The 528,311-nt window shown below is 38.3% G+C and overlaps 22 protein-coding genes, 3 long non-coding RNA genes and 4 pseudogenes across 35 annotated transcripts; 16 read left to right on the top strand and 13 right to left on the bottom strand.

Moving 5' to 3' along the window:
* Positions 1 to 6,762: 6,762 nt before the first annotated feature.
* On the bottom strand, positions 6,763 to 55,962 carry aacs (acetoacetyl-CoA synthetase). The gene is made up of 18 exons (XM_042487708.2): positions 55,628 to 55,962; positions 53,926 to 54,029; positions 52,016 to 52,136; positions 50,000 to 50,113; positions 42,588 to 42,685; positions 41,011 to 41,125; positions 40,075 to 40,156; positions 39,814 to 39,967; positions 36,069 to 36,149; positions 34,151 to 34,275; positions 23,667 to 23,731; positions 20,609 to 20,731; positions 14,482 to 14,595; positions 13,492 to 13,617; positions 12,291 to 12,360; positions 11,744 to 11,802; positions 11,115 to 11,317; positions 6,763 to 10,991 (listed from the first exon to the last, which is right to left on the bottom strand). Exons 1-18 carry the CDS (start codon positions 55,764 to 55,766, stop codon positions 10,854 to 10,856), a joined length of 2,031 nt encoding a protein of 676 aa, XP_042343642.1. The 5' UTR covers positions 55,767 to 55,962; the 3' UTR covers positions 6,763 to 10,853.
* A 1,009-nt stretch (positions 55,963 to 56,971) lies between these two features.
* LOC148189716 (uncharacterized) lies at positions 56,972 to 90,427 on the bottom strand. Its single transcript, XR_015776389.1, has 7 exons — positions 89,345 to 90,427; positions 88,082 to 88,208; positions 84,347 to 84,488; positions 76,927 to 77,024; positions 73,453 to 73,555; positions 62,750 to 62,880; positions 56,972 to 57,027 (listed from the first exon to the last, which is right to left on the bottom strand). It is a non-coding gene; the product is annotated as an uncharacterized LOC148189716 (long non-coding RNA).
* On the top strand, positions 57,053 to 60,911 carry LOC148189717 (uncharacterized). Its single transcript, XR_015776390.1, has 3 exons — positions 57,053 to 58,414; positions 58,507 to 59,664; positions 60,084 to 60,911. It is a non-coding gene; the product is annotated as an uncharacterized LOC148189717 (long non-coding RNA).
* On the top strand, positions 61,928 to 95,965 carry gak (cyclin G associated kinase). 2 transcript variants are annotated; one of them, XM_042487698.2, is made up of 30 exons: positions 61,928 to 62,281; positions 68,641 to 68,702; positions 70,330 to 70,389; positions 72,434 to 72,548; positions 73,070 to 73,212; positions 73,467 to 73,592; positions 74,580 to 74,669; positions 74,966 to 75,101; positions 75,723 to 75,835; positions 78,416 to 78,494; positions 80,326 to 80,443; positions 81,440 to 81,448; positions 83,355 to 83,404; positions 83,666 to 83,814; positions 84,075 to 84,197; positions 84,368 to 84,501; positions 84,643 to 84,837; positions 84,955 to 85,072; positions 85,169 to 85,248; positions 85,427 to 85,620; positions 85,832 to 85,993; positions 86,251 to 86,417; positions 86,906 to 87,158; positions 87,244 to 87,417; positions 90,558 to 90,695; positions 90,832 to 90,918; positions 91,257 to 91,538; positions 91,817 to 91,965; positions 92,870 to 93,046; positions 93,711 to 95,965. In XM_042487698.2, the coding sequence occupies exons 1-30, from the start codon at positions 62,140 to 62,142 to the stop codon at positions 93,810 to 93,812; spliced, it is 3,927 nt and encodes a 1,308-aa protein (XP_042343632.2). In that variant the 5' UTR covers positions 61,928 to 62,139; the 3' UTR covers positions 93,813 to 95,965. The 2 variants fall into 2 exon arrangements, with proteins under 2 accessions (XP_042343632.2, XP_042343633.2); XM_042487699.2 differs by lacking the exon at positions 81,440 to 81,448.
* Positions 95,966 to 96,789: 824 nt separating this feature from the next.
* LOC121945024 (uncharacterized) lies at positions 96,790 to 109,272 on the bottom strand. Its single transcript, XM_042489022.2, has 12 exons — positions 109,113 to 109,272; positions 106,324 to 106,875; positions 101,998 to 102,045; positions 100,881 to 100,925; positions 100,325 to 100,690; positions 99,925 to 99,957; positions 99,639 to 99,704; positions 99,164 to 99,271; positions 98,427 to 98,531; positions 97,996 to 98,109; positions 97,798 to 97,898; positions 96,790 to 97,650 (listed from the first exon to the last, which is right to left on the bottom strand). The coding sequence occupies exons 1-11, from the start codon at positions 109,155 to 109,157 to the stop codon at positions 97,836 to 97,838; spliced, it is 1,545 nt and encodes a 514-aa protein (XP_042344956.2). The 5' UTR covers positions 109,158 to 109,272; the 3' UTR covers positions 96,790 to 97,650; positions 97,798 to 97,835.
* Positions 109,273 to 122,259: 12,987 nt separating this feature from the next.
* Positions 122,260 to 128,424, bottom strand: LOC121944972 (uncharacterized). Its single transcript, XM_042488955.2, has 4 exons — positions 128,209 to 128,424; positions 124,837 to 124,915; positions 123,432 to 123,711; positions 122,260 to 123,275 (listed from the first exon to the last, which is right to left on the bottom strand). The coding sequence occupies exons 2-4, from the start codon at positions 124,863 to 124,865 to the stop codon at positions 123,147 to 123,149; spliced, it is 438 nt and encodes a 145-aa protein (XP_042344889.1). The 5' UTR covers positions 124,866 to 124,915; positions 128,209 to 128,424; the 3' UTR covers positions 122,260 to 123,146.
* A 1,807-nt stretch (positions 128,425 to 130,231) lies between these two features.
* Positions 130,232 to 141,241, bottom strand: erap1b (endoplasmic reticulum aminopeptidase 1b). Its single transcript, XM_042487954.2, has 19 exons — positions 141,103 to 141,241; positions 139,535 to 140,043; positions 138,959 to 139,097; positions 138,650 to 138,784; positions 138,332 to 138,452; positions 137,562 to 137,716; positions 137,199 to 137,312; positions 136,641 to 136,772; positions 136,264 to 136,395; positions 135,838 to 135,921; positions 135,466 to 135,623; positions 135,056 to 135,135; positions 134,729 to 134,912; positions 134,411 to 134,567; positions 133,499 to 133,683; positions 133,166 to 133,327; positions 132,941 to 133,081; positions 131,998 to 132,079; positions 130,232 to 131,626 (listed from the first exon to the last, which is right to left on the bottom strand). The coding sequence occupies exons 2-19, from the start codon at positions 140,017 to 140,019 to the stop codon at positions 131,456 to 131,458; spliced, it is 2,817 nt and encodes a 938-aa protein (XP_042343888.2). The 5' UTR covers positions 140,020 to 140,043; positions 141,103 to 141,241; the 3' UTR covers positions 130,232 to 131,455.
* Positions 141,174 to 155,135, top strand: naaladl1 (N-acetylated alpha-linked acidic dipeptidase like 1). 3 transcript variants are annotated; one of them, XM_088076521.1, is made up of 20 exons: positions 141,174 to 141,246; positions 144,081 to 144,225; positions 145,214 to 145,386; positions 146,206 to 146,327; positions 147,223 to 147,342; positions 148,563 to 148,755; positions 148,940 to 149,033; positions 149,129 to 149,233; positions 150,094 to 150,179; positions 150,265 to 150,384; positions 150,476 to 150,561; positions 150,855 to 150,918; positions 151,498 to 151,565; positions 151,680 to 151,771; positions 152,440 to 152,533; positions 152,745 to 152,826; positions 153,068 to 153,241; positions 153,547 to 153,634; positions 153,739 to 153,831; positions 154,550 to 155,135. In XM_088076521.1, exons 3-20 carry the CDS (start codon positions 145,236 to 145,238, stop codon positions 154,725 to 154,727), a joined length of 2,010 nt encoding a protein of 669 aa, XP_087932647.1. In that variant the 5' UTR covers positions 141,174 to 141,246; positions 144,081 to 144,225; positions 145,214 to 145,235; the 3' UTR covers positions 154,728 to 155,135. The 3 variants fall into 3 exon arrangements, with proteins under 3 accessions (XP_087932647.1, XP_087932646.1, XP_042343889.2); XM_088076520.1 differs by lacking the exon at positions 141,174 to 141,246 and adding an exon at positions 142,192 to 142,311; XM_042487955.2 differs by lacking the exon at positions 141,174 to 141,246 and having other exon boundaries at positions 143,825 to 144,225.
* Positions 155,136 to 156,215: 1,080 nt separating this feature from the next.
* On the bottom strand, positions 156,216 to 157,830 carry LOC121944279 (uncharacterized). The gene is made up of 2 exons (XM_042488019.2): positions 157,528 to 157,830; positions 156,216 to 157,409 (listed from the first exon to the last, which is right to left on the bottom strand). The coding sequence occupies exons 1-2, from the start codon at positions 157,697 to 157,699 to the stop codon at positions 156,592 to 156,594; spliced, it is 990 nt and encodes a 329-aa protein (XP_042343953.2). The 5' UTR covers positions 157,700 to 157,830; the 3' UTR covers positions 156,216 to 156,591.
* A 572-nt stretch (positions 157,831 to 158,402) lies between these two features.
* cenatac (centrosomal AT-AC splicing factor) lies at positions 158,403 to 164,625 on the top strand. Its single transcript, XM_042488018.2, has 11 exons — positions 158,403 to 158,680; positions 159,273 to 159,439; positions 159,603 to 159,701; positions 159,784 to 159,850; positions 160,112 to 160,174; positions 160,555 to 160,622; positions 160,731 to 160,845; positions 160,959 to 160,989; positions 161,357 to 161,458; positions 161,843 to 161,975; positions 163,713 to 164,625. Exons 1-11 carry the CDS (start codon positions 158,564 to 158,566, stop codon positions 163,831 to 163,833), a joined length of 1,083 nt encoding a protein of 360 aa, XP_042343952.1. The 5' UTR covers positions 158,403 to 158,563; the 3' UTR covers positions 163,834 to 164,625.
* On the bottom strand, positions 161,876 to 180,413 carry LOC148189718 (uncharacterized). The gene is made up of 3 exons (XR_015776392.1): positions 180,311 to 180,413; positions 175,973 to 176,118; positions 161,876 to 162,008 (listed from the first exon to the last, which is right to left on the bottom strand). It is a non-coding gene; the product is annotated as an uncharacterized LOC148189718 (long non-coding RNA).
* atosb (atos homolog b) lies at positions 167,321 to 201,304 on the top strand. 3 transcript variants are annotated; one of them, XM_042488010.2, is made up of 11 exons: positions 167,321 to 167,677; positions 181,528 to 181,718; positions 189,456 to 189,642; positions 190,474 to 190,683; positions 192,191 to 193,547; positions 195,257 to 195,315; positions 196,117 to 196,216; positions 197,114 to 197,272; positions 198,191 to 198,259; positions 199,355 to 199,560; positions 199,808 to 201,304. In XM_042488010.2, the coding sequence occupies exons 5-11, from the start codon at positions 192,360 to 192,362 to the stop codon at positions 199,959 to 199,961; spliced, it is 1,935 nt and encodes a 644-aa protein (XP_042343944.1). In that variant the 5' UTR covers positions 167,321 to 167,677; positions 181,528 to 181,718; positions 189,456 to 189,642; positions 190,474 to 190,683; positions 192,191 to 192,359; the 3' UTR covers positions 199,962 to 201,304. The 3 variants fall into 3 exon arrangements, with proteins under 3 accessions (XP_042343944.1, XP_042343945.1, XP_087932648.1); XM_088076522.1 differs by lacking the exon at positions 167,321 to 167,677 and adding an exon at positions 181,123 to 181,236; XM_042488011.2 differs by lacking the exon at positions 181,528 to 181,718.
* A 3,272-nt stretch (positions 201,305 to 204,576) lies between these two features.
* Positions 204,577 to 207,898, top strand: LOC148189719 (uncharacterized). Its single transcript, XM_088076527.1, has 2 exons — positions 204,577 to 205,329; positions 206,858 to 207,898. The coding sequence occupies exon 2, from the start codon at positions 206,900 to 206,902 to the stop codon at positions 207,809 to 207,811; it is 912 nt and encodes a 303-aa protein (XP_087932653.1). The 5' UTR covers positions 204,577 to 205,329; positions 206,858 to 206,899; the 3' UTR covers positions 207,812 to 207,898.
* A 1,262-nt stretch (positions 207,899 to 209,160) lies between these two features.
* Positions 209,161 to 214,317, top strand: LOC121944274 (uncharacterized). The gene is made up of 2 exons (XM_042488013.2): positions 209,161 to 209,475; positions 210,388 to 214,317. The coding sequence occupies exons 1-2, from the start codon at positions 209,304 to 209,306 to the stop codon at positions 211,539 to 211,541; spliced, it is 1,326 nt and encodes a 441-aa protein (XP_042343947.2). The 5' UTR covers positions 209,161 to 209,303; the 3' UTR covers positions 211,542 to 214,317.
* A 956-nt stretch (positions 214,318 to 215,273) lies between these two features.
* LOC121944276 (uncharacterized) lies at positions 215,274 to 219,184 on the top strand. The gene is made up of 2 exons (XM_042488015.2): positions 215,274 to 215,550; positions 216,578 to 219,184. Exons 1-2 carry the CDS (start codon positions 215,379 to 215,381, stop codon positions 217,657 to 217,659), a joined length of 1,254 nt encoding a protein of 417 aa, XP_042343949.1. The 5' UTR covers positions 215,274 to 215,378; the 3' UTR covers positions 217,660 to 219,184.
* Positions 219,185 to 220,969: 1,785 nt separating this feature from the next.
* Positions 220,970 to 223,395, bottom strand: LOC121944275 (uncharacterized). The gene is made up of 2 exons (XM_042488014.2): positions 223,092 to 223,395; positions 220,970 to 222,341 (listed from the first exon to the last, which is right to left on the bottom strand). Exons 1-2 carry the CDS (start codon positions 223,261 to 223,263, stop codon positions 221,248 to 221,250), a joined length of 1,266 nt encoding a protein of 421 aa, XP_042343948.2. The 5' UTR covers positions 223,264 to 223,395; the 3' UTR covers positions 220,970 to 221,247.
* Positions 223,396 to 224,062: 667 nt separating this feature from the next.
* Positions 224,063 to 225,950, bottom strand: LOC121944272 (nuclear factor 7, brain-like; annotated as a pseudogene).
* Positions 225,951 to 226,326: 376 nt separating this feature from the next.
* On the top strand, positions 226,327 to 227,328 carry LOC121963936 (UDP-glucuronosyltransferase 2A3-like; annotated as a pseudogene).
* A 648-nt stretch (positions 227,329 to 227,976) lies between these two features.
* Positions 227,977 to 230,832, bottom strand: LOC148189720 (nuclear factor 7, ovary-like). The gene has a single exon (XM_088076523.1). It carries the CDS (start codon positions 230,380 to 230,382, stop codon positions 228,955 to 228,957), a length of 1,428 nt encoding a protein of 475 aa, XP_087932649.1. The 5' UTR covers positions 230,383 to 230,832; the 3' UTR covers positions 227,977 to 228,954.
* Positions 230,833 to 233,375: 2,543 nt separating this feature from the next.
* LOC148189721 (E3 ubiquitin-protein ligase TRIM35-like) lies at positions 233,376 to 235,861 on the bottom strand. Its single transcript, XM_088076525.1, has one exon. The coding sequence runs from the start codon at positions 235,744 to 235,746 to the stop codon at positions 234,436 to 234,438; it is 1,311 nt and encodes a 436-aa protein (XP_087932651.1). The 5' UTR covers positions 235,747 to 235,861; the 3' UTR covers positions 233,376 to 234,435.
* Positions 235,862 to 237,111: 1,250 nt separating this feature from the next.
* LOC121944702 (uncharacterized) lies at positions 237,112 to 239,755 on the top strand. Its single transcript, XM_042488591.2, has 3 exons — positions 237,112 to 237,425; positions 237,581 to 237,643; positions 238,432 to 239,755. The coding sequence occupies exons 1-3, from the start codon at positions 237,254 to 237,256 to the stop codon at positions 239,313 to 239,315; spliced, it is 1,119 nt and encodes a 372-aa protein (XP_042344525.2). The 5' UTR covers positions 237,112 to 237,253; the 3' UTR covers positions 239,316 to 239,755.
* A 4,548-nt stretch (positions 239,756 to 244,303) lies between these two features.
* On the bottom strand, positions 244,304 to 247,133 carry LOC121944277 (uncharacterized). Its single transcript, XM_042488017.2, has 2 exons — positions 246,823 to 247,133; positions 244,304 to 246,200 (listed from the first exon to the last, which is right to left on the bottom strand). The coding sequence occupies exons 1-2, from the start codon at positions 246,992 to 246,994 to the stop codon at positions 245,167 to 245,169; spliced, it is 1,206 nt and encodes a 401-aa protein (XP_042343951.1). The 5' UTR covers positions 246,995 to 247,133; the 3' UTR covers positions 244,304 to 245,166.
* A 2,194-nt stretch (positions 247,134 to 249,327) lies between these two features.
* LOC121964950 (uncharacterized) lies at positions 249,328 to 253,204 on the top strand. The gene is made up of 2 exons (XM_042515122.2): positions 249,328 to 249,652; positions 251,135 to 253,204. The coding sequence occupies exons 1-2, from the start codon at positions 249,481 to 249,483 to the stop codon at positions 252,316 to 252,318; spliced, it is 1,356 nt and encodes a 451-aa protein (XP_042371056.1). The 5' UTR covers positions 249,328 to 249,480; the 3' UTR covers positions 252,319 to 253,204.
* A 212-nt stretch (positions 253,205 to 253,416) lies between these two features.
* LOC121944701 (uncharacterized) lies at positions 253,417 to 260,168 on the top strand (annotated as a pseudogene). Its single transcript, XR_015776391.1, has 3 exons — positions 253,417 to 253,740; positions 254,524 to 255,201; positions 258,496 to 260,168. The product of XR_015776391.1 is annotated as an uncharacterized LOC121944701 (transcript).
* Positions 260,169 to 261,358: 1,190 nt separating this feature from the next.
* On the top strand, positions 261,359 to 265,314 carry LOC121944270 (uncharacterized). The gene is made up of 2 exons (XM_042488012.2): positions 261,359 to 261,710; positions 263,020 to 265,314. Exons 1-2 carry the CDS (start codon positions 261,539 to 261,541, stop codon positions 264,213 to 264,215), a joined length of 1,368 nt encoding a protein of 455 aa, XP_042343946.1. The 5' UTR covers positions 261,359 to 261,538; the 3' UTR covers positions 264,216 to 265,314.
* Positions 265,315 to 266,079: 765 nt separating this feature from the next.
* LOC121944268 (uncharacterized) lies at positions 266,080 to 461,602 on the top strand. Of its 5 annotated transcripts, XM_088076515.1 has the most exons (6): positions 266,080 to 266,365; positions 267,782 to 267,987; positions 277,251 to 277,330; positions 277,444 to 277,544; positions 409,742 to 409,793; positions 461,518 to 461,602. In XM_088076515.1, the coding sequence occupies exons 1-3, from the start codon at positions 266,194 to 266,196 to the stop codon at positions 277,257 to 277,259; spliced, it is 387 nt and encodes a 128-aa protein (XP_087932641.1). In that variant the 5' UTR covers positions 266,080 to 266,193; the 3' UTR covers positions 277,260 to 277,330; positions 277,444 to 277,544; positions 409,742 to 409,793; positions 461,518 to 461,602. The 5 variants fall into 5 exon arrangements, with proteins under 5 accessions (XP_087932641.1, XP_087932644.1, XP_087932643.1 ...); XM_088076518.1 differs by lacking the exon at positions 409,742 to 409,793; XM_088076517.1 differs by lacking the exons at positions 409,742 to 409,793; positions 461,518 to 461,602 and adding an exon at positions 362,467 to 364,123.
* On the top strand, positions 272,738 to 274,609 carry LOC121944280 (uncharacterized; annotated as a pseudogene).
* On the top strand, positions 356,406 to 358,639 carry gas1a (growth arrest-specific 1a). The gene has a single exon (XM_042488391.2). It carries the CDS (start codon positions 357,021 to 357,023, stop codon positions 357,798 to 357,800), a length of 780 nt encoding a protein of 259 aa, XP_042344325.1. The 5' UTR covers positions 356,406 to 357,020; the 3' UTR covers positions 357,801 to 358,639.
* Positions 461,603 to 461,636: 34 nt separating the features above from the next.
* tars1 (threonyl-tRNA synthetase 1) lies at positions 461,637 to 485,738 on the bottom strand. The gene is made up of 19 exons (XM_042488336.2): positions 485,572 to 485,738; positions 484,688 to 484,765; positions 483,855 to 484,045; positions 482,044 to 482,167; positions 480,093 to 480,217; positions 479,189 to 479,306; positions 479,033 to 479,097; positions 477,633 to 477,711; positions 477,254 to 477,400; positions 476,353 to 476,451; positions 471,547 to 471,713; positions 470,544 to 470,706; positions 467,574 to 467,711; positions 465,087 to 465,164; positions 464,900 to 465,000; positions 464,329 to 464,433; positions 464,030 to 464,102; positions 462,829 to 462,943; positions 461,637 to 462,718 (listed from the first exon to the last, which is right to left on the bottom strand). Exons 1-19 carry the CDS (start codon positions 485,629 to 485,631, stop codon positions 462,570 to 462,572), a joined length of 2,175 nt encoding a protein of 724 aa, XP_042344270.1. The 5' UTR covers positions 485,632 to 485,738; the 3' UTR covers positions 461,637 to 462,569.
* Between the last annotated feature and the right edge of the window lie 42,573 nt (positions 485,739 to 528,311).

Below are 528,311 nucleotides of genomic sequence, written 5' to 3' on the forward strand. Positions count from 1 at the left end.
ACCAACTTATTATTGATTTTTCCTTTTTTTCATTTTAATTTGGAGGTAACAATGCACGCAAGTCCCATAACAGAAATTTGATTGACAAAGCTCATCCATTCAGTCCCATAAACATTATGCACGTGGAGTCCGTTCATATATTGATTTTGAATAAATCAGAATAACCAAAAATAGATAAATTTAAAATGTACATCAAGTAAATGATACATATACCTATATATTCAGGATAAAACCCCAAATAAAAACAATGGTGTGCTATGTACAGTTCAACACATATAAAAACAATCACAACTAACTGAACAAGAGAGAAAATAAAAACCCCACCCCCCTCCCCTCCCCTGGGGCCTGACGTCTTCTTTTGAGGTATAAAGTTACGTTTGATTATTAAAGTTATAAATTTGCTTCTTCTTCTTTGTCTTTAAATAGCAGCAGCTTCAAATAACACACATGGACATCATGTATATTACTTGAACCCTTTGCCACTAAGTGTTTCCGACTCCGTCTGCTGTCATGTACGGAGGTTAAAGTTATTGATTCGTTGCACGTCTCAAGAATGTTCCGCCTGTCACGCTGATCTAGAGTGACGGTCGAACACAGCAGGTATCACTCTATCAATATTTGGCATTTTCTGTCTGTCATGATTTTCATCTGCATCTTCCTCCCTTCGTCTTTGTAACCTTTTTCTGTATCCTTTATGTTTCACATTGACATTCTGAAGAAATGGATGTGACAACAGTGATGTGTAAAGAGGGTCAAACCACACTGTATGTGGACTCTGACCCCTTCAATGAAGCTTCATGTCCAGCTCTCTCTCTTTCAGTCATACACACTGTGCTATATACACTCACGTCTGGGAGCTCTGTGGTACAAGATATGTCTTGTGTAGTTGGCTTTTGAACAGTTTGGGGTCAGAGAGGTCATCAAACCCTGACAAAGGGTGACCTCAGAAAATGTTGAATCATGAACCACAGGTCGCAAGAGTAAAGTACATGTGCAATTAAACAACTTTGACAACCAGAGATTTTTTTCATGTACAGAGCAGAAATCTTCATCTTATCAATTCATATCTGTGGATAATTCACTTTTTAAATGGGCATTGAGAGCATAAAATCCAGCTCTGCATTATGGAGAAAAATTCAACTTTATCTCAGAAACTCTTATCAAAGATGTCCAATATATATACTGCATATATATATATATATATATATATATATATATATATATATATATATATATATATATATATATATATATATATATATATATATATATATATATATATATATATATACATACACAATATATTTATATTTATATATTTAAGATTTAAGATTTTTCTTTTGGCTTTTACCTTAATCAGGCCTGGATGAAACAGATATTTCAGAATTGATTGGTCATCAAATAAGATAGCTTAGTCTGATTAAGCGTTTTTTGTTTGTTTTTTGTTGCACTCACAAACATGGGACTAAATATGGCTTATACATTAGACCTCTTTATGAGAAGCTTAACAAGACATGGCACAAAATTTGCACACACAAAAAATAGTAAGAGTTAGAAAATCACCTGAAACTAACAATAAAAAAAAACAAAAACAAAACATGAAAAGACCAAGAAAGTACTGACAAAAAACTATATATTTCATAAATAGCATTATATTTTTCTGCAACACTATATTAAATATAAAACTGTTGTTTTCGAAAGAACACAAACCAATTTGCTCAGGTTTGAAAGGGTAAAATAGTTTGTGAGAGGCATCTGAATGCAGCACAAGAAAACTGATATCAATCCAGGTTTCAAAGTGTTAAACATGGACTCTGCCAAAAGACCCCCCTGATAATATCTGTCAAAATGAAAACATAAACTCATTTATACTGCACAACTTTAATGTTTTGTAAAGTCACAATTGCCATTCCAGAGGACATGTAAACATTGTTTCCCTCTGCGGCGATAGAGGAATCTGAAAATGTACGGGAGCAATTTGCACATCTGCTCAACACAATTTGGGCCACTCTGCAGAGGCGCGACTCAGAGTCGAGTTTCTATTCCATTTAGCTGCTTTGCATGTCAAACTCAATTGAATGACCACATAAAACCAATTTAAATTCATTTGCCTGAGTGGGATATGAAAGAATTACTATTAGAGATAGAGGAGTGGGGGAAAGAGGGCGTTATCTCAAACAAATGTTGACAGTGAATATAAAATAAAAAGCCACCGTCAGTGTGTCCCTGTGACGATCAAATTGAAAAGGAAATACAAAGCACTTTGGCTGTTAAAGCTGATTTATTTTCATCTCTGCATATCTACTGAACAGTTATATATGCATCACTCTCTGTGGTTGTAATTACTCCCTCCGGTTAATGTTTTGAATAAATTATATATGATATCAAAAATAATCAGTCGTAAATAATCAGCACATATTTCTAAAGATTATTTACATTAGTGACTGTTTGGTCTAATCAACATCATTTCTGATGAGAAAAGTTTTGTAATGTAGCCTACATTATAGACTACAGTCTATGATAAAGTAAAGTCATTTACAGCATTCTTTCTTCTTTAAAAGGACAAAACACAAACAGTGAGATCATTTTTGAGATCATCTATAAAGACTTAGAGTCATGCCATCAGTGTGAGGCCCTGCGTATTTATCCACTGAATGCAAATGTCAAACAGGCTAACAAGCTCAGAATGACAATGTTAACATGGTTTATGTTTACTGTCGTAGTTTATATGTCAGCATGCTAAAATTTGCTTAGTAGTAATTGAGTGCTACAGTAATGAGTCCTCAAACAGGAAATGAATTAGCATTATAGCGCTCCTGGGTCCCTTATCTCAGAGTTAAGTCTAGTTTTTTTACTGGTCTTTGGTTAGATGCCTTCACAGGAGACTTTGACATTTAGTTCTGTCATAGAATACCCAGTAAATCCCTTTCATGTGAATTTTGAAGCCTTTACTTGCCTTATAAAAAATGGTTTTCTAACAACTGACTGATGAGATGAATGTCATCACACCAAATATAGCTTTAAAGCCTCGGTGTGGTGCCATCGGTCAAGTCATGTGACCGTAGAGTAGTTACTTTACAGTCTAACATTAGCTTTTTACTTTTGGCAATTGCATTTACACTTCAAAAATCATAAAGGTGACATTCAAAATCCAAATGAAAAATCACATTGATGTTTGTTAAGGGAACCAGGACAATGCTAACATCCAGATTGACTTTCAAAAAACATCACTTTAAAAAGACATGAACAACATTACTTTGTGGGTATCTGGACATGAAACAAAGTATTGCACAAAGGTGCATGGTGCTAAATAAAAACTTGGCTGATCACCAAGTTATTACATTTCCTCCCGAGGAAGACATGAATCTTTACAACAACTCATCCAATAGTTTTTTTTAATTCCCTAAGAGAGAATCCCTAAAGCCAGAATCGTAATGCAGCCCATTATGTTTCATTTTTTTTGTTGCCATCTTAAATGGGAATAGAATAATAGTTCAGGATTTGGCACCAGTAATGGGTTGGATGGGTCCTCCCAGTGCTGTGAGCTCAGATCCAACACACTGAGACATTAAGAGGAATCCTTCCCTCTGACTGCTGACCTCCACCTGCACAGCTGAATCCTGCTGCATTACAGTAAAAATATGCAGAATAAATAAAGATCTCCCATTCCTCAACTCCCTGAGGCGATCCTGTTTCCTTTAACCAGACTAAAACAGAGACTCCTTCCATTCCCGAGATTTAAATATGACAGCGAGTGGGGGGGACGCTCTTCATTTTCACTTCAAGATCCCTCTGCTACATTGATCTGCTGCATTCCTGTCAGCAAGACATCGGCACTGAAGAAGTAAAGCACATGGAAGCTCTTTATTGATGTTGTGATCAGCCTTTCAGGGGAGAGTCTCTTTGGGAACCAATTTAGATTTAACAAGTCTCCGACGGGGGTGACAGCGAGGGGTTGGGCTGCAGTGAACGAACTGCCACCTGAGGATAATTGGGGACATGGAGGATAGGTTACAATAGGACGCACATCTGGGAAAATGGAAGGTTTCCAACTTGTGAGAAAGGAGCAACTATATCCATCTAAGCTTCAAGAGAGGCATGGCAACTTCTATACACTCTACTTTATTCTAGGAAAAGAATTCAACTCATGTTTTCGGATCTTTATCCAGTAACTGTTAAGGAACCCATGATGTTTGTTTCAGGAACTCAATGAAATGTTTGTGAACCAAGAAAATGTCATTTCCTGGAAAGGAAAGAGGGACGTCTGAAGCTCAGCCTGCTGTAGATGAGTAGATGAAAATAAAAGGATGCATGGATTTGAACATAATGTGCCATTAAAGTGAGTATTCAATGTTTTAAAACATCTATTATTTAACATGAATATATTATTCAAGTATTTAACAAGGTGTGTCAAATAGTTAATTGTTTTTTTTGTTGTTGTTGTTTGTTTTTGGTTGCTGATTGGTTGCTGACTTTCAACCACTCCCCTCTTTGAGTTGCTTCTAATTTCTAAATTGTTCGCCTGACGAAGGTCTAGTTCCGAAATGTTGCAAATAAAAAGTAGTATTGCATGTTAGACAGTGTGTGGAAGTCCTTTTGCTGTCACAGTATGAAATTGAAAATACAGAGGACAAATCTGTGGTTTGCAGAAATGTACAATGTCAACACCTATTTGGCTGATTGGGTCGAAATTGTCCAGACCTATTTCATAAAACACCAGTACCAACTTTTAAATTGTAGGGCATGCTGCCTGTTTGCTTCTCTTTTATTTATATCATTGTAGACTTAACATCTTTTGAGCTTTTAGTTTCATTATCAACCTTGAAAAGAGCAATTTGACAAAAGGTTCTTCATTCAACTGGTGACCAAAGTCAGTGGAAAACACTGTAATCACACAACTAAAATCCATATAAAGAGCAAGGTGGTGAAGATTTTCAGTCATCCACGTAATTCTAAGAGCTATATAAGGTTAAATGATAACAACAATAACTGACAGTCATGAAAATAATCATTAACTGTAACCCTGAGTGCCTTCTTTTATAGGATAACACACCTTGGATTTAAACACTTCTTTGAAAACACAAAAGAGACACTATGTTTTCTAGTTTTTGCATAATCTTTTCTTAGTAACATGTTCGTACTTGCACTGTGTTTTTGATTGCATTGTGATGATTGCATTTCTAGTCTGACCAGTTACGCAATAAATCCACCTGTAGGGAGACGGAGTCAATCACGTTCCAATAAAGTTCCTTTATAAGTTTAATTTCCCTCAATATGGATAAAAAAAACATTACGCAAGCACCACAGGTCAGTTTGTAACACAATTACTGAGATTAAACAGTCGATGATTAGTCTGTGCAGTTTCAATTTACTTTTCGAATTGATTGCACTGAGAGTGAATTAACCGTCACCCCCCTGTAAGTACAGAGTGTACAATCAAGTCGTTAACAAAGTCATTTTCTGGTTTGTGATGTGCTGTTATGAGACCACTGGGATGAATCATACAACAACAGACAGCCTCTCTGGGGGACCGCATGGTACTTACCATTCATGTTCATCAGATGGTTATTATTTGCGAACTTGGTAAACACTTCAGCGTTTCATTTGACAACATTCCTACATTCAACCCACACCGTTCATTTCTGCAGCTTCTCTCTCTTCACCCTCGAATCTCCTCTACAAACTGACAGGACGCCAACAAAACATTTTCTCATGTCTGAATGACTGAAGGTGGGAATAAATAAAATACTAAAACACTAGATTAGTGAGAGTTTTTACACTGAGGGACTGGACTCTAACCAAGTCTCACTTTTTCCTATTTTTAATATTTTTCTCCTTTCGGTTACATTTTGAAGTTCGGTTGACTGGCAGGTCTAAGCGTTCACACTTATAAAGGTTACGAGGAGTTTTTAAAGTGCCAAGTTTTTTTCTTATGTAGACGTCTGTCAAAATGACTGGCTGCGAGACACACACACACACACACACACACACACACACACACACACACACACACACACATTTGTGTTATTACACCTTCCTGTCAGTTGTTTATTCTAAGGCAGAGGTTCAGATGCTGAGGTGGTCAAGACATCACAAGCTGCTAGGTGTAGCACCAATGCTAATTTAGAGATATTATGTCATTGGCTAAGATGGTGTTTAAATCAAAATGTGAAGATACACAACACAGACAAAGACACAAGGACTGAATGTCAGGCACAATATTCTTCTTGAGGAAAGTTACTGCACTGTTGTCGACAACTTTCAAGGAGAGTTTTGTGTCAGAACTCAGAGGTAAACCTTTCAGGAAAGCTGTCAAACATTAAATTTTCACTTTGTCTCTGGTGTTCATCTTACATATGTGCTGTATCCTCGAAGAATGGGATAATGGGCCTCCCAGATGATCTTAAGAAAACAATGTGGATGCTTATGGTGTAAATCTGCAATGAGTATTAAAAGCTAAAGTTTTGGAACACAGAGTTGTTTGTTTGAGCTTTTGCTCCCAGACTGGCTTTACTTTATTGGGTAGCTGACAGTCGTCAACTAAGAAACGCACCCACGCTCACAACAAAATCTCCCTGGATACACAACTTAAGCAGTTTCTTATGCAAATATTCCCCTGAAAAACTCTGACTGAACATAGCCAACATGTGCAAATAAGATTAGTTCACATCCATCCGTGGCTCTCAACTAAAACTAGACAGTGACCATTATCTTCATGCTGTGATGTAAAAGAGCAAATAATCAACTGTAGAAACACACACATCTGATTCAATAAACTTTCTTGAGACACCAAAACACATAAAAATTACATTGTGGATTCACTCAAGGCAGATATGAAAGAACCAAATCGGCCAACTTATATTTACATGTGACACACCCAGAATTTTGTTTGCAAACTCTTGGCCTATTATAAGAAACGTTTGGTGCAGACGAAAAACTGCCTGACCTGCATGCATACAACAGAATGGAACAGCAGTTCTGCCACGTTTCACCAGATTTGATTATGAACGATGTCACACACAGTGTACAGTACTAAAGTGCAAAGTGTACAGTTATCTAATCACGATGCCTGGCCTGTTCACACCTCGTATTAACGTGCTTTGGAGCTATGAAAAAACAAGTTGACAGCACAGACACATCGTCTTTCATGCCTGTCTATTAATGCTTACATCACTTTTGTCACTTTCAAAAGGCCCCGTGCACAGTTATTACATCCACACCATGGATGTATTCTGAGACCTGGATACAGTATTAGAGGTTGGGCTGTGTTTATTCCTGTGAAACTTGCTCAATGGCTCATGAAGCCTAAAAAGCTCTATATGAAATTACTGTGATGATCAGTGCTGATTCAGCACCATTTGGCCCACACAGCGGGCGCACTGGGGACTGAGCTGCGACTTCTGGTTTAGAGCTACGCTAACTTGAATGGGGATAAAATTATTTCATTATGCAGTCAGCAAGACTTTCTAAATGTCTTTCTAAACATCTACGGAAAAGGTATTTTTTGGGCAATGGCATCATGTGAGAGACATGGGAGTTTAAATTCCGCTGTTTGGCCACTACGACAGTTTGCATCACAGCGTGAAGCACTTGCTGGGGCCCTGGTCCATACTTTGCTAGCTGCTGCTGGTCATGTTAGCGGTTATTTCAGTACAGCTGGAGGAATCGCTTTTGGCAGACTTCAACACATCTCCTTTCACAGGGCAAAACGGGAAAAGGTCACACAATAATTCATCCAACTCGTAAAATGGTCAAGTTATAGAGCAATTGCACCGAAACCACCACCACGTCCTGTATTGATTAAGTAGTCCTTGTGGATAGAGCATCAGGACACTTTAGAGTTTTCACAACAAACGATTCATTATGTGGTCAGACCACCTCGGCAAGTGGTTTAAGTGTTTGGATTCCAATCTGTTGCTGGTCATTTACAGTTGCGTGTAGAGCTGTCCACTTGTGATCGGATCACTTAGAGAAGCATGTTATTATCAGGTAAAAACGGGGCTTACAAGAGAGCCTGTGCATCTTTGAAGGTTTAAAAGCTACCCTGTGGAGTTTCCTTCTAAAAAAATTAAGTTATGTTTACATTTGTGTTTCTCACTAAGCTTCATGGAATCTTTAGGGCTAAAAAAAACCGCATAAAAATACACATAACAAAAGCTAATTTATTTTTACTTGAAACTAGTATTTTTTACATCCATGTTTGCTAGCTTGCAGTTTTCTTTGTCCCTGTGTTTTGCTGGTGCACTGCTACTTTTCTTGGCACATAACTGCCACCTGTTAATCAGTGGAATAGTGTGATAATAAAGGCAGGAATATGAATCTCGTCACCCGCATGCTTGTGCGTGTGCACAAGATATAAACAAAATGGGGACCCATGTTGCGCCACAAGTGGTCAAAAACTCCACAGAGTACCTTTAAAGAGAACATTTTTAAAATATAAGCAGTGAATATGACACTAAAGATGAACTTTTCCCAGTTAATTTGTTTACATTCGTACCTTCAAACATGTTTAAAATGACCCTGACACAAGTGACAAAGACTGAAACAAAAGCTAACAAAAAGAATTCTTAAAAACCACAGAAAGTTCAGTAAGAAAACCACTGTACTAGTATGAAACACATCCTCTGGCTTATTTTTTCTCCAAAGATTCAATGCCTCTCTGACACTGAAATCTGTGGTTGTTGCACAATTCACATTTTGGTTAGTTTCTCTGTGGTGCTGCTAGTGACCACAACCACTGCAGTTCATCTTTAATAGCATTAACTGGCCTTAAGGCTTTGCCACACAGCATGAGGAAATTTTGAATAATTCAGCTTTCCCACATACAAAGCAAAAACAGACTGTGCTGCAGCTATTTGAAGAGACATAATTTTCTTAGTCATGACACATGAACACAGACATGGAACGAACAAATACAGGCTTTTGTGGTGAAATGAACCCCTGTTTCACTTGACCTCGACTGACTTAGCTGGATAAATGAGGGCCGATGAAAAACTTTGTAGAGGGCATTAATTCTTGCGTTGAATCGGGCAGAATGAAATAAAGTCAATGGTTATTAGGATTTGAGCATGTAATACACAAGAGATCAATAACTTTTTAGGCTGAAAAAAGTTCAGTAAGTTTTGCATTATCTTGAATTTCTGCTTCATTTATCCAAACTCCTGACATGTTACGACCTTCCATCTCTGAGACTCACTTTGATATACAGGTTTGGGTCACTAATTTTTAAATGCATATTTCGAACGTTAATGTAATTTTACAGTCCAAAAAATACATACTCAAATATATACATTTGATAAAGCAACATCCACCACATACTGTAACAATGATACAATGATATGAGCCAGAGCTGAGGTGTTAATCCCAGATGTTTGTGCGTGTTTATCTACACACTTCCACGATCTTAGAGCCGACGCTGGGGTTAAACCATGTACACACAGATATGGTTCTTCACTGGTTGATAGCGATCAGACTGTGACACCAAAGCAAAGCGCTTGTGGCTGAATTACACTTCTCCATTATTAGTGGCTTCAGAGCGTGAGCTTATTCACATGCGCTGCAGTGAACATCATCTTATAGCCAAAGCTGAATCCTGTACGACATTCACTTGCACACCATGATAAACTGAGAGCAGCTGCTCATCACGTGAATGAAAGCAAGCCGATGGAACAACTCTTTTCTGCCTGGACACTTATTATATTATATTTACATATTATTTGTACAACTTTTGTGTTATTTTGACATTTTTTCCTTTTTTATGCCCTGAACAAAGGTGCCTTTAGCCCTATTCGAACAGGACTTGTACTTACAGGGGACCTCATGTGATTTAGAAATTAACCCTTTCGTCTGTGTTTCTTGCGCCGCATTTGCACACGATAAGCAAAGTCTGTATTTAACTCAAACTGACTGACATTATCTCCCGAATATGATGCACAGTCATTTGTAACTCAATTTTACACAATAACAAAACACTAAACGGTACCTCTTACAGATATGTGCAGTGTTAACTTCCTTTTTTCCTGTTTTACAGGGTTCCCACAGTCATGAAAGTCCTGCAAAAGTCATGGCATTGCACAATCACATTTTACAGGCCTTCAAAAATCATGGGATTAGTAAAAATCATTTAAAGTTTCGGAATGGAAATTTGTTGTGTATAATGAAATTGTTAGTTATCTTCCTAGACAACCTTCATGTAACTTAACGGCAAATTTGTTTTCTGTAAAAATTTTGTCCCTGAAAATTCATGGGAACCCTGTTTTCAGTGGGGCTTAATCAAGCTGCCACATATAATCTTCATAGTCACACGTAGTCATCCACTGCATAATTTTTTTGAGATTTCTGTCCTCTGATGGATTTGACCTTGCTCTTTTAGCAAATGGGTCTCCATGCAGTGTCATGAGATAGGCCTCCTGCACCTAAAATGCTGTGAAAACTGTAATTGCCAACACAGCCTCCTTAATTCTCAACCAGGAAGAGCATACAAAATCAAAAGACCTAAATTTGACTCCATATCGCAGAAATGCTGTTTTGCACGGGACTAATAATTTCATGTGACCTCTTACCTCTGTGTTTGGCGAAATATGGCAAGTAATTTTGCTGTAGTTTTTACCTCACAAATTACAGACATGGCAGATTCACACAGAACTGAGATCACAATCGACCTCTGCAGTTTTTCCGAATGACTAGAGGCCCCCTGCTAATAATAGTCCTATGCAAATATGGCTTTGGTAAACTACCACTGCAATGCATTTGCACGTCTCCCTATTCCTGTAAATTTGAATAAAGTTAATTTAAAAACTAAGCTGAATTCTTCTGAGGTGGTCCTCACTCTCCAGCTCAGTGAAGTCTCAGCTCTAATAGTTTTGCAGTTCAGGAATGTTCTTGTAGAGGTCCAGTGAATCAGGGTTGGAAAAAGCTCCTCTTTGCGCCACCTCCCGGCCCGCAATCACCTGCTTCACAGCCACCTCCACCTTCTTACCGCTGATGGTGTACTGCAGAGGGATGAAGAAAAGTGCTGTCACTCAACCCAGAAGTGACTTTTACAGTTGTAACCACTGTGACAGGATAATCTGACAGGTTTGTTCATATCTGAGTGATATTCATATTTCTCTTACAGGAATGTCTCTGGTCTCCAGCAGCAGAGCGGGGACGTGTCGGGCAGACAGAGCTTTTCTGATGGCTCCTTTAATCTTCGCCACCAGCTCTGGACAGAAGGGCTTACCAGGTGCCATCTTTAAGAACAAAATAACTCGCTCCTCTCCATCGGCGTTGTACTGAGGAACGCAAAGACTGTCTGTCACTTCCTCAAACGCCTCCACTGCAGAGAGAAGAGAAAAAGGTCAGAGTAGAGGACACGGAGGCAAAACAAAAATGAGGAGAGCAGATGAGAGGTGAAGAGAGAAGAGGAGGTGAGAGGTGAAAAGAGTCAGGGAGCAAAGAACAGAGAAAAGGAAAAAATGGATTGTTGCAAAAGTTTGAGCAAGAACAGAGAAAAATGTTTCACCTTTCACAACTTCCAAATAAGCACAGAAACTACATTCCTGTTGCCAATACTAAGAAGAAAGTGTGCTTTTTCCGCATTCTGTTGGCTTAACAAATAATTGACGATTGACAAAACATTTTTTTAACCGTCTTAAAAGAGGACCACGACTCGATTTAAGATCACAAAAATGCTTTGCCGTTATCTTTCATCATTTCATCCTTTCTTACACCTACACTTCCACCTGTAACTTTCAACACTCACCAATGTTGTAGATCTCCGAGCTGCCAAATCGGACTCCGTTGGGGTTCAATGTACCGTCACTGCAGAACAAACACAAGTTCAAGATCCAAAACTCTGGTGTCTGTCATTGAGAATCCATCTTGTCACACAGAAAAAGAAAACTACCACCATACAAAACAATTTCTGTTCATGTAAGCTCATGATTTTTCTCTCTTTATACAATATGGCAACTATATGTTTCTCTAATATTTGCTTCCATACAAGTATATTCCATAGTTTCAGTTTATCTCCATTTATCCTGGAAGAACTGAATCCTCTTCTGCTGTTTTTTGACATAAAGCAATCTTATATTGTGTCATAAAGCAGCTTAAAAGCCAGTACATGCTACAGAGCTTTCTGAACAATACAGTGTAGTGCTGTGCCACAGCTTATGCACAAATAGGCCACTTTAAACTGTCCACTTGCACAGTTGTACCATAAGTAAATGAATCATCTAAATTTAAAGTAAAAAAACTGTTTATTTCAACATTCAGTAGCTCTTCCCTGTGTAGAACAGTTAATGTCTGACCTTCTGCCCAGCATGACAATGCCTCCTGTCTTTGGGTTGATTTTACAGTAGTCTCCGTGGGCCCACACCCCTGGAGAAAACAAGAATGTGGTAAAAGGAAAAAACACATTTAAAACAGACGCAAAACCATAAAACCACAATAAACGCAATATAAAAAATTAATCAAAGTATGTTAAATGCATGCATGCAAAGTGTTACGTGTATATGTTTACTACATCTAAGTTAGTATTGATATATAATGTTTCTGTCAGCTAATACAGCTGTTATCAGGCCATTAAATGGTCAGTGGTTATAAGCGTGACAGACATGGGTTTGAAGGTCCTAGCAACACCTACTATAAAGTTCAAACGGCTTTTATCAGGCCCTGAAATAGCAGTTTATGTTTACTGTTGTTATGACGGCAGCAAAATCAGAACTGTCACCAAGGAAAGAAGAGTTTTTGCACCCATGTGAAACAAAATGTCAGCTTTGACTTATTTCAACCAGAGACTTCTAAAACTGGCTTATAATGATGTTTTCCTAAAACTAACAGCAGCATTCATGTAAACACGCTGGGTGGATCGCAAAATTTTTTGCCGCCACTGGATATCAAGCAAAAGCCAAAGATTGTGTCATAGTAAGTTGCTGTGAGCTTTAAATTCACCACTTCTAAGCAGAAATGAGAATATAATGCTATTGCAGAGCCAGAGGTGCAGAGTCTCTTCCTCCTCTGCATCATGCACGCAGCTAATTCTAACAGAGTAGAAAAAAGGAGGTAGAAAAGAAAGTTAGGAGCGTTCACTCCATAGCAAAATCTGGGGATGGTTTGGTCCCCAGACTTTGCCATGGAGTAAACACTGAACACTGTACACTGCACAGCACACTGACTTTCCAAAGAAACTGCTCAACTTAACGCAATTTCAGTTGACTGGTTTCCGAATGATGATTCGAATCGTTGATTTTCAAGAGGCAGCCCTATCTACAACAGTGTTTGTGACTAAACCTAATGAAAGTAAAAGTAAAAGTTAAATACTGTGACAGAAAATTGTAACTGTTTCATAAAGTTGACAATGCTAGCAGACATTTAATAAGCTGATAACAGTCTTTGAACCTAACTGTAGGTGTGGCAGGCCTCTTCAAACCCATATCTATGAGGCTCAAAACCATAGATAACAGCCAGCTAACGGGCTGAAAACATCCAAATTGGTGTTCCTGTGCTTACCAGGATATGTAGAAAAGTACGCTTTGTGATATTTGCTCCCATTCTCGTCATTCCAGAAGTGTGTTGGCTGGCAGGGGATTGGTTTCAAGCACACAAGCTCTCCGCTCTCTCCCCATACAGGCTTACCTGTCCACACACACACATATTTCACACGGAAAAAAAAGGTAGACGCTCTGAATATACTTTGCCAAAATACACACATACACAAACACACTCACACACATATATAAATCATTTTCAGATAAAAAAAAAATCACCTGGTGATGTATCCCACACTCAGAGAACCTGATACACTTTAGTGTGTGGTTTCACACAGACCTCACCTCCTCCCTCAGGACGGTGTTATAGGCTTAGAGACCGACTAATATAATCCCAAGCTCTTCCTACAAAACTGCCTTTAAATTATCCCTCAATCCACTCTCCTTTGAGGTGGTGGAGATATGCCAGCACAGCCTGCAGCAGGGATCGGGAGCTGGGGAACAAGGGACTTAAATCAATGAAAAAAACATAGAGGGCTTTGAAGACTCCCAGCAAGATAAAAATCTCTCCCTTTTGTTTGGATTGTTAATTTTTTAAAAAAGCGTTTCCCTGACGTTTTTACCTGTATTTACCCAGGGAACGTCCACCATTTACCCTCTTGATTTTTCAGCAATGGCTAGCTTGAAATTCATGCCAATGCATACAGGTACATCAGCATATGGAAGCAACCAAGTATGACTGCAGTCTTGTTCTGTTAAGCAGCTCCAGAGGCAGATGGGAAATTTGCTCAAGGGCATCTCAGCAGTCGACTGATTAATATTCCTCATTAATATTTTTCTTTTTCCTCCTAAGATTCAAACCAGCAACTTCTTTACAACTTCTGCATGATCCCTGGACTCTGTTGTCAACATAGATTTCTCAGTAAATCCCTTGATAGAGTTTTGGCTGAATGTTGACAAAGGCAGTGGTGCTCCATTTGTGAGCAGTTCAGCCACACACACTCACTCTTACCGTCAAGGCTCCAGGCTTCCACAGCGATGCCGAGGTTCCTTGTTTGGATCTCGCCCCGATACACTGGAACTGTTGGGTTCTGACCCATGAAACATGACACGATGTCAGTGCCGCCTAGGAAGCGAGATGAAAGAAAAATAGACACAGAGGGAGAGATTTAGTTGGTTTATGGTTTGAAATTAAATATGTATACTTCAATAGTATTGAAGTATATATAATATATATACTTCAATAGAAATCTCTGCACCTTTATGAAGCTTCTCGTCTCAGTTAGGTAATCTTTGGGATTTAAAAGTGGTGATGGGGAGGATGGTTTACTGCTCTCACTAACACCTTTTCCAGCAGTAGCTGTTTTCAAAAAGGGTCCAGTCCAATAAAAAAACAACAACTGTACACAAAACTGAAACACAAAGTTACCATTTGGCCACAGACTGTATAAAAGAAATGGACCACCGTGACATCACCCAGTTTTGATGCCAGGAGTTTGACATTTTGGCCGCCACCAAGGGGACTGAACCCCTGCAATTAATGGACAACCTGTCCTATAGGGATGACAAACAATGACTATTGCTGCAAAATTCATTAATGTATTGTTTATTTTCCAATAAATGATTATACATGATTATGAGTCAATAAAACTTCTAAAAATACTACAAAATGTCCACCATAACTTCCTAGAGGGAACTTATATAGCTTGTTTCATTCAACTGTATACATTGTGCTGTATATATTGTACTGTATATATTGGTGTTAGAACTGATATGAGTGATATTTAGAGCCAGAAGTTAACATATTTGGACAAGAGGGTGGATCTGTGGAGGAACGAGGGGTAGATCTGACTGATTGGCTGACTTGATGCCTCACAGCCTGTCATTCATTATCCATGCCCTTAATTATTCAGAACTTTAAGCCTTAAAATGTAAACGGGTGAGTTACATACAAATTCACACCTGCACAGTTTTTTATGAACAGGGAAATTGGTGATGGAGACAAAATCCATTTTTGTAGTAGTCTGATTAACAGTCTAAAACTTTACATATATACAAAATACCATAATATACTACAACAGCTAAGAGTAGCAAATCACATTTTAGACATTTTAGAGGCTGTAATTACCAAATATTTGGCAAATTAGCTCGGTAAATGATTTATATAGCATCAAAATTGGGAGTAACTCATTGTTTTCCCAGTAATACAGTCATAATGTGTTAGTTGTGGGGGTTTTCTTCACCTAGTAACAAAAAAAGTTAAATACTGCAGCTTAAAGTTAAAGTATAAAAAAGAATAATAAAGCTAAACGTTATAACAAACAAGTTCCAAATAATCAGTCTCAAATGGTAAACTTACATTTTATAGCTTGTTTACTAACCAGCAAGATAAGGTATCTAACTAAGTATAGCATCATAGTGACAACCAACCTGAGAAATTACTAAACTTAGTTTTGGTATCAATCTTGCATTACGACAACACAAACTGGCAGTGTTAGTGCCCTGCTCCACCTCCATTGACCTATATAGAAGTTCTACACTGTTGCAGCATGAATCCACACACACACACACACACACACACACACACACACACACACACACACACACACACACACACACACACACACGCACGCACACCTCCTCTGCCGCACCATCCATTTGTCTCTTTCCACCTTCCAATCATTTACTATTTCTGACACCTTCTATTCATCTCTCTTCCCATTGTTTCATCTCTACCTCCCTGTTTCGTTCCCTCTCTCTATCACAGACTCCATCCATCCATCTTGTTCGCTGTCTCTCGACTGCTCTCTGCCCTTCTACAGCTCCTTCCTTCCTTTCCTCTTGCTTTTCTTTCTGTTCTTCACACTCGTTCACTCTCTTTGTCTCTCTCTCTTTCTGCCAGGCTCTTTATTGAGCTTTAATTGGCTCCCAGGAGGAAGTAGAAACTTTGTCTTCTGATTAAACACACACACTTATAGTGGGAAGACACGCAATTATTTTATTATTACACTCGTTTTAATGGGTGGGTACACACACAAAAACACACACGCACACACAAGTATATTTTAAGCCAAAAGCCAATGCGGCTTTCTTAGGATGCCTTCCATCATCAGCCATTTAGTGTGTGTGTGTGTTTGTGTGTGTGTGTGTGTATTATGAGTGTATACACAAGAGGGTAACTTGTCACACTGATGTGATGTTTCCAACAGCAGTGACTATTCTGAACAGTGAAGAAAAAGATTTTTTGAACTTCCCAGTTTGTGTGTGTATATTTGTGTGTGTACGTGTGTGTGTACGTGTGTGTGTGTGTGTGTGTGTGTGTGTGTGTGTGCGCACGGCTGCTTTCATTTGTGTAGGTGTGAGTGCTTTGAACATCCTCTAGCACAGTTTGGGGTCAGACAAAGCCACCAACTGAGACACAAAAACATCCAGCTAACCTACGCATGCAGTCATATATTTAAAAATGAATTATGAAAAGAATGCACATCAGTAAAGTCAGAGTAGGCGCATGTGCATGTGCAAACACAATAAACTCAACTTCACAGAGTAAGGGGAAAAAAAACAAAAAGATGAAAGAGAAAAAAAGAGGAGAGGAGAGGGGAAGAGAAGAGAAGAGAAGAGAAGAGAAGAGAAGAGAAGAGAAGGAGCAAAAAGAAAAGAAAAGAAGTGACATATGGGCAGTCAGACGGTGGTATATAAGGATGGAGGAAATCCAGCAGTGAAAGTGTTAAAATCCGCCAATGGGGCTCAGCAGGGGTCTGTAATCCCTGCTGACAGAATAACACACACACACACACACACACACACACACACACACACACACACACACACACACACACACACACACGCACACACACACATACACATATATACACACACACACACACACACACCCTGAAATATATGTATAACAATATTCACATTAACTCACACACATCAGAAACGTTTTTTACACACACACACACGCAGTGACACAGGGTGAAACCTACAAAGGGGCCCATCACATATGTCACTGTGACCACCAGTCAGCCCCATACGCTGTGGTAAATCCCATGAACACACACACACACACACACACACACACACACACACACACACACACATGGTGAGTGTTGACCTCAGGGGTCAAGGTTAGGTCTGTTGGCAGCCAACAGGGTTGGAGCCTGCTGTTGCCCTTGGCGACAAGGAGGAAAAGTGATGGGGCAGGACCTTCTGCCCACACACATCTTGTCACTATATTCCAAAAAATAATAATCTTAAAAGATAATTACAATTTATTACAACTTGGGTGAATCTTATAGTTATGGATGTCCCCTTTATAAATTATGATAACACTGTACTCATCAAAGCAACTGCTGAGATTTAGAAACACAAAACATTGCTGCAACAAAGTCTTATGGAGCACTTGGGATGAGCAATTTAGAAAAAATATCTGATTTTGATTATTTAAGGGGATGGTCCCTTTTTAATTACCAACTCAGCCTTACAGTGTAGTAAGGCGTGTTAAGGCGATCGCGGACTGTAAACAAGCGGTTAGGCCAAAATACTAACATCAGTATAATTGGAGTTTAAATAGAATGACCAAAATAATTTATTTCCCAGACAACTGTTTGTGCTCACAACTACAGAAAGACGTTTGGTAAGTACAGTTGTCAAACTGTAAATTGTGATCAGTGTTGACAGCAGAGAGTTTGAGTGAAACTTTTAGAGTTCACCTTTGTTTTCTCTTTCACACAATTTTGGCAAATCTCGGCATATGCATGGTCAGACTGTTCTTGTTTCTTGTTTTCTTGACTTCTTGTTTTTGTTGTCACCATGTTCCCAAATCTCGGCAAACTTAGTAAAATGTTATGATGATAAATAGGAGTGATGGCCAACACTTTAAAAATAAGATCCAAGTTGTACTAAAAGAATACTTCACTCCCAAAATGAAAATTTGTATTTCAGCTACTCACTCTGTGTTTTGTTGAAATTGTGAAAAAAACCTTCGCTTGCCTCGCATACCTCCAGAGATCAAAGAATTCATAAATGCAGAAAATCCACGATAAATTTAAGTGTCCCTAGTAAACTCTCACATAATTTGTGCAGTATAATCCAAGTCTCACTAATCCAGTTGTATGCTCAATACTTCCCAAGCACATGCATTTTTGCTAAAATCTTACCATTTATAATTGAACTAAAGTAAAACTTCGACCTCTTCAAAGTCAGATTCAATTTTAACAAACAAAAAATCAGTAATTTTACCTTGCTGAACACAGGAGCTGCTGGTCTATCACTGCCTCGATCAGTTAATTATTTTTGTTTTATTACATGACTTCTGTGTTTTAAAGAGTTAGTTTGAATTCAGCAAAGCCACACAATAACAAAAACTATCAATCGAGGCAGTGATAGACCAGCAGCCGCTGTGCTAATGAGGTAAAATTATTGTTTTTGTCATAGGAGTCTGGCTTTGAAGAGATCACGGCTATGTCATATCAGATCTCCATTACAATGTGCTGTCTGTTCAGGAGGTACTGAGCATATGACTGTATAAATGAGACTTGGATTATACTACATGAGTTGTGAAAAAGTTTTTAAATGCATGTTAATAAAGAGTTTTGCTGTCGTTAGATGTGGACATATTGGACTTCAATTTATCAAGAATTTTCTGAGCTTTTGGAGTCTTTGTTTATCATGAAGGCAAGAAATTCAAGGTAACACAGTGACTGACAAATAGTTGTTTTGGTTGTGAAGTATTCCATTCGGGGTGTGGGGTTCAGGATTTAGGATTGTGCAGCCTTGTACCAATCTCATTTTTATTATACTAAATTTATATTTTGCGCATATTTGTGAATGTTGGGGCGTGGGAGAGGGGCAAACTGGTTTTAGGATGTGGTAATGAATGTGCCCTGGTAATTTTGTTGCTGCAATTTTGTACAAATTTGTGATTTAGCATGATTAGGTGGGGTGGGATATGGGGATGATAATGTCTGTTATTTGTCTCTATTTACATCAAAATCTGAAATGCATTTATTTGTTCCACCTACCTGCCCAGTGACTACGGGCAGAAAATAGCAATTTTGCTTAAACCTGGTACAATGCAGCTCTTCTTGTTTTATATAAGGTTAATGTTTCATTGTGCACTGTCCCCGTCTAAATAAAATCACATTGCATAAAAACAGCTTTTCCTTTAACCAGCCTCCTATTAGATTCAGGACCCGTGGCTGTGGCCATTGAGGTGTGCGTCTGTCTCTGTATGTATATATAATTACGTTATGCAACACTGTACCTCTCAGTAACGATGATTGTCTGAAATCTCTGTTTACCCCTCAATACAGAATGAAAAATTGAGAGTTAAGTATGTAGAATTGAAAAGGTTAGACACAGCCTTGGTCATTACTATTGACGTAAACACTTGACTTCTACAGTGGCTGCGATTGTAAAAAAAACAAACAAATGTAGTAATACAAAATTTGTGCAGAGACACATGCAGGCATGGGTGATTATACAACAGCAAAAATAACTTAAAGAAAAAATACATAGATGTAAATCAATGAGTCACTCAGCTGTTTCTGTCCTTCTCTTCTTCTCTCTCTGGGTGACATTTCAGTCGCCACTTGTGTATCTAATCCGTCTGCCTGCAGGTCATTGTGTGCATGTGTGTAAGTGTTTTTGTGTATGTATGCATCTGTGGCTATATGCTACACCCATCAGGGTTGTCACTCAGTCTGTGCGTGTGTGACGATCAAAGCTGCTCCTCAACGTGTGTGTCCGTAATATGTCAGTCACCCAGGCTGTGCTAAATGTTAAACGTTTCAGGACTCACAGAGAGAGACAGATAGCATTCTATTGTCCTGTCAGCGTAACAATGGGCTGAGAGGGCTTGCATTTGTGTGTGTGAGTGTGTGCACAGGCGTTGTGGGTGGTGAGGAGAATGCACAGTTCTATACAATTTTTTTCCCCCTTTGTGTGTGTCAGTCCTTTTGTGTCACAGATGCTTTGTTGATTCATTTTGCATTTTTATGTGAAGCTGCCAATGTTAATGTATAACACGGCAAAAGTATTTGGAAAAGCTTCTGGTACTTATGGCCTTAGATGGAGCGAAAGTATCAGAAAAATGAGCGAATGTGTCCCAGACAGAGTGTGTATCAGTCAGTCACCTGAGATGGAGCCCAGCAACACGTTGCTCTTGATGCAGCGGTAGACGTAGTCGTAGCTCTGAGGTTTGAGAGGAGATCCAGTGGACAGGATGGTGTGGAGAGACTGGAGGTTGTGTGTTTCCGCTGAGGCAGAAAGAGACACGAGACAAAATGACTTAACTAGAATTACAGCCTTTCAGTTGTACAGAAGATCTACAATGTCAGCACAGTTTCAAGGTGGGCACCCAGGATTAGTGTAACAAATTCAGTATCTGACCACATGTCTCCTCTTCTGTTCCTGAAATACGATGTTGAGTGAAGGCAAGGGAAACATTTTTGCAAATATTATAATGTCATAGCGTTTCATCATTTTATCTTTTTAGACATTTCTGTGAACCTTTGTCATAATAAGCATGCGAATTATTCTTGGGATGTGGCCAAAAACATGTTTTGTGAGGTCACAGTGACCATGACCTTTCACCTTCAACCACCAAATCGAATTAGTTCATTCTTAATGGACCTGTGATCAACAAAATCTAATCAGTTCATTCTTGACTCAAAGTGGATGTTAGTTCTTGAGATATTGCGTTCACAAGAATAAGACAGAAGTCACATGACCTTGACTTTTGACTTATGGCCACCAAAATCCAATCATTCCATGGCTGAGTCCATGTTAATGATTGTGCCAAATTTGAAGAAATTCTCTCAAAGTGTTCTTGAGATATCACGTTTTTGAGAATGGAATTAACAGATGGACATCCTGAAAATAAAACAGAAAACAAGAAAACAAGAAACAAAAATTCTATACATTTCAGCTGTTTTTAAAATGATCTAGTTATTGAAAAATCTGATCAATGATTTCAGGTGCCTCTCATGATATATTTAGTATACGTTTAAACTTATGCTTAAATATCAGGGAAATCAGTCATTAGGAATATCCCTACTGTATATCATTGGGTTTGAAAATGTACATTTTGAGTACTGACCAAAATTTATTTTAGTATCAATGAAAGATAATGGACAAGTATCAACAATTGGCATTGAATGTTGGTCATTTTTTTACTGTTTTTTTTTTTTTTTTACTAAATTAAAAATCCACAAACACTAACACACACACACACACACACAGAATTTAAACATGAGCCAGCACCTGTTCACAGCTGTGGCTCCATGCACCCCAACATGTTGTGTTATTGCGATCTGCCACCCTGATGTGACACCAAATGTGAGCTTGCTTGTACCACACGCATGCACGTATACACACACACCTTTAGCCTCTATCCCCAGGGTCCATGCATGCACGCGCTTTGTCTCACACACACACACACACAATCCACAATCCAATAACAACCTGCAAACTAATGAGTTTCCAATAACTGACCTTCAACCCCTCCTCCCCAAACACACACTCGCACACACACACACACACACACACACACACACACACACACACACACACACACACACACACACACACACACACACAGTGGGAATTCTTGCTACCCCCCACCATGTCTCCAGGTGTCTGGTCCAAATGTCAGCCCAGGGAAAAGGGCCCGTCCACTGGGGCAGCCAGCAAAGAGGCTCCCCCTACCCTTCCCAGCCCTTTGGAGGCATGCCTGCACACATAAACACACATATGCAAACACACACAGACACACACCTCTCCCTCTGCAATGCCCTCTTTCTCTAATAAGCATCCAAACACACACACACACACACACACACACACACACACACACACACACACACACACACACACACACACACACACACACACAGTGCCAAATGGATCAAGTGGCGGGCTGACTGAACAGGGGTGGAGCAGAGAGAGTCAGACTGACAGAGAAACATTTTGTTTTCCATGCCTTCCTGTTTACCCACAAAATTGGGAACGTGCGTAGCTAATTTACAAGTTGCAGACAGAAAGATACACAAAGCAAACCCCATGAATAAAGATTTGTGGTGATTATAACAGCGCACTGGGAACTGAGACACACGGCAAGTGTTTATGCAATAAACATCGGTGATAAGTGCTAATTTAATTGAGGAGAGGAGAGGAGAGGAGAGGAGAGGAGAGGAGAGGAGGGGAGAGGAGAGGAGAAATTAGGTAAAACACAAAGTGTAAAAAGTAAGAAAAGCAAGAAAAGGTAACGAAAAGTAGGATACAGCTAAGCCCTTTGCATTAGTTATAAGTGGTAATTTACATGAAGATGAGGAGAAAAAGTTTTGAGTTTAGATGAGGGAGTGAAGAGGAGGACACGAAGAAAATGGGGAACAAAAGAGCAAAAGCTTTCATATATAATTACATAAACCAAATGCCAGCTTATGTAATTCAATTTTACTTTGTTTTTTACCAACCAAAAGAACTGCACCGCCATTAGTGTGAACCAAGCATGAAAGTTGAAATACCATCAAAATAATCGCCCCTCAATGGATTAAATTAACACCAAATTGCCAGTTGGAGCCTCCCAATTTAAAAAAAGAAAAAGGGCATTTGTTTGTTCTTTCACAACCCCGTATGTACCTTTGCAAAAGAGCACAGCAGAGCAGCAATCATTTTCACATGCACTTCTAAACTGGATTTTCCTTGTCACAGAAAAAAGCAAAGTGAGAGCGGCACATATGCAGGTGAGCAGGAAGGCTAATAGGCACAAGCACAACTCTGATTATGTGTATAGACCTGGCTCCCTCTCTGGAGAGCTGTGACACAAAAAGCAATTAGTTGGTCCTATCCATGACTCATGTGAATTATCACAACAGCACTTTTATCCATTCAATTTGGTGTCAAAAACCAGAACACAGGGCAAACTGTTGATTTATGCAGTAAATGGCATTTAGAGTCAAACAGCACAACTATTACAATGATTATTGTGTCCATCTGCTCTTATTGTTCCAGCATTCCCACAGAGTAGATGTGTGTTTGTGTTCTGTGTGTGTGTGTGTGTGTGTGTGTGTGTGTAGGTGAAGGCATTTCTCTCTGGGTTTCTGCTTGTTATTTGTGTGCGTCCATGTGTGTCTCTGGATGTCTGTGTGCACGCTCATGTAGTACACGTTTGTGTCTGTGGCAACAACTCACCGGGTTTCAGGTTCCTCTCCTGCAGCACAGATAGCCACTTGGCCCCGGTACCAAAGATGGTGATGCTGAAATGATAAACAGAGACAAGAAGAAAAAGACGGAAATTAGTTTTTTTTTAACAAACTAATATGAAGGAGCAGTGAAGCATTGTTTTCCAGCATTAAAAAAAAAAACATTATTCAACCTCATTAGAAGTCCATTATTTTTGGGAAAAAAAGAATTTGCGTCAGCGTTGCCAACAATGGCAGCCGTTGCAAAAGCCCTCCTACATACTACATGTATTGTTTATGCATTGTGACAGCAGAAACTTTTTAACAACAGAACCAAATTAGCAAACATGATGAATCATCCTCTGGGGTGGTGCAGACACTGCCAGATTTCATAGCAATCTGGCCGATCATTTTTGAGAAATCTTGCTCAAGAAGACCAAAGTGTTGGGCAGCTAATTGGATTGACAGACAGGCTGACATCATGATCTTTAATCGTCATTTGTGCTGGGAATTCTAGATCGTGTCCACCAAAATTAAACAAGTAACAAGTAACAAGGCTCTTCTCCAACATATTTTGCTTTAGTCCCCAAATGTTTCTGACTGTCTTCATCAGGATGGTGATAATTATTACAGCATACTGGAGAAGGGTTGGATGACTTGCTGATGGCCTTGTGTTATCATGGCTCGAACTTGAACCATTGTTTGCCAAATGAGCACAACAAAATGCATTTTCTGCTTGCCAAAAAAAAAAGTGTGCGAATACATCACGTAGACTGATGAGCATATACAGTATGTGTTGTAGTATAATGTCATGAGGGGGCAACAAGCTTACTCATAACTTTGCACAAGTAAAGTGACTTGCACCAAACACTGGGGCTTGTGGCTTGGTTACTCAACCGGTCTTACTTCAAGTTGTGAAGAAAACTTTATTTTTCTTGCATGTCCAAGAATCTAAAACACTGAACATTATTAATGGCTTGAACTAAAGGGGGACCACATCAAACGACAGCAAAATTAAATCATAACAAATATTTACAAACTCTCACACAATTTGTGCAGTATAATCCAAGTGTCATTTATCCTGTTGTATGTTCAGTTCTTCCCAGACAGCCCTTCTAAAAAAAAAAAGACGGTAATTTTACCTCTCTGAACATGGGAGTTGCTGGCCTACTGTTGCTGTATCGATCAGTTAGCTTGTTTGTGTTACTGTGTGACTTTAGTGTTTTAAAGGGTTTGTTCAAATTCATCAAAGCCACACAGTAAGACAAGTATACTACAGATTGAGGCATTTGTAGACCAGCAGCTCCCGTGTTCAGCGAGTTAAAATGACTGTTTTTGTCAATGGAGTCTGGTTTTGAAGATGGCATAAATAAGTTTTGCTTTCCATTTAGTTCCCTGTTGAAAAGGGCTCTCTGTATGGGAAGTATTGAGCATTCGACTGGATAAATGAGACTTGTGAATGGATGCTTTTATATAGTTTTGCCATTGTTAAACACGGAACCCTATGACTTTAATCCATCCATCTGCTTTTGGATTCTTCATTAACTGAAAGTATGCAAGAAAACAAAGTTTTCTTCACCCATTCAGTATAACACAAGGTGAATAATTGATATTCCAGATGATAATTTGGGGGTCACCTTTAAACAAAACATGCAGGGAGCTGCATTAGCAACTTTGTGGTTTTGTTGGTTGTTGAATGTGGAATAGTCTTCCTCCAACAATCAGACTTCCCTGTCCACTGAGACATTTAAGACGTATCTTATGACACTGCCCAATTCTACTTGGATTTTATTTTGTTTTTTTGTGCGCTGCTATTTTTGTGGTATGATTGTGTGATGATATTGTATGCTCTTATTGACTTAAATTACTTTCTCCTTTTCATGGCTGTTTTTATTTGTTCATTTTCTGTTTAATTTAATGATCGCACCGCTGCTATATTTTGCTTCTTGTGAAGCACTTTGATGAACGTTTGTTGTTTTTAAATGTGCTCTATAAATAAATATGACAACTTGGCAGAGTAATAGTAAGAGTGTTAAACAGGCATTATATAACCATAAATATCACTGGGTGTTACTATTCAGTTGCTGAATGAGGCACTGATGGTGAAACATGAATGAATGACCTTACTTCAGTGTTCAGCCCTGAATCTATGCATGGCAAGGCATAATATCAATGTCTCTGTGCTAAATATAAAAATATAATACAAAAAAAACAGTTACTGAACAGCCTTTGCCCTTAATCCCATCTGCTCCAGTGGAGCTGCTCAGTAGCTTGGTTGTACTTGGGAGCTCCCAGGAGAGGAGTGTGTGTCACTGTGTAAATGTAAAGCAAGGTGATGCTGAACAGAGCTTGTGTGCTCAGTCAACCCTTCATGGACAGATAAGGAAAAATAAGAACAAACTGATTGGGAATTGACTTTCAACGGAGCAAACAAACAAAAAGGAGTCAAACACAATAATGGTCAGTCTAGCGTAACAGGACAAAATGTCTCCTTTGTAAATGTTCCACAAGGAAATAGTTCAGAGGAGAATGTATTGACAGGATGTTTGCACACAACAACCCTGGAATGAAATGATTTGGGAAAGTGGCTTTCTTCAGTGTGAATTGAAGTCATCCTGACAGCTGACAACAGTTGGACAACATGTGGAAAAGCAAGAAAGTGACAAAACGTCACTTCTGTGCTCCCCTGCAGTTTTAATTCTAAAACAAAGGGCCTTTTAAAGTCTGCCTGTGTGGATGGGTGTGTCTGTGTCTCAGTCTGTGTCGTCCTGTCTTTTCAAGCTATTTTTGTTGACATCAAATCAATCAAATTGCCTTCTATCACTACGGTAACCATGTCTGTCAATCAAAAAAAAAAAAAAAAAGATCAAAAAAGAAAGTCTCTTGGACACAAAGCAACCGTCTGATGCTGGTTTGGTCAATAACCAGGAATTGGTTTGCAGTGAAAGATGTGATTTGCTCTCAGATGCTGGAATTGATTGGTGGTAATAAGGGCTGTTGATAGGGTGAGGTGGGGAGTGCAGGTTTAGAGGGGGTGAGAGGGCAAAGGTCCTAAGAAGTAATATCTCAGATGGAATGAAGCTATTGATACGTGCACTGGCCTAATGCATCTGTACACTTACACAGACCTCTTGTCCTCTGCATCCCTCACCCTTTGTCCCCTTCTTATAGAATATGTCATTTTAAGTTAGATGTTTCGACACCATGTCGTCCTTCCCAATTCTAGAAATGTTCGGACACTCCTCAAACAACTAATACATAGCAGAAGAAAACAACAATAATCTGTAAGAAAATAAATTTCCTTAATTTTCCCTTTTTTGTGGATCTGGCCACAAGACTTCATTAACATCTCTCTGTCCTATAATGGCCTTCATTCTTGTCCAAATGTTTACCTGTAGTCGATTTATGGTGCTCAAGCACAGATTTGTAATTGAACTCATTATCAAAAAGTGCTTTCATGTTTCAATGTAGAAAGGCACTTTGCAAAACAGTGTAACAATGTAGAGACCAGGGTTCACAGTTTTGCTAGAAGTGTGTCATTGTATTGAAAAGTGAGTGTAAAGCGGCGAGCTGTGGTCACAGCTTTGCAAAATGTACGTCACAAAATTAGAAACAGAGATTGTGCTTTTAGTTTGGCACACCTGGTACATGCATCGGCTACAAGTGCTAATGGTTTCAGAGGATCACTGTTAGGATGTATGCATTCAGAAAAAAACTGTAAGAGTCTTGATTTCTAATTCTGAAAGTCATTCTTTCCATTTCTAAACTTTTACTCTTAGCTCCCGATTTTAAAATTAAGATTCGGCTTCTTCTTCTGTAGTGGGAAAACATTAGAAAAATGAATTTTGAGAAAAATAAATTTGATTGTAATGTGTATAGTATACAGTACACACCCATAGTTAAGTGTGTTTAACTACAGAATGTGCAGATCTTGTATGGCTGGAAAGATATGGACTATATCTGTTCTCAGCATTCACTTACACCCAACAGAAAAGGCAGATGACACAAAGAAACTGGACCACAAAGAGCCCATTTGTCATTTGCGCGCGCACGCGCGCACACACACACACACACACACACACACACACACACACACACACACACACACACACACACACACACACACACACACACACACACATTCAAACACACACAGAGTCACTCTCCATTCTATCCATCATCTCTGACCCCCCATCCGCTTCTGGATTTGCTCAAAACTGGCTGTGATGGAAAGGGTCACTCTCTCCTGATTGGAGGCAGGTGGCCAGGTGTGGCTACTAATTGGGTGTTTAGGATGGAGGGTGGAGGGGTAGCTGTGAGTCTCCATTTGCGAGAGTGTGTGTGTCTGCATGTATAAATGTTCCCATGTGTCTGGTTCAAAGCAGACATGTTTCTGGAGGCTGCTGAGCCAATAAGACACACTTGAAGCCAATCAGACACAAGAGTGCCACCGAGCAGCTATAATGTTAATGTGTCTCTATGCGTGTCCTCATGTAGCAATTGAAGCCCCACTTGTCAGAGCATGTTTTCTAAACTGCTCTCGCACTTATCCTCCACTACAGGAAAAATTGTAATATAAAAATGTACCATTGTTCTCTTCTCAGGTGTTGGGGGTTACAAGAAACAGTTTGAAACCACTGTTTGATGGTGTAATTGTTGCAGATATTAAAAGTATGAAGCACATAATTTTTTGAATTAATAAATATACCAAAAATGCGGGTCCTTTTGGTTTTTGTCATGTATAAAGAGGAGCTGCTCGATTTGACAAACAGCCTACATATCATGCCAACAACATTTTCAGTGCTATTGTTTATAGAACCAAATTAATTTCCTATAAACCCTGTTGTTTCATCACACAAACAGGATGCTGGTACTCAGCCCCCCCTCTCTCTGTGGAATGCAATTGTTATCTCTCATGCGTTACTGAAAAGGCCAACATGTTCAAAATGATTTTTCCATCAGCCCTTCACTCTTTCTGGCATCTAGTATGGGAAGCTCTTTCTATTTTGTTCTATAAAGCATTCTCCTTTTGTGCTGCAATCTAACCCGGTGGCAGACAATCAGAAAAGCTCAGCGGAGGCCAAAATGGCTGCAGTTATGTTTTTTTTTTTTTTTTTTAACAGTAAATTTAAACGCTGCCTGTAGCACTTAAAAAAGTAAGGATCTGTGTTGGGAATAAATAATCTTTGTAGAAGTTCTGATGAGGACTTGAGTCTTCAGATTGCATATAGAGGCAGCTTGAAGACAAGAGGATATTTTAAATGATTATGCCCACGTGTCTAAAACTGTAACTGAGCTGGCAAGATGCAATCTGCCTAACTGCGTCTGTAGTTCTCTCCTTCAAAGAGGGTCACTGAGAGTTTTGCATTGGCAAGAGACAACATTTCTATAGTTGGTACAAAAGTACAGGAGGGATCTTTACTGACATCTCTGCTCAACAGATAATGGACAAAAGATGGAAAAGACAATAAGATCCTCAAAGAAAACAGAAAAGCTTCCAAAGTCCGGTTCCTACATGGAGCCTGTCACATGTATGAATGCTGTAACCTTTAGTTTGCTTTATCCATGAATGCTGCTGCCTTGCCTATAGTTTAGTGATACTGAAATCAGTATTTCTGACAAAAACATCAATCAATGAGGAAAAAAGATAATGACTGCACACTGACTGCATGCCACACAAGTTTATCCCAGATGTTTCGATCCTACCTTTGTCATGTTTTAATAGCCTTGCACCTTTGTGATGTGCTTATAATTACCCTCTTTCAAAAACATTAAGTATGACACATTCATGTTACACATTTTGTGACTGATTTTCTTCTGTTTTAGTGGTACCGAAATAAAATGAAAATGCAATAAAATTGTACATAAAGAGCTTCTACAGTGGCTCACATTCTTTAGTCTCTCTCAAGCAGCATGTTTAGAAGCACAGAAAACTACTGGACAACCAAAAGTAAACCTAATGTCTTCTGAGACTCTCCCCCTGCCTCAGCCTCCCCTCGCTTTTTCCTTTTCTCAAAAGCAGCAAATCTGCCATAATCCATTATAGCAAAGAGAAAGTTTGTTGTGTAAAATTACAGCACCACTCCTTTCCCATAATTGAAAATGCAATCTTTCAAAAAATATCTACAAAGTTATTTAAAACTGGAAATGTCAATTTTTCAACGTGATGCGGCATAGGAATTCAACAGCCAAAGTAGATATTACATTTCCACAGCTAACCAACAAAAGTCAAGGCTACGGGGGAAGCCTCAATGTTAGTTTAAGACTCTCCAAGGCTTTGACAGATTTAGCCCCAATTAAAATGTCCAACCTCAATTCAGAAGAGGAGGGTGTTAAAAAACCTCATGTCAGCCTCTCCCAGAGGGTTTTTCTACATAACGCGAGGATCTGGAAAATGTGTCTGAGGTGGCAACATCAGCACTTAATTGGTTCAAAAATCTTCTCACAGTTTAAGAGGTTCTGTCTCTTCATCTGTCATACTGGCAGCCCTCAAATGAATTCCTCTATGTGAATAATTTTGCTAACAGTATTCTAACCTTGTCCACTCACATTTTTCTAATTTAAATTCTATTTGGTCAAACAAGCAGTTGGGCTGAAAGACATTTAAGAAATCAAAAAGCTCCAAAAAACCAACAACCCTGTTAATGCTAACCAACCACACGGCATTAGAAACTGCATAATCGCTCTACACGCTATTTCACCAGGGCACCAACCATCAATTAAAGATTCGAAAAAATGTGATAACTGAAATAACTGGTGAAGTTGTGAAAGCAGCTCATTAGTTTCAGGACCAACAAACACATCCTGTTTCCACTACTCCCAGTCTGTGTCAAAATTCTGCCCATTACTTCCTGCCTTGCTGAAGGCAATCTGCCATCTCTGCTGCACTGAAGATGCATCTGTGGTATCACTGCCTTAAAGGGCCTTACTTTTGCTGCAGTCAAAGTACAATAACTTAACCACAGGTTGACTGATTGACTCTGGGGGAAAGGTTGCTAACGTCACATGAGGTTCAGATTTTTAGTGGAGTTTAGGGGTGATGAATCTCCTTTACCTCTTCAAAATGATATTTGTGAATTGTCAAATTTCTTTGCAGATGACACCCATTTGTTTTGTTATGGCGAAAAAAAAGACAATGTCATCACAGCAGTCCGTTTCTCCGGTTTAGAATTCCCTCAGTATTCATTGTTCACTCAAAGTGGCTCGCCCTTAATTATATATAACTTTAAGCCTTAATAAATTGTAAATGGTTATATAAAAATGTGTCCCCTGTACAGTTTTCATGAACAGGGAAATTAGCTATAGAGACCAAAACTGTTTTATGTGTCAGGCTAGAAACATGTTTATTTCAGCTGTAGAATCGGTCATTTTAACATGGGTATCTATAGGGATCAACTCAGTTTTGCAGACAGCCTCAAGCAGCAGTTCAAAGAATTGCAGTTTTTGGCTGTTCATTTTTTAACCCCGGATGTTGCCGCTTTGCGCAGACAACAGCTTAAAATTGAGTGCACGAAAAGTATCTAGATTTCTAAAACAGTGCTTACAACTGCCAGTGCACAGATTAGAATCTAAATCCCACATCAGCTTGGAATTGTCTACACGAGGATCAGCGTCATATCCCGCCATCTACAAGCCCACATTCAACCATCAAATACTGTTGATGCTAATGCATAGAAACATGACTGCTGATCAGTGGTTCTTAAAAGTAAACCATGACAACCTAGCGTCCCCACATTATGTATGTATACGTGTACAGCAACTGCCAAAATGACTGTGACAATCAGGGTGGGATATCAGCTGAGAATGGAAGTTTGAGTCATGGACCTTATTTATTCATTCCAGTTTTGTTATGGCAAACTTCTACATTATGATCAGGACTCATAAAGAGAATATGGAGTGTAGTGACTGTGCAAGAGCTGTCACTGGCTTTATGTCCAGACTTTGCTAATTTACACCATCCATACATGCAGGTGGTAAAAATGTGCACGAGATGACTGGAGAAGGCAGCATGTTCGTGCAATGTCGCCAATGAGAGTACTTTAAACTATACATGTGGGTGCAATAACAAACCATAAATGTCTTTGGACATCTCCTATAGGCTATAAAATGACTAAAGTATTGCAGTTTTAAATGAAGCAAAGAACTCATTATATTATATATGACACATTTTCTCAAAACTTTTTGTATATTATCATGGACGAACTGTGTCTAATAGCAACCACTTTTAGCTTTCCATTGACTTCATTTGCAGTTGTGCCACCTCTTAAATCCTCCAATATGTTTTGTCTGACCAGCTAGATGCTTTTTCTCCCTGCTACTTTTTGATAAAGGAATGTGTGTACAGTAAATAAGTGTATATTTTGCATGAAATCTTCAGGAATAACAATGTACCAAATGAATGAGTGAATGTTTACAAAGGCTCAATAGATTACGATACATGGGCTCAATTTAAAAGGAAAAATTAAAGGGAAAATAATTGACTTTCTCTGGCTAGCACTCACACAGATGTACACAGGAGTAAACAATGGAACACACTAAATTTGAACCAATTAATTGCCTGCCTGCACACATACACTCACACACTATTGTCCTTTGACTAGCTCCGTTTTTTTCTTTGCTGTCTCCAAAAAACAAAAGAGGATCAATTCTGGGTTTCTGCTGTTTATGGTGCTGATAGTGGTGGTGGTGGTGGAAGAGAGTATCAGGACATTTACCAAGAGGATCTACTGTAAATATCCTCAGCGCCAGTTTGGATGTGAACCTACAGTGTGTGAAAATATTTCTTCAATGATGAAAAGTAGAGTGGGTGGGTGTGGGTTGATACAGTATCTACTAATTATATCAGGGGACCAAACTCCTCCAAATATTTTCACAACATTGAAACCATTGTCATCCCCATAATTATATATTATATATTAAATATTTATATTTAAAATTGTTTTACAGGAAAAATATATAATATTCCTTGTTCATCGCCTCCCCATGTTTTTTTTTTTTAAATAAATCAGATAAATAAATCACTTTCAAAATGATGAGTGAGGCAGCTCATTTGTGGTAATCAATAAGATAGTTTGACCAGTGTTTTGTATGTTTGAACTGTGAGACTAATTTCGTTTAAAGTTATGCGAAACTTCATCTAGAATCTTTGTATTTCACCAAATGTCAATACATTTACTGCATACAGTTAGGGCTGGGTATCGGCCAGAAACCCAGTACCAAGTAGTAATGAAACTTCTCCAGTCAAACAATACCTGCATTTTTGTACCCCAAGCTAGAAAATAAACCTGTTGTTTTAATTAGTTGTGCTTGCAGCCAATCACCAAAATTCTTTGATTTACTTATGATTTACCCACCACCACAGCAGCTACAACATATTCAGTCTTTGATGTGGTGAAATTGAGAGCGGTGTATTTGATGAAAATGGCAGCTTAGCGTGCAGATATGCCACCAAAACATTCTTAAGTATGGCTACTGTTTGCCTGCGAGGTCTGATAAAAATAAATGTATAAAATACATAAAGATTATTTTGAATAAAGTACTCCAATGGTATCAGTATTCTTTTAAGTGCACTGTCATTGTACCCTTGTAAACGTACCCAGCCCTCCATAAAGTGCATTAAAACTTCTATCACGATGCTTGGCATGACAACTTTTGTCAATTTTGAAAATGCCTCTTCCTATATTCCATTGTGTATTTTTAACTTTACATCAAATAACAGCCTTTTGTGGCATGAAAATAAGGCAAAATTACTACCTCCATTCCCATTTTTTCCTCTATGTCCCTCTTTTAGTCTCCTCTACCACCAAGACATCCTTTTTCCCCTCCCTCCTCTCATATAAATAAGAATTAATCAATTAATAAGTAAATAATTAATGTTTATTGTATGATCAGTTGCTGAGGGTCTCTGTCCTGGATGCACATAATGACCAGCAGAAATCTTTATTCATGGGTCTGCTCTTGTGTGCGTGTGTCTGCGAATTGTCAGTTAGGCAAACACATTATCAATTCTGTGGTTGAAAACAAAACTCTCCAAGGAAAACCCTTTGCTCGTGCTTGGTTTCTCACTCTCTGTCTGTTTATCTGAATTCCTCTTTCTGCTTTTATTGTCAGGTTTTGTCTGAACTCACTAAGTATTATATCAAAAGAAACTTTTCTATGTCAGTTGCACGATTTGCGTTGAAAATGCAACATGGGTTGAGGCAACAGTAGGAATATTTAAAATAAAATAATCTAGTGAAATTGTGTGTTTTTAGGATGTTTTATAGACAATCGTTGTCACCTTAATATTAATTATAAATTGTGCCTTCATAACAAAAACACATTTTCAAAGGGCAAAACCTAATTTGGGAGTTCAAAATAAAAATCATCTTCCAACAGAGAGCAATAAACAACATAACAATTCAGTCATTGTCGCTCCAGTTCGTCAGCCTCTCCTGTTTGTGTGTGTAAATGTGTGTGTGTGTGTGTGTGTGTGTGTGTGTGAGACAAACTCACCCCAGCTGGTCTGTCAGGTTCCACAGTACATTGGGTGTGGGCATTAGTGGTGAACCGTCATATAAAACCACTGAGGCTCCCACTGCCAGAGCAGACACCAGCCAGTTCCACATCATCCAGCCAGTCTAAGGTCAGCGTGCACACGCGCGCGCACGCGCGCGCGCACACACACACACACACACACACACACACACACACACACACACACACACACACACACAAACTCAGTGGTCAGTTTATCTGGTATAAACACTCCTTTTTCTTCATCGTGGATAAATGGGTTATCAAAATAGACTCCTGCAGACTGTGAGTTACATACCTGTGGTTCACATTATTGTGTCTCTCTTTTTTAGTGCATGCTGTGATACTGATTTGGCCTAATCCCCAACACATATCTATATTAATAGTAATGTTAGCATTATAGATAATTGCCTGCGAAGCTAGTACAGGATACACTGTCTATATGCCGTATGAGGTACTTAAATTCCAGTTAGCAGTGATATGATTAGACTGTTAATCAGTTAGAAAGAGATAATTACTGAGGTCATTTATCAAGCAAAAATTGCCAAATACTTGCTGGACCCAGCTTCTGAAATGTGAGGATTGGCAGCTTTTTTCTATTTTATTTCATTTCATTCAATTTAATGCACATTGGACAGTTTGTCAAACACAAAAAATACATTTCTTCAACATTGAGAGTTATGAAAACCTGTCATGGGCATACTTCAAAATTTCCTGGCATTTGCAGAAAAGTCTACTTATCAATTTACCCAAACACAACAAAAAGGTTAGCTGATAGTTGTTGCAGGGGAAATTCAATTGTTGACTTTGGATTTGATGTGACAAAATAAAAAAAGACCTGCAACTCTACTTGGACTTCCACTCCACACCTGGACTTGACACTTCTGACTTCAAAATACTTGATTCTGTCCTCTCAAACCTAAAGATTTTAAAGTCTAATATTAACTCTATTCATTCCAAAAACCTGCCAATTAATTCCCCACATCTACTCAGTTTGAACCGATCTGACAGCATCCAGTCAAGTTGCAGGAGAGAGTCATACAGAACTCAAATTATTTTACAGAGCACCAGTTGGAAAGAAATACACCAAAGATAAGTTAGTGCTTGTACAAAAACTAAACATTGGTTTACCATATGAAGTTTTGCAAAGAACAGTGAGCTGGGGCTAATATTAGTGTACTTAGCAATTTCACGCTTGGCTATCATAATTATTCTGTTGTTAAAATGGCTTTCCATTTGGTAAAGAGCTCATTATGACTTGTTTGGGGGTTTAGGACTTAGGACATGTCAGTCTTGACTAAGGACTTGAGTGCTAAGATTTGAGACTTAATTGTGACTTGCAAAACAATGACTTGGTCAGATACAGGTTGACTAAACAGATGTAAGCATGCCAATTATGTTTTTCAGTTGGGAGTCACTTATTTGCAATAATCTCAAAACTTTCTTGTATGATACCAATGCTTGAGAGAATCAGTTTCTAAATCAAGAAAATGTGCTCCGCTCTATTTGTTCCCAGCGGCATGCATGTGTCAGAAAACCCTAATCATGTGTAAACACCCCAAATACACACTACACCACAGAAATTGCTGCTTTAATTAACATAAAATAATGTTCCTCACTGTTTATTTTCAAAAAAAGTGAGAATCTTCTAGGAACAACTAAAAATTATGCACAGCTCTGACCTTCAGCACTCAGCGCGGCTCATTAGATGAGATCTGTTTGTGTGTGCAGGTGCATGCGTGTCTCTGTGAGCCAGCTCATGATTAAACATATCCCACAATACCTCACATTCTACCTCTGCTGGTAACTAAGGTGAGAAAACAGCACGTTCCCCAGATCTAAAACATTTTGGAACAATGAGCACGTCAGTTTTATTGTGAAAAGGTTGTGGACCTACCGTGGTGTAGTAAATGATGACGTCACTGCTGGTCATATTGCCATGGAGAATGTGTTCTTTCAAGTGTTGGATGAGTGTGCCCTTCAGAGACAAAAAGACAAGACAAGAGAGAGAAACAATGATTTCTTTGTTTAAAGGTTTTTGTTCATACTTTAATTCATGACACTGACATTTGTTGATTTTTACCTCTGTCTGAATGCTGTTTGTCAACAAAGGTAGTGATACTGATATGGTAAAGACAAATTTGACACAAACAATGTGAATGGCACCTTCATATAACAAGCTGTAATTAATGGAGCTGTTCAACCAAAAATCAAAAACACACATTTCTCTTAATGGGGGTTGTTTTATTTTACCAAAATACAAAACTGTATCATGTCAGTGTACAGTAATATACAGAGCAACGCAAGAATGGAATTTGGAAAGAAAAAAACTTTCCCTTTAAAATACTCTCTCTCTAAATTATCACAATATAGTTTTAGGCAAAAGTTCACAAACCCCAGATGAATACACACGGCACACACAAGCACTTCTTTTGATAAACAGGGCCTTTTGTTGTTGAGTGTGAATTCTCCCACAGTCACCAACCATAACGTTTGGAAAGATTATTATCGCTGGTGGCGAGTATGAACTGTGTGTGACTGTGTGTGTTTTTTAGTTTGTAGCCTATGAGTACATTCCTCTTCCAATAAACAGGTGCTCTGTGTGTGTGTGTGTGTGTGTGTGTGTGTGTGTGTGTGTGCGCCTATAATCTTTGGCAGGACTCAGCTGCCATACCCGTCCTTTGGTGCATGCCATCTTGCCACTGACAGCATGTTAACAGAGCCGTAACAAAGCAGAAAGCGCAACAGTGCCGGGGCTAATTGGTAGAGCCAGAGAGGACTGCCGGCGTCGCAATTCGAAATGTTTTCACCAACACATTACTGTCCAATTATCGGCAGCATGGGGAGAAGGAGGGGGCACAAAAGAACAAGACAGAGAGGAAGACAATAATGGAGATGAAGAAAAGGGAGCTTGAAGAAAGAAGAAGGGAAAAAAACCCTAATGAGAGACTCAGAAAGGGAGTAGTAGATGGAAAAAATTATTTTAAAATGCATGCAAGTTAGGACAGAGAAGCGGATGTGAAAGAAGGCGGGAGGGAGAAGCGAGAAACAGAAAAAATAGAGAAAATAATAGATGTGTTTCAGAGAAGAAGAGAGACAGAAAGAACATTTTGTGAAAATGTGTGAATGCATTTGTTTGAGTGCGTTAGCCCGTTTTGAATGTTGAATGTTTCAGCCTTCAAAGTGCAGTGGTTCTTTTGAAATCACACATTGACACTCTCCCTCACTCAGATGTGGTATGTATCAGGAAAAGAAAAATGTCATTCACACACTCTCCTAGGAGGATACTGCCTTTCAAAGAACTGCTGATGGAGGTTTGCTGCCATCTTGTGGCCGAAAATGTAACATTAACCCAAATGACAAGGATATACAGTTACTACTGCTGTGAGGCTGGCAAAAAGTGAGTGAAATTTAGACAAGGGCGTCCCTTTAAAATAAGCATTCTTATGCAGTGTAACAGGAGGATCAGTATGAGGTCAGAGGAGATAACTATGGCGCGTCAAAAGGGCATCGCCTTGGCTTCTATTAAGGGTGTAGATTTCTATGTGAAATAGGTGGTCTGGAGGTCCTTGCCCAGGACATTTTGGGCACCAGAAACTTAATTTCCTGCATCCTGGTGAATTTTAACTTGCAATTTATGGTAGAATTGTGATTGTGCTGTCGCACTATATTTCCACCATTGTTGCTCAACTATCCATTGTCTTTGTATATCTATTCTGTGACCTTTTCTGTATATTTTTCTATGTTTAATACACAAAAATGTTGGTGTTGTAAAAAAGAAATATACTATATATATAGTCTATAGCATATTTCTTTTTTTAAATTGTGAAAATTCAGGCACTAGGTGACAATTTAAAGTTTAAAGATATAATAATGCAGTGAGCCTTTCTGGCATTCTGTATTGCTTTCATATATTTATTCTCTTGCAGATAAACTTTTCTCATTTAATGTGCTGCTGAGTGCTCTCCCTGCTGAGTCAAAACACACAGAGAAATGATTTAGTTTTCAGTCCTCTTTTGTGTCTTTTGTTCAGGGAACCTTCTGAAATGTGCATGTGGCACCTATTCCCTTCAACAGCACATTAATAGATTTTAATTGGTCATAGAGAGAGAATGGAAAAGCTGAACAAGAAGAGACTGCATCAAGAATTTCTTTAAGTTATTGCTCAGCCCATGAACTTTTCTGGGTCATTTCAGAATCAGAGGGCACGGGGGATTTATTTATTTATTTTAGCTTAGGTTACCTTTTTTGGAAATGCACATTTGTTTGTTCTATATTTGCAGTGCATTGCATGTTTACCCATGAAAAAAAATTGTCTCAAATAGTTCTCATTAGTTGGTTACCATATCTTGGTGCATAATTTTAAATAAATTATGCTTTAAAAAAGTGATGTGGACAAAATCAGCCACTTCAAAAAGTGTTGGGGACACATCCCCAGCGTCCCTAATGTAAACAACACCTCTGATTGTAGGTATTATTTGATTAAAAGGTTAAATTGTCTTTTAAAGAACTGTAAAAAAAAAAAGTATGATAGATTTGGATAAAGGCACGAAAGAGGACTCTACACCACATCATCAGGCACAGTTATTATGTTCCATTATTAAATAGTTATTTTACTCTAAATCTGTTGAGTGTGTGTGTCATTACTAGGTATTTTTGACAACTCTAACATTAAGATTGTGGGAGCTTCAATTAGTCCTTTAATAATAATAGATTTTATTTGTAATGCACTTTACATTTGGAACAAATCTCCAAGTACTACAAGGTAAAAGCATCAGCCTAAAAACAGACAAAAAAACAACCAGCATAAAAGCATATTTAAAAGTCATTAAAAAATATTAGAATTTAGAGGTCATATTTTCATGATCAAAAGCCTCAGAAAAGCTAAATGGACCTTGTGCTGAGGGTTTTCTTCAACTGCTATTACCAAAATCAAAAATTATCTTTGAAGTTAAAGTCTTTGGGTGTTCAGAAAAAGAAATTAACCATCTGTACTACCATAACAGTTGAGCAAACTCTGCTGATCAATATTCTGCGACATGATCAAAATCTTCAGTACAGATAATAAATAGATCTTGAAGTGAGACTTTTTTTCTCAACTTTAAAATTTACGTTTCATGATTTTCAATTGCTTTTTTTCCTCTTCTTATTCTCATCTTTCTTCCTCATAAAAATGGTGTGCACAATTTAGTAAACTCTACATGTGGGGCAACCCTGGAGAGCTCTGCAAACAGATGCGACCTGTGTGTGCTAATATGTGTGTGTGTGTGTGTGTGTGTGTGTGTGTGTGTGTGTGCGTGCGTGCGTGTGTGCGTGCATGTGAGAGACAGCTGCAGTACATCTGAGCCTTGTGAAGCAGTAACTAAAAAATGAGCAACAAAAATAGCAACAAAAGTATCTTGTTTTGAATTGTTACTGTGCTCCTTATTCCAAATATTTTACACAATGTATACAATTATATATAAAACAAGCAAAAACAAGACTACAGGACGACCCACGAGTCAGCCAGTGAGACGCAACATTCCTCCCATTATCTATAAAATGATCAGCAGCGTGCTTGTGCTCGCTCCACAAACAAACAGAGCGAGAGAGTGGTCCATATTAATGATTTTGGGCTAAAAGGAAGCTGATGTTTTCCTTACCCCAGCGGAGTGGACCATACATTTAGGAGCTCCTGTGGTGCCAGAAGAGTACATGATGAACAGAGGGTGATTGAACGGAAGCTGCTCAAACTCCAGCTGAGGAAACTGGTCGGCCTCACCACGACCAGATGCCAAAAACTCATCTATAAATACACTGCAGAGATTAAAAAAACAGAGAGAATGCTTTCTGTCATTCAAAAAGCATCTATTTCAGTTTCTCAGCTTTAACACTTGAGTGCATTTTTATACACAGACACACACCTGTTGGGGATCTTGGAGAGGTCAGTCTCCTGTTTGGAGCGGGCGTAGGGAATCACCACTACTTTCTTCAGGTCAGGCAGACCTACAGAGACACAGAGAGAGTCTGAGGCTGTGTTTGTGTCTTCACACTACAGCCTTCAGAAAGCAAAGCGAGCTCCCAGAGGAATCATAGTTATTTCCATGAACATGTAACACATATAGATTCTTTATGGAAGAAGGCTTTTTTAGTGAAAGATGCTCAGTCATTCTCTCCGGACACTCCTGTGGCAGCATATGAAGAAATCCTACTACATACTTTATATTGATGCACCATCTTTTATGTACGGAAGCATAATGCATTCACTAATGCATTTGCTCTTTTTTTGTGAATTTAAAAAGATTGTCAACTCAGAATTCTGAGATAAGTTTTAATGAAATTTGCTGTTATTCTTCTAAATTAACATCATTATTTTAGAATTCAGAGAAACCTTTTTATGGAAAAAAAAATTTGCATATAACAAAATAGTTATCTCAAAATGATGTTAAAAGATATCATGATCTTTTTTCAGTTAATGAGATTACTATACCAGAGTTCTGAGAGAAGTTTTTAATGAAAAAAAAGCCTGTCCTTAGTTTTCTGAATGGGTTTTCATCATTTTGAGATAATAATCTTCTTAATTCAGAAAATAGAAGCAGAATTATTTTCACAAGTGAATGCATTGCATCTGGGTTATGCATTTATTCTACAGACGGTTTAATTTATGAACACTCTATTGTTCTTTCCCTTTAGTGGCTCTTTCTAGATGTTAGCAAAAAATCAACTGTCAACTGTTATTTAAAGAAGACATATGTATTTGTTATTATCTGTCATGAATTCATGGTGATCCTGGAGTAAGGACAGCCGCTTTAAAAAAAAATGTCCAAATGTATGGTAAGAAACATTATGTGGATGCCAACCTTTGACAACACTGGTCAGCTTTTCCATGTGGTCGTGTGTTTTGCCATTGTAAACCACAGCTGCAACAGAGAAGATCAGTTTGGGCTGGATTTGAGAAAACCTGTCGAGGACACCCTGAGACAAAATAAAAAAGAGAGACGGAGGGTTAAAACAGAAAAGAGAACACCGGAGTAGGTAGACAGGAAAGGCACAGCAAAATTAAAATCCATCACTTACAGAGCAGTAAGAGCAGTAAGTGTATGGTCTAGTCTCACTCTCTTTGAGTACAGATAACAACATCACAAAACAGGAGCATATTAATGAAGGCGAAGAATAAAGGATCAATGGCAGAGAAAGTTGTGATTTACATGGAGGAGATGATTACATCTACTTAAAACTGTAAGTAATTATAGTCAAATAAGTTCCTTATGAGGGTGGAAACACAAGTTTCTAGTGCGTGTAGTTCTCTGATCTGCCAGACGGGGCAGCAGCACACGAGAATCAAGAAGCAGAGACCAAGATGATAAAAAAAAGGCCATTGAGGAAAGAGTTGCTACAGGATAAAGTTAATTACACCCACGCCTACAAACAGTATTTTGCCTGCCAGACATAATTTTCCTTTGCGTCTTGATGTTTGCATATGTGAGTCTGTTTTGAATTAAACAATTTACCCAGTACAGCTTAATGCTGTAGTTGGTGGTATGAGCTCTGCCAGTATTAAGAGATAAAGATTGCCACTCTGACAACGGCACTCCCATTGTTTACTTTTGTAGCACTGCAGGTACTTTAGAGTACACCAAAAAAAGACACATGCTCTGGGACTCTAAACCAGCTAACTGAAAAGGTTTGCTTTAATTTATGTGTACTTGGAAAATAATCTTGAGGTTAAAGGAGTACTTAACCCCCACAATGACCATTTGTTTATCAATCACCTTGTTTTATGTCAAATTCATGAAGAAAACCAAAAACTGAGAAATTTCTTGATGAACTGAGGTCATAAGGGTCTGCACTGAACAGCAAAACTTTATCAAAACATCTGTTTACAAACTCTCACACAACTCGTGCAGTATAATCTAAATCTCATGTATCCACTTTAATGTTCATTACTTCCCCAGACACATGCATTCTACTGAGCAGAGTTCAGACGTGTGTGCTTGTCCAGGCATGCAAGTTGTTTGTGTATGATACTGTTTATGCAGAAGTGTTTGATACAGTTAATTTTTTGGTGATAATGCATGTGTTTGGGAAGTGCCGAGAATACGACTGTTTAAGTAAGACTTGGATTATACTGCACAAATTTTCTCAGTTTTTGGATTCTTAATTTACTTTGGAGGCATGCAAGAAAAACAAAGTTTTCCTCTGAAATTCAAGGTAACACACTGTGAGTTATTGATATACAAATGGTTATTTTGCAACTGAAGTATTCCTTAAAGGCTCTCAGATCCCTGTTGTATGGGAACTGTTTCTATTATAAAGTCTAGTTTGAATGACTATATCCAAAAAGAAAATGTTGATGATACGTCAGCTAATATGGGAAAAATACTTCAAAATATAAATAAAGAAAAACAGACAACATGCATTATAATATGGTCCTTACGTTGACTCCAAAGTCGACAGACGTGGAGCTCCAAATGGCTCCAATGCTGGCTGCTGCTAACATGGCCTCCACTGCATGGATACCATTAGGCAGGTAGCCTAAAGGGGGAGAGAGAGGGGACGAAAAGAGGAGGAAAACGTTAAGTTTCGTTAATAACAAATCAAGTTACAATTCTGATGGCATCACGAATCTAGACTTTTGAGATAAAATATAAAATAAAAACATACAATTTATTCCGTATGTGTAGAAATAAATACATCACAGTATAAGGAAGATCGAGAAATCAGGAATTATTCTACTGTTTGTTAGATTTAAAAGGTCCCATATTGTAAAAAGTCTGATTACCAAGTCTACTTCAATATAAAGATTTATAAAAACACTGAAAGTATCAAAACACTCAACCCAAAATACAAGTATGAACCTGAAAATGTGCATAATATGGGACCTTAAAGTCATCTAAGTCAGTGGTTCCTAACTGGTGGGTCACGGTCCAAAAGTGGGTTTCAGGTCTGAATAGACTGCAAGTGACTCGTGTGCATGCCAAGTTTTGAGGGGGAAAAAAAACGCATTATATTTTAAAGTACATTGAATTTTTGGCACAAAGCTTTTACTTTGAAGTGCAGTTTCTGTTTATTGCAATATATGTTTTATTTTTTTGTGCTCTAACCCAACGTGTTGTTTACATTTTGTGAAATAAAATTGAATATTTGGTCATTTACAATGTGTGGACCTTGAACCAATGACTCAGGTGAAATATGACCGGACCAGATGGGAACCACCGATCTAAGTTATTGGATATCTAGCAGCAGTAAGATGACAGCAACTGGATTTGTCATGTAGTCTGTCTTATACCACACAGTGGGTCACCTCACTGAGAGAACAGTGGAAGAAGAAAAAGAGAAAGGAGGAAAGAGAGAGAGACAGAAAGATGGAGAAAAACAATCTGAATTAAAGGAGGAGAGAGGAATAATGAGAATGTAAAACAGCGAGGGAGGGAGATGCGATGAATATCAACCAGGCGGGTGGGAATATTTCATTCTCAACAAGCAGGGCTGAGATCATAACTGCTGTCTTGCTGTGATATACTCCAGGATCAATACCAGGAAATGAGGCCCAAGGACACCACAGGTTTTTTCACAGGGCAGAATCAATCAGAGGTAAAGAGAAAGAGTGATATTGACAACCACATATGGAAAATGAAGATACAGAAACGGATGCACAGTATTGAAATCTGATAATGCATTTCATCTTAATTTCAGCCAGTAATAATAAAAACTGTCATGTCTCTGGATTTACTTACTAAACCCACAACCTGCCTGGTGTCAAATTTAAATTAAACTGAATTGCATTCAAGTGTGATTCATAAAAAAATAATTTTGACAAAAAAGGTTAATTATGGTGTGTGCCTGGGCATCTGTGTACAGCCTGTGACTACTAGTACTTTCCCCTTAGGTCTTAGTCAGGCCTGATACCTCGGACATCAACAACTACCCTTTTTATTTTCTTTTTTTTAAATTTTTAAATAAACATATATATTGTTTATTTATTTACTTTTCAATTCAATTAATTTTCTCATTATTTCTGCTTATTCATAATGCTAGGCACTACCTTTACTAATGTTCTATCTGGGACTGTTATATTTTATTTAATTTTCTGTTATTTTCCCAGTTTTACTGTAGATTTCTACTATTTCAGAATTCCATCAGTCACTTGCTACCCATGAAAAAGGCCTGTGGGATGGGATGAGGTTAGACTGCATAAGGTTTATGGTTAGGGTTAAGATTCTGATAAGTCTGATAGTGTTTGTAAAAAAGAAAAAAGAAAAAAAATGTCTGTGTCTATTTGCTCTATGTACCATCCGCTTGTTTCAATAAAACACTGTAGCATAGTCCATTATAGCTAAAAATATATGGCATGATGTAAAAAAACTTTGGATTGGCCAGGCTCAACACAGGAGCCCTGATGCTATAAACAGGGGGCTGTTTAGTTGATAACGTGTATCTAATCTAACATGATAAAACAATAATACAGCTGGTCGTTCCACCCGAGCACTATGACTGGTCAAAGGCACATGGTAAGCACACTGTCACTTCCTATGAATCATGACTAATCAGTGTTTTATTGGTTGCTATGCTGACTCCTGTCGTAACCAGGAAGCTGATCCTGGCTAAAATGACATCTTGGGCTGACAGATCACCATCCCGTTACTCTGGCTCTGCAGACACTCTCATAAATTATCATACTCTCTCATTGGACCGGGACAAATAGCGTCATGGATCATAATCTTGCTACAACACCTTGCTCGACTGCCTCTGTGGCTGCTGTTATGAATGACTATCTTGCTGTGCTGTAACAACTTCCACGTCAAAGCAGCACACTGCTGTTCACATCTGATTAATCATGCACACTGCTGTAAAACTTCAGGTTTCGGGTTTGATTACAATCACTGAGTGGAAGTCAACTTGCCCTTCAGGACAGTTATGGATACTTTGGCGTGACATCACTTCACCGTTTCACAATAAAAGGCATCATCACACTAGCATTTGCCTTTTGTTTTCTTATCCTATCTATTCATAAAAAACATTAATTTCAAGGACTCAAAAAAAACAAGATGATCCAATTAAAGTGTCTGCTTTAGCCCTGTGAGTAGAGCTGTTATTGGATAAATGGTTAAAGAAACAAGAATGTGACTGAATAAGCCGAGAAAAAACTTCTGTGACGTGAATCCTTCCTGTGAACATGCCCTGGAGGAAGACTCTTAACCTCTGTGAATTACTCTGTGGTAAACGTTGATTTAACCAGGCAGTTTAAATTATTACAACATTAATTAAATTGTACCACAAAGACTTTTTAAAGATGCCCTGCAGAGTTTTATCATAAACACACAAAATTGTGTTTATATTCAGTGTCACACACCAAAACACATTGCGTTTATCCTTGAGTGCCTTTCTTGCCCCATAAAACATTAAACTCTGTTTTTTAAATGAAAATTATGCATTGTGTACATTTATGTTTACTTCACCCTTTTGGGTATATTTACTACATTTCTTAACACACTGAGTGTTTTGTATGTAATGTTTGTGCTCCATACCATGTGATACGGTCTTGAGTTAAAAAAAAAATAAATGAAAAGTGAAATGAGTCCAAGGCATGATACCAATGAAACAGGACTCAATCCCAGAGGCCTAAAACTCTGCATGAATCTGAGTCCCAAGTAAAAAAAATCAGCTAAAACTAATTCCAGCATTGAAGGGGAAAATTTTGTTGATTGAGTCATGTAGTTGGATGGGAATAGACCGTTTCCCTGGAATTGCTTAGGGTCTATGTTTACCGCCTGTCAGCTATAGTCATTCACACACTCCAACAGAAAATACAATAAGCATAGTATGTCTATGAGTTCAAGTTTGAAAATATTCATACTGTGAGAATTGATGTAAGTAGTGTCTTTGCCAAAGTTAAACCATGCTGAGCCCACAGGTGCAATGTTACAGAGCTAAACAGACTCCTACAGACAATCACAGCAGCCTAAGTGGTATTTCATTCTTGATCCTAGTCAAAGTTCAGCTCTGAGAGGTTCCAGTATGCAGTGATATAATGTTTGTTGATATAAAGTATTCTGAAAAACTTTGGGTGGAGTCAGATGACGTTCTGTCTTTTAAATGTCAGTGAAGTACATCCTGTCCTGAAAGCAACTGTGACAAATACTGATCGAGGAAATAATGACCTGAATGACATTGGTTTCCTGCCAGCATGGCCAAATTTGGATCAACATATAAAGGGGTATTCTATTTACACTTTTGGCTGTGCCCAGTCAAACCGTGCCGTGCTGATTTGCGTTTCCTTTGTCAGTTTTAAACATGCCGAATCGTGTGAGTCATAATAAACAGGCCACAATGTGAGACATATTCTATGGAATGTATTTGACTAATATCCCCTCATAAAACAAATAGTTGCAGTCCTTGATTATGTTTGTTAAAACCATTGCAAAATACTCTGCAAACACAGCGTTGTGACCGCAACAACAATTCCAGAATTACAGCACCAATCAGTCACCTATTGTCATATGTGATGTGTAGCTAAAGAGGGCAACCATCAACTGAAGCCTGAATCATTTATTATCCACCAGGTGGAGAACAGATGAAAGTTTATAATGCTGTCAATAAATGGATGCACACATAAAAAAAACAAAAATAACTCCACAAAGATGCAGCAAGAAACAAAGAGAGCCAACTTGGATTAATGTTTGAAAAGCCAGGGAACCCACTATGTCCTTTTGCTTTGTTGGAGAAATGCCTGTCGTTGTGACACCCAATTCACCTGCCTTTCATCACCATCGAAAGCGAACAAACAGCGATCTGTGGTAAGTTAAGGATGAAACTGGCTGGCTTGCATGTCTTTGTAGCCTACTATGCTCTCTTTTCTTAAACTATGTTGTCAGTTGTTTCTGATACCATTTTTTTATGCAGTGTAGCCTCATGGCGTTTCCTGTTCTAAAACCAATATTAACCATGACCTGTCAAATCTCAATGCTTAACTCTACATCAATGGAGAGTTTAAAAAAAAAAAGTACACTAAAGCAAAATGGGTCCTGCTAATTAACGGTCTTCTTTAATTTCAACTCATGTTGTTTAACTGTACAAACTGTACTTTTTGTTGAAATTCCAGTGTTGTCATTTCTATAATTTAAACCATTTTTATTTGTTTGTCAAGTACTATTTTACATTAAAATGCTTCTACAGTTTTGTTTTACAGTACTGACTCATTCTTATTGCTCAACAGTAAAACCGTGGTTGCACAGTGTGTGTTTTTTTATGACACATAATTTAAAAAATATGTGTTCCCCAATGGAAGAACAGTGGGTGTGGAGGCTTGATACAAAACGAATAACAGAGTAAAGGGTGCTGAAGATAATGAAGACCAAGGAGAAGAGCAATGGATCTAAAAAGTGCACAAAAGGGAGAATACATGCATGTGTATGTATATGCATGAGTGTGTAAGTGTGTGCAGGGTTGGCTCTTTTCCTGCTATAAAGCCTGGTTGGCTTCATCAGCTAAGTGCTAATATATCTCCTGGATTGCAGATACTGACAAGACATTCTGGTTACAACCTGGGGACAAGGACATCTCCATCTCTAACACACGCCAGCGAGCACACACATCAGAAACGCAAACACAGATTCTTGTTTAGATATGGGAAAGTAATGGGGAAGAGGGAGAAAGGAGGCATGGAGTAGCTGGTGTCTCTCTATCTGTGTTTCTGTGGCTTCTCCTCCCTTTCTGTCCATCCCACCAGTCTTTCTAATGAGATTCCCATAGAGCTTAAGTAATTTAGCTAATGGAATTCGCTACTGCAATATCCATCTTTCCTCTGAGCCCACACACACACGCATGCACACGCACGTATGCACACACACACACACACACACACACACACACACACACACACACACACACACACACACACACACACACACACACACACACACACACAGAAATTTTACACACTGTGATCATTCCTGGACCAAGCAGCTCCATATGAGCTTATGAACAGCAAACTTTAGTCCCATTGCTGCTTCAGAATAAGAGCAGGAAACTTTTTGAACATATAAGGACCAGAAAATGTAGGTGCCTCGATTTTTTGCTGGTAATGTCAGGATTAAGTACAAGTGTTTGCTTCAGTGGGTCAAATTTCTGGGTCAAACCTCTTGTGGTTACAGACAAGCATTGCAAGTCTAGTTGTCCTTTTCCCCATTAATTCTCTCAGCAGCATTTGAGATTGTTTTTTTTTAATCCACAAGCCTTTTCTTCAACCTCTGAACTACTGTGCCTTTTCTCTGTCATCTTTATCTACACAAAAAATAATAATAAAAAGGCTTGAGCAACTTGAGCAGAAACAGAAGCTGTTTCAAGGAGTGAAAGTTTCAGACATCTGATGCTACCATTTGACAACGCGCTGTGAAACTGAAGCCCCTGATACTGACACAGCACAAACAGCTCAATAAACAATGCAGCGTCGTGGCTGGAAATGTGGCACCGAACAGAGAATGAAAGAGAGACAGTGATGGACGAGACTCAGTGCAATTAGGCATTTGTATACTCTTCTGCTGTATCTCAGAGCTGTTTTAACAAGCACAATGTTGTTTTACATGAACAACCTATGACCCAAGGCTTTCTGAACTATTTTAATACTTCCCGATGACAAACTTTTTTTTTCTAAAAATCAAGTTTAAACCTTTTAATAACCAGGTTGTTATTATACGATACTTCTTTGGTTCTTGTTAGTGACAAATTTTGAAGAAAGAACTGTCTGCAGTCCATCACGCAGGGTAAATGCAGTATAAATTTATGAAATATTGTGAATGGTAATCAGACTAGATCACACTCATTTTCATGCAGAATTTATCAAACAGCAAACTGTGGAGGCTTCTGACACCCATGATTTTGACTTAGCCACAAGGGTTGGAGTCTTTATAATAGTCTACTGAAATGAATTGTTCTTGTATTAGCTAACAATTCTATGTATGGGTGTGTATTTTGAAATACGAAAACCTCTATATACAAACAAACACCTTTTTCTTTCTTCAAGGTTCAGTTCGAAAGTTTGACCTGCTTTTATTTGACAACCATAAAGTAACCAAACCCCTGATAGCTGAGCAGTTCTAACAGCTCAGTAATATGCATTACCACAAACAGCAATGTGGCAACAAGCTACAACAGTGAAAGAAATCAGCTCTTAAAAAGCCTTTGACATTAGGATTGCTTTCAAAAATTTACTGATCACAACTGAAAAAACACACATGGTGCTTCTCAGTGGCACTTGACACTGTTAAAACATACAGGTATAAATGTGTAGATGAATGTAGTGTTCAGTGGGGTGCTGCAGAGAAATATGCATCCTCAGCCATTCCTGCTTGTACAAATATGAACTTTGAAAAAAATAAGTGGTGACTTCAGAAAGAGCTGCAGCTTGTGCCAAGGCAGCCAGCCCTCCTTACTAGTGAGAACAAACACACCCACAGAGCTACAGCAAAACAGTCCATGTTCAAGTCCTGCTGCAACATGTTTCAAATAAAGAAGATTGGAGGACAAAAACAGAAATGATTCAGGAGGAGAGCTAGAAATCTTATCTAATTTACCACTTAATATGGATGGTAATCAACCCTCACTTGGCTGATAGAAAAGTTCTGTAAAACACTGTTGCCACTGTTGACGCTGCAAACAGCAGCTCTGAAGCTCGCTCTGTTGGTTGGTCGGTCAACAAAAATTTCCGCACTTATTGCCAGCAACAGTTTTTGCCCTTGGAGGCTGAAATTTAGCATGGAGATTGTAGCTATTTGACATCCAAGCTTATTTTCCAAATTCTCTCGTCTTGTTTTCGCCGGCGAGACATAAAGTACTAAATCTGAGACTCACCTACAACCCTGTCTCCAGTCTGGACGCCCATTTTCCTCATGGCTGCAGCAAACAACGCCACATCCCGCCTCAGCTCCCCAAACGTCACCTTCACAATCTCATCATTTGCTTCCGCTGAGACACACAAAGAGAAAGTGAGACACAAAAACAGATTATTAAGATTATTATGTACTTTTCAGAAAAATTCTTCTGAAAGCTACAAACACTATCATACATTTTGACTGGTTTAGACTAGGGTTGTGCAAAATATTACTGTTATATCAATATAATTATATAAGACTTGATATGACACTTAGTTTTTGGATATTGGTTGGTAAGTGTTGTCTTCTCCTTGTTTTAAAGGCTACATTAAAGTAAAGTGATGTCATTTTATGAACTTACCAAACTATTCTGGCTGCTCTTTTTTTGTCTTTACCTGCTTAGTCATTACATCCACATTACTGATGATTATTTATCAAAATTCTAATTTTCTAAAAGTTATGTGAAAGCACAGACAGTGAACCCTACGATATCATTGCAATGACAATATCCAAGTATTTGCACAAATATATCATGATATTAGATTTTCTCCAAATCACACAGCTCTAATTAAGACATTTTAGGCTTTGTGTACCACTTAATAAAAATGCCAATCAAACTCCTGAAATTCAAATCCAAAGCACAGGAAAAGAAAACCAGGGAGTGGAGATGGAGATAAAAATAGAGAATGATGGTGAGGTAGTACAGAGTCATAGATAGGAACAATCTTTTTTTTCTCTCTAAGTAATAGTTTACTGTCATCCACAGAGGCTCCACAGCACCATGACCAGTGGGCCTTCTCATAATTACATTACAGCTCCTGCGCAAGGTTGTGTGCAAACTGTGCATTTGTATGTGCGTACATGAGTGTGTGAAAGCCCACTCTCCCTCATGTACACACAGATAAGGCAATAAAGAGGGGTCTATCCATTAGTTTGTGATAGTCCTCAGAGATAGAGGAGAGAGCAGCAGCTCATCTATTAACAAAGTGACGTATGCAGCCTTGAGCTCACTGCTACATTGATTCTTTGCTCAAGTGAAACCGCAGTTCTGTTCTTTCACATCTTCCTAACGTTCCTCCTACTTAATTTATTTGCAATGACAAATTGTGAGGTTGGAAGAATAAAACAGAAAATGAGCTGTGTATGTAGTTTGCCAGCAATTGAAGGCGCAGCACTGTTTAACACTGTCACCTTAGAATTAAATGGTTCTATCTGATATTTTTGTCAAAATTGAGTTATTCATATGTTCATGTTCATATGTACGCGCACGTATAAGTGTAAATTTGTTTGTTAATATAACAGGGTTATTTGTTAATATAACAGGTGTGTGTCTCCCCTCACTGGGATTTTAATTCCTTTATTGGAATCTGACTTTTCTTCATTATTGGAACTTGATCTGTTTTTTTAGATGTCTTTTTGTATGTATTGGAGATTACTCCCTTGACCTTAATTTATTACAACTTTGAACTTAGGTGATGTAGACTGGTGATGGATTTTAATATAAAGTTTGATATAAATATAAAGAATCTTGATATAATGTTTTTATCAATTGAGATATATTTGATGTTTTGTAATATCGCCTTAACATCACAGTTTTTCTTTCACTGTTTTATTTCTATGTAATTTTCTTTAATACATGATTGTCAATTATATTACTACCCTGACTGGCTGAGATGGTTAAACACACCTGCCAACACAGAGCTCATCAGCCTATGGGTGCGCATTATGTATAAATATAAGTGTGGTTTCATCTTTCTAAACATTTGACCTGACAAAGATCCAAGCAGGTTTAAAACGTTGTCTGAAATAATCTGGTGTGGCATGGAGTAAGCGTGCAGGCGTTATCTTTTTTCCTCATGTATGCTGTTTTTTGATAGCCTTGTACCTGCGTGATCTGCGTGTAACTACCCTCTTTCACCTCAGAATGCAGAAATTTTGAGTTGGTTATCGTGTTGTATATCGGACCGTTTTTATCAGCTACACTTTATATACTTACTTGCAGCATAGAGAGCTACTTTGTCCTGGTCTGCATGTTTGAGCAAGTTCTCAGCGTAGTTGAGCCGGGCTCCTTTAAACCACTCTGGAACATCCGAGATCCGTTTGGTTACATCCACAACCTGGTATACACCCAGAGAACACACACCGAGAAACCACACAGGAGAAACACAACATTTTTATTGACTTAATCCAAGCCTTTTAAAGCTTTGGTGTTCTCGCTTACATAGTACTGTGAGATAAAAGCACTCCAATCAGAGAGCCGCTGCATTACACACTAATCAAGCCTAATCAGTGCCTCTGCCACTGCAACAGGAGAGTGTTTGACTGCACTTGAAACAAAACCAGAAATCCAATTTGTCATAAAAAAAAAATCCATGGCAACACTAGCATTTAATAGCTTGACAACACTATTATGAAGTGACTGATGGACTAATGTATTAGCTACCTGTCTTCTGTCCAAGAACAGGTTGAGTGGGTTACTAAATGTATGTTTAAAAAAACAATATGTGACGTGTTACGTGGAATGTGTTATATATGTGTACAAACAGGGTGTGTCAACAACATGACACAACGACACCATTTATTATCTCACACACCCACCTGAGTGTCTGTATCCTGGAACTAAGCAACATTGATAAGAGGCTAGCCAGAAAAATAAATCATTAACATAAGAATTCAGAACATTTAAAATCAGTAAACTCATTTTTTTATACTTGCCTTTTAATGTCACCTTATAAAACAGGTGCAACTCTAACATGAACAAATGGTCGCCAGTGCTATAATAAGCCAAACAGTGTTTGGGCATCAGAGAGGCGTGGGAAGAAAAATCACAAACTATCAGCAAAAAGAAATATTGCAGATTTGCATCAGCTAGCAGCCAGTGTATTCAAATTTATTTTTGTCCAAAAATTAAAGCAGTTCTTGAATTAACTGTGTAACTGCTCATAAGGGATGAATCATATTATCCCTTATCCCCTATCCCATATTATATACATATCAGATTACTACCTTACTCCCTGAAAAATAATGACTAAGAGAGAGCAAATCAGCACAGCAATGAAGTTATTTAGTAATATTTACATTACAGCAGGCCGCATTCACTAACATGTATCTTAAATCTCTGCACACATTTGAATGAAAAAATAGAGGTTGTCTGATTTTAAATTAAACACCCAGAATATTGCTGGCTGGAAAGTCACAGGTGCAGGGCATTATGGGACATAACAATAACATAGGCTTGATGCACAGAGTGATTCACAGAAACACTGCCAGCTCTCGAGAACAAGTTGTTCCAGATGGTTCAGGGGTGGGTATGTAGCAACACAAATATGTGTGCTGCAAATCATGTAAATGATGATGAAATGGAATGACAAATGTTTAAAAATAAACAAATAAACTCTGTTGGAATATGTGATACTGTTTTGCCCTTTTATGGCCTGAGACAAGCCACAATCCATAATAACAACTTGTGCATTTCAGTAATCTCATGAGCAATTTTTTTTTCAATGCAAGCATTTTGGAGAAAAAATCGATGTATCCCACAATTTGTTGGTACAAAGAGATTTGATCTCAAATTATGTGCTTCATAAATGCGGCCCAGTAATTGCATGTTATGGCCACATCTCTGTTCACAACACAGAGAATCATTTTACAGTGTTAAATAAGGGGGCATGTTTGAGGAATGACAGTAAAGGAGGAACCAGAGTTGAAAGTTATGATCATGGAAAAAAAAGAAAACTCCATCATGGGAAAATGCAGGTCATTCACTGGATCTTTATAATGAGTTGTTCTACTCTGTTGTACTTTCTGTATTTGTGACAGTGAAATCGTTAAAGTGGCTGTTCAGTTTCAGGTTGGCATCAGAGCCATTCTTCTTCAGGATACAATGTACCAGCAGGGTCGACTCACCTCTTCATATGGTTTGGAGCTGACTACTCCACAGAAGCGCCACACCTCTGCCCAGAAATCTGGGTAGTTGTCCACCGACCACTGGTACAGGTCATTGTAGTTGACTAGAGGACAGAGAATCAGTGATTACTACAGATACATAATGACTTACTGGTGAGACCATCAGCTCAAACATATATTACAAAGGCATAACAGCTGGCTAAACATGAGAAAATATAGGCCTAATACCTCTGAAGCAAAACAAGCTGGGATTTATCTTGCAAACCCCTTTGGGTATCCCGATTACCAGACTTATCTCTGAGTTGCTGAGTTGATTTTCCTACATGGGATGCTGTTCATGTGAATTTTCCCAGTGGAAAAGTTGTAATTCCAAGTATTCCAACGTCACATGTATACAGCATTTATATCTTACGACATCACAAGTTTGAGACTTATACTTAATACTGATAGAGATTTCCTGGGCCATTGAAATAATATACTGGAATACTTAGGCAATGTTTCTGTTAAATTCATATAGTATGAATCATTATGCGTGGTGAAAAGAGTGAGAGAAACTGTTTTTTGAAGAGAGAGGAGAAGAATTTTGATTCAGTGAGTACTAGGTTTCGACAGATTATTGGCCTGGTCGATTATCGGGAATATATTTGGCATTTTGAAGATTATCTGTATCGGTATTTGATTTTAATGATCGCAAATAAAATTAATTTAAGAAAAATTGTGCATAACACAGTCAACCAACACTAGGAAAGGAACTTTTACTTTGTAAAACCTCAGGAAGGTGTTTTTATTCATTCATTTTTTTAAACTGAAATGTTTTACTGAACTTTATAAATAAAAAAAGTTGCTGGGAACTTGCAGTAAATGATGTTGAAAGTTTCAATTTTGATTAAACATTTGCTGAAGTTTTGTGTTGGAGTTTGTTATATTCCAAATTCTAAATTTAGACAGAACTATTTTTATTGTAAATAAATGTTGGTTTAAAATATTGGTCATCGGTCTCATTAAGTACTAACTCTTGGTATCAGCATCGGCTCTGAAAAAGTCAGTACCCAAAGAATTAAACACAAACGCTGTTTTAAAAAAAAAATAACAGATGTTCAACTCATTTATTGCCATCATCATTATTTTTTATTTAACACATCTGCCATACATACACTCAAATCTCAACCCAATTACGTAACTCCCCCTCACTCTCTCTGTCTCTCTCTGTCTCTCCATTCAATACTCGGTGGACCCGGTTTTTCAGCATTCCTCCTAAACCCTGCTGTGTTAAATTTACACGCTATCAAAGACACAATTGAAATAGGCCGCCCTCTGTCTTCAAGTGAGGAACTGTGATGAATCCAAACATGAGAGCCAAGCACAGCTGCTGTGTTGTAAACAGCTAATTATTATCAAAAAGGGGGTGCTGAGTTAGTTATTTGCAATTGTATTACCAGCAGAGATGTGCTTATGCTGATTCACTCTCTTCTGCACCCTCTTTAAATTTGCTAAGAGCTTGCACACCAAAGCTAGCTTGAAAATACAGCACTGCAAAGCATCTTCGGAAAGGTAAGGGTAACTGTAAGGTATTGATTATACAACATATACCGACATAAAGCAGGAGGTAGACATTGTTTCTATTCAGCTCTCTGTTCACTGCAGCACACCTCCTTGTATTTGTCTGCCTCCCTGTCTGTCTCCCTCCCTCCTCTTGACTCACCCAGATTAAGTCCATAGTCCCCGTTGACCTGTATCCTAAACTTGTCCATCTGTGTATTCCTCTTGGAGTCCGGGTACCACAACACCTTGCTCTCCATATCCATAATTTTCTCGCTCTTTCCTTCCGTGTCTTTGGACATCTTGGTGGCGTCCCTTTGTGAGCTGACGAACACAGGTTAGCGCGAGCCCCCTTGCTGAAGCTAACTGTCCCCGAGAGGTGAGTGCTCGTGGTAAATTAGATCACCGGCCGGCTAGCTGCTTATTCTGAAAGGCTCGAGGATTACAGCTCGCGACAGCTAGCAAGGCTCACTGTCAAAGGCAAGCGTGGAGCTGGCGAGGAAAACTGACAAGCCACGCCCCGGCGTCATGACGTAGCACAGCGAGCTGGCTTCAAGAACGCTCTTTGTCCAATACTGTTATACAATATCCTTCAGTTTAAATTAGTCCTCTCCGGGACATAAGTGATTAAATACAAAAAGACATATTGTTTATGCTCTTAACATAGATGTTTTTTTTAAATTATTATTTAAGAGTATTTTAACAATATCATATTAATACTGTAGACGTGTACATTCATTCTAAGCCTTTAAAAATATACATTTTAACCCATGACCTTTGTGGGGGACAGTGGGACTTGCTTCTTCCCATTTTCAACCATTTTTCATACCTCAGGAAAAAGGAAAAACTTCAGAGCCAGAGAGCAGAGCAGGGTTTTAATGTTCAGAGGAGGGCATATCAACTGAGGAGGAGCCTGAGGGAGACGTTATTGACACGCAGCACCCGTAAACTAGGATTCTTTAATTTGAGCTGTTTGACACATTCAAGGAAGTTTGTTTTTTACATTTGCACACATGCATAAACACACACACACACACACACACACACACAAACAGCATGCAGAATAGCTTTAATGTTACATTTCTTGAAGGGGAATTTAATTTTATAATGTAAACATGCTGAAGGTAACTGCTATTAAATATACATTTATTTTTAGAAGAGATTAACCTGATGTCCACTATAGGAGAAATGTTATAAAACATTCACAGATTACATTTTTGAGAGAAAAATCTTTATGATTTGTTACTTACACCTCAATTAGCCTACTTAAATTATGTATTTTTTAAGAAGTTTTTTTTTTTTTTTTTTTTATACCTTAAAATGAGCCATTTATTTTAAGGTTGGCGTTTATTTAATCATTCAACCTTTATTTGAATCTCGAGAAATCATTGAGGGCATTTCAGTGATTTTCAATTATTTCGAGAGCACAGACAACACAAAGAAAGACCAAACAACAACAGTTATATTCAAAAGAAGAATAATTGGTAATTATAGTTTTAAACTGATCCATAGTAACAATTGTGTTGAGTTTGAATGTACTTTGTAAGATGTTCCAGGTGGATTCTGCAGAAAAACAAAAGGCAGTTTTTACAAATTCAGTATTTTTATCGGGTAACATTGAACATTAAGCAATCACTTGAACATGTAGAATAATTACTATGTGACCAGTTTTGTAAAGTGCTGAGGTATGGTGGCATGTTTTTTGATCCCCAGCTCCTCCAGTCAACATATTGACATATCCTAGGGCATGGTCAGCCTTTTGTTTTTCTTAATTTAGCATCTAGACATCATGTTGGAAAATCTGCTTGCTGTGTTGGCTTTAGCGCTATGGCATATGTTGTATGCTGTGACATGTCTGACCTGTTTCTCTTCTTTTGTTTTGTCACATGAGTTAACTTCCTTGTAAAGATTATCTAATCTAAAATCAAGTATGCACACTATTCCGCTGCTAAAATATCCCTCCTGAATGGATGCAAAAGAACAGTAACACTACACTGGTCGTACTGGGAGGATAAGTGATGTTTTCATGTGAGCATTCATGCTGGCACTCTGAAATCTGAGATTATCTACTTGTCAAATGAAATGCATTTATTTATGTAGGCATTTTGAGGAATTTATCCGTTTAACCCGCGCATAAAGACTGTGGTTGCATGCCGTAGAAGTCTTGAACATCTCCCACACGTGAACGCGCGGAAGAATTGCATCGAGGAGTCTGTCGTGCACGCGGGAACCTTGCCTGTCAAAATAAAGGATTCTGATTGGTCCTCAGCGCACTGGTTCCACATCAGCCGACGGATCGGTCTATGGAGGGGGTGTATCATGGCCGTTGGACTGGCGTGTCCTTTCACCAGTGGCAAGCTGAGTTTTACTGCTTCCCCATGAGACATTAGCCAATCAGAGAGCGAGAAGGTGAGAGCCTTTAGAGGTGTGCCCAATCAGTGAGAGAGGAAGAAGGACCCTCCTCACTGTCCGGTGGTGCCATCTCAACTTTGATTCAGTGATGGAAATTTTCTGTTAGTTTAGCAATGTCTTCTAGACCAGTCTAGTTTGCATTGATGTAAACCTCTAACTTAGGTTATTTACCCTATTAATGGTAATACATAATAATGACCAATAACTGTCTTAATGCACATATAACACTTAAAAATCCCCTTTAAATATTGTGAAAAACTTAATTTTCATGATGGATCAACTACAAATGTTTGCTCATAAATATGGTAATTATGAACACAAATGTTTAAGTTGATAACCCATACAAGTTTTTCTGAAAGAAATCCTAAAGTGTTATGTACAAAATCTGTTGCTATTGTGTTGCCTGAATTACTACTTTAGTCTCTCTCTCTTTTTCTCTGTCTTTCTCTGATAAACACTCCAACAAGCATGAAGTTGGTTGGAACCACACTGGCAGCAAGCAAAACCAAACTAACAATCAAACAAAAGCATTAACAAGGTGGAGGTGACTCACTTATATATATAAATATAAGTATGTAATATAGATATAGTCTGTAGTTTGATGTTTTGATTTTTCTTTCTCTCTCTCAGACACCATATCAATCCCACTGTTGTTCACCATCATCAACCAAGTGCAGCCAGAAAGTCATCCATCAACATTAATTTACCTAAAAGCCATCTGTGCATGCATGGGCTTTCAAAAACCACACTGAAACTAACAACATCCTGCTTTGTGTCTGAATTTATCGTCTTTTGACTTTTTTCACTGCTGTGTGTGGCACAGCAGCTCACTATAAAGACAGAGACGCACAGGGCTAACCAAAGTGTTGTAATATGTTTGATAATATTTTGTAATGTGGTATCAGCGTCCTTAAAGGCTGCCTTGAACACAAAGTCCAGATTGCAAAAAGGAAGGCCTCGGTATCTCACACCTGAACTCTGAAATCCAAGCAAATATGTTGGTCAGACAAACTGCAAAATTGTGCTGTGTCTTCTGAGTTTTGCTGAGTTATTATACAGTATATCAGCCGCTTAACTCCGTAAATTTTGACTATGCGGTATCAAAGAGGCTGTGGTAAGACCTTGATAAAAGCATTAACCAAAACACAGGAAATGATGTAGGATGTGATGATAACGGGTGAGATTATTCCCATTATGTTGTTGCTATCAAATGCACAAATGAGCTGAACTTGCAATGGTTAAAATATTATAAGGAATATTTTGAAAGCTTCAAACCTTCATTGATTGGGGAAGCAGCTATTGATCATGGGCTCCCTGTTTATCACAAAGCCACCACTGTTAATGTTGTGATATTTACCAAAGTTGGACTACATGATGCACCTTTAACCCTTTGAAACCTCAGCAAATGGGCTCAGTTTCTTTCAAAAAATGGGGAAAAGGCGATGAGCAACTCAACAAGAAATGACTGAAAATAAGCAAGAAATTAATAAACAGTTGAAAGAGAATTATCTGAATATGAGCAAAAAAGAAGAAAGAAAAGAAGCAAGTCTAAAAAAGAAAGAAAAGAAAAATCACCTCAGAGAAATGTGTTTTTTTAACTTTAAATATATAACTATGATCATTATTGCTTTGATGACATTTTTCCCTAGCCTTAAAAAAATCTAAATCTACTAATTTCTTGCAATGTGCAATTTGCTTAGGTTTCAGACATGTATGCCGAAACCAATGCACGGTGCCTGGACTTTTTCTGGTTGACTTACCGAGGTCAACTGTGCACAGGTATCACAGGTGAGTCCTTTACAAGCTCATTTTAAAAGAAAAAAATCCCCAATAAACTAAAATTGATTTGAATGTTAAGTCTTCTCTATTTGCATAACTCACACATCTGTATTTTATTTATTACATCTGAAGTTGCAGTTGCTGTTTGTTTGTTTTCATATATGCCTCCACTATCTGTAATTTTATTACTTTAGCACTTTTAGTGCTTACCAAATTTTTTATACTTTTTCTATTCTTTCGTTTTTGTACTTGCGTGTCCTGTACAAATAGCAGAATGACAGTAAGGCAGGCTTTTTTTTAAATTGTAAAAGTATTGGTCATTGCCAGTGTGCTTTATTTGAAAAGATTGCAAACCTTGTCCTTTAGATAACATTATATAATGCTATCAATTTTCCACAACATGACTGTATCCTTCCTTCATATTCCAGTCAAAAGGGACAAACCTTTTTGTGGCTGATTTCACTGATTCTGACTGACACTGAAGTTGACCTGAAATAGACCCTGGCATCACTCCACATGTGTCTGTTTTATCTGTTTATCCAGACTCTGCCTCCACATAAGCTCATATCTCCTGCAGTCTAGCCAAAATTCACATTTTGTAACAAGCCACATATGTCATTTTGTTTCTCCTGGAATTATTTCCCAATGACTGCTCTTTGGATCCTGTGATGTAAAAGCTGTAACTGCCTGTCATTCCTGCATTATATTTTGTAACAGGTTGCATTTTGCAGCATTACTGAGTCATTGCAATGAGGTTTTTTTTTAACATGAAGGACACTTCATCTCTTGATTGATTTTAACACTGACTAAATCTGCTTCAGTGGCAGGTTGATAAGTCCATCGAGTTTATCATGCTTTTTCTTTTCTGTTCTTTTTTAAGCTGTTATGTGAGTTCATATTGGCAAAAATATCAAGCCCCTACTTTTCCAATAATAAAGCTGGAGTGACTAGTTGAATATCGTGGATCGAGCAGTGATTTGATGGAAAAGATCAAATCCTAAAGGCTGATTCTTTCCTTTTTAGTTAGTATGTGTTATCTTGGGTTTGGAGACTGGTATTGAACGTGAGATTTATGTCATTTCTATCCTTTTCTTACATCATATATTGCCTGCAAATAACGACTACTGTCTTTTCTCCTTCTGTGTAAATGGTATCCTTGAGTTACGCCTCCTTGATTTTAATTCTGTCTACTTATTTTTGTTTTGTTTTTCTATATAAATAAATTAACTTTTTGTGTGTTTACATGTCCATCAGACTGTTTGCATGTTCTACTTAACCTTATTTAGAAAACAATGTAAAATGTAGTAACATGATATTTGTGGGCCCCTTCATATAAACAAGTTGACAAGGTTTTGCAAAGACCTCACACTGATGCAAGCTTGGGCTTTATGACTATAATCCGATTATTATTTATTTGTTTGTTAACATGTCTGCACAGCTGCACTATTCTAAAATCACTGTGAGTGAAGTAGGACCCTAAATCAAACACATACATTTGACACATACTGTATGCGTCCAGTAGATGGCATACTAATACACAACATTGTGTACTACATGACTATTATCACATTATCACTTCGTTACATGTATAAATCTGTAGATACGACATTAGATTACAGCTCTTTTATTATAATGAAGAATGTATGTTCTATAGTTTGACACTACAGCATTGGTTGAATTCGGGATGTCTATCTGTGATTAGTTTTCGAGTTATTCAGTAAATGTAAAGTAAATATGACCTTAATAAAGCAACGTGCATCTGCAGAACACTGTAATGCCCAACAAGACAAAAAAAAGAAAAATTTTATTTTTGTAAAATATGGCCGTTGTCCAAATTTGTTCAGGATTTGTCGGCCTAAACAATATTTTAAGACTTGACTAACTTTTAACTGCATTTTAGAGCCAGTAGGCCTCGCTATTATGTTTTCCATTCATTAATTTTCCTGCGAAGAAAATATTTAAAATATTTTTTTAAGGATTTAATCATTCTCCCCCCTTGAAAGAAAAAAAATAATAAATTTGCCTCAGTTTATTGACATTCCAGCTCTTTGTTTCTGTGCACACATATTGAACAATATGTCCCAGTAACAAGCCATCTATTAAAAACAAACATTTATACTTTTTCATTCTGTTTAGCCACGTGTTGACTTTACAGCGTGGATGCGAACACGTCTCTTCTCTGGAAAAGACGAGCATCCTTTTTTTGTTTCGTAACTTTTTCTCCACGACATGTGACTTCATCGTTTCCCGACGTCATCACCTTTCACGGAAGTCAGCACTGGCGATGGTGGCGGCCTCGTCAGCCTAGCAGCAGGAAGAGGATGTTTGCCTCCAGTGAGAGAATAAAATCGCCTGATTATAAGCCGTTATAACAGAACAAACCGCCGGGGAGTTTTTCTGCAGAGTCTGCCGGGATTTAGACCGCATATTCCGTCACCTGGAGCCGCCTCTGTGAGCCTGAAGCAGGGCGCTGGATAAAAAAAAATGTCCCTGTTCCAGTCGGCTCTGGATTTCCTCGCCGGGCCCGGCTCGTCCGGAGCCGCCAGCCGGGACCAGAATGATTTCGTCGGACAAGTCGTGGAGCTCGGCGACATGAAACTGAGGATCAAGAGGGTGATCGCGGAGGGTGAGATGGTTTACCACTAAGACAAATGTTGATAACGTCTTGTGCGGCTAGGTAGCTGAAGTAGCTAACAGGTTAGCATGAGTGACAGACTTCAGCGTTAGTCAATGACAATAGCGAGTGTACCTGCAATGCTATGAGTCACCAAGTAAACACCAGTTGAACACCTGGTTTATGTTTGTGTAACAAATCCATGTCCACATTGTGATATGTGAAGGTAGAGAACTTTAACTTGCAGCTTTCACTTACCATTTACTCTCTCTAAGTCGTGATTAAAAACCTGCAGCCACCGCAGAGCTGCATTTCACTTTTCAACCAACTATCAGCCCATAGTTTGCTACATGCCTTATACGTTATCATCTACCCTGGCAGCAAGACAAGTATACAGAGTAAAAATATCAGTGATATTGTCACCAAACCTCTCACTCACCTGCGTGAATTAAAGACTCTTATTACATTTTAATTACTAACCTGCAGCTTTGCTGGGTTCTTTCTCGTGACATCAACAGAGAGGTTGGTTTGGTGCCAGCACTCCTTCTGCCCTGATCCCTCTGTTTTATGTTTGATCCAGTTTCTGGTTGTTTCTGGCTGTGGCTGCAAACCTATCAAATGAACAACAAGAGATGAAATGTGTTCATTTAACTTGGTATATGCATCAGCAAAGTAATTTTTTGTCTACATGACAGTTTTGAAGCTAGTTTGCCAGTAAATTGCAATTAAGTTTCAAGTTAATTTTATTTATACAGCACTTTAAGAAGCAAAGAAAGTGCTCAACAAAGACCAGTGTTGAGGACTAAGTAGTTACATGTAATTGTGTGTAAATGTACTTAAATGATGAGATAAAGGTAATCAGTTACAGTTATTGAGGGGGGATAAAAAGTAATTAAATTACATTTACTATTCAAAATGTTGGAGATTACAAAGGGCTTATATGAAAAAGAAATATTTACAGTAAAAAGTTTATATTATAGTAAAGAGAGATGTCTGGTTTTCGCCCTGTTTAAAACATTTGTTAGACAAGTAGTCCAAAAATACTCAAACAAAATACATACATACAATACATACAAGCAGAGAGACATACAAGTGAATAGATGAGTTAAACAAGATTAAAATAAACCAAGTTTAAACAAAATTAAACTGAGGGGAAATGAGATTACGTTCAGTCACATTTAAAAGCCAGAGAATAAAAATGGTTTTTGGGATGCTTCTTAAAAGCATAAACAGATTCAGCCTGTTTAATGAACTCTGGCAGACTATTCCAGAGCTGAGGAGCCACTGTAGGAAAAAGCCCCAACCTGTGGAGCGCTGTGTTATATATGTAGGCCCAAGACCAGGGAGCAATTTATAGACAATTAGAAGGATATGAAGTGTATCCTGAAATAAAAGGGGTGCCAGTGAAAGGAGGAAAGGACAGTGATGTAGAGTGGTTTCTTGAGAAAAGTTCAAGCAGCACGCACATCCAAAAGTAATAAAGACTATGTGCTTGACAAAGCAAAAACAGATATTAATAAACTGGATAATCACACTAGTAAATGCTCCCATAAATGTTTATTCGTGTCAACGTTTACTTGTGTGGAGGTTATCGAATAAACGTTCATAGGAGCTTTTACTATTGTGCGGACTTTATCTATTTTATGAGAGTCGTTTCTTGAACCTTGTTAATAACCAGGCAGTTTTGACCTAGTTGTAAACGGGAGATGGTAGCCTGAGAAATGTCTCGGCAGAGGGAGCTGCAGTAATCCAGCCTGGATGATATTAGTGCATACATTACAATTTCTAGATCAGTAGTGATAGGAAATGCTGAATTTGGAGATGGTTCTGAGTTGGAACAATCTGGACTATTGCTGATATTTAGTTTTCTTTATAAAGTTAAAGATTTATTATCTTATAAGATATTGACCACAAAAATACCATTTGGTTGTGTCCCATATCTTATGTTGCAAAATTCTAAGGAGCCACGATTTCAGCAACGTTTGTTTATTACAGTGTGTCTCATTTTGACTCTGAAATAGCAGCCTGCATTTGTTTATATGCTGTGACTCTAGTCTGGTTACAGGACATGTGCAAACCCAAATATCAGGTGTCGTCTCTGTGGCACGGGACAGAGATTCTCGCCCTCGTCACAAAGTGGCAAGACCATCTTACGAAACTATCATGCATGTTTAGTTACTTGCAATAGCAGCTGGTAGGGCAGACAGCAAATGCTTAATTTAGAGCTTTATTTTGGCTTTAGACTGTTCAAAAAATACTGTTTAAAACAAATTCAAACATCTGTTGAAAGTGGTTTAACTATAAATATATTTAACAACAAAAAGTGGTTGAATCTGTTGTTTAACATTAGCGGTTAGATCAGTTGGGCTGGTTACGTCATCGTTCAGTGTCAACAGAATTTTCGGCATGGTCAGACCAGTAGGTCAGAGGTGAACTCATCCATGGTTGCTTCCGTGGTTCAACAGGCAAACCTGCGCCGCTTTCTATAGAATGTATTATCAGGAAATTCCTACAACACAAACCAGTAAATAATAGAAAAAAGTCGTTTTAAATGTAAAATCCCTGTCTTACTTGTGATTTTTACAACTCTAACACAAAATTAGCATTTGTTACGCTCATTTAAGATTAGTCCTCTCAACTAATGGGTTTTCAGCTTATATATTTGGGAGAAAAACTGACGGTAGCCCGATTTAAATTGAAGAAATTAAACTCATTGAAAAAGTGTAAGCCATGTCTGTGCACCTTACTTGGAACTTGCTGCGTAATTCTGACACATTGTTTCATAACCTTTTGTGCAAGGAAGCAGTTTTTTGATAGTATTTCATTTGTAATTCAGAGTGACCACTTCCGTGTTAACTTTTCGTAACTCTCTGACTCATTCTGAAGTATTCAGACCCAGCTGCATTTAGTTATGTAAAACTACGGAAGAAGGACATTGTTTTCTACACATAAGTAAAAAAAAACATAACAGCTGATTGAAAAACTACCCGCAGTAATGCTGCACAAAATCGGCTGTCTTTTCGATCTAAATTAATCAATTGTGAAGTTTAAAATGCCAGAAAACAGTGTAAATGCCCATTGCCTCACATTATATAACTTACATGGATATTGAACAGTCAAATGTTCACAACTGAGAAGCACCAGTTAATGGTTTCCCAGTTTGCTTTCTAAATGATGACCCAACCAATAATTACAACCAACTGTTTCAGCACTTAATCCACTCGGCTCAACAGTACAATATTAGTGTTATTACTGTGCATCCTAAGCAATGAAGAGAGTATAAATGAGACACACAAGACTAAAATTCAAGCAGATGGAAAAACCCAGGCTCATTTTACACCAAACCATTGCCCTTTTCAAACTCCCATCCTAATGTCTGAAAGGTGTCTTTGTTGTGTTTCCTCACTCAGATTTTTGGCGAGAGAATACAAAGGATGGTTGTAACCACATGGTTCTATTTTTTTAAGGGCAATGACTACTTTGTCTGTGTGCCGAAACAGCCACTTGGGCAGATAGGCTACACTCAATCAAGGTTTAAACCACTTTCAAGAATGTATTTGGGTAGCCACATAATGCTGTTGGGTATATTTAGGAAACCACTTTGCATTGTTGCTGATGAAAACAGTCATCACACAAGTGGTGGTTGTCATCATGGAAGCGTTGAGCTCAGCTGCACAAACTACAGTCTCTGTATCCTTCAGCTTTGTGAAGCAGAGATGAATATCTTCAAACAGGTTTTTTGGGAACCGTGAAACCTGCCTTCCTTTTGGCTTTTGTTTTCTCCTCTGAGCCGGTGAAACTATAAGAGAGGTCTCTTTATTCAGAGAGAGAGTGGACAAGCTGTGCTTCATTCCTTATGTTTTCCTCTAACTATCAAACACAACCATGAGGATTGTACCCTAGCAAGGTTTAATAAGTTAGGATAGGATTTTTACCTCCATTTTCAGTGTTTGGCATGAATTGGATTTGTAATTGGAGCAAAGGAAATGGAGCCTTTCAGTTTCAGTCCCTCCCTTTGCCAGCACAAGACGGAGGAAGACATGTGATCCCCTGCGGGGACGGCTGTGCGTTCTCACAGCAAAGTCACTGACATGGCACATAAATGTTTCCTCAATGGACAATAAATGTTGTTCTTGTTCGATAGCCAGCTGTTGTGTCAAGCGGTAAATTGTGCGTGGAGTGCAGGGGATTGGCTTAAAAAGTGGTAAAACCAGTGCTGTCCCTTCATGCTAAAGACATTGGGGTGTGTGACCATCAGGTTGCTGGTCTGAATCCCAGATGAGGTTAAAAAATCAGGACTGGCAAAAATAAAGCTAATTTACACACCTTTCTTGTGTAAATAAAGCTTTAAAGATTACAATCTTAAGAGCTCATTCATATTTTCACAGAGCAAAGCAGGGCTGGTAGTTGATTTACTCATCACTATGGCAACCCCCCCAAGGCTTTGTTTGGACTTGCCAAATACATAACCATACACAGAAATTCAACAAAAAAGCCAGTGTAGCTTTTAAATCTCAAAAATAGAGCTATTATGAGAAATAAAGCACTGTGCACAAGTCTTAGGCCACCTCAGCAAAGCTATAATGATCATACATTTTTATTGCTCAGTAGTCTTTACTAAAATACAACCAGAATATACAGTGTTTAAAACGCAAATATTTCAGACTAAAACAACTTCAACAGGCTAAAGTTGCAAGTATTTAGTGTGACCTCCCTTTCCACATAGCATGTCCTGAACTCTCTTGGGCAGACAAAATGAGATTTGCAAGACTAATCTTCTGGTATATTAACACCAGGCTGCATTCAAGACATATCCAACACTCAGCATCGATTGTTTGAGCTACCTTTTGTATGATTCCATGTTTCACACTAAATATTGATTTCAGTCTGAAGAAGCCATTTTGTTCTGACTTTTTTGGTGACTTTGAACCTACTTAAGAGGCTGAGAAATAATTATATATGTATACACATCACAACTTTGCTAAAACAAAGCATCTCTGGTGACCTAAGACTTTTGCACAGTACTGTAAATTTTGACATACTGATGCATAAAAAATGTTTGTATTTATAGTTAATGTTTTAATTTTGCTGCAGTGTACAGACTGTTTGTTAACTGAATACAATCAATGGCCCATTTTAACTGACTTAAACTGGTTAGCTCCATCCGTTACATTGTGATCAGAGCGATGTGGTGCCATTATATAAAAACGTCCAATTGAGAACATTCTGTCCAGCTCTGTGTTTTTCTGTAAAAAGTCAGAGAACGCCATGGCAGGAAAAAAAAAAATTCTCCCATCTTCCTAATACCTGATTAGTACTGCAGCATTACACACATTATCACCACCAGCGGAGGTTTCAGACACACCTTCAGTGAAAAGGTGTAAGTTCAGCAGGAGCTTAGCGGTGGCCCAGATGTTAGAGAAGTGACCTTGTGACGGAGATGTTGCTTGTGTTGTTTTTTGAGCAATGCACTTAGGCTGCATTTTCTCCTGTGTGGCTGCTGCTCAGTGGTCAAAGGATTTCAACTGTGGTTACACTTGGCAGCCCTCAGGCGTAATTGTTTATGAGTGTGTGAAGCAGGGCGTTGCTGGAAATTTCAGTGCTCTCTGTGTAGTCAGAAGGTAAAACTAATGAATTCCATATCGTGTGAGATATGCGGTGTACTAGTGGTATTTTCACCCTAAAATAGAATTAGTATAGTTAAGATCATCTCTTCATTTTTGGCCCCTTTATTTTGTTGTTGTTTTTTTAATAACTGCCCTAGGTGATGTCATGCAGCAGTAACATATACATAAAATACCAGTGTTTTTATTTCGTAGTACCTATAGTTGCAACGGTATACTGGTTTCAAGGTATACTTTGGTACGAGAGTTGACGGTTATATTGTGTACATTTGCTTATCTATGGAACTGACGGAGCGGAGAATTTCACCTGCATTTTAGTCGTTTTCAAAAAGGAAACTTTAAACACTTTTTCAAAAAAATTTTCAAGTTTGAATTGTAGAAATAAAACATTTGCTTAACAATAAAAAAACCCTTCTGTTTTCATTCCTTAAAGATTAATTTTAACTGATAATTATCAGAATAATTTTGGTATACTGTGACACCATAATATTTTCTAATGGTTATCATACCGTGAAAATCTCATACAATTGCAACCCTTTAGTACCCTAGCACCACGCAGCCAGTTATCACATTAACACATTCAAGTACACAAATCATACCAGAACAAACCCCACAGAAAATTTGTCATTATTCAAGACAGTGGCTACAGATCAAGATCAAGAGTTAAAGAGTGTATGTACTAATCATGTAACTGTAATTACCAGTAAACAATGTAAATGACATCTTTGTCTCTCTGTTTTTTCCCAGGTGGATTTGCCTTTGTTTATGAAGCCCAAGACATGAGCACTGGCAAAGACTATGCTCTCAAGGTAAGCTTGTTGCTACTTGAGCCTCTCCTACATTTTGGTTATACTTACTCAACACAGCACATTCTTGCATACATTTATACACTTAGCAATTCAGTCACTATGTTTCACTGTGTTTTAGCTTGTGGCCTTCCTCAGGGTCATCCTGGTGACCCTAATGAAGGCCACAAGCCGAAACATGGACCTTTACCACCTCTTTAAGACTCTTCATTCTCCATGCACCTTGGAAGTTGGTGAAGTTGTGCCAGAAACCTCCACGCTGCTTCTACAACATCCACAAAATAGTCATTTTTTTGCCCTTACACCAAAAAAGACAAGACTTTTTTTATTCCTTTAACCACTTTCTTAAAAGGTTTGCTGGTTTGCTGCTGTTTGCGATATTTTCACATATCCAAAAATCAGTTGATATCCAAGTCTTTGGTAATGTTAAAAAGTAGGTGTGTTTCTTCTTCTGACCAGAAATGTTGGCTTTTTGTTGGGCATACATTTCTACCACAGCCTTGCAGACTATTGGCAAGTTAGTTTGTGTACAGTGTCTCCAATGACGACACACAGAGCTGACCATTAACAAGCAAGACAAAATGTGTCACAAACTGTTTTAAAAACCCCAGCTGAGACACATCTTCTGAATGCACTGTGTACTTGCCCAAATAATGCTATTATAACCCGAATAGTACTGGCATATCCCACATGTATAATTAAAAAAAATGCTGAAGTTGGCCAAGGGCCTAATCTGCAAAATCTCACTTTAACAGCTTTAACATCCAAGTGGACGTGACCCTTCAGTTATTCATTGCACAGACATTTAGACTCTATTCTATGCTAACCGCATACCATGAAACTGTTATCTACTGAGTATTTCTACTGAATCTACTCCTCCTGCTATGCATTGCTCAGGGAACATTCCTTGTGCAAGTTGTTTGTTGGAGAACGACATGGCTCAAAGAATTATGGCACAGTCTTGATTAAATGGGGACCATCTGCTCTATACTTAATAATTCTGCCCATGTTGTGTGTGTACTCATGCATTTCTCAACTAAATTAAACATTGCAGATAGTGAAATTTCTTTAGTATTTAGTATGAAGACTTGGAGCAAAAAGATTTGTTTTTTTCTTTTCTTTGTAATACTGCCGACCTATGTCGGGCTAAGATGCTTTGTTTTGTTTAAAACTTAAGCAATTTTAACTTTAAACACTAATAATGCAGGACAAATATATGATAAATGCAGATGGGAAGAAATGTGAAAGCATGCTGCTCCACAATAGCTGCCTCAATGGAATGAAAATGGTTTTGGAAAAACATGAAAGTGTTAAATATTGTTTAGATTTTGCTTGCTTGCAAACATCCCCTGTAGTGTTCTGTCTGGGTCTAAATCCAGACTGAATTGTTAAAGTGGTCATTCCACTCCAGTCACCATAATCAGCAGGAGCAGTAAATGCGATAATCTCTTATCCTGTTTGACTTGGCAAAATCAGTTTTCCCTCACCTTCAAAGTAAACACTGTGTAGACTGTTTGTTTGTAGAATATGTTCGCTCAGTGCTTTCAGGTATGTCTCATAAAAAGATAATGTTTCACTCTATCAGAGAACAACAACAAACTGATGGTCTGTGTGTTTGCTTTTGTTTCAGAGGCTGCTGTCCAATGAAGAGGAGAAGAACAAGGAAATCATACAGGAAGTCTGCTTCATGGTATGCTTTATCATTTCCAGACCGTGATGAAAAGACACTTGTTTTTTTTCTCATGATCACTATAGAGCATTTCTGTTTTCGCACACAGCAGAGGGTAACGTGACAAAGTCAAGTTAAACTTTAGCCCATGACTTCACAAGATCGAGGAATTAATCTCCAGCATAGTATACTGTCATTACTAGATTACTTGTAGTTTACTGGCAACACCACACAATGCCAGAATGCGCAGTATAGTATTTTATATTTACAATGTTTCAACTTTATAATAGTTTTGTGGTTTTACAAACACAGTTATGTGTTATGTCCTTAAAAGCTTGTCATTTTGTGAAGCTTTCCTGAAACACTCGCGTGTCTTTTGCAGGACAGGAAATTATTAATTCTGAAGGGTTATACTCACAGATTTGTTATTTAGGGGTTTGCAGGAGGAGTAAGATCATTTAAAGGGGACTTATGCTTACTTTCTGTCATGTATATAAAGTTACAGTGTCCGATGTTCCTATCATTTCTGGCCAAAAAATCAAATAATAAGGTAAATGTATGTAAAAGTAATCCATGTGAGCAGAAAACTCTAAATGGCACACTGTTGCGGGTGTGTACATTACATTGCTCAGGGAAATGTCAGGGAAACGTATTAACTTGGTTTCCAATGTTTGTAATTTCTCCCTGATTTTAGATCATATTCCTGGTGGAACATGATCAACTGTTTGTAAAATCTATTATGGATTTTTTTCACAGAGAGAAAGTGCCACCATAGACTCTCATTCCCAGGCTGCAAGTACACTGCTACATGTAGCAACATGCTAACATCAGGGTAACATGTAATCTTAGTTGCTGATGTTGCTCATTTCTCCCTGATTTCAGATCATATTCCTGCTGAAAAGTGCAGTTGTGTTGAGAAGCTTTTATCTGTCATTTTTGATGGTAGAAAGTGCCACTATTCTCTGTAACAGTCAGTCTTGGGCTGCATTGACGTTACAGAGAGACAGAGGTGCAGAGGACCTGTAAACACTGACCAATCGGAGTAGACTGGACTTTTAGGAATGGATCAAGAGATAGATGCTTAAAAGAAGTGTCAGAGAAAGGGTTACATTCAGCACAGATAGTATGAGTAATACCTTGTTTTTGACCATCAAAGCATGTCAACATGTTATAGTAGAAACCCAAACACAAGCATGAACCTCCAAATAAGCATAATAGGTCCCCTTTAAAAGCTTCACATTTCTGAATCTTTCCTAAAGCATCTTTCCTGTTTGGGAAGAGGCGATGAGCAGGACAGAAAATTAATAATTCTGAAGGGGTTTCATTTACAGATTTGTTATTCAGTAGTTGCCAGGAGGAATGAGATCGTCTAAAGATACCTTTGTGCATTTAAATGTCAAATCGCTGAAGCATCCACTGCATTTTAATGTCTCTGGAGATAATTTATTTTACTGAGGTACAGATTTTTATGACAGTGACTCAGTAAGTGAAGGGAACTAACAAACCTTTTGGCCAGCAGCTAAAAACGCTGGGACATCTCTTGACCTGTTGGGCAATAGTTGTTTCATGCTGTGTAGCACATTGGGGAGGTTTTCGGTAAATGAAGCAGTGTGTTCCTGGTACCATTGCAACATTGTGTTTTAAGAGCTTGCATATATGCATAATGTTTAATGCCTCGAATGCTGATGAGTCAGAAAAAGAAAGTCTAAAGTCATCAGTGAATTCTTCCTATCAGTCAACCAAAACCTTCTCCTGCTTTCACTGTCTGACCACCAATCTAAAGTAACGTAGAATACAAGTGCTTCTTTGAGGCTTCGCTTGGCTGTGCATCAAAGTGGATGGCAGGGGAGGTCACTTTAAATCATTGAGGATCAGTAGCCATAATGGCTGATTAAGCTGAATGTTTAATCATTCACTGATTTTTATCGTACAAAAAAAGGGTGGTCGGCAGATTCAACCTATTCTGTCACCAGAAGATGATAAGTGATTTCTGTTTGAAATTCTTATCCTGCTTGACACCACAGTCGTGTTTACACTATCCTTCCTTGACCTTCTTGCTCTATAGAAAAAGCTGTCGGGTCATCCCAACATGGTTCAGTTCTGCTCTGCTGCCTCCATCAGTAAGGAGGAGTCAGACACCGGGCAGGCCGAGTTCCTCATCCTCACTGAGTTGTGTAAAGGTAACTACACACATTCATTTTTTCCTCACTATTTCCTACTTTGTCTTCTACTTCTGTCTTTGTTTACTTCTTCTCTTCTGATTCTGTAGTAATGTATCCATCAAATCAAACTGCAGCAAATCTGAGAAGACAGAACCATTCCCTAGTAACTGAAAGACACTCATGATGAAACGGTTTCCCGTCTGCGGTCTTTCTACTTCCTGCTCAGCTTCCTTTCTGTTTAATCTGACTGTTCATTTACAACAGACTTTGTACTCATTATGCAGCTTTTTTTTTTGCTTTGTAAGCAACCTTAACCTTAAAATTAAGTAGTAACACTAATCAGCAATGCATTACCTTTTCATCATGTGACTGTTTTATTGCAGACTTTTATCTGCAGTGTCTCATGTTATCCAAAAAATAATTAAACAACGTACAAACTATACACAAAAAGGCGTGTGGGGGGTGCCAGTTGTTACTTTCACTCTGACCAATTGCTTTTATTCATTCATTGTCGCTGTTTTATATCTCTCGTGCCTCAGGTCAGCTGGTGGACTTCATAAAGCGTGTGGAGCAGAGGGCTCTCCTGTCATGTGACACTGTGCTGAAAATCTTTTACCAGTCGTGCCGCGCCGTGCAGCACATGCACAAACAGAAACCTCCAATCATACACAGAGACCTCAAGGTTTGTTGTTCTTTGGTAGTTGGATGAGTGAATGATGTATCAGAGAGCAGATGAATGGTGAATATCCATAATATAATGTATTATTTAAACGAAACACCTTAGTTGGATCACACTTTCTATCATATGAATAAGACACTGCAATTTAAAGCATTCTATCAATGGTACTATAATTCAGGGGCTATTGTGATCAGTAACAGTTGATTAAATGTGTATTGATTGACATCCTGATTTGCTACTTACCTGATTTGTTGCAGATTGAGAACCTCTTGATTAGTAACCAGGGCACCATCAAGCTGTGTGACTTTGGCAGCGCCACCACAGTGTCTCATTACCCCGACTACAGCTGGTCAGCACAGAAGAGGTCCATGGTGGAGGATGAGGTACGTACACACACACACACACACACACACACACACACACACACACACACACACACACACAAGATTAGTTAAGGTCAGTCTCAACAGGGTCATTTTTATACAACACTTTTGAGTCTTAAAAAATGTCTTTAAGGTTTTTTTGTTTTTACATGCAAAGACAAAAAATATGAATTGTTGTGGAATAGTGTGCAAAAATGTCAAAGATTTATAATTTTTCTTTTTTATGGTCTTGTTTTTAACAAGATTGTGTTATACCAGATGTCTTTAATGCATGCTTTGAGCTCTGCTGTATTTCAGACAAAATATTTAGTAGTTCCATCAGCATTACACACTACAGTACATTTTATTTGAGGCAATACTGCCTTTAACTTGCCACAGAAAATAGGTAAAGACACATCTCATTTTGTTGGAGCGCATATTATAGCCTGAAATTTCTTTCTCAATTGAAAAAACACATTCAGACGTTACAGTGTGTCAGTGATAATACTGATGACATGCTGTAAGACAGAAACCAGAAACCTTTGATTGAATTAACAGCTCGATGTCCAGGAAGCATTGATCAATCAGGTTAATTATATAAATACCATAACCATGCAGACACACACTAACACACGGGAGCTTGTCACAGATGACCTCAATAGGCAGGACCCCTGAGATCCTGGTTTCTAAATGTAATAATCTGCCATGTGTGTCTGGCACCTGTTCTCAGGCTTGTAGCACAGAAGAGATGCTTGAGGGGAAGAGCTTTATATCATGAAAAATCTGAGGTTGAGAGGTGTTTAATTTAGATTTCAATCCTTTTTTTTTTTGGGAAACATGCTTAGCACTCAGTCTGGGAACACAGTGTGAAAAACAGTCAATCCCAAGGTTGTCAAAATGAGACTAAAGCTGGATACATGCTCTGTGCTTATCTACTGCAATACCCCACAGTGGTCCAGCAGCTGTATTTGTGTGTTTAATTTGGGGTTTTTTTCTGTGTGTGTGTAGATCACAAGGAACACCACTCCAGCGTACCGAACACCAGAGATGATCGATCTCTACTCCAACTTCCCCATCAATGAGAAACAGGACATCTGGGTCAGAGCTTTTACCTTTTTATGCCCCCTAATGTTACAGTTAATCCAAGATGATTAAAGATCAAAACATCACATTTTCTGATTGGTAGATGTTAGGAGTCCTGAGTGTAAAAAAAATCATCTTAGCAGGGTTATTAACATACATTAGTTGTTTGGACACAACAGGTTGTCTTCAGACAGCAGTTGTGTCAATGTCTTTTGTTGTGACTATTTCACAATGTGTGTTCTTTTCTGTTCATTAAGAATAGTGGCCTGAGAGTTTATAGTTGTCCCTGTTATTTCTGCCCTCCTATGCAGGCTCTAGGATGCATCCTCTACCTGCTGTGTTTTAAGCAGCACCCATTCGAGGAGGGGGCCAAGCTGCAAATTGTCAACGGAAAATACTCCATCCCTCAAAACGATGTCAAATATACTGTGTATCACAACCTCATACGTATGTGCCTTTATTCTGTCTGCTAGCTTCTGCCTGTCTGTCCATTTTTAATCCATCCCTCTATTTCCCTCTATGCTTGCTGCCCACTAAAGTTGTGACCGCAGATCAGATTTACTGGCACATTTACCAGCCAGAAATAGTGTAGGAGTGCACCTCTAAACATAAAGACGCAGAACAGAAAAATGTCATAACATGTGGAATACTGGCAGTACAACCTTTACCTTAAAGCAAATCTAATTAGGTTAAACAGCTCCGCCTGGTGGAGAAAGTAAATCTGCCCACTTCCTTCCAACAGTTGCACAAAAATATTAATAACAATTAACTTCAAAAGAGTATAGGAAAAAAAGTACACTTTTTATAATTTCGGTTATTCACTTTGATTGCTGTGCATGTGATTTATGCCAAATTTTTGCTAATTAACCATATACATCCTTGATTTTTTTATAATTTGGTAAATGAAAAACTGTCATGTTCAACAATTGCTTACTTCATGCATCTCCATGTTTTCTTTATTAACGACAGCTTAAAAAAAATTGTCATTTTTTCCCTCTACACCCCTCTCCTCCTCCTCCTCCTCCTCCTCCTCTTCCTCTTCCTCTTCTTCTTCATCCTGCTGTCCAGGTTCCATGTTGAAAGTGAACCCAGAGGAGCGTCTGTCTATTACAGAGTTGGTCAACCAGCTCCAGGAGATAGCAGCGGCACGCAACGTCAACCCCAAGTCTCCCATTACAGAGGTTGGTGTGTGCATGATTTTGTTTAGTGCTGTTGTAAAAGACTCTGTGGCACTAAATTTAAAGTTTAACTTAGGTATTTTTCAACCTGGGCACCATTTTCTCATGTTTTTGTGTCTAAGTGACCAATGGGAACAACAATTTGTGGACTTGCACACCTTTAATTTATATTCACTAAAAGTCTTTATTTTTGCCTATGACAGGCTCAGATTGTTATTCCAAGTATTCCAAGTATAAGTAGACAAAATTATGGAAAGAATACTAAGGATGTTTGAATAATCAGTAATTTTATCAATGTAAAACACACTTCATTCAAAGTTGACAGTAACAAAATAAAAACTTTCAAAAGCCATCTTGGTTACTATTTCTATTGTTCCAACAATCACTAGCTCAAATAAACCCTTAATTCGCTCAATTAGAAAAAAAAACGTTATACATATGTTTGCGCTACACAAGCCAAAAGGATCTTACCCCTTTAAAATAAAGTCTGTAGAGTCTTTTTGATTATTTTTTAAGCACTTATAGTAACAATCTGAGCCTGTCAGTGGCAAAAACAAGCACTTACAGCAGGTGAACATGCCCCGAGTGTTTGCATTGCAGTCTGTTTCATGGCTGCCAGCTGCAGCCCTCTCCCTTAATACTAGACTAATTTCAGAAATTATTGTTCCCATTGGTCTCTAACACACAAAAACATAGGAAAATATTGTAAACAATTACCACCACTGAAATGGACCCAAAATCTGACTGTGACTGAGAAATTAGTCCATTTTTTTGTGCAACGAACAAGTGAGAATGCATTTGAAGCCGTTATCCTTATCGTTTACTATCTATAGTGGCTTTAGCTCAATGTGTCAGTGACAACTTTCAGTGAGTGCATTTTTGGAGTAAACAACTTGATGGGCTGACACACATGGGCACATCCTTAGTGTCTGCCAGCCTGTGAAGAGGCTATTGACAGGTCAACCACACGGCTTCCTCCACTGTGTGTGTGTTTGTTTGTGTGTGTGTGTGTGTGTGTGTGTGTGTGTGAGTGAGTGTAAAAACATGCAAGCGCAGTGGTTCGCTCAGAAAATGGCTGATGTGGTTGAACTCACCCAGTCTCACATGCAACCAACACACACACACACAGTTGCAGGCTCAAAGGGGTCTGTATTCTCTTAACCAGGCTCCTCTCCTGCCAGCTGGCGTGGTTCTAGTGAGTCCAAAGAGACAGGGAGACATAGAGGTGGAAAAAGGGTGAACCAGACATTAAAAAACAAGCTTGAAGTGAATCAACACTTCAGTAGAAAAGCAGTGTTTTGGGTGACAGAGTGACTGTAAAAACAGATAATGTTTTTTCGTCTACCACCCACAGTAGCTAATCAGATTTAAGATTTTAGGTGAGGTTTTTAGATAGAAAAGTATTTTATCCTGCATTGTGGCTGGCCCTGACCAGCTAAGCAGCCACAGCCTCTTATGATTTTCAGCACAAATCCTGGTACTTATCACCAAATCCACAGCCACAGTTGTGATTTAATGGCATGAAAAGCTGATTTGAGTGTCAAAAATCTCCAGATTTACACTGATTCTTCTTTCTTCCAACAACTTTTCTGGTTTGCAATGTACAGTTATATAGCTGAACCAGTCTATGTATACTGAATTATATTATATTGTATCACAATTCAAAAGAATTAATATTTAATATTTTCTTTCTCTATTTTTGGGAATTATACATAGGTTACCACTTTTGGAAAATCAATTTTCTGGTGCAAATTTTAAGATTATATCATTGCTTTGAACAAACTGGTTAACTGAAGCAACAAGTTCTTCTTTATCCCAATTTTTTAACCAAACTGCATCTTGATAAGGACGGTAAATATGTGCAGAGTGAGGGCAGATTTGGTGATCGCTGATCTGATTAGGGTTAAGAGGGGTTTCCCTGCTGGACATAAGGAGATTATAATCCTTTCCTCCTCCTCTCTGTGCTGCTTCGCGGCACAGACATATGGAGAGGCAGACTGTGAGATGCAGAGAGGAGGGAGAGCAGAAAACTTGTGAAGAAAGGGAGCAGAGATGGAAGTGAAATACTGAGAGGGAAATACGGTAGACATCTCGGAGGGGAAGCGAGTCGCAGAGGCTGTCTGGCTGCGTTTAACGCAGACACTCACATCCGAAAATAACTTTATCTAGCACGTCTGACACAAACTATTTTTTCAATTGCAACGTGTTATGATTGTGCTACTTTTTGGGATTCTTTTTGACTGGTGACTTTTTATCCAGGGACAGAGACAAGACCTGTTGCTTAACAATCAGAATTTTGGTGCTATTTTTCTCTTCCTCTCTTTGAGGTCGTCCGAACATAATTTTCTATCAAGGCATATGTTTATTCCTTACTGGGATGTAATATGGTATTTCTATTTTTTAAGATTACTTTTTTTGCATTTTTAAGACAGATCTGTTTTGATAATTTTAGGTAAAATCTTAGGTCCTTTTTTCTTTTCTTTCTTTCGCCAACTTTATCCTTACTTTGTTGAGCTACCTGTAACAATGTTGAGTGCGTACCACTGTTGGCGTCCAGTGTATGACGGCTATGAATGTCTGCAGCTGCTGGAGCAGAACGGAGGTTTTGGCAACAACGTAGCCCAGCCGCCCATGCAGATCCACAACGTCCACAACAATGCAGGTAAAGGTTTGTTTGGATAACATCATTATGCTTGCTATGTGTTTTGAACAGAGAGTTTGCAGGTGTGTGTTTGTTTTTTTGTCCCCTGGGAAGAAGTTAAAGCCTCTTTGAAAACAGAGCAGTAGTTGTCATGTCATTGCACTGTTCCAAAAAAGAAATTTAACAACATATTACCTCATAAGCCATCTCTGGCATATCCATAAATTTGTTTTGCTGCATTCAAACAAACTAGAAAAGTAATTGCATACAACTACCGTTGCTTACAAAGAGCTGTAGAGTTGATTTGTTGGGCTAAAGTGTGCCTTTTAGGTGTGATTGTGACAGACAATTTCATTAAGCTGCTCTTTTTTAGTTCAACCTCTAATTTCTAATCAGCCAGGAACACATGTTCTCACACACACGTATCCACACCCTCATGACCCCACCCATATCACTGAGAGTCATGTAGGGTAGTAAGTGGTCTGGTTAGTTCACTATGGTCACTGTTACTATAAAAAGTCTGCCTTGTAAGAACAAGGGTCATGTCTGACAGTCAGTAGATCTGTTCCACATCCTCATTTTCTTCAGAAATTATCATGATAGCCTTGATGATGAGTTATAAACTTATAAATACAGTAGAAATTTGCATGATAAGATATCTTGGCCTAAATCTCATTTCTCAGTCATTATGAAACAGTAAGAGAACATTATAGTCTTGTTCCACTCACTGCGTCAATGTCTAAGCCAGCAGAGCCAGTAAACCAGTATTATTGTGACTCTGTAACCCACTAACCTTGACAGATCTTGACTGTTAACCTGAGGCCAACAGGCTCACATGCAGCTTGTGTAATTTATTCAGCAGGATGACATTTTAATATGTCACAGGACTGATTACCTACCAAAGTGTGGGTTAGAGAAAACAAACTTTACAGACACAGACCACATATTGGCATCTGGCACAATGACTGTTGGTGTTTTCACACTGTTCAGTATGTCTGAAGCAGACTGACGCCGCACACTATGCAATTTTATTTTTCTTGATTTTTTTGTTTTGTTTTTATTAAAATATTTGACTTAGGAATAAGAGCATGATCTGAAGAAACTTCATAAGAAAATCATATTTGTAAATCATCTGTACCTTTTCTCTAAACTAGCATAATAGGCTTTTCCATACACACACACACACACACACACACACACACACACACAAACACAAACACACGTGCAGGTTGTGTACTGTCCATTAAGAGGATTTCTGCACAGCCAGTGAACCATCTGTCGAAAGGCAGAAGATGTTTGCTTTTTCTCTTGAGGAGTGGCTACAGTCCCTCTGACCATTCACACTATCAGACCTGATGAAGTTAAGTCAGTCTGAGTCATCTGCCTGTTGTATCTCGACATCTGGCAGCTCCACCAAAGCTGAAAGCAGCTGGTTTTAATCCACTGCATTTACTGCAAAGTGCAACAAACAATCCATTTTTACTCTATTTGCTGAACCAGTCCTTAATGTCATGAAGTGTGTGTGAGTGTTTGTAATGTCCTGCACATTGCAGCTAAGAGCAGATCGCCTTTTTTTGACACTATTTACCCTCATCCACAGTCAGAATATGGATTTTACTTTTCTATTTTAGTTGTCATTTATTGTAGCTTGGCTGATGTGTTTACGTCCATTTATTCAATGATAATTAGAAATTGCAAATATTACACATTTTGCACAGTTTCATGCAAGGATTGCAAAAATGTTGTTGTTGTCATTGTAGGTTAAACTGTGACCCTGATCTCTCTAGCTAAACCCAATGTCAGTGCTATCCATCATATTGAGCATTTTCTCTTTCCCCCATCATGCCTTTAGGCATATATGACCCTGATCAGGCGGGCAGTGGCCTCTTCGATATCTTAAGAGGAGGGACAGAGCGCTTCCTGACCAACATTAAGGACACATCCTCCAAGGTTATCCAGTCAGTAGCCAGGTGAGGTGCTCCAACTCTGTTATCATTGTTGTATTTACTGATATTCTATTGGCAGTTGAATGCTTTTCAGTTAATCTTTGTTTGCACACATTGTGTTGTATTCATTTCACCTGACAGTCAGTTCTTTGCTCACTTGGCATAACATGGACATGGGTTGCTGAACTAATCTTATGATTCACATTATTTTTAGTTTGTCAACCTGCGGAGTGGCCTGAACATTCAGTTAAACTTAACATATTTTTTCACGGACCACTGCAACTTCACATATGCGTACTTACTCAAGTGAGACAATTCTAACACCATGTTTGCTTTGGTAATCTTGTATTGCAGTTTTTGAAGGGGAATAACTGTAGAATTTAAATTCATTGTACTCAAAGTGTGCATTCATGGTCTGGAATATTATAATCAACACACACAAAACGGCATAGCAGTTTTGTAAACAATACTATTTGTTAATTATCGGCCACCATGTTTCATCACAGTTGCATCAGCCTGGAGTAAACGTAGATGATTGTACACCTGCAAACTGCCAATGCAAGCTTTCATACTCATACTTACCCTGACCCCAGATTTACTTTTTTAAAAGGAACATTTTGCTGCTTGGCTGTCTGAAATGTGCTTCTGTACTCTCTTACTCTGTAAAAAACTTATTTCAAGTCATCTCTCTTTTTAGTTATTTTACCAACTGGTATAAGAGTAAGTCAGTGGACAGTGGGAGTAATCTGGTCTGCTACACTTGACTTGACAGGAGAAATTATTAACAATTGTTGATGTTAAAGACAGGTGGCCTCTGTGACTGATATGTAAAAAAAAAAAAGGTTGAGAATAAGCAAAGTGTTCCTTTAAGCCACTCTACCAATTTCCGTTCAAGTTTGTTGTTTCATTTGGTTCTTCTATCATCGGTTTGTTCCATTTGTTTAGTCGTTTTGTTTATTTTTTGTTGTTTCTTTTCTCTGTCCCAATCCCTCATGGTCCCACTATGTGTCCATCACCTAGCAACCCAAGGTAAATATGGGTCAGTGAAGTGCGTCAGCTCATGCGTTGCTCTGTGTGCTCCTGTAGTCTGTGTTTGATTTAGAGAAAGAGAAACCCTACTAAGCCCTTTGCTGTGCCATGTCCGCCATCACAGCTTGCTGATCCTAACATCACACGTTCAGTAATTCACTTGAATGAATGCAGAGCGTCATGTGAATGTAAAGATGTGTATCATTTAAAGACTGGATGGAAGGGTCCGATGATTGGAAGATGATATTAGTGAATGAAAAAACAAGAGAAACATATGCATGGTAGAGGAAATTAACAGGACAGTCAATAACAAGTTACATATTAAAGAGCGGGTGGTTAAGAGATGATGGCCTTTGTCTGAAAGGTACATTTTTATCTTAAATTTTGGATCTCAATATTGTAAGTGTTGTCTTTTCCTGTCTTTACCTGAACGTACTGGACTGTTATATTGTCTGCCTTTACCCACTTAGTCATTATATTACTGATGATTATAAATAAAAAATATCATTGTGTCATTTTTTTGTGAAAGCACCAACAGTCAAGTCATCAATATTGTCACAAAGTCAATATTGGGGTATTTGGTCCAAAATATTGTGATTTTTGATTTTCTCCATATCGCCCAGGCCTACTTTTGGCCATGTTAACCATTTATCCATTAATTTTAGCAAGGAATTTGATCTATTTATCAATATTTTTATATATATATTTCAACCATTTCTTCACATTTAACACACATTTAGTTTTAGGTCTTTGCACACTTTTATTTTCCCCTCAAATAAATTGAGCTTCAATCTTTCCACAAACCCCAACTTCAGTAGTGCCCCAGTTTGGGAATCTCCAACCTTTATGAATGAATGAATGAGTGTATGGTAGTTAATTTTTTTCTAATTTGGCTCCACTGCTTACTTAATCACCATTCCAGCTAAATCTGTGCCTTAACCAGCATCACCTGTCTGTCCTGACATCACACAGATAAAATTGAGTGTCATCAACATAGATAGATTAATTTCTTTGCTTGGCCTAAAGTTGGTGTGTGTGTACTCAATTTTAATATGCAGTTGGAATCATATTACATTGTTTTTTCTGTTGTCATTGTTCCAATATGATTTATTTTGCTGTCAGATCTAATGTAGTCTACTCTGTATGTCAGTTCAGTAAGGGATAATGTATCAGGAGTGGCTCATTGATGCAAAATAAACCCTGACAGGATCACAACGCCAAGGGGTCTATCTCACAGTAATGACCAGTTCTCTGCACATTATTCCTTTTATTGCACGGCTACCTATTACAGAAATCAACTTGAGACAAAATGCTGGTTTAAAAATGCTATTATTGCTTCTGCTAAGCATCTATGATTAGAACTGCATTCAAAATGTTGGTCAATCATTCAGAAATAATAGTAAAATGTTGACCGATCAGAATCGAGAATTCAATAAAGCTGTGCAATAACTGTCAAGGAACTATTGGCAGTAATGATCCTCTTGAGTGTATTCTCATGCAACAACAAGCATCTCCCAGATGCATGTGCTGCATCAAAACTTAAGGAAAGATAAATGCATTTGGTTTTTTTTGTTGCATGATAAAGGGACAGCCTTTATGAAAACCTGCTGACAATCTGTGTTGTGTGGTAGCTTTGGCAGAGATGCCCATACAGGCATCAATTCAGAGCATCTCTATCCTGCTCCATCGTGGTTTCAGAACCAGTCATATCATTTTATCATAAGACAAAGCTTTCTGGTTTCTGAACCTGTTTGCATTACCGAGCTGTTTGTTAATGGCTATATCTGTGCAGTCTCCCAGATATTAGTCAAACTCTTTCATTTCTTGTAGTGATTTGCATTTTTCCTCCTTCCCAAATGTTGTAAACCTACTCCTCTTATGAGTGCATTTGTGATTTTTCTAACAGCTATGCCAAAGGAGACCTAGATATTTCATACATCACCTCCAGAATAGCAGGTATGCATCAAACTTACCTATACATTGTCTTAGCTCTCTGGTACTGCATAATTTTGTCATTATTCTGTATTACACATGATCAAAACAAGGTTAGGGTAATCCATTCAGACATGGCTTAAATGAAAGTGATGTGACCTAATATCTTTAATATTATTTAACATTTAGAGAAATGGATTAACTGTTGACGTCATTGTTACACATATTTTTCTTTTTGTGTGTGTGTGTGTGTGTGTGTGTGTGTGCGTGTGTGTATGTGTATAGTTATGTCCTTCCCAGCAGAGGGGGTGGAGTCAGCAATAAAGAACAACATTGAGGATGTCCGTCTGTTCTTGGACTCGCGTCATGCTGGTCACTATGCTGTTTACAACCTCTCCAGACGATCATACAGGCCTTCTCGATTCCACAACAGGGTATGAAGTGTGTGTTTGTGTGTGCGTTCACCTTTTTGATGGGTAGATGTGTTCTTCAATATATGTTTGTCATTGCTGTGAGTGGATTGTCTGTTTACTCTTAGCAGTCACAGTGTCCAAACATCTTCTCTCTTTTTGGCACTATAATACATCTGTTTATCGCCCCTGTATTTGTTATTGTTTACACCGGGTCATCTTTTCACTTTTCTGCAGCCATATGAGATATCCTGTTGTATTTAGGTGTGTGTCTTTGTGCGTAGGTTTCAGAGTGTAACTGGCAAGTGCGGCGTGCTCCCAACCTCCGCAGTCTCTACAGTGTGTGTAAGAACATGCATCTATGGCTGAAACAAGATCAAAGGAACATCTGTATAGTACACTGTCTGGTAAGTTAACTCTATGCCTAGTGGATGACTAACATGACTGATCATTTAGTCCGTCATGCATGCGCAGACAGAAAAAGATTGCGTCTCACATGGATGATAAGGAGAAAAATAAGGAGGAGGATAACGCTTGCAGTATGTGTAATTGTTACCTTCATCTTGTGCTTCTGTAGGACGGCAGGGCAGCATCTGCAGTGGCAGTTTGCTCCTTCCTGTGTTTCTGTCGCCTTTTCACCACAGCTGAGGCGGCTGTCTACATGTTCTCAATGAAACGCTGCCCGCCCGGCATAGCACCTTCACACAAGAGGTATAAAAAAACACACTGGTTGGAATTTTTTTCATTTGGATTTCACTCAAGATTCATGATTTATTTTTACCTCCTCCTACACCAGAAATTCTCTCTTCAGCAAAAGCTAAGAGTACATGATCTTGTTTTTGATTGTTGCAGGTATATTGAGTATATGTGCGACATGATGGCAGAGGAGCCCATCGTCCCCCACAGCAAGCCCATAACAATTCGCTCCATCGTCATGACACCCGTGCCGCTGTTCAACAAGCAGCGGAATGGGTGCAGGCCATTCTGCGAAGTTTATGTTGGAGATGAAAGAGTCCTCACGACATCGCAGGAGTACGACAAGATGAAGTAAGTTCATATCCACAAAGAAACACCTTTCAGCATTCCTGTGTGGGATGAAATTAGTAAGACAAATTTTGCCATTTCAATTATTCATTCTCTCTTTCACTCTTTTGTTCTTTCCAGGGACTTTAAGATGGAGGATGGCAGAGCAGAGATTCCCCTCAATGTGACAGTCCAAGGAGATGTACTGGTGGTAATCTACCATGCAAGATCGACACTAGGAGGACGTCTGCAGGCCAAGGTACACGCACACCCACAAGCTTAAGTGCAACAAAAATAACTTAGTACATTCTGGACAAAAAAGAAAGCTAATTTTAAACTCTATAATGTGTTTCAGATGGCATCCATGAAAATGTTCCAGATCCAGTTCCACACAGGCTTTGTCCCCAGAAATGCGACGACTGTCAAGTTTGCCAAGTATGTACACAATTTGGAGAAATGCAATACTTTGACCAAACAAGATCACTGTCCCTCGAAGCTCCACATTTCTATTTTCTTTACAATATTATCACCTATAACATATTATTTTCTAATCATCTCTTGCAATGTGCTTTCTCCACGACTCTCCCTTTCCCATCTACCTGTTGCTTATCAGGTATGACTTGGATGCCTGTGACATCCAGGAGAAATACCCAGACTTGTTCCAGGTCAACTTGGACATCGAAGTGGAACCCAGAGACAGACCCAGCACCAAGACTCCTCCGTGGGAGGGCTTTCAAACCAAGGGCCTCAACCCCAAAATCCTTTTCTCCTCTCGTGATGAACAGCAGGAAATCCTCAGCAAATTTGGTAGGTCGCAGTGCTTTGCAAAAGCTGTGGGGTTATGAGTGAAACAGTTTGGTTTGCAGTGTGTCTCCATCCATCTATTTCTCTGCTCACTTACATATCACACAGCTTTCTTCTTTTCCACCCAAAAGCCCATGGGAGGCATGTTTTTCTGCTGTTTCTTTCTAATTTACTCATGCATTTAAACTAATACATTAAACCGTATTCACTACAGGTAAGCCAGAGCTTCCTCGTCAGCCGGGCTCCTCAGCATTTTATGATTCTGAGTCGCCACAGCCGGCTCAGACCCCAGAAGGCTCTAATGCAACAGAACCAGAGTCTCCTGTGAGCACCGACAGCAATGCCAACAACTTCTTCCAGACACTAGATTGGGAAGGTACTGTACTTGTTTTCTGTGATAATGTCTCATTTAAATCATCTTCATTTTTCCCTGTACAGCCTTAATATTACTGTTGTTGTCCATCATTAAAAAGAAGAGAGTGCTTCCCATTTTTATGCCTTAGTTTTCCCAGACACAACATAAACCGTAAAGCATCCTCAGCCCCTCGCATTTTCCCGTCTCACTCTATGACTCATTCCAGAGAAACATAAAGTGCCTTTGAATTTCCACTGAGCAGCGCCTTGTATTTGCAGATGTTAGCAGCCCTCAGGATGCCTCAGAAAGTCAAGGAGGGGGATCCATGAATGACCAGGAGGACGTGAGCGATCAATCAGAAGGAGAGTCCTACTCCTATTCTGCCCCCAGTGGGGAGCCACTGTCACGTGACCCCAGCGAACCACTGTTTGATGCCGATTTCCAGGTGGGAAAGTCTTGGATGGTTAATTATATCAATATCAATAGTTCCTTTAACCCTGTGAAACCTAGATGGGCATCATTTGTTCTAATGCCTCTCACAAGTATTTAAACCATTGAAACCTGAGCAAATACGTTTAATTCTCTCCAAAAACGTGGAAAAAATGCAATAAGCAAATTTCAAGAAACTGGTAAAGGTTGAACAGAAAATAACTTGAAAATTAATTTTTAAAAAAGTATTAGAATTACATATTCAAAATATATTACAGAATAAGTCATTTCTTGTTTGTTTTTAGTTTTTTTTATATTTGTGTGTGTGTGAGAGAGAGAGAGTGTGGTTCTACTTTGTTGCTAATTTTTGGGTCATTGTTTGCTTGCTTCTAACATGCTTCCCAAGTTTTTGAAAGACATTAGGCCCATTTTGTCAAGTTTCTAAGCCTTAATGTCCGCCAGTGTTAATTTCTGAGTTTCCTCAATGTCCCTTTCTTTTTGTAGACCTCCCCTCCTGCTGCCCAGGAATCTCCTGTGGGTGACACAGCTGACCTCTTGGGGTTGAATTCTGACCCTTCCATGTCCTCAACGTCCTCTGTGGCTCCTCATCAAGGAGCCCAGGGAGGAATGAAAGCTGCATCCAGCAACAGCGACCTCCTCAACGACCTGTTTGCACCCCCTGCTGGTCAGACCGCAGCAGTGCAGGAAGACTTGTTCTTCAGTGGGCCAGCCGGTGGGGCCACACCAGACTCAAAATGTAAGGGCTGAATACAAACTGACTGCACTGTTGTAAAAAAACCCCTCTCCAGGTAAACTTAAAGCATTTTTCTCTCTTTCTGCAGCCATGGGCGACCTGTTTGATCCGTTCGGGATGGGCTCTGGCTCTGGTGTCAGCTCCACCGTTGGTTCGTCTCGGCAGGCCTCTGGTCCCGATCTGTTTGGAGACTTGTTGGGTTCTGAAAGTTCATCTCACAGTAACCCTGCTCCTGCTTCTAACACAAGCCTCTTCAACCTCAGTAAGTTCATCAGCGAGTGTGATATCACTCAGTGTTATGTCCCAACTGTCATATATCTCAGTGTGATTCGAGGAGATGCAATGTGCTCTGACTCAGCAGCAGCAAACCTCCCTACAGTATCATAAAGTCTTTTCAATTTTGCAGGACAAACCATTTTCCTCTTTTCTGCTAACACTGATGTGGGTACCACATTCTTACCTCTCCTTCTTCTTTTTGTGATCACATTTTTCTTATTTTAGTTTCAAGATATGCACATATAATTACAGCAAGGATAGGTGTGACACATAGTATTGCAGTGAAAAATTAAAAACTAAAAATAAATCCCACCGACCCCACTGCCCACTTATCCACCTCATTAGATCTCTTCATAACAGGAGAATATGTGTCTGGGGGGAAAAAGAAAACTATAAACATGTTGCAGGAGTGTCCTGGATTATATCTATTTGTGCCGCACTACATATTTAATTACAGATAAATACAAAAATAAAATAAAATTACAGAAATTCTTGTGTTTTACTTAGAGCACTCGTCCAACATAATAGTTCTATCTTGAGCACCATGCATCCCAGCTACTGAAAGTTCCATATTTACAACATCGATATAAACATTTAACCTTAACTCTCCTTGTTTAAATTGGTTTTAAATGGGGCACCCAGTAGCTCACCTGTTAGAGCAGGCAAACCATGTAGTTAGGCCTGTGTCTTTGCCACCATGGCTGCAGGTTCGATCCCAACCACGGCCTTTTGTTGCATGTCATCCCCTCTCTCTCCATATTTCAAGCTTAAGTTGCCCTGTCAAATACAGGCAAAAAAAGGTTTAATAATTGGTTTTGATTATTAGCCCAAATTTATGACTTACATGCATTGTCCTCCATCACCCACTGATTGTAAGTACTTAACATTAGATGGCATTTAAACAGACAGGGTTACTTTACATAGTCTTTGTTATCTGGCTTCATCACAAGTTGACCTTTGGTGTATATATTGAAAGCCTTTAAAAATGACCCAGATCAATAGTTGTTTATTTTCATTTAAAAAATGTTAATCTTTTTCTGTTAGACTGTGTCTGTGTTCTGCACACATCATTGCAAGATATATGAGACTGTTCACTGGTATTCTCTGATTTTGGAGAAAACCCTATATGTTAACTTTTACTGCCAAACCTTTGGGAGCTAAATTACCACATTATACATCTACTTTATTGGCATATTACTGCAGTAACTACATAAGGTCGTCAGAAAGAATTCTCCTCTTGTTCCCTACATCCTAAACAGAGTTGGCTAAATCTACCTTTTCCTTCCACGCCCTGAAAGCTTGGAATGAGCTGCAAGGCATGATAAACCCAAAACCTTTACCCTCTCTTGACCTGCAGAGAAATACACCAAAACCAGTATTTAGGCTACAGAACAGCTGTCGTTTTTTTGGTTTTTTTGCCTTGATTTTTTTAAGCCCCTTCTGTAGGTTTTGTCTCTTCTGTTGTGGTTTGAGGTTGTTTTTTATTATATCATCTGTCCCTACTTGTACTTGTATTTGAAAGCTTTTAATTCTGCAGCCTTCCTTAACCAGGGCTCTCTGTCAGAAGTGATACTGTATTTCAAAAGAACTTTTCTGTTTAAATGAAGGATAAATTGTCATGTGCTTCTTTACAACAGTTCAACGAGCGTCATTTACTAGTAAACACTAATGCGTGACAACAGATTACATTTTGTTTGTTCTGCTCGATTTTTTTTTTTTTTTTTTTGCTCCGCCGACACAAATAGTTCCGCAACCGGTGGAAGTGACAGCTGTTGCCTAGCAACACAAAAAGTAGCCTGCTACACTGCGTTAACTAGGTCTTAGCGCAGGGCAACTGTTTAGTTTTATGTACAATTATCTGTGTGTTTCTAGTTTAATAAGATTGTGTTAACCGTAGCAGACTGTTTCCTTACCGGCTCATAACTGCAGTCTCCGCCGCCGTCAGCTGCTTCACTCGGCCGAGGAAACTCTGGCTCCCGTCGCCAGTGAAGGAGAGGACGGGTCAACCTTTCCTTGCTGGGCGAGCGACAGTCAGACTTCCCGTGCCGGTTTTAAAAGGGTCCTCGTCTCTGCGCCACATCTTTATAACGTAGTTGTGAACAGTCTTAAAGCACCAGGCGCGGGTTAGCCAGCTAGCTAAACTGAGGCAGCTAAGCTAAAACAACAGCACGGCAAACGGCTCCGCACGTGCACAGAAAAGCCCTCAGCGGCTTGTTGATGAACACCGCTGCCACCAGTGTAACATAAAGTCCCGGGTTCACCTCACTGAATAACTAATAAAACAATAAACGGGACGGAAGACGATGTGACAGCTCCACACTACAGTCTACAGTAACCTAAAAAACCATCAACCATGAATGTAGACCCAATTAACGATTTGGAACAGCTGTGAAGCGGAGTGATACATGAAGAGTTAAGACCATCAAATTGCTTGGTCGGAACTAACTGTTGTATAATAAAATAGTTGTTTGTATTTTGGTGCAAGCTTCTGTTCACATCATTGTAACTTTTATGAAACTGTTTAATGGTATTCACAGTTTTAAAGGTGATTTTTAAAAAAAAATAAATGTTATTGCTACAGCTATACTGGGTAAATTACCACATTACATACCTATTTCATTGGCATATTACTGTAGGTGTAACAGTAGGTCATCACCAAAAAATTCTACTCAAAGTCCCAAAAACCTGAACAGAGCTGGGTAAATCTGCCTTGTTCTTCCATGCCCTGAAAGCTTGGAATGAGCTGCAAGGCATGATAAACCTGGACCCTTTACCCTCTTGTGACCTGCGGAAAACACTTAGAAACCAGTTGTCACAGATCAGCGTATTGCTTTTTTGCCATGAATCTCTTGGATGTGCCTTGGATTTTCAGCATGTTTTGTGTCAGCTGTTGTGTTTTGATGGGTTTTTTTGTGATCTGATCTGTCACTGTTTTAACTTGTATTTGAAACTTTTTAATTCTGCAGCCCATCTTGACCAGGACTCCCTGACAGAATACATATTGTATCACAATAGGACATTTCCAGTTAAATAAAGGATAAACTGTCATTTGCTTCAAGCAATGGAAGATGGCAACTTGCTAAAGGAACTTAATTGGCAATACTCTGTTATTTTGTGTCTTAACAGATAAGCTAGTGAATGATGTCCCTAAAATGACATCATCAGCCAGCCAACCAGACCTGCTGGGTGGATGGGACAGCTGGGCGGCTGCCACCACTGCTAGCATGAGCGCCACAACCAGCAAACCAAGTTATACCAACACAGGTGGGTGGAGGAACATTGAATAGGCATTTGTGGCTAACTGAAAAGTTACTGAATATGAAATGAGTTTTGCAGATGGTCTTGAAAACTATGAAACAAACAAAAAAATCCAACTCTAACATTGTTCCTGTGTCTGTAGCTTCTAGTGTGTCATCTATGTCGAAGGCCAAGTCTCAGACCTTTGATCCCTTTGCCGACCTCGGAAACCTCGGCTCCAATTTACCAGGTAAGAGGCCTGGTCACATTTACAGTTCTGTAATGGTGATACTTTGCTGCCGTGAGCAGTGATCCTGAAAGCGGAAATTCCCTTACGAGAGGACTTCTTAAATGAGTGGAATTTGTATTTATAAATGTGGAAATAGAGTACTCATAGCAGCAGGCAGCCCTGCAGAAGCGCGACAGCAACAACGCTACCAATGTGAAAACCATGAGCGTGCAACACCCTGCAGTTCAGCGAGGTTGCCTTCATGCGCTGCTCATGCGCACAGTGTGTTTCTGGCCTTATGATCTTACAAACATATAAAATCATCTCAACTCACTATCATTTCTTCATGTTTCTTGCAGGTTCCTCCAGCAGTAATTTTTCCGGGCCTTCTTTTAGCGCAAAGGCGCCTTCCTCCTCCTCTTCCTCTTCTGCCAAGCCTCAAGCCCAGCCCTGGCAGGCGGGAAGACCAGCCTCCGCCCAGAACAAACCTTGGATGTCTGGATCAGGACAAGGGTCTGCGCCCAAAGCGCCCTCTGGACCTCAGGCTGCAGGCACACAGCCCACCAAACCCAACTACAACCTCAACTTCTCCAGTGTCATTGGTGGGAGGGAGGAAAGAGGAGTCCGTGGACCTGGATTTGGTAAGAGACATTGAGGAGAGGGGAAGGGTTTTGTTTAAGGAGTTTATAATTGTCACTCAAATATTACTCAAAAATGGTTTTCTCAGCTCATATAAATCAATAAATGTGATTAGCTCTGGAATTTACCAGCCACTGAAAATGGACGTTGAAAATTAAAAAGTTACCAGGAACTTCTAATGTTATGTATTGATCTGTTTAACAATGTCTGCTTGCATCTTTTTACTTCCACACAATTTTTATATCAGACCTTCATTTCTCTGTGCTGTGTTACGCTGCAGGCCCCAAGCCGAAGGTAAAGGAGGATGATTTCGAGGACCTGCTGTCAACTCAGGGTTTTTCCTCTCGGCCTGATAAGAAAGGACCAAGGACTATCGCTGAAATGAGGAGACAGGAGATCACAAAAGACATTGATCCGCTTAAATTACAGGTAACAAACTAAATACATATGTTAAAGACATGACACACTGAAAAATACACATCAAAACACATTCTTCAGTTGATGAAATGTGAATGTGATGCATTTTTTGTGGCTGGAGGGTTGCTGGTATTGTCTGTCTGGTATTAGAAACACTGAGGTGCCCTTGAGCCAGTGATTGTACTGGGCAGCTTCCAGATGTTGGTGTGTTAAGTGTTCCATAAAAAAAAGAAAACACAGCTTGTGGCAAAACTTCCTTGAATAAATAATGTATTATGCAGGAATCCCTGCAGTGCTTGTACATACACTGCAAGATAGTGTAGTATTGTAGGGACATTGCATTTGTTGCTATGGAAAAGACAATACTTAAGAAAACTGACTTAGCAACAACAGCCCTGAACTACCTGTCCAAATGGGAAAAAAGTCAACTCTATGTGGCTTTTCAGCCCCATCCTCTTATTTAGTGTTTGCCAGAGAACGTGGAAGTCAACCCCAGATTCACTCTTTTTTTGGAACAAACTTTGTCTTCTTGGCATTTAGCATTTTTTCTGCACCGTATAAGAAGTTAAAGTATGCCTTCCTCTTAAATACATACTGCCTACAGCCTGCTGCCTGGTGGCTACCTTTTTAGAAAGTCCTGAACTCACCTGCACACTGTAATTGGCTATATACCCCAAAACGTCCTGACCACAACAAAATACAGGCAGAGGGCAGAGTCTCTGCAGATAAGTACACCTCTACACACTTCAGGTGGGTCGTAGTTGATAATTTAGAGGGATTTCTTTTGTATTAAGTCAGGCACCTTTAGGCAGGTGATACTCAGATTTACCTAACAAGGTAGCCTCCAGAGCTGATCTGTGTTTTGTGTGTTGTTATGCTGAACGTATTAAAGGTTTGTTTCATTGTCTTGCTGTAGATCTTGGACTGGATTGAGGGGAAGGAGCGAAACATCCGAGCGCTGCTGTCGACTCTGCACACTGTGCTATGGGAGGGTGAGACCCGCTGGAAGCCTGTGGGCATGGCCGACCTGGTGACACCTGACCAGGTGAAGAAGTACTACAGGAAGGCCGTGCTGATTGTCCATCCAGATAAGGTACAGTATAACCAAAAAAACTATTCCAATAGATGACAAGTAAACACTGAATTCTGTAAATCAGTCATGTCCAAAGACCGGTCCCGAGGGCTAGCTGTGGCCCTCACACTAATTTTAAACAGCCCTGGACTTGTCTTTCAAAATATACTGTATGATTATGCAAGATGGCTTTGCATTTATTTTCATTCACCTCACGATGGCAGGACAATCATAGTTTGTAGACATGCACCAAGTAGGAAGTATGCAGGCGGATCAGATATGTTTTTTTCATAGACAAATGGTAAATAAACAAACAGTTACCTAACACCAGATATTTCCTGTTAGGTACCAAATATGGCCACAACAAAGAAGCATAAAGTCAACAGCGAGGGCTGCTGCTCCCAGGAGCAGTTGAAAGTTTAATACTTTTTCACTTTTAGATAAATTGGTTGCATATGTGTCATTTGTATTTGATTTTTTAATAACCCCCATAATGCAAGAAGTGTTTGGCCCACAGGTATTTTCACAAAAACTAATCTGGCCGCCATTCAAAAAAGTTTGGACACCCCTGCTGTAAATCATTAAAGTTATTTCCAGCAGGATTTAGGAATATTTCAGTTCTCTTATTTATTTATTTTAATTCTTAATTAATCAGCAGATCTATGTTCCCTCTCTCTCTCTGCAGGCAACAGGCCAGTCTTATGAAGATTATGCTAAGATGATCTTCATGGAATTGAACGACGCCTGGTCAGAGTTCGAGAACCAGGGATCCAAAGCACTCTTCTAAAACACCTGGTCTACATCCCAGCTAGACCAGACTGGACTGGACTGGATTCAGCCTAACTCAGCAGGGGTTAGACTGGGCCAGATTGGACAGGACTGAGCCCACATTGGGCCTTAGGGGGCGCAGAGCCTCTGAGAGGTGTCCTCTCTATCATTCCCTTCACTCCCTTCTTCCTTCTTTACTTTCCTCTGTTTCTACAGTCAAAGGAAAAAAGACCTTTTCGCCTCATGTCCGGCTGTAGTGAAAATTCATAAACAGCTGGTAAAATAAACATTGTGATCGTTGTTAAACTCACTGCCTACCTGTACGACTGCCTGAGTGGTGCTGCAAACATCTGGAGGGAAGGATGGGTGACAATCACATGAAGAAGAAATGAATACTACATAAAAATACAAGGACTTTTGAGATTATGATGACAGTTGTATCCAGATTTAAAATAAATGAATGACCCCACACTAATAAAACGCTGGTTGAATATGGCTGTGGCTGGTTAAGTTGGTAAGCACTTTTGCAAACAGTCATCCCACTGACTGGTAGAAACAAAAATAAACATTTTTCAGCATGCCATTCGACGTGGAAGTGTTTTTAAGCTTAGCGAATGTCGCTTAAGAATTTTGGAGCAAACCAGCCACAGAAACCATCAGACGAAAAGAATCTGGCCTCTGATGCAGAAGCAGGATTTTGTAATTTCTGTTGATGCCCATTAATACTTTGAAGTGCACCTTTTGGGGTCGACGGCTGCTTGTTGTTGAGCAATTTCCTCTCCAGAAAGACAAGACTATTGCCTGCTGAACACTACTAGTGCTGCTTCTACCATTACAGTTACACGCACACTCCTCAGATTGGTGTTAAAATCTGCATCCAAAACTTCTGACAAACTTGTTTTGGAGCCCCATATAAACTGAAGCGGGCAGTTTAATGTTGTTTTTTTGAAGTGCTCTTTTAATTCCACCCACTCAGGCTATACTGTGTAGCTGACTGCATGCTCTCCCACACTGAACCTCTCAACAGCGGGAGGTAGGTGTGTTCGAATTCAAAACCAGGGTAGTCCAAACGGGCGGTGGCTCTTTTATTGAAGTGCGCTTTTTCTTGTAGCAGAAATGGAGCCTGATGAGCAGTCACACTGCTCATCTCCATCATCACTGTCATTATTAACGCCTCTCTTTGTCTCTGCAACCTCTACACACCTCCGGCGCTGAGTTCAGTGGACATTTTTTGTCAGTGCATTGGAGGAGATCAAAAAGTGAAGCAATGAAAAGAGAATATGTTGATTTGATCTTGGTTTTTGACTTGTATTTTTGGGGTTCCTTTCAGCGCTTTTGTCGGTTGATCATCACTTCAGTGTAAATATAAAAATCATCCATCAAGTGGCTTTGATAAGATTACAGCCTGGGCAACAGATGTGTTATTGACTGCGTGAATGGTTGTGTGAATGTGTGTGTGTGTTATTTTCATAATGAAATTTTTTTGGACATCATGCTTTCTTGTCCGCAATCACAATCTTCGTAATTTAATGTTTTCCAGTCTCTCTTGTTTAGTGGATCCAAAATATTTCCATCTTTTGCTTGCTTTTTTTTCCTTTATGTTTTATTTCACATTTTACCTCATGGACCAATCAAATCACCTGTTTTTTTATTTATTATTATGGTTTTTGGGGGGGGGGGTTATTTCACCTTTTTCATGCATATTAATGGCACAAGTGGAAAAAAAGTGAGATAATATATAAGTGGAATGTGCTGAGTGCAAGTGGGACAGTTGTTGGTTGATGAGCCTCTCTGTTGCTGCTCTCATTCCAAAGCATCTATTATTAATACGAATGTGCTTTTACAAATATATATATCCTCTCTGTTGTTAAGCGGTATGTGTTTATCATTTGTCTGTTCAGTCTTTGTTGTTACTTTTTCTCCCCCTCTTGCTTCTGTTTTGCATTTGACATTTTGTTTAAATTCCAACATGAGGGGCCAGTAAACCTAGGTAAGAAAAAATAAAACAAACTGATGCTTGAAATTCTCTTTGAGTATCATCATAGTAAAAATAAGGAGGATTGTTAAACCACACATTGGCAGTGTTTACTGTACCAAATTACATCATACTAATATGAATGTAGATTTCAATGCAAAAGCAAATGATTAAAAAAACTTTTGATTTGAGGCAAATATTGTGGTGTTTTATTGTCTTTACATCCACAACCTGAGGGCACTCAGACAAACCTCCACTAAGGCCAGTGGTCCAGTCTTCTATGAAATAAATCTGCAAACACAACCGCTATATAAGCAGATAGATGTTTTTGTCATTCAGACTCCATACCAGACAGGCACACAGCTGAATAAAATTTTGCTGCATCTGGTTCAAGACACTAAACAGTTTGAAAAAATCACCTATGTATATACATATGTAAAAGGTAGTTTTATACAAAGATAAATTAACAAAAATAAGACATTTGAGCAAATACATGTGTAGGCTATTCCACAGGATAACTGGTGCCCATGAGTGTTGATCCTACAGTGTATGGTATAGTATACCTCGCACTGGCTGTTTTGTCACCATCAAACTTTACTACCATCTACTGGATTTTATGATATATGACATTTATTCTACTTTGGCAAAATAACCTATTTTGCAGTGTTAACTTAAATGAATAATTTGTGTATCCACTCTGATTTGGATCCTCTCCAGCATTAAAGGTTTTTTTCTTTCCCCGCGCGACAACCTTCCACAAAGCTTAATTAAAGTCAGGCCTGTAGTTTTTCTATATTCCTGCTGACAAACCGACAAACCAAACTAAATGCATAACCACCTTGGTACTTTGCTAAGATTATCACAGGCATGTAGGTTTAAAAATTGGAGAAGAAACTCCAATTAATCTGGATAACAGGCTACTATTTAAATGGTGCGCTACTCCAAAAGCAATACATGTCCGACTGTTTCTGCTTGCTGTGTCTTATGCGCTTGTGTCGAAAGTAAGACAAGTACTCCTGCATTAACAATGAGTTACAGCTTTATTTCAAAAAAGATGGATCAAGTCAGCTCATCACTTGCCCAACAGTGATCCCCATCACCAGATCACATTACACTTCCCCTCCAGAGCACAGGCTTTGAACACAAAACTGTAGCACATGATATGGTCTATACAAAAGGAAATAAAAAAAAGTGAAGACAAAGGAGAAAATGACCTCTCAGCTCATCCCCTCAAACTGTCATTTTTCAAGCAGCCATTAAACCTAAAGCTCTGTGATTACGTGTCACACTAGCTTTAAGCGCTGGCACTTATGAGGCAGAGAGGCGAACTGCAGGACATAGACAGGGACAGAAAGAGGCTAGGGGGAAGTTTGTAGATGCATCTGAGTGTAAGAACATTTGAAATGTGAAACAAAAAAGAACAAGTTGTCCCTCCCACCCTTATGAACAACATCAAGTCCACAATCATTGACGCTACAGTTTTCACGTGCAGTGAGTGTATGCAGTGTAGAAGCAGATGTGCTGGAGAGATGCTAAGAAATCAGGCGCTGCCATTTATTTTTTTTAAAAAATGTCCATCTCTCGTGCACTTCTGTGTCCACCGTTGTGCAAATACACTGTACGCGTTTACGGGGAGAAATACAGATTAAAAACGAGTTACAATATGTTTCCATTTCTGCACACGTATGACAAAAGGTCTGTTCTGCTGCCGTGACTGCAGCGGGCTTTGGCATGTTGGCATCTGGTTTGGTGTTTTGACAGGAACCAGGGCCGGAAAGGCACTTCAAAGTGTGGATGTCCCTTCGATTTCCTGGCATAAGCCCTAAAATATGAACATGATCAGCTGTAAAACTTTGAGTCCTCCAAACAGCCAAAGGGGAATCTGAAAGAAAGGAGACACAGGTAAAGTTGTGTCTACTGGAAGATCTGCATGTCATTTTAAAAAGGTTAAAGGACTAAGAAATAAAAATACTACAATAAAATCCAATCTATGTGCTAAAGGACTGATTCAATATTGTGAGAAACTTACAGACAAAAAAAAGGTCTTCCAGGCTGTGTGATGTGAATTTAGCTTTCGATGGAGACCTCTGGAACAATGTGTCCATTCAGTGCTGGTTCCACTGGCATCTCCTGAGCAGAAAATACATTAAACAGGTTAGTGCACTGAATCCTAAATATCGTTAAACATCTGATGAATGGGAGTAATAAATTAAGAAGTGATTCTTACCATTGCGCTGAGCTGCACAGTCTCCACAGCGAGCTGCATCTGACATGGCATGTCACAAATTTCTTTCTTAGGCTCTGACAGCACATCCAAACATTTCTGCTCAAGAGTGGCATCCTGGGAAGGCAAGGAGAGACTGAGAAGACCGCTCCATGTACCCTTTAGATAATAAGTAACATAGGACGACTTTTTATTTTTTAACTGAATGCTTGCTACTGGGGATGCATGACATTTAATTTTTTGCCAACATAACTCGTTTGGCCGATAACCGATTAGATATCCACTTTCCTCACTTAATTTTGTGATGAAGTCTCTTCTGTACTGGAGTTATCATATTATGCATACTCTTATCATGATGGCCACCAGCAATGTGTGTTTTTAAATTGCATGCAGCATACATCACATACAGTGATAAAAGGCTGACAGTAACTTACAATGACCATCTCCTCTACAGGGGCAGCAACGGGCTCCGGCTCAGCGGCCGTCACATGCGCAGATTCTGACTGGGTGGTGAGGGTGTCAGTCACTTCCAGGATTTCCTAAAAATAGCAATAAATAGAGAGGTGCCTGTTAAAAAAGATGAGCATTGAAGTTGTATGATGAACTACATGCAATAAACATGGCAAAGACATTTTCCTATTTCTTTTCTTTTTATTAAACGTTGCAATAATTCAGCAAGATGTCAAAATGAGAAGTAGTTACAATGGAGTATTGACAGCGAGCTGTTTTGCCGTTTTAACTGGAATTATATTTATCAAAGGCAAGATGCCAATTTTCTTGTGACTTATTCATCCAATGTTACATTGAAATTGTGAAGGAAACTTTACGTACGTGAACAAAATACAAACAATGCCTTGATATTTTGTTTTAAAGGGTGAGTTCAAATTTGAGTTGAGCATGAGTTGAGAGTTTGTAAACAGATTTCATATAGTTTTGCTGCTAAATGCAGACCCCCTATGATTTAAAGTCAAAGAATTTTCCGTTTTTGGATTATTCATTCACTGTGGAATCATGCGAGAAAAAACGTTTTCACAAAATCAATGTAACACAGGTAACACATAAGTGATATACACATGGTCATTTCAGGGGTGAAGTATTCCTTTAAAAAGATGTCGCTTAATGATAACAACTGTAGTGTGTAGTGATACATTTCTCTTTGTGCAATTCTCACCGGCTGGACAGCAGCAGACTCTGCAATGGCGACCTCGACAGCTGAGACGGATTCTGTGACAACAAAGTCATCAACCAGGCTGTCGGCAATTTCCTGGGTGTCTGCAGTCTGGAGAGACATAAGGAGCAGTGTAAGAACATCGAGATTTTACACAAACCAGCACTTTTAAGTGACAGACTAGAGTGAATGAGGAGAATTAATCAGCAAGCATCCCAGAAGAAAGTGTCACTGAAGCCTCTGAACTAGATTATTCTTCTAAATGGCTTTCAGCAGTGTGTGTCTGCATCGGTGCACATCACATATTTTTGACAGTAATGTTAAATTTTGAGTCGAAAATGTAGAAATAATGACATAATACAGTTTGATGATTTTTAATAGCGTAACTCAAACATCATTAACTTACATCAGGGTGATCTATATCTAGAATGCAAAATGGTCATAATGTAGATTAAAATTGTCTCAGTTAAGGTTTTACCTCTTTTACATCAACCTCTTTGACTTCGGCCTCTTCAACTGGAGCCTCAGGGATGGCGACTGGCACCTGGTGGGTCAACACATACCGCAATGTCAATTTTCAGCACATGTGGAAATATGGCCAAAAGTAAATTCATACTTCAGAAGCATTATCATTTATAGAAAACAAAATCTGTCGATTAAAAGCTGCAAAACAAAGAATCTAGTAAGAGTCTCCTTCCAAGAAAGCCAACTAAAGCATTGTGCATTTCTTGGTAGGGGGGAAAAAAAAAAAAAAAAAAACTTACCACTGGGATTTCCACAGATTGGGCAGGAACATCCTGACATGTGTAAAAGAATAAAGAATAACTCATTAGTCTTTGCTGACAAGTTACATTTTTAAAGAAATTATATGAAGAACCATGCCAGAGAACAGATGTGGCCATTAACATTCTACTTTTAACCACCAGTGAAAAAGAAATAACTTGACATTCAGTAAAACATTTACAGTAATACTACAGCAAACTGATGGGAACTTCCACACAAACCATAAGAGTTCAAACCACATGCTGCACACAAGCACCACACAATCACAATATAAAAATGCAAAACTACAAAAAAGGTCAAAGAAGCACTTCTGTATCGTTTTGTGTTCTTGGAAGATTAGGAGAAGAACTCAAGAGCAGTGTATTTTTATCAGTGTGGCACCTCTGTGACTGCAGCAGGCTCAGCGGGAACTTCAGGTGCATCTTCAGCCAACACTTCTATTTCAGCTTCCTCTTCTGTCTCGACTGGGGCTGCGGGACTGACGACAGCTTCAGCCACCTGTTCTGTCTCAGGTACCTCTGCAACCTCAACCGATTCCACCACCATTTCTGTAACCACTTCCTGTGCAGCAGGTTCTGCTTCAGCAGGAACTTGGTCACTTGTAGGTGCCTCTACCACCGGTGCTTCAGCGGCTTCGGTTACGGTCTCTGGTACGGTGACATTGTCTGTGACGGCCACTTCCACCTCAGCCTCAACAACTGCTTCGATGGTCTTCACTTCAGTCTCTGGTTCGCAGACGTCATGCGTCTGCACATGCAAAAATCCACACGGCACACATTAAGAAACCATGCAACATGCAAACTAATGGCAAAACCACAACTAAATGACTCAACCTAGTTTTCTTCGTATTATGACTTACCATGCATGATCAAGACTACAGAGTTTAATGAATAACTAGAATGTCATGCATTGCTGTCATATAGAAGATCAGTCTTACCTGTTCAGTCTCTGTGGGTGTGATTACAGTCTGCTCTGTCTGAACCTGGAGATTAGAGAAATAAACACTTTAGCAAATTGATACATTGATCCGTAGATGGATGACAGATGGACAGAGACGCAACAAGACAATAGCTTTTTACCTGTTAGACTTTAAAACATTTGGCTCTTGGAAAAAGTTCTGCCCTGAATACAATCTATGACCTAAAGTCGATTAGATCGGATTGTACCTTGCAGTGTTTTTGAAGAACGGTTGCCTATTTGCAACTTTCACACAAATTGCAGCACTTATCACATCAAAGTCCTATTAACTGCAATTTTAGCTTGTTTTGCTTCTTTCGGTTAGTAATGAACATCAATACAGTGATTTGTGAGGAGATATTTGCAGATCAATAAAAGTCCTTAAAAGTTTTCTTTAAAAAAAAAAAAAAAAAAAAGAAGAAGAAGAAAAAGAATCAATGAAATTGAATCTGAATCTGAGTGTTTTCTTTCCCCTGAAAATGTTTGGAATAGGTGAGCCAGACTGATTGGAGTACTGTGTTGTATAAGAAAATGAGACCTGAGTCAAAGTGTGGTTGTTATTTGTAATGTGTGAAGCTTAAGTCACAGAAACTGGTTGTCTATTGTCCAGTTACTGCATCCAGGAACTTGTAAAAAAATGAGTGGAAACTCTGAGTTACTCTGATGCATGTTGCATTTCAAACAAAAGTTTGGTTGTTTCAATCATATTGCGCAAAAAAAAAAAAAAAAAAATAGTGCTACCTTAAAGACACTTGTATTTGTTGAACTCAATGAATGCACTGTATTATGCTTTGCATAGGGTCTGCATGCTTAGCTCAAATAGCCACTAATCAATTGGATCAGGTTTTTTTGTCCAGGAAAACTTGATGTTAAATGGCCCGGACATTTAAAGATGTCTTTGTAATAGGCATTCAAACAAAATCAAAACATCTCACTTAAAATGCATGATGTTGAGTTATGCTCCACTCACTTGTCCACACTTGTGTAATCTGCCTCTGGCTTGTAACAAAAATATACTGCTGAGCTAGTTGAGGGTTTGGGGGACAGAAAAGGGGGCTAGGAGTGTGTGTGAGAATGAAATGCAGGGTTGTTCTTACCTCAGGCTCAACAGGAGCTGCAACTGGAGCCTCAGCTGGGGGTTCAACCTATGAAGGAAAGGAGAGTTTATTCATGAGTCAAAAAGTCAAAGATGTACATATGAGGAAAGAGCAGAGATGGCAAAAGAACTTACTAGGAAAGGCACCACATTACCAAGCATCTACAGGCAATTAAAAATCTTTGGCTCACATTTCATGCTGCAATTATCCCATTTTTGTTTTGTATTTCTCTCTAACAGTTAAAGGTCAAGCTTTAGGAGAGGCGCACACAAACACCGGCCCCAATAATGAGCCTGGAGGAAAATCTCCTACGTAACCGTCGGCCAAATGGTAGCTGTGAAAGCCTCGAGGCATTAAACAGAAAACCCAGTGAGTCTTACGAGGTTGACTGTCTCCACTAAAAAAAAAAAAAAAAAAAAGAAAAGTTTCCAAAATGAGAGTTTTCAATTCATGAATTTGCACCAGTGCATAAAAAGTTTTCTTGGAGTGTGCTCTGTGTGTAGCTGCAGCTCAGGAGGAGAGGTGGAGGAACATTAAACAGCCTACAGTAACATTACAACCAATTACATAATGGGAAGCTGGTACACCCATTTCTTGCCCCCTTCTGTACAACTCAACTTCAAAAAGTTCAGTTATTAACATTATTTAACTACCTGCATGTAATCCAAAAACTAACAACTTCAAAACTCCAATATCTCAAAACATGAGACAATGTTCAGGCGCTGGCAGTACTTTTGGGACATCTTATTGCTATTTAACCACAAATGCTAATTTTTGACACACATGGCTTGATAATGACAGAAATCGCCTATATTTTCTGTTTTCTATGCCAGGGCGACTTTGGTAGCCTTGCCCCTGATTTACTGGAACAGTTGGCAGTGACCTAAATGGCCACTGGCAGCACCTACTGTGCATTCAAGTGTACTGAACCATAGTGGCACTAACAGGGAATTGCACATAAATAATGTAAATCTTCATAGTCCACCAATAAATTATTTAGACCCATCTTGTACCAGCTGGTCCTCAATGTAGGACAAATCTGGTGCATTCAGGTTGCTACTTCTGGTAAAGAAGAGTTACACTGAGCTTTAAGTCCATCTATCTACAGTAGTTAAGTGAAAACTCTCACAGAAGGCTGTTAAAATGCACAGAGTTGCACTCCAGTGACATGACCATCTCCACCTCTTTCTGTGCCCTGTGCAAGTGGGAGGTAAGGAATCCTGTTCTCCGGGATTTTAACAACTGCTCAACAAAGGCCAAGTGGGCAAAAATACTCATATAGCTGAGAAGGGTAAATATATACTCCAGCTATAGCCTTGGAGGGACAGTATAGGGGAGAGAAAAGGGGAGGGAAGGAAAGAGGGAGGGGTGGACTATAGGCCTTCCTTTGCTTGACAGGAAAACATATACATGTAGTGCGCACACCCCCTCAGTTTTCCCCAGCATCAGAACACTTTGTACCAAACTGATCCTGCCATGCCAATCTTACTAGGAGACAAATCCAGCACACCAGAGCTGATCTGAGATCAGCAACTATTTATACAGATCACCCAGAGGACAGTGTACCTGAAGCACAATAATCTTTGTGTTTCTACCAATTTTCTGCTCACTCATTTGGGCCTTTTCAGTTTTCAGTGAGGAGTTTTGTAAAACAATTGTACAATTTTGCAAGCATCTGTCCATAACTTACAAGATAATTACAAATGAACCCAAAAACACAAGTCAGGAGCCTTTTAAAATTATTATTAGTAAAAGGAGGATTGTCAAATACATGAAAAGTAAAAATTAACCAAAAAGGGAGTGTTTCAACTGTGCAAAAGTGTATGGAACAGCTACAAAAGCTCTATAGAGCCTCACAAAACAAACTCATAAAAAGTTGCCAGGAAATGTGGGAAGGATTCCATGTGCAGCTATACATGGAGGGCTGTACACCAGGAGGAGGAGGAGGAGGAGGAGGAGGAGGAGGAGGGTTCGGGGGTTCCCACGTGCTTTGCCCACAAGGTGATCATTTTTCTAACATCTAACATCTTTGTCACCTATTACTCTCTCTGGCCATTACGTCAAAAGAAATAAATTGCCAATTATTTGTTAACATGCCGTAATGAGCATTTTCATTGTCAGCAAACTCAATGTACCCCAAGTCATCCATCACTAGACATTTGCCACAGACTTTAAAAAGGTTGTGACAGCTGTCTGTAAGCTCCTCTTCAACACACCAAATACCAAAGGCTAAACGACACATTTCAACAAGCAGATGCACCCCACATCCAAACATAGAACTCAATATCCCAGCACTCCCAACAAACACCCAGTGATAAAAGGGGGGACACATGGCTGATCGAGTGCACGTGCCGATGTGATGGGCCCCATAGGTCCCATTGCAGGGGGGACGGAGGGAAAAGCAGGACAAAAAGAGAAGTGAAAGAGGGAGGGCAGAGGAGGGTGAAAGGAGAGACAGAGAGGAACAAGTGGTGGGAGGGAAGGAAGGGTGATGAGGGGAGGGTATTTACAAGGGACAGAGGGGTGAGGGACTGCAGGGGGGAGGAGGAGTAGGGCCGCAGGAGCAGTAAAGGAGCAAACTGGTACAAAATGTTCAGCCTCAGTCATGTACACCCATCAGCCCAGGCCACAAAAAAAATTCAACATACGACAGGTTTGTGTGGGAAAACTCACCTGGGTCTCTGTGGTGACAACCAAGAGCGGAGGGGCCTCCTCTTTTTGCTTCCAAAGCCAGCTGAACACAAGCCCCATTTATGCCTTCTCTGACTCTAGCGTCTACTGAACAGCTGACGACTAAATTTCTGGCCTGACACGACGTTTCTGAGTGGACACTTTCTTGCAGGACTGTGGCAAAAAGTTTTTTAAGGTGTCTTTAAGCAAAACTTCAAAGTCAAAATCATGAAAACTTCATAAAACAATTCAAGTAAAGCTCTATGCAGGTAATTAACTGCTACTGTATGCGTTTGCAGTTGCAACCAGCACGACTAATTTTCAATATTTCAAAAGCGCATGAGCGTGTGCACACGTTTGTGAAAGTCTGAATTGAATCTGGCACATCTGCAAGCAGTGAAGGAGCAGAGAAGAGGCCAGAGGGGAGGCTAAAGAGATGGTGAGTGAGGTGGGGGGAGGGGGGTGGATACTGCCACAGCTATACAACAATATGGGCAGTCCATCTGTTAGAAATGTTAGTGGTGCTGCACAGCTCAGTGGTCAGTGTAAAGTATAACATGTATGAGTTAAAGGCGACAGTCCAAACCTCAGACTAAACATATGTAAACTGGACAGGATCACCAAAGTATGGGTGAAACACTCGTGATTGTAGCAAATGGCCACTAATAACTCCCTTTACATCCATTGTGGGCAGTGTCAGACACCAACATATAGCGAGCACATGTATGTGCACCGTATGTGGTCATGGCTGAGTTCCTGTGAGCAAAATCTGTGACTTTAGTGTGTATGTGCACTGAGGTCAGGCACATGTATGTGCAGTGCGCAGCTTGTGTGTGCCTGTGGCCTGCAGTCTTTAGGCTGTAACAGAACATTGTGTTCTCAAAACGAACTCATGTTGGCTGCATGAGCAACAAAGACTGAATCATTGTTCATGCAAATGAAAATTTATAGATTTAAAAAGGGTAAATGTTGAAAGATTTGGTGATTTTTTTCTTTTGTACACAGTCTTTACAGTAAAACTGAAGCATAGATGTGGGTTGGTGCAAAAGCTACAACTGTGCAAAATAGCCAAACGCAATGAAAGTCCATTTATCCAATCAGCCAATTTATAAAGAAAAATAAAAATAAAAAAAACACCACGTGCTTGGTGACAGGAATCGGCCCAGTCTCCCAGTGATGGAGCCTACAATCTCTCCCACTCTTCACGTCTTTGCTAAATGGAACATGTTGTTCCCTCTGCCTCATACCCCCCACCAGCTCCACCTCCCAGCTCCCATAAGAACCCCATAACAGCACATATTATTTCAGCAAATAGCATCTAAACTGGTCGTCCACAACTCAAAACTACACACAGAAACAGCCTATGAAAAGCAGACCTCTAAAGCGTGTGTTTAAAACTGGAATTATGCTGTAAAAAGGCCTTTGAGGAGCCATCACACCACCAGATCTACAGAGGAACCTCAAAACATTCCTTTAATGATCACTTCTTAAATAGAAAATCAACATATGAGGCTTATATTTTGGTTAAGCAACTTAGAAACTCATAAGGGATCAGTTCTTATGAGGGTGCTTCAGGTTGATTTAGGATGTTTTATATTGGCTTTGCAAGAAAAACTTCATTCTACAGTTACATGTATGAAACAAGCCAGCTCTTACCTCCGTTACAGGTTCTGTTTCAGGAATGACTGGTTCAGCCTCCTGTTCAGTAGTCTCGACGACTGGTTCTTCAGGGGCTGGGACTTCAACCTCAGCTTCTGCTGGAGTCTGTTCCAACACCACAGCCTCAGGCTCTGGTGCCGCTAACTCGACTGGGACGGGCTCGACGACAGGTTCTTGCAGAACAACAGGTTCAGGTTCTTGCACAACAACAGGTTCTAGTTCTTGCACAACAACAGGTTCTGGTTCTTGCACAACAACAGGTTCTGGCTCTTGCACAACAACAGGTTCTGGCTCTTGCACAACAACAGGTTCTGGTTCTTGCACAACAACAGGTTCTGGTTCTTGCACAACAACAGGTTCTGGTTCTACTACAGGGGTCGGCACAATGGGGACAGCAACAGGAACAGGCGCTTCGATCTTAGCTGGAGCTGGAGCTTTAGCAGCTTTCTTTGGTGCTCCCACAGGGGGCGCACACACTGCAATCCCAGGACTCGCTTTCACTGGGGGGTTGGCTGCATGCTGCTCTTCGAGGGCTCTCCTCTGGGCCTGCTGCAATGCAAAAAGATGGCATAACACGAAGATTAATGATTGTTTTCAACTATTTAGAGTTCTTTTTATGAATTCAAATGGTATTTAACTTGTTAAATGTTAGAATTCATTTACTTTGGGGTAACAAATTGATGTTTTCTCTCAACACAACTGAGATTTGAAAGCTGAAAAGAGATGACAATTTGCAGTGGCTTCATAAAGGTAGAGAAATGGAGGCAAATTGGAAGTTTTGTGGGTCTGAATGCAACTGAGGCCCCTGTCCTGTTCAGATACGGATATTGTTGTCACTCTGAGGTTCATTCTAGCACATTTTTGTCTGTAGGAATACCAGGCATGCCATCCAACGTGTTTTTTCAACTCCGGACAAAACCCCCTCAGGCTTTAATAGAGATTTTTGGAGCGCGGACCACTGAAGGGAGGGGCTGGGTAACTGGGAGTGAGCCCAGCAAATCTAGTTAGATAATGGGAGCTAATTAGTTGAATCAGAGCGTTCCTGACAGGTCTGGTGAAGCGGGAACGGAAACCGTGCGAGTCAGCAGCACTGATGGGTGCCCCGCAGGCCAGACAGTGGACCTAATCACATCATAATCAGGTTATAATCACTCCCCGAAAATGCTTTTGTTAGGCTGACGGCCAGTTAGTGCATATGTCTATGCCTGTGAAGTTAGCCACCGTCAAAAACAACCCCTCCCTTATCGATGCCCACAAATACCTTGGTCCACACCTCACTACCACTGTGACAGTGAAACTTTAATTTGACAAAGTTATTAATTGTGCTCTTCAGGCTGTATGAAGGAGGTCCAGCTACATGAGAATAGAAGTGGGGTTCAAGAGGCTGCTTTCCTTCCTGTGCTCTGATATCTCAGAAGGAATTGGCGATAACACTGAGCTGTAATGGCCATTTTTATCTGAGTGTCACTGGCAGACTCTCAGGATGAGATTGTGCAGACTCCAATTTGGCAAAACTAAGGCAAGACATTCCTCTTGACAACACACTACCAAATACAGTTGTGTGGTGCACAGAGTCAGGGACTAGCCAGAGAGAGGCTTAAGGAGGGGGGAGGGGAGGGGACGAGGAAGAATGCCACAAACTCCACCTAGAGTCTTCAGTGCTGGAGGGCTCAGCTTGCAACTGGTCATGTTTTAAGCTGAAAATTGATAATAAATCACAGGTTGGAGCAATTATTATGATTGGAAATAATAGAGAACAGTGGTGATGGAGTAACCTTTGCCCTCTGAGAAAGTGGAGCCTCTGTGTTATTTTCATTATGCACCCCCTCCCCTTTCTACCACACCCACCCCTCTTTGAGCACTGAATGTTCAGAAGTAAAAGTTCTTCCAGTTATCTAAGCGGAGTGGGGAGGAGGTTAGGAGTCAGATTAGTCAATTATCATACCATTGGCCCTACTTCTTCAGCATTTTGGATTATTGTTATTTTATTGGATACAGCAGTGTATCATTAGTAAAGACACAGAGTACTGTATGTACTATGCAGTTTGCGCATGCAAGATGGGGAACTACTTTTTTGCTTTTGCATTTTTTTAAAATAACAAAACAGATATTGCATGTGGCATATTTTTTAATTTAATGACAATTAAAATATAGGCTATATTAAAGTGGAATCTCATTTCACTATTGTATCCATCGTGCGCTAAAAACGCACGTGGCGCACGGGAATTAAGCCAAGATATTTTTCTTTGTCTCATACCTAATGGCAGAACCACAAGCATCTGAAGTGCAATATTACTTTTTATTGTGTGATTGGTCTGTTTTAAAAACATTAAGTCTATTTTGGTGCATCTTCGGAACATTTTGGTGAGATTTTACGCACGGGGCTTGGAGCGCTCTTTCGAGTAAAGTGCGTCGCAAAACACCAAAGTAAACAGTTATTTTTTGTCTTTCATCTGTTGAAATTGCGATTCAAGCGTTCGTTTGCGGGCTTAATTTGATTGCAGGTGCCAAACACGTGGTTTTTGCGTGCGCAATCAGCAATCACTGTCACTGTCAGTTATTACTGCTAATTGCAAACAACGGTTTTTCATTGAGGAAAAAACGACGCACGTAGTTAAAACCCATCACAAACTGTTCAAAATGTAATTTTAATCGACATTTTCCAAAAGAAGAATGTCTCCATAGATTAAATTGAGTTCCTATTACAATCAATTCCAAGACTTTCTGATATTATTATGATGCGAGTAAAAACCTGGTGGAAACAAAATGCGCCTGCCACCACTTACCACCCTCCTCATGCGACGCTTGTTCTTCTTCCTCCTGCTGGGCATTTTGGCGTGTGTGGTGATGGATAGCGAGTGAGACTGAAGAAGTGAAACGAGCAAAGAGGCCGCGTGAACAAAGTTGATCTTTATAGAGCCCCCGGTCCCTCTGTTACCTTTGCATCGAACCTATGGGAGCACTGGGATGAAAGATGGGGGGCGTGGAGAGGCAAAAACAGCGACACACACACACCCTACGCACGTGCAGGACAGCTCAGTGAGATGATTGAATCAGAGTTAAACTACCTAACTGGCTGGACGTTATGCAACCGCTCCATCACAGAGGAGGGGAAGAGAGTGGCTTGCAGAGTGCCACACCCCCTTTGCCGGATCAGTTAGAAATACCTTTGGACTCGAGCACATGGCAAAAACGATGGACATGCTTCTAAAATATTTTTGCTCTATCCATCCTTCTCTACTTTTCTCATCTTTATGATTTTTAGTTTTGCAGCATACAACGCGTAAAGCATGCTATCATTCAATTAAAACCTTATTATTGCAGGGAAAAAAAACAAAAGGGGAAAACACACAACCAGCTTCATGCACAAGAATGTGTGCTTTTGTCAACTTTTGTGCATTTATTAAAATCATGAAGCCAGAGAATAGTTTTCATTGTATGTGTCTCCTCAAGGGAAAGAGAAAGAAAGCTTGTATACATGTGTAAACGCCCACCGCCCCCCTGCACCGCATAAGTTGTGAGCACCCATTGTGTCCAGCTCTTTGGGTACAGCTCGTGCATAATTACAGAAAAGAAGTAATATATGCGTCATTTATAGTCCTGATTGTGTAAAGGAAACACTGAGCCTCCATAAACATGTTTCCATGCTCCACAGTGAAGGGAGGAAGGGATTTCTGTGTGATGCTGTTCTATACGAATTGAGTTGACGCTATACAACGTGGCAGCCTTGCCTGAAGACTCTCAGCTTAATTCACGCCTCAGCAGTTTGTGAGTGCAGATAGATTACATACATGCAGTGCTCCTACATGTCACAAGCATGTGCATGTTGAACCAGTGATCTTTCTATTATAGTCCCTCAAGAAAAATTTGGCAGAACATAAAGCTGCTGCAGGAACTGTGTTGCTGTGACCTTTCAGTTACTACAAAATAATCAGACAGCAAATCTAGAGTGAAATGATGTTGAATTATTAAGAGGTGCGTTACAGCCAGCACCATAGAACCAGCTGAAGGGGATTTTGGAGATGTGCTTTTGTTTGGGGATGCTGATTTTGGTTTGAGTTGGCAAACAGTTTTGTGATTCATCTTTTTTACCAGTAGTTGGATTAAGAATTTTTCCTCATGTATGTGGGTATTTTTTTTTTTTTTAGCTTTTCTATACATTTTGGCCTTTTTTATCACATTAATTGCCTTTTGGATCACTGGAAACTTAACTTTTGTAAAGCTACATCTACAATGAAGATTTTCAAAAACTCCCTTTTTAGTGCTGATGTATAGCAGGGGAAAACAGAGGTTTTGGACATCTGAGTGTGCACCATTATCTCCATTTGAAAGTTAACACAAACCATATTGTGAACAAAATATTGCTGGCTCTAACTTTGTTAACAGGATTTTTTACATGATTTTTGACAGTGCTTCAATTGTATTTTGTTTGTTTGTTTTTCATTTTTTTGCCTGTATTGTAACATACTGTAAAGCCACCATGCTGCCATTCGATGTCTTATTCACAAGAACAAGAAAAACTAAATCAAGGCACCCATAGACTGTATATAAATATGAATAAATAATAAAATATAAATACTTATTTACAGTTTATAAGGGCACCAGACCTTAATCATTTGAGTAACAATGAATTGGCCTGTATATTGTGTATGTGATCCAGCCACATGCACATTGCTGTATGTCTGAAGTTATAGACAATGTTTCCCAAACCTCTAAAGGAGAAGCCCTTGTCCTGCACGTTTGGGATCTCTCCAACACAGGCGATTTAAATTATCAGCTTAGCAAGCAGCCTCAGGAACTCCTGACAAGCTGATCATTGTGTGTGCGAGTAAGTGTCCTTGCAAGCTATTTAAGGTTTATTTGCATGTCAAGTCTCATGTGCATCTGTGTTGAAGGAGGCTTCAGAATGACATTCAGTCAGTATCACTGTTACACACAGACACCACATATTTTAAATATCTCAGTCTATTTGATTTACAGTCCGTATTTTGCAGTCTGCAGGCTTACCGCTGCTTAGCAGTTGTTCTAGGTATAAATGGTAAATAACTGACTGTAATCAGTCAGTGTTTTGTGATGTAAAACACTAATCTTGTTAACATTCAATTTGCTTTAAGTATAAGCCATCAGGAGTGTGATGTTTAAACACGAATTCTTCTCACGACTTTTCTTTGATATGATTTGTTTTGTTCTCTGTCTTCCTTTTAAAATGCAGTTCACTGAGCAGATTAAGTTGCAGCATCAACAAATTAACTCAATCAAACAGCAAGGAAGTTTGTGTTGACTTTGGTGTCCACTGTGGACGAAACAGTAGTGTTTCTCGCCCGGAATAAAACTGTATTTCTTCACGTAGCAAAACCCTAATCTGGCTAGCACCATGGATGTACAAAGAGAACTGGGTACAGCATTCGAGGCAAGGCCCCCGTTGCTCGGTGGTGCTTGAAGCCAAAAAAGCTTGATTAAAGCAGTAGGCCTATGACGGGCATCACCAACTGACGGACCGAAATTTCGTCCTATCCTGACCCATGGCCAAGTTATAATAAAATTTAAGAATGAGAACAATATTTTTTAAGGAGTGGTGCTGGGCAATTAATCGAAAAATAATGGAAACCGACAGTCAGAACCCCTAACCGACATAATCTTGCCCATGTTGGGTATTTCGGGTATTTAAATATTCTGTTAACCCTTTCCTCATCGGGGCTGCCAACTCCAGTCAGTGAACTATGAGGGCAAAAACTAAACCAAAAAAAAGCAAAATAATCATTCATTATTTGTAATCGAGATAAAAATGTTCAGTTAAGCATGATTGTGATTTTAGGTATGAGGTTCGGACCTTTGCTGGGAGGGAATTTTAGCAACTGGACCCCTTTGAATTTTAATTGAATACCCCTGGTCTATGATATTGTCTGGATCGTTTGCATTGTTGGAACCACAGAGCAAGTCCACTGCAGACATTTGGCAGCTGAGCAGCTAGTTTCATGTTTAGCCTTTTGCTAACTTGAATAGGGATGAAAATAATTAATCATGCAGCTCCTCTTGACTTTCAAAGTACGTAATTTCACAGGGGGTGTGATGCTAAAAAAATCTACTGATTTACAGATGTGTTTTTCACACAAATCATTGGAAAAATGGCATCATGTGATTTTTGACAGACCCAAAATTTATGGAAATGCTTGGCCACAACAAACTTCATTGGGACCTCTCTAGCATGTGTATTTGTTTTGGTCACAAGTGAAATAGAAATGCTTGTTTTTAATAGCATTTTTCATCTTTACACAGCTGTTTGCAGGGTTAGGATTAAAACAAACTGCTGTCACTTGCCTGTTGCATGTTGCTCATCATGGTTATAATCACAGAAAGCTAGCTTTGCTTTGCCTTGACAAATGCAGCTAAAATAAGCTAAATGAATTCAACTAACTTTAACCAAACCATCATCAAGCTTTGTTTTAGCCATAAATGTAAATTCACATATTTATGTACAACCATGTCTCACAATGTATTTTATAAATAAAATAATGTTAAACATAAAATAAAACATACTTGACAAATGTAGCTAACGTTAGCCACATATGACCACTAAACCGTTAGCTAGCTTTGTTTTAACCACAAACATGAATGTATATTGATGTAAAACCATGTCTCACAATGTGGGTTATTTAAAAATCTAAATAAATTAGACATATTACCTGTTGAGGAGGAAGACGGCCAATTTAGGATCAAATCCTGCAAATCTCTCATCCTTTTTATTTTGGTTTCCCAGATGGTTATTTTCTTTTTCTCTTCGCTAACTTCCCCAGTAGCCTATCTACGGAGCCTCGGAAGTGACATGGATGTGTTTTTTGTTGGGTCTTTTTGGGCACGCACATTTTGGTAAGACACACATGCGATTCATTCGTATTTTGTGCATTCATTTGGTTTTTTTTCACATTTTGATGCATGCATCAGTATTAACCAGTTTCAACCAGTTAAAAATACTTTGTAGCTGCTTTAAGTATCTAAAAAAAGTGTCCCCTTGGGCTCTAAGAAGTTCAAGTGTTGCTATTTGTGGATACATTTTTTTTTAAACAGTTATTTAGAATTAAAATTAGAATTAAAAAACCTATCACACCAGTTTTCTCTCTCTTGGTTATGAACTCATTGCACTAAATATGGACGTAGTAGAGAGATATTCAAACTACCTGTTACATAATCATATTACATTGTGTGCATTGTCACCCCTTCACCCATCCATGTCTCACCAGCGTGAGATTTCTTGAATGGCTATAAGTCATTTTCTTTAATTGATCATGTCAATGCAAAAGTGCTTGTGACACCGAGATGCATGTCCCATTTATCCCATTAATGACTGTGAGTTAGAAAACACAATCAGGAAATTTTCAGCACAGTATTACTTATTCTGCCAAGAGATGAGGAAAAACTGTTTTGTTTTTAGCCTAACCACTGTCTTATATATATATATATATATATATATATATGTATATGTGTGTGTGTGTGTGTGTGTGTGTGTGTGTATATATATATATATATATAATATTATAGGCTACTTAGTATGTTTTCTATATGGCTTCCTTCAGCTGAAGCTTAAAGAATTTGCCTGTATATTTAAAGAGTTGAAACATGCCTGAGGTGTTGCGTTCAGGGACAACTTCAAGACCTTGTTTTTCTGTTCAGCAGTCTTTCTTTACCTTCAGCATGTGTTTACTCGTGTCACATAAGAATTTGCTGAATTGAGGAGTTCAGCAGGTTTGTCAGGACATTTCGCTGAAGGGTTAACAGTGCTGCTTATTCAAACAAGTAAAGCAAAAGAAGAAGACAAATTTACTCTCAGGGGGCATAAAGTTGAAGTTGAAAGCTAAAGTGTTGCTTACTTATCTTTGGGGCATGCTGGAGATTGTAGTGAAGTTCGGGAAAGAGTTAATCACATCGCAATCAGCTCTATCCCTAAATATAAAGCAGTGTTATCACTATAGGACAAAGCAAAACTGAGCTAATTGTGTTTAGAGATGTGCCCCACTGGTGCCAGAATTAAAGACAGTCAACAATCTGATGTTATCTTCTGAGAGATGATTGACAAACTTCCTCTCCCGCTCTCATTTGTTGTTTCATTTCCAGATGTTGTTTGTTATAAAGGATTTGTGGGGAAATTCAACAAAAGAATTCACTAAAATCTTTGACACCTTTATTAGCAAAAACCCAGTGTGTTTTCTTCCAGGGAAAATACCTAAAAGAAAGAACAACAAATAACAAATAATAAACAAATAATAAGAAACTGGTAAAGACAACTTAAATAATCATAAATGGAAAGATCATGTGAATGAAATACATGAAATGGAAAAGATCAATATGAGAAGTAAGAACCAAATAAGTAGATTTGAAGAAAGATAGGATAAAGTGATTATATATGTCGAGAAAGCACTTTTTTTTCTTCTGTCTCATCTGCTAATTTAGTAATCCTACAACATGAAATTACTATCACTATACTATACTAATACTATATATACTATTACTATTATTTATCAGCCTATGAATTTCGAATGGTTTGTGAACTATGAATGATTTATGAATTTATGAACACTCCTGAATGGTTTATTATTATACGTATTTTTTCCTTGTCTCTGTCATTATATATATATATATTTATATGTATATATATATATATATATATATATATATATCTTTGTTAATAATTTTTATGTATTATTGGTTTTGTTAATTTCACTTAAAGAATATGCATAATATTGGCTGTCACAAATTCTGACCCTGGCCCTTGCAAATAAGCATAGCCAGTCACTCAGACAGTCCCAGTGAATGGGTTTTAGAAAAAAACAGGATTTTTTATGCAGCCTGACAAATGTTGGAGAGCTTCAGGAGCTGGATGAATCGCTGCACAGCATGAGCTGTTCCCTTGTGAGTGTGAAGAATGCACTCAGAAGTGAATCATTAAAACAACAGCTGATTTTTTAAAGGTGCAGTTTTGTTTCATGGACATCAGGGTTTTTTTGTATAGAACTACTGAAAAAAAGGATAACCCTGCTTCTAATGCAGTGTGAAACAAGATAGTTTATCTAAAATGTGTGTGTCCACTGGGGCCTTTTGTGAATCCAGGCAGAGTAATAATAGTAATGACAAGTTTCTCTTGAGGACTGCAAGCAACACAACAAGTGCTCCAAAAGGTTGGCCATCAGCCGGTCAGAGGAGAATCATTGTCTGTAAATAGATGCATGATGTTTACCTGTGCCGAACTGGGTCATCACACACAAAGACACATCAGGCACACGCTGGAATGTTGTTCGTCAACAAACACCCCTCCCTCGGTCAGCGCCATGGTTACCAACCCTGCCCCCTCCCATCAATGCAAGCGCACACACACAAAGTAAAAAAGGTACAGCCTATTTCAGGTTTAAAGCTTTTCTCAGTGATGCATTTTTTAGACACTACCAGTCAGATTATACAGAAATATTTGCACATTTAATATAATACTTTGAAAATGCAGCACAGTTGTATTTAATACACACTGTGGACAAGAGGGTCCAATGTGTTTTTAGTCAGCAGTAATGCAGATGGTCACTTTTATATGGTTTTCTTGCTAAATTTTTTTTCAAGGTAAATTGTATGTGTTTTTTGTAATTCTCAAATGTTATTTTTGAAAGAGGACTACTTTCAAAGTTAAGCAAATAACACCAGTAAGCCAGTAAGCAAACGTAATTTTCATAGAAATTTTCACAGGAGTTACTTTAGGAGGAAGAAGAGACATGAACTTCATTACTTCTAGTGTTTGTGAAATTTTTAATATGCCATAGATATGTAGGCAGGATTGAAATTAAATCTTTTACTCAGGAGCCTTTTTAAAAGAGAAAAGAGTTTCACTTTTTTAGCAAACTCAGTAGTACTTCATAAGAAGGGCTCCCGAGGTCTCTGACCCACAGACCCTTCCCTGTAAAACGATCTCTGTTGACCTCAACCCCCACTCCGTCCCGTGGAGTCACCCACTCGCCTGTTTTCTTTTGACCTCTGACATTCTTGAATCCTGCCAACAGCAGCCCACCCACTAATTGGTATACACAGATAACTGCATTTGTGTGCTCATTGTTGTAGACAGACATGTATGCACTAGATGTACAAACATAGTGTTTAAGTGCTACTTTTTGTTTTTACATAAAGGCAAATGTCATCATGATCATTAAAACATTCACAGCATGTCCTTGCTGTAAAGTCTTTGTATAAATCTATATTTGTCTAAATTTAAAGTTGTAAGCTTTTAGTCAGTCAATTCATGTGCGAAGAAAAAATAAAGTCTGCACACTATATTATTCTCTGAGGAATATCTTATTAAATTTCCACAGAGGTGACGTTTCAAGCTACATGCTTGTCATCGGCTTGTTTTTTCTTCTCTTGTATTATCTCTCATACAAAGCGTTGTGTTTTTGTCGTCTGGAGGTGTGCTTTAAACTTTTTGAACAAATTTATGTCACATCAAATCATATAAGGCGGGTGGGAAGATGGATTGGTCCAGCAAGCACAGAACTTTGACCCAGGAGACCGGCGTTTGTGTCCGCTGTGAAACTTAATGTTAGCATTGAGTTATTTTTTTTTATGTCGGTTATTAGTCACGTGGGTTGAATGTCCATCATAATCTTTTCTTAACCCTTTCAAGTAGTTTAGTCAACTAAACCTAACCGCTGACCCCTTGTTGGTTCACAAGACTAATGCCGGGGCTTCTGCCCAAGCATCAAAATTTGACCTGCTTAACCATATATGAAGTTTCACCTGGTGTACCAGAGCTGCTTTTAAAACTAAAGCATTAACAACTACTCTAATTAGCCAAAATAATGATAACAGTGTTGTAATCAAAACAATTCAGTTAAGTTCTTCAAACAAAAGCAACATTAAAAAAAAGTTTAACTATTAAATATGAAATAATGATTATCTGACAATAACTATTACCATACTAATCAGTGTGACTCATGGCTTATCTTACCACTATGAGATGACAAAATATGCACATAAATGTGCATATGTGCATCTCTTTTTTCCCCTAATTAACACAAAACGTTACTTTAGTGTGAGTTGGCCATGCTAATTTTCTTCCATTGGTGATCAGATATTAAAAGAAACATATTAAAAACAAAATATTACGGTTGACCACTTTTTGATGTAAAATATTTGGTAAAAGTGAGGTTAAAATCACTGGTCAATCATGAATGTGGCTCCTCACACAAAAATAGATAAAAAACAAACAACCAAAAAACAGATAAACTGAAATGAAGTTAAAGAAAACCTTGTGCCGATCACTTCCCATCACTGAGCGTGTTGTAATGTGGCATCAGTGTGGATTATTTTTCCTGACACAGTCATGGTTTTGCCAAACAGACAGACTGAAAGACCGCACTTGCACAGAGAGTTTGTTAGTGAAGAGTAACAGTGATGAAGTTGTGATGAAGGCCAGACAAAGATAGCAGTGCAAGGAAAGACTCAGTCATCACTGCGTGTAATGCCAGGGGCTCTCCAGTGTGTATTCATATCACAGAGTTGTGGGGGGAGGGGATAAAGAGAATAGCAGGAAGGTAAGGAGAGAGCTGGGTCATCCTGGTAATAAAAGCAACTGTGCTCAGCTATCATTCAACAGACAACAGACTTACATACACAAACACATGGTGAACTTTTAGCATCTCTCTTGCTGCAACACTCTTTTCTTTGGCCGATATGCTGACATGCACAGACACAAAAACATCCCATCCATTCCTTTTTTTATTATCTGTGCTTCTCTCTGCCCGTGCAGCCCTCGGGGGGGGGGTTCTCCCTCTAAATCTATTCCAGGATGTCTCCTCTAGAGCAGCAGTGTTCAAACTCACCAGAAGTCACTCGGACAATGTGCTGCATTTTCTTAAAGTCACATGCAAAAATAACTTTTAATCCTTAAGCACTCTGTCTCTAGCTCTCAGTTAGTTTTTCTGTCTGCCAGCAGAATTTATTAAAGATCAATGACCAGATTTCTTTGTAGTACAGTGGACAGACTGATCTCTTTAACTGCCCACATGTGGGTCATTAAAGTACATGCGCATGGAGAAACCATGCATAATTTAAATCCACAAAATATTGTTTTAGTCCAGATAACAAAGACTGACCCCCACAAATCCTGCTTAACAACAGAGAAAATATAGCAAAAAATGGACAGAACATGTACATATCCCTTTAATGAAGTGTATGGATGAAGTCAAGAATCCATTGTCTTTTAAGTGCTCAACTCAATAGTGCAGTGAGAATGCAAAACAGCATACTTGGAGAAAGCAGATCAAATTTCAGCGAAGTTTTGAATATCATGCTTTAAAATTTTGTCTACGACTTTTTTTCTGTATAAGTATACAAATCAAGACAGAAAGGGTAAAAATGTAACGGCTCTACCGGCACAACCATGATAGGAATGGAGGAAAAACCATTCCAAGGTCTTAAATTTTATAATCCAAACCTTTTTTTTAAATGTAAGCAAGAGAAATGTAAATGTAATTTAAATAACTCCACAAACATGGACAAAAACGTTCATACATATACACAATCACTATACTATAGACATACACAAACATCGACATACATAAAAAACAGAGCGATATAATGATAATAATTTTGAGATATCTTTGTGTTTTCACTTCCAAGCTGCCCTCTCTCTGGAACGTAAATACAAAGTGATTTAAAGGTATTTAAAGCAAATAATCAGTCCATTAACCACTTAAAGCTTCAGGGTATATTATGTTAACAAGTGATTATTAGTGAGGTAGTTCAAAGTCAGGCAAGCTGAGTGAAATATTACTGAAGGGAAGAAATTCTAATGCTTCGTGCAGCTTCAGGGGAAGGATAGATGAACAGGTGTCAGGAGAGGGTAGGTGAAAATATAAGAAAAGCCATAAAGTGTGTTAACTTTATGAAAGAGAGAGATGGACAGGGAGAGTAGGATACAGAGGGAGAGAACAGAGTGAGAAGGATTAGAGGTATAAGTGTAGACAGATCCAGATAGAAAATTAGAAACAGAGGTCAGAGGTGAGGACATGTTGTAACAGTAGAGGAGGAGAAGTTCTCGGTAGCACCTTTCACATTTTCTGGTGTGAAAGGAGCCACACAGACACTTCAAGATCCCCCCTGCATGCATTCATCCTGCTGCCTTTATTACTGCTTTTAAAATATAGATTTTTGATTCTACAAGTGAAAATTCTGTTTTCATAATGCATCAACTTTCTGAGTCGTATTTTCCCACTGATAACCTCTTGTGCAATTCCAAAACCAATACTTTTATTGGTACGGAGTCAAATCTCCATATATGGGCTGGCTGGCCTGAACACATGCGCCATACTATTGAAATCACAAAACTGTCAAATGAGTTATAATAGCAGTAAAATACAAAGAATTAAATTGTGGAAAGTAAAATCATCCCTGTCATATAGATGTTTGCATAGTAGAAATATGTTTTACTTTCAACACATGACAATGTGTCTGGTGAGCTTTTGACAAATGTTAATCCTGGACTGTTGAATGTTCTTTTTTTTGCTTAAAATCTACTGTAAAGCTGCTCTGAAAAATTGCAAGAACTAGAAATAATAGAGATTGAAATGCACACTCGGCATTAGTCTCTACAATCGCACTGCCCTCTAGTGTTTAATCTACATGATACAACACTACCCTGTATTTCTACAGTCCTACACTGCAACAAATATCTGTAAAATGCAGCCAAATTCTAACAGTAATGTACAGCTTTTTCAAAATCTAGTCCATAACTGCTAAAGTTAATGCTTTATGGAGCAGATATTACAATGTAAACGTCAAATTCTACCGTACACACTGTAATACATTTAACAGTAATATGATGTTGAAGTAATTTGCTGTATTGATGCTAAAATAACAGAAGGATGCTGGCAGCTACAGCTGCCAGTAGTTCTCCATGATTTTACAGTGTGATTTATGTGACTATGCTAGCAAGCCTTCCTCCACACAAACAGACCTGTGGTCAGGTGTGCTTATTCATATGAAAAAGAGCAAGAGGAAGGTAGAGAAAAAGCCTCAAAAAACAGTATGAAATTTTCAACTCATGGATCATTGGTTTCTGCTGTTGAAGCTGCCAACATTGTCTCCCCTTGAATAATATTGTTTGTATTGTATTCTCAGTCACTTGCAGGAAACACTCATATAAATAACATGTTGTGGTGATTAGAGCCACAGCACTCAACTCTCTCACATGTCACATCAGTTAAAATCAAAAATTAAAATTACACCCCAACTCTAAAACAAGCACAGGAAGAAAGATATTCTGGAATTTAAGTTTATGCACACATCCACACAGGCACACATGTATACATACACCCCCTGCACCGTGTAAAGTGATAGCATAGCATGGTAAAGATATGTATAAGAGGAGAGGACCCTCCCTTATAGAGGCTGGAAGACGACACCACATTCAGTGGCTCTAAAACAGAAAGAAAGAGACAGAGAGTTTGGATCCCTTGACATATATAGGATTACAGGTCATGTGTGTACGTCTGGGATGCACGTTGGGCCATGTGCGACTGTATGTCAGCCTGTCCACACGTGTTAGTCATTGTAGACATGCCACTATGCACTGGGTTTCAGTGAACCACTGCTGTGCTTCAGCTCTGTTAGAGAAAAAGATTAGGTGAAAGGTTATGAGTGGTTGTCCAGAGTGACACACTTACAGCCAAAACAGAGTTAATGCCGACCCAGAATGTGTTTGCAATAACCCATCATTCCCGTGGCATTAATGATGTCTTTGAATATTAAATTGGGTGAGAAAAATAGTCAATTCTCAAGTATCTCTGATTTATGACTCTCCACCAACTAGTTACTGGGCCATTCTTTGTAACGTTTAGTTGAAAAAGTGAGACATACCTGATTGTGAGTGTGTAATGATGGGAAAAAATGTGCACTAAAATGTGCAGTGGACATCCTTGCACTCATCATGCCAATGGCACGCTGTCTCATACTTAAGACACCTGTGGCATTGTGTGTGATCAAGCTGCACATTTTGATGGGCCTTTTTTTGTGTGACCATCTCAAGGCACATCTGTGTGGTAATCAAGCCATTTAATCAGCATTGATATGTCACACCTGTGAGGTGGATTGATTATCTTAGGAAAGGAGAAGTGCTCACTAACATATATTTGAATTGATTTAGGACCAACATTTGACAGAAATATATCTGTGCATCAAAAAGTCTTACGTCTTTAACTTAAACCACAGAAAAATCGGAGAAAAAGTGCTTTGTTTAAATTTTTGCTCAGTGTAGAAATTAGGATCTTGCCAAACAGTTTAATTACAGTTCTGTATTTATTTTGCTTGTATTTCAATACATTTATGGTATAAGATTTAAATGTATATACATGAACGTGGATTTCTTTATTCAGCCTTAATTTGTCTTGATATTATGTCTTTTGAGTCACAGAATTTGCCATTTTACTGAGAGATCTGTTTGGTAGACCAGCTTGTCTATTTCTAATTCACATTTTGTCCTGAGATTTAGACAAATGTAACCTGCTATTTGCTGGCGTAAACATTTTAAACAGTTTCTAATCAATACTTTATGCTTTTATGTCATTTGGTAATATAGACATCACCTCTAACCTAAAAAATACTGCTTGCAGCCCTCAGGAAAATACTCTTAGCATGACTTCAAAGGTACAACATGACTATATCAAAATCTAAAGCCAAAGTCAATCAAATTTGAAGTTGTTCCTGTGGACCATCCAGTTTTTCGGAAAGTTGTTGCAACTTGATTTGAATGTGACATGAATACATCATTCAGTCCCTGGAAACAATTACCATGAGTAAAAACATGTTTTTCATACATCCTATGTGTCTGTGCTTTTCAGGTCAGTATGATATATTATATTATACACCAAACACAACATAAACTACAAGACACTCAGAGAGCCCATATTTCCCTTCTAAACTTTTAGTTTTAATGAAAGTAAACATTCACTCAGCATCTGGAATTACAGTAAAATAGACATATTAATACACCGTTTTTATGATTTTTGGCAAATCCTGTATGAATATTTGTGTTTTGTACGGGGATGAAGTTTGTCACCAAATGAAGTGAGTCATTTTGGCCACTTCATTTTGGCCTTTTCAGTTAATCACGTTTTTGTACCACCTAATGTCAAAATGCAATATGCATAATCTCAATTTGAATAAAATTAATCATGCATTTAGGAATTATACAAAGTTAAGTCAAATAAGCAGCAAGACAAACATGTAATTTACCATATTTTGTGAAGTACTGAGAAATTGTGAGAAAATGTCTAATTAAAATCCTGTACAGGCACTAGTACACATTAGAAAAAGTAATCCAGGGGAGGAAAATACGGTTGAGGAGACATTAGACAAAACAAAGCTTTATGAAAGGCCACACAGTGGCACAATTGGCTTTACATTCGCACCTGAATTTACACTTATTTCATTAATACTTTTGCAATGTTTTTTTGTGATCCAGCTTATGAAACATCAGACAGACATGCAAACAATTAGGATCAAAGCAAAACCTCAACAAAAAGATGTGCATGGATCCCATTTTAACAATCAACATACAGAGACACATAAAATCTATTTCAGGTCATGAGTGCTTCAGTGGCTTGGAGAATGAGCGTCATGGTGTCACACATTGTGCCATTTTTGCAGTTTTTATCCCGTCTGTGCCATCATCACATTCATTACCACAATAAAAAAATATCATGGAAACATTAGAAACTCCAGTGTCAGCTCACTTTAGTCCATGAGGCAGTTCAGTGATCAACACTGTCCTTAAGGTCAACACAGGTCCTGGCTTATTGCTGAGACTGTGTTTGTGGTTGAACCATATCTGTGTGAGGTGGAGGTGTGATGGGATACACAGGTGTGACAGGAACACTGTACTCTGTGTAATCAGGGGGGAGATCTTCAGGCTTAAATCCTAGCTGAAAAACACAGAAAGAAACACAAAGTTAGAATCTAAGTACTCAGAAATACACATTGATATAATACAATACTGTTCAGTGAATTTAGGGTTTCAGGGACAGGAAGTGCTGAAGGTAAAATCAAAATAGGACACATTATTTTTGTTTTAGAATCACCTCGTTATATGAAGGTGGGGGCCCACAGTAGACAGCATTGCTATATCGTGGTGGTGCGTGGATCTCTTGGCTGTATCGAGGCACCCTGGGGTGGTCTTCGCCATCCTGTGACAAGCTTCCATGAAAGGGGATAAAATATATCGGAGGAGGACGTCCCTCCTGCTCACTGCGTCGCAACACCTCCCTTTCTATCTGCTCCTCTCTATAGCGACTGCACACCCTGCAGAGGGTCGTGCAGAACATGATGGAGAGCCCGAAGCCCAGGATGCCAAGGAAGATCCTTGGAGAGGAAGAGGAGCATGAGGAGATGGGTGCAAAACAGGGGAAGATTGGTGAGTGGGAAGGTGAAGGAGTTAAAGGAAAGAGAGGGAAGGAGATTAAAGTGGAGGGAGACAAAAAAAAAAACACAAAACTTAAAAACAAGCAATAAATAGAACTAAAATCCAACAAATACCAGTGCAGTTAACACATGCACATGGTGAAATATAGGGCATTTTCAGACACTATATCAGCTTTTGGTGTTGACAGTACTTTTTGAACAGCACTACCATCCAAATTCAAGTAAATTTATTCAATTGAAGTTTAAGTTTTACAGTTTATTAGAGATATAATACAGATTTATACCTCTCTTACCTGTAATTGACCCCGTACCTATGTAACATCACTATGTCATGTAACATATTGTTCATTTCTCTGTCTCATTCCGTTTTTCTAACTTTTTGTCCCAAGAAAGGAATATATTATATTATAATATATTTAGGCTCATCTGACATAAACACGAGATATGTCCTTATTTTGTGTAAATACTGTGTCTTATTTCTATATTTTGGTACAATCATCAATTGCGCAAATTTACTTTATGGTAAAGAGCAGGGCAAGCACTTAACCCTTTGACACCTTGATCAACATCACTTTTCTTGTGCTGCATTCTGACACCTTTTACAATATTTTAAACCTCTGAAACCTGAGAAAATTACTAGGATTTCTTTTGAAAACATGAGAAAAAAATGCAAATTGCAAATCAATTAATGGGAGGGATTACAAGATACTAATCAGTTTATTTTTTCACTTATTATCAGTTCACTTTCTTGCAACTTTCTGCCACATTCTTGCTATTTTTTTGGCTACTTATTTAGAAGTTAATTGCCTTCGTCCCAAGTTTTTGAACGAAATCAAGCCGATTTAATTAGGTTTCAAAGGGTTCTTTTCGGGTTTGAATGAGGTCAAGAAAAAATTTTAAATAAAAATTGAAGGAGCTACATTTTTAAATTATACGTATTATAGCCTATATATTATCATATATTTTAAGTGTTGGTTCTTTTGAACCAGCCCATGAGGAAGTAAGGTCATCAAAACAAAACAGTTATTTAAAAGAAATATATAGATGAAAAGAAATGTGTCTTACTCTAGAATGGGAATGGACTGAAATGGCATCCTCAGAGCTCTGTGGATAAACTCCTGAGTCAGAAAAATACAGTATAAACCTGAAAGGGAAACACAAAAAACATCGCTGTTTATTATGTAATATTATTATATTATATATTATATTATATTCTTCAGTTGTGTTTTAACGTGTAAGGTGAAGTTGAATGATTCCGGGTAGTGACGTTTACATTGTGCGACCATGATGTAGTTTGTTTATAACCTTACAATAGCTTTATACTTCTGATGATTTTATTTTCACTTTAAAACACACAAAAGTGTTGGTCATCTGTAGAGATTATCATTCTGAACAAAATGTGTAAATCTCATAAACTTGTGTTTGTCACAGAGCTTAGTTTTGACGATAATCGAAAATCCCATTTAAAAATCCTCATGAGGGTGCCAGTGTGACGCTTACTTTCTGGTTGGCCTACAAATATGTCACTCCTTCACCACTCTAAAGGTGAATTTATATGTAGTTCACCTATTTAAATGTTATTAAGGCCTAAAGTTATGTTTCACAGAATATAGACACAGCCATAGCTTATGTTATTTCATTGTGTTTTCAGTTCACGACAGTTAATGTTACATTTTGGTCACCAAAAAGAAGTTGTTTTCAGCGTTTGGTTGAACTCTAAGGAGCTTTTCCAGCAGGTAAGTTTTGTCAAAATGGTTAAGCCTATTTTTCGCTAGCAAAATTTAGCAATAGCACAGTTAACCACAGACTGTGAACACATTGTGTTAATGAAGCTAGCAGCTAGTGTTAGGGTTAGCGCCACCATCACATTCAAATATGGTCACTTCTCATCAGTACTGGCTCCAAAAATCCAAATTAAATACATTAAACATTAAACATCCACATTAAATAGTGAACTTTATAGGGAATAACCATACGAGATTTCGGAAACTATAATTTTCTTCCTCCAGAAATACACAACCGCATTTCATAGTTATACGGGAGTAAAATGTAGGGAACATCACATGTACACTCAAATTTGCTGGGCATTGCAGGTATTTTAGTGTACTATATAGTAGATGAAATTAACCGCTGAGAATCTGAACACTGTTACAAAATGGCGTACACACTATATATTGCATTATTTCCGTAATAGGGAATGGTTTCGAACACAGCTCAAGATGCCAGATTTGAGGCTACTAAACAGGAGTCCACAAACGTTTTTATACAGTCTACAACAGTTGCTCAACTTTATAGACTTTAACAATGCTTGCCTTGTAAGACTACTTTAAGGTGTGCCCATGTTGATGCCCCGCAAAAGTTTCCACTTGTTCTTTTTCCTTACCTGGCTCAACAGGGAAATATACTTTGAACTTAAGACCCATAAATGTTTTGTCCAAGACACCATGATCCAAGAATATTTTATTGCCTGTCTGTACTTGTGTGGTGAAGAGATAATACACTTAAAGATGTACATCTCCCACTGTTTTGTCCTGCAGTAACCTCATTAGGTCTACCTGCGCAGGATGGTGTTATTACGCGAAGATCTAATGATTACATTTGTTCCACTGTGTTTGGAAACCTTTCAGGACATTAACAGAAATATTGAGGCGACAGTGTAAAACCAGGTCAGGCTTTGATGTCAAAGTATGACACAGAGTAAGGTGTGGTCGAAATTTAATTGAGCTTTTCTGGATCTTTCGTGAAGTACAAGGCAGCATCTCTGCATTATTATTTATTTATTTATTTTACAGATAAACTGTGTTGAAAAGATTCTTCTGCCTCTTAAGATACAAAGACCATTTAAAAACCCAGTGGATAGGCCCTTATTATGGAAGGCATTTTAAGATGTCACAGTAATGCAGGTGTAAATAATAAACTTAATGATGGCCAACTTCCATGTGGCACTTAAATGGAGCATCGTTAGTGTTATCAGTAACACCTGGGTTTTTACCACAATGACAAGTTGAGATGCCTGCTGTGAGAGACCTATTACCTGAACAAATGCACTGTCACAAACAGGAAAATGGGCTGTTTTGATGAAAATGTGATGTCCTAGAGAATTGGTAGCAATGGATTACTTGCATTACAATTAGATTACAAAATATAAGTAAAATAAGTAATTCTAAAAAAATTGTAGATCACAGTTACATTGCCAAGGATTACTTGATTACATTTTTGATTGCGTCTCCTAAATGTGGAAATTCTAAAACTATTAAAGTTTTTTTTTATGATAATCAATGTTTTATTTACTCATGAAAAGCAAAACTGATATGCAGGGTTCCTGAAACAAGTGCTTCACTTTGTGGTGCTTAATTTGATTTGACAATAAATCTTGAATATTCAAAATGCATTTTATTTGCACAGAAAATATTTTGAGATGTTTAAAGAGAAAATATAGACAATATTTGTGGAACTTCAATTTTTGTGGCTGGTCCATTGTTCTTGTAGCTATAGGGTGAAATATTTCCAGTGTTTGATTTTAAAGTAATCCAGTATTCTGATTAAATTTCATTTAATCCAATGAATTGTGTCAATAATGACCAACTGACTACATTTTCTAAGTAATCCGACCCAATCCTGGTCCTGGAGATGCATTGTTTTCACAGGATAGCTTCAAAATATTACTGATGAGGTCAACAAACAGGCATATTGCCCCCTTACACGGTCACATGCTATGAGTCAGCAGATAGATTACAGTACACTGGAAAACACCCTTGAATCACAAGTAAACCACTGATAATGTCAATTATCAGTAATATTCAACAGCTTCAGATTCATACCCCAAAAACTATCCCAGACACAGCGAATACATTCCCCTGCTTCACTAACCAACATGTAACCAAGTCACTGTTATAAGTTATAATTGCTTCTAAACTGTTGCTTAATTTCCTGTTTGTGAGATAAAAATTATAAGGAACTGTGTTGCTCGGAGATAAATGTTTATCATAGTGTCTTATCAGAGTTAAATCAGTATTTGCTTATATCATCTTTGCAAGGAAGGCGACAACTTTTCATCAAAATTTGCTAAATTTTCACCTTTCACCACCTGAACTCTTGTGTGGCTCAAGTCAACATGATGTTGAATCTGTATGCTTTGTTTATACTTTGAGGTGGTCCTCACATTACTATGTTTTATATGTCGAATAGATTATTTAAAAAAAATCAACCAAATGAAAGACGAGAATCAGGTAGGGGAGGTCAAAATTCAAATCACATGATCGGTGAGCACACTGCTACAGGGGCACATCTGTAAATACTGACTAAACAAATAAACGTCTCCGAATGTTCTTCCTCTGAGATAATGAGATTAAGTTTGAACAGTTTTTGATCATTTAGCAGTGCTGAACATTTTGAAAACAATAAATAGAATCAGAAAGACAAACTTCAGTCTCTTACCTTCAGTCCAGACTCTGCTCTCCTCAGGTGTATGACTGGGAGGGAAAACTCAGTGGAGCAGAGTGCAGTTTCTATTGTGGGTGCACTGATGAGGGGGAGGTGTGTGTGTGTGTGTGTGTGTGTGTGTGTGTCTGCTGGAGTGAGTTCAAAGCCCAGTATGCACATCAGCCCCTGAAACACCCTCAGAAATTGAAGCAGTCGTTATTATATCAACAGTGTGTGTGTTCAGCTTTAACACAAGTGTTATGTGTATAAGTAAATGCTAATATACAGTATGTGAATGTATGTGTGTGTGTGTGTGTGTGTGTGTGTGTTATTGGTTGGGAGGTGTGTTTTATTAGTTTGTGCTCAAGGTCCATCAGAAGAATTTATGGCGGCATTAGAGGATTTAAAGTAACAGTTACCTGAGAAACAAGAGCAGATGAGGAAGAGCAGTAAAATAAACGTTAACATAGAGATTAATTCTCTCTGCAGTAGAATAAACACTTATCATTTACTCCCCTATATTTTGAGGTTCCTTTTGTTTACACAAGCGTATAGTGTCAATACTGGTACTCCAGAGTCAAAGCAACAGGTGGAATATTGTTGTTTCATCTTTTATCTCAGATAGCAGCCAAAGCACTCCTCCCAAAATCCCGAGGAAATAGCAGGCAGAGCTTGAGGTGTGTGTTTGTGTGTGTGTGTAAGCTGGAAAATATTGTTACAAAATAGTATTGCTATATTTTGCATGGCAATATGGTATTAATGCACATATGCCAAGTATCAATTTAAAAAAATAACTAAAATATTAATATTGCAAATCCAAATTTACCTCATAGAATAATAAAATTATGTTTTATTCAAATATTTTTATTGATTTCACACTATTAAAATCATAAAAGTGCCCAATCATAACATTGTATATTGTAGTAACATAAGTAGATAGTTGCTTGATATTTCAGATGATGCTAATATGTGCTTAAGTGCACACAGAAAATAAATACAAACATAAAAGCACAAATACTGACAGTGGTCATTAGGGGATGTTCGTAAGGTGGAATTCTGTCTCAAAACAGGACAAGAAAAAAGGAAAAACAATTTTTCTTTCATTCTACTAGACACATTGCTGCAATAAAAAATATTCAAGTGAAATAGACAGACTAAAAACTTTATTTCATTAGATAAAAACAGATGCTGACAAAGTTTAAAATATAATAAATAGCAACATATGTTATCATAATATCCAGCATATCACGCATATAAAATTGCAATAAAAAATGTATCATGACCCAAGCATCGTGGTTAAATTGTATCCGAGTCAAAGCATTAATTCGTTATTTTTTCTCTGACTAAATACAGCATTTTTTTTTCTTTCTTTTAATGTATTGTTCTTCAAAGGGGCTCATTTCCAGTGATTTGCACTTCTGTTGGTACAGTTGGAAAAGACTGAGACAAAAGGAGTTCTCAAAACTCAAATATCCTGATTTTAGACCCCAGTAATCTTACATTTACCATAATGTAACTCACCTCCCACATTGTAGAATCTCTGCTTGTTTGTCAAGCACACTTTCTGTTAATCTTTTGTAATATTCAAACACAAGTCGAGATAACCCCCTGACGACATCACTATGATATCATAAGAGGCGATTTGCAGAGACTTGGCAAATCTTGTCCATCACAATAAGGTACTTAATGCAATTGTTCTCACTGGCCCAATAGTACTCCCTTGACAAAGGCATCTTAATGCATAAAAAATTGGAGAGTTTTCCTTTAAAGACAAATTCTCCTTGAGCTGCTGGGCCACCAGCTCACATTGGGTTTTATCCTGTGTGAATGTGTGTTTTGTATGGCTGAAATGAAAAACAGGTGAACCAAGCGATTGTTAAATCACCCAACAGACCTGAAAATGTGATTTTTACTGCTGGCAATGTGTTTGACATGCTGATCAGAGGGAAAAGGTACAAAGGTTACATCCATATAACCTCCCAGGGTTTCACATGCAGACTTAACTATTACTTTGATAAAAGTAAGAGAACACAATACAATAAGTCAAATGTAACTTTATTGACCCAATATTTAACTCAAACAACACACATTGTCCAGACAAAATAACAGAATTGCTATAATTTGTGTTCTATAGAAAATTGTACAGTAGCATAAAAATAAGGCTACACTGACATGACTTTTTGTAACATTTACTATAGTGCATTTTCTTTTGTCATCTGAGAAATTCATTAAAGTTAATAGTGCTACCAAAAGGTCCAGTGGAGTCAGAATTAATTTTCATGTTCCCAATATTGGAGACTCAAGCAAACAGTGCAAAATCATCTGCATCTTACAGCAGTGTGTTCTTGAATTTTAAACATAAAAATATTAATTTGGGGTCCACAACCTTTAGATTCTGCAAATATCTAAAAAGAGCATTAAGGCAACTTTTGTTACAATTTTTTGAGAATTTATTAGGGTGTAGCCACAGCATTTTTGCTGAAAACCGGAGGCATCCTTCTTTCTCTAGGGGCCATTTCCATTTTTTTTTAATTGGATTTTTTTTTTTTGTTTGTTTTTTTGAGTGGTTTGGTACTGAAATAATATTTTCTGTTTGTACAACACTGTACAATATGCCTTCTGCATTGATAATGCAACAAGGTTAAACATTAAGTTAAAAAAAGAGAGAGACTTCACACAGGAAACAGAATTAATGTTGAAGCATCTCAACATTTCAGGTAAAAACTTGCCCATCCCAGCATCATACAAAACACACACACACACCCCAACAAACATACAAGTACAAACACACACAGACAACTCTGAGTATTAACTGCGCTCATTTCAAAGTGATGTTACCTCCTCAAACATTTACCATATACAGGTTCTTTTAAGAAATTCAAAATTATTTAGATCTCTTGAACCTGAGACACACCCCCAATAAACAATAAAGGCATTTAACTGTTTTGAAGGTCACAAGTAAGTCCTAAGTGTCGACACATTAGTGCCGAGTCAGGTCCAGTCAGGTCGGGTCAGTCAGGTATGGATTAATTAGTGGTACGTACTGGGAAGACACAGCATCCAAACATTTTTGTTTGTTTTGTTTTCTATATTTACATATGGGAGAGTAAGTCAGGAGTCACTGTTGTTGAAATCAAAGTTTTACATCAAAATGGTCATTAAAGTCTGCTTCTAAGAGATACTTTGAGCTTTGTTGCTTCCATACCTCTTGCAGTTTCTGTCTTCATTATTATCCAAACAAGACGTTTTTGTTTTCCTGAGTCTATAAATCTTCGCGCACACCTCTGTGGCTGCGTTTGTTGAGCCAGGCCTGCAGCAGAGGAAGGTTGGTGTCCATCCAGCGGATGTTATCCTCGATGGTCTCGCAGGTCTGCCGGATACACCTCATCTCTGAGCCCGTCTCCTCAGTCAAGGAACCAAAGAAGCTTTGTATCTGAACACATACAGGGAAGGTAGACTTAAAAAAAACATATCAAACATTTTACTTCCACAAATTCATCTAATAAACAAGCTGACCAAAAGAGCAAATTTAATTTCATTAGACAAATTCAGATAAACAATATGTTTTTATCTATTTATAATCCTGCCTTGTTGTTGAAAGCAGTAACCAGTGATTAACAGACAGTGATTAACTATTTTATTAAACATATGTATATATACATATATGAGGTAAAGAATTACAGCAAAAAAGGGAAAGATAGGAGACATAAGACACGTGGGACACAGTCAGGTTCTTGGGGCAACAGCATGCACTTTCTGTAGACAGACATACGTCATCGAAGCCCAAAAGTACAGACAACTTACCTCATCCAACATCTCCCTGGTCGAATACTGGTTGGTCACCCCAGTCACCAAATAAGATATGGTGCTAGAGCCCAGGTCAAACCTATGGCATCGAACCAAACACAAAGTTCAAAGTTCAGAATACATGACTGCTAACATTTTGTGGGAAAACAAGCATTCTCAGGCTGAACAGATTTACAGTACTAACAAAAGTCAGCATAATAATATAATAAAAATAATAAAATTTAGATGCAGTTGATATTAATATCTTAAGGACTTGAAACAGTTCACCCCAAATTCAGAAATACATATTTTTCCTCTAACCTGTAGTGCTGTTTATCATATGTAATAACCCAAATAGTTTCAGATGGACATCCCTGAAGCAAAATCAGATAAGGGTTCATGACCTAATGTTTAGCAATTTGACACAAAAAGGTTGAGAACCACTGATCTATATTGTTTTGGTGAGAGTTGCTGAGTGGTGAAGATATCAACCAAAGAGATATCTGCCTTCTCTTCCATATATTGAAACTAGATGGCATTTTCTTTCTACCAAACTACATCCGCCAAGTGTATCACTGTGCAGAACGAAGCGAGCATCTTTTGCTTGAATGGTGTCCTTCTCGGTTGAGCTGTAAAATTAGCTAGCTCACCTAGCAGTGGATGTATGCTGCAGTGATACGCTATACATCTTGAGAAGTCAGGTTGTGATTTCTACAGAGACATTGCTGTTGAGTTTTTCAAATGTCATTTTTTGGCACTCTGAGCACCACAAGCTGAGTGCCATCTACTGACTGACAAACAGCACTACAGGTTAGAGGAAAAATATGTACTACTGGAATAAACTATCCCTAAAGCTTGATTTAAGAAGTTTTTGACCAACATTCTTTGATAACACATAGTTGCAAAACTTGGGTAGATATGGCAGAAGATTATATAGGATATGCTTAAAGTGGAGACTGACTTTTTGATCAGGGTGTGCCAGTTGGCTCGGAGGAAGTCCCAGGCCAGTTTGTAGCCACGGGGGTTCCTGCTGACAGAGACGATCACATCCGGGAGGTCCTGAGTCTTCATCACCTCTCCGATGAGGCTCTGCTCCATTATCCTGGAGACAGAGATAAAGATAAAGAAAGAGCATGAAAAGAAAGAGAAACAAAAAGCTTGCGGAAGTGTGATATAATGTACTCACCACTGGAGCTTGTCCTGCAGTGGGGTGACAGTCATCGCAGTCTTCATGCGGCTCTTTACAGACATTTGCAGCGAACTACGATACTTCTCAAAGAGGAAGTCCCACCCCTCTGGTGTTCGAGCTCCAATGACAAACACAGCCATAGTGATATCAACAGGGAGGCTAAAGACAGAGAGGGGTTCAAGTTCAGTGAAAACTTTATGAAAACAATTAATTTCTACATACAAATAATGAAAGTACAGGTCCGGCTACAAGTCATAGTTGGGAGGAAGAGACAGAATCAAATATCTAACGGACACTGTTGGTGTGCTGTCTGACTGTATGACCACTGACCTCATGGTGCCGTCAGAGTCCTTCCACCTCTTAAAGAGCTCAGTGGCTTTGGTCACACAGGGCTCGTAGTTTCTGACGCAGCTGAACAGCAGCAGGTAGCTCCTCAGCACTCGCTCAGACACTGATCCAGAGTCAGTCCACTTCTGCCGATCAATCAGCCCCCGGAACAAATCCACAATGTAACCCTGAGAAACACATACTGTCAGTATATAAAGCACCTTTTTATCAGTCTATTTCTGATATTCATCATTTATGAATCTAAAATGTGCATTAACCTTCCAAAGCGGAATAAATTTGGTTGTTTTTGATTATGGGTTAGACCTATAAAGACCTGACTTTAGTAAAATAATTGCCAGTTTCAGCCCAACATCAATAATAACCATTTTATATTTAAAAAGGTAAACTATAATTATTCACAAAAGAAAATAACCTAAGTTTGAGCAGTATGTTTCCTGAACTGCCTGAGAGGAATTTTGCTTTGTTTGAACAGCCAGAAGTTAAAAGCAGCACTCTGCTTGTGCACAGTTCATTGCTTTTCAGGCTCTCTAGTGCTTATGCAGAGAACCATGACTCTGTGTGTATATTTCTGTTGCTATAGAGAAGCACTAGTAGTTTAAAAGTTAGTTGTTTAGATTTTGCACCTCCAGTAGCACTGTGGAGCATTATTTTCAGAATGGGGTTTGTCTCGTTCACAAGGACGTACATGCATTTGTCTTACTACCTTGCTCTAAGGGGGTGTTTATGTTGAATTTTGGATTAATCGCATTGAAAGGCAAGTTTGAGTGTCCAAAACCCTTTAAAGCAGCGTGACAACCTCCATTACGAGTCGCTACAAATTCAAGACAAGTTTTTTTGCATTTTATTGGAATACATGGATTATTGTTTTCGTTGTGCCATGCTGCTTTCACTAACCTTCATCTGGTTCTCCAGAGCAGCCATGTCTCTTTTCTCCATCAGTTTGTAGAGAGGTACGAGCTCTCCGAAGCCCTGAGTCACAGCCATGATCTCAGTCTCTTTGGACAGGTACAGAGACAGCTCCAGAGCTGTGTCCAGCCTCACCATCTTTGTACTGTAACACACGATACAAATCTTCTCTATCAAAACATGGTAAATAAACTATATTTTCTTTCTGGAAAATGTCAGTGTGATTTAAATCTAATTCCTAAAAAATTACTGTTATTATGTGATGCAGGATAAACAGCAGGTTCATCTGTTGTTATCCAAACAGACCTGACCAGCTGGAAGACGTTGTGGATGAGGCTGGCGCGGTCGTTCCCGCTCAAAGCCGTGTGGTTGTGTTGCAGCAGTTTGATGATGGAGTTCCACCCCTCGCCTGCATAGTGGACCATGTAATAGCCGCTCATGTCCACATTGAACTTCACCCAGTCCACCTCCTTCGGCAGGTACAGGACATCTGCATGGTGGAGTTAATACAAGAAAGAAATAAACTTTGAATTGAAGAGGACTTGGAGAATTAATTTTTAATGTGCAATATGTTGATAGAAATATAGCAATACAAAAATCAGCCTCGTCACTCTAACTGAGCTACACACTAACCAGTCTTTGTCTTCAGCAGGAAGCGGTGGACGGTGTTGGAGGCGCTAGTCATGTAGGTCAGTGGGATCTGCCACAGGAATCTAACAACACACAATGATCATTTAAAAAATTTAAATTTCACACACTTCGCACTGCATACTTTAAATGCTGCTACACTAGCTCATTATAAAACTGCAGTCAGGAGTTGTAAGAGATACGGATGACAAAATAAGGCAATTAATCGATGGATTTTTGCATTTGAGTTGCTACAACAGCGTGTGCAGTTTTTGAAAATTATTTTTTTGTCACACTCTGGTGGTAGTACAGAGAATGACAGTAATGCTCCAAAAAACACTCAAATAGCAGGGGGACTTCTGCATGACTGAGACTGCTCACGTATACGTCATAACACTCTTAATGTAATATTTTACCCTTCGGTGAGGGACTGGTCGTCTGCCTTCAGGAAACGCTCCTGACTGAGCCTGACCTCCCGACCTTTGACCTCCACAGTGACCAGCGGGAAGCCCTCCTGCAGCGTCCAGGTGTCCATGATGGCTCTGACGTCCAGCTCATCACCGGAGTACCATTTCTGCATATTCACACACACATTATACATTTAGATACACATAAATGATTAAACATCATAACCAAAGACAGATTTGTGGCACAGCTACACAAGAGTACTAAAGAAACATTTTGGAGATACACAAATAAAGAATTTGTGTGAAAAGTTTCATATAAGTAAAATAGTAAAAGAAGAAAGAGAGAATATGATTTCTGCCATAAAAATGACCAAAACATACAGAGGTTCCAGTCTGAAGGTTGCTATTGGAGCAGAATTCTTGGTGTTTCATCCGGCCTTTGTCCAGATCATCTGAGTTGCAGATCTGATAGGAGGACGCACAAAACTTTAGCAGAGAATCATAACAGCAACAACACTGGCAGTATCACTGATACTTCACCATGACATAGGCAAAAACAGTTTTTGTGCTGAGCTGAGAAACAGGTACCAACACATGTGTTACATCTTGCAGTGGGTTAACCATCAATTAGAAGTATCCTGGGCTTATCTAATTAATTAAATCAAACTAATTTTGGTTTAGAAATCCCAAATTTCTAGCATGATTTTCTAATCTCTGGTGGTCCACCTCACAAAAATAGATCAGTAGTAAAATATAAGCATTATAATTTTGATGTTTCTCTTAACCATCTACCCACACATCACTCACATTGGTCAGGCTGTCCCACAGGTGGCTGTTGACGGTGTTTTGGTAGCTGTAGCGCTTGAGATATCGGATGATGCCGATCTCAAAGGCTTCAGGAGTCAGGAAGTCCCGCAGCATATTCAGAATACACGCTCCCTAAAAACAGGAACACAAGCATGCTGAAAATCTACAATCTGTATAAATTCTGTCGTGTGGTTAAGTACGTTTAGAGGTTCTTTAACTTGTATTTTGATGTTTTGTTTCGACTCCACAGTTTGATTAAAGTTTGGGAGAAACATATTCATGCAAATTATCATACATGCCCAAAAATTGTTTACACGGTTCCAATATTCAAGTGCATTGACAACAAGTTGGTGGTCCTGCGACAGAATGAGGCTGACCTTATCATATGAAACGTCGTCGAACATCTCCTGGATCTGCGTGGGGTTTTCCACGGGGGTGGAGACCGGGTGGGAGGAGCTGAGAGAGTCCACTTCCATGGCCTCAAAACATTTCCCCAAAAAGAAGTCATCCTGGGATAAAAAAAGGGGAGAGAAAATATCACAGTGGGGGGAGGATATGAATGAGAGAGAGACAAAAGTTCAGATAACACTTGAGACAAAATTTAGTTTTAAAAATCTAGAAGGTTTTACAGTAACACACACACACTGCAATGTTAAAATACTCAACAAATACTGTAATCAATCAGGAGTTAATCAGTAAATATACCCTACTCTACTTTCATACTACACTGAACCATTAATACCTTTCTTGCCATGTCAAAGAATAATTTCTTAATTTAACATGGAGAGGCAAAAACAGAGAGAAAGCACGTATAAGAAAGACACATTGTACCGTATGGCAAACAGACAAATTTGAGGACTGAGCTGATTTGTATGTTCAGACCACTCGTTCCCATGTTCTAAGTTTCAAGTTAGTTCCTTCTGCTCGTTTCTTACCACTTGCAGCTCTGGGTAGGTGATGTCAACAGAAATAAACTCCATGAACTTGGCGAAGCCCTCATTGAGCCAAAGGTCATTCCACCACTCCATCGTCACCAGGTTCCCAAACCACTGGACAGGAAGAAGAACATGTGAGAACATCTTAGCGTACAAGAACAGAATTTAGCATACCAATTAATCCTTAAGTTAAGATCTGCAAGTTATATGCTAACTTTTAGTCTCAGCACGAGAAAGCTGCTTCCATCTTCAATCATCTCCTCATAAAAGCAAAACAATTTTTTGTAACTTTCTAAGCTTGGCAATGTTTTGCAGGATAATGAAGTGATATTTTTTTTTAAAGAGATGATGCAGGTGAGCTACCTGGTGTGCCAGCTCATGGGCGATGACCTTGGTGATGCCCAGTTTGTCTGATACTGAGGACTTTTCAGGGTCGAAGAGAAGACCCGTCTCTCTGTACGTGGTCAACCCCCAGTTCTCCATCGCACCTGACTGGAAGTCTGGGATAGCAGCCAGGTCTGCAGGGAACAACATGAAGAACATAAACATAAACATACATAAGGTACTGTAACGTCACCTGCTGTTGCCTCTTTAATTTTGCTCTGAAACATGTCATACAAACACATAATACTTATTTTTTAGATATTTTTTAGTACATATTGCTGTTTTAATGTCTTTAAAAATATCTTAATGAAATGTACTTCACTATAACTTCTCTGTTCATTCAGGAGTGAACAAATCTATTATCTAGTCAGTGCACAGCCCACTGGCATCTTTAAATGCCTAAATTTGAATATTTTAATTTATATACCTCACACCAAGACATGAGCTCATGGATGTCTACACAAGGGACAAACAAATGCTGTGCAAACCACAACATTTCTAGACAAATGAAAAATTAAAAACAGACACAGATCTTGTTACAATGGTTAACAGAAGTAAAGGGGAGGTCATTTATGCCAATTCCACCATATGGAAAGTTCTTTCTTATGTTTATTACAACACAAAGCTCTGACTACCTCAGTCCCTTCTTTGGAAGTCCAAACAGCAAACTCAGTTTTTACAAAATAAATACAGTAGAGCCGAAAATACTGCAATGGCTTTGTAATATAATAACATGTATTTCCACTGACCCTGTTTGGGAAGCGGGTAAGGAATATCAAAGTAGTCATCATAGAAGTCCAACAGCTTGACGGCAGCATCCAACGCAAACGCTGTCTGGTCGATCTTCTCTGGTACAGCATAGACTGAAATCTGATGGTAAACACATAGAGAGCAAAATCCTCTGCATTACAGCAGGTTTAATCAATGGTTGTTCTATGACAATTTAAATGTATACTGTATATACTGTTGAACATGTTTCTCAAAAATATTGTACATGTAAAAAGTACTCTATTAACAGTTTCTGAGTGAGAAATCGTGGCATGGCTGCCGTTTGTTGTCCTCCTAACCTTGACACCATGCTGGGTGGTCTTGCTCACAGACAGGAAGTCCGACACAATGTAAGCCACCAGGTAAGTGCTCATTTTCACAGTCGTGTCAAAGTGATCCTCAAGCAAACCGCCCGGCAACTCAACTGTCTTTACCTGAGAAACACAGTTGAGTAGTGACAGAAAACAAGGAAAGAAAGGAGAAGACAAAAGGTCAATTACAGACAGAGTGCAATTGATTTGTAATTTTTTTTTATATTTTAATAATTGTAACACTTCTCACTGTGTGTCATTATTAAGGTGAAGGAAGAACTATGTGTTCATGTGTACCTTGGGCATGTTGGATATGGCTATGTGGCGCGGCTCGCGTATAATCTGTATGGTGAATTTGGCTTTGAAGGCGGGCTCGTCGAAACAGGGAAAGGCTGCGCGAGCAAAGGTGGCTTCAAACTGCGTGGATGCCAGAACCCTAATGATGTAAATAAATAACAAATACAAAAAGTTATATAATGTTTAACATAACATGCAAGATCAAAAAATAAGTAAAGCCATTGTATGTAGCATTTTCAAAATCAATTTATTAATGCCAAATTTGTTGTAACTCTGGTATTTCCACAAACAAATCAGAACTGATTTGTCACATTACTGATATCCTCTATGTGATACTTCTGTCATACAGCTGTTGGTGGTGTTTCTCAAAATTAAGACTACATTTCCCACCAACCCTTCCAGTTGCATATTTGTCTGGACAAACAGCATCATCACACGTAACATTCAATAAAAAGCAGTTCAAAAAGTCTTGATTTATAACATTTCGATTTTAATGTTTAACTGATCCGGTGATGTTAAAATGCTACATACAGTTTCTAAAACAGAAACAGAAAAATATGTTATTCAAGCTCTTACCGAACTTCCCCAGTGCTGGTGCGGTAGCTGCTTTTGTAGAAACCATGGTAGCTGTCTGAAAAGTTGGCAGCAAACTCCAGCTGAACTTCATACTTTCTCCCTTTGGTTAGCACTGAGTCTGACAGCAGGGCGAGCTGATGGAAACGAGGATACTCCAACACCTGGAGAGGCCTCACACCTTCAGGTGCAAAGAGCAGCACATTGGATATCTGCAGCTGCTTGGAGTGGAGAACAATGGTGCTGGTGTCTTCGTGCACGTCCAGCAGGATGCGAACAACTCCGGTGAAGTCGAGCGTGGTCAGGTTGGGGTGGATGGTCAGGTCATAGTGGAGGGGAAAGATTGTTTTAGGAAGTCTCATGCGGTCCCATGGGAATGGCTTGCCGTTGGTGGCTACAGGGGCATCCTTGGCTTGGCCTTGATTTGGCAACTGTGCTCCAGATAGAAAGGGAACGATCAGCAGCAGCAGGAGAGGTGCAGTTAACATGCTGAAAGGTGAAAATCCTCTCACCTGTAATACAAATATACAAATGCATGATTAAGTTAATGAATACTCTTGATTTATTTTACATTTTCAAACTATATTGAAAAAAGTTATTAACTTATTTTCTAAGGATCTGCTGATACAGATAATTATTTGAGAATGAGCATAACTTTATTGTCTACAGACAGATTTACACTCACATTTCTTCTTTTTTGTTTGATATACAGTATACCCTGCAAGATGTGTTGAAAATAAATGAAAACAATTGGTAAAAAAAAGAAAAGAAATAAAAATATCTATTTAAAGCTTAGATTTGGTCATGTTTTGTGATAGACACATCTATCACACATTCTGTGTTCAAGGGCTGTCAGAAATGTGAAAATCCAATGATAATTTCTGTTTTTACAGTTTCTTGCTGTGATAAATGCTGTCATTTTAGCAATTTCTTTCAAAAAACAAAAACAAAAAAACATACCTTTTAAGCCTGCCAGTGAGTTTTGGGGTTTAAATATTTATTTATTCATTCATTTATTTAAATACAACATTATAAAATCAAATGCCATTCCCCTGATATCAATCTGTATTCATTTAATATTACCATTACCTTTTTTGTGCATATTTATGTGTGAAGCACTTTGAGCTTATTTTGTATGAAACGTGCTATATAATTAAAATTGACTTGACGTGACTGAGCCAAATACCGTGAGTATCTCCCTCGTGCTTAAAAAAATACTTGACATGCCTCCCCCATTATTTAGGCTACCACCCCATCTCCTCTCACAAATAACAAACCGTCCCTTAGGTGTCACAAACATCATTTATCTAAAAACTCGGTGATAAGTGCACAGTTAATCAAAGTATTTCTGCTGAAACATACAGTAAATAAGACAACGACAGCGCACAAACACGACAGGTGAACTGGAAGTGCAACACTTTCGATTTCACATAAAATTTCCATTCATTTAGCGTAGCAGAACAAAACCCTATAAAAAAAGCCCTCTTATTTCACCCAAACTGGTGTCTTATATTGTCTATCATCATACATTCTTAACACGAATGACTTCCTTAATGTTTAAGTCAACTTACCGCGTCGTCTTCGGCACGCAGTGTTAGCAGAAATAATTCAAGAATGAAAGTGAAACAGACGAAAGAGGAGTTGCATGCTGGGAGAAACCAGAGGAAACGTCCCGCTCTGTTACATATCAGCTGAAGTCATTTAATCATCTGCAGGTGAGTTGACATGACTGCAAATTCAAGAAAATATGTTGTTTTTTTGTTAGTTCAAGACTTATTTTCATGTCTGCAGCTCAGCTGACAGTCCAGGAAGTGTATGTTATAAAGACATCCGGTTCACTTTTCGCCAAAAAGCAACACATTTTTTAAAGTTAAATAACTGTGTCACTCTATCATGATTATAGAAGAGAACCAAATCAAGAGCAGTCACATCTTACAGTATGCAATACAGGGAAACATGTACTGTAGACAGGAAGTTACGTGTAGTTATGGTGAGCAATAATATATTTCTCCACTAGGATGTGCCATTGCTTTGATTAGTGATTTCTGCTCCCGTTGGATTCTTGTAATTTCCTGTCTGATGATAATTATCCATCCAAGTATAGAAACATTTTAAAAATGAATTTGAAATTAAAAGTTACGCTTACTTAGTTACATGCCAATTTTGGCAAGATGTTTACAGTTGGGTGAATACTGGGACTTAAAATCCCTCTCAAGTTTCTATCTATATGAATGGTCTTCCAAAGAAAATCTCAAAAATGATATAATAATTTTTATGGGGAAATGTCAGAATCATAAGTGCAAATGAAAACTAACAGCAAGCAGTAAGTTGTTTTAAGCATAAACTGTAGAGAGAAGAACTAGACTGCATACAGTTTTTTTTAAATAAAAAAAAAACATCAGTTAAGTAGAGAAGTACATTTTAACTGACTAAAATTAATTTATGACAATTTCTGTCTGTTGTCCTCCCCACTTTAACTCCATGCTTTGTGGTCTTGCTCACATGCAGGACGTCAGTGAATGTAAACTTAAAAAGGTAGCTCATTTCTGTAAATGTGGTAAAAATTTAAATTCACTTTCACCTCTTCCTGTCACCTCTTATTTTGAAAGTCCGTTTTTCCTATTTGTTCTTTCTGGGCCTTTATTTTGAAGCCGTATGGGCGGAAACAGATTACTACGGCACAAACGTTTGAGAAAAATGGAGGAAAACACCGAAATGTTTGTTCTCAAGTTTGAAACTGTTTGTTGCTGAAATAAGTATCAGACTGGAGTGGGGACGAGGTATGGTTTGGTTTAAAATGTTATCGTTGTGTTTTGGTGTGTGTGTGTGTGTGTGTGTGTGTGTGTGTGTGTTTTTAACTGACATTGTGGTAAAGTATTGAAAATTGAGTTTTTTCGCTGCGTTTTTCCTAAAAAAGCGGTTGAGCCTGCTTTCTGAAATGGGGCCACTTTGACCTCACAAAACACGTTTTTATGGCCATAACTGAAGAATTCATTCACTAATTTTGACAAAATTTCACGCAAATTATAGCACGATAAAATGATACAATTTTACATCCAAAAGGTCAAAGGTCAATTTAACTGCTCTACAAAAACACTGTAAACAAAACACCACACATACTAAGTCGGACAGACATGCATGTAAACTCTAACTGCTGTTTAAGTTTTCATAGAGACATAAAACCGCAAAGCAGTAATTATAAACTATATACAGTTTTTATTGCTGAAAAACATGAGCAAACAAACACACTGCTGGTTTGCAGTTTTTTTTCCCATATTTTCCTTTCGCTCAGCATAACCCTTGCACAACAACAGCACCACACATTACAGAAAAAAAACGGTTGTAATTACAATAAATACAAATAGGGAAGACAAATAACCAGTGAAAGCCAATCTATTTATCAATTTATTAGGATCCTCATGAGCTAATGCAGTCACATTAGCTAGTCTTTATGGGGTCCAACACAGAAATAACACAATACACAATACAAAAACGCTTACGAGCTTCATATACAGTTTGAAACACCTGTGCCTATTAAAGCGCCATCCTCAAACAAAGACTGCATAACAATGCAATAATACAAACAGTGGTGTCAGTAGATGGCCAGGGAAAAAAGGTGGAAAGGAAAATAAAGTAAAATTAATTTGGATTGATTTTGAAGTTAATTTTTCACGGCACTATCATCACACAGATTGAATGTGTTGAACCCAAAAAAGTCATATGCCACCTTAACAAAGATTGTGTTCATGTGGCATTGGCATACAGAATGAAAGACCTGTACTATTTCAACTCACAAGATCCATGAACACTTTCAGCCTCTCAAATGATCTTAATTTATTATAAATGGACACGGACAAGACAATCTTAGTTTTGTAGTGTTCTTGGCTGAAAAAGTTGAAACAGACCATGTTATTTGGTATTTTTCTCTATGTGCTGACAGAGTGTAATGCACGTTAAATCTTTTTATTGTTGCCTTCATCGTGTCAACTTGCCCCAGCTGTAAGTAAAAGGACATTGACAGTCATTTTAGCTGTTTGAAGTATTATGATGCCAAGAAAAGGACATCTTAAATTGGCAATATATTGCTTTTTCAGCAATTGATTCAGTTTAAATGAATCCATTTAGCTTCTTTCTTCCCGTAGTTAACCCTTTGTAAAGTGTTAACACTGAAAATAAATTGATTTACACCCCCTCACACACACATACACAGAGGGATAAAGTCCATCCCATCTGCAAACATTAATGAGTAAACTTTACAATGAGCATGTCTCTCTCTAATGGGAGGTCACTTCAGCAGCTACTACTGCAACAGCACTACTGTGCAGTCATCATTTGGGAGTCAGATGCAAAAGATTTTCTCTTGCATAAGCCTGGATTTATAAGCAACACCACAACGTTTCTGACACCTTGAAGACAGCTCACTGTCTGAAACAACATTCAGGTCCAAAGACACCGAGAACAATTTTATTTGAAGACGTAACTCCGGGGAGGAGAATGATAAAGCAGGTGTTGATTGGTACTGTGTGTGGTGCTGTCGTACTGACCGTAGGTATCCTAATCGGCCACTACGGCATCACCAAGAGCAGCAGCTCGGCACCGTCCTGGGTGAAGGATGTGGCGAAGGATGTGGACGAGAGCTTCATTGAGAAGTTCTTGTCTGAGGTGGACAACATTCAGATTCAAGAAAACCTCCGGTGAGTTGATCACATTCAGATTGTGTTGGTTTATTGTGCTTTTTGTGGAAAAAAACAAAAAAGTCACAAAATAAAAGTAAGAAAAAGAGTGGATTGTAAAATACGCCAGTATGATATTTGTTTTAAAAAAATTGAAAAATCATACAAAACTTGAATATTTAAAAAATAAAATAAGAAAAAATAAATAAATAAATAACTAAGATGATTTAATGCAACTGTATATTTTAAAGTTTAGATTAGTGTTAAATTTATACTAATTTTTTTAATCTCATGGCCCATAGTGAAGACCTGAACCCAAGTGATTTCTAAACAGCGTCATACTGTCTTAGAAAAGATGGCCAAGCAAAAAAGAAGCCTTTAAAGAATGTATGATTGTAGGTATATCAAATCCTATAAAAACTTTCAACCAATATCAGGAAAACTCATCTCTGATGCAGTATTCACAGGAAATAATCTGCTCAAAGTTTGTCATAGTTGCTAATCTAACACAAACTTTCTGCAGTTGGGCATTTCGGTTAATTATGTTTGTAAGTTTATCAGTTGTTCTCTGATGTTATTGTTATGAAGTTAATATTATATGATATATTCCTAAAATATGTCTTCTGTTTACTCAGTGATCTTAAAGAAGTCCCTGAAGGAAAAAAAAGTTGGGAACCACTGTACGTGGTCCAGTAAAATACTAGGTTTTAACCTAGTCATTATGATAGTTAAGCAACTTTTGTTTTGTGTCTCAGTGTAAAAAAACAAAAACTCATATAGATTGTTATGAGTTCATGGGGTTCATTTAGCGTCATGCAGTTGTTCCTAATTCAGCACCATTGTATATTCCTAAAAGTTTCTTGAAAAAGCTCCAACGTGTCACTTGATCCCTTTGTGGTTTTCCCAACGAGCCACGTTAAATTCCTCACAGCACTTCTAGGTTTTACACAGTGAATTATCCAAAACGTTACAGGATCAAACGGTTCTTAATCCTCATCTCTCTCTGCAGGGAGCTGACCAAAGTGCCTCATATGGCCACCACAAAAGGAGATGAGCAGACTGTGCAGTATATGCTAAAGAGATGGCAGGACCCCGAGACCGGGCTAGACCAGGCCTGGAGAGAAGAGTACATGGTCTATTTGTCCTTCCCCGACCCCAAGAACCCCAACAAGGTCACTGTAGGTGAGTCAACAGGTTGCTGAATGTGTGTCCTTCTTCACTCTATGTGATTTTAAATGCTGAAATTCACAGATGCTAATCAAATGATCCTTTGCAGGCTGTGTTGTGCTGTATGTGGGTATATGAAAATTTACGAAAATATGCTAAAAACTCTTAAAATGGCACTAAATCGTACTCAATTCAAAGAGGCTTGATTGGCATGACCGTACTGAAACAGCTTACATTTTGTTAAGAGACGAGGACACACATCTTTTTTTAGTGAAAATAACTTAAGAGAAAAATAAACAATCATAGACCAGGTTTTTAACCATTTGAAATGGCATAATGTCTGAATAAAATGTGAAATATGAAATGTGCCAGTGACTGAATATTTTTGGAGGTTTGTGCATGTGCAGCCTGATTTAGCAGAGTCTCTTCTATTGTTGGTTACCCGACAGTCTCTTAGGGTGGTGCTTAACACAGTATTTACAATTATGCCATTGTTTTTCACCACATCTATTGTACATCTGTCCATCCAGGAAGAGGGATCCCTCCTCAGTCGCTCCTCCTGAGGTTTCTACCATTTTTTCCCCTGTTTTTTGGGGGAGTTTTTCCTTAGTCAATTTAAGTGTCTAAGGACAGATGGATGTCGTATGCTGTAAAGCCTTCTGAGGCTAATTGTGATTTATGATAATTGGCTTTATAAATGAAAGTGACTTGACTTAATGAAAATCCACCACAGTGAACTAGTTTTTCGTTGCGATTGTCCCATTCCTTGCTGTATGATTTACTGCAGTCAAAGGTGTCAATAGCAGACCGGTCACTGTGAGTTTTTCATTTCAGTGAGCCCGTCTGATACTGTGCTGCACACTGCCAGAGAAAAAGAGAAGATTTATACTTTAGACCAAAATGATCCTGAGGTGGTTCAGCCGTATGCTGCATACTCTCCTGCTGGACATCCAAAGGTAAAAAGCTGCATCCCACACATAGGAAATTCTGTGTAAGAAAGGAGCCTAAAAGGTCATGAGCTGTAATTTGTGTGAGACAGATGTGAGATGTGACAATCAATCAATGATGATAAATCAGCTGTTTTGGATTACTGAAGGATCTGAGATCTTTAAGAGATCTCAACTACATATGTCCGAGGACACATAAGAGACATTTATCCTGCTTTAAACAACGGTCAATAGGTTGTGCAACAATAGCAGACGTGGAGCTAAGGTTAAGGTTAAATTTATATAGGTCTATACAAGGTGTAAACCTTAAAAAAATAGGAAAAAACATGAACAATAGAGAACAATACTTTTGAATGATCATTTTCATTTGTTTGAGTCTAAGTCAGATTTAACTGGTGGATTACTTGTTCCATAAAACTGCATTTCTTAACCGATACAACATCCTCAAGGCTAAAACATTTTGTTGGTCTTATCAAGCACTGATAGTTTGTTACACGTTATGGTGTCGATTGAGTTCATAAACCAACAACAGCCCATGTGTTCAGAGTGACAAGGGCAGGAGGAGGCCATATAATGAGGCTTGTAATAAAAGAGGAGCCTGTGATAAGGAGTAAAATAAAGTCCTTTGTTTGTCGGCATTATGTCTTATTATATTATCTATAAAACCAAAGCACAAGTGTTGAGTAAAATAATTCTCAGGCAGTTGCATGATGTTTTAGATTGGATTTGTGAGAAGATTGAGGAAATCTAAATAAATAGATTGTATATAATGTGTATATTATAAAATAAATATTGTCCTGTCCCTGTGTAGTTTATCTTTCCACTGTGAGGACTTTTTAAATGAAAAGATGCCTTATTTTGGCATTACTTCACCACCAGTTGTTGATTTTTCTGATGGTTTTAGGGGAAACTGGTGTACGCCAACCAGGGGAAACCAAGTGACTACGCGCTGCTGAACCAGACGCTGGACCTTAGAGGAACCATCGCTATCACCAGATATGGTGGAGCAGGAAGAGCTGCTAAAGTGAGTGACTTATTAGCCTGTTTGGTTGGTTATGCCTTATACAAGCAGAAACAGTATATCCAGGAGAAAAGAAAATTCTGTGCCAAAAGTAGCAGTGCGTTAACTTTTACTGGTCTGGCACGTGCCATCATTACAGTCAACACCTCTGATCTGTAAATGACACATTTAATTGAGATAGTAAAGGGTGTTTAGGACAGAAATTCACAGTCTAACCAACTTAAATAAAAGATTTTTTTACAGCAACTGTGAGAACTAATATCAACTGAAAACACAACACAAAAAACCTTTGTGTGCTTTAATGTGCTAAACACTATGTGCTACACAACAGGCCTGAAAATCCAAAAACTGTATCCATTTTTTCAGCAAGATTTAAAAAGAGTATCTGTATTTAATGCTACCCTTGATAAAAAACAAAGAAGCTCAATAAATAAATACAGATACCGCCGTCTCAATATCATGAAATTATGCAAACAAAATGGCTTTTATTCTAAAGACAGTGCACAACCAGGTGTGTTAGATATTCTGCACTTTATAATGTGGTAGTTTCTTAATAAATCACCTGTTAAAAGAGTCACACTCAGTGACATTTTATAGTGCACTAATCACCAATCAGCATTATAGTTAGTAACATATACCGCCACAGTTTTAATAATTTTTCTGTATATTAGCTACAGAAACAGCAAAAAACCTGATGAGTCACAGCCCTGTCGCCAGAGGAAAATGTTGGTGATGTACCTTTCTGCAAAGTATGAATACATCACGTTTGCATGTTTCATATGTATCATATCAACGTTTAGATGCCTGCCAAGCTGCAGACCTGTTTGAGACCAATAAACAATGAAATTGGTTGTGATTTAGTCAGTCAGCGCTGTTCCAGCCGCTTCTTATCAAATGTGGGTGTTTGGTCGTGACCCCTCGCTGTGTTTCCAGGAGCTTTTTGTGTGTGTGTGTGTGTGTGTGTGTGTGTGTGCGTGTGTGACATCGCTTGCTGCCTTTCCTGCTGGGATTTTGTGCCTGTGGGATATTTTCCTAGCCACTTGTTCACCACCAATGTAATTGAACCATTGAGTCATTATAAAGTTTCATCTTATTTGCTAAATAATAATGTCCAAATTTAATGAGTCTGCGGTTTGCTGAAATGTGGTTATTGGGTTGTGAGTCAGCACTGACTGAATTAAATTCAGTGGATGATCAAATATTATGTGTGTCTTTTTATCCAGGCCATCAATGCAGCACCCTATGGTGTTCTTGGTGTGCTTGTGTACACTGACCCTTTTGACATCAACGACGGTCTCATGTCAGACGTCAATGAGACGTATCCTCACTCCTGGTACATGCCACCCTCTGGTGTGGAGAGAGGTTCCTTTGTAACTGACTATGGAGACATGCTCACTCCCTACCTGGCTGCCAAAGGTAAAGAGTAACGTTAAAATGGTACACAATGCAGTATTGTTTGTCTTTTATAGTGCGTTTAATGCCATTGCACTTTTACAACAGCTACATACAGCTTCAAACAGGCATACAAATATTTTAAAAATCAGGCAATTTTGATATTTAACGTTTCTATATATTCTTCACATTATGAATTATTTTGCAGAGGAGACCTACAGAATTCCTCTTGAGGACGTCACAGGGATCCCTCCCATTCCAATTCAACCCATCGGATTTGAGGATGCATACACGCTGATCTGGTTTGTGATGAGACAGATCTGCTTGTGGAATTATCACAGCCCAAAATGGTTGGTTATGAACTTATTCTGGCTCATTTTTCCACTTGTCATTTCAGTGAGCTGGGTGGAAATGCAGCTCCAGAGACATGGAGGGGAGCATTCAACTGTACCTACAACTTCGGCGGTCCAGGGTTTAAACCAACATCCGTTTTCAACAACTGGTAGCCAACTGCACATTCAAGCAATAGCTGCATTTAAAGATGATCTAGGGGGACTTTTATTGAGCAGTGCATCTGTTTAAACGTGTTGTACAGGGTTCCCGTGGATCCTTAAGAAGTTTTGAAAGGCTTTGAATTCATTAATCTAAAAAATAAGGCCTTAATTGGCATTAAAATGTCCTATATTAATTTGTCAGATGTCTTAAAAATGTAAAAAGATAGGATTTGATTCTTTTTTTCTGACATGTTTTGAAATCTCAAAATAATTGATGATTTACAACATCACTCAGATAAGGAACTAGCAACACATCTACCACATCTAGTCAAATGACAAGTTAAAGAGTTGTTTTTTTTCAAGGCAATCCAAATTGATACTTTCATAATAATATATGTTATCCAGAAGGTTTTAATAAGGGTTTTTTCAACATTTTAAGGAGATCATCTGACTTTTTAACCTGACCAATTAAATTGTCTTTTATGTCACAATAAACATTTGGACAAAATTGTTCCTAACCCCAAGTAACTAATGTGGATTCATGTTGGGTTATTTTCCCTTAAATTTGGATATTGTAAAATTGATCTTAACTTTAATTACAAGTGGCATTAAAAGTCATTTAAAAAATCTTTAATTTAACTTGTCTTAGGCGGTAGGAACCCTGTTGTAAACATATAAACAAACAATAGAACCATATGTTGATTGATTTATAATTTTTCAGTGACATACAAGACTTTTTCAGCTCCTGGAGTATGTAAAATAGTAAAATCTATATTTTTTGTCTAAATATAATTTCCTGTTGGAGATGGAACAGCAGCGGGATATCTATTTGTCGCTTCATACTTCAGAATATGAACCTTTTTTCCAGTGATGTGAAACTGGACATATTCAACTATGCGGAGGTGAAGAACTCCTCCAACGTGATGGGAGTTATCAGAGGGAGCGTCGAGCCAGGTGAGACTGGGGACCAGTCAGCCATCGTCTCTTTTCATCTTGTAATTACTTTGAGTTTGTGCTCTATGTGTTTTTATGTCCACAGACAGGTATGTGATCTACGGGAACCACAGGGACAGCTGGGTTCATGGTGCCATCGACCCGAGCAGCGGGACGGCGGTGATGCTGGAATTGACCAGAGTGCTGGGCAAGAGGGTCAAGGAGGGTGAGGAGAGTCTACAGCGAAGGAATGACGGTCTAACTGTTTTGTTTATAGTGTTGGATAAAGAGTTAATCTCTGCTCCTCTCTGTGGCAGGCACATGGAGGCCTCGCAGGTCCATTATCTTTGGGAGCTGGGGGGCGGAGGAGTTCGGCCTTATTGGGTCTGCAGAATATGCCGAGGTGACTTTAATCTTTTAGATTCGACATGTGCATGTAACTAAATATTTTTTGTTTAAAAGGAAAAGTGTAGAAGAAGGAATGAGTCTTTTTTTACAAATCAAAAGATGTATTCATTAGCAAAAAAATATCCCACTGCTCAGTTCAGTACACTCAGGACTTTTACTTGTCACGCAGATTTTACTATTTATTCCATACTTTATCACTACAGGCATTATTTTCATGGTCTCATAATTTAAGTATTGCTTGTGTATGTACAGTAACAAATATGACCTTGATCTTGTCTTTTTCTTTAGCAATACTTCGCCAAGCTCAGCGAACGAACCGTTGCTTACATCAATGTGGACATAGCTGTTTTTGGTAAGAAGCTCCGCCTGCATCAGTCAGAAATGATCTAATGCCATGTCAATTTTTCACTCATGATAAAAACATGATAGTAGCAGAGGACTTTTATTTTGACAAAATTATATACATTTAAGCCATAATTTTTTGCAGAAAAGGTATGAATTGGTGCATAAAAAATTCACCAAAATTAAGGAATATTAAGTTTTTGATGCTCACAAAGCCCTGTTTTATATGTCTCCATCTCCCAATATTGAAACAAACCCTATGCCTTTGGTTCACATGGACAGTTGCAGTCTTTGTAGTTGGACAAATTATCACCAACTGCTTAAAAAAACAAATGTGATCGTACATTTTTGCGTGATTGATGATTGATTTATTAGGCTGCAGATGGGCTGCAGATGCAAGTAGACATTTTATTGAAACTATCTTGTTGACAGTCTTTAATAATTCTGTGGTTGAAGAATATTTACGGCACGAATTCTTACAGTGGCTGCAACTGTAAATTGTGTTCAGAGACTACATGTTTTGTGCCTTGAAATGTACAAGTTAGTAGTGATGCTACTTCAAAACACTCATTCATGTCTCACTACGCAGCCAACGCCACTCTCAGGGCTTCTGGGATGCCATCGCTACAAAACGTCATCTTCAAAGCTGCAAAACAGGTGAGCTCTTTAAAAAATTAACACCTGTCAGTTTTTCTCTCCAGCATTTTTTTGCAAAACTATTGTCCACGCACTGCCAGGAACCTGTCACATCAGACTGTGTCTGTTCTCCAGGTCGATGCACCTGGACTGGACTCCACATCTGTGTACGATAACTGGATCCAATATGCCAACAGGACAAGCCCGACCCATGGAAACATTCCCAAGTAATGAACTATGGTTACACTTGTATAATTATCCAAATCTTAGTATAATTTTTTAAAAATTCCAACCCCTCCTCTGAAACTTTGCAAAACTACAGTATGTGTGGAAGGCGTTTAGCTCATTGTTGATCTAGAGGCCTTCCATTATCTGTAGTGGATAGGTTTTTTAAGGACAGGCTTTTGATTGGATATTTGAAACAATAGAGTTATGAGAAATGTGAACCCACTTCAACAAGTAAAAGGCTCTTCAGCAAAGAGCCTAATCAGAGTCAGTGAGGCCCCTGGCTGGTCAACAAAAGAATGGTATGACTGCATGGATGAGAGAGTGGATCTAACAGTACGCAGCTGAAAAAGAGCATGCATTCTCAACAACTACAGCATACATGGGATGTAATGGGGTGTAATATTCAATATTTGGTGCATTTCATCTGTATTATGTGACTGCTTGAATTATTTAACAGGCAAAACCTCGTTACTTAACCCATGGTGTTTTGTTTTTTTAATAAATCCATAAATCTTTGCAGTGAAAATGCAGTCGTACCTTCCATTCAGTGCTCTATAATCTGTATGTTGATGTGATTGCATCTTTAACACATCGAGGTTATCGTCCTCATGGAAATTTCAGGCTTTTAATAAAAAATGCACCTTGTTTTCTTGTCTGCCTCTGACAGGATGGGATACCTGACAGGAGCGGGAAGTGATTACGCTGCCTTTGTGCATTACCTGGGAATCACTTCCATGGACATTTCATACACATACGATCGGGTATATTCCTCCTCTCTGCTAACCATGTCTTAAAATTGTGGCATTTTGCTATCTTGCTGTGCTGATAACTTTTAAGCTGTCTCATTTTACTTCTTTTTTTAAATTAGCCGAGAAAACAAAATAATTTTGGTGTGCCCATATATGAGGAGCACTTCAAATAGGACTTAACTTATTTGTGAACTCTGATCACATGGACATTTTTTCTTTACAGAGTAAAACAAGTGCACGGATTTACCCTGCATACCACACAGCATATGATACCTTTGACTATGCTTCAAGGTTCATTGATCCTGGTGAGCAGTGATGTCTCTCATGTTAGCACATTTTGGATTTTCTTGTACTGTACCTCCTGTACAGTCAGTGGAAGAAATCTTAAGATTTTTCTGACATGGTACTGCAAATTCTGCTTTATTTTATGTTAAATTTTTTGCAAATGTAATTTAAAACTTGCATTTTTTTTAAAAGCATCTTTTATTTCTCAGCCAAACCAAAACCTCTTGTGTGTAACATCATTCTACTACTACGTCTTCATAGGGTTTGTCAGTCATCAGGCCATTGCCAGAACAGCAGGAAATGTCCTGATCCGACTGGCTGACAGCCTGCTGTTGCCATTAAACTGCAGTGACTATGCTGAGACTCTGGAGGACTACCTCGACATGGCAGTGAACCAATTTCAGCATCAACTGCAGAGCAGGAAAATCTCCATGGGTAAGCAGGACAGTTAGAGATGTTTCAGCAATGCAGCATGAGTAGATGCAATATGGCAAGATAAAACTGTTTCTGTTTCAAATGGAGCAGTGAGCACTTTTTGTTTGGCCAATGCAGTTTGAATAATCACTACATTACACTTAATTATTGGACCAAAGATTGCCAAAAATCTCTGACTGGAACTTGCATTAATCAAACTGCTCTCTGTAGCAACAAACATACACTTAAAAGTTAAAAAAAAAAAACCCCACAGAGAATCAGAGAGGATCAACTTTTTGCTGCACAGCTGATCTGTTTTGTTTCAGAACCACTAAAACAAGCAGTGGCCAGCTTCCGCAGTGCCGCTACTCATTTGGACCAGGTGATTCGCACCTCAGACCTGGCAAATGAAACGTAAGAGCACAGACATACATATAAAGACATATTATTATCTCCCCTGAAGTCCACATAAAAATGAATGCCAGTCTCTCTGTCTCTCTTTGTCTGTGTTCTCTTAGACCGCTGAAGGTCAGAAGGATCAACGACCAGCTTATGCTGCTGGACCGAGCTTTTTTGGACCCTCTGGCCTTTCCAGATAAATATGCATTCAGGTAAGATGATGATGATGTTTCAGTTTAATAGCACTGGTTACTATACTCGTTTCTGGAGCTGTATGCATACTATAAAGAAGCTGCCATCTGCCGCTATGCTTGATGGCCACAAGGTATTACGAAGAGAATAGGAGGAAAGAGGGTCCAGTAAAGGCCCACTGCTAATTTTTGATTCGTTGAAAATGTACCAGAAGCACTCCCTTCCTTGAACATTTTTAACGATCTTTTCTTGTTAATTGCTGGGTCATTTCTTCTTATTGCCTTCCTTCCATGCTTTTGAAATAACTCAGGACAATTTTCATAGGTTTTAAAGGGTTAATGTACTTCAGTAAGCCCATTTCTGGTTCTGTAGCACTACCTCAAGGTTGACATAGGTGGTTTGGAGTGAGATGTCTCAGCTGTTGCATAGATCTGCTAAATTTTAGCATGCATTTCATCATCGTGAGCTCAAACCTAGTTAGCAGAGCTGATACTTAAAAGGCATTTATTCTCTACAATAAACTGTTTTATTTATCAGACATGCAGCTTGTTGAGGTTCCCCAGAGTTCAGTTTCTGTCTCTCTTCCTCTCCATGCCTCCCTCTAACACTCCTCTCCTTGTGCCCTGTTAGGAATCATGACACTGATTATCTGCATCATTGTGACTTAGCACATCTCTGTTTATTGTTCAGCTGCCTGTCATTGTTATATCAATTTTTATTTCCCTGTATATCACACAGGCACGTTATCTGGACTTCAAGTAGTGCTCACATACCGACCTTCCCGGGTCTGGCTGATGCCTTTGCCAGCGCTGAGTCATCAGAAGAGTCCAGCGCCTGGGACAGAGTGCACTATCACCTGTCCGTCCTGAGTCAGGCCATCGAGGGAGCTGCGCACACGCTGGCTGAAGTCATATAGACGAAGAAAGAGAGGAAGGTGGGAGGAACTGCACTCGCTCAGGGATATTTTTTTTCTTTAAGTAGGGAGCCTTCAGCCAATAAGCACATAGTTTTACTATGATGATACTAAAGGAGGAAACCACCTAAATTAAGTATTCCAATGTGTTATTTCCATTAGTTTAAGCACTCTAGTTTTTGGATTTGGTTGAGTTGTTCATGTTTACTAAAATTTTTGGACTGTCTTAGACCATAGGAATAACATATGAATTTTGAAAATGGGTGTTGTTACCCTTTAAGCAAGAGGATTTAGGAATCAGTGAACAAAGCTCATCACCAAACAACATGAATGGGATCCTCTGTCTTGTTGCAGGGTTGAAATTTTAAATATGACAAATGTTTTTTATTAAAGCACTTAATTAAAGATGAACCACTCTTAATTTTTTTTTAAATAGTACACCAACTTTTAGAATTTGCTTACACTTACAAAGATTAAAAGTGTATGTTTTCTTCTGCAGATTGCTAATACCAGTCCTTCCGCATTCAGTGCAAGATAACTAGTACATTACGAGCAATAGTGAAGAAAAGGCACACACAATTGACACAGCTGTCACTAATGACAAAAGAGACAGACATCAACCTCAGTAAAGCAAAGTATAGTACATTATCCTATCTTGCAATGTGCAAAGATAATATAAAACAAAACAAAAAATCAATGACCAGCTGTTTGATCTCAGTGGTTTTAAACTTGTATCTTATCAGTCGTAATTTTTTAAACAGAAATATGAGTAATGCAGTCATACGAAGGTTAAAAGCTGGTTAATTTAACAAAACTTGCTGGCGCTGTTGATGATGTGTGGAAACCCTAAGCGGTCATTCATTAATACATTTTACCCCCTTTGTTTTCCCAAGATAATGGGATAATTTTTTGGAGATAAAGAAATTGTGTTTTCCATAGATAACGACATAATTAATTTGAGATCTCAAGAGAACAAACTGAACATGATAAGCCTGAGATTTCCATCACGTGTGACATGTCATGCCATGCTGACTGATGGATGTCCTGGACACTAATGTAAAGAAGCCGTTTGTTTTGTTCTTTGATGATTTCTATTCTAAAGTATTTTTTTAAACGAATTAATGAGTAAAAAGTTGCATCATGAATGTTAACTTTCCAACAGCTGTCTGTCGAGCAAACATAATAGCCCGGGACCTCACGATGCCTATCAGTCTGCTCCTCGCATTCACTTTGTCAAAAATGAACACAAACAGCCGCCAAGTCCCCGGTGGTGCAAGAATATGGCTATTGTTGTCGCCGCAGTTTTAAAATAAATCGTTCCCACAAGTATCACATTTTAAAGACGTTTTTGAGAAGTGAAGTGAGTTTTCCTTCTCTTTTGTTTTGGTTCTGTATTTAGAACTGGTCCTGCATCTCCTTGCTGGTCTACTTTCTGATCTTGTCTCTAAGCTAGAAGGGAACGCAAAAAAAAAAAAACAAACTTAAAAACTGTTTGTTTTTTTCATTTTTATTTGAAGGGTTCACAATTTCTTCTCTGTGTGGAATTATATACGATCTCAGCTCCCTGGACAATAAATACTGCACGTAAATGAAAAAGTTTAAGTACATGTATTTTAATTCCTTGACTGAATACATATTTGTCCAAAAAGAGACCGCTGCACTGATCACACTACTTAATGATATCAAATCATACTTTAACGTAACCATTCTTCACGATGACTACCTTTAATTTTTATGTGAGTCACACCCATCTGCAGCCTTGATGAACAGCTTTATACTTAATGATACGTCTAGTGTTATATATAATAAAAAAAATAAAAAGGAAACACAGTAAACATAAATGTGAGTGACATAAGGGGGAAAAAAATTAGTGTATTCTTCTTATGTGGGCTGCCAGTTCATCGCTACGTCTGAAATCTTTCCCACAGGTTTCGCAAGTAAACGGCTTCTCACCTGTGTGGCCTCTCATGTGGACCGTCAACTGACTCTTATATCTAAAATAATTTCCACATGTTTTGCAAGAATATGGCTTTTCACCCGTGTGGATTCTTAGATGAACACTCAGTCTTGCTTTCTGATTGAATCTTTTTCCACACAAGTTGCAAGAATATGGCTTCTCACCAGTGTGTATCATCAGGTGTCTCTGAAAATCTGACCTATACTTGAAAGTTTTCTCACACCTGTCACATTTGAAAACTTTTTTGCCTGTGTGAGTGTCGCGGAAAGTCCCGGATCCTGATTCTCCACGCTTGTTTCCATTCTGATGTTGAGATACGATATAGTTGTGAAAGAGAAGCTGGTTTACTTCTTTTGGTTCTGCTACTTCAGAATTTTCAGAGTCGGAGTCGTCTTTTTGCCAACTGATACACATGCTGCCGGGAAGTTCTGTCTCTGTTGCGTTTACACTTTTGTCAGTAGCAATATAAATAGTCTGATCTTCACTGTGGTCACTTTCCCCATAAGTAGTTGCCAATGTACTGCTATCAGTCTCCTCCTGCTTCAGGTCAAGCTGCTCTCCCCCCTGATTGATGCAGAGTTCCTCCTGCTCTTCTTTAATCTGTGGAGGATCTGGGTCCTCCTGGTCCAGACTGGAGTCTCTCTGCTGAATACAGAGCTGCTGATGGGCGGGAGCCTCCTCCTCCTCCTCCTCCTCCTCCTCCTTACAGACATGTTGCTGTGGAGGCTCTGGAGGGACAGAGAGCATAACGAAATGAATACAACTGTGATGGTAAACAAGAAGTGCAGATGAGTATCAGTATAAATAAAAAAAACAGTTTTATCAAAGTAATTAGGCTTTACACACCGATCCTGAGTAACTTTATCTCCGGTTTGGAAACGTTTTCCAGCAGTTTGCGCTGACGGTCGATCTCTTCTTCGTACTCGACGATAGTTTGTTTAAAAACTCCGAATATTTCTTCAGCAGCAGCAGTTAGTCGCTCGTTTACAAAGTTTCTCAAATATTCAACTGAAGACATAGTTGCTCGATTACAAAGTTGCCTGCAGAACGACTACAATGTCGTCTAAACGCCAGTTCAACACGTGTATGCAGCTAAACGCTACCAGCGCCTGTGTTTGTTTACTTCCGCTGTGTCACACTCTTGAGTTCCGATAGCGGAAGTGCTGGAGTTTTTATTCCCGCACTCAACAGATGACAAATATCTAATGGCAAATTAGTTTAAAAAGTAGTACCACTAACGTAATTTAAACTATTGAGATAAGCACATATATTATTCTCTGATTTTATTTGGGTCAGAAACAATATTTACAGTCAGTAACAGTTCAACAACTTCCAGAATAAGTAATTTGCTCACTGATTTAGCTATATTTTATATTCATAAAATGAAATATTTTGAAAAAATTGCCCTCATATATCAGTTTTAAAGAACAACATATCTAGATACAGATCTTAAAACGATATCTAAAATATGTAATTTAAGGCCAACCAAAACTATTAATTAATTTAAATCTTCCAACTTTATAATTAGTTACGTCAACCCCTGTGTGAATTTGTGAAGGTATATATATATATATATATATATATATATATATATATATATATATATATATATATATATATATATATATATATATATTGTCTGTCTGGTTTGGTTGAATGTACGGTTTCAAAACTGTTAATAACAAGTAAAAAAAAAAAAAGAAGAAGCTTCCGGGGGGAAACATATCAAGACGGCATTACTTCCTGTAGCTGATGTTTGGTTTGTGTTTATTGGAAAACATGAGGGAAAAGAAGACCAAAAAATGAATAGAAATGTTTTGTTTTAGCTCCTGACTGTGTTAATTCACCTGTAGCATATTTAGTGTTTTTATACACGGTCTAAATGGGTGCATTTTACTGTGCTATATGTAGACAAACGACATTTAATGGAAAGGGACACATCTTCGGAAAAAACCACCAAAGCAGACTGAGAGTGGTTCTTCTTAAATTCTTAGAAAAGGTAAGTAGTTTGGTGTCATCGGTCTTTTGCTGACAACATTTTGAGTATTTTGTGCCTACATTTGCTTCCATGGCCATATATAAGTATATATTTATGTTTGAACTGTTGTCATGCTAGCCCAGGTGCTAACGTTAGCAGCAAACCGTCATCACAATCGAAAGGACCATGTTGTCATAATTATCTGGGACTCTAATTTAAGCCATTGGCTTTTCTTTTTAGTAGCTTTTACTACTCAACAACACATAATGTTTAACCCCTTGAAACCTGGAGCGGTATTGCCTGTCTTTGTGCTGCTTTCCCAAGTATTTAAACCTTTGAATCTTGAGCAGACTGTTGCAGACAGTGAGCATCTCCATAAGACGTTTCACAAATGGCAATGTTACGTAGTTTTAGAAAAATTATTTTTAATAAGTTAGGGAAAAATATTACGGAAAAAAATATTGATCACAATTACACATGAAAAATTATGTTACAGAAATATAATGGTTTTTAATCAATCTTTCCAAGCCTTATTTGCTTTATTTATGCATTTTGTTGTTGTAGTTGTGTAACTTTTATGTGTCCTATGTTTGTTTTATCCACTGTCTAATAGGTGAAGGAAGCTCGGCGCACACTTAAAAAACCCCAAGTAGAAAAGTTTGATTGCACCCAGCATAAGCAGACATTCTGGTGTTACTGCTGTGAGCTTGAAATTGAAAGAAATGTCACAGATGGCAACATGACTGTGCTGTACGGAGGCTTAATCGAACACATGGCCACGTAAGTCCTATTTAATATACTGTTATTTATTTACCCCAGGGTTAAAAAAGTATCCTAAGCAAACAGAGATATAGAGCTGTACATTAGAATACCTTTTATTGGCCATATGATTTTTGTTATAAACTGCTTTTCCTTTGACATCTTAACACGTATCTGGTTTCAGCTCAGAACACAGGAAAAATACTCACAAGTTCTGGTGGGAGAATAAAGCTGACCCTAAGTTTAGAGACAAGGTCATCTTCACGGAGGAGGAAACTGAAAGGTGGGCCCGATGAGCCAAAAGTTTGCATTGATAAAGTTTGTTTGGAAAATGAAAGACTCTACTCATTGTTTGTTTTTGTTAGGTTCAAAGCTGAGGTGGCAAAGGCTTTGGAATCATTTGTGGAGAAAGAAGATGAATTCATAAAGCAGGTATAGAATAATAGTTGAGACATTTCACTCAAAACCGTAAATGTGAATCTCAGGGTTCGTTACAGGAAAGGTCAGAGGATTGAAAACCATCTGGGCAACATGAATATATGTATCAAACTCAATGCCAGTCCATCCAGAAGATATGACTTTAACCTGCTCGTAGCACAAGAGGAAAAGTCAGAAGATCACGATAACGGGTGTGTTTAAAGGCTTGAAATCTGTTGATCTTTTTTTGTTTTGTTTTTCTTTTTGTGACTGCAGCAAGCTGACCACATTCGGGCCCAGGAGAAGCATCGTCAAGAGGTCCTTCAGTCTCTTTTAGAGGTTTGTTTTCCAAGGATGCGGTGGCAGTATCCATCAATGATGACTCTGAGTTACATGTAAAATGGGAAATGCCACCATTTTTGAGCTTAATGATTGTAACTGCCAAAGGTGGTAACAAATGATCCTCTTGAGATCCTGTGCCTGACGAAATCTTATATTTGGTAGCTTGGATGGTTTGGAGAGACATTCATTTTCATCATCAGGTTCTAGTAAAAGTTTTAAAAAAAAAAAAAAAAGATGATGTAAATGGATTGAAGTTGTAAGAGACAGACAAAGGCATGAATAGAGAGAGTGTGCGGTGTATGAGGATTGTGTGATGAAGTATGAGTAGTGTTCAGACTTCTGTGAACCACTGTTGGCTTTTCCTGAATCAATGCCAGCGTGACGCAGAGCCGGACTTGTTCAATGGACTCAACGGCACAGACATGTCTGCTGAGGATGCTGTCAGGTAACACCGTGTCCATCTACCACATCCTATCCTTTTTCAGTTGCATCATCAGTGGCATTTTCAATTTCTTTTGTTGTTTTGGGGCTCATCTTGTTGTCTGGGGAGCAGCTCTCAGTTTACGTCTCAGGGGTCAGACCAGCAGGCGGGGAGCAGCTATGTCGAGTCAATGGTCGAAGCATCGTGGGCTGACACAGGACAAGGCCTGACTTTCATTGGCTATCAGGTAGACGGACAGCTCTCATTGAGAAAGTGTTCAAGTTTAGTAATTTGTTTGTGTTTTTTTTTTTTGTCAAACAAATGCAATCACCTCTCCTGATCTCGTTTTCTCTGTTACAGGATTCATCAAACAGTGGAAATGTTCATACAGGTACAGTGATATATGAATTTATGTGAAGGTTAAGTATCTGCAAAAATGCCAAGACTACTTTGGAAATATATATGAGAGGTGAACAAAAGAGAGACCTTAATTCAGAGTTGCATTAAAAAAGTATAAAATCTAACTTGCCTTAAGCTTTAGGAACCGTGCATGCATATTGTATATTGTATATTTTGCGTTTAAATTCATATTTCTTAATTTTAAGACTCTTGGGATTACTGTTCTTTACAAAACATTACATCATACATGGTCCTGTTAAGGAAGCGTGTACAGTGGTTGTATGTACATTAAAGGGTGGACATTGATTTGATTAATAATTAAAAAAAAAAAAAAAGCATATATCCTCGGTGTGTCGTAGGTGCCGTCCCTCCTTGGCTCCAGGACGATCCTCTGGAAGGGACCTCCGGAGCTACAGCGCATCCGGAGATCGGTCCATCGCTCCAAGAGTTCCTCAAGCAGAGTAGGACTCAAACACACACAGATTTTTTAAAGTTTTATGACAAATTTGTTCAGCCGAGCTGTTTGTTTGCTTCAAGAAATGTTCCAGCCTGAATCATTTTAATGAGCAATTATGTAACAAGTGAGCCAAAATTTATAATGCATCTTCTGCTATTTTTAAACCTTCATACACTTGAGGATTTTCTTCATTACTGCTTTGTTGCTTCACTGTCATGTAAAATCGCAGCAACAAAATCACATTTTCTCATGGTCTCTGATCTTAATCTAATTCTAACCGTGTATATTGGGGTACAAATCTGTAACAGTTTCAATAATTTTGTAGTATAAAATAAAAAATAAATTGAAGTATTTATTGTAGTATAATTTATAATGTGTCCTTTTCCAGAGGAGCAAGAGAAGCTGAGGAAGCTTCCACCGAACAGAGTGGGCGCCAACTTTGATCACAGCTCACATACAGACGCCAACTGGCTTCCCTCCTTCGGTAGAGTGTGGAACAGTGGCCGACGCTGGCAGTCCAGGTGAGATCACAACTCTCCTCACTGCACCTGAAACTATAAATGATAATAATGATGATAATAAACTTTATTTATATAGCACTTTTCTTAACAAAGTTACAGAGTGCTCAGTCAGAGAAGCAGCAGAAGATAAAACAGGGCAGCAATAAAAATGGCAGTTGAAGGAAGAAAAAGAAAAGAGAAGAAAAGAGAAGAAAAAAACTAGCAGCATATGAAATATTCAAAAATACTTTCCTATAAAAGAAAGTCTTAAGAAGGGGATTAAAAGATGCTAATGATTTAGCAAGTTTAATCTCATTAGGCAGAGTGTTTCACAGTGTGGGCGCTCTGACAGCGAAAGTCCACAATCAGGCAAAAATGAGCCGAGCTGCATCCGCTGATCTAAGGCAACGCCCAGATACATAGGGGGTCAGTAAATTCTTAATTTTATTTGGAGAAAGGACATGTAATGCTTTAAAAGTGATCAAATTTTTAATTAGTGCAGTAAGTAACAGGTAAATCGTGCAAATTTGCTAGCAGAGGAGTAATGTGATTTTTTTTTAGTGCCATGATAAGGGGATTAGAAACCAAGGCTCCTCTCACTCCATCTCATGTATTTTAATGTATTTTACGCACACATACAGGCCTTATGTTTAGGTTTGTGTTAGTCTGGTAGCCACTGGGGCGGATGATCATCAGTGTGCATGGAAACCTTTTGCAGCAGTGTGGGTTATGATAATTCAGATGTTATTTCTAAGGATCAAGTCTTTTTTATGATTCTTTGTGATGTATATTGCTTTTTTAACGCCCCTTTTCAGTTTCATTCAAAACACCACAAGGGACACTCGAGTTTGCCTTATTACAACTGAAAAATATTTGGATAAATATGCAACACCACATTATTTATTTATACAGCTGCATGCTTTCCCCCCAGATGTCAGCTATGAGTTTATGTACAAACTAAATACTCTGTTTAGATCTAGTTAGTATAAAAGTGAAACTGTAAGCACACTGCATACAGACTTAATGTCTGAAAATCTGTACATGATACTCACCTGCCAAAGTGGACAGCGATGGTTGGCATACCCGGTACCAGAGCTTCAGCAATTCATGGATTAATAAATTAATTGTCAACTATTATTTGCCAACCAATTTAATAATTGATTCATCAGTGTGAGTAATTTCTAATAACAAATAGGCAAAATTCCAGCTTCTTAAATGTGAATATTTTCTTTTCTCCTATATGATGGTAAACTGAATGTTTTTTGGTTATGGACAAAAAAAGACATTTGAGGACAAAATCTTGGGCTTTTGGGAAACACTGATTGACATTTTGTACCATTTTCTGACATTTTATAGACAAGCCACTAATCAATTAATCAAGAAAATAATCGAAAGATTAATTGAATAATGAAAGTAATACTTGCAGCTCTACCTGGCAGCTGATAGATTTGGTCTTTGTTCTGCTGGGTAGCGACAACCTCCATACTAAAGTAATTTATTAATGGCCATCATGGCAGCAGCACAATATTTTGTATTTTATAGTATTCCAATAGTATTTGAGCTGTTTCCAAAGAAAGCTGCCTACATTTAGATACCAAAACACTTTACATTTAGTATCCTATATTGTGTTTTAATTGTACATGAGCCAGAGTTTACCTTAAAGGCTTATTTTCATGCATTGTCCCTGGCCAAACTTTAAAACATTTTCAGCTCTCAATTAATTTCATTGATCTCTCCACGCAAACTTCTTTTCAACAGGCATCAGTTCCGACAAGAGGAAGGGCAGAAGAGCAGACAGAAGAGGAGGAGAGAGCACTGCACAGACGGGTCAAAGAAAACAAAAACGACTGAACGGATGACAAATTCTGACAACACTTAAAACTGAATGTAGTCATGAGTGAAGGAGTGTATATAGTTTGCAAGATGTGAATGAGGTTTTATGTCGTTTCTGATGACTTGTACTTTGTTGACAAGCTGACGAGATGCTTTACTGTTGTACTAAACAGTGTTGTGTATGTGTTTATGGGAAATTATAGACAGCCTTCTTTTATTTTGGAGGTCTGCAGTATTAACATTAACATTAAGGCAGTGCCAGTTTCAAGTATGTATGTTAGGAGGTTATCGTTGATAACTGTATTTTATATAAAAACTGCATGCTCCTGCCTCACAACACTATTTCAAAAATAACATCAACTTAAATGTGTACACTCACTCAACAAAGCCTTGCTCCACACTGAAAAATTTAGGTCAAATTGGGTTTTGCCACTCAATTCGTCACTGACCTGCTCCATTTAATCAACTGGACTTAACAATCAGTGACTTAACCCTTATGTGGGCAGGCACATTTAGATTTGTAAATTAGTTCACTGCTATATTCTAATTTATCTAGGCTAAAATAACAGGATTTCATGATTTTTTTCCCCAAAATATGACCTTTAGTTTCCAAATTACAAATTGTTTCTCCCGAGATTGCCCGATTAGGGTATAAATTTGGCACTTTCCTCTTTCTAAATTTTTTTATTAACAAATATTTTGCTACTTTATTTTATGTTCTGCATACTTTTTTTAAAAAAAGCGGAACATTGATTATTTACATACGGCATGGTTTGATTGCTTGACATAGTCTTTGAATAATCAACTTCCTATTAAAATTCATAAACAAAACATTTAATTGCTGTTTTTATACTTACATCTTACACTGTCAGTATTCTATCATGGATAGTTTTGGTTACTAGAGTGAATAATTTGTCTGGCGCAGTGAAGCAGATGCTAAATCTGATGAACCATTAGATAGCAAAACAGTAAGAATAAAAAATAAATAGCAGTCAATGTTTCAAACCTTTATATTATTGATTATCTGTAGAGAGTAGGCCTAAAAACATAAGTATATCTGTGAGGGATTTTTGCTGATTTTATATGATTAAAGTATCCTCTGGGGTTCAGACATTGAACACCTAATTATCAAAGATAATATAAATCATTAATTTTCCACAAGAACATAGAAAATCATCCAAAGAAAATCCCCTAAAATATAGTAAACATGGAAAAACAATAACAGGTACGTCATGGTCATCAACTTTGTTCACGTAGGATTACATTATGGATTTTGATACCTATGAAGAGAATATTTTTGAATATTGGCATGAAGTCACATGATCTGAGTAGCTGACCCATCTCCCCCTTCAGTGTTTCACATTATTATTAAGATCACCCACTTCATCAGAATCAGAATCTAGTTTTATTGCCAAGTACATTTACATATACAAGGAATGTGACTTGTTGTTTTGGTGTAAAACAGTTAACATAAAGGAAGAATAAAATAGTGAATTTAAATAGAATAGAACACAAGATTAAAAAAATATAGAAGCAATTTAAATATATCAAATGACAAAACAGAAAATAAAGGACACAAAAACCATGTACAAAATGGATGCAATGGATTAGAGATGCAGTGCAAATATCTCAAGTTTAAAGTTTAAGTCTAAATAATGAATGCCCTTCCCTCCACAGCCTGTCAGATGATTGTATCTCCCAGGGTGCAGAAACCATTTAATGGTCAAAGACACCAGAAAGAAAAGTCTGATTATTAAGTATTTTTCCTGCTGAGATTCTTACAGCAAGTCCAGGATCTTGATAGGCAAATCACTGGTTAGACCAAAGCACTCTGAAAGGTCAATGTGACTACTGTAGCCAGTTATCAACAGGGGGCGCCAGCCACTCAACTAACAGAGACACCTGCTGTGTTATAAGAGAGGAAATGACATGAAGGCAAGCTGCTGCAACATCTAGGCAACATGGTAAAACCCTAAACTGCATTATCCATTTTAAGGATGTGCATCCTAATTTGTCCTTATATGGCACAGAAAAGACGGCCCCTTTGAATAGTTTATAGTTGAGTGTTTTGTCTCTGTCTTATATTCTGGCCTATTTATGTTATTCTGCAAATAACACTTAATTGCAAAACACACAATTGAAGCAGCAGTTCTCTGTGTTGATAAGACATCCCACAAAACACATTTTTTTTAACCTGTACAACCAAATGATGAGCTTTCATTTTCTTTTTCAGGTCATATTACATGATGGATTATTGGAAAAGGTTTAAAGGCTGCACATACAAATGCTTGTGAGATAAGATGTGTTGGAAAGAGTATAACATTAAAACTTTTATCTCAGCATTTTAGATTATCTGAAATTAGTCCCACCTGTTTTCTATTTTCTTTATGACAAAAGGAAAAAAAACAGTTGCTCTGAGAAAAGCTCTTCAGTGGTATAAAGAGACACTGACACTTTTGGCATTTCTGGTCTCCAGAAGCTAAATTTAAATTGGGTGGGTTACAAATTAAAAATATTCAAGTAGCTGGAAGTCTCAAAATAATGTACACTGAGTGGAATCTGTCACAAGTGTCCTTTGCTGCATGGTTGACCCTACAATCTAAACTTAATTTGCCACTAAAAAAATGAATATTTGTTAAAATCCATCTTGTCTGCATGCATGCATAAATAGCTGATCTCTTAAATTCATCCATGATAAGAGGAACTTTTGATGATGCAGAAAATTGTGATTTTGTGAGAGAAACAGGCATACTGATTTGGTTATAATCTCCTGCAATGCACCATAGCATGTCTAGGATTAAAAACAAGTGCATAGAGGTGATTTTGCAATGACCATTATTGTGCAAAATATGCAGAGTTGCATTGCCAAAGGGATCACCACAGACATGGAAGAATGCAGTAAATGCAATATCCTACATTTCACTCGTTGAGCTTACAATCAACTGTTCTTTTTATCTACACAGGCCTTCTCCTCACCACAGCAAGGTATAATCAGGCCCCAGTGAGCACTGGGAGGACGGGCGTGGAGATCAGTGCAGCTGCAAGGCAATATGGGAATACAACGTGTGGCTGATCTATTCTTAGCTATGTGACAACATGGCTATGGCTGATTCACTACAAAGGGATGAAAAAGAGGGTTGTCATTTGTAGACTGCGTAATTAACCATTCTCATTACATTATTTTACCACAATTAGTGCTGTATAACTGCATATTTTTGCCCTTATATCAGATCACGGTTTGGTTTTCGGTTGGATATTAGAGGATCTATTGACAACCAGAAGCTCCAACACAGCAGCTATCCTTTGCACTAAAGAATGGGAGGGGAGAAAAAGCACGTGTACTGGGCGTTTCTTAAATTAATCCTTGGTCCAATCACGGAGCGGAATTTATGAATAAATCTGCATGTTTTAAAGAAGGCGTATTCCTCGAGTGCTGATTGGCTGAGGGAAATAGAAGCAGCCAATCACTTAAATGACAGGCGCTCAGCTGGCCGCGTAGCCCCGCCCCCATATATTAAGTGTCGAAGTCCGGAAACGTTGTCGTTTAAAGGGACAGAGGAGGAATTTCAGGCAAAGGCTGAAACAACGAAAACAGCTGCGAGCACTAAAAAAGACGTAGAAGGGACGTAGTCAGCCAACAAGCGAGCTATGTGGCAAAGCTGAGTGGGAGGACGACATTGAAACTGTCCGAGTATTTGATATTTAGCTAACGGCGCTAACGGCTTTTTTAGCTTCGAAGTCGCCCTAAAAAAACGTTAGCTACCAGCAACAACGCAGCAGTCAACACGGCACAGAGATAACAAAAAGGCCAAACTCCCAAACGTTAGGGACGCGTCAGTTCAAGCTGCCAGGCTGTTTTTTCCCCTCCTGAGTCCACCTTTTATTGTTCGGTGAGTAGCCTTTACATTCTTAAAATCTGGCTAGCTAGCTGCCAGTTAATCTTGTGCTTTGTGTGAACTTTAATTATAGGATAGGTTGTTCTGAGATTCCTGAATTCCAGTGAAATGTTTGCACGTGCAGGTCGTCAAAATCACCATTTAAAAAAAAATATTAATCTCGTCAAAGAATGATAAGAATCCAGCCTGAGCCAATTGATGACCTGACAGTATCTTGCAGGGTGTAGGGGGCGTTCCCCTGCTTTGTCTGCCTTCCTCACTCTTTCTTTATGTGTGTGTGTGTGTGCGTACGTGCATGCAGTCTGCGGTGGTTATTGGAACAAAGTGATAAAAAACCCAATGAATAAATCACCATTATAGGTGTATGTGTGTGTTTAATTAAAATGCATGAGTAAATATTTGATTTTCTGCCCTCCTGGCATTGTGCCGATATAGACTGTGTAGGAGGGATCAACCAGCACTAGCATATAGATATATATCTTGTGAGATTATGACTATAGCTCAGTGGATGGAGTGATGATGATCACTCTAAAGATTACAAGAAAGAGGAATAGCACTGAGTTCAATGAGTGCATTGTTCCCTTGGATTGCTCTTGGGAGTTGCATTGCATCTTGCAGTAAAGGGAGCATTGGCACTAAAACCCTAATTAATATTAAATCTATACAGTGTGAGAGTCAGTTATTATAGTGTTATGCTGAGCTGTGCTGCCTCCCATTGTCTTGACAAGCAGGACAGTATGGCATTGACATACACACACACACATTAGGCACAAGTGTATGCAGTCACACTCACTCTGCATCACCCACACAGCACATGTGCACATGGGAATCCATCAGCTGTCTCACATTTATGTAAATTAATGATTTCTGCACACACATGCACACATATACACACATATGCACACATTGCTGCAGCAAATCCATCTGCAATAAGTCGACATTTTTCTTTCTCTTCTTGCTTGTCCTTGCGTTGCTCTGACAGCCACCCCCCACCTCTCTGTCTGGGAGAAACCAGTGGGCTTTGTCCTCAGCTGTGTGTGACGTCATGCACATCTTTGCTGTAACCAACCCTGAAGGCAAGGTGCATGTTGTTGAGCAGGCCTGGGTCTGGGCTTGTCCCGTGCACAGTCCCTCTTAGACTTAAGTTCTCAAATGTCATGACATAGTGGCGGAAGAAAAAACACGAGATATTAATTCAGTCTATTTAGGTGAGACAAAGAAATTTAGAGAATCCTCTCACACCAAAAGAAAAGGAATGGAGGTCGCGATCAAAAACTGAACAAGGATGAGTGCGGGACATTTTTAGCATGCAAGAAAAGCCTCATCTGAAATCCCTGTTTTTGACTTCGAAATGCACAACTAATATGATCAACCTTTGCAAATATATTAGGCTCCAGTGTTGAGTTTATTAAGAGCACAGACATTAGTGTTGTGTGTTTTCTTTTGGAGCCATCAGTACCTAGTTAGGCTATTTAGCTGAGTACAGTATGAACTTGAGCCTTGTGAGAGCCCAGTTTCCTCTGATTCTGCCTGAATAGATTAGGCCCAGACTAACATCGTTACAGTCTGTCAAACATTGGCCTGCAGTGGCTCTTCCTACCTTGCCTGCAGTTCAGCCACAGTATAATATTTTATTTAGTTATCCGATAATCTGTGACAGTAAGTTTTCCAAGTTAAGGGATGCCATTTGTCCGGTGGTCCTCTGTACACCTAACCTATATTTTAACAGATTGAATACACCTTCTGTACCTGTTATGTCTATCTGACTGTGTGGTTATGGTTCATAGTTGCAATTCTCCTTTTGCATCTGAACCTGGCAGCGCTCTGTACGTGTGTGGAAAAGTGGGGGTGGCTATTAAACGCTTTGAGCTGATCAAGGCTTGTTGTCAGCCCTCCAATGTGTCTCTGCAGGATTTGATGTCAGAGATTACAGATGATTATGTGGGTTAGATCCAGTACTCAACACTGCTCTGGGCTATATTGATCTGCAGTGTGTGTATGTGTGCGCGTGCGTGTGCACTGCACTTGCATCTGTATGAGAACTAAATTAACCCTAACCCTTTTAAATAAAGAGTTATTTAACCTTTAAGTGTTAGATTTATGGTGAGATAAAACATTACAAATAAGAAATGTAGTTGTACAAGCATGTGTATGTCACTGTGAATACATGTTTTTATGTGCAAAGCCTGAAGCCATCACCAAGAACATGTTCTGACTGGTCGACTGACACAGAACAATTGCTCTTTTCTCCTAAAGCCTAAAATAAAATAAAGTGGGTTTTAGTTGCTTCTACCTAATGTGGTTTTGCCTTCTATAATCTATATAAACCTTGTCAAACTACCAGTGTTGTTTAAAATAACTCCTCCTGTTCGTATGCTCCATTATGCGTTGCACTGAGTGGTTAACAGTGACACAGGATAGATCTTTTTTGTTATTTTATTTCATCCATTGTGTGTGAAAGCCTAGTAGTTTATTTTTTTCTTTTAAAGATTAACATCTATGACACAGATTAAACGCAGTAATACTAGATGTTTTTTTTTTTAAATTTTACATACTTTTCATCATCTCATGACCCCCTCAAGGGTCCCAACGTGGGATTTGCTGCAATAGAGAGCCAATCAGAGTGACGCTGTTTGTTATAACTCGCTCAGCTCAGGGACAGAGCGGAGGCAGATTGAGATGAAAGATAAAATTAACAAAAGGACAGGTCAGAGGGCAACTGTGTGTATTTTTACCTTATTGATAACCAAATGCTCTCACACTCAACACACATAAAAGACATTCTCCAGAGTGAAGACATTTTTCTTGATGTCACTTTTGCAAAAAAGTGACATCAAAACAGCTTATTCCTAAAATAGCACATATCCCGCTTTGACCGCTATCACTTTAACCTCGAAACCTGCAACTCGGGTCTTACACATACACACACACACACACACACACACACACACACACACACACACACACACACTCACACACTAAGTAAACCTAGCTCCAAGCTTACCAGTAAAGGTCAGTTAGTCCACTTAACAGTCTGTCAATAAGGGGAACTAATTAGTCCTCTTACAAACCTTCAGACTCCATGTGTTCATAGTAACTGTGTTCTCTGAGTATTGACTCACTGTATTTAATAGATTAAACCTTTCATAGGTCACTGATGGAAATGTCAGTGAATTCAAGGATGCTTGGAATAAGTGGGAGACTGTTTTAAATGTGATGGAGGGTCTAGTAGTTTTAGGGAAGCGTGGGACAAAATCACTTTGTAATATAAAGCCTCAAATTATTGTGTCATTTAAATGTTCTTGACAATCAAACAGTAGAACAAAGTAGAACACATCTCTGAAGCATTCATGTTGTTACCATATCACGACTTAAAGCTCATGATCACACCAAAGTCGTAATAACTACTATTTTGAAAACTCAAAATAATAAGTTAGTCACCTTAGTAGTATTTTTAAGGATTTGATTAATTGTAGGAATTCAGTGTGATACTACTAAGCCCAATCTATGTGGCTCAAACAGCCCATTTAATGCTGCCTCCAATTGATCTTGCAAAGGCTGGATACTGCTTTTTACATGTTGGAGTTGCTAAAATGTTTAGAGTAAAAGCAATAAATGAAAAAATAAAGAGAAAGTCACAAACTCATAATATGATTAAGTATTTGGGCTGTTTAAATCCGTGTTTCAGCATTGTCCCATTGAGGATCAGTGCAGCAGTAGAAAACCTGCAGAATGGAAATATTCAGAATTGACTAAAAGCTGGTGGCTAAAAAGTGTCTAATACCCATTACTATTATGTGTATCTGAGGATTAAAAAAAATAAATAAATAAAATACTCATGTTTCATTAATGATAGGAATTCAGTATTACACCCTTTGAGATACAATCTGGAATTTTCTTTCCTGTCAAGTGCTCCATCTTTGTTTTGGGTGTTTGGTGGCAGCCTGCTCAACTTTATTCAAACCCAGCTGACAACAGAGAGAGAGGAGGATGGCAAGGCGACAGTACCACCTGCTGAATAAATCAACATGGTCTGACATTACACCCTGAGAGACTGAGCGCCGTGATATCTAGTTCTGTACAGCGTGGGTGTGTGGGTGAGAGTTTTGTCTCTGGCTGGCTTCGACTCTGCTAGCAGTACTTGTAGATGTACATTTAAGTCATTTATCAACAACAAAGCAAACATTTAGGCTATTGTAGAGCTGAAACATTAGGTCAATTGATTAGTCAAGCAAAAGAAAATAATCAGCAACTACTTTGATAATCAGTTAATCATTATAAATATTAATAGTATTATCATTCATTTTCTCAAGCCTCTTATTTGTAAGAATTTGCTGTCTTTATTTGCCTTATTGAATAGTAAACTGAATATTTTTTAGGTTTTTAAGTGTTTAAAAGTTATTAGAACAAGCAATTTGACATCAATTCAAGATAGGACATTTTTAATTCACTATTTTTTAACAATCAATACTATTTTCTTTTTTACTATTTTCTAATCAAACAATAATTGATAACTCAAGAAAATGACCTAGGTCAAGCTTCTAAAAAGACAGCATAAGTCTGATTTGTTTTCATATTTTAATCATTTGATCTTAAACTGAATATATTTGGTTAGGCAAAACAAACCATAGTGTCACCTTGAACTGTAGAAACTTTGGATTTTTTGAAAATTGACGGATTAGTCAATAATGTCTTGCAGCCCTCATTGGTAATACTGCCACAAAGACTGCACAAATGCACATATTTGAAAACTTAAATTTCTAGGTGGATAGTGGAAGGTTAAACAAGTGAGCAGATTGCACCAAGACAAATTAACAAACTAATCAGAAGAAAACTGGCTTGATATTATGTGTGTATTGAGCTGTTGTATCAAACGGAAAGATCCACTGTTTGCAAGTAAGTGGATTAAGTTTTATACTTGATCCTAATGAATGGCTTTGCATACAGATACACAGGCTGAATATAATTCTATACATGTACCCTGTTAGTCTATTAATATGGCGTCCATACATCCCCAGCATCAATGATTAGATGTTTGAAGGCAGATGTATCTGTATTATATAGGTCAACACAGAGCTTATCAAGCTAAGACCTGTTCACTCTCTGACCCTCTCCCTCTCGTCCTTGTCTTGTTCCCTCTGTCCATTACTCTCCGATACGTTGTCATTTATCTCCATCCCCTCGCCCAGCATCAAAGCCCTCTCATCTCTCTATGCTGCTTTTTTCCCTTCCCTCCATCTTGTAGAGGCTGAGTGTGTATGACAGGCCTGGGCATTTGCATGCATCATTTGTCACTTAAATTGATTTGATAAAGAGTAAAAAAATGTTTCTCTTTGGATAATTGAGATAGCCGCTTTCAGAAATTGATTAATTACTATGTTACTATGTTTTTGTTGCATTTATGTTTGAACTGTGTATATCTGATCTAGAAGTATATTGGGTTCAGCTGAAACAGTCAGTAGCTCTGTCATGTTTCTCTCAAAGAACACTCAGTTGTGTATTTCCTGCAGGTCTCAAAGCATTAGTACAACTCATGTCCTCCCAATGAGTTTTTAAAGCGGTGGTGTACACCTTCAGGGAGTGCAGAGGTGTGTGTGTGTGTGTGTCTTTACCTCAAAGCCTAAGAGAAGTGATTGCTAACCATGCAATAAGAAGTGGAGCACTGAAGCCTTTTGTTTGTCAGTGCGGCATATCTGTGTCTTTCTTTGTATATGCAAGGTTGTGTTGTGGTGGTGGTGGTGGTGGTGGTGTGTGTGTGTGTGTGCCGAGCCCGTCTTTTGCGTCTCATCAGAGCGAGGGAACAGCTGTGTCACAGTGTTTTGTCCAAAACTGCTCAGATCTGATTCCTTCAGGATCTCTTTTATTTGTGGCCCAATGTAACAGGCAGATGACACTATCAGTGTCATGACACAGTTGAGAGGCAGTCACCAGATGGGCTGCAGAAATTAGCCTTTATACAGTGTCAAATTCTGATCAGTGTACTGTATGGTCAAGTGTCCAGTGACAAATGTGTAAGATTAATCTCACAGCATTATCTACTTGTCATGTGTGTATCACAAAGATGAACAAGTATTGTTTTTTTAATAACATATTGTGGAAAACATAGTGCTGTCAGTGCTTTACATAATGACCTTGGGGGATCATTATAAATGTAATGGCTTATTGTCTCAGTTAAACTGAGTGTTGGAATCAAGTAATTAAGTAAGCAATAAGGTTTGTTAGCCCTCCTAAACTTGCACAGGGAAAGCAACATCTGTCGGTACACCCACCACTGGTCTACTATTGAGTAACACCTGTTACCGTGTCCAAAATCGTGTGCTATGAATATCATATCCACTGCCATCGTTCAGCATAGTTCTCTGTGAATAAACAGCAGTATGTATCTTTTCAGACGCACTGAGCTTCAATTGCCACCTCACTTTCTCACAGCCTCCTTACGGTAATCATAGTAAACTAAACTCAGCTTTACCGGTATTTTAAAAATATTTTTTTTAAATTTACACTTCTTACATATTTTCATTGATATTTAAGCATTATCGAGGTTACAGAGCTGTCTCGGTCAAGTATATTTTCCTCTGCAGTATTGCATTGTGGTAAATTTAAGCTGATGTAGTGTCCAGTATTTGCATGCTATAATATTTCACGGGAAATAGTATGCAGTTCAGATACTGTTGGTTTCATAATAAGGTTTTAGACATACTAAAAGAAATCTCACATACCCGTTTGAATGTATTTTGGACACAGCCTGTGAAATATCTTAACACCCACTAAATAGATTAGCAAAACATTTATATTCTTACCAGATACAGTATCCTAGTATCTTTGGTGATGCCCCGACTTTCCCCTCTCGCATCCATAGTGGTTGGCATCTGTGGTTTGTATGCTGCTTGGATTGGTTGTTTGCCAAATCAAAGAGTCAGTGTCATACTTTCATGCAGAGAAGCATGTCAACATTAAACTGAAAGGTTTTTGGCATGTTATTTGATGCATTGGCAGCTTTCATACAAAAAGATAAAAGCACATATTTGATCTGTGTCATAGTTAAATAGGTTGCTGGTGTTTTGTCTAGTTGAATATTTGGATTCTGATGCATGCTTGTAGCTTCAAATATAGAGCGTGCACAGCCCCGTCATAAGGCTCAAACACAGAGTAACAACTCTTGTGGTACCAAAGCTTCTCGTTATTAACTGCTGCTTAACGAGCCCAAGCGCGCGCGTGTGTGTTTGTGTGTGTGTGTGTGTGTGTGTGTGTGTGTGTGTGTGTGTGTGTGTGTGTGTTTGTGTTGGACTGATCTCAGGATTAACCCTCGCCAGACCTCTCCCTGCCCTTCACCCTGTAACGCCCCCCAGACCAAAATGGATGAGCCGCTCTCTGTATATGTGTATGTCTCTAAACATGCACGCATGCCACTCCACTGGTATTTTAGTTAAGGTTAAGACTTGTACTTAAGGTCATTTGTAAAGTTTTGCTTTGTTTCCTCCACTGATTCTGCAGATGTGAAGTGATCACACACCTACAAATGTGAATTTAAATGAGTTCCAACTACTATTGTCTTCTTTTTCACCATGCACTATGGCTAGTAACCATGCATTAGTCAGTTGCCCTGGTTAGGTATTTGTGAGCTACATAGGGAGGAAATGGTGTTTTTCCATTTAATTTCAATGCCCAGATGGCAGGCTGGACTACATTCAGCCGCTACCAGTCTGAGTGGTGCAAAACCACCATGCTGTGCGAGCTTCCCAAGCATGAAAGGGGAAAAGGAATTGATTTAAACAGAAGGAAGATGGACAGAGAAAAAAAAATCACCAAAGGCCAGCTGAAGGGGGGAGAGGAAGAAATACACACACACACACACACACACACACACACACACACACACACACACAGATTGAGGTGAAGAGACAGAGAGAGAGGTAAAAATACAGGCAGCTGAATTCAGGGTGAAGGAGCTCTGACTGAGAGGGAAGGGAGGTGGAGAAAGAGAGAGCTTTATTTCCTGTCCTCCATGAATAGGCAACATATTTCTCTGGAACATTCCATCCTCTGAGCTGGCCCGGCCTGTCACCAAGACTCTGGGTGCCACACTCCTCCCCATCTCTGCATTTCTTCCCATTGCACTCTATCTCAGTCCTTTCTTATATCTATCATTACTTGATTGTGTAGTTGCAATGTTTTTTTTCCAAACTAACCTGTGAAACTGGAAAGCATCACAGAGTAAAGTTAGACTCCTGCGACTTCAAGGATTAGATGTCAGACAGAAAAAGTAGCAAAATCTCAACATAACCTTACTGTGAGGTGTAGATCACAATGGATTCAACTTGATGGAAGTTGATCAGTAGCCGACTGCAGGAAACAGGAAAAATAAAAATTTCCACATTTGCAGAATCTTGTCTTGAATAGTGGAAATTATTGCAGAGATGGATGGAGAGGCATATCTGGTAACGGAAAAACAAACAGAAGTTATTTCAGGGATGCTTTATTTGGACAGTCCGATGTTTAAAATGGACTGACAAAAAGTCTGTGTTAAGCAATGTCCATTTGCTGCATCTCCCCGATTTAAATCTAACCTTAATCAGGCCTATGTTACGTCAGATACCATTATTTCAACTGAAAGTTAAAAGTTAGATGCTTACACTTATAAAAGCATGTCCCTACGTTAGCTTTGGTATCCTATTTATCAACAGGCAGCTGGTCAAACATGCCCTCACAGAGAGTTCTTATCACTGGATTGTTACAGTGCTCTAGAAATGTAAATATACGTAAGCACTCATGGAAAACACCCTACAGGCACTGGCTATCTGATGATGGTTAAATTTTGGTTGTGGGAGTTTCGTTGGGGTTATGGCAGTTAAACTGGTAGGTAAGCATCTTATTCACAGCTCCTGTTCTACTGTTGTTTGCAAGAAAGTGGGACACACAAGACACTGTGGCCTGCAGAGAAACAAGGGCTGAAATGGTGAAAATAGAAATCAGTTAATGTTATTACCATGTGGTGTCACATAATAACCGAGGATGTTAAAAATAGAAAATGAAGACTAAGACAAAAAGCATTTGCTGTATGAGTGAGAGAGGCAGTACTGGAAATGTGAAAAATGTTATATTTACTTAAGAAATGCTTTCAAATGGCTTTAAAGAGGCAGTTCAAAATATATCTTTTTCCTCTTACCTATAGTGTTATTTATCAACCTAGATTGTTTTGGTGTGAGTTGCCGAGTGTTGGAGATATTGCCATAAAAGCCTTCTTTCCAATCTAATGGAACGAGACGGCACTCTGCTTGTGGTGCTCAAAGCACCAAAAAAATACATGCACAGCAGAGGAGTGCATCAGTGTCATAGTTAATGTTTACATCCCATACTGTCACGAGCACTAGCCTCTCATCCATGAGTAGATGGACACTTCCTTCTACACTGTGATTCAGTTGGTGGATGTATTTTGAGAGAAAGAAAATGGTTCCTATATGAAACTGCTCATAAAAAGATCTGTGGATTATCTTGACTAACCAGGTCATGATTTCTTGAGACGTTGTTGAGTTTGTCCAAGTTTAGTTTTCAGGTGCTTTGAGTACCACAAGTCAGCTGCAATCTTGGTTCATAATATTACAGCAGAAGCCGACATCTCCAACACACAGCAACTCTCACCAAAACCATCTAGATTGATAAATAGCACTTCTGTCCCTTTAATTTATGCTTGACAGGCCAAAGGGTGCAGAAAGTTCATTTCACGGACTGATTTATGTCATTGTAAAGCCTTCGTACAATATTTCTACCAATTCCCTGAAATGTCACCACAAAGCCCGAACATAAATCGCATCACAAAATTCAAATGGATCTCAGCCAGCAAGTCAAAGCATCAGTGATTCTACTATTTGTCGATATTAGCTGTGAAATTTGCACATAAGCTTTGTTGATTTTCTCTGTTTGGCTGCTGCTCGCTCTCATCACTCTCGTGTTGGAGAGAAGCTGGACACCTCTTACACACAGGTGTGTACTACTAACACATTTTTGTACATGCTAACATAAACAGACACCAGCACACACAGGGCTCCATCCCTCTGTACACATGTTCAGTATTACACAGATGCCCCCCTCCTTCGCACACACGGACACATGCACACACTTTCCTTTCCCACCCTTCCTCCACCTCCCCTCTTCCTCTCCTCCTTTTGTTCTCTCCCTCCCAAAGAAGGAGAGTGAATCGGACTTTGTTTTCGATCTATAAAACTGGTTATTTAACACGGTGACTAAATGATTTACTCCAGGAAGTTTTGTACTGGTAGACTCTGGTTGAAGCTCTTCAGTTTTTGAAGGCTATGACTGTTTCATGCTGGTTGGAGAACCCCCCCAAAAACTCAACTGGTGTTACTTTGGGAGGCCTTGAAAAACAAAGTATGCATGTGTGTCTACATCCAGCGTGTTCACATATCTAAAAATCCAACCCTGACATCTTGACATAGACATCAAAACAAACACTGCCATGCTCTTAAGTCAGGTTTGCATCAATGCGTGTGTTTAATGGAATGTGAACGAGTGTGTGTTTTCAAAGCTCCTTTCTCCTCAGCTGCACTCTGAGAGCCCATGAATGGAGGAGGTGTCTTCATAAAGAAGACACACCCCTTTTCCCCAAATATGGAAGGCAACATGGGCACTTAAAGGGACAGTGTTTGAGTGCATGTGTTTGTGTAAGCTGAAACGGAAGATCCTGAATAACAGCTGTGGCTTGCAAGAAGAAAGTTCCCATTATTACAGTTTTTACAGGCTTTGCAGTTAAAAACAGCAGCCAAGTTTGTTTCACAACAAACCATGCCTCATTTCAATCAGTTTATCCTTCCTCTGAGTCTATATCTCACTGTCTTCTATACCTTCCTCCTCCTCCCCTCCCCTCTCTCCCCCATCCCCACATCTCTATATTTGGAGGTACCTCACTGAAGCTGTGTGCTGTTTTTCAAGCCTCATCTCTGCTCCCTTTGCAGTTCACACACACACACACACACGCACCAAAACAACTGTGACATACTTCCTCACAAATATTTACACACTGCATCCAAACATATGCATGCAGAGCTGAAACAGTCAGTCAATCAGCAGAAAATTATTGGACAACTATTGATAACTGATCAATCATTTCAGTCCATTTTCAAGCAACCGTTCCCTCTCAAATTTTAAGATTTAAAAATGCCTGTAAGTAATATTGAAAGTAGTTGTTAGTTGTAGCTCCTCATATATACGTGTATGCCCACAGGTAGACTGTTTGACAGCATTACAACTTAACAAGTAACTGTTTCTGCTAAAAAACAATAGGTTCAAGAGAGAGTTTAATGTCATTCTTTTTATATACAGTACCTATTGCACAGACAGATAAAATGAGTACAAAAGACAATAACATTAGTATTAAAATGTGTAGTAAATTATATCCCGCACGTTTACTGTGACTGGATAGGTATTTTCTGAATGTATGATGTCTATAATGTAAATGTGTTTCTCACATAATAGTGTTTGTCAGAGGGGCACCCGGTTGCTTATTGATTAGTCATTTTGATGACTGCTGGAGGGCAACCTCACAGATGTTTTAATGTGTTTTTTATTGTTTTTCTGCTATTTTGTCGATTGTTTAGAGCTTGAGGATGCAAGACAAGTTTCTGTGAAAACAGTAATTATCATCTTGTCTTATCTTAAACTGCAGTATATTGGTGGTAAAAAAAGTATTTTGCCTGTTAAATAGAGTACAGTGTTCGTAAATAAAGTGTGGTCGCACAAATAAGGATATGTATTTAACCACATAAAAAAGTTTTTTCAAAAAAAAAAAACAACAGCTGAATGCTCACTGACATCACAGCCTTTCTGTGAATATGTTACCATTTGCAGTTCAGAATCAACATGACAATTTTTTTCTTTGTTTTGTTTTGGTAGATTTGTCCACCTGACTCAGAGCATTTTGAGATAACTCAACCCAATGTGTGAGTTAGAATGACATAACATTTAAGCCACTCAAACTCCAAACCACACATTTAATTTAAAGAGTTAAAAATCTGTACAATATATGAAACACTATATACTTAAACCCTTGATTTTGTTTAGGAAAAGCTCCCCAAAACTACATGCTGGCCCCCCTCATCCTTCTGTATGACAGAGATAACATAGCAAAGCAGCAGCAACCGGTTTTGGACACAGACGCAGGGTCTCACAGATGGAAACTGAGCAGGAGACAGATGAGGAGTCAGACACAGACAGTGACCAAAACATAAACACACAGAGAGCTATCAATAGTTTCGTCTCACATGTCTGGACCAGCGCACAGCTGATAACAAGTCAACCCTGGTTCCCTAAATAAGGATTAAGCATAACCAGGTAGCTGTGTACTTGTGTCTGTAAAAAGAGAGCTGGGCCAAGGTGATTACTAAATATATGTTCATGACAGCTTCAAGTGAGTTTTGTGTACAGTGCTTCAACTTTTGTGATCTCCATCCACAATGTGTGTGAATGTGAGGTGAGAGCGGGCATGCCAGTGTGTGTTGCACTTTAACCACACCACTCTGTTCAAAATAGTTCTTGCCTCGTCAACATGCTGTTCCTTATTAGTTCACAGATGGCAAAACACACACACACGCACACTCACGTACACACACATACCTACAGCTGAGGGCTGCTCCTGGTACTCAGCTGATAAAGTTGTTCACATGCACTTCATTCTGTATCCGTACTCCAGCAGCAGATAAGCCTTCTGCTTTTGTGCGTGTGTACATTTCATGCTGCAAACAGAGTGCCTTTGTGAGAGAGCGAGAGAGAGAGAGAGTGTGTGTGTGTGTGTGTGTGTGTATGTGTGTGTGTGTCTGTGTCTGTGTCTGTGTGTCTGTGTCTGTGTGCGCAAATAACGGCAAAGGAATTACATAGATGTTTGCATCTTTATTCTCTGGGGCATTAACGTCCTTTTATTAACTGTTCTTTTTTTTCAACTCTCTCTCTCTCTCTCTCTCATACACACACACACACACACACACACACACACACACACACACACACACACACACACACACACACACACACACACACACTTAAGGGGCCAGCACACTATAGGAAGGGATTGCACACTATACACAAAACATGCTTGAAGCTGTCAAGGACACACATTTATCACACAAACACACACTATTTGAGGAGAGTGCTCTTAGGGCTCATACTTGTGCAGAACAGGCCAAGCAGGAGTAGGTGGGCGGGATTGTGCTTCCCCACGCCTCTTCCCTTCTTTCACTCCCTCCCCCCGGCCAATCAGGACCTCAGACACTACAGCTGACCCCCCTTTTATCTAGCCAATCAGCTATCAGTAACCCCCCCTCTCTTTCCCCTGTATGCCTTCACTGCTGAGTGAGCAAAGCACGCCTGGCTCTATCAGCTGAGAGGAAACGACAGAAAGAAAACACAGAGGGAGAATAACGAGAGAGAGAGAGGAGGGTAGTGAGAAGGGGTTGAAAGGAGGGGCCTGTGAGTAGATAGAGGAAGAGAGGAGAGGGTGAGGAAGAGGAGGAATGGGAGGAGAGGAAAAGGGGAAACGCTAGCATGTGAGGTGGCTTTTGTATTCAAGATATTTTGGAGGGGCTCGAATGAGAGAAAGGAAGAAAAGAGGGCGGGCGGGGAGCTTGAGAAAGAGAGAAAAGGAGAGGGAGGGAGAGAGCGAGATGGGTGAGGGGTGAGAGTTGTCGATGGGTTTCTGGTTTGGTGTGTGACGGAGGGTGGAGAGAGGTAGACAGGAAGAAAACAAAATACAGAGAGAGAGCTAGTGCACGCTCAAAACAAGCAGAGGGAGGCAGAACAAGTTGACTTATCTGTCTTTCTCAACACCACCTATTCAGGAGGAAGGAAGCAAAGCGAGACAGCAAACTGGAGAGTCAAGAGCGTCACAGAGCAGCCTGACCCAGTGGAAATAGAAGCACAAGGGAGGACAGAAAGAAAAAGCAGCAGAGTTACCCATCCAGCCACCAGACGAAACAGAGGAAGGAAGGAGAGAGTGAGACAAAGAGATAAACCCCGTCTTTCTAAGAGGGTGAGTGTCACAACTTCTCCTGCTGTCAAAGCCAAAGTGTAATGCTCCAGTCAGATTGTCAGCTGGGCTTGGGTGACTCAACGCCTCCTAAAATGGCCACATGAAAGGCAGACAGACAGATAGGCAGGCAGGGCAGACATACAGACAGAGAGGGAGGGAGAGACAGAAAGGGACCCCGTGTCAAACAGCATTCTCAGCAACTATGTCACTGAGCCAGCTTAGTTTAGATCACCATGGCTGCCCCGTCTGTGTGTGTACTGTGTCAGTTTCAGTCAACATAACTTGTCTCTTGTCACTTTGAGCTCTTTCTTTGTTGCTTCCTGTCTTCTGTTTTTGTCTGATACACACACAGGCACACACAAACACACACACACAGTCTGCAGTCATTTCATCCCCTTGTGCACAGTGACATCAGATTTCCAAACTCTACACGGCCCCTGTAATCTAATCAACAGGCGATTGCTTAGCAGCTTTTTTGTGTGAGAGAATGTGCATGTAAGTGTGAGTGTGTGTGTGTTTATCAGCCTCCAGGCACAGCACAGGCCTGGGAGTAGCTCGGGTGGGGTCCTGCCAAAAGTTGATGAGACAATCGGGGCCTTTGGGAGGCTGCGAACTTCATGCTGACGTTGTCACACCTCTGTTATAGGCTGGGTGTAAAGGGTGGACTGAGGACAGGAGGAGGGCAGAGTGCAGATAGCAGCTAGAGACAAAAAGTGTTTAGAAAAAGTCCATTCAAGATGATGAGCTAATGGTACTCACTGAAAATAAGTAAGTAAGCTGTTAGGGGGTATTCAGTTCAATTCAGTTCAATTCAGTTCAATTCAATTCAATTCAATTCAGTCACCTTTTTTAATCCCACAAGGGGCAATTACTTAAGCGCAGTATGTTAAAACTACAAAACCAATACCCACACAAAAACAATTTAATCTAATCTAAATCTGACATTAATTTACGTACACACTGATGCGTAGCCATTCCAATATATCTGTGTTGCTGTTGTTTTAGCCCTGATAGTAGTGTCTATCTTGTCTATAGCAGTCGACACTTTTGTTCTTGCTCCTCATCAGTTTTGGCGCACAGCTTGACAACAGTGTTAGTCTCACCAGTGGTGCTTATTGGTTGTTTTTTATAATAACCAAGAAATCGCCTTTTCATATTACAATGCCAGACGGCTCAGTCAACTCAAACTCAGTGGATTGGGCGGATTCAAAGGTCTGGACCCAGGCAAGTTCTTTTCAAATCATACAACTGTAAATGGAGCAGCTGTTTTTTCCCATAAACAGTCTCTCAAAGGTGGAGTGCAACTCTTGTAAAAGAAAATTCAGTAAAAAATCTGAATTATGCAGTGGTTTTATCTGTAGCACTTCTGATTAGGATTGTAAACAAGACCAAGGTAAAAGTCACTTTAACTGTTTGGGGTTTTTTTGTAAACGCTGAAAGAGAGAAAGTAATGGTGCTTTGAACTTTGTCTGCTTTTGTTTGTCTGTGTTTGTGAGAAGTGGAACTAAGTCATTGGTAAGTCTAATGTCTGTGTACTCATGTCCCAAGTAAAATCCCAAGTCATAGTGCTCTCTTTACCTAATGTAATGCCATTCAACAACAGAGTAATATAATAAATTTACAAAAAAAATCATGAGTGATTTTTAAAATGTGAACTTATTAAAACAAATTTGACAGAAGTTGTTCCATCTCCATCTGTAATTTTCATTCTGCAATTTTTGCATACTGCAATTCATTTTTTTGTTGACCACCACAAAGTTTTTGTGCATGGACAAAATTATCTTTGGTGTCATTTTTTTCCAACTGGCGCTCAGTAATGCACCATTCCTTTTTCATGGTTTTCTCCAGCAACTTGACTGGATGCTGTCGAAAGGTTCAAACAAAGTGAGTCTGGGGATTTATTTGTCAACTTGCTGGGAATGAACAGTATGAATTTTACAGTTTTTAAATAACATGCTTTTCATCTTTTGGCTTTGAGGAAGGTTTCAAGTTAAAAGACTCAAATCCAAGTGATGTCACAAATGGTGTTGAAGTCCAACTTAAATACTGATGACACTAATGACTAAAGTCTTTTTTGATTTTGTCAAGTTGAGTCTAAAGTCATCAAATGAATGACTCGAGTCTAACTGAAATCCAAAAAATGACTTTAGTCCACACCTCTGGTGTGCAAACGCATGCAGCATCTGGTTGTTATGATGAATATACACAGGCCAAATGTCAGGGTATTTTCTTGGGATAGTTTCTGGCTGTGAACTCTGCCCCCTTCAATCCTCTATATTTCACTGAGAGCTGGTTTCTAGGTCAGAGCTGTCGGCATTCCTCCTGATGACAAGTTTGTGCATACTTTTGTCTGTTTCATTCCACCCATTTGCAACTTTTCAAACTTTACAGGGAGTCATAGTGTCTCAAGTTCACTTTTTGCAGATGTCTTTTCCTAAACCAATGCTCCAGTTACTACTTGAATGACTGATGAGTGTCTCAGTCTAATAAGATCTTAATTGGCTGATCAGTTATTGGCTGTTCAGTCGAACTAACCCAGTGTGTGTGCAATTCATTTGCCAAACTTAAATTGGCACCTTGTTTTCATTTGCGTTAGCCTTTTATCATCAGTTAGCTCATGATGATGACATTAAACGCATCTGGTCCTCCTGATGCTCCATAAGTCATCTGACCCTGAGACTGTTGACCTTTGACCTGATCACCACAGAGTCTTTGTCAGCCAAAAGGAACACAGACTTTCAGAAATATTTCATATCCTCTATGAAAGACATGATCATCTCTTGAACAAAACGTTGGAGCTCCAAAACAGGCTGTCTCAAGTCACAGTTATTGAACCCTTTGACCACAAGTCAAACATGTGAACTTTGGGTTTTAGCTTCAGTTTCAGTCAGCAATAACATTCAGTAGATCAGATCAGGTTTTAGACTGCAAACAAAAATAGTTTCTTTAGTGAAATCATTGCTAGAGTAGTACGTCCCTTATTTTCTGGTGTGGAATAAATACAGATATTGTTGCCCTCAGCTTTCTTCTTTTTGAAATCATTTTGCGTTTCTTTCTCTGCAAGCCTGACTCATTTTGATCCTGATCTAGGCCTGTGTCAAGGCAAGAGGTACCTCTTTTAAATGCATTTGATCATGGTCCCATTCACCGCTGAGTCTTCCTCTCATTGTTGTCTCATTATTTCGGTGCCCAAACACTATTATTTTCCTATTTGTCTTTGTTTCACCCACACTCACATTGTATTTTCTCCACCCTAAAGTGTGACAGAACCAAATGTATTTCTGACCCTTTTAATTTAATTAAACATATATTGTGTAGCTTTGCATTTTTCAATTTTTTGCATGTTCAAGAATTGAGTATAGAAAGGAGGGAAAAATATATGTGTATTATCTGAAAAGGTTAACTGATATGCAGAGGGGGTTGCTCGTTGCCTTAGCTTTCAGGCTGTATGCTAACAAATCTTGGGCCTTCTGGTGTATATACTATAGACATGAACACTGAGTTGGCCCTGACACTGCGAAGCTCTGCCTGCGCCTGCTGTATTTATACCTTGTTCAAGGTTTTTGGCTTGGCTGTGTCTATTTGTTCCCCTCTTCCTCCCTCTCCTCTCTCTCTCTCTCTCTCTCTCTCTCTCTCTCTCTCTCTCTCTCTCTCTCTCTCTCTCTCTCTCTCTCTCTCTCCTCTTTCTCTCTCTGTTTGGGTGTTTCCTTATTCTCAGATGTTTCTCATTTCTTTGTCTATGTCATTTCACTATTTCTACTCTTGCTTTGTTTCCGTCTGAATTACTGCTTGCTGGTTCACTTCCAGAGATGCTGCGGATGTTACATCAAGGTTGCACCTGGCCTGCCAGTGATGTGTAACATCTGCATGCTTCATTGAGCAGTGTTCAATCATGGAAATGTGAGATGAACTTTGAGAGTCATGATTTAAAAAAAAAAGATAGCTAACTTTCAAAGGAAAACTTTTATTTTCAGATTAGGAAAAAAGTTTTATTTACCAATCTAAGCAAAATTGGCTCACTAATGTTTCAAAACGTAGGCTTACAGTAGCTTTATATGTAGGCTATTATAGGTATACTAGGTGATTTTTTTCATATTCTTTACTCTATAAGTAGCACAATATAAGTGTGCACAGGTCATATGCATTTTACACAGATTAGATTGTACAAGTGGATTAGAGGTAAATATGGGAAGATTGTCTAAGGTGGCAGGTGCATGAAAACCAATACATGTTGAGCAGTGCAGTAATAGACTTCTTATGTTCTGAACTGGCACACATGCCCAGCAACCTGAAGCCTCTGGGGGGTGAAGCCCGAGTTTCCCCCTCCGCTGTTGCCTCCTGGATTGAGCCTGAAAAAGGTTGGGTTGCCTCTGCCTGCCTCCTGCTCAGCTCAGTTCAAAACAAGGTCAGAAATCAAGTGGGATATAACACGGAGGCTTTGGGTTCTCCCAGCAAGCTATGACATAGCCAGTGACTATAAATACTCACTGTCGAGTCTTCTCCCATTCAGACTCCAACCCTCACTCCGTGTCTTCCCCTTGGCACTAACTGTGGAGACTTCACCTGTGTCCAGAGGCAGGGGACAAAACAAGAGGAGGTGATTCCTTGTATTGTCTTGATTGAAGTTATATACACAAGTCATGCTCCCTGTCTTTTTTTTAAATTTTACTTGGTAATGAGATTAACCAGATATCCCTGTTTGACCAGAGCAGCTCTGGTTTGGCCTGAGAGTGTCCCCCCACCCCATGAAGTATCAGCACAAAAATCTGGTTTACAGTTTACATTTTTTTCTTCCAAATGTCCTGGCCTGGGCAAAAGTTGATATGTCACCTTTAAGTTTTTGTAGAGCTTAATAAGATAATGCAATGTTAATTTCTGTTCATATTTGCCTAATTCTAGTAAAAAACAATGAGTTATAGCAGCAGCTAATATGTGGCTTTAACACTACGACTGTTGTGATTTGTAGACTCTAGATTCTGTTGTTTTTTTCTGTAGTGTAAAGCAAAGAAAAATAAATTAAATTTGCCCCATCTTGGGCTGTTAAAAAAATATATTTTATGCACATTAGGAGGACTGTAAAATGATGTTTTCTTCTGAATTATGCTCGTCACTCATGCATTTGTGTGTAACTCTGCACACGCTGGCTTTCTCAGAAGGTAGTGTTGTGACTCCGTGTGTGACTGCATAGGAACCATATGTCATGTGAGTAATTATAGGTGACTCCTGATGTCGTCACCATGCGATTCTTTGTTTGCAGTGATAAGAAAGCATTCTTACCTGGTGCTATATCATTAGGTGGAAGTTGTATATAATCAGGCTGTAATATATATTAGGGAGGAGGGTCAGTCTGTCTCTACTTAACCTTTTTATGTCTCTCTGTCTGGATCCTTCTCAGTCTCTTGTAATCTTTCACAGATGAGCTCTGCATTGTCATTGAGGTTAAAGATGTTTTGTATGAATGGAGAACTTGGTTTGAGAAGAGATGTGGAAAAACAATATGTGCTCATTTAAACACCATAATTCGTCCAAGTAGTTTAAACATCTGCTGCAGGTCACCAACAGTTCAGCACAGTGGTATTGCACATTTCTATAGCAATTTTGTTGATTTTATTCAATACCCCTCACAGTTTCACCAGTGGATATATTACAGTTGTGTTTCAGTCTAGTGGAAAATACCTATGAACAACTCTCATGTCCACATTTCCTTTTTCAAACCAGTTTTTTTATGTAGTTTTTATTTCTGTTTCAACAACTCATATGATCATATTCACAGTCTTGCCTTGCCTGGTTTTCTCTGCAGTAATCACATAAACCATTTCATGTTAATGGGATAAAATTTAGGAAATTAGGTAGTAATTATAATAATAATAGTGATAATAGTAATACTACTATAAATGATAGTAATAGTAATAAATAACAATGAGAAGAAAAAAGAAAAATTTAAGCTTAAAGAATAGAGGTGTTAATCAGACGAACAAACACAAACAACAATACAAAGAAAGAAAAGAAAGGTGGAAGGGGGGTAAGCATCAGGGGAGGGAGTGGTGTATGAATGTGCGTAGTGACATTTGCGTAATGAAACAAGATGAATCTGTTCAGACAGTTTTAGAGAGACCAGGGCACTTAGCCATGGCAGGCCCCACCTCTTTCTGAATATATCTTTTTGGAGTCTCTTGGAGTATGTTATTTAGATTTGCCACACCCTCTCAGTCCATATATTATATGTTGGGGGGGGTTCATGTTTAACCGCTTAATTGTAATGCATGTTAGCAATATTTGTAAAATATGCTTTTTTTTCAAATCAGTTGTTCTTTCCTCTTGTTTGGCCTTCAGGCCCTAGTCATCACTTCTTTGTACTTACAGTAATGTGTTTCTTCATTTGTCATCACTGTTTTGTCATAATGAATTAAGAGGAAACTAGAAAGTGAAATAACTAGTAGCTGTAATGTAGGTCTACATGCGAACTGTCTGTGTTTCTCTTTGCTGATTCATGAGGGTGTCAGCAGGGTGTTTTCAAACTCCACCAATTGTCACATTTTACATTTCAACCTTTGGATGAAATGTGGTCAATCAAGTATTTTTTGTCTGCTTTAGATTAACAGAACACAGGCCTCTGTCACAGTGTGTTGAAATCTTTGGCTGGCTGCACACACCTCATGGAGGACAGCCATTTTGCCAGATATTTTCTTGGAGGAGCATCTTTGCCGGTCTCCCCCGCCCCCCAAAAGCCTCCCAAATGTCTGCCCCCCCACCGCTCTCTCTCCCTCGTTCTCTAGCTCTGTGATTCTCTTTCTCTCTCTTTGTGGCCAAGCACAAAGGAGCCGTTATCCTTGGGCTACTGGTTGCCATGGCGATGGCTCACTGTGACTCCCCCTGCACCCTCCACATTCCCAAGTTCTGGTCCAAGTGGGTCGGGCGCTTCTCTTGGCCTCGGACCATTTATTGCCAAGTTATGGAAATATCAACTCTCTGAGTGGCTCCCTCATGTTTGATCCTCAACTCAAAGTGTTTTTGTACTCAAAATGAACAATCAAAGAGTTATGTTCATCCCCCACTTGACTTTATGAGTACTTAAATGATACGGGGATTGATAATTTGATCTATTTATCTTTAAATTATAGACTTAAATATTGACTTCCTAACCTGCTTTGTTTGCAAAAAACATTTGTCTGCTATGTGTCTGTTCAGGTTTGCACAACTATCAGGGCATTTGTGTGTTCCTGTGGCCCGCTTTGGTGTAAATGACATTAGTGTATCTGTGGATGGAAAACCTAGAAACGTCATGGAATGACACTATCATATTTTACAGGCCTTCAAATGTCATGGAATTAGTAAGAGATTATTAAAAGTTTTGCAGACATCATGGAAGTTTGTTTGTAATAAAACTGTTCAATAATCTTCCACGTACTGTAACACAACCACATTTTTTTTCTGAAGTTGTTAACTACACTAATATGCGTTGGATGTATAACAACGTTTGCGTACCATTATGTGTGTTTCTGCATTTTTTCCCCCTGCCTTCAGTCTTCCCCTCCATGTATGCCAGCTGGCTGAAATTATTATTATGGGCAAGTAGGACAAGCATAAAAAATATTATGAGTCCTTGAAAAGTCACAGAACAGTTTTGAAATTTTGTGCATGTAAATGTTTGGGAACCATCTTAATGACTGTTAGTGATAATATAAAATACCTGACTGACGACTGATTTGATTTCTTTTTGTCTGTCTGTCTCTTCAGGGATTCTGGGTGGAATGACCCTATCATGATGCCGCAGCCGTGCCGCACCCCACGCCCAGGTGACCAAGGAGGGCGTGTCTGGCTATCAGCCAACCACAGGGGGAGCCCCAATAGAGTTATATCCGATTCCAGTTCAGAAACATTTCCTCTCAAGAGCCTCCTGCGTCACTGACACTCCGCCCTTCCAGTAAGTTCAGGCTTTAGCCCTCTGACACAAGCAAACATAATGCAGTTGATGTGTATGGACCAACTGGTTACCTGGCCAGATTGATGGTTAAAAAAAAAAATCATATTTTTTTTCTTGGAAATACATTCAAAGTTATTGACAAGCATGCAGTCAAAAGTGGAAAGGCTTCAGCTCTCTGTTAATGGTGCAAAAAGGCCCAGACACACCAAGCCGACAGCCAAACAGCATATACAATCTGCATTAGTGTGTGAAGAAATATGCCTCTATACCAGGGAAAGGGAAACCAGAAGACCGTCTTGACGCTAGTTATCCAGTTAGCACATCAATGACAAAATTTAATGTAAATGAACAAAACATATTTACTGTGTGGCAACAATGCAACCCATCAAGGAAACTTTCTGTTAGGAGCTCAATGGCAGAAGAAAAACAATCTTACCTCATTTAAGATTTTTTTCGACCTCCCTCTCTCTTGACTTCAGCCACTCACTTCCGTTTCTCCTCTTGTATGCTGAGCTTAATGGCCAATCAAAGTGATTTCATTCACCAACGGGCGCCATGGCTGCCGCTGCTGATTCAACATGCTGAATCGGTGGGAAAAAAAGCCAACAAGAGTTAACAAGGGCCAATGGTGGGGGACACACCGCAGTAATGTGAGCCACAGCTGCACACCAACGGCCCAATTTTTAACGACAGCCGACCTTTGGCTTGGTGTTTTATGGCCTCAACACATAAAAACTCTGGAGTAACTTTGAACTATAGACTTGGATATCATGGTGTTAGTTAACTGTATTTTCAGTTTTTAACTGACAAAGCTTTTGTATTCCTCCTCAGGTCGTAGCCTCAGTGTTCGCCTCCTTCACTCCTGCCTCCTCTGGAGTCCTCACCGTTTCCTGATTACTTTGGGATGTTGGCATTGTTTCTTGGCAGCTGCCATGGAGATGAACGGATTCCTTTAGCAGACAATATAAGACACAACCTCCAGATGTTGTGCCAGATGCAGGTTGGCCACACGGGCAGAATTAGACAAGGACAGGCACAAAGGTGAGAGGCTGATCTCTGGCACTGTCATCAGTATATTATTCAATTTGTCAGGGACAAATAAAGCTTAGGCCTTGCCTAAATAATGTTATATAGTGGTCCATTACTGCAGTTAAAGAGCTGTATTTTCATACTGTTTATTAGCTACAAGGCCCTGAGTGGTGTTTAGATTTTGTGTTCAATCAAACTATGTCTATAGATGTAAGTACCTGACTTCCCTCTGCTTTTCTAGTGAGAATATTTTCTCCAAGCAGAAACGGTTTACTACCGACTCCTTGTCGAAGTCATGGCAACAAAGTCATTTCATTTTAAGTGTCAAGGCAGTGTGTCAAAACCAACAGTGAGAAGCATACCATTCCTTTACAGTCACAATCAAAAAGGGGAGCAAAAAGGGATTCAGCACCAGTATGTTAACTATTTCTTCTTAAAGATGGGATTTTTTTTTCTGAGCCTTTGGCAATACCTGGCTGAAGTGAGCGTCATCATCAACCATGTTCAAGTACAAAGTGGTGGGAATTGATGCGCTGTTTATAATGGATATGATTTTTTTCTTGAAGTGATTTATGCTGCTTGTCGATGAGGATCAGTCAGTACTTTCTTATTTGGAGAACTGTGAAAGACTAAAACTAGCATACCATATGAGATGTGCTGATACTAGAATAGAGCGTCTAATGCAACCAATCCCCGTCCTTGCAAACATTTTTTCGAGGGCTGTCAGTGTTAATACGTTAATCGTGATGCGATTAAGGTCAGTTTAAAATGCATGAATTTTTTAAAAATCGTGTAAATCACCAGCCGACATTTCTGTCTTTAAAAGGCTGTAACGGGCTGAGACTTAAAGCTAGAGTGATGTTACTGGCATCATATGAAACTAGGGGACCTTAGGAATCCAGTGGTATACCACATCACCACGTCCTGACAACAGCTTGTCAAGAGGGGGGATAAATTTCTCCAAAGTTAGGCTTAATTTTAGCGATTGAAAAATTGAATGGCCATTTCTCAGGGCTCCCTTGACCTCTGACCTCAAAATATCTGAATGAAAATGGGTTCTATGGGTACCCATGAGTCTCCCCTTTACAGACATTCCCACTCTATGCTCGTCGAATGCAGATTTTTGCTGTCATATGATTCCTAATTAAGACAATCTGGTAAGAATTGCTTTATCTTGTCAAGATAGACTTCCTAACTGTTTTGTGATGCAAAATAATGGAATTGAAAACATGTAATGAAAAATTGTGATTAATCAGGATTAACCACTGAAGTTTCACAATTAATCATGATTTAAAAAATTATGATTTTTGACAGCCCTTTACATAACTCAAAGACAGACCCTAAGTTAAACTTGACAGTAAATATTCTCATATCATTGGTCTGGAACATGTTACGTGTCTGCTTGTCCTTGGAATTTTATCATGCTTTTTTTATGCTTTCCATCACTTCTAAAATCTAACACTATAACATGCTTTATTGAAATCTGTCCTGATTAGTAATGTTGTTTTGCTCCTCTCAGGTGCTATGTGGCTCAGCTTCCTGATTCACACTGTTTGACGACACCACAGCAGGAAGCATAGGACTTCCTATTTTCTGTTGGACATCTTGCTCTGCCTCCTGGCACTCGTGAGGACCTACTTGACCCTGTTGCAAGTTAGTCAAGACTCTCATCCTCCAGCATAGCAACCATGCGGCACATTCACGTGGAGTTAGCCCACAAAAAGGCTCCATTAGATCTTCCAGCCCAAGAGGGGGACCTGCCTCCACCCACGACCCCAACACAGGGCCTAGACGCTGGTGTCCGACCAGGCGTGCCCAGGCATTTTGACCAGGAGGAGCTACGGCTCCAAAAGGTCTACCAGCTCTCCATTTTCTCCCAGTTGGGGGGATTTTCTACCTCCACAGAATCCCACACTGATACCCAACAAAGGCCTGTCCGGTTTGGCGTGAAAAGGGGACTAGAGGAGCCCCAGTTGACTCATAAACGCCCCCACTTGGGGGACTCCTTAGACAAGGAGGAGTTGGAGGGAGGGGTATTGTGTGGGCCCGCCCCAGCTCAAGGTGTTGGGATGGGGTTAGCATCTAGCCCTGGTGGGCCTGGTTCTGTATACTCTTGCACACAGATGGAGCACAGTAATTCAGAGGGGGGACTGTCACCCAGGTCTCCACCTCTCTCCCCAAGCCACAACCCCTCCCGACGCCCAACTCAGCACAATCATGACAGGCCCATTCCCGATGTATTTGCACCACTTTCACCTAAATCACCCCCGATGTGTGACCCACACGGGCACCTCTGTGACCAGGGCCATCCCCTAGGAAGCTCAGCCAGGACTGAGCCACCTAATGGGGGGCACACTCCCACCTATTCAATAGGCAGCCCTGCACATGAGAGCTGTAGTAATGGCTCATCTGGAGGCCAGCCCAGCCCACACTTGTATGAAATGTCCACATATGAGACTCCCAACCCAGCCAGTCCCACCAGCCCTCCAGGCCCTTTCTCCCCCCCACACCATACAGAGCTACAGGAGCCAGGGGAGGCCACTGAATGGGATGTTGGACTCGAATCCTCCCCACCTGAGCGAAGTGCCACCCAGGCTGCCTCAACATCCTCCAATGGCCTGGCGTCCTGGGAGAAAACTCCCAGCAGTAACGGCCACCGTCTATCGTCTGGAGGCCACTGGCCAGCCAAAAAGAGGCTGCTGTCACCGAGCGACACGGGCGAGTCGTGCTCAGAAGACGAGGGACCCTCAACATCCAAGAGAAGCAGGCTGTCATTGCTGGCAACAGGACTTGGCCCGGCATCATGTCGCAGCACTGATGCGAAAGCCGCTCCTTACTGGAACCATCTGCTTCCCTCCGCATGGGACCGGCCAAAGGTCAGTGCACTCACATATTCTTTCTTGAATATATTCTCTAAGTAATTTCATTCACCAAAACTGCGTCAGCCTGAAATTTCAGTTGTGTGCATACTATATGCAACAGAATATACTTTGTGAGGTTGGCCGAAGTACCATCAAAGAAAGTTAAAAAATAAAAGTTTCTCTGTGATTCACAACATATCCAGTAACACCCATGGTGTGCGAGTTGTTGACTCAAGTTGATTCAAGATTCAAAAAACTTTATTGTCTATCACATAATGACAAAAAAAATGCCAAAAAAAATGAAAATGACTAGATTTAATAGAATATTCTTGTTATCCTAACTTTAGTCATATCATTGAATACTGAGCTGAGGTAAAATTGTTTCTTTTTCTTTTTCCAACCCTAATTAACTTCAACAAAAAATAAGCTTTGATTGATTTTATTGCAGCATTCATCGAAAAATAAAAACAGCATGTGTACATTTGCAATTAAATACAATGCTTTTAGACCAAAAACGTTGAGACCACCACATGTGCAGGCTTCTAAAACGTTGAATACAAAATAAGGACTAGTCAGTGGTCGATGGTAAGACATCTGTGAGCCTTGACAGTCCTGCAAAAGAGGCCGAGGCATAAATAAAGAGAAACTAAGAGAACAAGTAAAAGTGAAAGAGTAAAGTGATGGCCGGCTCATTATCACACCACGCTGGAACAGGCTGAGTAGCTCCAGAATAAAGCCCATTGAGGGAGGGTTCATTGTTCCCCCACATGAGTGTGCTGTGTCTCTCATATGCATGCATACACATAAACACACACACACAGACACACACACATGGACATGCATCCTGCTTAAAAAAATGGTTCTGGAAGTGAATTGGCCATTTTTGGAACATTGGGAGGCCAGAAAGAGCTTTGAGTGTGTGTTTGTGGGATGGGAGTGTGCTAATGGTCACAATAGGGTTCACTAGTTCACTGGTTAGGTTTCATACAGTGGTGGGCTCATTGTGACGAGAGGTGTTTAGTGCATGTGTGAGGGAGGCACAGGGACAAACAGATAGATGTAAGAAAGACTCAAGGACATAAATTAGGGACAGAAAGGACAGTAAAAGGAAGAAAGGGAGAAAGGATAAACTGTCACAGGTGATATTTCAGCAAATAAAGGTTAGAGAACGATTTTTACGAGACACAGAAAGAGGAGTTGGGGGATATTTTAAAATGCCTTCTGTGGTTTTAACCAAGTGTGACGATGACGCGACAAGCTGACAAAGAGCTCTGAGCTCTGTGGAGAGCCAGTGTAGCCAAGGGTTAGCTAATAACAATAAGCTAACCATGAGTGAAAGTTTTGCTGTGAGCAAGTGGCTAGCAGGTAGCATGGGTTTGGCTAGTGACGAGTCACCTGACAGTTGGGTGGCCTTTACGGTGAACGGCAGCCTGGAAATGGGAAATGTTTATGCGTGTGATGCAACATCCAAAAGTCAGTGCTCAGTAAGTAAGAAATACACAGTTACGTGTATAAATGACTCTAATGGAAACACAGAAACACTAACACGAGCCTACTTATTCTCTTTTTCAGTATGTCTTTTTTTCATTGTGTAGTGAGAATTTTAGATTTTAGCATTTCAAGTAAGTTACTCAATTTTTGAATAGTTAAGGGCTGACATACAACAGGATAATAATTGAGAAAAACAAGTCATAATTTCCTTTTCTGGTCCTCTCTTTGTTCAGACCGCCGCTGACTGCACAAGATCAGGGAGACGGCTAAAAAGTGGGCTTCGGCTGAAAAGGTGAGTGCTCCATTTTATATATACATATATATTTTTTTTTCTTCTGGAAAGCAGTTTATGGTACAGAACATAGATTAAGACAGTCAGTGAAATTTCCTCTACTGTTCAGATTTTCCAGAAATTAAGAACTTTGTCCCATTTGGGAGAGACAAAGTGTACATAGAATGGCAGTAAGAATAAAACAACAGATTGTAGTCATTTATCCAATACCTCTACAAAATCTGGCCTTAAAGGACTTACATATTTCACCTACTTGGTCCAGAGTCCAATGAACACACTTTTCTGAAGGCAAAGTGAAAAAGTAATCTTTTCCATAACATAACTATCATTTATCCACTCCTGTATTGTGGGGGGTTCAGGAAGCAACTAGCACCTTGTGAAGGAGAAATCAAAATACCAAACATATTTATCAGAGCACTTTGCCTGAAAATCGACATGTTATAGAATTTGATTACAAATAACAATATAAAAGAGCTTCTAGAAAGAGATTAGAGCAAATTCAAATTCAGCAAAAACAACAGTTATTTTATGAAAGTTGCCATCTACAGATTCAAGAGAACAATATTTAAACTTCAGTAGTTGCATGGTTTGACTCAAAGAATGCTCTTGCGTGTGCACGGATAAGATCACATTGATGTCAGTCAGATTGACTGCAGCAAAGTCGACACAGTCAACATTTTTGTCTGCACTTGAATGCTCAGACACACTCAGAGGCATGTGATATGTCGGTTGAGACAAAATTAGTGTAATCTTAACCACTAACCACTGGTCTGTTCTGTGTGTGTTTGTGGTCACATTCAGTCGGCAGCTGCGCAGCGGCAGACACACAGACACCAGCCGCTCCACACGTTCCAGTTGGCCCTCGGCTTCCATCAGCAGATCACTACTTGGCAACTTTGAGGTACAGATTGAATTTATTTTTTTAAGTTTCAGTAGACACAAGTAACTGCAGGTCAAAGATTGCGCTGGTGTTCCTGGCGTATTAACAGACATGTCCAAACCTTAACCAATGTAAACCTACTCTAAATGGAGCTATGAAGAGTCTCTGTTCTTCCTTGGTGACACACACTTTGTGGCCACCTGCAAAATCTAATGCAATTCAGTACAACAGCTCAGCCATAAATTCTACCTCTTTGAAGTTTATGATCTTGAGTTTTTGTTGAAAATTTCAGAAACGCCTAAATTCAGTTATATTAGACTACCATCCTTCCCATTCACATACATGAAGGGAGCAGAAAATTAGGAAGACATCTCTCAGTTTTCATCTACTGTAATCTAAATGTTTTTTAAGACATCTATTGTACGACTGTCCATCTTAGAAGACAGATCCCTCCTCAGTTGCTCTTCCTGAGGTTTCTACTGTTTATTTTCCCTGTTGTAGTTTTTTTTGGGGATAGTTCTTCCTTATTCGATGTGACGGTCTAAGAACAGAGTGATGTCGTGTGCTGTAAAGCTTTCTTAGGCAAATTGTGATTCGTGATAATGGGCTTCAGAAAAAATATTGACTTGACTTGACTCAATATAATGCAGTACAACACCAAAACTAACTATGATCGTAAATCTACATATGAATCTCTCTATGAAAGTGTCATAAAACCATTTTTGAGTCTTGATTTGGTGTTGTTATTAAGACGTTTTGAAATGTTAAGTTGTGACTGTCCTGATGTAGTGTTAAGTTTTAATCTTAATGTGACCACCTAGGATATAGGATATAGTGTGTAGTAAATGCTTATACAGTACAAAGAGTTACAGAAGTCTACCATCGACATCTCTCTTCTCTTTCTCTTATGTCTTCCAGGAGTCCATACTGAAGGGACGGTTCTCCCCGTCAGGCCGGATCGAAGGCTTTACGGCAGAGATCGGTGCCAGTGGCTCCTATTGCCCGCAGCATGTCACCCTGCCGGTGCAGGTTACGTACTACGACATCTCAGAGCACAGTGCTCCCTCACCTTTCCTGGTCAGTCTTTTTAAGTGTGTCTGCAAAATATTGTGTGTGGTTCTATGCATGCTTAGTTAGAAACAAACAATAAACCAAACAAAAAACAATTTATTTCACATAGCAGGTAGAGTGTTTGCTAGAATAAAAGAAATACACTCATTGGAAGAAAAATAATGCAAAATAAGAGATCAGAGTAACCTTCCAAAACAGATTGGCTTCAACAAGGTTGATGTTGGCTTCCTTCTTCAGAACCAGATGTGAAAAATATGTACCATATTTTTCCTCCATGCACATATCCTGAAGCCTTTTCCACATGTTCACATCATCACAGAACACCATATATTCATTGCATATATATAATCAAATGACATAAGACCGCTTGGCATGATAGGAACAGCATTACAATGTGGACAATTTTAGTCCTGCTTACAAGAAGTCTTAAACTTTGTCTGCCGCTTCTGTGGACCATTTGCAAACCAGCTGTTTTCACTTTCTTAGCGTCATGCCTCATGTTGACTATGAATTGCTGTGTATAAAAAGTGGTGAATCTCAGCCCTCTTTTGATTCTCTCCTTTCAGCTGTTAATTGACATTTAACATTGTTTGACTCTCTGTGTGGCTGCCTTTGTAACTCCAGCATGATGTAGCTATTTTAGAATTTTATACTTTCATGTAGGATTTTTGGGGTTTTTGTGTTTGGTGTTTTTGATTAGAATTTGGTTTCATGTGCATTAGTGGATCAAACCAGAAATAAAAATACTGTTGTAATACTTCTGCAATACTGCCGCTCCCTAGACATTTCGTTTTAGCACATTTATTCTAGATCCAGATTTTTATCCTGATATAGAAGTTCACAGCTATTAAAACGCACCAAAGATTGAGATATTTTGTCATTACAGTGACTGAAGACATTTGTCTCCATCTCTCTCCCACACAGGGGGTGATATCCCTTGAGCCTCTTGGAAAGAAAGGATACAGCATACCCAAAGCAGGGACCATTCAAGTGGTAAGTTCGTCTTTTCTTAATCTCAGATGGTGGTCACCTTTGAAAAATGAAAAGTCTTTATGTATCTCATCTTTGCGACCATGATGTTTTAATATAATGACACAGAATATGATTATATCATAGTATTCATACTCTAAGGGTGCTTGTTGTTTTTGTGGTTCAAATAATAATTTAATCACACTTAAAAGATAGCTTTGTTGTTTTTCAACCTGGACCTTATTTTCACATGTTTTTGTGTCTATGTTAATTATGGGAAAGACAATTCTTGAAACTGGCGAAACAGGCTGCAGTGTAACCACTCAAGGCAGTTGTGCACTATCAATTTAAATCCACTAAAATTGCTTGTCTTTGCTACTGACAGGCTCAAAAAGTTATCCAAAGTATCTGTCAACATTACAGAGATAAATCTTTTTTAAAGGATTATAAATTTTTTTTAAAATCAGAAACATTCCCAAATCACTATCAGCAAACTTGCTTACACTGAAATACACTAATTTGAGCATGTATGGAGTCAGCATATTTTCATTCCTAACTGGGTAAATTGGGGTTTATTTCAACTAAACCAGAGTTGGTGATTGTTGGAACAGTGGAAAGACAAAACAATACGGCTTTTGTGAGTTTGATTTTGTTTCTGTCGACTTTGAATGAAGTGTGTTTTCCGATGATAAAATGACTGTTTATTTATGTGGAGTCTGGTGGGTTTGATGATAACAACCCTGAGGTTTCTGGTTAAACAAAAAGGTACCTGCTCTTAACAAAAAGGTCTGTCTCTGTAAGGATGATTTCATAAAGTGGTCAGACATTTATAACAATCTGAGTCTGTCTGTGGAAAAAAAAGTACTTTTGTAGATGTGAATATACAGTCAGAACATGTCCTGTGTGGTTACGTCAGAGCCTGATTCGTCATTGCTGTCTGCAGCGCTCTCTCTTAACACTGGACCGGTGTCAAAAACGGATCGCTTCGTTAGTCACTCAGACACAAAACATGGGGAAATGAGGTTGAAAAAGTTGCCCTTTAATAAAAAAAAAAAACACTGCCATTCGTCTAATTTTTGCTGTTTGAAATGCTGACTTTGCTCCACCGTCTGTTCTCAGACCTTATTTAATCCCAACAAAACTGTGGTGAAGATGTTCCTGGTGACCTACAACTTTGGCGACATGCCCGTTAATCACATGACCTTCCTGCGCCATCGTATCTTCCTGGTGCCTGTGGAGGAGGGAGTAGAGGGGAAAGGCGAGGCGTCTCCAGGGGGGGGAGTGCTAGACAGGAAGAAGATTCTCTGCTACCTGATACATCTCAGGTGGGACTGAGGTTTCAGCTGCACTACTTTTTACACCTGACATTTTGTTAACACTTGACTTATAATTCTGCATTACTAACTTATGTTATGAGGTCTGGAAAAATATTTAAAAAGCTTGTCTGTTCTAAATAGTATGTTGTTACACACCTTTGCAAAATTTTAATACTAGCAAACTATTTTTGTGCACTTCAGTAATGTCTAGAGTTGGAAAAAAGATTTCTGCTGACACATTTTTTTTGGTTCTCAGATTCCAGAGCTCCAAATCTGGGAAGATCTACTTGCACAACGATATCCGGCTGCTATTCTCCCGCAAATCCATCGAAGTGGACACAGGGATCCCTTATGAGCTGAAATCTTTCACCGAGGTGCCAAGAAACCCTAAATACTCCCCCCGCGTGTGACCCCGTCGTGACCCTTTGACCCTCCCCGACACCAACGCAGCCCCTCCTGTGCTTCCTAAAGAGGAGGGAGGGAAACAGACAGACTGCTAGAATGATGGACACAAAACTTGATAAGACTTGATGAGACATGCCACATGCACACGAGACACACGTGCACATATGATACAGTGTTGGTGATCCTAAAAGTCCCCCTTTTTAATGCATTTACTCTGCACTGAAAGTTCAGTCAAAACAAATTGGTGATGTAAAATATCACTCAACCAAACATGGCATTCCTTGTATCTTCCATTTATTGAAAATATGAAGAAAGATTAGTGTATAAAAGCATGCAGGCAAAAGCAGGACTTTTACAAAACCATCTGTACAAAAAAAGAAATGCACAAACACTGACACACACACACCAGAACAGACTGACAAGACTCATGCACAGCACATATACACACACGTTACAGCTGAAACACTTCTGGTGGTGACTCTCTGAGTTCAGTGTTAACATGCATGCCTTGTGACTTAAACACCTGAATTTTCCTCTAGTGCCGTATCACACTGTCCTTCACTCTGCCTGCAGCTCTAACCGCCTCATCGGACCAATAATTTCCAAAACTTCCGATTTGACAAAAGGCCGCAAACAACAATCACATCCATGATTGTGTGGTGAAGAAAACGATTAGCCCCTCCCCCACTTTTTACACACTTTGTGACCAGCAGAGAGGAGACGAGCAGAGACACAAACACTAGTGAAAGTGAACGCTGAAATAGAATCAGCCATCTCGATCGGATGTTTAATCATCACGATAAAAAAAAACTAAAAAAAAATCACACTGACATGATTTGACCAAACTCAGGACATGTGTTGAAGAATATATTTCTCTTACCATTTCACCTATCATGGTACAGACCGCTGTGTACGCTTCAAGCCAGGAGGGTTATACCATGTCATGTATACAGGGGAATCCAGTTCATTTATGTAGCCAGACTGAGGGACACTGTGTTGTTTTCTTTTTTTAAAAAAAAAAACCCTTCACTTCTTTTTTTAGATTCTGTTCTGATGTTGGAGCAGAAAATGAAAAAAATAAAACAACAAGCTGTAGTATTTTTAATTTATGTTTTCGCAAATGTCTTAATAAGCAATATGCTGCACAAAGTAGAGTGTGTTTTTCAGCCGAGACGAGCTTTCTCTCTGGAGGGAGGGGGGACAGAGAAAGCGGAGAATTGAGAGTGTGGGGAGAAAAGGGAGGAGGGAGGAAGGGATGGTGAGGGAGGGAAGGGTGGTGGGGTATTTAATATGGGAAAAAAAGTCTATGTATATTTAAAAGAATAAACTCTGCGCCTGGCGAGTAGCACCTGCCTTTGTTGTTGTGTTTGACTGACAAACATCGGATTTCTACTGATACTGATCATATTCAGATTCTGATACCACCAATAAATGACACAAGGCTTTCCTTTTAACACTGGGGGATACAAATAGAACAGGGCTGCAGGGTCCACTGCTAGAAAATGTTAAGAATCAAACATTTAATTTCCCTCGTTCTTTTGAATTTTTATGCACCAAATCTACCTTTTCTGCAGCAAGTTATGGTATTAATGTCTTTAATTTTTTCAAAACAAAACCCTCTGCTACTTTAATGTTTTTATTGGGGGACACAAATGCACAACAGTGAAGAGCATTTGTCGCCTGCATCCCCGTGAAATCTACACCTATGATATAATACAATAAAAGAAGCAGCTGACTAACAGCCACAAATTGAGAACAGATTCAGCCTCATTTCCATTCGTGTACAGATCGGCATGAGAGGAACCTTCAGGCTATAACGTGCTTCCTCCCCCGGCTTCTACTGCATCATTGAAACTGCCCAGTGGCTCTGAACAGACAGACTCTGGCTGTTCTGGGCAGTTCTGCAAAATATTAATGTCAGAGTGTGTGAATGTCGAGTACGGTATTGCTAAATCCATCCTCTGTAAATATTCCCCAGCTAAAAATAAGGAAGGAACATCTATAAATGACTCACAAACAAAACAGCCAGTCATTCCTGCAACACACTGAAATATGAATTACGACCTCATCCTGAACAAATGAGGTCATTGTTTAGTTTGTGTGGTATCCAAAAGATGGTTTTGTTTTTCGAACTGACAGGGTGTACACTAAATAACAAAAATGTTGCTACAAAGATGATTTGTGTTCTGCTGCACATCATGTCAATTATATCGCTGCCATTCACTTGTCCCTCTTTTGTTCTAGCATGTTTGACACAGTTATTCGCATTTTGCAGTTATTGTGATGGATACACCTGCAGCTTCTCTCTAGAGCTCTGTTAGGTGTCTCCTGTTGCTTAAAATGCATATTTTAGTGTTTATAGTGCTGCTAAATTTCTACTAACTTCACTGGACTTCCCTTTGTTACTGTGTTTATCACTTAAGAACAACTCAGAAACAAAGGGGCCTGTTTTGGGGGGGGGGGGATAAAGGTTAAAAATAAATCCACACAAACAACCCACTGTTATTTATTTCACACCAGTGCTACCTCCAGTTTGTTTTTCGGCAGTGGCTCCAAGGACTCAGATGGGTGTGACTAACTCTGTAAACTTTAACCAGAGGGGAGGGAGCCGGATAAAACCAGCAGCCCCTGAGAGACCTGAGTTTACAGGAGAGCCTCAACAGGAAATAAAGTAAAGGACAGGAACCAATGTGGTCAAAGATCAACAGCTTTTCACACGTCTCCTTCTGTCCCATCTCCCCCCTGAAGCTTTTTCTCCTGTCTTTCCACTTTCTAATTACACATCATGACTATTATCAGGCTTAACAGCATTACTGGCAGCGTTATCATGAGGTTGATCTGTGAAATTAATTGCCTTTTCCAGACGGATGATTTGACTGGGTGTGTAGTCATGACTATCACCCAGTTTAGGTGACAGCAGCACTTGTAATCCCAAATGCTGACAAGGCCAAAGGATTGTCTTACAGTCTTTCCTGACCTCTGGTGGCAGGAGCCTGTTTTTATGTATTTATTTATTTATTTTTAACTGATCATTTTTCAGACATAAAAATTCATTTTAAAACATTGAAAAATACTAATTTTAGTGTCATAATTGAGACAATTTCAAATACATAAAAAGAAAACATAAAAGAAACACAACATAAAAACAGTAATACAGACAACATTAAATTTTAAGAGGGAGATTCAAACCAAGACATATATACCTTATTTGTTTTTTATACAAACTTTCCAATTATTTAAAAGGTCTTCATTACTTTCGTGTTTGTTGGTATCTTAGAAACAGAGTGGAAGAGATATTGATTCAAAACCAAAAAAAGGATATTTGGAGTAATCTAAAGCACATTGAGTTTGTGAATGGGATATTTGCCAATAAGATGGACAAGTTTGAGGCAGGAGCCAGTATTGCAGCTCCACAGTCAGGCCTGCAGCACGACAGCTGGCTGCCACAGGATGCAATTGAGGCCCACTGAGAACATGTAGATTTCTGATGCAGAGAAGTTTTGAGTGCAAAATTTGCATTTTTTTTGCACCTGCAGTATTAGTATAAATGATTTAGCTTCTTTGAATAGTCATCTCATGTTGCTGTGAACACTTACATATCAATGCTGATTGCCAGATATTCTGCAGCTGACAAATATTGCTGATAGGCACTTATCACAATATAACAAACTAATCCTCATGACTTAAACTTTTTGGTTCTGTAAGCCATCACATTGCTCAGTATGTGCACTGGACGATAGTCTAAATTCACAAGTGTCTAGATCGTAAATCCAGCATATTTACATTGCACCATTCTGCTGCAAGGACTCTGCTGTGTCTGTCTTTTTCTCTCATTCCCAGACAGTGTGGTGGATCGGGGATACCAGTGTTCACTGCTCATGTCAGATAAAATTGTTTGAGCACGCGCAGTTTTTGTAAATGTCTGAATAATTGGTAAGTTGTCATCTCTCTCTGACAGTGACTCATTCAAGCTTACACAGAAATGAGCTGTTTGATCTTTGAGAATTTAAAAAGGCCATCTTATTTCTTTGTCAAAACCCTAAAATGTTAAAAACAGTATTTCTTCAAAACAGTCATAATCTCTGAGCTTTGAGAAATCTTAAACAATTTTCTAGTTTCTATAAATATTTGACCTGTTAAACAGTCATTCACAAGCTAGCGCTATTATACAAATACTACTACTAATAATAATAATAAATAAATGAAAAAAACGGCCAAAAAAGGCAACTCATTTAAATATATAAGACTTTCTCAGCTTCAGCCCCAAAGCACAAAAAAACCTCGCCCAAAGTATTTGATCAGTATTTAGTTAAGCAACACCATTTTAACTGCCCTAGTTATTTCTGATACCATACATAAATGATCCTATAACAAACAACTTGCAGCAGCCAACTACCACAGCTTTTTGAGGTGCATTACTGCTACCCTCTGGACTGAGGCAGTAAAATGTTCTCCAAATAAAATCAGAATAATTTCAACAAATAACATGATAATGGTAACTTTGCATACATTCAAATCTATGCTTCTCTTTGTACAAGCAAAACATACACATAGTGCATTCAGTGCAACTACACACACATACACACACAGGCAATGCACTTTTATGAGGCAGATATAATTTATTTTGAAGATTTCAGATATGTATTTACATATGCAGTGATGATTAGAATTACATTACAGTGACATTGTTAACGTTAGCTGCCTCTTACCTTTATTATACATTTAAATAAAAATAAAAAAACAACTCACTGAAAACCAGCCCAAATTCTACCCACCCAAGCTCATTTTCCCTGTACAATGCAACCCAAAACAATTTGGCAGAAAATCACCCAATCTGGCAACATTGGGCACTGGGCGGGCCTAAACTAGTGCCTCCATGATGCACTGGAGCCCTGCTTACATAACGCCCCCTCTTACCGTGGATGTATTAGCCTCCTACACTGTAGCATGAAAACCACCAGCATAACTGGCATTAGTGCCCAGTCCGCTCTGTCTCCAGTTCATACACTGTAGCAATAGTTAGACATGTCTTCGTCTCGAAAGTGCATCTTTCCCAGTTACTCAAATTTGCTCGGTCACCTTATTTAAGTTCCCGGGGCAGTTAGAGTTTAAGAAAAGGTGGGTTGATTTTGTCAGTAGCCACATCAATGGAGAGCTGAGCATCACCACAAACACCCGTCTCTGCAGCGACCACTTCACGCCGGGCAGTTTTACTAACTTCCGCCGGAAACAGCTGGGGTTCACGGACAAACCGCTGCTGCTGGCCCCGGGGTCCACCATCTCCCTGCCCCGCCTCCATCAACCAGCTGCTGCCGCTGTTTCCTGCCAACCAGTGAGTGCAAAATCCTCCATTTCTGCGTGTGATACTTGGAGGTTAGTAAACCTTTACGTTACAGCATTTTTGTTTATTGCTGCAACCCTTAATGTGAATTTGCATAATGTCAGTTGGCATCATTTTCATGCAACTAACGATCTCGTATGAAACGTTCTGTCACACGTGATCATGTCAAAGGGTTTTAAGGGTTATTTCAGATATGGATGGATTAGGGTTTTAAAGGATTTTAGAAAATGCTGGCATTTGAAGCAGAGATGGCAAATTAGAAACTTTGAAACTTTCCAAAACCCGATCGCTCAACATTGGCATCTACTGGCAGAAGCTGGAATTGCAAGTCGTTACTTAATGCTTGTGTTGAAGGCTCACTCTTCCTCAGCCCCAAAGGCTACCTGAACAGGTGTCATGCAAATACAATCAAACCATCAATTATTTATTTAGTACTTGTAGGATATGCTGACTTTTTTTCAGCATGACCTAATGAGGGTGTTCCTATGATGGTGGTATTATTTCTTGTGCAGCGTCAAATAATAACACTCATACTGGTCTGCACACAAACTGTGCTTTTCAGAATCAGGTTGTAAAAGATATTATACTTTATTATAACTTTCAACTTTAATTAAGTTCATTTTTAACCAACATCAGTCCTAATCTTAAATATCAAATATTCATTAATTTTCATAATTTAAACCCTTTAAATGCCTGTTTTTTGTCATGATGCCTCTATGTTTTTAGATGAAAAATTAATATAGATTTTTTTTTTTGCTGATCACATCATAGGATATGTCAATGATTGGCAGCAACACTGATTGTGACAGTGCACCCTTTGGAAATAGTATGTATTTTCCCTATATGTCAAAAATAGTAAAAATGACATTATCAGGTGGAAAATAATAAAAATGGCAAATTCGAAGACAAAAGCCCAGTATGACACCCAGAAATAACACAGTGCATGTTTTTATGCTTTGATGGCTGTGGGATCAAAACTTGCAGTTTGAATGGGTTTAATTTTTGCACATAACAATATGAATGTAACAATTTTGTTTCCACGGTGTACTTTAGACTTATTGTATGAGCTGAGCTGGAAACTACATGATTAAACAAAACTACACAGTCTTATCAAAATGTGTGCCATATGCATGAACACAGCCATAATTATATATATATAAAAAAAAGAAGAATAAAAAGCATGTAAAATGTGCCAAACAGTCCCCAAGGATTCAAAGATAAGACTGCACCAGAACAGCAGCTGCTAAGTGTGGAAAATATTTGGTATTTATAGTGCGAGAGAGAGAGAGAGAGAGAGAGAGAGATTCAGCCTGCTGAAAATTGGTCTTGTCATGTCATTTAATGTGTGCAGCCTGCATGTTAAAGTCATTTCAGAGCTGTGGCTTCTCCTCAGCTGTAATTTCCCACAATGGAAAAGCAAAGGTTGCTACTTGTGATTGTATCCACTTTATCAGGGTGCATTTTATCAGAAGGTATAAAGTTTTGCTTATATTAATCAGTATATTTGACTCATCACACATGTAATTTTAACTGTTCCCTTTTTTTAAAAAACAAAAATAGTCCCTTCCTACCACGAGGGAGACAGGATGCCAGTGTGACATCATGCAGAAGGTCACCATAGACGCTGGAAGTCAGACAGACTGCAGTCACAGTAGCATCCGATTTCTTTTGCTCTCACCTCAGAGCCCCAACAGCAAGATGTGTATCAGGAGGAGGTTCTTGCGGACCATAAGCAGCTCTGTATTCAGGAGAGGAACTCCAGTCTGGACCAGGAGGACCCAGATCTGCATCAGTCAGGAGGGAGAGCAGCTTGTACTGAAGGAGGAGGCTGATACATTTATGTTGACTCCTGCTTATGAGAGAAGTGACCACAGTGAAGATCAGACTCTCAACTTCAACCCTGATGACCCTCGGTGTGCAGCAGAGAAAGAGTCTGTAGACAAGATGCAAGTTATAATCTCTGTGGTATCAGAAGCACACAGTCACCAGCAGCTCGTCTCTCGCAACTTTCATGTAACTGAGAGCCAAGATCAGAAAGGAGGTGAGCATGGAGACTCAGGATCAAGTAGAGATGCAGAGCCAAAGCCAAAGAAAAGGTGTCACAAAAGCAGAAGTAACAGTAATAATTTAGAGAACCCTAATCTGTTAGAGATTCCTTGTAATACTCACTCAGGTAAAAAGTCTTTCAAATGTGAAACATTTGGGAAAGACTTCAAGCATATGTGTTCACTGGAGACGCATCCAATGATACACACAGATGAGAAGTCACATTTTTGCAACACGCGTGGAAAAGGATTTTACCAGACACATGAGCTGAATGCTCATGTGAGAATGCAACCAGGTGAGAGGCCGTATCTTTGCACCACATGTGGCAAAACATTCAGTCCCAAATCATCAGTGGAGGCTCATAAGAGAATCCACACAGGTGAGAGGTTGTATTCATGCAACACGTGTGGGAAAAAGCTTCAGTCGGATTACAGCATTGACTTCTCATACCAGAGTCCGCACAGGTGAGAGGACGTATTGTTGCGAAACATGTGGGAGACTTTTCAAATGTAACAATGAGTTGTCGGCCCACGTGAGAAGAGCCCACACTTGTGAGAAGCCATATTCTTGCAAAACGTGGGAAAAGTTTAACAGTGAACAGTTTTCAATACTCCACATGAGAACTCACTCAGGTGAGAAGCCGTATCCTTGCGACACCTTTGGGAAACCACTCCGTCAAAAAGGATCACTGACCACTCATATGAAAATCCACACACATGAGAAGTATTCTTGCAAAACATGTGGAAAATCGTTTGGACGTAAGTGACTTGTTCACCCACATGGAAAAAGCCCACACTACTGAGAAGCCATAACGGCAACGCCTCTGGAGTATGTGAGCTGGAAAGACATTAAATTGCATATCCAGACAAGTGAGCGGCAGCATGAGTGCAGCATTAGTAGGAAAAGTTCTTTTCAAATCTCATTCTTCCCAAAGCAAACATTAACAGGACAAACCATGTTGTATTAGCCAGTATCAACCCACTAAAATGAATAAACTTTTGTAATGGCAACATCTTTGGAATTTTTTGTCAAGCATTTCCCATAAAAAAGGTCACAGTATCTCATTGTTGAGAAGTTGTAAATCATTAACAATGCCATCAAGTTTTGTTGATACTTGAAACCTGAACAAATTGGTTTGATTTCTTTCAGAAACATGGGGAGAAGGCAACGAGCAACAATAAGCCAAAAAACATGAAAATGGTCTAAAAGATAGATGGTACACCATACCATCCAGGTTTCAAAGGGCTCATTTTTCTTTCCCCTCATATTACTTTATTACTCATATTGCTGTTAGCGACACTATTGTTGAAAATGGATGTCAGTTCTCAAATATTTGAAAATCTTTCTTGCACAGTCTTCACTATTTTTGCACGCAACTTAAGGTTTTTTTTTAGGTTTTTTATTTATTTTTTCTTAATGCGTGGACTGACGTTGAAGCTGACAAACTGCATATATATCGGATTTACCTCTTAAATTAATAAACCCTGTTGTGGTGTTGAGTCACTGCCGTTTACATCCTGCCAGACTCTTTTATTTTGTCTGCAAAAAGCAGAGTAATTAGTAATCATCATAATAAATCAATCATAGTTTTAAACTAGCCCACATTTGTCCGGGGAACATTGAGCATCAAGCAATCACTGCTGCAAATCTGAGCAAAATAATAATAACATAAATAATATGCACAGTCATCTCAAAATTGAGACAATCCCTTAAAAGCTTCTTTTTTATTTATTTTTGCGTAAACATTCACAGGTTTTGATGAGCAGGGTTGGAGCAGCCACGTTTCATGCAGAGCTCTGCTGTAGGCGGAACAAAAGAAATCAGAAACGCTCGACTGTCGGAACTGAACAGTACGACATCCACCGGAAGTAAACAGAAGAGGAGACGCACCAGTGAGGAGGGAGGCGACCGCATCGGAAAAACCTCGAGTCACCGCGACGATAATTGTAATTAAACGACGATGTCTTCTGTTGAGTATTTGAGAGAGTTTGTCAACGAGCGACTGACTGTTGCTGCCGAGGAAATATTCGGAGTTTTTAAAAGAACCATCGTCGAGTACGAAGAGGAGATCAGCCGTCAGCGCAGGCTGCTGGAAATCGTTTTAAAACCTGAAATAAAGTTACAGCGGATCGGTGCGTATAACCTCATGTGTTCAGCGATATCAGACAGAGATGTAGTATGTATATCAGGGTTTCTGCGGCTCCGTAAAGAGTCTTAAAAGGCGGTTAAGTCAATAATCTAAAAGCAAGGCCTTTGTTGGTATGAAAATGTCTTAAATCAACCTTTCAGAAATCTCAAAAATGCTAAGACATGGAAAGAGTGATTTTTTTTAATTCCCCTTTGACGTTGAATTGCAAAATTTCAAAATAATTGACATCTTTTAAAGTAATTTTTAAATAATAATAATTATTTTGTTTAAATATATTAAATTGACCAAATCCTCTTGCATTAACATCACCCAAAAACAACAGCATTTTTTTTTACGTTACAACAAATATTGTCCTCAACCCTAAATAACTGATGTACATTCATGTTGTCTTTTTCTACAGTTTTTGTTGTTGTAATGTTGGTCTTAAATTTAACTTTGAAGCAGCAAAGTCATAAATCTAACCTGCTTTAACCTGTAGGAACCCTGACACACACACACACACACACACACACACACACACACACACATAAATAATCCAAATTGTTTCACTATATTCTGGTACTTGAATAAATAATTGTATATCAGTTGTATTGAAAGACTTCAAAAAATATATATAAATATGTGTGTATATGTTAAAACACAAGATTTCTATAAGGGAGTAGTTCATAATTATTTAATTATTGAGTAAAGGAGTCACACATGTAAACTGAGGTGATGTGTGGATTTAATTTATGTTTTTTTCTCCTTTTGTTATCTTTATTTATACTACTGTTTTTGTTGTATTTTACATGTGAGAATTAAAGACATCAATTGATAAATGATTTGCTGGCATGTCTGCATGTTCTACCTTATAGTCACAGTAGCATCCTCTTTCTTTTGCTCTCTGTCGCCTCAGAGCTCCCACCGCAAGATGTGTATCAGGAGGAGGAGGAGGAGGTTCTCGCGGACCATAAGCAGCTCTGTATTCAGGAGAGGAACTCCAGTCTGGACCAGGAGGACCCAGAGCCTCCACAGATTAAAGAGGAGCAGGAGGAGCTCTGCATCAATCAGGAGGGAGAGCCGCTTGAACTGAAAGAGGAGACTGATACCTTTATGTTGACTCCTGCTTATGAGGAAAATGACCACAAGTTCCTCACTCACGACTCTCATGCAGCTGAGAACCAAGATCAGGAAGGAGATCAGCAACGAGACTTGAAATCAACTGGAAATGAAGAGCCAGAACCAACAATAACACATCACACAAGCATAAGTCTCAGTAACAATGCATACAGTCGCGCAGGTAAAATGCTTTTCGACTGTGACACTTGTGGGAAAGCTTTCAAGTTTAAGTCCCATTGGTATATACACCAGAGAATCCACACAGGTGAGAAGCCTTATTCTTGCAATGTCTGTGGGAAAAGATTCTGTCGGCCGTCGATATTAAAGGAACATCTCAGAAGCCATACTGGTGAGAAGCCATACCCCTGCAAAACATGCGGGAAAAAGTTCAGATACCACAGCAGCGTGTTGGTCCACATGAGAACACACACGGGGGAGAAGCCGTTTACGTGCAGCGTGTGTGGAAAAGCTTTCAGACGAAAAGGTGAATTGGCGATCCACACAAGAAGAGCCCACACTGACGAGAGGCCGTTTCTTTGCAAGATGTGCGGGAAAGGATTCTGTGTGAAGTCGATGCTGAATACCCACATATTAATGCACACAGGTGAGATGCCATTTACGTGTGAAACGTGTGGGAAAGAGTTCAGACGTGCCAGTGCCTTGAAAACCCACCAAAGAACCCACACGGGAGAGAAGCCGTATTCGTGCAACACCTGCGGGAAACACTTCCGCCAGAAATCGGCTCTGAATGCTCATATGAGAATCCACACAGGTGAGAAGCCGTATTCTTGTGAAACCTGTGGACAGGATTTTACACGCAACAGTAGTTTGTTGGTCCACATGAGAAGAGCACACACTGGCGAGAAGCCGTATGTGTGCGAGATCTGCGGGAAGGGTTACTTTGATGTGTCGCATTTGGCAAGGCATAGAAAAATGCATACAGGCGAGTAGCTTTGTATTTGAAAGCATGCGGAAGACGATTCAGTTCTGGTGGTTCGTGGTCAAAACACACAAAAACTCAGAACTGAGGAACCAAATGATTGCAGTACTTGTGGGAAAAGTTTTAGTGATATTGTGCTTGAAAAAACACCGTAGGATCAATATACACAGGAGAAACCATTGAGAAGAATCTCGTGGAGACGTGTTCATTACCTGAATAATTTTTTTAGTTAGCTAGCTACATCTCTGTGTTTTCATGTATATAATTTTTCATTGAGAAGAGATCACGAAATGTTAATAAAGTAGTGCGTCGTCAATAATGCCACCAACTTACTTGTTTTTTCCCTTTATGTTACTGCATTACTTTAAAAAAAAACAGTATACTTTGTAACAATCATAATTTCCAAAGTCTTTGTTACACAAGGGGTTTATAGTTCCTACATAGTTCTGTCTTTTTCTGTTTTAAGATTTTTGTACACCACCTCAGTCATGAGGGGATTGTGAACTCTGATGTTGAGGCTGGAAAAGTCGGTCTGTACTGGTGCTGGGTTACTTATGTTCTCATGCCGCCAATACGACACTTTTTTATCTGCAACATGTCATATATTTATCTTTATATGTGTAACTGCATCAGCTTGATATATTTTTATTGTTTTAGGCTTTAGAGGTGAAACACAGAATTGTGTTCACGATGATGTGCTACATGGTGTTATCAACAAATCAGCCTCAACAGTTGTATGAATACAATAATCAATACCAAAAGGGACAGGGATCTCAGATGTAATCCAGTATTAATTCTCATGTGTAATCTAATATTAATTTGTCCGATAACATTTCAAATGCTGGCGTATTTTTACACTGTTATTGCTGCTTTTATTTACCTGTAACTAGCTAATGTTTTACTTTTTGACTTAAAAAAGCTCAAAAGGACAACAGTTACATGTAGTAAAACAGAGAAAATACCCAAATTTTACTGCAAAGTGAAGTGAGATAGATGTAAAACCTGTTAACTATTTAAAAATGAACTACAAATGCAACTAATCTATGCTGTATTCAAAGCCAGACTCCGTCACTATGAGTTTTCTTTGTGAAAATGCATGTTTTCGAAGCACTGAGCATACAGCTGGATGAATGAGACGTGGATTATACTGCATTAGTAGTGTGAGACTTTGTTAAAGATGTTTTGATACAGAGTTCCCTCGGATCCTTAAAAAATTCTTTAACTTTTTAATTAGGAAAAAACAACAACAAAGAACATGTATTATAGTGAAGTAAATGTCTGAGCAAAATTGTCCCCAACTCTAAGTCATTGATTTTAGGGTTCATGTCTTTTTTTTTCTTCAATTTTGTTTATTGCAAAATTGGTCTTAAATTTTATTCCAAGTGGCATTAAAAAACTCTTAAATCTTACTCTCCACAAGCTGTAGGGCCCCTGTGATAGTTTTGCTGTTGTTAAGAGTCGTCCCCATTTAATCAATAAATCAGTATGTTCACTGTTTCTTTGGTGGCGTGTGAGAAAATCAAACTTTTCTTCACAAATTCGGTGTAACACTCAGGACTATTTGATTTACAGATGGTCATTTTCTGGGTCAAGTACTCCTTTAAGTCCACGAGCACAAACCACAGAGAGAGATGAAATAGTAGGAAGCCAGATAATGAAAAAGACATCCTGCATTAGTCCAACTGGCTCTGGCGAGGTGCTTTTCGACTTCAGTGAGCGTATCCACGTAAAAAGAGTTTTCACGTTATGTGGAGTTCAGGCGCAGCAGCCGCCTCAGTTTCATTGGACAGCATGATGACAACCATGTCAGAAGCTACTTTAAGTGTTTAAGTCTATTGGCTCGTTTAGTTTAGTTATGATTGTCTGCATTTTCACTGCAGTGATTTTGATGGATATGTGTGAGATCACGGTTGTCTTGCTCTCAGTATGAGAGGTTTTGTACATCAATTAATATGTAAGTGCGCTTTATTTTATTCTCTTGTTCCTCACTTGCCTTCACGACCGCTGCGATCATCTGCAGCTGGGTTTATTGGAGGTTGCCAAAAACAGCCAAAATAAAACTGGGGATGCAGCGTTTGTCAGTTTTGCCCCAAAGCTCTGGAACACACTGCCTATAGATATCAGAGAAGCAACCTCGCCAAATATTTTTAAAAAGAAAACAAAAAACTTTTCACATTAGCCTTTAACTAGCTCTGACTTAACTGCTTTGCATTCTGCTTCACTCTTGTGTACTGCTGCACCTCTTTAAAATGTATTTTCCTTTATTTTATGCATTTTGTACACTCTATTTTTAGCTTTATTTTTATTATCTCAGTGGGTTTTGTTATCCATCATGTGTAATGCATTCTGTGCATTCAATTTTTATCTTTATTTTATCTTATTTACTAGTATTATCAAGTGTTTTTTTTTTATTCATGTGAAAATGCATTATATGTATTTTATTCTGATCTTATTTTTACATGCAGGTTTGTCTTTATGTCTTGTTGCATGTAATTTCTTTGTTGTAAAGCATGTTAGGCTGCATTTCTTGTGTAAAAGGTGCTATACAAATAAAATTTATTATAATGATTATTACTATTATTACTATTATATCTATCTAGTGTTTTAATGTGTGTAATTTGATATAACCTACTTGTGGCATCCTTACAAGTCAATACCTGACCACAAACAAATAGAGGTTACTAATTTAATTTGTATGGTGTGTTATGTTATAGTTAGATATTGTTTTTTTTGTTTTGTTTTTTCTGTAAACCTGTAAAGTCTTCATGTAAACAAAAAAACTTTAAAGCGTCTTCTCGTGTTTTCTTGCCAATTATAAACTCCATAGCCAGTAACATTATTGGGAGGTTCAAACATGATCAAATAATCAACAACCTGTCTATAAATGATGTGTCCTCTGCTGGTGCCAGAAAGGCTTGGAATTGGTGAATAACCTTGAAGTTTACGTCTGTAGATCAAAAACCAGTTAGCACTCTGTGGATGTGTGAGATATGACATTTATATAACTATAACCTCCTTCATGCACAATTATAACAAATAATGAAAACTGATACAACGATAAAAACGATACGTAATCTATAAGGAAATTCTGTTAATGTTTGGATATGAAGATGCAGATTAGTTCTGCAGGTACACATCCTCCAATGACTCTAATAAGAATATGATGCAAAATGAAAGAAAGAAAGCAACAGAAATGCATTTTCACATTTCTTACTTTAGATTCTTTTTCTTCTGATATTCATTTTGTACTTGTAACATTTGAAATACAATAATATTTAATGTTTTATGGCTACTTTTATTAACCACTCCTTTACCAAGGTGCTTTCCTTTGACTCTGGCCTACATGCAAATGTTGCACATTATTGCATCAGTGATTAAATAAAATATCTTATAATATAGCACTGACAAGGGCCAGTCTTCATATTGATTAATGTAGTGTATTTTTCTTCAAATCTATTTGCTAATGATACTTCCATATACTATTACTGAACTGATATTTTGAATACAGTTTGAATTGCACTGTGGTATTTCTACTTAAATAATCTGTATACAGGTGAGACATTATTTTCAAAGTAACAAAAACACTGCTGTCATTTAAAAGTTTTTAATTAAAAAGGGTCATATTTCATCGTGGAATGGAGTGAAGTAGATATTTTTTTTTAATAAAAATGCCATCAGTTTAAAACGGAAAGAAAAGCTCCCGCACGTCCGCTGTCGGAACATAAGAATGTGACACCAGCGGAAGTAAACAAAGCCAGTAGCTTTCGCCGCATGCACGTAATGGATCAGCTGCAGGAAGACACTGAATCCGCCGTGCAGCTCACAGTTTAATTTGTAAATAAGAAACAATGTCCTCAGTTGAGTATTTGAGAGAGTTTGTCAACGAGCGACTAACTGTTGCTGCTGAAGAAATATTCGGAGTTTTTAAACAAACTATCTTCGAGTACGAAGAGGAGATTAACCGTCAGCGCAGGCTGCTGGAAGTCATTTGGAAACCTGAAATAAAGATACACAGGATAGGTATGTGGAACCTGATGGTTTTAAAAACACAAAACATGTTATATATGTATGTATTTATAATAATTTTTTAAGTGTAGGCTTTTTTCAATCTGCGTTCTTGTCCGCCATTGTGATCTTGTGTTTTTAAGATTATCTGTTCGTCCCACAGTGGGGAAATTTGCAGTGTTACAGCAGCAAGGTGTGTACAAGATAAACAAGCGGAAAGAACAATGTAAATAGTACAAAAAAAAAACTAAGTAGCTCAGCAGTTAATAAATATTGACATCAATTGCACATGGAGAATAAAAATTGCAGCACAAGAAAAGTGATGTCGCTCCAGGTTTCAAAGGGTTAAAACTGTCCACCCTCTCCACTAAGAACCCGCTGATAATAAGAGGGTCATAGTTCTCTCCTGTGTCTTCCTAAAGTTCACTATCATTAGCTTAGTTTTGCTGATGTTTGGGACTAGGTTGTTGTCCTGACACCAGTGGATTAATTCATTTATTTCTTTCAGGTGGATTTTTTTAATTGTTATTTTTTTAATCAGGCCCACCTCGGCCATGTGTCCCATTTCAGAACATCTGGGTAGTTTTTACCCATATATAACAACAATACATCATCATTTGATCAGAATTTGTATTAATAATCAGAATCTGCAACGAAACAAAAGTTATAAAGTATGTATTGCAGTAAAAGATACTCTGGATTGTAGTGAAGTAGAAGTATAAAGTAGCAAACATAAGTAAAAGTGCCTCAGTACTTGCGTAAAAGTAAGTGGTACTTGTTCCACCACTGAATAAAGCGTAGTTGGAGCACTGCAGGCGGCCTCTCTGCTTTTGGTTTTACCTGTAAGAACGCATCGTCTCAAAGTGTCAACAGCAATCTTTGTGCTCATGAACTCGAGAGTTTGTCCTCCAAGAACACAAGTCCCATCTTTGGACTCTTGGGTATGAGAAACGCCCTTATACTGGTACTTTTTGGCTCACATGTCTGCATTTTATTCGTTACAGTCACAGCATCCTGTTGCTTTTGTTCTCTGACCCTTCAGAGCTCCCACAGCAATATACAGTCTGTAAGGAAGAGGAGAAGGCTCTCGCTGACCAGCAGCTCTGTGTTCAGGGGAGGAACTCCAGTCTGGACCAAGAGCAGCCAGAGCATCCACAGATTAAAGAGGAGCAGGGGGAGCTGCTCGACCTTGAGGAGGAGACTGATTACGAGGAAAATCACCACAGTGAGGATGAAACTCTGAACTTCAGTATCAATACAAATCAGAGCGCGGTTGCGGAAAAGCATTTAAGCTATATTTCAGTTGTTAGCTCTGTGTTACAACAACCAAGCAATGACCAGCAGCTCCTCTCTCACAACTCTCATGTATCTGAGAGCCAATATCAGAGCGGAGGCAAGCACGGTGACTCAGAATCGACTGGAAATGCAGAACCAAAACAACAGAATCAACCTCACAAAAGCAACAGTCATACTAACAGTCTATACAACCCTACTGTGACAACAACGGACTGTATTTCTGAGGTTAAAACTTCATTCAAATGTGACGTATGTGAGAAAGCTTTTAAGTATAAGTCATTTTTGCAGAGACACATGATAATACACACAGGTGAGAAGCCACATTCTTGCAACACGTGTGGGAAAAGATTTAGCCGGACTTCAATACTGAACGCTCATATGAGAACTCACACGGGTCAGAAGCCATATTCCTGCGACACCTGTGGCAAAACATTCAGTCAGACGTCAACACTGAGCGCTCACATAAGAATACACACAGGTGAGAAACCGTATTCCTGCAACACCTGTGGGAAGAGATTTAGTCGGACGTCACTATTGAACGCTCATTCGACAGTTCACACAGGCGAGAGACCACATTCCTGTGAAACCTGTGGGAAAAGATTCAGTCGGCCGTCACTACTGAACGCTCATTTAACAGTTCACACGGGTGAAAAACCGTATCCCTGCAACACCTGTGGCAAAAGTTTCAGTCGAACAAAACATTTGAACGCTCATTTAAGAGTCCACACAGGTGAGAAGCCGTACACTTGTAAAATATGTGGGGAAAGATTCAGTTGGACATCACAACTGAGGAATCATAGAAATGTCCATACAGGTGAGAAGCCATAACAGCAACACCTGTGCAAAAACATGTTAGGTAATATTTTTCTTAAATCTCATACCAAAACAAATCCATTTAAAGGACAAACCAACATCTAGAAGAGTATATATAATAGCAACATCTTTGTACATGTATTCAAAACATGTTCCAATAATAAGAGAACACAGTTGATTTGATTTATTTAGCACATTAAAAACTACAGTGCTGAACATTTTAAGAAAAGGAGACATAATGGGGTAACTCAGAAAACCCTTAAGGGGCTTGACAAGTGGGGTTCCCTACAAAGCTATTATTCAATACAGTCTCTGGATATTTTTCACAGATTTTTTAAATAATAAAAAAAGAAAGTTACAGTATCATAATGTAATGATAAAGTAGTACAGCACAAACAATGCCATCAAGGTCAGAGAGATTAACCTGCTTTTCACTTAATGTTACTGTATTAGTCATATTGCTGTTGATGTAAACACGTCACATCAGATTATTATCATTACCTGATTATTCCCAGTTATCGGATTATTGTGGTCATGCAAACATGCTCGTCAATTTTGAATTTTTTTAACCGTTTCAATACTAATGTTCCACTGTATTGATACACTGGCACCAGCTTTGCTTTCTCGCTCTCCTCTCTGCAAAAGAAAGCTGTCACACTGCTGCAGTGCCTCTATAGCCAGTGGTGGAATGTAACTAAGTACATTTACTCAAATACTGTATTTAAGTACAGATTTGAGGTACTTTTACTTCTCTTGAGTATTTTAATCACTTTCTGCTCCACTATAACTATTGATAACTTTAGTTACTAGTTATTTTACAAATTAAGATCTTTGCACATAAATCAATATTCAAAAGTACAAGTGCAGCTGGAACGAGTAATCAGTTGATCATAAGATTACTTTTCAAATATTTTGATAAGCACTTTTTTTAGCACGTTATTTTCATGAAAATACAAGGAATTGCTGCTTTTTTAAATTTATTCATTTAATTATTTTGTATCTATGAAATTAATTTAAAATGTTCAGCATTCAGTACTTTTACTTTTGGTTCATAAATGCAAAATTCTGAATGAGAGAACATACTTTTACTTAAGTAATGCTTTCAATGCAGGACCCCCAACACACACACACACACACTTTTCTCACTCACAACGCTTTTGCAGAACTGTTTTTTAATTGCATGTTTAATTGTTTGTTTTTGCCTTTTGAATGTGTGATAATCTCAGAGGCTTTTTAACGTGCATTATAGCAAAACTAATATTGTTTTCAATAATGTATAAAAAATATTGTTCATATTTATATTAGTCATTTTGCTGTAATTTACTACTACTTTGCCTAGTTATATGTATGTTTTATTTATTTATTTTTAAAATGTATGTCTTCAATGTCAATTATGCCCCAGGTATCAAAAATTAACATTTGTTAAGGAATTGTATCCAAGTCAGAAATTTCATGCTTTGACAACAATGATGTTAAAGCTGAGAAACTCTCACCTACAAATGTAAATCTCTTAAATTAATAAACTCTCCAGAAGTGTTGAGTCACTTGTGTTTTATTCGTGCCATTCAGTCTTTTTTTTGTTTGTTTTTGTTTCTTTTGTTGTCTGCAGTATTTCTCTAGGTTGTTTATTGTCATGTACTTTGTGATTCGTTCCACCTTATATGAGGTGACGCAATCTACAGAGCATGTGCAACATGTTACTGTCAAATACTGTTTTTCATTAATAATAATAATATCTAAACAAACATTAAGAACCAGATCCTCTCTCACAGCTCTCATGTAGTTTAATGCAAAGACCAGACAGGAGGCAACCATGGAGACTCAGTATCAACGAGAAATGAAGAACTACAGAGCGCAAAAGTGAAGGAAAGACGACTGATGTAAACCTTTACATATTCATTTTATTTACCTGTGTTAAGTTCTTCCACACTAGCTAAGGCACTGTTTGTTATTTTGCCCCCAGGTATAGAACTGCTTGTTATATAGGATACCATACGACATTAATATGTACATAGCATCAATACTGTTTTAGAGCATTTTCTAGAAAGCTCTTATAATATATTTTGGTTTAAATGTAAACAGTTTGGCAGCACGCAGTGGAAGCTCCTACCTCAGGTGCACAGTCACCTGACCTGACGCCTCACAGGCTTTAACTGAAGGCAGGTGTGCTGAAATGAGTCGAATGTGGAAGACACCGTGTGTTGGCTGGTTTATTATAACAGTGACTTAAACTTTTATGAAGCCCTGTTTTTTTTAGGGAAATGTTTGTTTTTTGATACGACAGTGAGTCAGTGGGTATTTAGAGCTAACCTGGAAACTCTCCTCACATCCTGCAGATCACAAAACTCTTGAAACACCCTGGATCATCAAACCGTGAGTAACCAAACAAAGACAATGAGCTGACATGATTTTGATAATCAATTAAGCTTGGCCAAAAGTTGACACAATTTGGCACATAACTGAGGTAATACTGTATACATAGCAAAAACAAGGCATGTTCATAATTTATAAGATATAATATAAAAAGTGATGTCAGTCGCTCTCAGATGTAAAATCTGACTTTTTCAAATGTGTATGATGTAAGTGAGGCCTTATAAAGAGGCATCAAATATTACTTGAGGTAAATGGATTTGAAGTCCTTGTTAAACTTTAACCCTCTGAAACTTGGATTAACATCAGTTTTCTTGTGCTGTGTTTTTACGCCTGGTATAAGCTGCTTCACCCTCTGAAACTTGTGCAAATTGGTTTGATTTCTTTTGTAAACACTGGTGAAAAGACAGCAAGCAACATGGCAAGAAATGTTGAACACATTGCATGAAACTAGTGAAAGGTGACAAGAAAAAGACCTGAAAATTAGTTTTTATAAAAAGGAGAACTATTTTTTCAAAAGGAAAAATGTCAAGAATTTTTAAAATGATTTTATAATTATATATTTCAAATAATGTTACAGAAAAACAATGTCTACATGTATGTTTTTCAATATTAAGCCCTTTTTCTGGGGTCATTTACTTTTTCTTTTAAATTATTTTTCATTCTCTCTTTATGTCTTATCAGTTTTTTTTTTCTATCACTTTACTGATTTCTTGGCCATGTCTTGTTATGTTGCTCCTCACCTTCTACCCTTGTTTCAAAGGGTTAAACTAAATGTGATGCAGAGATGTTTCTTAAGTAGATATTTGGCAAAACCAACAACCATCAACAACACACTAACACTTTAGTAGCCACTACTGTGCCGTTACTGTAAAACTTTTACTCTGATTTGTGATATTATGATGGTTTTAAAGAAACACAGTCTGTAAACAGAAATATAACAGTCAAATGAATGTAAACTTTACACAAAAACACTGACATCTCATCTTTATTTAAATCATTTGCATTCGGTGACAGAGATGTAACTACTGCAAAACTGCAAAAGTGCATTTCATTCAGTTCGTGAACACTTCTCCACAAGTTTCAGCTCGATAGTTTCTCCTGTGTACATTGATTTTTTTTTATGCAAGAATACAGTAAAACTTTTCCCATGAGTGCTTCAATTATGTAGCTTCTTTCTTCTTTGGGAACCAACAGACTAATTCCTCTCCCACATAATTTGCAAATACAAGGCTACGTGTCTGAGTGCGATCTTACATGCCTTGTCAATTGCGACACATCAAAGTATCTGTTCCCGCAGACCGTGCAAAGGTACGGCTTCTCACCGGTGTGTGCTCTCCTCATGTGGACTAACAAGTCACGGCTAACTCTGAAAGCTCTCCCACATGTTTCGCACGTAAACGGTTTCTCGCCTGTGTGGATTCTCATGTGGAGTTTCAGTTCATCGTTACGTCTGAAATCTTTCCCGCAGGTGTTGCATAAGTACGGTTTCTCACCTGTGTGGCCTCTTATATGAATATTCAGTGCTGATGTCTGACTGAATCCTTTCCCACAGATGTTGCATAAATATGGCCTCTCACCCGTGTGGCCTTTTATGTGAGTGTTGAGTGCTGATTTCTGACTGAAACTTTTCCCACAAGTATTGCAAGAATATGGCCTCTCAACTGTGTGGGTTCTAATGTGAATGTTGAGTGTTGATGTTCGACTGAATCCTTTCCCACAGACGTTGCAAGAGTACGGCTTCTCACCTGTGTGGGTTTTAATGTGTCTCTGCAATAGTGAGTTATACTTGAAATCTTTTCCACACGTGTCACATTTGAAAGACTGTTTATCTGTGTGAGTATTACAGTGACTCTCTGAGTTTGGGTTGTCTGCATTGGAACAGTGAATTCTGCTTTTGTGATCTTTCTTCTGTGGTTCTGGCACTGAGTCTCTTGTTGATCCCAAATCTCCATGTTTGCCAGTTTTCTGATTTTGGCTCTCAGCTACATAAAAGTTGTGGGAGAGGAGCTGCTGGTCACTGTGTGCTTCTGATAGCACAAAGCTGATAACTGGTATGTTGACTACAGACTTTTCCTCTGCTGCACTTAGAGTTTTATCAGGATTTAAGTACCGTGTCTGATCTTCACTGTGGCCACTTTCCTCATATGTAAACATGAAGGTATCAGTCTCCTCCTTTAGTTCAAGCTGCTCTTCCTCCTGCTCCTCTTTAATCTGTGGAGGTTCTGGGTCCTCCTGGTCCAGACTGAAGTTCCTCTCCTGAGTACAGAGCTCAGGTTGGTCAGGGAGAACCTCCTCCTCCTGATAGACATGTTGCTGTGGGAGCTCTGGAGGGACAGAGAGCAAAAGGAATAGGATACTACTGTGATAGTAAAGGATAAAATTAGCACAGTACACTCAATAGATCCCTGGGGGAATATTGTGGTTCCTTACAGTCGCTCTAATGTCAAGTATAGACAAGTGTAGAGAGCAGAAATAAGTAACAGCACATTATATATATATAAAATAGAAATACAGTAATATTAAAAGCTATTAGCAATAGTATGTGAATACTGAAAATCTATAAATATGTATAACTTGCTGAGGGTGTGTAAAATATGAAACACAAAACACAAACACAGTAATAACGACAATAACTAATACTGGTATGTGAATGTTTAAAAATTATACATTCATAAAATTTGCTGAGTGTGCAAAGTGTGTAAATATATAAAATAGAAATACAGTAATAAGAAACAATTAGCACTACTATATGAATATTTTAAACTATAAACATATATAATGTGCAAAAATATGAAATTACTCGCCTTATGCTACAATGCAATGTATAAAACTAGTATGAGAAATATAAAATGTGTGTGATACTACAATGTATAACAGATATATTAATGAGAAAGAGGATCAATAAGAATGTGTAGCATGTAAAATATAACTTTACATTCAAGAGCTGAAAGATTATTGCACATTTCAGTAATTGCACAGATGATTGCTGTACTACAGTGAATGTATTTAAAACAAATATGATTATTTATAAATCTAATACTTTTGTGTTATTAAAATAAATACGTTTTACACACCTGTGCGGTGTAACGTTAATCCGGGTTTGCAGATGTTTTCCAGCAGTCTGCGCTGACGGCTGAGCTCTGCTTCATACTCTACCACAGTTTTTTCAAAAACTCCGAATATTTCTTCAGCAGCAGCTGTTAGTCGCTCGTTGACAAACTCCCTCAAATACTCAACTGGAGACATTGTTGTTAAACTATAAATTAAATAAATATCTTCTCTATGACTATAAAATCGCCTTGAAAGTATGTAGCTAGCGCTACTAGCGTTTGTTTTGTTTACTTCCGCTGGTGTCACACTTTTAAGGTCCGACGGCGTTAGTGTCAGGGTTTTTCTTTCCGCTTTCAACTGATAACATTTTATTAAAAACACGTGTGCGCAACAGGATGCGTCCAATTTGGAAACGGTTTGCAGTTTCGCTTTGACTTGCAGGTTAAACGACAGTTTCCTCGAAACAAAGTGCAACGGCCTTTAAGGTCTTATTTCTCCCATTTTAAGGGTGTGTCAGAGGAGCGCCAAATAAGCAGCAACATGTAGCCTATATAAACCAAATACACGTATATCCTTATTTAATGCACAAAGTGGTAGATGAAATACCTGAAAGCCATACTTGAGTAAAAGTAAAGATATAGCAGAAGATGAGTTAAGTCAAATTGACCACTTTGAATAGAGTAAATGTCTAAAAGTGTTAACTGTACTTAAGTGTGAAAAGTAATCATGATATTGTATGCAATTAATTAATTAAAGTAAAATATAAGTAAATGATGTAAGAATTTTATTATTTTTAACATGTACACCACCTTAAAATGGAGTGTTTCTATCTCAGTATTATACAAAATAGCAGTTGCACTATGCATTACCGAAATTGTCCAAAACTACTCATTTTAAAACTAAATCTATAATGCTGAAATGTTGAATGTTGAAAATGTTTGAAAAGTATCTTCAGAGTTAAATGATAGCCCCCAAAGTGAAAACAGTTTAGGAATCCATGCACACTAAATTTTTTATCAAATGGGTAAACACAATGCAACAAATACACTTAATTTGCATATTTATATAGTAAAACTGAAATGTATTCAAAATTTGTTTGTTTTTTTTAATTGTGACTATACTTCTCAGTTAATAACATTGATTACAAACGATCATTGAGAGAAATTAAGTTCCCAAAATAATAAACCTTCAGAAAAAACACCTTAAGTCATTAATTTAATAAAAACATTTCTGTGGCTTTTGTCACCGAATAAAATCTGCAGAAGATGTAAATGAGCAAAAAGAGAGAAACTGATTAGTAATGCTTGTCATTTATACAGTATCAGACTGAGTCTCTCTGTATGTCAGCCTAACACACACACACACACACACCCCTACCATCTTTGAACATCATAGAGATCTCTGAGAGATCTGCACTTTTTGCATCACCAGCTTCTCCAATAAAGAAATATAGGAAGAGTTTCTCAGTGAAAGTGTCTCTGTGAGTGTAGATGTGAGTCATGTCTTCAGGGTCGTAGAAGGACACCTCCCCCCTGTCATAGTCCAGCTTGACTCTGATCCTCTGCAGACTCTTCCTGACTGTGAGAGTCTTAAAATCTCCATTGGAGTATATCTTGTCACCATGCCACAAACACCAGACTCCACAGTCTGGTGTGGTATATCTCTTTCCCTTCCTGTTGAATGACTCTTTCGCTACACCTATATTCCAGCAAGGATGGTGTCCTACCTCCACGTCCCAACTGTGAGTCCCTGAGCTGAAGCCCTCAGAGCCCAGAATAATAGGTGCATCTCTCTGGATTGTTGGGAAGCTGCTGCTTTGCATCTCCATGTCTCACACTGGTCAGATCATTAGACAGATGGAGACAGCGGTTTGCTGTGTTTGGGTCCAGAATGACGGGACTGAAGTGGACCTTGTCCCTCATCTTGTCCCAGACCCTGAAGGACAGGTTGCCCAGGTGTTTGGCCACATCTATCAGCACTCCTGAGAGCAGCTGTGGATCTGACAGTGAGCTCTGTGCTCTGGCTCTGCTCTGAGTGGCTTTATAACTTCTGAGGAACTCCATGTTGTGTTTCTGCAGCTCTTCTTCAACAGCACAGATGCTGTCTGACAGAGAGGAGATCTGCTCCTCAATCATCTTCATCTCTCTGCTCAGAGTCTTCCCCTTCTGCTCCTCTTCCTCCTTCAGAGCTACCACCATGGACTCCTCTTCCTCTCTCAGGAGCTGGTGGAGCTTGTTGAACTCGGCTCTGATCTGTCTCTCTGTGGACAGCAGCTGCTTCTTGGAGTGTTGAGTCACTTCATCATATGTTTCTTTCACTTGTTTGTATTTGTCTCTCTTGTCCTGCAGAGACTTTAAGTCAGATCTCAGCTGCTCCTTCAGCTCAATGACTGCTTGTTCTGTAGGACCCACATAGTGACTCTGGTGCAGAGAAAGCTCACAGACAGGACACACAGCTCTGTCTTCATCCTTACAGAAAAATTTAGGCTCTTCTTGGTGTTTTCCACACACCACATCCACCTTCATCTCTCCTGTTTCTGTCTCAGATGTTCCAACTTTCTGTCTCCCAGCAAAAGAGTCAGCCAGTTCCTTCAGTATTAAGTCCACTCCAGGGTTTTCTTTAGAGGATTTTCTTTTACAAATGGGACAGTTTTTGTTTTTAGTCTTTTCCCAGAATTTTTGCAGGCAGTTGAAACAGAATCTGTGGTTGCAGCTCAGAGACACAGGATCTCTGAAAGTTTCTGAACACACATGACAGCTCAGGAAACTCTCAAAAAGAGCGATTTTCTCAGCCATTTGTCTTGGTGTCTAATTTGTCTTTCAAAAGAAAGACTCAGTCACTTGACTGCTTCAAATATTCAAAACATGTTTTTTTCAGCATATATATCACATCCTGTAACAGCTGCTCAGCTCTGATAAGAATGTCAAGATCTACTTTCATTTTCACCACTGTCTGTCACAGGGTGAATTTTTAACAGCGGGAAATGTCGCTATGTCATTTAGTCACCAACAGGTGGTGTCAGAATCTTTTTTAGACTGACTCTTAAGTTTCATATAATTTTATTTTTCTGCTGCTGTAACAGGAAACATGTTTTGACTATATGTCTTCTTGACTAGGTTCATGTCATTAATCTGCACTAAATACATTTTACTCTCTTTACATACACTTCTTAGGGATTAAAGTTGTGGTTCGGTTTTCATTTTATGTTCATATCTTATATTCTTCTATTCATCACAAGTCAAAGTGGCCAAATGTATTATGTCTCACTGGTGGGGTCTGTCTCTTGTCGTCAATGTATGATGGACAATCTGTGCAGACAGACATCACACATTCCCCCCTCACTACTCTCATTTTTTCCCGTACCAGGCACAGTGCTGACTGATGAGATGATATTTTAGAAAGAGTGAAAAATGTTTTATTTTCCTTCATTAGTACTTGATATCGAGGCGATAATCAAAGAGCTTTCTATACACCATTTGTCCTGACATCCACTATGATGAGCTCATTAAGACAGCAGATATTTGGTTAATGAGAACTGACTTTACCTCTGAGTTCCTTCGTCCCACCATGCTGATTGTTGTCTACATGGGCGGGTTTCAGTGCAAACCCCTGCAAGCTGCTTTCTTAACATCTGGATGACTTTGTCCAGAGCTCCGCAGAGCATGGAGTCATTATTTAGAGCTTAGGGACCTTGGTGGTGACTCTTCCTCGGGATGTAGGAGAATATGTGACTCCTGCTTTTGCCCAGTTACCTCTGAAGGTCATCTGGCAACAGCACCTTGCTGCAAGACTGGCTGTGACCTTTTTAGGACACCCAAAGCCCAGTGTTTTGTGGCCCACAAAGGCACCAACAGACTTCAAGAGTTCCCATCATCAGCCTTCATCTGATGTTTGCCGTGTTTGGATGATGATCTGGTCAGGATGAGAACGAGAGCCCTGCCAAAGAGCTTGAAATTGGCACTCTGAATACAGACAACTTCCTGGTGGCAGTGACGGTGGTACTTTATGAGCCATCCTACAGGGAGAAGGTGCAGAAACTTACCAGGCTACATAGAGACCAGCCCATGAAACTGCTCCTACAAGCTACAGTACCACTCCAGTGATGTGACTGCACTGTTGCTAGTGTCAGTCATGATGCTGGCACTGATGTGCATTTTATCAATGAAATGTTTGTGATGTAAACTGGTGGGAGGAAAGAAAAACTGTACTATTACAGAATCCTATGTTGCACTGTACATCTGTCATGCATTTTATAGTTAAGTTTTTCTTCAACACCGACAGAGAAGGAAAGAATAAGAGAAGGAAGAACAAAAAAGACACATGTTAAAATTCAGTGATAACCTGTATCTTGTAAAACCGACTTTAGATTTTTAAGGTACAGCAGCACTAAATAGATGTCAGCCTCTTTAGAGCTGAACAGCCACATGTCCAAGATTTAATGCAATCTGAATGTCTTAAAGATGATTTGACTAAGTTTGATGAAGCAACAACATCATCAGGAGCCACCGCAGTGATGTTATTATTTCTTAGATACTCTGGACATACAGTATGTCTGACAAATAGAGTAACGCTTTATTCCTCACGTGTTTTCAGTTATGAAGTCTTCATCATGGAGGTATGAGGTTCGATTGTGGTTGTTATAAACAACTGGTTGATTTGTCATGTGACTTTACAAAAGAAAATATAATTTAAATCATTCAAACTGTCCATAAATCTTGAAGCTGAAAGAGTTTCGGTAAGAAATTAATGCACTGAAAATTTTAAAAAAAGAAGAAATTTAACAGTCGATGGGTGAAGACCAGATATTGATTTTTGTGTTTTATGATTTATACTGTAATTTGTCATTTTGTCTAAGTCACAACTATTTGACAGATGTTTTAGAAACTGGAAAGAACCTCAGACACTAAATTATTTATAAAACTGTTGGTAATTTAATTACATATCAAGTGAAGCAGAATCCATCTGATGTACAGTTTACAAAGTCACAAACACAAAGACATAAAAACATGTCAAACTTAATGTTCTGCTGGTATTTCACTTACATTGATCACACATTATTTATGTTTTGACCATGTTTACATAACAAAAAATGCCAAACAGCATGTAGAAGCAGAATTAAAGACTGAATCAAAATTTAATACAGTTCAAAAGGTTAATGCCATAGAATAAAAGTAGATAGCCACACCGAGACAATTTGGATCAGAAAATCCAAAAATATCAAAAACTAAAACTGATAAATGATGCTATAAATAAAAATAAACTTAACAACAAACAATATAAACTGATGATAATCCGATAACATGAATACTGAACATCAAAAGCAGGAGTTACCAGCTCAGAAGTTTCATTTAAACAAAAGAGTTTCAAAAAATGATTTACGTGCTCACATTTTTACATAAAGCTGCATGAAAACTACAAACAAAGTGGAAACCCACTTGGCATAAGTCAAATATATAAAAAAAACTTGACAACAAATCTCAAAAAAAAGAAAAAAAAAAAAGTCAGAGCCAGAATATGTTTTTATTCATTGACCGACTGAGACTCTGCATGTAAAGCGTAAAACACTGAAATTAAAGCATGAACAAAACTGAAATAAATCAGCAGAGGATCCAGAAATCTTACAAATGAAAATTGAACATAACTGAAATCAAAGTGGATTAAGTATATGTCAGTGGACTAATTAAGATTCTGTCAGAAAGGCAAATACTTTATAATTTAAACATATTTGATTTGCATCTTAAAATCCTCTCATGATGTAATACAATTTGAGTACCTAGTAGATATGTTTTTCTGGATGAACTGATTACTGTCTTGATTATTTCAAAGACTTTTCTCCGTAACAAGAAAGCGATGTCAGAATAAAGTGATAACTAACATGTCAGAACATCACAGAGGAACATCAGTTTGACGGATTCTGATTTCAGTAGTTGTTGCGTCATCAGCCGCACCAATACCAAAATATGGGAAGAGTTTCTCAGTGAAAGTTCTTCTGTAAGTGTAGATGTGAGTCATGTCTTCAGGGTCGTAGAAGGATATCTCCCCTGAGTCATAGTCCAGTCTGACTCTGATCCTCTGGAGACTCCTCTTCATTGTGAAAGGCACACCGAGATCATTTCTGTATTTCCCATTATTATGCAGTAAACACCAGATTCCACATTCTGGTGAGACAGATACCTTACCCTTCCTGTCAGTGGACTCATTAGCCAAACCTAAACGCCATTCAGGATGGTCTCCCACCTCCACGTCCCAGCTGTGTGTCCCTGAGCTGAAGCCCTCAGAGCCCAGAACAATGGCATATTTACTGTTTCTCTCCGGATTGTCAGGAAGCTGCTGCTTTGCATCTCCATATCTCACACTGGTCAGATCATCAGACAGATGGAGCCAGCGGTTTGCAGTGTTTGGGTCCAGAATGACGGGACTGAAGTGGACCTTGTCCCTCATCTTGTCCCAGACCCTGAAGGACAGGTTGCCCAGGTGTTTGGCCACATCTATCAGTGCTCCTGAGAGCAGCTGTGGATCTGACAGTGAGCTCTGTGCTCTGGCTCTGCTCTGAGTGGCTTTATAACTGCTGAGGAACTCCATGTTGTGTTTCTGCAGCTCTTCTTCAACAGCACAGATGCTGTCTGACAGAGAGGAGATCTGCTCCTCAATCATCTTCATCTCTATGCTCAGCGTCTTCCCCTTCTGCTCCTCTTCCTCCCTCAGAGCTGCCAGTCTGGACTCCTCTTCCTCTTTCAGGAACTTGTGGAGCTTGTTGAACTCGGCTCTGATCTGTCTCTCTGTGGACAGCAGCTGCTTTTTGGAGTGTAGATTCATTTCATTGTATGTTTTCTTCGCTTGTTTGTATTTGTCCCTCTTGTCCTGCAGAGACTTTAAGTCAGATTTCAGCTCTTCTTTCAGCTCTCTGACTGCTTGTTCTGTAGGAACCACGGAGTGACCGGCATGGTAAGGAAAATCACAGACAGGACACAAAGCTCTCTCCTCGTATTTACAGAACAATTTAGGCTCTTTTTGATGTATACTACACACCATGTCCACCTTCCTCTTTCTTGTTTCTGTCTCTGATGGTCCGGCTGTCTGTCTCCCAGCAAAGGAGTCAGACAGCTTTTTCAGTTCAAAGTTAACAAATGGAAAATCCTTTGAGGATTTTCTTTTGCAAATGGGACAGTTTTTATTTTGAGCTTGTTCCCAGAAACTTTTCAGGCAGTTTGAACAGAAGCTGTGGTTGCAGCCCAGAGACACGGGGTCTCTGAAAGTCTCTGAACACACATGGCAGTTCAGGTAACTCTCAACAAGCACGATTTTTTCAGCCATTTCTGCTGCTGCCCAAAATAACTTGCAAGACTCACCAGAATAAATATCCCTTCAGTGTGCTGCTTAAAATCCTTTACGTGAGCAGTTAGATATATCCCACTGTGTAATGGTGTTGCAGCTCTCTTCATCAAAGTCTGTATTTGCTTTCAGGATCTCCAATCTCTGTTCTTAGTTAACTATTAACAGAATTAAAATCAACAATCTGTTTTTATTACCAGCAGATATAACAGGTTACTTTGCAACCTTTAGAACCTGGGAGACCTAATAATTAAACCTGTCTTTGAATTGTAGTGTTAAACACTGACAAGAAGGTGGAGGTTTATGAGTTCCCAAAGTTTTGCATCTGATGTTTCATGCATTCCACGAAAAACACTTAAAATCACAGAACAAAGCATTGACATCAACTGCGTATGATGTTAAATAATACTAATAGGGTGTGTGCATGTGCATTCATGTTTGACTGCCTCATTAAACTTTTTAACATATGAAATAAAGAGTTTCAGATTTTTTGTTCAGTGCCTCTGTTCATTGCTTATACAGCTCTAACTGACTTCTGGACTTTGTGCAGCAGTTTCTTGATTGCTGGACCTTTGGACTCACATTTTTATTGATGAATGCACTTCCTTTTTGATCTCAGGTCTTTTCAGATCAGGGTCACACAGATCAGATCGACTGTGGTTATGATCCATAAGGTCAAAAAAAAATCTTGTGTCTTTTCCATTTACTTATTTTATTGCACAATGGCTACTGCAAATTGTCCTATAAGGTTTATAGGATTTACTAGGATTGTGCCAGATCTTAATGATGTATACATATGTCCGATAGGCAGGTACAGGTTGCAGGTTCAAATTGCTGGAAATGAGGCTTGAAGCAACACTGAAAATCCGGCAACTGAAAATGATCAGGTATATGTACAGCAGGCGCTGATGAGGAAAAGTGGAAAAAAGGTGAGCAGTTGAATGAGAGTCAGGTAACTGGGACTGGTGGGAAGATGTGAGGGCATCTGGTGGTGAAGTAGAGAATAGCAGTGAGGAGGGATGGGGAGGCGGGAATGTGTGGGTATAGGGAGACAGAATGAGCAACAATAACATAATTGATTTGACAGACTTGAGCATCAATACATTGTTACAACTTCAAATTACAAATCTTGTCAACATAAATAACAGCTGCAATAATTCTGCTGGTTTGATTTTCTATGAGTTTATAATGATGCAGAGAAGCTGAAGGAGAGTACAGTTTAACCATCTTTTAAATGTGATTTCTGACTAATTCTAATTTCATTTATTTAAAAACAACATTATTTATTTATTTATTTTATTTGAGGATTATCTTTTTACAAATAGGACAGTTTTTGTTTTAGCTTGTTCCCAGATTTTTCCAGGCAGCTTGAACAGAAGTTATGGTTGCAGCTCAGACACAGAATCTCTGAAAGTCTCTGAACACACCTGGCAACTCAGGAAACTCTCGAGTAGAGCAATTTTCTCGGCCATTATCAACGTAAGTAATTTTTCAATAGCAGGACTCACAAACCTTTAGTCTCCTCATGTCTCCACCTGAATACACTCCAAGTGTGTGTTTTCCAGCAGAGATCTCTCACCCTGTAATGCCATCTGCACTGTGTGTTAATAGTAGTTTGACTGTATATGTGTATGGCTATGTTGCCTGTGTAACGGTGTACATTACAAATACTGGGACTTATGAGCGAAAAAAACAAATACATTAAGACAGAAATGTCTGTATAAGAGTTACTGTGTACAAAAACACAGCTAGAAAACTTGCCTTGATAAGAAAGGGTTTTATTCCCCCTAAGACATTTGAAGAGCCATTTGTTTATTAGTATGTACATTTCTATCACTCTATAAGACCAGTGACGAGTTCAAAACACCTCTGGTGGTAAGGCTGTCGCTGACTATAAGACCCGTAAATCACAGAGCAAAAGCTCCTGTTGGCTCAAGTGTGTCAAATCACACAGTCAGAGTTCAGCCACAATTTCGGTATTGATATGTCAGCATATTTACATGCAAAACTAAGACACTGCTAAAGGTAATACCCCATTTTCACCCAAATTAGCACTTGCCTGTGGGGTTTTTTAAACACAGGAAAAAATGCTAAAAAACAGGATAAAGACTGCTTTCTCACTGCCAGTCATGTGGAGGCGTGTACACGGCTCAGTGGCAAACAAGATTCAAGATTCAAGATTCAAAGTGTTTATTGTCATATGCACAGTATGGAAACATGTTTCCCTGTACAATGAAATTCTTACTTTGCTGTCCACAGAATGCCTAACGTTTAGCAAATATAAAGAAATATGAAATAGAAATTTAAAAATTTACAATAGAAGAAATTTAGAAATTTACAATAAAGTAGAAAGAACAGTGCAAATAAAACAGTACAGTGCAAACAAGTATGCTTTTCCGTGTTTTCTGGTTTTTTTTGTGAGTCACGTTCGACATTAAGGACAGGTCAGTAAACTTAGAAAGCAGCATGGGTGGAGGCCTGTAAAACCTTTACGGCACTTCATTTTTTATTTCTCTTATCTATTCAGTCTTTCTTTCATACTAATTTGGATCAATGTCTAAGTGTTGCTCAGGTGGAGATGGATGGTTGTTTGTATCAGTGCATCATTTCAATTTACCAGTTAAAGGATTTAAAACACCCACAACTACTGCCATCATTCATTGCAGGTGTGAATGCCAATTGTTACCTTTCCCATTACATTAAAAAGCCAAATGTTAGCGGATGTTTACTTTTTTGTTGTGCAGTAAAAAAGAGACTTAAGAAAAGAATTCTGAATATTTAACTGCCGAAACAGCAATCTCAGCACTTTGCAGCCACATTTTCCTGTGGATTAAAATTTTAATTTAAGCAGTGGCAAAACTTACTAAATCTATTTTTAATAACCAAAAAATCAGCATCAGTGCAATCAAAGTATTTACAAAACATAACCAAATATTCTGTGGACATACGTTAAGAAATAAAGAGAAAATCTAAAGCAGGGGTTACCATCTTTAATAGATTTTTTAAAAAAACAAGTGGTAAATACATACACAATTCAAAGAATGAATTTAAGCTGAAAACAATGCTTCAGGTGGAAAAACTGCTAGAGTGACTTTCCATAAAAAATAAAAGAATATAAATATAATAAAAATTCTTGACAACAAATCAATTTTGCTGAAGATAAAAAACCCAAATAATCCATCAGTTAGAGCCACACTGTGTTTTGATGCACTGAGGGTGTAAAGTGTAAAACACTAAAAGAGAAAACAAAACTAAAATTACTCATCAGAGGATCAAGAAATCTTACAAACTAAAACCAAAGACAGTATTAGTTAAGAATCACACAAAAAACAAAGTATTTGGTGAACTGGATACCATAGCCAGTATATATTGTATGTTATACTTTGGTCTGAGTGAAAACAAGATGCAGATAAAGATGCTAATAAATGATAACCTAAAAAATAACGTTCCCCTGAACTTGTTTGAAATTTTATCACTTGCAGTTTGAGTGTTGGGGCAGCAACATAAATATTTCAGAGTAACTTTTTGTCTCGATATTCCAATGACATCTAAACAGTGAATTTAAGTCTTTACGAAAACACAAACATTTCTGCTCTAGTGGATGAAGGATTAATATCCTGTACTCAAGAAAAAGTGTCACTGTAAAAGTGTTACACGAAAAAGTCCAGCATTGAAAAAGGTACTTAAGTAAAAGTCAGTATAATCAGAAACATGTATTTAAAGTCTTAAAAGTAAACACACACAATAGAAAACTTTTTTCAAAATAAAATCAATTTAAAGATTTATCAAAAACAGACTTATTGTTTCAGCTGTATAGCACTAACAGTTAGGTAGTTTATTGTATAACAAAACGTATTTTAAAAACTTTTCTTATGCTTTTTATGCAAAAAATCTTAATTTTGTAAAGTAACTACAGCTTTGAGATAAATGTAGCAACGTACAAAATGCATAAAGAGGAAAAACTCAAATACCTCAAATTCATACTTAAGTGCAGTACTTGAGACAACTTACATCCCACCACTGTATGTCTGAACATCACACAGAAAAATGAGTTTGACAGATTTTGATATCTGCAGTTTTTGCATCACCAGCTTCTCCAATGAAGAAATACGGGAAGAGTTTCTCAGTGAAAGTGTCTCTGTGAGTGTAGATGTGAGTCATGTCTTCAGGGTCGTAGAAGGACACTTCCCCCCTGTCAAAGTCCAGTTGGACTCTGATCCTCCGCAGACTCTTCCTCACTGTGAGAGTCTTAGCATCTCCGTTATTGTAACTTCCACTGCGACACTTTAAACACCAGACTCCATAGTCCGGTGATGCATATCTTCCTCTGTTCCTCTCAGCTGACTCTTTAGCCAGACCCACATTCCAGCGAGGATGGTGTCCCACCTCCACGTCCCAGCTGTGTGTCCCTGAGCTGAAGCCCTCAGAGCCCAGAATATTGGCATAATAGGTGCATCTCTCTGGATTGTTGGGAAGCTGCTGCTTCGCATCTCCATGTCTCACACTGGTCAGATCATCAGACAGATGGAGCCAGCGGTTTGCAGTGTTTGGGTCCAGAATGATGGGACTGAAGTGGACCTTGTCCCTCATCTTGTCCCAGACCCTAAAGGACAGGTTGCCCAGGTGTTTGGCCACATCTATCAGCACTCCTGAGAGCAGCTGTGGATCTGACAGTGAGCTCTGTGCTCTGGCTCTGCTCTGAGTGGCTTTATAACTGCTGAGGAACTCCATGTTGTGTTTCTGCAGCTCTTCTTCAACAGCACAGATGCTGTCTGACAGAGAGGAGATCTGCTCCTCAATCATCTTCATCTCTATGCTCAGAGTCTTCCCCTTCTGCTCCTCTTCCTCCCTCAGAGCTGCCAGTCTGGACTCCTCTTCCTCTCTCAGGAGCTGGTGGAGCTTGTTGAACTCGGCTCTGATGTGTCTCTCTGTGGACAGCAGCTGCTTCTTGGAGTGTTGAGTCACTTCATCATATGTTTCTTTCACTTGTTTGTATTTGTTCATCTTGTCCTGCAGAGACTTTAAGTCAGATCTCAGCTGCTCCTTCAGCTCACTGACTGCTTGTTCCACCTTCTTCTCTCCTGTTTCTGTCTCAGATGTTCCATCTTTCTGTCTCCCACCAAAACAGTCAGCCAGTTCCTTCAGTGCATAATTCACTCCAGGATCTTCTTTCGAGGATTTTCTTTTACAAATGGGACAGTTTTTGTTTTGAGCTTGTTCCCAGAATTGTTGCAGGCAGCTTGAGCAGAAGCTGTGGTTGCAGCTCAGAGACACAGGATCTCTGACAGTCTCTGAACACACATGGCAGCTCAGGTAACTCTCAACAAGAGCAATTTTCTCATCCATTTGTCTTGCTATCTAAAGTCTTTGAAAAACAAATTGCCATGTCTCTGTCCCTCGCATTGACTGCTTCAAATACTCAAAGCGTGTTTTTTTAACTGAGATATCACACCCTGTAACCATGTTCTTTTAGCTGAGATATCACACCCTGTAACTGCTGCTCAGCTCTGATAAGAATGTCAAATTCTACTTTCATTTTAATTTGCTTCTGGTCTGACGCAGCTTTCATTATTATTGGCATGAAATGCTGCCATTTAGTTACCAGCAGAGTGAACATTTAAACAGTTTGAATGACACTAAACCATTTTTTAAAAAACTTTTATTTTTTAACCATTTTCACTTTTTTTTCCAGCTGAGGTAACAGGATGTTATTCACCTTGTGCACAACAATAATGTCATGTCGAGTATGATGAAGCATTGTGAGAATTAAATAAAACTATATTAATATATGTTTCCGCTCAGAGTGAAACAACAGATCCAAAACTGAAATAAGTCATTTAAAAAAAAGTATGTACTAAATGTATTTCTTAGAAGCCAAGAAATCAGCATCAGCAAAGTCGGAGTAATTGTGGAACAACAGAAAGAAATATTCTGTAGAGATCCATAAAAATAAAACGATGGAGTTTCTATCTGCATTCATAAAAATATAAAATATGTTAAAAATATTACAAAATTCTTGATTGCATTGCATTGATTTTGTGAAACATGAATTTTAGATTAAAATGTTGCTTTATGTGTTAATGTCTTCACAATAAGTTAAATGAAAACAATAAAGCTGAACACTACTTTGCATGATTTTTTTTAGACAGTAGAGACACTAAACATCAATTTCTGTGACATTTTGTAACAAATCATAAAAAGTAATCAATCAGAGCCAGGATGTGTTTATTTTTAACAATGTTTTCGTTGTACATTACAGTCCAATAATCACAAGTGAAATAAATAGAAACAAAAATGGGGTTAATTAATAGGCAAATAAACAAACAAACAAAAAAATACAAGAATAAATAAGTTTTATTCATGTCAGTGTGGCCTTGTGTCAAAAACGTGCTATTTAATGTATGGATATTTGATATTTATGATTCGTGATGTTATTTAAACAATTTACTCAATGAAAGTATTCAATCATATTAACATGTAATATTTTTAAAGCTTGGTTTTGCAAAAGTGCATTTTGTGCACTGAGCAATACAAATGTGTGTAATATTAAAGTGGGCCCCAGGAGTTAAACCATAGGCTTTGTATTAAGATTTTATATAGAAATTTCGATTAAATTTAGATTTAAATTTGTTTTAAGGATTTTCTCTTTGTAAAATATGTGTTAAACACATAAGATAAAAATGCAGTTCGGTTGAAAGCGGAAAGAACAGCTCCGGGAAACTTTACAGTGTGACACCAGCGGAAGTAAACAACAAAAGCGCTAGCATTGTTAGCCGCGTCCACGTACTGAGCTAGCAGGGGGGCGATATAGTTGTCGTGGTGAATATAATCGTCTGAGTTTAGTTAGGCAACTATGTCTTCAGTGGATTATCTGAGAGAGTTTGTAAATGAACGACTAACTGCTGCTGCTGAAGAAATATTCGGCGCTTTTAAAAGAACCATCGTCGAGTACGAAGAAGAGCTCAGCCGTCAGCGCAGACTGCTGGAAAACGCCTGGAAACCTGAAACAAAGTTAAACAATAAAGGTTTGTAAAACTTAAATGATTTTAAAACACTGTCGGGTAAATATAATTCACAAAGGACCACAATGGCTTAAAATATTTACTTGTATTTGTGTGTTCAGATGTCGGTTTTTCTCCACCATCACAGTTTAGTATTTCTTTGTTCTCGGTTCCTCCAGAGCTCCCACAGCAGCTGTCCGTGAGGAAGACTGGTCCAAAACCCCACCTGAACACTGAAAGAGGTCAGTTTCCCTCTGCTGGAAGCATCTTAAAGCTGGAAAACAAAGATTTCCTCCATAAAGTCTTAAATGGGTTTCAATCAGTGTCTTTGCTCTGAAAATTGTGCTGAACTAACATTACAGCTTTTATTGCCTCTGAGCACAGCCTCGTTTCACGCTAGGAAATAAATACAAATAGCAAGATAAAACATCAAGTATAAATCACAATGCAGATATGGTTAATGTAGCTCTCTGACAGCAAACTGCAATTAGTATAGTTTGTTCTTCCATGTTATTTGACACACACTTTGTTCTTGTCTTTTAATAGCGTTTTTAAGGTTGTTACACAACTTTCAGTGAAGCTTTTAGATTAGTGGGAGATTGTAGTTTGGTCAGGCAAGACAAAAGTCCTATTTTTTCCTGCAACAGTACAAACTGTAGTTTACAAACTGGGGCAAAATCTCACCTGTTGTAGTGTCATTGTACCGTAAGTATCTTGAAGCTGGCAATGCAAACAAAGGTTTGTCCTCCAAGTAGACTTCAGTAAGTGTCCTCAGTAATTTTACCTGTGTCATTCCACTTTATTGCACATCATTTTTATTGGGATGAAATATTATGTTTTCTATATCTGTTGTTTCAATACCATTTCATGCCAATAGCTACACTGGAAACATGTTTCATGGAAAAAAGTTGAATTATTATTTCTTCCAACTGCAGGATTCTACTGTTTTAAAGATATAGTTGTATTTTTCAACTAAAATGTCTATATCTCAATCATCATGTCCCATTCATTTTGTTTTCTGTTCCTCCAGAGCTCCCACAGCAACATGACTTTCAGGAGAAGGAGGTTCTCCCTGACCAACAGGAGCTCTGTGCTCAGGAGAGGAACTCAAATCTGGACCAGGAGGACTCAGAGCCTCCACGGATTAAAGAGGAGCAGGAGGATCTCTGCAGCAGTCAGGAGGGAGAGCAGCTTGTTCTGAAGGAGGAGACTGATACATTTATATTTACTCCTAGTTTTGAGGAAAGTGACCACAGTGAAGATCAGACTCTGTATCTGAGTCGTGATACAACTTTAAGTGTAGCAGAGAAAGAATCTCTTGTCAACATACAAGTTATAAACTCTCTGGTATCAGAGCCAAAAACTGAGCACCAGTTCCTCTCTCACAACTCTTATAGTCCCGAGAGCCAAAATCTGACAGAAGGCATGTATGAAGACTCAGGATCAACTAGAGATACAGAGCCAGAACCACAGAGGAGACATTACAGTAGCAGAAGTCACACTGACGATGTAAACAACCCTAACTTGTTAGAGATTCAACAAAATACTCACACAGGAAAACGGTCTTACATATGCGACACGTGTGGAAAAGACTTTAAGTTTCAGTCAGTTTTGCAGAGACATGTGAGCGTCCACACAGGTGAGAAGCCATATGCTTGCAAAATGTGTTGGAGATCTTACAGACAGAGCGGTGAGTTGACAGTCCACATGAGAACCCACACAGGTGAGAGGCCATACTCTTGCAAAATATGTGGGAAAAATTTTGGGCGCAATAGCAGCTTGTGGGCCCACATGAGAAGAACCCACAACGGTCAGAAGCCATACCTTTGCAACACCTGTGGGCAGAGATTCTTTGGAGTGTTTGAACTGGAAAGGCATTTAAGAGTGCATACAGACACGTGGTTTTCTATTTGAATCCACACAGTTGAGGTTTCTTCATTCTTATGGAATTTTTTTTTTCTAGTGTCAAACCTGAACAAACAATCTATAAAAAGGACAAATAAGGTAGCTAAAAACCCTCTGGATGAATGTTAACCCACTAAAATGAAACACTTGTAATAGCAACATCTTTGTAATTGTATACAAAACGTCTGCCATAAAAAAAGAGATCAATATCTTATTATGATGAGGCAGTACATTATCATCAGTTCCAGGGTGTTTTTTTTTTTTTTTAAATTAACCTTTTTTTTCTTTAATACTGCTGCATTATTCATCTTTTGGTTAGTAACAATATTTCTTTGAAATAATTATAATCTCCCAAATCTTTGGAAAAATCTTTTTTGTTTCTGCTTATGCCTGATCTGTGTATGTATGTATGTGTGTATATTATTTTTAAAACATATTTTTAAACACTACTTACGGCGTTTGAGTGGATTGTGAACTCTGATGTTGAGGCTGAAGAGCCCTGTCTCTGCTGCTGTCGGGTCACTTCTGTGACCTACTGTTTGGACTTCTCTTTACACCATGATGGATTGGAGGATTGCGTTGAAGGGATAGTTCAGAATTTTTGAAGTGGGGTTTTATGAGGTACTTATTCATTGACTGTGTATATTCACAGCTTTACCTCAACTTCAGACTGATGTCCAATGGGAAAATGCAGCCGTTACATCATCTCTTCAAAGCCAGACTCCATTTAAAAAATTGGTGATTTAAAATCGCTGAACACAGGAGCTGCTGGTCATCCGCTGCCTTAAACAGTTGCTCTTTTTTACGTGTGTGTTATTTTGTGTGTTATTGTGTGACTTTGGCGTTGAAAGGTCAATACGGATTCATCAAAGTCACACTAAAACACAAACTAACTGATCAAGGCAGCAGTAGAGCAGCAGCTCCCATGTTCAGCGAGGTTAAATTACTGTTTTGCCAAAGGAGTCTGGTGGCCTGATGAGGGCGAGAATCAGGAACTGAAGCCTTTAACAGAGTCAGTCAAAATATTTGCAATATAGCATACAGTTAAACTGATGTTGATTTTTTATTATGAAGGTGCACTTTTTTCATGGCTAAAATACATTTTGTTGCTGATGTTCATCCACTGCTGAGCTTAGATTTCAGATGAACTGATAGTTTGAATGAGAAGATATCACTAATCTTATTTTTCTACATATTGCTGCATTACTTGTTATTGATAATAGTATATCTTTCACCATGAGGTCTAAAGCTCCAACTAAAGTTTGTTCATGAAGGCTGCAGACGGTCAGAGTGACATTAAAAGTAAAAGTAATCATAGTGAAGAACAATTCTTTCCAATGTGTTACATTATATCGTGCAAGGGATGTTTTAATGTAGCAGCTCACTGACTGAAGGTTAAATTAAAGTTTGATTTAGAGCACTGGTTCTTTACCTGGGTGGCCTGAGCCTCACAAGGGGTTGCCAAAGGGGGTCCTGAGGCGTTTTTAAATTTAAGGGGTCAAAGAAAATGTAAAACATATACACATAGATATGGCAGTATGCTGCTCATCCATATCTATGATGAAAACTAGATGAAAATAGATTTATCAAAGTTTAGATTGTTATGTAAGACAAAGAATAAGAGCATTGTGAAGACCTGAAAATAAGTAATACTTGAAGAGCTTTCACTCTGCTAATTAGCCCCTTCCTTTATTAGGAACATATGCAGTTAAAACAAGAGCTAATGGAATGAGGTTCATGGAGAAGAAAAGGCTGAAATTGTATAAAAAGTATAATTTCTATTGTATGAAGTATGTATAATTGAAAAAAAAAAGATACAGAGAATTATATAAGAAACTCATCTCCGAGGTTATTTTCACAAGAAAGAAGTATCCAGTCAAATTTCATTGTGATCTCTCACTTACATACATTTCCTGCATTTATTGTGTCCTCTATTTGGGTTAATTGTGTAGTTTATAATTTTTTTCTGTACTGTTATTAATATGAAATATCCTAATATATATCATATAATTAAATGACTGTTATAGAAAAGGGGTCCATTAGGAAAAAGGTTGGGAAACGCTGTTTTAGAGGATGATTTAACAGCGTCACGTCCAGCAGAGGTAAACAATATATAGTCAGAAATTTGTAACAATAAATAAATCCAGTTAAAATGAGGGTGGAAGTTGAAAAATGTATGTCCTTCACAAGCAAGAATATTAGGAGAAAATATTCACTGGAAGCTAATAACTTTCAAAATAATTTAGAGACAGTAAGGACATGTTGTTCTTAAGTATTTTTTTAATACAGAGAGATCATTAAGAGAATCAGAGAATCATTAAAAGTATTGAAGATAAATGCAAAAATATTAGAAGTGTGACAGGATGCCTTGTTGGTTGGGTAGCTCATATTGAATCTTTGAACTACAACAGAAAGAAATTACAGTGATCTGCTGATTATATGGATCAAAAAGTTTGGGACAGAATCATTCCTGCACAAATACTGTTAAAATCTGGCTACCTGAGGCGGGTGCTGAGGATACATAGATGATGATAGATGAACGTACGACAGAATACTGGTCATACGGTCATTTTCATGCAGACTTGGGCATTTATCAATGTGCACGTGAGCGGAGGTCATCAAATGTCGCATCAGGTCTCATCTCGTGTTGTAAGTTTGAGTCAGCATGGACTTGCGGTGCAGCAGAGTAAATCTGGCTCAGATGGAGAATTGCTATTAGACCGTATTTGCAGCCACATATTAATCACTTCAAAACCTGTGAGAAAATATCATATTTTGCTGTTGCCTGGCTCTGTGGGGTTAACTGCAGGTTGACAGATCTTATTAATCTGATTCTTTGTAAAAGAAGAAAAAAAAAGCCAAAGCGTGTTTGTATCATTTATCTTTAAAACTACATACTGCAGCTGGGGTCCCTTTCTTGGTGTTAACTTCATCAAACTGAGAAAACTTGTGTCCTCGTTGTCATTTTTATACCAATTTTCTGCAAAAAAGAAACAAAAATATTTAGAAAATATGTTATAAATGTAGGTTTCAGTAACAGGAACCCTCCACTGGCATTTTAAATAATTCCACTATCAAAGTAAAGGCCTTTGATTGTTTTTCATTCAAACACTTTTATATTTGAGGCCTGCATACTCAGTATTAGCACAATGCTTTTTGATTGACAGAATTATGCTGCTGTTGACAATATATCAGGCAAATTAAGCACAGAGGATTACTGTGAGGCTAGAAATTCAGTCTTGACCGAATAAAGTGGAAACAGGTTTCTGATACTATGTTTTTGTGTGTTTGTGTGCCTGTAAGTGATGTGCTTTCTGTTTTTATGTATTACAGACGAGCAGAATAACTTCCTCATCAAGATTCGCTGTAAACAGTGATGAGGCTCAGAATCACAGATTTCTTAAATCCCATTCCACAAGCCTTTTCCATGTGTTAACCCTTTAGAACCTGGACTGACATCACTTTAGTTGTGCTGTGATCTTACGCCTTTCACAAGCATCGAAACCTATGAAACCTGAGAGAATTGGTTTGATTTCTTTTGGAAACATGGGAAAAAGATGAGCAACTTCTCTTGATGGAAAAGTGCAAAAAAAAAAAAAAAGAAAATCCTAAAAGGTGTAGAGGAAATGACTTTAAAATTAGCTGCAGGGAGATTATTAGACAGTATACAAAAAAGGAAAAACTATATTTATGATAATATATATAATGTATTTAAATTTATTTCATTTTTTGCACTTACTTGGGGTCATTTTCTTGTATCTTTGTTTTTTTACTTCTTTTTTTCTTATTTTCAGGTAATTATCCTGTAAATTTTTTAAAAATTATTTACTTGCTTAATTTTGGGCCATTTTGTTGGGTGCTCATTGCCTTCTTCCTATGTTTTTGAAGGAGATCAAGCCAGTTTGCTCAGGTTTTGAGGGGTAAATATGAAGATAAAACTAATGGAACTTTTTGAAAATATTTGGTCTAAATCTCCAACACTATCTGATGCTAACACTTGCTCCTCCTTAACCCCCTCTCTCAAAGGATTCATTTACCACACATTTTTTGCACAAGCAGAGTGATAAACTGAGGAGCAGCTCTGTGTTTGTGATATTAGAAACGTCAGTATTTGACTCCAACATTGCAGGTACATTATGCAAACTGTGGTGCTAAATATGAGATGCTTGGTGCATGATGACCATGAAAATGAAAGATATTAAACATGTTCCTGTCCATCAAAATGGATGCGGTGAGTGAGCAGGCCAGGCCTCCTAAGTAATAGTGAGATCTTGGTGGGTTTTGTCGAATGTCTGTTTAGTTTAAAGTTTAACAAGTTGCAAATGCATGCACCTTAATTGGTATTTGATAGTTCATAGTTAGTTCATAGTTAATTGATAAATGTTAATTTGCCTTATTTTTGCTATTTTTGAACACCCCACAATCATCTGTTTTGCCATTTTTTTGGCTTTTTTTTCCCATTTCGACTGCCCCGATGATTAATTAATCAGAGAATAAGTTTCCGTTAATGCTAATTGATATCAAAAATAAAATGCATACAACTCTAAGTGGAAAAATATAAAAAGAACAACTTCTACATCTACTTTCATAACTTGGCATTGTAACATCCAGCAGATCCAGCTGACAAAAACACACTGTATGAAACACATGCTTTCAAAATAGTAGTTAAGTGCCAAATTACAATTACAAAGACAATTTACAATATGAAACATGAAAGTATTTAAGCACAATGGTGCCAATCAGTGTTACTGAGGCCAGGATGAACACAGCCAGTGTTGTTGCAGCTAGTCATTAAATTTTTACCTGGTTCACACACTAATGCATAGCTCAACAAACCAACATATTTTATAAGCTTAATGTCAGTTTTTGTACATGTATGTAACAATCTTAGAGTAGATCTTAGATTAACTATCACAGTCAAGTCAATCAAGTGGCCTAAAAAGTACATTTGCCTGAAATACATAAAATGCATAAAATGAAAATGAATCACAGAATACTGTATTTATTTTTTTTATTAGAAGTGTTTACAGCATATATGTGCAAAATCTTCATGCAATCTGGGCCGTCCGGACAATCAATGTTGTCCATGAATACAGTTATAGAGCACAGATAATAGTTAAAGTCCACCATCGCAAACACCATTTGTTTATAGCTTTATCTGTAATCTGAATCTGGTATTCTTACATTGTCATTTTGCAAAGCTTTATTGTCAAAATACTTACATGAAATCAAAACACTGCATTTTCTTGCCCACGTCCCTTTGGTCACCCATCATTGTATTAATTACTCAGTTCTTATTCGTTGACAGCACCATGTAGCACGCCATCTACAATTTGTGTGTCACTTTAATAGCAACAAACAACTTAAGTTATATAAAATAATAAAGAAAATGTATATGAAATGTTGCAAACAGAAATAAAGTTGTTAACACAAGTGACCCAACACCACTAAAGAGTTTTTCAGCCTCCACATCAGAGGTAACAATCCACTCATATGACTGTGGTGATGCATAAAAACAGATTTAAACATTTGTCTGAACTTGGCACTCAGTTAATTTAACAAATATTGTTGGCATAGTTCACAATGTACTGCCTTATTACAGTAAGATATCGTGACCCCTTCTCAATGGAAAATTGTATATATTTAATTAGAGAAGAAGCAATTGCAAAAGTTTATTTTTTCAGTGAATAAATAAAATAAAATAAAAATATTTATTTATGATCAGTAAATTATGTTATTTTGGCAAAACCTTTCCCACAAGTGTGGCAATTACGTGATTTTTTCTTGTGTAAGTTTGTATGTGTTTTGACCGTGAACTAGGAGAACTGAAATGTCCTCCACATATCTGACAAATACAAAGCTACTCGCCTTTGTGCGTTTCCATATGATTTAGCAAATGAGACACACGGAAGTACCTATTCCCGCAGATCTTGCAAACATGAGGCCTCTCGCCAGCGTGGGCTCTGATGTGGATCATCAAGTGGCCGCTAAGCCTGAAGGACCTCCCACATTTTTCGCATTTAAACGGCTTCTCACCTGTGTGGATTCTCATATGATCTTTCAAATCCGATGACTGACAGAAGCTTTTCCCACACGTTTGGCAAGTGTGCAACTTCTTCTCAACCGTGTGGACTCTCATGTGCCTTTTCATGGGTGAAACTGCACAGAATCTCTTCCCGCAGAACTTGCAAAAGTACGGCTTCTCACCTGTGTGCGTTCTTATGTGGACTTTCAAGGTGCTGTTGTGTCTGAAATCTTTCCCGCATATTTTGCACGAAAAAGGCTTCTCACCTGTGTGTATTGTCATGTGTCTCTGCAAATGTGACTTAGACTTGAAAACTCTTTCGCACATTTCGCATTTAAAAGACTTATCATGTGCGTTTGCATTACGGCGAACTGTCGGCATAGTAGGGTCATAGACGTGGAAAGTGTGACTGCTGCTTCTGTGATGTTGTTCTGGTTCTGCATCTGTCGATGACCCAGAGTCTCCATGCTGGCCTCCTGTATGATCTCGGCTCTCAGCTACATGATAGTTATGAGAGAGGAGCTGGAGGTCCATGTTTTGTTCTGATACCACCGTGTTTACAACTGAAATGTAGCTGAGAGTATTTTCACCCACCACAGTCTGACGTTCATCAGCGCTCAAGTACAGAGTTTGATCTTCGCAGTGATCATTTTCCTCATAAGCAGGAGTAAACATAAAGGTATCAGTCTCCTCCTCCTTCAGTAAAAGCTGCTCTCCCTCCTGATTAATGCAGAGCTCCTCCTGCTCCTCCTTAATCAGCGGAGGCTCTGGGTCCTCTTGGTCCAGACTGGAGCTCCTCCCCGGAGTACAGAGCTCCTGCTGGTCAGCAAGAACCTCCTCCTCATGACAGACATGTTGCTGTGGGAACTCTGGAGGGACACAAAACAACAGGATTAGGGGGAAATTACCCAGCAAGCAATTTTTGGTTCTAAAAATGGTTTGAGAATGGTACAATGCAACGTTTTAGTAATGTTTTCAGAGGCAAGTTTTCTTTTAATTCCCAGAAAGTTCTTCTTAAAGTTAGGTTAACATTCTCTGTAAACATCAAAAATGTTTAAAATGTTTTATTTTTGTTAACATATAATAATAATAACTTCATTTGTATAGCACTTACCTAAACAAAGTTACAAAGTGCTTCACAAAGTGCATAAAATCTGCATATCTAAGGCCCCAATAAAATGTTCTAAATGTTGATTTTAAGGGTTCTTCATTTGTTTTCATGTAATATTGTGGGAATGTTTTATACAAAAAACATGTCACCACTCAACATCACCAAAACCATTTAACATTTAACCATACAGGTACATTATTTGAAATAATAAATATCCTTAACCTTTGAACATAGGACTGAAATGTTTCCTTTAAAACATGAAAACAACTTGTAGGTAACGTTAGCCAATGTTGTCGCAACGTCCCCTGCTCGCTGGGTAGGATCCCATATGAGTTACATTCCTCTTTTGTTTAACAAAAGTGAAATTGAATCTGACACACCTGTCCTGGCTGACTTTATTTCAGGTTTGCAGATGTTTTCCAGCAGTCTGCGCTGACGGCTGAGCTCTTCTTCGTACTCGACGATGCTTCTTTTAAAAACTCCGAATATTTCTTCCGCAGCAGCAGTTAGTCGCTGGTTGACAAACTCTCTCAAATACTCAAGTGAAGACATTGTTTCTGTGTCACAAATAATTATCCGCAATCAGATTTTAATAGCATATTCCGGCTAATTGAGCGCGAGTACACAGCTAACGTTACTGTCGTACTCTTGTGTTGTTTTTCTTCTTCTTCGTGCTCTTTTTTGTGGCGGATGGCAACAAGCGTTTAAGGTGTTTTACCGCCACCTACTATACTGGAGGGCTGAGAGAGGGGGGCTGATTTTTGGTCTGAACATTTCACTCAAATAATCTGATTTTATAAAACAAGTAAATAAATAAAATTAAAAAATCCGTTTTTTTTTCAAAGAATGGACAGTAAATAATTAATTTGTTATTATCATTTATCATTTTTCCCCAAAACTTTACATTTATAAAATAAATGTGCTTTCGTAAACCACTTTAAAAAATAGATATAGATACATATCTTAACCCTCTATGGTACAGCGTTGCCACATGGCAACAACACCATTTTAAGCCTTCTACACACAGATAATACATACCAAGTTATGATGCAATGCATTAAAAAAGAGATGGGGTTCTTATTAAATCAATAGCAGTGTTTAAATTTGTCACATTACTTTCTATAGGCCATTTTGAAACCCTTTTCTGCAGACATCATGGACGGGAGGAGCCTCACCATTTGACGCCTAAAAATTCAACAAAAAAAGTGTTTTTTTGAAGTTTTTCAATGGGGAAAAAAATATACACTCAACAATAGGTTAGTTAAGTTCATTATCATGTAGTTTCTTGCACTGTAGTCGATCAATAAATAATAGAAAATGTTAAAAATGTGTACGTTGCCATATGGCAACACCGTACCATTATGGATTGCTAGCCTGGCATGTTGATAACATTTTGTATATAGGCCTACTTTGCAATTGCATTGGTGTACACTGATCTTCTATAGTCTATAAACTATAATAATGCACTTTGTGAGTCCTTTCCACATTGCATATGATGATATTTGACACATCTTTCTTCCATTTACAGAAAGAATGCAAATTTTTTTTATGGTACATCGCGGAAAAAGGCTGAACTAGCCCTCCCACTAGATGATAGTGAAGATGACAAAGAATTCAGTGACGAGGAAAATGAGCTGCTGGAAACACAGAGTGAGAGTGATGAAGACAGTGAGACAGATGAAGATTATGAGCCAGAGAATGAGGACAGTGGGGACAGTGAGGACAGAGACAGTGAGGGCAATGGAGACAGTGAGGAGAGGGAGGACAGTGAGGATGATAGTGAAGTGACAGGTATTACCAGAAAGAGAGTGTAAAATGGGTAACACTTTACTTTATGCCTGTTCAGGCTACTGGGGATTGTTTATACTATAACATGAGTTTTAAAATAAATGTTACATACAATTTTAAACAAAACTCTCATGTTTTCATTACTTTCCATTATGGTACGGTGTTGCCATATGGCAACGAACCCTAAAAACTACTAAAAAAATAATATTTTTTGAAAATGTCTCTTAATTATGTTTATTTGGTCTATTTTAAGACAAAAAAACACCCCAAACATTTTTTTACCAACTGGGATCATAGTGCGTACCATAGAGGGTTAAAACAAAATAAAACTTAAAAATATGTGATAAAAACTAAATACAACGATTGATTTATTCAAATCTTGCAACTTTGTCATATAACTAATTAGGCAGACCTATGCGTGTCTCCCTATGTATCTCTATTTTATTTAGTTTTATTTTAGTTCAGTTCAGTTTAGTTAGTTTGTCCGGGTTGCACCTGCTTGTGTCATTACTTCCATTTGTACATAGAATGGACAGTATATAATTAATTTGCTCATTATATTAGCTACATCTTGCATTTATAATATAAATTTGCCCTAAAGAATTGCCCTCATATACCATTAAAAAAAACAGATCTAGATACATATCTAAAAACAAAATCAAACTTAAAAATAGGCTATGTGCTTAAAAAACCCAACAAAAACTATTAATTACTGCAAATCTTACAACTTTATCATATAATAAACCCTTGTGTGTCTTCCTACGTGTGTCTCTTTTTTCGTTTCGTTTCGTTTCGTTTCGTTTCGTTTAATTTGTCTGGGTTGTACGTACTTGTCCCATTACTTCCATTTGTACATAGATTGGACTGTATATAATTAATATGCTAATTATTTTAGCTAACTTTTACACACACACACACACACACACACACACACACACACACACACACACACAGAGAGAGAGAGAGAGAGAGAGAGAGAGAATTATTATTATTATTATTGTTATTATTATATGCTATATGTCTGTAGTTTGACCAACCATTCAGACGAGTTCAATTAAGGAAACTGGTTTTATTTGGCTATTCAACGTAAACTGGACTCTGCTCTAAATACTCCGGTACGGTAGGTGTCGATATTCGCCAAAAATACACAAGGAAGAAGAACAACTGAACATCAGCGCTGGTGCCCTGAATTAGCCGGAGGACCGTACTGCAGTCGTTTAGATGACTGTTTCATTTGTAATCAAGAAACAATGTCTTCAGTTGAGTATTTGAGAGAGTTTGTCAACGAGCGGCTGGCTGTTACTGCTGAAGAAATATTCGGAGTTTTTAAACAAACTATCGTCGAGTATGAAGAAGAGATCGACCGTCAGCGCAGGCTGCTGGAAAACGTTTGGAAACCTGAAATAAATGTACACAGGATAGGTGTGTAAAACTTTAATAGTCTCTTGAGAATCTATTAGGAATATGGATATATGTACGTATATATGGATATGTGTGTGTTTGATTGTAAATGCGTGAGTGTAATTATGTAAGTGTATGTATGTGTATAAACATGTTAGAAATGAAGTTAATGAATTGAGGAGTAACTGAGAAGATGTAAGAAATAATACCTTTATACATCCTCCTACTCTTTTCTGAACACGTAAGATCTAATTCTTTTGGTTATTTGAGTCTATTCATGATCGCCTTGCTCAATTATTGTTATTTTGCTTTTTTTTTTTTTTAAATAATTTTTGTTTTATTTGTTTTGTTCGAAATAAATACCAATCAAACCACATGGACTATATTCCCATGTACAAAGGGTATTAGTGTTAGTCTATTGGTGTATGGTGGTATGTATATTTTAGCCTATATATTGTGGTGTGTTATTATTATTATTTTAAATTTATTAAATCAGGGAAGGCCATTGAATCAAGCTGTTTTTTTACAAAGACGTCCTGATTACATTACATATAAAAACAAAAAAAAAGCACATTACAATATACATGAGAAGTGAGGTTGATACTAAAGTGCACATTAAAAGCAAAAACACACTATAGTCACTACATACATTAAGAAATACTCCAAAACATCAACACATAGGACAACATCAAAATATGAATTTTATTGTGCCTCCCATTATAGTGTATTATGATGTATGAAACTCAATATTTTAATGAATTTTTAATGTTAAAAATTAGCAATAGCTAAACACTCTTTATGCAACACATTAGTTTCATACTCCGTATTGGAACTTTATTAAATTGCATTGTCCCTATCAAATAAAATTAACTCAAAATAGTCATAATATTCATGTTTGGTTTATCTGCTCATTTCAGTGTGTAATTTCCAAAACAATAACAAATACTCATGATACAATTTTTCTACTTATATACATGTCCTCGAACAAACAGGAGCAGGACGAAGAAAAACTCCTAATACCTGCCCCTTTCCCACTAATAACAGAGGCTACTGTAGATACATAGATATTTTTTCTTTATACCTTCTTTAAAAATGAATAATATTCGAGTTGCATTTGAAGTCATTATCCAGAGAATACCACAGTTTGACTCCATATACTGAAACAGACATCTGCTTTAAAGTAGTGTGAGCGTGCTGATTCTTTTATTACCAAGTACATTTACATATACAAGGAATTTGACGTGGTGTTTTGGTGCAAAACAATTAACATAAAAAATATTGAATTTAAATAGTATAAGACATAAGATAAAAATATAGAAGCAGTCACATGACAAATAATGTTTTTAAATCAACTGAATCTTAAGATTTCAACACATGAGCTCATTAACAGTTTGTTAGTATGTTCAAAACAGGGCTCAATGCTTTATATGCATAGGTTATGGGAATTAATCTGCGAGACATTTTTGCAATCACAGTAGTATCCTGTTTTATCTGTCCCTCCAGAGCTCCCACAGCAACATGTCTGGGAGGAGGAGGTTCCCCCTGACCAACAGAAGAGCTGTATTCAGGACTCCAGTCTGGACCAGGAGGACCCAGAGCCTCCACAGATTAAAGAGGAGCAGGAGGAGGTCTGCACCACTCAGGAGGGAGAGCGGCTTGCACTGAAGGAGGAGACTGATAGCTTCGTGTTTACTTATGAGGACAGTGACCAGAGTGAAGATCAGACTCTGTATTTGAATCCTGATAAAACTCAAAGTGCAGCAGAGAAGGAGTCTGTAGACATCATGCCGGTTATCAGCTCCGTGGTATCAGAGGCACAAAGTGACCAGCAGCTCCTCTCTCACAACCTCCAAGTAGCTGAGAGCCAAGAACATGAAGGAGGCAAGCATGGAGGCTCAGGATCAACCAGAAATGCAAAAACAAAGAGAAAACGTCACAAAAGCAGAAGTCACAGTAACAATGACAACCCTAACTTGTCAGAGAATCACTGTAATACTCGCATGGGTAAAAAGCCAATCAAATGTGACACATGTGGAAGAGAGTTTCCCTTTAAGTCACATTTGGAGAGACACCTGAGAGTCCACACAGGTGAAAAGCCATTTTCATGCAAAATATGTGGGAAATATTTCTCATGTTCTAGTATCTTAAATGTCCACATGAGAACCCACACAGGTGAGAAGCCGTATCCTTGCAACACCTGTGGGAAAATGTTCCGTAGCAAATCAGTTTTGGGCCATCACATGAGAACCCACACAGGTGAGAAACCGTATTCTTGTGAAACATGCGGGAAAATATTCCGTCAAACATCTTCATTGAACATTCATATAAGAACTCACACAGGTGAGAAGCCGTATTCTTGCAAAACATGCGGTAAAGCTTTCAAATGTAGCAGCAACTTAAATATCCACATGAGATCCCACACAGGCGAGAAGCCGTATGTTTGTAAGACCTGCGGCAGAGGATTCTGTGACATTTCAGGGCTGAAAAAGCACATTAGAATCCACACAGACGAGAAACCATTTGTTTGCACAACATGCGGGAAGGATTTCAGAATTAGTCGTGAGTTGATGGTGCACATGAGAAGAGACCACGCTGATGAGAAGCCATACGTTTGCGAGACCTGCGGCAAAAGATGCTCTGATGCATCTGACTTTGACAATCATATGAGAACGCACACAGGAACATAGCCACACTTTTGCAAAATATGTGGAAGAGAATTCAGTTTGAGAAGTTTATGGTCAAGACACACAAGAACTTACAGAAGGAGCCTCATAATTGCAGCATTTTGGGGAGAAGCTGTCCTCAAATCATGTATTTAAAAAAATACGAGGATCAGTGAATGAAATTCACTTTTTGAGTAGCTACATCTATAACCTAATGTAAAACATTTTAAATAAAGGTAAGATGTCAATATCTTAATGTATACTTTTTCTATATATGACTGTGTAATATTTCAGCTCACAAAAGCATTTCTTTGAAAAAACTGTTATCTCCCAAATAGAGGTAAAATGTTGAAGTGAGTGCACACACAGTAATGGCTGTTAACCATTTAAAGTCCTCACCAAGAAAACAGAATGGAAGTTTTTTTCTTTGCATATTTTTTGTCCTTGGGGCTATAATAACAAAAATAATGTTTTTTTCTTTTCTTTTTTTTAAAAACATACCCTATATATATATTAAACAGATGATGTTTAAATTGAGTCAGGGTGCACTGACATCTTGTTAATGCTGTTATGGAAGTCTTCTTCCTCCTAATAAAATAGAAACTTGAATTCAAAAAGAGCATCAGTCTTGTCAGATTTTTTTTAACAGGCTCACATGTAAAAACACGGACCCATCAAAACATGCACTTTTTTTTTCTTTTTCTTGCACTTTGTTTTCTTTTTCTAAATAAATAACAATGTAAATATGTTGCACATAGAATATTGCATAGAAATTTCTTTTTTTTTGTATAAAATGGAAGCAAAGCATTTTATTTTTCAATAACTAATGGAGAACGGTTAGTAAGTTTTTACTTGCTCCCACTCCTTTTCGGATATGCTTATATGCTTGTGTATAACTATATTATATCCTTTTTGTATTTCTTTTTTTTTAATATATACGAAATAAATAAAGTTCAAATCAAATCAAATTCAGAAGCATAATTTGTACAGAGAAAGGTTTGGTACACATGTTTCTGGCTGTCGCCTTTGGTGGGCTGTTTATTTGGTAAGCACAATATTTTGTTTGTAATGCATTTTTAATAAAAATGCCATCAGTCGAAAGCGGAAAGAAGAAAAAGTTCCGGCACTTCCACTATCGGAACTCCACAGAGTGACACCAGCGGAAGTAAACAACACAGGCGACAGCGTTAGCACGTCTGTAATTAGCCTAACTAGCCGAGAGATGATATTGTAGTCGTAGTGCAGATAATCATTTCATTTGTCATTAAGCAACAATGTCTTCAGTTGAGTACTTGAGAGAGTTTGTCAACGAGCGACTGGCTGTTGCTGCCGAAGAAATATTCGGATTTTTTGAGAAAACCATCGTCGAGTACGAAGAGGAGATCAACCGTCAGCGCAGACTGCTGGAAAACGTCTGGAAACCTGAAATAAACGTACACAGGATAGGTGTGTAAAACCTAAATGGTCCTTAAAAACCCGAGTATCCTTAATATACAGCGGGAGAATCAAGTGCGTTACTCTACTTGTCAATATATATATATATATATATATATATATATATATATATATATATATATATATATTTTTCTTTTTGCATGAGATGTATGTCCAAAGAAGCTAACATTATTCACAAGAAATCTAGACCAGATATCGACATTAACTCAGTAAAACCAGACAGATAAACACTGTAACACTGTATCCAGTCTATAAAACATTTCGTGCAATAAAGTGGAATGATACAGGATAAAAGGGTAACGCTTTAGATTAGAGCATATAATGTAAAACAACTCCTGAGTTACTGCTAATTCTGCTAATGATAATAATAATAAAATGTATGTTTATAATAATGTATAATAATTATTATATCAATGCTAATAATAATAATAATGACAATAAGTACAAAAAATTGTAATGTTTTTTGTTTGGTTGTGTGTGTGTGTAATCAAATAGACTAATTCAGTTAGTTAAATCTTTATTTTGAACCCGGCAAATAAAATAGGAGAAAAAAAAATACAAGCAAGAAAAACAACATCAGGATGCCCATTGAACATATTCAGTAAACAAACATATTACATGTCCGAAAAGGAGTAGAAGTGAATACTTATCTTAACTTAATTGTTGCCTCCACTGTGGGATCTTAATGGTTTAAAGATATACTTGTATTTTTCTGCTCAGATGTCTATTTTTTCTATCACAGTACCCTATTCCCTTTGTTGTCTGTCCCTCCAGAGCTCCCACAGCAACATGACTGTCAGGAGGAGGAGGTTCTTGCTGACCAGCCGCTCCATATTCAGGAGAGGAACTCCAGTTTGGACCAAGAGGATCCAGAATCTTCCCAGATTAAAGAGGAACAGGAGGAACTGTGCTCCAGCGAGGAAGATGAGCCACTTGTACTGAAAGGAGATGCTGACACCTACATGTTGACTCCTACTTATGAGGAAAGTGACGACAGTGAAGATGAGACTCTGAGGTTCAGTATGGATAACACTCCGAGTGAGGTGGAGGAAAAGCATTTAAGCTACATTTCAATTATAAGTTCTGGAGTACCAGACCCAAACAGTGACCACCCGTTCCTTTCTCACAGCTCTCATGTAGCTGAGAGCCATCACAAAAGCAGAAGTAACAATTTAGACATTCACCATAATACTCACACAGGTAGATATTCCTTCAAATGTGACACATGTGGAAAAGAATTTAAGTGTAAGTCATCGCTGGAGCGACACATGACCATCCACACAGGTGAGAAACCATATCGATGCAAAGTTTGCGGGAAAGAGTTCAGACTTAGCAGTGTCTTAAAAGTCCACATGAGAACCCACACAGGTGAGAAGCCGTACCTTTGCAAGATCTGCGGGAAAAGATTCAGTCAGACATCAACATTAAACGTTCACAGAAGAATCCACACAGGTGAGAAGCCGTACTTTTGTAAAATATGTGGGAAAGATTTCAGACGTAACGATGATTTGATAGTGCACATGAGAACCCACACAGGTGAGAAGCCATATTCTTGCAAAATATGTGGAAGGGATTTCGGAAGAAAGAGTAACTTGTTGGTTCACATGAGAAGAGCCCACGCAGGCGAGGAGAATTTGGAAGAACTGTGGGAAAATGTATTTTGATGTGTCTTATTTGGCAAAGCATGTATACACACAAGTAGCCTTGTACTTGCAAAATATGTGGGAGACGATGCAATTCTGGTGGTTCATAGTAAAAACACACAAGAACTCTAAGAAGTGAGGATCTACATAATAACAGCACTTGTGGGAACATTTTTTACTCAAATCATATTCAAAAACACCAGAGGATCAATATACACAGTAGAAAATATCAAGCTGAAACTTCTGTGGAGACGTGTTCACCAACTGAATGAAATCCACGTCTGCGGTAGCTACATCTCTGAGTATAAACTATTTCAACTGAAGATACGATGTCAATATCTCAATGTAAAGTTTTCCTTTGTATGACTGTATTACTCCTTTTTCTGTATGCAACAGTATTCCTTTGAAGCAACTGTAATCTCCCAAAACAAGAACAAATGTAAGTTTCAAAGTGAGTGCACAGTCGTGGCTGTTCAAGTAATGGTGTGATCGTGATGGTTGTTGGTTTTGCCAAATGTCGATTTTTGAAGTATCTTAATCTTTTTAAGGACTTAAGTCTGTTTTCTATTTAATAGCTTCATGTAAAGCCTCCTGCACATCTTTGCAAAAGTGTATTTTGTATCTGAGAGTGACTGACCACTGTTGTTTATTACCATATAAATATACCAATAAATACAAACATGCCTTCTTTTTGCTATTCTCACTTTAATCTCCCTTTTTTTGTGACCCAATTCTAAATTTTTGCATTTTCACTCGACAAATGACTAACTTATTTATCACAATAGTTACTGGTTAATGCCAGTTAAATGACGAGACTAAAATGACCACAATGTTACTTATCTTCACTTTGAACTAGTATGACATACAGCAGAATTAAGAAATTGAATTAAACGACAACTGTGACAAAATGTAAAAAGGTGCTTGATACATTTACATCTTGAAATGAATATATACATATTTTAAATATTGTACTTGAGTACCACTAATGTATAGCTTTATATCAGTGTTACTTAAATAAAGGTCCTACAGGTCCATTTGCAAATATGTGTACATTGTCAGGGAGTTTGGATGAAGCAGGTGATATTTAAAATGGATATATTTACATTGAAACTTTATGTAGGGGCCATACTAAATTGCACTTGGTTTCAGACACAGATCAGAATCTGTGGGCTGTATGTGGGCAACATATGGATACATATTAAACAGAAATAAAATGATTTATTTAAAAAAGTAATGGATGTAATCCAAGACTTAACTATATGTAATTTTTCACCTTGGCACTGGACCATTATGCATCATGATAAATTTAAAGATTTCTTATTTTAAATTTATCTTTACCATTTGCATTACACCTGAATTTCGACTTAAATTAACAGAATACATGTCACTGCTTTTTAACAAAAATATTTTATTCTACTTAATACAAAATCATTTTTTGCGATGAAACAAAATAAGATGCCAATCAGTTAAGAGTAGTAGTTTGTAAAGTCGCACTTAGTTTCCTCGTGGATTACAGTGAGTTACGTGTACATCGTTACTACTAATGATGACCGAAAATAACACGAATTTTGAATAAAATGCCATCAGTTGAAAGCGGAAAGAAAACCTCAGTCACGTCCACTGTCGGAACTTATCAGTGTGACACAAGCGGAAGTAAACACAGGAACCGTTAGTAGCGTTAGCTCCGTTAGCTCCATGAATGTAATAAATTAGTTGGAAGAATCTGTTGTTGTCGTTGCGCTGATATATTTTTTATAATGAGGAAACAATGCCTTCATTTGAGTATCTGAGGGAGTTCGTCCACGAACGGCTGGCTGTCGCTGCTGAAGAAATATTCGGATTTTTCGAAAAAACTATCGTCGAGTACGAAGAAGAGATCGACCGTCAGCGCAAACTGTTGGATATCGTTTGGAAACCTGAACTAAAGATACACAGGATAGGTGAGCTAAACCTCGCTATTATTTAAATAAAACTACCAGAGGAGTTTGATTTATATAGGATCCTAATAGTTGAAAGACATACTTAATGTGGCATTGCAAACAAAGGTTTTTCCACGAAATATTGAGTAGATTTTAGTCAATGTGGTCAATATTTTTCCCGATGCAATTCCACTTTATTGCACATTGTTTTTTTCATGGATTGAAATGTTACAGTTTCTTAATATCTGATAATACCAACGTGTGGTGTAAATGTAGTGTGAATCAGGCCCGGTTCTAGCCTGCTTTGAATGGGGGGCAGTAAGAGATGTTAGTGATATGAGCTATTCTTTAGGCACTTATGCTGAACCGTGTCATGTTTTTATCCAAAGTTTTTTGATAAAGGTAACATTTTGTGCCTTTTTATGCACTGTGGTAGTGATACTCAATAGTGCATAAAACTATTAACTATCGGGGGCCAAATCTGGCCACGAATAGGGTGCTGGGTGGCCCCCAAACCATTTTTTGATTAACAATGAAAATTAAGTGATACTCACTGGGAATTGTTTTTGTGCTGTTAGTATGAATAAGGTCTCAGTATGCATAAAACATTATCAAAATAAAGCTTGTTGTTTAAAAAAGTGCCAGTGGTGAATCCCACTCATCCCCAGACAGAGATCATAGCTAAGACTTAATGTCTTATAATCGTCCTAAAATCCTAGAAATGTCCTTAAGTATAAAAAAAATGCTGAAATCCCAGAAATGTCCTGAAATCTTAAATATGTCCTAAAATCGGAGGAATGTACTAAAATCCTAAAAACCTCCTAAATGCTAGAAATGCCTAAAATTCTCGAAACATGTTTGGGGAACATGCGTGGGCAAGTTGTGTCTCCCTGCTTTAGTGACAACAGCTGCTCAAAATGAGAATTTTCCAGGTCTAAAGATGCCTATGTTTGGCATTAGTGGGGCAGCTAGAGCATTTTGGGGGCATTTTCTCCCCTTGCCCAGGCCTAGAACCAGCCTTGCTGTGAATAACTACATTAAAAACATGCTTAATGTGAAAAACGTGAATAATTGTTTCCCCCACTGTATGATCCTAATGGTTTACAGATACCCTTGTATTTTTCTGCTTGGATGTCTATTTCTCTATCATAATACTCTGTTTCTTTTGTTGCCTGTCCCTCCAGAGCTCCCACAGCAACATGTCTGTAAGGAGGAGGAGGTTCTCCTTGACCAGCAGCTCTGTATTCAAGAGAGGAGCTCCAGTCTGGACCAAGAGGACCCAGAGCCTCCACAGATTAAAGAGGAGCAGGTGGAACTTTTTATCAATAAGGAGGAAGAGCATCTTGATCTAAAGGAGGAGACTGGTTCGTTTTTATTGACTTCTACATATGAGAAAAGTGACCACAGTGAAGATCAGACTCAGTACCTGAATCCAGATAAAACTCTTGCAGAGAAACAGTCTCTAGTTAACATGCCAGCCATAAGCTATGTGGTATCAGAAGCTCACTGTGACCAGCAGCTTCTCTCTCACAGCTCTCATGAAGCTGAGAGCCAAGATCCGGAAAGAGGCAAGAACAGAGACTCAGAATCAACTGAAAATGCAGAACCAGAACCTAAAAAAAGACACCACAAAAGTAGAAGCTGCAGTAATCATGTAAACAACCTTAATTTATCAGAGCTTCACCGTAATACACACACGGGTAAAAGGCCTTTTGAATGTGACACATGTGGAAAAGATTTTAAGTCTGAGTCAAAACTGAATATACACCTGAGCACCCACACAGGGGAGAAACCGTACCTGTGCAAGACCTGCGGGAAAAGATTTGGTTACTCATCAGTACTGAAAACTCATCTACTTATCCACGCAGATAAGAAGCCATATGTGTGCACAATATGTGGGAAAGGTTTCAGAATTAGCAGTGCGTTGACACTCCACATGAGAATGCACACAGGTGAAAAGCCCTACGTTTGCAACACATGCGGGAAAACATTCTGTGCCATGCAAGTACTGAAAAGGCATATGGCAATCCACACGGGGGAAAAGCCTTATTCTTGCCAAACATGTGGGAGTGCTTTCAGACAGATGAGTGACTTGAAAGTCCATATGAGAATCCACACAGGTGAGAAGCCGTACCTGTGCAACACCTGTGGGAACATGTTCTGTGACATCTCAGCGTGGAAACGGCATATGAGAGCCCACTCAGGCGAGAAGCCGTACGTCTGCAAGACCTGCGGGAAAACATTTGGTTATATGTCAGTACTGAAAACTCATATGAGAATCCACACAGGTGAGAAACCATATTCGTGCAACACCTGTGAGAGAAAATTCTCTCGGAGGCCAGACTTGAAGAAGCACCTGAGAATCCACACAGGTGAGAAACCGTATGTTTGCACAACATGTGGGAAAGCTTTCCGACTTAGTGGAGACCTGACGGTTCACACGAGAAGAGCACACACTGGTGAGAGGCCGTATCTTTGCAAGACCTGCGGAAAAAGTTTCTTTGACGTGTCTTATTTAGCAAAGCATACAAGGTTGCATACAGACAAGTAGCTTGCTTTGTGTTGGCAAAATATGTGGGAGACAATTCAGTCCATGTGGTTCGTGGTCAAAACCCACAAGAAGTCACAGAAGGGAGGAGACATTTAATTGCAGCACTTGTGGGAAAAGTTTTACTCGAAACACACTCTTAAAAAAAACACCAACCCAAAAGACGAGGATCATTAAACAGAGGAGAAACCATTGAACAACTTGTGAAGAAGTTTTCATTGACTGCATGAAGAACAGTTTTACAACAGCTCCGTCTGTGTCACTGAATGTAAAAATGTTTTGATTAAAAATGAGATTGCAGTATCTTAATGTAAAGTTTCCCTTCCTTTGACTGTATTACTTATGTTTCTGTTTGCTAATAGTTCTTCTTTGAAACAGTCGTAATCTCCCATACTGCGGACAAATTAACTTCAAGTTCAATGTAGTTAAAATAATACTGTGGTCTTGATGTTTGTACTAAATTCATAAAGTGTCTCAAAATCACTTCAAGTTATCAGTTTAACAAAAACTTAAAATGCTTGTACTAATATTTTAAAATTTCAAATAAGCATAACCTTGCATTTTAGATTGACTGACATCACCGTTACAAAATCCTATTAAATGTAAACATGCCCATTTGTTATTATTATACACTACCTCCATTAAGTGTAAAATAAAAGAAAACTTGCATTTCTTTTACAAATTGAATTAAAAAATTGCGACATATTAGGAATAGTTACTCCATATGTATGTACACTGAAGTAAATACAAGTACTCCAATCACAGTGTACTTATATTTGACTACCACTAAAATATAGTTATATATCAGCAGTACTCAAATACAAGGCATTTACTTAGTAAATTCCCTGAAATTAATGAGTAACAGTGCTTGATTTTCAGTGTATGTAGTCAGTGATGTCTTCAACCAAAATATATTGATCATTTTCAGTAATTTCAGAGCAATGTGTTTTTACAGTTCCTAAAGTTTCCAGAATTGTAGCTATTTCAGGGTACATGTATTGGACTTTTTACTTTGGAATACATATCACACATTGTCAGGACCCTCAACATCCAGCACAAAATGAAAGAAAAAAAAGACATTTTTCTCACAATTTGGTGTTATTTCATTTTTATTTCATAAAGGACACAAGTAGCATGTTTAACCCTTTAACTCCTGGATTGACATCGGTTTTCTTGTGTTGGATTCCGCGTCCTAGCGTTTAACCTGAAAAAAATGATTTGATGTCTTTTAAAAACATGGAAAAACTTACTGAGCAACTGGGCCAGAAAGGTCATGCAAACTGCAAAATAAAAATAAATAAAAAATGTAATTATTAATTTTTAAATATTTATTTTACTTTATAGAACATTTTTAGGGCATTTTTGTTCATTTGCTTATCGCCCTCTTTCCATGTTTTAAAATTAATTAAGCCAAATTGCTCAGGTTTCAAAGGCTTTTTGTGACTAGAAACCTAGAAACTCATGCATTTTATTACCACCTGCACCTTATTTTGAAAACTCCACTGCTCACGCGGGCATCCTTCCGCTAGCTTCGCCATTTCCGTTGTTAGCTCTCCCTGTAAGCTGGACCTGATTTATTTTTTTATACATTTATGATCTGAAACAACACGGGGATGCAAACACCGGCAGATGCAAAATAAATAATCTGTCACTTAAGCGGCAAATTAATTTGTCAAAAAATGTCTTCGATAAAGGATTTAACCAAGTTTGTTAACGAGCGTTTAACTGCCGCTGCTGAAGAAATATTGTTAGTTTTTCAAAGATCTATCGCCGAGTACGAGAAGGAGATCGTCCGTCAGCAGAGACTGCTGGATGTCGCTTCAAAGCCGGAGACAAAGCTTCAGAGGACAGGTGTGTGACATTCATTAAACCTTTTACCATTATCGCACTTACTTCAGGCACCGTACCTGCACCACAAGTGGCCCCCGGAAGGAGGGAGGAGGGGCCGCAAGGGCACCGCAAGACATCAAACATCACAAACATCTTTCTGACTCTGCATTGCTGCCTTCAGTATTATGTTTAATTTTCTCTTAACACTGAACAACATTGTACTACTTTTACTACAAATAGCAAATTTGTACTTGTACACATGTAGATCCTGCTATGAACTCTTGGTGAGCACCTGACGCAGGCGCAGGCCCCCGCCAAAATTTTGTCCTTTTCTTTCTTCTATTATTGCACACATTAAGCTTGAATGATCACTAGCCAGAGAGAAAGTGAGAGGATGGATGTTTTATCCATAATAATGATTTTAATAAATTGTATTTGGACCTTTCATACAAGAAATGCTGCACCAAGTGCTTCACAGGAAAAGACTTAAAGACAATATGAAACCTGCATGGAAAAATAAGATAAGATTTATGCCGTGCTCTGTCCCCTCTTTTATGTTTGCCATTGCACATTATCCATTTAATAATACATTTAAAAAAATGTTGGAGTGATACTACCTGTCCCCAGGTTTTTGGTGTGTCAGTTTGATTAAAAACAACTTTATTTAAAATTGACCAAAAGTTAGCACAATGTAAACTGAAGTAATAAAGGTCTTAAACTGTATATTTGTAGTTATAAAAGGGAAACTAAAAAGCTATGTATTTATAGTTATAGTTTAATTGATATGGACATCACAGTGGAATTAGAAATAATAATAATAATAATAACAATAATAATAATTAATAACTTTATTTATATAGCACCTTTAAAAACAGAGTTTACAAAGTGCTTTGACAAACAAGACAAAGCAGAAGCAAGAAGGGTCTTGCAGAGGCAACATAACTATAAGAGCCAAACGATAATGCCAACCTAAGGCCAGACGAAATTTAAAGTAGCATACAAAAAGTGATGTCTTCCTTGATTTCAAAGGGTTAAATATGTCATCTTAGGATCTGGGAATGTGTGGTGGGCATTTTTCTACTATAATGTGCTTTTGTCAGGTCTGTAAATGTCACTAAGAAAAGCATCACAATTTCCTAAAGTGACAAACATCTTGTTTTGTTTGACAAATAGTTCAAAACCCAAATTAATTCAGGTCATTGTCACATAAGACAATGAAAAGCAGGAAATCCTCACAACTGAGATAAATTGAAAATACTTTGATGATTAATAGATTAGGACATTTGTTGCCAGTTAATTTTCTGCTTTTCAATATTTTTTTTCCCTTCAGAAAACTGTAACCAGGAGAGGAAGTCCAGTGTGGACCAGGAGGACCCAGAGCCTCCGCAGATTAAAGAGGAGCAGGAGGAGCTCTGCGTCAGTCAGGAGGGAGAGCAGCTGGACCTGAAGGAGGAGGCTGATACATTTATGCTGACTCCTACTTGTGATGAGGACCGGAGTGAAGATCAGACTCTGTTGGTGGATCCTGACAAAAATAGGAGTGCAGCAGAGAAAGAGTCTGTAGACAAGATGCCAGTTATCAGCTGTGTGGTATCAGAAGCACACAGTCACCAGCAGCTGCTCTCTCATAACTTTCATGTAGCTGAGAGCCAAAATCAGAGAGGAGGCGAGCATGGAGGCTCAGGATCAACTAGAGATGCAGAGCCAAAGCTAAAGATAAGAAGTCACAGTAACAATATCGGCAGCTCTAATCTGTCACAGATTCCTTGTAAAACTCAAACAGGCAAAAAGTCTTTCAAATGTGACACATGTGGAAAAGATTTTGCCTTTAAGTCACATTTAGTGAGACACCTGAGAGTCCACACAGGTGAGAAGCCATATTCCTGCGAAATATGTGGGAGGCGCTTCTCACGTTGCAGCGTCTTAAACGTCCACATGAGCGTCCACACAGGAGAGAAGCCATATCCTTGCAAAACCTGCGGGAAAATGTTCTGTAGCCAATCATTATTGAGCCATCGTAAGAGAACCCAGCTTCCAGCTAGTGTGAGCAGTATTTGGCGAGGAAATGAAATTTGTAGTGAAAAATCAGACGTGTCAGAACCAAATGTAGACCACAAGCTCCTCTCTCACAACGCTCATGGCACTGAGAGCGAAGATCAGAAAAGAAGCAGCCATGGGAAAGCAAGATTGGCCAAAAATGATCCATATACTAAGAAAACAGAAAGTACAGAGTGCAGTTGTTCTGAGTGCCACAGTGCAACGAAAATTTACAGTGATGACGATGAAAAGCCTTTCAAATGTGACACGTGTGATCAAGCATTCGAGCATAACGAGAGTTTGAAAAGTCACGTGAAAACACACACGGGGAAACTGCCCTACGGATGCAAGTATTGTGAAAGACATTTCCGCCTCAAAGGGAGCCGCGACCGGCACAAGAAATCTCACGAGGCGATGGGGAGATTCACGCAGGCGACCTTCACAACTGAGAGTTCTGCGGAGAGAAGTTCACCCTCAACTCCAGTTTGACAAAGCATCCGAGAGTGCAGACAGTGGAGAGGCCATATCAGCGTCTGTGCTGCAAGAAAACTTTTCGTATCAAATTAGATTGGATGTGTTTTCAAAGGTAAACATCGAGGAAAGATGGAGTAGAATGAGCACCAGCCGAAATAGCATCCTGCTAGCCATCGTACAGGCGTTGGAAATTAAATGGACGACCTCAATGCCGCGGCAGTTTCCAACAGGATATCAGGAAATGTACATCCGGAAAGATGGACAATTATAAAGCAGCAACCAATGATGTAAGAAAACACGAAAACTCCATCTGATGAATAAAAAACTGAATAATTTTAGCTCACTAGATATGTGATGTTGCAATAAAATAATTGAAGTGAGATGCATTGAAGACTGAAAATTCTTATTAGACAAAAAATATTTTGATAAAGTTTTCCTTTTGGGGACATAATTTGTACTTGAAAAAAGTTTATAGCCTACACTTCAATATGTTGTGGCAATACTTGGCATATCGCAAAATATCTAAAATCACAATAATATTATATTGTGATTTAAGGGTTGTGATAATTTTGTATCTTGAGGCCTCTGGTGATTCTCACTCCTAGTTATTACTATTTACATGGTGTAAATATTAATGGTTTAGAGGCTACTTTCACAAAAAAAAGATCCAACATTATTTATTTTCTTTATTTTATATAAAACAACCAGTTTGGAGTGTCATGCATCAAAAACTTGCTGAAGAGATTGTATTGTACATTTATCAGAGGAGGAGAGGGGCTGGGGTTCAGCTTTGTTTTATTTCATTTTTTTTGTTGAGCCCCCCTGAGTGACTAAGGCAAAATGTGTGATGTGTTTTTTTTGTATTCTTACCAAAGCTATGTAGTATTGGAGCCAATACAAAGAGCAAATAGCATTGGAGTGAGACCTGTCACCGAGAGAAACTGTGTATTTCTTTAGCAAAATGTAAATCCTCCTTAAAAATTGTGTTTTAGAGCTGTCAGAAATTCGACAAAATCGACAGTTCTAGCTATAAATGGTTTCATTTGGGCCTCTCAAACCTGCAAAGTTTTAGGGTTCAGAGGGTACTGAAAATAAATATTGGATGTGTACAAGAGGGATGTGTAATTAATTTATCCGTGTGAACCAGAAATAATTTGTGTGGTTAAATGGTTAAAAGTATTTAAGACAAAGTAAATAAAGAAAATGCAAATGTCAATGTAAGAGAAAGGAAGAGAAATTAACTCTTAAAAAACCTGATTGACATAAGTTTTGTTGTGCTGCATTCAGATGCCTTTCACAAGCATCGAAGTCTATGGAACCTGAAACAAATGGTTTGACTGCTTTTGAAAATGGGGGGAAAAGCAACAATCAATGTGGCAAGAAATGTCCAGAAAACTTAATGTTTATATTTTTTGCACCTTTGAAAGATTTTTGTATTTTTAATTTATTTATTTATTTTTGCGTTTTTATTTTCAGTTAATGTTTTTTTTTTTTTTACTAATTTCTTGCCAATTTTGGAAGGTTGCTCATTGCCTTCTTTACATGTTTTGGAAAGAAATCAAGCCGAATTAACTAAGGTTTCGAATGGTTAATCAAGAAGTAATAGCCTACGTTTTTAAAGTACTTTTATAAACTTCAATACTGTAGTTAGGATGCTGTTTTATTAGCAGATTTTACACTCGAGACTGCACCATTGATTTAAAGGACTACACACCGTGACCCGCCCTTCTCTCACTCTGATTGGCTAATACTCGTTGCCTTTGTTGTTTTGATTGGTTGAATGTTAGCGATGGTCCAATCAGAGGGAGAGTAAAGTAGAGTAGGGCGGGTCATACCGTCGCCTGCCAACGCAAAGTATTAATATACGTTTCCACGACAACAGGTGGCAGTGTGAGCCACCTGTTGCTGTCGTCTGATGCGGAAGTAAACGCACATTCAGAAGGAGTTTTATCAAGTTTTAGCGAGTAAAAAGAATCTCAATTTTACTTCAACGATGTCTTCTGTCCAAAGTATGAGGAGTTTTGTCTGTGACCGACTAACTGCGGCTGCTCAGGAAATACTGGGAGCCTTTGAAAGGAGAGCGCAAGACTACGAGGCAGAAATCACTCGACAACGCAGACTGCTGGATGCCGTTTTTTCACCTGAGATAAAGTTACACCGAACAGGTTGGAAAAAATATTATTACTTGATCCAGTTCATGTAAAGTCATGTCTAAGCCTCACCTTACACCATAAAGCTCCAAACAAACCAGTTTGACAGATGTAACGTTAGGGATCACTTGGATTTTAAAGGAATATTTAACGTTAATGCTGTGATGGGTTATAGTTGGACGTCGTTTAGGAAGTTACAGGTGTCCAAATTGTTTGCATACTGTAAAATGGTTATATTTTACCAAATATTTGCACACGTGATATCACAATATATACGGAAGTTTGCTTAGGGAGGAGGGTATGGAGCCAGATCAAGGCCAAAAAGTTTGTTAATTTTGAAAAAAAAAAAAATGAAACTGAATATTCAAGTATCTTGAATTGGAAAAAAAAATCGAAAACATTTTCTAAAATAAAAATAAGTAGGAAATGGTTATTTTCAAGTCAAATATAAATTTGAGTTAATTAAGATATTCTTTTGCCTAAATTATTTAATTTTAATTTTCACTTATATATAATTTTATGCTTGACGTTTTATTTATCTTAGTCAGTGATTGTATGTTTCTTGTTTAATAGCTGAAAGGTCCAATTAAAGCTGTTGAATCATCCAGTATTTCACAAAATTACAAAAATAAAGTAAAAACCAAAAATCTGTGACCCTTAAAATTCACTTTGTGAATTGAACGGCACCATTGCATTGCATATATATATAGGGATTTTGAATTCAGGACTTTTACTTTAAAATGTAGGTGTAGTTCCTACACCACTGATTGCAGGTTATGAATTGTTGAACTCACACAATAAACATTTAACACATGCTAATGAAGACTAAAAATGGAGTGACAGAGAAGCTGTGAATACGGTGGGGCTACAACAATACATGCATTCTTGATAATTCTGCCCACAATTTTCTCCATTAATCAGTAAATTGATCTTTAAAATTTCAGGAAATAGTGACATTTTGTAATTGCTTGTTTTGACAAATTTAGCAAAAAAAAAAAAGAAAAAGGGCTCAAGAGACTCTGATATCTTTACATAGTTAATGCTTTTATTTTTCTTTTAAAAATATTGCAGGGTCTTCAGTTATTTACACCGAAAAAAGGGCAAAAGGAGAGTACATGATAATCGGGTGGGCTTTAGAGCATTAACCCACAGGATCAATCAGATATATGTACGTGGCAATACAAATTAAGAGAATAATCACTCAACCTATCACAATTAATACAATAGCTCACCATTGTTGCAGATTTATTCTTTCGTTAAAGCTAAAAATGATAACTAATATCAGCTAAACTGATGATGGATAGGAACACATCTTGCATTTTCAGTACTTGGTAGATTTTTCACATCACAACTGATAAATATACCAGTAGTCCTATGTATATACACACACATCATTTCATCATTGTCTTATTCCTTTGTCCTTCTCTTCAGGACTCCCACTGACACCTATTTTTAAGGAGGAGGTGGAGGTCCCACCAGATCCTCCGCCGATTAAAGAGGAATGCGAGGAAATGTGCATCAGTCAGAAACAACAGCAGCTTGCACAGCAGCAGGAGACTGAAGCCTCTCAGTTGACTTCAACTTGTGAGGGAAGTGTCCCTGGTGACCAGTCTCAGGCTTTGGACCCTGACCAAACTGTGAGTGCAGCGGATAACGATCCTCAATTCAGCGATGCACACAATGATATATTACCTGAATTTGATGAGGACAGTTCTGCAGTATCACCATCAAGCACTGACAGCCAACACCTCAGTCACAACTCTCTTGTTAGAGCTGAGAGCCCAGATCACATTACTAATGCAACACCAACTAGGCTTATTGAATCTACACCAAACGAGAAAAGCAATGACGAGGACACATCAGCTACAAGTACTGAGCAAACATCCAATAAGAATAACAACAATAGGAGCACAACATCAGCTACAAGGACAGAGCCACAAGGGAACAATGAGAAACCAACATCAAAAGGAAATAGTGAGCCGATGCCAAATAAGAAAAATAGCAATGGGAATAAAACATCAAATACAAGGGCTGAAACAACACCACATAAGAAATGTAACGATAAAACTCCAACATTGACTAGAGGCACAGAGCTAACACCAAATGAGAAATGTAATGATGGCGACCCAACAACAGAGGGAAATAGTGAGATAACACCAAATACAAAATCTAGTGATGGTAATAAAACATCAACAAAAAGTACTGAGCTAACACTGAATAAGAAAAATAATGGTGCAAACACAACGTCAACTGAAAGTAAAGAACCAACACCAAAAAAGAAATCTAGTGATAAGACCCAAACATCACCTAGAGGCACAGAGCTAACACCAAAAAAGAGATGTGATGATGATGAACCAATATTGACAGGAAACAGGGAGTCAACACCATATAAGGACAGCAAAGATGGGAGGCCAAAGTCACCTGGAAATGTTGAGTCAACACAAAGTAAGAAATATACCAGTGAGAGAACGACATCGGCTAAAAGTACTAATCCAACAACAAGTAGTAAACCCAATGATGGGAAAACAACATCAACTTCAAGTACTAAACCAGCAACAAATAAGAAAGACAGTAGTGGGAAAACAACTTCTACTGGGAGTATTAAGCCAGAACAAAATAAAAATTCTAAGAGTAAGAAGACGACATCAGCTAAAAGTACTGAACTAAATAAGAAGCTCAGCGATGGGAAATTAACATCAGCTACAAGTACAAAGCCAGCACCAAATAAGAAACCTAATGATGGAAACACGTCTACAAAAAGCAAGGACTTAACATCAGGAAAGAGACAAAACAATGGGAGCACAACATCAGCAACAAGTATTGAACCATCACCAAACATGCAATCTGACAGTGAGGAGACAACATCAACTAAAAGCGCTGAATCTACACCAAAAAAGAAACCCAACAATGAGAGAGTAACGTCAACTTCAAGTACGAAACCAACACTAAATAAGAAACGTAAGGAGGGGAGCACAAATTTAAAAGGAAGTACTGACCCAAGTAAGAAACGCAAGGACGATAAGACAACATCAAAAACAAGTTCAGAGCAAACACAGGGCGAGAAAAGTAAAGATGAGAGCACAACAGCAAATGTAAGTACTAACCCACCACCAAAGAAGAAACATGGGAACCCATCAGGCGGTAGCGTCGAGGATAGTGATAACCCTTACAAGTGTGACCAGTGCGGTAAAGTGATGACTAATTTCAAAAACTACAAATTTCATATGAAATCCCACACTGTTGAGAAGACTTTCAAATGCGACACCTGTGGAAAAATGTTCAGGGAGAGTTGGGATTTGAACAAACACGTAATAATTCACTCTGTTGAGAAGCCTTTCAAATGCAAGGTCTGCGGAAACGGATTCAACCGGCGCTACAACCTCGACTTGCACCTTCGGGTTCACACTGGAGAAAAGCCGTTCAAATGCGACACCTGTAATAAAAGTTTCAGCTCGCTCGTGAATATGAGGAAGCACACGAGAATCCATACGGGTGAGAAGCCGTACTCTTGTAGTGAGTGCGGGAAGGAGTTTGCAGATTCATCGTCCTACAAAAATCATCTCCGTGTGCACTCTGGGGAAAAGCCCTTCAAGTGTTCCCAGTGCAAGAGGAAATTTGCCACCAGGACGACTTTGACAAGGCATCTCATTACACACACAGGTGAAAAGCCATACAAGTGTGAAGTGTGTGAAAAAGTCTTTGGCCACAGGACAGAACTGAAAGCACACATGAGGTTACATACTGGGGAGAAGCCTTACGAATGCAGCACTTGTGGAGAACGGTTCTCCACCTGGACAAAGCGCAGCAAGCACAAGAGAGTACACGCAAGTGATGCAGAAAGCTCCTCTAGTTAAAAATCTGAAGCCGTGCATGCTTTCACTGACCCTTTGAAACCAAAGCAAATTGGCTTGATTTCTTTCAAAAACATAGGAAAAGGGCAACAAGCAACTTAACAATAAATGGGCCAGAAAATAGCAAGACATTAGTAAAAAGTTACATGAAAATGTCCTTATGTATAAAAAATAAAAATAAAAAAGACAGAAATAAATAAAAAAACGAAATAAAAAAAGATTTTAAAAAAAGCAATGAAAAAACAAGAAATACAGTACGTGTGTTTGTGTGTGTGTATATATATATATATATATATATATATATATATATATATATTTTTGTGTGTGTATATATATGTGTGTGTGTGTGTGTGTATATATATATATATATGTGTGTATATAATATATATAGGTCCTCAGACCTCTGATTATGACTTATTGGTCTAACAAAATATTGAAACCTTTTTTCACATATACTGTAGTATTCACCAATAACTGTATATTGACTTTATAAAGTTAGTGAGGTTGACCATTATTTTTTTTTTACTTAATGGTGTTGATTGTAAATAAAATCAAAATGCCTTGTTTGTGGTACAGGAACTGAGTTTAGTGCATTAGCCAGCTCTCATCTGACTTTTGTGAGGGTGTGCTTTGTGAGAGAAATGATGAAATACAATCCAGAAAGTTTTTTTTCTTTGAGTAATAGAGGAGTATAAGTAATAGGAGTTTAAGTTCTATTAGGCTCCAAAATTCTGCACAGTTTTAAATGATCACAGAGACAATCATTTTAATGACAATCATGATGTAAACTGTAGATATACGCAGTTTGGAAATGAAAAAGAATGAATGAAATGAATGATTGGGTTGCACTTTTGCACATTGTGTCAGTGTTTGCCTAATCGCAGTCTTATTGCTGGTTTTGAGTCTCATGATGGTGACTGAATACTGTATTATCACCAGGGTAACTTAGGGTCTCAATTTAAGCAGATGATTAAAGCTAGTGTTTAAGTCTTTTTCATTGTATTTATCAAAAGTGAGAATGGTGGGAATCTTGTATGTAAAACAGTTTGCGTACTCTTAGATCTTATGCCTATTTCCAGAGACTGTCTCTTAAGTTGGATTCAGACACATTTCACCAGTATTAAACCTCTGAATACTGACCAAACTGGTTTGATTATTTTTTACATTTTAAGTGAATGCATTTTAAATGTTAAAGTTTAGAGTTTTTTACATACATTTTTGTCCATAAATGGTGTGCTTTTAATATTGATATTCAAATTTTACATTTTTGGGCAGGTGATGAGCAGATAGCAAGTCACATGTTGGAGGTAGCCTATAAACCAGCCACTGTTGAAGTTGCATCTCTTGTGCAGCGCTTGTTAGATTCGGATTCGGATTGGGCGATTAAACCTGCTGTCTTTGGGTTTTGGGGAGGTTATCTCTGATAAATGGACTGATTAGCAACAAACAGTGTCAGCAGGAAATGAAGCGTTTCTGTCCTGATAAGTGACGAAGTGAACACTTTGTGTCTTAGTTACTGCCAAATAAGTCAAACTGTTATTTAACAGCTGAAAATGAATCCAGTCGAGGATTTGAGAAAGTTAATTAAAGAGCGACTGAATGTTGCTGTGGAGGAAGTTTTGGGAGTTTGTGAGCAGACTTCAGTTGACTACGAGGAGAGAGTCGTCCGTCAGCGCAGACTGCTGGATTTCCTCTTGAAGCCTCATGTAAAGCGACTTGTAAAGCCCTTTGACAAAATCCAAATTGCATGGGTAAGATCTGAAGCAGACTGAACGAAATCTGGAGTATCACAACCAAGCAGTGAGCATCAGCACCAGTTTGACACCTGTCATGTAGGAGATAACCAAGATCACAGGACACAAAATGATGTAAAAGCGACACCAACAACAAATGCTGCACCAAAACTGAAGAAGAAACGTAATGCAGAGAATGCATCAATTACAAATATTGAGCCAAAACCAAAGAACTCTGGGAACTTATCACCAACTACAAATGCTGAGCCAAAACTGAAGAAGAACTCAGGGGACTCAACATCAAGTGCAAACTCTGTAAAATCAAAGGAAAAGTCTGGAAACACAACTTTAAATACAAATTCTCCAAAATCAAAAGAGAAGTCTTGTAACACAACATCAGCTACAAATCCTTGTAAACCAAAAGAGAAGTCTAGGAAGACATCTGCAACGACAAAGCCAAAACCGAAGGCGAAACGCAGTGCACAGAAAACATCATTATCTACAGATTCTGAACCAAAACTGAAGAAGAGCCCGGGAAATGCAACATCAACCACAAGCACTTAGACAAAACCAAATAAGTCAGGAAACAGCACATCAACGACAAATTCTGTAGAACCAAAAGAGAACTCTGGGAACACAACTACTAATTTTGAGCCAAAACCAAAGAAGAAACTTGAGGCAGCAAAAACATCCCCAACTACAAATACTGAGCCAGAACCACAGAGGAAAAAAAAGGATGGAGATGCAAGATCAGCTACAAGTATTGAGCCACCATTAAAAGGTCAACACAGCAATGACCGCACCACATTAGCTACAAATTCTACTCAAAAAACACAAGAAAGACGTGACTCTGGGAACACAACATCAGCTGGTATCACTGATAAACCTTGCCAGTGCAATGACTGCGGTTCAGCCTTTTCTTGCTTGAGAAATTTGAAAGTTCACATGAGGATCCACACCGGTGAAAGGCCTTTCAAGTGCAAGTACTACGAGAGGACGTTCATCCAGAGGTCTAGCCTGAAACGACACACGCAAACTCACACGGGAGAGAAGCCCTTCAAATGCACCACATGCGGGAGAGACTTTGCCCAGGTGTCCGCAGTAACCAAACACATGAGAACTCACACAGGAGAGAAGCAGTACATTTGTGAAACTTGCAGGAAAAAAATCACCTTCGCTGAGAACTTGAAGAAGCACATGACGATTGAGGGGTGAGAAGCCTTACACCTGCAGCGACTGCAGCAAGGACTTTGCAGACTCCTCGTCATATAAAAATCACAGTCGAGTACATACAGGGGAGAAGCCTTATAAATGCCCTCTGTGCACTAAAAGGTTCACACTCAGCACGACTTTAACGAAGCACATTAGAACCCACATGGGTGAAAAGCCGTATAAGTGTGACACTTGTGGGAAAGGTTTTTCTCAAAGATCTGACAACACACATCAGGATCCATACAGGAGAGAGGCCATACAAATGTAGCTTCTGTGGAAAAGGGTTCATAAGCAGCACGAAACTGAAAAAGCACTTGAGTGTTGATAAAGATGCCTCACCGAGCAGCAGGTCCTTAACGATTTTATAAAAAGTTTTCTTCCCATGGCCTTGTTTTTAAGCAAAACCACAGGCCCTGAACCACACATATGTGATACATTAACATTAGCAGTTAACTGGAAAGTAAAGACATCGTGGCCTTTGTGTAAATGTATGCACAACCTCTGAGAAAGATCTGTTGCTGGACCCAGAATCAGCTACTGGGTTGGACATGGATGAATTACTGAATGGGTCTATTGGGAACAGGCCCAGAGTGTCAGAGGCCCCCTGGCCTTTACCTGCAAAATGTCGCTCAAATTAACATGTACTGAGCAGGAAGTGACACAGAGAAACCACAAAGACATGCAAGGGAACTGCAAAGAGACACAAATTAACTACAACATAGGAAAAACAACCACAAAGAGACACAAAACAACACCAAGATGTATAGTGTTAAGATTACAGAGAGATGCACAACAAAAAAGAGGTAAAATTATTGTCTTTTAATCCATCCATGGTCATGGGTACACATTACAAAAATGTCTCAACAGGTAACAATAAGTGCCTCAGTTGCTGTTACAGAAAAACTTAAGAGGAGAATCTATGGTCCCATTCTGCCATCATGTGGTCTTTTATATACTTGCACCATTATATTTCAGTATTTTCGAGTAGGCAATGTTAGTGGATGTGCGTTAATGTGCAAATTGTACATGTTTGAGCTGTCTATTTTGCCTTGTAATGCTGCTGTCAGTATTACCTTTGGTATATAACATGGATACATTTCTTGTAAAGGCTGATATTTTTTGTTTCAATGTTGGTTTGTCATTATGATGCTTTCATGCAGCTGACTTATTTGTTTCTACTTCACTTCCACTGTCATATGTGACTCTTTAATGCAGTCCCTCATGTAGCCATTGTTAAATAATCTCACTTTTTAAAAAGACTGCTCATCTATCTTATGTTGTTACGGTGAAAGCAGCACTGAATTGATTATAACTTCTTTGTTTTCTAGTTGGCATTTATGTACTTGCACCATCAAAGTTTTATATTTTTACAGGCTACATGATTTTGTTTTACTATTCTGTACTTTTACTTTTGGCTTCTCCTATGATAATAAAAAAATGTCAGCCTTCTGGCAGCGTGGTGACTTAGTGGTTAGTACTGTTGCCTCACAGTAAAAAGGCCCCTGATTAGAGTCCCGGGCGTCCCAGGTTGTTTTCTGTGTGGAGGTTACATGTTGTCCATGTGTCTGCCTGAGTTTCCTTCAGAGTTTCCTTTTCTTCACCATCAAACATGTATGTTAGGTCAATACTCCTGTGGGTGCTCCTGACCAGGGTGCTGGCAGAAAATCTGGATTTGGTCCCCGAGTGCCCCGTAGAGGATGAGTTAAATGCAGAGGACAAATTTTGCTGTACAAATGTATATGTGACAATAACGAAATTAATTTGTCTTCTGATACCATTTTCATTTTCACACACCACACCATTTTCACATTTGAATATGTAAATTTCACTAGCTTTTTTTATAGCAAATTTTAATGTTCTCAGGCTCTGTTCTTGAAATAACCCTCTTGTGTACGTCAGTGTTGGGAAGATTATTTTTAAAATGTAACAGATTACTATTTATCCTGTTAAAAACATGTTAAGTAATGCAATTTTTTTAACTGTTTCATCAGAGTAGTATAACTTAATATATTTAATCATTCATTTTTTAAAAATATTTTAAACATGAAAAATAAAGCCGAAAAGTCCTGAAATCAGAATTGCAATCAGCTTTTTTGGCCAAGTATGCTAACATAAACAAGGAATTTGACTTCTGTTAGCTTTGCTCTCAATGTACAGGAATTAAACATGTATAAAAATAAAATAATAAAAACAAAAAAATATAGTTTTAAATGTATGTATGTGCAAGCCCTAATTAAACAATTTTAGCTAATATATACAAGTCTTTGTGTGTAATAGTGCAGTTACAAGTAGAGGTATTTAAAAACAGTGCAAAGGGCCATACGGTTAAAAAAAAGCAGGTTAAAAAGAGCACAAATGTGCATTAATGATTATTCTGACACTCTGTGTCTGTGCGGAAATATGCCAAAAGGAGAAGATGCAAAGCAACAAAATGAATGTTACATTCTACATATAAGCCTTGAGGGGGCTTATTAATGCCCCTTAACCAAATACGGTATGTTTTCGCTGTGATTTGTAGATTTGTACCCGCTTTGTCTTTGTATGCACACACATTGCTGCTTTATCTATCTCTTCATCTCTACTTCTCCTCTCAGTTTATGTACACGCACAACCACTTCACTCATTGCAAAATATTGTTTTAATACAGAGCTGGCTGTCAGATATCGAAAAGAAGTATGTATGCATGTACGTAGTAGTAATTTCATGGGATATACAAAGTGATAAAAAGATTAAAAGAGAAGAAATTTGCAGACACTGTCTCTATCTCTCTGTCAGACCACCCACCTACATCTATGTACCGTATATTTATCAGTCTGTGTAGTGGTTAATCAGTGCAGAGCTGCAGTGGCTCCAGTGTCATTTTGGACCATTAGCAGCTCACAGGTGGGTTCATAAATCATCCAGATTGTGTTTGTACAGCTGGTTGCAACCCTCCACTCTCCTGACCCCAACATCCGCCACTGTATCAGTTTCAAAAAGGCAAATATTTGTAATCATCTTGGATGACTTGTTTTACTTTGCTTCATTATGTGATAGATGGAATAAGTGTGAGTAGGCCTTTGGGGGGCAACTGAAAAACCGTAACAACAGTCCCAAACTACTGTACATTAAATAGGCCCCCCTCTATGTTTTGTAGACTGCTTCATTATCATAACTACCATGCATTTATCTACAGAAGTAAGATTATCTCAGTTACTGTTTTCTTCCTCTATCTAGAACACAGTGATGTTCCAGCATCTCAAAGGACTCTCCCCACCCACGAATGGATACTAAACAGGCCTACAGGGCACAGGCTCAGGGGCCCAAAGTGTCTGGGAGGCCACCAAACCTTTACCTACAAAATATCATTCAGATGAATACATACTGACTGGGAGGAGACTCAAATGGTCAGAGACAAAAAAAGGACCAAAAGGAGATGCTAAAGAACTGCAATGAGCCACATTTGCAAAAACAGGCAAAAAACACCCCAAGAAGACACAAAATGATCAAAAATTACCTCAAAGAGAAGAATGACCTCAATAAGATACAAAATTACCTCAAACTGACCCAAACAACTACAAAAAAACACAACCACAGGAGGAGACACAAAATGACTATAAAAAGACACAAAATGACTAAAAAAGACACAATATTACTATAAAAAAAAACAAACAATATTTTATGTTGTCTTGCTACATACCACAGTGGGAGCAAAAGTCTCTTTCCTCAGGCTGTCAAGACTTGTGAAAACATGACTGATAAATAAAAGTTTACATAATTTATAAATCAATAGTTTTTTTTATTGCTAACTGTCAGTAAGTTTATGTAGGCCTATATCTTTTATTTTTACTGCTTCACACACTTTATTTAAATTCTATAACTTCTGTCTCAGCCTCCAATACACTTCATGTTTTTGTCTTGATGATTTTATTTATAATTGTTTCTTGTATCCTGGTTTATGAAAGAGAAATTACAAAATACACTTCTGATGGTTAACATTCAGCTTTTATTAAATGTACACATCACCATTAGCTCATGCCCAGGTGGAGCACGAGCTGATGGCACATGACAACCTCGAGTCACTGTAACGTAAATCTAACGCACCCTTTCACCTTTCCATGGCAGGCCGTCTGAGCTGCACCTGTACGCACCGAAACATCGCTGCTGCTGCACGTTTGCAAACTTTGCTGCGCAAACAAGTCGTAGTAAGTGGCATTTCATTAGCAGGCTAACCCATTAACACTCAGATCCTTCGGATTATGTAAGGATTTATGCCGAAATAACGTGTTTGCACCATGTCTCCTGCTTTGTTTGTTAGCTTTGTAGGCGTCCTTAGCGGCATAGGTGCACCTCGTGGCTTGGACTACAGCCTTTCCATCCTGTTGAGCTGCCAAAGATCGACTTCTTCACTTCTCAAAGGTAAGAATTTGCTTCTTGTGATTTAATATGCAAATTGTGAGTCTGTCTCGGCTCAGCTGTTGTGGCATGACATTATTGTTAAGCTATGAGTCTGTTGATGCTGTTGGCTGTTATACGCTCTGATTTGCTTGTGTTCGGTTTCTCGGCATCTGCTGGCTGCTATTTTCTGCTTTTCTGCTGCATTGTCTTTTCGCTAAATTAATCTTGTGGCTAAATTTGTTTTAACTTTGGTTGTTTGGCATTTGTTTGACGCTTTTGTGCTGTAGTCATTTGCATAGTGGTGAATCCTCAGAGAAGGTTGTGCTCTGTAGGATAAGCTGTGTGCTGTTTGATGAATGCTTGACTTTGGCATGGTTTTTTGGCTTGCTTCGTTCCATTTTGTTGATTTTTGGAGGTTATTTACTGTCTGTTGCATCAGACCATTGTCTCTATAGTCTTTATGGTCTCTAATTTTGGATGTATGACTGCGAATTTAATTTTTCTTGCAGACAATCAATTCATATTTCTCAGTAATATCATCTTAAAAGGAGACTGAAAATCACATTTAGCCCATCACACTGTGAGTGGTTAGTCAATTCAGCATACTGCACATATTCAGCTAAACATTATGAAAATATTACAACTCGAAACAGTGGGCTTATGTGCAGTTTGCTTGGTGGGTCGCAGTCCAAAAGTAGGTCGCAAGTCCATTCTGAATGGACCATAAGTGATTTGTGAACGTGTTAAGTTTGTTAAAAACACACATTATTTTGAGGTGCAGTGAATTTCTACCCCAGTGCTTTTATTTTGTTGTTCTAAGCTAACATTTTGTTTACACATTGTGAAATAAAATTAAATATGTGGTAATTTAAAATGTGTGGACCTTGAATTAATGACCAGGCAGAAATCTGGACCCTGTGACTGGACCAGTTGGGAACCACTGATCTGAGGTGCTTATCCTCTGCTCAGTGGTTTATGTATTCAGCAACACTCATCTACATATTCATATACTGATGGTCATCTGCTCCTTGCCATGCTACAGAACTATAAATTAGACAACATTGTCTGCTACATGTTTTTCATGTAAGTTTAAAAGCACGTTCTAATTATTTGTTGCATCCACAATGTATCTTGGCCTGCTGCTGCATGTTGACTTTGAAATGTTTTGCCCTACTTTGCCGCTGCTGCACTGCTCGTCTGCAGACTGATGTACTGCTGCTCAGATAGCATTTTATCAGCTTGCAGTCTCTGTGTCTGTTTTCATTGGGGAGAGATTATCTCTGATGTTAGGTTTTTGCTTGTGGGGAGAAATGAGGTCAGAGCTGGCATCTCCACACAAATTCTGTATCAATGTAATAAATTCATTTTGAGTTGGCTTGCTGAACAAAAACATAGTGAAAGCATGTCACTCAATGGTTTCTGAAGTCATGTTGAAAAGTATGTTTGGGTTTCCAGTCTGCAGTCATGTTGGCAGAAGTGGAGCCATATTTGCAGATAAAAGTGACAACAACAGCTGACAGTGCTGTGAAATCAGGTGTTGGAATCATAATGTGATTTGAAAAAAGAAGAAATATACACCATATAATTTACAAGAGAAGTTAAAACTCTGGGTGAGTGGGGTTTTAGAGACAGCATCTGGCTGTGATTAGTGGTTTTGCGTCTTTGCTTTTGGTCTGTGGTGGTAGTGTTGTTCACATTACTTGAAAAATAGGTAAATTTAGTTTCATATCTTTTTTTCCTGTTATAATTTTTTTTAAAAAAAACAACTTTTCTCAGATTTTTTTTGAGGATGTGACAGAGCATGCACGAACAAATGAAAATGTATATATGGTTTTGGAGTAATCTAACTTTTTTTTCTGATAACAAGTGTAGAAAAAAACTTTTATAGAAGTCTTACCTCTATTGATTTGTAGTAAAGCTATTAGATTTATAGTTTTGTTGTAAGTTATCATAATGACATTAATGTCAATTCCACAATGTAGCGGTAATAGTATAATGGCACCATTGGCGTTTAGTCTGGTTCTATATATATATATGTATATATATGTATATATATCAGCCTCAGTTTCACTTTGCAATATTATCAATGGAATCTCAATATATAGGGCAGATTTAGTGCATCAAGGATTATGAAACCAAAACAAGAAGAGGTTGCAGCTTTTGTTTCCCCCCACGCTATCAGTAGCTTTCCCCAGTTACCAGCAGCATCAGTGTATCACAAGAGCAGCATCACAAGAGCATGTAAATTCTTTGCAGTTATTATTCGCAGTAGCTGAAATGACAGACGATGGAGCAAATGTAACTGTAAGTAACCGTAGAAAACAAAATGCAGTGTGTCTTGTGTTGCTAGGCCCTGAAGGTTGTCTGGTCGTTTTTGTCATAATACCATAGAGACCACTTTGAAATGCTGCTCCTACTAACCCGTATAATTCAAGTCTCTGATACACAGGTTTTACCCAGTACTGGCAGATTTGAAAGGCTGAGATTATAATCTCCTGCAGAGCACTCACAATTTCAAGTAGGGCTGGATGATATGAGGAAACTCAAATATCATGATGTTTCTGACCAAGTACCTCGATATAGATTGGGTCGGACCCGATTGTTTCGAACCTTTAAATGTTGTCATGTAATCATTGTGCAAATCAGTACCCAAATGTTGTGTTTGTTCATATGCACTGCACAAAAATCACAAAATAGCCCATAGTTTAATATATATCCTTTATTTAGCCAGGTAAAAGACTCACTGAGATTTAAAATCTATTTTCCAGTGGTAGTCCAACATTATTATTCATCTACATTGTTTAACATTAACACACACAGACACACAGACACACACACACACACACACACACACAGACACACACACACACACACACACACACACACACACACACACACACCACCCCCGTGTTTTTATTCCCACTTGGACTCTATTCAATTTTAATAATTTTAAGAATGATAATAATTTTAATAATTTCACTCTGTTTGTTTATTTATTTATTTTTATTTTTTGTCTACTTTAAATAATTTACGTTTTGTTTTATCTTCTTTGTTTTTTCTTTATATCTTCTATGTAAAGCATCTTCAAGGGCTCTAAAAAGTGCTATATACATTTAATGTATCACTATTATTATTATTATTATTATTATTATTATTATTAGTAGTAGTAGTAGTAGTAGTAGTAGTAGTAGTAGTAGTAGTAGTAGTTTTGTGACTCTGAGTTCGCTCTCCTCTAACGTCAGTCACCAGCAGTTCAGCACTGCTGAGTCTGGGACACTGTGACCACACGATTCAACAGCAAGATGTTGAAAATGTCAAGTATTTGAAACCATTTCAAAATTTGTGAAGATGACCCAGAAAAAGTGTCAGAGTGCCAGATGTGCCAAAGGAAACTGGTATATGTATCACGGCTGTCCTGCAAAGTTTGGTTAATGTTTCTGTGACCTGCATGCTAACAAAGTGGCTATTTGTCACATTATTTTAGATCCATTAACTGAAAGATGAAATTGTTTGACCTATGTCTTCGCCTCAAGCTGAATTAAACTTTCCAAATCGCGAATATTCAGCTGTGAGGAGCAGAATGGGATTGCTCCTGGTGTGAATGTAATCATAAAGAGGTCTGTCGATTCCTGATTCCAGATACTCAGAAATCATCACAGGATCACAGAATACCCAAAGTCTTTGTCTTAACATCAGTCTCTGTCTTTTTTCTCATTAAGCTCCGCAGGGCAGCCTGTCACTGCCTATATTTTCTGGCTGACATTTCGCTTTTCAGCAAATCATTTTTTAACACTGTGGAAATTGGATTGCACAGCGGTCAGGACTGGAAGCCAAGTTGCTCTGTTACTGGTGCCGGTACAGCTCGGTAAAACAAACACCATAGGACTAAACTCGCACACACATGCATGCACGCACGCACTCAAACACACACACACACACACACACACACACACACACACACACACACACACACATTGCAGAGATTCAATTTCCTAAAAGAGGTCAGTTTTGGTGGGAATTTCCTTCTCTACATCATACTTTCCAACAAGGCTAGTGGGTCAAAAATGGACACATAAAAAGATAAAAAGGATTCTGTATATTTAACCAAATTACATAAAAGCTTAAATGGATTTGTGATGAAACCCCAAGCTCAAAAACCATGTCTGCGGAATCCATCATGGTTTTCACAAGCTTTCCCTGGCGATTAGTATTGGCTGGAGCGTTGGCGTGCACTGCAAATCAAATCCATATTCATTCGGGCCAGCCACGCTTGTGTGCTCGCCGAAAGTGTCCCAGTTGCTAAACCCGTGATTTATAAACGTTTATCTCACCACAGTGGCCAAATCAAAGGCCTGAGAAAAGGGAACAAATTAACAGAAAGGTATTTAGCTTTTCTAAGAGTCCTTATTTTGAAAACCGCAGTATTCATAAAGCCACAGTGCATAATTATGTTTTTATAGCTGTATAAACTATAATGTTACCTTGTAATTTCATGGTTACTAACGTAGCAATTTTGAGACCCCAGTTTTGCTTTGGGTTTGTTTGTTTGTGTTTTTTGTGTTAGAAGTTATGCATGTTTTTAAAAACGGCTCTAATTTTCACAGGATGTGGGATTTTTGTAGAAAAGTCTGAAAAGCGACTGAAGCTGGAGCGACAGGTGTGCAGTGGACTCAAAAGCCTGAAACTATTGATCACGCACTGTTGACTTTAAAATACTCTGCACTAGCTCTGTGGTTAGTTTGTGTCAAAGCAAAAGGTTTCACTCTAACAAGCACCATAAATGCATGTCATATTGTTTAAGGGAGAAAAAGTGCTCTACTTTATCTCGAGTCACAGGCAACATCTTAGCTACAATATAATGGCTCCACATGCTCTGCCTCTGGCCTGTTGTGGCTGAATGACTGTGTATGTTTCATATTGTTGAATAAACATGTAGCAGAGTTAAGATTGGCCAATATGCAGACACATAGTGTCCAGTTTATTAAGGACAGCCCTACAATCTACTGCAATTCAGCTGTTCTGCAGTAACATCTTTTTTTTACAAAGCATTCAATGTTCGGTTTTGGTGACATTGTCAGAAATGATGTGTAATTCAAATTATGTTGAGGTCATAATTAAAGGAGGTGTTTCAAAGGGCTACAGGTTAGGGATGCACAATATTGGATTGTTGCCGATATCAGATATGCTGATATAGAACAACTCATTTAACCAATAACTGACATTTTCCCCACATAATTTTTAGTGATCATGAAGTCTCATCTGTAGTGGAGTTGACATAATTATACACAAACTCTTATTGTGATGGCCCACCAGCAGATGGAGACATAAAATACAATGCTTTTCAATGTATGTAATAATTATTCATTATGCAAAATAAGAAAAATATTTCAATTTAATATATTTCAATGGTTGATGCTTTGTAGATGTTCACTTTATCAATAAAAAAAGTCTGTCTGTCCGTCCACCCATATATATATATACGGATGGACGGACAGACAGACTTTTTTTTATATTTATATATATATATACACACACACATCGTTATGAGATATCGGCAGAAATCAGCATGTTTGCCAATTCCAATATTTAATTTTAAAGCCAATATCTGCCAATACCAGTGATGTGACCATATAATCGTTCCTAATCTTTTGTCCCTCTCATTTGCACATAGGTACAGGGTGCAGAATATATAATAAACATAAAGTGACTTTAGTGCATCTGAACATAATGTGAATGGAGTGTGGCATGTAACCATAGTTTTGGACATTTTGGTGGCATCTTATCACTCGTAACTGCCAACTCTGTTAAATCATACACACCACACCACAGCCTGTATGGGCTGTAGGTGCTGCTGCAGGAGTTTGAGCTCTGTACTGCGGACTGTTGTAAAATTTCAGTCGGCTGTGCAAACACATTGGCAGGGCTAACGTTACCTGACGTTTATTAATGTGTTTAATGAAAGTGTCGAGCTGCTAGTCAGTGTGAGTTTGTTGGGACGTTTAATGGCTCTGTGTTGGATGTTAGCTGCTGCCTCTGTGTTAGCTTGTGCTAACCAGGCAGATGTTGAACTGATAGCCAGGAGGAAAGCAGCTCTGGAGACGGCAGCAGCAGAAAGTTCGCTGTCGAGATGACTGAACACTCTGAGATCAGATCCCTGGTGCAAGACGGATCGAACGCAGGTGCTGTTTGACTGGAGATGTTGCTATACTGTATTGGGTTCATTCGATCGCTTAGAGTATCAAGCACTGATACCCAGCAACGCTCATATTTAATAGCCAATAACTACTGAATGCTTACTTAATACTTAATACTGATAATCAACAATAACTCTCAGTTAATTAATCTCCTAATAATTTCTCTTTGTCTGTTGTGACCCGGCACTTAAAAACAGTAGGTGTATGTGTATAATTCAGAACGGCAATAATAGAAAGAAAAGGACTCAGCAGACGGTTTTTTTAAATACCAAATTCTCTGGTCGTAGCTTCTCCAGTGTGAGAATTTGCTGCTTATGTCTTTTCCATTTCATTAAACACTGAATATTTGGATTGTGGACTGTTTTAAGACATCATCTTATACTCTGAGAAGCTGTGATGGATGTTTTTTCACCATTTTCTGATGTTTTTATCAGCTAAACAATCAGTTAATTGGGAGAATAATTGACAAAAAATAATGCGTTGCAGCTTGAGTTATGTGTATCTGCAGTCTGTTACATTACATGCTGTTTTATGATTTGATGTCAAACTGAGATTTTCTAAAGAAACTGTTAATATGTGCAACCTTGTTTAACACTTTAACTTCTGCAACAGATAAAAGATGAGCAAGAGCATGACTCGTGCATCGTAGCAGTTGTTCTTTCACGGGTGCAGGCACATTTTCTCTACATTACTTAAATTGTGTATAGGACAGCGTGCTTTTACACCATCTCATCTGTTAGCCTCAGTAACTGCTCCTTATTTCTTGTTTTTATTACTTTACACAAAGCAGAATCTTTGTGACTATCTTAGTAATTCACTTTTTAATTATCAAAGGTTCTTTCTATCTATTATTTAGCTTTAGTTAGTGGGGTTATGCATGGATGTAATTGTCTCCAAACTGCTCAGAGTCAGACTTCAGTGTATTTCTCGGTCTGCTTCACAGATTTCCAGTTCTTTTACACTTTCGACTTTAAACTGATGTGTATACCCAGCAAAACAAGCGCTTGCTCCAATAAATTTACAGCCAAACATTTAAAAGCAAGACCATATTTCTCATACAATATTCCCATGACCTCAGAATATTTTAAGAGCACTGAGAGGAGAGTTTTATAGAAACTTTTGAGTGAAAAGCAGAGAGGGGATCTGATTGTTACAAGGGGACATGAGGTAATAGTTGAAAAAATGATTTTTAGGAAGGAAGTGACTGCTGTTCTGATCACAGCAGGACAGTTATTCCACCATCAGGGAGCCAAGAAGGAGCAGACACATTAGAGTTGTGAAATGGTGGCATTACCTCTTTGGGCGGAGGTTTCACTAGAACCCTTTTAGCAATGGGAGACAAATGTTCTAGTTTCAACCTGGCAGCCTGAGCTCTAACATAAATAATGGCCTTAAAGTGCAGCTCAGTTGTTATAATAACCTCGACTGAATGCAGTGAGAATATGTTTTTTTGCAGAGGTAATGGTGGAAAGGGCCTTAGAATCTAGAAGGGTAGGTGGTGGTGTCTCTGCACAGAGGAGAGGAAGCATTAACCCGCCAGCTGTTAAAGTAACTGTCTGTGCTATTGGACATTTGAATATTCATGTTTAAATAGTGGCTGTGTGGTACAGCAAGAGATTGTGCTTTTGTGTCAGATAGGCAGTTTTAGATAAACAGTGTTTGTGGTTGTACATGTTTATGTTTATCCTGTCAACATGCATGCATTTACATTACTGTGTGTAGAATAAGCACACAGAACTACAAAGATTTGTTGATTGACAGAAAATTAATCTGTTGCATTGCATCCAGTTTTTGTAACGTCTGATGCGATTATTAGCTTTTGTAGTACGGTTTTGTTGTTTGGTTAATTTTTTTTTCTACTACTTATGCGCTCTTTTGAGTTTATGTTTACGTGTATTTTTGTGAAACAGCTGACATCATTGGATGCTAGACAAATTTCAGATTTTTTTAACAATAAAGTGAAACAAATCAAAATCTGCAACATTTTTTTAATAACAGATTTGAGTCATATTTAAAGAAAAGTAAAGTGCAAGGCATCCAATTAACAGAGTTATCAGATACCACAGACAACATACAGGATAAAACATGGCAAGATGATAAAGGATAAAACATAAAAAATGATAAAACAACAAAAAAAGTGCCCCAGTGCTAATCAAACTGTTGAGTATTTAATAAATAAAATAAAACACTAAATGACAAAACCAAACCTTATATACAAACAATCTAAAAACTACAAACAAATAAATCATAAATACAGGCTCCAAAATGATCTCAACAGATTAATCAGAGATGAGATGGTAAGATGTGGCCCTACACAGTTTGTAACCAACTTTTATTTGACACAGATTATAGGTCATACTGACCAGCTTTGCCAGAAAGTATCAGAATCTCAATACATCTCTAGCAGCCAATAACGAGTACCTGTCCATGGCCACTAGGGGGCGCCAGTTCACTAGTTGAGGTTATTGTTGCCTCACCCTGAAATCTCAAGCTTCCCTCCACCACCTGATGAGAGGTGGTCATATAGCACAAGTTTGTCAACAGGATCAGGATTTAAACCCAGACACAAATTGCGCTGGATAAAAAGAAATAAAGAATTATTGCAGATTGTATACCAGCCAAACAAAGCTATTGTGCATTATTTGTAATGGCTGTATAATACATCACACTTACTAAATCATTTGAGTTAAACTGTGTTATTCTTGGCCGTTTTAGGCCAGTCTTTATCAGTTTTCTGGCTGTGCTGTCCCCAGCAGATAGCGTTAAAGCAGCTGTGGGAAAGAAAGCTGGAGAGGTCGTAAATCTTCCTCAGCTCACAATGGTGTTGGCTCACTGACCGAGTGACAAGACTTCAAAGAGAACCCCTGTCTTCAGATGAACTTGTTGCCTTTACTGATACAGGTTTAGCTTGGCCAGCTGTTTCAACAGCAGGCGTGTGCGTCTGTGTGTGTGTGTGTGTGTGTGTGTGTGTGTGTGTGTGTGTGTGTGTGTGTGTGTGTTTTAAGATTGACATCAATGGGCCACCAACCAGGAGCAGTGACTGACACCTTTTGGCTGAAGTTTTGGTGTGTGTGTGTGTGTGTTTGTGTGTGTGTGTGTCTCATTCTGAAGTTATGTTGCACTCCATTTGTTAAAAATAATATATATATTTTACATTATTGGGAATTTTCCAAATCCTACTACTGTTAATGTAGATTTTTAAATCTTTCATATTCCAGGAGGTCACAGTGTCCTTTTATGTCCTTTAAAATATGAAAATCAATTTATTTTGGAGTAAAGCTGCAGCGCTGAGTCAATTAATTGGTTAGTCGATGTGCAGAAAATGAATTGTTGACTGTCTTTATTATAAATGAATCTTTTTTTTGGTCATATTTCAAAGCAAAAATACCAAACATTGGTATTTTCGAAAATGGAAGTTTGGACTCAGACGAGCTGGCTGGTCCAATACTAAGAAAACACTTTTTAAAAAAAAAACAAAAGCCCAAATTTAGCATTGTCAAAAAAAAAAAAAGTAAAAGAGCCATTTGAAATTGTCAGTCACATTTTTAATAACTAAATCACATTGAAAAGCTGTTGAAATGTTTGGCACTTTGCACTGCAAGTTATGAACATTACATATCAATAAACGACTAATTGTGCAAATCCCTGTTCAAGCTTCTCAGAAATGGTAATGCTCTGTTTTCTTTGTGATAAATGATACAAAGAAACACAAGAGCTTCAGTTTGACATCTATTAACTGAGATGACAAACAGCAGAATATATAATTATTTAAATAATCACTAGTCGCAGCCCTACTTGAGACGTAACTGTCACTGTTCACATCATAGGTGCACTGTCAAAGTTTATCTCTGCTTGTTGAGGCGGTTGTAAATGTTGCTGCTGGAAACCTAAAATATTACAGCGTACTTGAGCAAAAAGGTCACCAGCGATGGGACTTGCAGTAAATGAGTAAAAAAGGCAAAAATACTTCTTGAATCTCTCAGTTTTCAGACAAAAACCAAATGTGGAATCTCAGCACACAGAGCTATAAAATCTAGAAAATATATAATAAAATGTGGGGATGGGAGCACTTTTTTTTTTAAAAAAAACAGAAAACATTTTGTCTCCAAGTGAGTCCCACCCGTTGGAAAAAAACACAAAATAATATCTAAAAAAAGGCAGCAGCATGAGATCTGACATCTCATGAAAGGCTGTGATTGACCTCGGCAAAGAAAATCTTTAGCTGTAAAACATGCGGGAGGTTGGTCCAGTTTGAGAATCTAAGCTGAATCATTTGAAAAGAAATGGCATTTTCTCAAGAGAGTTTGTAAAAGGATACTTCACAAAAGATTATGGGCAACGCTGCCAAAGGATACAGTTGCTGAATAAAATAGATCCCTTTGGTTTTAAATACTGACACAGGAATTTGGCAAACAATTTTTCTTTTTTAAAATGCATGATATTGCAGTTTTTGGAATAGGACTGAGTGCTGCAATATTTCAAGAAACAAAAGAAGCTGTTTGCAATTACAAGAAAAAATGTCCAAACACCCTTGCGGCTAAAGATTAAAATGAATATAAGCATCTGATGTTTGTTTTTGTTAATACTCCTCTAAAGGGACATATCACTTTGACAAATGTGCCGTCTGACTTCTGCTTGTTTGCAGTCCAGGCTGATCATGTGTTGTGGGGCCTGCAGGGTGTTAAAGCATTCCAGTAACAGCAACACCATCCAATATCTTTGTGGTATTACTTTTTTTTATGAGATCTGTCTCTCTGCTAACTTTGATCTGTCTGCTTTACCATCAGTCTTCCACCCACCTCTCGCCTCCCTTTTCTTCTTTCCTTTCTCTCCCTCTTCCCATCTCTCGTGTTGGTTGTCTTTCCGTGTCAGAGACTAAGCAAACAGAGTCGTGTGTGAGCAGCCCCATAACTCCACGTTCCTCAGAGACTGGGAGCTCTCAGACGAGCGCAGCTGTGTCTTCATTTGTCGGCCATGTTCGGCATTCTCCAGATATCTCCAGGAGGCTCCTGGGCTTTTTCTGTGTTCTGGTTTGACCTTGTGCCCTGCGAGAGGCTGTGTGGAAGGGAAGCAGAGTGGGATTGTCTCACATTTTCAGGTGCAGTCACAAGGTAGACATGTGACTCAAGAAACAGTTGGTGGATATACAGTAGGCTAGGCTGGTTGATGTGGTTAAAATGAATACAATATCAACATATATAGGTGTATCACAAAAATGCAAGCAGGCAACCTTTGGAGCTGAAAAAGGAAGCTGACACTGCAGTGCTAAACACTGCAGGTCCTCGAATGCCCACTAGAGGCTGGCTGCAAGAGCGAGTCACTCCTCATAGACCCTTATATTTAAATGTCCAACATGTTTACAGCCTGGTACAAAAAATGGAATTGGTCTTTTATAGCCAATTTACCCTTTCATAACATCTGTATGGGGGTACATTTTTTATGTAATTCCTCCATTTAAACATTATTAAGGCTGAAAGTTACGTATAATGAGAGGCTGCATCTGGTGGCAGGTGGGTGTCCTTTGACAAGTCACAGTGTAAACGCTTGTTAGATAATGTTGGCATAACCCCAGATTCACAGAGTATAGATGTTTCAGTGGGTTTTCAGTTTACAAAAGTTAAATGCATCATTATGGTCACCTAAAAAAATCTTGTTCAGCATTTGGTTGAACTGAAAGACCCAGTAAGGAGTTGAACGTTCATTTTTTTTCTGGTATGTATATTTTGTTTATATGGTTAAAGCCTGCTTTTCGCTAGCGAAAACTAGCATTGGCATTATCACAATTAACTGTAGACTATAAATGTACTGTGCTAACCAAGCTAGCCATTAGTCTTAGGAGTAGCGCCATCCTCGTCCAAATATGGTCTCTTTTGGCTCCAAAAAATTCAAGATGGCGATGGTGAAACCTACCATGATGCTTCAGAATGGGAGTCCACAAACCACTGAGTGGCGTAACGGTGGATGCTTCTATTATTTCATTAAGTCTATGGCTAAATCATATGAAATGTGATTGAAGCTTCAATGAACAGTTATTTTTTATTATGAATTAATCTGTTGATTATTGATTGTTTGGCCTATAAAACGTCAGAAAACAGTAAAAAATGCTCTTCACAGCTGCCTAAAACCCAAATGTCTTGTTTTGTTCAAAACCCCCAAATATTTAATTTTACATCATCAGAGACCAAGAAAGCCATTCAAGCTTTATATTTGAGAAGATGAAACCAATGAACTGTTGATCTTTCTGCTTTAAAATGACTAAAACAAAGAAAAATCAGTCGGCAGAAATGGTTAAATGGTCAAAATCGATTAATGAAATATTTCTATAAGCTCTTAAACTAATTAAATTCTTGACTTGTATTACATTATTGCATAACTCCAGCCACAACTTTTCACAAGTACAACAAGCTGCAGTGAGGAAATTTTCTTTTTTGCTGGAAAATTAAACTCAACTTGATGAACTAATCAATTAATCCACCACTTGTTTCATTTCTAATTGAATTACTAGACAACTGGAGGTTGTGGCCCAAACAGCAGGAGAGCAAGAGAGAGAAGATAGAGAGACACAGTGGTTACAACAGTTTGGAGCTCACTAAAAAGGAAAAGGAAAGAGAAGGGAAATGCAAGGCGATGGGGCAGAGAGCAAATGGTGTGTGTGAGTGTGAAAAAGAGCGTGTGAGGAGAGACAGGAGTGAAGAAGAATGAGAGAGAAAGTGAGCAGACCTGTCCCGGCCGGCCTCATGGCTAACACAGATATCAGCGGGAGGCCAGCATGTGTTTTCTTCAGCTTGGCCAAAGGAGGTTTGCACTCCCCCCTCTCTCTCTTCCTCCCCCGTCTCTCTCCTCCCCTACTTGCAGTCCCCTTGACCCCTCTGCTCCTTCACCACGCAGGCGTGAATCATCAGACACGCACACATCTCTATCTACACTCCCCCCTCTACTCACTCCTCTTCTCTATCTCTCTGTTTCCTTTTTTAAAATTCTTTTCAGTGTTTCAGAATTACTATGTTTTTCTCTTTCTCTTTGTCTTTAACACTCGCTCTCATCTGTTTCTTGCTGCATCTGGCGAACATGAGCTGTGGAAAGACAACAGACAAGTAATGGGAGAAGTGTGTGGGCGAGCGTGTGTGTATTGTGCGGGGGCGGCTGTGCACATCTGCATGTGTGCGCCTATGCACAGATGACAAAGGCAACTGTGCGTCTTCGTCAACTAAATCCCATCTGAAAGTATTTTCATACGAGCTTTTGGTTCTGTACCGACACCCACAAAACCACTGACACTTGAGTCGCTAAGCTGTCCAACAAGAACTGCTGAAATCTCCCAGTATGCACCAATATATCATAACATCATGAACTCTGCATTTCAAACACTGGCAAAGAGGCCTGGTGGTTGGAGAGTCAGTTCTGTAACACAGATTTGATCCCCTGAACAGCAAGTGTATCCATCTGTCTCAACAACAACTGAACAGAATCACACAGGAACAAGTAGATTTGTCAGAGCGCTGCAGCAAGTTCTGCTACATCACACGTCACAATAGTTTGTAAGTATACAGTCAGTGAATACTGTGTTTGGATATGATTATTTTTGTATGTTTTGTTACTCAGGTTTATCAGGTATTATAATATATAGGGATTAGGTCCCAATGGCTGGTTTTGGATCTGGCTCTGGTTTAGCAAAATTCTCGGATTTGTTAAGCTCCAGCTCAGATCTATTATTTTTATCTGTCTTTAGTCTGTTTTTTTACATGTCCTGTATTATGCAGCTTTGCTGATTTTCATGTTGCAGGCGCAGATTGTGGACATAGAGATAATACATCTTTGAGTTGTAATTGTTTCAGCTTTATTATATTTGAAATAAATAATGTATAGGCAGCTATCAGGCTTAAAGAAGTTAGTCACCAAGAGACTGAAAACCCACCGGCTGTTATTAACTCCACGTCTGAGTGTCCAAAACAGAAGAAAACGGTGATCAAAAGAAACTAATAAATCATGTAAAGCGGACAGCAAAAATTAGGGCTTCCCTGTCACCGTCTCTTGTTCCATTTATTCACAAAACTGACTGACAATCACCAGACGTGACAAAATAAGTTGCACAATAATAACAATATAGATCATAACCTGGCACCTATATGATGTAGTTTCAAATATTGGAGAGTAAACTAATAAGACTCGATAAGGGTTTGAAAGGATTTGGATTTCAGTAAATATATTACCAAATTTGAATTTTATGAATTGTCTTGGTACTATGCCAGGTGGACCATCACGTGTCTCTAGAAAGCAACTACATCTGGTGATTAAAAAGCTGCTCAAAGTGCAGTGATGATTCGCTAAAAAACAACCAATTTTGTTGTTTTATGTTTATTTTTTGGTCTCAAAAAGTGGTCTACGAGCTTGGGAGGCATCTTGCCAAGGTGTCACGCCACCCACTGTGTCCACCACCACTTCAATAATCAAATAAGTATCAGAATAATGTTAACTGAAGTGGGTACTGATAAATAGCTTTTGGAAATGTGTTTTAAAACAAACCATATTGAATAGATTCCTTCATGTATAGTCCTGCAGAGTGGGTGTGCAAAATGGATATTATGTGATATCTCTGACACTTTCTCGTGAAACTCTTGATGCCGTAACTGTTGAGCTAAATTATATGAAGCGCTAGGTTGCATAAGAGAGTGTTCAACTTCTGTACTTTGCATATTAACCTTCCATAGCCATGTGCCGCTAATGAATGGTGGGTTTGTGGTTCAGGCCAGGCAGACGCCAAGTTCTGGATGTGCAGAGGCTGCCAGTGACCATCGGTTACACAGTATAACTGCGCTGCGAGTAATATGACGACCTGATGGTCTAATTCGCTAAGAAGTAACATCTGTCAAGCTAAAACATAGTCTGAAGTGTAAACAGATGAAGGTTGTATTGGTTTCTTTTGGAGGCTGTTTGGCGGTTTTTTACTTTCAGCACACCTACAAAACAGAGCAAGCCACCGACCACATCTCCTCCATCTCTGGCCTCACTTTGCCTGAGGTTTCCCCTTGAAGTACCTTTGCTAGCACCTTGCAAGCCGCAAAACACTAACTGACTTGGGGAAGTGACAAATTGAGGGGTTTTGGCAGTCTGCTGGCGGTGAAACATGCTTGTTTACATGGGAGGATCCCACAGAACCACAGACATGTCTCTGACAGCCAATAAGAGAGGAGGAGAGGAGGGCATGAAAGGAGAGCTGCTGGGAGAATGAAGGGAGAAAGTGCAAAGAGAGTTGCAAATGACAGTATTTCTACCAAGCTATTAATGTGCAAGTAAAACACAGAAGCACACATAAGCATGTTCACATGCATTTACAGAATCCTTAAGTAAATCCTTAAGTTCTGATATTCATCCTTTCTCTCATTTTCATCCCTAATCGTGTCATGACTCAACATGCTAAGAACAAATTAAGATGGTGAACATTGTACACACTGCAGCTACTAAACATCAGCACGTTAGCGTTGTTACTGTGACCATGCGAGCATGCAGACTGAGGCCACATCCACGCTATGTTTTCATTTTAACAACACTGGTTGAATATAATATATATCAACCAGATATCGCTACACACAAGAGTTTTAGCACCCCTGAAAAAGCATATCACATGACCATCCACGTACACTGGGCATGTACGTGTCGGTGTAAACAGGAAGTGTCCTTTCTGCGGTTGGTTAGTTAGTTACCACAAATGCTGCTGAGATGGTGAAAAGTAGGACCAGACATTTCTTTGCTTGGAGCGTTGACAAGGTCGAACGGTTACAGAACGTTACGAGTAAAGGACGGTCAGGGCGGCGGAAAACAGATTGGAAGTTCATATCAGAGTAGTTGCAGGCGGATTGTCCATCGCCAAAGCAAGCCATGGCAATGTGAAAGGAGTACCCTCACAAGAAGGAAAAAAAATCACATAGAGTTTTGGATAGACATGATGTGACTGATAAGACCTGATTACAATAGTCTCAGTTTTCAGCCTTCTTGACTAAAATGCAAGTTTGAGTCAGCTGCGTTTTTAAATCTCTCTGTTTTAGGGGTTTCAAACCACCGGAGTGCAGTGTGGATGCTAGATGTAAACCATGGATTGTGTAAATAATGGACATAGTTACTGTGGTGTCACCCACTGGTTTATAGACTGCTGCATTTCCATGGACTGTTTTGTCCATAATACAGTCATAAGTGACCATATTTTAGTAATATGTTAGAATTGGATCTGACTCACTGTAGCAACTGGCAGCGCCGACTCACACTCTGTCACTGAAGTGGCCCTGCCTTTAAATATGCGTAACTTTGAGGTGAGTTTTTTTTTTTTTTTTTTTAAAAACCACTCCCTGTACAGTTGTAATGGATGTTAAAATTAGCTATAGACACCAAAATCATTTTTTTGTACCACGTTTTAAACATATTTATTTCTGCTGTAAAGTTGGTAATTTTAACATGGGGGTCTATGGGGATTGACTTTGTTTTTCAGCCAGCCTTAAGTGGCTATTTGATGTACTACAGTTTTTGGCACTTCTGGATTGGCTTCATTTTTCTCTCAAAAGGTTGACGCTTGGTGTAAACATAACAATAATTTTGTGTTTGAAAACAAAAACTTAATAGTGTGGATGTAGCCTAAATACAGCCTCACAGAACTGCACGTCATTATATTTTTGTAACGGCTGTTTTTGTCATTTTGGCACACAGCGTGTGCATTGCATGGCAAAAAAGAGGCGTAATTTTTGGCGGGGAAACTAACTCTATATTTTTTTTATAACTTTTGCACTGTGGATAAAGGAATCAACCAATCGTGTTGTGCAGGACGAACTTCAGGTCACAATGTCACAAAAATGAGGAACCTGTTAGAACTTTTGCACATTTGCATAGATACATGTATGAATAGTTTTTGTTTTTGCATTATTTGTTGTTACTTATTAATTTTGCCACTGCTATGTAAAGGCCTTCAATCTTGTTAATTTTGCTGCCTAATTCAAACCATGAATGCTGTTACTTCTCCATCAGTTTTATCTTTTTATAGCTTTTAAACCAGACCTCTTCAAACCAATAAATTACTGAAAGCCATTGTCTTCAGTCAGTGTGTCGGGCTGCCTGTGGAGTGTGGCTCAGATTTCTTGGCCAAGACAAAACTTTAAGACGCTCTGACAGAAGCGTCTGAGAGAGGAGAAACCCTATCCTGCACATGTCATTGTAATTCAGGAATATTATATGATTTAGAGGGTGGAGAGCACAGGGCTATGGAAACACAGAACTCAGTGGCAGGGCACACAAAGGACGTCTGTTCTTTCACAATGGAAACCTTGTTGGCATTTTCTTAGTGCCTTGGAGAAAACTGAAGAATAAACAACAGTTTGCTGTCCCCTGTCTCTGGCGCGATTGTATCTGTGACAGTCCTTTCCAAATGGAAATAGGGTGGATTTAAATTCATCCGAGGCAAATCTCAGCTCGATGCGTTATTGAATTTATTCGGTCAGCAGCTCTGTATGGCTTCATTGTTAAATTGAGGGGTAAAATCCATAAAAAATCACCACAAATGTTGACTAAAGCTGGAGTGAAGCTATAAAAAACAACTGAGCGGTTGAAGCTCAAATCAGTTTATGTGATATCTGAATGTAATTTTCATAGTGTTCCTGCTCTGTCTCCACCATTCCTCCTCTTTTGGAAACAGACATCCCTTTGCCCTACAGTAAGGTGCTCGCCCGCAAGAAGGATAATAGACCCTTTGTATCTCTTTTAAAGTCAAAGCTGACATCCAAGTTAAGGAGCTGCACTGTTGATTTATGCCCATGCAATAAAAAAATGGATGTTTAGGATGAAAACAGTCAAAGGGAGAGTGAATATTGGACTACATTCTTATTTACATGCACTGCTGAAGTTTTAATACGCTTCAGTTTTTTTTTTTGCATATCCAATTTTTGTGCGTTTTAATGTTATTCATAATTTGTGTTGAATTATTTAATTATATATTTTTTGGCATCACAAGTCCAGTTTTTTTTAATTATTATTTGGAGTTATTATTTGATTACTATTTACTATTCAGAAAATATATGTTTACAGGTTGTTCCACTAACCCAACAATAATAATAAAAAAGAAAAAAAAATTGATTCATGCGGGTTTAATAACAAAAATGGAATTGACGAGATGTCATTTAGCACCCTTTGAAAAGGTTTGCTGATCCTCCTGTTTGCGCATAAGTGTTATTTCCTACAATTTTCCAGTTTTCATTAATTTCTCATTCAAATAAATTAAAATAGAAAAACTAACACAATTTCTGAATTTGTTTAGCTAATAGAAAATGCACAAATGAATCTGTGGAAATATGGATTTCTGTATTTAATTATCTGTAACTGGCAAATTAACTGTGAACGCTGACTATTATTGTGTTTGAAAGTTCTTGTGCTTCTCAGTTGCAGGTTGCAGTCTGCAGTCGTACACATCCACTACTCCATATTATTCACTCTGCCAGAACCAAGTAAAGAGTTTCATTTGAGCAAAGCTCCACAGAATATGAATTGGATGAGACTGAAAATGTGGAAAAGATGCATATGACATTCTCCAGGCTGATTTTCTGAAGGATAAGAATTGATATGGTAAGAGTTCACTGTTCCACCATCTCATTTATTATTTGTAGAACAGAACAAAAGTAAACAAGCGTAACACTTTAAAAAGCTGGATAAGCCAAACTTGCGTTAGTGAAGGCAACAAGCTCATTTGAAGACAGGGGCTCTGTTTAAAGACATGTCACTGAGCAAACAACAAATGAGCTCAGGAGGATTTGTGTCTTCTGCAGGTCACCTCAGCTTCCCCACAGCTGCTTTTTACACACTCTGCTGCTGGCAACTTTGTGCCATTAGAGGAGCACAGAAAAAATAATATTTTATTATGGGGTAACTGTTTCCATGTTTCTGCATTAAGTTTTAATCATAAGTTAAGATAAGATAAGATGATACTTTATTGTCTTGCTTCCTCAAGCACTCAACAATCAACAGAATAGCATAAAAGAAAAAAAAACAAACACATAAAAACACTTCTACATCATACATTCAGAGAAACTCGTGCACGAGAAAAAGTGTGCGTATCAAAACAGGACGACAGTACAGTTCTTCCTTCTCTTTTATTGACTCTTGTTGCCCCTTATATTGTAAAAATAAATAAAGCTTTGATGATTCCACCCATTGGTTTGTGGACTTCCATTTTGAAATGTTGACTTCGGCATTTGGGCCATTGCCATTTTGGATTTTTGGAGGGAGAAGTGTCCATATTTGGACAAGAGGGTGGAGCTGTGAGGGGGCGAGGGGTGAATCTGACTCATAGACTGTGGTCACTCAAAGTAGCCACGCTCTTAATAACTTTAAGCATTAATAAATTATTAACTGGTACAGTTGTTCCAAATGTGGAAATTAGCTATAGAGACCAAAAATATTTTTTTGTACCAGGTTGTAAACAGGTTTATTTATGCTGTAAAGTTTGGCATTTTATCATAGGGTCTATGGGGATTGACTTACTCTTGTAGCCAGCCTCAAGTGGCCATTCGAGGGACTGCAGTTGTTGGCATGTCTGCATTGGCCTAATTTTTCAGCCCTGGGGATTGCCACTTGTTGCACCTTTAGAGTCCTACGTTGTTGATTAAATGATGCATTTGATATTTTTATTTCCCTTCGAACAAGGATATATTGACACATGCGATTAGACAGATAGACCTTATTTATTCTTTATAAAGAGATTCTGCTTATGTGATGTGACAACATTTTGATATCTGAAGTGTTCTGGTTTGTGTTTGTAATCTGAGTTGTATTAACCAATCATATCTGTATGGCAGGTAAATAGTTCGTGTGGAGAGGCGGAACGCATTGGGGGAAATGTATTCTCTGAACCCAGTGGCTATAGTCTGACGACAAGCTAGTTTTATCTAAATGTATCTGCATTCATATGCAAATACCTGTTCATAAAGATTTGCCAAAATGACCAGTGCCAGAAGAGGAAGTCTTGGCCTGGATATCTGCTGGCTAGTCGAGATCAGCTTGAAATATTGACCACTGGCTCGAGGGACTTATCGTTGTCAGAGTGAGAGCCAATGTGTTCCAAGATTGGACGTTATTCAACCATTGGACGTTATTCAACCATTGCTCCCCACCTGACCACCATATATTTCTGTTTCCACGTGGCAGCGGTCTTGCAACACGCAAAGTATCATTTTAAAACACAAAAAAACATTATGGGACACATTATCAACCTTGACAGAGAGCACTGTTTCCATTTGTTATCGAGAGATAAGAAGATTATACTCTTTTCAAAATCTGTCTTTTGTTTCACAAAACTTTCTCAGAAGGATGATTTCATACCCTGGAGAAGAGCTTGGGCAATTTATTTTTATATATATTGTGGCATTTAGTTCTAAAAACTAAGGATAGGATTTCCTTAGTCCTGTAGGATGACCTTTAAATAGTTATGAGATGATCAAGGAGATACCAGTATGTCTCGTTTCTTGGTAATGATATTTGAATCCTAGTTAATAACAATTAAGATTAATACTGGTTTGTGCAAAGTGGGATACATTTGTTTTGTAGTGCAACTTCTTAGTACCATATTAATTTGCCTATTTTCTTGTGTTTTTAGTTAAAGAATCTGTCTTTTATCTGCTCTCCTATCACAAAACAGACCAAGAGGATGCACAAACATGACACATTTTTCTCACGAAACAATCGTTTTTCTTTCCTGATTGCAGATTTTTTTCCATGATAGAATCGTTTAACTCGGAGGGAACAGGCCCTTATTCAAAGGACCGGCCAAGGTTTAATCAATTTTCTGCTATCTTGATTAGCCAACGATCCACCAATCTGCAACGGCAATCAGCAGCAATTAGCCTGCCCTGGAATAAAATCTCCTCCTCAACCTCCAAAGTGCATTTTGTCCAACTTATCAGTCTGGTCTGTGCACCAATGGCAGAGGCTCATTGGAGTTCCTGTGATTACCTTTGGCGTCATCTGAGCCGCTATCTCCTGTCCTGTGTAGGGAGGCCAAAAATGTGCAGGCACTGAAGGGGGACTAATGGGCCAAATCGTGAATGGTCCAGATGGCTGCGGAAGAAATTGGTCTAAGCTGACAGTTTATCCAGGCATCCGACAATTACAGCCTCCTACTGAAATAAAAGGCAACATTTGGATAGTTCATTTAGATCTTAACAATAGAGAGGAAATGTCAAAACACATTCCCACACACAAAAGGAAACATATGGCAGCCATCTCACCTGGGTCCGGTTCAAAATCTGACATTTAGACTGTATGGAAAAAAGAAGCATCTGCAGTACTTATCTCAACATAAAGCTTTTACAGTTACGACTGCAATCCATCATACATAGTAGTACCACAGAAATATAGCTATGTTCGCTAACAGTTTACTTGAACAAGTCTTGTTTCTCTTTGAACTTTGAGTAATATATCCAGAAGTTCACTGTATTATAATACTAACAGGAAGAATTTTACAACCTATCAGGAGGCATAAGGGGCGGCAGTAGCTCAGTCTGTGGGGACTTGAACTTGAGAACTGAAGGTTTGGCGGTTAATGGCCGTACAGATTAAGTATGGAGCATGTACTAGTAGCTGGAGAGATGCCAGTTTGCCTACTGGGCACTGCCAAGGTGCCTGTGAGCAAGACACAGAGCCCCCAAAATTGCTCCAGAGGCGCTACACGATGGCGGACACTGTGCTACCCTCCTCGTTAATGCACGTGTGGTGTGTGTGAGGTGCATTTCAACTGCCAATTGGTTAACTGTGTGGATTGACAAATAAAAAAAATAAATAAATAAAATAAAATGATCGTGACAACAGGCTCTTTGCCCACAGTTGCAACAATTGCCATGTAGACTATAGAAATTCACTTTTAATATTACAAGGTAATCTGCTAGCAATGTGTGCGTATACAGGTTCAACACAGTAGCCTTCACAATGCATTGTGGCAACAGTTGAGCAAAGTTCAACTTTTTTATTAGACAACTGAAGTTATTTCCCCAAAGCCCTCTGTTTTGGCACCACCGCTGTGCCAGTGCAGTGGATTCAAGGGGGCGGAAGTGTCATTTTCACAGCGTGTTAATATCTGCAGGGTTCAACGGAAATGTTTTTTTCTGCAAAGTCAAGTTTTTCTTGCTCCCATAAAAATACTTTGATTATTAACAATTATTAATTAAAGTTAATTTTCATGTTGAATTAGTTTCGTACAAGAAACTTCAAGGCCCTGAAGAGGGGGTTGTCGGCAGCCTGTTTAGTTGCCAAGCAAGTTGCTGTCGTCTTGTTATGGCACTGCAACATGCTCTCAAACTTGTGGCAAACTTCAACACCGGCCATCTGATTCCAGGATAATTCAAAGACTCACTTGTGCTTCATTTCATAAACTTTGTCTTTAACTGCTGCCATTTTCTTGTGAGTGCCCAACTGGTACTGCACATGTGCAACTTTCAATAGAGATGAGAGGGAAGTAAGATGGCTTAGCTACTTCCGTCATCGGCTACATAAAAACTCTTTCCAATAATTTTTCTTTCTTTCTTTTTTAATAGCCCGACATGGCATTTTACTTCCCCTGCATAGTCGTGCACACCTTATTGTTGAGCCCTGAATCACTTTGATCACAGTCTTAGTCCTTTCTGTATGAAGCATTTTCTCTCTCTCTTTTATGAATTTTGTCTGTCATTGGGTTTCCTCCCACCTTCAGAAGATACGCAAATCAGATGAAAAAATGACCCTAAACTGCACAAAAGTATATTGCATGCTGTGATAGGCCTGTGTGGACCAGTTAGGGCTTCTCCCCCTGACTTTGATGATTCAGATCATTTGTGAGATAACCTTGAATTATCTACATCAAATTGTAAAATGTCTTTTTCTTGTTGCCAAGGCTACAGGGTTTTCTGAAATGTAACGTCTAAAAGAAGCCAACAGTTGGATGTACTCTGAGCATCGTAAAGACAACATAAATTTTCCAAATGCATACTGTAGTTCCTCACATTTAATGTGTTTTCCTACTGTACCTTCCAGGCAGCCAATAGTTTCACTTCATGTCAGCACAGAATCCAAATCTTGCAGAGACTTGAAACTTGCTTGAGATGCATAAAACATCACAGTTGACGCCATATATTCTTTTCATGTAGTTAGAGAGGTTGTTGCTTAACTTTACAGGAAGAGACTGCGTGGAGAACTGTTCTTGGTACACTCAAGTGCATGCGAGAAAGTTTGAAAAGGGAGAGTATCGAACTTGTGTTAAAGCCTACAGTATAGCTCGGTTTGGAAAAATTCCACGGCAGCTTGGTGTGGTCAAACTAAAGCTTTTTATTCCTCCAACTCTTTTATGGCGGAAAAAATGAACATCTTGTTGACTGCAACATCAGTTTATACTCTTACAGTACCTCAGATTGATGACTTCAGATACATATATATAGGCTACAAAAGCATGTGGTTGAGGGCTTTAGTGCTCCAAGACTTTAAGCTCAGCAGAAAGCTTTCATATCCCTCATTAGTTCGGTCCACTGGCAAGTGATAAAAGATTCTCAGCATTCATTTTGAGTGTGTTCAATTCATAGAAAACAAAACAAATAAAAGGGTGAATGAATAACAGATGGTTTGGTGTACAATGCAGAATCGATTCCCAAACATCTGCTGTAAATAAGCCAGGGAGAGATGGAGAGAAAAAATAATTATGCGTGAAACTCAAATATAAACATGACTCTATCTTGATCAAAGGTTTGCTTTTCCTCAGCAACATAATGATACAATAATGTATTCTGAAAAAGACATAAAAAAACACATTACTGCATAATAAGGAAAGAATGACATATTTTAACGCATAAAAAAGGGAGTGGTTGTCTATGTCCAGAGAAATGACTGTTTTTTTATATAATGGGCAAACTTGAAAGGGTTGCTTGCTCAAAAATACTGCAAAACACAGCTTTCATGCACAAAAAATTGGTATGATAACTCACTCCTGCAGGTATGGCAGCAGGTGTACACGTGAAGTTTATTTTTGGGATGCATTTCTGGGATACAAGATGCAAGGTGGGACTAGCTCGAAGTTTTCAGTTCAAACTATAGAGCTGTATGAGTCACCACTAAATCAATCGTGCCTTTTGCACATCAGTTGAAAGGAAAACCCTCGCTGTGAGCCAAAATAATCCTTGGAAACAAATGTAAGTATCTAAGTATTGAAATTCATGGACAATTTGATTTCCAAGTACATGCTGATCCATAGCAAAAAGTGATTTCCATGGATGAACAATACAACAACCGCGTGAGATAATCCCCTCCCAAAGTGATCCCTCTATCTGCACTGCGAGCTCTTCAAATCCTGGTAAACGGGACCCAGAGCAAGATGAGCCCAAAGATAGAACGACAGATTTATTGCACCCCAGATGTGCCTGATTTACGACCATTGTTTAATCTCCAGATTCCAACCACATGAAGGTCTTATATTTGGAGACTTAATTTATAGAGCTCAGAGAATGCAGGCTTAATGTTTTCTCTCTCTGTAGAAGATGAGCCAGTGCTGTGACACTGGCAGATAAACAGATGCTTGGATTAACATTGATCTTATAAACAGATGTGGAGAAAGGTTATCTCTTAAACAGGCTACATTAGTTTTAGACAAATACAGAAACCTTGGATGTAAACTCCACTGAATCTGGTATGAAAACTGTTTTTAGTTGCCTTTAAGGTCAAATAACTGCAGTGCACAATGTAACCAGAAACATATTCAATTCATCTTCAAAAGATGTTTTTTTGCTACAAATCTTTAGTTTAGTTTTCAAGTGAAATTCTATTTTAAGAAGAAATTTAGGCATCCAGGGAAACCCCACTCCAAAGCTTTCACTGCAAAGCCTGGTAGGCGGCAGGACTGTCACACAACTAATTATACATCATAATATGTCTCCTATTTTCTTATTCCCACCCCTTGGCGTCACAGGCAAGTTCTCATTACCAGATCGGCTGAGCCGAGAGCCCCAGGCGGCTGGTTTTTCCCAGCAAGCTGGGGTTCCTGTGTTGTGGTGGGAGGGTCGGCAGAGGCGACACGGGCAAATGTTGCTGTTTATTTCCATTCTGTCATGTGTGTGAATCTGATTACAGGTCGCTAAGTCAATATTTAGCTTCTGCGGACGGCATCATCGTCGGCCAGTTTATTTTTTCTGGGCCCCGCCACATCTGCTGCCAATGTCATGCGCGGTAGCCGACGTGTGCCGCTACCAGGAAGGAAAGCAAACAATGAGTCTGCAGTACTGGTCGAGTGAGTCAGGCAAAAGAGTGGTGAGAACAAAACCATGATTTGCAGCTACAAGTCGGACTGGTGCGAAGACGGTGGTGCTTAGAGCGGTTTGAGGGATGCCTTAATGGATCTGATGAGGGGTCAGGGAAGTTCATGGTAAAAAACTAATTTCTCATGTCAGTCTCATTCATATGTGAAAAAACAAACAGACCACAAGTAGCTGAAAGCAAAAGAAAAATGCTTACAGAGATTTTAAAGTACGTCTTGGTCATTTTCACACTTTCACACAAGTTGTTTGCAACAGTAGAAACTTCATCAATGTACTTCTGTATTATTTCTGCCATACAGACTTTTTAGAAACTGCAGGGATAATAATTGCATTTCATGCATTTTTTCATTTGATTCCCCTGGTCTGAGGAGCTTGCATGGGGGCTGCCACTTTATTTACGAGCCAAGAGGAACACTAGGTCGAGGCTTCTTTTCATCTTGCCTTCAGGCAAGACGGATTTGATATTTATTAAAAATAGAGAGCAGTATATTTCCTCCAGTCATGACTCCATTACCTCAGATTATTCCAGCGAGGCGGACCACACACAGTCAGGAGATCTGAAACACCTCCTCTACTTGTTTGCCTGACCTACTATTTGAATTTGAGGCTTCACAGAATTGTAAAGTTTCTGTGCCAAAGATGTGCAAGTCAGGACTCCAGTACACTTGGAATAGTTTCTGTGCTGGCTGTTACTTGAACTGAGTTGGCAAATATACAGAACGTGGAGACTTTATCTTTGTTACAATTATTTCAGCTGTACCAACTCTGCATTCTGCTTTTGCATTTATTGTAAATGTAAAGAATTTTGCTGGTTTTACAGCTAAGTTGCCAGTTTTACTACTTGTTTAAGACATTAAGGACTAAATGTGTCAGTGCGAACTTGGAGTCCTGCATGTGTAAGAGGCCCATACTGCTTTTTAGGTAGGGGACATACATGCATTAAACATACTGTGCAAAAAAAGAACAACTACCCCCAACTGCCGGCACCCCTCCACCCCTTAAAATTCACTTTCGTCTGCAAAACATCTGGAATTCATTGAGAGGAGGAGGTTTGGGGGGAAATGAACTCCGACAAGAGTCTGTAGATTTGGGTACAGCCCCCTGCTTTAGGTTCCCTCAGATGGCTAAGATAGGCCTACAGACAAAAATCTCCTGGTTTGTCTCACACAGACTTTTACCTGTTCTACCCTGGAAACAAAATAATACTTTGTTGTGATAATGGTAGAACCAGTTTTAGCACAATCAGTGCTTTTATAGTATTAAAATATCAACAAAATACAGTTACCACAGACATCTGGACAGAGCCCTTCATTTTATGTAGTTAAAAGATTTAAAAAGTTTAGAATAAAGTGTATTAAACACAAATGTAATCCATAATGATGCAGTTTTCTTGATATGTCTATAATAATATCCTCTTGTAATTACTCCATAGAACAAGGTTGGAGAATTTGTTGCGGTAACTCATAACTTTGCAACAGTTTTTCCATTAGAAATTATTGCAAAACCTCAGTGAGACCATGTTGCATTTTCCTATTAAAAAGTGAGTCATCATGTTAGTCAGAGTGACCAAAAACAAAAAGCTGGAAAACTGGCTTGCACCCCTGCATATGTTGATGGTCATTTTTGTGTTTTGGAAGTGCAGAACAAACTTGATGTAGCAGTCTGAGAAAGACACAAGTAATCCATAAAACAGAAAGAAATCTAATCAAATGAAGCTGGTAATAAAAGATCAAGATTTAATATCACTATATTTTGTTTAAAAAACAGTGTACAAAAGTCCAAACTAAAGACTCCTAAGACTCCTGCTGACATAAGTTGTATTTTGTGTTGTCACTTGTTGGCTTGTTTTCCAAAAGGGCACTTTTAATGGTGTTCAAATGAAACACTCGCTTGTCTGGCGTATAAGTGACCTTGCATATGTGTCACTTGCTGCACGTTCATTTCTTTTTTCCGACGAAACATGCCAGCTCCAAACACACTGATTCACTGTGAATCAAGACATTCCTAGAAGCAAACTACTTACTTTCCTATCATACCTTTTGTGCCCTAGCATTAAAGTGAGTGTCAGCTTTCTACATTGCTGGTATAGTTTTCTCTTCTTTGTGTTTCACTACTTAAATTTGAGAGAATCATGAACCTGAAATCCTCGTTAAAACAAATAAGCATGTAGCAGTGCCTGAAGCAAATAGTTTCACAGTAAAACATTGGTAGAGGCTGCATGTTGGCCTCTTTATGAACAGAATTACATCTGTTTTCTGTTGGTCTGAGACATTAATTATATCCCTCTGGTTCTCGACACAGTGTGTTGGTGTAATTGATAGTAAGACAAAACACTGCACATAATACCCACCTTTTCTTTTGTGGTCTCTCTGTCATTCCTCTTTTAGATTTATGTTGCATTCTTTGTAGTAGTGTGAGTCATCTCATGTTTGATAAAAAAATGTTAAAATGACACTTGATCAGCTTTAGATCGGCTATCCGTGCACTTATGAGAATATACAACTTTCGTTGAATAAGCTTTAGGCTTGTTGTGGCCACAAGTTGAAGTTACTGCATAATGGCGTATTGATTTTCCCATCCGCCAGTTGCTTTAAAGCTGCAATAAGTGAATTGTTGGCCACGTGATGGCAGCAGAAACAAGCTGTGATTGCATTAGTGACGTTATTGTTGCTGTTTAAGCTGATAAGGTGAACTTAGCGCTCACCTATTAAACGCACACACAAACAGAAGCCAATTTTATACATGCACTGCAACACTGACATTACGTGGACGAGCTGTGTGTGAGAACATAAATGAACCAATCAGCTTGATCGAACATTAAAAGGGCTTTACCTACCAGCTCCCTGGTCCAAAGTCTGTGTATTGTCTATATGAGCCTTTGTGTGAATAGAGCAGGTCATGTCTGGAGAATGTATAGCAAGTAAGTAGGCATGTTGATGACATTGCTATCATGCACCCTCATCAGAGGGTGAAGAAGGAGCTTTTACACAAAGACATAAACTCAATTGTCTAACTGGAGAGACAGTGAGATTTGTGACCATCTTTTGTTAAGGGCTGATGCTGAAATTGTCAATTGACAAATTCAAGTAATGGCAAAAGACTTCTGTCTTGTGTGCCACATGTTGGCAACCAGAACAATGTCCAGTGTTCATATGAGAAAATGGTGAGCAATAGTCACTCTTCTTTTAGCTCTGTTTTTGGTCTCTACCAACTCCTGAGGGAAATCTGTCTCTGAAGCAGCTGAGTTCTCCTTTTTCTTCACCAGCTAGTTAGTAACTTTACCAGGTTTAAAGTGGATTTATCAGAGCTTTCTTCCTTAAAAATAGTTGACTGATGCAGCCGAAAACTACGATGAGAGCCATTAGACTGAACCAGTAAACAGTGAAGTCACAGCAAGCTTTCACATACAGGTAGTAATGTGACCTGTTATGAGTATAAACATATTGATTACAGCTGCTTTAAAGATATTTCGTTCTGTAATTCACAAGCTGGAAACAACAAACATGTCTCTCTGGCAGGCCCAGTGTGTTTGCTTCTTGTTTTAGTTTTTTGATAAAGCCACTGAAATGTTTCTGTATCATGCTCAAATGCACACATGCACGCATGCACGCACACACACATTTTTACATTTTTTTTTACTATTATTAGTTAACATTACCCACTGAGGCTGTAACAGCCAAACCTCTGAGTGTAATTAATTGAGCAAGTTTATCCATAAGAGAAAGATTGCACTATTTTTTTTCAAAGTCACATAGTCTCAAGTTAAATTATTAAAAATGGATAAATTTCAAAATATGAAGGAAAAAAAGGAGCAACTCTGACTGATGTCTTCCTTTGAGACTCTCTCAAAGGTTTTTATTGATGTGAAGGTACACTGTATTTCTCATTTCCTATCAGTCCCACCCTAACCTTCTTAACTTAAAACCTCTGAGGAACTTCATAAAAATAACTTTTCTTTGACAGGCAAAACACAAAACAAACAGGGTAAAACAACTGCTCACATTTAAGAGCAAAAAAAAGAAAAACGAAAAAAAAAGAATAAAAAGAAAACCTATTATATTAGTGACAGAAGTGAAAAGACCTTTACTTTATTTGTGGAAAAAACTTAATATGCTAGCTTTAGTTTTAAGTGTTCCCAGCTGGTCTTTCCTTTTTACTTAAGGCCTCTCTCAGCGGGTCTGCTGCAGTAACAAGGGTGCCGTACTGTCCCGGGGTCCTAAAACTTTATCATACAGAACACAGAACGGAGGATCGGCGTGCCAGCAAAGGCCACTAAGCCCCTCCTTTAATAACCTCAAATATGCAGCAGTTCATATGGATGTGGTTCACCCTATTTCTGATGGAAAAACTACACCCTGACGCAGGAACCAAAACACTGATTCCATCAGTGCAGGGCAGGGCGCGCTGCCAAAACACTGCACTGATTCGAGGCTTGTTCCTGGTCGCTGGTGAGCTGCTCAGGTCCTGTTGCTGTCGTCTGAAAGGGTCTTTCAGAGGGGATTTGAGAAGTCGTTTTCACGTTGGGTCAAACTGTGCAATGCTGGCGCTTTGAGTTAATTTATTACTTAAAAGAGCTGAAGGTTATGAGAGTGGAAGGAATGCTTCGTCAGCTGAGTTTAACAGTGTTTGGAGAGCGCAGGTGAGACCCTTAAGGCCAAAATTCACACTCACTTTCACGATGCTGAAACACAAAAAAATGCCTTGCCTGGAATTCCTTTTTGTGGGATCACTTGTGCTTTTCTCTTTTGCCTCAGATAACAAGTGAGTGGAATCTAGAGAAATAAAATTTGAGATATATGGTTTAGGGCATATTCTCAGTAGGTGATGCAAGGGGGGACGAGGGGGGACGCCATCCCCCTTGTTGGCAAAATTACCAAAATGCATTCCCCTTGTTAACCTGCCATCCCTTTCCATCCCCTGGGTCCGGACACAAATGCCTATCTTTCTGAAACCAGACCTGCAACCAATCAATTATTGAGAATTAATCAGGCTTCATGGAGCGTTTCTATTTCAACTGGTGTTTGTAGACTAGCACTGGATTAGTAAAGTTAGAGATAATTGCATGCTTTCTACTCACTAGCCAAGTGGCTAACTTCCAATTCAGCCCTTTGCTAACTTGAAAAACTTGGTAAAAACATTAGGGCTGTATCCAACCCAGAATTATGTCAATTGAATTGTATTTGGCTGTTCAACACAAATATCTGACAATTTGTTTTGTTTTACGTACAAAGTTTTAAAGTCTGAATGGGGTTCTCGGGACGTTCAGTGTGAGAGTGGCATTCACGTCATTTAGTAAACAAGCCAACAGCGCTAACGAAGGATCGCAAATGCACAACAACATTTTTTGCCAACACTAGATATCAAGAAAAGCCAGAGTCTGTATCCTGTTAACTTGCAAATTCATCATTTCCTCACCTCACGGTGCAGTCTCTTTCTCCCTCCGTGCTGCTGCCTGCATGTCCGCAACTGCAAAGAGTAGCATAGAGTACACCACACATAAAAAAATGGCTTCTCAACTAAAAAAATCTTAGTCGACTGAGGGTCTTCAACTGATGATTTGAATCTCTGACTTTCAAGGGGCAGCCCTAATAAAACACAGAATAAAACAGTTTCATGTTACAAATTAGTTTGGTATCTGACGCTTATTAGCATGTATTAGATGGACTGCTAACCTAGCACCTGCTAATCTGAATGTGAATATGAATTATCCACAGATGTCTCCTTCTCCCCAAAACAAACAAATCGGGTGATGTAAACTGTTAAAACCACTGAATAAAGCAGTTTCATGTTACGAAACAGTGTTTATGACACTGTAAGGCTTGTAAACTGGTTGACCACTGTATTGGAAATGGAAAAAAACCTTAAACAAAACAAAAAAAAACAAAAAAAGCAAAAATGCATCTTGTCCTAGCTAAAGCCAGTGTTTGGTTTATTGGATCTGGGTTGCTGTAGAAACATGGACGTGCAAAATGGGAATCTCCGTTGATGATCGCTCATAGAAATGGCTGACTCTAAGGTAATGAAATCACTGTGATTCTTATTTTCATGTGATTATAAACTATGAGAAAACATAGTTATTATATTTCTTCAGATACACACACCTAAATCCTGCACACTGACATACAGATGTCTCTTTCACAATGACAGTGTACAGGGACAAGTCTTTTATGGGTCCCATGGCATCGCATGACAGACTTTGGAAGTTGTAGCTCCAAGTTTTTGGCCACCATGTCAAATTGAGTTTAAAGCCCAGCGCTGTCCCTGGGGGGCTTGAAATATATCAGACAAGTGACAACAGTCTGTCTCGACTGTTAAAAATTACTGAACTACTGCATATTCTATTTTAAAACTCCCAAAACGACAGAGACAGCCTTCGCAGGCTGAAGAAATATCTCCATCCTCATGCTGTTTAATTGGTTTTCAGTTTTGTTCCAGCCAGGTTGTAACATCTCTTCTGTGTTTGCTTCTGTTCCTAAAAGCAGCTGTTGCAAGGAGTTGTGAAGCGTTTGAGCGCTCGTCAGTGTTCAGTAGCTCTGAGGGCGGAACTCTTCGGATTATCATCTAAGCCCTCAAACAAAGCTGATAGCTGTGTAAACAAACTTGCCTTTTTTTCACACTTGTTCGTCTATTTGCTCTACTTTTTGGCCTCGATACTAAAAATAAACAGCTCAGGCGACTGCAGTTGCTCGGCTAAGGATTCGTGATTTATCTGTCCATAAACTTTTGGCCCCACTCAAAAATAGTAAACAAAGAGCAATTTTAGTCTGGTTGTCAGCCAAGGCAAATGGTTATATTATGATAACAGGCCTATTTCCTGTAGTTAAGATTTTTGTTTAACATTAGGCCCTATTCTCAGCCTGCAACTGGCAGGGAGCGGTGGCCCAGTTTCGACACTTTTAACCTCTGCCTCAGCCATCCGACCAGATGTGGGTTCCCTTAAGCAAATTATTAGCGGTTCCTAGTACACACAGGTTCCCTACTAAGTGTTTCCAGCTCAGATTTGGCAGGACACGGAGGAGACATTCCAATGCAGCAACATCATTTTTTCCCTTCAGCATAGCCATAGCAACTAATTATTTATTGTGAAAAAAATCCATTTCTAAACCCAGCTAGTGTGTTATGGTCACTCATTATTTTTCTGGATTGGAATAAAAGTTTTTTTTTCACACTAAAACTCTTTAGGAAGATAAATAGTGCAAAGTCTCCAAATGTGTGGAAAAAGAAAAGAAGAAAAGTGAGACTGCTCTGTGATTAGTCATGCTCGTGTTTGCTTTTGTGAACTAAAAAGCCACCCAAGAAACGTTTGATTTTGGGGGGACGCTCACCCATCCCATTATGGTACGCTGTTACATTTAATCCACACAGAAAACTAGCTCCAGACCCTCTTAACATGTCTTTGAACTGCTATTATCACTTTTAAGACAAAACCATGAACCAATAATCTCATAATGAATGTCTTGGAGGTATTTGTTCTGCATTTTTCCGGTAAAGTTTTTTTAGTGTGTCCTCCCCCTCAAGTCCTCTTTATTGTAATGTCTCATATTCTTCCTAAAACTTGCACATGTTGACCAAAATAGTGTAAAATTTAGATCAATAGTTCCAAGAGGCCACATTGATGTCTCTAAATGCATTGTTTTGTTCAAAACACAAACACATTTAGGTTATGTTTGAGAATTTTTTTTGCCACTTTTGGTAGGCCTGGGCAGGCTTTGGCGGTAACACGGTATTATGGTATGCCAGGATTTTCAGAAATCCTAAAGTTTTGGGTTTTTTTTAATACCGTCATAAATATAGGTGCTCTTCTTTCTATTCAACTCATTGTATGTAGTGCACCATGCAGAGACCATGGGGAAAAACAGCATGTTTTTTTTACATCTTACTTGGTGAATTAAGGATTTATTTCGACCAAACCAGAGCTGGTGATCGTCGTAACAGTGGACTTACTGATCAGATTACTAACAAGAGTAACCAAGATGGTTTGCGTGACATTTAATTTGTTTCTTTGAAGTTTTAATGAAGTGTGTTTTATGATGAATAAACGAGGCAATTAAGCAATATCACCAGGGCGATTAACCAATTTTTATTCTCAATTACGAATTTGGCTTCCAACTATTATTGCTTCCAACAGTTATGAAAGTTCAAACATATTATTGCGCCACATTCCCGTTCTCAATTATGTCCTCATTTTTTCTTGTGCTTATAGCACAGCTCCAGAAATCCAGCTCACCACTTTTTCTTTACAGCAGTGCTCTCGGTGTTGCCAGCTTTGTGACTTTCTTGCTAGATTTAGCAACTTTTCAGATCCTCGACTGACTTTTTTTCTAAAAATAACCTGCTACCACCATGGTCGCTGCAGGTGAGGATTATTGAGTCGAGCTCACATTACATCACAACGCGGAGCTCTCGGGATTTCTGCGACCATTAAATATACGACGGCATCATCTGAATTTGTTGATTAACGAGAGGAGACAAAAACAGACTGGAAGGCGTGTCATTTCCCTACAGCGTTCAGGCATCATCTCACTGCAGATTCAGACCATGCACAGTATTAACTAATTAGTGTTTACCTCTGCATACATCCGACCACACCTACATACACTTTTTACATCGTAGAGAATAACAAATTGAGACATGTGGTCAGATTGTTTAAACCCTTCGACAGTGTACCGTCACGTGCGTTTTAGTCAGTCCATTTTCCCTGATCTGTATAAACAAGTGCAGCTCTGGAATTGTTAACAGATCATAGACATGACCTGACATTTGTGTTATTTGTTGTCTTATTGACGATATGCCAGTATCTGAGTACCTAAACTGTTACAATAAGAATTTTGGCCAGTGAGCCATGTACAGTTTTTTAAAAGTTACAGAATGGATGCAGATTGATTTTCTGTTGTTTGACAAATTGATTGACTAATTGCTTCATCTTCTTAAATCTCTAAATTCTCCTAAAATCATGAAGTCTCATAACAACTTTGTGAGGTGAAAGGTAGTAATGTTTTGTTTTGTTTTTTTCAACCAGACTGCAGAGTCTTTTAAGAGCAGGTTTGCATCTTATGTAGCTAATGACTCATTTGTTCAAATGTGGAAAAAGCTTCCATTAATCAACTTGGCAAATAAAAGCACATCTCTTTACCAGACTCTCTAAGACATATCTTTTTGAGCGAACACTTACTCGCTAACTGACAAGTAATCCTCAGCAGCCCCTGATGTTCTGTAGCACGTAAAGCTGCGCTGTCTAAATCTGTCTGAGCCCACACCTTTTTAAAATGTGAGTGCTGGCAGGGAGGGCAGCCGACAGCTAAGGAAATATTTACAGTAAGAGAACACTCACACATGGTGGTTGTGTCTCTCTTGCTTGAATTGATGTCGGTTGAAGGTGGTTGGTCTCTAGAATGAACATAAACAACCAGCTGGAGCAGGAGCCCGCCTGGTGCTAACGCCAAACTCCTCAACACGTAAACACACATCATTCAGCTTTGTGAGTAAGCGGTCATGTAAAAGTCATCGCAGTTGGAGACATCAGCACGCAGAGAGACTTGGAAAGTTCTGTTTTAGAGTTGTGATGTGTTTCAGAACAGTTAGCAGCTCCAAAGTAGAACTGCGATAATAAAGGAAATGGATTAGTCTAATTTGATAAAATGAGCTGATAACTTTCAGATGTTTTTGGGGTACGTCATCTCTATAAAAAAACCTTTTCTTTTTGGTTTAATTTATGTTTTCATCTATCCCCCAACTAGCGATGAAAATCAAAGTAAATACTTTTTGGGTACCAACCAAAAAGTGTGCACCAAGTATCAAAAACTGTCAAATACTAAGAGTGTAATTAATAGACTAAATGCTTGGTTAAACTCTTAAGCCTTTGTAATAATTTGTGTTCCCACATATGCTTTGATAGGAATGTTGGTGTGATCTGCATAATGTAAGTTGGCATTGTCTTTGGAGTAATGAAAGTGCTGTGATATTCCATTTTAAATAAGTTTTGTGCGTTTCACAAAAAAAATCTGTCATAGTGCTGACACTAAAGACACTCCAACTTCCTTTTCACTGTAACTTTAGAGGTAAACTTTCTCAAGGTGTTTTCAAATTTCTAGTCAAGTTTCCATCCAAAGTTTGTTCAAATTTTAGAAGGATTTCCAAAAATCTGGCCAAAGACAATGCAAGATTGTGCTTTCCCATGCACTGTTGTCATACAAATGCAATGTATCCTAGTAAAACGTTTCATTTGATGTCCTATTAGCACCCTATGAATGACATGACGTACTGAACACAAAGTTATGTACTTAACATAAAGTTACAGAGGTTAGGTTTAGGCAAGGAAAGCTACTGGGGGCCGACCGATATTGTTTTTTCAGGGCCGATACCATTACTGATTATTAGCATTTAATGAGACTGATAATCAGTATTTGGAACTGATATGCATTTACAATAAACATGACAATCTTATGTCAATATTTAGAATTTAGAATTTAACAAACTACAACTTGTTTAAATGCCTTAAGCTAATGTTAAATTAAAACCGAAATGCTCAAAATCATATACAGCAAGTTCCCAGCAACTTTTTTTTATGGAAAGTGAAAATTTTAATAAAAAATTAATAAATAGAAATAGCTCCCTGAGGTTTTACAAAGTAAAAGTTCCTCCCATGCTGACACTTTCTATGCACTTTTTAATTAATTAATTTTATCGGCCATCATCAAAATAAATTGCTGCCACAGAAAATCGGCAAAATGCGAAATATCGGCCCCAATAAACAGCCAAGACAATAATCTGTAGACCCCTAAAAGTTTCTGTGGTTAGGTTTGGGAAAAGAAACATGGTAGTGATGTACCTTTAAATGACTCAAAGTTAACATAAAGTGCACACTGTTTTGTTCCCCCCAACCTATCACCCTCTTGGACTGCTTCCTTCTTTATTCTCGTCAGTGCATGAGTCACATGATTGCAACCTTCCCACACAGATGAGTTATTCATAAATTACTGGCTCAAGATTATGTGGGATATGTACAAATTTTGGTGCATTACTTTTACTTTTACTCATAGGACAAAGTACTGACATAAGAGCAGCATACTGGGATAAACATTAACATTAATATTAGGCTAAAACCATGATCTTTTCCAAACTTAATCTTTCCAAAATTAATCAAGTGCTGTGTGAGCCTAATCATAATCACAGAAGAAGTTGAATTATGCTTTATTTGCTACAGTCAGATTTTTCAAGAGTAGATATTTACGTCACTATTAAATTGAATTACGGCGATCATTCAGTGGTTATGTTTAACATTGTGCAGGTACATCTTTGCTTTTGCAAATAAGCAGTATGAACACGATTCCTGATACACAGAATTGAGATTTTTAGTCCTTGTTCTTTGATTCGTTTTTTCTTGATTTGAATAAACTCAACTGTGTTTTATCATGGCAAAGGTTCTGTACAGCCTTGTTGTGTTGAGACAAAATTATACGCCAATGCCTTTGAGAAGTTTGTCTTACTTTGTGAAAGAAAGATAATTTTATAATCCTCAATTTGAGGTATTGCTGCCAAAACACAGGTGTTGTGTTGGCACTGTTGGCACCCGGCTCTGCTCCTGGATGGGAAAACTTGTATTTTACAAAGCCTTGAAGTATAAAGTGTTGTTTGCTTATCTTCACATTTACATAAATTGTCAAACACATTTTCAGCCTGACTTTAGGGGCTACACGTCTATCAACAACAGTTTTACTGCTGGTGTTCTCAATCAACCAGATATCTTGGCCCATGATAGAGATGCTAATGCTATCTTTTGGGCAAGGAGACTCTCATAGCAAAAACTGGGGCTTCCTCTTTCTAATTGCACTCTTAGCGATGACTTCCTGTGGGGACTCCACGAGGGATGTTTGGTCTTGACTCTTCAGATGACCCCAAACCAGAAACCTCAGCGCTCATTCTTCTGGCTCATGAAATATGTTCTGGGCTCAAACCACTCCCCAGTGGATCATTAATACAGCACAGTGTGAGTGCTGCCAGCATTTGCTTCAACCCTTGTCTCTTACAGAGAAAACAGGCTGGGGTTAATGGAATATAATCACAGTACAGGAGGATTTGTTCAGCTTGTTCTGCTCAGACTCCATGTTACACCAAATGTTTGCGCTCCTTTCATGTTGTTGTTTGAATTATCCAATCAGTCTTTTGTTTGCATAAATGTGCATCGCACTAAAAAAAACGTGTCTGTTTTGCACAATATCCTGGTTTCTAGCCCAGGTTGTCAGGCTTGCACAACTTTCTCAAACTATCTACATTTTTCACTGGCTGCAGGAAGACTCCCTGCGCAGTCAATCATCTCACTCCGGCTCCCTGCCCTCATTTGCTCTGAGAACACAATGAAGCCCCAAAGCTCAAAGATAGATTTTCATAGTGAGGTTGTATTTACATTTGAAATTGTTCAGAGCGCAGCTTGTCTCTGACGCTGCCAGGAGTGTACACTGTTTAATCTAGAGACACCAGATAAATCACAGGCAGTCTGGACAGCCACGCCGGGCGGTTGTAGCAGGATCAAAATCAAATCTATCAGTTGGACTGCTCAGGACCCCATAATAAAAGCCTGCATATGCTCATATAAAAGAAAAAGTCACATTGTTGTTGCAGGGAAAAGTTAAAGGTTTCATGTAAGGGTCGAAAACATATTTTCTTACACCAAGCGATACAGTACCTAGAACTGTAACCTACATTTTTGGTTTGGTTTTATTCATCCAGGTTTGGAGAGATTTCTGTTGCCTCCCCAGTGCCATGGAAGTAATGAAATACCTTTTGTGGTGCTCACGTCATTGAAATATGATATTCAACTAGCTGTCTCTGCCTGCATGTATAACAACTAGCTGAAATTATGTTTGAGTAGAGTTTTGAATCTGATGTCTTTGAAAAGTGCCGGGGGGCACGATTTTTTCATTTAGTTTTATAAATTATGGATCCTTAAAAAGTCATGAATAAGCTTTGAAATTTTGTCCATGAAAATGTGTGGGAATCCTGTCACACAGACTGAGAGGTATCACGTTCCATTGGACACATTTGGTGACTGTAACCTACTCATCAGAGTCTTCATGGAAAATTTAATCCTATCGCCCAACACATTAAAATGTGCAGTCATCGTAACATTTCATGGATTGCAGGACGTTCTTTTATCTGTTAAATAAATTTGAACGCTGCTACTCTTATGGGTCAAACATGCTGCTCCTGACATTGTGATTTTTCTTGCAGAAAATCAGGATAGGTGAAACTATACCCCTACATCTCTTGCTTCCTTTACAAAGAGAAAACTCAAGAAAGAACAAATTGCTGTGATTCCTTTAAGAAAAAAAAAAGCTAGAGTCACAGGTTAGGGCATGCAAAACACTGTTAATATATCAGTAACAGCTTTGACTAACATATCAGACCACCTGTTAGTGTTCAATGTAACCAAGACCACAAATGAGCTGCAAACTAACACAAGTGCTGCCTGGCACTCGAGCAATCCGTCCAACAGAACAACAGAGCTGTATTTAGACTGTTGCAGGTGGATTTGATGATAAGGTTTCTAAATCGAGTGTGTTGTTTGAGTTACTGCAGAGATAAGTTGTCTTCTGTCAATCTGAGCGATCTGTTGCTGGAGTAGCTTCATTGCAGGCATATGATCCCCAGACTTCAAACATCCTCAAGTTTACCTCATTAAAAGTCACCTCAGTTAACCCCGTCAGAGCACTACTGACTGAATTATACTTTGACATCCAAAGCAAAAACACTTGCAAGTGTTGTAGTTTGAGGTTTACATTCAACCTAAAATTTGGATCTTGTGCCAATTTTCTTCCTTCAGCCAGAGTTGTCCTCATATTCACCCCTCAAGCAGCACTGACAGAAACCCAGACTGCAGAGAGGATAAAATAATCCAGTCACAGGAGAATAACACTGACAGCTGAGACTGAGAAACATCTTCGAAATATATTCTGTCTTTGAGACCATTTATGCAGCCAGAATCCTCCCGTTTTGACTGACAGTCAGTGGGATAGGAAGTGATGAGGTGCAGAATCTTTGATACTATAATAAGTATTTTGAGTGCAGAATAATCATCTTGTGTTCTGTGCTGGAAACCTGGTCTGGTGCTCCTTACTGTCTCGGCAGTTGCATATGCAAATTAAAACCGGCAAATCTAGATTTTTTGTTGTCATATGCCCAAATATGAGACTTTTTGTTGTTGTTGTTGGACTTGCACATCAGTCAAGTCTGAGGTTTTGTATGAGAGTTTGTATTATTTTCAAAGCCAGCAGGAAGGGTCATGAACTCAGCAGAAAAAAAAATCTAAAACATGCAAAAGAACCAGAACGGGATGTAAAAATGATTTAATCACATGGGTTTTCATCAAAAAAGTGATTTTTGTTTTAGATTAATCTGGCAGCCCAATTTCTCTATTAATCATCTGATATATTTACTGTTTGAAAAATAGTAAAAAATGTCCACATTTTGCTTCACCCCAATGTGACATTTTTCAAATGTTTTGTTTTGGTTGCCCTATATTTGACATCCCATAGATATTTAATTTAGCACTGAGTAAATTCTGCAATTTTCTGTTTTAAATAAAAAGCCCTCATTTAAAAAATAAAAGCACTTTAGTGTTTCATACACCATTCAGCCATACTAAAAACCTAAAAAAAGATACTAAAAAGTAATTGAATCTTTGATCTTTGATGACAGTTTTGCATGGCTCCATACATGAACAACCTTAACAACAAACTGGACTGGTCCACTAACACCAATGTCCTGTACAAGAAGGGCCAAAGTCGTCTTCGCCTGCTGAGGAGGCTGAGGTCTTTTGGCATTTGCAGGACACTGCTAAGGACTTTCTATGACACTGTGTTGGCGTCTGCCATCCTCTACGCAGTGGTCTGCTGGGGCTGTGGAAGCTCTTAGAGGGAAAGGAAAGGACCGAACAAGCTGGTCAGGAGGGCCAGCTCGGTCCTGGACTGTCCCCTGGAGACCATCGAGGAGGTGTGTGAAAGGAGGATGTTAACCAAGGTGACATCTATCATAGACACATCCTCTCATCCCCTTCATGAGACTGCTGCACCCACAGTGCAAGAGGTAACGCTACCGCAGGTCCTCCATCCCATCAGCTGTCAGACTCTTTACCAACACGACTTAATGTAGCACTGTTATATCTGCTGTATAACTCATTACTTCCCTACCTCGTGCAGTACTGTATGTTTACACAGTTGTTTATCTCTATGCAATATTTATTCCACAGTACTTATTGAGTACTTATTTTTAAATTTCTGTTTGAGCTGCTGTGACAAGTGAATTTCCCTGGTGTGGGATCAATAATGTCTTGTCTTACCTTACCTTACTTTACCTTACCTTATCTTACCTTATCTTACCTTACTTTACCTTACCTTATCTTACCTTACCTTGAAGAAAAATGTGTGGCTTCAATCTTTAGCTGTGGAGACATGAACTATTCAGGAGGAATTCAACCAAAGATAAAAGAGGGAAAAATAATTAGCAATAACTGAGAAATACCCTAAAATGGAACAATGTCCGAAGTGATTGCTTGACTTTTCCCATTTCCTGATGTTCCATCTGTGTCATCATCAAAGAGCACAGTTAATGTCCCAAATTTTCCATGACTGCATCCCTCATCTCCAGGGATCACTTATTTTTCATGTGCTCCCATGACCTTTAAGCAAAGGATTCACAATGTATCGTATGTTAAAATTAAAAAAATTGGCTTGATTTAAAACACTAATCCATGACTTTTTGTTTATGAGGTAAGGATCTGTGTGAAGTTTTAAGGAGATTCTCTGCATGTGTTGAGATATTAATTTCATCAAGACTTCAGACAGCTTTTTATTTATCTAACCTTTTTTTACCATAGTCGTTTTATTTTTTCGCTCTGACGTGGAGATACTGAACAACCCAGGACCACCTGAGTCCCAACTCCCACTCACAGGTGGGAATCTAGTGTTTCAACTTAAGTTTAAAGTGATTATTGTGTCTCGAAACAACCCTGTCTACACACTAGCATGTCAAATAAAGCTCTGAAGAGGGTGAAAATAGCCAGCGATGTAGCATTGCAGCGGATCCTGAGGCCACAACCGCCTGGCTGCCTGCCTGCTGCTTGATGTTTAACAAGCCGGTCATTTAAACACCACTAATAAAACATCTCCTGCTGGGGGGATAGGCTCTTCATAAACCCTCACTTCACAATGTTTAGGGTACGTTTCCCTCTGCAACCCTCCTCCTCCTCGCTCCCCTTCTTCTCTCCTGACCAGTGAAAATTCAAGCAGGCACTTACGCAGGCGTCATGTTTTTAACTATAATTGGAGTGATAAAAGTGAAACAGCCACCACATTATAGCTGCTGTAACTCATGTCCAGGCTTGGGTAAGGTATGGGAGAATTTCCATGCTGCTGTGCAAGAGAGTTATGTTCTAGGTAAAGAAAGCATTTATTAGTTGGTTTTCTTCATAATTAATGGAGCCTAATTTTTATATTGCAAAGAAGGAATGATGTAACAGTATTTGATTTAAAGGAACAGTTCAACATTTGAGAAATATGCTCATTAGATGAGAATTACACATGTTGAGACTTTGATGAGATGATTGATGCCATCATTGCATATGTTAAGAATATCCCAGGGATCAATGAGGTATATCTGATTCTGCATTCCAGATTATCAGAGATGGAGCCAATAAATAACCATGACCACTGCAGAGTCATTTGACCCGGGAGTGGATGCAGATTGTAATGTATCCCATCCAATACAAAAGCCAGATGTTAGTGGGTCTGTGTGGATATTTTTTGTCCAGTGGGAAAGGGGCTTTAAAGCCATGAGAATGCTATAGATAACACATTTTAAAAGGATAGTTTGTGTAGTCAACCACTGGCTGAAATCTGACATTATTAATATGAAAATAATCAATGATAACAATATTAGGACTGAGGATCTTTAAGGTTGCAGAATGATGTATTGTGTCACCTAAAATCCGGCAGTATTAAGCCGTGTATCACTGTGCAGTCATTTTTATTTTCATTTTTTCACAGAGCTGTCGTACAAGACAAACATGAGAAAAGGAGAAGTAATCAGACAGATTTGGCAGAAGACTGATGACATTCTTGTGAGTTTCTGGGGTCCCGGCCTCATGGGGTCGACCTCCTCTAGGGACAGCAGGTTGTGGTCACATCCAGGGCAGTGAGGAAATTTCTCCTTTATCACTTTAGCCTGTAATATCTGTTTAAGCCTACAGAGATTCTAAAACGTAGACCATGATCTGAGACCGTTATAATATTACAAAAAGTCCAATTTATTCCTGACTAAAGACCTCATTGAAGTAGCAGTTTCTGAACAAGCAATTTAAGTGGATTGGTGGTGATCAAACTTAGTTACTCACACATTTGGACCTATGTTATCCCGAGAACTCCACGTTAAGTTGTTTCAGTGAACATTAATTAATATTATACTAGAAAATAATGGTCAAAAGCGTCACCCAGGGATGTTGTTTTGCTGCAAATATTGTTGTTTAGAGAGTTTGATCATAGAAATTGATTTTAAAATGTTATTTTATGATGAAGAGTCATGAATTATGTTGTTGTCTCTCTTAATGTGCATCGCACACTTAAATTTATGATTTCTTTTGTTTCCTCTGTCTTTTGACATAATTTAGAGAACAGTACAAATTTCAGATTTCATTCACTATTTCATTGTAGTTAGTTAGCCAGACTTACTCCTTTGCTTCATAATCAGTTTAAATGATATTTCCGATATGTATTCTTTAACTTGCCATTTTTATATTTTATTCATATTTTAGATGTAACCACTTGTGCGATTTTGAGAACATTTTTTTTCAACATGCTTTAAATTAAAGTAATATTTAATTCAGATCAAAACATAAATGTATAGTTGAGTTTAAAATGATCCACTATAATTCAGTCCATAGCTTAAAAATCTGACTTCTAGTCAAGCTGTTATTTGCCAAAAGAAAGTTAAAGTCAAGTCCTACTTGGCATCAGATAATAAGGGAAGAAACTCTCACCCATTTCAATAATCAGACACTCCTCACAGACAGATGATCTGTGACTGACCCGCAGTAAATTTCATGTAACATTCCTGTTAAACCAAAATTGCTGATATCATTAGAGTGAGGCCTCTGGAGGCTTTCGTCTAAAAGCCCTCAGGGCAGAGAGAGAGGGGGAGGGAGAGATGCTTTATGGGGGGGCATTCCTAATATTAGGTTTCGGCAGATGCCAAAGTTCTTCGGTCATTACAAATGTGGAGACTTCGGACAAAAGCTGGATTCCAGTTGACTGCAGGACTCTATAATCAGCTGACGCCTCTTGTCCTGGAAAGCCATACAGAAGACACAAACTGCATCAGTAAATAAAAAGGATTATTACTCAACTTATCTTTTAAAATGGCATAACGTCATAAGTCCTAAAGTTTAAAAATGGTTACAGTGTGTGAGAAGTGTTTTTAAAGGACAAGAAAACATTATCTTGGAAACACAAGATTAAAACATAGATTAATAGGGCCTAGAAAAATGCTGACACTTTGCCGTTGTTATCTTCAAGGATCTGCGTGCAGAAAGGGATTTTATTTATTTATTTTTTTAAAAATATGTGGGTATTTGAAAATGGCTATCGTGTTGCAGTGCAGTCTGAAGCCCCCATCTGCTCCTAGACCCCTACCATCATATCGCCAGACTGCAGCTGCATCCTCACACACACACGCAGACGCACGCACGCACGCACGCACACACACACACACACACACACACACACACACACACACACACACACACACACACACACACACACACACACACACACACACACACACACACACACACACACACACTGCTCTTCTCTCTCTGACCAGCTGTCACCACCAGAAGTGAAGGTATCCTGTTTCCCTTCAAGTATTTGGCTCTTACTTAGATTCATGAATGTGAAATGATAATCGATGCAACAAATTCTTTTATCTTCTCACCTCCCTAAAGAGATACATTATTCCATCCTTTTTTGTTTCATCATATTATTGTCTAGTTTTATTCCTCTGTGCCACAGAGCTACATAAAACTCATCACAATGGTGAGATGCTCTGCTCTGATCAATATTTAATTATTACCCGCACCTGAAATGTGACATCACATCCCTTTTCGGGGCAGTTTAAATTTCATCAGAAGTGTATTAATTCTAGGACTGTGTACTTGCAAGAATCTGGCGATATGATACATATTGCAATAAAGGGGGTTACAGGTCAAAATATAGCAATACATTGTGATACTGCAAGCAAGGAGATATATTGTGGTTTTTTAAAGTCTAATAGGCGTGTGGGTTTTGTGTTTATGCTCGTGATGGTGTTATGTTGAAGTGAAAGTGTTAAATGGCTAAAGGTTGCTTGGAGTTTAAGCACAACACAAAGTGAACCACTGCCACACTTTTGTTAGTAAAAAATGAATTAAGTGTTTTTGAGAAGATTAGAAAACATAATATTGGGATAGTCAAGTGTATTGATATTTTCCACAGCCCTAATTAATCCAACCCCTGAAAATAATACCCAACAAATGCAGTATTCACCCCTGTTGGAGTGATGTTTGGTAAAAACTACAATGCTCAGCTGTTTAAGTAAATTAATTCACCTTTTTTTTCTAAAAAAAAAAAAAAAGATACATTTGTTACCCTTTAAGTCAGATTTAGGTCTTCAGTAGCAAGAGGATGCCACAGACAGAGCAGGGAGGTCAGAAAGTATTGAGAGACTATCTAACACATTGTTGGTTTTGGGTCTTTTCATTTGATTTGTTGGCAATAGCATAAATAAAGAATAACATCAGCCTCACCCTTTTAAAGAATATTTCTGTGTGAGTTAAAGTGGGTGTCTCAGTCCCTTTTAGTGATCCTCTATATCTCCTCTGATCAATATTTGAGTGTGAAACCTAACCTGCTTTGCCTGTCACCCTGGACCGCATCCTCAATCTCTCTCTGTCTGTCTGATGGATGCAGGCAGTGGATCTCTCATGGAGGCGGCTCTATGCGGGCGTGCAGCTGCTGGTAGACTGAAGTTACAGGTTGAAAGAGTCACGATCTGCAGGAGAAGAAGCTTCAGCGAGCTTCTACACCGTTCAAAGAAGAGGCTTCCTTTGTAGCATATTAAATTTGCATTTAAAAAAGGGAGACTGAAGCTCTGTGCAGATACTTTGATTTGAGTCTGTCATATTCAGCTGAGGTGAAGAAATTCCAGCAGGCTTTACTGCTGCCCTTCTGTCTCCACACACTGAATGATATATAATACCTGCGCTTGAAAGCATTCTCAAATTTCCTGCTCCAAAGCCAACTTATTGCATTTGCTCTAACTTGTTATTTTTAACATTAGGGGTTAGGATCAGTCTAATAAAAAGAGATACTGCTATTGGGCAAAACCCCATCATTTGTTTTGTTATGTTAAACTATATGTCTGTAAATACTCAAACAAGACTTTATTAAATTAGCTTTGATACCATTTTAATGTGAGTAGCCAAAATAGATGCTTTATGTATGAGTGCAGTTAACTGGCACTGTGTGCTGTGGATCAAAGGATCCACAAATGTTTTTGATCCACATAACTTTATTGCTGCATGTAAATTTACAGTCTTGACCCAAGTCTAAAGTCTAAACTACTGAAACACTAAAAATGACAGAATGTATTATTACACAAAATTTAATTCATGAAATATAAAGGAGGTTTTCCACCCTCGCTGTATGTGTTGGTGCAAGCTAAACACACCTGAGGACAGGAGTTGGCCTTTGAGGTTTAAACTGGAAGTAATTATTAAAAAAATAAAAGCAAAATTGGAAAACAGTGATGATGACTTTCAAGAAAATAGTGAAGCCATTTTCTCATAAGAACTCCAGATGACTGACTAACTGGCTAACTAACATCATGACGGTCTTCCAGTTTCGCTTTTTGAATGGCGAAGACAGATTACTGCCGTCAGCTGGTATGGAGAGTTCATTCTTTTGACGTAGGCGCAGAACATACATGTTTGTTGGCTGTCAGTTGTAGTCTTTGTGGTGTGTTCATATGCAACTTTTTGGCTGAGATGGAGGCAACGTGAGGTGAAGCAACAGTCGGCTTTTGTCGTTGCTAGTTTTGTTGATGTCTGGTTTTTTCTTCTGTTTTCACTCCAGTTGCATGAGAGAAATGTCATTAACACACCCACCCGCTCACTGTGAATTCTCCGGACAGTGAACGGCTCAATTCACACGAGCTCTATCCCACATTACACAGACTTTGTATTAAGGAGCTGGCAGGTTAAAGGCCGTTTAATGTCCGGTCCAACTGATTCAGACATTTGCTATTTACCATAACGGTCCCTGGGTGATGTCTAGATAAGATAAGGGTTGCAGTGTGTGTGTGAAAGGGGCTTAAATGTCTTTTTTTTTGTCCAACCAACAGTCAAAAACCTTAAGATTCTCAGTTCATCAGATTTCATGCAGCTCCTTCTGGAGCCAAACATTAAAATATGTAACTTGTTTCATGTATATAGCACTCCCCAAAATCTGTAAACAGAACATTGGTGTAACATGGTAGTGTAATTTTGTAAGAAGCCCCAACATCTAAGGAAAAGCTTAATCCATCAGTTTTAGAAAAAAATGCTAAATTTAACTGCTTACTAAGGGAAAACTTTTCCTTTTTGTGCCAAGAAACCACTTACTGGAGCTTAAAGGTAGATGTGGCCTTCTGAGAGTCCTGGACCTGTTCGAGACTCCACACAGACATTCATTTGGCTTTAAAAGAGCAAGAACTTGTCCAGTGGAAATTTGAGAATAGTACAATACTTTAACCTAGTTTTCCTATCTGGTGTGCTACGACAGGACAGTATAGTGTCAGAAATGCTGAAGGTCGTGCAACATTTAGTATTTGGTGCCACAGTGTCTGCATGTTACTATATGTGTATGTGGGATTTGTTTTCCTTATAGTTTACCACACATCTAAAGCCAACAGCATTTTCAAAGCTGCTCAGATTGTAATCGTAGCATGGCTAACACAGTGAGGGCATTACTCTGAAAAACTCAAGGGCAGCACACCAGATTACAAGAACCAAAATATGTTGTCAAAGAACAGCATTATATGAATGATTACCAGCACTGCAATCAGTAGCAATTTCATGTACTTTGAGTAGTACATTTTGTTTTTGTATGCATTTTTATCGGTGGGAGTTGGATTGCAACCACTGGCTGCTCTTGGGACCCAAACTCGACACTACACTTTTGTTTTCATTGTGAGAACATTGTTGAAAAAATCACTAGAAAGAAAACCTAAGCAACCAGTGCCAGTAATATGTTATCTCTGCGTTTAGTGAGTGTTAGGAGAAAGCTGACATTCTAATGTCAGCTCCTTGTATGGATTATGTTATACAGGGTTCCCACGATAATGGAAAACCTGGAATAGTCATGGGATTTCACAATCTTATTTTCCAGGCCTGAGAAAGTCATGAAATTGGTAAAAAATATTTTAATTTTGAAAAAGTCATCAAATCTCTTTGTGTGTGATGAAATTAATTGTTACAGCACATCCACTCTGTGGATAACCTTCCATGTATTGTAACAAACCCATGCACAGATCTCTCCGTCCCCGCCCCCCTCCGAACCTCATTTCATTGGTTCTCGGGCTGTTGCTCGATCTGTTGCTTGAACTGCAAACTGTACTTCTGCATTTTCGTATTGCTGCGCGGCACCATGGACACAAAGACTATAGAAGTATCGCATATCGCATCTCTCTACCCCTCTTTCTCAAACTAAGACCACACAGCAAAACTAGGCATTGCTCAACAAATATAAGCAAAGATCCTTTAATTGTGTGGCATATTTCTTGTCTGAAATGTTCACAGAAACATGTATAGCTTACTGTTCAACTGTAATACAGTTTCAATTCATGCTGCTAACCAGCAGTGTTTATTGGTCCTTTGCAGCAAAGGGCATTTTGGTAGTTATAGGATTTCTACCTGTTGAGCAAATACAAATGCCACAGTCCTTTTTTTCTGTTTTCTCTGCTCATGTGGCACCAATTTTAAAAGTATTTGCTACTTTCTACTGCGTAGACGGATTAATTTTATGAGAAGACCATCTTCTCAGCAGCACTTCTTTAATTAGAGAGCCTAGAAAGATGCTACTGGCAGTTAGGTGATCTTTTTTAGTCAAATAGTTCAACTAAAAACTGGAGTCAGTGGAGCTCTCACAGATGTTCTTTTGGCTCCCTGTCTTGGATGTCACAGGTTCGTCCAGACAATCATCATGAGTTTCTTTGTTTTGGGAAGCCTCCCGCTCTCTATCTGCCCTCATTTTTCAAAGATTTGATGTAACTGTATGAGAATCTGATGCAACAGAGGAGTTATGCAGTTGAACCTTGTGTTGGTCCCTCCTGTAGCCTTAGTTCTCCCTAAACAGGCCCCTCAACTAATTTGATCCAAGCAGGAGAGAAAAGCAGACACGAATCTGCCTGTTAAAGTTGAACTGAGAAACATTCACTGTAACTTTATGGACACAATTGTTTTTACACTTTTTTTAATGGAGTCCGATTACGGGAATATCTCTCTATAAAAATGTGACTTTCTAGACAAGAAATATTAAAACTGACATTTGTTTTTTTATGGACGCAGCATGGAATTATTTGAAGATATGGAACAAGCTAACTCCTAACATTTCTGTTTGTACTGTGGAAAAACAAGAAAAGAAATAAAAGTAATTTAAATGTGGGCATGGTTTAGGTTTTGGAATTTTCCTCACTATTACAGTGACAGCGACACATTTATCTTGGAATAGTTTCATGTTGACCGAAATGTGTACCATGCCTATCTGAACATCAAAACCAGGCGCTGGAATCAATGCCAGAAGTTCCCTCGCAAATGAGTCCCATATGGTTTCAACCAAAACAACTCCTTGGCCTTGTCTGAATTTATGCAAAACTGCTGTATCTTTGTGGACTACACAGTAGTTTGACTGCATGCTTGTTTAAATGTGTTTGTCTTAGAGTTAACACTCCTTAAAGTCATCTTCCACTAAATATCATTATGTGCTTTTTTTGTTTACCATCAAAGTAACAGATTGTACAATTGTCACATTGAAGCTCCAGTGTACTATCTATCTATCTATCTGTCTATCTATCTATCTATCTATCTATATATCTACCTATCTATCTACCTATCTACCTATCTATCTATCTATCTATCCATCCATCTATCTACCTATCTACCTATCTATCAATCACTGCTCTAAATAGGGCCATTTGTGTGTTCAGTCACTGTTATTGGTAGGGTTGTAAACTCCTGGTCAGTTGGTTGATTGGTTGGTCGATTTATTCGTGTCTAGTCGAACAGTTGCTGGTGTTACTTTAATTAAGTCATGTCAATGCAATTTCTCCCCTCCTTTTTAATTGGAAAACTGATAATTAATCACAGATTAATCATTCTAATGTATCACTATGAATTTATGTTACTCAGTCTCCAAAAGACACTGTAGTTCAAGGCTGGATTACAAAGTGTCTGACAGCGATATGATCACATCGGAGGCCTTGTTGGAGTGGCCGGATGGCTAACATTAGCAACAATAGTGGCTGAAATAGAAAGTCTCTCTGTTGCAGTAATGTTATGTTATTTATGACATCATTGACACCATAGTTAACTTTTTTAGTGTCTATTATGTCCGATTTCTCTCATCAGTGCTGTTCAACATTTAATGTTGAGATGAACTTGTGCACATAGCTCAGGTGGAAAAAGCGTTAGTGTGCAGTTTATTTTGGATAATTGGACATTCATTCATTCATTGCACTGTGGAGATGATGTTACTCTAGAGATAACATTCAGATTTTTTAACCCCATCGACCAATCAATTGGTTGAAGAGTAGGGAGGATTACAGTCGACCAAGCTTTTCTTTGCCTGAATACAGCCCTAGTAATCAGCAGCCCCCCCTCAAAATGAGCAGCATCAGAAAAACACTGGGTTTTTTAATGTGAAACTGTTTCATTCACTGTTTTTACCAGTTTGGATCACTGAGACCTCTGTGGACAATTTGCTCCCGGTAAAAACCTCCTTAACACCAAACACCGAAGGAATTCTTACCAGGAGAAGTCTCAGCTGGTTGCAATCTCACTGCTAGATGCCACACATTCCTCCTAAATCTTACACAAGACAAAGGAAGGAAGCAATGTTGATCCTAGCACTGCTTTAATAATGGCCACGCATTTTGGTGTATGGAGTTGTTATGTGGTTGACCAAACACTCATTTTGACGTTCTGTTTCAACAACTTATCCCATGTTCCTCCAAAAATGATAATTGCCTCAGTTGTGCTAGCTTTCTCAGGCTCATGTTTTATGCATCAATGCTTGCTGCCTGTCTGCTTTTGTCATTGATAGGGAGCACGGCCTGCTGTGCTCTGCCTGGAATGGCAAGAGGGCTTGAGTTTCCTTCCAGCACATCCCCAGTCCATTACCCAGAGGGCTGTGCAGCTCATTCCATGGCCTTAACAAGACCTTGAAGGGCCGGCACTGGTTTGCGTATGGTTGTGCACTGGATGTTGTGCTTGAGCTATTTTGACTTAGAGTGAAAATTTGTAACAAGGACGTCTTCTCAGCACAAAATATATTTTCTGTCAGCATGCACTAGCTCCACAAATCCAGAAACACCACCAAGTAAATACTTCTTTTCGAACTGAGTCTCTTTATCCTGGTGTTATGGCTTATGTGTATATGTGGCAGAAGAAAAAGTATTTAGATCCTTCGGTTAAGAAAATACTCAATTACAAGTTAAAGTATTTAAAAAAACATTCAGAATTTCACTTAAGCAAAAAAAAAGGTATTTTTAGCAAAATGTACTTCAGGTATCAACATGAATAGTGCTGACAATGGTGAATGAATGGAAGGATCGGTAAGTTGCAGTTCAAATGAATGTGGTGGCGTAAACAGTACAATATTTCCCTCTGAAATATGCAGTTGAATTATAAAGAAGGAAAAAAATACTCAAGTATCTTAACATTACACTTAGGTACAGTACTTTGTATACCTGCTTAGTTGCCTTCCACCACTGGTACATGTTGCCAAAAAGTGCATCTTTACAATTGAGCATATCAGTGCACGCTAATGGTGCACAAGCGTGCCAGCCTTGGTAAAATTAGAACGTCATATTGAGTGCTGACAGAAATGCTGAGAGCAGGGCAGCCCTTTAGGAATTTTGGAGATGACATAGCCTATCTGTCATGAGGTGCAGCTGCTCCTGTCAGGTAGGGGAGGGGATGGGTTGGTGGGGGAACTGGTGGATGTGTAAATCAGGGTTTGCTTGACCCAAACTCCGACCAGAGACTCGAGTGAAGTCTGATGGAAAAATCAGGCCACTTAGAAGGAATCCTTTTGACTCTCAAGCTTCAGTCTGGAGAGTTTGTCCCCTGGATGCCAAAAACATGAACAACTAGAAAAACTAACATGAAACTTGAATGTTTGAGGTTGAAGGGAGCATTACAATCAAGAAAAATGGCATTAGGATGTGGCAAATGGGTTAATGTTGGCTGAAAAAAACTTAAATACTCTCTTCTTTTTCAAGATGCTTTCATGAGAGAAAACATTTAGGAAAGTGTATTCTGCTGCCAAATATTCCTTATGCCTGAATTTACTTTGAAAATGCAAATGCATGCGCGCGCGCGCGCACACACACACACACACACACACACACACACACACACACACACACACACACACACACACACACACACACACACACACACACACACACACAAAAGCACTTCCTTAACACACACCATGTGGAGACCATGTTATCTCAAGTTCAAAGCATAGCCCGGGTGTCTTTCTTCCTCCGTGAAGAGGCTTACTCAAGCCGAGAAAATGCTTTAATGATAAGACCTGAGTGTGCTGGACAGTTTGATATCAAAGATTCAAAGACCAGATGTTGCTGACCTTTTTTTGTGTGTGTGATTGGAAACGCCTGTACTGTTTAGCCAAAGTAAAGTGACAGTTGTTTTAAACTTTAGCAAGCAAAGTTTTTTCCTGTCGAAATATTTTAGATAGATCAGTCTTTCAAACAATATTTACAAAAAATATTCATCAAAAACATGCTGGGAATCAATTTTGATGGTGAATTTTTGCCCTCTTGCAAGCCGGTAGACCAAAACGTTAGTGTTAGTGATGCATTCATCACATTAAATCAAAGCCAAACACCATGAATCTAAATATGTCTTTCTGTCTTCTGTCCTTGGAGAGAAAATTGTCACCACTTCAGCAGGTGAGAAAGCCACAAACAAGAATATCAACATTTTACCACTGTTATTTTTGAGTTTAGAGTCTGTCTCATCAGAAAGATGGCACTGATTAGATTTTGACAGTTATCAAAGTCTGCATACTTTCAGAAAACAAAACAAAAGCTGTCGCTACATGCCAGATTTGTCAAAACACGCTTGAGGTTTGAGGTGGAAGGGATTTCAGACGTTACATTACAACGCCTCTGAAAAAACACTTGATGCCAGTTACTGATAATATCACATTAGGTTTTTTATCATGTGTTTGTGGGTTAAGCTGTGCTGACAGACAAGAAAAGTATTTATGCTTCATGTGATCAGCAGAGAATTGAACTTGACAGGAAAGCAGAGGAGTTGGAAGACAACAAGAACTAACAGACAGATAGATGTTGAGTCTGGCATTGTCATTTTACTGTTTATGTATGATACTGTTCTACCTGGACCATACATGCCAGCATCACTAACAAATATTTCTGTTGGCCTGCATTTGTTGTACTTGATAGTTCTGAATAGATGATATCAAACAAGGTTACACCGGTTATTACTAGTTTAAAACCACTTAAAATTATAATATTAGTTTAAAGATTGACTGAGTTTGAAGCAGAGCAGGCAGAACTCTGCTTGCATTACTTATCTTAGATGCACATTGTGTTTTTACTTGCATGATTTTGTTTTTATAGATATTTAATGAGCTGTTTGGGGAGCCTGAGGCTTTGAGCTTGTGCCTTCATTAAACTGCCTAATTTCTTTTCGAAATTACAGATTTGTTTAAAGGCGCTATAATCAAAAATTAAATTTAAATTGTTTAATTTAAAATCCTCACTTGTAATGACAAACAGCTCTGCAGTTCCCTTAAGCTTTGTGGAACATTTTAGCATCATTAAAATACTGTTTTGCTTAAAGGTGTGCAACTCTACTATTACGATTCAGTCTCATCGCTTTCATCATCCCACTCTGGAAAGTGTCCCACCATCTTCTGGCTCAATTGATCCTGACCCAAAACTGTCGTTTCTGGCTGGCTTTAAACGGTGGACACTGAGGTATAACAAAAACGTTGAGCTAAGCAGATGGCTAAGTTTGTCTGTAAAGTGGTGCAGCAATACTACGCTTAAGTGTATAGTAGTCATTGGATCAAACAGTGAAAGTCAAAAAGTTAGGAAACCAGTAGTCTTGTTTCTGGTGCCTACTTGTCACACAATGCAAGAATGGGCATGCACAAATTGAGGATATTACATCATAGTTTCCCAAACGCTCCATTTTACATGTCCACATCAATAAACTGCAACGGTAGCTCTGAAAAATCTGCACCTTTTGAAGGCATTTTAAAAAAAAATCTCAGTTATGGGTGACTTAAAAAAAAAAGGCCAAAACCTTGACGAAAATATCATTTAACAAATATATATGTATGTGTGTATGTAAACAGGGACTAAAACAGAGCCAAAAGGAAAGGGAATATTGGACTCAATTCTGTAAGGTGGTCAGAAACACATCGCTAAATAAATTCTCAGTTTTTGTTGGGTTATTTAGTAAGATTTACTAGCAGCATATTCAGCTGTCCAGAAGAGTGAAAAAACAACAATTAATACCAATACTTACATTTTAGATATTAGATTATATTAGATTTCACTTTATTCTTTATTCTGAAATTTGTCTTGTGTCCGAGGACGTTTCACTTAAAATACACATAAATACAAAAATACAAAAAACACTTAACCAAACAACAAAATCATACAATAAATGCTACAAATCACCACATACAGTACAAAAAGTAGATACAGTGCAACATGTTACTCATTCCCTATTATTCACTGCTCGACTCAGGAACATTGAGGCTGCTTAGAAGCCATACTCTGATTTAATAGGTTGACAGACTGAGAAACAAAAGAACTCTTGAATCAGTGTCTTAGAAAAAATGCCACACAACTCATAAATAGCACATTTAAGTTTTTAAGGCTACTTTTATTAGCTTCTGTAATAGTAAACCAACATGAAATGAACAGAGGTGCTACTTACTGCTTGAAAGATTATAGCTGCCATCAACGCCTTCTTCAAGGTGTCTTTGAAAAAACACACTGACAAATGCCAGGTTTGTTTCAAACATTGGTAATAGCTTTATTAGCCGAGAGAGCAGCTGCGTTTCTACTCTTTTCTAATTTTACCAGCTTGGCTTTGGAGTGCCTGAAGGTTTTTGACCCTAAAGGTCACCTTAGACATTTATTAAACTGAAACTGACCTCATTTTTTAATGGTTATTATCACAACTTCTAAGAGAATCTACATGTTCATGGTAAGCCTCACTGCTGTTGCTGCTGCTGCGATAACAAGAGACACAGAGACCCACTCTTTTAATCCTCGAGTTCTAACTTTGAAACTGCAGGCTTATCATTAGGGCTCTTGAGTATTTTCAGGCATATGTCTGGAGGAGGTAGATAAAAGAAATCTGCAAGGGCAGAGAGAGATCTTCAAGTTGACGTTATCCAGCCATCTGTGCAAGGGGCTTTCAGATAGTTCAATGTTGACTGATAAATCAGGCTCTGGTGTTCTCCTTTATCTTCATTCGGGGTGGACAGATTGCGACAGAGAGTATGTCTGGACAGGGAAGGCCAGAAGAAGGAGCAGATTGTTCGGCTGCTGTCGCAGATGGATCAGAGGTCTGCTGTGTGCTGGATGGATGAGTGTGTTCGCTGTGTGTTTGCAGTGTCTATATGGACCCAGACTGCCAGACTCCATACATAGAGACAGCCGGGGTGCACGGCTGGGTCCAGGAAATGACCGCGATTATGCCAAATGTCCCCTTTGCCTCAGTGTCCTTCCTAGTGATGGATATGGTATGTAATAGAGTGGAAATGTGGCCTCACTGTTACAGATTGCTGTCAAGCATCAGTCCATCCTATGAGTGTCTACTATAAAATGAATAAAATAAGACATAAATGTCTTTGCTATGTGTCTGTGTACACATTCTTAGTTTTTATAAATGAGTGAACGTCTACATCCAAAACATCTTCAGTTAGTTTTGGAAAGGTGACTGAGTTAGCCGGCACCCACGGGTCGTAAAAAGACGTCTGGAGCAAGCCACTGCACATCCATGCTCACATTCCTACCGGCTCACAGGACAACCAAAGCTAACAGTGTGAGGTAACAGAAAATGACAACACACAAGGTCGTAAACTTTTGGCCATCCAGCAGGACACACCTGGCCTTTAGCACAAAGAGACACAGAGAGGAATCATGGGAGCACACCTGGACTGTAAATGTGATTGCAGCAACAAAACCAAGCAGCCTGAGGAGGCAAATTTAGAGCATAGATTGAAACTGATCAACATGCTTCTCACGCGTAATTAAGTTACTTTACTTTTGTCGTTTATGAGTTATGAGTGATGGTTGTTTAGTTTCGCTTTTATCAGTTTTATCCAGTTAATCATATTCTTTTCTATGAAGCTCTAAGTGAAAGTCTTGTGACATTAGGCGCTTATATACAGCCTTAGCAAGGCAGGAATGTCTTGCCATTATTCCACCTCGCTGTTCTGTATAAACAACACACTCTCATCCAAACTAGTCTCTTGTATAACTTGGTCAGTAACATTCACGTCTACATATGGCTTGTGAGGTATCTTCATGTCTGTTGTTTAACGTTCTGGGGCGCTGTGTGTCAATTATGGCTGTTAAATGCATCATCTCTTTTCAAACACTTTGTTTTAATTGGAAATGTACAGTCTCTGCTTATTAGATGCATGCATTTATTTTTCAAGATAAACTTACAACGTGGGTAAAACACCTTAGATGTACTTTTCTTTTCTCTGTTCAACACAAGCACATGGCTAGCTTTAGGAAACAAAAGCATGTGGTTAGATTTAGAAAAAATATGATTTAGCTCCACATTCATGTCAACATCGACCTCCTCCTCCTGCCCACCTATAGGGACTTTTCAGTTCCTTATATCACGTTGTTTCTGGCTGTGTACAAACTGATGTCGCCAGCGGCACATCTTTCTGCCGTGAGAGGTGTCTTTGTGTCAGATCACTGACCAAGGGGTGGTTCTTCGTGAATTCAGAGTTGTCTCGCCTTTAACAGCGCTGAATTGATGTCTGTGTAAAAGGGACAGCCAGCAGGATGGGACAGGTGTGAAATTTTGACGATGTCTTCTGTGTGCGGAACACCACTGGAAGATTTAAAAAGCAGCTAGCAGCAGTTAGCAGCTAACCCAAAGACAAAAAACAGCAGCCAAAAATGACAATAAGGTTTAGGAGCTCCTTCTCAGCTGCCATAAAAGTGACTGTAATGATTGTTATTGACATATTTTGCCATTGTCATTAGAAAGCACTGTCAACACGTATGTTGTACGTCACACTAGAGGCCGATGCTGTTGTGTTGCCACACCCATCTGTGAAATGGCGCATTAGAGCAGCATCATGCCACTGTTGTTTGGTTCTGTATAACAAAGCAAAAGTGGCGTAATGAGGGGTCTTTGTTGCAGCCATGGTGTATCAGCTCTGTGTGTAAAAAGCGTTAAAATCTAACATTTAATATTGTTTTTACAGCTGAAATCCCTCAATCTATTGGGCAGAAATAGAAAAAAAAAACATTGAAGTTCTTTTGTTTATCACTAATAAATAGATAAATTAACATTTTGGACCTGTATTTTTCAGTTTGTCAGAGCTTTGGCTTATGGAAACTGAAACTCAGAGTATTTACTTCCTGATAATAGTGTGCAGCTTTCTCTTTTTCCCTCTCTTCTCCTCTTCCAATGAACAAGTCGGAACAGCTATTCTTTACTGTGTCCAACTTTTTGAGGAAGACTAAACACATTCCACTAAACCATATTACTCCTAATTTAGCTTTTATGTGGTGTTTGGTTTACTTGTAATAGTCTTAATGGTTATTTTAAGAGTTCATAGACTTAATTTTAAGACTTGGTGTGTTTAACCCCCCAGGCATGGGCACCTCCACTTTTTGTGCATAAAAGGTATTGAGTCCTTAATCAAAAAAGGCTGAATATTCAAATCATGAACAACACTTAAAATAAGAAAAAAAAAACTTGGCCCCCCTCGCCAATCCTGAACAATGCTGTAAATTTTGTTAATAGTAAAGATGTATAAACAGGCTGGTTAATGAATGGCAGGTTAACGTGGTCACAGATTTGGCATTTTTGTGTTTTATCTGCGGGAGACCAGAGAATATTCAGTTACAACTGATCAGTGATGCTGTTTTGCCCTCAAAGTTCACTGAAAGTGATGTAATGCACCGTGGTGTTTCATGTGGTGTTAGCATTGCCCTGGACTCTCATTTAAAAAATAGGCTTTTAAATGTGACATTGCTTGTCAGCAACTGGTCATATCATAACTTAGGAGGCAGTTTGGCCTTGTGTACTTTGTAATTTGGCATGTAGTCAACACAGCAGTCATAATGTTTTTTTAATGAAAACAACTCCTGGCATTTGATCTTGGTGTTTTTCACTACTGTTTTGGAAGAAGGCAATAACTAGAGTATCAGGTGAACTGGCTTTAAAAGTGATGAATAGCCTTTTTAACTATATGCCTGGCAGTCTAATTTATGCCGTTTTCAATTGTGGTTCGTGTGGATTTTGAAAATTCACTCATACATATTTGGCAAAGTAACCACAAAATATTTGAATAAACTTTAAATTTTTAAAAGTGAGTTAGGACTGGACTGACTGTAACAGCACTCGATCCAGGGGAAACACTGTGTGCGAAATTCAGAATACTGACTTTTGGCAATTTAAACTATCATATTGCAAACAGAATTAGCAAGACTGCTCAGAGTTAACTTGTCTATTTGTCATGGAACTTTGTGTGCCATGAGTAATGGTGGTTTGTATAAACCAGGCCACACCTACAATATTTTTGCTATTACAGGGAAATGGTTTGTATTACTAAAACCAAACAAAAAAGCATAACAATAAACCAAAAGCAAATTATGGTCCTAAGAGGCATGAATCAAGGAATCTAGATGTCATGATGCAGGAAATATGAGTCCTTGGCCCCTGGGTGGATTTTCCACTGAATTTACTTGACATATGCTAAGTAGTTCTTGAGTTATACTGCTAACTAACTGCCACTGCTGCCGGGTCATGTCAGTTTGCAACGCCACCAGACAGAACCTTTTGTAATGTTATGATACACCACCGTTCGGAAAGATAATGCAATCAGACGGAACCTTTTGAGGCTGTATGATACACGCCTGGACGGCATCATCCTTAAGCTATGCTTGTAACAATGTAAAATAAGGAGTGCAAGGATACTTATAGGGCGGGCTGGAAGGGTGGTGGAATATACCCCAGACTTTCACTGGGGAGCCCGATGTTTGCTTCCCATATGAATGTAGAAACAAACCATGATGTTGTTTCTTAACCACATGCTTCTGTTGCAAAAGCCCAACTATGTGCTTTTGTTGATGTCCCGGCGTTAGTTGTGGCATCTTAAACATCACCAGCATATGTAGATGGATAACGTAGAACGTAATATGTAGACGCGGAAGTCTAGTGACAAAGTGGCAATATGTGACGACTTGGGTTGAGAATGTAATGCGATATTATCAGCAGGAGAATTAACCCAACCTTCCAGACAAACAGAAAAAAAAACAACCTCCTTTTCAGTGATAACACAAATTGAACTGTGTTTGAACACTGTTGGAGTCTTGAAGTAGTAACTGAAGCTAAATAGCTACAGTATTTGGATGACTTGGCCAATAAATATTTGTAATAACTAAGCTTCAGGCATCACTGTCCTGAGCTTCCCCTTCCTGCGGATCAGCGTTAAATTAGCTGTGAATTCAGCACGACTTATACTTGTTTATACAGCATAAACCAAACAAACATAAACATTTGTGGCAACGAGTCTAATGAGAATCTCAAAGCTATCCAATATGGGATATGAAGTCATTAGTTTTCTTAGCCTACAGATGTTTTGTCGAAAATGCATAATGAGCCACATGTTGTGTTTATGTTAACAGCGTCTTTGTAATGCAGCATCACAGAGTCCATTTCTGAGACATTGCAAGAGGACTGAAGAAAATTATTCCTTTTGGTTGTTTTGATACGGCTTGTTGGAGTTTTTATTTGACATCAGTGTAATGAGGTCCCGGCATTGGACACATTTTCCGGATTGGACTGATGCCTAATTCTTCCTGGTAATTATTGGATGCTGTGCGACTTGTTTGTTGCCCAGAGTGCTGAGTAATGAGGCCGTTGACTGGGTTGCTTTTGTCAGTTGCGCCTGTGGTTTGAATCGAACGCCACAAAAGTAATAGAGTGAGAACTTTTTCTCCTCCGAGTTAATGGGTGTGAGAGAATAATGTCATCCTGTGTTTGTGTGTGTGTGTGTGTGTGTGTGTGTGTGTGTGCGTGTGTGTGTGTGTGTGTGTGTGTGTGAGAACCCCTGTGCACACAACACACTCACACAAAAACCTTCAAGGCGAGAGTATATGAGATTTTGTTGATCCATGTCATATCATAGCTCGACCTGTGTGTGGTTCAGCTCTGACGATGCACACAGAGCTTCACACTTGGAAGAAGCCATAAATTGTGTCAATGGAGTCGTAACCCCGACGCACAGACTTATTTTGCTCTTACCTGACACTGCTGAATTAGCCCAGCGCCCTGATGGATTACCTGCAGCTGACCTGGGGTGTTAGTTGTGATGAATCTGTCCAAAACCATCTGGGGGCCCCACTAGAGTGACTGCCTAGCTGTTATCAGCTGAAAGCAGATACTGACGGGGGTTTGTTGTGGCAAAACATCAGCGCCAAGGCGGGTTTTGTTCAACATTTGCAAGTTTGGATTCTTACTCAGGAGAAAAATGTTAGAAAGCCTGTCTCCTTGCACAGAGAGATAAAAATATGAGTGATTCCTCAGAGCATAAAAATTTCCAGTAAAAAGTCAGAGTCATTGTGATGTAGTGGAATTGAACGCTTCTTATCTTGGAATATTTTTGTCGTGATTGCAAGATTACAGCAAACTTGTCTTTGTGAAATGATTTAATGAGGCAATTTCAGAAAATGGAAATCCCAGACTGTGATTCCCATGTGAGCAGACCAAATGCATCAATATGAAAACCTCTGTTTGCCAAGACATTACATTTGTGGAAGGAATTTTACATGATGTCTTCTTGAGAAAAAAAGCAACACTATCACAATAGCCTGCCTTCAAAGTTCTTGGAGTGAGACATAGTCCTCTTTCTTGCTTTTCTAATCAACAGACTTCAACTAATTGGATGTACGTCCTCCAGACAGAGTAATTACTAAATAACACAGCATTTATTTCATTAGGCGAGATTACAAAACCTATTTTTTCCAAATTAATGTCAATCTGTCAGAAAGTTTGCCAGAGTTCTAATGACCCCTTTGTTGATTTGAAATTCTTCAAGTTGAGCCGTCATTTGTTTTGTCAGTTAGTGTGCATTACATCACAGTGTTTCCCATTCATCGCTTTATTTGTCTCAGCCTGCTGCTATGTCAACATTGACAGCCACATATTGATTTTCTTTTTTTCTTCACTATTTAAAATGGTGAAAAACTCATTTTACTGTTCATATTATTATTGCATTGATTCGCTCTGTCCCTCCTTGCGCCGCATGCTCTCTTCTCACTTTCACTCTTTATCAGACCACAAATTAGACAAGCTAAATTAGATAAGTTAACTAGCTAGTGCACCCTGCGGTCCTCTTGCCTCACTCCCCACTGCTTGGAGACTATTTCATGAGGAGAGCAGATGGCAGCTGCTGAGATGGAGAGAGAGTGCAGGATTTAAGAAACTGAGTCAAACTCTGGACCAAGGGTACACCAAATCTCAAATGTCAAAAAACTAATGCTGAGAAAAGCAAACTGTTGCATCTTGTTTTGGCCAAAAGTTACACATAAACACATTGGAAAGACTACAACCAATGGCCAACCAGCTTGTTCTGCTAGACAGACCAATCGCTAACGAAAAACAATCTTACCTGATATAAAAAGTCTGTTTTGATCTCACTCCCTCTTTACTTTAGCTCTTTGTTTACTTTTGTCACTTCAATTTCTCTTCTGCTGCGCTAAACTGCCAAACAGAGTGATGGGCCTCGTCATCTCCGCCATCCACTTAAAATGCTGAATTGACATGAAAAAAACACAGACAAAGATCAACAGTGTAGGACACAATGCAAAGACTGGTGCAGCAGATGCTCACCTGAAGCCGACTGTAGGCCTTAACACAAACACTGTTATGCTTGTTGTGCATGCAGAAAATGTGGCAAATATTTGAATTTTTGCATTGAATAGCCAAATTAGTTTTGATGATTTGACAGATTCTGATCGAGGTACAGCCCTAGTAAATATTGGTCTGCAATCCCAAACAATAAACAATTATCTTGTGGCCAACTCTACCTTGACTGGTGTTATGATGTGATCATGAAGTAATAAAGCAATTTCTTTTTTTTTTTGCTGAGCACATACAGTATGCCTGCCACATTAACAACCAACATCACTTGTGCCTTTGAACCAAAAAAATTTGCTCTAGTTGACTGATTTCGTTAAGATGTTCGACTTGTCATTATATGTTTGTAGGTGTTGTTTCAGAATCAGTAACAGTGCCTCTCAGTGAACACTAACTTGTATTGGAGATTCTCACTCAGATCAACTTTTTGCCTTTTGGTTCAGGGAAGCGTATTAAACTGCTCTCCTCCCACAGCTGTTGCCCACACACTACAATGAAACACCTTGTAGCCTGAGGCCACGGTGATTGGCATCCATAAAGCCAAAAGCAGCTAAAGGTGAAGGCAGGGAATCTGCAGTTAAAGAAGCAACGCTAGTGTTCATGATGGTTTCTCAGTAGGTCTTGTCTTCACATGTTTGGCTTTGCATTCATGTTTTACTGTTTTCTGATGTTGTTGTTACTATGACTTCCTTCAGATAATCACAACTTGACTAAGCAGTGACCAAGCCCACAGCAAAAATTGTGCAACCATGAAGGTATTGATTGTGCATTAAAAGCCTGCTTTATGCAAATTCAAGAGTGAGGCACGTAGACCCAATATTACAGAAGCAGAGTTTCATTATCCCAAAGATTCTGCATCACATTTATTGCATCTTTTAAGCGTACAAAGACACGTTACACTACATGCATACACTAGCAGTACTATGCTCTATTATAATAGAAAAACTTCAGTCAACATTAAAACAATAAAACCATCAAATGGTTCAAAACCATCAAAAATGTTTTCTGAAAGCTGACACTCCAAAATGGCGCCTGTGTGTCTTCAAAGTACGCAACATGTGGATTGGTCACATCATTCTTATCCATGGTAATCCCCTCGGAGTCAAGAGTTCACGGAGGATTGATGCATCTCTGATGCTATGTCAGACATGTGCTTTTTATTTGGTCACCAGGCAGCCGCGCTGCCTTATCAGCATTGCAAAACCAGCTGGGAATGCACTCCTGCACTACTTTGTTGGGGACATTGGCAAGTGGTGGATGAAATGTGACTTTTAAAGCACACTTACTACATTCACTTATCTTGATTAAATTTTAGTAGTTCTCAAGCTCATAAAGTGTGTCTTTCCTCCAAAACCAAATTTGCACACAGAATTCCAAAATAAGTGTTTGTGGTATTCCACTGAAGGAGCCAGGTTCATATTTAAACGTCTTTGACTTATTTTGTGCTCCCCAAACACTTTTCAGTTGGCAACAAACTTCTACTGCAGAACTGGAGATTGCCTTTTGTTAACATGACAGCTTTTTGCGAATACCATCCATGATTTTTTAAATGTTTAAATGAAATAAGCAACAGAAAGTCAGTTTGATTGATATCGCTCCAAATTCCAAATCACAGTGTTGCCTCAAAGGGCTTTATGATCTTTACAAGTATGTGTCACCCTCTATTATTATACTCATGATTCAGAAAAATTAAGATATAGATAAAATCCTGCACCAAATCTATGAAAATGTAAAACTAGTTCCAGTATGAGAGTAGGACTGCACAATTGATTGAAATGTAATCAAAATCATAGTACGGCCAAGTACAATATAGAAATTGGATGAGCTGTAATTTTTTGATAAAGGTAAAATATGTCACAGCATACCAAATGAAGCATTTTGGTGCTACAGAGAGGCCCCATATTACAAATCTTAGTCCACATGTAAGGGAACATGCTTGTTTACCCCAGCGCATATCACAGAAGTTTAATATTTTTTTTCAGTGAAAATGAAATGCAAAAATTATAATTCCCAAATTGCTTCACATATTGCAATTGGAATATCTTTCAAAATAAGTGCATCCCAATATTGTGCAGCCCTAGTTTCTTCACAAAATCAATATTCTTTAACACCTCCACCAAAGTAACTTTTCATTAATCAGGACATATCTAATAAAAAATGGAGTGAATAAGACTGGTCCAGGTTTCAGAGCCAACTTAAATTTTTTGATAATCTGACAAAATTTGGTCGGTGCTAGGGTGATTTCACATGAGCCAAAGGGGATATTGGATGGTGTGACACCTAGGCGAGACAGCTGTCTAGCTACAGACCACTATTCAAGACCAACAAACAACAAAACCAGTTGTTTTCAAGCAAGCCATTGCTGCGTTTTCAGCAGCTATTGGGCACCAAAAACTAGGTATTTTAAGTCAAAACATTGTTTTCTCAACCATAACAAAGTGGTTTTTGTGCCTGAACATAACCACACATTAACCACAGTGCTGTCAAAGCCTAACATTTCAGTGTATTTGCTACAAAATAACCAACAAATGTTACATATTTGTGGTTTGCAGAAAAGTGCTGTGCCTACATTTATTTTGGAAATTAGGTTGTTTCTCAGTTATATTCAGTATCATCAGTTTTATCTTGGTAGTATATTAATGCCAAGTTGCATGTTGCCATGGTGTTTTTTGCTGGATAATACTTGACAAGTCAACAACATTTGAGTTTCTGCTGCAGCTTGTGTTTTTTTTGAGTTAGTTATTTGTTTATTAAAAACAAACCACTGTTAGGTCTTCTAACAATTAGAGCACATTTCTTTCTGATACAAGCGGACATATTTATACCTGCCTTTTAAATCAACGAATGCAGAAAATGTTGACACTTAATTGAATGGTGAGGAGTGAAGAATATATCACTTATTAATGCTCTAATTGTGAAGTAAGCTGCATTTCATTAGAACCTATGAGTTATTATCATTTGGAGCGGCCTCAGCCTTTTTGAAATCCCACAATAATCTTTCATTGAGAATTAGATTTGATAGGAGTCCAGTGCCAGCAGGACTGTGGTGAGTTCATTTCCTCCATGTGCAGCGTGGGAGGAGGAGGAGGAGGAGGAGGAGGAGGAGGAGCAGGGGTGCTTTCGGGGGGCTGCAGAGGGGCAGTGGTCTTAGAGGAGTTAAGAATGACACGCAATTAATCAGCCTGGGCAGACGACCGATATCACTTCACTATGGAGGCTGGAATAGAGGCCCGTCTGTACTGAACAGCTGCAGGAGGAAACCGGCCCTTTGCCTTTCTTAGACATGTGGACGGAGGGAGGGAGGAAGAGAGAGAGAGTGAAGCAGTGAGAGTGAGTGAAAGAGAGTGTGTGTGTATATATGTGTGTGAGGCCGCTTACAGATGGGATGGAGGAGGGGAGGAGCAGCAGACGAAGAGGAAGAGAAAAAAATGAAGGTTTTAATAGCCTACCCACATCTGTTTATTTAGAAAAGAAACCATTGTGTCATTCAGTTATTCTAACAACCTACACCAGGGCCAATGTTAGTCCCACAATGACGGCTTTTTAAATACACAGTTTACACTCCTATGAAGTGGCCTCATAACTGCGTTTGAGCCTCAGGAACGTGCCAAATGGGGGAACATGCTAGGGTTTCACATTCCCTCCCGCACTACTTGACATCTCTATAGCAGACTGCGATGCCAGAGGTTGGCCGGGGCAGATCTGGTGGGGGCCATTTGTCTTGGTCTTGTGTGCTTTTTCTGGGTCTAATCTCTTAAATTGGTACTCGAGGTTTGGAGGCCTGCCAAAAAACTGCAGGGGGGTTCTGCGACACAAGTTTGAAAGCCATGCAAGATGGTGAGATGTTACTCTGCTGAGTGCTCTGTTATTTACATACCAGCATCCTATCAACTGTGGACTAGAAGACAATGGCATGAATATTACCAGTGCACAGGGGAGTTCAGTGGCGTGTATTTCTTTTCCTTCTTTTAAAATGTCCAACCTTTAATTCATATTACAAAAAAAACATATCATAAAGCGGCCTAATTGCCAGACAAAAATAATACTGGACAATTCTGCAAAATCCCAGGTTACATTCAGTGACAACAGTATTTTTGTGGTGTTAAAAGTATCCAATTTCCTTACCAGGGAAGGACAGCAACAACAATATGGTTAGAGGGATGGTTGTGGTTGTGCCATACTGTGGTCATTGCATGGTTCGGGTTAGATTAAAACACAGTAGTCTAATGCAGTGGTTCTCAAACTTTTTTCTGTAATGTACCCACTTTGAAATATTTTCCCAGCCAAGTACCCCCTGACCAGCGCAAAACATTTTTGGTAGAAAAAGGCACTGTTTTTAATTTATCCGCTGCGTTTTAATCTCGGCCAGTACAACAGCGGCTGGAAGTAGCAGGTCTTCAGCTATGGTGAATGTTTTTCTGGCTTTAGTTACGAGCAAAAGCACCGCCTCCAGGGCTTTGGCTGATGTTGTGGAGACCTTTAGCATCTTGTCTTGTGATGACTTGAAGTCAGAAAGTTTCCTCTTAAAAAACTCCAGTGGCTTACCAGCATGGCATCCATGTTTTGTGGTGAGATGCTGCTGGAGATGTGCTGGCTTCATGCTGCTGTTGGCTAATTTCTTCCCGCAAAAAAAACACAATTCTTTGGGTTGGTTGCACCTCGTGGAAGTAAATCCCATTAAAACATAATCTTCTGCATACTGACGGTATTTCGTCGGTTCTGGTTTCACCTTCGTCATTTGTCACTCCGTGTTTTCAGCGGCATTGCTGTTACGCTTAAACCACAACTGCATTGTTTGTGTCTTGACTGCAGCAAGCGATTGATTGACAGGTGTTGGCATTTGACAGGTTGAGTCAAATGATCCTGGTTCGGGGGTAGTTGTTTTTTTTTATAAGGATATTGAAATTGAATATTGAGTATAAAATTCAGTTTATGTACTTAGATTTATATTTTTACTTAACTTTTTATAATATAATTTCTTTTAGGACTTGTGCATTACCTCTATTTTTTAAAATTCATTTTAAAAAAATCTCACATACCCCCTGGAGTACCTCCACTGGTATGCGTACCCCCATTTGAGAAACAGTGCTCTAAGTAAAAATGCTTTTGGAATATTCTTTATAAAAAACATACAGTTTTGATTGCCTAAAATGCATAATTAAAGGAGTACAAATATGTCATTTGCAACAAAGAAACCAAAGAAAATTATTTGGGTCCTTGGGGCACAGGCAGGGTTTGGGTTAAAACACAGCACTGTAAGTGCTACCAGGGGCCCAGGTTAGGGCCAAAACAGGCCAGGGTTAGGGTTTGGGGTTAGAGCTATGATTGGACCTGCAAAATCAGGCCGGACTGTACATGAAACTGCACATTTTCAGTCCAAACCCAAACCTGAACCACGGCAGCAGTTTTGGGCCAGAGACCAATTGAAAACTTTAATTTCCACCGTCAAAGAAAGTATTTTTTCTATTCAAACATAAATTACAACCTAAGGTTAACTAAAGATTTTCACGCACAGTAACAGACATTTGTGACACTACCTCCAACATGTGTCATTATGTTCAGCACAGCCCCGAAACTGTCATATGCCATGTTTACAGTATATTAAATAGAGATTGTATAAAATTTTCTCCTTATTAATGAGAGTGAGGATGGGTTAATAGCAGCACAGCTATTATACGACACAGGCTATAAGGTCTATACTGTATTTAAAAACCAACAACAAAAAACAAAAACCCTGACCCGACCCAATTCACACCCGAGAGAATTTGGGAAAATTAGAGCTCGGCCCAGGCTTATCCCGGCAAGTCGGGCCCAATCAAGTTGAACCTGCAAAAAAAAATTATCACCTAGATCTGCTGCTCCCCTCGGCTTTGTTTAGCTTTATATTGAGTTTCAGCTCTTCGCATAGCTGTCTGGTTTGCATCTTATGGTTTTGGTTCACTTACCTTTTTAATAGTGTCATTCTTGGCCACAGAAGGCAGCTATTTTCAGTTAAAACGCACTAAAAACCCACTGTATCGTACCTTCTCAGCACTAATTGGCAGACAAGCACAGTCGGAGACAAGCTGGTGAACACAGTTGAGCATTAACAGCATTAAGTGCCAGATATTTCCCTCAGGAGTTGGTTTAGACCAAAAACAGAGCTGAGAGAGGTTGAATATTGGACTTTTGCCAGGTGGCTTAGTGTGATTGCTTGCCAACATTGGCTAATTAGCAATAAAAACAAAGTGCAGTGGAGGACCATTGAAACTTCATAAGTTATACAAATATTTAATCATACACTAAAGTATCATAAGTCTTGGACAAGTTGAAATTTTGACTAGATAGTGGCACTAACATTAATTGTGGGTCTGTGACCGGATGCAAACTCTGGTCACCTGCATGAAGTCAAATGTGTCACATGCCCACCTACTATTCCAACCTCCACACCATTTCTTTCTTCATTGCTACATATGGGACATACTTCTGTCTGCAAGGGTGCTGAACTTTGGCTTTGGACGTAAATTGTGTCGTTTGAAATGAATACGCTTAGTGGGATACTGAGGGTGTCATAAGACACATCTTAATATAACAGAAAAACACTGGGAAAGTACACTTAACCATTATGTAAGGCTGGGTATTGAACCCCAATATTTCAATACAGACCAAAATCTGTCCATAATATCAAGTTATGAGAACATCCAAGAACTGAAAGTTTTCTTCAAATGTTAAATCACATTTTTTCTGTGCATAGTTGCTCTTTGTTGGCACTGAGAGTGGTTCAATGAATTTTGCTAGGTAGAAAAGATGTTTTTTGTAGTAAAATATTTGCATAATCTGCAAACAAGCATTTAACAAGATATGATTTTGGCATTAGTTCTGAAACGTGGATGCTTGGATGCTAGCCCTACCATCACTATACCACTGGCCATTAGAAAACTACTTAGTCACATTATCGTCATGTTTGCATGAACATTATTTTTCCAAAAAACGTTCCATTTCGACTGGTTTGCATTTATATTGCATGCTGGTATTGCAGGTATAAAGTGTGGACTGTCACAGTGTCTAACTCTATACAACAAAACTGATCCTTTCATCAACAGCAGTTCAGGACTGTTTTGCACGTGTGGTCAAAGTGATTACGTGTACATTTTCTTTGTTGTTTTTATATTGTCAAATTCTTTCTTGCTGCATTCCATGTTTAGGAGATTAAGGTCATGTGTCTGTGTCGGAGGTTGGGTCTTTATTGGTCGGTCCATATGTGCTGGTGTTTGTCTGCAGTGATATGAAAGACCTTCGGGCCTGTATAAACAGCCGCTTATGCAGGCTGATGGCTGAGCAGCATGTGTTGCAACAGCTGCTTGTGTGATATGTGGTGTGTGGAGGCCGTGTAGAGATTCATAGAGGTCTGGTGGGGTAAACACTGTAAAAGTTACCTGGCTGTAATTACAGTTCTAAACCCACATGCTCTTCCACTAATGGACTTTACTGTTTACCATTGGAGGACATGAGGGCCAAGATAAGTGCTGTCTTTGTGGTCAGGATGTCTAGATCTGCCTGTTTTAGGGGCTCAAATGAGGACAGCCCCCCAAACAAGTTTGCAGTTTGGAAACGTAGAGGAGGGCCTCAGGCCACATCCTCAGAATGTTTTCCTTTTAAAACTGTGTTTTGAAAATGGAAACATTTATGGAGATGGCAAAAGTAAGACCAGAGATTTCTTTGGTTTGACGACAAGGTGGAACTGTTACTGAAAGGTTGTCAAGGTGACTGAAAACAGATTGGGAGTTGTTGCTAGGCAAATACAGTCACTTAGAGTAACACTGACGATGGCAGCGCATGTAGATGCAGCAGCTGCTTTTTCGCTATATTGAATTATTGTGTTAGTCCAACTAAAACTGGACTTTTGAAATACATGCAAACATGTTAGTCTGAATGAAATCATACTAAGTTAAATTTCTTGCAGTCGGACTAATACACTTAGATAATGAGGTCGGGGGTCCATTTACTCTTTCATGTACACGACTTAGTTGTACCTGAACTGGCTTAGGCAGTCTGTGCATGCTCTGTAGTTCCCATGCTGGGCTTTGAACCGCAGGTCGAACTGCATAAGTTTGGGAAAAACAAATGCAGAAGAAAAAGGGAAGAAAACAAAACAAGATGAAGGTATCAATCAAAAGTAGTAGAGTAAGTTTGAAATGTACACCACCATCATCCATCCATCCATCCATTTTCTACCACTTATCCGAGGTCGGCTTGTGGGGGCATCACCATCAGTTAATCGATTCTCTTCCAATGTGTGTATACTGGTACAAGGACAGCAGTCCAATTACATGGCCCAATCATGCGATAACAGTAGTTTGACTTAATTGTGCATGCAAATGCCTCGATTACACATCTTTACCACTTAAATGTGCTCAAAGCCATTGTTGCCCTCTGTGATTGCTACCACCAACATCTGAACTGCTGCTTGATTTGTGCTTCATCAGTGTGGACAGTTTGTGAAGACGTTCTCAAGCATTTTGATGCTGCTGAGAAGAATAACACGATTGTTCTGTCAGCAGAAACCTGGAATAGATAGACGAGGTTGTCACCCAGGAAAAATAAAAGTTCCTTTTAGCAAAGAGGCCTCAAGATTCAGATTTGGAGCCACCAAAAGTAAAGACTGTTACAGTGGAGAACACATGTAAAATAGAACCTGAATTAAAGCTCCACTTTCTGTCTGTTTGACAGGACATCTACAGTATTTCAAAAAAGACTTTAAAATAACAGACTCCTTTTTCTTTAATGTTGTTTTGGAGGGTAATGCATGCATTTTACTACATACATTATAACATTTATTTACAGGAAATGAATGAGGGGAAAGATGAGGAATGACATGCATTGAAGGTCTGAAGCCAGGTGTGAACCAGGGATGTTATGGTACACTTTAGGCCCTATAGACTATCAAAGCACGCAATATTATTTGATTTTGTAATGTATTGTTTGCATTTGAATAGTAACACCTGGCTTTTTGTCTGTACCACTTTTAGATATTTTGCAGTTTTTTCCCTTTTTAAATAAGTTTATAAATTGTTACATTGATTGGATTTATGGATTTTAGACACCGAGGTATGTTATGGATGCCTTTAAAGTGTTACTTAGAAATAAATACTGACTTATGTAAACTGTGACTGCTGCTGCAACCGACAAAAATGGCCAAATTTTTGATAATTATTTTTGTCAGAGGCTGTTTCCTCTTTAGGTGGTACACCAAGTGAAGATCAGATCATGTTGAATCTTGTAGAAATTATAGTGCAGTGGACTGTGCAAAAAGGGTCAGCAGGATTGGTGCCTGTTTGACATGATGGATGACCTTAATCTCACTGATTAAAGGATCACACCCCCCATAACACTTCATTTAACATTTTAACCATTTAGCAGGATTCTGAAGAGGTCCACCCACTCTGTACAGTCACTTTAAAGCATAACAGCAAAGGAAGTTTAAATTAACCATTTCCTCAAACTGGGAATTTGTATTGCTGATTTGGTCTTAAAAAAGAACATTTCATTAATGTTTTTCATTGTCACGAAAAGGGACAATGTGTTGTTGTTGCTGTTTAGTTCTGCAGGGGATTTTTCCTCACTAGCAAAGTAATTTCTAAGGATTCCTGACTCTTGCAGCCAAAGCACTCTAGAAATGGTAAAAATAGACTGTTTATTTTTGGCTTGCTGCCATTATCTGCCAACTTGCACAGTTTTAATCACTCGTGCGTCACTCTGCAGTTCAAAACCGAACAAATCAACACAAATCCCTGGAAGAGGGCGGACAAAACAGAGGCAAATTAATAGTCAGACATGAGGAAGGAAATGAATCTTTAATCTTGTTTGGTTCCAGTCCAAATAACTTATCACTTGCCATTATCACTTCTCTGAAATCCCTAAGAGGAAGCAATTTGAATGGATAGTTCCTGCCAACTCATTTCCTGTATCCTGATATTTCCTTTTCCAGACAGCGCGGTGCAGGCCCACTGCGGCCGACCTGCTCTGCTGGGATTCAGCTTACTCAGTGACTGATGAAATTCTCACAACACAGCCGTCTCTTTATGCTTCAACAACAGCAGTCCTGAGCACTTAGTTAACTTTTTTTTTTTTTTAAAAATGTAGCAACAAGAATCTCCTACAGTATAAAGTTAATTTTTGTCACTTTTTTGTCAGAGAAACTATTAGCACGAGTAGAAGCCGTAATTTAATGATCAGTTTATTTTTCAAAGTTGTTCTCTCAACAAACTCCAGAAAGTTTTAATGACATAAACTCTGAAAAAGTATTGCATGCTGTCGATAACTTGCGTTCACTGTTTGGTCCCGACTTTATAGTCAGGACCAAACAGTGAACGCACTTTATTAATGACATTTTGGGAAAACACCAAAATGTCATTAATAAAGTGAGTACAAAAGGCAGTGTGCAGGATTTTTCACTTCTTTCAAACTTTTACATCCGTTTTTTTTTTTATTGTGCAGTGTCTATTATATAAATGCTTTTGTTTGCAATGGCAGTGCCAAGATGCTCCCTGTATGAAGAAACTAGAAGATTTTGGGGGAACTGTTTGTGAATCTTGAAAAATAATTTCTCTTTCAAAGCTTCTAAAATTAGTGTCATCAGTTCCCAAAAACTTGCAGAGTGTTGTTAAAAGAAAAGGTGATGTAACACAGTGGTAAACATGCCCCTGTCACAACTTTTTTGGAACATGTTTAGGCATCAAATTCAGAATTGGTGTATACTTTTGAAAATTTGGTACTGAGGTAATAATACTTACATAAGTACTTAAAGTGTTTTGGAGAGTATCTTTATTTGATTTTTTATAATTCTGTCAACTTTCACTTTTACTCCACTACACTTCCTAAATATAATGTAAACTTTTACTCTAATACATTTCCCCTAAGCATTTTAGTTGCTTCATTATTACAAAATAAAATTGGAAGGTTTGGGGAATCAGTGATCCTACCTTGCAAATATATATAATAGGTCACTAAAGTTCAAGTGCAAACAAATGCTTTCAAAAGCAGCAATTACGTTTCAAAGTCCAGGCTGCGTGTCAGATCAGATGCTACACGAGTAAAATTCTACTTAATGATAACAACAACTTTACAATGGAAGCAGAAAAAACAGCAAAGAGGGTGAATTATGATTCAGATAGATAAAGATTTGTGACAAGCAACTGCGTCATGACTGATTCATCGCACTGTGGAGGTCTGTAAATATTTTTAAGTTTGAAGAAGAACTTTATTTTCTTCAGGAGTTACATATGCTCCATTTTAAAGGTGGTGTACATGTTGAGAAGATATAAAACTTTATAATTCTCAGAATTCTTACCACTTGCTTTTTTATTACCAACATTTTCTTGTACTTTTACTTTAAATACTAACGTACTTTTGGTTTCATTACATTTCTTTTTACACTTAAGTACAGTAAATGTGCGATACTTAAAGACTTTTACTCAAATAGGTGAATAACTTCTACCAAAGTCATTTTCTGGCAGGATATCTGTGCTTTTATTTAAGTTCCACTTTCAGGTACTTCATCCACAACTGCAAAACATGGTAAAGTTCATCAGTTTAAACATTAAATATGTTGTATTTGTATTCAGTTAGGTCAAAAAGGATTTGCAAATCATTGCCTTCTCTTTTTATTTACGGTTTACAGTGTCCTAACTTTTTCAGAATCTGGGCTGTAAAAAATAAATAAAATATAAACAAAACATAGAATACTTAACAAAATATCTGTTGGCTATGAGGTCCTCTATAAAATATAAGTGTGTTTGTATTTCAGTCAACTCAATTTCATATGATGTTCTTCACGAAACATTACTGAACCTCTGTAGCTCTGAGTGCTCTGAACATCAGCAGGGGATGGTTTTAATACCATTGTGTTCGTCCCTTAATTGGACTGTTGCGGCAAGATCTTGGGTTTAATTGAGCCCTCAAAGTAACGACACTCAGCTCTCAGTGCAGCACATCTGGTTTAGGCGTACAGCTGTTGGCAAAGACAAAAGTGTTGGATGATTCGATCAGCTTTTTTCCCCCCGTCTGTAAGTGTTTAGGATGAAAGATTTTTTTAATGTGGTTGATGAGTTTTTAAAGAGGTCTTTTCTCCTAGAAGTCTTAATTCTTTTTCAAATTATTATAGCAAAATTGCTGCTTTATTTACACTATTATAAAAAGATGAATGAATGAAGACCTTGCTTGAATTGTGTTGCCGCTGTTTCATGTTACAGTCGCACTAAAAGCACTTGAAACAATGAGGATGTTGGTGTTTGGGAATCTTTTGTTGAAGCGCACAGTGTTTCCATTCTTTGTGCTGGAGGGAAAGGTAGGAGAGGGACTCCTGAGGTATTGAGTTCCCTGTATCCATCATTTTCGACGAGTTGGGACCTTGGAGTAGCGCCAGCAGCGTCTGTGCTAGCCAGCCGTAACTGACATTGAGTGCATTGTTTGCAGTGGGAAGCTCACGGCTGTGGCCTAAAGGTACATTCCTGAGATCAGAATGCTGTTTGAAACACAAACAGCCTTTGTGCCCTCGCTGCTCTCTTTCCCTGACTCCCTCATCCACATCAAGCCTCAAGAACTAAACTGCCTCCTCTCGCTCATGTGTCAACATGTGGGCTATCATTTTACTCACACCCACCCACATACACACACACACACACACGTGCACACACCCTTGTGTCATTTTGATGATGAGGTCCAGGCAGATATCTTCAGGCGACTATTTAAGCTCTTGGAAAGAAGCTGGGAAGTCAAAACTTCTTTTTTTAAAAAAAAACAAACAAGATTTTTAATGACCTTGATGGTCAGAGAATAAATATCAGAAATATAAAAATACACATTCAGGGCTTCTGTAAGAGGAACCGCAGCTCTTCAAGTCTTGACTTTAAAGCAACCATGATGCATGATTTTTTTTTTCATACTGCTATATTTAAAATATCAGAATACATTTAGAATCAGCCAGTATTAGCAAACCTTAAGCTCCATAATTAAGGACCTTTACTTGAGAAACAGTGCTGATCAATTTGTCAATTACTTGTGGACTGACAAAGAGATACCCTGAATAATTTTAATAATTGTTTAAGACATTTCTTAAAAGCAATTTAAAGAAAAAATATTGGTTTCAGCTCATCAAATGTAAAAACTGTGCAGGTTTTCTTAGTTTTCCATGATAATCTAAATACTTTTGGACTGTTTGACAAACAAGGTGTTTGAATATTTTAATGTGGTCTTTCTTTAGATCACACTTTATTGATTAATTGGGGAAATAATCACAAGATAAATCGATAATAAAAATGTTATTTTCAGCCCTGTAAATACCAATAACATGCAAAAACTCCTCTCCCAAAACCAGACACCAGAAAACTACACTTGTTTGCGTCATTACAGTACATGCAGTGTTTCAATAATTGCACAATCAAGGTCCTGCGTCCTGGAAAAAAGTTGGTAGAGGGGAAAATAGTGATCAGTTTATCTCAAAAAAGTCCACTGAAACTCACAGATTTATGATATAGCCTACTGTTAGAGCTGCAAGATATGAGGATAATATGCGATAACGTTGAATATCGTGATACAAATTATACTTTTGATAAATAAACACATATTAAACTGTAGTAGGTTCTTGACTCAGACTTGCACAGTACCTGGACTTGTGCCACATCACGTCTCCCGTAGCCAAAATATTGCCAGACGGACGACATTCTATTTTTCAAAGACACCACTTCCTCTCTAGCATTTGTACTTTTGCCTGAACTCAGCTCATCACACTTTCCTCCTTCAACCAGAGTATTACTGTGGCACTTGTCTAATAAAATTTAGATTCTGACTTATCAGACGATGCCCAACAGTGATGTCTCCATCTGATTGGCCAGGAAATGAACAGCAAGTTCATGTTGTTATTATTAAATATTATTAAATATCGCAGTCTTTTACAATGTGTTTATCCAGCAAGTTAACGATACATTGTGCAGCCTCATATTCTATAAAAGAGGTTGAAGTCAATCAGGTTTAAGCGATATTAGTATGACTCTTCTGAGTAGGATTAATGTCAGATTACATGTTAAGGCAAGACACTGCAAACAAAAGTACCAGTCATCCCCTGGCTTAACATCTGGCAGCGTATGATGTAGTGCAATAATAAAGAGGAAGTTAGCCTTAATGAGTGATTATGTTAAATGATGGTCACTGAGTGCCCTGTAATACCACAATTAATTTGTACTCAGCTGCTCTGCTGAGGAAGAGTTAATAGGAGGTGGATGATTAAGTTATCGTTGAGGATGCTGCACAGATCATTAGCACTGCAGGCATGGAGCTCAATTTATTACTGCACAGCGGTGCAGTCACTGTGTCATTATCAATTATGTGCAGGATATTACAGTACAGAAAGTTGTGTTTTATTGTGTCATGGTGGTCAAAGTGCATATTATTTACTGTTATTGTGACCTGTGGACACCTTTGTCGTCATTTTCCCCCTGTCTCCTCTCAGTTTCTGTCAGCTTGTCCACCTTTTGATAAAGAAATCAACACTATCGTTTTGTGTATACACTATGTAAAAACAGCAAAGGGTATTTTCTTGAAATCACCTTTATAACGGAATAGAAAATTATTTATTGTCAGTATTTATTCAGAAGACAAATTCTGCTATTAAAACATTTTAACACACAAGATTTCACATCCAGACAGGACACAGTGACACATTTACATTAAAACGAAATACACAAAATACACAATATAAATTACATTAAAAGGAGCAAAATACACAATATAAACTACATTAAAAGGAACACGAGGTACTTGATGTTGAGGACAAAATCAATAAATAAGTATAAAATTTTGTGTGTTGTAGCAATCAGTCTTTAAAAAGTGGCTGTCCTTGCTGACAGACAAATACAGATTATAGTGTTTGCACGGGGGACTCTGCACAAGTACTACACAAATAAAAATAATCGTTTAAAAAACTAACACCCTGTACAACCCTGTTGCAGGCATCAAAAAGCAAATAAAGTTCATAGGTTTAACTATTAAATGTATTTTCTGTAAATCATGCAATCATTGCATGTGTTAGGTTTTATTTATGTTTTTCACAGCATCCAGACTTTTTTGTCATGATAAAAATAGATTGATGAAATCAATTTCTCAGCCAGTGAATAAGGACAGTCTCTTGTCTACTCTCCAGCACACTTTTATGTGAATGGAAAAGAGCACTTTATCCAATAGACTACTCTACTTAATGAAGGGTATTTATACACTATAAACTCAAGCTGGGTGATAACACCACAAGTCATGTAAAAAATCCCAATGACCTTTTTTTACCCTACAAGTAAAATATGTAATGGGGTTTTCTTTAGTAATATATAAATAATATTGAACCACAGCTTGTTATAATAACGTGGACAATGTCAACATATATTCATGAAAAACTTGTGTTTTTTCTCTTTAAAAAAATTCTATCCAAAACTTAGATATTCTTTATTTTTTATTTATTGAAATCAAAGCTCTCTGGTGCCCTGCAGATGCACAGTCAGCATTTTATACAAATTAAAAAGTGTAAAATCAACACTCTTACAAAAAATGTAAATAAAACTCAAAACCAAGGATAAAAAGAACAGTAAAACCGAAAGCAGGTTTTGGTTTCATATGACTTTATAAGTTCTGTGAGCATAAAAGGTTTTATAAAATCAGTTTCCCAAACAGAAAATTGATGGGGTGAAATGTAAGTACAAACACTTTGTTACAGTACTGAAGTATTTGTTTGGCAAACTTTACTTGAGTTTTTATATTTCTGTCAACTTGTACTCTACTACATTTCCTAAATAAAATGTATACTTTTACTTCAAAGCATAAACCTTAGGCATCTTAGTTACTTCATACAAAATAATGAAGGAAGAGATGGATGGACGAATGAAGGAATGGAAGGGAAAGAAAAACTGGATTTTGTTTGTTAAATTATTTAAGTTTTAAAAAGGACCTCGATTTTCTTCAAGTTTAATGCATGCTGCATTTTTAAGGTGTTGTACATGCTATGAAGAAATAAACTTCATAATTCTCAGAATTCTGACTGCTCACTCTTTCCATTAACAGCATTTACTTGTACTGTAACTCTCTTTAGGCCTACTTAATTACGTTTGATATCATAAAATTACTTTTGATACTTAAGTACAGTAAATATCAGTTAAAGACTTTTATACAACTAATCCTTTAATAGATTACTTTAACCCTTTGAATCCTGGGGAAATTGGCTTGTTTTCTTTCAAAAACATGGATAGAAGGTGACTATGAATTTATGAAGAAATGACCCAAAAATTAGCAAGAAATTACTAAAAAGTGCAAAGAAACCACCTGAAAATTTGCAAAAAAAATGAACAAACAAGCAAGCAAAATGTAACAAATGGAAAAGTAAAAATAAATAAAAATCAATTAAACAAAATGTAAATAGCCTGGAAGAGGTGCTTAAAGATTTCAAATGTATAAATATTAAACGTTTAGTTTTTGGACATTTTTTCATAGTTTAAAAAAAAAACATTTGCTAAATCTACTTATTTCTTGTCATTTGCTGGACATTTCAAGCCAAGTTGCTAATTGCTGATAGACCAAGTTGCTAAGGTTTCAAAGGTCTAACTACTTGTGAAAGACGTCTGAACATAGCACAAGAAAAGTGATGTCGATCCAGGTTTCAGAGGGTTAACTTCCACCAAAGTCTTTTTCTGAAAAGATATCTGTACTTTTCTTCGAGTATGGCTTTCTGGTACTTCATGCACCACTGGTGACTTTGGAGGACTGTTCTCTCCACTGCTCTCCACCACATTCATCCCACCTCACCTTGTATTTCTCAAGACCATCTTCCTCCCACCAACTCCCGCCCATCACTACGTAGGAACCCACAACAAGTGGCCAACCAATGAGAAGCACCTCGCTAATGTGCAGAGAGGGGGCTGAGGAACAGAAAGACAAATGCTCAAAGGGGAGAGAGTAGAGGACCACTTTGCGACCCGCAAGGGTTGTTGTTTTTCCCCATGCACTGTTTGTTTGCACTCCCGTGCGCACAAGGACTGCTAAATGATCCAGCGCGGTCTCGCAAAGGGCTCTCAGGACTCCTCCGGCTTCGCTTTTTGGTTGAGATCCGCTAGGCGAGAGGACGCGAGAGGGGATCGCTGAGCTGGAGGCAGTTTTCTTACATGAACTCAGAATCACTGCGATGGAATGAGACGCTGCAGAAACTCCCTAAACTTGTGGAGAACTTTTTTTGTTTGGGCGTCTCTTTGACTCCTGTGAGTTTTGGTATATTTTTCAGCCTAATAATGTATGGATAACGGGAAGTTCGCTCGAGAATCCGGCTCAAATGGATCATCGCTGACGGGTTTATGGAGCCGGGATTACACAGCGCAGTGCCAGCCTGTTGAACGCCCACACACGGGCCTATCACATACCATCTGCCTCGGAATAAACACTCTCCAAAGAGGACACTATCCATGGAAGTGGTGTAGAAGTTTCACATATGACACTGTTGTGAGTTTCGCCGTTTCTTGCAGCCAGAACAATGGCAAGCTCTGGCGCACTGGCACACAGATATGTTTGGCCTCTGGCTTGTGTGCTTTTGTTTTTTGCCTACTTATCGCTGGCCTCGCCGTCCCACGGTCGGCGGTTGATATGCTGGCAAGCCATCATGAACTGCCAAGCCGAACCCGAGTGCAATTACGCATACGAACACTACACGCGCGCATGTGGCCCCGTGCTGACCGGAGAGAAGAGGAAGTGTCCCAGCCACTGCATCTCCTCGCTCGTCCAGCTCAACCTGACCAAAAACGGACCGGCTCTGGAGGACTGCAGCTGCGCCCACGACCCGGTGTGTACGCGCACTAAACGGGCCATCGAGCCGTGCCTGCCCAGGACTACCAGCACGGGCTGCACGGAGGCTCGGCGCCAGTGCGAGAGAGACGGGCAGTGCAGCTCCGCTATGCACGATTATTTGAAGCACTGCGGGAAACTTTTCAGCGGAGCGATCTGCACGAACGCTTGCCGGAACGTGATCGCGAATATGCGTAAAATACCCAAGGGTCAGCAGCTGGACACATGCATGTGCGACGGCACGGAGAGGGCGATCTGTGAGTTTGTGAAGAGCAGCATGAAGGCGCTTTGCTTCGACTCTCCGGTGAGGGAAGAGGGCAGCGGGTCCGACTACGGCCAAGATCCAGATTATGACGATGAGCCCTCGGACCCAGAATATCCAGAAGAGCCGGAGAGCGGAGCCTCTCTTCCAGCAGCCCACTGTGTTTTGACCCTGCTGGCATCCATTTTGGCTCTATTGCCCCTCATTTAATCCCCGGGTTCATAATCTGCCCCGATTTTTGTCCGGATAAAAGGCAATCTAAACTTTTGTCACTCCTTGACCTGCAGCTATTGTGAAAGGTTAGAGCCTCACAGACCGAATAAGAAAGGGTGTTTTGGCACAGGCCTTGTTTGAATAAAGAGTTTTATACGCTGAAGGATATCAAATCAGGATATTTTCTATGCAAATGAGACCAGAAAGATATTTTAAATCTGCCAGAGCTCCAGGCTGCTCTCTTATCAAACCCACACCACTTCTCTCCACATGCTTTGCTTCTGTGATAAGCTAAATTAGACTTTCTCTCAGTCAAAGACTCTGATTGTAAAGTTGTCATGATAGAGACACAGTTTGCTTGTTTTAGTAACAACGTTTAATCAGTACATGCTGTGCACTGCCAATCTTATCTTTTTTTTTTAAGATATGAACTATTTTTATATGACACTGTTGCCATTAGGCACCAGGCTCTCTGATTTACACGTATTTAATGCTGGAATCTATGAACTGTATGAAACTGTAAATAGATTTAGGAGTTAAAGTGAACCAGTAATTTATTACATGCCACCTAGTTACATCCAAATGTTCATCATGTGAATAAAAAGACTGAGTATTCCAGCTTTAAAGGGAAGTTATTTTGACTGTATTCTCCTCAAAGACATTGTATATATGTGTATAGCCTATATAGATTTTTTCCCCCCAGAGAATCCTTTATGTTTTAGGCTATGAGATGATTTATTCACTGTGTATAGCCTAGAGAAAGAAATGTCTAAATCCACTGTATGATTGCCTTAATGATATACTTTTATAGAAGGCATAAAGGAAACTTGAAGATATCATTCCTGACTGTGAGTTATTTGTTGATATTGAACTTGTTTTGCAGTGTTGTGCCTTAAAGTAAAATGGTTTGTAATGAGTGTGAAAATCAACACAACTGTTGCTCAGTCACTTTTAGTTTTTATAAACAGTATAAACAAAATAATGTTGTCACAATGTGCATAGTGAAAAAGTTTAGATCAGTTGCCACAAGATGCTGGCAATATGAGCCAAAATCAGCTACACCGACAAAATCACAAGTTAATGCTTTTATTTTTCTACTGTAACAGTTTTTGTTTAAGCTACACTAGTTTGGAGTAACTTTCTTTATGCCTACAATTTAGCAAGCAACAAAAATCATATAAATTGGATATGTTTTTTAAGCCCAATTTCACAAAGTATGCCTCAAAGGAATGTGCAAAGAAGCAGCAGTGAGCAACATTAGCAAAACACACATTTAAACTATAGTTGTGTGAAACTTTATTTTAGTCACACTAAGTTTTAGTGCTTAAAATCACATTAAACTCTCCATAATGGTTATGGTCAGGTGTGCATTAAATTATCCATTTTTAAAATCAAAAGCATTGTATTTTGATCCATTATTGATTGGTTTAAAGTGCTATATGTTAGCTGTCACCTTAGTTTTCTTCTTTTGATCAAATTTCCTTTCTGTGGGACTTATAAAGGTTTATCTGAAAGGTGTTTAAATAATTTACTGTGTATAAATCCTGTTGCTCATAAAAAGGAAAAAAAATCAAGATATGAAATTCAGTAATTACGCAAAAAAAACATATTTAAGGATGGTTGTGAGTGAAAACTGCATAAACTTCTACATTCCTGTTCCTGTAACTCCAGAATAGTAAATACAGACTCATTTAAAATGCAGACCAGCTTCCTCTGTTGACTGATAGGCTAATGACCTGCTATGTCTTGATTTAGCCGGCTGTTGTCAAAAGCAACTGGCACCATAAATCAACAAAACACCCTCTGCCCCCTCCCCCACCAACAAAGTCTGCACTCAGGTATCACAATTGACAGTCACTAGCCGTTTAAGCCACCAAATGTAATTTAATAAAAAAAAAAAAAAATACACATATTGTAACTTACTGCAAAAGTTTTGGCAATAGATAGAGTCGGGGTTTTCACTGTTTTTTATTTTATTTTAGTAAAAATGTTTAACTCCTGTGTTTTGAAACACTACTGATGAAAACAAACCTTTTCGCAGCCCTGTAAATCAATGTTCGAAGTGATAACAGATTTCACTCCTGTGAGCGCACTTTTGTTCTTTAATTAGATTATAGATAATTCATTTAATTGGCTGGAATTAATATGCATTTATTTAGGTTTTTATTGAAGTAATCATTTATGCAGCCCTGCACTGTAAGCATGTGTATGTTATAGATATATATATATATGTATTTTTAGCAGAATTTGTATTAATATTATTTCCTTGATATATTGTAGATCATGCAACCCCTCTATTTGGTCGGCGTCTGGAGCTTTAAATCAATGATTTGCTGCAAAATGTTTCATTAGAGGGGGGACAAGGGCCCTCCAGCTGAATGGATGGAGGAGAAGTCGAGTGGCATCTTTGTCATGGAAATGTTAAGCACATAATAGTTGGGTAGCACAATAGGGAGGCACTTCATTCTTTCAGGCTGGCTTGACACCTCTGGAGAGCCGAGCGGCGGGGAAGCATGTGGGAACGATCTGCTGCTGCTTGGGTCTCAACCCTCGACTGCAAGAAAAAGGAGAAGAAAACACATTACAGGCCTTGCCAGGGATGTTTTATCTTGAATCCGCACTTAACGTCCCCTGTGCTTCTTGTTAAATTATCTTTTCAACCTGCATTTGTTGATAATATTGCTGCTCACTTTTTTTGCTTCAAGAAAAGGCAAAAATCTACTTCAGAATAATTCTTTTCCATGTTTGTACATCTTAAACATCATAGTTAAACAGTAAACTCTATGCCGTATGTAAAAAAGATCCCCAAGTCCTCCTAAATAAAAAACATTCTTGCAGTGTCGGCATGCAGTGCGCCGTGCATGAAGCTTTCCAGCAGGAGAAAAGCTCTGCAGCCCAGCCGATCCTCCCCTCCTCCTCCCTCTCCTCCTCGTCTTTCTTTTGCCTCCTGCATTTGTACAGGCAGTTTCAGCGCTTAGAAAAAGCGCAGCATGCGTTGATTAGGCCATAATAATGCACGGTGTGTGAATGGATGAATGAGGTGCAAAAAATCTCACAAAACTGGCCTGCTTGTCATAAAATGGAAATGGTGCACAATTGAGTGCACAAATACATTTGTTGGTGTAGTGCTCATGAGGAGAATTTTTTTTGTTGTTGCTGTAGTGTTTAAAAGGATCTTTCCTCTATTAGAGTATGATTTTATTTAAACAAAATAAATGATGCAGCCATACAGTTAAAATAACCTCCTCTCTCTCACACACAGTGGAGTGTGTTGGTGTGTGTGTGTGTGTATTGGGGGGTGGTGGTTCTGGGTTTAATTTACAAACTGTGGCTGTTTGTGTTCCAGCTCTTTGAGCGTGTGTAAGGTATCTCTGCCATCAACTTTGCTTCAGTGAGCTCAGCTCACTTCCAAGCTCTGTTTCTTTGGCCTCCCGAACAAAACGGCCCACACTTCACCCCATGCAGATCACTTCACCCTTTCACCCCATGCATATCACAGCACAATGTTTACAAAGGTGCAGCTCTCCCAGCCGCTGACGCTGGTGGTTTGAAGCTGCATGTCGGCTGAGATCTATAATAATACTGACACTGCTTTTTTTATTATAAAATCACACTTGTTTTGTTTTACCACCGTCTTCTATATTTATTCAACAGTGTAAGTTGGATAAGTTAAGATGCCATATAGAATTACATGACTTCTTATTACTCTTTGGAACATTTGACAACATGGAATATTTGACCTTAGCCCTACTTTTTCCTTGCAGTGTTTTCAGTTAAATCCTGGCACCAGTTGCGATGGTGTTTTTTTAATGCAGAGGTACAACCTATATGGGACCTATTCAGCTGGAACTTGTTTTACTTTAGAAAAAAAATCCTCAATCAAAACAAAAATTTTAAATGCTTCTCGTGTTCTCTACACATTTGATGCTTGAATATATGTGTTGTTGTGACTTAAGTCTTTTTAAACAAGGTATGCAAGTTTAATTTTGCGTATTTGTCCGTTTTCAACATTTTTCAGTAGTTATGAAGATGTATAATGTGCATTAGTTCCCCAAACAATCTTCCTGTCTTTGATTAAATTGATCAAATTTAGCAATATTCCTAATAATCCACCGTCTCAGACCTCGACATGAGCTCCTTACTACTGATGTGTGCTGACCATATTTCTCACAGGCATTTGTTTTGGCCTTGGCTCCATGCGAGGTTGTGCAGAAAGTGATGTAGAAATGGTTGGACAGTTGGAATGGCTGAGACGGAGGAGGAGGCACTGAGATGGAAAGTTCATTTGAAAGGATTTGGAAATAATCCCCTAAAGTTACCACAGGGTATTCGATGGAATGGGCTCCACCTCGACTCCCCTCTGTGCTGCTGCCATAGCTCAGACGCACATTTGTTTAAGAAAGGTAGTTATAAAAGAGGTGTGATTGGTTTTAGTTGTTTGTTGGTGATTTTCACTTGACGTGTGTTTTTTGGTGCTATAAGTTATTTAAGTTCTTCAGATGATGCTCACCTCCTTGCCCTCTCTGAATTCATGCCACTCTAAGGAGACGCAGGTGACACAGCGAAGCAAAGATCATTGATTTTGCATCTCTCTCATTAGCTGCTTGGCCGATTCCAGGAGACTTTTGAGAAACTCTTGTTGTTTTCGTCCCTTCTATTTCAGCTGCCACTTTGATTTCATCATGCAAGACCTCTGCTGAGTTCACAACCCTTTGAAATGAGAAAAAGGCCTGTAATCCAGTTACTCAAGCTGCGGCCCGACTCCTCGGGTCCTGAGAGAAAACCTGCGGCACTAATCCCACTGTCACCAGCAGAACGCTTTGCTACCTGACTGTTTGTGGCAGCCATTTGATATATTCGCTGTTTAAAATGTTGCTGTTGAGAATTTCACAAAGGGGGTCACAAATTGTTGCACACTGGTTTTGTTAGTTGTACTTCAGTGCTTATATAGCTGGTCTAGTGTTGGAAAATCAAAAAGAGGAAGAAAAAAAACCTAAACCCGTAGTAGTTTAGCTACGCAAGAATAGAAGACTATTTAGTTTGCTTGGGAAAAGGCTGCAAATACAGTGTTTTTGAAGAATTAAAGAGCTTCTCTCTTCCATGAATAGTCTTTATGCAGACATGAATATAGAAAAAAACTCTCTCTAGACTACAATTGCTGAAAATTGTATTCATCCATCCCTCTGCCTTATTACACTTTGATTATTGTTAAATTCCAACCTAAAATCACACATCCCAGCAACAACACAGCTCAATACAGCTCCCTTATTCACCTGCTAAATAATGAGTGTGTAGTGAATGGGAAAATTGAGATTATACAGTTTGAAATAGGAACATTTGATATTTAGAAATCACAAACAGGCAATGTGACCACAAATAGTGTGTGTGTTTGTGTGAGGTGTTTTGCTACAGTCTATGTCCTATCCCAAAGCTTTGGCCATGAAATCCAAATGACAGCTAGTGTGGTTTGACTAAATGAGATCGTCCTGGTCCACATGAGCAGTCTGTGCAGCATCAACAACATGTTGGACGGATCGCTCGATGTCTTAGGAGAAACTTTTGTTGAAGATAAGATAAGAAACTGAGTTGTTGTGGCAGTGATTGGATGCAATGAGGAGAAACTGAAAAAAAAGATAATAAAGAAAGTGATATATACAGTAAGTATAGGAGTACAGGTAAAAAAGAAGTGTTGGTGATTAGGCTGCAAAATATACCATGCAAGGTCCAAGGTGTTCCAAGGTCATATTTCATATTTCCCAAACCTGAAAAAGTCATGGACTGAGTAAAAATCATTGAAAGTTTTGGAAAAGTCATGGATGTTTGTTAAAAAATTTCTAAAGTTATCTTTGGTGGCTAACCTTTCATATAATTTAATATAATGACAAATTCATTTTCTGTAGCTGTTGACATACATACCTCTAATATGCAAGAAGGCAAGAAGAGAAATTTTATATTACTGGTCCTTGAAAAGTCAAATTTTGAAATTTTGTCCATGAAAACATGTGAGAACCCTGTTATTATGATGTGTTTTTCAGTTTAACCATGGCAATATAACCCCCTTTAACCTTAACAAAGTATTTATTTGACCCAAACCACTGTAACACTCTCTTCTTTAACCTAACAATGATGTGTTTATGCCTGAATCTAACCAAACCTTAGCAATCACTTTGTCACATCATAAAACTGATGAATTCGTCAGTAGCAATTTGTAGTTTGGAAGGAATGAATGTAAATGTTTTCATGCTGATAGGGGTGTCAAATCAGAAAACAACCTGTTTTATCCTTTAATTTGGAGGACCTGTTGCAGTAGTGAGTTTTGTTATTAACCTACAAGTCTTGAAATAAACAAATTTTTTTGATGTGATTTCTTCTGATTATTGGCTTTTTCTGACATCACAAATTGCATATAGTTCACAACCTCAACAAAAGTACTGTATTTCAGTCTGACATACAGTCATTTGAAACATGAATTAGCTGTTTGTTGGTGTACAAACAGCTGAATCAATAATGTGATAAAATAACTTGGATAGATGTCTGAGCACTTGGCAATGTTTTTGTTTTGAGTAACTGGTATTGATCAGCCCTGTCAACTCTCAACAGCTATATTATAGTCAGTTTGTGCAGTCAGTTTTACTTTATGGCCCTGTAATTGAAGTGTTTAATAGTTTGTCGTGCTCTGTCCGCACGGCTGGAGCGAAGCTGCACCCTCTGTCAGCCTGTAACAGCCAGCGGGTCCAGCTGCTCTGCGGGCTCGGGGGGACATTCCCAGCATGTTCACACATCACTGGAGGAGCCAGAGTGTTTGCCTTTCACTTTGACCACAACACAAACAACTTCACCCACAAATAAACAAAACACGAGGCAGGGGCCACAAGTGCAGCAGGACGCGGTCCAAGAAGCGCTGGGACAACGAGTCAGGGCCGCCTCTATTTGTTTGCTTGTGTTTACATGTGTGTGTGAGTGCCTGTGTGTATGCAAATGTTTGCATGTGCAACTGGAAGTGAGTGTCTGTTTGTGGAGGATAGCAGGGGAGTTTCATAGTGAGCTGATGGATGCATGAAAGCTGTTTTGCTGCTCATCCCCTTTTTTCCCAGCACGATTACCCATGAGCAACCTCTACCTCCGCAAGCCTCCTCTGGCTTGAGAGGCCTCCACAATTCAAGGAATTAGAGGAGAGGGGCAGAGGAAAGGGGGGAGGGGCAGGGATGAGAGACAGAGAAAGAGACAGAGAGAGGAAAACACAAAACTTGCTGACACGGGGCATAACTTAATTTCCACGGTAGGGGGACAGCTGTGCAGTGTAATCTGCCATGGCAGCCCATTCAGACTTCAATGGCAGGCTTGACCCGCCAAGGAAAACTCAAACTGCAGCCAGCCCCTTCTCAGTGAAGGAGGTGGTGACCGGGCCACCATTTATGGGCTTGTCTTAAAGAAACATACCCCTCTTGCTTGTTATTGATAACACCCCCAGACGCACGCGCGCACGCATGCACACACGCACACACACACACACACGCACACACACACACACACACACACACACACACACACACACACACACACACACACACACACACACACACGGACTTCAGTGGGATCTTCAGTTGCCATAATATCTTAGGGGGCCACATGAACTTCTAGAAAGATCACATTGCAGTTGTCTAACTGCAAAGCAATTTCAGCTCCCCAATAATCACTATTTGTGGCAAAAGTGGATTTATTTCCAGATATTTTGTTTCTGTGGAAGACTGTCTTTGCGTCAGTGCTTAACCATCTTGTGACAAGCTTTTAGATGGCATTATAGTTGTGCATGCACACAGCAAAAATCAAACTCAAAGTTAAATTTTTGGTGTTCTTAAAGCTGCCCTGTGCAGCTTTTGACTGTGAGTCCTGCTGCTGCGAAATGTTTTCAAGAGTGGGTCCTTGTCTACAATGTTGTGGAAAAGTTACCAAAAAAAGTTAGCATTTAAGCCCCTGCTGAGGGCAATGTCCACACTGTTGTTTTAATTTTTAAATGCCTGACTCTTGCTACATTTATGGCTAATGTTCACACTACTCCAGCGTTTCGGAGCCATGGAAACTGAGACTTTTCAAAATGCTGCTGATCCCATTTTAGTTTGAAAAATCTGAGGTTGCTTGCTAGTCTGATAGTTTATGTGGCCTCAGGCGTAAAAAGCAGGATTGCTTTTGGTGCAATGCAAATGATATTGTGCAGCAGCAAATTACGTTGGTTGATCAATTATGCACAAATGCAAATTTCCATGTGACATGAACAGAGTAACTGTACTGTTGTTCTATTGAAAACATCAGTACAGTTACAACAGAGGATCATTTCTGCCCTGATAACGTTCTGTTAACGTTCTGTTAACGTTATAAAATACAGTCTCATAGTACACACTGCTATGCAACGTTTTGCTGTCTGCTAATCCTTCAAATGCATAGATCAATTAAAGCTGCCCTGTGGAGTTTTTTGAAAACAAACATAACTTATGTTTATAATTTTACATTTTGATTTAGTTTCTCACAAAATGCATTGTGCGTATCCTTAAGGTTTTGTTTACAATCATGCACAATCATTGTCTCCCCACTGTTTGTCTCTTCCTTCATTTATGCCAACTAGCTAAAATAATGAGTCTCCGGGCAAGTTGGGCAAGATTTTGAATTTTTTATTATGGGTCCTAGAAAAATCATGAAAAAGCTTTAAAACTTTTGTCCATGAAAAACTGTGGGAACCCTGATTTCAAGAAGGTTCTGCAAGTATTTGTTTTATAGAGCATTTTGGTGAGAAACTTTTTAGCTGTGTTTTATTTCACTGAGAAAGTGCATTCTTTACATACATTTTTTTTCAGTGACAGTGTTGACAAGGCTGTTGTTTTTAAACTACCCAAAAGGTGTCACATTAACTTTAATGGGTGAGGCCCGCTATTAAAAATGTCTTTTACACATATTTTTTACACTCTTAGTTAACATTGATTATTTAACAAGCACGTGGAGCAATCAGCCCAACATAAGTCAACACAGCAACACAAAATTTATAAACAGGAAATGTGCTCTCACCCCGACATGAATAATGAGGCCGTAGCTTGGGAGTTGTGGGGAGTTAATAGTTTTGCAGTGGAAGTCAATAGGGGCCGGGGTCTCACTCCATTAAGCTGACCCCCAGGGCCACGTATTCATCCCTCACACATTCATTTCTTCTTTTATGCTCCCTCTCTTTTCACAGCGGAGGGCAGGCAGCAGTGCGGGCTCATGCAGAACAGCCTCTGTACAGACTGTAGGTCATAAATATGTTGGCTCGGTGTGTGAGTTGATGTGGCTTTGTTAACCCAAACACAAATGGGAGGCTTCAAAGAAATGAATGAGAAAGCAGGCGTGGGACAGAGGAAGCTGTGAACGGTGCTGATCACAACACTGGATCCCAGTTTTAGAACTCAAGGCAGAGTTAACACAAAGCTGAGTTAAGTTTATGCAAGTGTTTCTAAAAAAGTTAAATGTATTTTCATCTTATCTTTTAAATAACATTACAACTGCATCACTATGATCTATATTTGTGGGTTATTCTATGCAAAGTGGATTTCTGAGTGATTTTAATTCATTTATTTACTCAACAGATTAGTAAATGAGTCACATGAGCTCAGTGTGTCATTCAAAACGCCACTTCAAATCTCCTTTCTTCCTGTTGTGCTCCCTGCAGTGGCATTTGTAAACATCTTCAAGTGAAATCCCAAAAGCAAACACATCCGAAAGCCGTCAGCAGGCTGCACTTCACCTCTTGGGCTGAAAGAGGTTCAGAGCCGAGGATGTCTCTGTTTGAAGTCCAACAAGTGGCAGTAAAAGAAGTGCTGAGTGTGACTTGGAACAGGAAGCAATTACTTGATTTAAAGGCACATATCCAAAGTAAACACAAGAGTATTTGTGCTGTTTTTGTACGTAATACTTCTTCTCTACAGCAATTACTTACACAAAACCTTAAATCTGATTTTTAATATCTCCTGTAATATGTCCTATTTAATAATAAATGACCCTTAAACAGTAAGAGTGCTATACTACATTGAAATCTCTTTTAAACTTCCCAGTCTTTTAAGTCAAACTGTGTCCTAAATTGCAAAGTACAAAAGCACAAAACATGATGAATCTGTAATAAACTCAACTGACATGAGCTAAACACATAATGAATAATCCCGGTTGGGCTGCAAAGGCGCGACACACAATGGTCCAGTTTACCAAAGCAAGTGAGAGCAGGGCTGGTGATTCAGGGTCATTAATAAAGCCGTCTTTGTGCTGCAGTTCATGATGGAGCAGGAAGGTTTTCAGATGTCTCTGCATTGTTTTTGGATGACAGATTGAACCCACAAACTTAAAAAAAATGAAGCAGGGAGAGTGTCTGACATTTCTCTTCTTCTGTGGTTGTTTGGGGCAGCATATTTCACTGATAACATGCAGTTTGTTTGTTTCTTAGCTGGAAAGAGTAGAAGTACTCACAGAGAAGTGATGTTAAAACATGAAAATTGTGTTATTTATTATTTGGTGGAGTTTGGATTTACACCGCCATGTTTTACAGTGATGTGCTTTAGGCTAAACATTTAAAGAAAGTTCAAATAAAAACTTAAAAATAATGAAAATAATGATGAAAAAGATGAACAGGAGAAAGCGGATGATTCTAGTTAAAAAATTGTACTGAAAAAATCCAGAACTATTCCATCACTGCTTTTTCCTGGATCATATTTAGACACTTTCCTCCCTCACATGGAAATCGAGTTCAGCGGCTCTCTGGAGAAGACGGAAAGCCGAGCGAGTCTCTTCCTGAGCTGCTCGTATGTCATGTTAAAGACACTGCAGGAACAGCAGAGGAAGGTGGGGTGTGCAACAGGGAGTTGGTAATGTCTGGAGCAAGAAACAGAGAAGTTGTGTGTGTTTTGGGGGAGGGTATTGCAGGAGTGGCAGAAACGAGTGAAAGTGAACAGGCCGAAAATTTGGCATGGAAATGGGAGTGTTTGTGTCAGCAGTGGTGGGACAGAGAGCAAAACAGAAAGAATGAGGAGGAGATGTTGAGACTTAAAGGAGGAAAATAGCTGTGCACATGTACTGTGCTATAGCGCTGTACAAGGTATTCTGTAAATGGTAGTTAAGACTATATCTACATAAATCTGAAGGAAACAAAATTACTTCCACCATAGTTTCGGAAGCATGAGATATTTAAGAAGCAGATAGCCGCAGTTAGCAGCTAACTCTAAGAAGAAGAACAATGGCTGTAAATGTCCACAATTTGAAAAAAACAATCAGATTTTGGAGTTCCTTAACCTCTGAGCAAAGGATGAGTTCAGCTGCCATATAACAGGGTTGGTAAATGATTATTTTTGCCGTGTTGTGCCATTGTTGTTTAGAGAACGCTGCAGACATGTAGCCTATGTTATATGTCACATTAGGGGCAGACGCTGTGGTGTTAAATGTTACTTCTGTCATGCTTGTCATGGTTTTTTTGCTTCTGCGATGCTGGCATGCTATTTTGGATCATACACTGGAGTGGCAAAGCAAAGTAGGAACTTAGTGGCAGTGATATATATATATATATATATATATATATGTGTGTGTGTGTGTGTGTGTGTATATATATATATATATATATATATATATATATACACAGGAGGTCACTCAGCCTTGCCAAGAAATAGTCCTGCACATAACTTCCCATAAGACCACAACTTGTCGTTTTTACACTGATGTTGATTGATTTAACAAAAGACATGTGGTATAACATGCTTAATAATGAACTTTGCTAATAGCCAGAGTTTGTTACAATTGGATAGAGCCAGGCTAATGTTTAACCTTGTTTTCAGTCTTTGTGCTAAGCTAAGATAACTGTCTCCTGTCTCCTCCTAAATATGCCTTTCAGCAATACTAATCTGTGCTGGGCTGGTAAAGATATTTGCATGTCACATTTGTTGTCGATGCTCCAGAGCTAATAATTTCTTTTTCATCCTCTGGGAAAGAGTTTATAAATGATGAAATTGGCATGGATTTTACAACATTTTCAATGATTAAATGGGATTATAGAGTCTTTGCAGGACTGCAGCCCCTGGTGTGGATCAGTCAGACAGCAGCAGTTCAGGGCTTGCGGCACTCAAACAGGTAAACCTCTGTGCAGCCGGCTGCTTCCACTCAGCCCTCAATCCGTCTTCCGACTCAACCTCAACACACAAACACACACACACACACACACACACACACACACACACACACACACACACACACACACACACACGGAGAGAAAAAAAGCAAGGTAACTTGTATTCTGCTCTAAAGGCAAAGATAAACACAAGTTGAGTGACGTTTGGCGTTTAAAGGAATAATTTGACATTTTGGAAAATATTTGCATTAAATAAGACGATTTGACATCATTCTTACGTCTATCCACTAAATATGAAGCCAGAGCCAGGATACTTCTAGCTTATTTTGGCATAAAGACTGAAAACAGGATGAAACAGCTAGTCTGACTACAACAACAGTAACAAAATCTACCCCCAAGCACCTCTGAACTACATTAGATCATCACTTATTAACAAGTTGGATCTTGTTTGTCCAAATAAAAGGAAATCAGAAGTATAAAAATGTCAAGTTCAGTTTTTCCAGTGACTTTCTGGAGTCTTGTCATCATGTGACATTCTTGGATGACTAGCTTAGTCCAGGAAGTCTACGAGGGCTTTTTTATTGGTAATTTTGGCCATACCGAGTCAAACCATGCCGTGCTGATTTGCATTTCTGTGACCAGTTTAAATGCTCGAGTTGTGCACAAGATGTCCAAAACATTGCAAGCAAGCTGGAGGAGATGGGTATCCCCCATACATTTGTACAAGAGAAAATTAAAAAAAACTACCAACAACAGTACAAGAAAGTTGGTGAACACTATAACAATAGCAGGGTGTACGGAGAAAATGTTCTGTTCGTTCACAAGCACCAGCACGTCACATTTGTCTATATGGAAAAGGTCTACACCAAAACCTGTAGTGCACTTTAGAGATACTGGTAGGGGGATTTCATAAACCTTAAAACAAGGCCCGATTAGCTTTTCCCTTCATTTCCAACCTTTATGCAAAGCTCAACAAACTGTCCCCTGGTTGAATATTCATATTTATACTCAGACATTTGAGTGGTATTAACCCTCCTATCTATCTATAGTCAAGAAAGTAAATAATAAATATAGTTCCCAAAATGTTTAACTACTCATTTAAACATCTGCAAAAATACAACAATAAGGTGGAATTTACAGAGCAGTTATAGACGTATAGCTGATCAGATAGTTCAGGATTATCTGACTAATTAACTGTAGCCTTTTCACACAGAGATTATGATATGCTGCTACGGAGTCCCTTTTTTCACACCTTTGGTTTTTTATTTGGTACCAAACAACACTGCATCATGCTGCTCCAGTGTGGGGTTTTAGACAGCATGCTGGCATCATGAAAGCACAAGAGGTGTGGCTGGCTTGATGTCTAACACAACAGTGTCAGTGAAATATAACATATGGTTCAGCAGCACTTTATAAAGCGTCTCTGTTGTATGGCTGCTGGTCTTATCCTCTGCTTAGAGGGTAAGGTGCTCCAGAATGTCATTGTTTTTGTAAAATGTGGACATTTTCGGCCGCTGTTCTTCTTTGAGTTAGCCGCTAACTGCTGCCAGTGGCTTTTTAAATCTCCCGCAGTGGCTCACACAAATAAATTGTCATAAAAACATCACACATTTCCAGCCGATTGTCCCATCATGGCGGCTGTCCCTTTCACACTGACGCCATTGTGGTGCTCTTACTACCTCTGATGCTGGCTTAACCATTTTTAAAAAAACTGAGCAAATTAGCTTGATTTCTATTAAAAACATGGGAAAAAGGCAATGAGCAACAAAAGAAGAAATGAAGCCAAAATTAGCAAGAAATTAGTAAAAAGTAGAAAGAAATTATCTGAAAATTAGTAAAAAAAAAACAAAATAATAATAATATAAAACAAAAAAGAAGGTTAAAAAATAAGGAAAAGAACTATAAAATATTAGAATTCTGTAACATAATTTTCAATTTGTAATTATGATAATAATAAAGTTTTTTCTTAGCTTTTCAATTTGGGATTTGTGGAACACATCTTACCATGTTGCTAAATGTCATTTTGTCATGTTTTTGAAAGAAATCGCACCAATTTGTTTGTTTAAATACTTGTGAAAGGCATCTGAAAGCAGCACAAGTAAAAAGTGATGTTGCTCAAGGTTTTAAAGTTTTAAACAATATGTGCATTCAAAACCCTACTTTAGTAAACATATGAAATAATGTCAGTATGTTGTATTTTAAGTATCAAAAGTAAATTAACTTGTTTTCCAGTGAAATACCCTTGTGACTGCTGTAATATTAAAGGCAAGACAACTCTTTTCCCCAATTCTGCAGTCGTACCATTTATACAAAATGGCAAGGAGGATTAATAATGGCGCAATATTCCCGCCTTGAACAGGATGTGCAAAAGGGGCTTGCATTAACTGGATCAGATCTGTGGCAGTCATGCCCTGCACTCATGTTTTTGAGAATTGCGTTGCTAGTCTGTCTGTTTCAGATAGGATAAGATGTCCTGTTCCTCCTCTCTGTGGTCATCTCTAACAAACACAACACTTGTGTTGAGTTTGTCGTCGTCTCCAGAATTTGATTTAACTGATGTGGCCCGAGATGGCAGCAAAGCAGAGAATTATGGGCTTCTGTCTAACTTTGAGCCGTGAGATTATTTACTGACAGTCAAACATAAAACCCTGAAATGGGATTTGTAGAGAGAAGGATGTAAATATTTAGATTAGTGTCTGACCTACAGCTGCACCTCAGTAAAGCAGGCAGAGGGATAACATAATTCATGCTGTGAAGCTCCATCTTTCACTATTTCGACTGAACAATCAGTGAAGTCAGGACAGTGTTGTGGAATACAGTGTGTAGTACAAAGTCTTGCTCAATACTCAATATGTTTTACGACAGGGGCTACAGTGGGATTTATGATCCAGGCAATCAGTTCCAGATTTGCAAAACCAAACACTGAAAATAATGTTTGTTTATTTGCAAAATGAAAACGGCGCAGTCTGCTGTGGAGATATACGACTCCCCTCCCTTCAAATTATTAGCTGTGAAGTGCGAGCAAAACACAAGTTGAGAAAGTCTTGTTGTTTGTGTGTCTCACTTTCTGTGCTTTTCTTCACTCATTTGTTTGGCACCTCCCCACTGGCAGCGGAGCTGAATAAATTAATCGTCCCGTGGCTGATTATACACACAAGTTTCTTGGTTTTTTTCCCTTCTTGCTTCTCAGTTCAAACCAAAAAGGGTTGCCATTAGATATTCCCTTCTCATTGGACTATCTTTGCCTGAAGCGACAAATTGTCATGGCTTGGAGAAGACTGACTCACTCCTCTGTGCCCGTTTCGTTTTACAACCGCCCCTGAATGGCGTATCAGCTTCCAGTGGGTCCTTGGTCTTTGTTTGGAGAAAAGGAAACAACAGCTGTTGCTTTCACAGGATTTTCTAACCCGGGGTCCTTGGAAAGAACCCCCCCCCTCCTTTAAAAAAAAAAAAAAAAAAGAAAGCAAAAAGTCTTCTTGCCAATGAAACGGCTCCAAATCAACACCAGTAGACCTTTCTGTTGTTTTTTTTAACACATACACACTTTCTATCTTTTTCTTTCTCTGTCTCAGACACACACAGTCTTTTCCTCTCTTTGTTGAAGGGAGGAGGGGGTGGAACAGGAGGGAAACTCACAGGTACAGCTCCTTCTTTCACCTGTCTCATTATTAGCGGTGATGAAGGACAAAGTCAGAATTCCCTCCAATAATTCTGCCTGTGAGCCGCCTGTCTCCCTGCGTCCACCTGTTGACAGAGCTGCTAAATGAGTCCCGAGCAGGAATGTTAATCAAAGAATCTGACATGTTGCTGGAGATTTGGCCTTCAGCCTCTCGGTGGGCCTCTCGCACAGGTGGCTTTGTCTCTGTGGAGCAGATCTGATATCAGGACTGACTGCGGTGCATTTCAGAACTCCAGGGGCAATATTCACAAAGCTTTTTAGAGCAGCTCCCAAGTGGCGAAATCATAAGAAAACTCTTAGAATTAAGACATTTCCTAAAGATTTCCCCTTAAAGTTAAGCCAAGGTCGTTGATAAGATCCAATTTATTCACAAAGCATTTTAGCACCTAAGAGAGCTCCTAAGTTGAAAAACTGCAGTAAAGAGGAAAACTTTTAAGAGGCTTAGAAGTTTCTTCAGCAGAGAAGAAACCCACTGAAAGACAAAAAGGTCGGAGAAATATTCAATGACATTAAAGTAATGAAATGCTCAGATTAGATGGTGCAGAGATAATGTTTATGTCTGATCTGATTAGAGATTCCTTCACAGCTCCCACCAAACGCAACAACACTATAACTCCAGTTATCAAGTGATCACAACACTTAAGATATTTGCAACTGAAAAAAACAGTGCAGCAGTATGATCAGACAAAAAGCGCTTTCATAGTTGCATTGTGTTTTATTTTTACCAGGTGTCCACACCTTGCAGGCTTACAAAAGGACACATCTGTGACAACCAATCACATCTGTTAAAAGAGTGTGTCACCCCAACCGCAGTTTAACACACGTGCTCTCTAAGGTAAAGGTTTCTGTCTATTCTTTGCTCAGAGTTGCTCTGAGGATTTTCTTAAATAGGTTAGAACTCCTTCCTAGAATTCTTTAGGCTAAGTTAGGAGCTCTCTGAGAGTATTTTCAGAATAATTGTGATTATGGCTTTCGGTAGTGTCTCAGACTTTAAGCTGACCACTTGTTCTTTTGCAGAATATTTTCTGCAGCAGTTTTGCTTGTTTCTTAGGGAATAAAGTCATAAGGATCGCACAAAAGCCTCTGTGTTTCTCTTATGTTTAATTATTTTTTTTTATGTTTCTATAAACACACACATGCAATTGAGCATGTTTAAAAGAGAATTGAGAGATTTCTCTACAAGTTCGGCATCATCCACACTATAACTTTGGTCTTGAAATGAGCTTCATCTGGTGTTTGGTTTTAACACCTCTTTTGTTTTCTACATATCTTGCATCCAAGCCACAGAGGCAGGCTGGCACTGTAAATCATGCCTTTTCATCTCCATAAATCAGCAGAATCTTCCAGAGGGAGAGAGTTTACAGACATAGATGTCTCCAGATCTCATTAAATGTTGTTAATTAAAGATTCATGCTTACTTTACTAATGTGTTACATTCATCCTGGAAATATGATCCTCTGATTCATGTGTTTGCGGTTTGGATATCAGGAGAGTGATGTTTCTGATGAGCTGATGGTTTTTGGTTGTTAACCTGCAGATTTTGAAATGGTATCTAAGAAACAGAGCTACATTTTCTCTCTGTGCCAGTTCATCAGACATTGTGGCACGAGGCGGTTGGAGCACGGGGTTGCATGATGAGGTTAGCGGGACAACTTCATCATGTAGCTTGAAGAGCCTCGGGGCAGAGGATATCATCATCAAACAAAACACAAACTAATTGCAGAGCGTTATAGTGCAGGTTCAGCAGCCAAGCTGTTTGATGTTTGTGTGTGTGTGTGTGTGTGTGTGTGTGTGTGTGTGTGTATGTGCTCTGGTCTCATTTTGGGGGGAAACCACAATGTTTAATCTTGACATTAGTACTCCTTTAGTGGGCGTGAAGCCAAGCTGTGTATGTTTGGTGGTGGTTAACCAGCCAGAGAAAAGATTTTAATGAGATACCTGTGTACACTCTGAGTTGAAACATTTGTTCAGCCCGAGGAACAAAACATAACTTAATGATACTGAAAAAAACCCCAAAACACTCCCTGCTGTCTTTGATAATATTTGCAGAAAATTCTGCCCTAAAATATAAGGGGCAATTTTCCTGAAATAAAGCCCATATTCATTGATGCCATATGTATTTTTGTTAAGTGATTTTCAAGTTGAATTGGCGACATTTCTTGCCTCGTAAAACCTTTGCAAAGTGAATTTCCATTCCTGCTGTTTTATTTCTCTTTGCGATTTTTGTGGCATTGCAAAGACACTGTTTCCCTTTTCATTTAATGGTGGATTATTAACACTAGAGTTGAGACAATTCATGTTCAATCAATAATCAATGTTTCCCGCAATGCCTTGGGATAAAAGGATGCAGAACTTATTATCAACTTACAGTGCAAATCACAAATTTGATCATGATACAATATTATATAAGTTCACTTATAAGTTCACTGGACAATGGTACAATATTTGCTGATATCACGTTTGCCACAATACTGCGATCAATATGAGACAATACCAATAAATATCCCCATTATCTTTTCTTGGCTGCCTCCCATTATCTGCCTGACACTGGGCATGCTAGCACTTTAAGACAGAGGTATGCTTGGATGAAAATGGTGACATAGACTTGCTACAGGAATTAAAAAAAAACGGTGCAGCTTAAAGATGACGATATATTAAATATCGAATATTGAATTGTTGATCAGTGAATCGGTGTATTATACACCCCTACTATCAAATTCCAGGGGATGTACTCTGTTTTTTTATTTGTATTGTGAACAACAAATCCATGTTGACATCAGCAGGAGGAGAGCCAGTTAACATTAGCTGTTAGCAGTCGGTGGCCTTACTGCCAACAGAGGCTACATTGAGTTATATTATGATGCGTTCACACTTTACTCAGTATTGAGTGAAGGTAAATTAGTACCTTATGATGTGTTCAAAGTTAATCTTGTAAAATGTAGTTTTTGAGCAAGAAACTTGAATGAACACAGCTGTTTCAAGAAGTCAATAATTGATATGTTTACAGAAAGATAAAACAGATATCAAAGAGGGAATTAGGATTCCAAGTCAAAAAGATTTTTGAAGAAGTCACTCAAAAAAATCCATGTTAATTAAGGTTATTTTAGAGAGAATGTGAATAGTTGAATTTGTACTGATTAAAAGATAGTTTAATCAAGGGCTGAATGACTTTAAACCACTTCACTTTTTTATAGTAATGTTTTACTTGTTTCCTTGGCGCAACAGGTGGAATAAATAAAAAACAAAACAAAACAAAACAAAACAAAACAAAACAAAACAAAACAAAACAAAACAACATTGGTATGGGCCAGATTATTTTAAATATAGTTAGTGGCCCAGAATTTCAGTTCATCCATAGTTTGAAGACAATACTTTGGGGACTGGGATTTGTGATGCACACTTTTTCTCTATTTTGACATTGTATAGACCCAGCGCTAAGTCAATTAATCAAACAATAATTGGATCAGATTAATGAACATTATCATTAGTTGCAGCCCCGATTAACATGTTTGATTCCTTCAGCTGCATTCTACTTATCGAAGAGTGAAGTGCAGGCGGCGCTCATACATCTCGGAAACCCCCAGTGTGAGTGGATCCAGACTATTTAGCACCAGATGATGCTAAACCTGCACTAATGAGGACAATATTTCTCTCTAATCTAGCGTGTCTACAGTTTAATAGATCTGAGACGTTCCTAGATGGGCATTTTTAAATTGTCACTTACTCTGTTTGTGTGTAAATGGGCCAGCTGGCTGCTCTCAGCTGTTCTGCTCGGTTCCTCTCTCTGCCGCTCGTCGTTAGGTGGAGACATGCTGCGTTTGCTGAGAGATGAGGTGTGCAGCCACCATTTGGCTCCGGCAAAACTCATCCCAGTGTTGATCTTTGTCTGTCAGGGCTCAGTTTGTATTATGAGAGGGAGAAGATGTGGAACGGAGTTTGACAGAGCTGCCCTCAGTTTGTCATCGCAGACCTCCTCCTTCATAGACTCCATTTTACCACTGCTGCTTGTCCAATGTCAGTGTTTACCAGAAATGAAATTACCAAGCCTATTCGCAGTGTTCGTTATATTGTCATCACAGCTTCCCTCAAACCACTAAAAAAACAATCTTTACATAAGGCCATTTGTGTTATGATAAGCAGGTTGACTGGAGGATATGTTTACTCTGGCTGGTTGACTGCGTAATGAAAATGTTCATTTTAATGCACAGAGTTCAGACAGAAAATTATTCTTATCTGCTGAATGTATTGAAGCTCTATGCATCTGCAGCTGAACAATAATTGTATTTTAGTCAAACGTGGATGATTTGTATTTTTATTATTGTTTGAGAGTCAAAAGAAGATTTATCAGTAACTATTTTCATAATTTATTTATTTCATTTTCAAGCAAGAATCCAAACATTTGATGGTTCCAGGTTCTCCAATTTGGCTGTTAACCAGAGCATTGTTGAAATGTAAAAAAAAAAGTAATATTTCAACATATCCACTACATAATAACTTATAAATGCTACATATCTGTGGATTACATGAATGTACTATTTATTCTGGTGATTGATTTTCCTTTGTCTTACACTATAAATTTAATGTCTTTAATTGCAATTAAATTGTCTGGGAAACTGAAAAAAAAGATTAAAATTCAGTGTTTTCAGATGATTTATGTACCAAACTCTTAATAGATCAAGTGAAAAAGTAATAAGCATATTAAAATAATAATTTCTTCCTCATAGAATAGAGCAGAAATAGAATAGAAAGGTTTTACTGTCATTGCACAAGCACAAATAAATTTGAGTATTAAAAATATAAACAAGGGCAATTTATAAAATAAAAATATGAGACATACATACAATGAGTACATAGGTGCATGATCAGCCTTGGTTGCAGGAGGGCTCGAGGATGCTGACTAAAAACTCTAAATATTTAGTTTACAAAGACTTAAATAAAAAAGAGAGGCAGCCAATTATCACATTAGAAAAGCCAGAACCATTGAGTATTTGACATTTTTGCCTGAAAAATAACATAAAGGCTGACCTGGTTATGACAATTGTCAGCATTTAATTTTCAATCAGTGTGTCAACACAAAATGAAACTTTGTCTTCAACCTCCTTTTTGTTTTGGAAACATAAACCTTTAGAACAAATGCTTCCTTTTGGTTGTAGGAAGAGGAACATCCTCCCGACACCCAGCCTGCCCTCCCTCTTTAGCACCTCCTTGAGCTTCCAGGATCTAAAGCTGTTAAACAAACAAAACCTCAAGGAGAAGAGCAAAGGGCATAGAGCCACATTTAACTTTCTAACCCTTTGCTTGCATAATCTTAGCCCCTGTTAGATAACACCTTTTGTTGCTTTATTTAGCTTTTCATTCATGCAGTAGTGTTTTTTTGTGTGTGGGTTTTGCAGCCATTCAGAAGCTGGTGATAATTCGGAACATGTGTATTTTAGCGAAGCCTCGGGTTTGAGCCAGCATAATGTGGATTCAAATCATGTAAATGCCTTCACTCAGCAGTCACTATTATCTAACGAGCAGCTTTTGTGTGTCGCTCACAGTTAATCAACAAAGGAAAGCGTGTTAGTGGCACTCAGAGGAATTAAGTCCAATCAAACAAAATGACCACAATGTGAAACCTTCTGATCTCCTTTCAAATCCCTGCTTGACTGAGCTCTGCTCAACACCAGCCAAAGTAAACTACCTCTCTTCATGCACCTTGAATGCGGGCAACACTGAAGAGACGCAGCAGCTCCTCCAGATCCCCGTAAAGCTCTTTGTTTGTGAAGCACTCTTAACTGGAAACTATACTGTAAAAGATACGTAATTATCCAAAGCTGGCTCATGAACAGAGAAAAAGCTTCGCTGCAGGTCACCCTGGAGGTTTGTGTGTGCAAGAAACACTGCAGATAATTTGAAACCAGGTAGATTTGGCTACCTATTGCAGTGCAACACTTACTCATTTTGTTCCTCAGATAATAATTTGTTGTTTCTAATACACACAAAATCTGCAGTTGAGTTGTTGCACACAGGTAATGAGCAGGAAAGGATGTTAAAGGGAAAACACCAAATTATGACAACAGTTTCCATCTGGCAGCAGATTATTAAGTGGATGCACTTAAATCAGAGAGAAAAAGATGATGTATTTCCCCATTAAAATACAGTAAAAAAAAAAAAAAAGTTGGTTTGTTGACTTTTGGTTGGAAACAGCAATCTCAAAGTCCAAAGCTTCTCTGTAATACTTTCTTTGTTGTTGTCATAATTACACAATTACACTTTTGTGTACAATGCATTTGAGTTTATCTCAAAAGAAGGACCTGGAAATTGTCATTCAGACCTCGTGATATGAGGCATCGCTTCTGTCACTGTGTCTGTCTTGGGATACGTACGTAAGCAACTAGGCTAACTTTAACATTGGAATTATCTAAGTCTTTAAAGTATGCGCCTATTCACAAACTTGGTAGCTCTATCTGACTGTTGACATTTCGCTGTGAATTACATTTCATGGGGAGGTTGTGCTATGTTTTTAATGTTGTGTTATACAGTTCTTTGGAGTGGGTGAGTTTGTCCTACATCACCTTTGCACTATTGTTGCTACTCGCTTCTGGCTGTGTCACATACAGCTGCTATCTCTGTGGTTGTGCTTTTAAGGGACAGTGGCAGGCAAAGTCAATGTTGAAATAAATTGAATTTTGAGCAGAGCGCCATGGCAAGAGCTTCCGCCTAGTTGGGCGCCACCGCTCTCCGCATAGGAAAATAATGACACAGCCAGCACAGAGCAGTGTAACCACTGATCATGTGTGGGTGGCTTTCTTGTGGTTTAGCAGTTGTGTGTGGAACTATTTGCTGTGAAACCCATGAGTTGTGACAGCAGTCATGTAAAAGTAGGGATCAATGCAGATGGAACGTGTCCAGTAAAGTTCGTCATATGCAAATCTCCTGTTTGAGAGCAGAATTGGTATTTGGACAACACTGTTTGGATCTCAACTTTAACTGCTGGTCAGAAACCCAGATTGGGCCACGGTCTTTCTTCTGGTGGTGTCCCCACATAACCAGAGCAGAAATATGTTTTCATCATCCCGGGTTGGATTTCTCCTTTGGTTTCTTTGGCTGAAAAAGTCTCCGAACCTTGCCCGTCTTAATATTTGTTTTTTATAAATGGACCTCGCTGTGGTCAGATTTCCCCACAAAATTAACACTGGTCACAGAAACGATAAACCGCTGATTAACCACAACTTCAAATCCACTTAGAATTTATGTTATAAAGCAGAAATATTCAAGTCATCTCAGACAGGCAGAGAAAGACAGGAAGTTAGACAGGCAGCAGGCGGGGAAGCAAAAAGAGCAAATTTAAGTGAAAACAGAGAACAGATCTGCACCAATCTGCTCAGCTGAAGCCTGATGCAACACAGATAGATTCTCATACTGGAAACTGTGGAGTAGAGACCAATCCCATTGCTCGGTGACGCGCCACAGGAAATAGCCCGGGCCGTTAGTCTGCCTGGCGCATGACTCTATATTCCATCTCTGCGTTGGCCCAGGGCCTCGCCACTGACAGAGACGGGAAACATCGAAACGATTGTGCACCGCAAAGTCGTCGGGGGGTGAAAAAAAAACATGTTGGCATGGAGCGCTGCATAAGGCTGCACACAGAGCACACCAGGCAGAAAAGATTTACACACCCACTGAAGAGGGAGACAGTAACTTGCTCAAGCCAAGGCAAACCCACACTCGTGTTTATGGACATTTTTTCTCTCGCAGACCACAGGCTTTCCGGCGGTGGCTTTGGATGGGTCCATGAGAGTGTGTGTATGTGTGATTCTTTTTTTCCACACTAAATCTCAGTCTAATCAGTATTTTAATTCTAATTGCATGTTTAGAGTTTTGGGAGGGCTTTGATGTGCAGCTATAGCACGCTTTGGGAGAAAAAGCTAATTACAAATTTACAATTAGCGAGTAATCAGGGCAGATGTTTTTTTATGTTGCTCTCTCATGAGTCAGAAAGTCACCTGCAGTCACATAACATGGTGCATAGATCAAATAGAGAAGTTCACTGGCAAGACATTTTCACCCAAATGTATATCACACAAGCTTCAATGATTTTTTAGAAATTTTATTCATATAGCACCTTTCAAAACACAGTTAAAAATGCTTTACAATAAAACTTAACACATTTAAAACACAAGGAGGGTTCAAAAATGCAAATGAGTAGAAGTGTGCAGTGCTGTACAAATAAAAATAATTTTTTTTGAAGTCCATCTTGTTAGTTTGTACTGTGTATTTACCTGGGCCGACCCAAATACTTCAAAGCTGCCTATCAAAGTATTCTTTATTATTAGCTATTTTGGCAAATGTTACTGCGACCAACAAGTGGCTAATTTATAAGTTATTTTAGGTGCAGTAACTTAAAAGTATGATTTTAATTTGTTTCAAGTTGAGAACCCCCTGAAGCTTTGATTAATCACAGATATTCCTTGTAGAAACGTCGATGCCCAAAAACTTCCCAAAAGTTTAAAAACAATGTTTCAAAACACTACCCATTACAAACTGACAGTTCACATTTTTTGATGGTATTATCCACCGTCCTGTGGTTTTTGGTTTCAGTTTCAAATGCCACCGGTAAGAACATAATATAAGGAGCTGGAAAGTCCTGGAAAGGAGTGGTGGATGGATTCAAAAACCCTGGACTTTTACCTGAGAGTTCACTGTTCGCTTCTTGTATTAATGGTCAACCAAATCATGGTGTTTTTTTATTAAACCTAACCACATGCTCTTGTTACACAATAAATTTAAATACAAGGCTTTAATGATGTAGTAAGTTTATTTTGAAAAAGCCTGTATAAATTTAACAAGCAGAAACTTTACATTTCCTGTGATAATGTATGTGTATTTTGAAAAGACACAACGCATGTAACAGGTGTAAATTCACACACTGTCCCGGAGCGTCAACAGCAGATAAAGGAGGATATGTAGACGTGAAAGTTCACCGACCAAGCGATATTTATAAGCTATTTTGTGCTCTTCTGTTATTGCTTATTTCTTTCTTTTTTCAGGGATTTGGCCTTAAATCAACAGCTCATTCTCATTACCAGAAGCATTTTCTCATCTCTTTCCATCGAGCACTTTGTTTATTTTAAACTAGTCATCTACATGTAGTTGCAGCAGGAAACATATGGATGCATGAGGGACGTAATAACTGGCTATGTTAAAATATGGGTCTTTTTCCCGTAAAAATCAGTAAAAACTAAAAACGGTGAGTGGTGAGGTATTTAAGTGGAAGGAAATAATTTGACTCCATTTTTTCCCCAAATAAAGACAAAGATGGGTTGTGTCTGAAGAGTTAAACCTGTAATTTTAACTCCAACCACAACAGAAATGTTGTCACAAATAATGCTACAAGCTGGTCTATGCAGCCCAAAGCCATAATTTCAAAACAATGCAAACAAGTTAAAATTGTGAATCTGATCCCGATGATGGCCTGAGCTGGTTGGGAATATCATGTTTTCGTGCTTTGTAGTGTTTTTGCAGATGGCCAGCTGCGAGTGGTTTGGCCAGCCATGGGAAATCTCCCTCCCATTAGCTTGTCTCCTGCCCTTAGTCATCTCTCTTATCTTCAGCCTCAGCCCACTGAGAGAGCAGTCCTCTGCCAAATGGACAGAAATATTTCCCCATGAATGGAGCTATAGATAAAATCTTCCCCCACGATACCCTAGAGCATAGTCCTTATCCCTGGGTGCTACCCTGAACTATCAGAGCTACATTCAGGCCTTCCAGCTCTAAACTATCTTAAAGAATACACAATTAGAGCAGCGACGGGTCAACCAAGGCCTGAGGGTCCAGATGCCATCCCTCTAAGACATGCACTTGTTTAGATATTTGACATCAGTTCAATCTTTGCCCTTTTGTTGCAATTATCTGTTCAGGAAATTTTGTCTGAATTATGGCAACTGGGGAGAGGAAGTGACAAGTGAGTCAAGTAATTTCACAACTTCAAGAGAAAAGTGTTGGTGTAATATGTGTAACACACTCTGCAATCAACTGAAAAGCTTCATGCACATTTGTTGTATTAAGTTAAAACAATTTGGACATTGTGCAACATGCTTTAAGCAGCCAGAATTAGGGATGGGAATCGGGAATCGCTTCCACGTTGTCAGATCCATTGGAAATGTGTAGCTCCGAGTTTATTAATTCCTTAAATGGATGCTAGCATATTTTTCTGACAGTTATGCATTGCAAAATAATGACATCAAACTCATGCATTTATGCTGCTGTAACTAGAACGCGGAAGAAACAGTCCAAAGCATGGCTTCATTTCAAGAAGAAAGGTGACAACAGTGCTGTTTCTAATGTCTAAAAAATGGTAATTTAAAATAAAGGTGTAAACACCAGCAATATGGTGAAACATCTTTCTATGCAACATTGGCTTTAATTCCAGGGATGCCATGTATTGGACACTATGTGCATGAGTGCCACTGCTTCCCAACAGAACAACACGTCTGTTACAGAGGTTAAATACCCTATTTAATGATAGTGCTAAAAATCGGTGAATGCCAAGTTTTGCCACACAGAAAAGTTATTAGGAATCAGTAAGGGAACTGATAAGCAGAATTGATAATGTATATCAACAAAATCTTATCTCCCATCCCTTCTCAAAATGATGTCACCTAATGTGAGTTTAATACTGCCAGAGCTGTACACTTGAGACTCGACATGGACTCAAGTCAGACTTATGTCACAAAAATGAAGACTTAAATAAGACTTGGACTTGACTCCTGTGAAACTTGATCAGAAACCTGAAAGCAAAAATAATAAAAAGTCATTCCAGTGTTGAATAATACATAGTAGATGGGAAAACATTAGGAAAATACCTTTTATGTTAAATTATTGGCGGCTTTGAAAGGAAAAAGTTCAAATAATGGTTCATTTTACTGAAAGCATCTCAAGGCCTGAAAGAAGTGCAATTATCTTAAAAATTGGAACTGAATACTTGTGACTTGTGACTTTCTAGGACTTTAGAATTGCTTTGAAATGTCTTGAGACTTTACTTTGACTTGCCCAGACTTAAAAACACCCCACAAAATAGTCAGTTGATGGTTTCTCAGCTCAAAACAAAGCTCTGATTTGTCCAATAGGTCTTCAGCTATTCTCAACAATAAAATTTAGAGAGAGAAGAGAAAGCAAGTGGAGTGAGGACTGGCGTTTCTGAGCAGACTGGCTCTCTGTGAGCAGGGCAGAGCACGTTAATCACTTAGGTCTTGTGTTTAACTTCTCTGTGCAGGCACATCCTCAACATGCTTTGCATATGCATTCTTTACATGCGCGTGCAACTGCAAAACAAGCATAAGGTGACTCTAAGATGATCAAGAATTATGTCATGTTCTGATAAGGAATTCAAATGTTATTGAAGCACAGAAACAGTAGCCTCCAGTATTATCTCTGATAAGAAAACTTTAAATGAAATTAGCTGACGTTTAATTTGTGAACCCACAAACAATGTGACGCCTGGGGCGGTTAGAAGTCATCTCTTTTTCATGTCAGCTATTTTCCTGCCTGTTTGCTCGCTGATGCAGCCTCAGCCTGCACACCCTGACACAGCAGCAGACATTCTTTGCCAGAAGTGGAAGATAGCACCAGCACGAGATGGAAAGATAAGGAATGACTGTCATGACATGCACGTTGTCTTTTGAGTCAAAATTAGAGGCACAAAATCACCGGAGGAATTTTTGCTCTTAGCATTTCTAGAGCTGAGTTCAGAACAAAGGCTGAACTCCCCTGTGATGTTTGAATCCAAGAAGCATTTAGAAATGTGGTACACATTGTCCGACACTAACATGGAAGTCATGCAAAAAGCAGTACTATTTGCCACATACACTGTATCAGAAAACAAAACAGAGCCTGTTGAGAAACCAAAATGTGGTCAAAAAATGAAAACAGTCACTGAGACGGTTGTCGTGGTCCATTTCAAACATGTTTTGCCTCGAGGACTGTTTGCCAGCTGCACTTCATAAGCACTCCTCTGACCAAAGATGCAGGTTAATAAAAAAAGTCTCAGACCAAAGGCCTTCAGGTTTTGAATCTGGGCCTCCGAACGCTTGACTTCATTATTTTAATTTCCGCCGCCTCAACTTGTATGAGTAAGTTTTCAATTTCCTACTGTGAGCATTCCTGTGCACTCTGCAGACTGCAGGGGACATGGCATGTTGATGAGGCTGTCAGTACTGAAGGACTTTTATACACCAAATGCTTTTAAGGTCTTTTTACGTATGCCTTTTAAGGCAGACGTCTATATATTTGGAGCTATTTATATGTATATGTTTAGTATGAGCAGTAATATGTAACTGTACAGAAAGAGCAAAGAGAACAGAAGCAGCAGAATTGATTTGTTGGAAGTGCAATCCAAAAACTGCAGTAAAGTGCACTTACTCATATCTTATATTGAAGATAGCTTGCAAATGTATGATATTTTAAAAAGTCTGTTCACCCCAAAATCAAAAACACGTATTTTCCCTATTACCTGTAGTGCTATTTATCAGTCTAGGTTGTTTTGGTGTGAGTTGCCAAGTGTTGGTGATATTGGCCGTGAGATGTCTGCTTTCTCCACTAGATGGCATTCAGCTGGTGATGTTCAACGTGCCAAAAATCTACATTTTAAGAATTCTACAACGATGTCTCTTTCCAGAAGTCATGACCCAGTTACTCAAGATAATCCACGGACCTTGTTGTGAGCAGTTTCATGTAGGAACTATTTTCCTTCTACTGTTAGCTCACCTAGCTCCACTGAGCTAACCAATGTTACTGCTTAGCCGGGGAGTACACCATTACTGTTTACATCTTGTGCTGTCATAGGCACAAACATCTACTCCATGATACACACTTCCTTCTATGCAGTGACATGAAACTGCTCACAACAAGGACTGTGGATTATCTTGAGTCATAATTTCTTAAAGGAGTCATTGCTGTTGAATTTTTCAGCAAAAGAGCATTGCAAGCTGCTATCTAGTTTCACTCTTTTGAAGAGAAGGCTGACATCTCTGCGGCCAATATCTCCAGCACTTGCGAACATTCACAAAAACAATCTAGATTGATAAATAGCACTACAGGTAAGAAAAAAATTATAATCATTTATTTCTTTGTAAGATTTGCCATATTCATGTCAATGGACTGACCTTGTCTCCTAAAAGTTGTCTTAATGTACTACTTATTCAAGTTAAATAATCTTGAAGCATGGTGTTGGATGGCATAAAAAGTCTAAGTTTATTTGTACATTATTTCTGAATTTAATAAGGGAAAAAAGTAATCTGTAGCTATACAAGTCACAAAAGGCAATTATGACAACTTCTACGAATGGAGCATTTGCACAAGACATGCTGCCGAAAAACGAAAGAAAATGAGAATCATGTAGATTACAGATTCGTGGTGCTGCATCACATTGATAGTCTCTTGCTGCACACTATATTATCTCTTTGTATTGCTGGCGAAGCTTCACCTCTGGCACACTCAGTGATGTCATGTAAATTCCTCTGGCCGTGTATCATAGTGTCAGCTCTTATAATCCTGTGGAGGTAGCTCTACTGATATGACAAGTGACAACCTGTTGATGTGTCTTTGCTGCGCAGCGAGGGAGTTGCTAGGCACTTTTTTAGTCAGCAATTAATTTCAGCTCTGGCCAAGGGTGGGTGTGACGGTCCAAATGGCTCGGAGGGTTTGACAGCAAGCCAAGAGAATGTGTGCGAGAGTGAGAGAAAAACTCGGCGAGAGAGAGAGGGAACACGAGCAAGAGAGATTCCTTCAGCTGAATTTATTTTTATGACCGGCAAACCACAGTAAACAAACAAAAGAGCACATAAATTGTTCATGGACTACCCTCTAAAACCAAAACCCTAGAAGCAGCTTTGCAGAAACAAGTCTCTTTCATGGAAAACATACAATGAGTGTTTTTAGTTTAATCTTTTTTATTAAACCACTGGAGATTTGTAGATTATGTAATCAGAGAGTTTATAAACTTAGCACCCTGAGCACATCTCTTGCTTGTGTCTTGACTATATACAGACACTCTGCAGAAGTCATTACACAGCTTACTGCCTCAATTTGAAATGTGTCTCTATGTGACATTCCAAATGATGACTAAAATGTCAACTGTACAGCCCAGAATTAATGTGTCTGCAGCAGTGTCGCCCTTTTAATGTTAAAATATACAAACTTGAAAACTGAATATTTGTTTGGACAGGAACAAGACAAACTTTGCCATGTTCTCATTTCTCTTCCTGTTAAGCTGGAAAGAAAGTGTTTTGACAGAGTGAAGTAACTCCCAGCAAGCTCTCATACCCAGCAGCCCACAACAACAACAACCCACCCTGTACATGGATATGAAAGAGGAGGAAGAGGAGGAACTCACTTTTAAACAGGAATGGCAGAGCTGGCTGTTTTTAAAGAATGGGTCCATTATTTCTTAATTCTGTTTTAATACAATAATCACACAATTAGGGTTGCAGCAATATTCTGGTTTCAAAGTATGCTGTAATATGACAGTTGCTGATTATCATACTGTGTACATTTGCTTATCTACGATATATATATATGCTGAACATGGCTTTGCAGCCTTGTAGCCATGGTAACGCTACCTTGGTGTACTTAGCAATAGCTTTTTACTTCTGGCACTTACATTTAGGCTTTAAAAGTGGTGTTCATTTGTGAAGATTATCTTGCTGAACAAATCTCGTATAAACTACAGAAAAACATCGTCCCTGGGGAACTCTACTAGCTTTAGCCAGTATACTTAGAGGCCTGCAACTTTACACACAGCATGTAAATATGGTATTAAAAGGCTTTCTGTGATAAAGGAATTTCCCCTGCAGTGATTTAGGGTGGTAACAATGCGATATTACTGCCATTTTTTGTTGTTTTTGCAAATTACTTAATTGATCGAGATCTTTGTGCTTTGTTGTATGTATGTATGTTGTTGCTTTTAAGATAACAAAAATCACACAGTTTTAAAACAAATAAATACTTATTCTTGGCCAAGATCGGGCACAATCTTTTTTGAGCTGAGACACTTAGGTTGCGTCTGGTTGCTTGGATACAAAATATCCACTCATTAAAAATTTTGGCATGAGGTAGAGTAAGTACTTGCTCTGGATAAAAGGAAGGTTGAAGCACGTACGAAAGGATGGACCCACTGCTCTGAGTGGGTTAGCATTATTATTTCCTCCATTGATTTTGTTGCTAAACTCTGTGACGGTTGGTCTTTGTGATTGGCTATTTGATCCGCCCTCCTCCACTGTGATTGGATGCTTGGTGACAAGCAGCTGCAGTGTTTTACCCTAAGTTGTATTTTATTCAGCTTTCTGCATCCACAAAAAAGGCAAACAAGTAGCACTCAGTGCAAAAATTCACTCTGGCTTGTCACACTGCTGGCATTTACTACCGTAACGTAAATAGGGGTGTGCCATATCATATTGTTCACGATAATACCTGTATAATTTTTAATATGATATGAAAAATCCTGATAATGGCAATATTCCAACCAACCTTAATGACCTCATACTGTTACACAAGGCAACTACAAGCATGGCTGAGAGTAAAACTGAAGAAATGTTTGTCTGGTTTTTACTGAATATTTGAAGGCAAAGTCTTATGTTTACACTGACATTTAAAACTGTAAAACATATTATGTTGCCATTGTATGTTCTTAAAATTAATAATAAAAGTATTTTTTAATATATTTTTTTAGTATTTTGTCATATCACCAAAAATATTGTTATCACAAAAAAAAAACAACCCTGAAATATCGCCCACCCCTAGTGTAAATACACGGTGCTCCCGTAATAAAAAGAAAAAAACATGAAAATAATTTTGCAATATTGCAATTACCACAACAGCCTTAGGTAGGATTGACCTCTCAGTCAAGGGGTCAATATATTCAACTGGGTTGAAATGCTTAAATGTAAATATTCACCAAAACCAGCTGTCAAAAACACAGATTTATTATAATCCTGTATTATTCAAAGCAGCAACATCAATGTTACATTTTACAGTATGTAAGAAACACATTTAAAAGCAGTAAATGAAACACGTTTGGATGTTCTAGCCAGACAGTGTTTCTTTGTTTCAGAGTGACTCTGGTCCAGTTTGTTGTGGTCATTTACTCTGTGCAGAGTTAAACTAATGGAGGCTAACAACATCTGGACCCACTAAAGCACTATTAGCAGCTTGCTTATAATGGGCCCTGACCCCTTATTCTGAGAGGTCATTGGTCAGAAAAGGTTTGGTAGTTTAGGAACAGGAAAATTAACTTCCTGTTATTCAATGATAATGACTGCATTAGGTGCAAAGTTAACTAAGGGTCATTAGAAAGATCGTCACACACAAATAGCTGCTCTGTTTTTTAGAAAAATGTTTGTTGGATTTACTGGAATGGAAAGCAAATCTAAGTAACAAAAAATGTTGATCAAGATTAAGAATTTGACCAAGTGGACAAAGCCATCTAAAACACAGGGTGTGACAGTGTGTACATGCAACTTTGTACTTTAAACTTAATACAAACAGCATGCTTATAAATGACAAACAGCCACCTGAATATTAACTGTCATCCAAGTTTCTTTGCATTAAATGCTTTTCTAGGTAGGGCACCTTCTCAGGAATCCTTTCATCATTATAAGATGCCAGCGTTTTGTTCTCACGTCCAAGAAACATAAACTTTGACTGTAATCTTTGAAGCTTTATGCTGCCTGCAGCGATTGGAAAATGTCTCACTGAGGCGACCGCTTGCTGCTGGTCCCGTACAGAGACAGAAAGGGCCCGAGGCTTGCTGCTCTGCTTCTAACTAACTCCATATGGTACGGGTCTGGAGATCCAACTGACTTCTAAGGCTGCTGCAGACTGCTGCAACGTAAACTTAGCATCTCATCTGAGATGCAGGGGCCACGGGCGAACCCCCTCCCATGCTCTAAGGAGAAGCATCTGTCCCCCATCGCTCTCAATATCCACCTCGCCCATCGCCAAAGGCTCTGACAGTGATGTGGCTTACATTAGAAATCTTAGAGGGTTTAAAGAATCCACTTTCTCCATTTATTTAACTTTTTACAGATCAAATAATCCTCAAGGTCGTAAGTTTTAATAACTAATACTTTAATCAAGCAGCACAGAAAAGCTCCCTTTTCTAGTTTTTGTCAAAATCCAAGACACTTGGATCTCTCTTTCTGTGAGAAATTTTCTTTGAGAACTCTTCACTGAACGAGAAAGTGAAAGGGACTGCTGGCACTGAGATTGGATTGATGAATGAGCAGGGTAAGAAAGAGTACAACAGGTAACAAGGACCTACTGCTGAGAGACAGATGGCTGAGTTGCACAATGAGAGGCCCGTACACTAACGGGAAGCTCTGTGTAATGTGTGCGCGTAAGACTTTCTTTTATTCCCTGCATATCAATTTGTCCAATGAGGAATCAAAGAATGTCCCATGAATGACTGTTTCACAGAGCAGATACTGACATTTCTTTGGGGGTTACTCACTCCCTGCTCTCTAATGAGCAGTGCGAACGTGGCTGCTTGCACGTAATATATAAACAATTAAAAAAGTACAATTTTGATAGAAATAACAGAAAACACCCAGAGACATATTAACCTTCATTTTTGCTATAAGATAATTGTCATTATTTAAGTTTTTTGCTTCCCATCTTGAAATGTTACACAGTAGTTAAAATCACTGTTATTTCAATTGAAGACTGTAAGTTATGGTTAACTGGCATACATTGTTTGTTTTTAAGGTACATTAAAAGATGTATCACAACATTTTTTTTGTATAGCAATTAGGGATGTCAGTTTTAATGCATAAATTGTGATGTAATTAAGCTCTGTAATTAATACTGAAAAATATGAAAAATACTCTTTTATTAACCACGTTAATCACCAGTTGACATTCCCGTCTATAAGAGGCTGTACTAGTTTCAAAGCTAGAGTGATGATACTGGTATCATATGAAACTAGGGGACCTGAGGAATCCAGTGGCCAACCATGTCATGCTTGATTTTCAGTAAGGAGGCAGAATCATGTTCCAAAGTTAGGCTAAATTTTGGCGATGGAAAAACAACATGGTCATTTCACAGCTGGACCTCTGACCTCAAGATATTTTTTTTTTCTGAATGAAAATAGGCCCTATTGGTACCTAAGTGATAAAATGAAAAATGTGATTAATTATGATTAACTATTGTTATCCAATTAAACTCATCCATCATATATGAAGGTTTTTAAACCCATGGGTTTGTGTTTGCTGTTTTGAAGCATCAAGTTTGACATTTTGGCTGTCGCAGTCTTTCGTGTTTCGGAACCAGAAGTGTCCGTAACTGGACGAGGAGTTTGAGTTGTGGAAGAGCAAAGGGAGGATCTGACTTACAGACTGTTGCGCCACTGACAACAGTCTATAACAGCCTGTCACTCAAATGTCCCCGCCCCTTGTGAACATCTCACTCCTTGTACTACAAAAGTTACCAACAGCGCCAGAAACTGCCACCACCAGGGGTGCCTCTGTGCGGTGGTGTCTGCTGCTGAGGGCCACTGATAAAGCATTGGTACTTAATGAATTGGCAGTAAGAGCAGGTATCTGCATTTGTATGCAGAATCTGTGCTGTGGTATCGCTTAGTATCGGTGGTGTTCTGGTTTCAGTTTGCAATCTGAGCAGTATTGGCTAGTTACGTTTGAGCAGCAGGTCAACAGTCTATGTGAAGAGCAAAGGAGGTGGAATGCACTGGCCGAAATGCAATCATGGAACCTAGTTTTTTATTTTTTTCATCTGTTTATAGAAATTAGATAAAATTAGAAGAAGAAGCCTTGGCCTGGATATCTGCTGGCTACACTGAAACACCCACAATATTGACCATTGTCCCCAGAAGTTTATCGTAGTAGACTGATCGCCGATTGCTTTAACTATTGATTATGTAATTTGTTCACTTTTTTTCCAAAGATAAGCGGCTGCATTACCGTTTAAAGGCACTTCAGTTTGTACAACAGTTAGTGAATGTATGACTGTTTATATGAGCTAAAATCTTCAGCGTTGATTCAGGTCGTCTTCAGTTCAGTAATACATTCAGTCTGTTGCTGGTTCAAGCTATACTAACACTGTTTATAAGGTTAATAATTGTTTTTTGTAGCTTTCTCTGTCTTTTTGTGTGTAACACTTTGTGTATCACTGCTGCTCTTAGTCATTAGTAAGTGGAGCTCCACCGCTAAATGCTACGGATTCGGTCAGTAACAAATCAGTTTAAAGATTAATTGATGAAAAAAAGTGTTCATAAAGGCGCTGAACACATTAATTTTGGGGTGTTTACTTTCTGCTCCTGCCTCACAAGAAGTAGAGGAAGAGAGGTAGATTTGTTGCTGTCAGAAAAGGAAGGATCAAGTTTGTGAATATTTTGGCCTCTCTCTGATTGTGGCCCTATTCGTCATTCAGATTGCAGTATTTATGTGGCTGCGTCGCTTTGGGGCCTACTGGGGCTGATGTTGGTGGAAAATTGGCGTCTACCTGTTTAACAATCATTATCTTATTGTATGTTTGTTGAGCATCACTGCAAAGTAGTGAGACTATACAAAAACCTCTCCCTGCTTGGTTCTGGAGGATAAACCTGACACTTAATGCAGATGTTTTAGGTTGCTGAAAATTGCTCTACTATCAAACTCCATCAAAACTGCATTGGAAATATGTCTGCGTGAAATCACGTCATCTACCTCATCCGTGGGAAAAGTACGAAACCAGACGGCTCAGAAATGCAAAGCACATTACAAACAGCTGCATTTAAACAGTTACAGAGTGAATTTAACTTTTACAGTGTGTAAGAAACGGGCTTTGCTTTCATTTAAATTCCATGTTCCTGATGCCTGTCATTCTTAAAATTTTGCAGCTGATCACAGATGCCATTAATGTAATATCATATAAAACAACTGACAGCAGCCAATGAAATGCCAACAACAGACATGTGAAGGGTTTTTTTCATCTGTATGGTGATTATTGTAAGAGGACATGAATACCAGTCAAGCATGCAGGCGTAGCATGGATGAATCACAGAGAATCTCAGATTGCAGGGCTCCAGCCACTGTAATTGATAGTCAAACCACCATCCCCCCCTTCGGGAGAAAATCTACAGCAAAGAGTCAAACCACATCCAGTTTGGATCTCAGCCAGCGAATTATTCATTGCTTCAGCTATCTGGGCCAATGCAGAATCATAAGGATTACACACACACACACACACACACACACACACACACACACACACACACACAAACACACACACACACACACACACACACACAAACACACACACAAACACACACACACACACACTGGTGCCCTATCGGGGGCAGACTGAGCTATTTTCTGGAAGTGAACTTGTTGGCTGCGGTGGCTCTCCACACTAAATAGCGAGGCTAACCAGTGTTTGCTTTGTGGAAATCCCTTTGGCGTTTGCAGAGTGAGATGGGAAGGATGGTTCACACAAGCCTGTTGCCCTCCTCTCTGCAGTCATGTGTTGCATGTCATGTGTTAGAGGCACTGTGTTTTGAGTTAAATATGTAATAACTGTGCCGGTGGGGCGAAATACATGCTGCACTACAAAACTAAGAAATTCAGTTGCCTGTTTATGGTGTAAAAAAGCTAAACAAAGCTAAAAATAATCACATTACATGATGATGGTGTTATGCTTCTTGTAGAGGAATACATCTGAATAGAAGCTTATTAAAGGCATTACACTTGGACTAATAAACAAAGCCCAGAGCAGAGATTCCCAACCAGACGTTTAACCCCAGGGGGTGATTATGCAGTTGCCAAAAGGCACTTGGAAAGATTGTGGAGTGACTCAACTGATTCAGAAAACAAAAAGAAAATAAAAAGTAATCGATTGTAGAGGTATCTGTCATCACCATCAGGCAGATAGTAAAGGGTCCCATCCCTCTGAACCAACTGGGCTCGCAGGTCACCAGTATTGCACTGTTGAACAAACTGTGGAAAAAAATAACTGTACCTCCATCTGTGAGGATCTATATACAACACTTTAGTGATATATGTCTTTAATCAAGTTGCTCTGTTGTTTATGTTTTTTTTTTTTTTTTGCTTATTATAGTTTTCTATTTATCTGACAATTGCTGTACAGTAAATGATGAATTTCAGAAAGGACTCATGAATATCTATCTTTGTCCAAATATTTGTGTTCAGCGAAAAATTAGGTCTAAACATAAGAGTAGAGATACAATGTGGTGTGATGGCACTGCAAATTTACTGTCACAATAACCAGTAAGCTATACTGACTGAAAAAAGCTTGAAATATGGCAAAAAATGCTTATACAATGTGAGGTGGAAAAGCTGGTTTATGGATAATAGGCATATGTGACTAGGTGCAATGGAAACAGGTTCAGTGAAAAAATTATGCCCCTGCAAGCTCTTTTCATTGTCTCTGGATAGCTTTTAACAGGCTTCTGTTTGTACGCAGGACTCTTACCAAAACTTTTTCCAAGAACGCATAGCTGTAATATTAGAAGTTCTAAACTCTTCTCATTTTCTGGCGGCTCTCTGTCATTATACAGACATTGTTTTCCTTTTTTAAGTCGTCATGGTGCAGCTTCCTCTGACTGGAGAGTTAAAGACACCTACTGCTTATCTCAGTGAACCAACTCCCAATATTCACATTAAAGCATTGGATGGAAATGCACATACATTTTGGAGGTTCCCATCCTGTGCGCTGGGTATTGTTTACAATTTGATTAGCAACTTGAGAAGAATGGAGTTCAAGTTGAGAGATACCTAACCTCTATAAACCGATGTCTGCATGTGCAAAAAAGAGACAAAAATGTAATAAAAAGCTAAATCGTCATCAGATGAGAACAAGAAGAAGAAAGAGAAAACCAGAATGCTTCCAAAACCAAAGTCCCATTGCCAATTGATTGTGCATTCATATGCACAAGATGTTGGTTTATAGAGATTAGCACCTGAGCAGAGAAGTCGAAATACTTTTGTAATTTGTAAATAGTTGAAATAAAGTAACTTTTGTTTCTCCAAGTGGTGGCAGACAGATTACAAACTTGTCAAAAACAGCCCCAACACAATTGAATTTAAAAAATATATTGTTGCAACATCCACTTTTCTGTACTTGATAACCATTTTAAAACCCATTGAAATAAGTGCACGTGGAACATGACAGGTGGTGTTGATGAAAGTTTTGTCAAGCTAATGTGATAGGGATGTGGGGGTGGGTCAAGAAGAAACAGGTTAGAAATCACTGGTCTAGAGGTTGTTTTTTTCTCTCTGCCCCCATGATCCAGAGAGGACGGGGCTCTCCCCCATCAGGATTCGACCTGACAACCTGCAGGCCTAAAGTGAAAGCTCAGCCAGAGTTTGGGGCCCAGGCCTTGTATCATCTGGTTTCTATTCTCCCTGCCCTGTCCAATGAAATCTGACCTGCTTTAGAGGAGAACTGAATTATGGGCCCATCAATAAATACCATATTTCCCCCTTTGAAGTTGCGTACGTGATGGAAAGTGGTAAGATGTCATGTGTTAAAGTTATTACCCAATTCTTTTGCACTAATCTACTGTGCTTGATGTTCCTGACTTTTGAAGACTGTTGTGGCTTCATCTATTCTGACAGCAGCCAGACTGAACGCTTTTTTCACTTTGCCCGAGTGTCAGAACTATTTTCAATCTCCCCTCGACTTTATATAACCCCCGCAGAGGTAACGCAGCGGGACGAGGGAGAGGTGGGTGCATTACAGGGAAAAAGTTTGACTTTGAATGTTTCGTGACAATGGTGGATAATTTTACCAGCTGGTGAATAGTCTGCTCTTGAGTCATTTGGAGGTGCCTATAAAGCCTGTGTGTAATCTTCCTTCCTCCCACTCTCTAATTGTGCCTCTCACGGAACAAGTTGCTTTTGTTAAAAGAAGAGATAGCCTAAGGTCCCTCTGATCCAACCAGCAGAGAAGACAAGATGTGAGGATAAGATGAGCAATCATAGAATTGAGTGTTTTCATTTCACAGATTTTTGTGTGTGTTTTTGCTTTGTTTGAAAAGGAAAAATGGGTGAAACCAAAACTGATGGCAGAGAGCAAATGTCCCACACCAGACTTAAATCCAGGATGTTGTAATCACATTGCACTTTAAAGCTGGGTTAGCTTGAAACCATCTTGTGAATACAGCATGTAGCGTAGACAGAATATTGAGTCAGATAATACTGCGCACTGTCAGCATCAAAATGGAGTATGCAGAGTTGATTTAGGCACTATAAGATCATCCAACACATTCTCATCCTAAGATCCTAACATTATCGTCATTTAAAGCCTGTTAAATACATTGTGTCATTTTGTGTCAAAAAATATATTTTCACGGGAAATGTACAGTTTCTGCTCATCAGATGCATACAGTCTTTTTCATATTTAACTTATAACATCTGTAAAACTCCTCGTAATTATGTGTATTTCCTGTTACAGCACGTGGTTAGGTTAAGACAAAAACATGGTTTGCCTCAATATTTATATGGAAAGTGAACAGCCGGCTCCTGGGTGAAAGTCTGTGGTTTGTTGGACCCATCCATGACCTATCCCGCCCTCCCTATACGGACTTTATTTTTTACCAGAATAAACTCCGTATGTTTTATGTTGTTACCAGCAGTGTTTCAAACGAAAGCAGTCCAGGGGCGTATCATACTGCCGCAACAGGTTCTGTCCAGCTATGTTATGAACCGCCGACCAGCAGACGGTGTATCTGCTGTGATAGGTGCTGTGTTATAAATTGATGCCGTCTACCGACTTATCATATCCCCATGAAGGGTGGCTTTTGGCGTCAGTGCCTGCATCTGAAATGAATGACCAAGCGGTGGTATTTGATGAATTTGGAATGAGGACAGGCTGGATCATCTGTCAAACACTTTGACGTTTACAGACACCTTTACCCAGCGTAGATGTCACAAAGAACCACAGAGTTTCTTGTAAAACATTTTTTAACAACCTAAACATAATTTCTCAAGTATTCACTGAATCTTGAAATACAGATTTTTTGGGTGATTTTTTTATCCAAACAACAAAAACTGCCACATCTAGAAAAGTCTAAAGCAAGACAGTGACTAATAGGAAAGACAAAACAAAAAAAATGTGCACAGTGACCTTTTGAGCACTGCAAAGGCCCCATAAGAGCCACATGTATCAGTGGAGAAGGGTGACCTGGCTGTTATCTGCACATGCTCAGTGTCAAATGAAGATCTCAAGTTAAGAAGCTGCCCCCCCTGACAGGTCAGTGAGATCTGAGGTTATCCCTGCAGGAACAGCTGCCTGCGATAATGAGGAGCAGCACTCGTGCCAATGGCTGAAAAATACCAGGGCCATTAAGAAGCCTCATGTGAGCAGAGAAGAAGGCGAGGGGCGGATGATTGCGTCTAAGTACAAAGTGAGGTGAATTAATCCAACATCTGCAATTACAGCTGTATAGACATGCCGGCAGCAAGGCACACAGCATGAAGATATATTTAAACTGAAGACGTACTGCTTTGAAATGCTTGTGGAGTTCAGTGCAGCAAATATAGAGACCTTGCAGGAGTAACAAGTTCTGTTAAAGTTCTAAATGTAATGTTTGTAAAGAACATATGCAGTCTCATTTTCTGTGAGTCTGTTTGTTTGAGTATCTATTAGAGTGCTCATGCATGAACCATGTGTATACTAAGAACGACACACTTCACTCTTGCTTTCCTTTATACAAAAGAGCATCTGTTGACATAGTCATTGTGTCATTTCAGCAGTGCGTAGGAAGATGTGTGAAGATGTTGTCGGTGATATTCATTACAAGCCGGCGCATCAGCCCATCAAAGCTCTCCTTTGTGGAGGGGATCAAGCCAGAGGCAGGTTAAGGCTTTCTGCAGAGACGCCTGTGGTTTGCTCTTCCTCTTGATTTCCTCTTTTCTTCTGCTGCCGCGTTCTTGAGCATCACATCGGGCGGGCTGAAAAATCTGAGCCCAAACTTCATGCAAGCACAGGGATATTAAGCCATGTAAAAATCCACAGAATATATGTTGCTAACTGATGTCCACATAGAAGTTGGATGAATTTCACACCATTACCCCAATGTGGTTATTTTTATGATCAAGACAGATATGTTGTCACACATCAACACATCAAATCTACAGCAAAGAAACACTTTAAAACACATTACAGTCGGGTGCGACTGACCCAAACTTAGCAACCCTGGTGCATTTGAAACTATCATTAAAACTATCATTGCCTTTCTGAATATTTGTTTATATATTTTTATAGATGGATTTGTTTTACTTATCATGCTTGGCACTGATCAAGATCAACAATGGCCCAAAAAGAATCATGCTGCAAAAGAAATTATGCCAATTAAAAAACACATGAAAAGCCATAACAAATACAACAAAAATGTCCTGTGAATGAAAAAATGTGAAGCAGAAAGCAACAACAAAAACATTAACAGCAAACAGGCTGCAAATAAGGAAATTATGCAAAGTCTAAAACACACAACCCCCAAAATTCAACAGAAACATGCAGTGTATCCAGTCAACACAACAGAAGTTATCCAGGCCTCTATGGAGAGCACTAAGTGGAACAGCTTGATTTTTGACCCCAGAGAGAGAATAAAAGAGCAACATATTTACATAAATCTAAATCTATTGTAAAAAGACTATGGCCAAACATGAAAAAATCATTTGTACCTTTTTATGTTGCCTCTTTGCTCCATTTTTCTTTCCACTTACGTACCTTAATTGTGTTGAGTGGTTAGGCAAAAAAAAAAAAAAAACATGTGTTGCATTTGTTTTCATTTATTTTTGTTTTGACTTTGCATGAACTCCAGAGAGAGATAGTGTTCAGTCAGATGCAGAAGGTCTTTGCCTGTGAGTGACTCAGAGCCTGCAGGGTCTTCTCTGTCCCGCGCAGGTTGTGACCCTGCAGGACGGAGCTGCTGCTGCAAAATGACCTGACTGTTGAGAGAAACTGCTTTGTCATCAGAGTCGCTGAAGACCATAAGACGTTTCCTCAAGACCTTTGACAGGCTCAGATCCATCAGCAAACACCAGCCTCGAGGCCCATTGCCACTGAGATCATTTCACCTTGACCAGCAAAGGTCACACTTTCTGTTTGAGTTTTCCTCACTAAATCGATTGCCTTGTCCATCATACAGAGAGGAATTGGTTGAAAAAGTCAAATCCCACATGGCTGTTTGACTAATGGCCTCATTTTGGTGAATGACTCTTGTCTAGAAGACTGTTCTGTCCACGCTGGATTACTTTGATATCTTGGACTTAACTATAACACCAGCTACTACAAAACACTAGTGCTTAATTACATATTTTTAAAATCTATTGGATATTTTAGCAAAAAGTGTCCAAAACATTCTCTGTTCTTTATATAATTTCAGTACACCGCTAACTAACAAATTCAGAATCTTTTCTACAACTATAGACTGCTAGGAGACCCATATCAAGTGAAAGCTTCTTGTTGAGATAGTCATTTCACTTATTAATTTCCCCATGCTGTTATCTCAATCCAGTCATGGTGGAGAAAAACACAGACAAACTCTTGATAAAGCTTACTAGTGTGGAATAATATCTGTAATTGACACTTTAGCTTTCAACTGTAGTGAAATTCATACAATTTATTATGGTTGAGATGCATATTTAACTGTAATAAATTAATGAAGTTATTTGTTTTATTTCAGTGGACAGTCTAAGATTTCAATATGACTGCCACTGGTGGAGGAAGTATTCAGATCCATTGAGTGAAAGTACTAATATGGCAGTGTAAAAATACTCCAAAATACGCCAAAAGAAAAGTTCTGCATTCAAAATCTTTTAAAGTAAGTGTACACAAGTAGCCTATTAGTATCAAAATAAACCTCGAGAACCAAAACTTAAAGTACTCACCATGGAAAATGGTCCATTTCACAATATATTAATATCAGTTGATAAGAGATATTGATGCATCGATGTGATGGTCACTTTAATGTTGCAACTGGTAATGATGGAACTATTTTTATATGCATTATTACAGTTCTGCATAGCTTAATCGATAATATTTCACACTATTTTATTCGTTTTTTAAAATTAGACATCTGCATAGTAACCAGAACCTTATGTTGTCAAGTAAATGTAGTGAATTACAACAATGAAGTAATGAAGTACAATATTTGTCTTTGAGGTGGAGTACAGGTGTAAAATAACATTAAATGGAAATTTGTAAATAAAGTACCTACAATTTGTACTTAAGTACATTGCGTGAGTAAATATACTTAGTTTATTTTCCCCTCTGCACCTTGCACACCAGAGATACATTTAGTTCAAATAACACATGGGCATTAAGCAATTAAGATGCTTTTTTTTTTAAGAAAAAAAGAGCTAAAAGGACACATTTTGATTCTGTTTTCTCCTGATACCCACAGAAGATTATTCAGTGAGTTTAGTGTTGAATTTGATTTTTGATGGGCTTTTGTGTGTGCTGTGTGGTTGTGATTTTATTTCTAAATTAACTCAAAAAGATATAAAATGAAAGCATTACTTTTTGTGTTAACCTTGTTACTTTTGCAGGGCAGTTTATGTCAGAGGCAGCTGATCATATTTGATGTCTGAATTAATATAAAGTGATTATAGTCCAGACCCAACATACTTTCTTTGGCTGCATGTTATTTTCTTGTGGAAAAAGCAGGAAACATTACAGACTATACTTTAGATTTGGGCTTAAATTCAGTCCCAAAATGTCCGAGACAGGAGACAGTTGGAAAAATGAGGAGAATTAGCAGGAGTTTTGTTTTGGACTCATTGCAGGGACGTGACTCCCTCTCTCCATTCCTTCCAGCTCAATTATCGGCCCTTTTCACTCCTCGGGGCCTGAGCACCAGCCAGCAGGCTTCAACTTGTGCAGGGGTCTTGAATCTCTGGTCGTACCAGGAAAAAGGGCGTGTCTTTAAGACATAAAGTTTAAAAACTCTCCACCCCTTCTGTCATTCATTCAGTGTGCTCAATTTATAGTCTTTATATTATAGACGGTGTATGAGTTTGTTTTGGCAAGCTAGGTCAAGCCAAACATATTGTTGTAACTATAAAACACTGTTTCTTGTACAGTAATATTTATTAATACTGAACAGAAAAATTGACTATTAACATAGATGCTCTTTCTCGATAGTAGATCCCCAAAATGTCCCTAAAAGCAGACAGAGAGAACAGAAAAGAGAAAATAAACAAGAGAAAAAGAGAAAGTATCTGTGGGTATTCATTTCCCTTCAACACGTACCTCCCTCTCTCTGTATCCATCCATCTCTATCTTCCTCGCTGTCCGCCCAGACAGTTTCCTTCTGTACTTTGCAGAGAAAGTATCGAATAGCGTGGACAGATTTGTCTGCCCTAAAAGACTGCTGACACCTGTCTAGTGCTCATTTTAAACTTTTACTGGCCCATTTCTCCAGGGCACACATGCACAGAGGCTGGGACGTCCAGAGAAGGCACTTTTGACTTAACCCCACAATAAAAACAGGGGAGACAACCTCAGTCTGTCCTTCATTTGTGCACAATTTGTTTGAATGCAGCTGATCAGAATGTAAGGAAACTGCTTAAAACAGATTTACATATATTTTACTCACTGCCAAAAATATGGAATTCATCTTCTGATGGAGACATTAGAAATCCCACATTTTCTGTTATTTATTATCATTCATATGCGACATGCATCTAAAATGATATTTTAGTGAAAATATAAGAGATTATATGAGAAGAGACAATCATATTTTAACACAAAGGCACATTCTTGCATGAAAGCAGCAATGCAAATACACACAACTGTTTAAAGAAGATAAAATACAGGAGCAAATCTGGAGAATCAAACCAATAAATACCACAACATGACTTGACAAGTGAGACATGAGGGCAGGAGGCTGTTTTGCCAAAGGATATCGGAAACACGCATTCCAAAGTCTGTCAATTAGGATTTGTCTACTCATCAATTTACTTCTGTGTTTAAAGTCAAGGCTCATTATTTTCTGGTTTGTTAATAACATCAGGTTTGCATTTCCGTTACACCTATAAAACATAAACTGAAATAAGACATCAGTGTTTTTTTTTTCTTGACATATCGACATGTTATGTAAGTACGCAGCTGTGCTTTGTCACTTCGTGCAAGTTGTGTGCATCGCATTGGAGTAAAACTCTGTAAATAAAAATGGAGTATTTTGTGTGAGTTTAGGGGCCCCTGTGGCACCCTAATACCCCCTTCAATACTTTTTTGTATTCTAATCAAAGTTCCTAACTCACCAGGGTTCAGGGGGGAGGGGAGGGGGTCTCTTGTGTTAGACAGCTTACTGCAATTAAAATTTATTTAAGGCTTACAAGGAATCCTTTCACTCTTGAATAAATCAGACTGAATTCCTGTGACTCTGACGAGGTTTTCCCTCCCTATAATTATCCTCTGCTCAACAAGCGCTGAGAGAGCAGCTCTCCTTCAACCCCCCTGCAATACCTCAAAGCTTTAAACTTGTAATTAAATCATAAAATAACAACAACTGCAAATTCCGAGTTTGCAAAACGACCACTTTAAGACTGTGATTTGAGGAAACGGGTGCATGCCAGATGACTTCACTGATGTCAATTTTAAATCATGCACTGTATATTATGTTTTTTTATTGGGGCCCTCGACTCTGAGCTCTGACGCTGAAGCACAGACCAGCACTGACATCCTGAGGAGTGTCACAGTGTAATGTGACACACTTCAGTAGATAACAAGTTTCAACAGGTCACTAGGTACAGGCTGATTCACCCCGCGTGCAGCTTGTATCCCACTGACTCAGGCTTTAAATTTGCATTTTTTTATGCTGTGGCTGGTTTTGTTGTGCTATACTGTGGTTTTAATTGCACAAACAGAATTTATACAACACTGGAAATACATTTAATTCAGTTTTTTTTTTAATGTCTGACCCAGAAGGACTGGAAGAAGAAATCTATAAATCTAAAACCCTGCTTCACTCTCTGATGTGCTGAGAATAGTTTTAAGCCTGCAATGCGTGACAAATGCAACTCGCCTTCTCCTTATATCTGTTTTTAGCTTGTAGTTTAGACCAGCTTTGGTGGTTAGGGTATTTATTTCCACTTTTTTTCCATCAAGTTCAAGATATAGTTTCATCATTCTATGTTTTTTTGCTCTCTGGTTTGTGCTCAGTATTTCCTCACTTAACCAAAAGTCATTTCTGTGGGCTTATCTGACACTCAAGCTCTCCTTGTCCTTTTAACATGTTTTCACGATTTCCCTCTGATTACTTTGCCCTTGTGACCGAGTGTTGAATTAAATGCCTAATTTAACATGGGCCTTTTGTTGGCTGCGTCTTTGTTGGGAAGCTCTTTCTAATCGTCCAGCGGGGTGGTGTTGTTGACGGCCGGGGACTGCTCAGTCCACTCTTATTATGCCCCAGTGACAGCGTGTCCTTGGGCAAGGCAGCAGAGCTGTCAGGTCTCTCTGTCACACTTCTCTGCAGGCGGGACATGGCCAGCCCACGGCACAGCTAGGGGTCCTAAAGACCTAGGGCAACGCCACTAATCTCCAAGGATGCCTACCTTGGTTGTTTAGCAACCGACACTGCCTGACAGCGTTTATTCGTTCGTGTTTGGCTGCTGTGTGATGGAGCGGTGGATGTGGGGGTTACAGTGAAACTAACCAAACAACACGATGGGCACTTTTGTTGCCTCACTAAAGAGGAGGAGCAACCAGGGGAGCCCACTGTGTGTCCTTTCATGGCTCCGAGTCATTGGAAGAGCAAGTGCGTGCACACACACACACACACACACACACACACACAGTCACACACACAGTCACACACACAGTCACACACAGTCACGCACAAGCACAATGTATAATGTGTACTGTAAGTGTCACAAAAATTGTACTTGTATTTTCCCATTAACTGCAAATTTCATTGTTTAATTGAACAAAAAAGCTCATCTGTCTAATTTTTCTATTTTTTGTATTGCAATTAGTTTTTTCTATTTTTTGTTATTAAATAATTAAACCATTATTTTTGGATAATTTTTTTGTCCTATATTATAGACTTTTACTCATAGAATTATTGTCTTGCAGACTCTAGAGCTGCACAGTACCCGACTCAGAATTCTATCCATCAAAGTGGAATTGATTGTTCAATACGTATATTTCACTATTCGCTCCCTCTTTTCCATTTGAGAATTTCAGACTTTTAAATGGGTTTGTTGGCACTTTTAGGGTGACAGCGACAGTTACGTAATTTAGCCAGTTAAACAAGCTAAGTTACTCCTACAAACTAATGTGCGGTAACTATGCTAATGATGGATCAGAAATGTGCAACAAAAGTTTTTGCTCACACTGTATCAAACTAAAATCAGACAACATATCATGTTAACTTTCTGTGAGCTGTAGATTCATCATGTCTAACCAGAAGGCAGATGAAAATGTTATCTCGAAGTCTGGACAAGCCTCTCTTCCTCCAGGAAGCTGCCACTGTCTCCTGGGTCTTGGTCTGCAGCTGCCTGTACCAGAGAGGACCATGAAAATGAGGATTGTTCACTCTGTAGCTAAATAGGGAATTAATCATTTCAGCTCTACTTTTGTTTGTTTTTTTTTTTTGTTATTGTTTTTTAATCATGACAAAAAAAAGCACGACCCAGCTACTTCTTGTTCCCACCAAAAAGATAAATTGTTGACAAACTGATAATACACAGTTCTGTACTTTTGCTATTAATATGCATAAAAAATATGTAATCAGTAACAAACTGCTTCATGTTTAATGATCTAGGGAAATACAGCATTTCATTTAATTCAGATTATGGATGTTATTCAGGTTTCCAAACACTCCATTGGATACAGTAGCAAAAAGCCACAGTCTGCTGGCAGCGACTGACTGAACCAGCTTCCTCTTTCTTTCATCTCCCCTCTAATCTTCTGTTTGCACAGCTCTCCGCCTTGTCAGTGTAGTTTGTTTAGGTTTTATGCCCGTCAATACCGCTGTATTCCTCCGTCTCGGGGTACATCTGAAAAGATCATCTGTGAAAGATTTGCAGGCAGAACGTTTTCTCAGCCGCAATCCTGGGCTTTGTCTGGAAAATGATTAAGGAGTGTTTTGTCCTAAACAGCAGCAAAGAAAACATCTTTCTGCTACTGAAAGTCTGCCAGTTCACTTTCCTTTCAACACAAAACAATCCATGAGGAAGATTGTGAAAGAGCAACTATAGAAATGTTTTTGTTTTTTTTTTCCTTTTAACTGCTCTCAAAGTTCACATTCACCTTAAGATGCAATATGCTTATCTTCCTATGTTGTCTACCATTTTTCCTTATTTTTTTTTGGGGGGGGGGTTTCCGTAGTTAGTGAGAGGGTCTAAGGACAGAGGGATGTCATATGCTGTAAAGGCCACTGAGGCAAATTGCTATTTGTCATAATGGGCTTCATAAAATTGACTTGACTTGAGTTTGTCCACCACACTGGGCACTGACACTTTTGGTTTTCCTATGTAAATTGTTCACCTAGTAGGCTGACATTTCTTTTTTCACTTTTCTTTATAAAACAAAGGAATCAAGGAGAGCCATGTAATTTTTTTTTTAATTGATATTGTCGACTGACATATTGTTATCAGATTGTAAAAGTTCTCAGATACTGATGTCAGTATCTGCCTTAAAAACCCAGTGTCAGTCAGGCTTTAGTAAGAATGTAACAAAATACACACACAAGCACATTTTAGCCCACTAAAAAAAAGTTATATCTCAATTGTTTGATTTGCACAAAACTGAAATGTGAAAAAAACAGCTTAAATGCCTGACTGAAGCAACGAAGTGACATTTATTTTTTATATATACATGTATTAATTAAGCCCCTTTTCCACTTGACATCTGAAAAACACTGACGCCCATTAACATCTAGCTTTTGTCTTGAATGGGGAAAATTACGAGATTACAATTGGCATTCATTCCCAGGAAAAAAATATTCTGCAATAGCCAAGGATATGTATCAGCTCATGCTCCCATGGAAACACAACACCCAGTTCAACATGCTATTTTTGCTCCTTCTCTGGCATGATGCAAAGATGGGCGTCGCCTCCATTGTCAACTTCTGTGACTCTTTGTCATCTCCGTAACACATTGCTTCCTCACTTTGTCCAAGCAGCACTCAAAAAAAGAAAAAAAAAAATCATACAGATTAGTCAGGATATTACAAAAAAGTAACACTGTAACATTTTCACCAGCCTCCATGCTGCTTTCTACTGTTTACTAACCCCCTTTTTTGTCACGTTTGGGATGTTGAACATGACACACCAGGAAAAAACAACAACAAAAAAACAAAAACAACTGCATACTCATCTACTGTAACAACTATTTTTACTGGGTTTTCCTGTGTAAAAAACTGCATATACACACTTGTTTTGATGTAAAAAAAAAAAGGGTGTTGGTGAGCTCTAGAAGCGCGAGACAGAATTTTATGCTGTGGAGGGTCAAGCTAGTCTTTTCCCCTCTTTTGGGCCTTTATGCTTAGCTAAGCTAACCAGATACACAAGTTTCATATTTACTGCATCGACAGGAGTCATGGGTATCACTCTCAACAAAGTGATAAATCCATTTCATAAAATTTCCAACTGTTCCTTCAATAGGTTGTTCTGCTCATAGAGTTTGAACAGATTAGGAACATACAGGGTATAAAAAAAAAACAAAAAAAAAAACAACCTATGTACATTTATTTTGGCCTGGGTAGTGTAACAAAAACAGATAGCATGTGGTTATAGCTATGTGAGTTGAAATATAAAAACATAAATATCAAAACAGACACAAGTGTAACAAAAGTATTCAAACAGACACAAGAAGGAATGAGTGTTAAGGTGCTCACTGACCAGCGCTGCAGCTCAGCACAGAGAAAGAGAATGTTGTTTTCCTTCGACCTCAGCAGTCAGTGACTCACGCTGGAAGGTGTTGCCAACAGACAGAGTTTGACAGTTTAATATTTATGCTGTCAATTCCAGAAACTAACCTTGGTAATTAGGGAGGGTGATTCCGGACAGATGTGGACGGAGGGACAAAAGAGCCTTTTGTTTGGCTCTTGTGAATGCAGCCACCTCTCCCATGACAGCATTAAAAAAGCAGGCCGAAGTCACTGGCAGCCCAATTGGTTCGCTGCTCAGAGTGCGGGATGAGGTCACATTTCTTCATGGCATGATGTCACTCTTGGGTGGGACGTCACGTCAGGCAGCATTAGAGCGAGACATCCTGTTGACTGCAGAGCAATTAGCAGCATTTCATCCATTAAGAAAAGAAGATTACTCAAACTGCACTGAACAATTTAAACGTAGCAACTGAATATTTTGTCAACAGTGGAAATGTAAATACAAGCAGGTGAGCAGAGACGGAGCTGTAAGATCTGTCAACAGGAATATACCTGAGTGCAGATAAGAACTACTCCATCTGCTTCACTGTCAGCAGATAACATCGCTTTTTGTGTGCTTTTATGATTATTTTTTATAAGTTACATTACTTTTCTTTCGATAGTCTTTCCCTGTGATCTCAGGAATTTCCACTTCTTCTACCCTGAAATAATATTTGCAAAACCTGGGATTTTTAGCATACACGCTTTCTTTAAACCTTATTAATGTTACCACAAAACCACTGTAGCTAAGGACTCACCTCACAATGCCGCTATTACCTTAACAGCCGTGGTTTCTTCCAATTCTTCTTTGTTAAAATGGTTCATCTAAATTTTGAATAATGAGCTAACCAGATTGCAGATTGCGTTTATTAAAACTTTTCTCAACTCATTCCCTCAGTCATAATCAGAGTGCACCATATAATTAATTATTTACAGTTCTCTATTTCAAATTGAACTTTATCACAACAAAACAGGGTTTTCCAAGGAGAAAAAAGGGGTTTCTGTTCCTTCCTGCAAGCAAACATTTAAAAAAATAACACTAATTTCTTCACATCTTCAGGCATGTTTCAGTTTTTTTCTCAGAAATTTCACTGAAACTCACCTTGTGCTAGTTTCATCTTAAGCCAGTAATACAACCAAAATTTGAACATATATGCACATTCTTTAAATGCAGGAAAACCTGTAAAGATAGACCCATTTCCCATTGCCAGTAGACCAGAACTGTGAACATGACTCTGCAGTAGAGTATGCCTTTCTCTTTCATTGTTGTTGTCAGAGTTAGAAAAAAAAAAGAAGTAGAAAGCAGTATGGATGCTGGTGAAAGCGTTATGGCGGTTACTCCTTTTTCTTTTTCCTATTCATACTGTCTTTGAAACTACGTGCCAACTAATTATGAATTGTGTTTGAGCGCTGCTTGGATGGAGATGGACAGAATTTGTGGCAGCATGTCAATGCATCGCTGGAAATTTAATGCATAAACCAAGGTGTTATTTTTCCCTCACTGCTGATCGGAGTATTTTGTCCAGGGAGTAAATGCTGAATGTAACCTTTCCCACTTGAGAAAAAAAGTCAGATGTTGGTAGTTTTGTTTTGTTTTTGTTTTTTTAACTTAGTGTGAAAGGGGCTTATTTCAGAGCTGGCCAACTTCAGCAATAACTGCTCAAATTTAGCTGTGAGAGCAGCTTAGTTTTAACTGAAAAACGTACCATACACACACTAATCCTTGATTAGCACTAAACTATCTATTAGCTAGATCCATTGGTAAACAAATAAGCTGAAAAATTACAAATATAAAAGTCTTGTCAACTTAGTATAAATAACAATAATAACAATAACTTTATTTATATAGCATTTGTGAAAACAGTTGTTTACAAAGTGCTTTGACAGACAAGGCAAGGGCAGGAGCTCAGGGAATAATAGAAATACACATCAATAAACATGCCAAACAGAAAAAGGTGTAGGACAGCCAAGCAAAAAGGCCAGAACAAAATGTGTAAAAGGTCAACAAGAATAAAACAGTTTTAGAAAATATAAAAACAATTGCAATAAAAGACGATAAAAATAATATAAGAGGTAATCAAAATCTAAATATACATAAATTTAAGAGATAAATTCTGGTAGATAGATAGCCCAAACTCACCACTTTCCACCATTTACACTGAGCTGTGGTTGCTGGTCAGCCTAACAGCCTTGGCTCAGCCCTCCCTCTGTGAGAACGGTCTGACCACTGACTGTGACTCTGTTTTCGTTCCTAACAGATCACTGACCACGACCACCACAAACTGCTGCCTGTCCACTGTGACACATCAGGTATGTCCAACATCAATCATGTTTGGTCTATGATGAATGCAATAAGGAAATGAGAAGAAAAATACCACTGAAAGGCTCTCACATAAATACTAATATAATTTTTTTTCCACCATATTCAAAATCCCTTAAACCTTTAAAAACATGCTATTAGTCATCCTCTGCGCACTTAGCCACTGTATTAGCTAAAGTTCAAGACAGTTTTAATTTGAAGATTACTGTTAAAACGTTTCAAGGTTACTTATTTATATAATGAAACAAAGAACCCACTGACGCTTATTCAACACAAGATTAGTATTCATAAATTCTGCCCAAATGGCAAATTCTCCATGAAAAACGAACTTCACACTAATTATTCAAGCAAAGCACTTTTTTTAAACAACAGCTGGTACTTTTTCAAATTCATCAGCTTCATTGCTGACATTAACCAATAATAAAAACCACAGACCAGGCTTATCCTCTTGCAGCATTACAAACATCAACATAATTTAGTGACTTTTCCCCACGTCAGCCCACCTGGGCAGAGAGTGAGGGTTGAGGTAGTTGCCATAAACACTCAGGCTTTATCGTCAGGGGCAAACACAGCCAGGAGTCATTTTGTTGCACGCTCGAGGGATGACCTCAAGTCATTTATAGGCAGTAAAGGACACCCAGTATCAGCTTTAGAGCATCAGAGCCAGAGCTTTCCGGCAAAGGTTGAAGTGTATACGGTCAGTCAGGACAGAAGACGTGTCAGATGAAGACTCTGTTGCAGTGGTGAAGTGAATTCCAGGTGTGATCAGTTTGTTCTTACCTTGATTTAATTCTCATATTTAATTCTGCTGTGTGGTTTGGCAGGTCTCAGCTTTTCCCACACCTAAATGAACTGAGGAAAATCCCTTAATGAGTAGAATAAAATGTGCACCAAGTGTGGTACATGAGGCATTTTTTTTCTTTTAATACAACTTTATTGATGATTATGGCCTCTGCGGGGGATTTGTTAATTGTGATAAAAATATTTTTAAATTGTAGTTTTGCCTTTTAAACCACAAAGCTCCCACTGAGATGAACATTTATGCAAACCACAAACAAGTTACATTTGTCTGTATTATGTAGTGGATATATTAAAGTTTATGTTTCAACCATGCTGTTAGTGTGAGGTTAGGTTTAAGCACAAAACCCTCTTGCTTTTAGGAAAAGATCAGGTTTTGGCTTAAAATACCTGCATTTGTGGCACTATCCCTACAGGAAATGCAACAATGTCCCTGTAAAAAAAAGAAAGAAAAAAAAGAAAGCGCTTCTTGTGACACTATCCCAGCTGGAAACGCAGCAATGTCTTGGTTTAAAAAAAAAAGAAGTAAAAAACTAAACACAGCTTAGTAGTTTTTAGTTCAACAACTAAAAAACATCCATGTTTAAGGCCTGTAAAGATGCTGGAAAAGCGGGGATGAGTTTCTAACAAACACCAACATTTGGTGCCTCAAAAGTTATATTTTCTTTTGGTGACCGGGCTGCTAGGGTTGCAAAAAATGATTATCATGGAGATTTTAAGATTAAAATATTTTATATAAGAAACTAAATATGTTCTAGTTGTTTGGATTTGTGTTTATTACTGCACTATTGCACTCCTGAGTTATTTGCAGCACACTCACCATATGTGGCTGTCATGGGACACAACAGAGGCTCAGACATGCTAGAAAACATGTTAAAAACAGATTGTGGGGAGGATCTACATTCAGTCTTCACATACATGGCTAAGCCAATGACGGGGGGCCCATCACCCAAGGTAGAGTTTTGTTGTGCTCAAACTCTGGGATTCAGGCCATGTTATTGAGCAATATGCTCCGCTTTGTGTGATGGGGGTCCTCCCCCCTCGTGCTCTGCTTGTGTTTTATCTCCCCTTTTACAAAAGAAGAGGCCCTGCAAACAGCCACCTTCACACCTCTCTCAGCAGCTCTACTGAACGAGCTCAAGCACCTCTCCATTCATATGTGGAAATATACTACGCACAAAAAAAAAAACAGGGTAGTTGTGAATGTGCAGCTCTTTCTCCTCACTGTGAAGAGGAAAAACAAAAGAAGTATCCTGGGACATACTGAGATCTTCATATGAAAGAGGAAAGAGCACAGGCTCCTGTTCAGTTATTGGCATTGAAATGTTTATAGGTTTTTCCGAAAGGGCGATTGAGGAGTGAAACGTTCAACAATAGGCCCCGAAAAAAACTCCACCAGCTTGGAACCTTTATGAAAGTGCCAAATATGAATCACTGCACTGCGGATGCCAGACGGGCCTTTCCTGTGTTGCTAAGAGAGCCCCTTGGACTGGAACAGGCCGGGCGGCCAGAGGGGGGTTAAGTGTTTCGGATGGCTGTACAGTGCTGCACGGTAGATATGACTTGATGCTCCTATTTCTGCCCCGCAGCATGGGTGGTCTGCTCTTGATTTTATACTACCACCTATTAGCACCATGAGCCATTGATTTATGCAGCTGTCAACTTCAACTTCATCAGCTCCATCAGCCACTGGTGAATTGTGGGTATGCTGGCAAAGCCTCTCCTCTCCGCACCTCCTACTTTGGGGCTAAAGTAAACCACCCCAGAGAGCAGAAAGAAGGAAAAAAATGCTGTTAAAGAGAAAAATACAATTTAGATAAATAACAACCATGCATACCACTGAGGCCTCCTCTGTGGAGAACTTCCAGCCTAAACATCTGGCTGGCTGCATGCAAGGAAAAGACTGTTTGAGTTAAAGCAAGGTGAGAAAGGAGGAATTCATGGCTGAAACAGCCAACTAACAGTTGAAGTGCTTGGGGATCAGTCAGAGGCTGCACAGAATTATTGAGGGCAAGTGTTGCTGGGAAAAGTGCTGTGTAGAGGAAAAAATAGCTGTATTCATGGCAGTAAATTTTCCAAAAGTACACAAGTATCTTGTTTAATGTGAGGATATTATGCTTGAGGACAAAATGTGTTAAAGGGGAAAATCTGTTGAAAATTAGTCGACTGAGTGAGCAGTGAGTTATTTTGCATCAGGTTGTACAGTCATGGAAACTGCGGGTAACAGCTCTTATTCGCTGGTTAATGAAGAAAAAGGTGTTATTCCCCGTGGGCAGAGCAGAGTAATGGGCTTTGGCTTGGTTATAATGAGGCTGCTAGATTCTGTCCGGACTGGTGCTGCGGGCCAATTTAAACAAACACAGGCATGAAGTGAAGGTGGACTGTGCTTATGGGTGATTTACTGTTTGCAGTTCTTTACCATAAGGAGCATATTACCAACAAAAAGGCTGCTACTGTGATGCTGAGGGCGCTGCACCTGAGATTAGATTTGCGTAGAAGACGTTGGGGTTTTAAAGTGTCAGGGGCTAATTGCTTTTACTGCAGTTGCAGCCCAAGAATGTTAAACTTTATTGAACACCTGTTAAAATAATACTTGGGGGAAGCGTCCTGTTGGATGGTACTGAAAGAAAAATCAGAAGACGTAGTGGTGATTCCCAAACACATACTCAAGGGGGTACTGCTGCAGTTGTTAAGTGGAAAGATTGTGGAGTAGTGGAACAAAATAATACATTGATATTTTTAAATATATCCCCATGGCGCCTTCCACCAGCCAAGCTACAACACCTTACAAGGGTGGGGGACGAAGTTTTTGCGGGTGCGTGAATGCAGCTCTTTTTATCTCCTTTGCAGCTGAATGTCACTCCTGAGGTGGATAATTGGTCTGTTGATACGTTCACAGCTGATCAGATCGATAGATGAGAGGAGGTATTTGCAGATTTGCAGAAGTGAAAGACAGTGTTAGGCCCAGCAGAATAAATGGCTCAGTTTCACTTTTAATGTGCCTGAAGTTCTGCTGTGCGTCTCTGCCGCTACTGCACTACAAATAACTCAACAGTGTTTTAATACAGCTCTTAATTAATAGTCCAGCTCCATTGAGACGATGGTGGGACAAATTACACTATGGCGGCTTGCCATAGTCTTTGTAATTAATGGGAAACACTGGTGGGGCTGGAGGGCGTACGGTCTGTTTGCTCTGTAAAATTGTATCGTGGATTGGAAAAAACAGTGGAATTAGGATTTTATCTTCCTGGGCGGGCCACCCTGGATGAGTATATGTATGAGAAACACTGAAATTATTAGCTATATTTAATGGTACATACTTGTTAAATTGTTGAGATTATTAATGCTAGCTAAAAGTAATAAAACATTACAATAATAAGGTGAACATATATGGATTAACAGATGTAACAATAGCCTAAAATAGCAGATAAACAGTTGGAAATAATTAGCTAAAACTAACAAATACACAGCTGAAATAATTAGCTAATAGTAACGGATTAACAGCTAACATAATTTGCTAAAAGTATAAAAAGCTGAAACAACTGGCTCAAGGTGATGAATAACAGTTGAAATAATCAGCTCAGGGTAATGGATGAATGATAGAGTGTTCCGGCATCAGCCATTCAGAGTAGTAGTATGAATACAAACATAACCAAACGTTTACGCTATAACTGTATAATAATGTAACTACTATTTCAAAATAAATTTAAGCAAACAAATTTGGATTATGATGGGTGATGTCCATGACTGGGTTCTTGAACTCATTTGATGGGGATGCAGGGGTTCGTCTGACCAAATTTGATGGGACCGGCTTGTCTAAGATGATTTGATATTCATTTAGCATGTTATCAGTTCAGGCCAGATTCCTGCAACAAATACTGTGTCAAAGAGAAATCTGCCAGCTGCTGCCACAAATCCATTTGTTGTCTTTTCTTTTTTTATCCTCACTACTAACTATGCTTTTGTACTGCTGCTCAGTTTGCCTTGACATGCAGCTGTCTTGTGCAGATGCTGCAGACCTACATCACAGATATTCACAGTGAATTGTTGATGTCGGCTACATGCAGGGTGTGACTACTGGTGGAGGCGTCTCCTTGGTGTAAAGTGTTGTACTTAATTTATGCTGGGTCAGAAGCAAAGGTCATGCTTTTGAGATGGGAAAAAGCCTGTTAAGGTCACATGCAAGCTTTCCAGATGCCAGAAAGTGTGATCAAACAGTTCCCAATTAGAAGTATATAATTTGGTAACATTATGATATTAAAGATGGCAGCTTGGTTTTCCCAAGCAAAACTAACTTCACAAGCGGCTGACCATAATTTGGGGTTGTGTTGCATTTATGCAGAGGGGTAATGGTGCAGGAGGAGGTTGTGTGCATGTGTGTGTGCATGTGGTAGGGGTTGTAGGAGTTGCTGCAGAGACAGAGAAATATTCTTGCGGAGAAAATGGTTGGTAAGCATTCAAATATGCATATCTTTAGTGCAGAAACTACATGACTCCAGGATGAAAGGGCGGAGAGGACCTAGGAACATGAGCGTGTCACAGGGAGGCTTTTTAGCTTTTGACTGTCAATGCCCGCAAAAAAGCCGAGGGAAAAACTATTGCATACACCATACAAACTGAACGTACAACAGGAGTGATTGCAATCAGTTGTTATGGTGACAGGAAAATAAACAAAAACAAAGACAACAAATTGTTCATGCTGAAAAAAAGGGATGAGAAATCTCAGCATATGTGATGTGCTTTAAAGGGAGAGTCCAACATATTGTGACTTTCATTTTATTTGCTTTCTCATTGAGAGTTTAATGAGAAGGTTGACACCACTGTCAAATCTATTTGTTAAAAGTGAAGTGAGAGCCAGTCTGAAGCCTGTTAGCTTAGCTTTGCATAAATATTTATATGAAATGTCGTAGTAGTATTCCATGAAATATCTTTTAAAACTGAAATAGTATGATATGTAAACAACAAAACAAAACATAAACAGTGTCACAGTATGGTCTGCTTCTTTTTTTTCATATAGTCTATCATAAAACATAGAACTCTGATAATATATTTTGACAGAAAAAAATCTCATAGCAGACTATGCTGGAACAAGTCATGAACAATGTCACAGTATGATATTTAAAAAATAAATAAATAAACAATGTCATAGTATAGTCTGCCTAAAAGATAATAAGTCATAAAGTAGTATGTCTAAAAGTATAGTATTACTAAAATAGTATTGTATGCCATCAAAAATCATAGAAATGTCATCGTAAAATATACTGTAAAAAAAACAATGAAAAATGTCAGATTATGGTTTATCTTAAAAATAATGAAACTGTCGTACAGTATGCCATGAAAATATCATCATATGGTATGGCATTAAAAAAATATCATAAACAATTATCTAGTGTGGTATGTCACAGGAAATCGTTAAAAAGGTGTAGCATCATGGAATGAAGAGAAAAATATCAAACTGTAGTATGTAGTACAAAATTGTTCAAATGTTATAGTAAAGTAAAAGATGTCATAAAAATCCATTTGTATACTGTGCCATAAAAAAATGTTATAGTATAGCATGTCATAAAAAATGTCGTAATATAGTATGCCATGAAAATCATAATATTGTATGAAATAAAGGCTCATTAAATACTATATATACTGTAGTACAGGCATCACCAACTGGCGGACCACGGTCTGGATCCAGGGGCAAGTTGTAATAAAATGTAAGAATGAGAACAATAATCTTTACAGAGTAGGGCTGGGCAATTAGTTGAAAAATAATGGAAACCAACATTCAGAACTTCTAACCGGTGTAATCCTGCCCATGTCAGTTGATTGGTTATTTAATGATAATAAGGCTCTGTCTCGCGCTCTCAGGACAAAGATAAAAATCTCATGGCAAAACACTGCAGCAGCAGAAGTGTTGAACAATCATGTAATGCAAAAAAAAAAACTTTGACTCTAGAATACATATGAGTATTTGAAAACCGACTCCTATGTACTTCCACAGCGTTTCGTTATCACGTATAAAACAGCTGATGGTCCAACAGCAGCGCAGTAAGACAGACAGAGTAGAGTTTCTTCTCACAACACCACATTTGCAGAGGTGGAAAGTGACTTCTTTAGACTTATTCAGACTACTTTGTGTTAGTTTCAGGTTTAATCAGATTTTGGATTGATTACGTAGAACCACCAAGAAGAATCGCTCCGTGTCTCACTGAGCCGCTCGCGCTGAACTCTCATTATTATTACCAGCCTGGTCTACAGTATATGTGTGTGTTATGGTATACAGTGTTGAAAAAACATCCAAAAATGTCCTAAAACACCAAAAAATAGTATGTTGAAAAAATGACCTAGAAAAGCAAGGCTATAGGATGGTGAAATTTTCAAAATTTGACATGTCAAACAAAGAGCTGAGGACTACTTAGTTGAGAGCGTAGTGGCATGTTATGTTGAAAAAATGACCCAGAAAGCATGTCTATAGTAAGGCAAAAATGTCAAAAAATGACATGTCCCAAAAACAGCTTAAAACAGCATAAAACTGCATAAAATAGCGTGCCGAGACACGCCATGGCAAAGAATGTTGCAAAAAAAGCCAAAAACATTCAAATATGGCATGTTGAAAAAATGACCCAAAAAGCAAGGCAAAATGTGAAAAAATGACATTTCCCAAAAACAGCTTAAAAGAGCATAAAACTGCATAAAATAGCGTGCCGAGACACGCCATGGCAAAGAATGTTGCAAAGAAAGCCAAAAACACTGTAATATGGCATGTTGAAAAACTGACCCAAAAAGCAAGGCTATAGTAAGGCAAAATGTGAAAAAATGACATTTCCCAAAAACAGCTTAAAAGAGCATAAAACTGCATAAAATAGTGTGCCGAGACACGCCATGGCAAAGAATGTTGCAAGAAAAGCCAAAAACATTAAAATATGGCATGTTGAAAAACTGACCCAAAAAGCAAGGCTATAGTAAGGCAAAATGTGAAAAAATGACATATCCCAAAAACAGCTTAAAAGAGTGTAAAACTGCTATAATAGTGTGCCGAGACACGCCATGGCAAAGAATGTTGCAAAAAAGCCAAAAACATTAAAATATGGCATGTTGACAAAATGACCCAAAAAGCAAGGCTATAGTAAGGCAAAATGTGAAAAAATGACATATTCCAAAAACAGCTTAAAAGAGCATAAAACTGCATGAAATAGCGTGCCGAGACACGCCATGGCAAAGAATGTTGCAAAAAAAGCCAAAAACACTGTAATATGGCATGTTGAAAAAATGACCCAAAAAGCAAGGCTATAGTAAGGCAAAATGTGAAAAAATGACATGTCCCAAAAACAGCTTAAAAGAGCATAAAACTGCATCAAATAGTGTGCCTAGACACGCCATGGCAAAGAATGTTGCAAAAAAGCCAAAAACATTCAAATATGGCATGTTGAAAAACTGACCCAAAAAGCAAGGCTATAGTAAGGCAAAAACGTCAAAAATGACATGTCCCAAAAACAGCTTAAAACAGCATAAAACTGCATAAAATAGCGTGCCGAGACACGCCATGGCAAAGAATGTTGCAAAAAAAGCCAAAAACATTCAAATATGGCATGTTGAAAAAATGACCCAAAAAGCAAGGCTATAGTAAGGCAAAATGTGAAAAAATGACATGTCCCAAAAACAGCTTAAAAGAGCATAAAACTGCATCAAATAGCGTGCCGAGACACGCCATGGCAAAGAATGTTGCAATAAAAGCCAAAAACATTCAAATATGGCATGTTGAAAAACTGACCCAAAAAGCAAGGCTATAGTAAGGCAAAAACGTCAAAAATGACATGTTCCCAAAAACAGCTTAAAAGAGCTTAAAACTGAATGAAATAGCGTGCCAAGACACGCCATGGCAAAGAATGTTGCAAAAAAGCCAAAAACACTGTAATATGGCATGTTGAAAAAATTACCCAAAAAGCAAGGCTATAGTAAGGCAAAATGTGAAAAAATGACATTTCCCAAAAACAGCTTAAAAGAGCATAAAACTGCATAAAATAGTGTGCCGAGACACGCCATGGCAAAGAATGTTGCAAGAAAAGCCAAAAACATTCAAATATGGCATGTTGAAAAACTGACCCCAAAAGCAAGGCTATAGTAAGGCAAAAACGTCAAAAATGACATGTCCCAAAAACAGCTTAAAAGAGCATAAAACTGCATGAAATAGCGTGCCGAGACACGCCATAGCAAAGAATGTTGCAAAAAAAGCCAAAAACACTGTAATATGGCATGTTGAAAAAATGACGCAAAAAGCAAGGCTATAGTAAGGAAAAATGTGAAAAAATGACATGTCCCAAAAACAGCTTAAAAGAGCATAAAACTGCATAAAATAGTGTGCCGAGACACGCCATGGCAAAGAATGTTGCAAGAAAAGCCAAAAACATTCAAATATGGCATGTTGAAAAACTGACCCAAAAAGCAAGGCTATAGTAAGGCAAAAACGTCAAAAATGACATTTCCCAAAAACAGCTTAAAAGAGATTAAAACTGAATGAAATAGCGTGCCAAGACACGCCATGGTAAAGAATGTTGCAAAAAAAGCCAAAAACATTAAAATATGGCATGTTGACAAAATGACCCAAAAAGCAAGGCTATAGTAAGGCAAAATGTGAAAAAATGACATATTCCAAAAACAGCTTAAAAGAGCATAAAACTGCATAAAATAGAGTGCCGAGACACGCCATGGCAAAGAATGTTGCAAAAAAAGCCAAAAACATTCAAATATGGCATGTTGAAAAACTGACCCAAAAAGCAAGGCTATAGTAAGGCAAAATGTGAAAAAATGACATGTTCTAAAAACAGCTTAAAAGAGATAAAAACTGAATGAAAAAGCGTGCCAAGACACGCCATGGCAAAGAATGTTGCAAAAAAAGCCAAAAACATTCAAATATGGCATGTTGAAAAAATGACCCAAAAAGCAAGGCTATAGTAAGGCAAAATGTGAAAAAATGACATGTCCCAAAAACAGCTTAAAAGAGCATAAAACTGCATAAAATAGTGTGCCGAGACACGCCATGGCAAAGAATGTTGCAAAAAAAGCCAAAAACATTCAAATATGGTATGTTGAAAAAATGACCCAAAAAGCAAGGCTATAGTAAGGCAAAATGTGAAAAAATGACATGTCCCAAAAACAGCTTAAAAGAGCATAAAACTGCATAAAATAGTATGCCGAGACACGCCATGGCAAAGAATGTTGCAAAAAAAGCCAAAAACATTCAAATATGGCATGTTGAAAAACTGACCCAAAAAGCAAGGCTATAGTAAGGCAAAAACGTCAAAAATAACATTTCCCAAGAACAGCTTAAAAGAGATTAAAACTGCATGAAAAAGCGTGCCGAGACACGCCATGGCAAAGAATGTTGCAAAAAAAAGCCAAAAACACTGTAATATGGCATGTTGAAAAAATGACCCAAAAAGCAAGGCTATAGTAAGGCAAAATGTGAAAAAATGACATGTCCCAAAAACAGCTTAAAAGAGCATAAAACTGCATAAAATAGTGTGCCGAGACACGCCATGGCAAAGATTGTTGCAAAAAAAGCCAAAAACATTAAAATATGGCATGTTGAAAAACTGACCCAAAAAGCAAGGCTATAGTAAGGCAAAATGTTAAAAAATGACATGTTCTAAAAACAGCTTAAAAGAGCATAAAACTGCATAAAATAGTGTGCCGAGACACGCCATGGCAAAGAATGTTGCAAGAAAAGCCAAAAACATTAAAATATGGCATGTTGAAAAACTGACCCAAAAAGCAAGGCTATAGTAAGGCAAAAATGTGAAAAAATGACAGTTCCCAAAAAACAGCTTAAAAGAGCTTAAAACTGCATAAAATAGCGTGCCGAGACACGCCATGGCAAAGAATGTTGCAAAAAAAGCCAAAGACACTGTAATATGGCATGTTGAAAAACTGACCCAAAAAGCAAGGCTATAGTAAGGCAAAAATGTGAAAAAATGACATGTCCCAAAAACAGCTTAAAAGAGCATAAAACTGCATCAAATAGTGTGCTGAGACATGCCATGGCAAAGAATGTTGCAAAGAAAACCAAAAACACTGTAATATGGCATGTTGAAAAACTGACCCAAAAAACAAGGCTATAGTAAGGCAAAATGTGAAAAAATGACATTTCCCAAAAACAGCTTAAAAGAGCATAAAACTGCATAAAATAGTGTGCCGAGACACGCCATGGCAAAGAATGTTGCAAGAAAAGCCAAAACATTAAAATATGGCATGTTGAAAAAATGACCCAAAAAGCAAGGCTATAGTAAGGCAAAATGTGAAAAAATGACATGTCCCAAAAACAGCTTAAAAGAGCTTAAAACGGAATGAAATAGCGTGCCGAGACACGCCATGGCAAAGAATGTTGCAAAAAAAGCCAAAAACACTGTAATATGGCATGTTGAAAAACTGACCCAAAAAGCAAGGCTATAGTAAGGCAAAATATCAAAATGACATGTTCTAAAAACAGCTTAAAAGAGCATAAAACTGCATCAAATAGCGTGCCGAGACACGCCATGGCAAAGAATGTTGCAAAGAAAGCCAAAAACACTGTAATATGGCATGTTGAAAAACTGACCCAAAAAGCAAGGCTATAGTAAGGCAAAATGTGAAAAAATGACATTTCCCAAAAACAGCTTAAAAGAGCATAAAACTGCATAAAATAGTGTGCCGAGACACGCCATGGCAAAGAATGTTGCAAGAAAAGCCAAAAACATTAAAATATGGCATGTTGAAAAAATGACCCAAAAAGCAAGGCTATAGTAAGGCAAAAATGTGAAAAAATGACATTTCCCAAAAACAGCTTAAAAGAGCATAAAACTACATGAAATAGCGTGCCAAGACACGCCATGGCAAAGAATGTTGCAAAAAAAGCCAAAAACATTCAAATATGGCATGTTGAAAAACTGACCCAAAAAGCAAGGCTATAGTAAGGCAAAATATGAAAAAAATGACATGTTCTAAAAACAGCTTAAAAGAGCATAAAACTGCATCAAATAGCGTGCCTAGACACGCCATGGTAAAGAATGTTGCAAAAAAAGCCAAAAACATTCAAATATGGCATGTTGAAAAACTGACCCAAAAAGCAAGGCTATAGTAAGGCAAAATGTGAAAAAATGACATGTCCCAAAAACAGCTTAAAAGAGCATAAAACTGCATGAAATAGCGTGCCGAGACACGCCATGGCAAAGAATGTTGCAAAAAAAGCCAAAAACACTGTAATATGGCATGTTGAAAAAATGACGCAAAAAGCAAGGCTATAGTAAGGAAAAATGTGAAAAAATGACATGTCCCAAAAACAGCTTAAAAGAGCATAAAACTGCATAAAATAGTGTGCCGAGACACGCCATGGCAAAGAATGTTGCAAGAAAAGCCAAAAACATTCAAATATGGCATGTTGAAAAACTGACCCAAAAAGCAAGGCTATAGTAAGGCAAAAACGTCAAAAATGACATTTCCCAAAAACAGCTTAAAAGAGCATAAAACTGCATAAAATAGAGTGCCGAGACACGCCATGGCAAAGAATGTTGCAAAAAAAGCCAAAAACATTCAAATATGGTATGTTGAAAAAATGACCCAAAAAGCAAGGCTATAGTAAGGCAAAATGTGAAAAAATGACATGTCCCAAAAACAGCTTAAAAGAGCATAAAACTGCATAAAATAGTATGCCGAGACACGCCATGGCAAAGAATGTTGCAAGAAAAGCCAAAAACATTAAAATATGGCATGTTGAAAAACTGACCCAAAAAGCAAGGCTATAGTAAGGCAAAAACGTCAAAAATAACATTTCCCAAGAACAGCTTAAAAGAGATTAAAACTGCATGAAAAAGCGTGCCGAGACACGCCATGGCAAAGAATGTTGCAAAAAAAAGCCAAAAACACTGTAATATGGCATGTTGAATAAATGACCCAAAAAGCAAGGCTATAGTAAGGCAAAATGTGAAAAAATGACATGTCCCAAAAACAGCTTAAAAGAGCATAAAACTGCATAAAATAGTGTGCCGAGACACGCCATGGCAAAGATTGTTGCAAAAAAAGCCAAAAACATTAAAATATGGCATGTTGAAAAACTGACCCAAAAAGCAAGGCTATAGTAAGGCAAAATGTTAAAAAATGACATGTTCTAAAAACAGCTTAAAAGAGCATAAAACTGCATCAAATAGTGTGCCGAGACACGCCATGGCAAAGAATGTTGCAAGAAAAGCCAAAAACATTAAAATATGGCATGTTGAAAAACTGACCCAAAAAGCAAGGCTATAGTAAGGCAAAAACGTCAAAAATGACATTTCCCAAAAACAGCTTAAAAGAGCTTAAAACTGAATGAAATAGCGTGCCGAGACACGCCATGGCAAAGAATGTTGCAAAAAAAGCCAAAGACACTGTAATATGGCATGTTGAAAAAATTACCCAAAAAGCAAGGCTATAGTAAGGCAAAAATGTGAAAAAATGACATGTCCCAAAAACAGCTTAAAAGAGCATAAAACTGCATCAAATAGTGTGCCGAGACATGCCATGGCAAAGAATGTTGCAAAGAAAACCAAAAACACTGTAATATGGCATGTTGAAAAACTGACCCAAAAAGCAAGGCTATAGTAAGGCAAAATGTGAAAAAATGACATTTCCCAAAAACAGCTTAAAAGAGCATAAAACTGCATCAAATAGTGTGCCGAGACACGCCATGGCAAAGAATGTTGCAAGAAAAGCCAAAACATTAAAATATGGCATGTTGAAAAAATGACCCAAAAAGCAAGGCTATAGTAAGGCAAAATGTGAAAAAATGACATGTCCCAAAAACAGCTTAAAAGAGCTTAAAACGGAATGAAATAGCGTGCCGAGACACGCCATGGCAAAGAATGTTGCAAAAAAAGCCAAAAACACTGTAATATGGCATGTTGAAAAACTGACCCAAAAAGCAAGGCTATAGTAAGGCAAAATATGAAAAAATGACATGTTCTAAAAACAGCTTAAAAGAGCATAAAACTGCATCAAATAGCGTGCCGAGACACGCCATGGCAAAGAATGTTGCAAAGAAAGCCAAAAACACTGTAATATGGCATGTTGAAAAACTGACCCAAAAAGCAAGGCTATAGTAAGGCAAAATGTGAAAAAATGACATTTCCCAAAAACAGCTTAAAAGAGCATAAAACTGCATAAAATAGTGTGCCGAGACACGCCATGGCAAAGAATGTTGCAAGAAAAGCCAAAAACATTAAAATATGGCATGTTGAAAAAATGACCCAAAAAGCAAGGCTATAGTAAGGCAAAATGTGAAAAATGACATTTCCCAAAAACAGCTTAAAAGAGCATAAAACTACATGAAATAGTGTGCCGAGACACGCCATGGCAAAGAATGTTGCAAAAAAAGCCAAAAACACTGTAATATGGCATGTTGAAAAACTGACCCAAAAAGCAAGGCTATAGTAAGGCAAAATATGAAAAAAATGACATGTTCTAAAAACAGCTTAAAAGAGCATAAAACTGCATGAAATAGCGTGCCGAGACACGCCATGGCAAAGAATGTTGCAAAAAAAGCCAAAAACACTGTAATATGGCATGGTGAAAAAATGACCCAAAAAGCAAGGCTATAGTAAGGCAAAAATGTGAAAAAATGACATTTCCCAAAAACAGCTTAAAAGAGCATAAAACTGCATGAAATAGCGTGCCGAGACACGCCATGGCAAAGAATGTTGCAAAAAAAGCCAAAAACACTGTAATATGGCATGTTGAAAAAATGACCCAAAAAGCAAGGCTATAGTAAGGCAAAATGTGAAAAAATGACATGTCCCAAAAACAGCTTAAAAGAGCATAAAACTGCATGAAATAGCGTGCCGAGACACGCCATGGCAAAGAATGTTGCAAAAAAGCCAAAACACTGTAATATGGCATGTTGAAAAACTGACCCAAAAAGCAAGGCTATAGTAAGGCAAAATATGAAAAATGACATGTTCTAAAAACAGCTTAAAAGAGCATAAAACTGCATCAAATAGCGTGCCGAGACACGCCATGGCAAAGTATGTTGCAAAGAAAGCCAAAAACACTGTAATATGGCATGTTGAAAAACTGACCCAAAAAGCAAGGCTATAGTAAGGCAAAAATGTGAAAAAATGACATTTCCCAAAAACAGCTTAAAAGAGCATAAACTGCATAAAATAGTGTGCCGAGACACGCCATGGCAAAGAATGTTGCAAAAAAGCCAAACATTCAAATATGGTATGTTGAAAAATGACCCAAAAAGCAAGGCTATAGTAAGGCAAAATGTGAAAAAATGACATGTCCCAAAAACAGCTTAAAAGAGCATAAAACTGCATAAAATAGCGTGCCTAGACACGCCATGGCAAAGAATGTTGCAAAAAAAGCCAAAAACATTAAAATATGGCATGTTGAAAAAATGACCCAAAAAGCAAGGCTATAGTAAGGCAAAAATGTGAAAAAATGACATTTCCAAAAACAGCTTAAAAGAGCATAAAACTGCATGAAATAGCGTGCCGAGACACGCCATGGCAAAGAATGTTGCAAAAAAAAGCCAAAAACACTGTAATATGGCATGTTGAAAAAATGACCCAAAAAGCAAGGCTATAGTAAGGCAAAATATGAAAAATGACATGTCCCAAAAAAACAGCTTAAAAGAGCATAAAATCAGATCAAATAGCGTGCGAGACAACGCCATGGCAAAAGAATGTTGCAAAGAAAGCCAAAAACACTGTAATATGGCATGTTGAAAACTGACCCAAAAGCAAAGGCTATAGTAAGGCAAAATGTGAAAAATGACATTTCAAAACAGCTTTAAAAGAGCATAAAACTGCAGATCAAATAGCGTGCGAGACACGCCATGGCAAAGAATGTTGCAAAGAAAGCCAAAAACACTGTAATATGGCATGTTGAAAAACTGACCCAAAAAGCAAGGCTATAGTAAGGCAAAATGTGAAAAAATGACATTTCCCAAAAACAGCTTAAAAGAGCATAAAACTGCATAAAATACTGTGCCGAGACACGCCATGGCAAAGAATGTTGCAAGAAAAGCCAAAAACATTAAAATACGGCATGTTGAAAAAATGACCCAAAAAGCAAGGCTATAGTAAGGCAAAATGTGAAAAAATGACATGTCCCAAAAACAGCTTAAAAGAGCATAAAACTGCATCAAATAGTGTGCCGAGACACGCCATGGCAAAGAATGTTGCAAAAAAAAGCCAAAAACATTAAAATATGGCATGTTGAAAAACTGACCCAAAAAGCAAGGCTATAGTAAGGCAAAAACATCAAAAATGACATGTCCCAAAAACAGCTTAAAAGAGCTTAAAACTGCATGAAATAGCGTGCCTAGACACGCCATGGCAAAGAATATGCAAAAAAAGCCAAAAACACTGTAATATGGCATGTTGAAAAACTGACCCAAAAAGCAAGGCTATAGTAAGGCAAAATGAGAAAAAATGACATGTCCCAAAAACAGCTTAAAAGAGCATAAAACTGCATCAAATAGCGTGCCGAGACACGCCATGGCAAAGAATGTTGCAAAGAAAGCCAAAAACACTGTAATATGGCATGTTGAAAAACTGACCCAAAAAGCAAGGCTATAGTAAGGCAAAATGTGAAAAAATGACATTTCCCAAAAACAGCTTAAAAGAGCATAAAACTGCATCAAATAGCGTGCCTAGACACGCCATGGCAAAGAATGTTGCAAAAAAAGCCAAAAACATTAAAATATGGCATGTTGAAAAACTGACCCAAAAAGCAAGGCTATAGTAAGGCAAAATATGAAAAAATGACATGTTCTAAAAACAGCTTAAAAGAGCATAAAACTGCATCAAATAGCGTGCCGAGACACACGCCATGGCAAAGAATGTTGCAAAAAAAGCCAAAAACACTGTAATATGGCATGTTGAAAAATGACCCAAAAGCAAAAGGCTATAGTAAGGCAAAATGTGAAAAATGACATGTCCCAAAAAAACAGCTTAAAAAGAGCATAAAACTGCATCAAATAAGCGGCGGCCTAGACATCGCCATGGCAAAAGAATGTTGCAAAAAATAAAACATTATAATATGGCATGTTGAAAAATGACCCAAAAAAGCAAGGCTATAGTAAGGCAAAACGTCAAAAATGACATTTCCAAAAACAGCTTAAAAAGAGCTTAAAAGCAGATAAATAAGCGTGCCAAGACACGCCATGGTAAAGAATGTTGCAAAGAAAGCCAAAAACACTGTAATATGGCATGTTGAAAAACTGACCCAAAAAGCAAGGCTATAGTAAGGCAAAATGTGAAAAAATGACATTTCCCAAAAACAGCTTAAAAGAGCATAAAACTGCATCAAATACTGTGCCGAGACACGCCATGGCAAAGAATGTTGCAAGAAAAGCCAAAAACATTAAAATACGGCATGTTGAAAAAATGACCCAAAAAGCAAGGCTATAGTAAGGCAAAATGTGAAAAAATGACATGTATCCCAAAAAACAGCTTAAAAGAGCATAAAACTGCATCAAATAAGCGTCGAGACACGCCATGGTAAAAGAATGTTGCTAAAAAGCCAAAAAACAATAAAATATGGCATGTTGAAAAACTGACCCAAAAAGCAAGGCTATAGTAAGGCAAAAATGTGAAAAAATGACATGTCCCAAAAACAGCTTAAAAGAGCATAAAACTACATGAAATAGCGTGCCGAGACACGCCATGGTAAAGAATGTTGCTAAAAAAGCCAAAAACATTAAAATATGGCATGTTGAAAAACTGACCCAAAAAGCAAGGCTATAGTAAGGCAAAAATGTGAAAAAATGACATTTCCAAAAACAGCTAAAAAGAGCTTAAAACGGATGAAATACGTGGAGACACGCCATGGCAAAGAATGTTGCAAAAAAAGCCAAAAACACTGTAATATGGCATGTTGAAAAACTGACCCAAAAAGCAAGGCTATAGTAAGGCAAAATATGAAAAAATGACATGTTCTAAAAACAGCTTAAAAGAGCATAAAACTGCATCAAATAGCGTGCCGAGACACGCCATAGCAAAGAATGTTGCAAAGAAAGCCAAAAAACACTGTAATATGGCATGTGAAAAATTGACCCAAAAAAGCAGGCTATAGTAACAAAATGACATGTTCCAAAAACAGCTTAAAAGAGCATAAAAGCAAGCTGCTAGACACGCCATGGCAAAGAATGTTGCAAAAAAGCCAAAAACATAATGGCATGTTGAAAACTGACCCAAAAACAAGCTATAGTAAGGCAAAATGTGAAAAAATGACATGTCCCAAAAACAGCTTAAAAGAGCATAAAACTGCATCAAATAGTGTGCCGAGACACGCCATGGTAAAGAATGTTGCTAAAAAAGCCAAAAACATTAAAATATGGCATGTTGAAAAACTGACCCAAAAAGCAAGGCTATAGTAAGGCAAAATGTTAAAAAAGGACATGTTCTAAAAACAGCTTAAAAGAGCATAAAACTGCATAAAATAGTGTGCCGAGACACGCCATGGCAAAGAATGTTGCAAGAAAAGCCAAAAACATTAAAATATGGCATGTTGAAAAACTGACCCAAAAAGCAAGGCTATAGTAAGGCAAAAACGTCAAAAATGACATTTCCCAAAAACAGCTTAAAAGAGCTTAAAACTGCATAAAATAGCGTGCCGAGACACGCCATGGCAAAGAATGTTGCAAAAAGCCAAAGACACTGTAATATGGCATGTTGAAAAATTACCCAAAAGCAAGGCTATAGTAAGGCAAAATGTGAAAAATGACATGTCCCAAAAACAGCTTAAAAGAGCATAAAACTGCATCAAATAGTGTGCCGAGACATGCCATGGCAAAGAATGTTGCAAAGAAAGCCAAAAACACTGTAATATGGCATGTTGAAAAACTGACCCAAAAAGCAAGGCTATAGTAAGGCAAAATGTGAAAAAATGACATTTCCCAAAAACAGCTTAAAAGAGCATAAAACTGCATCAAATAGTGTGCCGAGACACGCCATGGCAAAGAATGTTGCAAGAAAAGCCAAAACATTAAAATATGGCATGTTGAAAAAATGACCCAAAAAGCAAGGCTATAGTAAGGCAAAATGTGAAAAAATGACATGTCCCAAAAACAGCTTAAAAGAGCATAAAACTGCATCAAATAGCGTGCCGAGACACGCCATGGCAAAGAATGTTGCAAAAAAAGCCAAAAACACTGTAATATGGCATGTTGAAAAACTGACCCAAAAAGCAAGGCTATAGTAAGGCAAAATATGAAAAAATGACATGTTCTAAAAACAGCTTAAAAGAGAATAAAACTGCATAAAATAGCGTGCGAGATACGCCATGGCAAAAGAATGTTGCAAAGAAAGCCAAAAACACTGTAATATGGCATGTTGAAAAACTGACCCAAAAGCAAGGCTATAGTAAGGCAAAATGTGAAAAATGACATTTCCCAAAAACAGCTTAAAAGAGCATAAAACTGCATAAAATAGTGTGCCGAGACACGCCATGGCAAAGAATGTTGCAAAAAAAGCCAAAAACATTAAAATATGGCATGTTGAAAAAATGACCCAAAAAGCAAGGCTATAGTAAGGCAAAAATGTGAAAAAATGACATTTCCCAAAAACAGCTTAAAAGAGCATAAAACTACATGAAATAGCGTGCCGAGACACGCCATGGCAAAGAATGTTGCAAAAAAAGCCAAAAACACTGTAATATGGCATGTTGAAAAACTGACCCAAAAAGCAAGGCTATAGTAAGGCAAAATATGAAAAAATGACATGTTCTAAAAACAGCTTAAAAGAGCATAAAACTGCATCAAATAGCGTGCCGAGACACGCCATGGCAAAGAATGTTGCAAGAAAAGCCAAAAACACTGTAATATGGCATGTTGAAAAACTGACCCAAAAAGCAAGGCTATAGTAAGGCAAAATATGAAAAAATGACATGTTCTAAAAAAAGCTTAAAAGAGCAAAAAACTGCATGAAATAGCGTGCGAGACACGCCATGGCAAAGAATGTTGCAAAAAAGCCAAAACACTGTAATATGGCATGTTGAAAAATGACCCAAAAAGCAAGGCTATAGTAAGGCAAAAATGTGAAAAATGACATTTCCAAAAACAGCTTAAAAGAGCATAAAATCAGATGAAATAGCGTGCCGAGACACGCCATGGCAAAGAATGTTGCAAAAAAAGCCAAAAACACTGTAATATGGCATGTTGAAAAACTGACCCAAAAAGCAAGGCTATAGTAAGGCAAAATGTGAAAAAATGACATGTCCCAAAAACAGCTTAAAAGAGCATAAAACTGCATCAAATAGCGTGCCGAGACACGCCATGGCAAAGAATGTTGCAAAAAAAGCCAAAAACACTGTAATATGGCATGTTGAAAAACTGACCCAAAAAGCAAGGCTATAGTAAGGCAAAATATGAAAAAATGACATGTTCTAAAAACAGCTTAAAAGAGCATAAAACTGCATCAAATAGCGTGCCGAGACACGCCATGGCAAAGAATGTTGCAAAGAAAGCCAAAAACACTGTAATATGGCATGTTGAAAAACTGACCCAAAAAGCAAGGCTATAGTAAGGCAAAATGTGAAAAAATGACATTTCCCAAAAACAGCTTAAAAGAGCATAAAACTGCATAAAATAGTGTGCCGAGACACGCCATGGCAAAGAATGTTGCAAGAAAAGCCAAAAACATTAAAATATGGCATGTTGAAAAACTGACCCAAAAAGCAAGGCTATAGTAAGGCAAAACGCTAAAAATGACATTTCCCAAAAACAGCTTAAAAGAGCATAAAACCAGATCAAATAGCGTGCGAGACACGCCATGGCAAAGAATGTTGCAAAAAAAAGCCAAAACAATGAAAAATGGCATGTTGAAAAACTGACCCAAAAAGCAAGGCTATAGTAAGGCAAAAATGTGAAAAAATGACATTTCCCAAAAACAGCTTAAAAGAGCATAAAACTACATGAAATAGCGTGCCGAGACACGCCATGGCAAAGAATGTTGCAAAAAAAGCCAAAAACACTGTAATATGGCATGTTGAAAAACTGACCCAAAAAGCAAGGCTATAGTAAGGCAAAATGTGAAAAAATGACATTTCCCAAAAACAGCTTAAAAGAGCATAAAACTGCATAAAATAGTGTGCCGAGACACGCCATGGCAAAGAATGTTGCAAGAAAAGCCAAAAACATTAAAATATGGCATGTTGAAAAACTGACCCAAAAAGCAAGGCTATAGTAAGGCAAAAACGTCAAAAATGACATTTCCCAAAAACAGCTTAAAAGAGCATAAAACTGCATCAAATAGCGTGCCGAGACACGCCATGGCAAAGAATGTTGCAAAAAAAGCCAAAAACACTGTAATATGGCATGTTGAAAAAATGACCCAAAAAGCAAGGCTATAGTAAGGCAAAAATGTGAAAAAATGACATTTCCCAAAAACAGCTTAAAAGAGCATAAAACTACATGAAATAGCGTGCCGAGACACGCCATGGCAAAGAATGTTGCAAAAAAAGCCAAAAACACTGTAATATGGCATGTTGAAAAACTGACCCAAAAAGCAAGGCTATAGTAAGGCAAAATATGAAAAAATGACATGTTCTAAAAACAGCTTAAAAGAGCATAAAACTGCATCAAATAGCGTGCCGAGACACGCCATGGCAAAGAATGTTGCAAAGAAAACCAAAAACACTGTAATATGGCATGTTGAAAAACTGACCCAAAAAGCAAGGCTATAGTAAGGCAAAATGTGAAAAAATGACATTTCCCAAAAACAGCTTAAAAGAGCATAAAACTGCATAAAATAGTGTGCCGAGACACGCCATGGCAAAGAATGTTGCAAGAAAAGCCAAAAACATTAAAATATGGCATGTTGAAAAACTGACCCAAAAAGCAAGGCTATAGTAAGGCAAAAACGTCAAAAATGACATTTCCCAAAAAACAGCTTAAAAGAGCTTAAAACGGAATGAAATAGCGTGCCAAGACACGCCATGGTAAAGAATGTTGCAAAAAAAAGCCAAAAACGTTCAAATATGGCATGTTGAAAAAATGACCCAAAAAGCAAGGCTATAGTAAGGCAAAATGTGAAAAAATGACATGTCCCATAAACAGCTTAAAAGAGCATAAAACTGCATCAAATAGCGTGCCGAGACACGCCATGGCAAAGAATGTTGCAAAAAAAGCCAAAAACATTAAAATATGGCATGTTGAAAAACTGACCCAAAAAGCAAGGCTATAGTAAGGCAAAATGTGAAAAAATGACATGTCCCAAAAACAGCTTAAAAGAGCATAAAACTGCATAAAATAGTGTGCCGAGACACGCCATGGCAAAGAATGTTGCAAGAAAAGCCAAAAACATTAAAATATGGCATGTTGAAAAACTGACCCAAAAAGCAAGGCTATAGTAAGGCAAAAACGTCAAAAATGACATTTCCCAAAAACAGCTTAAAAGAGCATAAAACTGCATCAAATAGCGTGCCGAGACACGCCATGGCAAAGAATGTTGCAAAAAAAGCCAAAAACACTGTAATATGGCATGTTGAAAAAATGACCCAAAAAGCAAGGCTATAGTAAGGCAAAATGTGAAAAAATGACATGTCCCAAAAACAGCTTAAAAGAGCATAAAACTGCATCAAATAGCGTGCCTAGACACGCCATGGCAAAGAATGTTGCAAAAAAAGCCAAAAACACTGTAATATGGCATGTTGAAAAACTGACCCAAAAAGCAAGGCTATAGTAAGGCAAAATATGAAAAAAATGACATGTTCTAAAAACAGCTTAAAAGAGCATAAAACTGCATCAAATAGCGTGCCGAGACACGCCATGGCAAAGAATGTTGCAAAGAAAACCAAAAACACTGTAATATGGCATGTTGAAAAACTGACCCAAAAAGCAAGGCTATAGTAAGGCAAAATGTGAAAAAATGACATTTCCCAAAAACAGCTTAAAAGAGCATAAAACTGCATAAAATAGTGTGCCGAGACACGCCATGGCAAAGAATGTTGCAAGAAAAGCCAAAAACATTAAAATATGGCATGTTGAAAAACTGACCCAAAAAGCAAGGCTATAGTAAGGCAAAAACGTCAAAAATGACATTTCCCAAAAACAGCTTAAAAGAGCTTAAAACGGAATGAAATAGCGTGCCAAGACACGCCATGGTAAAGAATGTTGCCAAAAAAAGCCAAAAACATTCAAATATGGCATGTTGAAAAAATGACCCAAAAAGCAAGGCTATAGTAAGGCAAAATGTGAAAAAATGACATGTCCCAAAAACAGCTTAAAAGAGCATAAAACTGCATCAAATAGCGTGCCTAGACACGCCATGGCAAAGAATGTTGCAAAAAAAGCCAAAAACATTAAAATATGGCATGTTGAAAAACTGACCCAAAAAGCAAGGCTATAGTAAGGCAAAATGTGAAAAAATGACATGTCCCAAAAACAGCTTAAAAGAGCATAAAACTGCATGAAATAGCGTGCCGAGACACGCCATGGCAAAGAATGTTGCAAAAAAAGCCAAAAACACTGTAATATGGCATGTTGAAAAACTGACCCAAAAAGCAAGGCTATAGTAAGGCAAAATGTGAAAAAATGACATGTCCCAAAAACAGCTTAAAAGAGCATAAAACGGAATGAAATAGCGTGCCGAGACACGCCATGGCAAAGAATGTTGCAAAAAAAGCCAAAAACACTGTAATATGGCATGTTGAAAAACTGACCCAAAAAGCAAGGCTATAGTAAGGCAAAATGTGAAAAAATGACATTTCCCAAAAACAGCTTAAACGAGCATAAAACTGCATCAAATAGCGTGCCGAGACACGCCATGGCAAAGAATGTTGCAAAGAAAGCCAAAAACACTGTAATATGGCATGTTGAAAAACTGACCCAAAAAGCAAGGCTATAGTAAGGCAAAATGTGAAAAAAATGACATGTTCTAAAAACAGCTTAAAAGAGCATAAAACTGCATCAAATAGCGTGCCGAGACACGCCATGGCAAAGAATGTTGCAAAGAAAGCCAAAAACACTGTAATATGGCATGTTGAAAAACTGACCCAAAAAGCAAGGCTATAGTAAGGCAAAATGTGAAAAAATGACATTTCCCAAAAACAGCTTAAAAGAGCATAAAACTGCATAAAATAGTGTGCCGAGACACGCCATGGCAAAGAATGTTGCAAGAAAAGCCAAAAACATTAAAATATGGCATGTTGAAAAACTGACCCAAAAAGCAAGGCTATAGTAAGGCAAAAACGTCAAAAATGACATTTCCCAAAAACAGCTTAAAAGAGCTTAAAACGGAATGAAATAGCGTGCCAAGACACGCCATGGTAAAGAATGTTGCAAAGAAAGCCAAAAACACTGTAATATGGCATGTTGAAAAACTGACCCAAAAAGCAAGGCTATAGTAAGGCAAAATATGAAAAAATGACATGTCCCAAAAACAGCTTAAAAGAGCATAAAACTGCATCAAATAGCGTGCCGAGACACGCCATGGCAAAGAATGTTGCAAAGAAAGCCAAAAACACTGTAATATGGCATGTTGAAAAACTGACCCAAAAAGCAAGGCTATAGTAAGGCAAAATGTGAAAAAATGACATGTCCCAAAAACAGCTTAAAAGAGCATAAAACTACATAAAATAGTGTGCCGAGACACGCCATGGCAAAGAATGTTGCAAGAAAAGCCAAAAACATTAAAATATGGCATGTTGAAAAACTGACCCAAAAAGCAAGGCTATAGTAAGGCAAAAACAGAAAAAATGACATGTCCCAAAAACAGCTTAAAAGAGCATAAAACTACATGAAATAGCGTGCCGAGACACGCCATGGCAAAGAATGTTGCAAAAAAAGCCAAAAACACTGTAATATGGCATGTTGAAAAAATGACCCAAAAAGCAAGGCTATAGTAAGGCAAAAATGTGAAAAAATGACATTTCCCAAAAACAGCTTAAAAGAGCATAAAACTACATGAAATAGCGTGCCGAGACACGCCATGGCAAAGAATGTTGCAAAGAAAGCCAAAAACACTGTAATATGGCATGTTGAAAAACTGACCCAAAAAGCAAGGCTATAGTAAGGCAAAATGTGAAAAAATGACATGTCCCAAAAACAGCTTAAAAGAGCATAAAACTGCATAAAATAGCGTGCCTAGACACGCCATGGCAAAGAATGTTGCAAAAAAAGCCAAAAACATTAAAATATGGCATGTTGAAAAAATGACCCAAAAAGCAAGGCTATAGTAAGGCAAAAACGTCAAAAATGACATTTCCCAAAAACAGCTTAAAAGAGCATAAAACTGCATCAAATAGCGTGCCGAGACACGCCATGGCAAAGAATGTTGCAAAAAAAGCCAAAAACACTGTAATATGGCATGTTGAAAAAATGACCCAAAAAGCAAGGCTATAGTAAGGCAAAATGTGAAAAATGACATTGCCCAAAAACAGCTTAAAAGACCATAAACCTACATGAAATAGCGTGCCGAGACACGCCATGGCAAAGAATGTTGCAAAAAAAGCCAAAAACACTGTAATATGGCATGTTGAAAAACTGACCCAAAAAGCAAGGCTATAGTAAGGCAAAATATGAAAAAATGACATGTTCTAAAAACAGCTTAAAAGAGCATAAAACTGCATCAAATAGCGTGCCGAGACACGCCATGGCAAAGAATGTTGCAAAGAAAGCCAAAAACACTGTAATATGGCATGTTGAAAAACTGACCCAAAAAGCAAGGCTATAGTAAGGCAAAATGTGAAAAAATGACATGTCCCAAAAACAGCTTAAAAGAGCATAAAACTGCATCAAATAGCGTGCCGAGACACGCCATGGCAAAGAATGTTGCAAGAAAAGCCAAAAACATTAAAATATGGCATGTTGAAAAACTGACCCAAAAAGCAAGGCTATAGTAAGGCAAAATGTGAAAAAATGACATGTCCCAAAAACAGCTTAAAAGAGCATAAAACTGCATAAAATACTGTGCCGAGACACGCCATGGCAAAGAATGTTGCAAGAAAAGCCAAAAACATTAAAATATGGCATGTTGAAAAACTGACCCAAAAAGCAAGGCTATAGTAAGGCAAAATGTGAAAAAATGACATTTCCCAAAAACAGCTTAAAAGAGCATAAAACTGCATCAAATAGCGTGCCGAGGCACGCCATGGCAAAAGAATGTTGCAAAAAAGCCAAAAACACTGTAATATGGCATGTTGAAAAATGACCCAAAAAGCAAGGCTATAGTAAGGCAAAAATGTGAAAAAATGACATTTCCCAAAAACAGCTTAAAAGAGCATAAAACTACATGAAATAGCGTGCCGAGACACGCCATGGCAAAGAATGTTGCAAAAAAAGCCAAAAACACTGTAATATGGCATGTTGAAAAACTGACCCAAAAAGCAAGGCTATAGTAAGGCAAAATATGAAAAAAATGACATGTTCTAAAAACAGCTTAAAAGAGCATAAAACTGCATCAAATAGCGTGCCGAGACACGCCATGGCAAAGTATGTTGCAAAGAAAGCCAAAAACACTGTAATATGGCATGTTGAAAAACTGACCCAAAAAGCAAGGCTATAGTAAGGCAAAATGTGAAAAAATGACATTTCCCAAAAACAGCTTAAAAGAGCATAAAACTGCATAAAATAGTGTGCCGAGACACGCCATGGCAAAGAATGTTGCAAGAAAAGCCAAAAACATTAAAATATGGCATGTTGAAAAACTGACCCAAAAAGCAAGGCTATAGTAAGGCAAAATGTCAAAATGACATTTCCCAAAAACAGCTTAAAAGAGCTTAAAACGCATGAAATAGCGTGCGAGAAAAGCCAAGGCAAAGAATGTTGCTAAAAAAGCCAAAAACACTGTAATATGGCATGTTGAAAAAATGACCCAAAAAGCAAGGCTATAGTAAGGCAAAATGTGAAAAAATGACATGTCCCAAAAACAGCTTAAAAGAGCATAAAACTGCATCAAATAGCGTGCCGAGACACGCCATGGCAAAGAATGTTGCAAAAAAAGCCAAAAACATTAAAATATGGCATGTTGAAAAACTGACCCAAAAAGCAAGGCTATAGTAAGGCAAAATGTGAAAAAATGACATGTCCCAAAAACAGCTTAAAAGAGCATAAAACTGCATCAAATAGCGTGCCGAGACACACCATGGCAAAGAATGTTGCAAAAAAAGCCAAAAACACTGTAATATGGCATGTTGAAAAACTGACCCAAAAAGCAAGGCTATAGTAAGGCAAAATGTGAAAAAATGACATGTCCCAAAAACAGCTTAAAAGAGCATAAAACTGCATGAAATAGCGTGCCGAGACACGCCATGGCAAAGAATGTTGCAAAAAAAGCCAAAACACTGTAATATGGCATGTTGAAAACTGACCCTAAAAAAAAAGCAAGGCTATAGTAAGGCAAAAATATGAAAAAATGACATGTTCTAAAAAACAGCTTAAAGAGCAGTACAACTGCAGACTTCAACAGCGTGTCATATTACACGCATGGCAAAAGAAATGTTGCAAAAAAGCCAAAAACACTGGCAATATGGTGCATGCTTGAAAAATGACCCAAAAGCAAGGCTAGTAAGGCAAATGTGAAAAATGACATGTCCTGCAAAACAGCTTAAAAGAGTATAAACTGCATCAACATGTGTTTTAGACACGCCATGGTAAAAGAATGTTGCAAAAAAAAAGCCAAAAACATTATAATATGGTATGTTGAAAAATGACCCAAAAAAAGCACAGGTTATAGTAAGGCAAAACACAAAATGACATTTCCTAAAACAGCTAAAGAGCTTAAAATGGAATGAAGAAGCGCAAGCAAGACACGCCATAGGTGAAGAATGTTGCAAAGAAAGCCAAAAACACTGTAATATGGTATGTTGGCATACAAAAAACTGACTCCAAAAAGTACAGCTATAGTAGCAAAATGTGAAAAATGACATTTCCCAAAAAACAGCTTAAGAGTGCATTAAAACTGCATCAACAGTACTGTGCCGAGACACGCCATGGCAAAGAATGTTGCAAGAAAAGCCATAAAACATTAAAATACTTGCATGTTGAAAAATGACCCAAAAGCAAGTGCTATAGTAAGGCAAAAATGTGTGAAAAAATGACATGTCTCTAAAAAAACAGCTTAAAAGAGCATAAAATTGTATCAAATACGCCGAGACACGCCATGGTAAAGAATGTTGCTAAAAGCCAAAAAAACATAAAAATATGGCATGTTGAAAAATCTGACTCCAAAAAAAGCAAGGCTATAGTAAGGCAAAATGTGAAAAATGATATGTTCCTAAAAACAGCTTAACAAATGCAGAGTATAAAATCACATGAAATAGCGTAATAGACACGCTTGCATAGTAAAGAATGTCAAGTAAAAGCCAAAACATTAAAATATGGTACAAGAAAATTGACCTAAAAGTAAAGGTTATAGTAAGGCAAAATGAAAATGACATTTCTAAAAACAGCTTAAAAAGAGCTTTAAATTGAATGAAATAGTTGAGGCTTAGACACGCATGGCAAAAAGAATGTTGCAAAAGCCAAAATACTGTAATATGGCATGTTGAAAACTGACCCTAAAAAAGCAAGGCTATACAGTAAGGCAAAATATGAAAAATGACATGTTCTAAAAAACAGCTTAAAAGAGCATAAACTGCATCAGATTGAAGAATGAGACACGCCTATAGCAAAAGAATGTTGCAAAAGAAAGCCAAAACACTGTAATATGGCATGGTTGAAAATTGAATTTAAAAGCAAGGCTATATAGTAAGGCAAAATGTGAAAAATGTGACATGTTCCTAAAAATAGCATGAAAGAGCATAAATTGTATCAAATATGCGTTTTAGACACGCCTATGGCAGAATAATGTTGTAAAAAAGCTAAAATATTAAAATATGGTATGTTGAAAAACTGACCCAAAAAAGGCACAGGCTATAGTAAGGCAAAAATATGAAAAATGATATAGGCCATTAAAAGAGATAAAGAATAGAGCATAAATTGTATCAAATATGCCGTATTTAGACACGCCATGGCAAAAGAATGTTGCAAAGAAAAGCTAAAAACACTGTAATATGGCATGTTGAAAAAACTGATCTAAAAAAGCAAGGCTATAGTAAGGCAAATGTGAAAATGATATTTCCTAAAAAACAGCTTTAAAAGAGCATAAAACTGCATAAAAATAGTGTGCCGAGACACTCATGGCAAAGAATGTTTGTGTGCAAATAGTGCTTAAAAAACATTAAAATATGGTATGTTGGAAAATGACCTGCAAAAGCAAGGCTATAGTAAGGCAAAATGTGAAAAATGATACATGTCCTAAAAACAGCTTAAAAGAGCATAAAATTGCATCAAATAGCGTGGCCGAGACACGCCATGGCAGCAAAAGAATGTTGCAAGAAAAGCCAAAAACACTGTAATATGGCATGTTGAAAATTGACCCAAAAAGTACATGCTAGTAGTAAGGCGTAAAATATGAAAAATGACATGCCTAAAAATAGCTTAAAAAGTATAAATTGGTGATTCAAATAGCGTGTTGTAGACACGCCATGGCAAAAGAATAATGTTGCAAAGAAAGCCAAAACACTGTAATATGGCATGTTGAAAATTGACCCAAAAGCAAGGCATTATAGTAAGGCAAAATGTAGAAAAATGACATATATGTCTCCAAAAAACAGCTTAAAAGAGCATAAACTGCATCAGCTGTGCTGAGACATCACCATGGCGTAAAGAATAAGCTGCTAGTGCCTTCAAAACATTAAAATATGGTACAAGAAAACTGACCCAAAAAGCAAGGCTTATAGTATGGCAAAATGTGAAAAAATGATATTTCAAAAAAACAGCTTAAGAGCATATATAAAATCTGACATGAAATATGCGGTTTGAGACACGCCATGGCAAAAGAATACAAAAAAGCCAAAAAAAACACTGTGATATGGTATGTTGAAAAACTGACCAAAAAAAGCAAGGCTAAGTAGTAAGGCAAAAAATATGAAAAATGATGATATGTCTTTAAAAAACAGCGAAAGAGTATAAATTGTATGGAAGAAGGTGGCTAATCAGATGCTATGGCAAAGAATGTTAAAAGAAAACTAATTGTAATACTGTAAGCATGTTGAAAAATTGACTCAAAAAGCAAGGCTATAGTAAGGCAAAATATGAAAAATGACATGTTTTAAAAATAGCTTAAAAGAGTATATTAATTTACTGTACCAAATAGAAGGCGTATGGTAGACACGCCATGGCAAAGAATGTTGCAAAGCTAAAACACTGTAATATGGTATGTTGAAAACTGACTAAAAGGCAAGGCTATAGTAAGGCAAATGTGAAAATGACATGTCCTTAAAAAACAGCTTAAAAAGCATAAAACTGCATCAAATAGAGTGTGCCTGAGACACGCCCATGGTAAAAGAGAATGTTGCTAAAAAGCCAAAAATATTAAAATATGGCATGTTGAAAAAAATTGACCTCAAAAAAGGCATATAAGGCAGAAAATGTGAAAATGACATTTTCTAAAAACAGCTTAAAAGAGCATAAAACTATGATATGAAGATAGCGGTATTTATATTGACGCCATGGCAAAGAATGTTGCAAAAAGTCAAAAACACTGTGATATGGCATGTTGAAAAATTGACTCAAAAAGCAAGGCTATAGTAAGGCAAAATATGAAAAATGACATGTTCTTAAAAATAAAGCTTAAAAGAGCATAAATTAGCATGAAGAAGGGTTGAGACAGACGGCCATGGCAAAGTAATGTTGCATAAAGAAAACCAAAAAACACTGTAATATGGTATGTTGAAAACTGACCTTAAAAAGCAAGGCTATAGTAAGGCAAATGTGAAAATGACATGTTCCTAAAAAACAGCTTAAAAAGAGCATAAACTGCATAAAATAGCTGTGCCTAGACACGTACCATGGCAAAAGAATGTTGCAAAAATAGCCAAAAACATTAAAATATGGCATGTTGAAAAAATGATTCCAAAAAGCAAGGCAATATAGTAAGTGTAAAATAAAAAATTGAAAAATTACATGTTCTAAAAATAGCTTTGGTGTGAGCATAAACTGCATTTCAAGAAGTGAAGTGTTGTAGACACGCCATGGCAAAGTATGTTGCAAAGAAAGCAAAAATACTAATAAGTGGGTATGTTGAAAACTGACTTCCTAAAAAGCAAGCACATAGTAAAGGCAAAATGTGAAAAAATGAGTATGTTCTAAAAATAGCTTAAAAGTATACAAATTGTATCAAATATGCATGAGACATGCCATGGCAAAAGTATGTTGCAAAAGAAAAGCCAAAAACACTGTAATATGGCATGTTGAAAAAACTGACCAAAAAGCAAGGCTATAGTAAGGTAAAATGGGAAAAATGATACTTCAAAAACAGCTTAAAAAGAGCATAAATTACATGAAGATAGCGTGTTGAGACACGGCCATGGCAAAGAATGTTGCAAAAGAAAGCTAAAACACTGTAATATGGCATGTTGAAAAACTGACCCAAAAAGCAAGGCTATAGTAAGGCAAAATGTGAAAAATGACATTTCCCAAAAACAGCTTAAAAGAGCATAAAACTGCATAAAATAGTGTGCGAGACACGCCATGGCAAAGAATGTTGCAAGAAAAGCCAAAAACATTCAAATATGGCATGTTGAAAAACTGACCCAAAAAGCAAGGCTATAGTAAGGCAAAAACGGAAAAAATGACATTTCCCAAAAACAGCTTAAAAGAGCTTAAAACGCATGAAATAGCGTGCCAAGACACGCCATGGTAAAGAATGTTGCAAAAAAAAGGCAAAAACATTAAAATATGGCATGTTGAAAAAATGACCCAAAAAGCAAGGCTATAGTAAGGCAAAATGTGAAAAAATGACATGTCCCAAAAACAGCTTAAAAGAGCATAAAACTGCATCAAATAGCGTGCCTAGACACGCCATGGCAAAGAATGTTGCAAAAAAGCCAAAAACATTAAAATATGGCATGTTGAAAAACTGACCCAAAAAGCAAGGCTATAGTAAGGCAAAATGTGACATCAAAATGACATTTCCCAAAAACAGCTTAAAAGAGCTTAAACTGCATGAAATAGCGTGCGAGACACACCATGGCAAAGAATGTTGCAAAAAAGCCAAAAACACTGTAATATGGCATGTTGAAAAATGACCCAAAAAAGCAAGGCTATAGTAAGGCAAATGAGAAAATGACATGTCCCAAAAACAGCTTAAAAGAGCATAAATTCAGATAAAATAGCGTACAAGACACGCCATCTGAAAGAATGTTGCAAAAAAGCCAAAACACTGTAATATGGCATGTTAAAAATGACCCAAAAGCAAGGCTATAGTAAGGCAAAATGTGAAAAAAATGACATGTTCCCAAAAACAGCTTAAAAGAGCATAAATCAGATCAAATAGCGTGTCGAGACACGCTATTATGAAGGAATGTTGCAAAAGCCAAAACACCTGTAATAAGGCACATGTTGAAAAATGACCCAAAAAGCAAGGCTATAGTAAGGCAAATGTGTCAAAAAATGACATGTCCTAAAAACAGCTTGAAAACCACTTACTTTAGAGCGTAGTGGCATGTTACATGCATGCAGTGTTTAAAAACATTCAAAACAGCCCAAAAACGCTAACCAATAGTATGTTGAAAAATGACCAAAAAGCAAGGTTATAGTATGGTGAAAATGTCAAAAACATGTCCAAAAAACAGCTGAAAACTACTTAGTATAATGTGCAGAGGCATGTTATGGCATACAGTGTTGAAAATGACCAAAAGAGAAATCATATAGTGTGACGACAAATGTAAAAACTTTGACATGTCAATAACAAGCTGGCAAACTATTCAGGTCAATTATAATAATAATAATAATGATAAGTGGTATTTATTATCTCCTTTCTGACACTCAAGGTCACCTCACATTCAATGATAAACAAACACACAGCAATAAAATTAACTTTATTACAAACAATAAAATTAAAACAGTGCAATGTAGTCAGTGGGAATATATGAGTGTTAACAGGAGTTTTCGTTTGGATTTGGAGTGTGGTAGGGAATCAGCGTTGCAGAGGTCAGGGGGGCGTGAGTTCAAGAGCTGGGGAGCAGAGCAACTGATATCTCTCCTCCCTTTGGTGACAAGGCAGCCATAGCAGATGGTGAGGAAGATGAAAGAGGACGACCTGAGCGTGCGGGCAGGAGTTGCAATGTGGAGGAGATCTGAAAGATATGGAGGTGCGAGGTTGTGGAGAGTACTTAGAGGCATGCTATAGTTTACAATGTTTAAAGATGCATTTAAAAGGCCAAAAACCCATAAAATAGCATGTCAAAATGTACCAAAAAAAGAGATGCTATACTATGGCAAAAAATGTCAAAATTTAATACATGTTCCAAAACAGCTGAAAGCCATTTAATAGAGTAGAGCCACAAGTTATGGTATACAATGTTGAAAAAACATCCAAAAACAGCCCAAAAAGCCAAAAAATACCATGTTTAAAAAAATGACCAAAAAACCAAGACTATAGTATGTCAAAAATGTCAAAATTTGACATGTCTCAAAAACAGCTTAGAACAACATAAAAGTGCATAAAATAGCGTGCTGAGATGCGCAATGGCATAGAATGTTGCAAAAAACGCCAAAACACCATAATATGGCATATTAAAAAAATGACCGAAAAAGCAAGGCTATAGTAAGGCAAATATGTCAAAAAATGACATGTCCCAAAAAATGCTTCAAAATGGATAAAACTGCGTAAAATAGCATGCCGAGACACGCCATGGCAAAGAATGTTGCAACAAAAGCCAAAAGCACTATGATATGGAAGGTTGAAAAAATGATCCAAAAAGCAAGGCTATAGTAAGGCAAAAATGTGAAAAAATGACATTTCCAAAGAACAGCTTAAACCAGTTTAAAACTGCATAAATATTGTGCCAAGACACGCCATGGTAAAGAATGTTGCAAAAAAAAGCCAAAAACATTAAAATATGGCATGTTGAAAAAATGACCCAAAAAGCAAGGCTATAGTAAGGCAAAAATGTGAAAAAATGACATGTCCCAAAAAAAGCTTAAAAGACCGTAAAACTGCATAAAATAGTGCGCTGAGTAACACCATTGCAAAGAATGTTGCAACAAAAGCCAAAAACACTGTAATATGGCATGTTGAAAAAATGACCCAAAAAGCAAGGCTATAGTAAGGCAAAAATGTGAAAAAATGACATGTCCCAAAAACAGGTTAAAACAGCTTAAAACTGCATCAAAAAGCGTGCTGAGACACGCCATGGCAAAGAATGTTGCAACAAAAGCCAAAAGCACTATGATATGGAAGGTTGAAAAAATGATCCAAAAAGCAAGGCTATAGTAAGGCAAAAATGTTAAAAAATGACATTTCCAAAGAACAGCTTAAACCAGTTTAAAACTGCATAAAATATTGTGCCAAGACACGCCATGGCAAAGAATGTTGCAAAAAAAGCCAAAAACATTAAAATATGGCATGTTGAAAAAATGACCCAAAAAGCAAGGCTATAGTAAGGCAAAAATGTGAAAAAATGACGTCCCAAAAAAAGCTTAAAAGACCGTAAAACTGCATAAAATAGCGTGCTGAGTAACACCATTGCAAAGAATGTTGCAACAAAAGCCAAAAACACTGTAATATGGCATGTTGAAAAAATGACCCAAAAAGCAAGGCTATAGTAAGGCAAAAATGTCAAAAATGACATTTCAAAACAACAAACAGCATAAAACTGTATGAAATAGCCTGAAAGAATGTTGCAAAAAAGCCAAAAACACTGTAATATGGAAGGTTGAAAAATGACCCAAAAAGCAAAGGCTATAGTAAGGCAAAATGTGAAAAATGAAATGTTCCAAAACAGCTGAAAACAGCATAAAACTGCATAAATAGCATGCCAAGACACGCCATGGCAAAGAATGTTGCAACAAAAGCCCAAAACATTATAATATGGCATGTTGAAAAATGACCCAAAAAAGCAAGGCTATAGTAAGGCAAAATGTTAAAAATGACATTTCCAAAAACAGCTTAAAAGAGCATAAAACTGCATAAAATAGTGTGCCGAGACACGCCATGGCAAAGAATGTTGCAAGAAAAGCCAAAAACAATGAAATATGGCATGTTGAAAAACTGACCCAAAAGCAAAGGCTATAGTAAGGCAAAATGTGAAAAATGACATGTCCAAAACAGCTTAAAAGAGCATAAAACTGCATAAAATAAGTGTGACACGCCATGGCAAAGAATGTTGCAAAAAAGCCAAAAACATTAAAATATGGCATGTTGAAAAATGACCCAAAAAGCAAGGCTATAGTAAGGCAAAAATGTCAAAATGACATTTCCCAAAACAACTTAAAAGAGCATAAACTGCATCAAATAGCGTCGAACACGCCATGGCAAAGAATGTTGCAAAAAAGCCAAAAACACTGTAATATGGCATGTTGAAAAATGACCCAAAAGCAAGGCTATAGTAAGGCAAAATGTGAAAAATGACATTTCAAAACAGCGCATAAAACTACATGAAATAATGCCAAGACACAATGTTGCAAAACACATGTTGAAAAATAAGCAAGGCATAAATGAAAAATGACAGCTTAAAACAGCAAACTGCATCAAATGTGCGAGACACGCCATGGCAAAGAATGTTGCAACAAAAACCAAAAACACTGTAATATGGCATGTTGAAAAACTGACCTAAAAAGCAAGGCTATAGTAAGGCAAAATGTGAAAAAATGACATTTCCCAAAAACAGCTTAAAAGAGCATAAAACTGCATAAAATAGTGTGCCAAGACACGCCATGGCAAAGAATGTTGCAAGAAAAGCCAAAAACATTAAAATATGGCATGTTGAAAAACTGACCCAAAAAGCAAGGCTATAGTAAGGCAAAAACGTCAAAAATGACATTTCCCAAAAAACAGCTTAAAAGAGCTTAAAACGGAATGAAATAGCGTGCCAAGACACGCCATGGTAAAGAATGTTGCAAAAAAAAGCCAAAAACGTTCAAATATGGCATGTTGAAAAAATGACCCAAAAAGCAAGGCTATAGTAAGGCAAAATGTGAAAAAATGACATGTCCCAAAAACAGCTTAAAAGAGCATAAAACTGCATCAAATAGCGTGCCGAGACACGCCATGGCAAAGAATGTTGCAAAAAAAAGCCAAAAACATTAAAATATGGCATGTTGAAAAACTGACCCAAAAAGCAAGGCTATAGTAAGGCAAAATGTGAAAAAATGACATGTCCCAAAAACAGCTTAAAAGAGCATAAAACTGCATCAAATAGCGTGCCTAGACACGCCATGGCAAAGAATGTTGCAAAAAAAGCCAAAAACACTGTAATATGGCATGTTGAAAAAATGACCCAAAAAGCAAGGCTATAGTAAGGCAAAATGTGAAAAAATGACATGTCCCAAAAACAGCTTAAAAGAGCATAAAACGGAATGAAATAGCGTGCCGAGACACGCCATGGCAAAGAATGTTGCAAAAAAAGCCAAAAACACTGTAATATGGCATGTTGAAAAACTGACCCAAAAAGCAAGGCTATAGTAAGGCAAAATATGAAAAAATGACATGTTCTAAAAACAGCTTAAAAGAGCATAAAACTGCATCAAATAGCGTGCCGAGACACGCCATGGCAAAGAATGTTGCAAAGAAAGCCAAAAACACTGTAATATGGCATGTTGAAAAACTGACCCAAAAAGCAAGGCTATAGTAAGGCAAAATGTGAAAAAATGACATTTCCCAAAAACAGCTTAAAAGAGCATAAAACTGCATAAAATAGCGAGACACGCCATGGCAAAGAATGTTGCAAGAAAGCCAAAAACATTAAAATATGGCATGTTGAAAACTGACCCAAAAAGCAAGGCTATAGTAAAGGCAAAAATGTGAAAAATGACATTCCCAAAAACAGCTTAAAAGAGCATAAAACTGCATCAAATAGTGTGCCTAGACACGCCATGGCAAAGAATGTTGCAAAAAAGCCAAAAACATTCAAATATGGCATGTTGGAAAAAATGACCCAAAAAGCAAGGCTATAGTAAGGCAAAATGTGAAAAAATGACATGTCCCAAAAACAGCTTAAAAGAGCATAAAACTGCATCAAATAGCGTGCCGAGACACGCCATGGTAAAGAATGTTGCTAAAAAAGCCAAAAACATTAAAATATGGCATGTTGAAAAACTGACCCAAAAAGCAAGGCTATAGTAAGGCAAAATGTGAAAAAATGACATGTCCCAAAAACAGCTTAAAAGAGCATAAAACTGCATCAAATAAGCGTGCGAGACACGCCATGGCAAAGTATGTTGCAAAGAAAGCCAAAAACACTGTAATATGGCATGTTGAAAAACTGACCCAAAAAGCAAGGCTATAGTAAGGCAAAAACGTCAAAAATGACATTTCCCAAAAACAGCTTAAAACAGCATAAAACTGCATAAAATAGCGTGCGAGACACGCCATGGCAAAGAATGTTGCAAAAAAAGCCAAAAACACTGTAATATGGCATGTTGAAAAACTGACCCAAAAAGCAAGGCTATAGTAAGGCAAAATATGAAAAAAATGACATGTTCTAAAAACAGCTTAAAAGAGCATAAAACTGCATCAAATAGCGTGCCGAGACACGCCATGGCAAAGAATGTTGCAAAGAAAGCCAAAAACACTGTAATATGGCATGTTGAAAAACTGACCCAAAAAGCAAGGCTATAGTAAGGCAAACTTGTCAAAAATGACATTTCCCAAAAACAGTTTAAAAGAGCATAAAACTGCATCAAATAGCGTGCCGAGACACGCCATGGCAAAGAATGTTGCAAAAAAAGCCAAAAACATTAAAATATGGCATGTTGAAAAACTGACCCAAAAAGCAAGGCTATAGTAAGGCAAAAATGTGAAAAAATGACATTTCCCAAAAACAGCTTAAAAGAGCATAAAACTACATGAAATAGCGTGCCGAGACACGCCATGGCAAAGAATGTTGCAAGAAAAGCCAAAAACATTCAAATATGGCATGCTGAAAAACTGACCCAAAAAGCAAGGCTATAGTAAGGCAAAAACGTCAAAAATGACATGTCCCAAAAACAGCTTAAAAGAGCATAAAACTGCATAAAATACTGTGCCGAGACACGCCATGGCAAAGAATGTTGCAAGAAAAGCCAAAAACATTAAAATATGGCATGTTGAAAAACTGACCCAAAAAGCAAGGCTATAGTAAGGCAAAAACGTCAAAAATGACATTTCCCAAAAACAGCTTAAAAGAGCTTAAAACGGAATGAAATAGCGTGCCGAGACACGCCATGGTAAAGAATGTTGCAAAAAAAAGCCAAAAACATTCAAATATGGCATGTTGAAAAAATGACCCAAAAAGCAAGGCTATAGTAAGGCAAAAATGTGAAAAAATGACATGTCCCAAAAACAGCTTAAAAGAGCATAAAACTGCATCAAATAGCGTGCCTAGACACACCATGGCAAAGAATGTTGCAAAACAAGCCAAAAACATTAAAATATGGCATGTTGAAAAAATGACCCAAAAAGCAAGGCTATAGTAAGGCAAAATGAGAAAAAATGACATGTCCCAAAAACAGCTTAAAAGAGCATAAAACTGCATAAAATACTGTGCCGAGACACGCCATGGCAAAGAATGTTGCAAAGAAAGCCAAAAACACTGTAATATGGCATGTTGAAAAACTGACCCAAAAAGCAAGGCTATAGTAAGGCAAAATGTGAAAAAATGACATGTCCCAAAAACAGCTTAAAAGAGCATAAAACTGAATAAAATAGTGTGCCGAGACACGCCATGGCAAAGAATGTTGCAAGAAAAGCCAAAAACATTAAAATATGGCATGTTGAAAAACTGACCCAAAAAGCAAGGCTATAGTAAGGCAAAAACGTCAAAAATGACATTTCCCAAAAACAGCTTAAAAGAGCTTAAAACGGAATGAAATAGCGTGCCAAGACACGCCATGGTAAAGAATGTTGCAAAAAAAAGCCAAAAACATTCAAATATGGCATGTTGAAAAAATGACCCAAAAAGCAAGGCTATAGTAAGGCAAAAACATCAAAAATGACATGTCCCAAAAACAGCTTAAAAGAGCTTAAAACTGCATGAAATAGCGTGCCGAGACACGCCATGGCAAAGAATGTTGCAAAAAAAGCCAAAAACATTCAAATATGGCATGTTGAAAAAATGACCCAAAAAGCAAAGCTATAGTAAGGAAAAATGTGAAAAACTGACATGTCCCAAAAACAGCTTAAAAGGGCATAAAACTGCATAAAATAGCGTGCCGAGACACGCCATGGCAAAGAATGTTGCAAAAAAAGCCAAAAACACTGTGATATGGCATGTTGAAAAAATGACCCAAAAAGCAAGGCTATAGTAAGGCAAAATGAGAAAAAATGACATGTCCCAAAAACAGCTTAAAAGAGCATAAAACTGCATAAAATAGCGTGCCAAGACACGTCATCTGAAAGAATGTTGCAAAAAAAGCCAAAAACACTGTAATATGGCATGTTGAAAAAATGACCCAAAAAGCAAGGCAAAATGTGAAAAAATGACATGTCCCAAAAACAGCTTAAAAGAGCATAAAACTGCATCAAATAGCGTGCCGAGACACGCCATGGCAAGGAATGTTGCAAAAAAAGCCAAAAACACCATAATAAGGCACATTGAAAAATGACCCAAAAAGCAAGGCTATAGTAAGGCAAACTTGTCAAAAAATGACATGTCCCAAAAACAGCTTGAAACCACTTACTTTAGAGCGTAGTGGCATGTTACGGTATGCAGTGTTTAAAAAACATCCAAAAACAGCCCAAAACGCTAACCAATAGTATGTTGAAAAAATGACCAAAAAAGCAAGGTTATAGTATGGTGAAAATGTCAAAATTTGACATGTCCAAAAAACAGCTGAAAACCACTTAGTATAATGTGCAGAGGCATGTTATGGCATACAGTGTTGAAAAAATGACCAAAAGAGAAATCATATAGTGTGACGACAAATGTAAAACTTTGACATGCTCAATAACAAGCTGGCAACCATTCAGGTCAATTATAATAATAATAATAATGATAAGTGGTATTTATTATCTCCTTTCTTGACACTCAAGGTCACCTCACATTCAATGATAAAACAAACACACAGCAATAAAATTAACTTTATTACAAACAATAAAATTAAACAGTGCAATGTAGTCAGTGGGAATATATGAGTGTTAACAGGTGAGTTTTTCGTTTGGATTTGGAGTGTGGTAGGGAATCAGCGTTGCAGAGGTCAGGGGGGCGTGAGTTCAAGAGCTGGGGAGCAGAGCAACTGATATCTCTCCTCCCTTTGGTGACAAGGCAGCCATAGCAGATGGTGAGGAAGATGAAAGAGGACGACCTGAGCGTGCGGGCAGGAGTTGCAATGTGGAGGAGATCTGAAAGATATGGAGGTGCGAGGTTGTGGAGAGCACTTAGAGGCATGCTATAGTTTACAATGTTTAAAGATGCATTTAAAAAGGCCAAAAACCCATAAAATAGCATGTCAAAAACGTACCAAAAAAAGAGATGCTATACTATGGCAAAAATGTCAAAATTTGACATGTCCAAAAAACAGCTGAAAGCCACTTAATTTAGAGCGTAGAGCCATGTTATGGTATACAATGTTGAAAAAACATCCAAAAACAGCCCAAAAAGCCAAAAAATACCATGTTTAAAAAAATGACCAAAAAACCAAGACTATAGAATGTCAAAAATGTCAAAATTTGACATGTCTCAAAAACAGCTTAGAACAACATAAAAGTGCATAAAATAGCGTGCCGAGATGCGCAATGGCATAGAATGTTGCAAAAAACGCCAAAACACCATAATATGGCATATTAAAAAAATGACTGAAAAAGCAAGGCTATAGTAAGGCAAATATGTCAAAAAATGACATGTCCCAAAAACAGGTTAAAACAGCTTAAAACTGCATCAAAAAGCGTGCCGAGACACGCCATGGCAAAGAATGTTGCAACAAAAGCCAAAAGCACTATGATATGGAAGGTTGAAAAAATGATCCAAAAAGCAAGGCTATAGTAAGGCAAAAATGTTTAAAAAATGACATTTCCAAAGAACAGCTTAAACCAGTTTAAAACTGCATAAAATATTGTGCCAAGACACGCCATGGCAAAGAATGTTGCAAAAAAAGCCAAAAACATTCAAATATGGCATGTTGAAAAAATGACCCAAAAAGCAAGGCTATAGTAAGGCAAAAATGTGAAAAAATGACATGTCCCAAAAAAAGCTTAAAAGACCGTAAAACTGCATAAAATAGCGTGCTGAGTAACACCATTGCAAAGTATGTTGCAAAAAAAGCCAAAAACATTATAATATTGCATGTTGAAAAAATGACCCAAAAAGCAAGGCTATAGTAAGGCAAAAATGTGAAAAAATGACATTTCCCAAAAACAACTTAAAACAGCGTAAAACTGTATAAAATAGCCTGTCGAAACTCGCCACGGCAAAGATTGTTACAATGAATGCCAAAAACACTATGATATGGAAGGTTGAAAAAATGACCCAAAAAGCAAGGCTATAGTAAGGCAAAAATGTGAAAAAATGAAATGTTCCAAAACCAGCTGAAAACAGCATAAAACTGCGTAAAATAGCATGCCAAGACACGCCATGGCAAAGAATGTTGCAACAAAAGCCCAAAACATTATAATATGGCATGTTGAAAAAATGACCCAAAAAGCAAGGCTATAGTAAGGCAAAAATGTTAAAAAAAAATGACATTTCCAAAGAACAGCTTAAACCAGTTTAAAACTGCATAAAATGTTGTGCCAAGACACGCCATGGCAAAGAATGTTGCAAAAAAAGCCAAAAACATTCAAATATGGCATGTTGAAAAAATGACCCAAAAAGCAAGGCTATAGTAAGGCAAAAATGTGAAAAAATGACATGTCCCAAAAAAAGCTTAAAAGACCGTAAAACTGCATAAAATAGCGTGCTGAGCCACACCATTGCAAAGAATGTTGCAACAAAAGCCAAAAACACTGTAATATGGCATGTTAAAAAAATGACCCAAAAAGCAAGGCTATAGTAAGGCAAAAATGTCAAAAAATGACATTTCCCAAAAACAACTTAAAACAGCGTAAAACTGTATAAAATAGCCTGTCCAAACACGCCACAGCAAAGAATGTTGCAACGAAAGCCAAAAACAACATAATATTGCATGTTGAAAAAATGACCTAAAAAGCAAGGCTATAGTAAGGCAAAAATGTGAAAAAATGACATTTCCCAAAAACAACTTAAAACAGCGTAAAACTGTATAAAATAGCCTGTCGAAACTCGCCACGGCAAAGATTGTTACAATGAATGCCAAAAACACTATGATATGGAAGGTTGAAAAAATGACCCAAAAAGCAAGGCTATAGTAAGGCAAAAATGTGAAAAAATGAAATGTTCCAAAACCAGCTGAAAACAGCATAAAACTGCGTAAAATAGCATGCCAAGACACGCCATGGCAAAGAATGTTGCAACAAAAGCCCAAAACATTATAATATGGCATGTTGAAAAAATGACCCAAAAAGCAAGGCTATAGTAAGGCAAAAATGTTAAAAAAAATGACATTTCCAAAGAACAGCTTAAACCAGTTTAAAACTGCATAAAATGTTGTGCCAAGACACGCCATGGCAAAGAATGTTGCAAAAAAAGCCAAAAACATTCAAATATGGCATGTTGAAAAAATGACCCAAAAAGCAAGGCTATAGTAAGGCAAAAATGTGAAAAAATGACGTCCCAAAAAAAGCTTAAAAGACCGTAAAACTGCATCAAAAAGCGTGCCGAGACACGCCATGGCAAAGAATGTTGCAACAAAAGCCAAAAACACTGTAATATGGCATGTTGAAAAAATGACCCAAAAAGCAAGGCTATAGTAAGGCAAAAATGTCAAAAAATGACATTTCCCAAAAACAACTTAAAACAGCGTAAAACTGTATAAAATAGCCTGTCGAAACTCGCCACGGCAAAGATTGTTACAATGAATGCCAAAAACACTATGATATGGAAGGTTGAAAAAATGACCCAAAAAGCAAGGCTATAGTAAGGCAAAAATGTTAAAAAATGAAATGTTCCAAAAAAAGCTTAAAAGACCGTAAAACTGCATCAAAAAGCGTGCCGAGACACGCCATGGCAAAGAATGTTGCAACAAAAGCCAAAAACACTGTAATATGGCATGTTGAAAAAATGACGCAAAAAGCAAGGCTATAGTAAGGCAAAAATGTGAAAAAATGACATTTCCCAAAAACAACTTAAAACAGCGTAAAACTGTATAAAATAGCCTGTCCAAACACGCCACAGCAAAGAATGTTGCAACGAAAGCCAAAAACAACATAATATTGCATGTTGAAAAAATGACCTAAAAAGCAAGGCTATAGTAAGGCAAAAATGTCAAAAAATGACATTTCCCAAAAACAGCTTAAAACAGCGTAAAAATGTATAAAATAGCCTGTCGAAACTCGCCACGGCAAAGATTGTTACAATGAATGCCAAAAACACTATGATATGGAAGGTTGAAAAAATGACCCAAAAAGCAAGGCTATAGTAAGGCAAAAATGTGAAAAAATGAAATGTTCCAAAACCAGCTGAAAACAGCATAAAACTGCGTAAAATAGCATGCCAAGACACGCCATGGCAAAGAATGTTGCAACAAAAGCCCAAAACATTATAATATGGCATGTTGAAAAAATGACCCAAAAAGCAAGGCTATAGTAAGGCAAAAATGTTAAAAAAAATGACATTTCCAAAGAACAGCTTAAACCAGTTTAAAACTGCATAAAATGTTGTGCCAAGACACGCCATGGCAAAGAATGTTGCAAAAAAAAGCCAAAAACATTCAAATATGGCATGTTGAAAAAATGACCCAAAAAGCAAGGCTATAGTAAGGCAAAAATGTGAAAAAATGACATGTCCCAAAAAAAGCTTAAAAGACCGTAAAACTGCATAAAATAGCGTGCTGAGCCACACCATTGCAAAGAATGTTGCAACAAAAGCCAAAAACACTGTAATATGGCATGTTGAAAAAATGACCCAAAAAGCAAGGCTATAGTAAGGCAAAAATGTCAAAAAATGACATTTCCCAAAAACAACTTAAAACAGCGTAAAACTGTATAAAATAGCATGTCCAAACACGCCACAGCAAAGAATGTTGCAACGAAAGCCAAAAACAACATAATATTGCATGTTGAAAAAATGACCTAAAAAGCAAGGCTATAGTAAGGCAAAAATGTCAAAAAATGACATTTCCCAAAAACAACTTAAAACAGCGTAAAACTGTATAAAATAGCCTGTCGAAACTCGCCACGGCAAAGATTGTTACAATGAATGCCAAAAACACTATGATATGGAAGGTTGAAAAAATGACCCAAAAAGCAAGGCTATAGTAAGGCAAAAATGTGAAAAAATGAAATGTTCCAAAACCAGCTGAAAACAGCATAAAACTGCGTAAAATAGCATGCCAAGACACGCCATGGCAAAGAATGTTGCAACAAAAGCCCAAAACATTATAATATGGCATGTTGAAAAAATGACCCAAAAAGCAAGGCTATAGTAAGGCAAAAATGTTAAAAAAAATGACATTTCCAAAGAACAGCTTAAACCAGTTTAAAACTGCATAAAATGTTGTGCCAAGACACGCCATGGCAAAGAATGTTGCAAAAAAAGCCAAAAACATTCAAATATGGCATGTTGAAAAAATGACCCAAAAAGCAAGGCTATAGTAAGGCAAAAATGTGAAAAAATGACGTCCCAAAAAAAGCTTAAAAGACCGTAAAACTGCATCAAAAAGCGTGCCGAGACACGCCATGGCAAAGAATGTTGCAACAAAAGCCAAAAACACTGTAATATGGCATGTTGAAAAAATGACGCAAAAAGCAAGGCTATAGTAAGGCAAAAATGTGAAAAAATGACATTTCCCAAAAACAACTTAAAACAGCGTAAAACTGTATAAAATAGCCTGTCCAAACACGCCACAGCAAAGAATGTTGCAACGAAAGCCAAAAACAACATAATATTGCATGTTGAAAAAATGACCTAAAAAGCAAGGCTATAGTAAGGCAAAAATGTCAAAAAATGACATTTCCCAAAAACAACTTAAAACAGTGTAAAAATGTATAAAATAGCCTGTCGAAACTCGCCACGGCAAAGAATGTTACAATGAATGCCAAAAACACCATAATATTGCATGTTGAAAAAATGACCCAAAAAGCAAGGCTATAGTAAGGCAAAAATGTTAAAAAATGACATTTCCAAAGAACAGCTTAAACCAGTTTAAAACTGCATAAAATATTGTGCCAAGACACACCATGGCAAAGAATGTTGCAAAAAAAAAGCCCAAAACATTATAATATGGCATGTTGAAAAAATGACCCAAAAAGCAAGGCTATAGTAAGGCAAAAATGTTAAAAAAAAATGACATTTCCAAAGAACAGCTTAAACCAGTTTAAAACTGCATAAAATGTTGTGCCAAGACACGCCATGGCAAAGAATGTTGCAAAAAAAGCCAAAAACATTCAAATATGGCATGTTGAAAAAATGACCCAAAAAGCAAGGCTATAGTAAGGCAAAAATGTGAAAAAATGACGTCCCAAAAAAAGCTTAAAAGACCGTAAAACTGCATCAAAAAGCGTGCCGAGACACGCCATGGCAAAGAATGTTGCAACAAAAGCCAAAAACACTGTAATATGGCATGTTGAAAAAATGACGCAAAAAGCAAGGCTATAGTAAGGCAAAAATGTGAAAAAATGACATTTCCCAAAAACAACTTAAAACAGCGTAAAACTGTATAAAATAGCCTGTCCAAACACGCCACAGCAAAGAATGTTGCAACGAAAGCCAAAAACAACATAATATTGCATGTTGAAAAAATGACCTAAAAAGCAAGGCTATAGTAAGGCAAAAATGTCAAAAAATGACATTTCCCAAAAACAACTTAAAACAGTGTAAAAATGTATAAAATAGCCTGTCGAAACTCGCCACGGCAAAGAATGTTACAATGAATGCCAAAAACACCATAATATTGCATGTTGAAAAATGACCCAAAAGCAAGGCTATAGTAAGGCAAAAATGTTAAAAAATGACATTTCCAAAGAACAGCTTAAACCAGTTTAAAACTGCATAAAATATTGTGCCAAGACACGCCATGGCAAAGAATGTTGCAAAAAAAGCCAAAAACATTAAAATATGGCATGTTGAAAAAATGACCCAAAAAGCAAGGCTATAGTAAGGCAAAAATGTCAAAAAATGACATGTCACAAAAACAGCTAAAAACAGCGTAAAACTGTATAAAATAGCTTGTCGAAACACGCCACAGCAAAGAATATTGCAATGAAAACCAAAAACACCATGATATTGCATGTTGAAAAAATTACCCAAAAAGCAAGGCTATAGTAAGGCAAAAATGTCAAAAAAATGACATGTCACAAAAAAAGCTTAAAAACGGATGAAACTGCATTAAAAAGCGTGCCGAGACACGCCATGGCAAAGAATCTTGCAAAAAAAGCCAAAAACACCATGATATTGCACGTTGAAAAAATGACCCAAAAAGCAAGGCTATAGTAAGGCAAAAATGTCAAAAAATGACATTTCCCAAAAACAACTTAAAACAGCGTAAAACTGTATAAAATAGCCTGTCGAAACTCGCCACGGCAAAGATTGTTACAATGAATGCCAAAAACACTATGATATGGAAGGTTGAAAAAATGACCCAAAAAGCAAGGCTATAGTAAGGCAAAAATGTCAAAAAATGACATGTCCCAAAAACAGGTTAAACCAGCTTAAAACTGCATCAAATAGTGTGCCGAGACACGTAATGGCAATGTATGTTGCAAAAAAAGCCAAATACATCATAATATGGCATGTTGAAAAAAATGACACAAAAAGCAAGGCTATAGTAAGGCAAAAATGTGAAAAAATGACATGTCACAAAAACAGGTAAAAACAGCGTAAAACTGTATAAAATAGCGTGTCGAGACACGCCACGGCAAAGTATGTTGCAAAAAAAGCCAAAAACATTATAATATTGCATGTTGAAAAAATGACCCAAAAAGCAAGGCTATAGTAAGGCAAAAATGTCAAAAAATGACATTTCCCAAAAACAACTTAAAACAGCGTAAAACTGTATAAAATAGCCTGTCGAAACTCGCCACGGCAAAGAATGTTACAATGAATGCCAAAAACACCATAATATGGCATGTTGAAAAAATGACCCAAAAAGCAAGGCTATAGTAAGGCAAAAATGTCAAAAAATGACATGTCACAAAAAATGCTTCAAAATGGATAAAACTGTGTAAAATAGCGTGCCGAGACACGCCATGGCAAAGAATGTTGCAAAAAAAGCCAAAAACATCATAATATGGCATGTTGAAAAAATGATCAAGAAAGCAAGGCAAAAATGTCAAAATTTGACACGTCTAAAACCACTTAGTTTAGAGCGTAGAGGCATGTTATGGTATACAGTGTTGAAAAAACATCCAAAAACAACCTAAAAAACCCAAAAAATAGCATGTTGAAAAAATGACCAGGAAAGCAAGGCTATAGTATGGCGAAAATGTCAAAATTTGACATGTCCAAAAAACAGCTGAAAACCAATTAGTATACCATGTAGAGGCATGTTATGGTATACAGTGTTGAAAAAAAAACTTCAAAAAACGGCCCAAAAAGCTAAGAAATAGCATGTTGAAAAAATGACCAAAGAAGCAGGGCTATATTATCGCGGAAATGTCAAAATTTGACACATCCAAAAAAACTGCTGAAACCACTTAGTTTAGAGCGTAGAGGCATGTTATGGTATACAGTGTTAAAAAAAAAAATCCAAATACGGCCCAACAACACATAAAATAGCATGTGGAACCAATTACTAGAAAGATAGCCCAAATAGTACTGCCACCTTCAACAGACCCAGGCTCCGTTTATGTAAGCTCCAGGTAGTGACAATGCCATTACTACCAGATACAAGGCTAAGCTAAGCTAGCTAAGCTATATATACTATACTTTTTATGGAATGTTGAAAACATGTATAGTGTCAGGAGGTTTGTCTTTCTGGGTAAATCAGGTGGTTAATGTTGCTGGTTTAAGTCTTATCTGGGACAGTTGAATTTTGAAGACTGCAGACCAAAGCACAGAGCTAAAGTGAACTTTGAACGTATGAAGTTGGGTTGACAGACAGGAAGGACAGTCAAGAGGCAGGAAGTTGGGGAAAAGACAAGAAGTTAGGTTAAGAGACAGGAAAGTAAGTCAAGTTACATGCAGTTGGGTTGTGAGAAAGGAAGGACAGTCAAAGGACAGGAAGTTTAGGTGAGAAACAGGAAGTTGGGTTGAGAGGCAGGAAGGCTAGTCAAGTTACAACAAGTTAAGTTGAGATACAGGAAGTTGAGTTGAGAGACAGGAAGTTCAGTGAAGGTAGAGGATGACAGTGTAAAAGGTAAAAATCGGAATAAGAGCAGGGCAAGTAGAAGGGGCAGAAAGCAGAAAGTAAGGGACTGGAATAGGAAAGTCAGGGAAGTGGCAGAGTAGTGAGGTAGGAAAGTCAGCATAGCATGATGTAGCCTCGCTCGAGTCTGGAAAGATGAAAGCAGGGGACAATACATCCTTAAGGTCTTGAACAACAGGGAGTAGTCCTAAAACAAAGGCAGTCCGGTACTTCATCAATAACGTACCTTGCAACAAACACTTAAAACAATTAAAAAACACACATTGTCTCCTGAATTTTCATATTCTGAATACTGAATTTTCCCTGCCAAAGACTTAGTTGATTATCGGCCTGACTCATTTATCAGTCGAGTTTTCGACAGACGTCACTGCGGATACTGAATTTTCCATTTCAACACCATATGACCCTTACCAGCACAGTAGACTGATATATCAGCCGATGTTTTATTTATGCCATAAAATATCATTTGGCTGTAGGTCCATACAGTTTAGACACTGACACTGATAGTGATATTGCAGAACAAATTAAGGCAAGTAAAGCTGAGTGATATATCGTTTTACAGCCGTGAACTTCAAATTTGGACGACCTTTAAAAGGCATCTGTCCCGAATAAGGCTCAATCCCCCTCAGAGACACCAACCGTCTAACCCACTGAGTCAAACCTCCTGACACTTCATCTGTTTTCAACATTCTCTTTCACCCAATCCCAATGTCATAGTATAGTATGTTGTTAAAAATTTGACCCAAGTGTCATAGTGTAGCATGTTGGGTTTTTCGGGTTCTTTTTTTAAAAAAGACCAAAATATCAAATGTCTGACGATGTATGAAAAATGTCATAGCAAACATCATTGAAATTTAATATAATGTAACTTCAAAATATCCTTGTAAAATGCATGTGCGGTAAGAGAAAGAAAAGTTTGCTCAGTTTACTGAAGCATTGTGACCGTTCACGGCCAAGTTGTCAGTGAGGCATACAGGAAGGATCCAATGGGGTAGGAGGGATTGAGAATTTGTAGGAAGGCTGAGAGTCAACTGACAAGCCAGTTCCCCAGAGGTTTCTGGCTGTCTGTTGACACTCTCCTACTCCACTGACTTTTTCATTAACAACTTATCAAAATGTTTTTCTCTCCCACACTCCACTGACATTAGCCGAACTCCTTTTCCCCCCTCCGCAACATCCTTATTCAGCTGTTCCACCTTGTGGTCAGAATTGCTATGAAGGTGTCCTCCTCACACCAATAGAGATTTGTTTTTTCTGGTAGTTTAAATTGTTCTCAATTTCCTCCGTAAAGTAAATCCAAATAGCATTTCAGTTGTACAGTGGAGTATGAGAATGAATGGAATATGAGGGCCAGGATGGTACTTGCACAGGAGAATGAAACCATTTTTTGTTTTAATTTCTTTAACCTTTTGAAACCTTGATTAACATCACTTTTTTGTGTTACTTTCGTGTTACCACAAAATTTAATTTAAACCGTTCAACCCAAAGCAAATTGGTTTTCATTTCTTTTAGAAACATGAGAAAAACAGGCAATGGGCAACTCAGCAAAAATGTTCTTCAAATTGACAAAAACTTGTAAATTCTGATTATTATTGTTATTTTAAAAGCTAAGGGAAATGTTGTAGAACTACTAATTTTTAACACCTATTTCCCAAAGTAATTTCCTTATTAATCATAGGTAATTTTCATGACATTTCTTGCTATAGACATGTGAAATGGGACACCCTGATGAGCTATTCAAAGCTTTTAAATAGGGGCTCAGAAAATACTTGTTACATTCTTCCCACGTTTTTTTCTCTCTTTTTTTTTTAAATAAAGCAATATGATATTTTTTTCTGAATTTAACTTTTAAGAAGTTCATGTCATTATGCAAAAGCATAACATAATTACAACTCTGCCAACCCCAGTGGTGGATACTGTTAGACGAAAATAAAAACTTAGCACAAATTTAAATTAGAATACAAATGTAAGTAATGACAAATAATAAAAATATGCAGTTAGTAAAATACGAGCAATATTATATGAAATATTAAGAAATGAGAGCCTTTTTTAAATCAGAAACTTTGCCTTTACAAAACTAAAACCATGATAATCCCACAAAAATAACAAAAAACTCTAAATACATCTTGTCCATGAGGTCACAGACCCCTATGTTTCAGTAAGCATAAAATGCAGCCCTCAAGTAACCAAACCCTAGAACATATTTTATTTGGTGCTGAAAAGTTAGAATTGGCCAGAATAACTGATGGCATCTCTCTTATTTTAATTACTTGCAACTTGTAGAGCAGCCAAAATCAATGTTTTCATTGGCCTACATTCACAGTTGGGGCCTCTACAGCAAGTGTGAGTACTTTTACTCCAACTTTAACCTTATTGCTAATGTTCCTACTTAAAATAATGAGTTAGTTTGCATGATTCATGTAGGTAATTTCTAAATAAAACAGGAAACAGCTAATAATATCAACTATGGCCACCTAACTATGACTATAAGGAGTTTCCAAATTTTACCTGTTAAGTACTTCATGAATATCTAAGGTTGGTAAGCAAAGAATGAGTAAAAAAGTGAAAAAGTTAGAGCCACAAGTTTTGGCATCTTTGTCGTGATTTTTCTCCACAAAATAAATTACCTTGAACTTGATCTGTGGTTGTTACGACTGCTGAGACACTTTGCTCTCACTGTATGTGTGCTCCAGCTGTGCAGCTCAAGTACACAGATATAGCACCCACTAGTGGTGTGAATAATAATATAACATTGAAAGTGAGGATTTAGGGAAAATATCATTTAAACTGTAAGCAAACTAATTGGAAAAGGCTTAGTATGTTTCCACATGTTTGGAGCAAAAGTAATGAGAGCAGGCAGAGAGAAAGTCAAGAAATGCTGTGAAATTAATACCTGGAGAATTAATAGTAACATGCACTTAGTTGTGTGATCTTCTGTTTGTTTTTCTGGCATGTTTCATTCAGCTGGTTATGTGTAATTGGAAAAAATTCCTCTTATGAAAACAGGAATAAACAGACTCCTGTTGCTGTTTATAAATAAAGTACAGCAGACAGAGTATTAGAGTGTAAAATTTCACTCATGCTTCAGTGTAATGGTGCTGACAGTGAGAGCAAATGGTTTCTGAGTTCAGTAAGCATGTAATAATGAGAAGCATCAGGTGTTTACCCTCCAGCACATCACCAATTTCTGCCCTAAGTGATGATGGACTCATGGAGGAAGGTGATAAGGATCCACTTTTACTGTAGCGGAACACCTTTCTGACATTCATCTCTCAGACTCTCATCTGAACCTCCTCATCCACCCTGTTATGGAAAATTAAATGTTTCCACTCCCAAACTATCTGATAATTTCAACTTTGGCCTCAATATGTAGCATGTTGAACCTGTAAATTGAGTTATGACTTGAAAAAACCATTTGATATAGACTGTTACTAAAAGCTATAACTATATATTGAATATATTGCTATAGTCTTAATTTCAGTACGTTAGCTTTGTCAGCTGCATGATAACATCATTGCTGTAATGAATTTTATGCTATTAATGCTCATATTAACTGTCTTTTTTTTTCTCCACAGCCTGACAGAGTTGACTGATGTTTGTGGCTGCCTAACTGAGATGATACAACTAAAAAAAACTGCTTATATTTCACCAAGGAAAAAGGTAAATCTAATTGAAAAAAAGCATGACATGCAGATAAAGAATAGATTTGTTTAATTATCAAAATTGTAACGCATGTACAATTCCAGTTAAGACAGTGTTACAAACCATTTCTTCATTTATCAATCAGCTGTTTAAAGACCTAATCTTATTGAGAGTCTCAGTGGTATTTCTTAACCAAATTGCCAGGAAAAATATCTTTGTATTGAATGCTTTTGCAAACCATGGGTAAGATACATTTGTACATTGTTTTGTAGCAGATATGTTGAAATTTTATGTACGAAGGTGTGGTTAGGTCTGGGCACAAAAAAGACTTTGTTATAGTTATGAAAAGACTAGTTTTGGCTTTTGTGGTGGCACATAAGCAGGGGCAGGACGGTGAAAGACACCGCAATGTGTCATTAGATACACCTTGTGTCTTTTAAAAAGCCAGCAGTGTTTGGTGCCACAAACTTACCCGTAAAAACGCTGCAAAAGGTTGCCAAAAACAACCGGGTTGTTGGTTCAAATGCGGCATGCAGCTTGGCAGGCGGCTTGCCTCAATATTAGTCATCCAACATCCCTTCCACCTCCAGATGACAAAAATCAGCTTCTGTTGCATCAGTTTAGAGACCTTAATATGAAATATGAACATGTAACATTCATGGTTTGCAAAAAGTAACAAAGAAAACATTTCCTTCTGGCAACTGGGCTGGTATTTCTGTATGAGCAGAGAGAGTAAAGCAGCCACGAGACTTGATAACCGAAATTATGATAATACATTAAAGACACAGATGTGTTCAACACAAAATAGTAAGACACCACAAAAAAAAGACAACTGCAAAAAAAAAAAGATTTAGCAGAGACTAGGCAACATTGTGAGAGTAGTTTTTATCCCTCATCCAAAACCAATTTTAACCACATGGCCCTTTTAAAGTTACCAGACTCAAGGTGCTGTTGAGAGGACAAGCTGACAGAAGAGCGAGAAAGCTCAGAAGTCCTCTTCTGCGTTTCGACTCTTGCAGGTCTTGAGTTGTTTCAAGCGCTCAATGCACTCCTCCACAGTGCGCTCGCCATGGACTTTGTTATCCCGGGTGCGTACGTTCACCGTGTTACTTGTCTTCTCTTTCTCTCCCACCACTTTTCCAAGAAGGGAAACATGCAAAGAAGAAAAAAAATCAATATCAAGACTGACAGCGAGAAAAAGACAGGAACCAGACATAATAGTGAAAGAGTGTGTTGCCACTGACCCAGGATAAAGTTGTACTGCGCCAACTGTGCATTTCTGATCTTTTTGTTCAGAGTGCAGCCGGGGTCGAGATCCACTTCAGTCATGAAGCCGCTGTTGTGGAATTCCTGCTTGACCTGCCGCATTTTTCAGAGACAACCGACGGTTAAAAACAGTTAAGTCCATGCCAGCATGTTTTAAAAGTTCATTAATTTACTTTATAAACTTCCTTAAACTCTGTTTCTCAATTGTGAACCAGCACATTTTGGACAGGTTGTCAGTTTGGCTGTAATGAAGATTATATTCCTGCAGCCACTATTATCACTCTGTGTGAATCGACCTGCTGTCTTTTCCAATTACATTGATATCAGGACAGCAAAAGTGTATTTTACAAATGGGCTTTTTCAGTAAGTGGCAATGCGCTCAACACAAAAAATGATCAAATTCAGGTTCCACAAATTTAACGTGGGTTTTATTTTTGTTGGCCATCAACTGTAATAATACTGTACGTGTTAAAAATAGGTGCAACGTAGCAACAAGCACAAGCAACCAGACAATCAGGTTGTAAACAAGCCAACAGGATAATCAAATGTGTTTGGAAGAGAAAGCAGAGGTGAAGTGTCTGTTAAGAAACCATCCCAATATTTCCTGTGTGCTCTTTTTCAGTTTCTCTAAATAGAGTGCTGATCTGCTTAAATAAGGTTGATTAAAACCTGTATGATTTTCTGGCCACTTGTGTCTTTTGCTCCACTGGACCTGATTTTAACAAAGTAGCCCCATTCTGAGGTCACTTTCATGAGTGAAATGTCATCAGAAATAAGTTGTACTAGAATGGGTTTTTTTGTCTTAAATGTGAAGAAACGTGAACTTAACAAGATCTGACAGAGTTTTCATCAGCCATTTTTTTGTAATATATATATATATATATTTTGTGCTGCTCATGTTCATACTGCACATGTTCATACTGTCTATATCTGGGTATTCATTACATACTGCTAATACTGTGTATGCACAGTGTATTGATATCAGTCCCCTACTGTTAACTATTTATAATACCACTGTGTACATTTCTCTACACTTTACTGTTCTTTACGCTTGTGTTTAGATGCTGACCTGCATATTGTTTTCTCAGTACCTGTAGTCTGTGCCATGACAATAAATCTAAATCTAATCTAACCTTTGGAGTGAGATTGTGGACTAATGTAGCTGTGGTCAGTGGTTACCTTCTGAGCGTACTCCTCACATGTCGGTCCCACGGGTACAACCATCACTTGATTCGGAGAAAGCCACAGTGGCCTGAAACAGAACAGGACACACTGAACTGGTTAGCAGAAAAGCAGGCCAGGTACCTGTGCAAATATTGACACTGCTACAGAAGCATTTTTTTCAAAAATATATTTCTGTTAAGTCAATTTGAAAATCATTAACAGTGCTCAGAGGGAAATACAATAAAACAAAAACATCTGTCTGCAGTCAGCGCCTTCTAGACAAATAAACCTTTTAAAATGGATTATTTACAAACCATTTGCCTCCGTAGTTTTCAGTCAGAATAGCAATCATCCTCTCTACTGATCCCAGGATAGCTCTGTGGATGATCACTGGTCTCTTCTTGTCGTCACCATCATGGCTACAAAATCATATGAAGGAGAGAAAGAAATTAGGAGCTCACAAAAAGAAAAGAACCAAAAAAGAAAAACAACATTGGTCATCTGGAGAAATGAGTATATTGCCATTATTTGGGCTGCACTTAATGATTTTAAAGGCAATTAAAAAAAACAAACAAAACAAAAAAAAAAAAAAATCTATAGCCTCCGGGGCAGACACAAAAGTTTTAGTTCTTCGCGATGATTGCACATCATATAGTTTCATTCAAGCCAGTCCTATTTTCTGCTTTCACATCAGCACTTAAAGTCATCCTATTGGCCATAACATCTATTCATTTCTTAAACATTTCTTGTGAAACTTTGATCTTTGGTGATATTAATTGTATTGAATTTTAAATTCTATAAGACAAATTTGCAGCCACAAAAAATAATGTTCTATTCTTCTACCATTTGACTTTAAAATGTGTATAAATGCAGTAGAACAGTTACCTGACAAAGGTGAGATTAAAGCGGATGGGGAGCTGGAAATCAAGCTGAATTGTGGCGCACTGATGGTACCGGCCGATGGCATCCTTGATCTGAATGTCGATCTGCAAAGAAACGACACAGGCGTTCAGCAGCAACCCTCCTGCTGTTTCACAGTTTAAGTGCATCATTACTGCAGCGCATGGCTCACCTTTGGTCCATAAAAAGCTCCATCACCAGGGTTGAGAACCCACTTCTCCCCAAACTCATTCAAGCTGTTCTCCAGTTGCTGTAAAAACAAACAATTACTGCTCTGTTACAATATCAATGGCTGACCAACACACAAGTAAACAGCTGTGTAAAGCAAAGCTGTATATTTAGACCTGACATTTCCCTCATCTGGAACTAATCACTGAACTGAGAAATGTTAACGTCTCAATAATATTTTATGGGAGTTAATGAGGTGAGGGAAACATGCAGCAAGTTCTGTTCCAGTCACTGTGCCAAGTTTGCGAGGCAATTTTTTTGTGTATATAATTTTCCACCTTTGTGCATGTAAACATTAATCATAAAAAGTCAGAGCTGAATTTAGGAAAAGTTTTTCCCCGGGAAAGTGTCCTGATAGGTCAACAAAACAGCTGTGCAACTTACAAGCTGTTATAATTCTTTTTTTTCTCCACATCTCCAGATTGTAAGCACTTTCCTTTATCAGTTATTGGTAAAGATTAACAATCAATTAATACATTGATTGTTATTTGAAAAAAACATAAAAGGTTTAGTCACTTCAAACAATACCAATACCTCAATCAAAACTCACAGCAACATATTTTATATACTTTGCATTGCATGGACTATCGATTGATCAATTAAATTTCATGTTCGATTAAATTCTTAACAATTAATTGATCATGTTTAATTGTCATCATCCCTACTCCAGATATTTTCCTTTTTGAACTTATATTATCCTCATTTCGACCACTGTGACAAACTCAAGAGGTTTATCATTACAAACAGCTGCAGTGAGTAAGAAGCATCACGATCTCTATCCTGTAGTCTTGAAGTTCTCAACAGACTACAAAGTCTTTAATATTTTATAGATATTGTAGCCATTGGATTGATTGTTAATAAAATAACATGTTAAAAATAACTTCCACCATCATCAATAATGTTCTGCTGCTAGCGGGCAAAAGACGTGCACTGAGGACAGAACAACTATAAACCAGGGACGGAAATTAAAAGGAGCTCTTTAGCGTTTATCAAATACCAGTAGATACTCGTATCTGGCTGCATAATATCTGTCTCATTTACCATACTTATTGAGTTGTCATCTATTGAAGTATGAGTGTGGATACAGTCCCCTGTGGGCCACTGTATGCAATTTGTTGGAACCCCAGACCAAGTAAAATCTTTCTAGAAGGTCATGCATGAGAAAACAGAAGATACATTTTGCCACAAAAAAGGACGAGACAATTAACATGATTAAAACAATCAATGAAGGGAGAGATTACACATGGTTGGGAATGAAAGGAAAAGACCTCTGTGGATAATTGGGCTCCCAAAACAAAACACTTGTAAATGTCTGGATCTTAAATTATAGAGAAGAAGGGTGAGCAAACATTAGGAGGCCCTGGGCTATCTGCCCGTCTCAGACTTGCCAAACAGCATCAGAGAAATACTGATTTGTTCTATGAAACAGCTTTATTGAGTATTTTTACTGCTTAAATCAATTTTGGAGAGGAAGAGACCTCTTAGGATAATTTAGCTCCCGCAAAATATCTCTTCGAGTTCTAACCAGGAGAAGTTTCAGTTGGTTGCACTCTGCAATTTTCACCACTAAATGCCACTAAATCCCCCAAATCTTACGCACTGTTCCTTTAAACAGAGGAAAAACCAAACAAACAACTTTGTGGCAATAATCTAGTGCTGCAATGCACATTGTAGAAGTAATATTTCACTGGTTAAATAAATCATACCTCTAAACAATCAGATTAAGAAAACAACAACCGTCATTTGAAAGAAAATATCACACTGCTCTGAAACTCAATGCATGCTGTGTCAACAGACACCTTTTCATTCATTCAGAACCTTTCAGTAAAGGTTTGCCAGACTAATAAACAATTTTGATTTGCTTCGTATACTTGTGCTACTGATAAAACAATATTAGTGGCATCTTTATCCAACAACTGTCATTTTGTGATTTACAGATTTATCTGTTCGACTTGAAGTCGTCGCAAGAGAGACACCCACTGTGTTTCATCTAATGCTGAAAGCACCAAGCAATAAAGACTCATTATCTCTCGCTCTTGTTATTACTTTGTTCAGGATCGTTTTAACACTACCTGCTGTCTCCCAGAGAAACTTTGAGCTCAACCCAAGATGTAAAATATAGCACGAGTCCACAGAGAGTGAATGTGATTTGACAGCAAAGACAGACAGTGACTGCACTGATGTAGATTCTCTGGAGATGAATGGGCATTTTCTTCCTCTGAATTAATAGCAGCTCTACAGAATAACACATAAAAAAATAGATGTTCTCTGGTGTACAAATCAAACTTGTATTTTGCCGTCTGTGATGTGGCTCACACATTCCCATCTTGATAATAGAACAGGTCAGTATCACAGTTCTCCTGTGACACTGCTGTGACACTGCTGTTCACTCTTTCAGCCATACGAGGGAAACAAGAGGCCTTCGGATTACCTTCTCTGCTTGATCCCAGACGCTCACATCCCCCAGGAACTTCTCTGGTCTTGTGGAGAGGTTGAGTTTGAAAGTGAAGCCAAACACGTCATACACAGTTCGCAGGAAGTTCAGGCAGCCCTTGATCTCCTCCTCAATCTGGAATCAAAAACAAAATGTAAACAATGGGCAATGCATCATTCATGTGGACAAAGCTGTAATTTCATCTATGACTGATTTGGCCCTTATTTGTCCTGTCGTAGACATTTTTTTAATGGAGTGGGGCAAAGGGTCATTAAGGGGAGATGGCAAGTCAGCAGTATGTATCACATGAAAGTGGTCTACATCATCTGAAAGCTGGGAAATTGAAGATTATTTTGAAATGCACCTTGGCACATGGTCAAGTTTTTCTAGTCATCTAGTTAACATTGTGTTTGGTTAGGAACCTATTCAAACTTAATAATTTAAAAGGGTTTAGAGGCTTAGAACATTGTGATGGAGGTATACGATGGCCATTGTCATGCTCTGTCATATCTCACAAGTTGTTGCAGCAATGTGTGGACTGATACCTTTTCTAACACAGAATTTGTGCTTAATATAAGCATTTTTGACCACTTAAAAATTGACAGAAATGGTAGAAAATCGCTTCAAATACTTAATTACCAAGACCTTGTTATCCATGCTGTGATTTTGTCTCACTTCAAAAAAATGGCTACGATGGGAGCTGAAATCAACAAGTGTGAATTTACATTAATACAATTGGGCTTACTGAAACCAAAAGAGTCTCAGCTTTTGAAGTCATCTCCAATTTATGCAATTCTAAGTCTATTTTGGGCCCCAAGAATGCAGAAATATTTAAATACAATAGGCACAAATAATACATTTGTACTGAATGCCAAAAGGTGCTTGGTTTGTGCCCAAAACTGCATGAGGCTGGCACAAAGTGAGAATGTCTGCAAAGGTGATACTTATGGGTACCCATAGGACACATTTTCATTTAAAAATTTTGAGGTAAGAAAATGCCCATTCCAGTTTTTACCTCACCAAATTTTTACCTGAATTTGCAGCAATAATTAAGCTTCTTCCTGTGAAGCAAGAGCTTCAGCCCACTACAGCCTCTGGAGGACAATAATGTTGGCAATTAACAGAGAATTAAGTCATATGATGCAATCATTGGAATATGAGAATAAACTGCTCATTTTATTGGTGAGTATACTTCATGACAGAATATTTCTAATAGCTGTAGTATTAAAATATTAGTACTGAGGGTTAGTCCCAGTAGGGCAATCATGCACTTCCACTACAAGTGACTAACTTGATGTGGAAAAACCTGTGGTACAACAGGGCAGAAAAAGAAGAAGAAAAACAAATTTAAAAGAAACCCCTCAATGTTGGAGGGAAAAGGCTCCCTCATGTCTTATATATGAGCTACCATCTACAAACCCTACAAACTTGAATTTGATAAGTCACAAAAGATAAGACAAACAGAACTTTCCAGCTGCTGCTTAAGTCAAAGTGAAAAATTTAAAGTGAAATAATTTGTCTTCAAAGTGCAATCAAATAATTAACCATCCAATCCAGTACCACTACTGATAAAGAGAAAACAAAATCAGTGGGATCCTGGCTTCAAGTTGCGGTGTTACTACATTAGAACAACAAACTAATTAAGAAATCTCTAATGTCTTCCAAAATCCTGTTTGTGTGCATCGATGTTGGCAGCGCTCCTCTGTGGTGAAAGGACTTAAGATGCAAGTTGCTTCACCAGACTGCAGCAGCCTGTGGAGTCCTCTCACTTAACCTGAGAATGTGACAGACTGTCCGCTGACAACATTACCTGAATTTATTCAATAAACGGTGCCAGCAAGACACTGATTTACTGAGAGCCTTCAAAACTGGGCTTCTTCAAACTGGTAGACATTCTTCTCTACAGAAAGCCACTGCTCAGTAAAGTGTGATAGCTTCCCACTATGTTTACCACTGTGTGCTTGTTTTTTTGTCTCAACATTTTTTTTAAACTTGCTTTGAAGTGTGTTTTCTTAGAAATACATCTGTTGTGTTATTGATTTAAGGTATTGCTGGGAAAATGTGACATTGGTAGAATAAAATCCTGTCTCAAAGAGTATTGCACCGATTTAGCATCGTACTTGTGTGACATTGTCAGACTCATGATGGACAGTTGTGTTTTTAAAAAGCATCAAAATCAATGCAGCAATAGCGGAAATATTGGCTGATTTTATTCCACACATTCTTCCTCCTAATCAAAACCTGGCACCTACATTACCCACAATGCAATTCAACTGCAAGCAGCTCAGTAAATGATTAAGTTATGGTGTGTTATTCTGGATGCAGTTAATGTAGCCTCAAGATGTTGGCCTCAAGCAAGGAGTTCGCCTCAGAGATCTGGTAGCTTTCTGATTTTTTTCATTAATTAATTTTTCATTAATTAATCTGTCCATTGTTTTCTCAATGAATTGTTCTGTCTATAAAATGTCAGAAAATAGTGCTTTGTAATTTACCAGAGCCCATAGTAATGTCTTCAAATGGTATATTTTATCCGACCAACAGTTCAAAAATCCAAAGCTTTTCAGTCTATTGTCATCTATGATACAGGAACCAGGAAGAACCAGGAAACCGGCAAATGTTTGGTTCCGATCAATTATCCAAATAGTTGTGAACTAATTTTCTGTTGATTGTCTGATCAGTTTTTCAGCTCATCATTGCTACTCTAGTTGACACCCCCAGATTATTTTCATTTTCAATTTTGTAGCCTTCAGCAATTAATCAGACATCAGGCATTTCTCTCTGCTTTACACAATTTTTTCATACAGTCACAGTCACATTTGTAAACAGACTTTGATGTGTAAAACTGGTGGAATTAACCATTCAGTGAAGTTTACTGGCTCCACCAGGCAGCTTTTTACATCAGACTTGTATGTCCCCAAAATGTGTGAACTTTCCTGAATCATGTCAATGTATCAGTGCAGGGTTTACCTGGTCCATAGTGCAGAAGATATGAGCATCATCCTGCTGGAAGCGGCGGACACGGGTGAGGCCTGTCAGGGCTCCTGACAGCTCGTTCCTGTGCAGGACGCCAAAGTCGGCCATGCGAAGGGGCAACTCTCTCCAGGAGCGCGGCCGGTGATCAAACATCAGACTACAGCCGAACAGACAGACAGGCATTGTGTAAAAACACACAGATTACAACTGCCTACTCCAACCATGACTTATCAAAATAACCTTAAATTGCTCTACTGCCTTAATACTACTATAAAAGACTGCATTCAATATTTGATTTAACTGACATCCAACACTTTGACAAAATGTGCAAGCTTAATTTCCATTTTAGTCAGCTCTCCAGAGAGGCTGCCAGTGTGGATAACAAAAAGACTGGAAGAGTAAAAAAGAGATAAAAGATTTTAATACAAAGAGCTGCAGCCTGGCTCGTTACACTGCAATGCAGCATTCAGCAGCAAATTGAACTGGGTCACTCAACAACAGAAAACATGGCAAGAGCATCAGTCCATTACAAGTTGAGCAGAACTGGATGACAATCTACCGTAGCAGTGAAATGTGAAGCTATTTCACAAAGAGTGTGTCAGCTCCTGATAATAAACCCTTGTGCAAACTCTTACAAAGCTATTCAAGTGTGATAAAACATTGCTTAATGGCTATCTCCGTTTGCCACAGTACTGTGGTAGATTTTTTTAGATATTAAATTAAATATTGTACCAAGGTTAAACAACTGAGCTCATTAAATGCTACAAACACATTTAGTGCTGGAGAGGAACGAATAGCCTTGCCTCCATCAAACACAGTTTTTTCTCTGATTAGAGGCAAAAACAGACTTTTTTTTTTACACTGAAGCAAGACTTGATATACAGTGTGTAACAGAAGTGGGTGTGTTTTTCTTTACACTTCATGTTCTTTTCGTTTCTCACTAAAATGAACATCATACTTTCACAGAGATCAGAATGTGATAAAATAGAGGCCTTACCAGTGTCCGGGGCAATTCATGGGTTTGAGGGCAAAGATCTCCTTCTCTGCCTCGAAAGAGAACATGTTCTCGCTGTAGTGCTGCCAATGGCCAGAGGTGTGCCACAGCTTGCTGTTGAAGATGTTGGGTGTCACCACTTCCTGGAAACCTCTCTGCCTGTACTCACCCTGCCAAAGACAGAACAAGGGTTTTTGGTTTTTTTTTAAACGAACAATTTACTGATAAAACTCTTTACTAGAGTAGTTACTGGTAGCTCAAGCACCTCAGCTTCATACTGCTCTGTTCATGTCACAACTTCAAACATCTGATTTAAACTGTCAATGCCTGAGGAGTCACTGATAAAAAGTGAATATCTTCTAAAACATTTTAACGCGACAAGCAAAGGCTGAACTTTTAAAAAAGTAAACTACCTCTGAGAATGTTTAAACTGTTGCATCTGCCTGATGAGATTACATGAAGCGTGCTCAGAGACAAAGCCCATCAGCTTGAGGAGGTATATAAGAACATCTTCAACCTGTCCCTGAACCAGGCTACTGTGCCAGCCTGCCTTAAAAGAGCCATAATCGTACCAGTTCCCAAGCAGACCGACACCAGCTTTTTGAATGACTATAAACCAGTGGCACTCATATCCATCATGGCACAGTGCTTTGAAAAAGTGATTTTAAAGTACATAAAAGCCACCTTTCCCCACAACCTGGACCAGCACTAGGGCTGTAATAAATGCCTCTTTTTTAACATTTGAAGCTTCTATTGAGTTTTTCTAAGAATGTTTTCAATGACAATCTAAATTTACGATGTTATTGCCCTTTCCAAAAAGACTCCTCGAAAAAAATCCTCAGTGTTAATAAGAGATTAATAATTCATCAGATTACACAAATTAGTGTATTTCTTAAATCAATAATGAACGAATTCTTTAATGAATGCAAGTAATTACTGTGCTGTAAGATTGTTGCTAGAACACTAAAGAATACAGGTTTTTAACTCATTAACAACAGTTTTTTGACTGCAGTGACTATGTGTTTTTTGAAAGGCTAAACCAACAAACAGGGGTTGAAGCAGAATATTAGATAAAAACATATCAATTTTCGTATTATCAAATCTATCTGACTATATATCTATATGACTTTTAGACTTTACAGTGCTCTGTGAAGCAATCCTACACGGCCACCACTGAAATCTAATACTACGAATGTTGCAATACTAATAATATTAGTGTAGCCTAATATTTATCTACAATTGTGTCAAAATACTGGGGCTTAAACTGGATGAACATACATGCAAAAGAAAATAACAAATCTGCGCAATTCAAATTGTAACAGAGGGGGGCACATGGGAGGATGCTTTTTATACATAGACTACAGCTCTGCATTCAGCACTATTATCCACAACAGGTTAGTCACCAGACTGCTTGCTCTGGGTCTCAGCAACTCCTTTTGTATGTGGATCATGGAGTCCCCACTCAACCGCCCATTGACTGACTCGGTCAAACCTCTCATGACCCTCAGCACCAGTATACTGCAGCTGCATGCTGAGTCCTTTTCTCTATTTTCATCTAGACATATAATTGCCTCCCTACACACCTATCAAACAAAATCATTAAATTTGCAGATGATACAACAGTGGTGGACTGATCTCAAATTGGGACAAAATACCCTACAATTGTATTGTTCTTGTCAACTGTAGCTTAAACCGTTTTAATCCTATTTTGCGTGGCTGTGATGTTTATAAATGTGTTTTTTATCATTGTCTGTTTGATGTAGAGTCTTGTCAAATGAGAATTTCTGTTGCCTTGTGACTGACAATAAAGTTTATCTTATCTCACAGAGATGAAGTCTGCAAACTGGCAGGATGGCGTACAGAAAACAATCAATCACTGAACATGAAAAAAAAGGACTCCTCACAGACGTTAGGAAACACTGTGAGGACTCCTCTCCTCTTATCATCACAAGACTTACAGTACAGAGTTTTCAGCTTCAAGTTTTCAGGATCACACATCACATAGGACCTCACATGGACAATCAACTCCACTGCTATGGTAACAAAGGCTCAGCAGTACCTCTACCTCTACCCTGCCTCTTAGGAGGACCAACCTGTCTGTGAAGCTGCACGTGCCCTTCTACCACTTCTCTACAGGGAGCGTACTGACGTACTGTATTATGGTACGGTATGCCAACTGCTAAGTAGCAGCTACAAGAGCTCCCCAGAGAACCATAAACACAGCCCAGAAAATAATTGGACCTGCCCTCACTGAAAGACATCTTGTGATCACGCTGCCTCCACAGAGCCAGCAGCAATCTGAAGGATGCAACTCACTCCTATCACCATCTCTTTTCTGCTGCCATCTGGAAGGCGCTACAGGGTGTTGAAGACCCACACTTCCAGACTTAAAAACAGCTTCTGCCTCAGAGATATCAATGAACTGAACTTCAAAAAACACAGCCCTGTCACCAACACCTTTGGTCGGGTAGCATTCACATTCGAACCAATAACAGTACCAGTGGCCAAAAGTACCTTTTTTTGGGGTACTTTACTCTCTCTGTAATGACAAAATATAATTTTTGAACAAGCTGCAGGGGTGATGTAGTAGGTTTTTACTTTACTCTGTGCCAGTCAACAAGATATTTTGCTTTTCTGCTTTTCTAATAACATGTTCAGCTTCTGTCTCAGTCTGCTTGTGTGTATGTGTCTGCTTATCTCTTTCAATTGTTAAGACACAACTGACAAGAGTGGAATAAGTACTTAATTTAAAAAACACAATCACAAACAGCAGTGACACCAGGCTACAGACAGAGAAGAACATAAACCAAACACTGAAACTATTGCTGCAGATCAGAAGCCAGACACGGCGCATGCCATCTGAACAGACCATTTTGTTAACATGGACACTGAAAGCAGGTAATGCCAAAAGGTGAGGCCCAGATGTGAAGGAGAAGAAGAAGACACACTGTATTTATCCCAGAAGGGAAATTCAATTTCTTTTTCACTATGTTGTCATATCTCACAAGTTGTCCGAAGAGGCCCGAAATACACACATGCACAAACAGGACCTATATGCATGCATTAAGCGGAGAGATGTCAGAGTGAAGGGGGCTGCCCATGGTCAGGCACCAGGAGCAGCTGGGGGTTCAGTGCCTTGCTCAAGGGCACCTCGTCAGTGCCCAGGAGGTGAACTGGCCTCTCCAACCTGGTAGCTGGAGAGGCCAGTCCAAGCCAAGTCCCTCGGGACTGAGCTACTGCCGCCCTGCTCATAAGTAGCAAAATTCAGCCACAATTCATTAAACATAAATCCATACTTCCAAAATAATTCGATCAGTACCCTTGCAAAAGTACCAACTTTAGTTACCAACTCCAAAACCACAACCACCCTCCCAAATATTATCATAATACTCCGCGCCATAGGAATAACAATTAGAATAGTATTTTCTATACAAATGAGGAAATGTGAAAAAATCCTTTATAACTTGCAATAATACTTCCATAAATGTGAACTGATGGATAGAATATTTTTTTTGAAGGTGAAACAGCATTTGGCACAATGTTAAAACAGCTGCTTCTGAGATGCCACTTTTTATAACATCTTTCTTCTATTACTATTATTATTATCTGGCAGGTACACATATGTGAGTGTGGGTGTCAGTGTGTGTACATGTGTGGAATATTAATGTATCCATTTCAGGAGCAGCACAGATTTTGTTGTATATTGTGCAATGAGAAAAAAGGGATTCTATTCTATATAAACAACCCAGTTTGTTTGCACATTCTGAAGAGGACTTCCGGTGAGCTGAAAGGAAACATTTTTATTGTGCTTTAATGCACCTTGAGTTGGCCTGTTTTATCTGCTATAACTTTAAAATTCAAAACAGAAAGCTGATGGCAACAATAAAATAAAATGGGGTAATTTATTTTGAATCCCGACAGTCATATACCCAGAAAATGTTTGAATGCTTTAGGTGTTTTGCTGCCTGTACAGGCAGGGCTGTTTAATAAACACATCTCATTACTCCTCAGTCAGAAATCTATTTTACCACATCAAAGTGAAATTGCTTCCAATGTGCACTGCATTATGACGGTGCTGACTGAAAACCAAGAAAGTATTTTAAATCAGATCGATTTTGTGGCTCTTTATAAGAAAACAGGTGCAATGAAGCTCTTTTTTCCAATGCTGTCAATCACATCTGTTTTACATGTTTCAATTTATTCCAAATAATAGTAATAACAATAAGCTATTTTGAGATTCGTAAATAAGTTTGCTCATTGTGGAGTTAACCTTTGAACACAAAGTTTTTCTATTACCTGCTAAAAATGAGAAATGGCCTATTGAGAGAGCATAAATTTGGTTTGTCAACATCTATTTACTGCATTGTTGCTGTGGGATAAGAGCTCACGGACATAAATTTGCATTTTATTGTATCTGCGAGCACATGTTCAGGTTTTAAAATTAATTTCTTTTATATGCACAGCCCCAAGGTTTTAAGCCTTTATTTATTAGCCCTTAATTTATCAGTTTCAGGACCATAACATAAAGCTGTAACTTCAACATATGACCAATCCTTCCCTGTGCCTCTGTTTAAAAGAAAATGATGCTTAAAGAGATTTAAAATTGCAGCAATACATCTTGTGAATACGTATATAAAGCCATTATTATTGCACAGGCCAACTCAAGATCCAAATCTGTTCCTTCCATCTCCCCAGGTCTCAATGCCAATTTAAACTTTCTGATTCATAACCTCTGTCTTTTCTTATGTCAAAAAGTTTAGAGTGAGATCACAGCAATTACCCACTGTGGGTCAGACCGCTTTGACTTACTCTGATGAACTCAATCAGGGTGTTGTAGATGAAGGCCCCCTTAGGCAGGAAGAAGCAGCTCCCTGGACTCAGGTCATGGAAGAAGAACAGGTCCTGCTCCTGAATAATAAAAAAGGTTTGTTAGTACGATGAAAAAAAATTCAAAACAGAGCCATCACTCAGGCAAAACTCCCTTCACAAATAATGCAAGAGTTGATCACTTATTTAACTGCATTCAGGGTTTGTCTGACAATGCACGTAATTTCTTGCTCAGACAGCTTCTCTGCACCTGTTTTTGAAAGAATGGCATCAACACACTCACCCTGACTTGTCAATACCCTGTCAACAAGATTTGTTTATTCATTATATGGCAATAAGTATAGCCTTACAGTTTAATAAAACTATTCCAAAGATTGTGAAGAGCATCTAATAAGTGTTGCCTCACATCATGGGTTAATTTTGTGACTCAAAAAAGGGGTCATGGTTTTTTTTTTTTAAACAAAGCCATTCTCAGTATTTCTTTCTAGATTGATATTTAAATGAAAACAATCACTTTAACTGCCAACTTTAACAATTCACAAAGTAACTGATACTTTCTGTAGCATTTGCTTAACATACAAAAGCAGAAAATGTGCTTTTCTGGTTGTAGATTAATAGTTTTTGTTACTATACTACTGCAAATGCACCAGGTGTACTATATTTTCACACATTCAGAAATGGCTTTGAGAAGGCTGTTGAAAAGATGTGACTTTAGACCCAAATCAAAACCAATCCTGGCTGTTATACATTAGAAGAATTCTACCTGTATTTCATAACAAACTGCAAATAACCTTCCTTTGAGTAAAACCTGGAGGAGACTATTTTAAAATTACTATGGAGACAAGCTCTTTTTCTAAGAGCTTCTTCACATTTCAGTTCATACCCGGCCCAGTTTGCGGTGATCTCTGTTCTTGGCCTCCTCCTGAAACTTCTCCCACTCTTTGAGCATTTTGGGGTCAGGGAAGGAGATTCCATAGATCCTCTGGAGGGTTTCCATGTCCGCCTTTCCCTCCCAGTATGTAGATGAATTCTAGCACACCACAAAGGGAATATGTTAACTTTCATCAGTCTTTTAGGTCCTTCAAACCCCTTGAGAATAAAACATAAGGTAGCTCTACAAATGGGGACAAATGTGCTTACTGCAGACATTCAGGGCACAGTCTACAGAACCTGAAGTCCTACCTGGTTTAATCAACAATGAATCCACATATACACTGACATCAGGTTTACTGTGTGTAAAGCACAGAGAAAAAAAGGCTCACCTTGTGGATCTTAAGTGCCTTGATTTTCCCTGTATGTCTCACATGGGGCCCACGACACAAGTCAATTAAGGGACCACACCTGAAACGCAAAATGTTTGAAAGTGTTGAGCATTTTTTTTAGAATACTGAATAAAATACTAAATGAAAACGGTTGTTTGTGGAACATTGTAAGCTAGAAATACTCCACATATGCACTGTTTTTGTTGTTGGTTTCAAATCCCATAAATAAACCAAAACCAAGGATTCAATCTTCACTCTGTCAGTGCATTCTTAATTCCTGAAGCTGTCTATGACACTCGGCTCCAAGCTAAATGCTTTCTAAAGAAATGAATCTTAAAAACACAAATATATGATATAATTCTATAATTAAAAATTTATAATTTTCTAAGTAAAACTGGGCACTAGGTTTTAAAAAAAAACTTTACCCAAATATGGTGCATTTGTTAGAGGATATTTTTGGTTGCAAATTTGGTGCCTTGGTGTGTGTTTACCACTGCACAACAGTGTAGGTGGGACTGAATCAAAACATAACACATTGCTTATGTTTATAGAAATGAGGGAGGCCTTCGACACAGAGAAATAAGCTTTATCTGGCTTTGGCAACACCGACGATACTTGTCAGTGAGCTAGATTCATTCCTGGTTTTAGTCTTTTAAAAGGATTTGTTAACATAACAAAATATAAAATATCACCAGAATTACAGTTGATTCAATAAACTGTGTCACATTGCACTACACATAACCTCATTTGGACAATCAGTCGTCTCGGATAAAGGAGCAAACTGTGTACCAACTAAATTGAAAATGCAACACATCTTTAATGTTTTCAATAAAGATATTGTGTTTAGCAAAGTGAGATATCTACTTAAAATCTTATTGTCAGCTTGTAAAAGGGCCATTACGGAGTAATGCAGTAGTACACGGTAGAACATCAAAACCTCAAACATAAGGTGGATGAAGTGTCAAGAGTAGCAATGTTGAAATAAGTCACAGGACTTTATTAGTCACAGGATTTAATATGTTTTGTAAAACAGGACAATCCAGATCGCTTCTTTTTTTTCTCATTATGTATGTGAGAAACAATGTTGCTGTTTTTTGCCATGATATAATATTCATGGCAAAAAACAGCAACATTGTTTCCACATATTATACCCCTGTAGACACACCTGTATTTGGTGTTTTGTGTATGTATTTGTGAATGCACTCTTCCTTTTTCCCTGTCAACTACTAAAATAGCTTCCTGCAGTAAATTTGTGTTTTGCTACAAACACTAAACACCCTGCATCTTTTCCATATGCATAAATGCAGGTTACACATGCAAACGTGATGTCCATGTCAAACTAAATAACTAACTAGCATTTAAAGGATAAAACCTTTTAAATGCACAGGGCCTGGACTCACCTGTAAACTGTGGTGGTGGGAGTGGTAACCTTCTCATTCAAAATGCGGCACTTAAACTTGTTGTACTGTCAAGGAGAAAAAGAAGTTTCAGAGTTTTGCTCCTTGGTAAATGTTCTTTATTTTTGTTTTGTGAGTGTGTTTTTTGTTTTCAGATACCTTGAACATTTCCAACAGAGTTTCCTTCTTTATCTCCAGCCTCTCAAACGGCTGCTTCTCCTTGATAATTTTCTTGCACAAGGTCTCCAGACATGGGAAGTCATTGCTCGATACGCCCCTGTCCCATGCATCAAAAGAGAAACACAACATGCAAGCACATTACATCTAATGCCAATGACAATGACTGTCTGTACTTAGTCTCACATTAATATGCAAAGTGCAGTTGATGCTAAATTTAGTCTGCCAGTGTTTCTAGAGGGCACCATGGATGTGACCAGACAATAAGCCATGTAGCCGTGCCTTTTGTTCACCAATGTAATTCTTTGACTTCCAGAAACTGATAACCTCAGCCAAGCATAGGCAAATAGTTGAAAGTCCTTGGCTTTAGGGCTGGAGCAATGTCAAAACATCCTTGCAAAAAAAACGTTTCCAAGAATGCCATTAGCATAAAATGACTTCATTAAAGAGGTTGTAGAATTAATTAGACAGCACTCCTCACGCTCTCCTGCAGCCTGAAGCAGGGAGAAATGCATCTGTTCCAGGGAAAGGTCAAGTGAAAAAGTTGTTTACGAAGAAGAAGTGTTCAAATTTCTGAGAGTGTCTCAACACACTTTGAAAGCGTCACACATATAACCTCTAGTTTTGTGTTTTGAATAGAGTTGCTTTTAGGCTTCCAATCCTGTGCAGATATACAAAGATGTCATTTCAAATGCACACCCATGAAAAATCAGGCTTGACAGCATTAGTGTCATTACAATCAACCTGTTTTGTGTTTGTCACAGGTCTCTTCCAGTAAACCAGACTGACAAGCTGCTAAGCCTTGAAGTACACATCAAAATAACACTGAGAGCAGGCTAACAATAATTATACAGACAAATCTGAACTCAAAGCCTGTGTAACTCACTCATTGCTCTCCAGGAACATGTCGTAGTAGAAGCCATTCTCGATGGGGGGACCGTAGCAGAGGCAGCCTCCGTACACCTTCTCCATGGCTTCACCCAGGATGTGAGCACTGGAGTGCCAGTAAACCTAAAGAACATACAAAAAAACGGCATCATTTTTTAAGAATGAAAAGTATGACTTTGCTAAAAAAATAAATAAATAAAAAAAATAAAGATTGTTGACCTTCATCGCACAACCATTTATATGCTGCAGACCTTGTTGAAGCCCGTAAGGACATTTTAACCATTTAACCTGTGTAAGGCCTCTTCTTCTAGATGGTAACAATACAAAACATGTAGAAAATCTAAAAGATATGCGACAAAACCTATTGACAAATGGTACCAGTCGACTTTGGAATCTCCTAGGTACTTAAAAATGTCAACTGACAAATGGCTCTTCTTCAGGTAAAATATTCAGTACCTTGTGTAGACAATGAAGTTGAAATTGGGCTTATAATTTAAGAATGAGTCTCATTATTCCCTCTCAGAGATCAGTTCCTGCCACTTTTATGATAGTACATGATTAGTGCAGTATTTTACATTCTCACGTCTCCTCTTAATGTCTTTGTGTCTCGGACAGTGGCTGCATCACAGAGCTTTGAGGTTTATTATTGATTGTAAACCTCTCATTCATCACTTTAACCTTGCCTGCCCTAACTACATATCAATAAGGTTGAATGAACTCTGCAAGATGTTGTGTAAGGGTGGGAAGCAATCGACAGATTTGTTAAAGATATACTATGCAGCATTTCCAGACAATGTATGCACTCACAGAAAAGTATTTTTCTCAGTCATCACTTATGACCCAATGAAAGTGTTTAGTGGTGTATTTATTTGCAGAGACTCTGCCTTGTGCCTAGATTGTCTCACTTTCTGTGTGTACCCCCTAGCACGCAGGTGAGATCAGGGCTTTATAAAAAGATAAAGAGACCAGGTGCCACAGATCATAAGCATCAGGCATTCAAGAGATGCAGCATCAAAACAAAAACAAAAAAACACAAATATAGCATCATGAAATGCCAAATATGGATCAATTTGGAGTTTGCTTTAAAATCACTGAAAACTAATAAAATCTAAGAAAATTAACACTTTTACTTGTGATATGATTATTCATAACCTTGGCATTTCATGTCTCAAAAACTATAAAGAAAAAACTATTAATACTTAGTTTTAATGGTGGAAAATATTAACAATTGTTGGAATTTGTACACCATGTAGGAGTGTAATCTATATGACACAGACATAAAGTTAGTACAATTAGAAAGCAATTCAGATAAACCGAATGTCAATGACATTGCTATTATGTCAGACATACTTTCAAAGGCTTTCTCAGAAATAATGTTGGCAGGTGAGTACAGTTTCAGGTGCTAAAAAAGTGGCTGCCGAAAATGAATGAATGAGTGGATATAAAGATATTATCCCTGATCAGAATAAAAAACTAACAATAAAAAACCCACTCACAACAAGATAATCACAGTGAATTTCCATTACCCGGAAAATTTTGATTATCGTGTCCAGCAACATTAACAGAGATTGCTCGGCAAGCAACAATAAAACAGATGTTGCAAATACAGGCTGCATATGCACCAATCTCCAAAAACTCAAATAATTAATGAATCAAGAATTGGCATAATTTATACTGAAAGATATGATACAATTTTAAACAGTTTATCTGTGAGGCAATGGAAATATTTTTCTTTTACCAAAATGGAATGTAAAGTGATTCCAGTATGGTTTGGTGCTAATTTAAGAGTTTTACACATATTTACAATTATTACAATTATTTTGGCAAGGATAATTGTAACATGAAATTTTCATAGTGTCCAGTGCCTATGATATTCCCTGAATACATATGTAGGGGAAAAAAAAAACAAATATATGCACTGTGTCAGACCAGGGATGAGGTGGACTTACAGCTTGGGCCTCCTCATCATCAAACTTGAGCAACTCGAGGCTGCAGTCGTCCTCCAAAGGTCTGTCCAGGTCCCACACACCTTTGTTCACTTTCGCAATCACTGTGTTGTCTGCAAGGCCTTGACTGGACGCAAAACAGAAAAATATTCCATATCAAATGAATGTGCAGTTGTACAAAAACATAAATTATACTATAACATGTACTGGGAAAAAAACCCAATATGGTCAAAAGAGATCAAACAAAACATCTTCTGTTACATCTCCTTCAATCCCACTGGTCTAAGGGGTTTGTTGGTTTGACAGATTTATATCCTGTACTCTCTGAGGAGATAATGGGATGCTGCTTACAGTGCAGCGTCACACCATTTAAGTCCCCCTGCCCATGCTTTTGAAATAACAATACACATACAAAACTACCCCACTATACAATGGGAATTTTAGTAGGGATGCACAATAATATTGGCATGTAATCGGTATTGGCCTATATTGGCTTTAAAATGAAATATCTGTACTGCTGACTTCTGCCAATACATAAAACTGATATTTTTTTGTCAGTCAGCATGTATAAAACATCAATGAGGTATTTTTCTTATTTTGTACAACAAATGAACTTTACATACACTGAAAAGCATTGTATTTTATACTTCCATCTGCTGGTGGACCACCACAATATGAGTATGCATAATATGTTAATCCCACTACATAAGAGACTTGATGATCACTAAAATTTGGTGGGAAAAAAAGTGTATATACTGACATCAGTATCGGCTATCAGCCAAATAAGTTGTCATATATCGGCATATCAAATATCTGCAAAAAATCCAATATTGTGTATCCCTAAATTTTAGGACCTAAAAAACAGACTTATGGGCCATAGAAGGTTAAAAAACACCAGCCAAACACACCAATGTGCTCTTCGCATCTTAAAGAGGCCCTATTGTGCTCATTTTCTGGATCATGTTTGTATTTTGGGGGTCTACTAGAATAGGTTTACGTGCTCTAATGTTCCAAAAACACATAACGTGTCTCATAATGCCCTTTGCTGCAGCACCTCTGTATGAAACAGTCTGTCTGAGCTTATGTCCCGCCTCCCAAGAAGCCCAGTCTGCTCTGATTGGTCAGCTGGCTCTCTCTATGCACAATTTAATCTATTTGTGACATTGTGATGTCACCAAGCTGTCTTTTGAGGGAAAGCGCTCCCTTTGGCTTGGACTTCGGGCTTTATTACTAAGGAGACCTTTTACAAGCACAAAAACGCTACACAAAACAATTAAGAAAAGGGAAAAACCCAAAAAGCATATTAGATCCCCTTTAAAGAAAACTAAGAAGTGGGGCGGGAACTCTCAAAACAATAGTGATAGAGCTGCTTACATTTCCCTCCCATGTTTACTGAGTGGTCTGGTCATGTGAACGTTGGCTATCAACACGTTATCTTAGCAAACACAGTCTTAACCCCAGTTGTGTATTGAACCATGCTGGTGGGGAGATTGTTCTCAGACTATCCAATGGCAAAGTTTCCACTACTTTTTTAACACTAATGAGTTTTTTTGTCAGGGTATTTTCTTGTCTTCAGTGGACAGTCTTAGGTTGGCAGGTGTCACTTCTAATTACTGTTTTCATAGCGTGGGTGTTGTGAAGCCTTTTGAAACTGTAACACTGATTACAGGCTCTATAAATAAACTTGACAGCTAATCTTTGAAAATTAAAATCCTGAAGCTCCCTTGAGGTTTTCCATCTTTTTTTTGTGCTAAATGAGAGCAAGGTGTCACATTATCAAGTAACAGTTACAGCGATCCTATCATCACACTGACCTGATTCCACAGGCCACCTGGTACGGTGTGGTCTTCCAGGACTCAGCATCCACCACCTTTCCATCAGGAAGAGTTACCTTGATGGGTCGACTATTGTTCGCAGCCCTTTCTGCCATTAGAGCTTCATGCTCAGCTTTGAGCTTATTGTACAAAGTAAGACGCTCATCAATGTACTGGGGTGGTGGCATCAGCTAAACAGAAACAAAAAAAAAGGTGTGAATACATAGAAGATGGTGTAAAATGCTGCCACAGTGTATTACTTCTTCTTGGTGTGCATCAGCACAATTCATTTATGTCCTTAATGAAAAGCATCAATTGCTGATGGTCTTAGTCAACTGCACATCCATCTATGTTCAGCAACGCATTGCAGGAGGTTGAGAGGAAATATAGTTAGAAAATACAATAACCTGACTTTTTTATCCATCCATTATCTTTTAATCTTCTCATCTTGCTTCAACTTTTATTTGGTGGAATTACAGAAGAAATATCAGGACAAAACAGTGAGAGCAATAAGACACACCAGCACTGTACATGGTCTGTAGTATAATGAGACTGAAAGCATTTCAGTGTTATTTCACTGTTTCAGTTTTACCTGTTATTAATGGCACTTAGAAATCTGTGCATTGTTTTAGCACCTTTAATGTTTTGACTGTACTAGCAATTGATAAAAAACCTCCACAACCATGACACTAATGTGTGGCTGCTTAGAAATTCGTGAGCATGCAGACAGATATCTCCACAAATACTACATTATTTAAGTTCATGTGAAACAAAACATTATTATGATGTCTAATTATAGCATCTACATTCTTTCTGATGCTTTTGAAACTCACCTCTGTCCTGCCTCCAGAATCGCCAGCAGCACTTTTAGCTTTCTTCTTTCCTCCATCTTTTCCGCTTTCAGCTCCCCCCTATGCAAAATCACACTAGGATGAAGCTGGTTCAGACACAACTACATGAATGCAACTTACACAGTATTTACAAACAGATGTGAGACGTACACACCTACACAATGCTTGACATAGCAACAACACACACTTCTAAAAATACCCATTAAACACATTAACACTATACAAAAATCTATTATTTTAAAGGGAACTTCCTTATTGGTAGTTACATAGCTATTGGTACAGAGCAGTTAGAATATGACAGACGACATTTCATAAAAAGTTCTGGGGCAAATCCAGCATACAAGTGGACCAGCGACCTCCAAGTTGCAACGCACACTAGGGTTATTATTAGACATTTGTGGGAGTACAGACAAGACTTAGAGAGTTTTGTATGAAAATATTCCGCTCGGTCCATTTGGTGAATGCCGATTTGAAAATGAAACATAAATGACTTGTGCAAGGCCATGACAGTTATTCAAACACGTGTAAAAGCCTCGCGATAAGCAGTGAAATATTCAATTGACGGAACTTTGAATGGCGTAAGGCACCCGAGCTAATGGTATACGTGTAGCTAGCTGTACTCGCCGCTTAGTGGCAATAAGTCACAGTTTTTAAACGTCAAAACAGATTGATACAAACATGAAAGTAACGCTTCTTATATATTTGTCAGTGACATTACAAGTAAAGCTAACAAAAAAAAGCTTGCTAGCCACAAAGTTAGCACCGAGTTTTCGGATGCTGAGTGACAGTTTAAATCTGACCACAGGCTAGCTGCTAGCTGGCTAATGCGACCTAAATGTAGCCGGTTACGAGACTAAAGGTATTACCTTTTTCTTTTCGTCCACCTGCAATTCGCTCATTTTCTCCACCACAGTCTCGTCAGCCATAACGAGGGAAAAGTTACCTCACTTTGAACGACAACTTTCGAAAGTCCGGGCAATGAGTACAGCAGGCAGTCAGGAAGCCGGTGAGGGGTGATGACGTATCCGGATATTGCGATTCTGATGCAATATTACCATGAAAATGACTAACATTACCGAAATGGGCGGTGCTTGTATGTTAGTGGATAACACTAGTCATTATGATTAACTATATATGTGTGTGTGTGTAAGTTTTTAAAAATCAAGGAAATGATCTGGAAAAAGTGCTTGAAAATTGCCTTTTTTCTCATATTTCTGAAAGAAACCACACCAATTTGCTCAGGGTTCAAAAGTTTACTGGGAAAGGCATCTGAAAGCAGCCCAAAAAAAGTGATGTTGCTCCAGATTTCCAAGTTTTTGACATCACTTTTCCAATTCTTATGTTAAAATAATAGACTATTTTCTTCTTTTAAAAGTAATGGCAGTAGCCTTATTGGTAGGTATCATCACCAACACAAGGGGAAAAAATTAAAAAGATGTCATTTAAACGGTGAAGGCGCTAGATAGTATTTCAACAACATCGTGGTCATGTCTCATGAGTTCAAGTCCCCCCAATGCATCATTGTCGCCATGCACAAATAATAATGTTAATTAAATTACATTCTCTGAGATTTCTAATACCTGGTATAAAAAATGGTCATGTTTTATGTATTTACTTAACTCTCCTTTTTTCTGTAATTTTTATTAACAACAGATTGCTTTTCATGTTTTTCTATATATTAATCTATTATTATTATTATTATTATGGTATAATAGTCTGTGCAATTAAATGAAACTTTATTTCAGACACATATCCATATGAGTATAAAAATAAAATAAATATGAGTACAACACAGAGATATCATTGCAGTCCAAAGTCCACAGTGATTTACAGACATGAAGACATTTGCTTATTTCCAAAAAAACATGAGGAAGAATTTCCAAAAAAACATGAGGAAGAATTTGTGTCCCTTTGTATGGGCTCAGTTTGGCTACTTAAAAAGAAAAAAAATCAGTTAATTGTCATATACATTTGTACAGAATTTTGCTCAACACAGCTTGAAGGGTCACAAACATATGGCTTGCAGATGTTCATCTTGAGAGCTATATATGAGGACATAATCTCAGGGTCTTCAATGATAGTTATGGCCCTAATGATGATGATCATCATCATAATCACCCCTGCAAAATAGGTCCAAAAGACTTTAGTTCAAGCAGCACTATCCTCGGAAAATGCAGCTTTTCCTAGTTTTCTCTGCAATCTTGATAGTGTCTCTGTGTGAAGGGAAGGGGAACCAGCAGGTGATATTTGGTGATATTTGGATGCTGGTTTGTTTCTTGGTTTGTTGTGCTCTTGCACAACATGGTTACTGACAACCAGGTTATCACTCTGAACTGATGGAGCCAGATTTTGCAGGTAAAAACACATGAGCATTTCATTTCACTTTTTAGCACACACTCACCCTCACAGTTGTCTTAAATCAGTGAAAAGACCTGCTGTTATGTTTGGACAAAGCAAACCCTGCAGTATACAATAATTTGTATAAAATACTTTCTCTAACAAAAACAATTATTTAGGTATCTATTTATTTATTTATAGGTTTATTTAATACAGGAATGGTGCTCAATATGTAGCTGATAAAGCACAAGGTTAATTTTCATCTATTGTCTCAGGGCATGACATATGCTGCACAAATGTCAGTTCCATGAAACATTAACAAATACACACAACAATATAAAAGTAGTACCACACAACATTAATAACTTAGAACTGTAGGACAGACCAGTGCAAAAATGGTAAGAGAGACATCATAACACCATAATGACCAACTTGATTGTCTTTCAACCATTTTTTAACATAAGTTGTAAAGTAAGTTGAACTAATACAGTTTCTTACAATTTATTCTTGCTTTATATTTCTTAAGGCGCTCAAAAAAATAAAGTCAGCTTATGTTTCTGAATAGAATCACCAGAGTATTTTAAATGTAATGCTCAGCAGGGACATGGCATAAATAGCCTAGTGAACAGGCTTTGTTAGAGATCAGTGTTGAAATATTCTCCACTATTTAGTCTGAAGTTTGATTTCCTTCTGTTCAGTATTAGGTGATTTTTTTTTCCATTTACCACCCAGCTGCCCTTGAGGCTCACAGCTACAGTGTTGTCAGCAAGTTTTAAAGTTGTATTCTGACAGAAATACTTTTCAATAGAAAATGACCATTTGTGAAGTGAAAAGAAAAGAAAGAGGGGTGATCTCCTTCATCTAAAATGCAGAAGCAAATGAAGGTCTTGACGCCCACTGTGCCGCCACTGGAGGTTGGTTTCAGTTGAACATTATGTTGCTAGTAGCAACCACTCCTGGCACAGTTCTCTAACAGTGTAACTGGCATTGTTACACCCACAATTTTGTCTGTGATGTGTGACCAAGTAAATATTGACAAGCATCTTTTATTTAGTCTCCCCAAAAACTTTTTGGAACATTATCTGTGGGCACTGATTGCTGGTTTGTTATTTCCTGCAATCAGTTTTCTACTAACCAATCTAGCCATTAGCTGTTTACGGCTATTATGATGTTAATAAACTATTCTGTTAACTAAATGGTTTCTGTATCCTGGGGGATAGAGTTATTTGACAGGCTGTGGAAGGAGGGGTATAAGTGGGCGAACCTAATAATAATGTAAAACACTGAAGAGGAAGATGGGTCAACTACTCTGGTCATGTGACTTCATGCCAACATTAAAAAATATTCTCATCATAGGTAGCAAAATCCAAAATGTAATCACACATGAACAAAGCTAATGACATGCGTGTTCTTGTTTCATGTTTATTGTATTTTGGGGGGAACTTCTTCTTCTTCTTTTTTTAAAGTATTTTAAGGATGATTTTATAGTTCTTGTTGAAAAAAAAATATTTGTATTATCACAACTTTGATAATTAGGCATTCAGTGTCTGTATCCCTGAGGGTACATTGCTCAAATAAGGGTATAAAATCAGCAATGATCACTCACAGATGTTTTCACACCAATTCTCTACAGATAGTCAATAATATAGTGGTGTAAAACATTGATTTCTATTTATGTTTTATCTTATTGTTTTGCTACCTAATGGTTCATCAGACTTGGAGACCGCTATGCCAATTTACTTCATTGTGCCAGACAAATTCTTCACTCTACTAACCAGGAGTGATTTTTTGTTTTTAGAGTAATGTTACAGCACTTGGTCTTTAGATTACTGTTTTTCCTGTTTCCAATAAAAGCAAAAAAGGTCAACTGCCCCAACCTTTATTGGAAGTATGTTTTTTTGCATTTGCAGGTGATTAGTGAGACCAGAAAGACCTACATTTTGAAAAATTTTCACTTCCATTAAAAAGCTGGTTTTGTTGAATGCTCAATTGGTAGCCTACATGGCCTTGTACAAAAGCTTTTTTTTGGTTCATGAAGGATCTAATACAGGTGCAATATGAGTTAGTTGATATGAAAAAAAACAAAAACATCAGTGCTATAGCCTACTTCTTGGATCTAGCTGATATTTTTATTAGAAATGGAAAGTGCCCAAGTTAGGGTGTGTTGTTAAGATTGTTAGAAATGTCAACGAATACTATTCAGCAATGTGCCTAAGAGTCTAAAGGTTGTTTCATCAAGGCCGCAATTTTGCTCTTCCCATTTTCAAAGTATTTTTTGTATCTCGTCCTGTCTGTTAAGGATGACAAAAGACTGGGATGGGGAATTTGTCATGAAAGAAGAATAAAAGAGGCCTTTTTACACAGATGACAATTTGTGGGAATTTCAACATGTGAGTCTAGTGAAGGCCTTCTTCTGCCTTCATTTCTGTCTGTTCGGGGTTTGTTTATATCCCCTTGCAAGTCTCACAGAAATTTCAGCTCCTTATGTGAATCTTAATTGCTTTCAATTGATTTTTTTCAACTTGCAATCTAATTAAGGAACCCATATTCTTGTTGTGTTGTTGTTTACATGTCCAACATATTCATGTATCAGTATGTTTTTTAATCTTTAATCAGAGGAACCAACTAATCTACACACATAGCCTATTTTACACTCACAATGCATGCATAATCGAAATAACAAAGAGCAGATTAGTCTTGTTGCTGATTAGAACCATATCGGTGATTGCTCTGCTTACCGAGAGAGTGTCTGAGGTTATATTTGTACTATGTTTTCTTTCTGTCTTGCTTGAAGGCACCAGACTTCAGACAACATGTGCATTTCAATTATAGTCGAACAGTGGTTTTAAACTTCTGACACTCTCCGAGGGAAAAAGGAAGAAGCCGTAGCACACTGTGCTATCCTGCTGTTCTTGGCTTCTTGCGAGAAGAGGGAATTCTTGAATAATTAACCTTCAAGGACTTGAAAAGTCAGGAGCCAATGTTCTATTTTTTGGCTCCTTTTTGGGCCTGTTCCAACACAGGCTCATAGTGTGGTTGACATTTAAGGGTAAACCAAAATAGTGCATCCAACAAAACTACAGCAATGTGTTTAAGAATGCATTTAAATGTTTGATCATAGTGATCATGATCATCATCATAGTTTTGATTTTTTGACGTAGGGTTGTATGAGGCATTTATTCATAGTCAGTGTATTACATACAGTAGATGTCAGTTGGCAAGCCTCCAGTTTGAAGAAGTGACAAGAGTGCCAAAATGCAAGCTAAGTAATGTACTGCTGTGGAAAGGGGTCAGCAGAAAAACACATTTTAGCCACCTAAAAAAATCTATAATAGATTACATATATGCTATAGTAAAACATTTTCATTGCTTTACCTTTCTTTCAGACCGCCTATTCCAATGAGGAAGCTGGTAACGGCTTAATTTCCTCATTTGTGCTTTTTTCAAAGCCACCAGACAAAAACAGTAATTTTGGCTCACTGAACATAGCATCTGCTGGTCTATCACTACCTCAGTTAGTGTTATTGTGTGACTTTGGCAAATCCAAACAAATCTTTTAAACTCCTAAAGTCACTCAGGAACACAAACAAACTAACTGATCGAGGCAGCAGCTCCTGTCTTCAGCGTTGTTAAATTACAGTTTTTTTGTTTGTTTGTTTGGAATTTTTTTGTGGAGTCTGGCCTTTAAGAGAGTGATACAACAACTTCAGTTTTCCATCAGAAATCACCAACTGAAGAAGAAGGTAAAGCAATGAAAATATTCTCAAAATGGCAGGAACTTAAAATTATATTTATTGATGCATGTAGGAGGTGGCTAAAATTCATTTGGTTGCTGACTTTCATCCACAGCAGAACACTGCTTAGCTTCCATGGCGATACTTCAGTCATGCCTCTACAAACTGGGGTGTACCAAATATCATTTACGGTAGCCTAGGTAATACACTGACTATGGAGAGGTACTTCATACAACCCAACTTCAAAAAATCAAACTACCCTTTTAAATAAGATAGTAACTGATAAACATCACATTTTTTGGGTGTAAGTTTTGATTTGCCTGTTAAACAAATACATTTTAATAGGTCACTGATTTAATCATGTACAATAAGAAGGCTGTGGTAAAATACTATTACTCCCTTTTTAATATAAATATCACAGTGCATAAAAGGTGTGAGGAGAAAAAGAGGATGAGAAAAGAGGATGCTTATTATTTATAGAGAGAAAAAGAAAAACAAGAGGTGGATTTATGCAGGGAGCCCCTGGTGTTGTGAGGATACAATATGTGTGTCATGTCTATATTTAATCTCTAAATTTGTGGGGATAATTTTGAATATTTTATAGTATCACTATAACCATTAGGTGTCAGTAGAGAAACCTTGCAAAGGACAAGCCAGAATCTAAGAGCAGCCAGTCTCAAATGCTCTTTTCCACCTGCAGATTGCTCTCCCCCTCAGTTCAGCAGCTGACATTGTCACCTCCCTCACTGAAGTTTTGATATAGCCAGCATTTGTCTACAGGCTTCTCTGGAGAAAGCAGCACAGAGCTCCTGCCTCTTTCACTCTGCTCCACATTCAAAGGAAATTGCAGAGGCGAATACATGATGGGATTTGTTCCAAATGCATCATAAATATTTTATCACTCCATGGTAAATTCATTTTTTTTTTCTTCAATCCAGAGTGTATGTGATCATCAGTCAGGGCTTTTTGTCTGTGTCCCACGAAACACTTCTCTGAAACAATATTGGGGAATACCTCTTGATGAGAGAATATAGAAATGGGGGGGGAGGGGGCAATTAAAACCACCTCAGTAAAGCCTCCCAAAGCCAACAAAGCCTTGAATCTGTGACGCAACACGGATGTAAAATCTGGAGGTGTAAAGAATGAATGAAGACAAATGATAAGACTGACCATGAGATCAGGAAGCCTGTTTTCAAAGCTCAGAGCCGATGATACATCCTAAGAGCATTTAATGAGGCTCAACAAAAACCTCACAAGCAATTTAATGATACCAGTCTGTAAGGAAAAACATTCTCACAGGTCTAAATAAGCCTGCTGGTTTCTTGCTCCAAGGACAAGCTCCAGTATGAAAAATCACTGGCCTTCAGCTGCCCTCCATACTGGAAAAGGATGACACCAGGTCAGAGACAAGGGCAGGGAGAATCACTGCTCACCCCAACCAAGCAGACAACCATCTGCTGCAAAAATCCCTTATGAGATGGTCTGATCGTCCCCAGGCTCATCACACTGCTCCCTTCAGTCATTCCCCATAAACACACACAGATGCACACACACGCACGCACGCACGCACGCACGCACGCACGCACGCACGCACGCACGCACGCACGCACACACACACACACACACACACACACACACACACACACACACACACACACACACACATACGCATGCACAAAAATCTCTGGACTGCTCACAACTCGGTATTGCTAGATGTGAAACCTGCTAAAATTTCTATTTATTGCCATTCTCGTTTGTTAATGCCAAAAATGTTATCATATCTAAACCTTTATAATTATGACTTTTTGGCTGCAAATTATGTCAAAGATTATTATGTATTTATCTCGATCCATTCAGCTTTGTACAAATTATTGCGTTCAAATGGGGTTGTTTTTACTGCTTCCACGAGAAGTGACCAGATAATATGGTATTCACAACCTCATACCTTTAAACTTTCTAAGTTCACAACTCTGTGTACACAGCTTTCCATATTGTAAACACAATGTCATGAGTTCCATTTGAACAAAGCATTTGCCCTAGCCGGGACTTTAGAGTCAGCAACATATCGCTATAGAGACACCACCAGGTGCTCCAAGTGATTGCATTTCTCATACGGAAGTTCCCTAAAATCCAAATACAGTATCAAGCCACACGCAAATAATGGATTTTATAACATTTTTTTTCTTTTTTTTATATGTATACAGATACCAACGAGAAAGGCTATAGCACAGAGAAAAAAACAACAATATCAATAAAAGTGTTTGTCCTGTGTTTTTAGATACCAATTTTCCCATGCTTCCACTTGTTTCAGTTTACTTAGAACTTGCTTATGGCTATAGTAATCCATAACGAAATGATGCATAAAACACCTTATCATATAATGGCAATACATTCAAAAGTCTGTTTTTATGTTCTGCTTGTAGCTCAGAAATCTGAGATATGAGAGTTGGTTGCAAATTACAGCATTGCATCCATGCATTACACTGCATTAAAATACACAAAATTATCAAACAAGGACATCCTGAAAAGCATAATGTGAATTTAGTGACTCCATTTGTCAAAACTAGGGATGATCAGCATCTAATTGTAAACATAATGTTGAGATTCTACATTATTTAATTAATTAAATATATTATTTTATTATTATATTATTATTTCCATGTATCACAGGTTGTTTCAGAACAATGAATGCATATTCAAAATATCCAGACATTGTTGCATTGCTCTGCACAAATAACAAAAAGACAAATTGTGATGTCTGTGACCGTCCCTCTTTCTTTAAGAATAATTCTTCACATGAGGCTCTTTATACTGTATGAATACAAATAACATACTTGGAAATGGCTCTTCTGATCTACATCAACCCAATGTTACTCACTCCTCCCCACAACACATACACATGCGTACATGCAGACACACACACGCAATTCTGTTTCTGGGTCGTTTGCCTTTCCTCTGCTGAGCTTCCCGCTGAGTTTCTGGTTCAGACAGAGGTGCTCCCTTTGAGTCAAAATTCAAATGCTGGTGCACATGAAACGGCACTGACAGCAGTCAAATGAAGTACAATAAACAGGGAGAAAAAAACTTTTTCAAAGGAGAAACAAAAAATATGTTCTTTTAGCACTGAGCTCGACTTGTTTTTATTCAAGGTGAATCACTCACCTAAAATGTTTCCCTGCTTAACAGTGAAGTGGCATAAAGTTACCAAGTGTACTGCCGTATTGAAGTGAAGCCTTCCTATCCTGCTGCATGCATTTTAGAGTAGTTGCACCAAAAAATATGAGAAATCAGGTGTGCCAGTCTGCAAATGACCAAAAACTTATAAATAAATCATACGCTATAGCATTGAAATTGTAAGCACATTTCTGTGTGCAATATTTCTTCAAAGCGCGAGCATGGGTCACATCCCAGGCAGATGGTAGGGGGTCCAGATTATGCTGCTTAGACTGCCATCTCTGCATCGCCACATAATGTCAAATACACCCAGGGAAGGCTTTAAGGCTGCCTCTTCCAATCCAAACCCTCTATGCTGCCAGGGGAGAAGGTAGAAAGCAGAGGCTGAATGGAAAAAAACATTAAGGCTCCCCTCCTTCCCTGCTTGCATCTCAGTAAGAAATGAGAATCAGTCGATGTGGAAGACAATAAAATTTACATCACATCACACCCAGAGGAACATTTATTGGCTTCCTCCCACAGCCAGGGGTGACGGCAGATCAACTGGTCGTGGTTAGTTTGAGAAAGAGAGACATAGAGGGAGCGAGATAGAAGGATTAGGCTTGATTCTTGTTCCTTATCATTCAGTTCAGTCTGCTGGCTCAGCAGCAGTAAGAAAATTGAAACTAACAGGATCTGCTGTAGCTACAACCTCTTCACAGTAATATGTGAGCCAAGCTGGGCCTGACTGTCATTAGAGGATTACACTTTATGTCCTCTGCGACTGCCAAAAGAATCCTGATATACTTAAAGGAACAACCCCACCCTGAAAACAAAAATCACATTAAACATTTGTTAATATGAGGATGCCTTCACCAAGAGAAGCCAAGAATCTCCATTGTGGGTTGTTTTCAGGGGCTTCTGCAAGGACAATGTTTGTGCTTTAGCAATTATTTATCATAATGGTGCAGTTTGGAACCTGAAAACACGACCATTGCCCCAAGAAATGTTGGGTACAATAGAGCTCCTTTCCCAATGAACAAAAAAACTACTTACAGAGAACCAAGAAACATGCTCCTCATTACATTAAAAACCCTCAATTCAAAGATCTGGTTGATTTCAAAACAGCTCAAATCATATGCAGTAATAGTATCAAAAGTTGTTTCAAAAAAACAACGGTTTACATGATCTGAGAGGAATATGTATGTTCAAAAAACTATTAGTAATAATGGAAAAAATATCATTGTATTACAGTCAGGGGGGTGAATTTATGTAACATGTAGTGTAGAACTGAAAACAAGTTGAACAATCAACAAATTTAAACACATTTTTGAAAACAAAAAAAGAAAGGGAAATGAGATCGTAGAACATAAAGGGGAATGGGCACAGCAAGACAAGGGACATGATTGTTTGGGACAAGATTGGGACACTGTTTTCTGTATTGGTGTGTTTTCTATGTTTTGTTATATGTGTGTTGTTTTGTTATGTGTTTATTCAGATTAATAATTCTTGTTTGATTTGATTGAGGCGTGTATGTGAATACTGGGGCAAAAACTGGAAATATTTATATTTAAAGTTAAGTTTTTTTGTTAGGATTTGATGAATATTCACTTCCTCCTATTCCTTTTTGGACATGAAACACTTTGTGTAGTGATCGATCAGTATTGTGTTGTTGTTTTTTCACTTATACTTTATTTTGAGTCTCCCATTTTATTTGGAATATATGAATAAAGATCTAAAATAGAAATTAAACTAATTAAACTATCACTCGCTACATCTGGCGTGCGTATGATAAGGTTACAATCGATATATACTCCCAAGACAAATGATTCTGCAGTAGTCACTGGTATTTATTGTCTCCAGCTTGGATATGCTCTGATTGGCAGTGATGAAAATACAACACTAAGGTGGATGTGAAAATTTTAGCCCCTTTGCTGGCACGATGCAATGACAGGCTGCCACAAAATACCACCCTTTCTGTCCGATCAGCCCCTCAACATGCTGCTTTCGACTTTTTACTTACCTATTTTACGGCCAATCTGTGACATTGAACATGACACACCAGGAAAAAAAAAATCAAATGGTATACTCGTCTGCTGCAGAGCCGTGTGCTTGCCGTCTACTTGCAATGGAAAAGTGCCTATCGCCTATTTGTGTTTTCCCACAGTTAAAAAAACACATACACATGCTAATTTGGGTAGAAAAAGAGTATAACACTTGCTAACATCTGGCTTTTGTATTTAATGGAAAAGGTTACAATCAGGATTCATTTCCAGAACAAATGACTCACTGTGACTCACTCAGTGTTGTCAGGGGTTATCATCAGCTCCAGCTCCGATCAACTTCAACTGGCAGTGATAGAAATCAAACACCCTGGTGGGCATGACAATTTTAGCCTCTTTGCCAGCATGATGCAATGACGGGCCATTACAAAATCCCATCTGTCTCCATCCAAGCAGCGCTCAAAGATCATTATGCTGCTTTCTACTGTTTATTAACCTATTTTCTGGCCTGACTGTGATTTCAAATGTGACACATCAATAAAAAAAACAAAACATAAGCATACCTATCTACTGGCAAATGGAAGAGAATCTATGACCAATTCTCACTGGGCTTTCCTGCATTTTAAAAACGCAGCATACATGCACTAATTTGGGCAGAAAAAGGGTAACACCACTAAAATCTAGCTTTTGTATTTAATGGGAAAGGTTACAATCGGCATTTTCTCCAAGGGCAAATGACTCTGTAGTAGTCATGCATATTTATTGGCTTCAGCTCAGATCAGCTTTGATTGGCAATGATGGAAATAAGCATTACAAAAAGGCTGCACGTGCTAAATTTGGTTAAAAATGGTATGAGTGTCTTTAAAATTTATTTTGACATTTCTTGACCTATGGCATCACTGCACACCCATGATTTCAGACTTCATATAGACGATATGCAGCCACCTGGCACCATCCAAGCTTGTCTTGAGTGCTGAATTTGTTAGGTCCGGCACTAAACCTTAAGATGTCATAAGCTTTAGTGCTATTAAATGCAGAGCTGACAGAATCAGGGACACATCACTCTTACTGAATATTTAAACTGAATAATCGAAATCAAAATCGATCCCCTAAAAAAAGGTTATACATTAGACAATAGGAAAAGGAAATTATACTCATTTTGAATTCCAAACATACATTGCACTGGGTTTATTCACTTCAGTAGCAGGATAAGCCCCTTGAGATGAAACAGCTCATTAGAAGCATAAAAACAAGAAGAAGAAAAAAAAGTTAATCAACCCAGACTTCAGCACAACTTTCTCTGAGTCATTCCCACATCTTTGGTGAGTGCTGTATAAGAAAGCCTCAGTGATCCACACAGGTAAGCTGTATTAATCTCACAAGTTCTCGTTTCATTTTACAAATTGAAAAGCATCCTACAAGATCGAGAAAGCTCATACAGTCTTACAAGAAGCATGACACTGAATATTTGATTTTCTATCTCATAGGAGCAGCAAAACAAAGCAAAATGTCCCCGTCTGCATTAACATCCCTGTCAAATATGATCCAAATTTCCTTCCTGTAAAGATAAAATATTTAGCCAATTTACCTTGTTTAAAGTATAAGCGATTTATTAGCTTTATTAGTAATGTTTAATCACACTGATGTTAGCAATGAGGCTTTTCAAATTAGCATGCTCCCAATGCCCACATCTAATCAGTGCTTTTATCTGAGGGCATAACATTTACATTTATTGTGTGCCCAAAAGGTTAATTACTCCGCCTGACCTGCTTGTATTAACTTCAACTTCAAGTGATTGATGCAAAAAAAAGGGGTATTTTTGGGGGGAGTATCTCTCTCATGTTTGGAAGAATCTGCAATTTGAATGGTGTCAATCATTTGTACCCCGTCCTCTTAAATCCCTAACATGATTTAGCAATGGGTGCATCCCCCTGTTTTGGGGTTTGAATTTTACATTTTATAGTACAATGCCTCCTTCTAAATTAAATCTGGATACAGACAGTGCAACAATGTACAGTCAAGTTTTTTGTGAGGTATCAGTTTAAAGCAACAGCGATTCCATCTCAGTTTCAGAGAAACTTGTTTATACTAGTTACAGCCAGTGATTTTATTTTTGCAGCAGATTGGGGTTGAAAGTTCAGTTTTAATCCTATTAGATGTTAATCCACCATTTGACACAGATTTTTAATAGGCTGCCTTAGATTTGTGGATAGACATCAAAGGAAAAACACTTAACTGCTTCAGCTCATACTGCTACTAGCACTTGGACAAAGTCTGGCTTCAGTGCTTTCTGCCAGAACATCCTGTCTGGCAGAAATTGTTTCATTTTAATCCAAACCATTATATGTGTCCTCAGTCCTTTTTCCTAGTCTCTTCCTGGCTGAAAGCCCTAGGGGCAAACTTCTTCCAACAGTACATTCCCACAGAACTCCCTTTTCAGCACACATTAGGCTACTTTAGGGAGTTCCTCAAGGTTCAGTTTTAGGCCCTGTCCTATTTTTCATTTATTTGCTGCCTATTGGCAATAAAACATACATTTGTTAAGCTTATACTTCTGGTTTTCTTGTTAAGACAGTGTGACAGAGATATGAATTCATTTTCATTTAATGTTAATTTTCTTATGTTATTTGTCATACTGATTGCTCACAGATACACCCCTTTAACGGTGGAAGATTTCAGATGCTGAAATATTATTATTTCTTAGTTGGATTTGTTTTAATATTAAAAAGAAATCAAATAAAGAAATAAAGTGAAATGTAATGTACAATAATACAAACTGATCTTAATATGGTATGGAAACATTTATAGCACAAGGACAAGCAACTACAGTTTATACAGACAAAAGGCAAAGTAACTGTTCTTTAAAGGTGTCCAAAATATTTTTACTTCGCAAAAATCCTATTTTCAACTGTAAAATAGAAAACATTGACGATTGTTAACATCACAGAGAGCAAAGTGCAGTGCTGCATCCTTTTTTAGATAACAATGTTTAATGGTATACTATGCAGGATTTTCATGTTTGTAAACATGCTGGCAACTGAAAATAAAAGCCAGCCCCAGATTCATTCTTGTTTGGCGTTTTGCCTCACTTTATTTGCCATTTTTCAGTGTTGCATCCCAAACACAAAAACATTTGAAGAAAATACAAAATTAGACCAGAGTCTCTGCAGATAAATACACCACCACAAACATCTAGGGGTCATAAGAGATAACTGAGAGGGATTAATCTGCATGAATCGATTCATACTTTATTTTATTTTGTAGGGAAATCCTGCATATTAAAAGTTCTTAAAATTCATCATCAAAGTGAGACCACTGTAGCCTTCTATTTTGTAATCAAATCACACATCTCTCACATTGCCATCTTGCCTGTGGATGCAGCACCTCAGTTCCTATTTGGTAAAGCAGACAGAATCACAGCATTTCAATTCAGGCATCTCCTCATGGATTACCTGTTTAGAACTGATTTGAAATATTCACTGATTGCTTTTAAAGCACGGTTAAATCTAGTCCTGGGGCACATTTTTACTCTGTAAGCCTCTAGTTGAACCCTGTATTTGTCCTCAGTAACTGCCACACATGATGGTCTTAAGTTAGTTAATCTTAAGTCAGAAAATTATTGAATGTCTCCACTTGGGGAAAGTGAGCAGATACTTGTGTTTTTCTAGAAGATGTTTTTGTGTTTGTGTGCATATATTTTTTAACAAAAATAATAATGAACTTTAATAATCTTTCATCTTTCAAAACAAATTTCAAAGTGTTTTAAATAGGAAATCCAACATTAAAACATTTCAAACACCACAGTTAATTAAAATAAATTCAAATCAGTGGTGGAAAGTACAGATATTTAAGCTCTGTTTTTAATTCTGAGGTACTTTACTTGATATTCCCATTTTCTGCTTCTTTAAACTTCTAATCTGCAGCAATTCAAATGGAAATATTGTACTTATTTGTATGTATATGTATTTACTCCACAACATTTAACTCACTATTAATTTTGTTGCTTCAGATCAAGAATACAAAATAGAGTTAACAATTAAAGTAGTATGTATTATTATAGGAAGAGATAAGATAAGGCTTTATTGATCCCTGGGGGGAAATTCACAAGCTACAGAGACTGTAATTAAAATAAGCCCATCAGCTTCAACATTAAAGTAATGTACATATTAATGCATCAATAATTATAATCTCATAATATAATACACATTATTCTGAAATGGGCTATTCTGTATAATTAGTACGCCTACCTTTGGTACTTTAAGTATAATATGATGTTAATACTTTTGTAAGTTTGAGTGAATTTTTGATGCAGGACATCACTACATTTTGGTAATGCTATTTTTTTTGAGAAAAAGTATTTCTCTCACAACTGATTAGAGTACAAAAAAAAAATAAATATACTATACTAAACAACAATAAAACAAACTAAGGAAAGATTTAAATTAACAAACAGGAAATACCTCAAATAAAGCTAAGGGGTAAAATAAAAAAAAAAAGATATAACAGTTTTCTGCAAGCCTCTGATCCACAGGGAAGTTTAATATTTTAGGATGTTGTATGTTTAATAACTCTCATCTTTTATAATTTTATTATGCCCTCTTATTCTCATTATCAGAAAAGGGAGATTTTAAATAATATGTAAAATAAATGTTTGGTGATAATCCTAACATGCTCAATCATCCACACACAAAAAAAGCAGTTAGAGGAAGGTACTGTGGAACATATAATGACACATGCACAATTCACCAGCACCTGCTGTAGAATTCAAATAATGGAGAGGGAACATGAAGCAAAAGCCAGTGAACCAGATAGCACATGAATAAAGCAGTAGGGAGATAGATGGAGCAGGGGCCCGGGTCCTCCCTCCCCTCTCATTTCCTTCGGAGCGGGTCGGGAGGCATCCTTGGCTTTAATCAGCCTCACCTAAGCATACCTCAGCTCTGCCGTGCCATGATGATGGATGGCCTGCAGAAATACCTCTAATGGCAAGCTCTCTGCTTTGTGTTTGGCAAAGCAGTCGCTGGCTCTCCAAAAAGTGTGGTGGTGAACCAAGCGACTGGTGGCAACAACTGAGGCACTTTTCAACACTTTCACCCTTTTAATTACTGCATTCCCTCACTGTGCCGTATTTGGATTTGAGGGAAAAGACCAAACTTCAATGCTCAAACCTGGTGCCTTGAAGTACGGACATGGCGAAGAGGTGAAGGCTCTCAGGGTACTTCTGACATTTTGTGTGATATACCACCCAGCAGTAACGTGCGTGTCATTCCCTTTTGCCTCTGGACTGACATCATGTAGGGCTGATAGAAAGATGTCTTTTCACTCGGTCCTGAACGATACATTTTGTTCTTTGAGAAGTGCCAAAGGCTCAGTTTAATCTATTCACACACTCTTTTTCATGCTGTTGCCTTCGAGGGCTGAGGCTACTGCTGCACACAGAGCAGCTCTTGTAATTGTAATAAATAATGTATGATTAATATGGCTGATTAAACAGTCTGGGAATCCTCTCCCTGTGGGCAACACTACTTCTAGCAGAATAACAAAGATTACCTCAGAGCTTTTCCGCTCTTGTCACACCATTGTCTGATAAGGAGTTTGACAGACGCTCCAGATCAAAGAACACCTTTATGCAACGTAGCTCTGCCAGTTCAGTTTCACTGAGGTTGAAAGTCGTAGGATTACAAGGTGTGCAGTTCAGTTATTATTAATATAGAGTTTTCAGGTTCACTTGCATTTATTTCAGAGCTGTTATTTTTCCCCAAAGTGGCTTAATTGTTTCCCCAGCACACCAACTCTATGTCTTTTTGAGGCACCCTTGAGGCCTATAGGTTAAGACACTGATCTGGAATAAGAGATCCAGCAACTTTTTAGGTTCCAAATATGTTTTGCGGTGAACTGTGTGTGTGTCAATGGCCTCTTATGCCCCAAACTTGGGTTGTTTTATAGTGAGCTGTATTTTTTTCCAGTGGATTTTTGGGCTCCAAACTTGGGTTTACTTGGGTGTTTTGTAGCTATCTGTGTGTTTCAAGGCAGCTTTTTAGGCTCCAAATGGTGGTGTATGGTAGCAACATATCCAATTTCCAGTGGCTTTTGAGACTCCAAACATGGGTGTTTTTGTGGCAATCCGTTCAGCAGCCTTTTGAACTCCAATCGATGTTTTGTTGTAACCAATCTGTGTTTTCCAGCACCTTTTTAGGCTCCAAACATGGGTGTTGTGTAGAGACACATTGGTTTTTTTCCAAGCAGGGGTAATGCCACAAAAAGCACTTGACTTTTTTCTACTGAGACTTGGTAGCTTTTTCTACCAGGATTGTGCCCTGAAACCAGGATTTTTTTTGCCAAACAAGAGCTTTTCCTAATCATAACCAAATGGATTTGTACCTAAACCTAACCATGTTCAACACACAATTGTTGAAAGTTGAAGTTTCAATGTATCCACTACATAATAATGGCAAATGTAATATATTCATCCATAGTTTGCAGAAATGTTCAATGCCAACACTTTTCTGCCGATTGGGTAGATTATAGCCTACTTTTTTACTACTACTACTAGTCTTTTTTTTTCCACACTGTCCAGCGGGGTAAAAGAGACCAATGCTGAATCTGTTGAGTACTCCTTTAATTTGCACAATACATTTTAAATCATTTGGAAAAATGGGGATTGGATTTAGGCCAAAACAAAAAAATGTGGGGTGCTCAATGTTTGACTCCTTTTATCCACTTTGCAAATACTCACTACCATTTGTGGTGCAGAAACGGTGCTAGAAATCCTTTTTATTCACTCAATGTTAAGATCACCTGTTGGGAAATTGCATTTAGCCACTGCACTCTACAACCCCCTGCCTCCAAACCACCCTTGAGTCTCACCCTGTCTTTTACCCTCTACTTCAGCCTCCTGCGAGAGCTGGTAACACATCATCATTACTTGCCTGGATAGAGAATTTGGACCTCCATTTCTCATTCAGATTTTTTTTCCTTTCTAGAACCTGTGGAGTGCACTACTCTAAGGACCATGACATTCTCCCTTCAGTATCAGACACAAAGCATGAAAAATTACATTTCCTTCCTGTTCTACCTGACGGAGACAACAATAAAACTTTATATCTATAAATTCTCCAAAGCTGTCAAGTTTGCACTGACTTGAGACAAGGTCAGAATCTTTGTCCACGAATAAGCCCCTGATGTATGATGAGAAAATGCTATTACCAACTGAAAGGCTTTTGAGGAGCAAGCCCTGTCCCTGCACTTTGGCTAATATACCTGACGGGACCGCCACCATAAGCGGTCAAGCGAGAGTAAGACTGGCGTATTTCTAATTTAACTGCCAATGCCTTTGACAGATCGTAACCTTTGGCGGACAGAGGTCCTTAAACACTATTACAGTGTTTTGGGGGAAATAGGAGTCATTTAGCCTAATGCCTGGCACCGGCACTCACAGAATCCAATGAAGCACAAGGTTACAGGCTGTCTATTCAAGTCTACTACAGCATTCAAAGAGCATTTGTTAAGTGCTGTGAGTTATCTTGTCGGGACTCCAGAAAACTCAAACTGATCTGACAGCTTAAAATGGGAGAGCAGCTGTTTGATTTACTGTAATAGAGCCTTGAAGCCTCAATGAACTCAGAAAGAAGCTTTGTTTAATACATTTATACATTATGCTTAATTTATGCAGTTTTTGTAGAACTCTGCCCCAGATTCACTGCTGGAAATGAGGATATACGTGTCTGAAGCAGCCACCTAGCTCAAAGGAAAATTATAGCTTTTTTAAATTTTTAACATGGGTCTTATTCTCTTTTAATTGTGTCCATTTTATGATACAGAATATCAGAATATTGCGCTCACCATCTTTATCACAGATGTTTGAGGGATGCTACTCCGGCTAACAACCTACATGAACAGCTGAAGTAATGATGTTACGTTCAGCCCACAGTATGTGAGCTAAGTGGAGTGTTGAGAATTTCCTCTCCTAGCTCATGGAGCTGTTCATTCAGCCTGTTCTCACTCCCAACTTGTCAATTACCACCACTTAGTCAGTGTCCATACTGACGCACCAAGGCACCCTTTAGCACAGTATGACACATACCGGGCAACGGCATTTTGTGAGACTCAAAGGAAATGTTGTATAAAGCTTTGTTAGCTTCTACTCAATTCTGTCATTGTTCTTTATGGAAAAGATTAAGTGTGTTATTGAGGTTTACTTTAAGACAACTTGGCATCCACTACAGTAGTTGCTATAAGACATCCTAACCTATGAGATTTTAACAAAGTAGAAAAAAAAACTCCCATTGCCCTATCCTTACTAGTTTCTGTGTTCACTTTTGTTCAAACTCAGATACAAGCATTTGAAATTCTTTACATGAAATTTAAGATTATTACCCTAGTATAAGTTTTGCTGCCCTCTGCAACAAAGGTGGTGAGTACAAAGTTACAAGAATTAGACCCATGTTGAAAAATACTGTAATTTTCCTTTAACCCTCAGCATAGACATTTGACTACATGAGTCATGTCATGTTGGTATCTTTTGTACAATGTTGAGATGTACAGTTGTATATATTGCTCCTCAACAACATATAGATGCTGTGATGCAACTGCAACTGTTTGCCCCAGACTAGTTTACCAGGAGTCTTAAAACAGAACACACTGAAGTGGGATATGTGCATGCTGTCTTCCAATAAAAGAGGGCTTACAGTAGGAAGCGTTATGGAATTCATAACAATTTTTAAGACTGAGTGAGTGTGTGAGTAAATAAATGCAAAAATCCTGCAGACATTTTGGCATTTCATAACAATACAAAATGACAAGTGAATCAGACAGAGAAAATGAAGAATGGCTGTGATGGTATTTAGCTAATACGAGTGGCATGACTGTGGTAAACCTTTCCACGCAGTAAATTATTCATTGTTTTGTTTGTTTGCTGGGGCCTGAAGTATTTCCCAACATGCACTGGGCAGGGGTTAATAACAGGGCTGACACAGATTGACAGTCACTCACACTCTTATTTATGGACAAAATAATGTTTCCAATCCAAATGACCTACATGTGTTTGGACCACATCCAAAGATAACTACACAAATAAATGTACAAAAAAAAAATGCACTAAATGCAAATGCACAACTGAGCTACTACTGCCACATTCAGTCACTCGAAATTTTGAGATGGGCCTGTGATATTTTTTAACAACAAATTCAGCAGTCAAAATCATGTTAAAAATCCCCAAAAAGTGAGCTGTCTCCAAGAAGGACAGCAACAAGGTTAATGGCCTGGCTTGCTTTATGACTTTGGAGGATGATTACTTTTCGCGGTAATTTGCTGTTTATATGAATAGAAAAGCCTATAAATAGTGCAGCCTTGAAGAGTGACAATGTGATTATGGCTTTGGCAACTCAAGATAAGCAAATCGTGTTGCTCTAAGTAAAAGCTTCCCTGGGATTCACTTTCCTTGACCTAGAAAGACCCATCACTCCCACTCGTACACACATTTCTATCCCCTCGAGATGGTTTACGAAGTCACTTATGCTCAGAAAAAGCAGGTCCTGTATTGTCCACAAGTAACCAAACTCTTTCAAGATTTTTTCCCACTTTATGTACCTACTTTTATCCCCCTAAGACTTTCACAAGGGTAAATAATATCAGAAATGTTGTAAATTACTGGGACTGTAGACTTGAGATGATTAGTTTTATACTGGATTTATAAAGACTTCAGTCAGGCAGTTTTTGCATGACTAAACCTCCGATTGGGATCTCTCTTGTAAATGCTGGAAAGGATTAGCTTTCAAAATCTTTGATAAACAAATAGTCCATACAGCACTGAAACCTAAAAAGAGCTTGTATATAGTTTGTCCCTGCGTAACAATATGGTTCATAGTGATGCTAGCAGCTTGGCTCCAGGGATGGCAATTGGTTGGTCCACCACTTTGGTCCAGACTAAAATATCTCAGCAACTTTTGGAGGAATTGAGATCAAATTTGGTACAGACATTCATGTTCGCCAGAGGATGTATCCCAGTCATCTTGGTGATTTCCTAATGTTCCTGTAGTGCTACAATTAAGTTGACATTTATAGTTTTTATTTACACATTTTCAACAAGTACTATTGGATCGATTGCCATAAAATCTGATAACACACATTCATGTCCCCTTCAAGATAAACCATAATAACTTTGGCAATGCCTTGTCTTCTCATAGTGCCACCAGCAGGTCAAAATTTAATTTGTCCAATACTTTGATTTGGTAACACAAATGATATACTTAAAGATGTCCAGATGCATATTTTGAGTATCTAGCTTAGGTCAATTAAAAAAATAAAAATAAAAAAGGATAGGCAGGTAAGATCTAACATATGGAGGAATTTATTATGATAGCTGAAAAGTGGGCATGTCGTAACAGACATGAAGAGGCCCTAACGATTTACACCATACACCAAGGAGAGAGAGAGAGACCAAGCCAAGTGGCAACTACTGGGGCTGAAAAATGAAGCCAATGCTGATGTGCCAAAAACTAAATTTCCACTTGAGGCTGGCTCCAAAAGCGATCCAGTCCCCATAGACCCTTGTGTTAAATACCAAACTTTAAAGTAGAGATTAACATATTTACAGCCCTGTACCAAAAAAAAAAGAGGAACACCCCCCCTTTGCCTCCTAAACTCCACTGGAGAAGACCAAAATGCCAAACTCAAGTCTTCAAAATAGTATTTTAAAAACCAATGGGAGACATCATGGTGGCTATGTCCATTATTTCTACAGTCTATGGATGAAGCCCATCGTATGCTTCATTTATTTGCTGAAGCAGTTCACTGTAAAATGCCTTGCACATAATCTGGAAATGTCATAGATGCCAATTTCTTTCTTCAAAATTCAAGCCAGAGGGCCAGTAAACATAGTATTGTGGGGAAACAGAATGTACGGTTTCAGGTGGTGAACACCTGAAGTCACACTGATGGAACATGCTGTTGATAGCTAGCCAAGAACTGAATCCTAATTAAGTGAAAAGTTGCAGATTTATTGATGGATTGATGACATGATGTTATTGGTTGGAATTGGTTGGTATTAGCTTACAAAAAAAATCATATATTGTTTTACAGGAAGAAAACAATTTGATTTTGATATAAAAACATGAAGAAATGTATCACTTTTTTTAAAAAAATAGCCTCTAAACACACAGCACCTTCTCTCACATAATTCTTCTTATTCTTATTATTGTTATTATAATTTCAGTAAAACTGTTCATTTATAAAGTAAGGGGGGAGCATGAGGTGAATGGACTCTCTGTGGAAAAAAAAAGCTTTATATGAGAATAACTTTTGTTCTGCGTTCAGAGTCACATAAGTTCACTAGATCAGCATTACTTATATAAATGATAAGTATGGTATTATCTCACTGTCTAACAGAAGTATAAGTGTTTGCTGAAGTTAATACCTAACTCTAGACACAAAAAAGCAGATTTATCATAATGCTACAAATGGCCACTGGACTCTTTAGAGTTGTATAATCTGCCATGTTGGATGGAAATGTGTGTAATTATGCTGCCATTATGGAAACTGTGTGTTCTTTCCCTGTGTGCCTTTTAACTTGTCAAGCTGAAAGTTGTTATGTATGTGAAAAATGCTGGTTCAGTTGGCGAGTTTTGGAGCAGCAATTTAAAAGTCTGTTTCCTGTGAAGAAGATGATTGGCTATTACCAATGTGTTTATGACAGACTGTAGAGCCACAATAGCTTGATTTGACTCAATCACCCTTATGTAATGCAGTCTCCAGTGAAGCATGCAATGTTTCTCTTTTCATAACGGCAATATATGCTTGCTTCTAAAGTGAAAATCCTCTGTGACTCAGAAAGAAATTCGGGTGCGATGAGGTTATCTAACAAATAAGAGATAAAAATGCTGCATAAATTACACTGTGGAGCGGCAGTTTTTGTGAGCGGTCACATCAATGTAATGCTTCTCAGCAGAAGCACAGGCTGTGACATTATTGATCGTGCTTCCTAATTGTAGATGCTGTGAACTGGTTCTCACTTTGTCCATTATCTGTAGCTGCTTATTCTAAACAGGGTTGCAGGGGCAGTGGAGACTGTACAAGAACTGAGGACATGGAGTATTACATGAAAGAGGCTGACCATGGTACAGGTTTTACAATCAACGCGGCACCTGAGGCGAGAAACACATTAAAAATCTGCTCAAACAGCGATGAGGATCCATTCTCTCAGCAAAAGTGATCCCTAATGAGCTGAGTGATGACTTTAAAGGTCCAGTGTGTAAGATTTAGAGGGATGTATTGGCAGAAATTGAAAATAATATAATAACTAGGTTTTCTTTACTGTATTATCACCTGAAAATAAGAATTGCTGTGTTTTTGTTGCCTCAGATTGAGCTGTTTATATCAACATCAGGAGCAGGTCCTCGTCCACAGAGTTCGCTATGTTGTACCGCCATGTATGTTTCTAAAGTAGCACAGAACGGACACGCCAAACACTGAGGCCCGTTTCACACAGCATGCGTCAGCAATGTGTGATGGCAGCCTTGCCGAGCTGCAGCGTGTTCACACATGCAGCGTTGTTGCAACATCGCTGCTGCATCGCTGCCCACAGCTATGAGTACTGTATTTCCTCATTTATAAGCACAACTTCCATTAATTTATGAAGTCGTGCAAGCTCCTGCATTGCAGACAACACGGCCCTGTAAATGTTCCCTCTCTGTGACAGGGAGAGGTTTTTAAACTGCAGTAAAAAGTGGTATATTATCAATATAATCATCAAAAAAACATTTTCACTGTCTATTTCTGTTGACAAACGCAAGCGGCAAGCCACCATTTCTCTAGATTTGCTGCAGCTGACATGCAGCTGAGACGCACCTGACAAGCACTGCTCAAGCGGGCAGTGTAAATGTTCTAACTTGTTAACATGGGCGCTGAAGTAAAAAACACGCTGACGCATGCTATGTGAAACGTTCCTGACTCCAGATAGGACCATTTGTGTTTTTGCATCAGCCACCATAGTTAGATCCTCTGCGGATAATTTGGCTCTGGGTAAAGGCCTCCTGAACATCTGGATCTTAAGTTGTAATTAGTAAGTGCTGGGCTAGTGGCCCTTCTCCATCATGCAGAACAGCATCTATTTGTTTTTGAGAGGAAGAGACCTCTGCTGATAATTCAGCTCCCCTATAAACAATTAATACTGAAGGAATCCTATCCAGGAGTTCAAGAGATGGAGGAATTCTCAGCTGGTCCCAATCTGTTATTCGCATTGCTAGATTCAACTAAATTCAACACATACAATAGCAGAGTAGGGAATTCTGACAGCTAGGGAATGTATATCAGAATGTCCTACTACATCTATAAATGCAAACAACAGCATGACACCTAGGTGAGATGCCCACCAAGCTGAAGACCACTGTTCAAGAGCAGGAAACAACAAAAATGGTTATGATTAAGAGTTATTCCTGTGTTTCAAGCAGCTTTTTAGTTATGAAAAGCAGTTGTTTGCCTGCATTGCTGCTTTTCCTGCCTGGATTGTGCCCAACCAAACCAGGTATTTTAAGCCAAAACCATAATAACATAACCACACATTCAATACAGCCTTCTTTGAACAATTAAGGTTGGAAATACCTGCTACATAATGACATGCAAATATTAACATATCCGTGGTTTGTAGAAATGTACAATGCTAACATTTTCTGATGATTAAGTTGTATAGTAACACATCACATCAAGGTATCTTTACATCAGAGCATACATTTGCAACTACTTTATAGTATCATTAATTATGTCTTATCCATATCAAATCATTTCATGAGTGCTATGTTATGGGCAATGTGACATACAAGCACCGGAAGATAAAATATGTACTGTTTACTTAAAGTGTGTATACACCATACAAATTCATATAGATCAAAACAAGACAAATTGGGCTGCAACTAAATTTCATTATTGATTAATCTGCCCAATATTTTTCATTATCTTTTGGTCGATCAAATGTCAAGATACGAGTGAAGAATGCTCAGAAACCTCTGAGAGCCCAAGATAAGGTCATTAAATGTCTTGTTTTTCCAACTAACAGTCCATAACCCTAAATAATTCAATCTGATATCATGAAAAATCTACACAGAAAAGCAACAAATCTGACGAAGCCAATGCAATAAATCCTTGAACTGTCCAGTTCAATTGCTTGTTGTAAGTGAAGTGCTGCAATAAATTCAAAACCTTTGACGTTGTGAGCATTAACTATTGGTACAAAATACTTTGCATTTCCGTCTGAGTAGCACTGCCATTGATAGCATCTACCTGATGAGAGCAGAGTTATCAGTCTGTCGCCCTGTTGATTTTGCATCTGTGACTATCTCCCCATCACGGCTCCTAAATGACGCCCACAGATGGCAACTGTGTTCCAGAGCTGTTTAATGTGCTGTTTTTACGGCCTTGTCTATAAGCCTCCCCCTCATCAGTGCAGTTTTCCTACCAGACTATAATATGGAAACCTTTTATGCATTTTTGTGCTGAGCCTGTTTGCCAATGGCTGTATAGCAAAGACATTTGAGGTCCTTGGACATCTGAACTTCTAATTATGTGAAAAAAAACCCTTAATTTTCTTTACACAGGACCGTTGACACTAATAGGCGTGTGCTTTCTGCTGTTTGCCTTTAAATTGGGAATGATTTCTTTCATCTTGGTGGCATTTAAATCAACTTTACTTTCACTTCACCACCCTGTGCGCCACACAAACTCCTCTCCGTGAAAAGGACTCATCATTATTCTGAATTCCCTCTATCAGTTTTGCTGCTTGCTAATTTAATGATGCAGTCCCTATCATATTTTGCAATGCAGTCATGAGTGAAATGTGAATATAGAAGTGAACTAAGGATGCACCTCTGGGGTGCACCTGTGTTCATTACCTTTGCAGATGAAGTGAAATTATCTATTCTGACTGCTTTTTACCTCCCACTAAAAAAATACTGAAGTCCCGGCTGACTACATGTTTGCATGCTGTGATGTACTGGTGATAGTGATGATAGTGGTTAATTAGAGGAATCTGTGTTGTGTATGTAGGACCTTTTACATAGATTCACTTGGTGAGTAGGAGTAAGATGCTTTGAAGAAGGCAGTTTTAACATAATGCTGATGTGCGCTTCGGCATAAAGTAAATCAAAGTGATTTGAAATGTTACCTGTACCTGACTCTCTCTATTTCTCTTCATCTGCACAGTATATTTTTGGTTGAAGCACTCCACACTGGAAAACATATTTTCTAACACATCCACATTTCGAAACAGATCTTGCTGAGGCACACTTTTCCAACCCTCAAGTGAAATATATTTTTAAATGTAGCAATTCTTTTTATTGCTATGACCGTGGTTGAATGTGCTGCAGAACTGTCTAAAAAAATTGGATCAAACACGCCTTTTATCTTGACAACAACACAAAGATGAGATTAGTCTTCATGTTTAATAATGCTGAGAGAATTCTGCTTTTATATAATTTCCACACTATGACTCCAGTGCACTGTTTTCTGCCCTACCTGACTGGCACAGTGCCTCATCATTAAAAAATAAAATTTTAATGTCTCCCAGTTGTACAAATGAATTGAAACAGTCTCTTTAGTGGGTGCTCAAGTCCTGCCTCTCTGTGGGAAGTATCCATCGTGTTTTTACAGCTGGGCATCGGTACTTGCTACCTCTCAGACATCAACAATTAACCCAAAAGTAGTAGCCTATTGTATTGTCTCCAGCCAAATGATACCTGCATTTAACCTGTTAAAAACCATTAGATAATGGTCACCATGGTTTGCAAACAGTCAGCACTCTACTGTGTGTGTCTGCCTGGGTGGACTCTCACAACTGCCCCTAGCTCTGAACTCACACTCCCGCAGCAGTGACTACAACCAGTCTTGGGTGTGGTGAAGTTGAGCAATGTGTATTTGATGGAGTTGGCAGTTCAGCATGCCGAATTTTGGTACCAAAATGCTTGATAGTATTGTTTTACGACACGCCCCTCTGTTCACATTATGGGTATCGAATAAGCAGCAACCTCCAGGACTAAAAAAATTATGCCAACACAATAGTGCCAAAAACTACAGTTCCACTAATGGCCACTTGAGGCTGACTCCAAAAGTGATAGACACCCATGTTAAAATGCCAAACTGAAATAAACATGTTCACAGCCTGATTCTCTAGCTAATTTCCCCATTCATGACAACTGTATAACTCACCAATTTACATTTTATTAAAACTTATAGTAAGCCATATTTAAGGGTGATAGGCTTGAGTGACAAACTGTCTACAAGGCGTCCCCCCGGTCTATGTGTCCGAACCACCCCTCGCTTCTCCACAGCTCCACTCTTTTGTCCATAATGCTCAATTCTGACTCCTAAAAAAATCAAGACAGCCTTGGCTGAAATGCCATTCTCTGGGCTTTAAAAACAGCAGTCCACATACCAGTGGGTGACTTGTATGTGGACTGCTATATATCTTGCATCGTTATTTTTTAAACGCTATCCAGTTCATACTGGATTATGCACCAAAATTCTTACATATCCCAAATAATTATAAGACAGTAATCTGTGTATAAGTCACATGTTTTGGAAGGCTGTGATCAAGTCCCAAATGATTTGATGAAAGTAAAAAGGGAAGCAGCCCTTGTAAGGGGACAGCTTTGAGCGGTGGATGGGTCATAAAAACATGTTCTCCTAGGACTTTCCCCATTAGACCAGTGTTTGGAGCCGAGTTATGTCGCCACCATGATTCTTTTTTTTAAACTTAACCACAGTAACTTTATGTTAAGTACATAGCATAAGGTGATAATTCTTACAAAGTGTTATGTGTGTATTTCTGTAGGACATCATACAAACTGTTGTATGAGACTAAAATGAATTATTGCAACCATGGTGACAAAGGCCCCCTTACCTCAAGAGTTGTAATCATATCTCAAACTGTGATGTTTCCAAGTTGTGCTTGTGCTTAAACCTAACCAAACCATAACCATTCTTAACATAGATGTTAATGATTTTCAAAACAGATAAAAGATGTCCTGCCAAACGGAACATCAGATCTGAAAGTGCTTCTGGATGGGAGTTACAGAAGACATATTTTGTCGTTAAGTTTGGAGGATTTTTTGGAATTCCTTCATAGTGTTTTACATCACAGAACTAAATGTATTCATACGAGTCGCTCTAGGAAGGAACAAATCACTCTTGAAATGCTCATATGCCAAACTTGTTTTTGCAAATCTGGGGTCTCTTTTAGAAACTACTTTGTTTTATGGTTCGGGAATGATTGAGCTAATGTACTCCAATTTAGAGAACTTCAGAGTATTCACACAAGCAAATGACAGGTTTGTAACCAAAATAGAAGCAGACAGAGTGTGCAGGCTTGCTAACCAAACCTTTTAAAACGTTCATACGTCTATCACTTGCAGCTTAAACAAAGTGTCATGTGTGTGATTATATCACCTCGACAAGTTGTTAATGAACATATTTTGTCTCCATTTTTATCTTTGCCACCTACTTAACTTCATTTTTTTTGTTTCTGGCTGCCGTCCGACATCATTTCCACCTGCTCATCCTCACCAGATGTCACCCCCTCAGCAAGTGTCTCTGCCACAAAACATCCTGAATACTGAGAGCCAATTCCAGGTGAACAAGAGGACCAAGACCTGCATGGGTTGATAATGTGGAATAGACCCAATTTTATATATATATATATATAGCTATTTTAATGCCAAAAAGCTTCATATTGCAGCTTAAGCAAATGTTGCTACTGGCTCAGCATTGGCACATCTCCACTTTTCTCAACTTGCAACTGTGTGAGTATCAGCTCCATGATTTACCGGATAGCAGCACATCCCTAAATGTCAAAAACTAAGAAGAAATGTGCTTTACAAAACACTATACATTTCCTATGGAACAACGACGCACCATCTTCCCCAAGGAAAAACCCAACAAGCTGTTTAGAGCTGGCCAGACTCAACCCAGTGATTGACCCAACTTGCTGGGCTCCCTGTCCCTCACCTCCCAAAGCAATACTCTGAGCCCCTAATTGGGAAGACTGTGGGTTTATAACAAAGAATGAGCCAATCAGGATGTCTCCCTCTCCACAGGAGTGGAACTGCATGCAGGCTGTGGAGCTTGTTAAGGCATAGTTACTTGTAGCACCATGGGAGCAGCAGCACACAGACACACCGCAGACAAGCAGTACAGACGCTCAAATCACGCCTTGTCTCTACACCATTTGAAAGCAGCAAATACAAATTGTATCGTGTACACTTTAGCTAAGCACACGACATCATAGGCAAAAATTTTGTAGTTACTCATACCACCTTCCAGACCTTCCAAATTAATGTCATTTGGCCAAGATAAAGTGACATACTGTATCAGGCTAAGAGAGGGACACTAAGACACATTGAAAGAAAGAAAGAAACAATACCAGCATCTACCGGCTCAACTAATTAAAATGTGCCATTAGATGCCAAACAAATTCACCACCACCATTATTCGTACTGGTACTAGACAGAGCTTACATCACAACGTAAACTAGATATACAAACAGGCAAGACTGAGTCTGCCGCCACACTAACATATTTAACAGGCTACACTTATGATGCAACAGTGCCTTTAGTTACATACTACTGTCAGCTGCTAATATGCTGACGATGGCAATCCTAAAATACTGTAATTTAGCTGCTGTAATGTTGACAATGTTTACCATCATGTTAGCAAGTTAACATTTGTAAATTAGCACTTAAAGCTACAGTAGGCAACTTGTATAAAATTAACTTATTGTCATATTTGCTGGAGCTGTTGCTATATCTGACAGTAGTACAGTAGTAGACAGTTTATCTGTGATTTTTTTTCCCTCTGACTCCTCCTTTTTTTTCTTTCTTTTTTTAAAATATTCAGCAATTATCGGTCTCATGCACTAATGTCAGGATATAGACTAATCGCAATTTCAACAAATATTACACTTTTGTTTTTTTAAAAAAAAGTTACCTACTGAATTATTAACAAAACATATAGCTGAAGCTAATACGAATGTCAGTTTTGCAGGGTTTTGATAATAAACCAAAGTACTGGTAATTTTTTAATTGGTTTGATGATAGCAGAAAAGAAATGCCAGGGGGTCACCAAAGTGACATTCTCAGAACCCATCAGCTATCAGTTCGATCACAGTAAAGCCTCTGAGGGCAATGGCCAATATTTTGGGAGATCCAGTGTAACAAGCAGATATCGGGCCAAGAACTTTGTCTGTGTGCTGCTCATTTTGGCTAATTTTCATAATTAAATCTGCATATTAGTGCAAATACATTTCTTCTGAAAATCTAATATAAAGGAAATTGTTGTAAGCCAGTAGGTTTTAAAATTGCACTTTGGCTGATGCATTCAGCTTCTCAATGTAAAGTGATTACTTGCCACTCAGAATTAATTAGTCAGTAATACTTGGACTAAAAAAAGAAACCAGAACACTTCAAATACCAAAATCTTATATGGTTGCCTTCACATTCATCATTCAAATGTAGAAATATATTTATAGAGATTACCAAAGTGATAACAACCCGAAAGGGACATAAATGTCTGCACCAGTTTCATGTCAATCCATCAAATGTCACCCTCATGGCAGTTCTAGAGGAAAGTCAGGGGATCACGGAAGTCATCAAAAATATATCTACAGGGATCATGACTCTCTGTGCAAAGTTTTGTCTATCCAGTAGTTGTTGAGATATATTTCACTGCATAAGTGAATACTCTGACCTAGTGGTGGCACTTCAGGAAAGGTCAGGGGATCACGAAAGTTTGTATGATTCATCCTCTGAGGGATGTGAATGTCTGTTAAAACTTTCATAGCAGTTCATCCTATATATGCTGAGGTATGTCATTCCGGACCAAATTCATCCAAAGAAAAACTGAAATAAGAAACTGGGGTACGCAGCAGTTTGAAGGCCTGAAGCATGAGTGCAGCCTCAGTGGCCACAAGTTCAAGATACGCACTTGACATGAGTGACAGACACCCTGTTAAAAGATCACAACACAGGTCGCATCAGACTTCGCTGTCCAAAAGAAGGCAGTGAGTGATGAGCACCAGAAAAAAAAAAAAACCTTCTGTCATATCAACTTTAATCTTCAGGGGTGCTTGTTTTTATGACTCCCATAACAGGCACCGCATTCACCAGGCAAAATAATAAAAACAATGCCATCTTCATAATAACTTCACCAGATTTAAATATAGTATCTGTTATAAAGGAAATGACAGACAGGTGGAGAAAATTGAATAATTCAAAATATGAATAAAGTAATAATGAAATATGATATGATATTTTCCAACAAAGATGAACCTCTTTACATGGAGGGGTTAATAACATCTGCAGACTTCACAGACTTGATGAGATAAACACTGATCACTAATGAATGTCAACCTCAGCTCAGGTGCAAAGTTTGTTAACAAAGTTTGTCAAAATTAATCACACTATTCAAAGCGATTTTCATAATTTCATAACACTCAGCAGCTGGCACAAGCCTACATGTGGTGCTGATAGGTTTGACGATTTAGCATAATGCATAAGCCCCTGGAGGCAACAGGGGGTCCAGATGTGTCTCATGATATGAAATAACCACAGACCAGGGGAAAATGCTTTTGGCTCTCCTGCAATTACAAAGTGGGAGAACTTTTGGGAACACTACAGTCCAACAGTAACATGCTTTTAAAAATGGAAATGAAAGCAGTGGGGTAAATTATGTATCTAACTGTACAACAACATGTTGTAACACTGCTGAGAGATGATCCACACATTTGGACACAGAAGTAATATGAATCTTCAAATATTTTGGCCATTTGCACTTGCTTAAAAATGTTGTCACTTATTTGGAGATGGTGCCCTTAGTCATAATCTGTAATGGCTACAAGAAAATTTGATAAAGTCAATTGGGGAGATTTTTCAAAGATTGCAAGTATCATTTAGTCATCCCATCAAGAGATGGTGCTGGGTCAAGTAAAAGTCCAAAGAAAAAGACTTGGCATGTTGCCTGTGGGTGCAGAGTACGTTTACTTAAACGCACGGCAGCATTTCCATTACAAACTACATCAGACTTCAATTCCACTACATTTTAGAGGCATATATTGAGGCTACTTACACATTTATCTGACAGTTTTAAAAGTTACATTTTATATTAAAATTCTATCCAAAATAAACACATTGTTCTCATTGAATTATGATGTTGTAAACTGGACAAGCCAACACTATATAAAGTATTTACAACTAGCTCCACCTTGACCAGCTTTTTACACAGTATGATATAACACTCTAATAGGGGTCATCCTGGTACCCCATGAGAAGTTTTCATACTTCAAATGAATGCTGCTTCTAATGCTAGTCTACATAAGTAAAATACAAGTGAGCAAGTCCTGAGCAGATATTAAGTCATTCTTCTGCTTGTCTGGATGCATGTCCATGTAAGTGCATATGAGGCCCTGTGTGCACGTTTCATTTAGTAGCTTTTTGCACCCGCCTAGCATTGTGCTTATATGGTAGTTACACTGCAGACACGTCAGCTCTAAAAACAAGAGAAAAGTAATAAAATTGAGAAAATATTACTTCAAATTAACATTATTATCTGCCAAAAGAACAGGACAATTTCTCTGGACAAGATTTTTTGTAACAGGTAAAAAATCTCAAGAACCACAGATATTTGAAAACGAGTGCAGCCAGACTAAAACAAGCCCATCAGTCTAGATACAAGATTTAAGAGATATTTTCTCAATATGAAGAAAATTAACAAATAGTGCTAGTGCTATCTTAATATAAGGCTAAATGTTTGTGGATTGTATCTTTAATCTGGCAAAGCTACTTCACAAAAACGCTGCAAAAGGACAACACAGCAAGTCATAAAATTGGACCCCAGAAAACAAGCATGTACTGCCTTGATTTAAGATATTTCATCTTACTTGGACTTTAAGTTTTGCAGTGTACCCCTAATAATGCCATCCTGATCAATGCGGCGAAATAGTACTACAATGGTAAGTGTAGCTGCCATACTCCAGTCCCCTCTCCCCCACACATTAACATTGTTAACTCCAGTTGCTATTGTTAGCACTGTTCACACTGTTAGCTGCTGGCTGCCAGCTCAGTCACCTCCATAAAAACAACCGTGTGTGGACAATCCCTGCTCAGACTCTGAAATCATAGATAGGCTCATCATTCATGTTTGGGGCCACCTGACGATTGTGAATCCAATATTCACTCTCTTACTTTGCTTTCAACATTCTCCAGAGGGAAATGTCATCTTGGACAATGCCTCCTATCCACTCAACGTGCTGGTCAAAGCACAGGACTACATTCAGTGTAAAAGTCATTCCTCCAAGATGCACCACAGAGCGCCACAGGAAGTAATCCCTGCCTGTGGCCATCAAACTTTTCAACTCCTCCCTCAGAGAATCAGACACTCTGGGCCAACAGACTCAGCCCTCAGCACTCAGCTCAGACTTATTTTACCCAACAGCAGCAGCTATAACCTATAATTTATGTATTATCTATATTCTGAACTGTGCAATACTTTACTGCTTCAACTGCAAAACTGTACGTTACGCAAGACTGACTTAAAGCCCTCTACATTATTATGCAACAATCATTCAACTGTGCAATACTTCCACTGTGCAGCACTCTATTTAGAACAATTTCCTTATAATTTCTGTATTTATACAATATAAGAGTAACTTTAACCCATCCCGACTTCCCCCCATGGATCAATAAAGTACTCTGAATATGAATCATTAGCTGCTAAATGCTCCACTATGTTCACCAGCTATTTGGTAGACCTTTTTAGCCGTCTGCTGCAGCTGAAAACGATGCTATGGGAGCAGTAAGAGTGACTCAAAACAGTTAAGTTGTGGTCCAGAAAGCTAAACAATGAGCTGAAACTAAAAAGCTCCATAAAGCTAAGGAGAGATGCACATTCAAGTAAATGATCTCAGTACGTTTTCCACCACTGCAAATCATCCGAATTTGTGCCATTTTGACAAGACATAATATTTTATGCAAACAAAATTCCTGTTTAAAAATCATGGATACTGATTTTATGAAGGCTGTTCTGCATTTTTAGTTGCTAACTTGTATAAAACTGTGACAAACTTTGAAAAACACTGAAAGATTTGGCATCTCAACACTCACAACAAAGTGTTGGCTTTGAGAAGTGATAATTAAAGCCCCTGTCCCTTTGACCAGCAGCAGCAATCAAATCTGAGACTAAACTACAAGGACAAGGACCCTTCATTTTGAAGCTGCAACATTATTGCATCTTAAACTGCAAGCATCATTAGCACTCTGCAAACCCTGAGGCTTTTTACTGTTTTCAAAAGCCAGCTATCATTTAGTCCGGTATGTCTGACAGACGTCTGTGTGGTGCTGCACACGGTATATACCCACGACAGATTTTATTAAATCTCCAAGCTCTAACATTCGGCCGATCCTTCTCCACACAGCATCTGAAATGTAGCGTGACCTTTCTGGTCCCATCAGACTGCCAGGCTGTCTGCTTGATGTGTTTGGGTCCAGCATGTGCTGACAGGAATCCGGAGGAGGAGCAGAGCACAGCCAAATCTGAGATGTGAAGCTACTTATTCAGATCTGTTGTTTTGACAGTTTTCTCACCCTTCCATACCTCTCTATTTAGGACTCATTTTAAACCCTCCATAGCTTAAATTTCATGTGACATTGAATGATCAGTATGTAAAAGATTCAGACTAGTCAGAACCATGCTGTTCTATAAAGAACCCACAATACCTATTCATAGATGATGATTTATGGGTTGCCAGCAATAATCTTGGAATGAAGGCTTTAATTTCTATCTCAGGATAACAGGACCAAAGTGCTTGTGGGACAAGGAAGTTCGATAATCAGCATTCAGCATGCACACATGTCAAAAAAGACTACATAATTAGACCCCTGCTTCCTTTTTAAGTGTGAATGTAATAAATGAGTGCCCAGACGCTGATGTGTGTTCATTTTATCTAATTTCATTTTTTAGTACTTGAGGCTGATCGCTCACAGGCCATTTCCAAATCCTACGCACAAACTTAATCATGGAACATATATGCGAAAAAACTAGGAAATACAGGTCATAGAAAGCATTTTTGCTTTGTGGTTCTGTGTCAAACTTTCTCATCACACATTATGATTTCCTGTGTAATCTGATGTAATGATGTTTGTAATAATTGTGACCTGGTCTGAGGCAGTCTGCTTCCAGTTCTAATAAAGGAAATCCACAGGCTGTCTGAATTATTAATGTCAGCATCAAAGATGTAATTTTGTTAATAATTACAGCTGACAAAGAATGACACTATAGAAAAAAACTGCATTTCTAGTCACACAGTGGTGCCATTTCAATAAAACTAGCTGGTTTATATGTTTTTGTGGCCTTTTATCTATTTTTGATGGTCAAGAATTAAATATATTTTGTGTTAAAAGTTACATTTTATCTGCACATATACAGCCTAAAAACAAGAGTAATTATTGAGTTATTATTTTAATATTTAGGTTAGCTGAGTTTATTTGCAGTGGATACCACAGTGCACACTGTAAAATACATCTATGTACAAGAACCAGACGCATGTGTTTCTTGTTTGTGGCAAAACACAAATTTGCAAAACCTGTGCTTTAACTTAAAATAGAAAAATGAAAAGAAGTCATGCAAGCAGCTCTGTGAAGCTGTACTTTGGCACAGCGGTGCTTTGAGCTAAATGCCAACATTGCAGAGTCTTCGCAGCCCTGTTTATTCTATGTGAATATAAATGGCAATCAACACAGCCATAAGGTTTGCCTATGCAGAAAAGATGTATACTGTTCTGTATACTTATCTGATGATGGCATGAATCCTAAATGACAGGCTTAATATTTGGTTATTTATGATGCTGTGTATATATGCAACTCAAAGATATTGGTGCATTTTATTTCAAAATACTTTGGTCAGTGATGTCTGGATTTGGTAGGTGTAAGGCACTTGAGGCAGAGCTGTTTTGCAGCCTGTGATGTACAGGTGTTCAGGCAGTTCTGCTCGCTGGCACTCTCTCATACAGTGGTAAACATTTTTACTGCTCTGGCTGCTTGCTCCAAACAGCATGAAAATACAACATGTTCTCATCCAAAGTTGTCATTTATTGCAGCTTTGTCGGTGGACGACGACTACTACAATGATACATATTATGCTCTAGGTATCCTTCTGCATCTGCTGTTGACATACTGGGATGGTGCTACTGATGCCAGGATGTCAACAAAAGCACAAGATATGGCAGCAAAGGTACAGACAGTTTAGGCAAAAAAGACAAATGGTGAAGTAAACACAGGAAGCAAACTACCAGATCCCTGCATGAAAGTCTGGGGTTTACTAGATCCATCCACCACCCCTCTCACCCACCCTGTAGATACCTCTTGCTCCTGATAATTACATCATTACTGGCAGTGTTTCGGTTCTGTCTGGCCGTGTTCTCAGCTAATAGCCTCCAGTGGCATATTATACAGCCATGAAAGGTGACTTTTGGCATCTGGATCTTAGTCTGAAATCACTGCAAAAGCATTGGTATTTGATGACTTCGGAATGAGAACAAGCTGGAAAAAGCTCTGTTTGTATGATCACAAATTCAGAATTTTAGATTTTAGAAAACAGTTTGGAAACACAGTTGTTTTTTCTCCATACTCTCTTCATGTGTTTCCATACTTATAATAATTAATTTAAGTTTTACTTAAATTAAATTCCATACTGTGTAGGAACCCTGAAGAGACAGCAGAGGCTGGTGGGAATATTGTTAGTTAGGCAGGTAGTTCATAAAAACAAAATGCTGGAAATTTTAACCCTAAAAATAGCACTAGATGAAAAGTCAAAACATTTCGCCCAACCAACAAACTTCACAGAGTCACTTGAGGAAAAGTCAAGGGATCAATAAAGTAAGTAAGATTCATCCTCTGGGCACCACGAATGTCTGAACCAAATTTAATGGCAATCCATCCAACAGTAGCTGAGATATTACGGCCTGAAACAAAGTGGCAGACTGGATGACTGACAGACTGACACTGCCATCCCTACAGTTATGCTGCAGCTAATTAAATGAAAAGGGCAACAAGTCACTGTAGGAAGGACATAACTAGATATAAATTAATAAAGCAGCAACAATGAGTCATGAGAGACAACAGAAACGATAGGATTTGGCCTGGAGATTTATGTGATATTGATTGGCTGCACATTGAAAGCAATTGTATGATCACCAGACCAGCAGGTAGTGTCTTTATTGTGTGACCTGGCTGCCATTTGGGGTAACTTGAGATGTGTGGTCATTTCCTGCTTTAATGTTATCCTGACCAAATCAAAATTAGACTCACTGTGCATCAGCCCATTGGCAAAATTATATTTCAGGTTTTTAACTCACTAGACTTCTCCCTCCTCCTGTTAACTGCAGTGTTCATTGTTGGGCTTGTTCCCCAGTACAGTATTTAACCTGCAGCCCAGAGTTCAGCAGCAGAGATAAAACACAAGAGTCTCCACTTTCCCCTCAGTCTCTGAGCTGTTGCAGTTAAAGAAGAGGAGCCTCTCTGCCTCCTTTAAGCGATAGAGCTACAGTAGCTGTAACGTCACTGCTGGTTTTGCTCTTTTTCCAAACTTCTAATCTCCCCCATGGACATTCACTAATCTCTCATTTATATTTAAATCACAGCTTTATGCAGAATGTCTGACTCATGAGGCAAATGAGGCATGTTACTGTTTCAAGCTCAATTTAAGTGAGTGATAGCATGATGGAGATGCAAGAAAACCCAATATTTTGCTCCTTAATGGTTGTGTTGGAACACAGTTGGACAGGTTTTAACCCGTCTTTGAAAAAAATGATAAGAAATGAGAATAAGAGAGAAAAAGTAAGTAATCCATTGACAGCTAATGCTGGAGCATAACAGGCTACAAATAAAAACATGCAGGCTACCTTAAAATTACATTGTTAGCTTAGGACGGGAAAAAAAGGACGAGTGTTTGAGCGGCAGCAACGACAATCACTACTCCAACAGAGTGGTGGGACACAGTGGGTTCCCTAGCTGCTCAAACAGTAATCACAGTTGGCATTCTTTAGCTGCATTCACATTACAGGGATGAATGCTCAATTCAGATTTTTTCTGTTGATACGATCTGTTGGCCTGGACTGTACACATTCATGTTCAAATGATACAAATCTGACATCAGTGTGAACAGATCTTTGCCCTGAAACGCCTCACATGTAACTAACAACATTGTACACATGCACATTAGAACAACAGCAAAATGGAATTACCCTTAAAGTGATCTCAAGATATCATGTTTAAAAGAATGAGATGGTACCAGCAGGAGAAACACTACTGTGCATATTCAGAGGGCCACATACAGCTGAAGTAAACCTGCAAGCTTGACATTTTTTTGGCATATGCGCCAGACGAACAACTCAATTAACCCATTAAAACCTCAGCAAAGCTGGGCTGATTTCTTTCAAAAACATGGAAAGAAGGCATTGAGCAAATTAAGAAAGAATTACCAAAAAAATAACAAGAAATTGGTAAAAAGTACAAAAAATACCTGAAAATTTGTAAAAATAAATAAATAAATTAAAAAAATAAAGAAGGAATTATTTTAAAGAGGGATTAGAAACTATTGAACAAATTGTAACATAATTTTAAATAAGTAAATATGTTCATTATTAATAGTTTTTCCCCAGTTCTTTTTGCTTTCTTCTCTCGAATTCTTTTCTCTAGCTTTAAAAAAAGAATAATTTTCCTAATCTATTAATTTCTTGCAATTTGTAAAACATTTGTTACCAAGTTGCTCATTGCCCCCCCCCATGTTTTTTAAATAAATCGCACCAATTCATCCACGGTTCATAGGATTCAAATAATTAGGCGCCATCTTGGCATCTGGTATCTGGTATCTAGGTATTAGTATGAATCTTTCTGTGTTCACATTTCTCTGAAAAAATCCAATCGGTGTCACAAAGGAGCAAAAAAAAAAAACAAAAAGATTAGGGCCAGATTTGCTAATGTAAAAATAACCCTTGTTTCTTCTGTGGCACTTTCGTGGGGGGTTTGTGCACTCACTAAATGACAGTGTTGCCTACCTTTGACCGTTGGTGGTTGCCCTCTTTAGCTCTGTTTCTCATATGACAATAGGTGACTAATTGGTGCAGTAATACTGAATCATATTGCGGTCACAGCTGTGTGTTTAGAGATTATTTTACAACAGCTTCGAACGCAGCTCAGCCAATCATAACCAAGGACTGCAGCTATACATTTTATTATTAGAAATAATAATTTCTGTTTATTTCTTGTAATCAAATTGGCCCATCCGAGATGGAATAGATTACCTTAACCTAAACTAACCTATCATCATTATGGGCCAGTGTTTGCACCCTAGAGTGCATCTGGTCGTATAAAATGGCCTCATATTTCCTGGTTGCTATGCAATCGTGCAGAACAAACACTGGACCTGATGACTCTCACCAGATGGATGCCCTAACCATTAAGGATTGACCAACATGTGCAATGGTGGGCAACAGACACTGATGCATCCTGTTGGCTTTCTTTAAATTCAAATCCTGTTTGATGAAAAGAGGCCAGAAAATGACTCATCATCAATCAACCCTGCAGCGTTTCCTCTCCTTAGACCAAATTAATGCATCTTTGAATGTCGACCTTGGATACAAGTGGTGCACAAACTGCTTTGCTGTTACAGGTCCTAGCTTTTTGACGGTAGTGATATGCAGTTCTGTTGACACTGAAATGGAAATTAAAGTCTGAACTGAGCAGATCTGGAGGCCAAACTGTAGTTTTCTTGCTGAGGCAATTTGTCCATATTTGGAATAAGTTGTCTTCATTTTTCAAAAGTGTTCCCTCTACAGCATTCAATAGCTCTCAATCTTTCTGACAGATGAACCTGCAATTCTAGGAGCATCTATTGTTCCTCTTTGTAACTCTCTTTGCTGTCTCTGAACTCTCTGAAATTGCTAAGAAACTTGTTTTTGACAACACACATTTGTTTCCCACCTTCCTGCAGGGTTAGCCTATTTTTTAAAATAGCTCATCCAAACTTGTAACACTGAAAGTGGAAACACCTGTAAGGTGAGCTTCAATATTCATGAATATGCTGCAAACTGTAGCTGTAGTAGGTCTGTATGACAGGGATTTTATGAATTTTAAGAAACATTGTTCCTGCAAAATGCTCCAAAAGGATTTTGTGAATGTGTGATTTTGGATCACTGCAGACTCTATCTGCACTCTATCTACTCCATTATCATACATCCTGAATAAATTCCATAGAAAATATTTAGATGCAAACAAGTGTTCTTTAAGGTTAGAGAAACAACACATTGCTGGTTATAATTGGGAATATGGAATCTCTCTGTTTAGCTTTTAATCATTGAAATAAAAGTTCTTTAACACCAATCACTGCATGGCTCTGGGGATGGTAATGCAATTCTGTCGGTAGATCTGTCCACCACTCCAGACTGAAATTTTCATTCAGTGAACTGCCAAGAAATTTTTGTGTATTTATTCATGTTTCCCAGAGGACAAAAACTTAGTGAATTCTGTGATCTGCTGACTTTCCCTGCAGCCCTATCACATTTCAGATTGTCCAGTACTTTGATATCAGATCAAATACCTGCAAAACTGACATTCCCATACGCCTCGGCAGCAGTGTACTCTGCCATTCACTGCTAATTAGCCAAATTTATCACGTACAAATGTTAAATCAGCGAGCACCCCAGTGAAAGACTTTGTTTGGCCCTCCAGCCCATCCAACCAGTTCTCACTCCAAACTCGTCAAAAAGTGCCGCTCTGTCAGTGCTTTAAGCGTAGAAGTATGACGCCAAAAGACACTTTCCATGTCCACATGCAACGTGCATGGACAGTGTCATGTCAGACGGCATCACCGCATCGCGGTCGGACAGAACCGGTAGTATTGTTATTGTATGCTGGTGGATGGCCGCTAGGCACCAGGCATGTCCACATGCAACGCGCACAGACTGCGTCACTTGATAACGTGGCTAGACAAAACCAGTCAAAAGACAGCGTCAGGTTATAACGCTGTCGGTAACCACCTACATTTAGGGAGCATGAGTGTGCCTACAGGGCAGGTGGGTGGGTAAGTGGATTTGCTTCTTGTGTGGATGTGTGTGTTTTTTTTCTACACCTTGCCATGTTCCTCTTTTGCCTAAACCTAAACCTATCCGTGACTTTGTTGCCTGATTCCAACCACTGTCACAGTCCGTGCTGATGTGTGAACATAGGGGCCGTCATGCTTCATCCCACCACATGTACCATCATGTGCATTTGTTGACATCACCGTAACAGAATCCCAGAGTGTAAACAGCTGGCACAGAGGGATACCTACAACGTCATTGGTAGATACAGAGGGTCCAGACAGAGCAGCACTATGTGATGAGTTTGGAGTGAAAACATGTTGGGTCACCCCATAAGGACCATCTTTCTTTTATACTAGGGTAGCTGCCGGTGGCATTACAGACTGCTGCTGACTGGTGCGTTTCATAACGCCACAAAGGGCGACTCTGTGTGCCAGTATCTGATGCCGACGTCCAATGACAAAGTGGCGGTAATATGATGAGTTGGGTTGTTGTCCACTGTATCTAGAACTCACCACTTGATGAGTATCATACCACTGCAAAAGTGCCCTTGTGCATTAGTATTTGAGATTACTTATGAAGCAGCAGTATTTGATGAATTGGGAGTGAGTACTCGCTGCTTATATAAAACACATCTGAGAACACAAACACAGTTGTGATTGAAATATAATGCCAAGAAAATTATGGTATCTATTTTTTTTTTCACTAAAATAAGCAGTCTCACAATACCCTATCCACTCATAGTGACTACAGCATCAGTTTTTGTTTACTTTGTTTTATTATCATTTAAATGATATCACATTCTTTCTCTAACCTTAACCAACGTGCTTTTGTTGCCTAAACTGAAGTCCTGCAGTCCTTCTGAAAGTGTCAAGGAAACATCTTCAAACATAATTCAGACAACGCAACATAATTATAAAAACAATTTAGAAATACAGAAATGGAACTGAGGAGATTACACTGTGCCTGAGTACAGCCTTACAGAGCTGTACAGAGCTTACTAGCATGGCTGTAAATTCTGAAGAATAAAGTGGACCAGCCACATAAGGTTGCAAGAGCCAAATAAAACAAAAAAGTACCAAACATTGCATTTTGGCACCGTGCCTCTCATGAGATTTTAGCCGTGTACTGTAGCTCTGTACTCACACTGCAGGATTTACCCAAGGAAAAACTGCCATGCAAATAAGCCGAGCGGAAATTGCTCTCGTGCTGTAGGTTATGGTGTGTCAGAGTAATAATCCTGTTAGATATGTTAGCCAAGAATCCATGAATACAAAGAAGGTACTTTCTTTGATTTCATGTGTGGTGGAAGTACAGGGATATCCACTGTTTGAAATTTCAATATCTAAGACCTTGTCATTTTGGTGTAATTTGTCTCATTAAGTACAGTCACAGGCCTTTTATTCCCGCCAAGGGGTGCACTCTCCACTTGGAATATTGAGTCTCTTATTACACAAATTTCCATTACTTGGCTTTTCAGCAAAGTGGCCAGGGAATGACGGAGATATGCCCTGAAATATATACAGCTTCACAAAGTTTTGTGTTGATTTAGCCAGTGTTTGTTTTGCATTTCAATGCCACTTTATTCCTACTTTCAGTATGAACTGAATCCTTTTAGAAGAGCATTCCTTAAATTATCTACTGGATCTAAAGAAAGGCAAATTTATGTTTCTTTTAATGAGACAAACACAGCAACAAAGACTTTTTTAATATATAGGTTGCGTTGGTTCTACCTCCAGTTTAATGTATAACCTTTAATATCAAAACAGAATGTAAAGGATAAACATGTGAATATTATTTTGCAAAGAAGAAAGTCCACTATGTATAAGTCATATTGCTCTGGTGTATACTTCGAATCACCAGTTGACTTCTGACATCAGTTTTTCTCCTGCTTTTTCCCCTTTAAGGACAGGGAGAAGAAAAGAAAAGTTAATGTAAGGACTTTAAATGCCCCCCAGTGACCTCATTCCATCACATTTTCAAAGCTCAACAGAAACACCGCGAGTAAAGAATTGATGCATAATTAGTTGCAGCAGTGGCAGCGCTGGTAAAAATGAGGAATTAGTTTTTTTTCCTCTACTCTATCTTGCCCTGCAAATAAATGCTTTGCTTGCAAACTCTAAATGGAAAAATGTTGATTAGGTCACTGGAGTGAGAGTGTAGGCGTGTGTGTGTGATTATTCTGTAGTTCTGGAAACTCTCTCTTTTCTGGTTTGTACCACGTATATTCACCATACACTTCATATCCGTCTGCTACAGTCGGCAGATGGTGA

This window comes from Plectropomus leopardus, chromosome 4, assembly GCF_026936395.1.
Source record: "Plectropomus leopardus strain MGB_pleo_1.0 chromosome 4, ASM2693639v1, whole genome shotgun sequence".
Taxonomy (NCBI): domain Eukaryota; kingdom Metazoa; phylum Chordata; class Actinopteri; order Perciformes; family Serranidae; genus Plectropomus; species Plectropomus leopardus.

Coding starts and splice junctions, on each gene's coding strand:
- LOC121944276 (XM_042488015.2), top strand. CDS start 215,379: ATGTCCTCAGTTGAGTATTTGAGAGAGTTTGTCAACGAGCGACTAACT. Junction 215,551..216,577: donor AATAAAGATACACAGGATAG/GTATGTGGAACC, acceptor CTGACCCTTCAG/AGCTCCCACAGCAATATACA.
- gas1a (XM_042488391.2), top strand. CDS start 357,021: ATGGCAAGCTCTGGCGCACTGGCACACAGATATGTTTGGCCTCTGGCT.
- LOC121964950 (XM_042515122.2), top strand. CDS start 249,481: ATGTCTTCAGTTGAGTATTTGAGAGAGTTTGTCAACGAGCGGCTGGCT. Junction 249,653..251,134: donor AATAAATGTACACAGGATAG/GTGTGTAAAACT, acceptor CTGTCCCTCCAG/AGCTCCCACAGCAACATGTC.
- LOC121944702 (XM_042488591.2), top strand. CDS start 237,254: ATGTCTTCAGTGGATTATCTGAGAGAGTTTGTAAATGAACGACTAACT. Junction 237,426..237,580: donor AACAAAGTTAAACAATAAAG/GTTTGTAAAACT, acceptor CGGTTCCTCCAG/AGCTCCCACAGCAGCTGTCC. Junction 237,644..238,431: donor CCACCTGAACACTGAAAGAG/GTCAGTTTCCCT, acceptor CTGTTCCTCCAG/AGCTCCCACAGCAACATGAC.
- LOC121944275 (XM_042488014.2), bottom strand. CDS start 223,263: ATGTCTCCAGTTGAGTATTTGAGGGAGTTTGTCAACGAGCGACTAACA. Junction 222,342..223,091: donor ATTAACGTTACACCGCACAG/GTGTGTAAAACG, acceptor CTGTCCCTCCAG/AGCTCCCACAGCAACATGTC.
- LOC148189721 (XM_088076525.1), bottom strand. CDS start 235,746: ATGGATGAGAAAATTGCTCTTGTTGAGAGTTACCTGAGCTGCCATGTG.
- erap1b (XM_042487954.2), bottom strand. CDS start 140,019: ATGTTAACTGCACCTCTCCTGCTGCTGCTGATCGTTCCCTTTCTATCT. Junction 136,396..136,640: donor ACGACGTTTCATATGATAAG/GTCAGCCTCATT, acceptor TCCTGTTTTTAG/GGAGCGTGTATTCTGAATAT. Junction 135,136..135,465: donor GACCAGTCCCTCACCGAAGG/GTAAAATATTAC, acceptor GTGTGTTGTTAG/ATTCCTGTGGCAGATCCCAC.
- LOC121944274 (XM_042488013.2), top strand. CDS start 209,304: ATGTCTTCTGTTGAGTATTTGAGAGAGTTTGTCAACGAGCGACTGACT. Junction 209,476..210,387: donor AATAAAGTTACAGCGGATCG/GTGCGTATAACC, acceptor CTGTCGCCTCAG/AGCTCCCACCGCAAGATGTG.
- LOC121944279 (XM_042488019.2), bottom strand. CDS start 157,699: ATGTCTTCAGTTGAATATTTGAGAAACTTTGTAAACGAGCGACTAACT. Junction 157,410..157,527: donor GATAAAGTTACTCAGGATCG/GTGTGTAAAGCC, acceptor CTGTCCCTCCAG/AGCCTCCACAGCAACATGTC.
- LOC148189720 (XM_088076523.1), bottom strand. CDS start 230,382: ATGGCTGAAAAAATCGTGCTTGTTGAGAGTTACCTGAACTGCCATGTG.
- LOC121944268 (XM_042488009.2), top strand. CDS start 266,194: ATGTCTTCTGTCCAAAGTATGAGGAGTTTTGTCTGTGACCGACTAACT. Junction 266,366..267,781: donor GATAAAGTTACACCGAACAG/GTTGGAAAAAAT, acceptor CCTTCTCTTCAG/GACTCCCACTGACACCTATT.
- gak (XM_042487698.2), top strand. CDS start 62,140: ATGTCCCTGTTCCAGTCGGCTCTGGATTTCCTCGCCGGGCCCGGCTCG. Junction 73,593..74,579: donor GGTCCATGGTGGAGGATGAG/GTACGTACACAC, acceptor GTGTGTGTGTAG/ATCACAAGGAACACCACTCC. Junction 86,418..86,905: donor TGTTTGATGCCGATTTCCAG/GTGGGAAAGTCT, acceptor TTCTTTTTGTAG/ACCTCCCCTCCTGCTGCCCA.
- atosb (XM_042488010.2), top strand. CDS start 192,360: ATGCGGCACATTCACGTGGAGTTAGCCCACAAAAAGGCTCCATTAGAT. Junction 197,273..198,190: donor GTGCTCCCTCACCTTTCCTG/GTCAGTCTTTTT, acceptor TCTCCCACACAG/GGGGTGATATCCCTTGAGCC. Junction 198,260..199,354: donor AAGCAGGGACCATTCAAGTG/GTAAGTTCGTCT, acceptor GTCTGTTCTCAG/ACCTTATTTAATCCCAACAA.
- LOC121944270 (XM_042488012.2), top strand. CDS start 261,539: ATGTCTTCGATAAAGGATTTAACCAAGTTTGTTAACGAGCGTTTAACT. Junction 261,711..263,019: donor GACAAAGCTTCAGAGGACAG/GTGTGTGACATT, acceptor TTTTCCCTTCAG/AAAACTGTAACCAGGAGAGG.
- LOC148189719 (XM_088076527.1), top strand. CDS start 206,900: ATGCAGAAGGTCACCATAGACGCTGGAAGTCAGACAGACTGCAGTCAC.
- LOC121944277 (XM_042488017.2), bottom strand. CDS start 246,994: ATGTCTTCACTTGAGTATTTGAGAGAGTTTGTCAACCAGCGACTAACT. Junction 246,201..246,822: donor AATAAAGTCAGCCAGGACAG/GTGTGTCAGATT, acceptor GTGTCCCTCCAG/AGTTCCCACAGCAACATGTC.
- tars1 (XM_042488336.2), bottom strand. CDS start 485,631: ATGGCTGACGAGACTGTGGTGGAGAAAATGAGCGAATTGCAGGTGGAC. Junction 470,707..471,546: donor ATGAATTGCCCCGGACACTG/GTAAGGCCTCTA, acceptor GTTCGGCTGTAG/TCTGATGTTTGATCACCGGC. Junction 465,001..465,086: donor GAGCTTTTTATGGACCAAAG/GTGAGCCATGCG, acceptor GTTTCTTTGCAG/ATCGACATTCAGATCAAGGA.
- naaladl1 (XM_042487955.2), top strand. CDS start 144,026: ATGATAAAGCAGGTGTTGATTGGTACTGTGTGTGGTGCTGTCGTACTG. Junction 152,534..152,744: donor TTTCATACACATACGATCGG/GTATATTCCTCC, acceptor TTTTCTTTACAG/AGTAAAACAAGTGCACGGAT. Junction 152,827..153,067: donor TTCAAGGTTCATTGATCCTG/GTGAGCAGTGAT, acceptor ACGTCTTCATAG/GGTTTGTCAGTCATCAGGCC.
- aacs (XM_042487708.2), bottom strand. CDS start 55,766: ATGTCCAAAGACACGGAAGGAAAGAGCGAGAAAATTATGGATATGGAG. Junction 42,686..49,999: donor GACTGGAGACAGGGTTGTAG/GTGAGTCTCAGA, acceptor CTCCCCCTTTAG/GCTACCTGCCTAATGGTATC. Junction 11,318..11,743: donor CTCGGAGATCTACAACATTG/GTGAGTGTTGAA, acceptor TTCTCTCTGCAG/TGGAGGCGTTTGAGGAAGTG.
- cenatac (XM_042488018.2), top strand. CDS start 158,564: ATGGGTGCATTTTACTGTGCTATATGTAGACAAACGACATTTAATGGA. Junction 159,851..160,111: donor AAGATGAATTCATAAAGCAG/GTATAGAATAAT, acceptor TTGTGACTGCAG/CAAGCTGACCACATTCGGGC. Junction 160,623..160,730: donor TCTGCTGAGGATGCTGTCAG/GTAACACCGTGT, acceptor TCTGGGGAGCAG/CTCTCAGTTTACGTCTCAGG.
- LOC121945024 (XM_042489022.2), bottom strand. CDS start 109,157: ATGCCCAGCAGGAGGAAGAAGAACAAGCGTCGCATGAGGAGGGTG. Junction 99,272..99,638: donor AAGAGGTTGATGTAAAAGAG/GTAAAACCTTAA, acceptor ATGTCTCTCCAG/ACTGCAGACACCCAGGAAAT. Junction 98,532..99,163: donor AGTCTGCTGCTGTCCAGCCG/GTGAGAATTGCA, acceptor TGCTATTTTTAG/GAAATCCTGGAAGTGACTGA.
- LOC121944972 (XM_042488955.2), bottom strand. CDS start 124,865: ATGCCATTTCAGTCCATTCCCATTCTAGA. Junction 123,712..124,836: donor CAGTCCATTCCCATTCTAGA/GTAAGACACATT, acceptor TTCCTCTCCAAG/GATCTTCCTTGGCATCCTGG. Junction 123,276..123,431: donor CCCCACCTTCATATAACGAG/GTGATTCTAAAA, acceptor TGTGTTTTTCAG/CTAGGATTTAAGCCTGAAGA.